The sequence below is a fragment of the Artibeus jamaicensis genome, unplaced genomic scaffold, assembly GCF_021234435.1.
Source record: "Artibeus jamaicensis isolate MK-2021 breed Jamaican fruit bat unplaced genomic scaffold, CSHL_Jam_final contig_384, whole genome shotgun sequence".
Classification (NCBI taxonomy): Eukaryota; Metazoa; Chordata; class Mammalia; order Chiroptera; family Phyllostomidae; genus Artibeus; species Artibeus jamaicensis.
Window position 1 is genome coordinate 12391 of NW_026521810.1, and position 504168 is coordinate 516558.

A 504168-nucleotide genomic window follows, 5' to 3' on the forward strand; every position below is an offset into this window, starting at 1 on the left:
TCTTTCACTGTACATTACTATTGAAAGGGGGAGACGCATAATGTCCCTGAAAACACACTGTTTTCACCCATCCTTTTGAAGTAGTTTTCTAAAATGTCTCATTTGGGTGTGTTTCTTAGCAAAGATTAGGTAAATGAACTTTCGTTCAGACAATGAGTGAAGACCAGGAACCAATCTATCCGTATCCACCAGAGTAAGATAGAATGTTGTAGTTTTACCCACAGCACTATTACAGGAGAAATGTTCAGCCAAGAGAAGGACTGCATTCAAATGCTGCAATGGAGTTTTGAACTGAATTGAAATAGTCTAAGTGAATATGAATGTCAAGTCACAATTGAAGACATTCAGCGCATCTCAGTCTCTAAGCAAGGAGTGAAATATCTGAAGATTTCTAAGTTCCTCCGAAGTAAAATCACTTCATATGTAGTGAGTTTCTCAACAAAGTTGTCTTCACCATGTAGCTACTTATGAGAGAGCTCTCTTTGCTAGAGGAAGAAATGAGCTGTTTCTGAGCGCGAATGTACTGTCTCCTGGACTCTGTTGGAATACCTTTCAGGAATATGTGTTTGGAGAAGAGATTGATAGAGAAAGCCATTGGACATTCAGTTCTGCCATCAGGATAGGTGAATAGAAGCTTAAACCTGCAGCGCCATGCAGTGAATTACCCAATTCATACACGCTCCACCAAAGTATTTCTTGTATCCAAAGAAAAACTGTTGTATATTCATGGACTCTGTAGAACATCACTGGCAGTGAAGCAGTTTCTGGAAATTCCCAAAGAAAGTGAAGCTAGAGTTTGAGTGTTCATCACCAAGTTCCTTTCTCTTTTGTATACACGTAAAGAATACGTTGAAATCCCTGTGGAATAACAAGGTTTGTAAAAGGCGTGTATTCAACTAACTCTGAATGGAGCGCGTTAAACGCTCTTTCACTGTACATTACTATTGAAAGGGGGAGACGCATAATGTCCCTGAAAACACACTGTTTTCACCCATCCTTTTGAAGTAGTTTTCTAAAATGTCTCATTTGGGTGTGTTTCTTAGCAAAGATTAGGTAAATGAACTTTCGTTCAGACAATGAGTGAAGACCAGGAACCAATCTATCCGTATCCACCAGAGTAAGATAGAATGTTGTAGTTTTACCCACAGCACTATTACAGGAGAAATGTTCAGCCAAGAGAAGGACTGCATTCAAATGCTGCAATGGAGTTTTGAACTGAATTGAAATAGTCTAAGTGAATATGAATGTCAAGTCACAATTGAAGACATTCAGCGCATCTCAGTCTCTAAGCAAGGAGTGAAATATCTGAAGATTTCTAAGTTCCTCCGAAGTAAAATCACTTCACATGTAGTGAGTTTCTCAACAAAGTTGTCTTCACCATGTAGCTACTTATGAGAGAGCTCTCTTTGCTAGAGGAAGAAATGAGCTGTTTCTGAGCGCGAATGTACTGTCTCCTGGACTCTGTTGGAATACCTTTCAGGAATATGTGTTTGGAGAAGAGATTGATAGAGAAAGCCATTGGACATTCAGTTCTGCCATCAGGATAGGTGAATAGAAGCTTAAACCTGCAGCGCCATGCAGTGAATTACCCAATTCATACACGCTCCACCAAAGTATTTCTTGTATCCAAAGAAAAACTGTTGTATATTCATGGACTCTGTAGAACATCACTGGCAGTGAAGCAGTTTCTGGAAATTCCCAAAGAAAGTGAAGCTAGAGTTTGAGTGTTCATCACCAAGTTCCTTTCTCTTTTGTATACACGTAAAGAATACGTTGAAATCCCTGTGGAATAACAAGGTTTGTAAAAGGCGTGTATTCAACTAACTCTGAATGGAGCGCGTTAAACGCTCTTTCACTGTACATTACTATTGAAAGGGGGAGACGCATAATGTCCCTGAAAACACACTGTTTTCACCCATCCTTTTGAAGTAGTTTTCTAAAATGTCTCATTTGGGTGTGTTTCTTAGCAAAGATTAGGTAAATGAACTTTCGTTCAGACAATGAGTGAAGACCAGGAACCAATCTATCCGTATCCACCAGAGTAAGATAGAATGTTGTAGTTTTACCCACAGCACTATTACAGGAGAAATGTTCAGCCAAGAGAAGGACTGCATTCAAATGCTGCAATGGAGTTTTGAACTGAATTGAAATAGTCTAAGTGAATATGAATGTCAAGTCACAATTGAAGACATTCAGCGCATCTCAGTCTCTAAGCAAGGAGTGAAATATCTGAAGATTTCTAAGTTCCTCCGAAGTAAAATCACTTCACATGTAGTGAGTTTCTCAACAAAGTTGTCTTCACCATGTAGCTACTTATGAGAGAGCTCTCTTTGCTAGAGGAAGAAATGAGCTGTTTCTGAGCGCGAATGTACTGTCTCCTGGACTCTGTTGGAATACCTTTCAGGAATATGTGTTTGGAGAAGAGATTGATAGAGAAAGCCATTGGACATTCAGTTCTGCCATCAGGATAGATGAATAGAAGCTTAAACCAGCAGCGCCATGCAGTGAATTACCCAATTCATACACGCTCCACCAAAGTATTTCTTGTATCCAAAGAAAAACTGTTGTATATTCATGGACTCTGTAGAACATCACTGGCAGTGAAGCAGTTTCTGGAAATTCCCAAAGAAAGTGAAGCTAGAGTTTGAGTGTTCATCACCAAGTTCCTTTCTCTTTTGTATACACGTAAAGAATACGTTGAAATCCCTGTGGAATAACAAGGTTTGTAAAAGGCGTGTATTCAACTAACTCTGAATGGAGCGCGTTAAACGCTCTTTCACTGTACATTACTATTGAAAGGGGGAGACGCATAATGTCCCTGAAAACACACTGTTTTCACCCATCCTTTTGAAGTAGTTTTCTAAAATGTCTCATTTGGGTGTGTTTCTTAGCAAAGATTAGGTAAATGAACTTTCGTTCAGACAATGAGTGAAGACCAGGAACCAATCTATCCGTATCCACCAGAGTAAGATAGAATGTTGTAGTTTTACCCACAGCACTATTACAGGAGAAATGTTCAGCCAAGAGAAGGACTGCATTCAAATGCTGCAATGGAGTTTTGAACTGAATTGAAATAGTCTAAGTGAATATGAATGTCAAGTCACAATTGAAGACATTCAGCGCATCTCAGTCTCTAAGCAAGGAGTGAAATATCTGAAGATTTCTAAGTTCCTCCGAAGTAAAATCACTTCACATGTAGTGAGTTTCTCAACAAAGTTGTCTTCACCATGTAGCTACTTATGAGAGAGCTCTCTTTGCTAGAGGAAGAAATGAGCTGTTTCTGAGCGCGAATGTACTGTCTCCTGGACTCTGTTGGAATACCTTTCAGGAATATGTGTTTGGAGAAGAGATTGATAGAGAAAGCCATTGGACATTCAGTTCTGCCATCAGGATAGGTGAATAGAAGCTTAAACCTGCAGCGCCATGCAGTGAATTACCCAATTCATACACGCTCCACCAAAGTATTTCTTGTATCCAAAGAAAAACTGTTGTATATTCATGGACTCTGTAGAACATCACTGGCAGTGAAGCAGTTTCTGGAAATTCCCAAAGAAAGTGAAGCTAGAGTTTGAGTGTTCATCACCAAGTTCCTTTCTCTTTTGTATACACGTAAAGAATACGTTGAAATCCCTGTGGAATAACAAGGTTTGTAAAAGGCGTGTATTCATCTAACTCTGAATGGAGCGCGTTAAACGCTCTTTCACTGTACATTACTATTGAAAGGGGAGACGCATAATGTCCCTGAAAACACACTGTTTTCACCCATCCTTTTGAAGTAGTTTTCTAAAATGTCTCATTTGGGTGTGTTTCTTAGCAAAGATTAGGTAAATGAACTTTCGTTCAGACAATGAGTGAAGACCAGGAACCAATCTATCCGTATCCACCAGAGTAAGATAGAATGTTGTAGTTTTACCCACAGCACTATTACAGGAGAAATGTTCAGCCAAGAGAAGGACTGCATTCAAATGCTGCAATGGAGTTTTGAACTGAATTGAAATAGTCTAAGTGAATATGAATGTCAAGTCACAATTGAAGACATTCAGCGCATCTCAGTCTCTAAGCAAGGAGTGAAATATCTGAAGATTTCTAAGTTCCTCCGAAGTAAAATCACTTCACATGTAGTGAGTTTCTCAACAAAGTTGTCTTCACCATGTAGCTACTTATGAGAGAGCTCTCTTTGCTAGAGGAAGAAATGAGCTGTTTCTGAGCGCGAATGTACTGTCTCCTGGACTCTGTTGGAATACCTTTCAGGAATATGTGTTTGGAGAAGAGATTGATAGAGAAAGCCATTGGCCATTCAGTTCTGCCATCAGGATAGGTGAATAGAAGCTTAAACCAGCAGCGCCATGCAGTGAATTACCCAATTCATACACGCTCCACCACAGTATTTCTTGTATCCAAAGAAAAACTGTTGTATATTCATGGACTCTGTAGAACATCACTGGCAGTGAAGCAGTTTCTGGAAATTCCCAAAGAAAGTGAAGCTAGAGTTTGAGTGTTCATCACCAAGTTCCTTTCTCTTTTGTATACACGTAAAGAATACGTTGAAATCCCTGTGGAATAACAAGGTTTGTAAAAGGCGTGTATTCAACTAACTCTGAATGGAGCGCGTTAAACGCTCTTTCACTGTACATTACTATTGAAAGGGGGAGACGCATAATGTCCCTGAAAACACACTGTTTTCACCCATCCTTTTGAAGTAGTTTTCTAAAATGTCTCATTTGGGTGTGTTTCTTAGCAAAGATTAGGTAAATGAACTTTCGTTCAGACAATGAGTGAAGACCAGGAACCAATCTATCCGTATCCACCAGAGTAAGATAGAATGTTGTAGTTTTACCCACAGCACTATTACAGGAGAAATGTTCAGCCAAGAGAAGGACTGCATTCAAATGCTGCAATGGAGTTTTGAACTGAATTGAAATAGTCTAAGTGAATATGAATGTCAAGTCACAATTGAAGACATTCAGCGCATCTCAGTCTCTAAGCAAGGAGTGAAATATCTGAAGATTTCTAAGTTCCTCCGAAGTAAAATCACTTCACATGTAGTGAGTTTCTCAACAAAGTTGTCTTCACCATGTAGCTACTTATGAGAGAGCTCTCTTTGCTAGAGGAAGAAATGAGCTGTTTCTGAGCGCGAATGTACTGTCTCCTGGACTCTGTTGGAATACCTTTCAGGAATATGTGTTTGGAGAAGAGATTGATAGAGAAAGCCATTGGCCATTCAGTTCTGCCATCAGGATAGGTGAATAGAAGCTTAAACCTGCAGCGCCATGCAGTGAATTACCCAATTCATACACGCTCCACCAAAGTATTTCTTGTATCCAAAGAAAAACTGTTGTATATTCATGGACTCTGTAGAACATCACTGGCAGTGAAGCAGTTTCTGGAAATTCCCAAAGAAAGTGAAGCTAGAGTTTGAGTGTTCATCACCAAGTTCCTTTCTCTTTTGTATACACGTAAAGAATACGTTGAAATCCCTGTGGAATAACAAGGTTTGTAAAAGGCGTGTATTCAACTAACTCTGAATGGAGCGCGTTAAACGCTCTTTCACTGTACATTACTATTGAAAGGGGGAGACGCATAATGTCCCTGAAAACACACTGTTTTCACCCATCCTTTTGAAGTAGTTTTCTAAAATGTCTCATTTGGGTGTGTTTCTTAGCAAAGATTAGGTAAATGAACTTTCGTTCAGACAATGAGTGAAGACCAGGAACCAATCTATCCGTATCCACCAGAGTAAGATAGAATGTTGTAGTTTTACCCACAGCACTATTACAGGAGAAATGTTCAGCCAAGAGAAGGACTGCATTCAAATGCTGCAATGGAGTTTTGAACTGAATTGAAATAGTCTAAGTGAATATGAATGTCAAGTCACAATTGAAGACATTCAGCGCATCTCAGTCTCTAAGCAAGGAGTGAAATATCTGAAGATTTCTAAGTTCCTCCGAAGTAAAATCACTTCACATGTAGTGAGTTTCTCAACAAAGTTGTCTTCACCATGTAGCTACTTATGAGAGAGCTCTCTTTGCTAGAGGAAGAAATGAGCTGTTTCTGAGCGCGAATGTACTGTCTCCTGGACTCTGTTGGAATACCTTTCAGGAATATGTGTTTGGAGAAGAGATTGATAGAGAAAGCCATTGGACATTCAGTTCTGCCATCAGGATAGATGAATAGAAGCTTAAACCAGCAGCGCCATGCAGTGAATTACCCAATTCATACACGCTCCACCAAAGTATTTCTTGTATCCAAAGAAAAACTGTTGTATATTCATGGACTCTGTAGAACATCACTGGCAGTGAAGCAGTTTCTGGAAATTCCCAAAGAAAGTGAAGCTAGAGTTTGAGTGTTCATCACCAAGTTCCTTTCTCTTTTGTATACACGTAAAGAATACGTTGAAATCCCTGTGGAATAACAAGGTTTGTAAAAGGCGTGTATTCAACTAACTCTGAATGGAGCGCGTTAAACGCTCTTTCACTGTACATTACTATTGAAAGGGGGAGACGCATAATGTCCCTGAAAACACACTGTTTTCACCCATCCTTTTGAAGTAGTTTTCTAAAATGTCTCATTTGGGTGTGTTTCTTAGCAAAGATTAGGTAAATGAACTTTCGTTCAGACAATGAGTGAAGACCAGGAACCAATCTATCCGTATCCACCAGAGTAAGATAGAATGTTGTAGTTTTACCCACAGCACTATTACAGGAGAAATGTTCAGCCAAGAGAAGGACTGCATTCAAATGCTGCAATGGAGTTTTGAACTGAATTGAAATAGTCTAAGTGAATATGAATGTCAAGTCACAATTGAAGACATTCAGCGCATCTCAGTCTCTAAGCAAGGAGTGAAATATCTGAAGATTTCTAAGTTCCTCCGAAGTAAAATCACTTCACATGTAGTGAGTTTCTCAACAAAGTTGTCTTCACCATGTAGCTCCTTATGAGAGAGCTCTCTTTGCTAGAGGAAGAAATGAGCTGTTTCTGAGCGCGAATGTACTGTCTCCTGGACTCTGTTGGAATACCTTTCAGGAATATGTGTTTGGAGAAGAGATTGATAGAGAAAGTCATTGGACATTCAGTTCTGCCATCAGGATAGGTGAATAGAAGCTTAAACCTGCAGCGCCATGCAGTGAATTACCCAATTCATACACGCTCCACCAAAGTATTTCTTGTATCCAAAGAAAAACTGTTGTATATTCATGGACTCTGTAGAACATCACTGGCAGTGAAGCAGTTTCTGGAAATTCCCAAAGAAAGTGAAGCTAGAGTTTGAGTGTTCATCACCAAGTTCCTTTCTCTTTTGTATACACGTAAAGAATACGTTGAAATCCCTGTGGAATAACAAGGTTTGTAAAAGGCGTGTATTCAACTAACTCTGAATGGAGCGCGTTAAACGCTCTTTCACTGTACATTACTATTGAAAGGGGGAGACGCATAATGTCCCTGAAAACACACTGTTTTCACCCATCCTTTTGAAGTAGTTTTCTAAAATGTCTCATTTGGGTGTGTTTCTTAGCAAAGATTAGGTAAATGAACTTTCGTTCAGACAATGAGTGAAGACCAGGAACCAATCTATCCGTATCCACCAGAGTAAGATAGAATGTTGTAGTTTTACCCACAGCACTATTACAGGAGAAATGTTCAGCCAAGAGAAGGACTGCATTCAAATGCTGCAATGGAGTTTTGAACTGAATTGAAATAGTCTAAGTGAATATGAATGTCAAGTCACAATTGAAGACATTCAGCGCATCTCAGTCTCTAAGCAAGGAGTGAAATATCTGAAGATTTCTAAGTTCCTCCGAAGTAAAATCACTTCACATGTAGTGAGTTTCTCAACAAAGTTGTCTTCACCATGTAGCTCCTTATGAGAGAGCTCTCTTTGCTAGAGGAAGAAATGAGCTGTTTCTGAGCGCGAATGTACTGTCTCCTGGACTCTGTTGGAATACCTTTCAGGAATATGTGTTTGGAGAAGAGATTGATAGAGAAAGTCATTGGACATTCAGTTCTGCCATCAGGATAGGTGAATAGAAGCTTAAACCTGCAGCGCCATGCAGTGAATTACCCAATTCATACACGCTCCACCAAAGTATTTCTTGTATCCAAAGAAAAACTGTTGTATATTCATGGACTCTGTAGAACATCACTGGCAGTGAAGCAGTTTCTGGAAATTCCCAAAGAAAGTGAAGCTAGAGTTTGAGTGTTCATCACCAAGTTCCTTTCTCTTTTGTATACACGTAAAGAATACGTTGAAATCCCTGTGGAATAACAAGGTTTGTAAAAGGCGTGTATTCAACTAACTCTGAATGGAGCGCGTTAAACGCTCTTTCACTGTACATTACTATTGAAAGGGGGAGACGCATAATGTCCCTGAAAACACACTGTTTTCACCCATCCTTTTGAAGTAGTTTTCTAAAATGTCTCATTTGGGTGTGTTTCTTAGCAAAGATTAGGTAAATGAACTTTCGTTCAGACAATGAGTGAAGACCAGGAACCAATCTATCCGTATCCACCAGAGTAAGATAGAATGTTGTAGTTTTACCCACAGCACTATTACAGGAGAAATGTTCAGCCAAGAGAAGGACTGCATTCAAATGCTGCAATGGAGTTTTGAACTGAATTGAAATAGTCTAAGTGAATATGAATGTCAAGTCACAATTGAAGACATTCAGCGCATCTCAGTCTCTAAGCAAGGAGTGAAATATCTGAAGATTTCTAAGTTCCTCCGAAGTAAAATCACTTCACATGTAGTGAGTTTCTCAACAAAGTTGTCTTCACCATGTAGCTACTTATGAGAGAGCTCTCTTTGCTAGAGGAAGAAATGAGCTGTTTCTGAGCGCGAATGTACTGTCTCCTGGACTCTGTTGGAATACCTTTCAGGAATATGTGTTTGGAGAAGAGATTGATAGAGAAAGCCATTGGACATTCAGTTCTGCCATCAGGATAGATGAATAGAAGCTTAAACCAGCAGCGCCATGCAGTGAATTACCCAATTCATACACGCTCCACCACAGTATTTCTTGTATCCAAAGAAAAACTGTTGTATATTCATGGACTCTGTAGAACATCACTGGCAGTGAAGCAGTTTCTGGAAATTCCCAAAGAAAGTGAAGCTAGAGTTTGAGTGTTCATCACCAAGTTCCTTTCTCTTTTGTATACACGTAAAGAATACGTTGAAATCCCTGTGGAATAACAAGGTTTGTAAAAGGCGTGTATTCATCTAACTCTGAATGGAGCGCGTTAAACGCTCTTTCACTGTACATTACTATTGAAAGGGGGAGACGCATAATGTCCCTGAAAACACACTGTTTTCACCCATCCTTTTGAAGTAGTTTTCTAAAATGTCTCATTTGGGTGTGTTTCTTAGCAAAGATTAGGTAAATGAACTTTCGTTCAGACAATGAGTGAAGACCAGGAACCAATCTATCCGTATCCACCAGAGTAAGATAGAATGTTGTAGTTTTACCCACAGCACTATTACAGGAGAAATGTTCAGCCAAGAGAAGGACTGCATTCAAATGCTGCAATGGAGTTTTGAACTGAATTGAAATAGTCTAAGTGAATATGAATGTCAAGTCACAATTGAAGACATTCAGCGCATCTCAGTCTCTAAGCAAGGAGTGAAATATCTGAAGATTTCTAAGTTCCTCCGAAGTAAAATCACTTCACATGTAGTGAGTTTCTCAACAAAGTTGTCTTCACCATGTAGCTACTTATGAGAGAGCTCTCTTTGCTAGAGGAAGAAATGAGCTGTTTCTGAGCGCGAATGTACTGTCTCCTGGACTCTGTTGGAATACCTTTCAGGAATATGTGTTTGGAGAAGAGATTGATAGAGAAAGCCATTGGACATTCAGTTCTGCCATCAGGATAGGTGAATAGAAGCTTAAACCTGCAGCGCCATGCAGTGAATTACCCAATTCATACACGCTCCACCACAGTATTTCTTGTATCCAAAGAAAAACTGTTGTATATTCATGGACTCTGTAGAACATCACTGGCAGTGAAGCAGTTTCTGGAAATTCCCAAAGAAAGTGAAGCTAGAGTTTGAGTGTTCATCACCAAGTTCCTTTCTCTTTTGTATACACGTAAAGAATACGTTGAAATCCCTGTGGAATAACAAGGTTTGTAAAAGGCGTGTATTCAACTAACTCTGAATGGAGCGCGTTAAACGCTCTTTCACTGTACATTACTATTGAAAGGGGGAGACGCATAATGTCCCTGAAAACACACTGTTTTCACCCATCCTTTTGAAGTAGTTTTCTAAAATGTCTCATTTGGGTGTGTTTCTTAGCAAAGATTAGGTAAATGAACTTTCGTTCAGACAATGAGTGAAGACCAGGAACCAATCTATCCGTATCCACCAGAGTAAGATAGAATGTTGTAGTTTTACCCACAGCACTATTACAGGAGAAATGTTCAGCCAAGAGAAGGACTGCATTCAAATGCTGCAATGGAGTTTTGAACTGAATTGAAATAGTCTAAGTGAATATGAATGTCAAGTCACAATTGAAGACATTCAGCGCATCTCAGTCTCTAAGCAAGGAGTGAAATATCTGAAGATTTCTAAGTTCCTCCGAAGTAAAATCACTTCACATGTAGTGAGTTTCTCAACAAAGTTGTCTTCACCATGTAGCTCCTTATGAGAGAGCTCTCTTTGCTAGAGGAAGAAATGAGCTGTTTCTGAGCGCGAATGTACTGTCTCCTGGACTCTGTTGGAATACCTTTCAGGAATATGTGTTTGGAGAAGAGATTGATAGAGAAAGCCATTGGCCATTCAGTTCTGCCATCAGGATAGGTGAATAGAAGCTTAAACCAGCAGCGCCATGCAGTGAATTACCCAATTCATACACGCTCCACCACAGTATTTCTTGTATCCAAAGAAAAACTGTTGTATATTCATGGACTCTGTAGAACATCACTGGCAGTGAAGCAGTTTCTGGAAATTCCCAAAGAAAGTGAAGCTAGAGTTTGAGTGTTCATCACCAAGTTCCTTTCTCTTTTGTATACACGTAAAGAATACGTTGAAATCCCTGTGGAATAACAAGGTTTGTAAAAGGCGTGTATTCAACTAACTCTGAATGGAGCGCGTTAAACGCTCTTTCACTGTACATTACTATTGAAAGGGGGAGACGCATAATGTCCCTGAAAACACACTGTTTTCACCCATCCTTTTGAAGTAGTTTTCTAAAATGTCTCATTTGGGTGTGTTTCTTAGCAAAGATTAGGTAAATGAACTTTCGTTCAGACAATGAGTGAAGACCAGGAACCAATCTATCCGTATCCACCAGAGTAAGATAGAATGTTGTAGTTTTACCCACAGCACTATTACAGGAGAAATGTTCAGCCAAGAGAAGGACTGCATTCAAATGCTGCAATGGAGTTTTGAACTGAATTGAAATAGTCTAAGTGAATATGAATGTCAAGTCACAATTGAAGACATTCAGCGCATCTCAGTCTCTAAGCAAGGAGTGAAATATCTGAAGATTTCTAAGTTCCTCCGAAGTAAAATCACTTCACATGTAGTGAGTTTCTCAACAAAGTTGTCTTCACCATGTAGCTACTTATGAGAGAGCTCTCTTTGCTAGAGGAAGAAATGAGCTGTTTCTGAGCGCGAATGTACTGTCTCCTGGACTCTGTTGGAATACCTTTCAGGAATATGTGTTTGGAGAAGAGATTGATAGAGAAAGCCATTGGCCATTCAGTTCTGCCATCAGGATAGGTGAATAGAAGCTTAAACCTGCAGCGCCATGCAGTGAATTACCCAATTCATACACGCTCCACCACAGTATTTCTTGTATCCAAAGAAAAACTGTTGTATATTCATGGACTCTGTAGAACATCACTGGCAGTGAAGCAGTTTCTGGAAATTCCCAAAGAAAGTGAAGCTAGAGTTTGAGTGTTCATCACCAAGTTCCTTTCTCTTTTGTATACACGTAAAGAATACGTTGAAATCCCTGTGGAATAACAAGGTTTGTAAAAGGCGTGTATTCAACTAACTCTGAATGGAGCGCGTTAAACGCTCTTTCACTGTACATTACTATTGAAAGGGGGAGACGCATAATGTCCCTGAAAACACACTGTTTTCACCCATCCTTTTGAAGTAGTTTTCTAAAATGTCTCATTTGGGTGTGTTTCTTAGCAAAGATTAGGTAAATGAACTTTCGTTCAGACAATGAGTGAAGACCAGGAACCAATCTATCCGTATCCACCAGAGTAAGATAGAATGTTGTAGTTTTACCCACAGCACTATTACAGGAGAAATGTTCAGCCAAGAGAAGGACTGCATTCAAATGCTGCAATGGAGTTTTGAACTGAATTGAAATAGTCTAAGTGAATATGAATGTCAAGTCACAATTGAAGACATTCAGCGCATCTCAGTCTCTAAGCAAGGAGTGAAATATCTGAAGATTTCTAAGTTCCTCCGAAGTAAAATCACTTCACATGTAGTGAGTTTCTCAACAAAGTTGTCTTCACCATGTAGCTACTTATGAGAGAGCTCTCTTTGCTAGAGGAAGAAATGAGCTGTTTCTGAGCGCGAATGTACTGTCTCCTGGACTCTGTTGGAATACCTTTCAGGAATATGTGTTTGGAGAAGAGATTGATAGAGAAAGCCATTGGACATTCAGTTCTGCCATCAGGATAGGTGAATAGAAGCTTAAACCTGCAGCGCCATGCAGTGAATTACCCAATTCATACACGCTCCACCAAAGTATTTCTTGTATCCAAAGAAAAACTGTTGTATATTCATGGACTCTGTAGAACATCACTGGCAGTGAAGCAGTTTCTGGAAATTCCCAAAGAAAGTGAAGCTAGAGTTTGAGTGTTCATCACCAAGTTCCTTTCTCTTTTGTATACACGTAAAGAATACGTTGAAATCCCTGTGGAATAACAAGGTTTGTAAAAGGCGTGTATTCATCTAACTCTGAATGGAGCGCGTTAAACGCTCTTTCACTGTACATTACTATTGAAAGGGGGAGACGCATAATGTCCCTGAAAACACACTGTTTTCACCCATCCTTTTGAAGTAGTTTTCTAAAATGTCTCATTTGGGTGTGTTTCTTAGCAAAGATTAGGTAAATGAACTTTCGTTCAGACAATGAGTGAAGACCAGGAACCAATCTATCCGTATCCACCAGAGTAAGATAGAATGTTGTAGTTTTACCCACAGCACTATTACAGGAGAAATGTTCAGCCAAGAGAAGGACTGCATTCAAATGCTGCAATGGAGTTTTGAACTGAATTGAAATAGTCTAAGTGAATATGAATGTCAAGTCACAATTGAAGACATTCAGCGCATCTCAGTCTCTAAGCAAGGAGTGAAATATCTGAAGATTTCTAAGTTCCTCCGAAGTAAAATCACTTCACATGTAGTGAGTTTCTCAACAAAGTTGTCTTCACCATGTAGCTACTTATGAGAGAGCTCTCTTTGCTAGAGGAAGAAATGAGCTGTTTCTGAGCGCGAATGTACTGTCTCCTGGACTCTGTTGGAATACCTTTCAGGAATATGTGTTTGGAGAAGAGATTGATAGAGAAAGCCATTGGCCATTCAGTTCTGCCATCAGGATAGGTGAATAGAAGCTTAAACCTGCAGCGCCATGCAGTGAATTACCCAATTCATACACGCTCCACCAAAGTATTTCTTGTATCCAAAGAAAAACTGTTGTATATTCATGGACTCTGTAGAACATCACTGGCAGTGAAGCAGTTTCTGGAAATTCCCAAAGAAAGTGAAGCTAGAGTTTGAGTGTTCATCACCAAGTTCCTTTCTCTTTTGTATACACGTAAAGAATACGTTGAAATCCCTGTGGAATAACAAGGTTTGTAAAAGGCGTGTATTCAACTAACTCTGAATGGAGCGCGTTAAACGCTCTTTCACTGTACATTACTATTGAAAGGGGGAGACGCATAATGTCCCTGAAAACACACTGTTTTCACCCATCCTTTTGAAGTAGTTTTCTAAAATGTCTCATTTGGGTGTGTTTCTTAGCAAAGATTAGGTAAATGAACTTTCGTTCAGACAATGAGTGAAGACCAGGAACCAATCTATCCGTATCCACCAGAGTAAGATAGAATGTTGTAGTTTTACCCACAGCACTATTACAGGAGAAATGTTCAGCCAAGAGAAGGACTGCATTCAAATGCTGCAATGGAGTTTTGAACTGAATTGAAATAGTCTAAGTGAATATGAATGTCAAGTCACAATTGAAGACATTCAGCGCATCTCAGTCTCTAAGCAAGGAGTGAAATATCTGAAGATTTCTAAGTTCCTCCGAAGTAAAATCACTTCACATGTAGTGAGTTTCTCAACAAAGTTGTCTTCACCATGTAGCTACTTATGAGAGAGCTCTCTTTGCTAGAGGAAGAAATGAGCTGTTTCTGAGCGCGAATGTACTGTCTCCTGGACTCTGTTGGAATACCTTTCAGGAATATGTGTTTGGAGAAGAGATTGATAGAGAAAGCCATTGGACATTCAGTTCTGCCATCAGGATAGGTGAATAGAAGCTTAAACCTGCAGCGCCATGCAGTGAATTACCCAATTCATACACGCTCCACCAAAGTATTTCTTGTATCCAAAGAAAAACTGTTGTATATTCATGGACTCTGTAGAACATCACTGGCAGTGAAGCAGTTTCTGGAAATTCCCAAAGAAAGTGAAGCTAGAGTTTGAGTGTTCATCACCAAGTTCCTTTCTCTTTTGTATACACGTAAAGAATACGTTGAAATCCCTGTGGAATAACAAGGTTTGTAAAAGGCGTGTATTCAACTAACTCTGAATGGAGCGCGTTAAACGCTCTTTCACTGTACATTACTATTGAAAGGGGGAGACGCATAATGTCCCTGAAAACACACTGTTTTCACCCATCCTTTTGAAGTAGTTTTCTAAAATGTCTCATTTGGGTGTGTTTCTTAGCAAAGATTAGGTAAATGAACTTTCGTTCAGACAATGAGTGAAGACCAGGAACCAATCTATCCGTATCCACCAGAGTAAGATAGAATGTTGTAGTTTTACCCACAGCACTATTACAGGAGAAATGTTCAGCCAAGAGAAGGACTGCATTCAAATGCTGCAATGGAGTTTTGAACTGAATTGAAATAGTCTAAGTGAATATGAATGTCAAGTCACAATTGAAGACATTCAGCGCATCTCAGTCTCTAAGCAAGGAGTGAAATATCTGAAGATTTCTAAGTTCCTCCGAAGTAAAATCACTTCACATGTAGTGAGTTTCTCAACAAAGTTGTCTTCACCATGTAGCTCCTTATGAGAGAGCTCTCTTTGCTAGAGGAAGAAATGAGCTGTTTCTGAGCGCGAATGTACTGTCTCCTGGACTCTGTTGGAATACCTTTCAGGAATATGTGTTTGGAGAAGAGATTGATAGAGAAAGCCATTGGCCATTCAGTTCTGCCATCAGGATAGGTGAATAGAAGCTTAAACCTGCAGCGCCATGCAGTGAATTACCCAATTCATACACGCTCCACCAAAGTATTTCTTGTATCCAAAGAAAAACTGTTGTATATTCATGGACTCTGTAGAACATCACTGGCAGTGAAGCAGTTTCTGGAAATTCCCAAAGAAAGTGAAGCTAGAGTTTGAGTGTTCATCACCAAGTTCCTTTCTCTTTTGTATACACGTAAAGAATACGTTGAAATCCCTGTGGAATAACAAGGTTTGTAAAAGGCGTGTATTCAACTAACTCTGAATGGAGCGCGTTAAACGCTCTTTCACTGTACATTACTATTGAAAGGGGAGACGCATAATGTCCCTGAAAACACACTGTTTTCACCCATCCTTTTGAAGTAGTTTTCTAAAATGTCTCATTTGGGTGTGTTTCTTAGCAAAGATTAGGTAAATGAACTTTCGTTCAGACAATGAGTGAAGACCAGGAACCAATCTATCCGTATCCACCAGAGTAAGATAGAATGTTGTAGTTTTACCCACAGCACTATTACAGGAGAAATGTTCAGCCAAGAGAAGGACTGCATTCAAATGCTGCAATGGAGTTTTGAACTGAATTGAAATAGTCTAAGTGAATATGAATGTCAAGTCACAATTGAAGACATTCAGCGCATCTCAGTCTCTAAGCAAGGAGTGAAATATCTGAAGATTTCTAAGTTCCTCCGAAGTAAAATCACTTCACATGTAGTGAGTTTCTCAACAAAGTTGTCTTCACCATGTAGCTACTTATGAGAGAGCTCTCTTTGCTAGAGGAAGAAATGAGCTGTTTCTGAGCGCGAATGTACTGTCTCCTGGACTCTGTTGGAATACCTTTCAGGAATATGTGTTTGGAGAAGAGATTGATAGAGAAAGCCATTGGCCATTCAGTTCTGCCATCAGGATAGGTGAATAGAAGCTTAAACCAGCAGCGCCATGCAGTGAATTACCCAATTCATACACGCTCCACCAAAGTATTTCTTGTATCCAAAGAAAAACTGTTGTATATTCATGGACTCTGTAGAACATCACTGGCAGTGAAGCAGTTTCTGGAAATTCCCAAAGAAAGTGAAGCTAGAGTTTGAGTGTTCATCACCAAGTTCCTTTCTCTTTTGTATACACGTAAAGAATACGTTGAAATCCCTGTGGAATAACAAGGTTTGTAAAAGGCGTGTATTCATCTAACTCTGAATGGAGCGCGTTAAACGCTCTTTCACTGTACATTACTATTGAAAGGGGGAGACGCATAATGTCCCTGAAAACACACTGTTTTCACCCATCCTTTTGAAGTAGTTTTCTAAAATGTCTCATTTGGGTGTGTTTCTTAGCAAAGATTAGGTAAATGAACTTTCGTTCAGACAATGAGTGAAGACCAGGAACCAATCTATCCGTATCCACCAGAGTAAGATAGAATGTTGTAGTTTTACCCACAGCACTATTACAGGAGAAATGTTCAGCCAAGAGAAGGACTGCATTCAAATGCTGCAATGGAGTTTTGAACTGAATTGAAATAGTCTAAGTGAATATGAATGTCAAGTCACAATTGAAGACATTCAGCGCATCTCAGTCTCTAAGCAAGGAGTGAAATATCTGAAGATTTCTAAGTTCCTCCGAAGTAAAATCACTTCACATGTAGTGAGTTTCTCAACAAAGTTGTCTTCACCATGTAGCTACTTATGAGAGAGCTCTCTTTGCTAGAGGAAGAAATGAGCTGTTTCTGAGCGCGAATGTACTGTCTCCTGGACTCTGTTGGAATACCTTTCAGGAATATGTGTTTGGAGAAGAGATTGATAGAGAAAGCCATTGGCCATTCAGTTCTGCCATCAGGATAGGTGAATAGAAGCTTAAACCAGCAGCGCCATGCAGTGAATTACCCAATTCATACACGCTCCACCAAAGTATTTCTTGTATCCAAAGAAAAACTGTTGTATATTCATGGACTCTGTAGAACATCACTGGCAGTGAAGCAGTTTCTGGAAATTCCCAAAGAAAGTGAAGCTAGAGTTTGAGTGTTCATCACCAAGTTCCTTTCTCTTTTGTATACACGTAAAGAATACGTTGAAATCCCTGTGGAATAACAAGGTTTGTAAAAGGCGTGTATTCAACTAACTCTGAATGGAGCGCGTTAAACGCTCTTTCACTGTACATTACTATTGAAAGGGGGAGACGCATAATGTCCCTGAAAACACACTGTTTTCACCCATCCTTTTGAAGTAGTTTTCTAAAATGTCTCATTTGGGTGTGTTTCTTAGCAAAGATTAGGTAAATGAACTTTCGTTCAGACAATGAGTGAAGACCAGGAACCAATCTATCCGTATCCACCAGAGTAAGATAGAATGTTGTAGTTTTACCCACAGCACTATTACAGGAGAAATGTTCAGCCAAGAGAAGGACTGCATTCAAATGCTGCAATGGAGTTTTGAACTGAATTGAAATAGTCTAAGTGAATATGAATGTCAAGTCACAATTGAAGACATTCAGCGCATCTCAGTCTCTAAGCAAGGAGTGAAATATCTGAAGATTTCTAAGTTCCTCCGAAGTAAAATCACTTCACATGTAGTGAGTTTCTCAACAAAGTTGTCTTCACCATGTAGCTACTTATGAGAGAGCTCTCTTTGCTAGAGGAAGAAATGAGCTGTTTCTGAGCGCGAATGTACTGTCTCCTGGACTCTGTTGGAATACCTTTCAGGAATATGTGTTTGGAGAAGAGATTGATAGAGAAAGCCATTGGACATTCAGTTCTGCCATCAGGATAGGTGAATAGAAGCTTAAACCTGCAGCGCCATGCAGTGAATTACCCAATTCATACACGCTCCACCACAGTATTTCTTGTATCCAAAGAAAAACTGTTGTATATTCATGGACTCTGTAGAACATCACTGGCAGTGAAGCAGTTTCTGGAAATTCCCAAAGAAAGTGAAGCTAGAGTTTGAGTGTTCATCACCAAGTTCCTTTCTCTTTTGTATACACGTAAAGAATACGTTGAAATCCCTGTGGAATAACAAGGTTTGTAAAAGGCGTGTATTCAACTAACTCTGAATGGAGCGCGTTAAACGCTCTTTCACTGTACATTACTATTGAAAGGGGGAGACGCATAATGTCCCTGAAAACACACTGTTTTCACCCATCCTTTTGAAGTAGTTTTCTAAAATGTCTCATTTGGGTGTGTTTCTTAGCAAAGATTAGGTAAATGAACTTTCGTTCAGACAATGAGTGAAGACCAGGAACCAATCTATCCGTATCCACCAGAGTAAGATAGAATGTTGTAGTTTTACCCACAGCACTATTACAGGAGAAATGTTCAGCCAAGAGAAGGACTGCATTCAAATGCTGCAATGGAGTTTTGAACTGAATTGAAATAGTCTAAGTGAATATGAATGTCAAGTCACAATTGAAGACATTCAGCGCATCTCAGTCTCTAAGCAAGGAGTGAAATATCTGAAGATTTCTAAGTTCCTCCGAAGTAAAATCACTTCACATGTAGTGAGTTTCTCAACAAAGTTGTCTTCACCATGTAGCTACTTATGAGAGAGCTCTCTTTGCTAGAGGAAGAAATGAGCTGTTTCTGAGCGCGAATGTACTGTCTCCTGGACTCTGTTGGAATACCTTTCAGGAATATGTGTTTGGAGAAGAGATTGATAGAGAAAGCCATTGGACATTCAGTTCTGCCATCAGGATAGGTGAATAGAAGCTTAAACCTGCAGCGCCATGCAGTGAATTACCCAATTCATACACGCTCCACCACAGTATTTCTTGTATCCAAAGAAAAACTGTTGTATATTCATGGACTCTGTAGAACATCACTGGCAGTGAAGCAGTTTCTGGAAATTCCCAAAGAAAGTGAAGCTAGAGTTTGAGTGTTCATCACCAAGTTCCTTTCTCTTTTGTATACACGTAAAGAATACGTTGAAATCCCTGTGGAATAACAAGGTTTGTAAAAGGCGTGTATTCAACTAACTCTGAATGGAGCGCGTTAAACGCTCTTTCACTGTACATTACTATTGAAAGGGGAGACGCATAATGTCCCTGAAAACACACTGTTTTCACCCATCCTTTTGAAGTAGTTTTCTAAAATGTCTCATTTGGGTGTGTTTCTTAGCAAAGATTAGGTAAATGAACTTTCTGTCAGACAATGAGTGAAGACCAGGAACCAATCTATCCGTATCCACCAGAGTAAGATAGAATGTTGTAGTTTTACCCACAGCACTATTACAGGAGAAATGTTCAGCCAAGAGAAGGACTGCATTCAAATGCTGCAATGGAGTTTTGAACTGAATTGAAATAGTCTAAGTGAATATGAATGTCAAGTCACAATTGAAGACATTCAGCGCATCTCAGTCTCTAAGCAAGGAGTGAAATATCTGAAGATTTCTAAGTTCCTCCGAAGTAAAATCACTTCACATGTAGTGAGTTTCTCAACAAAGTTGTCTTCACCATGTAGCTACTTATGAGAGAGCTCTCTTTGCTAGAGGAAGAAATGAGCTGTTTCTGAGCGCGAATGTACTGTCTCCTGGACTCTGTTGGAATACCTTTCAGGAATATGTGTTTGGAGAAGAGATTGATAGAGAAAGCCATTGGACATTCAGTTCTGCCATCAGGATAGGTGAATAGAAGCTTAAACCTGCAGCGCCATGCAGTGAATTACCCAATTCATACACGCTCCACCACAGTATTTCTTGTATCCAAAGAAAAACTGTTGTATATTCATGGACTCTGTAGAACATCACTGGCAGTGAAGCAGTTTCTGGAAATTCCCAAAGAAAGTGAAGCTAGAGTTTGAGTGTTCATCACCAAGTTCCTTTCTCTTTTGTATACACGTAAAGAATACGTTGAAATCCCTGTGGAATAACAAGGTTTGTAAAAGGCGTGTATTCATCTAACTCTGAATGGAGCGCGTTAAACGCTCTTTCACTGTACATTACTATTGAAAGGGGGAGACGCATAATGTCCCTGAAAACACACTGTTTTCACCCATCCTTTTGAAGTAGTTTTCTAAAATGTCTCATTTGGGTGTGTTTCTTAGCAAAGATTAGGTAAATGAACTTTCTGTCAGACAATGAGTGAAGACCAGGAACCAATCTATCCGTATCCACCAGAGTAAGATAGAATGTTGTAGTTTTACCCACAGCACTATTACAGGAGAAATGTTCAGCCAAGAGAAGGACTGCATTCAAATGCTGCAATGGAGTTTTGAACTGAATTGAAATAGTCTAAGTGAATATGAATGTCAAGTCACAATTGAAGACATTCAGCGCATCTCAGTCTCTAAGCAAGGAGTGAAATATCTGAAGATTTCTAAGTTCCTCCGAAGTAAAATCACTTCACATGTAGTGAGTTTCTCAACAAAGTTGTCTTCACCATGTAGCTACTTATGAGAGAGCTCTCTTTGCTAGAGGAAGAAATGAGCTGTTTCTGAGCGCGAATGTACTGTCTCCTGGACTCTGTTGGAATACCTTTCAGGAATATGTGTTTGGAGAAGAGATTGATAGAGAAAGCCATTGGACATTCAGTTCTGCCATCAGGATAGGTGAATAGAAGCTTAAACCTGCAGCGCCATGCAGTGAATTACCCAATTCATACACGCTCCACCACAGTATTTCTTGTATCCAAAGAAAAACTGTTGTATATTCATGGACTCTGTAGAACATCACTGGCAGTGAAGCAGTTTCTGGAAATTCCCAAAGAAAGTGAAGCTAGAGTTTGAGTGTTCATCACCAAGTTCCTTTCTCTTTTGTATACACGTAAAGAATACGTTGAAATCCCTGTGGAATAACAAGGTTTGTAAAAGGCGTGTATTCAACTAACTCTGAATGGAGCGCGTTAAACGCTCTTTCACTGTACATTACTATTGAAAGGGGGAGACGCATAATGTCCCTGAAAACACACTGTTTTCACCCATCCTTTTGAAGTAGTTTTCTAAAATGTCTCATTTGGGTGTGTTTCTTAGCAAAGATTAGGTAAATGAACTTTCTGTCAGACAATGAGTGAAGACCAGGAACCAATCTATCCGTATCCACCAGAGTAAGATAGAATGTTGTAGTTTTACCCACAGCACTATTACAGGAGAAATGTTCAGCCAAGAGAAGGACTGCATTCAAATGCTGCAATGGAGTTTTGAACTGAATTGAAATAGTCTAAGTGAATATGAATGTCAAGTCACAATTGAAGACATTCAGCCCATCTCAGTCTCTAAGCAAGGAGTGAAATATCTGAAGATTTCTAAGTTCCTCCGAAGTAAAATCACTTCACATGTAGTGAGTTTCTCAACAAAGTTGTCTTCACCATGTAGCTACTTATGAGAGAGCTCTCTTTGCTAGAGGAAGAAATGAGCTGTTTCTGAGCGCGAATGTACTGTCTCCTGGACTCTGTTGGAATACCTTTCAGGAATATGTGTTTGGAGAAGAGATTGATAGAGAAAGCCATTGGACATTCAGTTCTGCCATCAGGATAGGTGAATAGAAGCTTAAACCTGCAGCGCCATGCAGTGAATTACCCAATTCATACACGCTCCACCAAAGTATTTCTTGTATCCAAAGAAAAACTGTTGTATATTCATGGACTCTGTAGAACATCACTGGCAGTGAAGCAGTTTCTGGAAATTCCCAAAGAAAGTGAAGCTAGAGTTTGAGTGTTCATCACCAAGTTCCTTTCTCTTTTGTATACACGTAAAGAATACGTTGAAATCCCTGTGGAATAACAAGGTTTGTAAAAGGCGTGTATTCATCTAACTCTGAATGGAGCGCGTTAAACGCTCTTTCACTGTACATTACTATTGAAAGGGGGAGACGCATAATGTCCCTGAAAACACACTGTTTTCACCCATCCTTTTGAAGTAGTTTTCTAAAATGTCTCATTTGGGTGTGTTTCTTAGCAAAGATTAGGTAAATGAACTTTCTGTCAGACAATGAGTGAAGACCAGGAACCAATCTATCCGTATCCACCAGAGTAAGATAGAATGTTGTAGTTTTACCCACAGCACTATTACAGGAGAAATGTTCAGCCAAGAGAAGGACTGCATTCAAATGCTGCAATGGAGTTTTGAACTGAATTGAAATAGTCTAAGTGAATATGAATGTCAAGTCACAATTGAAGACATTCAGCGCATCTCAGTCTCTAAGTAAGGAGTGAAATATCTGAAGATTTCTAAGTTCCTCCGAAGTAAAATCACTTCACATGTAGTGAGTTTCTCAACAAAGTTGTCTTCACCATGTAGCTACTTATGAGAGAGCTCTCTTTGCTAGAGGAAGAAATGAGCTGTTTCTGAGCGCGAATGTACTGTCTCCTGGACTCTGTTGGAATACCTTTCAGGAATATGTGTTTGGAGAAGAGATTGATAGAGAAAGTCATTGGACATTCAGTTCTGCCATCAGGATAGGTGAATAGAAGCTTAAACCTGCAGCGCCATGCAGTGAATTACCCAATTCATACACGCTCCACCACAGTATTTCTTGTATCCAAAGAAAAACTGTTGTATATTCATGGACTCTGTAGAACATCACTGGCAGTGAAGCAGTTTCTGGAAATTCCCAAAGAAAGTGAAGCTAGAGTTTGAGTGTTCATCACCAAGTTCCTTTCTCTTTTGTATACACGTAAAGAATACGTTGAAATCCCTGTGGAATAACAAGGTTTGTAAAAGGCGTGTATTCAACTAACTCTGAATGGAGCGCGTTAAACGCTCTTTCACTGTACATTACTATTGAAAGGGGGAGACGCATAATGTCCCTGAAAACACACTGTTTTCACCCATCCTTTTGAAGTAGTTTTCTAAAATGTCTCATTTGGGTGTGTTTCTTAGCAAAGATTAGGTAAATGAACTTTCTGTCAGACAATGAGTGAAGACCAGGAACCAATCTATCCGTATCCACCAGAGTAAGATAGAATGTTGTAGTTTTACCCACAGCACTATTACAGGAGAAATGTTCAGCCAAGAGAAGGACTGCATTCAAATGCTGCAATGGAGTTTTGAACTGAATTGAAATAGTCTAAGTGAATATGAATGTCAAGTCACAATTGAAGACATTCAGCGCATCTCAGTCTCTAAGTAAGGAGTGAAATATCTGAAGATTTCTAAGTTCCTCCGAAGTAAAATCACTTCACATGTAGTGAGTTTCTCAACAAAGTTGTCTTCACCATGTAGCTACTTATGAGAGAGCTCTCTTTGCTAGAGGAAGAAATGAGCTGTTTCTGAGCGCGAATGTACTGTCTCCTGGACTCTGTTGGAATACCTTTCAGGAATATGTGTTTGGAGTAAGAGATTGATAGAGAAAGCCATTGGACATTCAGTTCTGCCATCAGGATAGGTGAATAGAAGCTTAAACCACCAGCGCCATGCAGTGAATTACCCAATTCATACACGCTCCACCACAGTATTTCTTGTATCCAAAGAAAAACTGTTGTATATTCATGGACTCTGTAGAACATCACTGGCAGTGAAGCAGTTTCTGGAAATTCCCAAAGAAAGTGAAGCTAGAGTTTGAGTGTTCATCACCAAGTTCCTTTCTCTTTTGTATACACGTAAAGAATACGTTGAAATCCCTGTGGAATAACAAGGTTTGTAAAAGGCGTGTATTCAACTAACTCTGAATGGAGCGCGTTAAACGCTCTTTCACTGTACATTACTATTGAAAGGGGGAGACGCATAATGTCCCTGAAAACACACTGTTTTCACCCATCCTTTTGAAGTAGTTTTCTAAAATGTCTCATTTGGGTGTGTTTCTTAGCAAAGATTAGGTAAATGAACTTTCGTTCAGACAATGAGTGAAGACCAGGAACCAATCTATCCGTATCCACCAGAGTAAGATAGAATGTTGTAGTTTTACCCACAGCACTATTACAGGAGAAATGTTCAGCCAAGAGAAGGACTGCATTCAAATGCTGCAATGGAGTTTTGAACTGAATTGAAATAGTCTAAGTGAATATGAATGTCAAGTCACAATTGAAGACATTCAGCGCATCTCAGTCTCTAAGAAAGGAGTGAAATATCTGAAGATTTCTAAGTTCCTCCGAAGTAAAATCACTTCACATGTAGTGAGTTTCTCAACAAAGTTGTCTTCACCATGTAGCTACTTATGAGAGAGCTCTCTTTGCTAGAGGAAGAAATGAGCTGTTTCTGAGCGCGAATGTACTGTCTCCTGGACTCTGTTGGAATACCTTTCAGGAATATGTGTTTGGAGAAGAGATTGATAGAGAAAGCCATTGGCCATTCAGTTCTGCCATCAGGATAGATGAATAGAAGCTTAAACCAGCAGCGCCATGCAGTGAATTACCCAATTCATACACGCTCCACCAAAGTATTTCTTGTATCCAAAGAAAAACTGTTGTATATTCATGGACTCTGTAGAACATCACTGGCAGTGAAGCAGTTTCTGGAAATTCCCAAAGAAAGTGAAGCTAGAGTTTGAGTGTTCATCACCAAGTTCCTTTCTCTTTTGTATACACGTAAAGAATACGTTGAAATCCCTGTGGAATAACAAGGTTTGTAAAAGGCGTGTATTCAACTAACTCTGAATGGAGCGCGTTAAACGCTCTTTCACTGTACATTACTATTGAAAGGGGGAGACGCATAATGTCCCTGAAAACACACTGTTTTCACCCATCCTTTTGAAGTAGTTTTCTAAAATGTCTCATTTGGGTGTGTTTCTTAGCAAAGATTAGGTAAATGAACTTTCTGTCAGACAATGAGTGAAGACCAGGAACCAATCTATCCGTATCCACCAGAGTAAGATAGAATGTTGTAGTTTTACCCACAGCACTATTACAGGAGAAATGTTCAGCCAAGAGAAGGACTGCATTCAAATGCTGCAATGGAGTTTTGAACTGAATTGAAATAGTCTAAGTGAATATGAATGTCAAGTCACAATTGAAGACATTCAGCGCATCTCAGTCTCTAAGCAAGGAGTGAAATATCTGAAGATTTCTAAGTTCCTCCGAAGTAAAATCACTTCATATGTAGTGACTTTCTCAACAAAGTTGTCTTCACCATGTAGCTCCTTATGAGAGAGCTCTCTTTGCTAGAGGAAGAAATGAGCTGTTTCTGAGCGCGAATGTACTGTCTCCTGGACTCTGTTGGAATACCTTTCAGGAATATGTGTTTGGAGAAGAGATTGATAGAGAAAGCCATTGGACATTCAGTTCTGCCATCAGGATAGATGAATAGAAGCTTAAACCAGCAGCGCCATGCAGTGAATTACCCAATTCATACACGCTCCACCAAAGTATTTCTTGTATCCAAAGAAAAACTGTTGTATATTCATGGACTCTGTAGAACATCACTGGCAGTGAAGCAGTTTCTGGAAATTCCCAAAGAAAGTGAAGCTAGAGTTTGAGTGTTCATCACCAAGTTCCTTTCTCTTTTGTATACACGTAAAGAATACGTTGAAATCCCTGTGGAATAACAAGGTTTGTAAAAGGCGTGTATTCATCTAACTCTGAATGGAGCGCGTTAAACGCTCTTTCACTGTACATTACTATTGAAAGGGGGAGACGCATAATGTCCCTGAAAACACACTGTTTTCACCCATCCTTTTGAAGTAGTTTTCTAAAATGTCTCATTTGGGTGTGTTTCTTAGCAAAGATTAGGTAAATGAACTTTCGGTCAGACAATGAGTGAAGACCAGGAACCAATCTATCCGTATCCACCAGAGTAAGATAGAATGTTGTAGTTTTACCCACAGCACTATTACAGGAGAAATGTTCAGCCAAGAGAAGGACTGCATTCAAATGCTGCAATGGAGTTTTGAACTGAATTGAAATAGTCTAAGTGAATATGAATGTCAAGTCACAATTGAAGACATTCAGCGCATCTCAGTCTCTAAGCAAGGAGTGAAATATCTGAAGATTTCTAAGTTCCTCCGAAGTAAAATCACTTCACATGTAGTGAGTTTCTCAACAAAGTTGTCTTCACCATGTAGCTACTTATGAGAGAGCTCTCTTTGCTAGAGGAAGAAATGAGCTGTTTCTGAGCGCGAATGTACTGTCTCCTGGACTCTGTTGGAATACCTTTCAGGAATATGTGTTTGGAGAAGAGATTGATAGAGAAAGCCATTGGACATTCAGTTCTGCCATCAGGATAGGTGAATAGAAGCTTAAACCAGCAGCGCCATGCAGTGAATTACCCAATTCATACACGCTCCACCACAGTATTTCTTGTATCCAAAGAAAAACTGTTGTATATTCATGGACTCTGTAGAACATCACTGGCAGTGAAGCAGTTTCTGGAAATTCCCAAAGAAAGTGAAGCTAGAGTTTGAGTGTTCATCACCAAGTTCCTTTCTCTTTTGTATACACGTAAAGAATACGTTGAAATCCCTGTGGAATAACAATGTTTGTAAAAGCAGTGTATTCAACTAACTCTGAATGGAGCGCGTTAAACGCTCTTTCACTGTACATTACTATTGAAAGGGGGAGACGCATAATGTCCCTGAAAACACACTGTTTTCACCCATCCTTTTGAAGTAGTTTTCTAAAATGTCTCATTTGGGTGTGTTTCTTAGCAAAGATTAGGTAAATGAACTTTCTGTCAGACAATGAGTGAAGACCAGGAACCAATCTATCCGTATCCACCAGAGTAAGATAGAATGTTGTAGTTTTACCCACAGCACTATTACAGGAGAAATGTTCAGCCAAGAGAAGGACTGCATTCAAATGCTGCAATGGAGTTTTGAACTGAATTGAAATAGTCTAAGTGAATATGAATGTCAAGTCACAATTGAAGACATTCAGCGCATCTCAGTCTCTAAGCAAGGAGTGAAATATCTGAAGATTTCTAAGTTCCTCCGAAGTAAAATCACTTCATATGTAGTGACTTTCTCAACAAAGTTGTCTTCACCATGTAGCTACTTATGAGAGAGCTCTCTTTGCTAGAGGAAGAAATGAGCTGTTTCTGAGCGCGAATGTACTGTCTCCTGGACTCTGTTGGAATACCTTTCAGGAATATGTGTTTGGAGAAGAGATTGATAGAGAAAGCCATTGGCCATTCAGTTCTGCCATCAGGATAGGTGAATAGAAGCTTAAACCTGCAGCGCCATGCAGTGAATTACCCAATTCATACACGCTCCACCACAGTATTTCTTGTATCCAAAGAAAAACTGTTGTATATTCATGGACTCTGTAGAACATCACTGGCAGTGAAGCAGTTTCTGGAAATTCCCAAAGAAAGTGAAGCTAGAGTTTGAGTGTTCATCACCAAGTTCCTTTCTCTTTTGTATACACGTAAAGAATACGTTGAAATCCCTGTGGAATAACAAGGTTTGTAAAAGGCGTGTATTCAACTAACTCTGAATGGAGCGCGTTAAACGCTCTTTCACTGTACATTACTATTGAAAGGGGAGACGCATAATGTCCCTGAAAACACACTGTTTTCACCCATCCTTTTGAAGTAGTTTTCTAAAATGTCTCATTTGGGTGTGTTTCTTAGCAAAGATTAGGTAAATGAACTTTCTGTCAGACAATGAGTGAAGACCAGGAACCAATCTATCCGTATCCACCAGAGTAAGATAGAATGTTGTAGTTTTACCCACAGCACTATTACAGGAGAAATGTTCAGCCAAGAGAAGGACTGCATTCAAATGCTGCAATGGAGTTTTGAACTGAATTGAAATAGTCTAAGTGAATATGAATGTCAAGTCACAATTGAAGACATTCAGCGCATCTCAGTCTCTAAGCAAGGAGTGAAATATCTGAAGATTTCTAAGTTCCTCCGAAGTAAAATCACTTCATATGTAGTGAGTTTCTCAACAAAGTTGTCTTCACCATGTAGCTACTTATGAGAGAGCTCTCTTTGCTAGAGGAAGAAATGAGCTGTTTCTGAGCGCAAATGTACTGTCTCCTGGACTCTGTTGGAATACCTTTCAGGAATATGTGTTTGGAGAAGAGATTGATAGAGAAAGTCATTGGACATTCAGTTCTGCCATCAGGATAGGTGAATAGAAGCTTAAACCTGCAGCGCCATGCAGTGAATTACCCAATTCATACACGCTCCACCACAGTATTTCTTGTATCCAAAGAAAAACTGTTGTATATTCATGGACTCTGTAGAACATCACTGGCAGTGAAGCAGTTTCTGGAAATTCCCAAAGAAAGTGAAGCTAGAGTTTGAGTGTTCATCACCAAGTTCCTTTCTCTTTTGTATACACGTAAAGAATACGTTGAAATCCCTGTGGAATAACAAGGTTTGTAAAAGGCGTGTATTCAACTAACTCTGAATGGAGCGCGTTAAACGCTCTTTCACTGTACATTACTATTGAAAGGGGGAGACATAATGTCCCTGAAAACACACTGTTTTCACCCATCCTTTTGAAGTAGTTTTCTAAAATGTCTCATTTGGGTGTGTTTCTTAGCAAAGATTAGGTAAATGAACTTTCGGTCAGACAATGAGTGAAGACCAGGAACCAATCTATCCGTATCCACCAGAGTAAGATAGAATGTTGTAGTTTTACCCACAGCACTATTACAGGAGAAATGTTCAGCCAAGAGAAGGACTGCATTCAAATGCTGCAATGGAGTTTTGAACTGAATTGAAATAGTCTAAGTGAATATGAATGTGAAGTCACAATTGAAGACATTCAGCGCATCTCACTCTCTAAGCAAGGAGTGAAATATCTGAAGATTTCTAAGTTCCTCCGAAGTAAAATCACTTCATATGTAGTGAGTTTCTCAACAAAGTTGTCTTCACCATGTAGCTACTTATGAGAGAGCTCTCTTTGCTAGAGGAAGAAATGAGCTGTTTCTGAGCACGAATGTACTGTCTCCTGGACTCTGTTGGAATACCTTTCAGGAATATGTGTTTGGAGAAGAGATTGATAGAGAAAGCCATTGGACATTCAGTTCTGCCATCAGGATAGGTGAATAAAAGCTTAAACCTGCAGCGCCATGCAGTGAATTACCCAATTCATACACGCTCCACCACAGTATTTCTTGTATCCAAAGAAAAACTGTTGTATATTCATGGACTCTGTAGAACATCACTGGCAGTGAAGCAGTTTCTGGAAATTCCCAAAGAAAGTGAAGCTAGAGTTTGAGTGTTCATCACCAAGTTCCTTTCTCTTTTGTATACACGTAAAGAATACGTTGAAATCCCTGTGGAATAACAAGGTTTGTAAAAGGCGTGTATTCAACTAACTCTGAATGGAGCGCGTTAAACGCTCTTTCACTGTACATTACTATTGAAAGGGGGAGACGCATAATGTCCCTGAAAACACACTGTTTTCACCCATCCTTTTGAAGTAGTTTTCTAAAATGTCTCATTTGGGTGTGTTTCTTAGCAAAGATTAGGTAAATGAACTTTCGGTCAGACAATGAGTGAAGACCAGGAACCAATCTATCCGTATCCACCAGAGTAAGATAGAATGTTGTAGTTTTACCCACAGCACTATTACAGGAGAAATGTTCAGCCAAGAGAAGGACTGCATTCAAATGCTGCAATGGAGTTTTGAACTGAATTGAAATAGTCTAAGTGAATATGAATGTCAAGTCACAATTGAAGACATTCAGCGCATCTCAGTCTCTAAGCAAGGAGTGAAATATCTGAAGATTTCTAAGTTCCTCCGAAGTAAAATCACTTCATATGTAGTGACTTTCTCAACAAAGTTGTCTTCACCATGTAGCTACTTATGAGAGAGCTCTCTTTGCTAGAGGAAGAAATGAGCTGTTTCTGAGCACGAATGTACTGTCTCCTGGACTCTGTTGGAATACCTTTCAGGAATATGTGTTTGGAATAATGATTGATAGAGAAAGTCATTGGACATTCAGTTCTGCCATCAGGATAGGTGAATAGAAGCTTAAACCAGCAGCGCCATGCAGTGAATTACCCAATTCATACACGCTCCACCAAAGTATTTCTTGTATCCAAAGAAAAACTGTTGTATATTCATGGACTCTGTAGAACATCACTGGCAGTGAAGCAGTTTCTGGAAATTCCCAAAGAAAGTGAAGCTAGAGTTTGAGTGTTCATCACCAAGTTCCTTTCTCTTTTGTATACACGTAAAGAATACGTTGAAATCCCTGTGGAATAACAAGGTTTGTAAAAGGCGTGTATTCATCTAACTCTGAATGGAGCGCGTTAAACGCTCTTTCACTGTACATTACTATTGAAAGGGGGAGACGCATAATGTCCCTGAAAACACACTGTTTTCACCCATCCTTTTGAAGTAGTTTTCTAAAATGTCTCATTTGGGTGTGTTTCTTAGCAAAGATTAGGTAAATGAACTTTCGTTCAGACAATGAGTGAAGACCAGGAACCAATCTATCCGTATCCACCAGAGTAAGATAGAATGTTGTAGTTTTACCCACAGCACTATTACAGGAGAAATGTTCAGCCAAGAGAAGGACTGCATTCAAATGCTGCAATGGAGTTTTGAACTGAATTGAAATAGTCTAAGTGAATATGAATGTCAAGTCACAATTGAAGACATTCAGCGCATCTCAGTCTCTAAGTAAGGAGTGAAATATCTGAAGATTTCTAAGTTCCTCCGAAGTAAAATCACTTCATATGTAGTGAGTTTCTCAACAAAGTTGTCTTCACCATGTAGCTACTTATGAGAGAGCTCTCTTTGCTAGAGGAAGAAATGAGCTGTTTCTGAGCGCGAATGTACTGTCTCCTGGACTCTGTTGGAATACCTTTCAGGAATATGTGTTTGGAGAAGAGATTGATAGAGAAAGCCATTGGACATTCAGTTCTGCCATCAGGATAGATGAATAGAAGCTTAAACCAGCAGCGCCATGCAGTGAATTACCCAATTCATACACGCTCCACCAAAGTATTTCTTGTATCCAAAGAAAAACTGTTGTATATTCATGGACTCTGTAGAACATCACTGGCAGTGAAGCAGTTTCTGGAAATTCCCAAAGAAAGTGAAGCTAGAGTTTGAGTGTTCATCACCAAGTTCCTTTCTCTTTTGTATACACGTAAAGAATACGTTGAAATCCCTGTGGAATAACAAGGTTTGTAAAAGGCGTGTATTCATCTAACTCTGAATGGAGCGCGTTAAACGCTCTTTCACTGTACATTACTATTGAAAGGGGGAGACGCATAATGTCCCTGAAAACACACTGTTTTCACCCATCCTTTTGAAGTAGTTTTCTAAAATGTCTCATTTGGGTGTGTTTCTTAGCAAAGATTAGGTAAATGAACTTTCTGTCAGACAATGAGTGAAGACCAGGAACCAATCTATCCGTATCCACCAGAGTAAGATAGAATGTTGTAGTTTTACCCACAGCACTATTACAGGAGAAATGTTCAGCCAAGAGAAGGACTGCATTCAAATGCTGCAATGGAGTTTTGAACTGAATTGAAATAGTCTAAGTGAATATGAATGTCAAGTCACAATTGAAGACATTCAGCGCATCTCAGTCTCTAAGCAAGGAGTGAAATATCTGAAGATTTCTAAGTTCCTCCGAAGTAAAATCACTTCATATGTAGTGAGTTTCTCAACAAAGTTGTCTTCACCATGTAGCTACTTATGAGAGAGCTCTCTTTGCTAGAGGAAGAAATGAGCTGTTTCTGAGCGCAAATGTACTGTCTCCTGGACTCTGTTGGAATACCTTTCAGGAATATGTGTTTGGAGAAGAGATTGATAGAGAAAGCCATTGGACATTCAGTTCTGCCATCAGGATAGATGAATAGAAGCTTAAACCAGCAGCGCCATGCAGTGAATTACCCAATTCATACACGCTCCACCAAAGTATTTCTTGTATCCAAAGAAAAACTGTTGTATATTCATGGACTCTGTAGAACATCACTGGCAGTGAAGCAGTTTCTGGAAATTCCCAAAGAAAGTGAAGCTAGAGTTTGAGTGTTCATCACCAAGTTCCTTTCTCTTTTGTATACACGTAAAGAATACGTTGAAATCCCTGTGGAATAACAAGGTTTGTAAAAGGCGTGTATTCAACTAACTCTGAATGGAGCACGTTAAACGCTCTTTCACTGTACATTACTATTAAAAGGGGGAGACGCATAATGTCCCTGAAAACACACTGTTTTCACCCATCCTTTTGAAGTAGTTTTCTAAAATGTCTCATTTGGGTGTGTTTCTTAGCAAAGATTAGGTAAATGAACTTTCTGTCAGACAATGAGTGAAGACCAGGAACCAATCTATCCGTATCCACCAGAGTAAGATAGAATGTTGTAGTTTTACCCACAGCACTATTACAGGAGAAATGTTCAGCCAAGAGAAGGACTGCATTCAAATGCTGCAATGGAGTTTTGAACTGAATTGAAATAGTCTAAGTGAATATGAATGTCAAGTCACAATTGAAGACATTCAGCGCATCTCAGTCTCTAAGCAAGGAGTGAAATATCTGAAGATTTCTAAGTTCCTCCGAAGTAAAATCACTTCATATGTAGTGAGTTTCTCAACAAAGTTGTCTTCACCATGTAGCTACTTATGAGAGAGCTCTCTTTGCTAGAGGAAGAAATGAGCTGTTTCTGAGCGCAAATGTACTGTTTCCTGGACTCTGTTGGAATAACTTTCAGGAATGTGTGTTTGGAGAAGAGATTGATAGAGAAAGCCATTGGACATTCAGTTCTGCCATCAGGATAGGTGAATAGAAGCTTAAACCTGCAGCGCCATGCAGTGAATTACCCAATTCATACACGCTCCACCACAGTATTTCTTGTATCCAAAGAAAAACTGTTGTATATTCATGGACTCTGTAGAACATCACTGGCAGTGAAGCAGTTTCTGGAAATTCCCAAAGAAAGTGAAGCTAGACTTTGAGTGTTCATCACCAAGTTCCTTTCTCTTTTGTATACACGTAAAGAATACGTTGAAATCCCTGTGGAATAACAAGGTTTGTAAAAGGCGTGTATTCAACTAACTCTGAATGGAGCGCGTTAAACGCTCTTTCACTGTACATTACTATTGAAAGGGGGAGAGGCATAATGTCCCTGAAAACACACTGTTTTCACCCATCCTTTTGAAGTAGTTTTCTAAAATGTCTCATTTGGGTGTGTTTCTTAGCAAAGATTAGGTAAATGAACTTTCTGTCAGACAATGAGTGAAGACCAGGAACCAATCTATCCGTATCCACCAGAGTAAGATAGAATGTTGTAGTTTTACCCACAGCACTATTACAGGAGAAATGTTCAGCCAAGAGAAGGACTGCATTCAAATGCTGCAATGGAGTTTTGAACTGAATTGAAATAGTCTAAGTGAATATGAATGTCAAGTCACAATTGAAGACATTCAGCGCATCTCAGTCTCTAAGCAAGGAGTGAAATATCTGAAGATTTCTAAGTTCCTCCGAAGTAAAATCACTTCACATGTAGTGAGTTTCTCAACAAAGTTGTCTTCACCATGTAGCTACTTATGAGAGAGCTCTCTTTGCTAGAGGAAGAAATGAGCTGTTTCTGAGCGCGAATGTACTGTCTCCTGGACTCTGTTGGAATACCTTTCAGGAATATGTGTTTGGAGAAGAGATTGATAGAGAAAGCCATTGGACATTCAGTTCTGCCATCAGGATAGGTGAATAGAAGCTTAAACCTGCAGCGCCATGCAGTGAATTACCCAATGCATACACGCTCCACCAAAGTATTTCTTGTATCCAAAGAAAAACTGTTGTATATTCATGGACTCTGTAGAACATCACTGGCAGTGAAACGGTTTCTGGAAATTCCCAATAAAAGTGAAGCTAGAGTTTGAGTGTTCATCACCAAGTTCCTTTCTCTTTTGTATACACGTAAAGAATACGTTGAAATCCCTGTGGAATAACAAGGTTTGTAAAAGGCGTGTATTCATCTAACTCTGAATGGAGCGCGTTAAACGCTCTTTCACTGTACATTACTATTGAAAGGGGGAGAGGCATAATGTCCCTGAAAACACACTGTTTTCACCCATCCTTTTGAAGTAGTTTTCTAAAATGTCTCATTTGGGTGTGTTTCTTAGCAAAGATTAGGTAAATGAACTTTCTGTCAGACAATGAGTGAAGACCAGGAACCAATCTATCCGTATCCACCAGAGTAAGATAGAATGTTGTAGTTTTACCCACAGCACTATTACAGGAAAAATGTTCAGCCAAGAGAAGGACTGCATTCAAATGCTGCAATGGAGTTTTGAACTGAATTGAAATAGTCTAAGTGAATATGAATGTCAAGTCACAATTGAAGACATTCAGCACATCTCAGTCTCTAAGCAAGGAGTGAAATATCTGAAGATTTCTAAGTTCCTCCGAAGTAAAATCACTTCATATGTAGTGAGTTTCTCAACAAAGTTGTCTTCACCATGTAGCTACTTATGAGAGAGCTCTCTTTGCTAGAGGAAGAAATGAGCTGTTTCTGAGCGCGAATGTACTGTCTCCTGGACTCTGTTGGAATACCTTTCAGGAATATGTGTTTGGAGAAGAGATTGATAGAGAAAGCCATTGGACATTCAGTTCTGCCATCAGGATAGGTGAATAGAAGCTTAAACCTGCAGCGCCATGCAGTGAATTACCCAATGCATACACGCTCCACCAAAGTATTTCTTGTATCCAAAGAAAAACTGTTGTATATTCATGGACTCTGTAGAACATCACTGGCAGTGAAGCAGTTTCTGGAAATTCCCAAAGAAAGTGAAGCTAGAGTTTGAGTGTTCATCACCAAGTTCCTTTCTCTTTTGTATACACGTAAAGAATACGTTGAAATCCCTGTGGAATAACAAGCTTTGTAAAAGGCGTGTATTCAACTAACTCTGAATGGAGCGCGTTAAACGCTCTTTCACTGTACATTACTATTGAAAGGGGGAGACGCATAATGTCCCTGAAAACACAGTGTTTTCACCCATTCTTTTGAAGTAGTTTTCTAAAATGTCTCATTTGGGTGTGTTTCTTAGCAAAGATTAGGTAAATGAACTTTCGGTCAGACAATGAGTGAAGACCAGGAACCAATCTATCCGTATCCACCAGAGTAAGATAGAATGTTGTAGTTTTACCCACAGCACTATTACAGGAGAAATGTTCAGCCAAGAGAAGGACTGCATTCAAATGCTGCAATGGAGTTTTGAACTGAATTGAAATAGTCTAAGTGAATATGAATGTCAAGTCACAATTGAAGACATTCAGCGCATCTCAGTCTCTACGTAAGGAGTGAAATATCTGAAGATTTCTAAGTTCCTCCGAAGTAAAATCACTTCACATGTAGTGAGTTTCTCAACAAAGTTGTCTTCACCATGTAGCTACTTATGAGAGAGCTCTCTTTGCTAGAGGAAGAAATGAGCTGTTTCTGAGCGCGAATGTACTGTCTCCTGGACTCTGTTGGAATACCTTTCAGGAATATGTGTTTGGAGAAGAGATTGATAGAGAAAGCCATTGGACATTCAGTTCTGCCATCAGGATAGGTGAATAGAAGCTTAAACCAGCAGCGCCATGCAGTGAATTACCCAATGCATACACGCTCCACCACAGTATTTCTTGTATCCAAAGAAAAACTGTTGTATATTCATGGACTCTGTAGAACATCACTGGCAGTGAAGCAGTTTCTGGAAATTCCCAAAGAAAGTGAAGCTAGAGTTTGAGTGTTCATCACCAAGTTCCTTTCTCTTTTGTATACACGTAAAGAATACGTTGAAATCCCTGTGGAATAACAAGCTTTGTAAAAGGCGTGTATTCAACTAACTCTGAATGGAGCGCGTTAAACGCTCTTTCAATGTACATTACTATTGAAAGGGGGAGAGGCATAATGTCCCTGAAAACACACTGTTTTCACCCATTCTTTTGAAGTAGTTTTCTAAAATGTCTCATTTGGGTGTGTTTCTTAGCAAAGATTAGGTAAATGAACTTTCTGTCAGACAATGAGTGAAGACCAGGAACCAATCTATCCGTATCCACCAGAGTAAGATAGAATGTTGTAGTTTTACCCACAGCACTATTACAGGAGAAATGTTCAGCCAAGAGAAGGACTGCATTCAAATGCTGCAATGGAGTTTTGAACTGAATTGAAATAGTCTAAGTGAATATGAATGTCAAGTCACAATTGAAGACATTCAGCGCATCTCAGTCTCTAAGCAAGGAGTGAAATATCTGAAGATTTCTAAGTTCCTCCGAAGTAAAATCACTTCACATGTAGTGAGTTTCTCAACAAAGTTGTCTTCACCATGTAGCTACTTATGAGAGAGCTCTCTTTGCTAGAGGAAGAAATGAGCTGTTTCTGAGCGCGAATGTACTGTCTCCTGGACTCTGTTGGAATACCTTTCAGGAATATGTGTTTGGAGAAGAGATTGATAGAGAAAGCCATTGGACATTCAGTTCTGCCATCAGGATAGGTGAATAGAAGCTTAAACCTGCAGCGCCATGCAGTGAATTACCCAATTCATACACGCTCCACCACAGTATTTCTTGTATCCAAAGAAAAACTGTTGTATATTCATGGACTCTGTAGAACATCACTGGCAGTGAAGCAGTTTCTGGAAATTCCCAAAGAAAGTGAAGCTAGAGTTTGAGTGTTCATCACCAAGTTCCTTTCTCTTTTGTATACACGTAAAGAATACGTTGAAATCCCTGTGGAATAACAAGGTTTGTAAAAGGCGTGTATTCATCTAACTCTGAATGGAGCGCGTTAAACGCTCTTTCACTGTACATTACTATTGAAAGGGGGAGAGGCATAATGTCCCTGAAAACACACTGTTTTCACCCATCTTTTTGAAGTAGTTTTCTAAAATGTCTCATTTGGGTGTGTTTCTTAGCAAAGATTAGGTAAATGAACTTTCTGTCAGACAATGAGTGAAGACCAGGAACCAATCTATCCGTATCCACCAGAGTAAGATAGAATGTTGTAGTTTTACCCACAGCACTATTACAGGAGAAATGTTCAGCCAAGAGAAGGACTGCATTCAAATGCTGCAATGGAGTTTTGAACTGAATTGAAATAGTCTAAGTGAATATGAATGTGAAGTCACAATTGAAGACATTCAGAGCATCTCAGTCTCTAAGTAAGGAGTGAAATATCTGAAGATTTCTAACTTGCTCGAAAGTAAAATCACTTCATATGTAGTCAGTTTCTCAACAAAGTTGTCTTCACCATGTAGCTACTTATGAGAGAGCTCTCTTTGCTAGAGGAAGAAATGAGCTGTTTCTGAGCGCGAATGTACTCTCTCCTGGACTCTGTTGGAATATCTTTCAGGAATATGTGTTTGGAGAATAGATTGATAGAGAAAGCCTTTGGACATTGAGTTCTGCCATCAGGATAGGGGAATAGAAGCTTAAACCAGCCGCGCCATGCAGTGAATTACCCAATGCATACACGCTCCACCAAAGTATTTCTTGTAACCAAAGAAAAACTGTTGTATATTCATGGGCTCTGCAGAACATCACTGGCAATGAAGCAGTTTCTGTAAAGTTTCAAAGACCGTGAAACTAGAGTTTGAGTGTTCATCACCGAGTTCCTTTCTCTTTTGTATACACGTAAAGAATACGTTGAAATCCCTGTGGAATAACAAGGTTTGTAAAAGGCGTGTATTCATCTAACTCTGAATGGAGCGCGTTAAACTCTCTTTCAATGTACATTACTATTCAAAGGGCTAGAGGCATAATGTCCCTGAAAACACACTGTTTTCACCCATCCTTTTGAAGTAGTTTTCTAAAATGTCTCATTTGGGTGTGTTTCTTAGCAAGGAATAGGTAAATGAATTTTCTGTCAGACAATGACTGAAGACCAGGAACCAATCATCATCACACTAAGACTGAGTGGAAGACTCACCTTAATGATTGTGAGGTCTGGTCAGAACTCTATACAGAAGAGGTCCTCTCTCCATACTTCTTCAAATCATGAGGGAATGCCCACACCACTAAATGAGAGCTGTATACAACTTATTCTATTGTGCTGATAATAAATTATTATGTAATAAAAGAAATAGTTACTATAAACATAGGCATGAATGATAGAAACAGAGAGAAATCAGTCAGCATCTCTGAAATGTGATATGGGTGTCCAGACTATGCTATTGCTGAACACTCATGCTCCTGTGTCCTTTTGTCTCAGTCTAGCCACTCCTTCTTTTTCTCCTCCTTTGGAACAATTGTTTCCCATGCCTACTGTAGGGAGCCTCCAGTCTAGTCTCTCTTTTCTCAATTGCTCAGTTATTTTTCTTTCTCCTTAGCTTGTTAAAGAAGTCCAGTCTTTTCTTTTCTTAGAAATGTGCACACTCTAGCTCTTCAAAAAAAGTATTTCTTTCCAACTTTTTATTGCAGTGAAATACATGCAATATAAATTTACCATTTTAACCATTTTTAAGTGTACATGAAGTTCAGGCATAAACACATTAACATTGTTGTGCAACCATCACCATCTTCCATCTCCAGAACTCTTTTCATCTTACAAAACTGAAAATCTGTCCCCATTAACAAAGTACGACAAGCTGAATAACTTAAAAACAACAAAAATTTATTCCCTCATTGTTTTTGAAGCCAGAAGTCCAAACTAAAGGTGTCATCAGGGCCACATTACCTCTGTTGGCTCTAGGGAAAATCCTTCCCTGTCTCTTTCAGCTCCTGGTGACTCCAGGTGTTCCTCAAGTTGGGCTTCAAAATTCCAATCTCTGCCTCTGGGTACACATAGCCTGCTCCACTATAAATGTCTTCTTTTCTCTTCTCTTATCAGGATACACATCAGATTTAGGGCCCACCCTAATTTGAAGTTGCCTCATCTTGAGATCTTTGATTGTATTGCATCTGTAAAGACCTTTCTCCAAATAATGTCACATTCACAAATTCCAGGGCATGGACACATCTTTCTGGGGGTGGGGAAGCACCACTTAGCCCAATTTGATTACTCAATCAGCAACATTGATAAATAAATGGCAAATGGAACTAGGTTCTCCCACAGCTTGAACCTGTCCTGTGCCCCCTACTTCAAAACTGTTGGAACAAACCTTGAGTGCTTTTCTTTGCCCTTCAAGGTCCTTCAGGGCCCAGCCTCACACCCCTCTCTGCTCTAACTTGTCCAGTCCCTCACAGAGTACTGAAAGTCCTGCTGTAATGGGCTCTAAGCTGCCTCCCTTGAAACAGCGCATCCTTAAGAAATCCCAGACTTCTCCTCACACCCTTTCACTCCTCCCAGTCAGAGCTCCGATAGCACCCATCATCACCACTGCCAATAATCTTTTTATTTGTATGTCCCTACTGTGTCTTATTTACACTGGTCACAAAATAAGTGCATACAATATCTATTCGTTGAGCTTATTAGAATAGTAAGTATCTCAGAGACTAAGTTGGTTAAAACCTGTGTTTGTGTCCTATATATCCACTTTTGGGGCTTATGCCTATAAAACCATTTCCACTGAGGTCTTTGATGTCAGTCCTCCCATCCGTGCAACTGTCAGCCTCCCCAAACACTTCTTTCATTTAAGTCCCAGAAAAAATTCATTTGACTTCACCTGATTTCTGTCCATAAGATGAGAAAAGGACTTCATAAAATAAAATAACCATGAAGGGGAAAGAAACAAAAACAAAAGAAAAAGCATTTTCATCATCAATTCCAAATGTTTATGTTGTAGGTCTCCATGCTGGGTCTTGGAAACTTGAGGGGAAACAAAACACACACAGACTTCACCTTCATGTAGCACATGGTCCTTTGGGGGCTGATCACATGGAGACCAATGTGACATTATGTTGGTACAAGTACATTAAGCTAGTTCAAGAGGCTGGAGAAGGCTCCCTTCTGGATGTGATGTGTGAGCACTGAGGCTGGGTGGAATTAACCAGGCCAAGCACAGCAGCTACAAGATTTTGGTTGGGAAAAACATCCTGTGCAAATTCTCTGAGCCCAGAGAGCACACTGAGCAAAAAGGACAGTGTGACTGGCATCTGAGTGGGGAGCCTGCAGGAAGAGAGGCAGAGAGGTGGGTAAATGGTTGGAGGGCTACCACCATGAAAAGGGGTTGGGCTCAAATCCAAAGGGATTTCAGGGTCTGAAGGGTTGAGGGAAGGGAAAGATTTTCAGCAGGAGAATGAGTGAACAGGTTTATTTTTAAAAGATCACCCTGGCTTCTGTGTGTGTATTGGGGGTTGGGGAGAAATTGCACAGGGCAGGCTAGACCTAAGTAGACAGTGATACTGGAGCCTCCTGTGGGTACCCAGTTGAAAGATGAGTTGCCACAGTGGAAAGAGCAAGAACTGGGCCAATGAGAAGCGTTGAGGTTGTAACCCACAAGGTCTCAACATGGGGGAAGGAGGAGCTCTTTTTTAGGGGCCAAATGTCCAAAACCTGACCTCCAGCCCTGGTGTCACCATTGTGCATGGAGGAGCCTAATGTTTATAGTTAACTCCTTCATAGTGCTGACCAGGCAATTTTGTTCTATTGAACAACCAGCATATTTTCCCCATCACAGTCTCTCCCTACTAAGGGAGACAATAACATAATAATATAAAAAGTCTGGAAGGATAAATAGGTCATATTGTTTTTTCTTTAAGAACCCTACAGTGGAGACCCAGATGTAGACAATCTCTCATGTGTTGTATTGGTTGAGATGCTTAAACACAGAGGTTCATTACTTCATTTAATTAGAAAGTAAAAGATAGGGCATAGTTTGGTTCAGCAACTCAACCAAATGGTCAAGCCCAGGCTCCTTCTGTCTCCTGGTCCTGCCACTCTTACCACAAAGCTGCTGTGGTTCCAGGCAACACATGTCATCTCTTGACAAAGAAGGACATTTCTCTTCTTCAGTTACTTAGTCATTCAACAAACACTGGCACCACACCTACAATCAGCACCTCATTAGTGGCCCTGCCTGAGTCTGGCTCTTGGGAACTCTGAAGCCTCTAATTCTACTTCCCTTAAACCTCCATCTAAAGTACAAGCAGCATTTTACAGAGCTACATCTTAGATCTCTCTCTCTCTCTCTCTCTCTCTCTCTCACACACACACACACACACACACACACACACATACACACACACACATACACACACAGAAAGAGAAATAAAGAAAGACTTACTAATAATGAACTTTCCAACATGTTCCTTTGTTAAGCTCAACAGAAGGGAAACCCCCAAACCACTCTGATCTTGAATTGCTGTAAAGGATCTGTAGTTGGTTCACAAAATACTCATAGCATTTGAGGTTGCCATCATAGGGCAAAATTAAATACAACATATAATCTGAGAGCAGAAACTCTCACCTTCCAGTCTGCATAACACTTCATCACCAGTGAGCTCCTGGAAATTCATGATCCTTGAGTTCTAAGAGCATGGTACTGAGAGAAAGATGTCCTCTTGGGCTCCTTTTGTGCTGAGATCATTCCCTCTGTAAAAGTCTCAGTGCTCCGATTGAGTTATCACTGGATTGGAAACCCCAAGAGGGCTGAGACTGCTTTGATCACAACCAAAGCCCTGGTGCAGTGGTTGGCACTAAACCAATATTTGTTGAATGAATAAGCAACAAATTCATTCATTCATTCATTTATGAGTACAACCCTCACTGCCTGACTTAGTTTTGATTTCTTCAGAAGTAGAACCTGAGATAAGTATCAAGTTCAAGTAATTTACTTGGGAGGTGATCCTGGAAACATGAGTATCAGAGTGTGGAAATGATACAAGGAAGGGAAGACAAACAATGAGGGAAATCAGGTGACTTCCTTTGGTCAACTTAATTCTGCTAGAGAACTCTGGGAGCCGGTTTCACAGAATTTTTATTCTACCTAAGGGTAGAGAGAGCTGAGATATTTATAAACCAACTTCCTCCATTAGTAGAGAACTACTCCAAGGCCTTTTTTTTTTCAGCATTTCCACCTGCCTTGTGTGTGGGCAGTGGAGATTCTGAGACAACCACAGCCTCTGCTACACACCTGAGAAGAAGACAAAGAGGGCCATTTTGTGACTTCCTAGATTCTCCAGGTTTGCCAAATCTACAAAACAAAAAACAAAAAAACAAACAAAAAAAACCCCCTTCCTTTCCAGAAGAAGAATCAGGCATCTAGGAAAGGCCAGTTAGCACTTGCCAAGAGTCTAAAGTTTTTTCTACCTTGGTTTTTAGATCACTACATGTTCTTGTGGTATAAGCACCAGTCATGATGGTGGCCAAAGCTACCACAAAAATTGAGTGTGGCAATCAGGAATCTTATGAAAATGATTTTTCACACATATGCCTCTGTGCATGTGTGTGTATGTCTCAGTCAGTCAATCTATGGTTGTCTATTGAGCGGCTTCTAGATGCCAAGTTCCATGTGTTATTTAATCAAACCTCGATAAAGCTGGTGGGCATACTAGCAACAAAAGTAAAGCAAACAATTGCTCACCCAAGCTCTAGCAAGATTTTTTGGTGGAATATGAAATATTTTGGGAAGACCTGAAATTTGAGAACATGAAATAATTTGGGGACACTTTGGGTAGAAAACAAAGATAGCAATTCCTTCTTTCCTTCCTTCCTTCCTTCCTTCCTTCCTTCCTTCCTTCCTTCCTTCCTTCCTTCATTTTTGGAGCTCAGGTGCAAAGGGTACAGTTTAAGCATATTCCTCAGTTCACAGAGCAATGCCATCAGTAGCCTGGGTGAGATGTAACTCCTGTTTATTTTAGTAATTCCCTTTTATCACTTTCTCATGCTCCTATCCTTCCCTCTCTCCCAAATTTATGTGACCATTCTATTTAAAAATGTGTGCACTTTGGGACTTCTGACCAAGATGGAGGCATAGGTAAACACACTGTGCATCCTTACACAGCCAAAATTAAGGACAACAAAAATTTACAAACAGCTCTTTCAAGGAAAATTGTGGTGTATTAGCATGCTGCCTCTGTGCTGTGCTCCAGAAGATAGCCAGACAGATATGCAGGATTAGCTCTGATGGTCTGGATTTTTTTCTGAGATAGTTTTCCGTGCATAGCTGTAGACCGAATATTTGCAAGGGAGAAGGCTTCCTCACTTTGTTTTCCTGTAAAGCTTTAGGCTTAAGAATAATGAAAAGTTGTGAAAAACTATAGGAGGAAGGCAAGATGGCAACAGAGTAGGATGGAGTGGATTCCAGTTCCTTATACTCATGGAAGAGAATCCTAGCCAATAGGCAGAGGAGCAGCACAGGCAGCCAGCAGTTCCTCACCAAATATGAAAATAAGAGACCAGAAATCATGACGGTGACAGAGGATCCAGACAGAGTAGGTGGAAGCAGAGAATGCCAGGATAACTGAAGAAGACTGCACCACTGATTTTCACAGGCACTCCACCACAGACATTCACACCATAAACCCAGGAAGTCAGAACAGATCAATTTAAGAAGCTGACACTAACAAGAAGAGTCTCACAAACAGTCGGAAGACAAAGTAACAATCCCCAAATGAAAGGAAAGGAGGAAGTCTCAGAAAGAATGTTAGATAAAATAGAGGCAAATCCACTATCAGATATTGAATTCAAAGCACTGGTTATCAGGAAGTTCAAAGCTCACAATGAGCTACTAGAAACTACAGGGGAGCTGCAACAATCTCACTGCAAATGATACCAATATGAAAAAGAAAATAGAAACTATCAGCAAGGGACGAGAGGAAATGTAGAATACAATTTCTGATTTGAAGAACACAGTTGAAGAAATCAAAAGCAGAATCGATGAAGCAGAAGATCAGATCAGTGAGTTGGAGGACAAGGTAGAAAAAACTCTCAGAAAGAGCAAGAAAATAAAAAGAGACTCAAAAAGAATGAAGAGGAATTAGAAGAAATACAAGACAATAAGAAACATAGTAATATCTGAATAATAGGGATACCAGAAGGAGAAGAACAAGGGATAGAAAAACTATCTAAAACAATAGTGAGGGAAAACTTCCCTACTTTGATGAGACAAAAACTCACACAAATCCAGGAATCACAGAGAGTTCCAATAAAGAGAAACCCAAAGAGGCCCACTTCAAGACATCTCGTCATTAAAATGGCAAAATTCCAAGACAAAGAAAGAATCTTAAAGGCAGCAAGACAGAAACAGGAAGTAACATAAAAGGGAGCCCCAATAAGGTTAGCTACTGACTTCTCAATGGAAACGCTCCAAGCAAGAAAAGAATGGAAAGAAATATTCCAAGTAATGAGATCCAGAGGCCTGCAACCAAGTATACTTTACCCAGCAAGGCTCTCAACCAAGATAGAAGGACAAATAAAGAGCTTCCAAGACAAAATGAGTCTAAAAGAATACGCATCTGCAAGAGATGCTAAAAGGACTGCTTTAAGAAAAAGAAGGAAAAGAGAGAGACAGAGAGGAACACAGGTACAAAAATGGCAATGAATAAGTACCTATCAATAATAACATTAAATGTAAATGGATTAAATGCCCCAGAGAAAAGACATAGAATAGCTGAATGGATAAGAAAGCATGGCGCACATATGTGCTGCCCCAACTCAGGACAAAAGAACTACATAGACTAAAAGTGAAGAGCTGGAAACAAATCTTCCAAGCAAATGGACAAGGAAAAAAATCCAGGGTAACAATACTCATATCAGACAAAATAGACTACAAAAAGGGGCCATAAAAAGAGATCCAGAAGGTCACTTCACAATACTCAAGGGAAGAATCCACCAAGAAGACATTAACATCGTAAATATATATGCACCAAACATAGAAGCACCCAAATATATAAAGAAAATCGTAGAGGACATCAAGAAAGATATTGACAGCAATGCAATTATAGTAGGGGATTTCAATAACCCACTGTCAAAAATGGACAGATCTTCCAAACAAAATATCAACAAAGATATTGTGGCATTAAACAACACCCTAGATAAATGCACTTAACTGACATATATAGAACCCTTCATCCCAAAGAAGCTAAATACACATTCTTTTCAGATGCACATGGAACATTTTCCAAGATAAACCACATGATAGGACACAGAACAAGCCTCAACAAATTCAAGAAAATTGATATCATACAAAGCATCTTCTCTGACCACAAGGGACTGAAACTGGAAACCAACCAAAAAGTAAAAAATCCAAAACACCCCAAATCATGGAGACTGAATGGTATGCTATTAAACAATGAATGGGTCAAGAATGAAATTAGGGAACAAATCAAAAAGTTTCTGGAAACAAATGAAAACAATCTCATAACCACCCAAAACTTATGGAACACAATAAAGGCAGTCCTGAGAGGGAAGTTCATAGCAATACAGGCCTACCTGTAGGAGATAGAAACATTTCAAACAAACAACCTAACCCTACAACTGCAAGAACTCGAGGAACAACAACAAAGAGAGCCCACAGCAACTAGAAGGAAGGAAATAACCAAGATAAGAGCTGAATTAAATTACATAAAGACTAAAAGCACAATTCTAAAGATCAATGAATCCAGAAGCTGGTTTTTTTGAAAAGATAAACACAGTAGAGGAGCCTTTAAGTAGGCTCATCAAGAATAGAAGAGAGAGGACACAAATAAACACAATCAGAAAAGAAAGAGGAGAGATTACAACTGATACCACAGCAATAGAAGGGATTGTAAGAAATTACTATGAAGAACTGTATGCCAAGAAATTTGAAAACATAGGGGAAATGGATACATTTCCAGAAAAATGTAATCTTCCAAAACTCAATAAAAAAGAAACAGAAAACCTGAACAAACCAATAACAGCAAATTAAATTGAGGCAGTAATCAAAAAACTCTCATCACACAAAAACTCTGGACCAGATGGTTTCACAGAAGAATTCTACAAAGCATTTAAGGAAGAGCTAACCCCTATTCTTCAGACTATTCAAAAAAATCCAAAAGGAAGGAAACCCTCCCAACTCTTTTTATGAAGCCAGCATCATCCTAATTCCAAAACCAGATAGAGACACAACAAAGAAAGAAAACTTCAGGCCAATATTGCTGATGAACATAGATACTAAAATCCTCAACAAAATATTGGCAAATTGCATCCAACAATACATTAAAAAGATCATACACCATGACCAAGTGGGATTCATTGCAGGGATGCAAGGATGGTTCAATATTCACAAATCGTAAATGTAATACATCACATAAATAAAAGCAAAGACAAAAACCACATGATCATATCAATGGATGTGGAAAAAGCTTTTGATAAGGTACAATACCCATTTATGATACAAACACTCAGCAAAGTGGCAATAGAGAAACCATTCCTCAACTTAATAAAGGCCATATATGAGAGACCTACAGCCAACATCATACTCAATGGAAAAAAAACTAAAATCTCTTCCACTATGATCAGGAACAAGACAAGGTTGTCCACTTTCACCACTTCTATTCAATATAGTATTGGAAGTTTTAGCCACAGCAATCAGACAAGAAAAGGAAATAAAAGGCATCCAAGTTGCAAAGGAGGAAATAAAACTGTCACTGTTTGCAGATTACATGATATTGTACATAAAAAATTCTATAGACTCCACCCAAAAAAATTGCTCAACCTAATAAATGAATTTGAAAACAGCAGGATACAAAGTCAATATCCAGAAATCAAAAGCACTTTTGTATACCAACAGTGAAACAGCAGAAACAGAAATCAAGAAAAAAATCCTATTCAATATAGCAAAAAGAAAAATAAAATACTTAGAAAGAAACCTAACCAAGGAGGTAAAAGACCTGTACTCAGAAAACTACACAACACTGAAGATAGAAATCAAGGAAGACACAAACAAATGGAAATATATACTGTGTTCATGGATCAGAAGAATTAACAGCATCAAATTGTCCATACTACTCAAGGAAATTTACAGATTCAATGCAATACCTATTAAAGTACCAATGACATATTTCACAGACATAGAACAAAGTCTTCAAAAATTCACATGGAATCATAAACAACCCCAAATAGCTGCTACAATTTTGAGAAAGAAGAACAAATTAGGAGGGATCACAATGCCTGATACTAAACTGTATTATAAGGCCACTGTAATCAAAACATCCTGGTACTGGCATAAAATAAGGCAAATAGACTAATGGAACAGAAAAGAGAGCCCAGAAATAAACCCAAGTTTCTATGGTCAATTAGTATTCGACAAAGGGAGCAACAACATAAAATAGAGTGAAAATAACCTCTTCAACAAATTTTTTTGGAAGAGATAGACAGCTACATGCAAAAAAAATGAAACTCAATAACCAACTTACACCATACACAAAAATGAACTCGAGATGGATAAAAGATTTAAATGTAAGTCATGACACCATTAAAGTCATAGAGGAGAACATAGGAAAATCTCAGATATCTCATGCAGCAATATTTTCACTGATAAGCAAGGGACATAAAGAAAACAATAAGCAAATGGGATCTCATCAAAATAAAAAGCTTCTGCATGTATAAAGAAAACAGTATTAAAAAAAGAGAATGTATTATATGGGAAAACATATTTGCCAATGATACCTCAGAGAAGGGTTTAATCTCCAAAATATACAAAGAACTCACAAGATGCCAGTCAAAGAAGACAAACAATTCAATTAAAAAATGCACAAAGGATTTGAACAGAGACTTCTCCAAGGAGGACACAGAGGGTCCAGAGACACATGACAAGATGCTCAGTATCACTAGCCATCAGAGAGATGCACATTAGAACCACAATGAGATACTACTTTACACTGGTCAGAATGGCCATCATAATAAACAAAGCAACAAACAAGTGTCAGAGAGATTGTGGAGAAAAGGGATCTGTAGTGCACTGTTGGTGGGATTGTAGACTGTTACAACCACTATGAAAAACAGTATGAAATTTCCTCAGGAAACGAAAAATGGATCTGCCTTTTGACACAGCAATTCCACTGCTAGGATTATATCCTAAGAATACTGAAACACCAATCCAAGAGAACATAAGTACCGCAATGTTCATAGCAGCACAATTTACAATAGCCAACTGCTGGAAGCAACCTAGGTGCCCATTGTAGGGTTTTTTCTTCATTCAGTGTCAAATGGTAAGAACTGTCTTGCTAAGTGAGTTGCTTTTTACCAGACTACATTTACTGAATTATTAAGTATAATGCCACAGATGTTAAGATTCATGAAAAATGCTTTTGGTAGCCATGAAAAGTCATAAAACATAATGTATTCATTTGGGGTTAATTATTTCTTCACTCATACCTGAGTTAAAAATGAACTTAGTGAATTTTTGTTGACTTGGGATAATACCTTTTAGTCAGTAAAATCTCTAGTATGATGCCCAACATTTGCATCTGCTTCTTGGCTCTCTTCACTCTGCTACAACACCAATAAAGGCTTTTTGCTATTGTTGTGGGTTGAACTTCCCCCACAAAAGATATAGTAAAGTTCTAAACCCCAGCACCTGTGAATATGAACTTATTTGGAAAGAAAGTCTTTGAAGATGTAATTAGGTTAAAATGAGGGCACACTGGATTAGTGGGGGCGGCTAATCCAGTGACTGGTGACTTTATAAGGTAAAGTAGGGAGACACACACAGGAAAAATGCTATGAGACAACAAACGTAGGCATTGTAGTAACACTTCCATAGGCAAAACACTCCAAGAACCACTGGCAACCACTGGAAGCTAGGAAGGACCCACCGCCAGAGTCATCAGAGGGTCCATGGACCTACTGACACCTTGACTTGTGCCTCTGGCCTCCAGAACTGTTCGACAATAGATTTATATTGTTTTCAGCCACCCAGTCTGTGGTAACTTATTATGGCAGATGTAGAAAACTAACACAGTTGATGTTTTCTAAATCTATAAACCTAAAATATAACATGAAGGTCTTTAAATACTTCAACAAACTTCACCCTATCTCTCCAAATCCCACCTGACTTTTCAGACTCAGCCCAATACATGCCATTTTCCTGATAATTGTCCAATTTTTCCTTGCACCCTGGAGTGTCAAAGATTTGACAACCACAATATTCCCCTGGATATTTACAGCACAGATGAGAAGAAAAATCTGAATGTCTTGTGCCACCTTTTCTTGGTGGTGGGTATAGAGTCACTCTCATCTTTGATTTTCATCAGCAGTCAGGACTTGCCCTGGTACCAACATACAGCATTCTGCACAAGCATGGTTCTGTAGTGAGCATCCCTCTTACCTCCTCCCCCACCTCTCAGGACCTGTGTGTGATTCATCCCGACCTCATAGCACAGAGCCACAACTTCCTCAAACAACTCACACACGGAGGACCAGGAGATAGCAGAAAGTCAGTGGAGAATCCTTGAAGAAGAATGGGGGAAATCTGATGCAGGGAAGCCACCTGGTGCTGGCCTCACATTCAGTGAGTGAGCCAGGAAGACATGCTGTGTTCTGAAAAATGCTGCAGGTGAGCAAGAAGGAACCCTTAGTGATTGCTGGGGGAAATTTTTCTGTGCCTCACCTACACTGTTTTCCTCTTCCTCCCATTAATACAATCTACTTCTGGTTTGAAATCATCACAAAATACAGAGCAGAAGGAATAGGTTTGAATCTAACTTCTCTGAGCCTTAGAGATGGTCTCTTCAGAAAAGAATCATCAGCCTGCTCTTTCTGCCTCCATAAACTATGCACACCCAACCAGATACCAAAGTTGAAAAATGGTGTGTAGGTGTAGCATGCTATATACGTGTCAGTTGTTATTTATTATCATTCCTGTTATACATCTGTTAGCAGAAGCTCCCCCAAAGCAAGAGTATTTTGCTGTGGCTGTGATGCATGGCCAGCACGGTGAGCAAAGTTTACACACAAGTCAGTTTCCTCACCTCCTTATTCCAAAGCCTCACTATGCCTTCCAAGCCTTCTCTCACTCTTGCCCCTTTCTTCAGGGACCATACTATCTTTGGAAATTTTGCCACTGGCCAAAGTCCATCCCCTGGGACCACAACACAGAAAGTTCCTCCCTGACCCCACAGGTTCTGTCTAGATGTGACCAGCTAGATCCACTAGGGGCCACTCACTCACTAAAGGACCTTGAGCAAGCCACACAGTCCCCTTCTTTATTTAATTCACCCACACACCATGAGCTGACAAATAGAAGAGCCTGCCCAGGGCAAGGGTTTGTGAGGCAAAGTCAGAAACTGTTTGTTTTTCCACACAGTTGCTTCCTAGTATCTGACCTTGTCATGAGCCCAGGAGCATATCCTAGCTCCCTGAAGCAACAAATTACACCCATCTTGCCCCATGTGGAAAATAAAAAGCATGTGTACAGTCCTGACATATTCCTCCCCCTCCCCTGGCTTAGTTAAGGCAGAACAAGAGGATATAACAATATATAACTGGCTGAGTTATAACATCTTTATTGAAAAAAGCAACATCTTACCTGTCATGTACTATAATTAGGTTAACACATGAATTTATATGAAATTTGTAAAATCTTCACAAGCTCTTCACATAGACACATGCACACATGCTATTACAGTTGTCTTATTTTTACCTCCCCTTTATTCTCCTCCACTTTGTATCCCCTCTTACTAAAGCATCCCCCCCACTTAGTTCATGTCCATGGGTCACATATATAAGTTCTTTGGCTTCTCCATTTCCCATACTATTCTTAACTTACCCCTGTCTATTTTGCATCTACAATTCATACTTGATATTCCCTGTACCTTTTCCCCCATTCTCCTCCCTCCCCCTCCTTGCAGATGACCCTCCATGTGATCTCCATTTCTGTGATTCTGTTCCTATTCTACTTGTTTGCTTACTTTGTTTTTGTTTTTTGTTTTAGATGCAGTTGTTGATAGTTGTGAGTTTGTTGTCATTTTGCTGTTCATATTTTTTATCTTCTTCTTAGATAAGTCCCATTAACATTTCATATAATAAGGGCTTAGTGATAATGAACTTCTATAACTTGACTTCATCTAGGAAACACTTTATCTGCCCTTCTATTCTAAATGATAGCTTTGCTGGATAGAGTAACCTAGGTTGTAGCTCCTTGTCTTTCATGACTTTGAATACTTCTTTCCAGCCCCTTGTTGCCTGCATTGTTTCTTTTGAGAAATCAGCTCATAGTCTTATGGGCACTTCTTTGTAGGTAACTGTCTCCTTTTCTCTTGCTGCTTTTAAGATTCTCTCCTTATCTTTAATCTCGGGTAATTTAATTATAATGTGCCTTGATGTGTGCTTGCTTGGGTCCAATTTCTTTGGGACTGTCCGAGCTTCCCAGACTTCCTAGAAGTGTATCTCCTTTGCCAGATTGGGGAAGTTCTCCATTATTTTTTTCAAATAAGTTTCCAATTTCCTGCTCTTTCTCTTCCCCTGGCACCCCAGTGATTCAAATGTTGAAACATTTAAAGTTGTCCTGGAAATTCCTAAGCCTCTCCTCATTTTTTTTAGAATTCTGATTTCTTCATTCTGTTCTGGTTGAATGTTTAACAATTCCACAATTTCTTCCTTCTGCTCCAAATCATTGATTTAAGTCCTGGTTTCTTTCCCTTCACTGTTGGTTCCCTGTATATTTTTCTTTATTTCACTGATGCACAGAATGCTTCTGGAGTTAAAAAAATGTAACTTGGGGAACTCAATGCCTCAGTCTGAACCATGGGGACAACATGCTCATGAGGGTGCCTTTGTGTTCACACCCTAGGTGTTCTATGAACCTGAAGCCACATATGAAAAGATAAGACAACTATGAGATTGGGGACAGAGAGATGTCATTGTGATATGAATAAAGAGAAAAATAATGACTCCTTCTCTAAAACCTAACTGAGCTTATGGATTGAAACTGGACAAAATTCTGCTTACCATTTGGAATTTAATATTAAAAATTGCCAAGCCATTAATAATCATAACAGAAAACTACCATATGGAAAATTAATCAACACATTGTTTTTGGAAGCAGAAAATCACCGCAATGTTTTAAATATCAAAAAATCCATTAAAATGTTTCTGGACATTTTTCTTCTTATTGGGGTGAGAGCAGTACTTCCATTAACACAGGAGTGAACTATTCATGTTCTCAGAAGGGGTGAGGGGGTAATTGTAAATAAAGGATATATATTCGGCTCAAGAGCTCAGGCATGGCTCCCATGCCCATGCAGGGGCCTGTGCTTCTTGTTTCAGGACTTAGGTGTGGAGCATTACTTCTTTGTTCTGGAAGCTCTAGTGGGCAGCCCAGTTCCCACCCATGAAGAGATTGGATAACTATTATTTCCTAGCAATTATGGTAACCAGCTCCTAGATCCATTGTTAGGGACTGGGAGGTACAGGTAGTTGTGGGTGCATGTTCAGGATTTAAATCAAACTTCATTATTTTAAAGTGGCATTTTCTTAATTTCTTCCTATAGCTACAGCACACTGCAGATTGCTTTGATCTATCTATTCAACTCTTACAGGTTAGGAGTTAAAAATGTGATTCTTAATAATTACTTAATGGGACATCAGTCAGAAGAAAGGTTCTCACTGGAATGAGAGGCTGGGTGATGGAGGCATACCCGCTAACCTCCACTATAGACTAGGAGCCCCAGAGAATGGATGAGTATTCTGGGGTTCTCGAGGTGAATGTGGCCATGATAGCCTGTGGTTGCTGAGGGAACAGTGCAGCTTTGCTTCTCTCGTTCCTGCATTATTCCATACTTCCTGCATTATTCCAGCTCTATTCTAATAAAAGTGCATAATTTCCCTCTCTTCCCTCACAAGGCTAGAAACGCAGCTGGGACAGAGGATTCTTTGGAAAATATGGGGAACAGACAGGAAAGGGACGTAGTGGGCTTCCAAGTAGAGAAGTTGTTCCGCTAATAGTTCACAACAGGTTGCAGATAATTGATGTCTGATGGGCAAAGTCCTGACCCAAGATGAGTGTCCCAACCCCAGGGACCAGCTGGGGTTGCTGTGCTTGATCCAAGAGTGGAGCCTGGGCTGCAGTTCTCCCAAGAAGGCCTCTCTCCGGGTCCAAAACCCCAGACTTTTAGGTGCCCCACACAAACTTCTGACATTCCAGGCCAGGGATTCCTTAACCACAGTGCACAAGGATTCTCTGAGCTGAATACAAGCTGTGCTTGGACCGTTTATTTGTTTCTGGTGAAATTTCTGCATCCACTTTATGAAAAAAATAAAAGGAAGGAGGAGAAGGGAAAGAACTGAAAAGTAGAGGAGGAAAGGTGAGGGAACGTTAGTGGAGAGGAAAGAAGGAGAAGGATCAGCACTAGATTGCCAATGACTGCTTCAGATGAAAGAGTAATCTTGTTCTTGGGAATAGGATACCAAAAATATGTCCAGATCAAAAAAAATTAAAAACACTAATTGCTGTTATGGGGATATTAAACACAGGACAAAACCAGTGTCTTTTGGGGTAGGAAACAGAAGCCATTCTCTTTGCATAGCTCTTTTTGAAGTTTCACTCAGGAGGAAGAGTTAAGCCTAGTTTGTGCCTCTCTTCAACACTGGCACCTGTTCCCTGCCCTTAGGACAACCTAAGTCACCTGTACACTTCAGTGATAGACCAGTAATGTATTCCTCTGGTTTTTTCACTGTTGAGTAGATGGAGCAATTTCCATCTCTCTGCCCACAGCAATCTAAGGAGGCTACCACAAAGAAACCAAGGAAACTAAGCAAAGTTGTTCAGCATTAATTTAAAAAATATATGTGCAACGCCCATTAGGATGGCCATTATTCTTTAAAAGAAAATAATAAAATGTGGAGAAATGTAGTCCTTGTGTATTGCTGGTGTGAATGTAAAAATAGTACCACTGCTGTGAAAAAAATAGTATGACAGTTCCTCAAAATGTAACCTCAAATATTACAGCTGCCATATCATCCAGCAATTCCATTTCTGGATATATACTCAAAAAAATTAAAAGCAAGGTCTCAAAGGGATATCTGTACACCCTTGTTCATAGCAGCAAAACTCACAGTAGCCAAATGGTGAAATGGACCAAAGTATCCATCAATGGATCAACAGATAAGCAAAATATGGTATTTCTGTACAAAAGAGTATGATTTAACCTTGAAAAGAAATTCTGATACATGCTACAACTTGGATGAACCATGAAGTCATTATGCTAAGTGAACTAATCCTGTCACAAAAAGACAAATACTGTATGATTCCACTTATATGAGATACCTACAATTGTTAGATTCACAGAGACAAAAAGTATAGTGGTAGTTGCCAGGGATTGTGAGGAGGAGAAATGAGGAGTTGCTGTTGTTCAGTGGGTACAGAGTTTCAGTTTGAGAAGATGAAGAGAGTCTTGGAGATGGATGGTGGTGATGGATGTACAACAATGTGAATGTAGTTAATGCTACTGAGCTGTACACTTCAAAATGGTTAAAATGGTACATTTTATGTTTATACAATAAAATGTATGTATATGTGCAATCATCTGAAGTTATTTGCATTTGGATTTGGGTGGTAAGAAATCTTTTATCTGGGTCTCTGATCCCCTATTTATTCTCCTCTCCCACCTGAGAAGAAGTGAAGAATGCAGGAAACCAAGAGACCCGAAAACCAGCATAAGAGGCTGCTCTGTCACAGAGAATAAAAAAGAACCTCCCCACACTCCATTTTACAGATTCAGAGAAAAAAATTAACCTACCCTGGTGACCCAACCCATGGCAATAATGGGACCTAAATCTAGGCTGGTCTGCTTCTAAACTTCTTGATCCTGAAATAGGTTATGCTTGTTCCCTCTTACAAAATATGCCAACCTTTTTAAAACTCCCTTGCAAAGGAACCTACTTCCCACCATTTGCATTATGTCTCTAAGGGCTTCCTGAGTTCAAATGCATTTTTACTGTGACCACAGGCCCCGAGCTGTGCAGTGCACAACTTACATAGCTGAATGCTATATAGACACTTTATTAACACTTTTAATCCAGAACACTTGTTAACGCTTTGTGTTACTTAAGAGAAAGAAAATACAACAGTTCATCAAGATGTTAACACAATTCCTCTACTGCAGATACTTTACCTCTGGTAGAGAATAGGGCCTGCCCTCGGTGATTATAACATATCACAAGTAAGTTTGGATGACAAGGGTCAGGAGGAAAAAGCAAGGTGATGCCAAAACAGTCAATGCCACTGTGCATGTCTACACAGATTCACAGCACAGTGGCAGAACACTCTATGGCACCAGTGCCTGCTCTTAGATTTGACATGAAATACTCCAAGTGGCCTCTTGTGCTCTTTTGCCCTATCTGCCTTCTCCTACTTTAATTCTCTCAATAATAATATTATTATTAAGCAAAATTAAAATGTTGCTTCAGAGATTTTTTTAAACTAATTCATTTCATTTCCACACAGTCTCCAAAATTTCTCAATCTGCCTTTGCCAAAACCCTGGCATTAGCAAATCTGAGCCTGGAAAGCCCTAATGATACTAAGTGATTCTGTGGAACCAGACATGAAGGGGCATGGCTGGACCACAACTCATTTTAAAGGGGAAATGAGCCTCTGTGGAGACAAATAAGGGGATAGTTGCTGTGTGAATGTTCACAGGCTAGAAGACTCAGGTGGGCTTATGTCACCAAGCCCCCTAAGAGACAGGGAGAGGACAGTGGTCAAAAAGCAGCCTGGGGGTAGAAAGCGATCCTTGAGAGGACCAGGGAGCAGAAATTGAAAGGAGGCTAAGTGCATAAACACAGGTAACTCACGCCACCTCTGGTCCACCATGTACATTGAAGGTGGCACTGGGAATAGCCTTGTCTCTGAGTCACAGTTACATCATCAACAAAATGGGAGTGTGGCCACCCCAGGGGGTTCTTGTGAGCATTCAGTTGGAATGTATACAACACCTGCACATAGCAAGAAGTCTGTAGTTCTTAAACCAGTCTTCAGTATCCCACATACAACCAATCACCACATGTATTGTGTTTAACACTAGGTGCTAAGGACTGTGCTGTAGAGGAAAGGAAGCCCAGCTGGGACACTTCTAGACCAAAGATGCTGGAGGAGGGCACTGAAACTGAACAAGCTCTAAAATCCCTACCTCGCTGTCTGAGACATTAAACACTAGCTCTGATACATTCGGAAGCCCTGGGAGAACACTGGCTTTTTTCCCTTCTTTCAACAGGGTGTTGACCTATACCTGAAACATCCTTTCTCCTAATCAGTTCAAAGCAGCTAGAAAAGTCATTACTTTTTTAAAAAATAGGAGCTGTTAAATAAAATGTTTCATTCTGAGATTTAATACAGCTAACAACCATAAATTAAATGAGGTTTAATTTAAGAAAAGACATTTGAGTATGAGGTGCAGCTGTGTTATATGCTGTTCTCTCACTGCTTAAGTTAGGACTCAGGAAGTTTCCTTTGCCAAATAGGCAAATGAGTATACAAGGCTAGTGTTACCTATCTGGGAACCATTGATCTACAGAGTCGACAAGACTCAGAGCCATGGGGCTGTGGGGTAGGTAGATGGGAGACAGGAGGCCCGAGCTGTGGAAGCAGAGCTGGTTTCTGTTCCTACATCCAAAATAACTGCCACCAATACAACCAATTTAAGATACTGAGCCATAAAATTGAAATAATATATACATAAATTTATATAAGTAACAGTGAGTAAGGAAAGGTCACTTCTGACATAAGGACTCAAAAACAACTTCTTGGCCCCTGGCTGGTGTGGTTCAGTGGATTGAGCACTGGACTGCAAAGCAGAGGGTTGCTGGTTTGGTTCCTAGTCAGGGCACAGCCTGGGTTGCAAGCCATGTTTTCCTGGGGTGGGGGGGTGCAAGAAGCAACCACACATTGGTGTTTCTCTCTCTTTCTCCCTCCCTTCCCCTCTGTCTAAAAATAAATAAATAAATAAAATCTTAAAGAGAAAAAAACTTCTTGGAAGTTGTAGCATATGATAAAGGCCTTGGAGGAGAGGAGGAACTTCAGCAGGGTAAGACAAAAGCAGAAATTAGATGTTGAGATAGCACAGTGACATAGTGGAAATGTACCATAGAGAGTAATGGAAAATTGACCAGAAACTTAGGTCATGGTTGGATTAAAATGGATCATAAAAATGCGCATGGACTTAGTTTGCCACTGGAAAAGCACTGAAGTTGAGCCCAGAGTGGTTATAGCACCAGAGCCATGCAATTGCATAACCACCAACAGGGTTTCTAATAGTTGTATGGTGGGAATTGAAGCACATGGTCGGGACACAGCAGGAAGGTGGGGTTTGATCATAGGGCCCAGGACAATGCCTGTTTACTAAGTAGTATGTTAACTACTGGTCTGCCTGTACCACAGTACAGTGGCTCAGTGTCAAGCCTATCTTTGGGCTCTCTAAACCCACACCCTTAGGCATATGTTTCAATTTGCCCAAGATGACCCATTTCAATGAATGGGTTTCTTCCTAAGCCCTTTGGATTTCAACTTCTTCATTCAGCTCTCTTGTGAAATCTCCTGCACAGAGTTCAAGGCAGGAAGTTTGGAAGCCCTTCTTAAGCTGCAAATCCACCTTCTTTTCTTCCAGTTTTGTAGTTAGTTATGGCCAGTTAGGATGCTAGTAAACACACTCAATTAGGGCTGAACTGTTGAAGAGAAACCATGGAAAGGAAGAGATAAATGAACACAACATTAGGAAGCAAAGGTCTATTTGGATTCAGTTACTAAGTGATAGGAAAAGACAGAGAGCATTTAAAGGTAGAGGTCAGCTTTCAAGCTCAGGTAACTGAAAGAAGAGTAATGTCATTAATATGACTAAAGAAATTGGGAGAATGAGATGGGGTAGAGAGAAAAGAAAAAAGGAGAAGTCAAATTAGTTTTGCAGATATTAAGGTAGAGGCATCCAAATGGAAATATCAGTAGGCATTTGGGAATGTGGGAGTAGAGACAAGAGAAGTTTGCAAAAGCAGAGAAAATTATTTGAAAGACTTTGGAATACGAACCACAAGACTGGATTCCCCCCCAAAAGAAAGAGAAGAGCAAGAGGTTGAAGATGGAAATGTAGAGACTTTCCCACTTATGGGGAAGTAGGAAGAAGAAAAAAGACAGGGGACTTGGCATGAAGGAAAAAAGCATGATGTTGAATGAACAAGGTTTCTAGAAAGATGAATTAGGCAGATGTAGCACCTTTAATAGATTCTTTTCCCATTTTTTTCGTTACAAACTTTATTTAGACACAATTCACATACCATACAGTTAATCAATTTAAGTATATAATTCAGTAGTTTTTAGTGTATTCACACAGTTACACAATCATCACCACAATCAGTTTTAGAACATTTTGTCATGCCCAAAATACCATACCCTTTATCCATTACATTCCAAATCCCCATACCCTGAGCAGTAGACAATTATAATCTACTTTCTGTTTTATTAGATTTGCCTGTCCTGGACTTTCATATGAATCCTCAGTTTTTGGTCTTTTGTGATTGTCTTCTTTCACTTAGCAAACTGTTACCCAAGTTCAACAGTGTTGAAGCATGCATCAGTACTTTGTTTCTTTTCATGACCAATATAATACCCCATTGTACAGATGTACCACATTTTGTTTACTCCATCAGTTCATGGACTTCTGTGCTGTTTCCAGTTTGGCTATTGTAAATAGTGCTGCTATGAATACTCATGTACAAGTCTTTCTGTGCACATTTGTTTTCATTTCTCTTGGGTATATGCCTGGGATAGAATTGCTGGATCAAACAGGAATTCTATGTTTAACACTGTGAGGAACTGCCAAACTGTTTTCTAAAGTGACTGCACCATTTACATTCCCGCCAGCAGTGTATGAAGGTTTCAGTTTCTCCACTTCCTCATCAATACTTGTTATTTTCTTTTGTTTGTTTTGTTTTTGAAATAATAAACAAGTATCTATAAAGTGATATCCCACTGTGGTTGTAATTTGCATTTCCATAAGGACTCAAGGTGTTGAGTATCTTTACATATTCTTATTGGTTATCACATGCCTTTCTGGAGAAAAATTTATTCAAATCCTTTGCCCATTTAAAAAAATGGGTTATATGTCTTCTACTTAGTTGTAAGAGTTTTTTGTATATATTTCAGATACAAGTTTTTTGTAATTTAAAAACATTTTCTCCAACTTTCACTTTCCTGATAGTATCACAAGTTTTCACTTTTGATGAAGTCCAGTTTATCTATTTTTCCCCTTTGGTTCCATGTGCTTTTGGTATCTAAGCATCCTTTGCCAAACCCATGGTCATGAAAATTCACCTGTATGTTTTAAGAGTTTTATAGTTCTAACTCTTACATTTATGAACTTACCCTATTTGGAGTTAATTTTTAAATATAGCATGAGGTAGGGGTTCTATTTTATTCTCTTTTTTGATGATATCCTGTTATTTCAAAACCATCCAAGGGAAAGACTATTCTTTCCTATTGAAGTGTCTTGACCATAAATGTGAGCATTTATTTCTAAGCTCTCAATTCTATTTACTTAATGTTTTATACTTGCCATCCATACACTATTCTAATGTTTTTATTTTTATGGTAGAGTACCAATGTCTACTTCCTGATTTGTTGATGGAAGTGGTGCCATTTCCCTTAGACCACCAGCTCCATGTGATTTCAGACAATGCCTACTAAACCTACCTTGTACAGTGGCAGGTACAGATTTCTGTGTTTAATAAATCTCTTTTGATAATATGCCTTTTAACTTAATTTCCCTCTCTGCCAGTCTCCCCTTATCTGAAGGCTACAATCAAACCAACTAGTGCTCCACACAGCCTCAAGTCACCAGATCTCAGGTCAGCACTATGATTTAGACTTAACCAAATTGGACTCTGATGAAGAGCTAAATGAGAATAAGATAAAAGATAAGATGACGATTTTTTTAAGCAGTTCATTTCCATGGAGCAGGATGAATGGGACAGAGCAAGAAAGAAAAGAAATGACTAGAAGATACTGGCAAAAGGGGAATTAAGAAAGTAATAGGTAAATGAGGAGAAGAATGGAAGAAGAGAGCTTATAGAAACTCTTTAATCACTTGTCTGAGTGTTACCAGAAACCAACATGTGTGCGGGGTGGTAAAGAGACCCATGTCTGCATTCTGACTCTGCTCCTTGCTAGCAGCATTATCTGTAGAAGTAACTTAACTCCTCTAAACCACTATTCCATCATCTGTTAAAAGGAATAATAAAAAAAACCCTCAGAGGACGGTCTTGAAGATTAAATAAATTAATGGATGCAATGCTCTTAGTCCAAGGCCTGGCACAGGAAGTGTAACAAAATTAACACAGGTCCTATGAGAGTTAAACAGTCTCCCCACCTCAGCAGCATCTTCACCAACTGTCTAAACCAGTGGTTCTCAAACTTTATGTACATTAGAATCTTCTGAAACACTTGTTAACACACTTTGCTGAGCCCAACCCCAGGGTTTCTGATTTCGCAAGTCTGGGTGGGGCTTGAGAAATTGCATTTCTGACAAGTTCCCAGTTGATGCTGATAACTGATTTGGAGAACCACTGGTATGAATTATTAAAAGAAAACAAAATGCCACTCACTGGCATCTTAAATCCTCCAGTGAAAGTCCTTTAAATAAAGCATGGAGTACTTAAGCCATCTCTGAAATAGATGCTCTGCACCATCTGAGTCTTACTAGTACCATAAAAAAGAAAAGTGACTTTAATTACCAATTTCTGCAATGTAAACATATAGTCAAGCCAGTTGCCACAATGAAAGCATTTTTTATTTAAGAGCACACCATCATTTGCTATGAAAGGAAGAAATCTAGAGTGACTTGCAATAACACATATGCATTAAAAACACCAAATGAGGTTATATTTCTTACAGAATCACACACATTGTCAAGGTAAGTGTTATATTGGAGCCACTGAGAAAAACTTTCTCACCAAAGCCTTTTAACAAAGTGTACTGATTCTATAATGATTGCTCATACAGGAACTTTATAGTCCATTGCCTATTAGGGAGTATCTATCTTCTTGGAGAACATTTTTTTCTATAATTAGCTTTTCACTTCAAGTGAATTATGTGTATGAATTTCCTATCACTAAATATTCTTCCTAGGCAAAATTCATGGTAGATTATGCATTTGTTTGTGTGGAAACTTAACTATTCAAATTAGCATTGCACAAAAGTCAGAAAATTTATAAATAAGACAGAATTGGAAACCAGTTTTTGAAACTAACTAAAAATGTCCATTTAGGGTCTGTGTGCTTTAACAAACAGATTCGTGTAAACACATTTAACTACCTCTTCTTAGTTATATTAAATAGGACATGAAGTGAGAACAGTGAAAGAGAATGGACACTTGCATGCCCACACTGTCTTTCTGTCCTGCAATGAAAGGGAATTCCTTACATTTGAAAAAGCACAGGGCTCTGCAGCTTGCCTGTGCCTTCATTAAAGTGGGAATAAATGCCTTACAGAGGTTAAGTGATTTTTTTCTCTGGTGTATGTATTTTAGCTCTCACTTTACAATTATGAAATACTCTGAGCTAATTGCAGGGGATAAAAAACACCTTCCATATTTCTGGCACATTCATGTCTCTTGAACCATTGTTTCTCCAGCTTCCAGAGCACTATACACAAAAGATTTTTCTTTTATTCTATTTTCTACATTCTTTAGAGCCAGCATTCCTTCCATATTCCATAAGCTTACCCATGATGGCTGTTAGCTCAAACTAGGTCACTTAAATACTTCTTTGGAGAACTCACAATTTGAGCTGAGCATGTTCCCGAAGAGAATAATCTAGTTCTAGTGAAAAAAGGCTAAGATCCCTGAACACAGAAGGATAACCAGATGTCACAGCTTCCTCCTTGGGCTGACTAGCACTTGCTCCATCACTAGCCAGGAGATGGAGGCTTGACCAGCACCCACACTTGCCCTTTCATGGGAGGAACTGGCTTCCTTTCCCAACCTGTAACCTAGAGTTGGTTTGATGACAACATATGTTTACAAAAGGACACTCCCATCCAGGCTATCACCAAAGTCCAAACAGTGCCCTTGACAAGATGCCAATATGTCAGTAACACATGTATTGACTCACTGACTTTAGTTCCTTCTATGAATTACCAGCACCAAGTGTTACTCTTTTGCCACTCTCAATTCTTCATCCTGAAATTCTGTTTCAAGCATTCGAAAGACAGCCACTTCAAGAAGGGAGTAAAGATATTAATAACCTATGTATTGAGATGAGAACAAAAGAACAGAGACAAGAAATTGCAGAGACTTAGCAGCACATGTATGCTTTGGCATCAGTTTTCCAACTGAGATCTTATGAATATTGAGTGATGCCATGAATATCTTTGTGTTGGCATCCAACATAGTGAGTCTGGATCTGGTGGAGGGAGCCTGGGCCCAGCAGTCATGGATCCGGATCAGCCCTGTTCTGCCACATATTTGCCAAGAAACTGAGGGTACCTTGAGCCTAAGTCAGATTTCTTATCTGTCACCTGGAACTCATAATCACTTTTTTTACAGGGACTTATGATGAAAAATGAGGTAATGTAAATATATGGCACATAAGTATTAAATAAATGTTACCTTTTATTACTACAAATATTATTTACTGAAATATAATTTTAAAAATGTTCTTGCTTAGACAAAGGAATAGCATTCAGTACTATTAAAAATGATCTATTAAGCCATGAAAAGACATGGAGAAAACAAATGCATTTTGCTAAGTGAAATAAACCAATCTGAAATTCTATATACTGTGTGTTTCCAATTACATGGCATTCTGCAAAAGACAAAACTGTGGAGGTAGTAAAAAAATCAGGGATTACTGGGGAAGGAGAGATAAATGGGAGAGCACAATGGATTTCCCGGGGAGTGAAACTACTCTGTATGATACTGTAATTGTAGATACAAGTCATACATTTGTCCCAACCCATTAAATGTACAATACCAAGGGTGTATTCTAATGTAAACCATGGACTTTGGATGATAATGATGGTTCAATTTAGGCTCATTGGTTGTAACAAATGTATCAATACCACACTGGTGGGGGGTGTTGACAGTGGGGAAGGTTGGAGTGAAAAGTCAGTATAAGAATTCAGTACTTTCTAGTCAATTTTTTTGTGAACCTGCTACTGCTCTAAAAAATAAAGACTACTTGTTTAAATAATAAATGGGACCTAAAATCAAGTTTTATTATTACAGAAAATGTACATAAATGTTCCTCCTCAAGGGGCTTAACTATAAGGGAAGATTCTCAAGGGTCCATATTGTCAATAGTCTTACCGCCTTTTTTTCAAATGTGTGTATGTGTACTGTGTATTTGCAAGCATGTGTATATGCATGTACCATTTCCTACTGTGGTCCTCAGAAGCACTGCAATTATCTAGTGGGGATTAGCTGAGGCTTTGGGGCTTTGTCACTTCCAGGATCCCACAGATTTTCTTCCTGGGGCCTGCCTCATCGGCTTTGTAAGGAAATTTTACTTCATTCTTCAGTTTGCCAACCACATGATCTAATAGGTACAAATGTCAGTCAAGTCTTAACTCTACCAGGCAAGCTGAAGGAGGCCATGTATGTCTTCTGGTAGCATCTTCAAGCTGAAAAGAGCCTATTACGGAGAACAAATCACTATCCTGCACTTTATTCTGAAGCTCCTGCACAACCAAAGCATTCAAGTTCTAACCTTAATGTTTCAAACACAGGGTGGAAATTCTTAAGTCTTTCTTCTATAGGTGTGCATAAGCCCTGGCCTCTGAGTCATTCAGTCTCCAGTTACTGGTCTTTGAGGCCTCTTCTTCATCCTTATACTGATATAACTTCCCCTTCTGCCTAGGTTGCAACAGTTTTCCTTCTTAGTATGTTATTCTACTTAATGATGTGTGGTATTGTGTTTTAATTTTCTTTTTTAATTTTGATGTGAAACTGCTAAGAGGTAAGAATCTACAGATGGGCTTTTGGACATTCACATAAAAAAAAGAAGGCCCTTCAATCTTTATGATCTCTCATAAAAACTGTGATAATATTGTCCAGCATAGAACACTGTCCTTGTTGTATATTCTAAGATGAGTTTAATACACTGATTATACATAGTTAATCAGGGTCCCAAGCCTTAATGTGGGTTACAGCTAGTGCTGTAATTATTGTATTAGTCCCCAAATTCTTGCTTGTATGCACACCATTTATGGACACCTATAGTGTACATATTTTGAGAATTTAATTAGATATTTTTTATTGTTGTTCAACCATTTCAACCAATTCAAGTACACTTGTCTCCATTTTCCTTGCTTGTCTCCATTTTCCTTGCACCACTTCCCCCAACCACACCCATTACCACCTCCCACCCTCATCTTACTTGCCTTTGGCTTTCTCCCTGTGTTCTTTATACATCAAGGGTTCCTTGATGACCCTTTCCCTCCCTCCCATTATCCCTTCCCCCTTCCCCTCTGGTTACTGTCAGCTTGTTCTTTATTTCAATGTCTCCGATTATTTTTTGCTTGATGTTTGGTTTGTTGATTAAGTTCCAATCATATGTGAGATCATATGGTATTTGTCTTTTACCATCTGGCTTATTTCACTTACCATAATGCTCTCCAGACCCATCCATGCTGTTGTGAGAGGTAGGAGCTCCTTCACTCTCTCTGCTATGTAGTATTCCATTGTGTAAATGTACCACCGTGTTTAGATCCACTCATTTACTGATGGGCAGTTAGGCTGCTTCCAAAACTTGGTTATTGTAAGTTGTGCTGCTATGAACATTGGGGTGCATAGGTTCTTCTGAACTGGTGTTTCAAGATTCTTAGGGTATAAGACCAGCAGTGGAAATGCTGGGTCAAAAGGCAATTCCATTTTTAGTTTTTGAGAAAATTACATACTGTTTTTCACAGTGGCTGCACCAGTCTGGATTCCCACCAACAATGCACTAGGGTTCCCTTTTCTCAACATCCTCTCCATCACTTGTTACTTGTTAGTTTGTTTATGATGGCCATTCTGACTGGTGTGAAGTGGTATCTCACTGTGGTTTTAATTTGCATCTATTTGATGGCTAGTGATGTTGCGTAGCTTTTCAAATGTCTCTGGGCCCTTTGTACATCTTTCTTGGAGAAGTGTCTGTTCAGGTACTTTGCCCATTTCTTAATTGGACTGTTTGTCTTCTGGGTGTGAGTCATGTGAGTTATTAATATATTTTGGAGCTCAAACCCTTGTCTGAGATATCATTGGCAAATATATTTTCCCATATGGTTGGTTCTCTTTTCATTTTGCTGATGTTTTTTCTGATGTGAATAAGCTTTTTATTTTGGTGAGATCTCATTTGTTTATTTTTTCCTTTATGCCCCTTGCTCTAGGGGACATATTAGTGAAAATATTGCTGCATGGAATACCTGAAATTTTCCTGCCTGTGTTCCCCTTTAGGACTTTTATGGTGCTTGCTGCAACTTATATTCAAGTCTTTATCCATCTTGAGTTTATTTTTGTGTATGATGTGAGTTGGTGGTCAAGTTTCATTTTTTTACATGTACCTCTCCAGATGTCCCAGCACCATTTGTTGAAGAGGCTATTTTTATTCTGTTTTATGCTTCTGCCTCTTTTGCATAATATTAATTTACCATAGAGATTTAAGTTTATTCCTGGGCTCTCTATTCTTTTCTATTGGTCTATGTGTCTGTTCTTATACCAGTACCAGACTGTTTTGATTATAGTGACCTCGTAATATAGTTTGATGTCAGGTATTTTGATCCCTCCTACTTTGTTTTTCTTTCTCAAAATTGCTGCAGCCATTTAGGGTCATTTATAGTTCCATTTACATTTTTGAAATGTTTGTTCTATATCTGTGTCATTGGCATTTAATAGGGATTGCACTGAATCTATAAATTGCTTTCCATAGTATGGACATTTTGATGATGTTAATTATTCCAATCCATGAATATGGTATATGCTTCCATTTATTTGTGTCTTCCTTAATTTCTTTCTACAGTGTTGCATAATTTTCTGAGCACAGGTCTTTTACCTCCATTGTTAAGTTTTTCCTAGGTACTTTATTTTTCATGTTTGTATACCAAATGGGATTTTTCCTGACTTCTGTTTCTGATATTTCATTGTTGGTGTACAGAAATGCCTTTAATTTCTGAATATTGACTTTGTATCCCACTGTTTGGCAAAATTCACTTATTAGGTTGAGTATTTTTTTTTGGTGGAGTCTATAGGACTTTAATGTACACTTTCTTGTCATCCACAAAAAATAATAGTTCTGCTTCCTCCTTTCCAATTTGGATACCTTTTATTTCTTTTTCTTGTCTGATCACTGTGGCTAGGACTTCCAATACTATGTTGAATAGGAGATGTGAGGGTGGACATCCTTGTCTCTTCCTGATCTTGGTGGGAAAGCTTTAAGTTTTTGCCCATCAAGTATGATGTTGGCTGTAGGTCTCTCATATATGGCCTTTATTATGTTAAGGAATGCTCCCTCTATTCACACTTTTCTGAGTGTTTTTATCATAAATGGGTACTGTACCTTATCAAAAGCTTTTTCCACATCTATTCATATAATCATGTGATTTTTGTCTTTCCTTTTGTTTGTGTGATGTATTATGTTTATTGATTTTCAGATATTGTGCCATCCTTGTATCCCTGGGATGAACCCCACTTGATCATGGTGTATGGTCTTTTCAATGTATTGCTGCATGTGGTTTACCAGTATTTTGTTGAGGATTTTAACATCTAGGTTCATCAGCAATATTCACCTATAGTTTTCTTTCTTTGTTGTATCTTTATCTGGTTTGGAGATTAGGATGATGCTGGCTTCATAAAAAGAGTTTGTGAGTCTTCCCTCTTCTTGGTTTTTTTTTGGAATAGCCTGTGAAGGATATGGCTTAGCTCTTCCTAAAATGTTTTGTAAAATTGGTTCAGGGCTTTTGTGTGCTGGGACCTTTTGATTACTGCTTCAATTTAACCAGTTATTATTGGTCTGTTCAGGTTTTTTACTTCTTCTTTATTGAGTTTTGGAAGATTATATTTTTCTAGAAATTTGTCCATTTCATTCAGGCTTTCAAATTTCTTGGCATATATCTGTTCACAGTAATTTCTTACAATTCTTTGTATTTCTGTAGTATCAGTTGTAATCTCTCCTCTTTCATTTCTGGTTGTGTTTGAGTTCTTTCTCTTTTTTTTTACTTGCTAAGTCTGATTACAGGCTTGTTGATTTTATTTCTCTTTTCAAAGAATCAGCCCCTAGATTTATCGATCCTTTGAATTGTTCTTTTAGTCTCTATGTTGTTTAATTCTTATCTGATCTGGTTATTTGCTTCCTTCTCTTCTCTCTGGTCTTTGTTTTTTGTTGTTCCTCCAGTTCTTGTAGATTTAGGGTTGTTTATTTGAAATGTTTCTATCTTTTAGGTAGGTATGTATTGCTATGAATTTTCCTCTCAGGACTCCCTTTCCTGTGTCCCATAAGTTTTGAACTGTTATGTGTTCACTTTCATTTGTTTCCAGAAACATTTTGATTTCTTCCTTAATCTCATTATTAACCAATTCATTGTTTAATAGCATGCTATTTAATCTCCATGAGTTTGAGTATTTTTTAATTTTTTCCTTGAGGTTGGTTTCTAGTTTCAGTCCCTTATAGTCAGAGAATATGCTTGATATGATTTCAGTTTTCTTGAATTTGTCTAGGCTTGTTTTGTGTTCTACCATGTGTTCTACCTTAATTAGATAAATGTGTTAAATTAAGACATGCCACAGATTCAACTCTTCTGATGAAAAAGAATATCCAATTAGAATGCAAAAACCATGAGTTGTTCCACTGATGTCTTCAAAGTTTGATATAAATGACTACAACTAAACATTTTGATTCTCTGTTCCATAAATTTTGATTCTTTGAAAAGTATCTGGGGTACCTGGGTACATCACTGCAGTATTCAATTAATAAACCAATATTCTTTAAATGGACTAATTACATGAGACTTGAGAACTTACCCAAATTGGCAAGGTAGTTTTGAAATGGTTCCTTTGCTCTATGCTGCACATTTTTTTTTAAAGATTTAATTTATTTATCTTTAGAGGGGAAGGGGGGAAGGAGAGAGGGAGAGAAACATCAATGTATGGTTGCCTTTCGTGCATCCCCTGCTGGGAACTGGCCTGCAGGGAACCGGCCTGCAACCCAGGCATGTGCCCTGACTGGGAATCGAACCGCGATTGTGTGGTTCGCAGGCCCGCGCTCAATCCACTGAGCTACACCAGCCAGGGCTATGCTGCACATTTTTAATAATGTATAGATTGTGATTTAGTTTGACTTTGTCATCGGTTTCATGTAAATGCTAGCACCAATGTCATCTCCTCTGAGAAGCCCATCCTAATTCCTTCGAATTCACACAGCACGCTGTCTTCTGGCACTAGCCCTATTTGGCCTCATCTTTTTCCTGTCCTCTACATTGTAAACCTTTCTTGAAAGAAAATTCTGTGAAGTTTCCCTTGATTTTCATAGGCTCAGCTCAGCCTGATTCATGACCAGCCTTTAACAAATGCCAATGAAAGGAACAATCAAATGCACAGAATGAATAGAAAGTAAACTTGCCTCTTCAACTCTCCCCTACATTTTGGAGAAAGCACACATTCTTCTGGGGACCCTGTTGTGCTCTAGTCCTGATTAGATTCTGTGCTGTGGACTCCACTCTGTCTTATGGTCAAGCAGGTCTCCTGACCCAGTGAGATTAACACTAGGAGATGGGATAGAGTCTGCAAAAAGTGTAACTATATATACATGAAATCCATAATTAAAAGGCAGAAAGAACACATTTAGCAGGATATCCTACTGTGTCACAGTTAAAAACAAATCATAGCAAAAATACATGTTGCACTAGAGAATTATTTAAAGTGTTATTATTGTAGACCATTTATTTCCTAAAAGATCATTGAACATTGTTCAATTCATTCCAAAAAGGAAGGAGGGAGTTGGAATTTGTTTCAAAGCAAGAAAGGAAGGGAGGTGGCTTTAAATTCTGCATTAAATCTGGTTAAAAGCACACAACTTTATTCTTTAGTAGATATTAGTCATGGCCACACTTTAAGGGCATGGTAAAACCTGTTTGCCTGAAGGAAAAAGAGTAAATAGAGAAAGGAAGCAAAATAAAATACATCCAAAAAATTTCCTCCTGTTGGAAAGGAACACACTTCAAAATCAGAATGTGCCAAATGCCTCCTTCCTTCTTGAAAAGCCTTCTGACAGTTGACTATTTTTCAGAATGAAAATTAGACAAAAAGAGAATGACCTACTTTGGGGGAGGTGGTTTCTGTATGAGAATTTTTATCTCAATGATGGTGTGGGGTTGCATGCCCAAATAAGGTGCTGTTGGTCAAATGTACGCAGGAGAGGGCTTTTCTTGAACTCCAGAAGGGAAAGGATAAAGCAAGGGCCCTAGAACCTTGCTTTGGTGAGGGGTGACCCCCAGTTCATTGCTCCAGCTGGTGTCAAGAGGAAAAGGCCCTAGGAGATTCCTACTGGACACCTAAACGGGAGTCCCTGCCAGAATGTCTGAGGGACTCAGGAACATCCCAAAAGGGCCGCTGGGCTCAGAGGGCAGTGCCAGACACTGTAGCTGAGTGATGTCAGGGAAGGGGTGACTTCCTGAGGGCGGGAGACTTCTCCCTTCTTTTGGGCTTCTCCCCAGGAGCCTCCATGAGGTGAAAACTCCAACACCCAGGGTGGAGTCTGCGAGCCTAGGACAAACCCCTCACAGTCCCAGGTGTCAGGGAGTGCAGGGTCTTGCTCTATCACCAATGTTGATCTCAAAGCCTCGAAGAGCATCAAACAGCGGCTCTGTGCTCTAGGAGACTGCATCTCTTTTCGGTGTTTGCGGGAGCCTTGGTGAAAGCCTCTATGTTTTCCCCGAGCTCATCGCTCTAGCTTCTTCTCTTCTTGGATTCTCGCCTGTCTCCTCCCACAGAGAGGAAAAAAGGTCACGTATGTTTGGAAAAATATGTAGGTCAGTGGAACATTTCCTGTACTGGAGAAGAGAGCTGCGAGGGAGGGGAGGGAGAGGAAGAGTAAAGCTCCTGTGTGTGCTGCTGGCCAAGGCCCCACGTGCCTTTGCCGGGGAGGGGAGCACAAAGCCGGGTCGGAAAGGATCCTTGACCCATTTTCTGGACTGGCTGTGTTCGCCTTGGGAGAAACACCAATCATGCCTCCCCAGTAGCCGTTGTGATCCTCCCAGAACAGTTATCACCAGTGTCCCTGACTCCTATGCCCCACCTGCCCCCTTTCCTTCTTTCCCCTGCTTAAGAGATCACAGTTATCCGCGAGGAGACTCGCCCTGTGACCTACCCCGGGCCATGTTCATAGACGTGCACGGAGTGCAGGAGAGGACAGTCACGTAATCTCCCCCAACGCACAGGACCGCAGGTTGGCAGCGGGCCAGGCGAGGGTTTGCACTGGGCAGTGGACGAAGATTCCTTGCTACTCTCAGCGGCAAAAGGAGCAGGACCTCGGCTGGCAGCCACGCAACCCCTAGGGTCCCCTCTCAGCCAAGTTCATCTATAAGCACGCCCCCCCAACACCACTCCTCTGTCCCTCTCCCCAGGCCGGACTCTGCCGCGCATCTCGGCCAGCTTAGAAAAGGCAATCAGGCTGCGGGGTGCGGGGTTTGAGAGCCTGGGAAGCTGAGGTCCAGGGTCCGTCTGCTCATTGGAGTGCAGGGAGGGTTTCTCTTACTGGGTGGCAGCAACGGACCGGAGGGAAGGGGAAGGAGGAGCTGGAGGAGGAGAGGGAAGAGGTGAGGGAAGAGGAGGAGGAGGGGAGGGGGCAAGGGAGGGGGAGGGGAGGAGGAAGGGGCAGTTGTGGTTCTCTTTGCCGCGTGAGCAGCCTCCCTCCCTCAGGAGCAGAAGGACTAGCGCGGCGACGCTGCGGGATCGCTGCGGGATCGGCAGCTGCCTAGCTCCAAGACCCCGAGGCCTCCGCAGCACCAGCGGCGGCGGCTAGAGCTGTACCTCCCGCCGCCGCCCAAGAGCAGCTCTCCGCTCCTGCTCCAGCTCCGGCTCCCGGCTGCGGTGGCGGGAGGTGCGTCTCTCCAGCTCAGTACGCGCCCGGCTCTCGGGGGCCACCCCACCCAGCTCCAAGGTAAGGGGCAGCGCCAAGGGCCTCGACTGACCCAGAGCGGGAGGACGTGTGCTCGGGCTTGCGGACTCGGTTGTCTGTTCGCTGGTGCAGTAGACTCCCCGGTCCGAGAGGGGCGCTGAGAAGTGGGCCCTTACAGCCGAGTCCCGCCGCCTGGACTTTAGTTATGCGGCGGTGGCGGGGCTGGTGGGATGCGTGTGCGAGTCACTGTAGGAGGCAGGGGACGAGGCATCCCGATCTTCAGTATTTGAAGGTGCTCAAAGGAGTACTGTCCGAATGGATGGAGGCCGTGCGCTGGGCGCAGCCTTGAGGGTGACTCACTGGCTCCCTGGGTCGCCTTGTGCGCCTTTCCAAAGCGTGGGTAGCTGAGCACACACAGTGAGTGGGGCGTGCGCTTCCAGCAGTTTCTCTAGGTCGCTCAGTCCGAATTGGTTCTGGGTGGGTTGGGTGCCAAGGCTCCTCCCTGGTCGCTTAGAAGGAGCGTAGCCTGGCTCCAGGCGTAGTCTTGCCACCCGGAGCTCCTCAGGTTAGATGCCAGCGTATCGTTTTGTTGGGAGGTGTGCTCCCTTCCCCAAGCGAGTAAGGAGGCTCACCTTTGACCTTTCTAAAGAACAGCGCAAGTTCGGTAACCTGGTATTAGGGACCTGTACCAACGGGCTAAGTGAAAACCAAATCCTGGTCCTCTGCCACTCTTTAAACTGCTCAAGGTAAGAAAGTTTGTTTTTAGCTCTTTGATTCATAAGTAATTAGTAACCAGTGTTGTTGATTTAAGCAGGATGGAAACCTTAAAAATACACATGCTCTTCCAGAAAGTCTAAAAACTCCCAAAGTTGTATACTTGAGGCTTTTATTTCTCAAGTTAGAAGCCCTGGATTTCAACAGGTGTTAGAAGCCCAGAGGCTAGAGTTCCGCGCGTTTAGTCTTTAATATCCGCAGCTTTGTTACTCGGCCGCAAATTCATTAAATTGGTTGGCCTGTATCTTTACAGGTGACAAAATGAGTAGTTCTTAAGTTAACTTAGAGAAGTACTGGTCATTCTTGATCGTTTAGAACTGTAATCTTCTTTTTCTTAATAGGAGGGTGTTGTTTTGGTTTTCCCTTTTGTCCTGTTTGGACTTCCCAGACAATTACTAGCTCTAAAGTAGTTCCTGGCAAAGTTCACCATCCATCTCTGTCTATCTCACTCTTAGTCCCTGACCAGTGAATTGACCTACTAATCCTGGCTTGCATTAAAATAGACTCCCTTCCTTGGGAGGCTCTGTCTACTGCTAAGATTTCCTTACAGAAAAAGTTTGCCCCGAATAACCCCAAAGTGTATTTTAAAGTAACCTCAAAATAAATATAACGTTTAACAGGGCCATTCTGACTTGGCTTGCTGTTTGCAAAAAGCATAAATAAATAAATAAATAAATAAATAAATAAATAAATAAATCAGTGCTTCATTTTTCATAACTAAACCAAGACCCATAAAAGTATTGGCATGTCTCAGCAGTCTGCTTAAAGATTTAGTTAAAAATAAAGTGTACAACATAAAGACATTGAATAATTGTCTTTCATCTCACAGAGAGATGTGGAGTGTGGCTTAGAAGAATTGTAAATGTGCTACTTTTAGTCATTTTTTTTCTTGGAAATGGATACCTCTATTTATTTGCTGATCTGTCCCTCTGTATGGGATATATAATTAGTGTTATTGTCATTACTCCCCAGAGTGGCTCCTGTGGAAGTGAAAGAAGGGAATACATTCTGGAGGAAATATGTTATTAATAAAATGTTAACCCCCAAAGAGTTAGACAAGCCATGAAAAGAACCAAGTGAGGCTTCACTAATTAGTGTGATGAAAAAACTTCCTCATAGGAGAGTGTTCAGATGGTGACTAAAATTAATTTACCTTTGTGTGAAAAATAACATTTTTTAAAGCTTATTTGGTTTTTATAAGAGTTTGGGCTCCCCCCCATTCCCAGCTGTTTTATAATAAAAATTATAAAATTCAATAAAAATGGTAAAAAAAATGACCCATATCACCTAATGAGTAATTGTTATGAAGTTGATATTTATTTTTATTTTTTGAACAATCTTAATTCTTGGTAATCTTTGTGGCTGGCTTTTAATGTTGCCACTTGTTTTTAAGTTTTAAATTCAAAATTAATCATTTTTTCAGATTAAAATAATAATACATGTTTATACATTTTTATGTTGCCATATCTATGTTAATTTTTTCAGTCTTGGTGTTTGCACCTTAAGAACTCAAAGAGCTAAGTCCTTTTTCCTAATTTTTAAAACAAGTGTGTATTTTGTTCTTTACATGAAAAGTCAGTTTTCTGTTGTGATCCAGGACACAAATTGTCCTGTACTAATCCCATGAACAGCTATACATTTCCCCAGGAGAGGTCAGATTGTGAGGTATTGAATTGACTCAGAATTGGCTGCTTTATGCCAGTGGTTAAATTGGCTGCATCATAGAAGCATCTAATTAAGTTTTACAGTTAAACAGTGGAAATGATACTCAATACATTATTTACTTACAGGAACATTCAATTAACATGTTTTCGACCTTCATTCTGTTGTAGCAAAGATGGGAGGTCAAGGACTGCCACCTTCATATTCCCATAGCATCTCTCCCTGGGAGGCCTTGTTCATAATAGATGTTCAATAAATTGATGTAGGAAATGAGCTGAATTGTCACTAATAGTTATCCAGACGTTAATAGGGTACTTAACTATGAGCAATTCTAGTTTGATGATGACTAATAGTACCTGAGAACACTAAATAAACTTATTAAATGTGAACATATGTTTAAAAAGGGGATTTTTCTAATGCAGTTTTTAGCTAAAGCACTACTTACTGTCTCTCACCTGAGTTCTTTGAGATTAGGGATCTTAGAGGATGCTTCCCCCAGAGACCCTTTGAACTTCTTTGGGTCCTAAAGCAGTGTGTGGTTTCCATTTTATGATTCAAAATAGGAACAAGAGAGTTTCTGTTTTACACTAAAAAAAAAAGTGTATTAAAGAAGCTGGAGGGTACCAACCATCATGTCTCTAACTGTACAGTACATATTGTTGCCTAAGGACCTTGTTAAATGCAAATGTTGACTCAGCAGGTCTGGGTTGGGACCCCAGATTCTGCATTTCTGACAAGATCTCAGGTGACTCTGATGTTTCAATGCACTAGCAAGGTTCTAGGATATACTTAATTTAATCCACCATATGTTTCCTGAGCATTTATCTGTGCAGTAGGCCTAGTTAATTGAATAAGCAAGAGTGTAGGACCTCCCTGCCTTCAAGGAGCTGACAGATGAGGAAGAGAGGGTGAGATTCTTTCTAGACTGAAAATGATGTCCTGGGATACCACTCTACAGGGCAGTGGCCAGGGAGGGGCCCAGAAAAGGGGACTTTCAGATCAGACTCCCACACTGCTGACTAAGACCTCTAGTCTTTTTTGAAAGGATATCTTTGTGACTCAGCTACTGTGTGACTGGAGCAACTTATATAACTTCTCTGAGCCTCAGTGTCCTGCTAAGAAATACAGTGTGAATAATGCTTGACTTGCTGGTAGGTAAGTAGGAAGAAAAGGTTCCTAAGATATTTTTCTGTGTAGTTCACCAGTTTACAAATTCAATATGGTTAATCAACAAAACTAAGGCCAGCAAGAGACAACAGAGCTAGGGCTAGAGGTCTGGCAGCTGTGGAAGTTAATTAGATGCAAATTAGAATTATTCTCAAGAGCATACACATCCTCCACTCTTCTGCAGTGCCATGACTTCTGGTTAGCCTTGGTGAGACCCTTGCTGATTGTATGTTTACCTGAGTCTGTTCCTGATACATAACCTGTAGGTTCTGTTGATCAAGGCCAACTGGTAGTTGTGGCAATCAGGCATTCCTTAAAAGTATGATGCAGAGGGCAGAGCAGGCACCTCTCCTTTCTGAGGGGCATTGGTACGTTCTCCCAAAGGGCACTTTTAAGGATAAAAGCCACCAATTAGTCCTTTTCAGTTTAACATCAGTTACCTGAAACTAGTGTCAGGTGTGTTGGAACTCATCAGGGACATTTTGTACTTCATGCCCTGAGATGATTGTTTCTCCCTGACATCTGGGAAGGATGGGTGCTGTAGGCAGTGGTCTTCTTCACCCTGATGTTAAGAAGGCTAATCTGAGTGGCCCTTAAAATAATTGTCAAGATTTCTTATATTAGAGTTCTGTTATATATATGTTATATAAATGTATATATATATATATATATATACACATACGTGTGCATATGTATGTGTGTATATATATATATATATATATATATATATAGAGAGAGAGAGAGAGAGACAGGGAGAGAGAGAGAGAAAGAGAGTTTATTATTTGCAAAGGAGATTTCCCTGCTGCCACTCCTGGTCCATGCATCCCATCCCCAAATAAACCTTGAAAGCCAAGGCAACTGGATGTGAGTGAGTAAAGGAAAAATGGAGGAATGACTGGTGACAAGGCAGGCATGGGGGTGTGATAACAAGGGAGGGAAAGGGGGCATGGAGCTTTGAGTCCCCGAGATGAAGCTCAGAGCAGTGTCAGGGCAAGAGGGTGGTAATGGGACCAGGGACACAACTATGTGGCCTTTGCTACTTTGCTGAAGGCCTTTGGAGGATTATTTATGCTCCCAGTTCATTGAAAATCATTGTACTCTGGTAGACACAAGCCAGTAGAAACATAGGCAGGTGACACAGCTGAGCAGCATGATTCTTCCAGACTCTTCTGAACCAAAAATGGCACTGCACAATTTCAGGGGGGTTATTTTTCCCTCTTGAAGGTAAAAATATTGAGAACTAGAGAACATTTTTTTTAAAGATTTTATTTATTTACTTTTATACAGAGGAGAAGGGAGGAAGACAGGGAAAGAAACGTCAATGTGTGGTTGCCCCTCACATGTCCCCTACTGGGGGACTTGGTCCACAATCGAGGCATGTGCCCTGACTGGGAATCAAACCAGTGATCCTTTGCTTCACAGGCTAGTGTTCAATCCACTGAGCCACACCAGCCTGGGCTGAAATGGAGAACATTTTTTAAATTATTACTTTTCTGTTATAAAAGTATAGTTAATTTTTGGAAAATACAGAAAAGAATGAGGAAAATGAATATTTCCCACAATCTCAAGGTCTAGTTCCCTTAAGTCCTTTTTCTATACATTCAAATGTCTTTTATGCCAGACTTTAAAAAATGAGTATAATCTTGTGAAAACTTTAATAATGCTGAACCATTTCTAATAAAAGGAAAAAGGTCTCCTTTACCCTCTCTGGCCTCCCCAGTAGTCAGCCTTCTTTTTCTGCCTGATGGAAACTTAACTTTGCTCAGGAGTCCACCCTCCTCCACATGTCTCAAAGTAAATCCTGATTGTTCAAGCAACCCTCGTGGGCCTGCTGCCTCTGCCATAGGACCTTGCCCTCTTCAATAAAACATGAGGGTAGATAATTGGGCTGCTTCCCAAGCCTTTAAGAGGAGACAAGGGCCCCAGGTTTTTTCTTCTCCTGAACACATCATGCAAGTAAGTGGAGAACCACAGCAAGCTGGGTGAGATCCCAGATAAGCCACCAGAATATGCAGAGATGAAAAATGGAACCTCCACTATGTCCTTGACCATCTGAATTACCCAATGAGAAGTCTCTGCTTTGGCACATTTGTAACATCCTGAAAACTTCCTGGCTACTTAAAGCAGATCAAGTTTGGTTTTCTGTTAGTTTTAGCCAAGAACATCCTGATGAACCCCACAGCTCTGATCCTCCTCAGGAGGTAAATAACTGTTAACCATGGGGGTGCATTAAGCTACTCATTTTTTTGGTGCATTTACATATAGACCCATATGTGTACATTTTCTTTTTAAACAAACTGAACTCATTCTATGCATATTATTTAGTGACTCTTTTTAACGGCATGAGATTTGGGGGGAGGGGTCATTTCTTTACTTCATTCTTGAGGTAATTTCACAGGCTTGAGGTAACATTGTTTGTAGTTTTTATTCTGGTGGTTTGCCTTAAACTGAACATAAGTATTTTCCCATGTCACTAAATATTCCATGTAAACATAATTTTAATAACTACGTAATAGTTCACGGTGATTGTTTTTGGGGTGTTTCTGTGGTTGTGAGGATGCAAACAAGAATATTTGAAATGGAGGCTCTCTGAAAACTGAATAGCCTGAATCAGTCTCACATAATCTCAAAAGAGCCCTGCAAATGGTGTCAGGAGACACACCTACCTACATTGGTCTGTGTCCAAGAAAACTCTGAGGTTACAACCTTTCAGACACTTCTCCATCCAGTCAGATGGCAGGCTACTCCTAGAATTTCAGAGAAGCTTTCTTGCTCCTGGAGTCCATAGAGTTTACACTCTGACAGACCTTTGTTCTCTGAATATACAGAAGTCACTTAAGCAAATACTTTGTGCATTGCATGTTATATAGCTGAAATGTGAAATGTTCCAGTTCTGCTAGTGAAGACAGGAAAGCAACTGGGGTAGATGAAACTCACAAGAAATGTTAATTGCCCTTCAGGAATGTATACACTTGAAAATCACTGCTTATGTTTCTGGATCTCCAGGTTATCCTTATGTTTCCCCACTCCTAAATATTAGTGCATGGCACAGGGACACTGGTCACAAGATGACCTACAATATGAAAGGAAAAGGCCAAAGTACAAAAGAAAAAAGTCTTAGAGGAAATGGAGACCACTCAAAGAAAAATACCTTAAAAACAAAATACTATCAGTATGCTTCCTGGAGACATCATGAGGGATACAATGAAACATAACTTCTTGGTCTTTGTATGTACACAAAGCATCCTAAATATTCTGACATGAGTAGAATTATTAGTCACTAAATACACACAATAACATGACATGTCACAGAGGACACTTTGAAATTACCAAGAAATAAGGAAGACCTCCATTTTTAGAAACTTTTATGAGTACCTATATTATGGCATATAAACAGGAACATTTTTTTGTCCTTAATTAAGGGAAGAAAATCTAAAGTTTCAACGAAGTTCTCAGGGATCATTAATACCACTTCAAGGCTGGTGCCTAACCATTGGTTCTCTTCAGGAGCCTATAATCCTTTTGGGGAAGTTTTAGTAACAGTCTAGAAGGATTCAGTATTATATAGAAAGAATTTAGTAGTATATAGAAAAGCCCAGTATTTTCTCAGTTTCAGAAGTAAATGACTTTGATTTTCCATAGTTCTATTTTGCCACAGCATGATAGGTGCACATATCACAGTGTGAACCACCAGCTGCCTGTTCACAGGGCAAGGGAGAGGGTAGGCAATGCCTTTTAGCCAAAGAAGATTTTTGAGGAGGTGGTTGGGTGAAGAGGTGGGTTGGGGAGGAATCCCTCATGCTGCTACCTTGATCCAGTATTTTTGCCACACCATTTCACTTGTGCTATCTATGAAAAACATGGCCTACCGTGTTGTTCTCAGTTACTGCACAAGATCCCTATTTCCCTGATGATCTTGATCTAATAAATCTAAGAAGTAAATCTAAGAGGAAAACTTGAAAACCGAGTTTTTCTGTGTGTTTGTGGTGGGATGGAGATAGATGGGTTTTATGGAGTGTGGTCAACAACAGTTTCTCTGTAGGTTTGGAATATCAGTTCATCTAAAGACCCAAAGGAGATTACTCCTGATCTTTCCAAGGCTTCCTTCATGGTCGGGTGGGAGAGGGGTTGTGTTTATGGTCTCTCCTCCCTTCCCCTTCAAGTGATTGTGAGAGAGAAATCTACTCATAGCAAATTTTTGTAGCAATGGTGTTGAAGTTTTTCCTCTCAAAAGTAAGGGGATGTGTTTCTATTTCTAATTATATGGAACTCTTGAGTGATGATGGCCCCCTAGATTTACTGCTCAGGACAGACCGATTTTATTGAGGTAAGAGAGCTTTTTATTTCTGAGCTGCTTCTGGGACTTTCCCCCAGCATTTCCACTTCTGGCCTCTGTCTCTCAGCTCCCTACTCAGAGAGAGGCAAAGTAGCCTTGTTCCACCTGTTCCATGATCACAGAAGCTCTTGTCACACTGTCATCTGCAGTCTTCAACTCATTCCCACATACCAGGTTTACCAGCAAGGGTTGGCATCTCATTTAAAAATCTCCACCCTTTGACCATCTTCTTTACTTTTGTTTGATATAGAAAGGCTTCCCTTTGGAAATTGTGTACAGGGGAAACAAAGGGACCCTTGCTTTAAAGTTAAAGGTGGCTTTGATGAAAACAGACACCTCCCCTGCATTACACATTTCATTCCTGACTTTTCCACCATCTCAGGTTTGTAATCTAACTCATTTTCACCTTCTTTGCCATCATTCATCCCCAACAGGCTGATTCTTTACTCCCAGTGCCCCTAGTCCTTGCCTGGCTCTCTAGGGAGCAATAGGGTGTTTCCTGGAAGGGCTTCACTCTCTGACAGTTTAGTCTTAGACACAGATACCAGAATCCTCACCCTGGTTAATACATGTGGGTGTTCCTCTCATGACGATGTCTAGGCTCAGGCTGGGCATGTGAGCCCAAGTTCCCCTAGCACTTCATGCTGGCCAGGCATGTAGGTGCTCCAGGTATTCTGTGGAAGGAATGAGAGAGGAACCTGTACTGGTTCCTGGCTGCCAAACAGCAGATAGGATCTACTCAGCCATGTATAAGGAAACACAACAGCACCCTGCTTCCTCCACAGAGGCTCCTGAACAACTTGTGTCTGCTCCCACCTAGGCTCAGTGCCTCAGTCCTCTTTATCTCCTGATTTCTTTAAAAAGCTGCTCCAAGCACTAACCTGGGAGGTTGTCGTGACTATGTCCACCTTCCTCGGCCAGGGCCAGCTGGGGTGCCACTCCCCTGTACCCATGAAAACAGCCGTGTGTTGGAAGCAAGGTGGTGGACTCCAGTTTGTGCCACATTTATTGGGACTTGTCCTGTTTGGTATATATGGATTTATACAGTGGAAGTATCTATAATTCTTCTGACTCTACAGTGGGTTTCTTCTCTTTTCTATTTCTCATGCTTGGACTGATGGTATTCTCTAAACATATAGCAAGAAAGTGTCAGCTAACAAGCTTCAAAGACCTTTATTAACCCCTTTCTGGCAAAGACCTGGGGAATAGCAGGGGGTGCCTAATGAAGGAGATACATACCATGTTTAAGTTAAAAACAAATAGTTCCTTTTGAGTTCCCAGTTTCTGTGAAGTTGTGCTGAGTTTGCATGAGTTAACTGTTCACAGTGGTCAACTGTCTAACCTCTACGTCACTACAAAACCTCATTTCCATCTTATCATGTGTTAGTGGATCTCTGTTCAGTAGCCGAGTCTCCTCCCTAGTTTATGCTGCTTAGGAAGGTATTGTCAGGATGAACTTCTACAAAGCTGTGCTAGTGTTTCTAATAGCTTGTGTCTGGCGGCTCTTATATATATTATAATCTACTGATGTGGGCTACCCATAAAAAAATTCAGCCTTTTCCTTAAGTGTGGCAGCATTGACCTATAATCTGATTTTAAATCACAGCATTTGAGTGGCCATCACTATATGGGTCAGCAGCATTTTTAAATGGTTTGCTGAAAACAGCTGATGACCTGTAATAGAAAGTGTTGGCACCATAACATGGTCACTGTGACCAAGTGACTTTGGCAAGTTACATATGACCACCACTCAGTCTTTTCATCTATAAAAGAGATGCACTAATACTCAAGGGTGAAAATCAAGAAGAGAGAATATTGAAGAGTTTTATAAAAATGAAAAATTGTAGTATTGTTTTTATTACTTATTGCTATGACCAGCTCATCACTCAGACCCCTCTCCATTGCATTAAATGTCAGCCTCAAGGTGATTTCTTTTTGAATAAGCATTCAGTTTTATTTTTTTCAGACAAGGCACATGCTAGCAATTAAAATTAATAATAGTGTTCTTTCAAAAGCTAACGTTATGAAAAAAGTGAAATACCAAAACTGTAGAAGTAAAACACATAAAAAAGGTCCTGGCAGTGGCTTGTGGTCAGTTGAATAGTCTACTTTTGCCATTTATAAAACAAGGTAGCCTTTTGTGTCTGAAAATTCAATTCAGATTAAATAGAGTTTGTGTATTTCCATACATTATAAGGTGTTATGGGATATATGGGCCATTTTGCCATGATAAATGTGACATATGCTATTTCTTGTGACCTTTTGTGGTTTATTTTTCTGAAGTGGGTTGTTCTGCAGGATGGTATCCTAGCTCTGACCATCCTGGGAGGATCTTGTCACTTTCCTCCTGTGTCAGAACAATGATTACCTGGGTTTCAGTGGAACTCAGGATTTAGTCTTTGGATTACACACATACACGTGCTCACACACAATCTATTCGGGTTAATAAGTTGGTCTTGAGATGGAAGGAAAGGACCTGCAATGGACCAAATGTGTACCTCCCCATGGCAAATTCATATGTTGAAATCCTAATCCCAATGTGATGGTGATACAGGGTGCAGCCAAGAAGGGGAGCAAAAAAAGATTTGGAATGGTGTCCAGAACTCAAGGTGTATAGGAATATTGGAGAGACATATAAGATGTCCTTCCCCCTTCCCCCACAAGTGTGAGTTGGGAGAAGGGACACATGGAGCAGGAACATGCAGGGCTGTTTTATACAGCCACAGCCTTGCAGCTAATCTATGGCCTGATCATTTAATATATTTATAGCCTTTGGCAGGTCACTTGAATATGTTAAATGTCTGTGGCCAGGCTTGGAGCCAGGTGGATAAGGTCACTCCCCCCCCAAGATGTAACTGGGGGCAGGTCCCCCAAGTTACAGCGCCTACGTGGGAGCTTGGAGAAGATTGGCTCCATGATACAGGGTGATACCTGACCAGACTCACGATGGCAGCCCAGTAAACTTGTAATAATACAGAAATACTGGCAGGTGTAACTGATCATGGGAGGAGTCAGAAAATAGGGGTACAGAGGAAGATTGGTGCAGGGATTTAAACCCAGACACTGCAGCCATTGGAGGGAGAGCTATTCAGTTTGGGGCAGAGCTAGGACTCCCTCTTGCCCAGGTGAAAGAGAGAGCCATGTGGTTTCGGACAGAGTTAGGACCCCCTCTTAGCCATGTGAAGGAGTACCACTTGGCTTTGCCAGAATGGGGACCCCTGCAGCCAGGTGAAGAGAAAGCCATATGCTTTTGGCAGAGTGCAGACCCCTGCAGCTCTGGTAGAAGAGGCCCACGTGGCTTTGGGATGTTCCTTTTGGCTGTGTAGCCTGGGAAGCAGGAGAGACTTTGCCTGGAAAAATGGGTACAAAGAACTCTTTGCCAGTAGACCATGAGAAGGTGCCACATGGCTTTGGAATAATTAGAGATCCTGCCTGGATGGTGACATAGCTGATGGCGCCAGTGGCCTGAAACACAGATGTGTGCTTCTTTTCCTGAGATAACAGTACCCCGAATTTGGGCAGGGGGGAAGGAAGCACTGTGGGTGTCTACGGTTATCTTAAAGGACTTTGATATTTTAAGGGGGACATTGGGGTCACTACTTTAAGTCTGTATAGCTTTAAATAAACCTTTCCTTTCCTATTCACAAATCTCTGGCATTGAGAGATGTCTTTCCTCTGGTGGTGGACAGATGAGCCCAGTAGGTATTGGTATATCATCCTTGGGAAGGGCCCCTGTTGTTCTGTAACAGTTTTTGGCATCCTTCGGTGGGCCAAATATTACCCCCCCTTGGATATCTGTAATAGTAGTGCTTCTTGGGCATGGGAGGCAAGGTCCATGGTAGGGTTTTTCTCCCATGACTCTGTCATTGTCACTCCTTGAACTTTTCTTTATCATTTTTCTGTAATACATTAGACAAGTATCAGGTCTAGAGGTCAGAAGAGGGCTTGTGTCTGGCTGTCACTGTCACACACATTAGTGTGTTTGAATGACAACAAATCTCTGGAAAGAAGCATTGTTTTATTCCCACTTTAAGTGCAAGGCACCAAGGCTCAGAGAAGTGAAGTGACTTGCATGAGGACCTTTAGAGCAGAAACTTGCATGTACCCCTTTATAAAAGGACCAAAAATAGAACAGCTGGTTTTTATTTAATTTTTCTTGAAATGCTACTTCCAAGAAGGTAGGAGGTATATAAAACAAATTGAGCATCTGAAACATAACTTCTTTAGCTTAAGCAGTTTTCTTGAGTGTGAGGTTATTATGCACTCCTGGGTTCACACCAGGAACCCAGCTCTGAAAACAACTCCAATTTGGTGTCCCTATTCAAGTCAGCCTCTATGAGGAAGAGGCTATGTGTGAAAGGACTTGTATTTAAGGTGGAATCAATATTCTGTTCATTGACATCTTTAACCAGCTAACCTGCTTTTGAAAATGGTTTCTTTTGCTGTAATAGGACTGTTAAATCAGGATACTCCTTCTATCTCCTTCATTTTCCCTGTAGTCAGGTATATCTTTTTTCAGCTGAGCACAACAGAGAAGTCACACAAAAGGTGGTGCCACCTGGGACCACATTTTTGAAACACCATTTCCCCAAGTCTCATCCATGCCTTGGGGCCAGGAAAACCAGCAGGTGAGTTTTTTATGGAAAGCCTCCTAGAAGTCACTGAGGGTTCACCTGACTGTCGCCTTCCACCTTTGCCCCTCCACATGCAAGCACACCTCAGTGCTCAGTGTATGTAAAGGATATAAGGTATTTTAAGACTTTCAGGTGATGGGTTTTTTAATCTGTTGCTCCTTGATTTGACTCCTGAGGAAGTATCTACCAAGTGTTTCACTGGACTTAGGAGGGGCAGTCCAGAAAACCCGCCTCCCCTCCCAGCTTTAGGTGACTGTGAGCAAAGGTGCTGGGCTTGTCTTATGGGTAGAGCACTGAGGAACTTTGTCAGGTCAGTTTTGTCTTTGTCTATCTTCCTGCTCCCATCATTTATGAAAACCAGCAAAACCCCAAATAAACATCAGTAATATAACTTGGTCTGTCCTGTGATTGACATACATAGGCACACACAAAGCCAAATGTGTTCCAGCCATTTGCTCAGATTTGTGGCATACCCACATCTAAGAGATAAGCTGAGCTGTCCAGTGCCTGCTCAGAATGAGTACATTGCATTGAACTAAGAAATTTTTAATTTTTTCAGAATCCTTTAATAACATCTATTTGAATTTTTCTAATAACATTTTTCTGAATTATCTTGGCTGTATATTGGCTCAGACCATTTCTAAAAACTGAATTAGGAAAGTTTTTTGGCAATGGCAAGTTCAACTCATGCAGTGTTATGCCTGGACAATGATGATAGGGGATTGTGGGGGCTGGGATCACCAACCATGAGTTAATATGGTCTGCAGTTAATTAAAGAGGTAACACGTTCCAATTATCAAAGGGACAGGCTAGACCAAGTAAATTCTTTATCAAGGCCATATATACAAAATATTTAAAATATTTTATTTATTTATTTTTAGAGAGAGGGGAGGGAGGAAGAAAGGGGGAGGGGAACAATGTGTGGCTGCCTCTCCCACACCCCTTACTGGGGACCTGGCCTGCAACCCAGGCATATGCCCTGACTGGTAATGGAACCAGCAATGCTTTGGTTCACAGGCCGGCACTAAGTCCATTGAGCCACATCAACCAGGGCCATATAAAATTTTTGGCATCTTGGTTTCAACACTTCCCTGGTTCTTTGCTGTTGCATTTTACTACTCCTGTGAAGATAAGTCCCAGGACACAGAGTAGTGTCAGGAGGAAAAGGTATACAGGGTTAGGAGGAATGGTTCTCCTCAATTTTTTCCAGATAGGAAAAAAATTTGGTGGGAAATATGAAAACTTTGGAAAGAACATGAGATGAAGTCTGTAAATTGTGAAGTGTGTTGCTTTTCTCAGTTCTGGTGCAGACTTTTCAGAATCTAGAGTTAAAACCAGGAATACTGTTGAGAACTTTGGAGTGGCTTAATTTTTGTCAGCACTTGCCTCACCATTGCCAGTAAATTATGATGCTTCCAGACACTGAGTCGTTCAACAGTGAGTCCCCATCCTTCCAAAATGTATTAATGTTCTGAGAAAACATAATATACCAAGGGGATTTTTCCAGCATGAGTAGAAGCCTAAATTTACTTGAATTCAGGCAGAGTAGATAATTCAGACAACTTGAGGCCCAATAGCAGATATATAAAATGCTGTATTCATCCTAATGTCCTATTCTCTTTATTATACCTAACTACAGATTGCTATTTCTTAAGACAGTTTACATTTTACTTTTGCAATTTCCTCTTTCATTAACTACCAAGAAACTTATGGGAAATTTTTGAGTTAGCTTCCAGTGTGATTAAAGTAAAGTTAAATTTTCTTCAAATTGGTCTTTTTATCTTCTTTAAGCTGAAGAAACATTGTCTGTGTAGAGGAGAGACAATTTGGAAGAAAGACACTTATCCTTAGCTTTGATCCCACAATTGAATTTCCTCCAAGAGTGTGTCCTCTAACTAGAGAAGTCAGGGGGAAGCAGAGGTGAATGATAGGGCACCAAAACTGTCATTTTATAGAAGAAAAAAAAAACTAAGGCAGGAGCTTGACAGTGACAGAGCCTAGCATGGACACAGGTCGTCAGTCCCCCATCATGAGGTCATCATTTGACCCTTCTTCACCTCATCTCTATCCCCCTTTCTTGCCCTTTCTGTCTTTCTTGCCGATCATTTTATAAACAGAAATAGGAAAATAGCTGTGAAATAAGACAAATACCACCTATTTTAAGTCCCCAGATTTCCACCATTGATTTAACTTACTTTTATGATTCCTGTAAGTTAGATGAGTAACATTTTTAGTTTGCTTTTCATAATTGTATTCACTGCTTAATTTTTTTCCTGGAAGATTACTGTGCATAGTCAGTGAGTTGAGATGGAGACAGCAGTAGCATCAGGGCCAGGAGACCCCTGAGGGGAAAGACTTGACTTCTCTACATCCTCTGAGAATTTGAGATTCCAAGACCTACCTTCCAAGGTAGGGAAGGAAGGTAGATTTGAGATTCCAAGACCTATCCCTTCCAAAAGGGATATTTATGATGATCAACTTGAGAGTCATATTTTGAAAATTGTTCATGTTTAAGAAGTATAAAGGATACCTCCTTCCATTACTTCATAGAAGTTATTGTCTAATATGCAAAAACATTAAGATTAAATTTAGGTTTTATGTGGACTAATACCAATGCTTTTTGTGGTTCTTCTAATTTTTTCTCTTCCATTTCATTTTTATCAGAAATTGACGTGAGGCATGTCCAGCACTTTTGCTTCATATCAGCTAAGAATGTGCTTGATTTTTGAAGTTCATCTTCTACAGACAGCCTTTGAACATAAGTTAAAACAGCTATTATGTTTGTTTAAATATATTTTATTGATTATGCTATTACAGTTGTCCCATTTCCCTTCTTTATTCCCCTCCACCCTGCACCTCTCCTTCTACCCTCATCCCCCACCCCCCGTACTTCAGTTCATGTCCACGGGTCATACATATAAGTTCTTTGGCTTCTACATTTCTTACGCAATTCTTAATCCTCCCTCTGTCTATTTTGTACCTACAATGTATACTTCGTATTCCCTGTACCTTTCCCCCCTCCCTCTTCTTGCTGATAACCTCCATGCAATCTCCATTTCTGTGATTTTGTTCCTATTTTACTTATTTGCTTAGTTTGTCTTTGTTCTTGTTTTCTTAGGTTTCATTGTTGATAGTTGTGAGTTTGCTGTAATTTTGCTGTTCATATTTCTTGTCTTCTTTTGCTTAGATAAGTCACATTAACATTTCATATAATAAGGGCTTGGTGATGATGAACTCCTTCAGCTTGACCTTATCTGGGAAGCTCTTTATCTGCCATTCCATTCTAAATGATAGCTTTGCTGGATAGACTAATCTAGGTTGTAGCTCCTTGTCTTTCATGACTTTGAATACTTCTTTCCAGCCCCTTGTTGCCTGCATTGTTTCTTTTGAGAAATCAGCTCGTAGTCTTATGGGCACTCCTTTGTAGGTAACTGTCTCCTTTTCTCTTGCTGCTTTTAAGATTCTCTCCTTATCTTTAATCTTGGCTAATGGAATTATGGTGTTCATTGGCGTGTGTTTCCTTGGGTTCAACTTTTTTTGGACTCTGAGTTTGCTAGACTTCCTTGGAAGTCTATTTCCTTTGCCAGATTGAAGAAGTTTTCTATTATTTTTTCAAATAAGTTCAATTTCTTGCTCTTTGTGTTCTCCTCTGGTGCCCCTATGATTTGGATGTTGGAACATTTAAAGTTGTCTCAGAGGTTCCTAAGCCTCTCCTTATTTTTTTTTTTGAATTCTTGTTTCTTCATTCTGCTCTGGTTGAATGTTTATTTCATCCTTCTGCTCCAAACCATTGATCTGAGTCTCTGTTTCCTTCCCATCACTGTTGATTTCCTATACATTTTCCTTTACTTCACTTTTCATAGCCTTCACCTTATCCTCTATTTTGTGACCATACTCAACCATTTCTGTGAGCATCCTAATTACCAATGTTTTAAATTCTGCACCTGATAGATTGGCTATCTCTTCCTCACTTAGTAGAATTTCTTCTGGGGCTTTGATCTGTTCTTTCATTTGGGGCTTTTTTTTTTTTTTTGGTCTCAGTGCACCTGTTACATAATAAGGGGCATAGCCTTAGGTATTTGCCAGGGCGGGGCAACTCACATAGCTGCTTTGTGGTGCTATATGTGGGGGAGGGGTTTGAGTGGGAACAGTGCCACTTGCTCGGATCTAGGCTGGCTTTCAGTCACTTCCCCCACTACCCACAAGCAAACTGGGCCCTTTTGGTGCTGATTCCCAGGTAGGCAGGTTTGTGTACATTCTAGGACCCTGTGCATCTCTCCAATGAACTCTCCTGGGAGTCTGGGAGTTTCTACCGCCACCACAACCCCCACAGTTTTTTTAGTAAGAGTTTTTGAGGCTTTATTTCCCCATGCTGGAACCTTGGGTTTTCACGGTCTGTCTCGCTACCCAGTTTTTCCTCCCGTCTTATCTGAATGCAAATGTGGGACTGTCTGCTTCACCAGCCACCACCTTGCCCAGTCCACCAGCCACTTCACCTTGCCCTGGTCCTCCAGCCAGCACCTTGCTGAGTATCCTCACCACCCCAGCTGCCTGTCTCTGCCCCTTTTCCTGGTCTGGATGAATGTTTCTTTTTTAACTCTTTGGTTGTTGGACTTCCAAACAGTTTGATTTTCTGGCAGTTCTGATTGGTTTTTGTTTTTAAATCTGTTGTACTTTTTTGGTTGTAGAGGAGGCACGGTGTGTCTACCTATGCCTCCATCTTTGCTAGATGTCTATATATAATTTTTGTTGTTTTTTGAAAGAATTTAGAATTGATTAAAACAGTTCATGGTTAGTAGATGCAAAGTGTATTAAAGCAAACTCTTCTCATTATATCCAGAGAGCTTATATTTTGATATTTTACATGAAAAACAAATGTCAATTATATTATTTCATTTGCCTCTCCAATCTTTGGATCTTTGTCCATGCTGTTACATCTTCCTGGAACACCCTTCCCACCTTCATTACCTGCCAATTGCCATTCATCCTTTTTGGCTCAGCTCTGGCTTCTGAGAGTCTTCCATGAAGAGATGCGTGTGTCCTCAGGGGTCCTACAGAACTCTTACATGTCTTTTTCGTGGCAGTGCTTGGATTTTACAGTTTTGAAGTTACCAGCTTCTGTGGCTCTCCCCAATAGACTAGAGGTTTCCTGGAGTAGAGATCAGATCTTTTTTTTCTTTTGTCTTTTAGGATCTATGGTGTGGTATACATGCTCCATTTGCATTTACTGAATTGAACCAAAGGACAGGAAGCCTCTGTTCACTTGAACTGGTACCCACTTTTATTTTTATTTTTTTTGTAGCCATTTTAATATTGAAGATGGAGGAAAATGTGCAACATTTTTGGGATATTATGCTTTTATTATTTCAAGAAAGGTAAAAACACAACTGAAACACAAAAAAAATTGTGCAGTGTATGGAGAAAATGCTGTGACTCATCAAATGTGTCAAAGGTAGTTTGCCAAGTTTCATGCTGGAGATTTCTCGCTGGACGATGCTGCACAGTCAGGGTTAGAAACATTGAAGTTGATAGCAAATTGAGACATTAATTGAGAACAATCAACATTGGTCCATGTGAGAGATAGGCAACATACTCAAAATATCCAAATCAATAAAGTTATTAGTGAAAATGAAAAATGCATCTTTTATTTAATAGAAAAAATATATACAGACTGTTTGGCCAACTCTCAGCTACTACTAGTCTTTTTAAAAACACAACTATAATCATGAGACACCTGTGCTTACATCTTTCCAGATTTCCCCCCCTTATTTTTAGGCTAAAGTTAAAAATCCTTAGCTTGACCTACAAGACCCTGTGTGATTTGACCCCTGCCCTTCCCCCACCCACCTTAGGTGGCTTCACTCACTGTCCCTCCCAGGCCTCACACACTGGTCTTTGTCTGAAAAACTTTTCCCCACCACTAGGCCTTCAAATTTACTCTTTTCACTGCTTAAAAGACTTTTTTTTCCTACTCTCTATGTAGCCAAACCTGTTCATCTTCCTGCTCCCAGATTAAGTGCCAAAACTTCAGCATCTGCCCTGGAGCCTCCCCTTCCAATTATAATCTCATAAACCCTAAACTTTTTCTCCATAGCACTTATTATCACTGAAATTATTCGATTTGGGAAGGAAGGGTAACTATTAGCTTAATGTCTGTTTTCCCACCAAACCATAAACGTAATGAGGGCAGTAATTGTGTAATTCTTATTCACCAAGGTATCTTCAACACCTAGTTCAGTATCTGACATTTGGTAGACATTTAATAAATATTTGTTAAATCCATAGATGTGACCTTGTCAGGTGTGTGACTATTAAGGCCAAGATCCCAGGACAACGGAAGTCTGAAATATATAAGAATTAGTATACACGCAGTTATTTAGCAGATAATATTTTAAGGTTATGTTTACATTTCAGACTCTGAATATCATGTATGTACCAGTAGGTGCTTTAAATAGCTCTCCCATGGAAAACTGATCGTGTAGAAATGTAACAAATCTGCCTCACTTTAGATTACTCCTGCATTTCCCTGTATCTATTTTCCCCACAACTACATTTTGTGAAACAACTCATGAAATATTTTTCTTTCTTTTTTTTAAAATTTATTTATTTTTTTGAATTGATTATGCTGTTACAGTTGTTCTATTCCCCCTTCATTCCCCTCCACCCTGCCCCCCCAACCCCACCATTACCCCCCTTTAGTTTATGTCCATGTGTCTCAAGTCCTTTAGGTTCTATATTTCCCATACTATTCTTGCCCCCCCATCTATTTTCTATCTACTGTCTATGCTACTTGTTTTCTGTACCTTCTCCCCCCATCTCCTCCTCCCACTCCCCTGTTGCTAACCCTCCTTGAGATCTTCATTTCTATGTTTCCACTCCTGATCTAGCTGTCCTTTTAGTTTGCTTTCGTTTTAGGTGTGGTTGTTAATAACTGTGAGTTTGTTGTCCTTTCACTGTTCATGTTTCTTTAACTTCTTTTTCTTAGATAAGTCCCTTTAACATTTCATATAATAAGGGCTTGGTGATGATGAACTCCTTGAATTTGGTCTTATCTGAGAAGCACCTTATCTGTCCTTCCGTTCTAAATGAAAGTTTTGCTGGGTAGAGCAATCTTGGTTGTAGGTCTTTAGATTTCATGACTTGGAATATTTCTTTCCAGCCCCTTCTTGCCTGTAAGGTCTCTTTTGAGAAGTCTGCTGACAGCCTGATGGGGACTCCTTTGTAGGTGATTGTCCCCTTACCTCTTGCTGCTTCCAGGATTCTTTCCTTCATTTTAATTTTGGCTAATGTAATTATGATATGCCTTGGTGTGTTTCTTCTTGAGTCCAACTTTTTTGGTACTCTCTGGGCTTCTTGGATTTCTTGGAAGTCTATTTCCTTTGCCAGATTGGGGAAATTTTCTTTTATTATTTGTTCAAATAGTTTTTCCACTGGTGGTTGTGTCTTTCCCCCTTCTGGTACCCCTATAATTCGGATATTGGAGCGTTTAAAGATGTCCTGGAGGTTCCTAAGCTTCTCCTCATTTTTCTGAATTCTTATTTCTTCATTCCTTTCTGTTTGATAATTTTTTTCTTCCTTCTGGTCCACTCCATTGATTTGAGTCCCAGTTTTTTTTTCATCTCTATGGGTTTCCTGTGGAATTCCATTCATTTCCCTTAATTTAGCCTTCATATGTTTCTCTAATTTGTGGCTATAATCCACCAGATCTGTGAGGAAGCTGATGACCAGTGTTTTAAACTGTGCGTCTGAGAGTTTTGCTATTTCTTCATCACTTAGATTTATCTCTGGGGCTTTGAGTTCTCCCTGCGACATTTTTGGTCTGTTCTGGCCCTTTAAGTGGGAGAAGCGGCGCCTTGGAGTCCCAGGTCGCTGGGTTGTGACGCTGTATGTGGGGGCGTGGTCAGAGCGGGGAAATGGCGCCTCCGCCGCGGCCGCGGGTCCAACCGCTCACTCCCTCACTCGCGCGCAATTAGGCAACCACAGTCAACTCGCTGCCACCGCCTCCTCACTGTCTCCTCTGTAGTCGCTCACCCGGTGGGTTGTTCGGTCGCTCACTCGGTCCAATCCTGGGTTTGGAACCCGTGCGACTGGATTTGCGCGTCTGGATTCCGCGCCGGGTCCGACCGAGCCCTCCTTTGTAACTCCTCACCCGACGCCGGTTTCGCCCCTTACCGGTCGGGCTGAAGAATTTGTTGTTGGCGGACTTCCGAAAAGTTCAGTTTTCCGTGTTCTGGTTGTGTTTTCTGATGCTAATATTTAGTTGTCCCTAAACTTGGTTGTGTGAGGAGGCACGGCACATCCACCTAAACCTCCATCTTGGCGGAAGTCCTGGTACCCACTTTTAAAAGTTACATCATTCAGTAATTTTTGAGCCCTTGAGGCATTCCACTGTATTAAGCACAATTCTCAGCCAAGGGCCAATACCATTGTGTTCACAAGCCCTGGTTCTTCAAACCCTCTAATGCTCCCTCCTGATGGCCAGAAAACCCCAGACAACCTTCTCTCTTTTCTTTTCTTCTTGTCTTAATCCTTTACAGCCTGATATTCCTGGGGCTTTAGGGTTTTGAATCTCATATCTCAGAGAACATCATGCATATACCTGTGAAATCACATGTCCCATGGTGGGTCAGGAATGTTGTGAGCCACAGCCATCAAAAAACCTTATGTGTACCAAGTAAAAAATGATTATCTGATTCCTTTTTAGTTTAAAATTGGGAAAAATGAAAGAAATGACCTTTTTGTGAAATGTAAGCATGGGTAGGTGCTAGAACATAGTACTTATAAGTCAGGGGGCAAGAGTTGCTGCCTGAATCTAAATCCAGCTCCATTTCCTCCTCTGTAAAACAGTGATAATGGTAGTACCCACATCACACTGTGGTTCTGAGGATTAACAGATAATATATGCAAAGCCCCTGGGTTGGTGCTGGCATGCAGTAAGCTAACCATACCTGTTAGTTATCACTCTTCAGTTTTCTGAAGTGAGTATACAAGTGAGTATACAGTGTATATGCTCATGCCATTTATACCTATGAAGATGGAGAAACTATTAAAAGTTGGGAGAAAGAAAGCAGGTATTATCCCTGTCTGTGTGGTTGGGACCTTGCTTAAGGCTGTATAGGGACAAGGCCAGGACCAGTAATGGTTTCTGTGGTTGATGACTACGGGCTGGAACATTCAGTAGCCAGACTGATCCTGAAGAATTCCATTTACACACACATACCCTACTTTCACCTCCACACACGGTTCATCCCCCCCCCCCCAGCACCAGGTAGACCACAGTGCTGTCTCCCTAGGTGTTTATGTGTCCAAAGGGATGAAGCCCAAACCTTGGACACATCTTTAGGTCATAAAAGCCCAGACATATGGGACTCTCTCACCCCTAGAGATACTTGATTTATATTCACAAAGGTCAAGGTAAGAACCTAAGGTGCTTTCTCTTCTTTGTCCAAGAAGTAAGGGTTTCTCCCTCTCCTTGCTAAACAGGGAGGGAGGCATCTACTTCCCTTCTGTCCATAAACAGAGGTAAACCTTTGTTGTTTGTCGCTTATTTCTGAGCTGTCACTGCATGCACATAGAATGTCTCCCCCTGCTCCCATCACCTTGCCTGTGGGTCAGAGGTGGGGAGTAGCCATGCTGCAGTATCTCTCTAGCTGTTGGTCTGGTGTATGATTAGAGAGAACCAGGAGGTTCATGGTAGACTCAACACCATCCCTTCTTTTATCAAAGACATCTTGTACATGAACAAACAGCCACTTCTTACAAATTGTAACTGGATTCTTTTACAGAAAAGTATAGTTCTAATGAGATGTATCTGTCCCAAGGTGTTATTGAAAGGGGTGCAAAATGCTGGTGTTTCCTAGTGTGTCCATTTTCGATCAGCTTTATCTGGGAATTTAATACATTTTATGATCAAAGTCCAAAGTCTCTACTTTGCTTGAGCTTTAATCTTTGGCTATAAAGACTCCTGTGGTTGCACAAACACATTAAAATCACGTTACAGCCAAAGAGTGATTTAGTTTGGGGAGTTCAAGCGTTGGGTAGGAAATACATATCTAGATACAGAGGTAATCAGTGCCTTCACTATAGGAAGGCATTTTGACAGTCACAGGTAAAAGGTAACAATGTTTTCTGTACATTTCAGATATTTTATTATATATACTGAATTTTGCTAGTGGTTCAACTGTCCCATACCATGGATTCAGTTATTTTGTTGAACAAAAAAAGAAAATTTAAATTTAAATGCTTGCAAAACTCCAATATGAACTTTTATTTTTTAAAAAAGTTTCCATTTCCTTTAAGGAAGTAGATGACATTCAGAAAGATGACCAAAGGATCTCTTTGTAAAGGGAAGTGGGTGAGGCTTATGAATGACTCCTGAATATAGCAACTCCCATTCAAAACTTCCTTTTTCTCACCTATCAATGAATTGTTTAGAAAGTTTGAGAAATAGAAAGGTGGCCTGGCAAGTGTGGCTTGGTTGGTTGGAGCATCATCCCAGTGTTCATAAAAGTTGTGGATTCGATCCCCAGTAGAGACATGTACCAGAGGCAGCCAGTTGATGTTTCTCTCTCACACTGATGTCTTTGTCTCTTTCTCTTTCCCCCTCCCTCCCTCCTGTACTCCCTCACTTCCTCTCTCTCTTGCATTCAATAAATGTAATCTTGGGTGAGGATTTAAAAAAAAAGAAAATGGGAAAATGTTGTCCTGATACGAGAGCTAAGGAATTTCAGCCCCAACATCCTACATTCCCCAGAGCAAGACAGAAGAGAAAGATTCAGGTGATGAGATACTCCAGCAGAAAAAAGTGCCCGGTCTGAATGGGTCTGATACAGGAAACAATACTGAGCTAAACAGGTTGTGTCAGCTTTCACTTTCTGCAAGCCCAGGGCCTTGCCCACTGATTTTGTCTTCGCTATTAACCTGATTAACATATGGTTTGTGTCATTAGGTCTATATTCATATATAGTAATGTCCTTTAACTACTCCATATTTGCCCAGTGGGTTCTCAATACATTTTGCTGGTGTTGGGATGCCATTAATGAGTGGATGGGAGGATAAGGGAGCTTATTCTCAGAGGAGCCCTAGGACCCTTTTATGTAGAATATTTGGAGACTCAAGGGCTTTGCTCAGCAAATGTTTTGATAATTCTCCCTAACCATGTATTTCATACTTGGAACAATTTTCAGAGAATTAGAATAAATAAGTATATATAAACTCAAGTGAAAAGTCACCTTTCTTTGCTCATTTGGTCTCCAACAGTACTGAGGAGCCAACAATCATGAACGGTTTTTTACATGCTTCACCTCTGGTTCTGCAGGGTCAGAAGCTGTAGATACGACACTAATGTGCCAGGGTCCAAGGGCACATTGTGAACAAACTTGTAGTATTAATAAATAATATTTCCTTGTCCTTTAGATATTATATTAGATAAATATAGGAGAGCTTTCAGTTGTTCCAATTCTAGATCAGTGAGAGTTCACTATTGATAGTGTCCAGACCAATCATCTTTATCACCCGGAAGTAAGAAGAGTGGGTTTTGCGACTGTACATATTGGTCCTGTGTAGGTTTACCTTTGTCCAGAGCAATGGTTGACACTTCCACTAAAATTAATTAATTTTCCTTATACCACTTTGGTTAAGGAAGGAGATAGAGGCAAGGATGAGGAGGCACAAGAGACACTGGACTGTGAAAATAAATGAAGACCAGCCAGATGAGAACCAGCACTGGCTATCTTATTCAGAACTTGCAATAACAAAGCAGTCACTTGGCTTGGTCAGAGATTCAAAGGCAGGCAGAAATGTGAGAAAGACTTATAATTTAAAAAAGAGAAAGTTCACTGTGTTCTGATGGAAGGCTGTTGGCCTGGGAAAGCTATAGTGGAGCTGAATAGAAGGTGGGCATCCTGTGTTATTGGTTAGGGTGGCATATTTGATTTTTCTTTAGTAGTTCTTAAGTTGGACGTAGGGGGCCGGAAATCAGGGAAGCTCTCAGTTATTAAATTTATAGCCATTTGGAGCTGATTGTTACAGAGGTTATTATATTAATCCCCCAGACTGGCTTCTAGAGATGGTGGTCTGACTTCCCGCAGGTCTGACTTAGATACAGGCTAGCTTCTCAGGCTGGTTACTGTAGATAGCAGTTTGGTCTTGTGGGTAGGTTGCATATTTTTTGGCCATTATTTATTTGTACATTTAGTATCTCAGAATCAACATAGAGCTGGTAATAGTAAACAACAGGCTTAGCACACCTGTTGGAACTGGGGGCTACTCAGGCTGTTTAGTTCCTGGACAGGTATCATGCATCTAGATGCCCTAGTGGTTGCCAGGCAAGGCCCACCTGTGACCCTGTGATGTCAGCCCTGGTGGGCAGCTCTGTGCTTGGTCATGAGACTATCGACACTGCAGCATTTGCATGCTATGAACTCCTAACTGCCTTCCTTGAACTTGAAAGTCACATTAGCGAACTGCTTCTCTGAGGGGCATACTGTTTTATTGTGCAGGCATAAACCCATCCAGGTTTTTGTCCATTTGTGGTAGTGACTGGCTAGGTTCACCATCTAAGGACTCCTCTGACAATAAAAGATTCTTTTTACAGTCGTTTTGTCTATGCTATCAGCCTTGACATAGAACAGGGTTTTCTGCATAGGAATGGGGTATTCCAAGCAGCCCTGCAATTTCTGTAGTAATCTGCCCCTTCTTCACTCAATTTCTTAACCACCCTGAGAAGTTGACTGCCATGGCTTCAACTGCCCTGACTACTGCTTATGGCCTCATGGGATGGCTTGGCAGTGTTTATGCTAACCCAGCGGTACTCCTTACCTCAGTCCTGGCAGGCCCACATGAGTCATCGGAAGGTGGTTCCCCTGCACTCCCAGTTTCTTGTTTGTATGTTTGTTGTATGATTTGGTCTGACTTTTAGGAAAAATTCATAGATAGTAACAATGTCATTGATAGTCAAAGTAGACACTGGAATCCTTTACTTTTGTAGAATTTAAGACAAAACAGTTTCAGTTTCATACATTACATTTTATATAAAATGTGTGTAGAGTATTTAAGTTTAAAAATAAACTCTAAAAATATTATGTAGGGTTTTGAAAGACATCTGCAAGTTTTGAAGAGGGACTGGTTTTGAAACGGCATTTCTTTTCATGCCTGTGCATGTATTTGCCCTTTTAAATTAAATGACTACCTCTGAATGTAGGAGTTAATTCAAAGCTGTCAAGATTTTTCTCTCTCCTAATAACAATTCTTCTGCCATTGACTTCCAAGAATAACAATATCTTTTTAAAAGATAAAAATGTGTGGGGGCAACCACTTTCACAAGGTCCCCCCAGTGCCATGGACACTCGTGAGTGAATAAATATGGCCGAGAAGCAATGAGATCTGTTTGGGGATGGAGGCGTGGGCTGTGGCCAGTTTCTCTGGGGAGAAAGAAGCCAGGAGCGGCCAGTTTCTCCGAGGAGAAAAAGGCCCCAAGGGCCCTCTTCAATAGCCTTTTATTGGGTTGTAATACACAGGAATACAGGTGCCAGATTTTCCCCCAGGGCACGCTCTGGCCAGGCAAAGAGCTGCACCTCTCCCCATCAGGTATTCAGGCTTAAGGGGATTAGAGCCAGGAAGCGCTTCTCCCAGAGAACATGGGGACTCAGGCTATGTCAAAGCTGGGGGGCAAGAGTCTATTGCTCTTTGTTGCAGCCCCCCAATCCTTCCATGAAGGCCTCCCAGGTGATCGAGTCTGGCTTAGGTTGCCCCCCTCTGTGAGGGGTCTTACCTGTCATGGACTTCCGACCAAGCTCTGGGGGCAGGGAGAGGAACTGAGGCAGTGTTTGCTACTAGAGACAGGCTTTGTCTCCTGTGGCTGGCATTCCAAAGGTCATCTCTGGCCCTTAGCCACAAGGAGTAGAGATACAATTCCTAAAATCAGGCAGAGCGGTCTACTACAAAAATGAGTGTTTATTTTTGTCAGAAAAAAAACAATTATTCATGTCCTTGAGTTATTTAAAGCATTTTAATGAATTCTAAGAATAAGTCATTTTGAAGTTCAGCCACACAAAATAAAAATGTGTTATTAGGAGGTCCTCCGCCTAAAATATTTTGTTGGTGTGTCTTGGCCCTTTAATAATAATAGCTAAAATTTAGTGAGGATTTTAATGAGCCATACACTGTTGGAAATGTTTTAAGTATATTAACTATTTTATGTCTTACATTATCCTTACTTTGTAGCTTCCAAACTGATGCCCAGAAGGTCTGACCACTTGTCCAAGGTTCCAATTTGGACCTGGTCTGTCAGATATCCACCTTAAGACAGCATTAACCCTAGAAGGTTTTTTTTTTTCCGTTTTCCTACTGTTGTTCAAGTACAGTTTTCTGCCTTCTCTCCCCACCCCTCTTTACCACCCAAGCCCTCCCCATCTCCTATTCCACCCCACCCCTTGTTATTGTCCATGTGTCCTATATAATTGTTCCTGCAAACCCTCTACTCTTTTCCTCTCATTATCCCCTCCCCTCTCCCCTCTGGTCACTGTCAGCCTGCTCTCAATTTCAATGTCTGTGGTTATATTTTGCTTGCTTGTTTGTTTTGTTGATTAGGTTCCAGTTAAAGGTGAGATCATATGGTACTTCTCTTTCACCACCTGGCTTATTTCACTTAGCATAATGCTCTCCAGTTCCATCTATGCTGTTGCAAAGAGTAGGAGCTCCCTCTTTCTTCCTGCTGGGTAGTATTACATTGTGTAAATGTATGATAACTTTTTGATCCTTTCATTTACTGATGGGCACTTGGGTTGCTTCTACCACTTAGCTATGGTAAATTGTGCTGCTGTGAACATTGGGGTGCATAGGTTCTTTTGGATTGGTGTTTCAGGGTTTTTAGGATATAATCCTGGGAATTATAGGAAATTAATCCTATAATTCCCAGGTCAAAAAGAAGTTCCATTTTTGGTTTTCTTAGAAAATTCCATACTGTTTTCCATAGTGGTTGCACCACTCTGCAGTCCCACCTAGAGTTCACTATGGTTCCTTTTTCTCCACATCCTCTCTAATACTTGTTATTTGATCCTTTGTTTATGATGGCCATTCTCAACGATGTGAGGTGGTATTACATGGTGATTTCAATTTGCATTTCTCTGATAGCTAGCAAAACTGAGCATCTTTTCATATGTCTCTGGACCCTCTATATGTCCTCCTTGGAGAAGTGTCTGTTCAAGTTCTTTACCCATTTTTTAACTGGGTTGTTTGTTTTCTTAGAGTGGAGTCATGTGAGTTCTTTATATATTTTGGAGATTAAACCCTTGTCTGAGGTATCATTAGCAAATACATTTTTCCACACAATATGTTCTCTTTTATTTTAATACTGTTTTCTTTAGACATGCAGAAACTTTTTATTTTGATGAGATCCCATTTGTTTATTCTTTCCTTTATGCCCTTGCTCTAAGGGGACATATCAGTGAAAATATTGCTGCATGGAATATCTGAGGTTTTCCTGCCTGTGTTCTCCACTACAACTTTAATTGTGTCATGACTTATATTTAAATCTTTTATCCATGTTGAATTTATTTTTCTTTATGGTGAAAATTGGAGCTTAAGTTTCTTTTCTTTTTTTTTTTTTTTTTTTTTTTTGCATATAGCTGTCCCAATCTCCCAACACCATTTGCTGAAGAGGCTCTTTTTCCTCCATTTTATGCTGCTACCCCTTTGTCAAATTTTAGTTGACCATAGAGACTTCAATTTGTTTCTGGGCTCTCTGTTCCATTCCATTGGTCTATGTGTCTGTTTTAGTGCCAATACCAGGCTATTTTGATTACAGCGACCTTGTAATACACTCTTATATCTGGTATTTTCTCAAAATTGCAGCAGCTATTAGAGGTCATTCATGGTTCCATATACATTTTTGAAGTGCTCGTTCTCTATCTGTGAAATATGTCATGGGTACTTTAATAGGTATTGCATAGAATCTATAAATTGCATTGGGTAGTATGAACATTTTGATGGTGTTAATTCTTCCGATCCATGAACACAGTATATGTTTCCATTTGTTTGTGTCTTCTTTGATTTCTTTCAAATCAAAGAAGATGTGATCAATGTGTTGTGCTGTTTTCTGAGTATAAGTCTTTTACCTCCTTGGTTAGGTTTATTTCTAGGTATTTTATTTTTCTTGTTGCTATATCAAATGGGATTCTTTTTCTGATTTGTTTCTGATGTTTCACTGTTGGTATACAAAAATGCCTTTTATTTCTGGATATTGACTTTGTATCCTGCTGTTTTGCCAAATTCATTTATTAGGTCAAGGAACTTTTTGGTGAAGTCTATAGGATTTTCCATGTACACTATCATGTCATCTGCAAACAATGACAGTTTTTTTTCTTCTTTTCCAATTTGGATTCCTTTTATTTCCTTTTTTTTTTTTTGCCTGATTGCTATGGTTAGGACTTCCAAAACTGTGTTGAATAGAAGTGGTGAAAGTAGACAACCTTGTGTTGTACCTGATCTTAGGGGGAAAGATTTTAGTTTTTGTCCATTGGGTATGATGTTGGCTGTAAGTCTCTCATATATGGCCTTTATTATGTTGAGGAATGCTTTCTCTATTTCCACTTTTCTGAGTGTTTTTTAAATCATAAATGGGTTCTTTTTCTTATCAAATGCTTTTTCCACATGTATTGATATAGTCATGTGATTTTTGTCTCTACTTTTGTTTGTGTGATGTATTACATTTATTGATTTGCTAATATTGTACCATCCTTGGATCCCTGGGTTGAATTCCGCTTGGTCATGGTGTATGATCTTTTTAATGCATTCCTGGATATGGTCTGCCAATATTTTGATGAGGCTTTTAGTGTCTATATTCCTCAGTGATATTGGCCTGAAGTTTTCTTTCTTTGTTATGACTTTATCTGGTTTTTGGAATTAGGATGATGCTTGCTTCATAAAAAGAGTTTGGTAGTCTTCCAGTTTCTTGAATTTTTTAGAATAGTCTGTGAAGGACATGGGTTAGCTCTTCCTTAAATGCTTTATAGAATTCTCCGGTGAAACCATCCAGTACACAGGAGTTAGCTCTTTCTTAAATGCTTTATAGAAAATCTCCTGTGAAACCATCCGGTCCTCAGGGCTTTTGTGTGTTGGAAGGTTTTTGATTACTGCTTCAATTTCAAGAGCTGTTATTGGTCTGTTCAGGCTTTCTTCTTCTTCGTCATTCAATTTTGGAAGATTGTGTTTTTCTACAAATGGGTTCACCTGGGTTTTCAAATTTCACCTGGGTTTTCAAATTTCTTGGCATATAGTTCTTCATAGTAATTTCTTACAATCCTTTGTATTTCTGTGGTATCATTTTTAATCTCTCCTCTTTCATTTCTAATTGCGTTCATTTGGGTCCTCTCTTTTTTTTCTTGATGAGTCTGCTTAAAGGTTTGTCAATTTTGTTTATCTTTTCAAAGAACCAACTTTGGGGTTTATTGATCCTTACAATTGTGCTTTTGGTCTCCATGTTTTTTTTAAAGATTTTATTTATTTATCTTTAGAGGGGAAGGGAAGGAGAGAGGGAGAAAAACATCAATGTATGGTTGCCTTTCGTGCATCCCCTGTTGGGAACTGGCCTGCAACCCAGGCATGTGCCCTGATTGGGAATCGAACCACGATTGTCTGGTTCATAGGCCTGCGCTCAATCCACTGAGCTACACCAGCCAGGGCCTCCATGTTGTTTAATTCTGCGGTGATCTTGGTTATTTCTTTTGTTCTACTGGCTCTGGGTATGTGTTTGTGTTGTTCCTCCAGTTCTTGCAGGTGTAGGGTTAGGTTGCTTGTTTGAAATGTTTCTATCTTTATTAGGTAGGCCTGTATTGCTATAAACTTCTGTCTCAGGACTGCCTTTTCTGTATCCTACAAGTTTTGGCTTGTTGTGAGTTCATTTTCATTTGCTTCCAGAAACTTTTTTGATTTCTTCCTTGATCTCTTTCTTGACCCATTCATTGTTTAATAGCATGTTATTCAATCTCCATGAGTTTGAGTATTTTGGGGTTTCTTCCTTGAGGTTGGTTTTTGGTTTCAGTCCCTTGTGATTAGAGAAAATGCTTGATATGATTTCAGTTTTCTTGAATTTTTTGAGGCTGGTTTTGCGTCCTATCATGTGGTCTATTGTTGAAAATGTTCCATGTATATTTGGAAATAATGTGAATTTTGCTTTTTGGGGATAAAGGCTCTATATATATCAGTTAAGTCCATTTCAAGTAGGGCATTGTTCGTGGACACAGTATCTTTGCTGATATTTTGTTTGAAGTATCTTTCTATTTTTGACAGTAGGGTGTTGAAATCCCCTGCTATAATTATGTTGCTGTCTGAAGTTCTCCAAGATTTTCTGTATGTATTTGCATGCTCCTCTGTTGGATGCTTATGTATTTACAATGTCTATGTGTTCTTGATGGATTCTTCCCTTGAGTATTATGAAGTAACCTTCTGGGTCTCTTTTTTTGGCTTTTTTTTTTTAAGTCTATTTTGCCCAAAATTCTTATTGCTGCTCTGGCTTTTTTTTTCCTGTTCATGTGCTTGGAAATTTTGTTTTCAGCCCTGCACTTTCAGTCTGTGTAAGTCTTTTGTCCTGAGGTAGGTCTCTTTTTTTTTTTTTCCTTGTGGTCCACTCCCTTGATTTGAGTCCCAGTTTCATTTTCGTTACTATTCATTTCCTGTGCATTTCCCTTCATTTCAATTAGTTTAGCTTCCATATGTTCCTCTAATTTGTGACTAAAATCAACCAGTTCTGTGAGCATCCTGATCACCAGTGTTTTGAACTGTGCATCTGAAAGTTTGGCTATTTCTTGGTTGCTTAGATTTATGGGCTCTGGGGCTCTGAGTTGTTCTTGAGCCATGTTTTGATCTGTTCATGCCTGTTAGGTATGAGAAGCGGAGCCTTAGTTGTTCACCAGGGTGGGGCTACCCAGGTCGCTGGTTTGTGACACTGTATGTGGGGGCGGGGTCAGAGAGGGACAATGGCGGTTCTCTCTGCTGCTTTCCACTACTGGGGCCTGGGAGGTTCGTCTCACCACCACTATCTCCTTCACCGGTTTATCTGTGCACGAATGTGTGACCACGGTCCACCCTCAGTGGGTCTGCCACCTTGCACTCTCAGTGGGTCCAACGCCCTGTGCCCTAAGTGGGTCCGCCCGCTTCTCCACACCTGGGATCCGCCCACGGCTGCTGGCGCACTTGGGTTGCGCACCCGGGTCGGTCCAGTGGATCTTTTTTGTCTGACCTCTGCTGCTGGCTCTGCCCCTCTTAACAGTTTGGCTGAAGGGTTCATTGTTGTCAGACTTCCGTGTAGTTCAATTTTCTGTGGTTTGGCTGAGTTTTTGTTGCTAAAACTTTGCTGTTTTTAAACTCGGTTATGTGAGAAGGCGAAGTGCTTCCACCTACGCCTCCATCTTGGTGGAAGTTTCTATTATGTTTCATATTGTCTTGCATTTCTCTTAATCCCTCTTCATTCTTTCTGGGCCTCTTGTCCTTTTCTTGCTCTTTCTGGGTGTTTTTTTCTTCTTTGTACTCCAGTTCACTGATTCAATCTTCTGCTTCATTGATTCTGCTTTTGATTCCTTCTACTGTGTTCTTCAGTTCTTCAGAAATTGTATTCTTCCTTTCCTCTTGGCCATTGTTGATAGTTTTTATTTCCACTTTCATGTTGATATAATTTGCAGTGAGTTAATTGTAGTTACCCTGTAGTTTTTGGTAGTTCTCTGTGAGCTCATTCTGCTTCCTGATAACCATTGCTTTGAACTCAGTGTCTGATAATTGACTTGCCTCTGTTTCATTTAGCATTATTTCTGAGGCTCCCTCCTTTCCTTTCATTTGGGGATTGTTTCTTTGTCTTCCCATTGTTTGTGAGACTATTCTTATTAGCCTCTGCTTTTTAAATTTATCTGTTCTGACTTCCTCGGTTTTTGGTGTGAAGTTCTGTGGTAGAATACCTATGAGATTCAGTGGTGCTATCTCCTTGATCTCCTGAGTTCACTGGTCTTTGGCTGTTGTTTATGTTGGCTCTGTGTTTGTCTTTGGGTTTTTATTGTTTGGGGGGTCTTTCTTTAGTGGGTCCATCCCTCCAGCTGTTTAACTGAGGGTCACTTCATTCACCATGTCTTGTATTCTGTGTGCAGGTTGTGTTGAAGCTGGGTCTTCTGTGTGTACAAGGTTTTGAAGCTGCTCCCTCATTCAGTTGTTTGTGCTGGGTAATTTCTCCACCATTTAGTTTTATTTCCAGATTGGTCTTGGGTTGAGGTTAGTGTGGCTTCCACTCCCTCTTTCACCTTCTTCCATTGTTATCTATTGCTGGTTCCTTTGTTGGTGGGTTTCCTTTCCTAGCAGGTGTACTGGTGTTCACAGTTCCCACCTACTTGTCTGATTTTTCAATGTCTTCTACAATTTTTGGTTTCCAATCTTCATATATGCTGGGATACCATTGGCTGTTTGCTCTGTTCCTCAGAAGATCAGGTGGGTGATTCACTTATCTACAGGGAGAAGTGGCCTCTGCTCCACCTCTCTTGCTGTAATCTTCTCCAATGCCAGCCCTCAAAGTTTTCATTTGCATGTTGCTGAGACGTTTAGTTTCTCTCATCTTCCTCCCACCAATATAAACTTGAAAAGGAAAAAAATAAACACTTACTGTACATGATTTTAGCTCAGAGTGCTTTAAGTTTTGGGAGTGTAAGAAGTAATAGGCATCAGACTTTCCTGAAATTTTACCTGAACATTTTCCAGTGTGATCACTGCTCCTGATTCGCTAATGTAGAACTAAACTTGAGCAAAAATTACAAGTCAAAAAATAAGGACGTTGATTGTAGGAAAACATTATGGTTATCTTCCTCTTATAATCCTCTTTTTAAAAAATAGGTTTAGGGTAGTCTTACTTTTTTATCATGGTAAAATACTTAGTGCCATTGAACTATGCACTCTAAATGGTTAAAATGGCTACATTATGTTGTATATATTTTGCCATGATAAATAAATAAATATTTTAAAAGTAAAGAAGTTCTTTTTAATCCAAGGAGCTCATGGATGAATCCTCAATGGGTGTGTTATCTGTAGGACTTTCAGGTTGTGCTGGCAGAAGTCAGATTTTCCCCCAACATGTTAGTATTCTACGTTGATCTCACAAGGAATGAGAAAGCCTTAGCAGAATATGAAGACTTTTAGAAAAAAGCCAAGAATAATTTCAAAGTTCCTTCTCTTGTTACAAGAAGTGGCTGACTTACTGGCCTCAGTTTCTACCACGTTTGGCGCATTATAAGTATTGATGAAGATACTGCAAAGGTATGTCCTTTTATGGTTAGAAGAAAACAGACAAAAGAAATGACAAATAGGGGGATCCCCTGGGTCATTTTGATAGATCTAATCTCTTCAGAAGAAAATCTCTTCAAGGACTTTCCTGTCCAAGGAAGAGCTGAGCTCAGGGAAGAGACTGCTTAGGGTCAACCACTGTGACTCCACAGCTGGACCTGGGAAGGCTCAGTTGAGCTCATATTTTAGGAGGATTGGAGGTGACTTTGCAAGATCCTGGCTACAAAGTGCGACTCAGTCTGCCTCAACCCTGTTTTTTGATAAGCCTTGTTTTTTTTTGTTTGTTTTGTTTTGTTTTAGGGTGAGAATTTTCAGGATCATATGATGTTCTAGAAAAAAACACTTGCACTGTGCTTGGGAGGATAATGCCATGAAAATAGCCATCACAGAAACAGGGAAAGTGTACAATTTAAGTCAGAACTTGAGTTTTTGCCTTTCTTGCTTAAAAGGAAACTCAGTGGACAGTGAAAAGTGAATTGGCAGAGCCTCACATCCCCCAAAGTTTGGCATAGAGCTAACCCAGGCCACCATAAAGTAGTTGCTTTCATAGTAAAGCATACACTTTTTCTCAAAGACATCATACTGAATGACAGGATACACACACATGCCATTTTAGGTTGAAAAAGTGATTGTTTGCTTAATTAAATAGGTGGGTGTTTTAGTTATTTGCATAATGTGAAAACTGTAGAGCTGAAGATACCTAAGGAGGACATTTACCTCTAATCAGTAAATACATAGATCTAAGGGTATAAATTATTTTAGTTTAATATTCATGTAGTCAAGACAAATGTCCCCATATGTCCAAGACTTAAGACTTTCTCTACTTAACTTAAAATGTATCTTGGAGCCCTGGCTGATGTAGCTCAGTGGATTGAGTATGGACCTGTGAAGCAAAGGGTCGCCGGTTCGATTCCCAGTCAGGGCACATACCTGGGTTGCAGGCCAGGTCCCCGGTGGAGGACACATGAGAGGCAACCACACATTGATGTTTCTCTCCCACTCTTTCTCCTTCCCTTCCCCTCTCTCAAAAAATAAATAAAAAAATATTTTTAAATGTATCTTGGCAAAAAATAACTCTATTTGGGGAAAAGTTTATTTGTCCTATTGTTTGCTTTTTGTTCTATTGTTGTCTCTTCCTTGAGTTGCTCTGCCACAAATTCCCAGACCCTTTCTGTGGTTGTAGCCCATGCAGTGCCAAGAACTTTGGCGGGTCATCTCCCAGCATTTTCCAGGCATTTGTCTCAGGAATATGTTTTTTATATATATTAACCTAGGTGTAACCTGAGTTTTGAGACTTTCCAGGAATAAGATAGTCAGTTTTTCCCCCCTACAATGGCTGACCCATGAGCAAAATCCATTTTTGAATGGATTGTTCTAGAAGCATTTATTCTAGACTGATGGGGTGCATCAGTGTAAAGTGAGCTCTCTTTTCTCTGGTTTGGATGGTACTTGGGTGTTTGAGTATTTGATGGCTGAGAATGTGAACAGTTATCACCTAGCTGCTTAATTGTGACCACTAATAACCCTGGAAAGGAGAGGACGAGGGCAGCAGACCACAGTCACAAGGACGCAACTGTGACCTGACTGGCTGCAACTTCCAGCCCTGTCACTCATTAGCTGTAGGAATTTGAGCAGTTGGTTTCATGCCTTTAGGCTTTAGTTTTCTGACAGAGAGATATTTCCTAGGATCCCTTCAGCTTTAAAATCTCTGCCTCAACAATATTCGAATCACAAACATTATTATAAAGTGATGGGCATGACTTGATCATATTTACAAAGAGCTATAATACATCCTTTAGTCATTTGTGGGAAGAAATTAAAATAGTTTAATTCTGAACTTTGCTCTGAGCAAGGTTCCAGAAAGTTTCCATTACCAGGAATTTTCTCAAGTGTAAAGTCAGTGACAAACAGATTTTGAAAAATTAGAGAGTGGTAGGAGAGAAGAAGAGTAAATTGGCATGGTTCTGCCCCTTCAAAAGCCCTATTGTCTATAAGAATTTGATGTAAATAGCAGCACATATTACAATAGACAAGTGTTGGGAGCAACCTAAGTGCCCATCAGTAAATGAATGGACCAAAAAAATATGGTACATTTACACAATGGAATACTGCCCAGCAGAAAGAAAGAAGGAGCTCCTACCCTTTGTAACAGCATGGATGGATCTGGAGAACATTATGCTAAGTGAAATAAGGCAGGTGGTAAAAGACAAATACCATATGATCTCACCAATAAGTGGAACCTAATCAACAAAACAAACAAGCAAGAAAAATATAACCAAAGACATTGAAATTAAGAAAAAATGGACAGTAATGGGGGGGAGGTGGGAGGGGATAATGGGGGTGAAAGGGAGAAATGTTTTCAGGAACATGTATAGAGGACACATTGACAAAACCAAAGTGGATTAGGATCAAGGGTGGGAAGTGGGGATGGCCGGGGTGGAAGGGAGTAGTGGGAGGAAAATGGAGACAACTGTACTTGAACAATAAAAAAATGTGAATAAAAAAGAATTTGATGTAGGATAGTTGAGGCATCAGACTCACTGAGGGAGAGAAAATTATTCTGTAAGGATCAGGGAAAGTGGGTAGACTTTCTAAAAAGGAAAAAAATGACATTTTATATCCTCACCTTGTCCTAAGTAGGCAACTTAAATTCCAGATAAACAATGATTTTTTTAAAAGCATGAGAAAATAGGAAAAGGAACATTTGCAAAACTCTGAAAGTAAAGAACAAAGAAAATCACCAAAGAATATATGAACAGAGTTGACTTAAACTCCCGTGCCTTCATGAAAAAGTAATTAAAATGTAAATACAGTTAACCTAGAGAGGATATTTGCAGGAAAGAAGAGAATGAAATCTTTAGTATAAGGAAATCTCTAAAAACATATTTTAAAGCTAAGAGTCTAATGTAAAATTTCTCCAATACTGGCTCAAGTATCATTTGCATCAGAGTCAGTTAAAGAACTAAAGGCAAAGGTAGATACACTGTACTTTCTCACACAACCAAAAGGACAACAAATTTAAAAACAAAAAGCATCCAGAACTGACAGAATATTGAACTGCATGGAAGTCCTACCACCAAGGAGTTAAAGAAGAAACATTCATCCAGACAGGATGGGGGGCAGAGACAAGCAGCAGTGTGGAAAGGAATCCCAGCAAGGCAGCGGCTGGCAGACTGGGGCAGATGGGGTGAGGTGGTGGCTTTTGGACTGGATGGTCCCACATTCACATGCAGTTAAATTGAAGGAACATCTCGGGAGCAAGATAAATCACACAACCCTGGGTTCCAGTATAGGGAAATAAAGCCTCAAAACCTCCAACTGAAAACATGTGTGAGAGTCGAGGCAGCAGTGGGAGAAACTCACATGAGAGTTTTACATGAGAGTTCACCGGAGAGACCCACAGGGTCCTAGAATATACACAAACCCAGCCACTGGGGAATCAGCACCAGAAGGTCCCAATTTGATTGTGGGTAGCAGGGGAAGTGACTGAAAACCAGCAAAGAGCAGAGCAAGTGGCACTGTTCTCTCTCGGACCCCTCCCCCACATACAGTATCACAACACAGCAACATGAGTTGCTCCGCCCTGGTGGGCACACCAAAACAAAAAAAACATGGCCCCAGTGAAAGAACAGATCAAAGCTCCAGAAAAAATACAACTAAGCAACAACTAAGAGATAGCCAACCTGTCAGATGCACGGTTCAAAACACTGGTAATCAGGATGCTCACAGAATTGGTTGAATATGGTCACAAATTAGACAAAAAAAAACGAAGGCTGTGGAAAATGAAATAAAGGAAAATGTATAAGAACCAACAGTGAAGGGAAGGAATATGAAGCTTAAATCAACAGTTTGGGACAAAAGGAAGAAAGAAACACTCGACCAGAACAGAATGAAGAAACAAGAATTCAAAAAAAAATGAGGAGAGGCATAGGAACCTCCAGGACATCTTTAACCATTCCATCATCAGAATCACAGGGGTGCCAGAAGGAGAAGAGGAAGAGGAAGAAAAGGAAAACTTATTTGAAAAAATAATGAAGGAGAACTTCTTCAATCTGGCAAAGGAAATAGACTTTCAGGAAGTCCAGGAAGCTCAGACAGTCCCAAAGAAGTTGGACCCAAGGAGGAGCACACCAAGGCACATTATAATTACATTAGCCAAGATTAAAGATAAGGAGAGAATCTTAAAAGCAGCAGGAGAAAAGAAGAGAGTTACCTACAAAGGAGTTCCCATAAGACCATCAGCTGATTTCTCAAAAGAAACAATGCAGGCAGGAGGGGGCTAGAAAGAAGTATTTGAATCTATGAAGGCAAGGACCTACATCCAAGATTACTCTATCTAGCAAAGCTATCATTTAGAATGGAAGGGCAGAGAAAGTGCTTCCCAGATAAGGCCAAGTTAAAGGAGTTCATCATCACCAAGCCCTTAGTATATGAAATGTTGAAAAGACTTATTAAAGAAAAAGAAGATCAAAACTATGAATAGTAAAATGACAACAAACTCACAGCTGTTAACAACCAAACCTAAAAAAAATGAACCAAGCAAACGACTAGAACAGGAACAGAATTACAGAAATGATCACTTGGAGGGTTATCAGTGGGGGAGTGGGAGAGGGAGAGAGTGGAAGAAGGTACAGAGAATAAGTAGCATAAAGGGTAGGTAGAAAATAGACAGGGAGAGGTTAACAATAGTATAGGAAATGTAGAGGCCAAAGAACTTATATGTGTGACCCATGGACATGAACTAATGTCCATGGGTCTTGTGGGAGGGAATGGGGGTGGAAGGGTGTGTGCAGGGCAAAGGGGAGTAAAGGGGGTAAATTGGAAAACTGTAATAGCATAATCAATATAATACATTTTTCAAAAAGTTGTTGAAGCAGAAAAAGGTAAATAAAAATATTGCCTTTTGATAGCAAAAAAAAAAAAAAACCAATCAGTTAAAAATGCAGATTTCCACCAAATCTTCATACATGAAAGGCTGGAACCCATTACCCTCCTCTGGCAGAGGGCACTTGTACAAAAGAGGAATGACCTGTGCGTAACAGGAAAATGGTCCTTCTCTTAAGAAGTCAAGGAATTGCAAATAAAAACAATAAGATCATTTTTCATCAATCAGTTTATCTACAAAATGTTAAAAGGCAATTCCTAGGGAAGTGGAAAGGGCTGTCCATGACACTTGTATCAGGAAAGTCATCTGCAGTAGATGTCAGGAGACTTTGACATTGTCATACCCTGAGCCCCACAATTCTGGGACCTCTCCTAAGGAGATAAGCCCAACTGTAGAAAAAAAAAAAGACATGCTAACCACACCGCCATTTCTGTTAGCAAAAAGTTGGAAATCAAGATGTCTGATCAAGACATCAAGAGTGTGGTATTATTCAGTAAATGCTGAGCAACTACTAGATCAAATGATATGCAGCTATTGAAAGTATTGTTTCTGAGGATTACAGAGTAACATGGGAAAATGCACATATGTTAAGTAACAAAAAAGGATTATACAAGGTTCTATCTACATCATGATCTCAACTATATAAAATGCACACATGCTTAGGAAAAAAAAGGAACACAAATTGTTAATAGTAGTTTTTGTGGGTCTTAAGTCCATGGAAGAGTTTAAATTTTTATATTTTTACTCTTCTGAGTTCCCAAGTGTTTGAATGAGTTGTTATTCTTATTTTTTTTGGGGGGGACACACTTAAAAATGATATTTAGGGAAGAAAAAGAAAATTCACCTGCTGCAGGTCGACTTCAATGGAAAAGGTGATTCAGGGAGTCTTAGGGTAGCTCTTGTGGTAACTAAACCAAGCAGGTATGGTTGTGCACCCATTTTGAAGGCTAGGAAGTGAGGCTCAGACCAAGGCAGATAACTTATCTTGGTTCTTTTAGCCAAGTAAGATTTTGGAACCCCTGAGAAGAGGTGCCCTGGCCATGCTGAGGCACAAATTTTCCCCAGGGGACTCTACCCACCAGTATGAGAACTGACATTAACTTGACAGCTGTTTGAATCTTCAGAGCTCTCAGGGTAATGAAAGGAGATGCCTTCAGACCTACAAACCTGCTGTCTCACAGGGAAGAAGGGAGCTTGTAATGGGACAATGCGAAGAGAGCATTTATGTCCCTCTATGCTGTAGAAACCTAGGAGAATGGTCCCTGCCTGTGTTCTCCCACTCATTTCATCTGAAGGAGGACACTGAAGAAACCAGAAAAGGGACACCGAGGGACCTTTCTGGAGAAGCCTCAGACCAAGCAGTTTGACCTAGCTCCTGGCAAGAGACTTCATTGGCGAAGTAAATCGCTAATGGCTCAATATAAATTTCACTCATTATTTTTCCATGCCACTTAAAACATTAAGCATATTTTTTTGTTACATGTAGCTGTAAATAAAACCAAAAAGGGGGTAAGATCAAGGGTGGGAAGTCGGGATGACTGGGGTTGGTGGGAAGTAGTGGGGGGAAATGGAGACAACTATACTTGAACAACAATAAAATAATGCAAAAAATTGAGTGTACTGAAGTATTAACTAATATACTACACTCCTAAGAGGAGTGTTCTTGCTCCTGAGAAGAGCAAGAACAACTTGCACTGTGAATTTTAATTACCTATCTCATAAATTGTTTCTGTTGTGTGACACAGAGTGAAGAGCCCCTCTCTGCTTCCCTGTGGACTTTCAACTTTCAAGGAGGCTCAATCAGATTTTACAAGACTATCCAGTGTAACCCCTTTGGGGTTACAAAGAGAGTGAACTATTGTTGTGGAAATACATTGATCAGGCCCCCTGAGGGGGACACTCTCAGAATCTGTCTGAACCTTGCTCAGAAAAAGACAAGACTAAAACTGGATGGAGAGATAATAATTGTTTACCTTAATAATGAATATTCAATTTGTTCTTTAAAAATTAGCATATAGGTAACTTAAACTTACATTTATTAGAATTCTGTCAGTAAGTGATCCTCCAAAATGAGGTAGAGGTCAGAATTGGACTTTATCTCCTGGGTGAACATATTTTCTGCCATGCTGGGAATATCTGTGCATATCTCATGCATATGGGGAGAGTATGATTGTCATCTTTGTGTTTTTAACCTCAGGCCTGTAATAGTCTCCTTTTGTGCTCAGTTGGTTCTAAAAAGCCAATGCTTCAAAACAAACCTTTCATACAGTTCACAAAGAAGCCAATGAGATCCTGTGGTGGAAAAGCAAATGTGTGGTCCCATTCTGCTCCACAGGGCAGGATGCATGGAGAGGAAATAAAATAGACACATAGAGGAGGACAAAGGAGATCACCAGGCTTCAGCAGCAAGGTAGAACAGTTCATAATTCTGGCACTGAATAGAGTTGTGTTGTGAAAATGAAGATCTGAAAACCAAGTGGTAACTGGGGGAGGGAATAGGAGCTACAAAGCATTGATGAAACTTAAGAGATGGAAGTTCTGCCTTTTGAGTGTAGCCAGCAGGCCCTCTGTGTCCCCAGTATGCTGTCTCAGAGGCAGGCCATAAGATATGTAGTGGGAAAATGTAACAATAGGCCAGGTATCTGGTTTGGGGAATGAATCATGACTATCTAATGAGAGTGGCTGAAACCCAACTCAAATTAGGCTAAGAAAATGAAAGTACTGGGATGATCCATGTAAGAGAGGCCTAAACCGGGGCCTCCAGGTTTGGAACTAGGGTTTTCCTTTGACTCTTCATGGCCTCATTATGAAATAGGCTCTCCCTGGGTCAGGGTGAGCAACAAAATCACACCCTAGCAACCCCAGAGCAAAGAGAATACGTTTTCTCCTGGCTTCTATGTATCAGTCTTAGGGAAGGATTCTGACTGACCTTGCTTGGTCACTGTACCTCCTCTTGGACTATTATAGTAAGTAATTGTGATTGGAAGGCCAGGATCATGTGTTGGATCACAGGTACTATGATCACAGGTACTCTGAGTGACAGGAATCCAAAAGAAATAGAATAAATGTAACCCCACAAAAGGGTACACTCCAGACCCTTTCTTTCCTTTGATGATGCTCATTGTAGGTATGTTCCTTCATCTATCTTTCTTGACCTGTGCTGACAGTGTGTGGCCACTGTGTACCTGCAGTGTGTTGAGTCCAAACAGATGTGCTATAAGTGTGCCATACTGGATTTCAAAGATTTAGTAGGAAAAAAAAGGTGTGATATTTCCATGAATATTTTTTATTTACTGCATTTTAAAATTATAATATTTTGTATATGTTGGGTAAACAAAATATATTATCAAAATTACCTCAATCACTTTACCTTTTTAGTATGGCTACTATACATTTTAAATTACAGATGTGGCTTGCATTATATTTCTCTTGACAGCACTGTTCTAGGCTATTCATATTTCTATCTTGGGGTATTTATATAGCAAGATACACATTAGTCCTTATATTTGATACCCACTGGGTTATGTACTTTTATTTTTCTCAAAATTATTACCTGAAAATATAGTGCATACTCCCTGTTTGGATGCCTGAGGGTTTTAGTGAATGAGTCATTATTTGCTCTTTATGATTCCCAGACGGATGTCTGCTAGTTGTTTAGTCTGTCTCACCAAAGACTGTGGGTGAAGCTGGAACCACAACAGATTCAAGGGGGCAATAGTGACTGACAGATGTCACAACTTAATTGCAGAATCTCATTCTTGGATACCCTCAGTGAAGGTTTGCATATCTCCATTAAAAGACCTAGCATACTGAGTAGTTTTGTTTTAGCTCCTATGGACTATTTGTTTGTTTATTTGTTTTTACCTCCTTTGTTGACTCATCATACAATTAGTCTGCAATTCAGGGGTGACAAAATGTTTCAGCATTTAGTCAAAATGGGAGCTGTCTGACACTTGTAGGTCTCACCCTTGCCTCCCCTCATTCTTCCATCCATCCATTCCTTGATTCAGCAGTGCTTCCATCCTCTGGTATAGGCAAGGCACTGGACTGGGTATGGGGATACAGCAGTAAGCCAACCAGGCCCTTCCCTGAATGTTGGGCCTGGAATCTTGGAACACTGGCCTCTGCTCTCCTTCACAGCTTTTGGATCCATGTCTCTAAACTAATTTTTCCCAAAACTCTTGGAGGAAAACTATAATGCCGAGTATGGAGGTTCTCAGAATAACTTAGCCTGACTGGACAAGGTTGAGGATAGGGACAGGCCTTCATGTTGTCCCCTCCTAAAGGGCTCATCTGAAAACGTCTCTCCTAACGTGTTTGAGTTATTATGTCTTCCAGTTGTATACTTTAATTAGAAGGATTAGTCCTAAGATTCCTAGTTAATTAAGCAAAATTAAGGAGCTTTTCTTGAAATTGAAATATTGAGAGAAACACATTCCAAAACACAAAACAACAGTGGATCCAGGTCTATCAAACTCAATGTTTCTGTAGGTCACAGTAGCTTTCAGGTAAATCTCTCTATGATATGTGAAGTATGTGGTAAAAATCAGGTGAGACTGTAAATTAGGATTTCTTTTATATGTCACATATTTACTTTGCTTGCTAATCACTAATCTCTCTTCTCCTGAATTAAACACATAAATCATTCAGTTGGGGGACGAGAACTGTTTCATTAAGAAATTATGCACTTTCCTGAGTACAGACATTCAGGGCTCTCTGCTTTTTCTTCTTTTTATACTATATTTTACTGATTATGCTATTACAGTTGTCCTGATTCTTTCCACACCCTGCCTCCATGCAGCACTCCCCACTTCCTCAGGTAATCCCCACACCACTGTTCATGTCCATGGGTCATATGAATATGTTCTTTGGCTACTCCATTTCCTATACTGTACTTTTTATTCCCATGGCTATTCTGTAACTACCTATTTTTACTTCTTAATGTCCTCACCTCTTCATCCACTCCCCCACATTCCCCTCCCATATAATGTTCTCTCTGTCCATGATTCTGTCTCTGTTCTTCTTTTTTAAAAAAATTGTTGTTCAAGTACAGTTTTCCAGCTTTTACCCCCATCCAAGCCCACCCCTCCACCTCTCTCCTGTTTCCACTCCCCCTCTTTTGTTTTTGTCCATGTGTCCTTTATACTTGTTCCTGTAAACCCTTTCCCTTTTTTTCCTGAAATTCCCTCCCCTCTCCCCTCTTGTCACTGTCAGCCTGTTCTCAATTTCAGTGTCTTTGGTTATATTTTGCTTGCTTGTTTGTTTTGTAGATTAGGTTCCTGTTAAAAGTGAGATCACATGGTATTTGTCTTTCACTACCTGGCTTATTTTGCTTAGCATGCTTTCCAGTTCCATCCATGGTATCACAAAGGGTGGGAGCTCCTTCTTTCTGCTGCATAGAATTCCATTGTATAAGTGTGCCATAGTTTTTTGATCCATTCATTTACTGATGGGCACTCTACTTTTAGTCTCTTACTCATGAGATAGCCCCTGTCAACCATGCAAAACCAGTTAGAGGGCACTCATTTCGGTTTCTGGTTAGCTGTTGCAAGTAGCATTCTTTGATGAGCACTTAAATGAATCTCATTTAGACCTTAATGAAACCAAATTAGTGAAGACTTGGGGTAAAGTAAAAAAATTAAAAAGAAAACATTTTCCCCTTCTCCTTCAAGACTATCTAAAATTGATTTTTTAAAATGTGATGTTTTTAAAGAAAAATTAGTATTATAATGCTCATCAGAATTAAAACCACTTAGCATGCTCTGAGCACAACTCAGTTTGTTATGACTGTTTAATGACTAGGAAGTGAGAAGCAACATAGAAGGAATGCAATTGTAATTAATGTGAATGGAAAGCAAGCCTCCATGTGGTCAGTGGAGGACCGAACCATAAGCAGAGAGAAACATTATTATTCTGCTTCATTGTTGAACTATTGTTCCCTCCCCATTATGGTTTAGTTATGAATTATTTAAAAATTTCAGAGTGGATAGTAAGAAGATGCCTGAGTGACTAGGCAGAGTGATGAATGGAGAGTGGTGAAGTACCCTTTTGCTGGAATTAGAAGGACATGGGGTAGAAAGAACAGGATGTCCAAGCACAAGCTTAAGGAACGGTCATTCCCTGAGATCCCTGTATGCTTGCATTCACTGAGAACATTTGCTAAGCCCTACTGTGTACTAAGTGGTAGAGACAGAAAAAATAAAAAGCTTAGCCCCTCTTCTCAAGGAACTGGCTAATGGGAGCAGCAGCCAATGGACCATCCATCAGGGCCAGATGTTTTCATCAGTGACTGGGTACATTTTAGGCCAGGCCATTGCAAATTATGTCATAGGTGGTACAAGCAATGTCAGGGATCACAGTGGGTTCATGGCCTAATCATTCCCACCTGAGAATATCAGTACCTGGCACAAGACTGGAAGCAGGTCCTTGACCTATATCTGCAAAGATGCACATCAGAACCACATATGGTAGCAACATGACCCTGAACTTCAGGTAGCTGCACATTCCAGGATATGAAAGACTTACATACATACTGTTAAGAAGAGAACAAACTTGCATGAATCTCCCTGACTCATCATCATGGCACAATCATGGATGAAAAATGCTCTGTTGTCATTAGGATTTCTGATCCTATGGCTTCTTATCACCTTTTCCATTCTGCCTCCTTTGTCATTTGTATGGACACCTGTGCAAGTAATTCTTACCCAGAAGAGTACATAGGCTAAACAAACATCTTCAAATAGTTATAAGACACTATTACTATATGACCTTTTATATTTTACAAAATTATTTCTTATTTCACCAAAGGAAGAAACCACAGTCCAAAAAAATAAGGTGATTCTCTTGGGTCACTGTCTGGGCAGTGATGGAGCCAACACCATAGTCCGCATTATTCCACTGATTTTGGCCCCATCACACACACAGCACTCTCCCTGCTTCTGCCAAGCATGGCCCTGAACCATCCTGTGAGTTTATGGAAAGAGAGAAGAGGAGCAGACCTGCTTCCATGGGGAGCCCATTCTGGACTCCTTTTTGTCTTGCCCAAAAAGAGTCTCCCAGGGAAGGGACAGAGTTTGAGAGAACTTGATCCTGGTTGTAGATTCTGGTTCCAAATCCAGATCAGTAGCCTCAGTCCCAAGAGCATTTGTTGCAAAATTTTCAGTATTTTAAAGTTTCTGTGAGGCTATCCGGATGTCTCTGTCAGTTTTTATACAAGTACCAGACTATTTTGATTAACAGTGGCTTTGTAATATAATTTGTCAGGTGTGGTGATCTCTCCTACTTTGTTCTTCTTTCTCGAAATTGTTGCAGCTATTTGGGGTTATTTATGCTTCTATATAAATTTTTGAAATGTTTGTTCTATATCTGTGACATATGTCATTGGTATGTTAATAAGGATTACATTGAATCTGTAAATTGCTTTGAGTAGTATGAACATTTTGATGATGTTAATTCTTCCAGTCCATGAACATGGAATATGCTTTCATTTATTTGTATATGCTTCCCAAAACATCAAATGGGATGTTTTTTCCTGATTTCTGTTTCTGATATTTTATTATTGGCATCCAAAAATGCCTTTGATTTCTGAATACTGACTTTACATCCCGCTGTTTTTTCAAATTCACCTATTACATCGAGTTTTTTTTGCTGGAGTTTATAGGGTTTTCTATGTATACTATCATGTCATCAGCAAACAATGATGGTTTTTTTGTTTCCTCCTTTCCTATTTGGATACCTTTTATTTCTTTTTCTTGTCTGATTGCTATGGTTAGGACTTCCAACACTATGTTAAATATAAGTGGTAAAAGCAAACACCCTTGTCTTGATCCTGATCTTAGTGGAAAAGCTTTTAAGTTTTTTTTTCCATTGAGTGTGATGTTGGCTACAAATTTTTCGTATGTGGCCTCTACTCCCTCTTTGCTGAGTGTTTTTATCATAAATGGGTGGTGTACCTTATGCTTTTTCTGCATCTAGTGATATGATCATGTGATTTTTGTCTTTCCTTTTGTCTATGTGATGTATTACATTATCGATTTGCAAATATTATACCATCCTTCCATCCCAGGAATGAATCCCACTTGATTATCAGTGTAGGACATTTTTAATGTATTGCTGGTTTGGCAATATTTTTTTGAGGATTATAGCATCTATGTTCATCAGTGATATTGGCCTGTAGTTTTCTTTCTTTATTGTGTCTTTATCTGGTTTTGGGATTAGGATGATGCTGGCTTCAAAAAAAAGCATTTGGGAGTCTTCTGTCTTCTTAGATGTTTTGAAATAGTCTGTGAAGGATAGGGGTTAACTCTTCCTTAAATGTTTTTGTAAAATTCTCCTGTGAAACCATCCATTCCAGAGTTTTCGTGTGCTGGGAGTTTTTCTGATTAGTGGTTCAATTTCATCAGCTTTTATTGCTCTGTTCAGGCTTTCTGCTCCTTCATCATTCAGTTTTGGAAGGTTATGTTTTTCTAGAGATTTGTTCATTTCACCTAGGTTTTCCAATTTCTCGGCATATAGTTCCTTGTAGTGATTTCCTACAATCCTTTATATTTCTGTGCTCTCAGTTGTAATCTCTCCTCTTTCATTTCTGATGGTGTTTATTTGGCTCCTCTCTTTCTTTCTTGATGAGTCTGCTTAAAGGCTTATTGATTTTGTTCATCTTTTCAAAGAACCAGCTCTTGGATTCATTGATCTTTAGAATTGTGCTTTTATTCTCTATGTCATTTAATTTTGCTCTGATCTTGGTGATTTTGTTCCTCCTACTTGCTCTGGGCTCTTTTTTGTTGTTCCCCAGTTCTTGTGGATGTAGGGTTCAGTAGTTTATTTGAAAAGTTTTTATCTTTTTTAGGTAGGCCTGTATCACTATCAACTCTGAGGATTGCCTGTGCCATGTCTCCTAAGTTTTGAATTGTTGAGAGTTCATTTTCTTTTGTTTCCAGAATTTTTTTTATTTCTTCCTTGATCTCTTTCCTGACCCATTCATTGTTTAATAGCATGCTATTCAATCTCCATGAGTTTAAGTGTTTTGGCGTTTATTCCTTGTGGTTGGTTTCTACTTTCAGCCCCTTGTGGTTCAAGAAAGTGCTTGATATGATTTCAATTTTTTTGAATTTGTTGAGGCTTCTTTTGTGTCCTATCATGGGGTCTATCTTTGAAAATGTTCCATGTGCATTTGAAAATAATGTGTATTTAGCTTCTTTGGGTTGAAAAGCTCTATATATATCAGTTAAGTTCATTTGATGTAGGACATTGTTCAATGCTGCAATATCTTTGTTGATATTTTGTTTGAAGGATCTATCCATTTTTTAGAGCAGGGTATTAAATTACCCTAGTATAAGTGTGTTGCTTTCTCCTTATATATTCAGGTGTTACTATGTTGGGTGCATATATGTTTATAATGTTTATGTCTTCTTGATGGATTCTTCCCTTGAGTATTATGAAGTGTTCTTCAGTCTCCTTTTATGGCCTTTGTTTTGAAGTATATTTTTTCAGATATATGTATTGCTATCCCAGCTTTTCTTTTTCCTGTCAGTTTGCTTGGAATATTTGTTTCCAGCTCTTCATTTTCAATCTGTGTAGATCTTTTGTTCTGAGGTGGGTCTCTTGTAGGCAACATATGTGTAGGTCATGTTTTCTTATTCATTCAGCTACCCCATGTCTTTTGGGGGGCATTTAATCCATTTATATTTAAGGTTATTATTGATAGGTACTTATTCATTGCCATTTTACTCCCTTTGTACCTTTGTTCCTTTTTATCTCACTGGTTTTCTTCCTTTTCTTAAAGCAGTCCCTTTAGCTTATCTTGCTATGCTGGTTTAGTAGACATATATTCTTTTAGCCCCTTTTTGTCCAGGAAGCTTCCCATTTGCCTTCCATTTTGATTGAGAGCCTTGATGAATACAGTAATCTTGGTTGCAAGCCTTTGCTTTTCATTACTTGGAATATTTCTTGCCATTGCCTTCTGGTTTGTAATATTTCTGCTGAGAAGTCTGCTGAGCTTCTAGTTTTATCTGGTTTCCCTCGTACGTTGCTTCCTCTTCCTCCCTTGCTGCCTTTAAGATTCTCTCTTTGTCTTGGAATTTTGCCATTTTAATTATGATGTGTCTTGCAGTGGGCCTCTTTTGGGTTCCTCTTGATTGCTATCCTCTTTGTTCCCTGAACTTGGGTTGGCTTTTTCTCTCATAAAATTAGGGAACTTATCCATCATTGCTTTTTCAAACAGGTTTTGTATTCCTTACTCCTCTTCTCCTTATGGTATCCCTATTATATGGATATTATTTCATTTCGTGTTGTCCTGAATTTCTCTTAACCACTCTTTATTATTTTTTAGTCTTTCTTCCTTTTCTTGCTCTTTTTTGGAGTTTTATATACCTTGCCTGAGAGCTCACTCATTCAATCCTGTGCTTCACTGAGCCTGCCTTTGATTCCTTCTACCATATTCTTTAATTCAGAAATTGTATTCTTCACTTTCATAACCCTTGTTGATTATTTCTGTGTGCTTTTTAATGCTGATATAGTTTGCAGTAAGTTCCTCATAGTTTCCCTGTAGTTTTTGGTAATTTGCACTGAGCTCATTGAGCTTTTTTATAACCATGGGTTTAAGCTCAATATCTGATAGCTGACTTGCTTCTATTTCATTTAGCATTCTTATGAGGATTTCTCCCTTCCTTTTGTTTGGGAGTTGTTTCTTCATCTTCCCTTTATTTGTGGGACTCTTCTTGTTTGCTTTTGCTTCTTCAATATATCTGTTTTGACTTTCTGACTTTGTGGTGTGAACTTTTATGATAGAAGGCATGTAATATTCAGTGATTCAGTGTTCTTGATCACCTGAACTGATGTTCTTGGGATGCCCTTTATGCCTTTTATGTGGTTTTCTGGGTGTAATTAGGTTTTGATTATTTTTGTGTCTTTCTATGGTGGGTCCTTCCCACCAGCTGATTGACTGAGGGTCACTCTGTCTACCACGTCTTGTGTGCTGTTGTACAGATGCTGCCAGAACAAAACCAGAAACCCAGGAAACAATCTCACACCTGCAAATATAACTCCCCACTACAATCCCACTATCAACAGCAAATGAAGCAGTATTAATAAGGGTGTAATGAGATTAAGACTATCATAAGAAAGGAGAGTGGACATGAGATGATCTACTGAAAGATAAGTAATTTTGAGGGTAGAGGGAGGAGCACTAATAAGAATTGGCAGTTGGAACATTGGAAAGAGACAGGTAAAATTTACCTCATGATTAAAAAAGGGAATGAAGAATATGGAATGGAGTATGAGAAGGGAAGTGTATAATTTTGGATTTAAACAGAAATTAAAATAATATAAAATAGAAAGAGAGAAAGAAAAGGGAAGTAAAATAGTAAATAATTAATAAAAATATAGGAGCCAAATTGGAGAGAAAGATCCACCATAGTACTGTCAACAACAAACTAGCTAAAGTTAATATGGGTGGTATGGGAATAAGAGATGGAAAAGGAAACTAAGAAAAGCTTAAGAGATGTTCAGAGGAATGGGAAGTGGTTTTGAGATGATGAAGGGAGAGGGAATACTAAGAATGAGGAACAAAAGTAGGCTAAGAGAGGGAAAAATTAAAATTTAGGATTTAAAAAATAAAAAAGAGAATAAAGAAAAATAGAAGGGAAGAATGAAAGAAAAATGAAAGACAGACAAAAAACAGGTTAAGATGGCAAAATTAAAATTTGAGATGAAAGAAAAGAGTAGGGTAGAGGACCAATAAAATTTGATATTTGAAATGCGGAATTAGTGAAGCTCTGGAGATGAAATTGAAAAAACAATGCAACAACAACTATCCTACCCACAACAAAAGATAGTTAAAGGTAGAGAGAGAACACATGTATTTTAAGAGCAGTTAAAAAAGGGTGCAAGATGACCCTTGACAAGAAAATTTGTTTTGTGTGTCTGGATGGGGAAAAAATAGTAAGAGTGTAGATTGGAAACAAGTTGTAGCAAGAGAGAAAACAAAATTTAAAATAAAAGTAATGTGAGGAAAGAGGAAGGTAAAATGGGATAAGAAAAGGGAGGGCAACATATGTAAATTGAAATACACGATAGTGCAAAATCTAGTGACTTAATATGTACAAAGTTGCTGCACAAGAAGAAAATATTAAAAAGCTCTGCAGGAAAGAAAAAATCACAAATCATGAAGACTACAGTAGCTTTTATCTTGGTAGCCTTTTGCATTTACCATTATTTTTTTCTTTCTTGATCTGCCTCTAGTGGTGTCAGATGTTGACACTGTCTGACTTTAGGCAGCCTGTTCAATACTTATAGTGATCTGCTGTCCCTGGCTGTCTCCTTCAGTTGTTAATCTGGTCACTCTGCACTCAGCAGTCAGGCTTAAGCACCAGAGGGCCAGGGCTGATACCCTTATGAAGTCAGGACTGCTGTTTCTCCTCAGTCTACACTTGCTCAGAGTGGGGTGGTCTGCCTGAGCATAAAGACTGCTGCCATCTGGGGGATGACTCAGCACCAGGATCCTGGTGCCTAATTTGTCAGTTTTCTTCCCCCAAGCTTCAGTCCTTAGTCTCTCCTCAGGTGTCACCAGCCCACTCTGCCCCCACCTTTGCCAGAGCCCAGGGTAAGTGGCTGCAAATGAAAATTTGTGTGTTGGCCATTTAAATGGCTCTTGCATCTCCAGCCATCTGTCTCTGCAGGCCTATCACTTTTTGATGCTGGTTATTATCTGTGTATTTTTTGGGCTCTGGTTCTCCAGGCTGGGAATCCTAGCTTAGGGTTTAGATCCCATTCTTCTCAGGAGGATCCAACTGGCCACTTAATTATCTCTCTAGCACTGTGCCAAAGCTGGTTCTTCTGTCTGTACAAAGTTATGTGGTTTCTTTCTGGCTATTGCTCCATTGTTTGTTCCTGGTGGTTTATTCACAATTGATTTGTAATTCCAGATTGGCCCTGGGAGGAGGTCAGTGTGACTTCCATTCATTCTTCTGCCATTTTCCCTCCTCTCCCTGTTGTCATTCTTATATAAAGATGAACTTGGCTTTTGACAAGGCAAAATAAACAGTCTAACCACATCAAGGAGGAAAGTATCTCAGATGAGAAATTTAGTGAGAGTATAAGTAAAGCAGAGGGAAAATATTCTTGGAGAAAGAGGAAGGACTCAATACTTATTACCATCATTTTTAAAACTTATGTACATATATTTAAAATCATGTACATATATATAATAGAGAACTTTGCCTAATGAAAAATAGCCTAAAGTCCTTTACCCTTTTATTCTTTTTTTAAAAATAATTTTATTTAGTTATTTTTAAGTACAGTTTTTTGTCTATTTCTCCCATCTCAGCTCCCCCTGCCCCACGCTCCCCACCTCCCTCCCTTTTCTGCTCCCCTTAGTTCTCGTCCCTGTGTCCCTCATTTTGTTCCTCCAAATCTCTCCCCTTTTTCTCCTATAAATTCCCTTCCCTCTCCCCTCTGGTCACTGTCCCCTTGTTCTCTGTTTCAGTGTCTTTGTTTTTATTCTGCTTGCTTGTTTGTTTTGTTGTTTAGCTTCCTGTTAAAGGTGAGATCATATGGTATTTGTCTTTCAACACCTGGCCTATTTCACCCAGCATAATGCTTTCCAGTTCCATCCATGTTGTTGCAAAGGGTAGTAGCTCCTTCTTTCTCTCTGCTGCATAGAATTCCATTGTGTATATGTACCACAATTTTGGGATCCATTCATTTACTGATGGGCACCTAGGTTGCTTCCAGCTCTTGACTATTGTAAATTGTGCTGCTATGAACATTGTGGTGCATAGGTTCTTTGAAATTGATGTTTTGGGGTTCTTAGGATATAATTCTAGCAGTGGACAGCTACGTGCAAAAAAAAATGAAACTTGAGCACCAACTTACACCATACACCAAAATAAATTCAGGGTGGATAAAAGACTTAAATATAAGCCTTGAAACCACTAAAGTCCTAGAGGAGAACATTGGCAGGAAAATCTCAGATATTTCACGCAGCAACATTTTTACTGATATGTCCCCTAGAGCAAGGAATATAAAGGAAAGAATAAACAAATGGGATCTCATCAAAATAAAAAGTTTCTACATGGCTAAAGAAAACAGTATTAAATTAAAAAGACAACCAACTGTATGGGAAAACATATTTGCCAATGATACCTCAGACAAAGGTTTAATCTCCAAAATATATGAAGAACTTACACGACTCCACTCTAAGAAGACAACCAACCCAATTAAAAAATGGGAAAAGGACTTGAACAGACACTTCCCCAAGGAGGACATACAGAAGATCCAGAGACACAGGAAGAAATGCTCAATATTGCTAGCTATCAGAGAGATGCAAATTAAAACCACAATGAGATAGCCCTTTACACCAGTCAGAATGGCTATCATAAACAAAGCAACCAACAACAAATGTTGGAGAGGTTGTGGGGAAAAGGGGACCTTAGTTCACTGTTGGTGGGATTGCAGACTGGTACAACCATTATGGAAAACTGTGGAATTTTCTCAGAAAAATAAAAATCGACCTGACTTTTTAAATTTTATTTTAGACAGAGAGGAAGAAAGGAAGAGAAACAACAATGTGAAACAAAAACATCACTTTGTTTCCTTCTGCCTTCTGCAAGCACTCCAATGGGAGGCAGAGCACAAAGTCTACAACCAGGCATGTGCTCTGACTGGGAATAGAATTAGTGACTTTTTGGTTTGTAGGATGAAACCCAACCAAATAAGCCATGCTGGCCAGGGCTGTACGACTTTCTGTTAAGCAGACTAAGTAGAAGTGACAAGCTTTACACTAAAGAAACATCATTTTTGAGAGTGATTCTGTACTGTTCTAATGAGTGGGCCCTTAGCCATTCACAGTATTTCAAGTATTACTCAGTGCACAGAAATATTTTTTAATGCTAGTTCTTCAGTAAAATACTGTTATGCACCCTGGCTGGTGTAGCTCAGTGGATTGAGCGCGGGCCTGCGAACCAGAGGATCATGGTTCGATTCCCAGTCAGGGCACATGCCTGGGTTGCAGGCTGGTTCCCTGCAGGCCAGTTCCCAGCAGGGGACGCATGAAAGGCAACCACACATTGATGTTTCTCTCCCTCTCTCTTTCCCCTCTAAAGATAAATAAATAAATTAAATATTTAAAAAATACTGTTATGCAAACTGAAGAAGTCTCTTATTATAGGAACTTTTTTGTTTGCAAGGGACATTTAAAGAATGTGTTATGTAGCATGTTTGAAGGTAGCTGTAAATATCTTTGGAACCTAAAAATAAAGTTAATTGATGTCCATAGTTAGGATTTATTTAAGTGTGGGATGCTACATTTTAAATGGTTTTTAGATTATTATAATAATAATAATCACCTGAGCTAACAGTCATTGACCTTTTTACCTGGTAGCTCACATTCTAGGTGCTTTACCGGGTATTGTGTCCTTAAGTCTCAACTGTCCTGTGAAGGTAAGAAACTGAGGCACAGAGATTTAGTTACTTGCCTGAGGTCACTCAGCTAGTTAAATGACAATCACATTTTGAACACAGGATTTTCTGGATCATTGGTCATCATCTCCCTTTGTCAGTGGTGGGGCTCCCTTTGTCAGTGGTGGGGCTCCCAGGGTACAATATATGTGTTAAATAAACATGTGAATGAAGGCCCAGAGCCAGGAAGAGGAACAAAGGAAAAACTGACTATCATAGAGGCCAAGGGACTCTCTGGCTTCTGCATTTTCAGTCTTGAAAAGGCCAAAGAGAAAACTTTTCAGATAAGGTTGTTTCTGAAAGAGGTTTGGGTGAACCTTCCCGAAGTCATGTGTTTTAGATCTGAATGTTTCTAAAAGGTTTATTGACAAAACTTTCTCATGTCTTTGTTGCAAAAATAAAATAAAGAGGACACAATGTCCAGCATTTTAGAAGAAAGCCTTCTAAAAATTACAGATCTGCATTTACAGATATGGCACTGTAGCCTGATCTGAGCCACAAGGCTGCTGCTCAGTTGAGAAACTTTTCAGGGACCCCCAGACTAACTTTCTCCTGCTTGTGTTCCAGGGGCACGAGTAAGCTATTGGAGGGGTTGAGCTAGGAGTCCTATCCCTCCTAGGAGCTCTGGGGAGCAGGACTCCAGGTTTGTGCTGGGCCTTCCCATGATGACCTGATTTCAGACACCAGCTCCTGGACATAAGTTAGATCACCTGGGTCTCAAGGGAATATCCGTCAATGTGACTGGTGCTTTGTGCAACTTCTGAGCCCAAGAGGCCCAAGGGGGTGGCCTTTCTATCTGGACAACTGCAGCCTGGATCAAAACACAGTAAGCATAGTGACAGTGCAGTGCTTGTCTCTACATTAGGGGCCTGGTGCCCACAGGCCCTTGCACCACTGACTCCAGTCCATCTCCAACCTGGCAAGGGTCAAATTATTACCAGCAGCTGTGGGGGAGTTGAGGGGAGAGGTGGCAGGAGCAAGTGGAGGCAACAGCAGGCTGGAGGCAGCACCTGTTGCCTGTGCAGGTCAAGGGGCTATTTCACCACTGTGAACACATGGATTGATTTGTTTCTGAAGGCAAGGAGATAGCAGTGGGCATCATCATGCTGTTTTTCTGCAGTTTGGGATATTTTAAGGAACCATTACCCCAAGCTTTCTTTGTGTTTTCTTTTTTACCTGGGTCCTCTGCCCATGGACCACCTTAAAACCTCATCACAAGTTCATCATAGTGGAAGAGCCATGCTCAGAGCTGACCTGCTTTTCCTGTTTGCCCACAGCAGGCTAAAAGCCCATTTAGTGTTCAGAGGGGCTGTGCAGACAGAGCAAGGAGCTTTCTGAGTCATGCAGATGGCAGTCTTCTGAGTGAACAAGGTTTAATATCTTTCCATTGTTTTCCATTAATCTAAAGGGTTGGGACCCAGCACCTGAGGTGACGTGGAGACAAGGTTCATATACAGGGCATCCCGCACCCCCATACAGCCTCTCCCCTGCAGATCCAGCACTGTGGTAAATTCTACCTGGGAACCAAAGGCCTGGCTTCTCTCCAAACTTTAAAAACAGATTCCTAAGCAGAAGCTCCTCTGCTGCATATTTTGTGTCCTGGGAGCCTGTGCTGAGCTCGGCTTCTCTGACCTTGGATGGTGTGGGAAGGCTGGAGAGATGAATAGATGGTAATGGAGGTAGATGCAGAGGAGGACTTTGTGTCAATTTAGATGTCAGGAACAGTGATGGAAGAAGATGGGTGGGGCTGAAGTCACAAATTGATGAGTCTTTATCTAGCTGTGAATGCTATGCTTAAGAATTCTAAGTGTATGTTCTGAGCCAAGAGAAGTATGTGCTAGTAGGTGTATATATTCCCCTCAAACACACACACACTTACTGCTCTTATTCCTTGCTGAAATGTTGCCATGTTGCTGCTTGGGGGTGTAGAATAGTGTCTCTTAATAGTCATTCATGGGAAAAAAAATGATAGGATCAGATATTCATGGTTAAATAAGCTGGCATGAGAAAACCAGAAGTTGGATTTCCAATTGTAGCTTATTTCACTGACTCACACATTCTGTGCAGAGAAAAATGATTTACAAAAGGTGTGCTGGACAGCCCTTTCTGGTTGCAAAGCCCTGACCAAACAGTTTTGACTGACCAGGTCATATTTGAACTCTCCTTGACACCCTGAAGCTACCATCCAGAGCTTCAAAACTGGGGACAGAGGGGAGGTGGAAGTTTGCAATAAATGCAAATTGTGCATTTATTAGGGCCACTTCATTAGACATTTGTGAGAGGAAAGAACTCAGTCTCTGTTTCAAAAAAGGAAAATGTATTTCCCATTTCTCTTGCAGTTTCTTCAGTGTCATCCAGGGATAGATGTAAGGAGAGGGATCTTCTAAGCTGTCTCTCATTTACAGCATGAATATCTGAACATACAAAGTGGGAGAACTGGAGATTTCTAGTCCTCCTGGGGTAAAACCCTACTGCCCATTAAATGCTATTTTAAAAAATCCTACATTTCTTTATCTTCTGGCTCATCATTTGTTTGACAAACAAGTTGTGTCACAGCCCGTTCTTTTCCCCCTCTGCCAGGGTCTTCCTGGAGGAAGTGCTTTTAAGTCCCTTCTCTCAGGGTCCTGGGAGATGCCTGGCCAAGTGTTATTTGTGTCTGTTCCTGTGTCCCATCTTTCCATTTGTGTTGTGTCTGTATGGCAGGCCTTCCTTCAGGTTTTGGGTGTGGAAGAGGCTAAAAGAATTTCTGGAGGAGAAGATGGAAGTAAAATGTCAGCCTCCAGGATGCCCAGTTTACATAGACCTCAGTGTGTAGTTCATTATGGTAGCAGTGATAGAATTAGAGGGTATGAGCTGCTCCTGCAAAGTTGGGAGATGCTGGAGAAGTGCATCATTGTTGTCCTGGTTATGGGAATGTTTGCAGGGTGGGTGTGGGGTAAGAAGAGGAAGGAAGTTACTATAGCCCAAGCAGATCAGATGTCCAGAAATGTGACCGTTTCCATAGGAACTTCCTTTGGTGGCTGCCTTACATCTCATGAACATGGCCTGTTCACAGGGAGTGTCCCCTTTTCCTTCTGTCTTCCCCAGTCATGGTTGCTTTCCATTAGGTAGGCTGAGCCTTTCTTAGGAAGCCCCCTCCCATGCCCCCTGTGGCATCAGTGACTGTAGCTCACAATCTGTGCTTGCCCCCAGAGACACACATGGGGTATGCCATTGACAGAGGTGACCTCCAGCAGGCAGAGAGATGTGCCAAGGTACAAGGCTGATTTCCCAGCCATCAGCACAGATCAAACCAGACTCTTGTGTCATGTGGGGAGAGCTGCTCAGGTGGCTTGAATGGACCTTTTAATACCAGCCTCATCCCACAGGAAGGCCCCAGAATTGCACCTGTCTCCCCAAGGGCAATCTTTCTCAGTTGAATTATGGATCTGAGTTCATGGATACCTCTGACAAGTGAACACATTAGAGACAAAGTCACACTATAGTGTAGCTGAAGGCAGAGTGTCCTTCAGGGCTTCTGCAGCCTTGAGCTCAGGCAGAAACTTTCTCAGCACAGGGGTTGGAGGTAGGCAGAAGCTTTAGGGCACTTTGGGGAGAGCAGACCACATCCTCTGTTTCAACTGTAAAGAAAAGTAGTGATTGTAGTGGCAAAGAAGGAAGACAATACAAAGGAAGTCTTTTTTGTACCAGTGAGGTGGGTGGCATTAAGCTCCAAAGTCCTGGCCTCTCATTTTAAACTCATGGTTTCTGACCACTGTGCTGTGGGAAAGGAGGCATTTCACCTTTCATGCCCAGCCCAGTCTGCCAAGGGCTTTGTGTACATGAATTGTCCTGATGGGTTCTCCTATGGATAGTGGGAACAGGGTACCACCCCACATTTAAGTTGAGGCAGCCATTCCTTTGTCTAGGCTACCACTCCAAGTGAAGGAAGGGCCTGGAGGACATTCAAACTTATATCTCATTAGCTCCCACATTAATTTCACCACTTCCCACTGTTAGCAGTACACATGAGACATCCCACATTTTTATTAAACATTATTTGATGTTTAATTACTCTGTTATTAAACCCAAAATTCCACAGCCAAAACAAATTTGACTTCTTGCCTCAAGGGCATCATCATTTTCTTTTGCTCTCCTTGCAAACTTGAACACAATTACAATGAGCATTCCCAGGCCTAAAAGAACATTGTGACAAATCATTATGTGGAGGGGAGATGCTTGTCTTGGGCAGTGTTTCATGGATTCATTTCAGTTCATCTGTGGCAGCTGAACAGTAGTTTCTAGAAAAGACATTTACTGACTCAGCTCTGAGCATGACCCACCAAACTTGTCCCCCCTCCTGCTGATTTTTATAGGCCCCTATTGTCCACAACCTGACCACACTCTGTCACTCATCAGATTTTCTCTAGTTGACTCATGTTTACACTGTGCAGTCTGTACGCTTTATAAAGGGAACCTATAAAAGGAGTCTTAACTGATTGGAATATAAGTTTCAAAGGTGACAAGAAGAATATGCCATGTTAGGGTGACCCTCCTACCCAGATAATATGATGATTTTTATTTTGTAAATTCTTTGCTGACCAAATTATATTTTTGTAAATTTATATAACAAATCTTTCTCCTGCCATTACTTCATTGCTATGTCACTAGTCCCCTGAACAATGAATTAGCAGACCCTTAGAAAGGGGACCATGATCCTAACAGGCAGATCAATGCCTATTAGGATTATGGTCAGTGTTGACCTTAGAGAAACTCATGATATAATTTTCACAGGTCACAGAAGCTTGCCAACATAAGTCTCATCTTGGTTTCTTTTCAGAATCTGGATCAGCGAGCCCCTAGTAAGCTTCAGGAAGCACGGCTACTTGGGAAAAGCACAGGAGTAGTGAAGGTTAAGGATGGGCCTGTCTACCATGCCTTTGCAAGGTCAACAAGTGTGCTAGAGTGTAATGAGAATTTCTTAGATGAAGGGAATCAGGATTGTAGAAGCAGGCAGCTTTTCACTGACCATTTCCTTTAGAAAAGTTTTTTTTTCCTCCAGAGAATGAATTGTTGCAACCTAAATGACATTCCCTGGAGGGGAAGAATTAAAACGTGAAAGTTATTTTCTAGCCTCTCTCAAGGGCCAAAGGGAGACCTGTAAGCATCAAGCACTGTAGTTCATCGGTGACTGCTTTTCAAAGTTTTTATTTCTTAAATATAATGAGCAAAAATCATTAGTAAGCTCCCAAGTGTGAAATACATACATTAATCCAAACAATGTAGGTTCCCCTCACCAGGGACTTACTAGAAAGGCAGAATGCACTCTCACTTTCGGTGATAAATAAAACCCCAGTTGATTGGGGAGATAAGTGTGCTTGGTATTGCCTTTTTTATTTCAATTTGTTTTTGTTTTCAATATTTTTTTTATTTTTAATGAACAAAAGTCATCAGGTTTGGTTGGTATGGTGGGGAGGAATATAAGTATTTTCCAGCTAACTTGGGACCTATAAACTGAAATCATTTCTCAGCCAATTTAGAGATGTCATGATTTTGTTGTGTAAAAACATTGGCCTTGCCACAGAATAAGATTATGGTAGTCACTGGAGGAAAATTTACAATGATACAGTTACCCACTGGGCCTATAAAGGCTATACAAAAAGTTCAAAGTGAAAATAGAGAGAAGAAGAAAACTGAGGAGTAACAGACTGTTTTTGTAAATAACATTTTATTAGAACACAGCTGTGCCCATGCCCTACTCATTCTGTGACTGCTTTGCACTACAGTGGCAGAGCTGTGTAGTTGCAGAGACTATATGGCCTGCATCTAACATGCTTACTAAGTAGCTTTTTGCAGAAAAGAACTGACAACCCCTGTTTGTGGAGAGCAACATGCCTTTCTGTGGATGTTTCATGCAGTCTCTTTGGGAGACCCAGAAGTGAGCTGTCAGTTCCCAGGAGTCCCTGTCCCCTTGTGCTTCATCACTGTCCTACCTCATTGCTAACACACTGTGTGACCCAGGGCTAATGTGGTATGAGAAAATAGTCCCTCTGCCATTTTCTAGTCCCTCTTTACCAAGGACCACAGTTTCAATCAGTTGCATAACTGGCTGAGAGAAAAAAATGTTCTCTAGCTTTTAGGGCAAAAATTTCACCTGGGTAATGAAAATGTCTCTTGCAGACCTCTGTCTTGTTCTTCAGTTTAATTAAAATCAATAGGCATTATAGGGGGAGGAGAATATAAGGGGGTAAATGGCAATGGGAAAATACACTAAATTTTTTTTATTACTTTTCTAAAACAGTTATGTACACATCCTGGCTGGTGTGGCTCAGTTGGTTGCATGCTTTTCTGCAAGCTGAAAGGTCACTAGTTTGATTCCTTTTCAGGACACATGCCTAGGTTGCAGATTCAGTCCCTGGTTGGGGCAAGTACCAAAGGTAACCAACTGATGTTCTCATATATATCAGTGTTTCTCTCCTTCTCTTTCTCCATCCTTTCTCCTCTCTGTAAATAAAAATAAATGAAGTTTAAAAATAAAAAAAAGAATTGTGTACAAATTGGAAAAAATAAAGTCAAGGGCTGTTTATTGAGGGCCTCCTCAGTCATTTCTACCTAGGTTTATTCCATTCCCTTTTTTCCCTTCCTCACAACTTTATAAGGACCTCAGTTTCTTTTGAGCTATCACTAGTCACTTACTGGCAGGTCCACCATCCCAAGCACCAATCAGTATATGTATACACCTGTCTTTCTACTGTGCCTACACACACATGCATATGTGCACTACTCCCACTCTGCTCAAAGACATTTTATAGGCTTAAGTACTGGTTTCTACTGCTAGTTGGTTAACTCAATGTCATTTCTGATATTGTGATTTAATAGTAGCTAAATATTATTGATGACTTATTTGTGCCAAGCAGTGAGATGGGGCTTCCTCATTGATTCTCTCATTTCCTTCTTACAGCCACACTATGAAGAAGGCTGTGCTATTATCCTCACTTCACAGATGCACATGAGGGCTAGGAGCACAAGGTAACACAGTTACTGAAGGTCAGCCAGGCTTTCTGCAGGGGGCTGCTGACACCAGGTTGCCACTATATTTTCCTCTTTCCAGATACGGGCTAGGAGCTCTGAGACCCAGTGTGTCCCAGCAGCAGGTGTGGCACTCTACGAAGTCCCTGAAAACTTCTGGAGTCCACCCAGTGCTTATTGGTCTTTGTTGGTTAGATTTCCCAGCTGGTCTGCTTCCTGGCCAAGTTTCTTTGTCCCACCCTACTCAGCAGTCTCCACAGCCTCTGATTGCTGGGAGCCACCAGTGATCTCTGGAGGCAGGACCCTATAATACCTATTGATTTTAATTAAACTGAATAACAAAACGGGTCTGCTTGGGATGGTGGACCTGCCCATAAGTGACTGCCCAGGTACCACATTTGGGTACCTCATGGCTGGTAAAAGCACACTTCTCACCATCACAGCCATCCTTTCTCTGATCAGGAGCACATCTCCAAAATCTTAGGTCCAGATGGCCCCATTCACCCCACAGTAACCATCCTGCTATGTGGAGAGCACATCTGTTGAAATTCAGAACAGACAAGAATTCACCTGCCTTAGCAGGGCTCAGGAGCACAGTGGAAATGTAAATGTTAAGACAGTTAACATGAGATAGTTTGGGACTCACCCTGAGGCCTTCTGTGCTTTAGGAAGCATGCTGGCCTTTTACTGCATGCATAAATGAGAGCTACCTCTCATTTATGCCTCACACCCTTTCTGCTTGGTCACTGTTAGCCTCACATTAAGAATGAGGAAAACAGAAAATCATGAGGTTTAAGGGACTTGCTCAAGGTCATAGAGCATGTAAGTTGGAGTTGAAATTTGAATCAGGCTAAATCTGAAGTCAGAAGCCCATACATCCTTGGAAGCTCAAGAGTATGGAAGAGCCACCTGAGTCAGCTGTAAGGAGACAAACCTAGGGTGGCAGGCTTTCTCCACAGAGTCTTTCTGGGTGGTGCTTCCTGGCTTTTCATATGAGGATACTTCTAGCCAGCCCATTTCACCCACAGAGCTGAATAGAAATAACATGAAATTATACTTTTTCAGGGTTTTGCAGGGCTAACAGTTGGCAGGGGAGACCTTGTCCCTTTCTGAACAGCACTGGTTGTTTTGTCTGATTGTATTTGACTTTAGTCAATAGCTCTTACACACACAGCAGTGTTTGTTTTAAATTTTATTCATCAGTACTTCATCAGGTACTATTATCTGAATTAACCATAGTCATTGAGAGGTCTGTGAAAGTCAATCATTGAATTAACCATAGTGATTGAGAGATCTGTGAAAGTCAGTGTTAGGGAGTCACATGGGAATTCAGATAGGGTTTGGCCCTGGCTATGTCCTTCCTGTTCTCTCTGTCTTCTCCCCTCCCTTCCCCTCTCTCCTTCATTCCTCACACATTTATGGAGCACCTAATGTGGGTAAAGATAGAGTATACCAAATCTTTGTCATCAAAGTAAAGAACCTGATTTTGAGTGTCTGCTATGGACCAGGCTTAGGTTGGGTACTTCTGTATGTGTAAATATAAGTTTATTTTGGAATCATGGCTGTCCACTGAGGTAGGTATCTCTCACTCTTCTGATCTAAGCCTCCTGAAGATATGAATCTTCCTGTACATTCAGAACAGAAGCCAAACTTCACCCAGTTTTCCTGATGTGCCTCCCCTCACTAGCTTCATCCACCATATTGGCCTCTTTGCTGTTTCTTGTCCTTCTTGTGTCTGATAGACTTTCTTCCAGGTATCATCATAGCTCACATCTCTCAGGTCATAGTGCAAATATTGTCTTATCAATGAGAACTTTCATGACCCCTGAAACACTAAAATGAGACTCTCATCCACCATAGTGCTTTCTATGCCCCTCGAGTCTCTTTTATTTTTCTCCACAGCAGTTATAACAAGGTGGCAGACTATACATATACTCACTTACTAACTTGCCCATGCCTTGCTCTTTCTTCCCTGCCTGTCCCCACCTTCACCATATAAGCACCATGAGAGCAGAGGCTTTGCCCACTGCCCAGGTAATCAGAGAATATAATTTTAATCCCTGAACACCACACCTGGACATCATGTTAATTATGAATAAACTTTGTCACCTCCTCACAGCCACATGCTCTGTCCATGGATCATACCTCAACAGTGTTAAGATTCAGTTTTTCCCAAACTGATCTCTAGATTCAACATAATCCCAAAGTTGTAGCAGGCATTTTTATAGAAGTTGACAACATAAATTCTAAAATTTACAAGGAAATTCAAAGGCCTACAATAGCCAAGAATCTTAAATAAGAAAAAATTTAGAAGGCTCAAATTACATTGATATCAAGAATTCCTGCAAACCTAAAGGAGTTAAGACAGTGTGGAACTAACATAATGATGTACATATCACAGAGTCAGCAAATACATGTGAGCTTACCTACAGAGCAGGTCAGTTATGTTTTAAATAATGTGCTTGATAAATTTTCAGGTGATGGGCCTCTAAGTTTAAAGCAATGGTTCCAATTGTTAATCTGATCAAAATTCAATAATTATGTATAACAGTTTTAAAACAGGAAAAATAAAGTTATTCTACTTTTTTATGATAATAATTGGATCTACGACTTTAAACTTAGAGATATGTGGAAATGTAACTAACATACATTTTAAAAACAAGTTTATCACTACCTCATCCATGTGACTAAGGTACACGACAGAGCTATGCCTTGTTGCCCCTCATGTGTCTCCAACTGAGGACCTGGCCCACAATCCAGGCATGTGCTCTGACTGAGAATCAAACTGGCAAACCTTTGGTTCACAGGCTCGTGCTCAATCCACTGAGCTACACCAGCCAGGGCAGAGATATACCTTGTTAACACCCTTGATATTTTGTGATGAGAAGGACACTTTACTTCTAAGCACTTCCTCCTAAAAACCTACATGCCACTCTGACCATGAGAAAAACATCAGGAAAACCCAGATTGAGGGACATTCTACCAATACTCCTCAAAATTGTCAAGGTCATCAAAATCAAGGAGTCTAAGAAACTACCATATCCAAGAGATGCTAAGGAGACACAATGATTGAATTTAATGTGTCCTGGATGGGATCTTGGAATAGAAAATGAACAGCAAGCAAAAACTAAGAAAATATTAATGAACTATTGTTGTAGACCATTCTGCCTAGTTTTAGGAATTCTATCTTGATCCCTTGTGGCTAAGGGCCAGAGTGATGACCTTTGGAATGCCAGCCACAGGAGACAAAGCCTGTCTCTGGTAGCAAACACTACCAGAGTTTCTCTTCCTGCCCCCAAAGTTGGGTCGGAAGTCAGGAAGTCAATGACAGGTAAGAACCCTCACAGCGGGGAGCAACCTAAGCCAGACTCAATCACTTGGGAGGCCTTCATGGAAGGACTGGGGGGAGGCTGCAACAAAGAGCAATGGACTCTCCGCCCCCCTGCTTTGACATAGCCTGAGTCCCCATGTTCTCTGGGAGAAGCGCTTCCTTGCTCTAATCTCCTTAAGCTTGAATACCTGTTGGGGAGAAATGAAGCTCCTTGCCTTGTTAGAGCGTGTCCTGGGGAAAAATCTGGCATCACAAAGACTTGCTGATAAACCTGTGAAATCTGCTCTGCTAAGAGTGCTTTCATTCATATGATAAGGGTCCGAGAGGAAATGAGTATGTCTCCCAAAGTTTCTACAACTCTCTTCCTGGCAGACACTGACTCAGACTCTGAAGCCCTCAGATATCTCTGAAATGTTTGAAATGTTATCTACTGTTTGATCCTTGCTGCCCTGTATTCCTGTGTATTACAACCCAATAAAAGGCTATGGAAGAGGGCACTTGGGGCCTTTTTCTCCTCGGAGAAACTGGCCGCTGCTGGCCTTTGTCTCCTCTGAGAAACTGGCCATAGCCCACTCCTCCTCCCCAAACAGATCCAGCATGTCTCGGTCATTATTCATTCACTTGTGTCCATGGCACTCGGGGGGACTTGCGAAGAAGTTGACCCCACAAACTATAGACATATTTAATAACAACATCAGCAATGGTCCATTAATTGTAACAATAGTACCCTACTAGTGTAAGGTATTTATAATAGGGGGAGCTGGGTGCAAGATACATAGGAACACTCTCTAATGACTTTCCATTGACTGTAAATCTAAGATGGTTCTAAAAAATAAACTTTGGTCAAGATGGAGGCATAAGTAGATACAGTTTGCCTTCTTGCACAATCAAAAGAAGGACAACAACAAATTTCAAAATAAGAAATAACCAGAACTGCCAGAAGATAGAACTATATGGAAATCTGACAACCAAGGAGTTAAAGAAGAAGCATTCATCCAGACCAGTAGGAGGGACAGATACAGGCACCCATGGTGGAGAGAACAAGCAGCAACACAGTAGCTGGAGGATTGGGGCAGGCAATGTATTGGCTGAAGAGTGTGTGGTAATACATTTGCATGTGGATAAACCAGGAGAAATAACTGGGGAGCAAGACAGACTGTACAACCAAGGATTCCAGCACAGGGAAATAAAGCATCAAAACCTCTGTCTAAAAATCTGTGAGGGTTGCAACAGCAGGAGAAATTCCAAGCCTCATAGGAGAGTTCGTTGGAGACACCCATAGGGTCCTAGAACATACACAAAACCACACATCCAGGAATCAACACCAGAAGGGCTCAATTTACTTGTGGGTAGCAGCAGAAGTGACTGAAAGCCAACAGAGAGCTGAGGAAGAGGCATTGTTTTCTGTTGGGGAACCCCTTCCCAACATACAATGCCATAACACAACAACATGGGTTGCCATGCCCACATAAGGATCCACTCCTTACAATGGAACAGGAGCTCTGAGAAAAAAAATGTGGCCCAAATGAAACAACAGATGAAAGATTCAGAAAAAATATATAATTAAGCAATGGAGAGAGAGCCAACCTATCAGATGCAGAATTCAAAGCACTGGTAATCAGGATGTTCACAGAAATGGTTGAGTATGGTTGCAAAATAGAGGAAGAAGTGATGACTATGAAATAAAGGGAACCAACATGAAGGGAAGAAAACCAGGATTCAAATAAATGGTCTAGAGGAGAAGGAAAAAATAAGCATTCAACCAGAACAGAATGAAGAAAAAGGAATTCAAAAATATGAGGAGAGGCTTAGGAAACTCCAGGACAACCATAAATATTTCAAAATTTGAATCACAGGGGTGCCAAAAGAAGAAGAGGAAGACCAATAAATTGAACACTTATTAGGGAAGTATAACTTCTCTAATCTGGCAAAGGAAATAGACTTTTAGGAAGTCCAGGAAGCCCAGAGAGTCCCAAAGAAGTTGGACCCAAGGAAACACACACCAAAGCACATCATAATTATATTAGCCAAGATTAAAGATGAGAGAATTTCAAGAGTAGCAAGAAAAAAGGAGACAATTATGTACAAAGGAGTTCCCATAAGACTGTCAGCTGACTTCTCAAAAGAAATCTTACAGGCAAGAACCTGCTGGAAAGAAGTATTCCAAGTCATGAAAGGCAAAGATCTACATCCAAGATTACTCTATCCAGCAAAGCTATCATTTAGAATGGAAGGGCAGATAAAGTGCTTCCCAGATAAAGTCAAGTTAAAGGAGTTCATCATATCAAGCCCTTATTACATGAAATGTGAAAGGGACTTATCAAAGCAAAACGATAAAAAATACAAACAGTAAAATGATAACAAACTCACAACTATCAACAATCGAACCTAAAAAACCAAAAACAAAAATGAACTAAGTAAACAAGCAGAACAGGAACAGATTCACAGAAATGGAAATCACATGGAAGGGTGGGGAATGGGTGAGAATAGGGGAAAAGTTACAGGGAATAAGAAGCATAGATGGTAGGTACAAAATAAACAGGGGGAGGTTAAGAATAGTATGGGAAATGGAGAAGCCAAAGAATTTACATGTATGACCCATGGACATGAACGAGGTGGGGGATGCTGGTGGGAGGGATGCACAGGGTGGAGGGTAATAAAGGGGGGAAATGAGACAACTGTAATAGGATAATTAATAAAATATTTTTAAAAAATAAATACAAAAAATAAAAATACTGATTAAAAATAAATAAAAATATAAAAATAAAGCTTACTTTAAAAAATAAGGAGTAGTCAGGAGGGAAGAGGCAAAATATGGTTAGGTTGCATGGCGGCTTGATTCGTGTTTTCAGAGTTGTGCAGCTCGGGACCTGCTGTTGCACGAGGGGAAGGCGGGATTCCCAGCCATCATATTCTGTGATCAGTGATGAACAGTAGTGCAAAGTAAGCCCTATCCAGGAACTCCTTCATCCCAATTTTATCATCTTCTGACTGGACTCTAACTGTTCCCGCAGTTAAGATTGAGAATGTAGGACTTCTGCCAAGATGGAGGCATAGGTGGAAACACTGTACCTTCTCGCACAACCAAGTTTAAAAACAACAAAGTTTTAGCAACAAAAACGCAGCCAAACCACAGAAAATTGGACTATATGGAAGTCTGACAACAACAAACTTTTAAGCCAGACCAGTAAGAGGGGGGAAGCCAGCAGCGAAGCGGGGTGAGGCAGGAAAGATCCACCGGACTGACTCAGGAGTGCAACCCAGGCATGACCCAGGCTCACAGGCAGCTGTGGGCAGATCCCAGGTGTGGAGTAGCAGTGGGCAGACCCACTGAGGGCACAAGGCAGCAGGCTGACCATGGTCCCACATTAGCGCGCAGATAAACTGGCAGAGGAGCAAGCAGTGAGACAGACCATGAAGACACCTGCAGCAGGAAGCAGCAGAGGGGACCACTATTGCCCCTCTTGGACCCCACCCCCACACACATCACAACCCAGTGACAGAGTTGCCCCGCCCTGATGAACACCTAGGGTTCCACTCCTCATATGTAGTAACAGTCATGAAGAGACCAAAACATGGCTCAAGAAGAACTCAAAGCCCCAGAGCCAATAACTCTAAGCGTTGAAGAAATAGCCAACCTATCAGATGCACAGTTCGAAACACTGGTGATCAGGATGCTCACAGAACTGGTTGATTTTAGTCATAAATTAGAGGAACAAATGAAGGCTAAACTAATTGAAATGAAGGGAAATGCACAGGAAACCAATAGTGATGGAAAGGAATCTGGAACTCAAATCAAGGGAGTGGACCAGAAGGAAGAAAAAAATGACCAAACAGAAAAGAATAAAGAAGCAAGAATTCAAAAAAATGAGGAGAGGCTTAGGAACCTTCAGGACATCTTTAAACATTCCAAAACCCAAATTATAGGGGTAACAGAAGGGGAAGAGAAACAGCAACAAGTGGAAAACTTATTTGAACAAATAATAAAGGAGAATTTCCCCAATCTGGCAAAGGAAATAGACTTCCAGGAAGCTCAGAGAGTCCCAAAGAAGTTGGACCCAAGAAGGAACACACCAAGGCACATCATAATTATATTAGCCAAGATTAAACTGAAGGAGAGAATCCTAGAAGCAGCCAGAGATAATGTGACAGATACCTACAAAGGAGTTCCCATCAGACTGTCAGCTGATTTCTCAAAAGAGACCTTGCAGGCCAGAAGGGGCTGGAAAGAAGTATTCCAGGTCATGAAATCCAAAGACCTACATCCAAGATTGCTCTATCCAGCAAAGCTTTCATTTAGAATGGAAGAATAAATAAAGTGCTTCTCAGATAAGATCAAATTCAAAGAGTTCATCATCACCAAGCCCTTATTATATGAAATGTTAAAGGGACTTATCTAAGAAAAAGAAGATAAACCATATGAAAGGTGAAAGGACAGCAAACTCACAGTTATTGATAACCACACCTAAAACAAAAGCAAACTAAGAGGACAGCTAGATCAGGAGCAAACCATAGAAATGAAGATTACATGGAGGGTTAGCAACAGGGGAGTGGGAGAAGGAAAAGGGGGGAGAAGGTACAGAAAATAAGAAGCATAGACGGTAGGTAGAAAATAGGGGGAGGGCAAGAATAGTAGGGGAAATATAGAATCTAAAGAACTTGAGACACGTAGTCATAAACTAAAGAGGGGGGAATGGTGGGGGAGGGATGTGCAGGGTGTAGGGGAATGAGGGGGGAATAGAACAACTGTAATGGCATAATCAATAAAATATATTTAAAAAATAAGTTTATCCTGTGTGTTGGATACTGCAGACAGCCAATAAGTAAAGAACTGAATGGAGATTCTGTAAATACACATACAGTATCACATATGATATTTGACAAAAGTTCCAATGTGATTTCATAGGGAAAGAAATGTCTTCAATAAATAATCCTACAGCAACTGAGTATCAAGATGGAGATAAAAAGGACAAACCTTGACCACTGTCTTACACATAAAACTTAACTGCAATAGACAGTAGATCTTAATGTGGAAGCTAAAATGCTAAAAAGCTTCTAGAAGAAAATATAGGATAATTCTTCATGACATTGAGGGGGCAAAGATTTCTTAGGTTACAAAATCATCAAACATAAAAATATATAAATTTTACTTTATCAAAATTGAAAACTGTTTATTAAAGACACCCTCAAGATAGTGAGAAACCCAGCCACAGGCTTGGAGAAAATGCTCACAACACATGTATCTAGCAAAATACTTTTTTTAATTTTTATTTTATTTTTTAAATTATTTTATTGTTGTTCAATTACAGTTGTCTGTATTTATCCCTCACAACTCCCTCCCACCCCAGCCAAACCCACCTCCCTCCCTTGCTTCTACCCTGCCCCCTTGGTTTTGTTCATGTGTCCTTTATAGTTGTTCCTGAAAACCCTTCCCTCCATTATCACCTCCCACCTCCTCTCTGGTTACTGTCTGATTGTTCTTGATTTCAGTGTCTCTGGTTATATTTTGCTTGGCAAAGTACTTGTATCCAGGAGAGAGAAACTTCTACAAATCAGTGTGCTGTAGACATACACCCCAATTTTTCTATTTTTTCTATTTATTGATTTTAGAGAGCAAGGAGGAGAGAAAAGTCAATTCGTTGTTCTACTTAGTTATGCTTCATTGGTTGCTTCTTGTATGTGTTCTAACAAGATTGAACCCACAACTTAGTGTTTCGAGATGACACCCCAAAACTGACTTACCCTTCCAGGGCTCAATTTTTCAAAAAATAAAACAAAACAAAAATAGAAGAAGAAGGGGAAGAAGAAGAAAGAGGAGGTGGGAGGAAGGTAGGGATAGAGGAAAAAAGAAATTAAGGTATAAAATAGGCTTAAAATGAATGGACACTTCACAAAAGAAGCCATGCGAATGGTCAGTAAGTCCTTGAAAAGATAACCAACTCTGTAGTTATCAGAGAAATGCAAATTTAAATGCTAATGAGATCCCACAACACACCCACTAGAATGACTGACTAAAATCAAGAAGACTGACAATACCAAGCGTTAGTGTAAATGAGGAGCAACCGGAACTCTCAGACATTACTGGTGCACTTTGTAAAACAGTTGGCAGTTACTAATACAGTATAGTACGGCTACCCTCTGATCCAGCAGTTACACTCCTAGGTGTATACCCCAAGAGAATGAACTTATTTCCACCAAACAGTTGGATAGGACTTACTAGTGGGGATGTTAATTTTGGCCCCAGGTAAAGGCAGTGTCTCTGTCCACCTCCTCCACTTATAAAGTTACTAGTTTTCCTTTGTAATTAAAAAAATATTTTGAGGAGATACTTTGAACTGTGCAAATACCCTGATTCCACTCAAATTTTTTTCCATTAATTTAAGTGTTCATCAGTGGATCATACCTGCAACAATTACTACTATGGGGTACTAATGGTGATTTTTGTTTCCCTTATTCCTTTTCCATTTATTAAGTAGATTTTTCTTCTGTAAGGGATACCTGCCCTCCATATTATTTATTTGTTTAATTATTTATTTGTATCAGTATGGGCTTGGGAATGTTTAGTTTATTCCAAAATCTATTATTGCTTATATAATCTATCTTATTCTGTTGCTCAAATAGTTCCAGGATCCTTCTTTACCAGGGTCTTTTCTCTGCCTCTTATAATTATTGTCAGTTATTATTTCTTGATTGTTTAGTTGCTAGCTGCAAATGCCTACATCTAATTTGGGGAGATGTAGCAAGGCTTAAAAAGATGCCATATAGTTTGTGTTCCATAAAAATTCAATGGAACCAAGAACTGTAAGTGCACCTAAGAGATGAACCTTACTTGGGGTGCTGGGTCTCCCTGTTCCCCTCCACACCTCTCCAGCCCTTCTCTCCACCCTCCTCTCTGCCCCAGGAGCCTTCCTGCCTCTGCCTTCTGGGTGATGTGGCTTGTAGGGGATACAAGCATAAAATTAAGGAGGCCTGATAGTGACATGAGGTATTTATTCCCTTGGCTCCTTCTTACAAAGTTCCTTTAGCCTCTACAGTATATGCTTATGCATAGTAAAAGACTACAACTTCCCTCCACTGTTCAATCTGGGGGGTAAATCACATCAATGGTTATTTTTTTCGGCTCCAAACAGCATCTTCTCTACCTGCATTTAAGCTCACTTTCTCTTTCTTGGTACTGTAGTAAACACACACACACACACACACACACACACACACACACACACACACCTGCTCAAAATCCTTCTCATTGGGAACTCTTTATACAATTGAGAAGAGTTGTCACCCCTTAAACTTCTGTATTATTTTTTTACCCTGGCTTCCTAGACTGACTTTCTTCCCTCTAACCCTCTTCCTTGTGCACCATTGGGCCCCTCCAGCTTCTCCACATTATGAGGTTAAAGAGTGACTAAAAAATGTAAGGAGGAGGTACACCCATGTTCATAGCAGCACCACTCACAGTAGTCAAAGATGGAAGCAACTCAGTGTCCATCTATGTACAACTGGATAAACAAAAGGTGGTATACATTATTCAGCCTTTAAAAGGAAGGAAACTCTGGCATGTTATAACATGATGAACCTTGAGGACTTTATGCTAAATGAAAATAAGCCTGTCACAGAAGGACAATTACTGTGTGATTCCACTTAAAGAGGCCCCTAGAGCAGTCAAATTCATAGACAGAAAGTACAATGATGGTTGCCAGGGGCTGGTGGTGGGGAAATGGAGAGCTAGCCTCTAATGAGCAGAGCTTCATTTTTCTGAGGGAGAGTTCTGGAGATGGGTGGTGGTGATGTTTGTACAACAGTATGAATGTACTTAATGCCAGGGAACAGTAGATTTTAAAAATCTACTTTATAATGATCAACTTTATATTATGTGTACTTTGCCACAATTTTTATGTAAAAAGCCAAAACAAAAAACATAGTAAAGGAATGGGCTACAGTAGGTGTGTCAAAACAGTACATAGATGGAGCTTCTGCTGCATGTGCTACTGGGAAACTTGGCTTAGGTGCCTTTTCTCCACACAGATCAGTTGAGCACCATGCCCTGTGAAAGTAAAGTTGCAAGTGGTAGGATAGCCTCTGGTGATTCTGGGCTGCAAGAAAATTCCTTGATTGTTGCTTAATTTTCATACCTATGTGCCTTAACTATCTAGGGAACTGTGAGTGCCTTAAAAGAACGACTGTGGACTATACTCTTCTGGGGCTCCCATTCCTCCAGGCTGCACTGTAAGACAATTTTGTGTATTTAAAAGAAGAGATAAATCAGTGCTCACCTTTAGAATTTCATGGGAAATCTGCAGATTTAAGGCTGAGATAACAAATACTTCATTCAGCTGGGTCAAGATAGCAACTCTCAAAGTGTGGTCTGGGGTGCCCTGGGAGGCCTGCAATGTCAAAACAGTTTTCCCAATATTAACACATTACCTGCCTGACATCTGATGAATTCATCACTCTAGTAGCTAATGGAATAAGTGCTGTATACTTAAGATCTCTCAGTTTTTATCCACGTAAACAAAAGCTCTTTCAATTCCTCAATAATTGGTGAGTATGCAAAGGGTTGCTTGGACCAAAAGGTTTGAGAACCTCTGGACTAAGGCACGTGGCTTAGATAAGACTAAAATGAGATCAACCAGGAAGACCTGTAAGAAAGAGCTAGAAGCAGATAGTAATCATTTGTTCTCTTTTGCAGGAAAAACTGCATGGAAAATCTAATGGATAAAGATGAGAAAGACAGGGCAAAGAGGTAAGAGGAACCATTGTCATGCCTCAGTAGTGTCTGGGTGGCTGGCCAGTCTGAATCTGGCTTGTCTGCACTTGGTATAGATGGAAGTACCAGAAAGAAGAGCAGCAGGGACTGGCCTTTCTCCTTGCCACCCATTCTCCTTGAAACACTGCAGTGCTCTGTTAAAAAATTCAGACAAGCTACCTCATTTTTGCTCCTTACCCTGAAATTACTTCTTGTCTGGGACTTGCCAAATTATTTTTAATGTGTTCTTATATGAATACATTACATATAATGTGGTCTTGTTGAGTTGGGTCTACTTTCAAAGGCCTCTGGTTGCTGCCAGACACTGCCTGCCATGGCAGCCAGACTGGAGCCAGGCAAGCCTGGGTTCAAATCATGACCCTGGTGTAGGGAAGCAGTCTGGCTTTGAGCAATAACAATAATAATCATTTCCACACACTGAACATTCAGTAATCACCATCTCTGTGTTAAACATGTTCAGATGCATTATGTCAATTTCCTCATCTGTAAATGGGGATATATCAACCTTGTGCTGTTGTTGGGTAAACTGGAAATACTAGCTTGGTAGCTGGTATATCAGAGCTGTTCTAATCCTGACCATGCTTAATCACTTCACTGGACATTTTTTAAATATATTTTATTGATTATGCCGTTACAGTTGTCCAATTTCCCCCTCTTCATTCCCTTCCACCCTGCACACCCCCTCACCCCCATTCTCCCCCTTTAGTTCTTGTCCATGTGTCACAAGTTCTTTAGCTTCTACATTTCCCATATTATTCTTGCCCTCCCCCTGTCTATTTTCTACCTACCATCTATGCTATTTATTCTCTGTACCTTCTCCCCCTTCTCCTCCTCCCAATCCCCTGTTGTTAACCCTCCATGTGATCTCCATTTCTGTGGCTCCGCTCCTGATCTAGCTGTCCTCTTAGTTTGCTTTTGTTTTAGGTGTGGTTGTTAATAACTGTGAGTTTTGCTGTCCTTTCACTGTTCATATTGTTTATCTTCTTTTTCTTAGATAAGTCCCTTTAACATTTCATATAATAAGGGCTTGGTGATGATGAACTCCTTTAACTTGACCTTATCCGAGAAGTGCTTTATCTGCCCTTCTATTCTAAATGAAAGCTTTGCTGGATAGAACAATCTTGGATATAGATCTTTGGATTTCATGAGTTAAAATACTTCTTTCCAGCCCCTTCTTGCCTGCAAGGTCTCTTTTGAGAAATCAGCTGATAGTCTGATGGGCACTCCTTTGTAGGTGACTGTCCCTCATCTCTTGTTGCTTCTAGGATTCTTTCCTTCATTTCAATCTTAGCTAATGTAATTATGATGTGCCTTGCTGTGTTCCTTCTTGGGTCCAACTTCTTTGGGACTCTCTGAGCTTCCTGGACTTCCTGGAAGTCTATTTCCTTTGCCATATTGGGGAAATTCTCCTTTATTATTTGTTCAAATAAGTTTTCCACTTGTTGCTATTCCTCTCCCCCTTCTGGTACCCCTATAATTTGGGTTTTGAAATGTTTAAAGATGTCCTGGAGGTTCCTAAGCCTCTCCTCATTTTTTTGAATTCTTGCTTCTTCATTCTTTTCTGTTTGGTCATTTCTTTCTTTCTTCTGATCCACTCCATTGATTTTAGTCCCAGATTTGTTTCTATCACTATTGGTTTCCTGTGCATTTTGCTTCATTTCACTTAGTATAGCCTTCATTTTTTCATCTGATTTGCTACTAAAATCAACTGATTCAGTGAGTGTCCTGATCACCAGTGTTTCAAACTGTGCATCTGATAGGTTGGCTATCTCTTGGTTGCCTAGAAGTATTGGCTCTGAGGCTCTGGGGCTCTGAGCTGTTCTTCTGCTTGAGCCATGTTTTGGTCTGTTCACACCTGTTACGTATGAGGGGCAAAAGCTTAGGTGTTCACTGGGGTGGGTCAGCTCAGTCGCTGGGTTGTTCCTGGGGGCGGGGTCAGAGAGGTAGCTATGGTGTTTGTTCTGCTCTCTCTCGGATTTTGGTTCTGTCTGCTGCTTCTCACAAGCAAATTGGGCCCTTCTGGTGCTGGTTCCCAGGTTGGTGTGCTTGTGTACATTCTAGGACCCTGTGGGTCTTCCCAACAAAATCTCCTGTGGGGCTAGGAGCCTCTCCTGGAAACTCATCCCCTGAAAGTTTTTCCAATTGGTGCTTTTAGGCTTTTTTTTTTCCCCATCCCTGGGGTCCTGGATTGCACGATTTGTCTCACTGACCATTTTAAAACCTGCCTGGTTTTTCTGCATACAAATGTGTGTCCACAGTCAGCCAGCGAGCCACCTTGCAAGCCTTACTGGATTTCCATGTGCACCCACCTGGGTCTCCAATCACCTTCTCCTTTTTGGGGGATCCCTCTCTGCCATTGACTCTGCCCCTCTTACCGGTCTGGGTGAATGGTTCGTTGTTGTCAGACTTTGGTACAGTTTACTTTTCTGTATGTTTGGTTGCTTTTTTGTTTCTAAATCTTTGTTGTCTTTAAATTTGGTTGTGCAAGGAGGCACAGTGTTTCCACCTACACCTCCATCTTGGCCAGAAGTACTTCACTGGACATTTATTGAGTACCTACTGTATATGAGGGGGAGTCACAAAGTTGATATTTTGAATGTGAAGTTTCCAGGCAACATCCAGTTTAATGTCACCAATTTCACATGATTCACCTGAGTTGGCAATTACTATGCTAGGCTCTGAGGAATAAAGATGAGTCAGAGGCCTCCTGCCCATGAAGAGGGCACAGGTGAATGGAGGCAATTGGTAGGTGATACAAATCATTTGGCTGGAGGCTGACAGACTCAGAATAGAGTGTTGTGGCAGACCCAGAGGACTAGCCTTGTTCCTTCAATCTCATTTCTTTCTGCTCCTGCCACTGTATATGTGGAGGGCCTTCCATCCTGTGGCAGACTCTTATATACCTGCATACATTAAGGGTTTGCCCCTTCCCTTCACATAACTCACAACCTGGGTGTCACTTACAGAATCCTACACTTGCAGATGGGGAAGCTCTCAGGAGTCACCCAGTTCTTTGGCTCCAGGGATGTTTGTTCTTCCATATTACCTGGGATATGGGGATGAGAACAAACATCCTAGCCATTTCAGACTTGCTAGACTTGAGTCTGGGGAGTCTGTATTGGTTATTAATTTCCTAAATATTTTCTTTAAACAAAATCATGGAGCAGGGAAAATGGCCAGGGGTGTTAGATGAAATGGGGTTGTAGAAGCTGGGAGGTCAGCACTAATGGGTCATCATACTCCTACTTCTCCTCCATTTCTTGAAATTTTCCTGTAATAAAAATTTAAACAAACAACTAATCAAATGAATGTTCCCAGCTGGTTCTGAAGTAACAAGCCTTTGAATTGGCCTTGGGGAGCATGATTCTTGTACAGTGCTTTTGAAACCTCAGACCACAACCTAGGAGGGTTGCAAAATTTACATGGTTCCAAGGAATACACAAATGAACAGACTAGACCAGACCAGACAAGAACAGAACCCTCCCAATCTCTCTCATGGGCAGGTGACACCCATTTCTTTCCCCTGGGGTTCTTCACCTCTTAGTTCTTCCCAGAGTGCTGTAACCATAGGGCTAGAAGTAGGGACCTGAGCCATACTCCCCACCAGCCCTGTCCTAGCTGATAAATTCTAGCAAACCCCTTCTAGAGAAGAAGCCTCTACTTTCTTAATTGAAGCACCAGGGTAATCATTTCTGTCCTGCCTTCCTCTTGTATTATTTTGGGAATCAACCACAAAATATACCAAGAAGCTCTCTTTTGAAAGTATTAATTGCTCCATATGTGTGAAAATGAAGGATATTTTACAAGAACACACTTACAAGGTATTCTCATTAGCAATAATGGAAAGATCAGCATTGGTGGTCTGCATTCATTGAGTGCTTCCTGGGTACCTAACTGATTAGGGCATATAGTAATGGGCTAAGTACTTTTATTTTCATGATGTCATAATCTCTTCAACATTTTTAAAAGTGTGTATCATTACTGTCCCCATTTTATAAATGAGGAAACTAAGCCTCAACAAGCTTGAGTAAATCGTCAAACATCCTGAAACTCTACGTGGCACAAGGAAAAGTTACACACAGGCTTCCTAAACCTTAGACTCTATTCTTCTTCCCCAGACCACAAACAAATCTCCTCACTTCAGAATTGGTTCAGTCTATCTGACAGGCCCAGACTAAATGTGTGGCCTGAGGTGACTTTGGAGTCCACAGGAGTTTTGCTTTTGACATCATCTTTATTTTTTAAGTATAGTTTATTGATTATGCTGCTACACTTGTTCCTTTTTTTTCCTTTTTGTCCCACTCAGCCAGGTATGCCCCTTCCCTCCACCAATACCCCCCATCTTAGTTCATGTCCATGGGTCATGCCTATAAGTTCTTTGGCTACTCCATTTCCTGTACCATTTTTTAATATCCCTTTGTCTATTATGAACCTACCAGTTATGCTTCTTAATCCTTGTACATTTTTCCTCCATTCTCCCCCTTCCCCCTCCCCAGTGATAACCTTCCATGTGACCTCTATTTCTATGATTCCATTCCTAGTTTAGGTGTTTGCTTAGTTTTTGTTTTTAGATTCAGTTGTTGAATTTTGAGTTTGTTGTCATTTTACTGTTCATAGTTTTTATCTTTTTCTTAAATAAGTCTCTTTAACATTTCATATAATAAAGGCTGTTGGGGAGCTTTGTCCAGCAGAGAATCCCTGGCCATCGTGGATGAGAATAAGCCTACCAAGACATGATCTGATTGGGGAAGAAAGGTGGCCAGTCTCTCAAAGGAGGAAGACCTTGAGACTGTTCCTCAATGGGTTTTTATTGGGTTCAATTTGGACAGGAATACACATAAGCTCATCAATCATTGTCAGGCAGTAATGATCAAACAATAGATAACATTCAAAGAAATATGAGGGCTTATTCTGAGTCAGGGTCAGATAGATAAAAGGCCATAAAGTTTGGGAAACAAGCTCATTTTATGCTTGGATCCTTATCAGAAAATTGAGGGCATTCTTAGTAAAGCAGTTTTCACAGGATTTTATGCATTCTTTCTTAGGCCTGATCACCCTAGTGAATAGCCTGTTCCTGCCCAGGGCTGCACCACCCTCTGGCATTGTTTCAGGCTTAAGTCAGGCAGGGGAAGTAAGGTAGCCAAGAGATTATGAGACTTCTTACAGAGAGAATGAGGACTCAGGCTATATCAAAGCTGAGGGGTGAGAGTCCATCACCCTCTTTTTTTATAGCCCCCCAAGTCCTTCCTAGGGCCCCATCATGACGGTGCCTATCTTAGGTCATCCCTCCCTTGAGGAATCTTACCCATTATTGGCTAACCAGTCATCCACCCAGGGCCAAGCAGGGTGAAGTAAAGGGGGCAGAGGTGGCACCCCAGCTGAGAATTTAAGCTTTGTCTCCTTAGTGGCTTATGGTGCCAAGGTCTTTTACCCAGCCTTAGCCATGGGACAGTTACAGCTTCTGAAACCAGGTAGGGCAGTTCCTAACAAAGAGCTTTGTGATGATGAACTCCTTTAGCTTTACCTTGTCTGTGACATACTTTATCTGCCCTTCCATTCTAAGTGATAGCTTTGCTGGATAGAGTAATCTTGGTTGTAGGTCCTTGCTTTTCAGCACTTTGAATACTTTTGACAGTGCCTTCTTGCCTGAAAGTTTCTTTTGAGAAATGAGCTGATGACTCTTATGGGAACCCCTTTGTAGGTAACTCTCTTCTTTTCTCTTGCTACTTTTTAGATTCTCTTTATCTTTAACCTCTGGCATTTTAACTGTGATCTATCTTGGTTTGGCCCTTTTTGGGTCCAACTTGTTTGAGACTCTCTGTGATTCCTCAACTTATATGTCTACTTCCTTTGACAAATTGGGGAAGATTTCCTTCATTATTTTTTCAAATAAGTTTTGAATTTTGTGCTATTCCTCTTCTCCTTCTGGCATCCCCATGATTTGGATGTTGGCATGCTTGGAGATGTCCCAGAGTCTTCTTATTCTCTCCTTATTTTCTTGAATTTTTGTTTCTTCATTCTGTTCTGGTTATTTGATTATTTCTTCATTATGTTCTACACCATTGATCTGAACCCTCACTTTTTTCTCTTCACTGTTGGTTCCCTGTGGATTTTTATTTATTGTCCTTAGTGTAGCCTTCATTTCTTCCCTTATGCACTTGCTGTACTCAGTGAGATCTCTAAGCATCCCTATCACCAGTATTTTGAACTCTGCATCTGACAGGCTATCTCCATTTCACTTAGTTCTTTTTTTGCAGTTTCGATCTGTTCTTTCATTTGTGCCATATCTTTGTATCCTCAATTTGGCAGCCTCCTTATGTTTATTTCTGTGTATTAAGTAGAGCTTCTTCAACTCTGTCTAGGTGCAACCATTACATTATAAGAGGTGTAGCCTCAGGTATTTGCCAGGGTGGGGCAACCCACTTTACCACTTTGTGGTACTCTGTGAGGGGAGGAGTTGGTGAGGGAACCACGCTTCTTAGCCAGCTCTTACCCCATTTCCAGGCACTTTCCCCACTTCCATATGAAACTAGTGCCCTTCTAGCTGCTGCCCTGGTGCTGAATCCCAGAGTGGGTGGCTTTATGTAAGATCTAAGCCTGTGCAGGTCCTGTCAGTGGGCTCTCCTTAGAGACCAGAAGTTTCTGCTACTGCCCCAACCCACACTGGTCTTTACAGCCACAAGTTATGAGGCTTTATTTTCTCAGTGCTTGAACCCTGGGCTGCATGATCTGGCCTGGGGCTAGAATGGCTCATTCCTTGGGTGTCCCTCCCAGTTTTTATCTGCCACGTGTGAATATGGGAACTCCCATTCTACCAGCTGCCCACACTGCTGCATTACCACCACCACACTGCATCCTCTTCTTTCCGGCTCCCCATCTGCACCCCTCCTACTGGTCTGGATGAATATTTCTTCTTTAAATTCTAGGTTGTCAGACATCCATACAGTTCTATTTTCTGGCAGTTCTTGTATTTTGTTTTGAGATTAGTTGTGAACTTCTTGTGTAAAGAGACAAAGCATGTCTACCTATGCCTCCATCTTGGCTGTAAGTCTGACATTATCTTTATTTTCACCCTCAAACCCTGGCCTCAGCCTTCCTCTCTACTGCACTGCTTACTTGGAAATCAAGCAAATTGAATGCAATTTCTTTCCATTACCATTCCTATTTTCTTTGATTCTAGGGAATCCACACTGCTGATCGGTAAGCCTCCTTCACAGGTGATGGGGGTAGTGAGGCCATTGGTCCTCTCTCCCCCCTCTTCCTCAGGTGGTGAAACAGGTTTAGAATGTTTAGTAATACCCAACTCTCCCCCAGAATAAGAACAGTAATAAAGTATCTTTCATAACCCTTAGAAATCACAAGAAAAAAACCCAGACATGATCTTAAGACTATTACAGTTTCAAAGCCTCTCGTTTTGTGAGGGTTTGTAGTGGGAACATGGGAGGCCCTTCAGCTGATTCCACCTGGACTCTTGATAGGAATTGTTTTCATTCACAGGATAATTTTAATGCAGTCAGAAATATTTAACTGCAGATGAAAATGTTCATTTTTTGCAGGAAAAAATGTTTTGCAGGAACTATGTTAGGCAAAGTTTTCAAAGCTTTAGGGAATTTATAGCTTATTTAGATTTATGATAAAATTTTCTGAACCAGGACACAGTTGTACTTTCTTATGTGAATTTCCATGTAAATCCAGTAGTAATTGAATGCCTATTATGTATTCAGAACTATGGGCTGTTTTCTTTAGGGAAGAGGCAAAAACATGGTCCTTGAACTCAAAAAGGAAACAGTTTAAGGTACCGAAGTTCACATTTTCCCACTCTGTATTTCAGTCCTATGCATGTCTTTCTGGTCTGGATGTGACATAGTTCTCATGTATATGTGGTCACACAGTAAGTAGTGTGGTTTAGCAGGAAGTGAACAGCGTAGGATCAAACAGGCCTCGCTTTCATTCTTGCCACTTTTATGTTCTATCTCTGAATGAGTCACTAAATCTCTCTTAGCCTCAGTTTCTTCATCTGTAAGATAGGGGTGGGAATAGTAGCAATTTCTTCCTAGGGTTACTGCAGCAACTAAATGTAGCTGTGTATGAGCCCCTGGCATGGTGCACTGGACACAGTGCTAATGAGAAAAACTACACTACGTGTCTGCAGCAGGGAGGATTAACTCCCTAATCCTCACCACACAGGCTAGATGTAGGTTCTCACTAGCTCCATTTAATTGTTGAGAAAACTGAGGCTTAGGGCTCATGCATTCAGTCAGTGGCAGGCAAAGACTCAGCACAGACATAATTTACAGAAGTCTGACCATAAGTAACAGTTTCTCATGACAGTCCTGAGAGCTGCTTCTTTTAACTTGCCACATGCCCAAAGGGCAGGGAGACAGAAAGTGCTGAAAGGAGTCCTCCCTTCTCAAAGACATCAAGTTTTTCTGACTTTGTAGTATTGTAAAATACAGCTTGCTCCATCTTTAAACAGAACTGAACACCAAGAAGAAATTGTTTCATGTGAACTTGTTTCTTTGATCCAATATTAAATGAGTATCTTATCAGTGTTAGTCAAAATTGCATTACCACCTATCAGCTGGGAAATTCTGTTTCTATAATGCCATGTATTTTGGTGAGTTTAGAGCTGTGCTGCCTTTTGTTCATAGGAACAAAAAGCATAAGACAAGAGTATCTGATTTGGGGTTCTCAGTAGAGTGAATACTGGTTCTGATACACAAACTAAGCAAGTTCATTACTCTTTTCCCCTAATTCTTAGTCCCAACACTGATAAAATGGTTCAGGGAAGAGGGAAAAGTTTACAACACAATAAGCATGAAGAGTTCACAACACAATAAGCATGAAGCCTAAGGCACTTTGCAAAAGCAGATGTTGCAGAAGGAAAAAAGCTTTAGCCTTTGGGAAGCAAGCTATTTCTTGTGGTTCCCCCAAGGGTAATTTGTTGATGTGAACTAATGAATTATGCCATTCTGTCACTCTCCCATCAGTATTTGTTAACTAAGTAATGTGGTAAGCAAGTGGGAGATAAAGAAGTGATGCACGGCATTGCCCTGGCCTCAGAGATCTTTTAGGCAAACCAGAGAAGCATTCTTAAAACAAGCATGAAGGGGAAAGAGCATGTTCTGTGGGGTCTGTGCTGGGCAAAGCCAGGATGGTGATCAGAATTTGTAAGCTCTAGTTTCTCAGTGCTCTTTTGTGGAGAGTAATATGGTTAAGAAGAGAGACTGACCTCATTTTACTATTTCATTTCTCTAAATGTATATTCTGTAGTCTGAAAGGAAAGGCTGGCCCAATCCATTGAGGTTGTAGTCAATGTGTACACACTTGATGCCCCTGTGTGCTGGCCTGCTGTAGAGTGGAAACACCTGGCCCTGTGCGATGTAGGTTGATGTTCCCAAGCAGAGCCCATGCTACTGATTTTGCTGTGATTTTCTTTTATAGGCTCTTGACTGGGTATTATGTACATCATCCTTGACCCAACACATGAAAAAATTAGCAGTAAAAATTTTTAGAGGCTTCCTTTCTCTTTGTTTCATTTGAGGCAACAGTAAGCATTGCAAGAATATGAGTGTATCAGGACACACAATTCATGTATATTACCCTGTAATTTTCAGATGAGTGATTCTGGATTCAAAGCAAAGGGAAAAGTAGAGCCTTCCTTCCAAGCAGAATGCTAATTCTGACTGTAGCCCAGTAAACAGCAGAATGGAAAATAGACCTCCTTCTATTGGGAGCTTTTGATTTTTACACTGGTGGGGTCTTTTGATTGGCTACAAAGAATTGTCAGAAGGAGAAATGTATGCCTGGTAGGTTTAAAAATTTGAGAATTTCTTAACTCAGGTACACCCAGAACAAATCAGGGGGTCATCTGAGGCAATGGGCAATACATAAAAAGCCTCTTTAATAATTTCAATTAATTTTTAATTGAAAGAAGGTTCCCCATATTTAAAAGGCTGTCTTTTTTCAGAAGAGGCTAAGCATTCCTTGTAGAATTTCAGCAGCAGGTTCCTAAGAATTGTCCTCTGGTGAAATCCTCACTGTGTAACCATCAAGAAAGAATCACTAGGAACTTAGGCCAGCTTCCCATTTGGGCCCTGATACTTTCTCATAACTCTGGTTAAGAGTGAAATTATTTCTGTTACACCTCAGAAGAAAAGAATACCCTCATCTGAGCTCAGTCATCCCCACACACTTCACCAAGTCTCTGCAGTAGAAAAAATACTGAGTTTCTATAGCTCCCAATGAGATGAGGGTGGCACTAACCTGTCCCATCTTGCTCCACCTGGGGTTACTTTTCTCCCCCACACACACACAGATGAACCCAGCTGCTGAAGGCTCCTGAGCACTGTGGTGCCCCCAAGGTGTACAATTGTCACAAGGACACAGGCTTGGGTATGGAGGGGGCTTCACTGAACTTAGAAACCTTGCTTTATGCCAGAATTTCCCAAAATGTTTCTGGGAAACACTAGTCTCAGGAAATGCTCCTAAAAAGAGCTTGAACCATGATGTATACTGTTTCTCCCTGTTGGAGAGCTTCTGGGCTCTTTAGCACATTGAAAGTGCTAAAACTCGTGGCAAATGAACAAAACCCGTTCCATTTTATGTCATCATACATATTTTTAAATTATCTTAAAAAAACAGTAACAACAAAATAACCTTCTCTAGCCATGGTCCTTACTCTTTCTTCAAGTAATTCTTCATGATTTTTAATGGAAGACCCTTTGCTCAAAACTGTTTTATGAAATAGGTATCTCAACTTTATTTTTATAATTCTTGTACATTTTCTTATATAAAAAATAAAAAAAATTAAATAAAATAAACAAGGGATAGCCACTGTTAATATTTTGACCTATTTCTTATCACATTTTTCTACATTTCTATCAAATTTTAACAGAAATACTTCTAAGCACTTTGTTTATGTGATTGACCAGACTCCCATTTCATGAACAGGATTGTTTTAATGTAGAGGTTACTTATAATGTCTGTTATGCCTATGAGCATTTCACTTTCACAGGTGCCTCTTGGGACACTGACAGTGAACTTGTATTTGGTATATGTCAATTCTACAAGAGAATGTGAGTTCCTTCTACAACCACTTACTTCGGATACTTTAGAAGACATTAGTGGAGAGGGCAAAAGAAACATGAGATCTACTCCTCATAAGCCTTCTCAGACAGGTTCATGTTGGACAGTTTATAATACTCATATTTGGGAGGCCCAATTGCAAGACCATTGTCTTTATCATCCTGTAATGTGGAACTAGTTCGCCCAGTTAAGATATACCAGAATTTTCATTACATTAGCCAAGATTAAAATGAAGGAGAGAATCCTAGAAGCAGCAAGAGCTAAGGGGACAGTCACCTACAAAGGAGTTCCCATCAGACTGTCAGCTGATTTCTCAAAAGAGACCTTGAAGGCAAGAAGGGGCTGGAAAGAGGTATTCCAAGTCATGAAAACCAAAGATCTACAACCAAGATTGCTCTACCCAGCAAAGTTTTCATTTAGAATGGAAGGACAGATAAAGTGCTTCTCAGATAAGACCAAATTCAAGGAGTTCATCATCACTAAGCCCTTATTATATGAAATGTTAAAGGGACTTACCTAAGAAAAAGAAGATAAAAAAGATGAACGGTGAAAGGACAGCAAACTCACAGTTATTAAGAACCACACCTAAAACAAAAGCAAACTAAGAGGACAGCTAGATCAGGAGCAGAACCATAGAAATGAAGATCTCATGGAGGGTTAGCAACAGGGGAGTGGGAGGAGGGGAAGGGGGGGAGAAGGTACAGAAAATAAGTAGCATAGACAGTAGATAGAAAATAGATAGGGGGAGGGTAAGAATAGCAGGGGAAATACAGAATCTAAAAAATTTGAGACACGTGCTCATGAACTAAAGGGGGAAATGGTGGGGGAGGGGTATGCAGGGTGGAGGGGAATGGAGGGGGGGAATAGAGCAAATGTAATGGCATAATAAAAAAAAAGTTAAAAAAAAAGATATACCAGAATTTTCAATCTGAAAGGAACCTTGGATATCAGTTTTTATTCTAGGTGTTAACAATCCTAGGTATCTGTTGCTGTGTAACAAACTACTCCAAAATTTACAAGACTAACACAAAAGCATTTATTTTGATCATGGATCTTCAGTTTGGGAAGGGCTTGGAAGGGAAGGGAATGCTCGTCTAGGTGGTCTCAGCGAAAGTTGCTCAAAGATGGTGGACATGATCACTCTTGTGGCTAGTAAGTGGTTCATGTTGACTCTCACCTGGGACCTCTGCTGGGACCATGACTCTCCCCATGGAAATGTGGCTTCCACACAACATGTGACTATGTTCAAGGTCAAGCACTAGGAGAGAGAGACCCAGTGGGGGAGCCATGTGTCTTCTTACTACCTGGCCTTGGCCTCAAGCAGTGTCACTTCTGCTATATTCTGCTTACTAGAAGGAAGTCCCTGAGCCTAGCCAACCTATACTCATAGGGAGGGGAATTAAAACTCATGTTTTCATGAGTGGGGGGAGGAAAATTTTAGATAATTTTAAATGCTCTGGTTTATAATCCCCATATCAATGGCATCACTATTTTATAAGATGAATCTGAGACCTGTGGAGGTGAGTGCCTTGCCCACTCTCTCCCAGAGTAGGTGGCAGAACCAGAATGAGGCAATTCTCCTGGTATCTAACCGTTCTTTCACTTTCAGTGGAGATTGTAAATGTAAATATAATGTGCTTCGTAAAATACCTTTAGGTACTCACCATAGAGGCCCTGTAAGGATAACAACCTTCTCTCCATAGGACTAATATTTCAGAATTGCATGCCTATTATTAAAAAAACTTAGCTACACTTGGCAGCCAGGGGAGCCCAGTAGTGATTATATTACTAGTGCTGGCCATTTCTTTCCAACTTTATTTGGTTTTATCAACATTTGATTTTATCAACTTTTACTCCATTTCACCAACTATATGTGATTCAGAAAACATCTTTCATTTCCCCCATCACCCTGTTCTATTTACTCAGTTAACCAAACTAGTCTTGTTAGGACCAATTTAAAAGATGGCAGCCTTAAATTAAACATCATGGAAAGATTCTAGTACAGAAGTTTCTTAGGTGTTCCTGGTAGTTTCCCCTGTATGCTGGAGAGGCTTGAGCTAAAGACATTGCCAGCCTCACTGGTCTGCACATGAAATAGAGCCCACTCATAATTATAGTTATTTTTTCCTCTTTTTACTGATTTTATCTTTATTCCTAATCTGGCTGAGAGATCAGGAATTCTGATACAATGATTTCTAATTTCTGCCCCTTAGGGAAATACAGGATTTTTGGTGATATATAAAATGCATTTGCTTCACTGTCATGTGTCCTTGTGAATTTCAGAAAGAGAGAGGGCCAAGGACACAAACCTGCAGGTATATGTTTACATTTACATGAATACTGAGATTACCCATTCCTGTCACAGTGTGTCTCCTAGGAAACATACATCCATAGATTAATAGAATAGAATAGGGAATACAGAACCTACAAATCAACCCTTTTTACAAATCAACTGTTTTGCCTTTTTATAAAGGTGCAAAGATAATTCAATGCAGAAATGTTTTCTTAAAAATGGAGTTGGAACAACTGGACAATCATATGCAAACAAGTAAACTTAAATCTAAACATTACACATTATAAAAATAACTAACTCAGAAAACTATACAGGACTGAAGAAAAATTAAGGAAGACACAAATAAATGGAAGCATGTACCATGCTTATGGATTGGAAAAATTAACATCATCAAAATGTCCATACTACCTAAAATTATTTATAGATTTAATGAAATCCCTAGTCAAGTGCCCACAACATATTTCACAGATATAAAACAAACATTTCAAAAATTTATATGGAACCATAAAAGACCCCGAATAGTTGCAGCAATTTTAAGAATGAAGAACAAAGCAGGATGGATCACAATACATGGTACCAAACTGTGGTATTACAAGGCCACCATAATCAAAATAGCCTGGTACTGACATAAAAACAGGCATATAGACCAATGGGACAGAACAGAGAGCCCAGAAATAAACCCAAATCTCTATGGTCAATTAATATTTGACAGAAGGGGAAGAAGCATAAAATGGAGGAAAAATAGCCTATTCATCAAATGGTGTTGGGAGATCTGGACAGCTACATGCAAAAAAATGAAACCCGAGAAGCAACTTACACCATGCACAAAAATAAATTCAAGGTGGATAAAAGACTTAAATATAAGTCATAATACCATAAAAGTCCTAGAGGAAAACATTGGCAGGAAAATCTCAAACATTCCACACAGCAACATCTTCATGGATATGCCCCCTAAAGCAAGGGACATAAAGGAAGAGTAAACAAATGGGACCTCATCAATTTAAAAAGATCTGCATGGCAAAATGAAACAGCATTAAAATGAAAAGAGAACCAACTATTTGCAAAAACATATTTTCCAATGAGACCTTAGACAAGGGTTTGATCTCCAAAATATATAAAGAACTAAGCCCTGGCTGGTGTAGCTCAGTGGATTGAGCATGGGCCTGCGAACCAGACAATCGCGGTTCAAATCCCAGTCAGGGCACATGCCTGGGTTGCAGGCCAGTTCCCTGCAGGCCAGTTCCCAGCAGGGGACACACAAAAGGCAACCATACATTGATGTTTCTCTCCCTCTCTCTTTCCCTTTCCCTCTAAAGATATATAAATAAAATACTTTAAAAAAAAGAACTCACATGACTTTTGTCCAGGAAGACAAAAAACCCAATTTAAAAATGGGCAAAACACTAGAACAGACACTTCTCCAAGGAAGATATGCAGAGGGCCCAGAGAGATATGAACAGATGCTCAGCATCATTAGCCATCAGAGAGATGCAAATTAAAACCACAATAAGATACCATCCCACACCAGTCAGAATGACCATCATAAACAAAGCAACAGACAAGTGTTGAAGAGGATATGGAGAAAGGGGGGCCCTAGTACACTGTTGGTGGGAATGCAGACTGGTGCAACCACTATGGAAAGCAGTATGGAATCTTCTCAGAAAATGAAAAATGGAACTCCCTTTGACCCAGAAATTCCACTGCTGGTATTATATCCTAAGAGCCCTGAAACACTAATCCAATGCACCTATGCACCCCAATGTTCACAGCAGCACAATTTACAATAGCCAAGTGGTGAAAGCAATCTAAGTGTCCATCAGCAAATGAGTGGATCAGAAAACTATGGTGCATTTACACAATAGAACTCTACACAGCAGAGAGAAAGAAGGAGCTTATACCCTTTGCAACACGCTTACACGCTTTGCAACAGCGTGGATGGATCTGGAGAGCATTGTGCTAAGTGAAATAAGCCAGGTGGTGAGGGAAAAAATACTATATGATCTCACCTTTAACTGGAACATAATCAAGAAAAGAAAAAAGCAAATAAAATATAACCAGAGACATTGAAATGAAGAACAATCTAACAATAGCCAGATGGGAGGGGGGAAGGGAGAGTGGGAAGAAGGGTTTTCAGGAGCTAGTATAAAGGACACATGGCCAAAACCAAGGGAGAGGGTGGAAGCAAGGGAGGGGAGTAGGTATGGCTGGGGTGGGGGGCAAGGGTGAGGAGAAAATGCAGACAACTGTAATTGAACAACAATAAAGTAAAAAAATAACTAACTCAAAATAGATAATAAATCTAAATATAAAATGTTAAACTATTAGAAGAATACACTGTTAGGAGAAAATCTTTCTGGCCTGGAGTTAAGCACATGATCCCCAGACCTGACACCAAACTTGCAAACCATAAAAGAAAAAATTAACTTGGACTTCTTCAAAACTTTTAGTTAAAAACTTTTAATCTGTGAAAGACACTTAAGAGAATGAAAAGGCAAGCAGGGAGAAAATATGGACAAATCACATGTCTGCCAAAGGACTTGTGTCAGAATATATAAACTCTCAAAACTCAACAGCAAGAAAACAACACAATTTTAAAATGGACAACAAGTCACAAACAGATGCTTCACCAAGAAGGATATACAGATGGCAAAAAAATGCATAAAAATGTCTTCAACATTATTAGCCATTAGAAAAATGCAAATTAAAGCCCCAATGAGATAACACTGCACATCTCTTAGATTAGCTAAAATTAAAAGCATTGGCAATGTTAACTCCTCTTGAGGATGTGGAACATCTAGATCACTCAGACATTAAAGGTGAAGATAAATGGTACAGCCATGCTGGAAAGCACTTTGGTGATTTCTTATAAAATTAAACATACACTTTCCATAGGATTCAGCCATCCTACCCCTAGGTTTCTTTCTTCAGAGAGTTGAAAACTTATGTTCACACAAAAATCTGTATACAAATGTCTATAGCAGCTGTATTCATAATCACTGCAAACAAGAAACACCCCAAATTTCCTCCAGCTATGGTTCATCAATACAATGGAAAACTACTCAGTAACAGAAAGGGCAAGGCATTGATAGGTGCACCAACTTGGATGCATCTAAAAGGCATTCTCCTGGGTAGAAGAAACCAGACTCAAAAGATTGGATGCTGTAGGATTGTGCTGATCTGACATTCTAGAAAAGAGAGCATAGTGATGGAGGGCAGAGTTGGAGTTGCCAGGAGTTACAGATGTGGAAAAGATGAAGGAGTTCTGGTGAGAACTGATTTGTCTCTGGATTGTGATGATGGTTACATGAATTTATACATGTGCTGAAGTTTATAGAACTGAGCCCCAAAGCAAAAGTCATGTTTACTGTATGTTAATGTTGAGTAAAACTTTTAAATGTGTATGTCATCAGTATTACTTTTTCTAGACAAATGAGATTAAGCTGAGACTCCTTTGCCTCTGAACCCATCAGCTTCCATACAACTCTTCACAGCAAGTTTGGTTAGTGCTGACTGGGAAACAGAGCCCCTGCCTTACAGGACATGTGGTACTGTTGCCAACCATCCTTGCCTTTCTTTCTTGTCTCTGCTCATTTGTCCCTAATGTGGATCCCTCTTCCCCATCTCCTAATGTCCAAACCAGTTTCCTCCCCTAGCCTCTCTCCTAGGCTATTCCAGATACATCCAAAAGCTGAGACCAGATTTCCTGATCTGACACTTAGTGTTTAGCTTCACTCTTCCTGCCCACTCTCCTGTCACTTTACTTTCCCACATGTCTCCAGTTTCCTGTCTAACTCAACCACTCAGCATTATTAGGGCTGTCCTTCCTGCGCATCCACCTATCAAGGCCAGCTTGAGTGCAGCCCCTCCCTTCAGGCATCCCTGACTACCTCACATGGTTGATCTTTATGAAATCTTTTGGCAATTTGTTTAAGATTCTTACCTAGCTTGTATCACATTGTACCTTATGTAATAGTGCAATCTTGAGATAGTGGGTGTCCTAGTTGATTTTCTGCAGTATTCTTCCCTGAACACAAATATTGTTGTCTTGTTAACATGCCTGCCATTTTCTGCAGTGTACTTAATTTCTGTGCTATAAACTTAAGCAGCCAGAATTCATCACTCTTAGTTTGATAGTCACGTAACAGTGGTTTTAAAGAGAGCTGCAGAATGAAGGGGAAGAAAGCAGTGCTTCACAGCATGGGCATTCTAGCCAGACTGCTCCATCACTTCCTAGTCATGTGATGTCAGCAAACTGCACACTTCTCAGTGCCTCAGCTTCTTCTGTGAAATGGGAATGACAACACACATACTTAAAGGGTCATTGAGAGAACTAATGGAATCAATGTATGTAAAGCACTTAAAATAGTGTCTTTTATATTTTAAGTGCCCAGCAATGTTATCCATTTAACCAATGTCCTTTAAGGAACACACCAGGAAAAATAACCTGGGATTCTTTGAACCCTGCATTCAAAATCAAAAGGTGAGGTTTGTATCAATGTATAGTTAAAGCACATACTCACACACTTTCCCTTTTCCCCAAACCTCTTCTCACCCTCTCTTTCTGTCTCTCTTAAACTCAATCAGAAGAAACAACACGATGGAAAATGGGCAGAAATTTGAATAGACACTTCACAAAAGAAGATATATGAAAGGGTATTAAGCATGGGAAAAGATGTTCAACATCACTAGTCATTAGAAAAACGCAAATTAAAACTACAATAAGATAATACTACAATGGCTAAGCAAAAAAAAAGACTGACAATACCAAGTGTTGATAAGAATGTGGAACAATTGGAAGTCTCATTCATTGCTTGTGGAATTGCAAAAACAGTACAGCCCCTTTGTGTGGCAGGATGGCAGTATCTGATAATGTTAAAGATACATGTATCATATGATTCAGTGATTTTACACCTATGTATTTACCCAAGAGAAGAGAAGGCCTAAGACATGGACATAGATATTCAGAACAGTATTACTTTTTCTTAATACCCCAAACTGGAAACATCCCAGTGGCATACTAGTTGGCATTTAAAAATAACAGAACATTATATATATATATATATATATATATATATATATATATATATATATATATATATATATATCAACATGGATAAATTTCAAAAGCTTTATGCTTTGAAGCAGTGGACTTTCTGCTTCCATTTATATGAAATTTTTAAAAAGGCAAAACTGGATGATAGCAGAACAGTGGTTTTCTATGGCTGTCATCAAAGAGAGGTCACCAACAAAGAAGTAGGAGAAAACATTTTAAGGTTAAAGAAACTGCTTTATATGTGGGTTTTGGTCGTGGTTTCAGTTACCAAAATTCATCAACCCATACTCTTGAAATGGATAAATTTTATCAAATATAATAATATACCTTACTGGAAAAAATAAACCCAAAGGCTGATTGCTGAAGTGTCTTTCAACTTGTCACCCCAGTGCCTTAGGAGTGGTGGTCTTGGAGCCTACTCAGCAGACCTCACTGGAAATAAAGTCCCTCAAGGTTTGTTTTCTTCTTCCTGCCTCAGAGCTGTGCATCCAGCTAATAGTAACAGTTTCCAGTGGCACCACCATGTGTCCTAGGCAGAAGCTGATGGAAACAAGCTTGTGTTCCTGTCATTATGATATGAGCCATGTTTGTTGTCATTACAGCCATTGAAGAAGAATACAGAATAATAATGAGCTGGATATTGTCAGCTCACAAATAATTTATAATAGGCAAAGTAGGACAGGAACAGTGCTTTTTTTGGCTGAGGTTGCATGTCACTCTTTAAAATCTAGGCCAAAAAATTATTTATAATGCATAGACAACTACTCTGAAAGTTAAAAGGTTCCTTTCTTCTCCTCCATGTGCTTGAACATGATGCTTTTTATCCTGGACTGGCAAAAGGATGAACAGCCTCTTATTGCCATACCTCCAGTAAGTGTGTGAGTGGGAAAGCATCCATGAAGACAGTACTCGGGTAGGAATGAGGCCTTCGTACAAACCCCTTAAGAATTTCAGGTCCTCCCCAAAACCCAAGGACAATAATGAGAGGAAAGTGAGAAAAAGGAAGAAACCTGTGGGTATGGGTGGCCACTTTACGTGAACTTTGAAGAATTGCCTCAAATATTATCAGAAAATGGCATAAACTGAACTATAATAAGCATGATGGCTTATAAGTGAGTGTGTTGACACAAAGACAGGTTGTGTGTTATTAGTCAGAGGCAAACAGAGCTGTTATGGCCACCATGCCATCAAGGAAAGGGCATTTGTTATGTGTCCCTATATTTCCAAGGGCTGTTTGGGGAAGCAGAATCTTCACCTGATACTGACATCTGTAGATCTTGACACCTACCCCAAGCAAGGTGAATTCCTCTGATGAGAACAACAAGTGATCAGCTTTCCCAGACACCTTGACCCCAGGCCCCAGGGTGTCATAGCAGTAGGTTGACTATGTTTGACAGGCCCTGAAGCATGGTCCCCACTCTCCCAGTGAGTTGACTTCCAGAACATTCTGTCCTGGGTGAATTGGGGAGGGGTAGGTCAGCTTTCCCAGACCTACATCACCTTTGAATAAGCTAAACCTTGATGAAGGACCTGCCCTGTGGAGCTGAGAGCCAGCCCCTAGGCCTCTGGTGTATAATTAAGGGTTGAGGCCTCTGGAATGGCCTGCTTCCAAGACTTCTTTGGTGAGGGCAGGCTTCCTGCATTGTGCGTCCCTTTAGCCATGACTTCTTCCTCAAGTTTCCAGGGATCCAACGGTTTCTCAGAGGGGCCTCCAGAGAGCTCCTCTCCCCTCACCTGTACAACTGCACTTGGATCTCTGTGTAGGTATGCAGTGTTATGTGCTAATTTTTTAATAAACTTAACTTTTTAGAGCAATTTTAGGTTCACAGAAATATAGAATGGAGGGTACAGAGATTTCCAATATACCCCCGTCCCTACATATTCACAGCCTCCCCATTATGGACACCACCCACAAAAGTGACACATTTGCTATAACTGATAAACTTTACAGTGACTGACTCATCATAATCACCCAAAGTCCATGGTTTATATGAAGGTTCACTTTGGTGTTGTACATTCTGTGGGCTTGGACATATGTGTAATGACAGTTTGCCATCATTATAGTGTCACATAATGACACTATAATGACACTACCCTTCAGAGTAGTTTCACTGCCCTAAAGAATCCTCTGTGCTCTGCCTATTCATCCATTACTACCTCAACTCCTGACAGCCACTGATCTTTATACTGTCTCCATGTTCTTTTCCAGAATGTCATACAGTTGGAATCATGCAGTATGTAGCCTTATCTGATTGGCTTCTTCCACTTGGTAATATGCATTTAAGGTTCTTTGCCATCGTTAAAGCCACTCTTTATTTATCAGCATGATAGCCATGAGCAGCTTGTGTGATACACTGGCCCTGGGTTGCACATGACTTGCAGATGGTTTCATGTGGCATGTGCTTCATCTCCTGGGCAGGATAATGAGCTCCAGGGCAGTGACTAGGATATATGCCCTGGGTGGCACTGGTTCTCTGCTGAACACTCAGGACCTGGCTACCCTCCATGACTTGGTGCCAAAGGCTAGGTGCTCTGAGTTGGGGAACATTGTTTGAGGCTAAGGAAGGACTATCTGAGAGAAACCCTCTGGACTGCAGCTTTTAAACAGTATGTTGCTTGTTCTCTGAAGGTCAAAGTTCTGTGAAGTCAGAGTGGGCACCATCTGGCAACAACTAATCTATACAATTTTGCATCTGAGTCAGAACTTACTTATTAATGCTGTCTTTCTTTATGGCCAAGAGTCTAGCAAAACATCTTTCTGTCTCCTTTATTTAGCTCTGAACTATGGCAAATGTTACTTTCCCTGAAAGAGTCTTGATTGGATGATCACAACAGAATATGCACTGATAGAAAATACCTCTATTTCATAAGAGAATTTTTATGAAGCAGAATTTTTCGGTAACATGTGTGTTCTATGTTTGCAGAGCTTCTCGAAACAAGTCTGAGAAGAAGCGTCGAGACCAGTTCAATGTTCTCATCAAAGAGCTTAGCTCCATGCTCCCTGGAAACACACGGAAGATGGACAAAACCACTGTGCTGGAAAAGGTCATTGGTTTTCTACAGAAACACAATGGTAAAAACTATGCCTTTCTTTGTTGTTTTCTCATTCCTGCCCTTTCATTGGTGGTGATTTCATCATGCTGGGCTTTCTGCTAAGTTCTCTCTCCCCAGCAAAGCCCAGTCCCATCAGTCATAGGCTCTGTCTGTCCAAGGCACTCTGCCCTGTATAATAGCCCATCTCCAGTAGGTTTGGGAGAAGAAACTCACCTCCCAATTACTTTATGAGCTGGAAGACAGAATCCAGAACAGCCTCAGAGGTGGTGCCTAGCCCAGTGGAGTGGCATTCACAGTGGAAGCATCTTGATTAACAAGCATTTTTCATCTATCCCTATAGAAATGCAGTACCCATATTCATTATCCACTGGATCATACTGTACTGGTTCCTCCAACCACTTCTGTCACCATCCCTAAACAATCTGGTCTTTGAAGCTCAACTATGAAAAAATTGAAAATCATTAATTCACTTATCAAATTCATTTTGATTAAGACATAATTCATATACCATAAAATTTACCATGTGGAAGTTTATAACTGAGTGATTTTAGTACATTCACAAGATTGTACAACCATCAATACTGTCCAGTTTTATTATCCCAAAAAGAAACCCCATGCTTATTAATACATACTTCCCATATTCCCTCCTTCCAAATCCTGGAAACCATTAATCTACTTTCTGTCTCTATAGGTTTGCCTATCTGGGCACATCATAAATAATGGAGTCATACAGTATGCAGTGTTTTGTTTCTGGCTTAATTTACTTGGCATACATATTTTGGCAAATTTCTGTATTACATTCTATTTTATGGCCAAAAATATCTGTATTGATATACTAAATTTCTCTTATCCACTTATCAGTTAATGGATATTTGGGTTGTTTCCACTTTCTGGCTGTTATTAATAATGCTGCTATGAACATGTACATACAAGTTTTTGTTTGGATATGTTTTCAGTTATTTTGGATATATACTTAGGAGTGCAATTGCTGGGTCAAATGGCAACTCAATGTTTAACTTGTTGAGAACTAAGAAGCTGTTTTTCAAAGTGGCTGCCCAATTTTACATTCCCAGTGGTAATGTATGAGTGTTATAATTTGTTCATATCCTCACCAGCACTGGCTATCTGGTTATCCATGGATATGAATGCATTTGTTTATTGTAGTCTTCCTACTTGGTATGAAGCAATATCTCATTGTGGATTTGATTTTCATCTTCCTGATGATTAATAATGTTGAGATTTCCTGTGATTATTGGCTATTTATATATCTTGTTTAGAGAAATGCCTATTCAAATTCTTTGCCCTTTTTAATTTGGATTGTTTATCTTTCTGTTGTTGGGTTGTAAGAGTTTCTCATATATTCTAAATACTAGACCCTTATCACACATGTGATTTACAAATATTTCCCCCCATTCTGTGGGTTGTCTTTTTACTTTCTTACTTTTGTCCTCTGACATACAAAGTTTTCAAGTCTGGTAAGTCTACTTTATAATTTTGCTGTGGTGGTTGCTTGTACCTTAGAAATCAAAGCTAATCTAAGGTCATGGGGATTTACATTTATGTTCCCTTCTAAGAGTTTTAGAGTTTTAAGCTAAAGATTAAGTGTTTAGATATGAGCTATAGGTTGAGAATTTAGATATTTGATCCATTTTGAGTTAATTTTTATACATGGAATGAGATAGGGAATCAAAATTCAGCCTTTTGCATGGGGCTATCCAGTTTGCCCAGAGAGCCATTAAAAAAAACCTTTTTAACACTTTATATATGTACAGAGAATACACATATAACTGTACAGTTGAATGAGTTATCACAAAAAGAACACAACTGGGAAGCCAACACCTGGATCAAGAAAAAGGAGCTTCCCCAATAGATACCCCTTTCTTCTTTCTATCTCTGTTTTCCTCAAAGGACATATCTATTTTGATTTCTAATACTAGAGATTGGTTTTGCCTGTTGGGCTATCATTCAGGTGGAATTATATGTATTAACTTGATGTTTGTGAGATTAATATGTGTTCTTTTGGTGCTATGGCTAGTCCATTTCCATTGGTAGAGTAAGAGTATTCCACTATATAGATTTACTGCTTGAATCCACTCTTGAATTTATGACTTTCCCAACTCATCTTCTCTCCCTTTTACTCTTCTTTAAACTCTTTCCCCCATTAGCACTAATGACCCATGCTTTTACCTATATACTATACAAAATGTTCGAGAATAAATAAGTGGGTTCAGTAGATATTAACAATCAAGAGAAGAATTGTTTTTTCCTTAACCATGAAACCATACATCATCAAATTAGAAATGTCAGATTATTGAGGAGATAACTACAGTTCTTCTGTGCTTATGATGATGCTTCTCTTCCAGTGAACATATTTCTAGACAAGATGATATTGTAAAGTAGGGCATAGCTGGGACATTATAAAGTTTCATTACATGGGACTTGTGGCCAAGATGAAAGCATAGATAAATACATTTTGCCTTCTCACACAACCAAAAGAAGGGCAACAGCAAATTTAAAAACAAAATATAACAAGGGCTGCCAGAAAATCAAACTGTATGAAAGTCAAACAACCAAGAAGTTAAAGAAGAAACATTCATCCAGACCAGAAGGGGGATGGCGGTGGGCAGCTGGGGTGGAAATGGCACAGGCCAAGGCAGTGGCAGCTGGAGCAGGTGGTCCCACATCTGCATGTGGATAAACCAGGAGGAACTACTGGGGAGCAAAATAGACCACACAACCCAGGATTCCAGCATTGGGAAACAAAGCCTCAAAACCTCTGACTTAAATAATCTGTGGGGGTTGAGGAGGCAAAAGAAACTCCCAGACTTACAGAAGAGTTTGTTGGAGAGACCCACAGGGTCCTAGAATGTACACAAAGCCACGCACCCAGAGATCAGCACCAGAAGGGCCCAATTTGCTTATGGGTAGAGGAGGAAGTGACTGAAAGCCAGCAGAAAGCTGAGCAAGAAGCATTGTTCCCTCTCAGACTCCTCCGCCACATACAGTGCCACAACATAGAATAGCGGGTTGTCCCACCCTAGCGAATACCTAAGGCTCTGCCCCTTACTACATAACAAGAGAACTGAGACAAAAATATGGCCCAAATGAAAGAACAGATCAAAACTCCAAAAAAAAAAAAAAAACCAACTAAGTGACAAAAGATATAGCCAACCTATCAGAGGCAGAGTTCAAAGCACTGGTAACCAGGACGCTCACAGAAATGGTTTAGTTGCAAAATACAGAAAAAAGTGATGAGCATGAAAAGTGAAATAAAGGAAAATGTACAGGGAACCAACAGTAAAGGGAAGGAAACTGGAACTCAGATCAACATTTTGGAGCAGAAGGAAGGAATAAACATTTAACCAGAACAGAATGAAGAAACAAGAATTAAAAAAAAAACAAGGAGAGGTGTAGGAACCTCCCAGACAACCTTAAACTTTCAAACATCCGAATCATAGGGGTGCCAGGAGGAGAAGAGGAAGGCCAAGAAATTGAAATCCTATTTGAAAACATAATGAAAGAGAACTTCCCTAGTCTGGCAAAGGAAATAGACTTCCAGGAAGTCCAGGAAGCTCAGAGACCCAAAAGGGGTCGACCCAAGGAAGCTCACACCAAGGCACATCATAATTACATTAGCCAAGATTAAAGATAAAGAGAGAATCTTAAAAGCAGCAAGAGTTTTTTCTCTTGGAGACAGTTATCTACAAGGGAGTTCCCATAAGACCATCAGCTGATTTCTCAAAAGAAACAATGCAGGCAAGAAGGGGCTAGAAAGAAGTATTTGAAGCTATGAAAGGCAAGGACCTACATTCAAGATTACTCTATCCAGCAAAGTTATCATTTAGAATGGAGGGGCAGAGAAAGTGCTTCCCAAATAAGGTCATGTTGAAGGAGTTCATCATCACCAAGCCCTTATTATATGAAATGTGAGAAGGACTTATCAAATTAAAAAAAAGATAAAAAATTAGAACAGAAAAATGACAACAAACTTGCAACTGTCAACAATCAAACCTAAAAAAAACACACAGAAATAAAAACAAACTAAGCAAACAACTAGTATAGGAACAGAGTCACAGAAAATGGAGATCACATGGAGGGTTGTCAGTAGGGAGTGTGAGGGGGGAGAATGGGGGACAAGGTACATAAATGGTAGGCACAAAATAGACAGAGGAAGGTTAATAATAGTATGGGAAATAGAGAAGCCAAAGAACTTAAATGTGTGATCCATAAACATGAACTCAGCTGGGGGAATGATGGTGGGAGGGGGATACAGGGCATAGGGGAATAAGGGGGAGGAAAAAGTGGAACAACTGTAATAGCATAATCAATAAAATATATTTCTAAATAGTTTAATTATATTTGTTACTCTTTTATTATTTCTTTAATAATTGTATATACCTATTATGACAGTAATGGTGTGTGTGTGTGTGTGTGTGTGTGTGTGTATCCTTCCTCCTTATTTTTTCCAAAGCCTCCCAGGGAAAGTAAAGAATATGTTCACTGCTTTTGTTAAAATTCAAGGAAGAGCAGTCAAGCAGGATTGGAACATGATGCTGCAGCAGTATTTGATGACCCCAGTAATATAATCAGAATGGTTATATTTCAAAAATAATGATTTAGCCAAGTGAAACATCAGGTTAGTTTGATTACCAAGATGTTTTGTGCAAATTACTCAAACTAGGTCAGTGCCACTGACAAGCAGGACAGCTGTTAAATAGGACAGCTAAGATCAAGTTCATTAGTGTGACATTTATTCTGGGCTCTGTTGGCTATGGAATTACAGAATTGTTACATCTAGGACCTAGAAAGGATCAGTCAACAGAAATGCAGCCTCCTGACACCAGGAGTTCTTGTCTCTGTCTTGCCTTTTTGCTAAGACTGAGGCCTACTCTATACAGTCCTGTGTACCCCTGCATCTTACTCATCCTTTGTGATTTCATATTCAAAAGAAATAGAAACCATGTGGCAGATTTTATGCAGAAATACAGTGATTGGACCAAAATTTAGATTAAAGCAAAAAAACAAAACAGACAGTAACTTTATTGATAACCCAAATGGACATGAACTCCACGGGCCTATGCAACAAGGTACAAGCTGATGATCCCAGCATCAGCTTTCATGAACCAGGCAGACATCGTGCTAAGGTACATCTGAGATTCACACTTTCTTTGAGTTGGGTGATTCCAGTATAGAGCAAGGGTTGAGAGCTATGGATTTAGACATGCTTTCTTCCCTCATGCTAAAGGGAGGCTACATGGTAAGTAAGGAAAGGTGATTGGGTCCAGGTATTTGTTATAATTATTTAGCTCTTTTCTTACTAATTTTTTAATCCCAATTTTCTCAGCTCAGGAGATAAATCTTGATCCCGTAATGCATGCTTATTTGCTTTGAAGTAATTCAAATCAAAATGAGAATCTGACCATGTTTGTCTGTAGGAAAATTTTGTTTCATCATTATCTATATAAGAAAGGAATCCCTAAGTTATGTAAATAGGCGTATTGGACATTCTTATCCATGTCCGTCTAATGTTACTTCTACAAGGCCTGGCTGACATGCACACTTTCCTCTTTCTGTGTGAATCACATGCTGATTTAATGCCATTGTATCCCAGCATCAAATACCAATCATCATTTATGCCAGTTTAATATATTTGTCTCAGTGGATGACAGTGTGGTGGAGAAGGCTACAGAACAAGGGGTAATGCCACCGTTGGCAGGGTAATATTCACCCAGCACAGAAGAGTGTTTTTGCACCATTTCCCAGACTTTTATTTGACCACATACAGCCCAAAGATATACTGCTCCTTGTTGGTGCATACCAGGATCATTCAGGAGGTAAGAACACTAGGGCACAGCTACAACTTAACACTATATAGAATTTGGGCGTTCAGCTGTTAATTGCATTGTTTTCCTGCATAACAGCTCCCAGGTGGCTTTGATTCCCTTATTAGAACCCAGTGTGACCACACCTTTTTGGTAAACCTGCCCTGCACCTATAGCCTATGATATTGGTCACATCAAATGCCAGTGGATACGTGATTGTAATGCTGAATTTTATTTCCTATTTAATATGTTTCTTTCCTTTGAAACACTTTACATACTTGCTTTGAGACATATTATGCTATTTATTGAGCCTTAACTTGTGAGGACTATAATAGAATTGTTCAAATAAAAAGTGAATGAAATATCTGCTTTCAGGATTGTGATGCTATTTAGAAAGTATCCAACCTCACTAAATGATCTAAAAGTTACCTGTGTAGAAGAAATAGTCTTTCATTTTCCTTTACCATTATGTTGAATAAACTTCCACCTGAGTCAAATTTACACTGCCAGAAAGACTCCTTTCCTGTACAGTTAATCTATAGTTTGATCCTAATGGTCTAAACAATTTTACAGAGGAAAGATGAGGGAAAGATAGGTGGGAGCTAAACCCACTTGCTTGTGCGCCCAACTGGGACACCTAGCTGATCTTCCAAAGAACAGTGTGAACGGTCAACAAAATCCAAGCTGATATGAAGTTTGGAAGCCAAAGGTGGCAGAGAATGCATAAAAACAGATGCATATAAGACAATGTGGGAGTTGTGAATACCAGTAATCTCGCTGGAGGGGAGATCCCACACACAAAGGAGCCACCAACAAGTAAAGCCCAAGTACAACAAGAAAGCCCACACAAATAGAAGAAAGGGCAACCCTGGAGCATCCATACAAGGAGATGAAAGAGACTGCACTACTTAGTCCCATGGAAGTTCATCCTAAAGACAGCTGGCAAAGTGGAGCATCAGGGATCACAGAAACAAACAAAAAAGAGTCGCTTAAAATGGAGAGACAAAGAAAGAACCCACAATCAAAAGGATGGAAGACTCCCCTGTGAAAGGACTAAATGAAATAGAGGCAAGAAAACTATCCAATACAGAATTCAAAGGAATAGTTATAAGGATGCTCAAGGAACTCAGTAACAACTATAAGGAACTGAGTGGGAACTACAACAGTAAGAAAAAGTAAATAGAAACTATAAACAAAAATCAGGAGGAAATGGAGAATACAATATCTGAAATAAAAAATACACTAGAAGGAATTACACCCAGGCTGAATGAAGCAGAGGACTGAATCAGTGAGCTGGAAGACAAAGTAGAGAGAAAAACCCAGGTACAGAAGATGCACAAAAAAGGGCTAAAAAGGCCCTGACTGGTGTAGCTCAGTGGATTGAGCAGAGGCCTGTGAACCAAAAGATCACGGTTTGATTCCCAGTCAGGGCACATGCCTGCACACGGTTGCAGGCCAGTTCCTAGCAGGGGCCAGTTCCCAGCAGGGGACACATGAGAAGCAACCATACATTGATATTTCTCTTCCTCCCTCCTTCCCTTCCCTTCTAAAGATAAATAAATAATTTTTTTAAGAGGGCTAAAAAATATGAAGATACCTTAGGGGAATTGCAAGACGACATGAATCAAAACAACATTCAAATCATAGAAATACCAAAAGGAGAAAAAAAGGAGCAAGGGATAGAAACCATGTTTGAAAAAAATAATGACAGAAAACTTCCCAAATATACAAAGAGGAAAGCTATGCGAGATTGAAAAGCAATGAGGGTCCCACTCAAGATGAACCCAAAGAGGCCCACTCCAAGACACATCATAATTTAAATGCCAAGTTTTAAAGATAAAGACAGACTCTTAAAAGCAGCAAGGGAGAAACAGGAAGTAACATACAAGAGAGTCCTGATGAGGCTAGCAGCTGACTTCTCAAAAGAAACACCACATGCCAGAAGGGAATGGCAAGAAATATACCAAGTAATGAGTGAAGGCCTGTAACCAAGACTACTCTACCCAATGAGGCTCTCAGTTAAAATGAGAGTTGACATTAGGACTTTCCCAGACAAAAGTAGGCTGAAAGAATACACCTCCATGAAATCAGCACTACTTTAGCAAGAAATGCTAAAGGGACTACGTTAAGAAGAGGAAGAAAAAGAGCAAGAGAGAGATGAACACGGGTACAAGAGAGGGGAGGTGAATAAGTACCTATTCATAATAGCCTAAAGTGTAAATTGATTAAGTGTTCCAATCAAAAGACATAGGGTAGCCGAATAGATATGAAAACATTGACTGCACATATGGTGCATACAAGAGACCCACCTCAAAACAAAAGAGCTACATAGACTACAAGTGAAAAATTGAAAGAAATATTTGAAACAAATGGACAGGAAAGAAAGCAGGGGTGGCAATATTTATATCAGGCAAAATAAACTTCAAAAAATCCATAAAAAAACAGAGAAGGATATTTCATAATGCCCAAGGGAAGAATCCACCCAGAAGACACAAACATTATAAACATATGTGCACCCAACAAAAGAGCACCCAAATTCATAAGGAAAATCTTTGATGACTTCAAGGAAGTTATAGACAATAACACACTTACTAGGGGATTTTAACATACCAATGTCAAAAATGGATAGATCATCCAAACAAAATATCATCAAGGATATTTTTAGATCAAATGGATTTATCTGATATATGAACTTTCATCCCTGAGAAGAAAAATACACATTCCTTTCAAATGCACATGGAATGTTTTCAAAGATAGAATACATGGTAGGACATTAAATAAGCCTCAACACATTCAAAAAAATTGAAATTATATCAAGCATTTTCTCCAACCACAAGGGACTGAAACTAAAAAACAACCTCAAGGAAACAACTCAGAAACACTCAAATTCATGGAAATTAAATAGCATGCTATTAAACAATGAATGGGTTAAGAATAAGATCAAGGAAGAAATTTCAAAGTTTCTGGAAACAAACAAAAATGAACACACAACAGTCCAAAATAGGACTTCTGCCAAGATGGAGGCGTAGGTGGAAGTACTGTACCTCCTCCAACAACCAAGTTTAAAAACAACAAAGTTTTAGCAACAAAAATGCAGCCAAAACCCCAGAAAATTGAACTTCATGGAAGTCTGAAAACAACGAACCCTTCAGCCAAACTGATAAACCAGTGAAAGAGGGAGAGGTGAGACAGACCATGCAGGCCCTGATGGCAGGAAGCAGCAGAGGGGACCGCCATTGTCCCTCTCTGACCCTGCCCCCACCTACAGCTTCACAAATCAGCCACCTGGGTGGCCTCTCTCTGACACGGCCCCACCTTCAGCATCACAAACCAGTTGCCTGGGTAGCCTCGCCCTGGTGAACAACTAAGGCTCCTCTCCTCATATCTATCAGGAACCAACAGATCAAAACATGGCTCAAGAACAACTTAGAGGCCTAGAGCAGATAAATCTAAACGATGAAGAAATAGCCAAACTTTCAGATGCACAGTTAAAAACACTGGTGATCAGGATGCTCACAGAACTGGTTGATTTTAGTCACAAATTAGAGAAACAAATGAAGGCTAAACTAATTGAAATGAAGGGAAAGGCACAGGAAACCAATAGGGATGGAAAGGAAACTGGGACTCAAATCAAGGGAGTGGACCAGAAAGAGGAAAAAAATGACCAAACAGAAAAGAAGGTAGAAAAAAGAATTCAAAAAAATGAGGAGAGGCTTAGGAACCTTCAGGACATCTTTAAACGTTCCAACATCAGAATTATAGGGGTGCCAGAAGGGGAAGAGGAACAGCAACAAGTGGAAAACTTACTTGAACACATAATAAAGGAGAATTTCCCCAATCTGGCAAAGGAAATAGACCTCCAGGAAGTCCAGGAAGCTCAGAGAGTCCCAAAGAAGTTGGACCCAAGAAGGAACACACCAAGGCACATCATCATTACACTAGCCAAAATTAAAGTAAAGGAGAGAATTCTAGAAGCAGCAAGAGATAAAGGGACAGTCACCTGCAAAGGAGTTCCCATCAGACTGTCAGCAAATTTCTCAAAAGAGACCTTACAGGCAAAAAGGAGCTGGAAAGAAGTATTCCAAGTCATGAAATCCAAAGACCTACATCCAAGACTGATCTATCCAGCAAAGCTTTCATTTAGAATGGAAGGACAAATAAAGTGCTTCTCAGATAAGATCAAATTCAAGGAGTTCATCATCACCAAGCCCTTATTATATGAAATGTTAAAGGGACTTATCTAAGAAAAAGAAGATAAACCATATGAAAGGTGAAAGGACAGCAAACTCACAGTTATTGATAACCACACCTAAAACAAAAGCAAACTGAGGACAGCTAGATCAGGAGCAGAACCATAGAAATGAAGATCACATGGAGGGTTAGCAACAGGGGATGGGAGAAGGAGAAGGGGGGAGAAGGTACAGAAAATAAGTAGCATAGATGGTAGGTAGAAAATAGATAGGGGGAGGGCAAGAATAGTAGGGGAGATATAGAATCTAAAGAACTTGAGACACGTGTTCATAAACTAAAGGGGGAAATGGTGGGGGAGGGGTGTGCAGGGTGTAGGGGAATAAGGGGGGAATAGAACAACTGTAATGGCATAATCAATAAAATATATTAATAAATAAATAAATAAATAAATAAATAAATAAAAACAGTCCAAAATATATAGAACAGAGAGAAGGTACTTCTGAGAGGGAAGTTAATAGCAATACAGACCTAACTAAAATGATAGAAACATTTCAAATGAACAACCTAACCCTACATCTCAAGAATGGAGGAACAACAACAAACAAAGCCCAGAGCAAGGAGAAAAAAGCAAATAATGAAGATCCTGACAAAATTAAATGACATAGAAACTAAAAGAACAATACAAAGGATCAATTAATCCAGGAGCTGGTTCTTTGAAAAGATAAACAAAATCAATAAGACTTTAAACAGACTCATCAAGAGAGAGAAAGAGAGAGAGAGAGACAGAGAGAAGACCCAAATAAGTAAAATCAGAAGTGAAAGAGGAGAGATTACCACTGATACCACAGAAATACACAGGATCATAAGAAATTACTATGAACATCTATATACCAAAATTTGAAAAGCTGGGTGAAGTGAGCTATTTCAATAAAAATATAATCTTCCTGAAAACTGGGGGTGTCAAGATGGCGGTGGACAAGGACGGAGCAGATACCAGTTCCTAGTAAAAAAGAGACAGAAACCTATCCAATGGGAGGAGGTGAGGCCAGCAAGCCAGCAGTTGCCAAGCATATATGAAAATAAGAGACCAGAAACCTCATCGGTCACGGAGGAACCAGACGGTAGGGAAACAGCAGCGGTACAGTAGTCTCGGGGACGGAGCAGGGAGAAACAGCCGGTGCAGGGTAGGGGAACCAGCGCCCTGTGGTGAGAGCCCAAGGGCGCATGGGACAGCCTTCAGCACCCAGACGGCTCCCTCCCTAGGATTTTTGGGCCGGGGGCCTGCGAAGTGGCCCAACCAGAGGGGAGCAGAGGTGATTTCAGTCTGTGCATAGCTCGGAGGTCCAGCTCCTGGTGGGAACTGTGTCTGGGAGAGTGCCTAACGGCGCCTGGGACAGCGTTCAGGGCCCGGATGGCTCCCTCCCTGGGATTTTTCTGCCGGGCAGGCCAAGCGGGCAGGCCGAGGACCAGGCAAAGAGGTGTGGAAGAAATTTCAGCCAGCGCGCAAGTTGGGGAACTAGTCGTTCCACACGCAGTGTGTCTGGGCAAGTGCCTGAGGGCGCCTAGGCCAATGTTCAGCGCCCAGAAAGCTCCCTCCCTAGGATTTTTGGGCCCAGACCGGCCAAGAGACCCAACCAGAGGGGAGCAGAGGAGATTTCAGCCTGAACACTGTTCTGGGCCAGCGCCTATGACGGTAACCCCTGGGAGGGGAGCGCTATGAGGAAGTCCTAGTTCCACATTGTAGAAAGCTGGGGAGAGGCGCCAACTGTCTGGATCCTGAGAGGGGCTGGCTGAAAAAATCACAACAAGCGACCCTCAGCCAACTGCAACCAGAAAAACCGGTTCGGCTAGTTTGAAGCCAACAAGTGACATTTCCTTTTCTGATGTTGTTTTTGAGAGATTATTTTTGTTTGTGCGTTTTTTGTTTTGGGTTTTTTTTTTAATTTAATTTTATTTTTATTCTTTTTTTTTACCTTTCTTCCTTCTCCATTCCTTTTCTTTATCTTTTTGCTTTTTCAAAGTAATCTGTTATTTCTTTTAAATTTTATTACTGTTTCATCGTTCCATACTTTTGTCCTCTTTTCCCAGATTTTCTCTTTTATTTCTTTTTCTTTTCTTTCTAAACTTATTGCTCTTTCTTCCATTCCCCTACCATTTTTTCTTTCTTCCTTTTATTTCTTTCCTTATCATTTCTTTCTTTTACCCACAAGAGTCACAATCAACTTGAAAATGTCAAAGGACCAGAGCTGGACCCATAGAAGAGGCCTCCCAATAGTAGAGTCAGAGAGACAAATTGCACATTGTTGTAGGAGAGAAGCCACAAGTTGCTGCATATTTGAGTAGGTGGAAGCAGAGAACAACAGGATAACCAAAAGAGGCACCACTGAAATTCACAGGCATTCCACCACAAAAGTTCACACCATAAACCCAGGGTGTCAAAACAGATTAATCTAAGAAGCTGAGGCTAACAAGAAGATTCTCACAAACAATGGGAAGACAAAGAAACAATCCCCAAATGAAAGGAAAGGAGGAATCCTCAGAAAGAATGTTAGATGAAATAGAGGCAAGTCAACTATCAGATACTGAATTCAAAGCACTGGTTATCAGGAAGTTCAAAGAGCTCACAATGAGCTACCAGAAACTACAGGGGAGCTACAATGATCTCACTGTGAACTATATCAACATGAAAAAGGAAATGGAAATTATTAGCAAGGGCCAAGAGGAAATGAAGAATACAATTTCTGAATTAAAAAACACAGTGGAAAACATTAAAAATATGGTAGATGAAACAGAAGATCGGATTAGTGAGTTGGAGGACAAGGTAGAAAGCATCTCACAGAAAGAACAGGAAAGAGAAAAGAGGCTCAGAAACAATGAAGAGAGACCAAGAGAAATGCAAGACAATATGAAACGTAATAATATCCGAATAATAGGAATACCACAAGGGGAAGAAGAAGAACAAGGGATAGAAAACATATTTGAAAGAGTAATGAGAGAAAATTTCCCTAATTTGATAAAAGAAAAAGTCACACAAATCCAGGAATCACACAGAGTCCCATTCAAGAGGAACCCAAAGAGGCCCACTTCAAGACACATCATCATTAAAATGACAAAATTCCAAGACAAAGAGAGAATCTTAAAGGCAGCAAGGGAGAAAAAAGAAATAACATACAAGGGCGTCCCAATAAGGTTAGCCACTGACTTCTCAATGGAAACACTCCAAGCAAGAAGAGAATGGCAAGAAATATTCCAAGTAATGAGAAACAGAGGCCTACAACCAAGGCTACTTTACCCAGCAAGGCTCTCAATCAAGATAGAAGGCCAAATAAAGAGCTTCCAAGACAAAAGAAGTCTCAAAGAATTTGCTGCCACCAAGCCAGCTCTACAAGAAATATTAAAAGGTCTGCTTTAAGGAAAGGAAGGAAAAGAGACAGACAGAGAGGAACACAGGAACAAAAATGGCAATGAATAAATACCTATCAATAATAACCTTAAATGTAAATGGATTAAATGCTCCAATCAAAAGACACAGAATAGCGTCATGGATAAGAAAGTATGACCCCACATATGCTGCCTACAAGAGACCCACCTCAGGACAAAAGACCATCACAGACTAAAAGTGAAAGGCTGGAAACAAATTTTCCAAGCAAATGGACAAGAAAAAAAAGCTGGGGTAGCAATTCTCATATCAGACAAAATAGACTTCAAAAAAAGAGCCATAAAGAGTGACCCAGAAGGTCACTTCATAATACTCAAGGGAAGAATTCACCAAGAAGACATTAACATCGTAAATATATATGCACCCAACATAGGAGCACCAAAATATATAAGGAAAATCTTAGAGGAATTCAAGAAAGATATAGACAGCAACACAATTATAGTGGGGGATTTTAACACCCCACTATCAAAAATGGGCAGATCTTCCAAACAAAATATCAACAAAGACATTGCAGCATTAAACAACACCATTGATGAAATGGACCTAACTGATATATATAGAGAGTCCTTCATCCCAAAGAAGCTAAATACACATTCTATTCAAATGCACATGGATCATTCTCAAAGATAGACCACATGATAGGACACAAAACAAGCCTCAACAAATTCAAGAATATTGAAATCATACCAAGCATTTTCTCTGACCACAAGGGACTGAAACTGGAAACCAACCCCAAAGGAAAAAACCCAAAACACCCAAAATCATGGAGACTGAATGGTATGCTATTAAACAATGAATGGGTCAAGAATGAAATTAGGGAAGAAATCAAAAAGTTTCTGGAAACAAATGAAAATGATCTCACAACAACCCAAAACTTATGGGACACAATAAAGGCAGTCCTGAGAGGGAAGTTCATAGCAATACAGGCCTACCTAAAGAAAATAGAAACATTTCAAACAAATGACCTTACTCTACGCCTCCAAGAACTTGAGAAACAACAACAAAAACAGCCCAAAGCAAGTAGAAGGAAGGAAATAACTAAGATCAGAGCAGAACTAAATGACATAGAGACTAAAAGTACAATTCTAAAGATCAATGAATCCAGAAGTTGGTTCTTTGAAAAAATAAACAAAATAGACAAGCCTTTAAGTGGACTCATCAAGAAAAGAAGGGAACAGACACAAATAAACACAATCAGAAATGAAAGAGGAGAGATTACAACTGATACCACAGAAATAGAAAGGATTGTAAGAAATTACTATGAAGAACTGTATGCCAAGAAATTTGAGAACCTAGGATAAATGGACACATTTCTAGAAAAATATAATCTCCCAAAACTCAATGAAAAAGAAGTAGAACACCTGAATAGACCAATAACAACAAAAGAAATTGAAGCAGTAATCAAAAAACTCCCATCACACAAAAGCCCTGGACCAGATGGGTTCACAGGAGAATTCTACAAAGCATTTAAGGAAGAGCTAACCCCCATTCTTCACAGACTATTTCAAAAAATCCAAAAGGATGGAAAACTCCCAAACTCCTTTTATGAAGCCAGCATCATCCTAATTCCAAAACCAGATAGAGATACAACAAAGAAAGAAAACTTCAGGCCAATATCACTGATGAACATAGATGCTAAAATCCTCAACAAAATATTGGCAAATCACATCCAACAATATATCCAAAAGATTATACACCATGACCAAGTGGGATTCATCCCAGGGATGCAAGGATGGTTCAACATTTGCAAAACAGTAAATGTAATTCAACACATAAACAAAAGCAAAGACAAAAACCACATGATCATATCAATAGACATGGAAAAAGCTTTCAATAAGGTACAACACCCATTTATGATAAAAACACTCAGCAAAGCGGGAATAGAGGGAACATTCCTCAATATAATAAAGGCCATTTATGAGAGACCTACAGCCAATATCATACTCAATGGGCAAAAACTAAAAGCTTTTCCTCTAAGATCAGGAACAAGACAAGGATGTCCACTTTCACCACTTCTATTCAATATAGTATTAGAAGTTTTGGTCACAGCAATCAGGCAGGAAAAGGAAATAAAAGGCATCCAAATAGGAAAGGAGGAAACAAAACTGTCACTGTTTGCAGATGACATGATAGTGTACATGGAAAATCCTATAGACTCTACCCAAAAACTGCTCCACCTAATAAATGAGTTTGGCAAAACAGCAAGATACAAAGTCAATATCCAGAAATCAAAGGCATTTTTGTATACAAACAATGAATCAGCAGAAGCAGAAATCAAGGAAAAAATCCCATTCGATATAGCAAAAAGAAAAATAAAATATCTGGGAATAAACCTAACCAAGGAGGTAAATGACTTGTATGCAGAAAACTACACAGCACTGAAGAAAGAAATCAGGGAAGACACAAACAAATGGAAACATATACCTTGTTCATGGATTGGAAGAATTAACATCATCAAAATGTCCATACTACCCAAAGCAATATACAGATTCAATGCAATACCTATTAAAGTACCAATGGCATATTTCACAGACATAGAACAAACACTTCAAAAATTTATATGGAGCCATAAACCAGCAACTCCTCTTTTGAGAAAGAAGAACAAAGTAGGAGGGATCACAATACCTGATATCAAACTGTATTACAAAGCCACTGAAATCAAAACAGCCTGGTACTGGCATAAAAACAGGCACATAGACCAATGGAACAGAACAGAGAGCCCAGAAATCAACCCAACCCTCTACAGTCAATTAATATTTGACAAAGGGGGCAGTAACATAAAATGGAGTAAAGATAGCCTCTTCAACAAATGGTGTTGGGAGAACTGGACAGCTACGTGCAAAAAAATGAAACTTGAGCACCAACTTACACCATACACCAAAATAAATTCAAGGTGGATAAAAGGCTTAAATATAAGCCATGACACCATTAAAGTCCTAGAGGAGAACATTGGCAAGACAATCTCAGATATTCCACACAGCAACATTTTTATGGATATGTCCCCTAGAGCAAGGAATATAAAGGAAAGAATAAACAAATGGGATCTCATCAAAATTAAAAGCTTCTGCATGGCTAAAGAAAACAGTATTAAATTAAAAAGACAACCAACTGTATGGGAAAACATATTTGCCAATGATACCTCAGACAAAGGTTTAATCTCCAAAATATACAAAGAACTTACACGACTCCACTCTAGGAAGACATCGAACCCAATTAAAAAATGGGAAAAGGACTTGAACAGACACTTCTCTAAAGAGGACATACAGAATATCCAGAGACACATGAAGAGATGCTCAATATCGTTAGCTATCAGAGAGATGCAAATTAAAACCACAATGAGATACCACTTTACACCAGTCAGGATGGCTATAATAGACAAAGCAACAAACAACAAATGTTGGAGAGGGTGTGGGGAAAAGGGGACCTTAGTTCACTGTTGGTGGGATTGCAGACTGGTACAACCATTATGGAAAACAGTGTGGAATTTTCTCAGAAAAATAAAAATTGACCTGCCTTTTGACCCAGAAATTCCACTGCTAGGATTATACCCCAAGAATCCTAAAACATCAATTTCAAAGAACCTATGCACCACAATGTTCATAGCAGCACAATTTACAATAGCCAAGAGTTGGAAGCAACCTAGGTGCCCATCAGTAAATGAATGGATCAAAAATTTTGGTACATATACACAATGGAATTCTATGCAGCAGAGAGAAAGAAGGAGGTACTAGCTTTTGCAACAACATGGATGGAACTGGAAAGCATTATGCTGAGTGAAATAGGCCAGGCATTGAATGACAAATACCATATGATCTCACCTTTGACAGGAAGCTAAAGAATAAAACAAACAAGCAAACAGAATAAAAACAAAGACACTGAAATAGAGAACAAGTGGGCAGTGACCAGAGGGGAGAGGGAAGGGAATTTAAAAGGAATAAGGGGGAGGGATTTTGAGGAACAAGTTTGAAAGACACGGGGATGAGGACTGGGGGGGGGGAATGGGAGGGAGGGGGAGACTAGGCGGTGGGGGTGGGATGGGAGAAATAGATTAAAAAAATGTACTTGAAAAGTAACTAAATAAAATTTAATTAAAAAAAATATATAATCTTCCCAAACTGAATGAAGAAGCAGAAAACCTAAGGAGACTAATAACAAATGACAAAATCAAAGCAGTAAAATAAACTCTTGGCACACAATAGACCTGGACTGGGCAGTTTCACAGGAGAATTTTACAAAATATTCAAGGAGGAGTAACCCCTATTCTTCATAGATACAACAACAAAAAAAACTACACGCCAATATCGTTGATGAACATAGACACTAAAACCCTCAACGAATATTAGAAAACCACATTCCACAATATATTAAAAAAGATTATATTCCATGATTAAGTGGGGTTCATTCTAGGGATGCAAGGATGGTACATATTTGCAAATCAATAAATGTAATACATCACATAAACAAAAGGAAAGACAAAAACTGCATGATCATATCACTAGATGCAGAAAAAACATTTGATAAGGCACAACACTCATGAATGATAAAAACACTCAGCAAAGTGAGAGTAGAGAGAGCAAACCTAAATATAATAAAGGCTATATATGAGAAACCTACAGCCAACATCATAATGAACAGGCAAACTTAAAAGCTTTCCCAATAAGATGAGGAACAACACAAGGGTGTCTGCTTTCACCACATCTATTCAATATAGTAATGGAAGTCCTAGCCACAGACAAGAAAAAGAAATAAAAGGCAACCAAATTGGAAAGGAAGAAGCAAAACTGTTATTGTTTGCAGATGGCATGATAGTGCACCTAGAGAACCCTGCAGACTCTACCAAAAAATGACTTGACCTCCTAAGTGAATCTGGAAGAATGGTGAGATACAAACTCAACATTCAGAAATCAAAGGCATTTTTGTACACCAATAATGAAATATCAGAAACAGAAATCAGGAAAAAACTCCCATTAGCTATAACAACAAGAAAAATAAAGTAGCTAGGAATAAACCTAACCAAGGAGGCAAAAGACCTGTACTCAGAAAACTACACAACACTGAAGAAAGAAATTAAGGAAGACACAAATAAATGGAAGCATATATTGTATTGATGGATAAGAGGAATTAACATCATCAAAATGTCCATACTATGCAAAGCAACTTATAGATTCATGCAATCCCTATTAAAACTATCAATGACATATTTCACAAATATAGAACAAATATTTCAAAAATTTATATTGAACCATAGATGACCCTGCATAGCTGCAGCAGTTATGAGAAAAAAGAACAAAGTAGGAGGGATCAAAATACTTGATATCAAACTATATTACAAGGCCACTCTAATCAAAACCTTCTGGTACTGGCATAAGAACAGCTACATAGATCAATGAAACAGATTAAAGAGCCAGAAATAAACTCAAATCTCTATGGTCGATTAATATTTGACAAAGGGGGAAGAAGCATAAAATGGAGTAAAAATATCTCCTTCAACAAATGGTGCTGAGATATCTGAAAAGCTACAAGCAAAAAAAAATGAAACTTGACCACCAACTTATACCATACACAAAAAATAAACTCAAGATGGTTAAAAGACTTAAATATAAGTCATGACATCATGAAAGTCCTAGAAAGAAGCATAGGCAGGAAAATCTCATATATTCCACAGAGCAATATTTTCAGTGATATGTCCTCTAGAGCGAGGGGCATAAAGGAAAGAATAAACAAGGGGACTTCATCAAAATAAAAAGCTTTTGTGCAGTTAAAGGAAACATTAGCAAAATGAAAAGAGAACTGACCATATGGGAAAATATATTTGCCAGTGATATCTCAGACAAGCGTCTGATCTCCAAAATATATAAAGAACTCATACAAGTCCACTCCAGGAAGACAAACAACCCAATTTAAGAAATGGGCAAATGACTTGAACAGGCCGTTCTCCAAGGAAGACATATAGAGGGCCCAGAGACATATGAAAATATGGCTGAGCATGGCTAGACATGCTCAGCATCACTAGCTATCAGAGGAATGCAAATTGAAACCACAATGAGGTACTACTTCACGTTGGTGAAAATGGCCATGATAAAAAAGTCAGCAAACAAGAAGTGCTGGCAAGGTGGTAGAGAAATGGGAACCCTAGTAGACTGTTCCTGGGAATGCAGACTGGTGCAGCCACTGTGGAAAAATAGTATGGAAATTCCTCAGAAAATGAAAAATTAAAGTGCCTTTTGACCTGGCAGTTCTACTGCTGGGATTATATCCTAAGAACCCTGATACACCACCAAAAATACCTATGTACCCCAAAATTCATAGCAGCACAATGTACAATAGCCAAATACTGGAAGGAACCTAAGTGCCCATCAGTAAATGAATGGATCAAAAAACTATGCTGCATTTACAGAACGGAGTACTATACAGCAGAAATAAAGAGGGATCTCCTACCCTTTTTGACATAGATGGAACTGGAGAGCATTATGCTAAGTGAAATAACCCAGATGCTGAAAGACAGTTACCCTATGATCTCACCTATAAGGAGAATCTAATCAAAAAACAAACAAGCAAGCAAATTATATCCAGAGACACTGAAATTAAAGCATTATGCTGAGTGAAATAAGCCAGGCAGTGAAAGACAAATATATGATCTCACCTTTAACAGGAACCTAAACAACAAAACAAACAAGCCAGCAAAATATAACCAAAGACACTGAAATAGAGAACAGGCTGACAGTGACCAGAGGGGAGAGGGAAGGGAATTTCAGGGGAAAAGGGGAAGGGTTTACAGGAACAAGTATAAAGGACACATGGACAAAAACTAAGGGGGATGGAAATGGGAGGGAGGTGGGGAGCACTGGTGGGTGGGCTGGGATGGGAGTAAAAGACAGAAAACTGTACTTGAACAGCAATTAAAATAAATAAATTTTTTAAAAAAAGAACAAACTGACATTAACCAGAGGGGAGGTTGGAGGGGATAATGGGGGGGGGGTTGGGAATTGGGAAGGGTTTTAAAGAACATGTATAAAGGACACATGGGCAAAACCAAAGGAGGGATAGGATCAAGGGTCAGAAGTGGGGATGGCTGGTGTGTGGGGAGTGGTGGTGGTGGGGAATGGAAACAATTATACTTGAACAACAATAAAAAATATGGGAAAAAATTTAAAATGTATGATAAACCAAGGGAAAAGCAAGTATATCTCATATAGCATTTGAGTTATCTGTAATAATCTTATCAGAGATATTTCAGCAATAAAACTAAACACTTTCAAAAATGCTACAGAAATAGAGTATTTAAAGGAGGCCTGTGTAGACCAATGACCATTGAATTTACTAACATGAATCATATCATCAGTACAAGATAGTTACAGAAACAGTCTATAGTAAACCAGCAAAGTTTTGAAAAGTGTAAATCCTGCCTTTAAAAGCAATGAACTAACACATATTTATATAGCATATTGTAGTTCAGTACTAGGAAATGCTAAAAAAGCAGACACCCTTGTCTTGTTCCTGATCTTAGTGGGAAAGCTTACATTCTGCATAGACTCTGTAGGTAATATATCACAAGCCTAAAATATTTCTAAAATTTTGAAACAAAGTTCTTTGCTTTGCTTTGCCAAAAAAAAAAAAAAAAAGCAGTTTAAGAATGCCCCCCCACCCCCATGCCAATCTTTGTTCCTATTGCCTTGATAATTTCATCTGCTAACTTCAACTGCTGGTGATGTGCTTTGTCATATAGAAATCCAAGGATACTGTACCTTCTGCTAGCTGCAGGCACTACACCATGAAGAGGGTGTGGTACTTTCCTCCCAGAAAGCTTAATGTGAAAAACATTAAGAGGTGTTTTTAAGCCAATTACATCCAGAGTTCTCAGTCCTGGGAAATCAGGGTAACTTACTTCCTTATATTGGTTTCTTTCATTAAACTGAACAGAGGTTTATACAGAATTATATCGATAGAACATGTGCTTCATTTGTTAATTCCGGTGCCTAGGTGCCTTTGAATATAAAAACTTACCTGTACGTGTGTCTGTTGTTTGTTTATTTGTTTTTTCAGAAGTCTCAGCACAAATGGAAATCTCTGATATTCAGCAGGACTGGAAACCTTCCTTCCTCACTAATGAAGAATTCACACAGCTGATGTTAGAGGTAAAGTGCACTTTTAAATTAACTTGACTTGTTGCCAATTTAAAATGTATCTGCTTATTCCAGATAAGATCCTGTGCCCTAATAAACAACTGTTCTTCACCCTGGAAAGAGGTCTTGAAACAGATACTCTCCTGAAGCTCACATGCTACTGCTTATATTTTGGCTACTGAGTTGGAGCTATAAGCAAGAATCCCCAAACTGAAGGTGTGAATGTACTGTTGCCATAGTAACTGCAGAACAGCCCCTCTAAAGGTCTGTCAACCAGAGGACTCCTAGTGGGGGGAATGGGGAGGGGCTAGAGCTGGAGGTAGATTAGAGAAAGGGGAAGGAGAGAGGACCTAAGTCCCATCTCTATACTGTCTTCAGCTCAGTCTCCTCTAGAGAATGCAATAATTCATTTTTCCCTAAGTAGAACACATTTTGAAAATAAATGTCTTCTTTTAAAGATAGACTTTTTTAAAGGTATTTTTATTTTTTATTTTTAAAAATTTATTTATTTTAATTGTTGTTCAAGTACAGTTTTCTGTCTTTTACTCCCATCCCAGCCCACCCCTCCAGTGCTCCCCACCTCCCTCCCATTTCCATCCCCCTTAGTTTTTGTCCATGTGTCCTTTATACTTGTTCCTGTAAACCCTTCCCCTTTTCCCCTGAAATTCCCTTCCTTCTCCCCTCTGGTCACTGTCAGCCTGTTCTCTATTTCAGTGTCTTTGGTTATATTTTGCTGGCTTGTTTGTTTTGTTGTTTAGGTTCCTGTTAAAGGTGAGATCATATGATATTTGTCTTTCACTGCCTGGCTTATTTCACTCAGCATAATGCTTTCCAGTACTATCCATGCTATTACAAAGGATAGGAACTCTTTCTTTCCTTCTGCTGCATAGAATTTCATTGTGTAAATGTACCATAGTTTTTGTATCCATTCATTTACTGATGGGCTATTGTAAATTGTGCTACTTTTAACTTGAATTCATATTATATCAACATGGTATGTAGGTGTCAACCATTAGTGACCCTGTGCCTCCCCACCCAGCACAAGCCCTTTCTGTGCCAAAAAAAGACACTCACATTTCTTCCTCTAGAAAATGAAGAGCCCATACCTATCTGCAGAGCTGCGTTATGGAAATCTGGCTAATCTGAGCCAGTGGACTTCCTTAACGTCATGTATTTGTATATGGGTGAAACCCTTCTATAACAGATGACAATAAGTCTACAAAAATATCTGGTTGGGTGCTCTGGCATTTAAACTGGGAATAACACTGAGAGTTTATGAACATGACAGAGGAGGGAGAGAGAGTCCTAGACATAGCATATCTGGGCACTTAAGAAAGAAGAAAAGTGGGACAGATGAGTTTAGCAAAAGGAAGTAAGACTCCAGTTGTGTGTCAGTTATTCCTGGCAAGGTTTTTAGAAAGTAGTTTCTTGGAATTAATCTTTCTCTTTTTTAATTAATTAATTAATTTTTAAAATTATTTTTCAACTACAGTATTCTGTCTTTTACTCCCATCCCAGCCTACCCCTCCATGCCCCCTCCCTCCCCTTTCCACCCCCCTTAGTTGTTGTCCATGTGTCCTTTATACTAGTACCTATAAATCCTCCCCCTTTTTCCCCTGAAATTCCCTCCCCTATCTCATCTTATGTGCCTCATTAAGACTGATGTAAACTCTAATTTACATAAACAAATTATGCAGTAAAAATAACATATTGGAGTAAGAAAATGCCAGAATTAAAATCCAAACATAAATATAAACATATTAATAAACATTTGCATAAAATGAAAGATACTTAAATATCCATGTGAACTAAGAAAATACAGAACATTCCTTAGAAGCAATGCATTTTAAGTGTCACATATTTAGAGCAGCTTGTGAAATATCATGTTGAATTAATGCATCATTATGCTACTTCAAATAAATTGTTTTTATCTTTTAATTATAAGGGAAACGTAGTTAAAATGCATAACCCTATAGCACCCACCTCTTTTTAAGAGCCTGTAATGCAACTTTTTTTTTCACTGAGTTTTAAGGAATCAAAAGCATTTGAGGAAACAATACTTTCATAGAGTTTAAAAATAGATAATTACTTGGGCTGGAAGGCAGGACAGAGATTTCAAATGACTGGAATTTTTAGAAAAATAAGGTTTTGGATTTGTGTGGCTATTTTTGTTGTTTTTTCTTTTTTGTCTTTTGCATCTGTCCTCTGTTCCCAGTATATCCTTGAAGCAGATAAAGGAAGTATTGCTAGGTGAGTGACATGGATCTGAAATTAAGCCTGTACAGCAGGTAGCCTTTTGAGTGAATTGTAGCTTTCAGGAGTCTGAGAAACCCACCAACTAGTACTTTTAATTTATCTTGGGCTGCTTAGGCTTCTATTCCAATGTGTTGTTCTTCAGTAGACCCTGACCTGGTGATGAGTCACTGGAGCCCCCCTGGTGGTTTGAAACCTAGCAGTGACCCCAACAGGATGATGTCATTACTCTCTAATGTGCGGTTTTCTCATAGTATGTATCCCATTCCAGCTGCATCTCCTGCTGATTTTTCCAGAGCCATTTCAGGGAATGTGAGGAATTCAGAAGCCATGTCTTGGTAACCAATAGTTCCCCTTTTAAAATGAGGACAGAACCCATCAGTCCCCAGGAAGCTAAGCTGCTGGTATCCTTGGTTGGAATCCCTCCTTCTTTCCTCTTTTCTCAGAAATGCCCCAAACCAGATTCTAGGAGGACCCATACAGTTGTGATGTTTGAAAGAACAAAAATGACTTGATTACAGACCAGCCAAGCTGGTCAAGTGTAAGCTGTCAGAAATTCCAGCTTACACTTAGAGTAGCTGAGTAAGTACACATAAAAAAAGAAAAATCCATTGTTGTTGGGTACTGAGGGAGTTTGAGGCACTTCTAAATTCTATTCAGAGAAGCTGCAACAGTCTATTCCCTTAAGCTAGAGTTTGTTCTAGAGAACACAAGAGACATCTTATCAGAATCAGAAATTGGCATAAAGGGATGGTTTCATTCCCCTATCATGTGTGGCAAGTATAAAATTGAAGCTATTATGGTGTCTTTGGCATCCTTAAATCTTATGTCAAGGGCACCTTTACGTTGAGAGGGGTATGTCATTTTGCAATCACATTCTTTTGAGTCACTCTCAAATACTGCTGATGAGCAAGTAGCGACTCAGTTCAGTTCTGGTGAATTTGACAGAAAATGCCCATGAGCTAATAAAAGTAATCTTCCATTGATAAATACCTTCAGCTTTTGCACACCCACTTGCTTTATAAATTCAAGAGGGGCATGGGCTTACTGTGCAGGAAGATAATTTTCCTAGTATTAGAATCTGCTTTTTCCAAAAAAGTCCAGCGAACACATCAGCAGCACCCCTACCTCTTAAAAAAATGTACCTCCAGGAGCTCTGAAAATATGATTGAAAATCATTTAGGAAAATATTTCAGAGGAAAAAGAATAAAAGTTATTAAGATGTACCTCTGTGTTCATGATGACCCATAAATCCAATCTGGGATTTCTCAACCTCAGCACTATTGATGTTTTGGACCTGATAATTCTTTGTTGTGGGGGTGTCCTGTGCATTATAGGATATTTCAACCTACCCACTAGATGTCAGCAGCACCCTCTCCCAGTTAGTGACAACCAAACAGGTCTCTAGACACTGCCAGACATTCACTGATGTAATCCATGAGGATGCTGTCTACTTAAGAAATATACCATGGACAAAGCCAGAGGGTGTTAGGATTGAGGGTGGGAGGTGGGGGTAGGGTGGGGGAAAGTGGTGGTGGGAAAATGACATTTGAACATTAATAAGAAGATATCAAAAAAGAGAAATGTGCTTTAATAAATATTTTTCAGTCTTAAATCCTGCACTGTATACGTATAATATAAAATGACCCCAGTGATAATTTTCCTGGTGAAAGGAACCATCTCCTATTTTGGCATGTTGTAACCATGCCTTTTACACACAGGTAGTGGATCAATTCAGGTTCCTGTTACTGTGTACATAGCCACAGTATCCTAACCTAAAGGAAGTAGTGCCCATTTGGTTATGCAGATCATGGGACCTTCTAGCTAAGTGCATACAAAATATTTCTAGAACTTTATAGGCATACATTTCAGTTTAGCTGGGTTTTTTTCCCAAAGCAGAAAAAAAGTCCATTTGGGGAAGATTGTATTTCAGAGACACAGTCAGTAAAGCAACAGTGCTAGATTTACAGCGACAGTCCACTCATCACATCACTGCCTCCAAAATATATTTCCTAGTGAGATGGGCTCTGTTTTTCCTTTCTTCCATTTCATTGGTGCATCATGGAGCCAGTTGCCAGTACAACCTTATCCTCTGCTGAATTACTTAGTATGAATTTTAAAACTCAGGTTTCAGATGTGTCTTATGACCGCATCATTAGCATCTAATCAGGAATCTAAGTTTGGCTGGGGTGGAGTGGAGTGGTGGGGAGAAAATGCAGACAACTGTAATTGAACAACAATAAAGTAATTTTTAAAAGGGTGAATATGTAGCAATGGGAAAAATGTAATAATTGGATTCTATGATATTTCAGTCTGAAGAGGAAAAGGTAAGGGTTCAATCAAAACATGTACATGAAACCATTATGTTATACTTCAAAAATATTCATTAAAGATCAAACATATGTCTAACACTAAAAAAAATAAAAATAGAAACAAAACATAAAGTGTCTGTGAGAAAACACTGCTGCCTAAATCTTTTCTATCACAAGCGCCTAGAGCAGTGGGCCTGGCATACAGTAGGTGCTCGGTAAAAACACTATAAATGAATGAGTTTTCAGTCTTTCTAAAATACTTTTGGACCTAGTTGGGTTATACACCGCTTCCCCCTCAGCCCTTGTTTACTTCTGTGGAATAACGTAAATGTTCTTTACAAACAGTTCCTTTGGAGGAACCTGATGTACAGGCAAACTATCTCTTTTTATTCCCTCTATTAGGTCCGATGTCTTTCAGTAAATGTTTACTACTAAACTCAAAGTGATATTAGGAGTAGGGGAGCAGGAACCATAAAATATCACTGACATCTTTTAATAATAATGGTGATGTTTCTAATTCAGCCCAACAGTATGCTAATCATTAAAACTCCTTGGGTAATTTTTATGCTAAATTTTGATGCATGATACCAGAAGGTTAGATGTTTCACAGAGACTTAGTGCTTTCACAAGCACTTTAAGACCTATCTTGTGTGATAGGCAGAGGAGTTCTGTGAGGTTATTTGTAGAAATATTGCATGGCTTACAAAACAAAGTCAGTGTCATAATGTTGTCAGTGGAAGTAGGGTTCTTGTGGTGTCACAAGAAAAGCAGTCCAGGAGACCCACAGGGAGAAGGAGATGTGGCAAGATTTATTCAGATAGAAACAGAAGGCTGCCTTTGGGTTCCCAGTGTTCTGTCTCCATCCATCCTACCAGGAAAAAGTTCAGTCTTTAGCAAAGCCAAAACAAAAGCCAGTTTCCAGAACTTCTATTTTATATTAAAGCTTTGTCCTTTGGAACCCACAGACAGCTGCTAAGTGTTCTCAGTCTTCATGCAAGTAGCTTAGTACTGTTCCTAGCTGCACTGTTGTATACAGGCTCTCTCCTGGAGCTTGCCTTGGGAGTCTTTGCTGCTGCTGGACCTGCGTGGTCACTATGGAGAGAATGTGCAAGTGAATGGGGTGAGTGTGTGTCCCAGAGAGAAAGGCAGAAAGAAAGAGAGGGAGGGAGGAAGGGAGAGAGAGAGGGAAAGAGGGAGAGGGAGGAGGGCAGAAAGAAAGAGAGGGACAGGAGAATAGAGAGAGAAAGCAAGAGCTGCTTTGTCAAACTGGATTATATTATCTCAGGCTTGGAAAGGACCAGGTGCTTTTTCAAAATAACCAATCAACTTCCCAAGCTTTCACAGGCTTTTGATGGGTCCCCTCCCTGACCAATTTATCCCCCTCCCAGGCTAGACTGATAGGCCTCTGTGGTCACTATTTTGGCTTTGATTGCTCATGTGCCTACCTCCCATTTTATTGTTTTATTCCTTCCCTCCATAGTCTGGACAAGTGGACCAGGGAGATTGAAAAGCCAATCCTTCTTCCCTATTTGGGTAAAGAATGGTTGTTAATCCCCTTTTTTTTTTTTTTTAATCTCCAAAAAATATATATATATATATATATTTTTTTTTTATTTTTATTTTTTTATTTAGTTACTTTTCAAGTACATTTTTTCCCCTCCCCCCCCGCCCGGTCTCCCCCCTCCCTCCCATTCCCCCCCCACCCCCAGTCCTCAACTCTGTGTCTTTCATACTTGTTCCTCAAAATCCCTCCCCCTTTTTCCCCTCAAGTTCCCTTCCCTCTCCCCTCTGGTCGCTGCCCACTTGTTCTCTATTTCAGCATCTTTGTTTTTATTCTGTTTGCTTGTTTGTTTTATTCTTTAGCTTCCTGTCAAAGGTGAGATCATATGGTATTTCAGACAATGCTGAAATCCCCTGGAATGTGTGAAGCTGTAGCTTAATGCAAACAGGCTATGTTCCCTCAACAGTGTCTGATTGCCTTTGCTTCCTTTCTTTATTAATAACTAGCTAATTACCTGTGGTAATAATAATCTGGGGTTCTATACTTCAGTAGCATCCTCTCCCATAAAAGCATGTCTAAAGGGTCTTCACTGTTGTGTTTTCTGTAGGCATTAGATGGCTTTATCATTGCTGTGACAACGGATGGCAACATCCTCTATGTTTCTGACAGTATCACACCTCTCCTTGGGCACTTGCCGGTGAGTTTCCACTTCTCTGGGGGCCTTTGCCAGTACACATTTTAATTTTTCCTTGGGAACCATCCAGAACTACAGTCAGAGTGGTACAGGTATGTGGTGGTCTGCGTGTGAGAAGGATTCAGAAATCCCCTTGGGAAGACCCAGGCCAAGGTCCCAGAGATCTTCCTCTGGGACCTTGGCAGGTCCCAGATGTGTCATCCTGGAACAAGAAAGGCACTGTGGTCTTGGCATGGGCCAACCTGAAATGGTGGACATGGTGTAGATCTTCACCCTCTGTGCCTAAGAATCCACCAAGGAGCTGTGGCCTGAAGAAAGTGTCACAGCAGTTAGCAGAGCTCAGAGCCTCTGCAGAGGCTGACAGATATCCTCCTGTGAAGGGAAACACCAACTTTTTTGTCTAGGAATATGAACTAGATAGCTGCAGGTGGGGCATGGCTTGGAGATCACTAAGGACGTAACTGAGATCGCAAGTAGGTAGTGACACTAGTGGTGAGGGTCCAACAACAGGGCTGATCCTGGGGGGGATTAAAATAGTCTGGAAAGATGATGTTGGCACTGGAAGGTTTTGGGGAACAAGGAGGGTTTGGATAGCCAAGAAGATAAGGCAAGCTCTTCTCTCCCCACAGGAGCTAGGCTGAAACTAGGAGACAGATGTATGCAGCATATTCAAATGCCCTCAAAAATGTTCCTCCTTCCCGTTTTTCCTAGCTTCTCTCCCTGTGTTTCTCCCTCTCTTCTCTCCTTTCCTCCCTTCCTCCTTAATGCTTCCTCCTCTCAAATGAGCTTTGCTGACCTTCTGAATACCCCCCATCACCCACCCCCCATCAGGATGAGCGTCTGGCTCATGAAAGCTCCACTTTGAGAGTTTCTCATAGGCACCTGGCTAACCTTCCATTTCCTTCCACACCATTATTTATTCCTACAGAGCCTGACCTCAAACACAGCTCTACCAGAAAAGTATTCTGTGGGACTTAGGATACACCTTCCTCTCTTCTCTCTCCTCCCAACAAGCCCTGATAAACTGATTAACTTCCATCACTCCCCTTCCCCAGCATACTTGCAGAAAGGCTGATAGTGTATGTGATGGGGGGGGTGAAGGCTTGCCCTGGGTTCCTGTACCTAGGGACTCCTGGCAAGCAAGGTGCTGCAGACTGGTTGTTTCTTTTTAGCCACACCTGCCCCAGAACTGCAGGGCCTAACCTGTGAGCAGCTTGCCTCTTTTGGGGTCATGACCCAGTATGCTGATTTTCCAGTGTTCCACATCATCCTGGGTCATATTCTTCCTCAGAAGGCATACCCCCCACCTCCCATAATTTCCACACATGATGCTGTGTGGAGAGCAAAGTCACCATCCATACTTTCCCTTTGCCAATTACTGTGTTATAGCCCAGCAAAGCATTTTTTATTCTGCTAGGCAGATGCCTTTATATTTTGCCATAATCTATCTGACCTCTGTATTTCAGCCCATTTTCTTCACCATTTTCAGGGTGCATTAGGCTGGGGCGGGGGTGGGCAGCTCTCTCCTTTGTTAGAGAGGCTGGTTCTCACTTTTCCCTAAGGAGTTAAGAGCACAGTTTCATCTTGATTCTAGTGTCAGACTAGAAGAACAGTGATGAGGCCAGTCAAAGTGAGGAATACAGAAGTGACTCCATTCAATCCGCCAGCTTCTTTGGGCCCATCCGACAGTGGCTGAAGAAGAAGAGGAAATGGGTTCCCCTGTGAAGAGGGTTTGTGTTTTGTGAGTGGACGGGATTAGACAATGATGGGAACAGAATCAAAGCAATGAGACATCTCCTCCTCAGTGAGCAGGGAGTAGGTGCAGGAACACAGAGCTGTTGGATGAACAGGATTTGCATTGTCTGCTTTCTGCTCATGTAATTATCTGATGATGCAGTTGCTGTATGTGGCAGATGGGACTTACAAAAAATAAGTAAGGAATTCTTTTTTTTTTAACAGTTTAAAAAATTCTATAATCAAAACAAGTTTACATGTTGACACTTATGGCTTAACAAGAATAATGTGTCCAAATTTTAGTTGTCCTAAGGACCAAACAGATACAATGGGAAGAGTGGCCTCCAAACACTAAGTCCTAGGTTCCATTGTAAGACCTCTCAAAATTAAAATTCACTTTCCATCTATTGATGAAAACAAAATTATCTGAGGTCAGAACATACAGTCTATGCCACATGCAAACACTTGAGTATTTATTAAAAGCCTTTTTCCTGTACTCATAGTTTCAAGACAAACCGTCTTAGCTACAAAAACCACCAACTGACCTAATTATATGATCTGAGAAATACTTTGTTACAGTTAGCCTTAACTCTTGTGTTAACCTTGGGCCACTCAGATTTAGCAGACTATTCAAACCATTCCTTTGCCTGCTGCCTCAGAGAAAGGTAATAGTAAGGAATTCTTTTGATTTGAAATTATAGAGTGATTCAGGACCACCTTTGTAAATTATTTTCTCTAACTCTGAAAGGGCCAGAAATGACCCTGACACTAATTTGTCAATGTTTAGTAAATGTCGATGTATAGACCCACACCCAGAAACACGCTGAATCAGCCTTTGAGCTCCTCAGTGGAGGTGTGCCTAGGCTGGACAATCTCCAAATTTATTTTTTGTTTACTTGTAGCTTACATTACCCAGTTTTCACCAAGATTGGATTTTCTTTCTTCTTTTCGCTTAGGATTCACTTGCATCCTTTGCTAGTGGGTGGACTGGGGCAATTAAGGATGGAAACTTCCCTGGTGCCAATCAGCCTATATAGCCAGTTGAGCAAGTGAGCTGGCCTGGAATACCTCTATTACCTCCACTTACAGGGAGGAAACCCAATGCAGCCCTGTTGGTGAGGAGCATAGATGGGCTTAAAATATGCACAACTGACTGAGGAGCCCAAGCTCTTCATCATCTGCTCTGGTCTCTTTCTGATGCAAAGGACTTGGCTTGCCATTTAGAAATTCTGCTTTTCATTTAGGTCACTTTTATTGAGGTTTATTTATTGCTCAGCATGAGCTCAGAACACCCAGGACATGCCACAGATGACTAGTGATTTAAAAGACCCATATGAAAAAAAAAGACCCATATGAGATTATTTTTCGTTAAGAGTTTGCAATTTTGTGGTGAGATTTTACCTGTTAAGCCATTAGAGGCTAATAGAAAAACAGCTAACATCTGTTGAGCACTTACTATGTACCAGGCACCATTAAGTGTCCCTTGCATGTGTTAGGATGAGTAAAGCACTTGTAACAGTGGCTGGCACAGAACTAGAGCTATATCATAATTGCTTTCCTTATCCTATTGATCTTTACAATGATCCTATAGGTAGATTCTTACTCCACTTCACAGACGAGAAAATTGAGGCACAGAGAGGTTAAGGTCCCACAGCTAGCAAATGATGGGCCTGGGATTTGAACTCAGACACTTTGACTCTAGAACTTGGTGCTTAACCACTACTCAGAATTCTATATAAAACAGAGGAAGGTCAAATGTTCTCAGGTGAGGTGGGTGAGAATGAGAACTTGAAAGCCAGTGGTTAGTCTTTATGTGGTAGCTGGCCATAGAGGAGAGACAGAGACACAGTGTGATCAGGAAGACAGGAAGTCATGGGCCCCAAAGCAGTGCACCCTGTTAGTATCATAGGTTGGCATGCCACAGATTGGGTCCCACTGACCATTTTGGGGCCTGGGATTGGAGAACCATCAGTGATTGGGGTAGGTGGATGGGGGTGGGGAGGATGATAAAGAGCAGCAAGAATTCTTTCCTCTTTTTTTTTTTGAGATGGCCAGACTTAAAGTCTGTTTCCTTCCTACTATTAGAAACTCAGACATAGCAAAAGGTCACATGATAGATTTTTGTAGAGCAATTTCCTGATGAAATATCCTAGGACGTTCTTTTTCATTTTGATGGAAAAAACAAAACAGCTCAAAGCAGAAAATAATTTTAAGATAAACTCAAAATTTTTTCCTGGTGTAACACAAGTCTATTTTGGCATCTAGAATTCACAATGGACAGTCAGAGGAGAAACTCAGGCATGGCAAGGAGTGTGCTGGTGGGATACCAAGGGCCAAAGGGAACTTTGGGTGTGAAAACTGTCAGGAAAGATCAAGGGTATGAGTCAGCGCCTTGGACAGAACTGGGAAAGAATAGGGCTCAAGCAGAACAAAATGAGTCCCAGGGTAATCATCACCTGCATTTCCTGTTGGATTTTTGTTTCATTTTTTAAAAAATTAATTTCTCTGTTTGTTTTTCTGTTAATGAAAATGATGCTGCCTAATGAGCTAGACCACGCTAAGCTCAAAGGGAAGAAATCCTGATTTTGGCTCTGAGCACAGTACCCATGCACCTAAATGGTCTTTTAACAAGGGAGCAAGTTCACTACTGGGGCCCCTAGAACAAGAGCAATTGCAAACAGCTTGGCAGGATTTCTCAGAAGTGAGAAATATGGGTGTGGATAATGCAACTTCCCCAAAAGAAAGTAACCTATGGTGCAAGTGATTTTAAAGTTGGAGAACTCTACAGGCCACAAAATAGTTTTGTGAAATGCTGCTAGCAAGATGTACAAGGTCAAAGAGAAATATGGGGCCAAGTTCCTGTGGCCAGGGTCACTGGGGGAGAGGAAGTCACAGAAAATGAAAGACAGAGCCCCTGGTTTATATTACCACAAAATATGGCAGCAAGGCCAAGGCCAGGAAACATCCCTCTGATTTTTTTTCCTACCCTCTTCTCACCTGCTAGAAGAAGCCATTTGATCTAGGTCATCTGGTCAGAGGTGGTTCCAGGTTAGGGCATAGGTAGGGGGTGGGAGAACTCAGTCTAGAAGGGGCTGCAGCAGGTATGGCTACAGCCCACAGTTGATCACAGGTTAGAGTTCAGGTCACCAGATAGATTTTTTTATTTTTATATATCATATCTACAGAAGTATATATAAAAATATGTTCAGTTTTTAAATTATTAATAAAATGAGCATGACCACAGACTGTGGCCAGAACCCTTGACACTCCTGACTGCTCCTACCCCATCACACCCCACCTTCTACCTATAGTCACTATTTTCCTGGTTTTTAAGATCATTGTTTTTTTTTTCTCTGTAGTTTTATCAACTTTTAATTTATTGCTAATCACTGCAATTTAGTACAGTAGGTCCTTACTTAACATTAATATGTCTTTGAAAACTGTGACTTTAAGCAAAACAACATATAATGAAACCAACTATACCATAGGCAAATTAATATAAACAAAAGTTAAGTTCCTGTGGCATATTTCTGGTCACAAAAACATCACCAAAATTCTAAATAAAAATCCAAAGCACTTCAGATATTAAACATTGAAATAAATGTGAGCTATACATACATTGAAGAAAAATTAATAAAAATAAGTAAGGTCCTTCTTTTCAAACCAGCTAGTTCCAGTCCAGGGTCATGGTGGCTGGAGCCAACCCTGGACAGGATGCCCTTCTGTCACAGGGTCAGTTAACATCACATGCACACCTTTGGGATGTGGAAGGAACCCAGAGTTCCTGAAGAAAACCCACACATACATAGGGAGAATATGCACACTTCACATCAACAGTGCCATCATTAGAAAACATTATAACAAAATGACCTTGAATGAAAGGATGTTGACCAAGGACCCACTATACATGGAAAGGCATGTTTGAAAGAATCTAATGCCTTAAAGATGTTATGCCATGCATAATTAGTTATTAAAAATTTTAATGTTCCTTGAGGAATTAGTTATGTGGATGGTTGTGCAGTGCTATTCAAGGACATGCTATATTACCTTTTGCTTAACTTGATGTAAATGGAATCACGGAATGTGTCTTCTTTTAAACTTCTTTGCTCAACATTATTGTGAGATTCACCACCTCCCACTCTAGTGGCAGCTGTCATGCATTTGCTGTCATTACTGCATAGTGTTCCATCATGGGAATGTGTGCAGTTCTGTGCCCATCCTGGTTTGGAACTGAGAAAGTGGTTCTGGGAATATCCTGTGCAAATATCCCAGGGAAGGTTTTCAAGCCTCCCTTAAAGATTAGGATGTGGACACCTTCACCCTTACAGATAACTCCAGATGGTCTGCAGCTCAAACCAGTTTACCCTCCACAGCAGAAGGACATGTGTGCCACAGCAGCAGGACTTTGTGTTGTAAGACTTGCTAGTTCTTGTCAGTCGAGTGTGTGAAGATGTCTTCTGAAGGTTTAATTTCCTTTTCTTTCAGTTATTAATGAGGTTGAATGCCTTTGAACATGCTTGTAGCCATTTGAATTTCCTCTTTTGTGGAGTGCTTGTTCAGGTATTTTGCCATTTTCCTACTTTATATCTCGGTTTTTTCTTGTTATGATTTGTAAGCATTCTCTTTATTTTCTCAACACTAGTCCTGACATAGGTGAGATGGACAGGTCTTTATTAGTCACATGTATTCACAGCCAGGGGAGGAGGATGTAGGACCACCTGGGCTGCACTCCAGAACAGAGTGGCCCAGCAGGAGCTGTGAGAGGCAAGCTGTGCAGCAACAGGACAGTACCAGGGGTGATATTGTTGGGGGCACTCCACCCACAGAGCCCTCCTGTCTGCTATGGATGAGAATAATTCTGCAAAGACATGATCTGATTGGAGAGCAAAAGTGGTCAGTCTCTCAAAGTAGAAGGGCCTTGAGCCGGTTCCTCAATGTGCTTTTATTGGGTTAAATTTTCACAGGAATATAAGTTAAGTTCATCAATCATTGTCAGGCAGTAATGATCAAACAACATAACATTCAAAGAACTATGAGGGCTTATTCTGAATCAGGGTCAGATAGATAAAGGGTCATAAAACTTTGGGAAACAAACTCATTTCATGCTTGGACCCTTATCAGAAAATTGAGGACATTCCTAGCAAAGCAGGTTTTACAGGATTTTGTGCATTCTTTTTAGGCCTGATTGCTCCAGGGAACTGCCCTTTATAGCACAGGTCTGTACCACTGTCTGGCATGTTTCAGGCCTGAATCAGGTGAGGGATGCAGGCAACCAAGAGATTAGACTTCTTACAGACAGAATGAGGACTCGGCCATGTTAAAGCTGAGGGATGAGAGTCCATCACCCCCTTTTACTATAGCCCCCCAAGTCCTTTAGAGGGCCCCATTATGACTGTGCCTGTCTTAGGTCATCCCTCCCTTGAGGAATCTTACCTATCATTGGATAACCAGTCATCTACCCAAGGCCAAGCAGGGTGAAGTCAAAGGGGGTAGAGGTGGCGCCCCTGCCAGGAAGTTAAGCTTTGTCTCCTTAGTGGTTTATGGTCCCAAGGTCTTTTACCCAGCCTTAGCCATGTGGGGGTCACAGCTTCTGAAACAAGGTAGGGCATTGCCCAACAATATTAGCTTGTTTGAATAATTCTGCCAGCTGGCAGAGGACTAAACCTGCCATTCAGAGATAAGCTGAAACCATACTTGGTCCCTTTGAAAAGAAGGTTGTTCAGCTGGGGACAGCTGGGACATCCCAGCTGGAACAGCTGGACAGCTGGGAACATCCCTTTATCCCTAGGGATGGAGTGCAGAAAGGAACTTCCTTTCAGGCCAGTCAAGGCCCTCTCTATTTGCCAGATAATAAAGAAGCATACAACATTGAACATTAGTTTTAGACCTTACACCACAGGTATATCCATTCTAAATATCTTTACTCATTTTGTGGCCTTCTGTTGACCTTCTTTAGGTTTTTTTAAGGAACAGAGCTTCTTGATAGTTGGTATTTTTCATATCTTAATTAATTCATCACTATTCCACAATCAAAGCTATTCTCTATACAGTCTTCTGAAAGTTTTACTGTTTGGCCATCAGTTTTATTCTGAATCTAAATGGAAAGAAAGCATATCAAATATACTTTCCTGCTCCTTGAGGGATATCAAGGCACTGCCTGACTCCCTGAACCCATTCCTGCCTCTTCTCACTAGGAGGCTTCTCCAGGACTTCTCCCCATCACCCCCTTTAATGGTAGCCAACACAGGTCTCCAGCCAGAACTGCTGGAGCCTTTAGGGACATTTCTAAACTAACTGTTCACCCAGCCCACTCCCACTTCAGCCATCCAGCTTCCTGTGCTGCCTGCACAGGCTCACTTAATCCTACTAGGTGCAATGGGGCTGATGCTACTGGGTTACAAGGAGAAAGGAATCTGCTTCCTATCTCCCAGCACTTTCTTATGGGATCCAAACTTTTGAGGTGCCTCAACAGAAAACATGGAAGATATGCGATTTGGAATTAAGGACAGGCATTTTAGCCATGGACATATTAGTAAGTTGGGTTAGAGACCCTCCCTTCCTAATAGGTAAGCGACGTTTCTAACAATGTAATCTGGCTATGAAGATGGCCACTGATGGTGCATTCTCTCCCTTGTCTCCATAATTGCTATTCTTTTAATAAATAGAGCTCAGTTTATTCGAGAGATAATTCAATTGCAGGTATAGTTTACTCTTCTATAAGCAGTAGGGTTTAAAATTTCAAATTATCATTATGTGTTGGTTTTCAGCATATGGAAATGGCATAATAGTAACATAATAACGAATACACATAAAGGGCTTGCTGTGAGCCCTTTCCACGAGGGAAGAGCTTGTATTAACACAAGACCCCAAAGCCCCCACTCCTATAGCCCAACTTCCCCCACCTTCATTCAGAGTTCTTTCATTCTGTGCAGAACCTGTAGCCTGAGGTTCCCGACAGTCCTCTGACCTTCCTGGGAGCCCAAAACCCTGCTCTCTGCCATACCCATCATCAGGAGAGACTAACTGACTGGCTGTTGAAGAAAAGACTGTAAGGGTGACTTACTTACTATGTTCAAATATCAGAATTGTCTTTAAAAAGAAAGACTGCTTTATCTGTATTAGTCATCTTCTTCAAAACTAAATGGGCTTAACAAAATCAAGAATATTAGTACTTCCAGCCAAGATGGAGGTGTAGGTAAATACACTTTTCCTCCTCACACAACCAAACAAAGGACAACAAATTTAAAAAGAAAAAAAACCAGAACTGCCATAAAATCAAACTGTATGGAAGTACAACAACCAAGGAGGTAAATGAGGAACATTCATCCAGATCTGTAAGAGTAGTGGAGATGGGCAGCTGGGACAGAGAGGACAACGGCAAAGCAGCAGTTGGCAGAATGGGCAGTTGAACACTTGCCTGTGTATAAACCAGGAGGAACAACTGAGGAACAGGACAGATTGTGCAACCCAGGGTTCCAGTGTGTGGATATAAAGCCTTAAAACCTCTTATTGAAAAAACCTGTGAAGTTGGGGCAGCAGGAGAAACTTCCAGCCTCACAGGAGAGTTCATTGGAGAGACCCACAGGCTCCTAGAATATTCACAAAACCACCCACCAGAGAATTAGCACCAGAAGAGCCTAATTTGTTTGTGAGTGGTTGGGAGTGACTGAAAGCCAGCCAAGAACTGAGCAAGAGTCATTATTTCCTCTTGGGCCCCTCTGCCACATACAGTGCCACAACGCAGCGACCTGGGTTGCCCTACCCTGGTGAATACCTAAGGCTGCTCCTCTTACTACCTGACAGGCATGGAGAGACAAAAAAATCATGGCCCAAGATTACTCTATTCAGCAAAGCTATCATTTAGAATGGAAGGGCAGATAAAGCACTTCCCAGATAAAGGCAAGTTAAAGGAGTTCATCATCACCAAGCCCTTATTATATGAAATGTGAAAGGGACTTATCAAAGAAAAAGAAGATAAAAAATACAAACAGTAAAATGACAACAAACTTACAACTCTCAACAACTGAACCTAAAAAAAAAAAAAAAACACCAAACTAAGCAAACAACTAGAATGGGAACAGATTTACAGAAATAGAGATCACATGGAGGGTTACAGTAGAGAGGTGGAAGGAGAATGGGGTAAAAGGTACAGGGAATAAGAAGCATAAATGTTAGGTACAAAATAGACAGGAGAAGGTTAAGAATAGTATGGGAAATGGAAAAGCCAAATAACTTGTATGTATGACCCATGGACATGAACTAAGTTGGGGGAATGATGGTGGGAGGGGGGTACAGGGCTGAGGGTAATAAAGGGGAGAAAAAAATGGGACAACTGTAATAGCATAATCATTAAAACATTTTAAGTACTTTTAAATTTTATTGAAGTTCAAGTACAGTTATCTGCCTTTTCCCCAACACTTCCCCCTCTAGCCCAGCCAACCCTACCTCCCTCCCCTGATTCCACCTGCTCTTGGTTTTGTCCATGTGTCCTTTGTAGTTGTTCATGTAAACCCTTCATCTTTTTCCCCCATTATCCCCTCTCCCCTCCCCTCTGGTCACTGTCAATCTGTTCTCAATTTCAATGTCTTTGACTATACTTTGCTTGTTTGTTCATTTTGTTGATTAGGTTTCTGTTAATGATGAGATCCTATGGTATTTGCCTTTCACTGCCTGGCTTATTTCACTTAGCATAATGCTCTCCAGTTCCACCCATGCTGTCACATAGGGTAGGACCTCTGCCTTTCTTTCTACTGCATAGAATTCCATTATGTAAACGTACCATTGTTTTTCGATCTGCTCATTTACTGATAGGCATTTAGCTTTCTTCCAGCATTTGGCTATTGTAAATTGTGCTGCTATGAGATGCATAGGTCCTTTTGGATTGGTGTTTCACGGTTCTTAGAATGTAATCCTAGTGGTGAAATTGCTGTGTCAAAAGGCAGATCTATTTTTAGTTTTCTGAGGAAATTCCTTACTATTTTCCATAGTGGCTGTACCAGTCTGCATTCCTACCAACAGTGCACTAGGGTTCTATTTTCTCCTCAACCTCTCCAACGCTTGTTTGTTGCCTTGTTTATGATGGCCATTCTCAGTGGTGTGAAGTGGTATCTCATTGTGTTTTTAATTTGCATCTGTCTGATTGCTAGTGATGCTGAGCATCTTGTCATATGTCTCTGGGACCTCTGTATGTCCTCCTTGGAGAAGCATTTGCCCAAGTCCTTTGCCCATTTTATAATTGTGTAGTTTGTCTTTTTGGAGAGGAGTCATGTGAGTTCTTTATATATATGTTGGAGATCAAACTCTTGTCTGAGATATCATTGGCAAATATGTTTGCCCATACAGTTGGTTCTCTTTTCATTTTAATGCTGTTTTCTTTAGCCACACAGAAGGTTTTTATTTTAATGAGATTCCATTTGTTTATTCTTTCCTTTATGTCTCTTGTTGTAGGGGACATATCAGTGAAAATATTGCTGCATAGAATATCTGAGGTTTTCCTGCCTATGTTCTCCTGAAGGACTTTAATGGTGTCACAACTTTCATTTACATCTTTTATCCACTTTGAATTTATTTTGGATATGGTGCAAGTTGCTGATCAAGTTTCATTTTTTTAGATGTAGCTGTCCAGCTCTCCCAACACCAATTGTTGAAGAGGATATTTTTATTATATTTTTCTCTATTTTATGCTCTGCTTCTTTGTCAAATATTAATTGACCATGGAGACTTGGGTTTGTTTCTGGGCTCTCTGTTCTATTTCATTGATCTATGTGTCTGTTCTTACGCCACTACAAGACTCTTTTGGTTACCCTGACATTGTAATATAGTTTAAAATCAGGTATTGTGATCCCTCCTCTTTTTTCTTCTTTCTCAAAATTGCAGTTGTTATTCAGGGCTGGTTATGGTTCCATATAAATTTTTGAAGTGTTTGTTCTATGTCTGTGAAATATGTCCTTGTACTTTAATAGGTATTGCATTGAATCCATAAATTGCTTTGGGTAGTATGGACATTTTGATAATGGTAATTCTTCCAATCCATCAACACGGTATATATTTCCATTTGTTTGTGTCTTCCTTGATTTCTTTCTTCAGTGTTGTATAGTTTTCTTCATACAGATATTTTACCTCCTTGGTTAGGCTTATTTCTAGGTACTTTATTTTTCTTATTGCTGTAGCAAATGGTTTTTTTTTCTAATTTCTGTTTCTGATAAATCATTGTTGGTGGACAAAAAATGCCTTTGATTTCAAAGTGTTAACTTTGTATCCCACCATTTTGCCAGACTTATTTTTTAGGTTGAGCCATTTTTTGGTGGAGTCTGTGGGGTTTTCTATGTGCACTATCATGTCATCTGCAAACAATAACAGTTTCACTTCCTCCTTTTCAATTTGGTTGCCTTTTATTTCTTTTTCTTGTCTGATCACTGTGGCTAGGACTTCCATTACTATGTTGAGTAGAAGTGGTGAAAGCAGACACCCTTGTCTTGTTCCTGATCTTAGTGGGAAAGCTTTTAAGTTTGCCTGTTCATCATGATGTTGGCTGTAGGTCTCTCATATATGGCCTTTATTGAGATATGCTCCCTCTACTCTCACTTTGCTGAGTGTTTTTATCATAAATGGGGGCTGTACCTTATCAAATGCTTATTTTTGCATCTATTCATATGATCATATGATTTATGTCTTTCCTTTTGTTTATGTGATGTATTATATTTATTGATTTGTGAATATTGTACTATCCTTGCACCCCTGGGATGAATATCACTTGATCAGATGTGTAATCTTTTCAATGTATAGCTGTATGTGATTTTCCAATATTTAGTTGAGGGTTTTAGCATCTATGTTCATCAGCGATATTGGCCTGTGGTTTTCTTTCCTTCTTGTGTCATCATCCAATCTTGGGATTCGGGTGATGCTGGTCTCAGAAAAAGAGTTTGGGAGTCTTCCATCTTCTTAGATTATTTGAAATAGCCTGTGAAGGATATGAATTAGCTCTTCCTAAAATGTTTTGTAAAATTCTCTTGAGCAATCATCCAGTCCAGGGCTTTTATGTGCTGGGATCTTTTCAATTACTGCTTCAGTTTCACTGGCTGTTATTGTTCTGTTCAACCTTTCTGCTTATTCTTCATTCAGTTCTGGAAAACTATATTTTCTAGGAATTTGTCTATTTCACCCAGGTTTTCCAATTTTTTGGTATAGTGTTGTTTATAGTAATTCCTTATAATCCTTTGTGTTTCTGTGGTATCAGTTGTAATTTCTTCTCTTTTGTTTCTGATTTTATTTACTTGGGTCCTTTCTCTTTTTTCTTGATGAGTCTGGTTAAAGGCTTGTTAATTTTGTTCCCCTTTTCAAAGAACCAACTCTTGTATGTATTGATCCTTAGGATTGTTCTTTTATCCCTATGTCATTGAATTCTTCTCTCATTTTTATTATTTTCTTTCCTTTACTTGCTCTGGGCTTTGTTTGTTGTTGTCCCTCCAGTTCTTGTAGATCAGGAATGTCAAACTCATTTTCACTGGGTCCACATCAGCCTTGCTATTGCCTTCAAAGTGTCCAATGTAATTTTAGAACCATATAAATGTAACTACTCTTTACCTAGGAACAAAGAGCTCTACATTCAGCCCTTTGAACACAACCATGAAGCTTATGTGGCCCCTGATGAAAAGAACTTTGACACCCCTGTTATAGATGTTTAAATCAGCTCATTTCACATCAGGTTCTCAATCTTCTAGTTGAGCAAAGTGTAGCTTGGAGGGGGCAGAGCCATTCTTCAAACCCAACCTCTCAGCTGTCACCTTCATTGCCACAATGAGGGCCAGTCCCCTTTAGATGAAGACATGCTGGCAAGTGCAGAATGACCTAGCAAGTGTAGCAGAAGGGTGCAGAAGCTTGACAATCCAGGGTGAGGGCACAATTCTGGACGAGGGCACCATTCTGGATGAGGGGCTGTCATGAGTAGCTTCTCAGGGCACATGAGTTCAAAGCAGGTGCCTGAAAAGTTAGGTGAACAAGGGGAGAGGATGTAGAATATTCCAGTCAGAGGGTAGAGCCTGGAGGAAGGTCCTGACAGAAAAACAATCCTGACAAACTTCAGAAAAGGAAGATGTGGCAGGCAGAAGTGCCAGAGTAGAGCAGGTAGATGGCAGGTGTGGGAGCCCTACAGTGAATTGAGATGGTTAGGCTTCATCCCAGGAACAATTGGAAGCCCATAGATGGTTTTAAGCAAGTTGGTAACTTGATCTGCTGCAGGCTCCTTTTGGAAAACAAATTGGACAAGGACAGGAGTTGGAATAGGAAGACCAGCTTGGCCAGTTCTTTCCCCAGACAAAAGAGGCTGGTGGTTTGGATTAGCATAGAGGCCATATGTATGGAAAAGTGAGTAGATCTGAGAAAATTGGTGGGAAGAAAATCTCACAGGACTTGAACACTGTTTGTGAAGATGAGGTTGGGAGAAGAAAACCTGGGTGTCTGATATGAGTGAGTGACTGGATGACAATACCACATACGAGACCAGAGAAGACAAGGGGAGGAGAAGTATGGGTGCAAAAGAATGATGATATTGGGGATCTCTGTGAATATTTAGTCCATAGGGGGCATCTAAGGGGCAGTTGGAAGGTTAAGCCAAGGCACATAAGAGAGAGTTGCCTAAATACACACACTTACAAGTGTATACAGATCATGTTTAAGCTGCAAGAGGGGGTAAGTTTACTGAGGGTGTCCAAGGAAGTGATATAGACATACCTATCCTCTGTCTCCACTGGAAGTTTCCTCCTGCACTATCCAATCTGGGAGCCATGGCCATAGCCATGTGTGGCTATTAACATTCCCATTCAAATAATTAAAATTAAATGCAATTAAATATTCAGCCTTTGGTCATACCAGCCACATTTCAAAAGCTCAGTAGCTCTTGATCAGTAGCCATGTGGCTAGTGGATTCCATAATGGACTCACAGATTATGGAACATATTCCTCATCACAGACAGTTCTGTTCATCAGTGCTATCCAGACTCAAAGTTGTATTTATTTTGTATCTACAATGCTCAGGCACTTAGAAGAAAGAGTGCAGTTCTTTCAACTATAGACATTTAAGAAGTAAACAGACAGCCACCTGCAGACATAAATGTCAGAAAAGGAACCACACTGAGGTCCTCAGAACCCTTCAAATGAGTGACTGATCTTGTGCTGGGTCAATCACACTGCCCATGCTCCCCTAACCAGAAGGGGGGACATGAGCATATGGGGCTCCTGAAGATGAAGAGGACTCTGCATGTTTGTCTGCTTCACTCTTACTTCTTGCTGGGCCCATAGGCAATAGCACATGTGCATTGAGCAAGTAAAACCTTTGGGTTACAATTCAAAATTACAGAATGAGAGATTAAAGGTCTTCACCAAAAATCAGATACTGAATTTTTCATTTCTGAAAATAATTGTGAATTTACATGAATGTTTAGTTTTTGCTTTTGCTCTTGTTTTCCATATTCATTGTGTGTATACCTTTGTTCTTTATTTTACTTTTCAGTCAGATGTCATGGATCAGAATTTATTAAATTTCCTTCCAGAACAAGAACATTCAGAAGTTTATAAGATGCTTTCTTCCCATATGCTTGTGACAGATTCCCCCTCCCCAGGATACTTAAAATGTAAGTTTAACTTCACCAGTTTTACCATATATAAAGATAAAATTTTAGTTTTGAAAGGTTAAACAAATTAAGAAGGAAGGACTAATTTTAAGAATAATTTTCCTTGTGACTCAGAACATATCCAAGATCCTCAGAGGTATATTTTAAGATTAGAACTACAACTGGAGTTTGGAATATGTAAGACATTTAATTTTTTATATAGAAAATTTGGCACTTCCAGCCAAGATGGAGGCATAGTAGATACACTTTGTGGTGGCTGGCAGAATGGGCAGTCCCACATTTGCATGCAATAAACCAGGAGGAACAAGACAGATTGTGCAACCCAAGTTTCCAGAGTTCCAGTGTGTAAAAGTAAAGCCTTAAAACCTCTAATTGAAAAACCTGTGGGGTTGAGGCAGCAGGAGAAACTTCCAGCCTCACATGAGAGTTCACTGGAGAGACCCACAGGCTCCTAGAACATTCACAAAACCACCCAGCAGGGAATCAGCACCAGAAGAGCCCAATTCACTTGTGGGTAGTTGGGAGTGACTGAAAGCCAGCCAAGAACTGAGCAAGAGGTATTGTTCCCTCTCAGGCCCCTCCCCCACATACAGTGCCACAATGCAGCGACCTGGGATGCCCTACCCTGGTGAATATCTAAGGCTCCTCCCTTTACTACGTGACAGGCACACAGACACAAAAAAAATATGGCTAAGTGAAAGAACAGGTCAAAGCTCCAGAAAAAAATTACAACTAAGCGACAAAGAGATAGCCAGCCTATTAGATTCAGAGTTCAAAACACTGGTAATCAGGATGCTCACAGATATGGCTGAATATGGTCTCAAAACACAGGAAAAAAGCGAAGGCTATGAAAAGTGAAATAAAGGAAGATGTAGGGAAGTGAAGGGAAGGAAACCAGGACTCAACAGTTTGGAGCAGAAAGAAGAAATGGACATTCGACCAGAACAGAATGAAGAAACAAGAATTTTAAAAAACAAGGAGAGGCTTAGGAACCTCCTTGATAACTTTAAATGTTCCAACATCCAAATCATAGGGGTGCCAGAGGGAGAAGAGGAAGAACAAGAAATTGAAATCCTATTTGAAAACAATGGAGAACTTCCCTAATCTGGCAAGGGAAATACACTTCCAGTAAGTCCAGGAAGCCCAGAGAGTCCTAAAAGGGGTTGACCCAGGGAAGCTCACACCAAGGCACATCATAATTACATTAGCCAAGATTAAAGATAAGGAGAGAATCTTAAAAGCAGCAAGAGAAAAGGAGACAGTTACCTACAAGGGGGTTCCCATAAGACCATCAGCTAATTTCTCAAAAGAAACAATGCAGGCAAGAAGGGGCTAAAAACAAATATTTGAAGGCATGAAAGGCCTACATCCAAGATTACTCTATCCAGCAAAACTATCATTTAGAATGGAAGGGCAGATAAAGCACTTCCCAGATAAAGGCAAGTTAAAGGAGTTCATCATCACCAAGCTCTTATTATATGAAATGTGAAAGGGACTTATCAAAGAAAAAGAAGATAACAAATACAAACAGTAAAATGACAACAAACTCACAACTCTCAACAACTGAACCTAAAAAAAAAAAAAAACTAAGTAAACAACTAGAATGGGAACAGATTTACAGAAATAGAGATCACATGGAGGGTTACAGTAGAGAGGTGGAAGGAGAATGGGGTAAAAGGTACAGGGAATAAGAAGCATAAATGTTAAGTACAAAATAGACAGGAGGAGGTTAAGAATAGTATGGGAAATGGAAAAGCCAAATAACTTGTATGTATGACTCATGGACATGAACTAAGTTGGGGGAATGATGGTGGGAGGGGGGTACAGGGCTGAGGGTAATAAAGGGGAGAAAAAATGGGACAACTGTAATAGCATAATCAACAAATTAAAAATTAAAAATTAATTTGAAAGCATAGAGCTTAAGAATAATAATTTGTTTTACATAGAATGGGAGAAATTTCTTTTTTCACATGAGGGTCTTTTAGTAATAAACAGTGCAAAAATCAGCAATCTGCTTATTTTGGAGGACAGTGTAATACTAGATTTGTATGATACCAAATAACCAACCTAAAATTGAATAAATAGGTCAAAAATCCAAATTTTCTTCTTCCTAGTCTGTCACTGGATAATTTATACGCATTTGCAGTGTTTATGGTGTTTCTAAGTTTTTAAACTGGCGCCTGGCTAAAAGTTTGGCCTTGGTGTCTGCTGAACCACTTATCACTTAATGAAGCAGATACACTGATGGAGGTACTGAAGCTGCCTTGTGCTTGCTCTAGCCTTTGTCCATTTTCCATGAAGAATTTATCCTATTGTTCATCTGATTTTACCTCAAAGGAAAGCAAAAAAATTAAATTAAATGCGGCAGTTCTATATGAGTTGCATTATTTTTATATACCCTGTGAAAACAACTGGCACTAATCAATGCCAGCATAACTAACCACAGACATCTGTGAGCAAAGACGATTAATTGGGTTGGTCTAAGTGTGGAATGCAATATATCTGTAAATTATGGGATGGAACCTATGCTGAAAAGGTTACAAAATCATGTCCAAAATTCAATCACAGTGAAAGAAATATTCTCACCATGAGAATTTCACAAGGATGTGACTTGTTTAGTCTACAGTGTATAATGCTCATGTTGTCTTTCTCTTCCTGTTCCCTTAATGATACAGCTGACAATGATTTAGAGTTTTATTGCCATCTTCTCAGAGGCAGCTTGAACCCAAAGGAATTTCCAACTTATGAATACATAAAATTTGTAGGAAATTTTCGCACCTACAACAATGGTAAGCTTTACTTGTCATGTAATTGTGCCAGTGTCTTTTAACATGCAGATATGCACATGGGGACATAAAAATCCATGGTGGAAGGAAGCAGAAGAATCTGTGCTTTACATGTTCGCATTTCGATTTTTTGTTCCCAAGATGTGTGTTTTTGTGCTTGTAAATGTTATTTCCTATTCGAGAGGAACACACTTCCACACCTGTGTATGTCAGTGTGCAAAGTCCCACTGAGATGTACATTATTAATTTACTTAATTGCAGGCTGATGGAATAATTCTACTGTGAGAAATAATTTACAGTTAATATAGAAGAGGCTTGGCCGACAAACAGCCAAACAGTGTTTCATTGTGACCTGATGACCCATAATCTTGCCTTCTACAATTTTACAATTATTATCACCCTTTCTGTACTACTGTGAGCATATTTTAATAACTCTGGTTCATAGGCCTTGTGCTCATCTACATTGGATGAACTGCTAAGCAGGATAGGTTAAATGGTAAAGCTGTCCTTTCTGAAATTACTCAGACAAATAATTGTGTAAGCTCTTCATGCATCTCTAAACCTGACTTAAACATTCAGTTTTACTTTTTACCCCTGCAAAATGGGAATGCAGACCTGATGCCAGAAACTCAGAGATACATGTCCTACCATACAGCCCTGCTGTGGAGCCTAGCACAGGCTGACCTGCCTTTTGTTTGTCCCATACCCTGAAACTCAAAACAAATAACTTTGAAAGATCTAGTATTTCATAAAACAGCAGAGATGAGAAAAACCAGAAGGAAGTGTTGACAGGGAATGGTAGGAAGAAAAAAAGGAGGAAAAATATCAAAGGAATACATACAGAAAGATGAGCCTCAGAAATGAGAGGGTGGGTAGGCAGGTGGAAAGCATGAGGGAGTTGATGGCAATGCTCACTTGTACTCCTTGATTACTGTTGTTTAAGTCTGGGTCCATTATCAAGTTCAGTTATCCCAGTCAGATTAGACCCAAAGTTTCCATGGCACCAAGTCCTAATGCTGAGGCGATTAGAAGTTTTTCCTCCAGCTTTGGAGGCTTCTTTGTTATACGTTATTTGCATAAAATATACTTACTTTGTTCAAAAGGCTCAGCTCTAACTAGATGCTAAGCATCATGATTCTGCCAAAGCTATTTCCAGGCCCAGTGTTCAGCATTTATACCTGGATGATAGGCTCCATGGTCGACTTGAAGCCCTTCTGCCTGAGTGGTTGGAAGTTTTGGAAGGTCATCTTCCCCAAGCGGGTCCCTAACTCTGAGCAAAACAGATGAAGCCAAGGCCTGACCATGCTAAACTGACTCATCTAAAGGCTCTCCCAAACCTTCATAGATGATTGTTCAGTGAACCACACCAGTAGCTCCTTCAGCTACCAGATAAAGAGGGTGACCTCATAGAATACCCAACATGATGCCAGCCCTGGTACAGTAGGTAGTGGGGTGAGGCAGCTGTGAAAATGCATGTCGTTAGTGTTGTCAAATGACTCCAGTTCAGAAGACCTGAGGATGAGGCTGGGATTGCATGGTTGGAAAAGAACCATGGGGTCATGGACTTGGAGAAATACTGCCCTATTGTAATACTAAATGCCATTCCATAGGAATTTCTGTGACACTCCTCTTGCGTATGGTACCTTTTCCAGACAACTTTGTCATTGAGTTAAAATAAACAGTGATTTGGAATTTGCTTGAAGCATGTGCTGTGGTCATAAATAATGCCAGCTCCTGGGAGAGCAGAGTATCCCAATAGCCTCATGCACAGAGGATGCTTCTCCCACGTGTCCCCATGACAGCTGTGCACACTCTTAATTAAAGGAACCATCCCATGATTTTCTGGTGAGTAGCAGTTCTGTCCTTTGTAAATTTCCATTCCCACAATTCTAAGATGCTACTGAATACCACTTTGAACCTTCCTGTCATTGATCACGGGTTTTCTGTAGAGCTGTTTACGAGGGTTTCAAGGAAATAGGCAGGCTTCATTGTGAATACCTGGAATTTTTTTAAATTAACAAGGCTTTATTTCCACTGCAGGTTAAGACAATGTTTGTTTGCCTGAAAGAATGTGTGGAAATTATGTGTGATTTTATTTTTGGAGACTTTTACTTCTATAAACACATAGCATTGGAAGTGGAAAATTTAAAATCAAGAGTGAAAAGTAACTTTCCAGAGCCTGTTGAATAAACCAAAATTAGCAGGGGTTTTGTTGCCCAATGTAATTGTGGAAAATATGAAATATAAGTTTGACTTGAATTACAATCGATGTGAAAAAGCATCAAAGAAACAAATGAATTGCTAACATGGAGCCTTATGAAATCACCAAAAATCAACCATTTTAACCTATAAAATATGGTTTAATATAATAGAAAAATAATTCAAATTTTATTTTGTAGGTTTACTTCTTAATAAACATTGAACAATTAGTTTTAAAAATAGCTCATCAGGGGGATTTCTTTAGTACCAAGCCCCAGGCTCAGTCTTTGCCTTGATCATCTCACTGAATCCTCATAAGAACCTTATGAGATGGTACTATTGGCATTGTCTCCTCTTAACTCTAAAGGAAACTGATGCATAAGAAAGTGAAGTCAGAGGTGCATAGGTGGGAAGGGGGACCCACATCTATACCAATTCATGCTTAGACCCAGTGCTTTGCTGCCTTGCACAAATCTGTGTTGAAATCAAATATCCAGATGTACAGCATAAGCCTGTCCCTTTCCTGGAAGTGGTATATAATGTCTATACTTGTGTACAATAGATATCCTGTACCCACATACCAAGCTGCTTTAAGGATATCAAATATAATAAGGCATGCAGACATGGAAATGGTTGTCATGAAGGAAGAAGTTTATGTGCACAGATCCAGCAGGCACGGCCCATTATGCAGGGTCACATAGGGAAGCATCAGTATATGTTAGAGGGAGGAGGAGCAGGAAAAATACAAAGAGCCTCTATTGTGGTTTCTTCTGGAAAGTATATGCAAGGCAGGGTTACTTAGAAGGTTTAGAATTGTCTAGTGTGCCTAATTGCAGGGCTTTGTGCTGTAGAGGCTGCCCAGAGTTGTCCAATCCTGGCCCTGGAGTGATCAGTTTAGGGCAGGGGCATAGTATGACAGTCAGAAGGGAGAGGGGGTGGGTAGGATCTGCATTGGCTAGTTTCCATATGAAAGGTACACTGGAAGGTGAGTTGTTTAGTATCCCTAAGAATTGACTGACCCTGAGAGGAGCAGTCCCTCCAGGGTCAGCAAGACCCCAAATGTCAAAGCACCAAATACAGAACTAAAAATCGTGATCATTACACAAGCCACCCCATATAACTTCCCCAAGTTCCCATGCATGGCACAAGTTTAAAAACAATATGCAAAGTGCGGAAGAAAAATGACCATTAACACTAGTTTTATTTAAATAGAATACCTGCTTACATATCAAATAACTATGTAGGAAACCCTAATTTGGTCCATTACCATGAAAAATATTTCATTTCTGTAGAGCTGTTTAGTTTATGTATTATTACCAGGTGTATTCTTACTTGGTGCCAGTCAAGATATGAGGCTCTTATTTTTATTAAAAAATGGCATGGCAAGGAGAGAAGCCTTTAACCTGTTCATTGCACCCCTTCCTGGGTCGATGCAGTCCTTGCCTGGCACACAAATAAGCACTCAACACAATAGGTTGACATAGACAGAGACTTGGAGAACTTGGCCCTGACACACAGGTGGTGGGGACAGAGCCACAATTCAGACCAAGAACTTTCAACTCAGGGAAATCATTGTCTTCCTTGGGTGGTGATTAACAGAGCCATCCTTGACTGACCCCAAAGCACACTCCAGGAACTTAGTGGTTACTTCCAGGAGTCCTCCTGCTACTTCTTGTCCTTAAATGTGAAATAAAGATTAAATTCACATTGGTAAGTGCTGGGTAAACTTAAGCCTGTCTAATTTACTGTGCCTTGTGAATAGTCTATACTGGAAGACCTCCTGAGCACCAGTGTGTGGTCAGGAAAGTTTCACCCTTAGCCTCCACTCACTCCCCATTCTATGCCCCCACCCTTCTCTGGGTGCTCCCTAATATTCTTACCCAGACCCCTGTAAAACAGTTCCTGACATTCTCTTCCCAGCCTAGAAGATTTTCTGATCAACCAATTTGGCCCAAGGCCAATAGAGGCCCTTGCTGCTACTAAAATTCACATTTATAGGAATTCTCAGGCCTTAAAATGAAGGGGCCAAGTGAAATGTTGAGGTTTCAGGGTAGGGAAGAGAAGGAAAGACTGAGCCAGAGAGAGTGTTTGGTGACATCTAAATCACATAGATGAAGACCCCATCTGCTTGCCTGCTGACCCAGATAACTAACTGCTCAGGTCTCAGCTGGCTCACATTGAGTTGGCTACTCAGTGTGAGTAGGCCAACTCGAGTCTAGGGGAAGCGGAAGGACACAAGCCTCTTTGCCCTCATCAACATTATTAGACTCTCTAATTGGACATTTCCTGATCAACTAGCCATTATGCCACCTACCTCTTTACCCCTCCCCTCAAGTCCCCTCACCCCACCCCATCCACTCTTGCCTTGCAGACACAGCAATGGTTGCCCAAATACTTGAGCAAAATGAAATTTTCCCTGAGGTCATGGCCACTTCTTAGGACTTCATAATTTGCCACAGATGTTTGGTAGGTAGTGGCAGGGAGGGAATGGGGAGATAACAAAACTTCACATCTTTCACCTAGACTTTTAATAAAGGTGAAAAATGTGTGTTAGCAAATGGGATAAGAATGTAGCTTCTTAAAATTGTTTCACTTTAGGACAATCTCTAAGGCAGCCTATGAGAAGGTATCAGCTGGGATATAGAAGTGCACACCTCCTCCTCTTCTCACAAAAGCCCACTCTGACCTTGGCCGACTGGTGAGGGCCCCTGCCTGAGCAGCCCTGGTGCACCTGTGCTCTGCATGGTGTTTCCAGAATAGTGTTAAAATGAAATTGCTTTATTCAGGGCTATGTTTGTCACATAACACATTTTTTAATGCTTTTGAACAAATACCATTTCATCTTTTCTGAAAATTATTTTATTGTTGTTCAATTATAGTTGTTTATATTTTCTCCCCACCTGCTCCAAACCCACCTCCCTCCCTTGCTTCAACCCTTCTCCCCACTGTCTCCTCTTTTCTCCCCTCTGGCTATTGATAGATTGTCCTTAATTTCAATGACTCTGGTTATATTCTGTTTGTTTTTTTCTTTTCTTGATTATGTTCCAGTTAAAGGTGAGATCATATGGTATTTGTCCCTCACTGCCTGGCTTATTTCAACATGGATGGAATTGGAGACCATTTCATCTTTTTATTTCTCCAGTTAAACAGACATGGAGTCTATGGACCTTTCCCCAGTCCCACACTCCCAAGTCCTGAAGCCCCACCCCCACCACTCTTGTCAGGAAGAAGGCCACCCTCTATATGAGCTCCTGCCCCTCTCCCTTCCTTGGATTTAAACATGTGTCTAACTAAAATCCAGAGAGCAGTGATTCCAAAGTTGCAGTGTGGTTCCAAATGGGTCACCGTCAGCAAACATCCCACTCTGGGCTTTCCAGAAACCACACAACAGAACATAAAAGTTTCCCTGCCCTCATTTTACTTCCCTGCCTCTAACCACACACCCAGACTGAAGTTCTTGCAGAGGGGAGGCCTTTCACCTCAGTTCACAGCACTTGACTCTGTATGTTCCATGAGATTGCTGTTTGTTGCCTCATTTTCTGGCTTTGGAGGTCTTGTTTTGGTGTATCTTTTCCTAAGCTGAATTCATTGATGTGTCTCAGTTAAGAAACAAATTGCAGGCTAGCCAAGCCTCACTGGAAGTGGACCTGGGAGTCTAGTGCAGTAAGGCCAGGTTCATCTAGTCTCTGTCACAAGCTCCAAGGATCAGGATCAGATTGTTCCTGCTACCCCGACAATGAAGCTCATATTCTTCCCCAGCAGTGCACATTGCTGCAGAGTAGATTACAGAAGAATTAAGATCAGAAAAAAGAACAAATTTTTACCTAAGACTGTCATTCTGTCAGAGCATCTTCAGTCTGTATTAAAATGGAACAGTAAGGAATGGTCATACATTTATTAACTATCTTCATGCTTGTTTCAGCCTGGTACAGGGGACTTTGGTATAGGTTGTCCAATAATTGTGATAAAAAATGGGCACATGATATCCCACTGTGGCTCAGGGCACAGCAGCCTACAGAAAGTTCACTTTCCTGAGCATACAGTAATTTGGCTCTGTTCCATACCCACCATCTGGTGGGTATTTTGTCAATGCCATTACATCTCCTGGCCCTCAAAGTGACTCATTTTTATTAATGAATGCCACAGGAAAGAAGAAATTTAAGGTATATTTTCCCATTAGAATATGATCTTTAGTCTAACAATTGAAGGCTGCTACCTTCCAGCTTTCTGGTGTGGCTTCTGTCCGCCAACATTGTTCTTCCCTGTGCCAAATATAAGTGGCAGGAAGGAAAGAAAACTACACATTAGCCCCACAAGTTAGGCAGAACCCCAGGCCAAACACTGGTCAAGATTATGGTGCTGCTGCTCTCCCAAGAACCCAATTACCTGGCTTTTCAGAATACATTGGGGAACACACACAGGGAAGAGAAAAAAATGTGAGTCTGGGAATCATGCTTAATACGGGGGAGATGATTTCTCATGAATGTGCAGAACATTATTTCCTCTCAACATTCCAACAATCTTGCCCAGTCTTTCAGACACTTAACACAAATGAGATTTACAAACTTCATTCTTCTTTTGGCAAACCTCCTCACATGGTTTCATGTCTCCTCAGACACCTGCCTGCTTTGTTTTTCATTTATTCCAAGAAGTACTGAGAAAGCTATTTGTCATCTTGTGGACTGTGTATCTTCCTGCAGCTGTTGCAAGTCATCATAAGCAGGCCATCTCTGATAAGAATGCTTAATTGTTTAGACCTGATGACTGAACTGATACTGAGCAGAAGAGTATTGGTATATCTTTCTCCATTTCCTTTTACTCCTTGCTGTCAGCAAAGGTTCACTATGACCATCCCTGCTTCTTCCTCTCTCTCCCAGTCCCCTTGGAAAACAAGTTCTCACACCATCTGCACTCTCCTTGCCCCTACAGTCATCTATATTTCCTTGTTATGACTTATTTGGACCTCACCTTTGTCATCAGGCAGACTTGGAAACCAATGAATGCTGGGCACAATCAAGTCATTTTGATTCTCTGGACAACCTTGTACTATCTTATTTTTGGAATCCTAAGAATGCCAGCTCAAGGCAAATTTCTTTCAGGGTCTCTGAATTTAGAGACTGTACTAACAGATTCAGGAAAGAGGAGGGGTCCTTGTGGTTCCATGAACACTTTTATTAGGAAGACCAAAAACAGAGCCCCATCTTGCATCTCTTCGACGATGGGTTTCACGGTGGGCACTCCCACACTTTCCATGGACTGATTGAAAAATGGATGATTTGCAGCAGATGTTGCTCAGGCATTCTTTTGACCAGCATCAATGTATGAGTAGGGCAATGAGCTAACTGAGCACCAGGGGAATCCTCACATGGTAAGCCTGCAACCATTAGCACCAGGCTGGGCTGTGGAGGGAAAAATCACCCTGAGATCTCAAAGTCTATCCATTAGTTGTTGACAAGGATCAGAAGGTGTCTTCCCAAACTGGGCTTTGAGCTATGGCTTGGATGTGAGGTGGAAAGTCATCTTGTTTGAGAGTCTTTCCATAAACATTTGTTGATACCTACTGTTTGCAAGAGGCCTGATCAGAGTTGGAGAGAGAGAATTATATTCAGTTTCTGCCATGGGGAAAGCTATCACTTTAGCTTTGGACAACACTATGATCAATTTTAAAGATGACTTGGGGGGGATGTAGCAAGAAATAATCACTTTTATCTCTATCATGAGTGCTGTATGTGTGAGAGAGAGACAGAGATAGGAACAGAGGAAAGGAGGCTGAGAAGGTCAGAGATCTGATAAAACAGGGCTAGGCCTGCATTGAGTGGTTTATCCTTCTGAAAGGCTCAGGCAGTCAGTTGTAATTAGATATAATTTTCAATTGCTTAAACTGAAACAGCTAATTAAATTTTTAATTATTGTTTTTAAACTACCTGGGGATAAGATAGCTAAATATTACTATGAAGTCCCAGGGAGCAGTGTGCCCACGTGGTGACTCTCCAGAAACTGTAAGAAGGCTCGCACTGAGAGTGAAAGTCATTTCAAACACCAGTGGCAAAATGTTTAAAGTAACTTCTTCCCCATGTTTCTCCCTGAGGTTTTCCCCTTGGCCGGCATTATAATTTTGATCCTTGACTTACTCTCTTTTGATCAAGCTCTCAACTGCTTCAGGTTTGGGGGATAGGTTTGCTTAGAAGATTCATTTACTGGTTCTGGGCTCTTCTCTAAAATACCTGGCTTATCACTGCAGGGTACAAGCAATAATGGGATGTCCTTAGACATTCATTTTCATCTTCAAAGCTTTAGAAGTTATAAAAGGGTTGATAAAATTATATTGGGAGGCAGCCAGGCCAACAGGAAGCTCTATAGAACACCCGTTTAATTGCCATGATACACATCCTTGCCCCTTGAAGTCCTTAGGGGCTGGTGTTGCTTATTTCACACTCCATTTGTCCCTGTCTTCCTCACAGTAAATCACCAAGAAGGTACTTACTGAAAGGACACATGAATTTAGTAGCAGAAAGGATCCCTCAAACAAGGCACATGGTTCAAGTCAAATTAAAGACTCTCTTAAATTCCTGGGAAATCCTTAGAAGTTTGCTTGGAAGGTCTTGATATTCTGAAAGAGTAGGGATCATTTTATTATGTGTTTATCTGGCTGGTGATGTCTCTTAGATTCCAGGTGAGAGGATATTTCACATCTGCGAAATTTTTCAATCATGCAGATGTTCACATCTGGCAACCCTTCCCTTATGTGAAATTGCTTTCTTTTCCCTTGATAAGTTCCTTGGCCTACCCTACACATTAATCTTCAGTGATCAAAGCCAACTAATGACAGATGCAAACTCTCTTGGGACCAGTGTTTTTTATTTTACCCACTTTATAGTCATGTTTGAAAACATGCATTAGTTATATGGATACATTCAGAGAATATGTTTGGTAAAATGAATTTATTCATGTCTATAGATAAAACACCACATTATTTAATCACTTAGAAACCCATACGCATATAAAGTAAGAAATTGTTGGAAAGCTAAAATCCAAAGTCTTATAGACATCATCTTAGAATGTGTTTTGTTTTCTGATGTTTATATGTTCTCAAATTGGAAAAAATTACTTTTTAAAATATTATATTTATTTATTTTTAGAGAGGTGAAGGGAGGGAGAAAGAGGGAAACATCAATGTGCGGTTGCCTCTCACATGCCACCGACTGGGGATCTGGCCTGCAAACCAGGCATGTACCCTGACTGGGAATCCAACCAGTGACCTTTTGATTTGCGGGCAAGCACCCAATCCACTGAGCCACACCAGCCAGGGCTAGAAAACATAACTTTAAATGTACAAATTCAGAAATGTACAGGATATAATCAACTACTTTAAAATGAAAGTGGTCATATAGATTATTTATGACAGTAGTCCTCAATCCTAGGGGCACATGAGTAAATCTGGGAGGTTTTAAAATGCTGATGCCTGGGTTTCACCCCAAGTTTCTAAATTAACTGCTCTAGGTAGGGCCTAGGCAGCCATGTCAAAGATCCCAGGGAACTGGTGAGAATTTGCGAACATGGAAAGGTGACTTTTCTCATATTTAACGGGATCCTTTTACCCACCCAACAAATTCAGCTATAGCAGAATTGTTCTTTGGCATGGAAGGTAGAAAGAGCAGTTGTTCACAGTCAACCTGAGGGAAAATCTGTAGCTACCAGGGAAAACTGCTGCTAGTGCCAAGGGCACCTCCTCAGGAGGCCTGTGGGGCCTAGTCTCAGCATCATGGTGGGATGAACCTAAAACCATCCTTGTTAGAACTTTGGACTTGGAGTCTCTAAGACCTAGGTACAGTTCCTGCTCCATTATTTCTACTCTGAGTGACATTGCTTAATATGAAGAAAGTCACACCTTCCCAGACTTGTGAGAATAAATAAGGCAGTAAACAGATTTTGTTATCTATGTACTGTACCTTTGGAGATCACCCTAAGTCTTGAGGCTATCTCTTTAGTAGTCCTGACTGAGGCCCTGCCTCATGCAGGACCCTAAGGAGGTGTTTCAGAGCAGACGCCCTTGACTTCCAGCTGTGCCACACCAGGTGCAGAGGTTCATGTACCAAGACAAAGTTATTTTCCTGGGTCCATCAGTATCAAAAACACTGACAGACTATGAAATTGACCCGTAAAACACTGCCTGGAGTGAGTATTTGAACCCTAAGTGCAGAATGAGGCTGTCTTCTCATTTTGCAGAATATTTTTCCCAACATGGTCATTTAAGTGGCTATAGGATAGTGCAAATGAGAGGCAAGTAGTATACTAGTGACTCAAATTCTGGTTCTGTGTGGTCTTGTGCAGTTGCTTCCCCCATTTGTGCCTCAGTTCCTATGCAGTAGGGTAACAACAGCACCTACTTCCCAAGTTATAAGAATGAGATGACTTAATGTTCACAAAGCCCTGAGTGCAGTGCTGGTTCACAGGAATACAGGCAGGCTGGCTGCTGCACAGATGGGCTAACCTGTGTCCTTCCCTCCCCAGTGCCTAGCCCCTCCTGTAATGGAGGGCGTTTTGACAGTGCCCTTCTAAGGCCTTGCCAGGTACCTTTAGGAAAGGAGGTCTGCTTCATCGCCACTGTTCACCTAGCAACACCACAATTCCTAAAGGTAAGTACCTGGAAGAGAAGTTATCCTGTGGAAATATTATAGTTGAGTCCCATTTACTTATATTTAATAATGTCTTTATGAAAAAATTAAATTACAAGGATATTGTCACTAAAAATTTGAAATGTCTGGTTTCCTTACCTCTGACAGCCCCACATACTGTCTCTCATAACTGCACTTCCTAGGAGATATTTTGTTTGAAGGCATCAATCACTCTTTAGCCTATGGAGATGCTTCTTTAGAGCTTCATAAATCTTCCTACATTTCATACCAACATTAATACCACTCAGGGCAGGCAGAGGTGAGAACTAAGTGTCAACTGAGGGTTTGTCTGAAATCTGTCTATAATTGCTTTAGTGACTGTGGCAGGAACGTTGAGTTAAATTAGTAATTCAAATGAAGATGAAAAGCCATTTTCCACATGTTTACCACACTTTGAGATAATGGGAAGGGAGGGGTGTGACATTTTAGCTCCTAGTTATTTTTCCCCACTTGTGAAATAAATTTTGTATCAGCTAATACCCAGATTAGCTACAGATGACAAGCTTCAGTCCAACACAACTTGAAGACTTGGTCTGAAGAGTTGTAACTTCTTTTGTTCACCAGTCATCCTGAGCAGCTCTAGTGTGAGCGTCTGTCACCTCAGGCAACACTTTCTTCCTTCTAATATAGGAAATGTGTGTAGCTGATGAAACTCTAGAGGAATTCACTTCAAGGCACAGCTTGGAATGGAAGTTTTTATTTCTGGATCACAGGTGTGTGAAAAGAAAAGCATATCTGGGTTGGGGTGAAAAAGGTCGGGCCTGGTAGAAGGAAAAGTGTTTCCCAGCCAAGGGTTAGGCAGTTTGCCTTCTATCGCATTTGTCCATATCCATGGATGCATTCTGTGTTTGGATCAGACCATTTCAGAAGAGCCAGACACTGCAGCCTGGGGACATCTTTGGGATACAACCCCATCCCCCACCTCCACCAATGGAAAGTTTCTCCAGCTCCCAGGAAGGCAGGAACAGAAGTGAGATAAACTTCTCATCTTATTTCTTTCAACTCCTTTTTCTCTTTAGCCTAATCTTCTTTCTTTTTGACATTTTTCACAGTTTAAGAACTAGCAATTTCCCCTCCCCATCCTCTAATTTTTTATTACACTTTGGAGTTAGGCAGACTCAATCTATAGCTGTTTTTAATTGTTCCGTTGTGATAAATTTTGTTATTATTTGGGCCAGGTTATGCCAAGTGCACTGAGTACCTATATAAAAATTAGTACTTTGGAATACACACCCCTTGGGCTTTGATCAATGCAAAATTATTTTTCTCCTCCTATTCTTGAGAAACAGGCCTCTGTGTATCATTATATGTGCAAACTATACCCTCAGCATTGAGGTGCGGCCACCATAGTGAGTCCTCTCTGATGAATTATCCCATTGTTCTTGGCAGAGCCCCTCCAATAATAGGATACCTTCCTTTCGAAGTTTTGGGAACCTCAGGTTATGACTACTACCACATTGATGATCTGGAGCTCCTTGCTAGGTGTCACCAGCACTGTGAGTACTGCTTTCTCACCCTGTCCATAGAGACCTGTAGGCAGGACTCCTAGCCTGGAAGTCCACTTGTTACTTGGGTTCTTTCTGAGGTGGAAGATTTCATCTTCTCTGAAATGACCCAGGAGTATAATGGAGGTTGTTGTCTGGATGACCCTGTGTGTGTTTTCACCTAGAATTGATGCCTGGCCACACCCCAGCATCTTCCCAGTATCCCTCACATACACGAGCTGTTTAATCTTAAAGAAATGTAAAGGTACTGGCCATTTTAAAAAGTTATGTAATATAGTATTTCAAACACAAAATACTGAATTTACATACCTTTCTTTAGCCAGAAGACAAGTATTAGACCTAAGCCACAGGCCAGATGATTAGAGAGGCCCAGGATATAAAGATGATCAGACTCTTCTTGCTGCTTGTAGGAACAAAGGCTGATAAAAACACAGAAATAGGTGACTTTATAGGATGTTGTTGGTATAGCAACAGAGAGGTACACAGGATATTGGGGAGTTCAGAGGAGGGTCCCTCATCCAGCTAAGGCAGAAGCATCAGGAAGGTTTTCTGCACAGAGAAGAACACTTGGCAAAAGTATGGGAGGCAGGACTCCTGGTGTGGGGTAAGGGAAAACTACAACCATGTCTTCATTCTCACTTAACAAGAGAATTTAAAAATTAACCATTTAAAGTCATATTTTTGGTTCCAAGTCCCTACTTTTGTACTGGAAGATTTGTAGTAACATTGACCTGTGGATCCTGATCCATGGATTGACCACCAACACTGCATTTCTTTTACTCCTCACCTGAGGATATTTTTATTGATATTAGAGAGGAAGGGGGAGACAGACAAACAGAGAAACATCATTTGGTTGCCTCCCATACATGCCTGACCAGGGGTCAAACTGGCCACCTATATATGTGCCCTGAATGAGAATCAAACCTGCAACCGTTTGGTGCATGGGACAGTGCTCCAACCAACTAAGCCACTTGGCCAGGGCCCAACATTGCATTTTCATAGATGCCTTGACTGTAGTGCCCATTATAATAACTTTCTCTTCTCTGCTGTCTTTGCTCAAGGAAGAATAGGCTTGAGTTTCATCAGGAACCACTGTTAGAATTCAAGATTAATTGCCAAAACTTTAACTCCTTGCTCCCCAGGGGTGGTCCTCAAGCAGCCACGTGGCATCACAAGTTTGCTCGACTTGCTAACTCTCAGGTTCTCCCCACCAGCTGATGGAATTAGAATCTCCATTTTAACAAGATGCCAAAGTGACTGGGGGGCACTTGAAAAGTTGAGAAGCATGACTTCTTCAAGCCTTCAGCTACTTCTACCTCTCTCACAGAGAAAGGACACATGAAAGGCTGTGGCTGTAGAATCCCCTTCAGCATCTGGGGCTCTGGCAAAGCATGCTTGCACCATCCATCCCACTCCCTTAATAGGCTGGGCCTTCCTCCTCTTCAGATATCATATTCCCCAAGTCAGAAGCTCCTTTTGTAGCTTTAGCTTCCTAGTTGGGATTTCTCTTAACCACAAAGAGGTGCTCAAGTCCAGGCACTGTGGCTATAAAACCAAAATGGTTCTTCTTCCTGGGACCCACAGTTCAACTCCCTGCTCTCCAAGGCTAATAACTCAACAGCCTTTATTTTCCCCTGCAGAATGTCCAGAGAAGCCCCCAACAGCCTCACAGGTACACACGGCCCTGCAGCAGTGGACTTGGGATATATGGCATCTGTAGCGACTGTCTTAGAACCATGTAGACTAAGGTTGAACTACTGACTGATGGTGGCCAACTCAGCCCAGAGGACCCTGGCCAGTAGGTTTGCTCTGGGGTCCATTCTCCCAGTGTCTGGCTTCTCTATCCTGCAGCTCCAAAGACAGCACTACATGCAGCAGGAAGATATGTACCATATCTTTGGGTCTCTTTCTAATTAAACCCCCAGCTTGAAACTGTCTGTATCTGCCAATATTTGATGATTTTTAAGCTTTTGGGTATTTAGGAAAGCATATAGATCACTCCTCCATTGTTTAAGAATTCATTATTGTTTATCATTATCCTGATAGTCACTAGTCACTTAACTACAGCACTAACTGGGGAAGTATACAATGTCTGATACTGTCTTTTGGAAAGCTTATTTTCAAAAAGATTATTTTTGTGTTAACATTTATTATATTCAGACTCCATTTTCTACCAACAGTGATGCAGTTTGGTAAAGGGAAGTCATGTTGCTATCGGTTTCTAACCAAAGGCCAGCAGTGGATTTGGCTGCAGACCCACTACTATATCACCTACCATCAGTGGAACTCCAAGCCTGAGTTCATCGTGTGCACACATTCAGTGATCAGGTGCGTGGGGACATGGCCCCTAATAGATCCATTAGAGCCCTGGTGACCTCAGGTAGTCCCAGCTTCTGAGGACCAAGCTCCAGGCCGGACTTCTTCCACTGGTCAGAGCTACACTCTGCAGCTGACAGAGTGATCACCAGAGCTCAACCCTCCCAGGCATATACCCCATTCTGTCCCCCGTGCTCAGACTTCCTTCAAGTGTTCAGTCAGGTTTCTCTGAAGCCTCATGAGCTCTTTCAGGCAACCCAGAACATCACTTAGTAAGTAACTGCTTCACTGACCTACTTACACATTTTCCCCTCATCTCTGTCCATACCCCATTCTTACCTTATCATTGTTTTGAGAAAAAAATTTAAGTTTTGCCTCTAAATAGCTCAAACACATAGTCCCCTTTATTTTAAATGCTTAAAAAACCCCTGCTGGCAACTGAGGCTCTGTTGGGAAAAGAGCCAGGAGGCCAGTGGGCACAGGTTTCTGGCAGTTCTTAGGGGCTGCAGGGAGCCCCAGCCCAGTGTGGGGAACCAGGACGTCCAATGGAGATAGCACATCTAGCACTTCGTAGATGCTGCCTACGTCAGTTCACAATTCCCAAAGGTATAGGACAAATGTCATTTTTCCCCTGACTACAGAAATTTTAAGAATATCAATTATTCTTAAAATTAATCAATATCAATTATTCTTAATCAACCAGTTTTAAACTGGTTTAGAGAAGAGCACTTAAAGAGAGCAAAAAAAAAAGATTAGTTAAGATTGACAGGTATATATATGCATGCTGCATTTTATACATATATAAAATAAATAGGTGATAGATAATGATAAATACACACAATAGATATTACATATATGTGCTGTATATATAGATCATGTATGATAGGTAGATAGATGATAGATACGTATATGCAGATGCTATTCATATATACTATATTTTATATATGTATATATAAAACATAGTTGATAAATATCTGTTGGTGCTTACAGTTGATAGTGATAAGTATTTATGTTCATGTGTATGAACACCTAGATAGATGGCTGCATACTAAATAGTCAACAAGTAAATACTCTTTAGTAAGTTGGGAGAGAACAGAGAGGAAAAGTGCTAGTTTTCTTGGCCTGTGTACCTGCTCATCGTATCACTTGCCCACTCTCAGGGACTTGATCTTGACTTTCCTAGCCCACCCTTGGGTACTTCAGCAGCCAGTCCCACCCACTGCTACCAGCCTGTGCCTTTTCCAGAGGGTCCTTGTGCCTCAGAGAAAGCTGGTCATCATTAACACCTTGTTCTTCAGACTCTTTCCTTGCCCATGCTCTTCCTCTCCGTCCTCCACCTTGCAAATCTTAAAAAGAAACTTTCAGAGAAAGTGAAGTGTGAACTGAGTGAATAAATAAGACAAGAAGCATACTGGAGACTCCAGAGCTACTGTCTCTTTCCAAGGTCCTTTCCCAGCCTGCATCTCCACACAAGCCATAACTCGGTCACCACATTGAATTGATTTACTCACAGTGGTTCCATACACGAATCAACAGTCTGGGTCTGGCTAGAGTTCTGGGTTTGTTTGAGAGAAAATTTTCTGAAGGTTGTAATTACTAAAAAAGTTACATCATTTCATAGGCACACTGTCAGAGACTTGATCTTGGCTTTCTTAAAATCTAGACTCAGTAGATTTTAAGAAAGTTTTCTAATTATTTGAAGACTGAGATTTACCCTGTAAGTGAAAATGTGATTGGACAAGTATGTTTGGAGGTTTGTGGGGATGGGGAAGGTAAGTAAAGAAGAGAATAAAAATATCCTAAAAAAGAAGCTATTCTGGCTGTCAAATCAGAAGTCACTACAGTGGAATTTAGGCACAGGTTGAAACTTCCTTCTCATACAAGCACCAGGGCTAGTCCCCTTCATGGTGACTATTCTAGGAAGGTCATCACATAGAGCCCTCCATACATCATGCAGCCCTCTTTGCCACATCATCCTGGACTGCCCCATGTCCAGCTGCGGTCTCTTGATTTCTTGATTAGTTACTCAGATGTCCGGGTGGAAAGGAGGCAGGAGCTGGCTTTGGAAGACTCCCCATCTGAGGCAATCCACCCTTCAGCACTAAAGGTATGCTGATCCCCATCAGATGAGTTATCATAAAAATAAGAATAATAAAAACAGCATTTCTTGCCTTATGAGCTCTTGCTGTGTTCCAGTACTTTTCAATATGGTTTCAAGGTATTCATTTATTTCCTTCCATGGTGTTACTGTGTGGTGGGCACTGTTACTGTCCTCAGTCCTCATTCTTCAGATGAGACAGAGCACACGAGGGTGATTAACATCCTGAAGACACCAAGAGTTACAACTCATTGAGCTAAAAACAGCCTCTAGACTGAAAACATGGTTTGGCAACTTTCTGGCTTCCAAGAATAATTATAAGAATTACACTTTTATCTCTCCCACAGGAAAAAAAACGGGCTATTCCGTCATCCCACTGACCATGAAATAATTCAGGGGCCCCTGTATCTCCCCTAGACTCAGTGTTGCTACACTGCCTCCAGGGCTCACCCACTTCTCCTAGCAATTCCCTTATCTGTGTCTGGGTCTAGTTAACAGCCAGAGCTGAAGTATTTTCATTCATGAAACTGGAACTCCTTCCTGCCCCAGGCTAAGCTCCCAGGTTCCTTCTGGCCAGGCTTCCCCCATCTCTGCCACTTGCAGATATAAAAGAGCCCTGTTCCACAAAGGCCATTCTTCAAGTAGACACAAATGTTGGGGAAAAAAAGAGAAAGCAAGAAAGGGAGGGAGTGTTGTGTTCCATCAAAACTAAGGAGCTATCAATTATATGTTTTACCATTATTTTATCCTCCACTAAGAAAAAAATTCTGCCAATCTATGAAATAAGGATTTCTTTCATAAGTTGAAGAATATATCTCAATTTCTGATATGTCAAAATATCTTAGAATTGTTAGAATATGGTTCAAGTTCCAGGCTGCCCATTGACTTAGAATCCAGAGTTTTGGCCAAGGCTGACACAGTAATAATAGTCCAGCAAAGGCATCTGTGGTCTATCCAGGACCAAGTTGGGAGGAAGGAAAAATCTCCTTTAAAGGACAAATAGCAGCCAGCATCTTTGCAGAGCCTCCTCGCTGGCTGCTACATGGGGTGCATTGTAGGGTGATTCATTACCAGAATCCTTATATGACCACCTGTCATTGTTTATAGAAATGTTTGTTAGCCAGCTATGTCACATAATGCATCATGCATGATGTTCAAGAATGGAATTAAGCTGTTCATAGGTGGATGTTAGACACACCATACACCACAGGATTAATGAAGAACAGGATTAATGTATATAATCCAGTCAGAGATTTATTATTGAATTTCGGATCCTTTAGGAATCCCAGAGCCCAGTGGAAAGTCTTCCTATAAACATGCACATATGTGTAAATACACAAATACAGTCTAGGTGCCAGGTTATGAGGTCCTTTTAAAGGAAAAGTGCTAGGACAATGCTTTTCAAACTATCAGTAGTAATGGACTAGTTGGGTTTTTTTATGTCAAATATGTCACTGACTGCTGCTTGTGTAAATGACAGATTCCTGTGAGGTGTGGTGGCATCAAATGGCTATAAAAGTTTCTCAGTATTGAATCTCACTTTCTGTACTTATTTCTCTTTGGACTAGGAACACACAGTTTGTAAATGATCATGGGCCAGGGAGGGTCCAGGGCCACCCCCCCCCCCACAAAGTCTTATCTAGGGGAGACTCTGTGACTAAAAAGCAGAGTCTCAAAACTGGCACTTAGCACAGCCAAGCACATCCTGTATTTCTGTTTTACACAAAGGTCTGTAGGTCACACATTAATCATTTCAGACCTACACGAGCACATACACAGCATTCACTCTCACTGGAGCCATAACTAAGAGACAGAATGACCATGTGGATCCACAGGAATTAAGAGACCAGGTTCTCAGGTCTCTCAATCCTTGAGACCTTCGGGTATGACCAACCTGTCTGCATAGCCCAGTGGAAGCCAGGAGTTTCACCATCTCTCTAAGACTAAGTGGGAACATGGCTCAGGAGAGTCATTATCATATTTATTCTTTAAGTTAAAAATTATTTTCCCTACTTTTTTTATGGCTGAGACACGTAATGCCTTGCAGGATGCAAAAATAGCTCCTCAGTGTTGGAAAGTCACATGCTTTCTCATTACACTGTATTTGCAACAGAAATGCAAGGAACCAGCATCAGTTACAATCCAGGGGTCCAAGGCTAGGGGGCCATTAGCTGTTTGCCCCTTCTGCTCTTGGGAACCCAAAAGGCTACAGAGGAGGAGCAAGCAGTGGGAGTGAGCATAGGAAATGACCAAGAGTCCAGAGGTACTTATTTCATTCAGAGTGCTCACAATCTAGTACCACCGGCAACCTTATATCTAGAACCTGCTTCTTTCCTCCTTCTGGGGAAGTCAAAATTTTGGGCATTAAGATGACAAATTTAAGGAAAAAATAAACTGCAAAGTCACAAAAATCTAAGAAAGTAAGATACAAGGTGAGAAAGTGTAATAACTACTGATAAACTGCAATTCTCTCAAAGATTATATTTATGGAGACATATAAATATTCTGCCCAAGGGAGTTTGCTATTATTGCCAAACAGCTACAAGAGTTCTTTCAACAACTTTTACATTTTCCTACATATTTAGTGGAGAACTAAAGTTATGTGATTCATTACGGTGGCCTTGTAACACAATTTGATATCAGGTATTGTGATCCCTCCTAGTTTGCTCTTCTTTCTTAAAATTGCTGCAGCTATTTGGGGTCATTTATGGTTCCATATAAATTTTTGAAGTGTTTGTTATATGTTTGTGAAATATGCCATTGGTACTTTAATAGGTATTGCATTGAATCTATAAATTTTGGGTAGTATGGACATTTTGATAATGTTAATTCTCCCAATACATGAACACAATATATGTTTCCATTTGTTTGTGTCTTCACTGATTTCTTTCTTCAGTGTTGTGTAGTTTTCTGCATACAGGTCTTTTACCTCCTTGGTTAGGTGTATTCCTAGGTACTTTATTTTTCTTGTTGCTATATCAAATGGGATTCTTTTTCCTGTTTCTGTTTCTGATGTTTCATTGTTGGTATACGAAAATGCTTGATTTCTGAATATTGACTTTGTATCCCACTGTTTTGCCAAATTCATTTATTAGGTCAAGAAGTTTTTTTTGTGGAGTCTATAGGGTTTTGTATGTACACTATCGTGTCATCTGCAAACAATGACAATTTTGTTTTTTCTTTTCCAATTTGGATGCCTTTTATTTCCTTTTGTTGTCTGATTGCTGTGGCTGGGACTTCCAATACTATGTTGAATAGTATAGATGGAACTGGAGAGCATTATATTAAGTGATTAAGCCAGAGAGTGAAAGATAAATACCATAGGATAAATACTTTTAACAGGAACCTAATCAATAAAATGAACAAACAAGCAAAATATAACCGAAGACATTGAAATTGAGAACAGGCTGACAGTGACCAGAGGGGACAGGGGAGGGAATTATAGGGGAAAAGTGTGAAGGGTTTGCAGAAACAATTATAAAGGACACATAGACAATAACAAAGGGGGTGTGGAAACAAAGGATGGACGTGGGGAGGGCTGGGGTGGTGGGGAGGGGTGAGGGGAAATGGCAGAAAACCATACCTGAACAACAATAAAAATAAATAAATGAATGAATGAAGTTATGTGATTCACTTTCATCATCTTGATGCTAAAATGTGGATTGTGTATGTACATGTATGTTTGTTTCTGGACTAGGGCTCAAGCCTGGAACCTCAGCAGCACTTTAAGGCACTTCATATGGACGCCTCATGCCTTAACACAAGTTACTTGCCATTAGTATCCTCAAGAAGTTCCCATAAATCCTCGCACACAGCCATATCAGAATCCATCTGTGAGTACAGTGATGTGGATTGGGAGAGGGGTGGGCACCCTATTGGGGCTGAGGGGAACAGAGCCCCAGGAAGGGCCTCAGGCCTGAGCAGAATCAGGCCTGTGTGTTCCTATGGAGCAGAAGTGCACACTCTGTTTACACTCCTGCTTCCTTTCCCATGGGCTTCCTGCCTTCTACCTCTCCAGGCCCTGATTACTTCAGTGTGTGAAGCAGACATAACACAGGTGATACACAGATTTGATAAGCTGGCTAGGTTTTAGTAGCTCTGGTAAGATGAAAATGGTCAGGCAGGTGGCTGAAGCAAGTGGTAGAGATGAAGTGTGGAGATGGTCTGCTGTCATGTGTTGGCTCAGGGGCCAAGTGGAAGCTAGCAGAACGTTGTGGCTCTGGAACCCACTTCAGTTTCTGCTGGACTTCCTTTATCAGAGATTGCAGTCAAGCCCTTTTTTCATATATGCAGCGTCATTGTCCCCTCTAGATTAGAAAGCGGTTAAGTACGTGTAAGTCAAGAAGGTGATCTGTTGCTTTTTTCCAGCCATTCCAAGCAAGATGATGACAGAGGCCAGCACCACGGCTTTGCCAAGATTGGCTGTCCTGCCCTATGAGCTCCCTATGCGAGGGCTCAGCCAGGCAGCCATGATACCGGTATGTGTGTGGCCCCAGATTTCTTAACCAGGGCATGCAATACTGTATCAAGCCTGCAGGACCACAGATGTTGTGCTGCATCTGCCTGGATAGCCAGTTCCACTTAAAGACTGAGAGTGTTGGGTGGCAGGTGGGGATGGGAAGCTAGGTGATTGTATTGCCAACTAATTTTAAATATTTTCACACTAAAATTAATTAATGGATGTATATTCCTAAAATTCAAAATCTATATGAAACTCAAAACTTCAAACCTGGGGTAATACCCCCAGATGCTCTGGGGGGCATGATTAGTATCCTCCCATTTTGGATCACATTTTCCTCCAGTGAAAATGTGGGAGAAGCTTGGTTGTCAGCCAAAATATACTTCTGCATACACCAGGCAGTGTCCTTGATACACGCCAGAGCTCTCCAAAAGCCAGACCATGAGCAGCCTCTTAGAAAGCACAATCCTGCCTGGAGAATCACTGATGAACAGCACTCCAGCAATCTACTGCCATGTACAAACTTGTCCCACTCAGAGACACAAAGCAACAGCCACTTTTCACATTCATGGATTCTGGGTCAAGAATTTAGAAAGGGCCTGCTGCATGCTGTCAGAGGCTTCCCTGGCCAAGACTGGGAACCTCATTCCAGGTGTGTCTGCACTAATATGTCTAGCATTTGGGCTGGGCTGGTGGAATGCTGGGCCCAGCTGAGACTATCCACCATTGATTTGCATAGGCCTCTCCATGTTCCAGGCTTCTTCTGGCTCAGTGACTGAGTTCCAAAAGGTAATGCCTAGAGAGGGAGCTGCATGGCCTTTTCTGACCTAGCCTTGAAAGGTCCACAGCATCATAACCTCTACCATACTTCTTGACATCTTGGCTCAAAGCAGTCGCATACTCACTCAAAGAAAGAGACATAGATCTCTACCTCTAGACAGAAGAAGTGTCAAGAATTTTAAGGGCCACATCTAGAATACCTCATACCCATTTCTCATTGACATTTTGGAAATGGGAGTAAATCTGCTTATCATCACCACAAAAATTATGTACACACTGCTTGAAAAGCATAGGTGACACCATTTTCTTTTCAAATAGAGTATGATAACAAAATCCGCTTTCCTTCTCTCCAGCCTCACTTAGACAAGCTTTGTAAGCTGTGATTGCCCTTCCACTTACACATGGCTGCCCAGGAGAACTCTTCCTGCCACTGGTGCCCACACAGTTGGGAAAATCAAAACCAGTTCTTTGGTTTAGCCATGTGCCTGGGACTTCTCACTCAAAACAAAGTCTTCTGTTGTCATTTCCTCCCATGTTGTCTTTTTTAAAATTATTTTATTGTTGTTTAATTACAGTTGTCTGCATTTACCACCTGCCACTTCTCCCACACCCCAGCCATTCCCACCTCTGTCCCTCACTTCCACTCCCCCTTGGTTTTATCCATGTGTCCTTTATAATTGTTCCTGAAAACCCTTCCTCTCTCCCCCTTATTATCCCCTCCCACCTCCCCTCTGGTTACTGTCATATTGTTCTTAATTTAATATCTCTGGTTATATTTTACTTGTTTGTTTTATTGACTAGGTTCCTGTTAAAGGTGAGATCATATGGTATTTGTCTTTCACCACCTGGCTTATTTAACTTAACATAATGCTCTCCAGTTCCATCCATGCTGTTGCAAAGGGTAGGAGTTCCTTCTTTCTTTCTGCTACATAGTAAAGAACCCTGAAACACCAATCCAAAAGAACCTATGCACCCCAATGTTCATAGCAGCCCAATTTACAATGGCCAAGTGCTGGAAGCAACCTAATTGCCCATCAGTAAATGAATGGATCAAAAAACTATGCTACATTTACACAGTGGAATCCTCCCATATTGTCTTGATGGCACTTTCCATTTTGGCTGCTTTTTACAGTGTCTAGGGAATAGTTTTGGAATAACTTCAGAAGAACCCTTTTACTTTTCTTTTTAAACTCAGCCTGTGTTGCTGAAGGTTTCATTTATTTTTTTATGCATTGTCTCTCCACCCGCCCAAGTAATCAGAAAACAAGGTCTGTCACTCCCTGGACTTCCCAGGAGTCTAACAGATTCCAGGCAGAGTCTGACAAATTGCACCCCTATTCACTGCCCAGATGAGTTCAAGGACGTAGATGTGCATGGCATGTCTGTCCACCTGCATTAGTATTGAGCAAAAAGGGTAAGGACTTCACACAAAGGCACCACTTCTTATCAGTACAACCTCATTCACACTGCTCAGTGACACTGCTAAGAACTATTAGTTAGGGAGGACAACCAATTCCACCAGGAACAGAGTGTAAAGAGGAAACAAAGGAGGGGAAGTGTCACAGAGCTGCCAACTTCTGGCAGGTAGCAGCAGATTTGCAAAGCACACTCTGGTGGGAGGCACCACCCACCTTGAGTGACCTTGGGAGCTTGCTCAAGGACCACCTGCTCCCTACACCAGCCTACCATCCCACCATTTAACAGGAAACACACACCTACACATTTCAGAAGTGAGCTCTTCACTCTAGTACATAAGGGCCTCCTTTAAGCCAGGAAACCCAGCTGGCTGAGAGACAGCACCCCTGTACCTCTGTAATGACCCGGAAAAAGTGTCTGTTAACAGAGCCTCTCTTTTCCCCAGGCTCCTCTGCCTGTTCCATCATCCTGTGACCTCACAGAGCAGCTCCTGCCTCAGGCCATTTTTCAGAACTCACCTGCTGCTCTGGCACAGGTGCGTCTGGGATTGGGGGAAAGGGAATCCAGCAGTAGAATTTCCCCAAGACAGGACATATGGTGTCCTCTTGGGTATATGGACACATTGGTGCTGATGAGTAGCATATGCTTAGGTATTAAAATAGAGAATATTTCTCCCAACATGCAGGAGGGGCATGTTGAGCTACGGACTTTGTTTCTACACCTGTCCTGTTCACAATTCTAATCTTTTCCAGAGAAATTCTGTCCTTTTCTCCAGTGTCTCTCAGTCTTTTAAATAATCTTATTAATCTCTCTGACACTTTTCCATATTCCTCTCATTTTTTACCACTCTACATTGGCCCTGATATTTTAGGAAAGGTCTGAATTAGGCCAAATGTCACAGGAAGACTCAAAGGCTTTACAAGGCTGTGAGTCCAACACTATAGATATCACATTTGTTTTGAAAAGGAGGAGAGGTGACTTCCCTAAGTAATTCCTTCCTTGTTTCAACAACATTCACATGTTCCTGTTTGGGTCTGTCTCTGAGCTAGAGTGAGAGCTGCAGAGATGCTGTAACACAGCCCTTGTTTGTATTTTAAGTGAAGTTGGGCATATAAAGAGATCAGCCACCATGACAGGCCATGTGTTTTTATAGAACCAGTAAGAAAATATTCTGCCTAGGAAAATCCTATGTGGATTTTCACCTCAGAGGAGGGGACACCTGATCTGAACCTGGAAGGATGAGTGGGAGGTAGCCTGATGGAGAGATAGAGGGTCAGGGTCAGCAGGGAAGAGGGACCCAAGTATGTGCTTCAACAGTGAATTATGGAAATGTGTGACAAGCCTGAGGCCTAGGCCCTGTCAGTAGTGGTCTTAAATGTCCCTGAAAGAAGAAAAACACAAGCTAACACATGCCTCTTCCCAGAGTCAGGTTTGAGTAAAGATGTAAAAGTTACTCATTCGGAGTCAACTAATCAGTCTGTATTCACCTCCATTAGGGAAAAAATAAAGAATTGTTTATGTTCAAATTTCCATGCCAAATTCGATAATGCAGTTAATAACTTTCTCAATCCAAAGGAACAGGAAATGAGAATTCCTTTCACTGCAGATCTTGCATAGTCAAGAATTTTTGTTTTATAATAAATATATGCTGAGTGGTTAAGGCCCTTTTCTACATTTAACAAACCTCATTTTTTAAAAGATTTTCTTTATTTATTTTAGAGAGAGGGGAAGGGAAGGAGAAAGAGAGGGAGAGAAACGTCAATGTGTGGTTGCTTCTTGCTTCTTGGGTGCTCTCTATTGGGGACCTGACCCACAATCCAGGCATGTGCCCTGACTGGAAATGGAACTAGCGACCTTTTGGTTTGCAGCCCACGCTCAATTCACTGAGCTACACCAGCCAGGACAGCAAACCTTGTTTTAATTAATAAAATAGTTCTTAGTCTATTGGGCATATTATACTCAATAACTATATTCCTTAAGACATTTTTGCATAATGTTCACCCTTCAAGTCAAACAGTTTTCCTCATACCTACCCCATGTGCAACAATGAATTCTACAGTTTTCTTCCTTGCTGTCACCAAGGTTATTATTGTAGCACCTTGTCAGGAAAGAAGAAAAAAACAAAATCCAAAATCTTGGAAACTAGTGGTTTTGCTTCATACCATTACTAAAAGTCTCTAAGTTAGAGTAGTTCTCTTTATGATAAAGTCCAAGATCATGATCATAATGCTTGAGTGTCCTGAATGCCTTGAGAAAATAGGAGTCATACTAGAAGTACCACTTATGAAGCCCAGTGGTGGCCCCAGAGGACTGCCCCATCTCTCAACCCAGAAAGTCTGGACTGCATGCAGCAGAAGCACCCCTGAGTACGTCCTGGCTTTTAAGCACTTACCACAGAAGCTTTGTGGTTTTTTTTCTTAAATTATCTGACCTAGCTTATTTTCTTTCTCAGTTGAATTCTGTTTCAAAATCCTAGCTGAGTGCTTTGATTACTTACATTCTGATGAAGATTTTTGTAATAATAATAGCATAGGTAGTTTTGAATGTACCTCCCATCCCGTAATCCCCCTCTCCATTGGCCTTGTGTCTGGGTAAATAGGTGGTGACAGGGAGCAGAGATCACCTGCAAGACTTTACCTCTGTCCCAGAAAATAATTGAGAGGTGTAAGTAAGCAAGAGGAGACAGTGCTCTTGGAAAAACAGATATCGGTGTTCCTCCTACATGTTACGTGATTGTACTATTTTTCTCCTTAGTTCTTTTATGCACAGATTTCTAAGAAATCCCTAGCCACAAGTAAACCTGGGTGAGGGGAGGGAGAGTAACAAGTCCTCCCTCTTCCCAGACTGGCTGGTTGGACAGCAGGGCTCTGGTGAAAGTTACCATCAAATTCAAGCTCACTGGGGAGTGGTTACAAAACACCCCCTGCTCTCCAGGATCAGATTTAGGATGATGAATGATAGGACCCAAAAGTGTCTGTGAAGCCATCACATGCAAATCTTCTTGCCCTAGATGAGAGGAAAAAAGAGTGGGAGGAGCTATCTGAAGCTTTTGGAATTCATCTCCAAAACCATTTGTCTATCTGACAAGATTGGACATACCAGTCTGTACACACTGCTTATAAAAACATGTCCCAGTCCAGTGGCCCTTCCAGACTACAAGTAAGACTGCAGATTCTGGTGGGCCTGAGAAAAGCTCACTCCTACTCTGGCTGTGGATCACTTAGTAGGGACTCTGAAAAGAGTAGAGAAGGGACAGAAATGAAAGTGGGCAGGGCCACTCAGAACAGCAGCAACATCTGTCTGTGAGGCAGAAATAACTCTTTCATCTGGTATGTTTCTGACTCTACCTTGAAGTTTCCAGCACAGTCCAGCATGTTCCAGACCATTAAAGGCCAGCTGGAGCAGCGCACACGGGTCCTGCAGGCCAACATCCGGTGGCAGCAGGAGGAGCTCCACAGGATCCAGGAGCAGCTGTGCCTGGTCCAGGACTCCAGCATCCAGGTGATGCCCCTGCTGGGCCAGTGGTCCAGTGTGGCCTGTCTTCCATGCTCCCTGATGGGTCCTGATCCACCCTTGCAGGAAAGGCAGAGCACCCTCCCCAGTACCCCTCTATGGCCTGATTATGAGCAATGTTGAAACCTCCATGGAAGGAGTACAAGAATAAACACCACCTCCTTTGTCCCCAACTCTTGGCCAAACATAAAGTTTGCATGTCATCCTCTTCACTCTCCCCTGTCTCTGTTTGGTACATATTTGCTGCCTCACCTGCATTTTTACTCACGGGTTTGGAGGTGGATCACCCTGGGCTGATGCCAGACTCCATCCTATGAGTTATAAACTCCAGCTCCTGTGTAATTCCGTATTCCCAGCACCCAGCCCAGGCTGCCAACAGAGACATGGGGGCAGCTCTGCTTCTGCTTCTGCTTCTTCTCAGTTAAAGCAGAGGTAGGAGGTGTGGGAAGTGATGACATCTGCACCCTAATGGGGACAGCAGAGGGACTGGGGACTGGAGGTCAACCAAACTGGAATGCTCTGCAGGCACTAATGGCAGCAGCTTCTGTGATCCCAGTTGTCACTTTCTGAATCTTTTTGAGAGTTTCCTCTCAGAGGAAACCTATATAGAGTCCAGCAGAAGAAATGCCATTGAGTGTGGTTGGTAGAGTACATAAAGGTCTCCATTGAGATGGATGGTAACTTGAACATTTCACCTAAAATTTCATATGGTGTGCTTGAGTATGATATTGTTATGTTACAGAATTGCATGCTTAAGATTTTGTAATAAAAGATTTGGTATAGATTACTAGCTCATAAAAAGACGGGGTTATTTGTGCTGGATCCTGATTTTGGGCCTATTTCAAAGTTAAATTACTTTTACTAAGTGTCACTTATGTCAGTCCAGGACTGTTTTTCTTCCAAAGTGCATTATTTTTTACTCAACCTTTAACTGTAAATGTAATTCTAGCTACTTGGGAGTTTTTCCTGAGAGCTCTAAGCCTTTGTACCTCATTAGGAAAGACGTAAAGTAGAAGAGACCCCTAGGGAAAATGGCTGGAGCATGGTCCCTTCCCCACCCCCTCACTTTCCACACAGCTCCTCAAGTGCAGTGAAACCCCAATGAGCAGGCCACGTGCAGGCATCATGCAATGGTGTGGAGTTACTGGGCAACGGGGGACACCTGGACTCCCTAGAGATGCCCTGCACAGCACTCTGAGCCCAAGGCTGGCTCCTCAAAGAGATCAAAGCTCAGCAAGACTGACAGCTCCTGTTTGTGTACATGTGCCCAAACTTTGCTGAGAAAGCCACAGCCACCCTCAGAGCCCTGCTGCTCTGCCCCAGCCAACCCTCTCCAGGGACAACCCTGACATTGATGAGGGGAAAGACTGAACCATTTACATGAAAAGAAATGGAATCACTAAGGTGTCTAAGACCCTTTTACTCATTCTTCCCTAGCTGTACTTCTTTCTCACTGATCCAGGGTCCAACTGATAGAACTTGCCTGACTCAATTAATTGAAAGGAGTTTTTACACTAACACAGGAAGGGGAAAGTTAAGCCAGAAACTGCTGAAAGCAAGGTAGGTAGGCATATTAACATCTTCCTCAGAGCCCAGACTTTTCTACTTTCCACCTTTTAAACATAAAGCCTAGACTCTAAAATATAAGGCAACACAAGTTATGTCTTTCCCAGCACCCAACCCAGGCTTAATACAAGGAATTATTCTTTTTGTTCCTTATGACCAGTGCATTTTGTTAACCCCCAAATCACATATGCCAGTGAGCACCTGGGTCTGTGAGTAGTAATGTGGAAAAAAAGCCCTCAGCTCCATCCTGGTGTGTCCCTCCTGCTTCATTCCTGTGATATTATCTTTGCTGTGGGATTATCCAGAGAACATGAAAATCCACAGATAATCAACCAGAGAACATTTCCTCCAACAATCAGCCTTTTTGTATTTTTCAAGTTTAGAGATTTAAAGAAATGCCTTCCAAAATATTTAACCAAAGTGTGATATTTGTTTAGAAATAAAAGACACTATATAATTCAACCATAAGAAAAACAAGTGGAACATTTAAAAATGTCCTGGAGGTTCCTAAGCCTCTCCTCATTTTTTTGAATTCTTGTTTCTTCATACTTTTGTTTGGTCATTTTTTTCTTCCTTCTGGTCCACTCCTTTGATTTGAGTCCCAGTTTCCTTTCCACTATTATTGGTTTCCTGTGTGTTTCCCTTCATTTCAATTAGTTTAGCCTTCATATGTCCCTCTAATTTGTGACTAAAATCAACCAGTTCTGTGAGCATCCTGATCACCAGTGTTTTGAACTGTGCATCTGAGAGTTTGGCTATTTCTTCACTGCTTAGAGTTATTGGCTCTGGGGCTTTGAGCTGTTCTTCTTGAGCCATAATGTTAAAGCGATTTATCTAATAAAAGAAGATAAAAAAGATGAACAGTGAAAGAACAGCAAATTCACAGTTAGTAACAACCAAACCTAAAACAAAAGCAAACTAAGAGGACAGCTAGATCAGGAGCAGAACCATAGAAATGAAGATCATATGGAGGGTTAGCAACAGGGGAGTGGGAGAAGAAGGGGGAGAAGGTACAGAAAATAAGTAGCATAGATGGTAGGTAGAAAATAGATAGGGGGAGAGCAAGAACAGTATGGGAAATATAGAATCTAAAGAACTTGAGACACGTGGTCATAAATTAAAGAGGGGGAATGGTGGGGGAGGGGTATGCAGGGTGGAGGGGAATGAAGGGGGGAAATAGAACAACTGTAATGGCATAATCAATAAAATATATTTTAAAAAAAGAAGTATAAATAGTAGGTGCAAAACAGATAGCAGGAAGTTAAGAATAGCATAAGAAATGGAGAAGCCAAACAACTTATATGTAGGACCCATGGACATGAACTAAGAGGGTCAGTGTGGGTGAGAAAGGGATACAGGGTGGAGGGGAATAAAGGGGGGAATAGGACAACTGTAATAACATAATAAATAAAAATTATTTTAAAAATAAAGAATAAAAAAAATTTCACATCACACACAAAAAAAGAAAACCAAGTGGGAGTAGATTAAATAACAATGGCAAAACTCCTCCCCTCAAAGTGGGAGTAGATTAACTAACAATGGCAAAACGTTTATAATTGTAGAAGCATAATGAATGATACATGGAGTTTTACTGCACACTATCTCCATTTTGTGTACATCTGAAATATTCTGGAATCATTAATATTCATTGATGTAAGCAGATAAAAATAATGAAAAACCACATATGTGTGCAGCATTGGTTCTTGAAAATCAGAAGTATATTTTTTTCACTGATAATTTTTCCACTTGAATTAGGAAACTGTTTTCCTCTTTCTGCCTGTACAATTAACTTTGGAGCCCTTTCAAGGAGTCACAGCTGGCTGTGTGCAGCCGCACATCACGGCTACCCCCACTCGTCCTTTGTCCTCACACAGTAAACTCTCCTACTCTACTCTTGGGCTTGGAGCTCCCACTGAGACTCTGTGTGCCAGCGTTGTTTGCTAAGTATTATTTTTAAAAAGATTGGGTTGTGAGAGAGTGGTCCTCTTGTGTGTGTCGATGTTTGCACCTGGATGTAGTCAGAGAGAAGAGGGCACCTGAGGGAAACCGCTGAACTGACGGGCTCCTTTGCCTCCTTGCAGTTCTGGGAAGGCTGCCTCTCTTCCCTTTTTGAGAGCATGCGCGCCCTCTGCTGGCCATTAAAAGAAATGTCTGGAAGGACAGGTAACAAGGGCTATGGTTGTTCCTCCACCCTTTCTTTTTTGAAGATTTTATTTATTTATTTTTAGGCAGAGGGGAAGGGAGGGAGAAAGAGAGGAAGAGAAACACCAATCTGTGGTTGCCTCTGTCGCACACCCCCTACTGGGGACATGGCCCACAACCCAGGCATGTGCCCCGACTGGCGACCCTTTGGTTCACAGGTGAGCACACAATACCCTGAGCCACACCAGCTAGGGCCCCTTTCTTTCTTCCATTTATGCCTCCCCTGCATCTATCCACCAACCCATCCGTCTTACATCCAGCCAACCAGCCAGCAGATGCCCAGGCACTTGGTTAGGCACTTTGGACATACAGAGCTAAGCAGGAGAAAACCATACATTAATGGAACACAGTAGCAAACCAAGTACATGTGGTGTTATGAGATGTGTGCTGTTAGTGTCGCTTTTATTAATGAGAAAACTAAGGCTTTGAAAAGCAGCCCTGGCTAGTGTGGCTCAGTGGGTTGAGCACCGGCCTGCAAAACAAGGGGTCTCAGATTCAATTCCCATTTGGGGCACATACCTGGGTTTTGGGCCAGTCCCCAATGAGGGGTGTGTGGGAGGTAGCCACACATTGATGTTTCTCTCCCTCTTTCTCCCTCCCTTCCCCTCTATCTAAAAATAAAATGAATAAAATCTTTAAAAAAGAAAGTTATAAAAATCACCCAAGGTTGGTAGGGCTGGATTTGAGCTAAGGTATGTCTAATTTAAGCTAGAGTATAGCCTGTCATAAATAAATATTGTATTTATTTGAGCTGTAATTAGAAGGTAACTTGTATCCTACCAGAAAAAAATATGTTATTTGGTTTGGTTTGAGTATGAAGTAAAGTCTAAGTCACCCCATGTGCTATAAAGAAGTCATGTTATAATGGGTAACAGGAATTACACAAAGCACTAATCTAATCCTCAGACTGAATCCGTACTAAATGGATAGTAAATCTGAAATGATGGATACCCAGAAAAAAATTTTAACTTCTAAAGTAAGAAAGAGCCCTCATTTCACACTGCAGACTCCTCTGTTGGGGCTGGATCTGTGACAGGAAAATGGGGAACAGGTGGTGTGATGGGAAGCACACTACATGGGAAAACTAGTCAAGCTAGGCTACCCACTGACCTCAGGCCTCTGGAAGATGCTGACTCCAGCTCTGCACTAGACATTTGAAGTGCCTGACATTCAAGTACTCTTCCAAGCATCTGCCTGGCATGGTTCTACATCCACCATCCCAAAACCACTGAGCAAATGTTGCTTGTTGGTTTTGTACTGGGTATGAGGCTACCTCACTGATTGCAGTAATTGGAGTTCAAACTCCAGATGCTAGGAGAAAGAGAGCCTTCCCTGAAGAATTCAAAGGTAAAGGCCTAAAATGGAGTGGAACAGTTTGTCAAGAGTCAGAATATATAAGTAATATTACTCTTTGCGCTGCCTAAGTAATCACTAGTTTTAAATGCCCAAGAGAAGCTTCTGTAAAAGAACTAGTTACAGGTCTTACGTTTGAATTATTATTAAAAATATTAAAGTTGTTTTTCCTAAGCCTCTGCACTCAAAGTACAGATTATCGTGTATTTACAAATCTACTAATTTGGTCTAAAAAAAGCAATGTTTTTACTTTTTTATTTATGTTTAATTAGTTTATAAATTTAACAGATCATAGCTAATCAACATTACCTACCAAAACTATTACTTTACAAATTTAATATACCTAAATCTTTCAAACATTTCCCATAACTAACAAGGCAGACTTGGAAGTCTAAGAAGTAAAATCTTTGTAAGCACCTAAGCAATTCTTTTTAATCAAATATACCAATCTTATAAGTAAGGTAGATCAAAGTTCTCACAAACACTTCAACACTCTTTACAAACTTGACCAAATTCCCCTAAACCTTTCAAGTTAAAATCACCAGGTTAATGTATCACAGCCTCTTAAATTATTTTGGAGACATCTTAGATAACATAGTGTATTGAGAGTATCACAAAGACTATAAAGCTTACTCTTAAACATGATTTTAAAGTACATGGATTTGATATGACATCATCATCTCCATACCCCTTTGCCTTCCTGGAGTAAGTCACCTTATCAGTGAGAGCAAATTTGCCATCCTGGCTGGGAGCAGTGGGTGGAAAATCCCCATCTACAATAGGGGTACAAATCCTGGTCATCGATCAGAGATTCAAGGCTGGGCACAGGGCCTGATCCATGCCACAAGTTAGCCAACTCTCTGCCCCCATTATCATGTCATTCATTCCATTCACAAGATATTCCTCCCTTCTAATAATAAACTAATAAGCCAGCCTAGACTCCATGCAAGTACACCAATTTAGTTTTAAATTTTATTTTTCAATTACAGTTTATATTCAATATTATTTTGTATTAGTTTCAGGTTTACATGTCAATTTATTCATAGACCATATGGGTGTAAGCATCTTGAACTCCCATAGACTCCCATATAGACTCCCATCACTAGTCTATAACCTTCTTGAGTCAGGGTCAGTGTCTCTATCTTGGCCAGTGCTTTGTTTCAGGGACCTTGTCCTGTGCTGTGGTATCTGGGCACTTCATGTCTCCATGTTCAGTGAGAGTGAGAAAGCAGACTTCTTCCCATGAACAGAAGATACAAGTGCAGACCTGTAGAGGCCCTGACTCCTCCTTAAAGGCATTCCTGTTATGCTTCCAGATGTTTCTGCAGCAGCCAGCTGTATCCCTGAGTTTTAGCAGTGCCCAGTGGCATGATGCTCAACAGCAGCTCCCTCAGAGGTCAGCCTCAGGGCCCCAGTCCCCGTTCACCACAAACCCTCAGCTTCCAGGGCAGATAACCTCCACCCAGGTCACAGACCAGCACCTACTCAGAGAATCAAGTGTGACATCAACCCAGGTAAACATCCTCATGCATGTGTCCCCACAAGTCTCTATCATCCACTCCTGGTTTTAGCCACTATCAGTGTGAGAACACATGTCACCCACTTCTGTTTGTTGTTTTTTTCCCCAGGACCACCATGATCCTCATCCCCCAGATTCCCTTCCAAGTTTTCCTTCACACTATTACCACAAACTAAAAGTCACCAGTGGCCTTGTTACCTGACAGTGAATAGCACTAGAATTCAATGGAATTGAGAGGTCTTGAGCACCTACTTCTGGAGGATCAACAGGACACAGCTTCCCCTCAAGCCTCCTGTACTCACACATACAGTCGTGGATCTAGTGAGCCTCTGTGGAGCTCCTGCTATTCACAGCCCCCCCAAGGAATAAGAGTTGTCTTTGACCTGAAAGAGCTTGTAGTCTAGTGGGACCTCTAGGAATGTAAACAATAAAATGTGGAGAAGCACATATAGCAGAGAGTTTAGTCCATCTTCACCCAAACTTAAGAGTTTTACTTTAATATTCAGTCTTTTTGTTCTAAAGGTCAACAGAAAAATCAATGGCTGAGAATAGCCAGGACATTATGGGGAAAGAAAAACTGAGGCAGGATTGACACTATCTGATATTGAAAGATTTTGGAGATGCTCTGAGAATTAATACACTGTGGTGCCATCATGTTAGTAGACAATTAGTGAAACAGAGTAGAAAACTCAAAAGCAAACCCAAACTCATCCCCTCACTCACTGATCATTTCATTCAACAAATCTATTGAGCATTTACTGCATGCCAGGCACTAAGTTCTAGGAACCAAGGGACATCAGTGAACCAAAAAGAATCTCTGATCCAGCGGGAAGAGAGAGAGAAGTAAAAATCATAGCATGTCAATGGCAACACAGGAACACTGGTGAAGTAGGGGATGGGTTGAAGTTTTAACCAGGTGGCCAGAAAAGGCCTGAGAAGATGGCACTGAAGCAAAGACCTGCAGGATGAGGGAATGGGCATGTTGGTGGTGGGAAGAGCTTTGCACATGCAGGAATCAGCAAATGCAAAGGACCTGGTATAGGAGGAAGCTGAGGATCCTGTGTCTGCAGGGGAATTTGTTAAGCAGAAAGTTGTTCAATTCAACACACATTTGTGGCTTGTCTACTGTAAGCCTGGCACTGTCCTAGGCCCCAGGATCCAGAGAATCCTTGGGGTGCTTATAATCTAATGGCAAAGACAGTCACAAGATCAAAATAATAAATAGTCAGTAGGTTCTAAGGTAGACAAGAGACCTAGGAGAGTGGAGGAGGGAGGTTCTGGGAGGGTTCCTGGGGAGATGACAGCTGAGCAAAGTCTAAGTTTTGCCTTTCTCTTTAAAATGAGGCTCAGGGTCCCAAGTCAACCAGAAGCATGCAGATGATACTGGCAGGTCACCACCATGTGGGCAGCCTGACCACACTGGCCTCTAACACCCAGGACACCAACCAGAGCCAGTCCAGCCTGGACTTCAGCCATGATAGGCAGCTCAGGTAGGGAGCCTGTCCTTATTTATCAGATAACTAAGGCTGAGCTTGAGACTCCTCATTTCAGCAAAGTTCCAATTCTCAGGCCTCTGTAACTGATCTCCACTAATGCAGAGGCAAGAGACAGTGCGGTCTTGATGGCCAGCGGACATGGTCTGCTGTGTTCCTCATCCTCTGAGAAGAGCAGGCAAAGGGATTCCTGCAGACAGAAATGACCCATCCAGGCTAGACACATACTGCAATCAACCAGCAGGTCTACAGTTTGGGTGCTAATCAATTTCCCATTTGTCTCTTCCTCTGCTCCAAGGCTATTGCTGAGCCAGCCAGTCCAGCCCATGATGCCTGGGTCCTGTGATGCAAGGCAGACCTATGAGGTTGGCAGGACTGGACAGCACATCAAGTAGGTGGCCAAGTGGAGGGAGGAGGCTGAGAGCTCCACTAGATGGTCCCAGGCTGGCAGGCTCTTACCTGCCTGGACCCACAGCTCCCCGAGTCCCACATCCTTTGAAAGACCTTTCCCTCATCTTTTCTTCCACCATTTCTCATTTGAGTAAATAAAACTTTGTGTGAGTGTTCCATGCTTAGAACAGGACCCAGATGAAACAATTAATCATGTCCCTAGCTTTTCATCATCCTCTGATGTCTTTACAGGTCTAAATGCCTTCACCCTCAGTAGTGTCCCAGGTAAATGTAGCCCTTGGCTCCAGCTGACCAGCACATGCTGGCAGATTTCACAGGCACACAGTCTGCTCTGTGAGTCTAGAACTATGCTGCAGGACTGTGAGACCTTGCAATGTGGACCCTCTGTCCCTCCCAGACACACAACCATCTCTCCTTTTCCCAGGAGAAACCCCAGGAGCAGAAGCAGCTTTGCTTGGCTGTTTAATTCTAGAGACAAAGGTTACTGGAGACAGCAAATACTTGAACAGCTACTGGAAGTGTCTGGCCCTATGAAATGAAGCATAAGAAGAACTATTTCATGTCTCTTTAATATAAATATCTTTTTTATATAAATAGTGATTTGTGATAGTAGTTCACCAGGACAGTGCCAGCTAATTAGGCCTGGCATGCCCTCCCACAGAGAGAGGCCTTACAGCCATCCCCTAGGACCTTCCCCAGAAGCCCTTTCTCCTGTGTCCTCCCTCCACCACTTACACTAGTAACAGCAGATAGTTGCTGAAATTTTATGAGGGTCAGTGAACTGTAACTACATCATTTCATTTTGTTCTATAAAAACCCTGTGGGGGGGGGGAGGGAGTGCACAGTGTAGAAGCTGCCTCTAATTCTTCAATGATGCTCTAAGTCAGGCGGTGGTGGTGGGGTTGGTTTTGGATTTTCCCTGTTCTTCCTTAGGTCCAAATAAATGGGAACAAAGAATCTTGTTATATCACTTTTCCAGAGATGCTTACAATGCACTGAACTAGGCAAAAATGGAAATTCTTCCCTCTGGGAACTCAGTCATTCTCAGTCATCCCAATGATTTATACTATCTGTCTTCCCCACCATCTCTCCCAGACATAACCTAACATTCCATCTCCTAGGATGTGTTTGGTTGTGCCTCCCACACACAGAGGCTTCTTCAGGGGAAATTTAGAACCCTCAAATCCCGTTTAAATGACCCCAAATACAGAAATGACATTTCTAAAAATATACTGTAAACTGGACTTCTCTTTAGTGTCTTTAAGCACCTGTTCCTCATCTCTGCTCCTCCAGACCCTTCCTTAACAGCCTATGGATATTGTGGACTATCCACACAGTGTGGACAGTGTGGAATGGATATTGTGTTGGCTATTGTAATGCTGCTGTGAAGATGGATATATAAATATCTGTCTGAGCCCATACTTTCACTCCTTTTGGGCATATACCCAAAAGTGGAATGGCTGGATCATGTGGCAATTTTATGTCTCATGTTTTTTTTTTTAATGTAAAATTTTATAGAATTGTTTCTAGAAGAGGGTATAGGTACATATATTTATGAATTTTGTTTCACTTTCATTTTTTTATTGTTCAAGTACAGTTCCATTCTTCCCCCACCACCACCCCAGCTCCACCCTCAATCCTAATCCTTTAGCTTTGTCTATGTGTTTTATACATGCTCCTTGATGACCCTTCCCCTACCCCTCCACCCATTATCCCTCTCCCAATATTTGGTTACTGTCAGTTTGTTCTTTATTTTGATGTCTCTATAGTTCTATTTTGCTTGTTTTGTTGTGTAGGTGACAGCATGGGCGGATCTGGAGAGCATTATGTTTCACTTTTTAAGGAATCACTAGTATTCCACAGTGGCTGCACCATTTTAAGTTCCCACCAACAGGACACACAGGTTCCAATTTCTCTACATACTCATCAACACTTGTTATTTTGGGGTTCCCCCCCCATAATGGCCATCATGATGGATATATCTTATTTTGATTTGCATTTCCCTAATGATCACTGACATTGAGACTGTTTATGTGTTTATTGATCATTTTTATCTTTTCAGAGAAATGTCAAGACTTTTGCCTATGTTTTGATCAGGTTTGCTTTTTTCACATTCTGGATATCAATCCCTTTATAGATATATAACTTGCAAATATTTTTGCTGGCTGGCCATTTCATTCCGTAGACAATGTCCTTTGATGTGTCTTCATTTTCTTAGAGATTTTGTTTATTTTTATTTTTAGACAGAGGGGAAGAGAGGGAGAGACAGAAACATCAATGTGTGCTTGTCTTTCATGTGGTCCCCACTGGGGACCTAGCCCGCAACCCAGGTATGTGCCCTGACTGGGAATCGAACTGGTGACCCTTTGGTTCACAGCCCGCACTCAGTCCACTGAGCTACACCAGCCAGGCCACATTTTTCATTTTGATTAGATCGAATTTATCGTCTTTTGCACTGTTGCCTGTGCTATTGGTGTCCTATCAACACCTCTTTTTTAAGTCTGTTTTTTCCTTCCCATATGAAACCAAACAGGTATCCAGAGCCAGGCCGTGTTTCCAAATGCAGATGTGCACAGCACCAGCAGCAGCGCCTCAACCCCCATCCTGATGATGGGACAAGCAGTGTTCCATCCCAACTTCCCCAGGTCCCAGCCAGCACCCCTGCAGCCCACACACGCCCAGCAGCAGGCTCAGCAGCACTTCCTGCAGGTGGGTGCTGGGCGATCTTGGAGCCAGGGAGACAGGGCCTAGCTCCAAGCCCACACCTTTTCCTACCTTGTTTTAGAATTGGTTTTAGTCCTCAGGACTGAAATATGCCCCTAACAGATTTGCAGTTGAATCTTTATAGTTTCTAAAGTCCATAATTCTCAAAAGTTATAAATATACACAGTATAAGAAATTTAGCATCAGCTATTATGCCTCATATGGTTATGTACTAAAAAGGCCCATTTTTTAAAAAGCAGTTTTTATTAGTGTCTGTATTTTTAAAGAATAAGACCCTGATAACTGTTTGATGGACTTGCTAGTGTGCTTATATCAGAGCCTTTTACAAATATAAAATTAAATCATATTTAAAGACTCATCAGATTTCCTTAATAAATATGATGTTGCCTGAAGTTGGGCTTTCCCAGAAAACAAATTGTGCAGTGGCAGACATTTTGAAAGCAGTGGGCTAGAAATAAAAAGAATCATCCTTGAAGAACCAGAATCTATGTAATTTAATTCCAAAGCTACTAAATTATCTGTAGTATAATTTTCAAATCTCCCTAATCCCAGGCATAGTGGGAATCAACTCAAGACTCATTTTTGTGTATCTTGTCAACTTGTTTAACACGTCAGACATGATTTGGGATGGGAACTGATGTTGTGAAGAGGCAGGCAGAGCCTGAGGGTGAGTTAGGGGCTTCCCAGATATTTCTTCAGTGGTAGCAACAAAGATGCAAGGCTCAGGCTGCACAGAGTACTCAGGTCTCCTTGATGCCCTCAGGGCCTATATGCAGTGTGGAAAGAGCTTGCCACAGAGCAAACAGGCTCTGGGTTAGTGCTGAGAGCACTATAGCTGGGAGGCCTCTCTGTGAAAAGAATTCAGTGTCCTGCTGTAGAGCTGGACACTTGGGAAATACTTGAAGTGCAGGTTAAGGTGTGGAGTTGAAGGGCCAATATTGTAGTAAGAGAAACAGCCTTAGCCAAATTAGACAGGTAGGTGTGCCCCAGCAGCTTTGAAAACAGAGTGAATGGCAATAGTGGGAGGTGAGATTGAAGGGTCCAAGTTTCTGAAGTTGGGCTTTGGCCAGTTGAGAGTTTCTGACCTGCAAATGAGGATGTTTCCTAATAGGTGCTACAAATGGCAGTATTTGGAAGGAGTTATGGGATCAGGAACCACTAGTGAAAGTGTGCAGATTACATGCATGTTTGTATTCTGCCATACTATCTGCATGTGGGTGAGCTTCCAATATCCAGAAACATACAAGCTACATGTGGGCCATGTGTACATGTTCAGTCCACACAGACTCACTGGGCCAGAAGGAACCCTTGTGCTGGCTTTAATCTTGCCTTCACAATTCACCATCTGGTAGAGCATGGGGTTTCTTTCTCCCCCATGCACATTCTTCCCTCCACAGTCCCACCAAAGCCCTCACCACAAGCCCCCCAGCCATGGAGAAGAGTCCTGTAGTCTGTCTAAATCTGCATTTCAGCTGAGGAGTTGTGGAATCACAGAAGCACCTCTGGAGCCCTTTTCCTTTCCTTTCTAGGTATAGGTGTCAACCTCTTTGCACAGTGAGCAGCAGGACTCACCACTTCTCTCCACCTACTCACAGCAGCCAGGGACCCTGGGCTTTGCCCCGCAGCCCCAGCCCCCTCGATCTCCTCAAAGGGTCAGCAGCCTGTCTGAGTCCTCAGTCCTCCAGCAGCTGCCCCAGTAGCACCCTGGCACCTCAGTCAGCTTTAACTAACGGACAGATAAGGGGGAGGGGAAGATTTTGAACTAAACTGTTGGCCTTTGCACACACAGCATACATTTCAGATCTTCTCAATGGTAATCATCTCTGGAGAACCACGGGTGGCATGTGGGCATGATCAGGAATACTGGCTGAGTTTCCATTACTTCTGCACTCCTCTGGCATACTGTACAGCCATACTTGGACATCATGATTCAGTCTACCTTATCAGATGGCTGGTCTCACTGCACCTTCCCGACAGCACACTGATCAGTCTAGCCAGTAGTAGCCCATCCACAAGTACTAGTTGGCCTTTACCCTCTTAATCATGTTTTAATTCCAGAAGCACCGTTAAAAATCTACTTGAGAGAATTAAGAGATTATTTTTCATTATTTTTAAATGGTTGTTTTTGTTTCAATTTGCACAGCTGCACAGAGAAGGTAACTTAGGCACTTTCATTTTAAAAAATGTCTTATGACTTCATTTGGAGACTACAGTAACAAAATAGCTAACCAGTCAGAGAGCAAAGCTGGTCATCACTCACCAGGCACACAATCTCCAGCCTGAGTACCACACTATGCTGGTGATTACTTTTATAACACTGGATTGTTTCCTTCTTGTTTACTTTATTGATTGCAACTACTAGACAACTCAGAGCAAAGCACAATGATGCAGCTGACAATCCAGAATCTTGTGAACTGAAAGGTCATGAAAAGGTTTCACAAGCCAGATAGGCCTATGGGGTGCCCAGCCCCATGGATGCCCAGCCCCATGGATGCCCCTCTGTGTGCACTGAACCTGTGAGCGAGAACACTGTCCCCTGCTACACATCTTCCACGATAAGACCCAGGACCGGATTTCCTTTTCAAAATGCACTTTGCTTTATTTTTTGTATGTTTCTTATGTTGAGATATTTCTAAAGAAAAGATTTTATGTAGTTACAAGATGAAGTATAGTACAGCTGTTGTAATGATTAACTATTTCTATATAAAATTGTATGGATTATATGTAAAGTATTTTCTGAGACACAGTTCCTTTCCCAAATATAAAAATATAAAAGTTTTCTTATGTTTTTCTGTGAGTGGACATTTTGTAGTAAATTAACAGATTTGTATAAATTTCTTCTGGAGGCAGTTTCTGTCCCTTGTTATAGGTGCATGCTCATAAACATATCTTTTCATCCATAAACATATGTTTTTTTAAATTTCAAGATGTTTCTAAGGATAATCAAATACATGGAAAAGGTGGAAGCAAACAAAAAATAAGTCAGGTGATAGCGTTATGTTTTTTAAGCTACAACATGTGCATTAGCCTGTCAGGTCCCTGATTTTTATATTAAATGTTGTACCAGAAAAAAACAATGGTTCAATGTAGAAATGACAGCAAAACAGACAAACAAAAACAGGCAAAGTTCCTGTCAACCTTATAGACATAGGTAATCTGTGGAGAAGAACAAGACATTTACAACCAAAGAATTCATCAGCTATAATTCAACTCACCTGGGCTGATCTGCATGGGCTGTGACCAACAGCATTCAGACACTGGTGATACCGGGAGGGGTGGGGTGGGGGTGGTGGGGTGTATGGGTGTGTGTGTGTGTGTGTGTGTGTGTGTGTGTGTGACAAGCACGCATATCATGCTGATAGAACAGCATCTTGGAGACTTCTGCCAACTACAGATATCAATCATTCCTTCCCATGAGGCTTCATCACATTGACACAAGGGTGCCCTGCACATTGTGACTGGGAACCAATGTCACAATGTGCAGGGCACCCTTGTGTCAATCTCAGCACAGCCCTTTCCAAAGCCGGCTGGTCCAGGAGAACTGAATTCCTTTCCTTCCTCCATCACTGTAGCTCTGTGCTCCTACCTGCACCCCTGTAAAACACAAAACACTCCTCGGCTCTATGACGGGGATCAGGTTTGAATGGCCTAAGACACTGCCATAGAAATACATCAAAAAGGAGTTTTATTCATCATACAATTGCTGTATTCCTGGAAAAAGGTAAGTCTGATATTTTGCATACATTAGAATCATTTAGTACTTAAAACTAAGGGAACCAGAAAGGAACTTGATTAATTACTGTATAATTTAACTGTTTTGTAAAGTGGAAAATCTGTAAAAGAGTTTGTATTTTAATGGGCTGTCAGAATTCTTATTTCTAAGTAGAATGAGATTTTTAATGGAAACAGCATTTAATTGCCCTATGATTTTCTAGTTGGAAGCCATTAAGAGAGGGTGGGATATGCCATGCTACTAATTTGATTTAGTGTTGCTTAAATCTTACATGTATTCAGAATCTGGGTAAAACTCAGAAACCTCTTACTGTGTAATATTTCTGTGTACCCACATGATATTAGGGAAAGCTTAATCCCTAAACTTTTCTCTTTTTCTTCCCTACTTTTCTTTTAATCCCTAAGCTTTTGATTTTTTAATTTTTTTTCATTAAAAGGCTGGTTTGCAACCCTGTCCTGCTTCCAGAAAAACCATGAGCTTTCTATTTGTAAAACTATAAAGTCTTGCTTGGCTCATGAGAAGTGACTGAAATGTGAACTCTGGAATATACCGCCTTTTTTGATATCTTAAACTAACAATTGAAATGTACTATCTTCTGTCAATAATTGCAACCAAAATTCACTGACTTAAAACTTTTGTTTATACAGGAAACATGGTGAGCTGGTCAACTATTAGATCATTTTAAGGCATGACGTTTTGTACTCTTTCCTAAATTGTCTGGTAAAATTTGAGTCTTTGGTACAAAATTGCTTCAATTTCTCCTTATTTTATGTGATGCCTGAGGTTTAGAGTTAGCCTTGATAACCTAGAGAAATAACTGATTAGGTTCCTCCAGAGAAATACCCTGTGTGGCTTATGGACAGATACATACAAACTACACACTACACACATGTGCAATAAAAACAGTAGCAGACTTCTGTACGCAGAACAGTCTGACTACAAAGCTGAAATACCTAACTTTCTGGTATCTGTGAAAGAACTTATTTTTCTGAGAGAAAAATGCTCACTAGGAACAAAGAAAATCTCCTTTTAGGATTTTTTCCTAACCAGCCAATGTCCAGCTATGGAGGAAACAGGATAACCCTTTAGTACATTCAATGAATTAACACATGCCTTAAAATGGATATTCCAGTGTTCAGTTACTGCTTGTTAAGAATTTAACTGAAATCTCAAGTCTGATATAAAAGATCCCTTAAAAGTTTTAAATTATCTTAAAAGCAAAAAGGACCCACTTAATGTAATTACAAAACTAAATATATCAAACTGGTCACAAGTATATGAATACCATGGATTTAATTTTTTGTACTTTAATCCATAGTCATTCTTACACTTTTTCAGTGTTCCAGTTTTATATACCGTTACAGGATTTCAGTAACTCACCAAATAAAAATTTTACACCACCCTAAGATTAAGGGTCTTACCATACCTGTAAAAAAAACACAAAACAAAAAACAGCCATTTCTGACCAGCAGAGCCTGAAAGTCCAGAGTCAGCAACTTGAGAGTTTGGCCTAGGGACCAGGGACTTGGTTATTCACTCTGTCAATTCAACCAGATCTGCTGGCATCACATTCCTCCCTTTCTATTTCAATATCACATATCTTCCATCAGGAGGCTTTCATTGTTCTTACATAGATTTTTTTTTTTTTTGAGGCTTGGTGAAGATTTCTTTACATTTTCTCAGGCTGGGTATATCTAACTTACTGTATGACATATTGAGTCTGGTGTGTTGGCCTATTTGGAAACTCATGTATGTCTTAATTACAGCATTTCACTATAATTAACACGGTTGTAGCATGTAGCCATCAGGGTGAATAAACTGCTGGACCCCTTTCTGCCTTCACAGTGCAGTGCTCACTTTTCCCGGGAGCATCTGGCTCCCTTGCAAGTGTCACCTCACTTCCCTCAGATAGAAAGAAGCTTACATATATGTCTGTACTGTATTAACGGACACAGTTTTACAAAGAAACAAAATACCCATACCTATCAATACCTTCCAACTTATTAAAAATATTATGTATATCTATTATATTGACTTATTACAACTACCTTTTTAAATATTTCATGGTTTACTATAAGTACAAAGTTATTGACTTGTGGCCTTTTTATAAACTCAGCTTTTCTAATTAACCATTGTTGTTATTATTATTTTATTTCATCCTCAGATCAGTGCAACTAGGGAAACTCCCTTCATTGGTCTCTTTACCTTTTTAACACTACCTATAAGAAATCAGATTCTGGATTTCTTTCAGGAAACAAGTAGATCAAGGTCCAGCCTTATTTTTTTTCTGCTACAAAGCATGGAATTAACCCCAAGGAGACCTGATTCCTTTTAGTTAAAAACAAAAAAGTATTAGAAATTAAAATCTGGGTGACTAGAGTGAGAATAAGAGTTACTGTTGGGTAAAAATGCTGCTTCTCTTGCTACTATTTTGGTGATAGAGGTAAACACATTTTTTTAAGGTTGTGAAATCACATTGATCTCTTCCATATATTTTATATGGCATTTTACTATACCTTTCTAATGTGATTTCATCAACCACTAAGATTCTCACCAAAATTGATGTTTCATATAAAGTCAGTTATAAACTGTCAATTTTAACTTCAAAATGCTTCTTGTGCCAGTCCTCTCCTCTCTGTCCCCACTACTCACCCCCTAACCCAGGCCCTCATTTCAGCAGGATCACAGCCCCTTCACTGACACTCCCTGCCCTGCCTCACAAGCTCCAGTTCATACGCACAATAAAAAAAGTTCCAAAGCACACAAAGTTCATTCTAATGGTTTTGGTCTCTGGAAGCCATCAGTGACTGACCTGACTACTGAGATTTGGGAGGGAAGGACATGGTGGCAGAGCCTGTAGGCTAGTGATTTTCAGTACTTGAGACCAGTTTTCATTATATATCTGTTCAGCCTTTACTTACAACAGCCGAGTTGACATCTGAGAAGGCCATATTATATTTCCACCGGAGGGGTCTATTTACTTTGACAAGTAGGATCTATTCATTCTATCAGTTATCTGAAAACTTGAGGCAGCTGGCACCAATTTCTTATTAAGTTGACACTTCAATGCCCTGATGGATGGTATACATGAGGTACCTCTAGGTGTTTAGTTCCCCTCCAGATGCTGGGAGCTAGTTAGAAAGGGGAGGATCATATCTGCAGGTTGGGGTATAAGGAGTCAGGGTTATACAAGTGATCCCAAAGGGCCATTATGATATGAAAGGCCTCAGGCACATCCTGGCTGGTGTAGCTCAGTGGATTGGGTGCCAACCTGCGAACTGAAAGGCCGCTGGTTTGATTCCCAGTCAGGGCACATGCATGGGTTGCAGGCCAGGTCTCCTGCTGGGGATGCATGGGAGACAACTGATGGATGTATTTCTTGCACGCTAATGTTTCCTCCTCTTTCTCCATCCCTGTTTCTCTCTCTAAAAACAAATAAATAAAATCTTTTAAAAAAAAATAAAAAGGCCTCAGGCAGGTTTCAGGTGCCTTATCCTCAGGAAGAGAAAAATCAGCAAGATGAGGGGAGGAGGAAAGGAGAGGAGAGCAATGGAGAATGCTTTCGACATACTGGGGAGAAATTATTTTCAACCTGGAATTCCACAGAAGCCAAAACATTAATAAATTAGAGAGGGGGTAAATAAATATCTTCAGATCTGTGAGGGTGCAACACATGTAGCTCCCATCTTCCCTATTTTAAGAAGCCACTAAATGGCATGCTTCTGCAAGATAAAAGAGTTCAGGCCCTGGCCACGTGGTTCAGTTACAATCAAGAGAAAGTATAAAGAAGGTTACATGAAAGCTATTGGTTAAGAAGATGGGAGAAAGCAAAGCGAGTTAAAGGTCTAGGGTTGGATTAAAAAGGAATTATGGAGAAACACGTACTTCTACATTGGTGAGTGCAGGACGGTTAACATCCGACATGGGACTTGAGATGGTATATTGTCAAGATGAAAGCAATTAGGGGGCTTTCCGTGTTAACAGACTATTTCCAGTGAATCTGCTTCCAAGTGATCTGGAGAAGAAAACTACTTTGACATTTCAAAAGTGTGTTATCCTGAATTTATAAGAACGAGGGGCAGGGCGGGCTCAGGAAGCAATGACCTGACCAGGCGTGCTCTATGGTTACTTGACCTCCCTAGGCTTGCCAGACCTGCCACGGGGCCCCTGAGACGGTCAGGTGTACACACTCATACATCGAGCAGGATACAATCTCCAACAAATCCACAGTCCAGAATAACAACGACCGTCATTCGTGAGTCCCTTTGCTCACTGTCCGCACCTGCAGGGCATAGCTGTCTGTCATCTCTAGGACTGCCAGCCGGCACCCTGCCGCACAGGTTCCATAAACGTGATCCCAAAAAAATGAGTGAACGAGAAAAACAAAATAGCATCTTGTCTCCCAAGCCCTTTACCCACCAACCGGAAGCCTAAGTTTTTATTCTGTTTTAAGACTCAGACGAGAAGCGAGAAAGCGTGGTTCCCCTCCTGGGCTCATTATCGAGGAGACAGAAACTCACCTACTGCAAACGGGACTCTGAAAGCGCGACTAGCACCGGAAGTCTCCGGTCGAGTCTGGCAGGGCGCTTTACCCGGGCACGCACCGCTGACGTCATAGCTCCACCTCCCGATCCACCCACCGCCAGGCGACCCGGAAGTTGTACCTACAACCCAGCTTTCTTTGTCCCACAATTCCTCGCGCTCTTTCTTTTCAACTTGGGCCCAACATAGTGAGTACGGGCTGTGGTTGTGGGATTTAGTAATCTGGGTCCATCCTTGCCCACGGTTGCGTTGACCTGGACAGTGGGATTGTTGACCCGGTTAACGGGATTTCTTCTGAGCTGGGCCGGGACTCCGAGTTAACAGAGAACGGGAATCCGCCTTGGGCTTAAGCGCTATTGTAGCCTGGGAGGGTGAATGGCTTAGGGGTGCTGGGTCGCAGGGGTTTCCGGGACGGAGACACTGGAGGGGCGTGGATGCTTGTGCTGTAGAATGGCTGGCTTGACTCCCGGAAACTAAGGTTTGGGGCATCAGCCGGGCTTCGTCGAGAGGGCAGCTGCGTGAACCTGGGTCCGGGAGGGAGGAATTGGCTTGTATGGGTCCTACCCTGTTCAGAGGCCCGTTGTCGCCTGAGTTTAGATGGCTCCCGCAAAGAAGGGTGGCGAGAAGAAGAAGGGCCGTTCTGCCATCAACGAGGTAGTAACCAGGGAGTACACCATCAATATCCACAAGCGCATCCATGGAGTGTGAGTACCCTACCCTCGCCCAGCCATGCTGGTCGGAGCCTTCCGAACTCAGCGCGTCTGGGTGTGTCTCTTGAGTCTGCCCAGAATTAAATGCTATGTGATCTAGAAATTAGCATTTCATTAAAAACTCGTATCTGTATTGTGGGGACCCTATTTTCGGTCAGTAGGGTTTAAAGGTAGGGTTTTGATGACTACAACCTGAGATTGAATAATCAGGTTCCTGGGAGAGCCAATTGGGAAAACACGGTGATAAAATCATTCCACTCAGTGCTTGTAATTGAATTAAATAAACCTGGGCAGGCGAAATGAACAATGTGTATGCCGGGGGACGCAAACATTTTAATGTCTCTATTTAGACTCTAGGAAAGTTAAACAGTTAACTAAAAAAAAAAAAAGATCCATTCCAGAGTGTGAACACTTAAATGGGATTATTTTACTTCTCTGATACCTGTAGGTACGTACTGATTAACATTAATGGAGTTATGATATCAGAGGCGAAAGCGCTAGAGACAGGAAAAGAATTGTTACATATTTTTTCCTGGGGTTGGGTTTTTCTTAAGATTAGTAATTTTTCCCATTTTCTGCATATTGTGCTTACTGCTGATAATAGAGACCAAATCTTGAATATGCAAATATTATGGGGCAAAATAATCTATTTAGGCACCAATCTGTGGAGCAAAATCTCTCACATTTGACTTGGCAGTCTCCAGAACAATTAATTTTTCGAGGGATTCAAATGTGCAGTGTTGTCCACATTGAGCCTGACTGGCTGTTTCCAGCCAAGGGTTGGTCACGTCTGAGCCAAGAGGCATCAGTGTTCCTTTTGTCTTATTTGGGGTTTCTGAGTTGGCTGCTGGGTCCAAAAGCCAGTGCCCTTTTGGTGCATTAATTTTGCTTCTGAGTAACCACATTCCCTTCCCACTACCCATTTGAACGAAAAGGTCCTACCTCCTATTTGATTTATGGGAAGTTAGACAACTATTTAGATATAAAATGGTAAATAGTGCCAAGTAAAAAGGGGTGTTGTTTTAAAGATCACACTAACAAATAGGACGCTTGAAAAGTGTGGGTGTGGGCTATTGCAGGTGGGTGATTTTCAGGCACTTAGTGCTTTGTTACAGAAGCCCAAAGTGAAGACCTGCCTAGTATTAAACCTTTTGGTCATTTTCCAGTCCTTTTGATTGGCAGCAAGTGACAGATTCTTGTTTCTTCTGTGGAAATGCTTTATTTTTTTAACTTTCAAAGATTTCAGTCTTGTATTTTTTTTCCTCCTCTCTAGTTGCTCCTTGTCCTTCTACTTTGTTGGTTCCTCTTATAACCCATCTTCTTAATATTGAGTCCCAGGACTCGATTCCTCTTTTCTACTTATACTTGGATGTTTAAGTAGACATCTCAAACCTTACATGGCCCCAAACCAAATCCTAGTATCCATCTCCAACCCTAACCTTCCCATTTCTCTTCCCTAGTTCATTGGCCTTCCCTAGTTCAGTTACTGGCAGGTAAACATGTCTTGTTGGCTCTGCCTTTCACAATTTAACCCATTGTACTAGTCCTTCCACCATTCTGTGTCACTTCAGTGGTTATAATTTGTAGCGCCCTGATCCTGATTCCCCCACACTCCCCCAAAATCTGTTATATCCTCAAACCCTCCATTGGCTTCCCATCTTACTCAGATTGGAATCCAAAGTACTTGATTGATTCTGTATGAACTGGCCACTTTAATTGTATCAGACATTTATCTGATTTGGGGAGGCTGTTTGGTTTTACTTTTACTCTCCCCCCACCCCCACCCCCTTTGCTCTTTCTCACACATGAGGCTGCCATCATGCTTCAGCTCTTGACTCCAATATCTCCTTGGCCATCTTAAACCTGCAATCCCCGTCCCTAATACTTCCTACCTCTTCCCTGGTTTATTTTCCTGTGTCAGACTTGACACCATGTGATATACTCCAGAAGTGTCATAATCTGAAGGGTCTAGGATTTTGCTATACTACTGATAGTATTGCTAGTGCCTTTTCTAAGTGATTAAGTATTTAAATGAATGGCATGAGCTTTCTTACTTGCTAGAAATAACCAGGAGGCTAGTGAGAGTAGAGCAGGAGAGACATGGTAAAGTGGGATGTAGGGGTGGGTAGAGAGTTGGGTCTTTTGTAGGTCATGAGACATTATTGAAGAACAGAATTAAGTCACTCTCCCATGCTCCATTTTATTTTTATTGGGTTCCATAAAGTTTGCTTCATCTAACAAGTATGGGGCACCTATTATGTTCCAGGAGCTGTTCCTTGGGTTAGAGTTGAATCATTGGCAGGGCCCAAGTGAAGGCATGAAATCAAGTGGATTTGTGTCCTTGTTTAAACAGCACATTAATAGTACCTAGCCTGGAGCTGGAACTGACAGGATCTAATGACAGTGCCTGTCACATGCCAAGAGCTTCATAAACTTAACTCTTGTCTTCATCATATTTTGTGAGAGGAATCTGTACATTTCAGGTCTCTGTTCTTTGAGCACAGACCAGGGAAATGAACTTTTAAATTAGTATTGAATTGACTCCAAAAACATGGTGTGTCTTAAGATATGACAGCTATAGTTATGAATGGGGACCCCAAAAAAAAACAGAATTAGCTTTTGGAGAGCAGGGCCCTTGTAGTATAGGCTCTCCCTGCTAAGTAAGTGTTCTAGGAACCCACCTGACTAAGTATACCAGTTGACATTGTGAGAGGCTCTGTTTGGCTTAAGTGTGTGGGTTTTTGGGGTGGGGAGGCAGGTTTGCTCATTACATGATGGGAGATTTACAAGTGCTCCTCCCTGCACTGTACTGAGTGTTCCAGCGGTTTTTGACCAAAAATGACATGCCACCATGCCCTGCCCAGGCAACTTTTTTGTTGTTGTCTTGATAGGTGTATTGCATCAAATGGAGAGTACTTTGAAGGTGACTGAAGTATAAACATAAAAAATACACAATTTTTTATCACTTACCAGGGTTTTTTAAATCCCCCCTCATTTTGAACTGGGAATGCTTACCAATGCTTACCGTTCAGTGTTGTATGCTTTATGTTCAAGCATATTCTAAAGTCATCCTTTGATTACATTTCCTTGATAAGTGGTATTATTAGAGTTTGCGGTTGATTTTGATCAGGAAAGGGTTGGCCAATATGTGTATTAACATTACCTAAGGACTATATGCAGAGCTCTTATTCTATTACTAAAAGTGGATTGTGCATCTTTTGTGTTCCAAATATGTTAGTTGCTGGGCATTAACACTGCCTGAAGAAAGGACTGCCCTATCTTGTTAAGTTTGGTGTAGGTTTCTTTTATGAAAATGGAACATAATATGTATTTCATTTAATTTTGTATTTAATTCATTTATTTACTTATGTATGAATCTAAGGGGTTTCAAGAAGCGTGCCCCTCGAGCACTTAAAGAGATCCGGAAATTTGCCATGAAGGAGATGGGGACTCCAGATGTGCGCATTGACACCAGGCTCAACAAAGCTGTCTGGGCCAAAGGAATAAGGTGCTAAAGTGTTATCTGTGTTATAAAATGAACCTTTAGAATCACACCAGCTCACTTTGCACATTCTATATAAGTTCAGTAATTAGCTAATGCTTATAAAAGTGTAAAATAATGTGGAAGTAACTCAAAGGGTGGGGTGGCACTTGCAGGGAAGCACTTTAACATGGTATTTTTAATGAGACCCAAATAACAGGAGCCAGTAATGTGAAGATCAGGTGGGAGTGGTGCACAGTGAGAACAAATCGGGTGAAGTCATATAAGTGACTTGAAGATGATGTGAATGACTTGGAGATAAGTGATGTGAACAAGGATGGAAAGTTAGGTGGGGGGAGGTCATAAGGGATCTTGTAGGTCATGGCAAAGAGTCTATTTCTCTCTAGAAACGGTTGGAGCACTGTTTTTTAACCATAGGCAATTTTACATATCCTCCCCCAGACACAGTTTTGGTTGTCAGTATAGGCCACAGATTCTGGTAAACATCCTAGAATGCATAACAGCCCTCCACACAAAGAATTATCCAGCCCAAATGTCAGTAGGGCCAAGGTTGAGAACCCTTGCTTTTTAAGGAAGAGGGTGGATTATCTGCTGTGAAGGACAGTGTAAGATGCCAGCGTGGAAATAAGGGTAGTGGCACTACAATGGCCTATGTGATTTTATAAGACTGAAGTAGGGCAGAGTGTAGCATCTGGGTAGTATTTCAGTGTTGGGATTGGATGGGATGACATTCAGCCCTGCAGTGGACTAGCATTTAGGGTGTTGGTAGAAATGTGTGAGATAAAGGAGCTGTCAGTAATGGCTCCTTTGAGGTAAGGAAGGAGTTGGTATCATAGACATCAAAAATACAGTAATCCCTTACCTGTCATGGGAGTTACGTTCCAGAGACCCCTACGATAGGTGAAAATCCACAAGGTAGTGGCATTATATTTATTCTATTATATATATATTTTAAGGTTTTATAAACTCTTCCCACGCTCCTATAAGTCTTTCCCACACTCTTATGAACAATTCATATGCTCTTAAATACTTTCTACATTCTTAAGTAATTTTAACATTAAATTCTATATGGGTACTCAACCATTGAAGTATACAGTTGTATCACGGGGTTTAAACCTGTGATACATTGAAGCCTCAAAAAGTGAACCACAACATAGCAAGGGATGACTGTAGTCCCAAGTATCAAGACACTTCATCTCAGACCAGTAAAAGGAGGCAGGCAGAACAAGTCACTATGATGCAGAGAGTAAACAACATTTAATATTTATTCGTGTTCAGTGTAGCCTGCAAAGTTATTCTAGTGTTTATCCAAATTTAACTTTTAGACAAAGACCATAAACACAATTTCTGTATAGGTTAAATGTCAGTGGTGGCTGCATACTAAGACAGGTATATACCCTGAAACAGCAGTGTTTTCTGTAGTGGCTGGTTAGTCAGGTTAGAGCAAAGGATGGTGCAATTAGAAACATGTTACAGGAGTGGGGATAGGATGTGTGAATATACCTGGTGGCTACTTTCGTGATAGGAGGAATTATCTTTACCAGCACGCCTATATTTGTTATTAGGAATGTCCCATACCGTATCCGAGTGCGGTTATCCAGAAAACGGAATGAGGATGAAGATTCACCAAACAAGCTCTATACGTTGGTTACCTATGTACCTGTCACCACTTTCAAAAGTAAGTGTTACTTTATGCCACAAAGCTGTTTAGATTAGAAAAATGATACAATATATGGATATGGAAGGTGACTAGCTGTCTTTTCTTTTCCAGATCTACAAACAGTTAATGTGGATGAGAACTAACTGCTGATCGTTGAATAAAGTTATAAAACTGCCTTTGTGGTTTGGTTTCCTGTTTCTGGTGGTGATGGAATGTATTGTGTATCCTAAATTAGTTCCCAATCAGAATTTGGAAAGCTTTTCCTTAGTACTGTACCTGTGTCCCTTCTTTCTAGCCCCTGACTTTCTCAGTATTTGGACAGGTCCTAAGCAAGTTTTTAAAGGTAATTTTGAGGTGTAGGCTGGCTTTAGAGTGACCGTTTAGGTAGTTGGGGCATTGGAGGTAATGTTAGAATGCCGTGCATGTAAAAGCACTAAGATAAACTTTTTCCAGAAACTGGCATGTAGAACTCAATTGCCGTTGGCCACTTCATTTTGCCAAACTGAAAGGATAATACTGATAGTATCTTAGATTTATTTATACTTGATAGTATGTAAGCTTCTGCTTTTATCTGTATTGAGTGTAATTGTTAAGAAGTACTGAATTGTCTTATAAAATAATTGCTATTTTGATGGGTTAACCAAATTATGTTTAATTTATATGTACAGTTAATATTTTTAGCTCACCATAATGGCCTTGAGGTATTTTTAGTCTGGGTTTACATGGAGCTCAGGAGTAAAATTTACATAATCCAAAATCTTTAGCCTGAAAGCATTGTTGCAGGGGCTATATTATTACATTATTATTTACACCCCTATAAAGAGGTCATCTTGGAAGCCCTGTAGGTGATGGTAGTGCACAGCCAAGTTAGGGTTGAAAATCCAAGCAGGAGTGTCCAATCTTTTGGCATCTCCAGTCCACACTGGAAGAAGAGTTGTTTTGAGCCACCCATTAAATATGTTGCCACACATAATCACAAAAGAAATCTAATGTTTTAAGTAAATTGACGGTTTTGTGTTGGGCCGAAGGTTGGATACGCCTGTGCCTGTTGCACCATTGACCGGAAACACAAGATTGGTGGGGGGGGGGCATCTCCAGCTTATCTGTTCACTGGCACAACCCAGACCATAGACTCAGATAAGTATAAGGCATAAACAAGGACCAAAATCAATACAAAATTTATTTAAAAATCTGGAGGCCAGCATTGAAAGTATATATACATTTTTTGCAAGAACAGGTGAATACAACCAAATATATTGAAATGGTTACAATTACCAGCATTGAAACAGTTTGTGCAAAAAAAGCCAAGTGCAATTGCACAGATAGTGGCTCTTAGATTTGGAAGTGAACTTGATTCTGGACCTCCCATTATCCAAGTAAAACAGAAGCTTGGGCATTTGTGGGTTAATATGATACACTGGACTTTTGTTCTCAGAACAAAAGCATAGCAGAAATGTCCATTTAAGAAAATTTCAAAACTGGTAATTGTCTTAAGAATAAATAGAAATACATGTTTGAGGGTTACATAAGTTATCCTGGCCACAGCTGGGGCTGTCAGGTTGATTTACCTGTATATACCCAGCTTGTGGGATATACTCAGCCTGAAACCTGGACTTACGGGCTGACAACCCATGAAACTTGCTTTGTGATCCTTGCTTTGTTATGGCAGACTTGTCTCAGCAAACTGCTGTCTTGCTTGATTTCAGGATGTGATGGGCTGCTCATTTCAAAAGTTTTGAGACTGTATTGATTGATCTTGGCATTTCCAAGTTTGGATTTAATGTCCAATGGCTTTTCAAAAAAGTTTACTAATGATTGTTCAGTCAAAAGTGAAGCTAAGATATGCTCAAGGGAGACTGTCCAGTCCCCTTCTGCCTCTTCAGGAAATGCCTGGGCATCCTGGGAAGCTGTCCCAGGATCAGTGTCTGCGAATACAGAGTCCTGCTCCAGAGAAGGAGAAGCCTGTGGCTCCTCCCCACTGTCCTGAGAGCAGCTTCCAGAGCTGCTACCTCGGTGCCCCACTTCCCCGATCTGCAGCAGCAGAGTGGTTACTGTGGCAATGGCTTGATACAAATTGTTTTCTTCTGGATCTTCCCGGAACATACTGTACAAAGTTTTACAGAACTGGATAAATTCTCTCTGGGGAAAAAAGTATATGGTATATAGCAGCATAACCAGGATAGAAGTATGCTTTCAAAAAAAAAAAACAAAAAAAACTAGTACTTAGAGAAAACGACATGGTACTTTTGGAAGCAGAATATGAGACAAGGTATATCTTGCCCTTAGACTCCAGAGAATTTCAGCACACTTAGAAGTATGCTATACTTCTAAGGAATATGGATGCTTTGTATAGGATTTGTCTATACAAATAGCATACTTCTAAGTGTGCTATTGTATTGAGTTGCCCCAAAGTCTTTATAGTTTTTTCTGTAAAGACACATTTTTCATTTTCACCAATAATTACTGATACAGATATTTCAAGTATCTCAGCAATTGCCTGCGTGGTATAATGTTGATTGTTCTCAATGTCTCAATTTGATCACTGTACACTTCAACTGCTCTACCCAGCTGTGGAGCATTGTCCAGCAAGAAATCTCCAGCACTAAACTTAAAACCACTTGACAAGTTCAATCAGTCACAGCACCTCCATACACTGAACAAATGTTTTATTGCATTTCATTTACATTTTTACCTTGAAATAATAAAGCGTAATATGCTGAAAATGTGTATTTTCTTCCATCTGTAACATTAAAATGGCTATACAAGAATTCACCAATTTTGGAGCCCTGGCTGGTGTGGCTCAGTGGATTGAGCACGGGCCTGCGAACCACACGATCGCGGTTTGATTCCCCGTCAGGGCACATGCCTGGGTGGCAGGTGAGTTCCCAGCAGGGGCCAGTTCCCTGCAGGGGATGCCCCAGAAGCGACCATACATTGATATTTCTCTCCTTCTCTCCTTCCCTTCCCTTCTAAAGATAAATAAATAAAATTTAAAAGAATGGATGAAACCTTAAAAAAAAAAAGAATTCACCAATTTTGATGTTTTTTTTCTAATGTATGCTGGTATGACAGCTGTCACAATGCAATCTAACAAAATTGTTTCAAATGAAGTTAAAGACCACCAAGTTCTAGAGCCCATCTTACAGAAAAATACAAATTTGCCCATCCCGATGTCTTCACATACATCCTTTAACCCAGCAAGTCAATTTCAGGCAAGCAGTGCACCCAAAAACTATGCAGAACTTTTATTTACAGGTATGTTTAAGGGTTATTACAGGAAAAAGTTGGAAGCAACTTATTATGACTAAAATAATGGCTTGCTCTTCTGGTGGGACTACCATGCAGCAACTAAAAGGTGGTAAAAATGAAGGACAGTGATGACTTATGCTTCTGAAATTACACACTCCTGCCCAAATTGAGACTTATGTAATGTGATGAGAGATGCTTCATGTGAGATTTAGCTACACAATTCTAGGAATAAGAAAATGGTTGAGAACTGCTAATTTAATAGATAATGATATGAAAGAAATATCCATGATTGTTTTGAAGTAAATGACTTCAAGTATTGATACAGCCCATTTTTGTAGTAAAGGGCTGATACACTATCAGAATGGTACTGCTGATGGCTCTAGCTGACGAGATTTAACTAGTTTTTTTTTTTTTTTAAATCAAGCTACGACTGACATGCAATATTGAGATGTAACTAATTTTATGGAGTAGAAGGAAAATGTGAAAGGAACACCCCAGAGTAGAGCAACGCTCAGCAAATATGTCACAACATAGGAACCCCAAAAGATAATTGAGGTCAAAACAAGACTTGAGAAACTGCATGCTAAATGTCCCCTCTTGAAGGCTCACGGCACATATTAGCACCAAAAAGACTTAGGACAGGACCTATAATAAAGGACTGTGAAATAACCTAATACCATCACACGGAGCTTGAAAGTGGCACAGAAACCTGTTCTGGAGATTGCAGAAAGGCTTTAAGAGATAAGTACTGTCACATAATCAGTGCTTTTAGGCACTGACCAATTTTTTTTTTTTCTCTTAGATTTTATTTATCTATCTTTAGAGGGGAAGGGAAGGAAAGGGAGAGAAATACCAATGTATGGTTGCCTCTCCTGCGTCCCCTGCCTGGGACCTGGCCTGCAACCCAGGCATGTGCCCTGACTGGGAATGAACCGTGATCCTTTGGTTTGCAGGCCCATGCTCAATCCACTGAGCTACACCAGCCAGGGCTGAACACTGACCAATTTTAAGGGAAGAAAACTATGGTATATCCACAGTGCCACCAAATGCTATCACTCTGTGGAATAAATCTTCATCACACTCTGGTTAATGAATTTGATAAGAAAATTCTTCAAAGACAGCCTGTTTTGAAGAGCTCTGAATATCTGAATGGGTCACATTTTTAGAGATTTCCCTCCCCAAATTTATAAGATCCTTTAATAATGGCTTTGTAGGTAAAAGGGCCCCAACTGAATTACCAAACTTACTTCTAAACAAATCATTTGGCAAGATAGTTAATTGTTTACACAGAATAAAGTCCATACCTGGCTCATTTGGGGCAATTCAGTCTCAGTTTCACTTTTTCCTTTGGCTAAATCCTTAATCATCTGCTTTAGCTGTTTCTGATAATCAGTTGTATCACCTGAGACAAAGGAAACAATGTGTTAGTCTAAATACAATAAAAGCAAAAAAAGAAAAATACATAAAAGGGGGTAAGTGCAGGGTGGAGGAATTCCAAACTGAGGAACATAAGAGGAACAGTATTTTACAACTGATCACAAATGGAGAGTGGCAGCCAGGTGACATCTCTTGCTACAAGAATAAACGTGGTAGGCTTGAGGGGCAGTCAGTAGTACAACACAACTCAAGGTTTCTGGCCTTTGAAAGCAGCAGGAACAGTGTTCCTTCTCAGGAGGGAGGGCGTAGGTGAGTCTAAGAAGAGCCGCAAAGTCTTGCTCCTGAAAACAGCAGTGGTGTGCCATATTGAAGGTATAATGAAGAGAGGTACGTGCCATTTGATCTCCCCAAAACCAAGGGTCTTGACGTCGACAACAGAGGATTCTTTAATGGTGACTGGCTGTCTCGATCATTTTCAGTAAGTGCTTAAAAAAAGATTAAGTTGAACAAATTATATTACCTTGACTAAACCAAAGCTTTTTAGGTAAGAAAACTAAAGGTTAAGTAAGCCAGCAGCCCCCAATCTGTGGGAACCAGCCTATGCAGGGTCTGTGAACCCAGGTATACAGAAAGCACTGTCTAGATACACAGAGTAAAGAAAATATCTTACAAACCAGAGCAGTCCCCTTTTCTGGATGTATGTATATATACTGTTGTAATTAATGATATACCAATTCACAAGACCTGGCCTAAAAAAATATGTGATATGTATGTGTATACTATACCCATAAATTTTACCAATAAACACCATATCTTTGGGTGGAATAATGTAATTTGTTCTAAACTTTTCATGTTATTTTTCTATAATAGGCACATTGTGCTATATTACATACTTTCTAACAAAAATTGGGAAGAGCTTTACTGAATTCAAATCACTTTATTACAAGTTTTGAAATGCACAAAAATACAATTATATCAGAACCCTAATACACTGCTGGTGGAAATATAAAATCTTACAGCCATTTTGGAGAATAGCCTGGCAGTTCCTCAAAAAAGTTAAATTACTATTCAACCCAGAAACTCCACTAGGTGTATACGAAAAGAAAATGAGAATGTGTCAACTCAAAAACTTGTACACAAATGCATGCAGCAGCATTGTTCCTAAGAGCCAAGAAGCTGGAAACAAACCTAACTGTTCATCAGTTGGTGAGCAGATAAATTATGGCATGCCCACCAATTGGTGTATCAGATATAGCCATAAATAGGAATGCGACACTGATACACGCTACAGCATGGATGAACTGTGAAGGCAGCTCAAAAACAGCACATATATTGCATGATTCCCTTTATACAAAATATCCAGACAAGGCAAATCTATAGAACAGAAACCAGGGAGAAATGGGTAGAGGGGAGAGGGGGGCAATGTTAACAGGTTTGGGCTTTCTTAAGGGGGTAATGAAAAGGTTCTAAAATCATGATGGTTGCTTAGCTGAATATACTAGAAGCTTTGGACTGTGTACTTTAAGTGAATTAATTGTGTAGTATGTGAATTGTAGATCAATAACACTTAGAAATATAGCCCTGCTCAGTGGGTTGGGCACCATCGAAAAGTCACTGGTTTGATTCCAGGTCAGGGCACATACCTGGGGTGCAGGCCAGATCCCCAGTTGGGGACATGTAAGAGGCAACTGATCAATGTTTCTCTCCTACATTGATGTTTCCCTCTCTTTCTCCCTCCCTTCCTCCTTTCTAAAAATAAATAAAGCTCACAAAAATAATTATAAAGGGGATTACAGACAAAGGATCCTCATTTTTAAAAAGTTGAAGCTTACTAGTAAGCCATTCACTGAGAATAAGTCAGGCAAAATTCTGTTGTGATTGAATAAACACCCCATAAGATGGCACGAAAGCCTTGGAAAGCTACCCTCTTTTCTTAGAAGATAGGTTTCAGTTATTTTCCAATCTTTTTTTCCTACAATAAAGATGTTGAGTCATTCTTTTCCCCAGCTTTGCAGAAAATAAATTCTACAAAGTGTGACAAGCCACTCAAAAAACTAAGTGGAAACTCACAAACACTGGATGGTACTTGGGACAGTCAAGATGGAAGTGGCTTTTCTAGATAAGAGCCACTGAGATGTTAAGAGGACACTGCATCCCTGTCCTCAAAGAGCTTGGTGCATCAAACAGAAGAAGCACTCCCACAAGTCACTCTAATAGAAGAACCAACATGCACACATCATGGAAGCATAGAGTGGAACAATTAATTCAAGCAGTGGGTGTGTCCAGAAAGGAGGCACATAAAGTATCAACAGTGACAAGGAACTGGAAAGGCCAACCAACCACAAAGCAATGCTTTCCGGCCTCTTTCCAGTCCTGGCACACAGAAAACACCATGACGGGGGCTGGACATCAGGGAACACCAGGAGCCTCAGAGTTCACTGAATAAAACTTATCTATCTATGATCAGAAACAGGATACAATGCATTTGGGAAAATAGTAAAGACTGAGTTTACAACTTCCACCAAGATGGAGGTGTGGGTGGAAGCACTGTACCTTCTTGCACAACCAAGTTTAAAAACAACAAAGTTTTAGCAACAAAAACGCAGCCAAACCACAGAAAATTGAACTATACGGAAGTCTGACAACAACGAACCCTTCAGCCAAACTGGTAAGAGGGGCAGAGCCAGCAGCAGAGTGGGGTCTGGCAGGAAAAATCCACCATACTGACCCAGGGGCGTGACCCAGGCACTCCAGCAGCCGGCAGATCCCAGGTGTGGAGTAGCCGACAGACCGACTGAGGGCACAAGGCGGTGGACCCACTAAGGGCTGACTGTAGTCACACATTCGCATGCAGATAAACCAGTGAAGGGGCGAGCGATGAGACAGACTGCGCAGGCCCCAGTGGTGGGAAGTGGCAGAGGGGACTGCTATTGTCCCTCTCTGACCCTGCCCCCACATACAGAGTCACAAACCAGCTACCTGGGTAGCCCCACCCTGGTGAACACCTAAGGCTCCACTCCTCATAATTAACAGGCACGAACAGATCAAAACATGGCTCAAGAACAACTCAGAGCCCCAGAGCCAATAAATCTAAGCGATAAAGAAATAGCCAAACTTTCAGATGCACAGTTCAAAACACTAGTGCTCAGGATGCTCACAGAACTGGTTGATTTTAGTCACAAATTGGAGGAACATATGAAGGCTAAACTAACTGAAATGAATGGAAATGCACAGGAAACCAATAGTGATGGAAAGGAAACTGGGACTCAAATCAAAGGAGTGGACCAGAAAGAGGAAAAAAACGACCAAACAGAAAAGGATGAAGAAGCAAGAATTCAAAAAAAAATGAGGAGAAGCTTAGGAACCTTCGGGACATCTTTAAACGTTCCAACATCCGAATTATAGGGGTACCAGAAGGGGAAGAGGAACAGCAACAAGTGGAAAACTTACTTGAACACATAATAAAGGAGAATTTCCCCAATCTGCCAAAGAAAATAGACTTCCAGGAAATTCAGGAAGCTCAGAGAGTCCCAAAGAAGTTGGACCCAAGAAGGAACACACCAAGGCACATCATAATTACATTATCCAAGATTCAAATGAAGGAGAGAATTCTAGAAGCAGCAAGAGATAAGGGGACAGTCACCTACAAAGGAGCTCCCATCAGACTGTCAGCTGATTTCTCAAAAGAGACCTTACAGGCAAGAAGGGGCTGGAAAGAAGTATTCCAAGTCATGAAATCCAAAGACCTACATCCAAGATTGCTCTATCCAGCAAAGCTTTCATTTAGAATGGAAGGATAGATAAAGTGCTTCTCAGATAAGATCAAATTCAAGGAGTTCATCATCACTAAGCCCTTATTATATGAAATGTTAAAGGGACTTACCTAAGAAAAAGAAGATAAAAAAGATGAACAGTGAAAAGACAGCAAACTCACAGTTATTAAGAACCACACCTAAAACAAAAGCAAATTAAGAGGACAGCCAGATCAGGAGCAGAACCATAGAAATGAAGATCACATGGAGGTTAGCAACAGGGGAGTGGGAGAAGGAGAAGGGGGGAGAAGGTACAGAAAATAAGTAGCATAGACAGTAGGTGAAAAATAGATAGGGGGAGGGCAAGAATAGTATGGGAAATATAGAATCTAAAGAACTTGAGACAGGTGGTCATAAACTAAAGGGGGGGAATGGTGGGGGAGTGGGTGTGCAGGGTGGAGGGGAATGAAGGGGGAGAAATAGGACTACTGTAATGGCATAATCAATAAAATATATTTTAAAAAAAGACTGAGTTTACATACATTCTTCAAATGTACTTTTAGCCTTTCTAAATGGGCTATTTGAACTAAATGTAATCTTAGTTTTCTGTTCTTATATATATAATATCATAATTCCAGACTATAAATGAATTAAGAAATTATTAAAGTTTTCATTGTGTCTCATTTCAAGGACTGCACAAGTTAAAATCTGATGAATAATTTACATTTGGTTATCTGAAATTCCCTTATCCCTTAAACATACTGCTTTCAGCACAATTTAGCCTTCTGATTCAATTAAGATACTACAATCAAAATAATACCACCCTCCATCATATTTTCTTCTTTCATAAGCAATACAGTGTCCTCCTCCTACCCCTCCACAGTAGTTGGAAAAAGCAATCAAATTATAGGACTTTCATTTGGATTAGGAATTACAATATAACTCAATCATTGATATGAAATCAACTAAAGTACCCAACTTTCGTGTTAACTATCTACTGTAAAAAAATCCCTTGAGACATAGTGAGTACTGGATGCTGAGATCATAATCCAATTTCTTAGTGGCTTCCTGACAACTTGGATAATATCAGAGATCTTCAGCACCTCAGTTTTCTTTTAAAAAGTTCAACGCAATCTTTAATTTCACAAAAGGTTTTTTAGGAGGTTTGTATTCTGCAGTTTCCACTTCAAGTGGCATTTTCAAGTCTGGTCCCAATCCGAAGAGCAGATCTCTCATCTAGCCTAAGCTGCCCATCACCAAATCAGTGTACCTGGTATCACTTATGACCTAGCTGGTATCAGTACAGCCTAAGTTGTTAGACCAGAGTGGGAACTGTCATTTTTGTATCCTGTGATTTGACCTTGGCAAGTTTCCTCAGTAGGTCATCTGTTTTCAAAATCGTTATTTCCTTCAACTGAATATTCATACTGTTTCCATTTCTCTGAAGGAAGTTCTTATGGATGGAGTCATCATTTAGTTCACCTGTTTCCACCTCACTTAGTGAGCTTTCTTCATGTAATGTCTCTTGGCTCATTCCCAACAACTTGGTCCTTAGAGCAGTGTAGTGATTTTTTAGTTTTATTGGCTCCCAGTGGATATTTTGACATATTGGCACATTTGAAAAAGCAGAAGATTATAATTTATCTCCAGTATTGTTTCTCAGTATAACCATACCAGGTCAACCAAAGAGAACCAATATAGTGGGTATAACCTGAGTGCCAAACTACTCTTAGGCAAATATTAGTCATCATATGCTCCATATCTTTGGTCCTGCTGATGTTCATTTCAAACACATAATATCGCATTCTGCAATACTGCTAAGGTTTTCATCCCATGAAAACCTAAGGTTACATCCCATGTAATCTATAATTGTGTGTGTGTGTGTGTCTGGTGGTACTCTTGACAAAGCAATGTCAAGCAAAAATCTTGTGTATTTTCAATTGTACTGCATAGGTTTAGAAAGTGGATCCATTCTAAGTAAATGAACTTAAACTTCCAAAGTACATTCTTTTATTGTGAGCAATGGAACAAAATAGATTTTGTCAAGTAACAGAATGGAATGAATGGTATTGAAATCTTAGCATACTCAGAATTTTTTAATATTAGTTTTCATACTAATAATATTGAAATGGCTACATACAATTCCTGATTAGGACTTTGAAATAATGACCTCTTCAAAACAGATGTCACTATCACAAGAAGGTGGAGGCAAATGGCATTTTTCTTTACTTGATGGAAACTCCTTTCTTGTCACTACCAAGAATTTGAATGGTTTAAATATTTTTTACTTCAAGTATGTGGTCGGTTATTCTGTACATCAAACAGTTTCTCTCTTCCTGACAAATATAATGTTGAAAAATCTTTGGCTACTGTAACCATATTTTTAATCCAATCAATATTTTTCATATCAAATATTTCAAAACAAAGCTTTTCCTCATTAAAATATAGATATTACAATATTAGCCCATAATTATGTTTCAGGATCCAAATAATAACACTGACCAACATTAATGAAGTATAACCTTGTTCTTTTCTGAGTTGACTTTTTGCTATGAATCCATACTGTATCAGTACATGTTAATATGTTTTCATGCATTCTTTGAGTTTTCAATTAAGTTCATTCAGGTTTTCAACATTTTAAGTCTTTTTAAAGTAACTATCTTCAAACAAATTACAAGTTAAAATTACTTGTAAGATTTTTCCTTTTAACTCAACTTCTTGACTAAACCCTTCCTCTGGACAGCAAATGGACTTTGGTACTCAGGAAGAAATTTGTACTTCTTCACATAAATCTGAATATAAAGATGAGCCACTCAAATTTTATTAGATTCAACATCTGAAGATCCATTTGATACAGATCCAGACCAGCAGGGAAATATTTTAGAAAGCTAATCTGCCAGGAGGAACTTGTAATATCAGCTCTGATCTCAGTATACCATCTTATGGAAAGCCTCCAACACCTCACTACTTTGTGTTGGTTTACTATTGCCAACATATCATTCTTAGTAGCTTGCTTTGATGCTTCTTGATGATAAAGCTAATGTTCTTCCAGGAACTGTCTTCTGGAAGTCTAATTAGTATAATTAAGCAAAATGATCAATACATGTACATTTATCAATCTGCTATGAAAACTCCTGATTTAATAATCTTCAGGAATACTATTCATCCCTATGTCACCTGATATGGTATCAAATCATCTGGAGTATTTCTCTTCTATTTCCTGTGCTAAATAGTGTTGCAGTCATCATGGAGCGAACAAAGTAAGCACTTCCCAGAACTGTAAGGCCCAGCCCTAGGCCTAGCACTTCCTCATTTCCTGTGTTGCATCAGATAACTTAAGCAAGCTCACAAAAGTCCCTTGTATCCTTTAGAACCCTCTCCAAATTTCAACCAGTACACACAGAGGCCAGGTGCTGATGTGCCCTGTATGGTACCCTGCCTCCCATCAGGGAAATAAAGCATTCCTCTTTGGGCACACAAGTTCAAATTTGTAACCCTCAGCATATTTCCTAATTAGTGAGTTAAAACTTTTTTTCAAACTAGCATGTCTATCCCACCTTTAATCAAAAAGTTGTTCATTATTGGTAGAAAGTACATATTTGTTAAAATTAAATCTATTTAAATGAAAATACCTAAATGTACTGTGGATCTTCACAGCCTTGGCAAATTGCTGTGTTTAAATACAGGTTTTAAGGTCTACATTAAGACTTTTTTAAAAAACTGCATAAAAATTAAAATGTTAAATATAGGTAAACAAAATAATATATCAAATTTTAACTTCCATTTAACAATTTAAATTCAGTCATACACTATAAATATTACAATCATATATGTTCAGAAAGCTTTTTGAAAAATTGATTTCTGAAGCCAAAAAGTCTATGAATGCCTTTAATGAATTAATATAATTAAAATATTTTTTAGAAATAAACTTGTAATCCGGAACCAAATAATTCAATATGAAATTATATTAATCAAATACCAATTTCAAATGATAATATCAAAAACCAGTAATAAATTTAAAGATATATCAAGAATGACAACTATCTATACAATCTTTGTAACTTTACTATGAATCTAAAATTATCCCAAAATAAAGTTACTTAAAACTCAAAATAATTGAAAAAAATAAAATCAATCATGTTCTATTTAGCAATATGCTAGATATAATAGGTAATGATTATGAAAAGGTGATAATGACAGTAAAGGAATAATTATGCATGTCTTCTATGTTAGTACGAAAAATAATGGCAAATTACAATATATTAGCATAAAAGGCAAAGAACTTCACTGATGCTAAACAATTTGCACTAGAGTAACCATGAGTGCTTGGAACAGTAGAGGAGCAGCTGTGCGTGGCTGCTACAGAATGCTTCCTGGAGATAATGTTCATAATGTATTATACACCAACTTAGTAATGGCTGATTCAGAAACTGTACCTAGAAAGCCCACCAATAACAGTCACTTTCATTTTCAACTTTTTGTACAGTTCATTGTAAAAGCCATCAGGCTCTCATGGTCCTGGAAACCTAAAGCCCAACAGCCTCCCCAGGCACCCTCAGTGGAAACTTCTATCAGAGGCTGCCCCATTCAGCACCGGAACCACAGCACTGAGGTCCAGAGACCCTATGGAATTCCTAATCCACCTCTATCAATTTCAAAGATCCACTGAATAACTTAAGGTATTCCCATAGGTTTCAAAACTACTTCCTTTGTTCTCAGTTACCCCTGATTTAATTTGAAGGAGCAAGGTCTTACATGTTGGAAAAATGAAATGGTCCTTCAAAACCAGTAGAGTAAAACAGCCATCTGTTAAGGCCACCATGGTCTGGTTTCCCATACATTCTACAGGTCAATGGTTCATAAGGTGTGGTCCTCAGATCTAGTGAGTTGAGAAACTAGGGAGGGCCCAGTAACTTGTGTTAACAAGTTCTCCAGATGATTATACTTCACCCTCAAGTTTGGCAACCACTGCCATAGGCCATACAATACAGTACTTAAAATGTCATCAGGAACCCTAAACCAGAAATATCTGTGGTTTTAAGTCTGAAATTTGAAAGGAACTTCAGGACTTCCAGCCGAGATGGGGGCAGAGGTGGATACACTGTGCCTCCTCGCACAACCAAAGGAAGGACAACAACAAATTTAAAAACAAAAAACAATCAGAACTGACAGAAAATCAAACTCTAAGGAAGTCTCACAACCAAGCAGTTAAAGAAGAAACATTCATCCAGAACAGTAGAAGGGGCAGAAAGCTGGCAGCAGCTGGCCACCTGGGTGAGGTGGTAGCTGGCAGAGTGGGTGGTCCCATATTTGCGTGCGGATAAACCAGGAGGAACAACTGAGGAGCAAGACAGACCATGCTAGCCTGAGTTCCAGTGCAGAGAAATAGAGCCTCAAATTTAAAAAACCTATGGTGGTTGAGGAGGCAGGAGAAACACCCAGCCTCACAGGACAGTTCATTGGAGATACCCATAGGGTCCTAGAACATACACAAAACCACCCACCAGGGAGTCAGCACCAACAGGGCCCAATTTGATTGTGGGTAGAGTGGAAGTGACTGAAAGCTGGCAGAGAGCTGAACAAGAGGCATTGTTCCTTCTTGGACTCCTCTCCCACATGCAGTATCACAATGCAGCACTGTGGGTTGCCCTACCCTGGTGAATACCTAAGGTTCTACCCCTTACTACATAACAAGTGAGCTGAGACAAAAAAAAAAAAAAATGGCCCACATGAAAGAATAGATCAAAGCTCCAGAAAAAATACAACTAAGCAATGAAGAGATAGCCAACATATCAAATGCAGAATTCAAAACATGGTAATGAGGATGCTCACAGAATTGGTTGAGTATGGTCGCAAAATAGAGAAAAGGGTGAATGCTATGAAAAGTGAAATAAAGGGAACCAATAGAGAAGGGAAGGAAACCAAAACTCAAATCAACAGTTTGGAGAAGGAAGAAATAAACATTCAACCAGAACAAAATGAAAAAACAAGAATTCAAAAAAATAAGGACAGGCTCAGGAACCTCCAGGAAAACCTTAAATTTTCCAACATTCTGATCACAGGGGTGCCAGAGGAAGAGGAAGAGGAAGAAATTGAAATCTTATTAGAGAAGGACAACTTTCCAAATCTGGCAAAGGAAATAGGCTTCCAGGAAGTCCAGGAAGCTCAGAGAGTCCCAAAAGAAGCTGGACCCAAGGAAGCACACACCAAGGCACATTATAATTAAGTTACCCGAGATTAAAGATCAGGAGAGAGTCTTAAAAGCAGCAAAGGAAAAGGACACAGTTACCTACAGAGGACTTCCCATAAGACTCTCAGCTGATTTCTCAAAAGAAACCTTACAGGCAAGAAGGGATTGGAAAGAAGATTTCAAAGTCATGAAAGGCAAGGACCTACATCCAAGATGACTCTATCCAGCAAAGCTATCATTTAGAATGGGAAGGCAGATAAAGTGCTTCCAGATGAGGTAAAGCTAAAGGAGTTCATCATCACCAAGTCCTTATTGTATGAAATGTTAAAGGGACTTATCTAAGAAAAAGAAAAAGATCAAAAATATGAACAGTAAAATGACAACAAACTCACAACTGTCAACAACAGAATCCAAAAAAGTGAAAACCAAAAACCAATTAAGCAAACAACTAGAACAGGAACAGAATCACAGAAATGGAGATCACATGGAGGGTTATCAGCAGGGAAGAGGAGGAGGAATGGGGGGAAAGGTACAGGGAATCAGTAGCATAAATGGTAGTCAGAAAATAGACAGGGGGAGGTTAAGAATAGTGTAGAAAATGGAGAAAAGGAAGTTATATGTATGACCCATGGACATGAACTAAGGGCAGGGCATGGGTGGGATGGGATATGCAGGGCGCAGGAGAATAAAGGGAAAAATGGGACAACCGTAATAGCATAATCAATAAAATATATTTAAACAGTTTGTATGCTATAAAGGAAAGAAAAAAAAGACAAGATTATGAATACTGAGCATTTTCATGGTCACCAGATGCAAGGGGTGCATAGGGGAATGGGTGAGGTGGTGAGGGGATTAAGAAGTACAAATAGGTAGTTACAGAATAGCCATGGGTATATAAGTATAGTATAGGAAATGGGGAGTCCAAAGAACTTATATGCATGACCCATGGATATGAACAATGGTGTGGGGATGCCTGAGGGAGTGAGGGGTGCTGAGTGGAGGGGGGGCATAGGAGAGAAAATTCAGACACTATAATTGCATAATCAATAAAATATCATTTAAACAGTAAAAAATAAAATAAATAAATAAAAAGAACTTCAGTATTATACACAAAGCAGTCAAGGCAGAATACAGCCTAATTTTTCTACTCATTATTACTTACCTGGAGGAATATGAAGTCTATATAACAGTTTAATTTTCTCATTCATTTCTCCATTATACATAGTATCTGCAAAAAAAAAAGTGAGATTGAATGAATAGATGCAAATAGTTAAAGTACACGCGTCATGACACAAACTCACTGAAGAGAAAAAAAGGTCAACACTTGTGGACACAACACTTCCTCTTCCCTTACCCCAGACACATACACTATGTTTGCAATGAAAATGTGAAAAAAGCTGGTGACTGGTGACTGTTGAGCTACAAGATAACCTCATAAATTTTGTCTGGCCTCATACCTTTTGACAGATTTTAATTCTATGTGTAAGCTTTGGGAATGTGGCTTCTAACAAACCACCATCACACCCTGGGAACCAAAGAGAAAAAGGTCAATGAGCTTGTGTATTAACAGCCTGAGTCCCTTTCTCCTTAAGAAATTATAAAACCAGTCAAGATAGGAGCCTACAGAATGATTCTTTAACAAAATTGATTTTAGAGAGAGGTAGGGGAGGGAAGAAGTAAGGGAGAGAGAAAGAGAGAGAGAGAGAGAAACATCAACATGAGAAACACCCATTAGTTGCTTCCTGTACGTGCCCTGACCGGGGATGGAACCCACAACCTTTTGGTGTTTGGAACAACGCTCCAACCAACAGAGCCACCTGGCAAGGGATGCAGAGTGATTTTTAAAATCACAAACTCATGTGAGGCTAATCAAAAAAACATTTCATTGTTTGTATCTGCCTGCTACACAATCCACCTTGTATTATGTTCACAGATTCACATCCCAAATCAACTCGCTGCAGTTAAGTACAGAGTCATACCAAGACAGCTCACAAATGCTCTGAATTCAATAAGATGGTCCATGTTGTTATCCAGAAGCCTAAAAGTCCTTTCAGCAAGGATCTCCGTGTGGGTCCCACAGGTCCATGGCGAGACAAGATGAAACAGTTGGGCAAACTGCCGGGTGTCTATGCGGTACTGCTCTGCATAGGGCCTGCTGGGATCGTGGCGAGAGGCCATGGGCCTGGACTGCTCCCAGTAACAGCTCATCATATATTCTCTCTTAAAACAAGAGGAAAAGAGGGACCTGTGAGAGATGGCAGCATACTTGAAAGCCAAGGCTAACATGACCTCTCATGGCTTACTTTGCCTTCTAAAATTATCTATTATATTGCACGAGGAACACTGTAACACACACACACAAAAAATTACTATTTCACCACTCTAACCAGACATGTAAGTGTTCACTGTTACCATATGAATATGCAATTTTTATGTTTTTTAATTAAAATTTTTTCATTGTAGCAAATACATATAACAAAATTTACCATTCTAATCATTTTTAAATATGCAGTTCAGCTGCCATAGTTTTAAAAATAGACAACATACAATTTTTAATCTATTTTCTCATAAAGTCATATTTGAAAATCAAAAACTACTAGCTGAAGCTATAGGATACAAAAGAAACTAGGAATGCTGGTTACCTGTCAGAAAAAATGGGGGTAGGGACTCAAATGTGGAAGCAAGTCTTTTTACTGAATACTTCTTCATATGTTCTAAACCTTGAACCACGTGAATATATTAACAATTCAAAAAATTAAAAGTAAAAAGCAAAGGCAACTTGAAAAGTCTTGGGAATAGACTAAAAACTAAAGCAAACAAAACTGGCCCTGTCACTGAGGATCAGCTGAACCTCTTTAGAATACATCCTATACACCTGTACTAAGTAACCTCTTGGGATACCTCAGCTCACTGAAATGAATCCCAATGACCGCAGATTCTTCACAATTCCAATGCCCTCCTCCAATACTCTAATATGCAAGGGGCACATACCATTCTGGATAGAAAAAAAAATGACATTTATGATTTTACTGTCATATTCACTACACTCATGTCCCTTAAAAAGAATTTTCAGAATTGTGAAAAGTACCACAAAGGTCTAATAAATTTCTGTTCCTGAAAATCCAAGACACACTATGAATTTCCATGTATATTTCTGCATCCTGTGATACTAAAGGCCCACAGCATCCTGCCCAGAAGAAAACAGTTACATAGGCCAAGGCCTAACCCAACCAGTTTGCATAGAATCCTACAAAAAATAATAAAATAAAATAAAAATAAAAATAAAAATAATCAAGGGATGAGAATAGGTGACAGAAAAAAGACATACAATTAGCCACTAAAATTCTCAACCTCACTCATAAGTAAACAAACTTAATTTTAATGCAATTTTCTAATGAGTAGAAAAAAATGTAAAGATCCATAGTAAAGGTTAAGATCCAATATTAACATTTTATTAAATGTTAATAAATCTTTAATATTAACTTCAGTATCTTAAAATATTAATATTTAATATGAAATGCTATAAATATTGGACCCTTTAATATTAAATGTTAAATACTAAGTGTTAAATATTAAATGTTAAAGATCCAATATTAAATGCTGGGTGGGTGTGGAGTGTAGGAAATGAGCACTCTTAGATACCATCAATGAAAATGAAATTTGAAAAATCAAAAACACTTGAACAGTACTTACTAAAACCAGACTTGTGCATCCCTAAGAAACCCCTCCTACAAAAACAGCAGGATGGACATCTTGATGGGGCACATCTTGATGGACATTCACTCAGCACAGCACTGTTTATACAGCAGCAAAAAACTGGGAACAACATCAATGCCCACTGATAGGTAACTGTTATAGTTTAAACATTTAAACCATAAATTATGGTTCTGACCAATAATAAAATTGTGCAGCCATTAAAAAAGAATGAGAAAAGAGCTGTAGCTATTGCTCTCGAAAAAACTACAGGCCATTACGTGTAGCATGATCTCGCTTTTGTGTGGAAAAAGTGTGTGTGTATGTGTGTGTGTGCCTACAGAGAAAAAAACTGGGAAAGAGACGTGTCATTTGTGAACAGTAATTACCTGTACAAATTAGGATTATAGGTGCACATAGGATAAGATCCTTTCGTTTTTGCTTAAAAGCTTTCTTTTTTTTAATGATAAAAGGATAATTTCATTTCCTTTGTTTTGCATTTTTAATTAAATTTTGAAAATAAAAAGTCTTAATTAGAATATGACAGTAAGCAAAATGATATCAAAAAGAGCAAATACTCTCTAGAGCCTGATAATCCAGCAGCAGTGAATGAACGTAACTGAAGAAGAGCAGGTTGTTGGAATCCACAGAGGTCAGTTCAGGTCCCAGTGTTTCTAGGAATAGCCTATGGTTCTGACCACGTGTCAGACTGTTCACATCTTACTTGGAGAGATAAGATTAATGAAGCTGTCCTCAATTTGAGAGAATGGGAAATAGATGTCACAAATCTGAATGTATGTAATTTAAACAATTGTTTTACAATATGGATGGACCTAGAGGGTATTATGCTAAGTGAAATTAGTCAGATAGAGAAAGATAATAATCTCACTTATATTTGGAATCTAAAAAACAAAACAACAAACCACAAATTCATAGAAAAAGAGGTCACATTTGTGGGTACCAGAGTGGGGTCAGTGGGAGAATTGGGTGAAGGTGATGAAACAGTACAAACCTGCAGCTATGAGATGACTGAATACTGGGGATGTGGTGTACAACATGATGACTGTCTCAACACTGCTTCATGATATATTTGAAAGTGGCTAAGAGAATAGGTCCGAAAGTTCTCATCACAAGCAAAACAACATTTTTTATTTTTTATTTTTTATTTTTGCATCTGTATGAGATGGATGTTAACTAAACTTAACCTTAGTGATTATTTCACAATATAATGTAAGTCATTATGCTGTACACCTTAAACTTATACAGTGTTATATATCAATTAATTATATCTAGATAAAATTAAAGGAAATAAAAGAAAGGCGTTAAAGGATAAAAAGAGTGCTTTAAATTAACAATAAAAATAGATTAAGTACCAACCACATTATTCATCTTTAATAGGAAAAAGTATGTAAAGATAATGATTGTAAAGATAACTATTTCTTGTCAGTTATCTTGTCAGTCAGAAAGAGTATGTAAAGATAACTGACTATTTCTTGTTAACAGGGTAAAGGGTCACATCTGTACACTCCAGGCTTAGGGAAGGATCCAATAAAAGGAATAGACTCCTTATTATGAACCTATCACATATTTATAAAACAAAGTATGTCTTCATGGCCCTTTCCCTTGACAAAATGATATTTTGATTCAAAAGACAAGAGGTGCACGTAAAATCCAACTGGAGGACATTATACCCAATAGTACTTAAGTATTAAAATACAAGAAATCCAACTATGAAAGCCAAGGAAATTCAGAGAAGATCAGGAGGATGGGGAGAAAGGAAAGTCTGAGAGGGCTTGTCATGGAGAACATGATGATGACTTGAGTCTGGAAGGAAGATGCTGGGAAGGGTTCATAAAGGAGGAACCTAGGTTGTACACCAGAATAAGACACCATGATGATGACACTATTTTACTGGAATTTCCTTTGGAGGTAAATTTTGAAAGTTATCTTGTAGTTATAGTTAGGCCTACAAAAATGAAAGACTTATGAGGTTAACTACAAATATGAAAATAAATTTCATTAAGTAACAACCACATCACTCTCAAGAACAATAGAAATAGGAAACAAGAAACAGCCCTAACTATCTTATTTAAAACCTCTTTGTATTATTCCCTGGCTAGTGTGGCTCAGTGGATTGAGCACCAGCCCGTGAACCTAAAGATCACTGGTTCAATTCCCAGTCAGGGCAAATGTCTGGGTTGCAGGCCAGGTACCCCATTGGGGGCATTCAACAGGCAACCTTCTCTCATATATTGATGTTTCTCCCCTCCTTTCCCCCTCCCTTTACCTCTCTCTAAAAAATAAATAAATAAAATGAAAAAAACCTCTTTATCTTAAAGATGACATAATTAGTACTTAATGAAATTTATTTTATATTATAAATTTAAAGCAATCTTTTAAATTACATAAATTCAAATTTCTGATGAGTCTTATTCTCTCAAATTGAGAACAGTTAACTCCAAATAAATGAAAGACTTTATATGTTAAACAATACATTTATTTACCTGTTTTTATGTTTCTTGTATTCTGTATTTTTCCTTCTAGAAAGTCAGAAGTGTTGGAACACCAAGTACCCTTTCACTTTGTATTTTTTCTTCATACAATGGAGGAAACTACAAAACTTGAAAACAGGTGACGTCCACAGGAGAAGGGGTGTGGGGAGTTCTCACAACACATTGTGCATATTATGAATGAGAAGTGCCAGGAATCTAAATGCCAACAACCCATTTCAGTGACTGCAGAGAATGTGCCATGACCAGTGCACCAGGATTCAGACAACCACTAAGACTCTGCTTAAAAGTCCCTGAAGTGCTGCTTATCACTATGTCAATTATTTTGGCAATCTAGATTCAGATGTGACAGGGGTTCAGAGTTCCCACCAGGAAGAGCTCTGAAGGCCAGACTCCAAAGCTGGACTTGTTTTCTACCATGGCCACCTCCCGCCACTGCTGGGGTGTCAGCAGAAAATCAGTGTGTCTGCTCCTCTTCCCCATTCTTATTTGCTGTTTTCCAGCATGAAAATTTCTTGCAAGGCACTTGAAAATATTCTTTGTAGCATGAGTTAAGTGTCAAGATGTGGGAATCTACCTAAACATCTAAATAATACACCAGTTGTTGAAACACAAATACCATATGACTTCACTTAATAAGAGGAATCTAATGAACAAAAGAAATTAATGAGCAAAAGAGAACCAGAATCATGGAACAGACTGACAGCTGTAAGAGGGGAGGAAGGAGGTGAAGACTGTATGAAAGGAGGTAGAGGAATTAGTCAAAGAACATATATGCCTGACCCATGGACATGGACAATAATGTGGAGATTGACTATGGAAGTGGGGGACAGGCTAGGCAAAGGAGGGCAAAGGGAGAAAATTGGGACAGCTGTAATTGCATAAAAAATAAAATATTTTTAAATCCAAATATTAGAAATACGGTTTAGTATATTATTACCAGTAAGATAGAATATAAAGTTATTTAAAATAAAACTATGTGGCAACAGACAAAAATGTTAAAAACAGCATCAAGGGAAAATACAATATGAAATAGCATGCACATCAGCCATATAAATATAAAAATATGTGTATATGTTGCCCTGGCTGGTGTGGCTCAGTGGATTGAGTGCTGACCTGAGAACTAAAGCATCGTTAGTTCAACTTCCAGTCAGGGCACAAGCCTGGATCACAGGCCAGATCCACAGTAGGGGGCACTTGAAGGGCAACCATACTTTGATGTTTCTCTCCCTCTCTTTCTCCCTCCCTTCCTCTCTCTCTAAAAATAAATAAATAAAATATTTAAAAAATATACATGTATGTGTATTGTAGATTAAATTATAAGTAATTAAAAAGTATATGAAGTGATAGTTTCAATAGGATCACTGTTCCATCTAACATAGACTGGGAACTTAGTGCAGATTGGCAGTAGCACTGGTATGTGGGCTTGGAGCAGTCAAGGCTGGCAGATGGGGAGCTCCACCCTCTGCAGCCTCAGAGAAGAACAGGGCAAACCCTCTGGCTTCCACACATCACCACAGGCAGGCTAAAAACAATGGCTTGGGCCTGACACTCCCTCATCTTCCCCAACTTTCATACCTTGAATAAGTCATAGAGTTCCTCAAGGTCTTCCAGGAGAAATGAGACTTCTGGGTAGACAACACGGAGCTTGAGGAAAGAACAAACAACAAAGGAGTGAGATCTTGTCTGCACCTGGAGAGTCAGAGACAGGAGGGGCTTTTCCTGCAAGTGTGGGACACAAGGTACTAACACCAACTTCCATCTCTGAAGGATCAGTGTCTGCTTCTTTCTGACACAAAGATCACCTTATGGGAACTTTCGCAGGAGTTTATCCTTACCTTTCTGATTCACACACTGGGTCCTCCAGAAACACTTGTAAGTTCTAATGGAAGTTCAACACTAGCAAAGACAGTTTGGGCAAGAACTTCTTCCCGAAAAACAACTAACACTGTAGGCTATGTGTGCTGGGCATTTTCTATATCCTACCTCCTTTAATATCCCGCTGTGGGAAAAAGAGGTAAAGGAATTAGTCAAAGAACATATATGCCTGACCCATGGACATGGACAATAATGTGGAGATTGACTATGGAAGTGGGGGACAGGCTAGGCAATGGAGGGCAAAGGGAGAAAATTGGGACAGCTGTAATAGCATAGGGTCAGTTTACAACTGGGGAACCTGAGGCTCTCAATGTGTCTGACTCTGAAACTCATGCTCTTGCTCTATTAAGTTTTTAATTCAACATACCAAAACCCCCTGGCATTCTTATATTAGAGACCAACAGGGACACCACAGGTCAGTACCTGTCATGAGCCACCATGTTAAGGAGGCTTCTACTCACCACGTTCTGCTTTGTGGTGTCTTCATGGCCTTGGAGAACCCTGATCCTATGCCTATAGCGCATGCGCTCAATCTGTTCCACAGACTGGTCTCCATATTTCTGCAGGGAAACAAGGAAGCATGCACTCACAGAATTCCTTCTGTATACACAGGACACAAGAAGCAGCCTCGGAAACCTCCCTCAAGCCCATCTCCCCAGCAAGCTTCCACTAGGCAGGTGAAGATGGGACAGGGACCAATTACCTCATAGGAGTCCCGGATCAGGTCAGCAATGTTAGTCACGAGATAGGGTTCCTGGTCGTCAGAGAAAAACGTGTGGTGGCTGCCAACTGGGAATCCAGGGCTGTCCTCATTCTTAATGTGATCCAAAAACCTGAACATACCACTCAGCATTAAAGCACAGGCTTACCCTTATCTGGTCACAGGGGCTATGACACATGTCACACATAGCTCATTTATCATTGTACTTTCAAACATAGCTCACTTGTCTCTAAATAATGGGAAGACATCCATAAAGCCAGACTTGTCAATCTGTGCTGCACCAGTAGGTTTCCAGGGATCTGTGACTCTCCATTGAAGTAAATCACAATATTCCAAAAGGGAACCTTTGTCAGCTAATTTACCCTCAGCTGTAAGAGGCCTGGGTTCCAGTCCTCAGCCTAGTGAGACACAACAGGCCCAACACACAAAATGTCTGAAACATTCAGTTAGCTTTCTGACGCCACCAATTTCCGGTGCCTGCTTCCCCCCACTCAAGACTGCTACAAGTCCATCTACACTCAAGACATTTCAGTTTCCTCAGAGAAAACCATTGATAGCACTGTCTCTTCCTGGACTCCCTTACTTGGTAGAGAGGATGAGGGAAAATGGCATTCTTCAAGCACACACAGTTGACAGTGCCACCTGAGGGATAGGCTCTGGGGAGACGACAGGGTGACAAACAACAGGGTGGAAGGAAACCTTCCAGTGACAGCCCTCCTGGGCACCTGCTCTCCTATAGTCCACCTCACAGAGTTGCAGCTGGTACCCACTCCATTCCCCAGTCAAAGATAGCACCAGAGCCCACCTGCTGAGGACCATCAAGGCTTGACCATCATCCCTGCTGCTGCAGAGGTCTTTGGCACAGGCATCCAACACAGCTAGCCCCAGCTGGAAGATGGCTTTGATCCCATCATAGAAGAAACAATCTACAATGTTCACTGCACTCTCCAGGGGCATAATGCTGAGGAACAGAGTCAAGAACCATGAGAGTGAGATGGACGCCAGGGCTGAGGGGTCGTTCAGGTGCTCTGCCAGCTCAGGCAGGTGCTCTTTAACAAGCTCCTCAAACACAGACTGGTCCACTTGCGCCCCAATGACTCGGTGATTGAAGTAGTCAGGAAGCATCCGCTCACACACAGCAACTAGCAACCAGAAGGCTTCCTCCTCCTTGGCGTACAGCAGCAAGACAGAAGTCAGGATGTTCATGGACTGCTCAGGGTTCACAGAGGAGGAACAGTTACTAACAAGACCACACAGGAGCACAGAGATGTCAAAACACACAGAAGTCCAAATGACCTACAAAAGTCAAGATCAGGGTACCCCAACCATAGTGACCTTCATGCAATGAAATTTACCATGTGTCCTATCAACCTGGTCCTTACAAGATATAGATACGAGGCCGAGCAGTCAACCATCACTCCATCACTGCCCCCATCTAGCGATGCTGGATTGAGATGTGATACACACCTCAGGCTCAGATTAAATCCATCTATTTTCTGTGTTCGTGTTCCAACAGATACACACATACACACACGTCATTCACCCACTGATTTTGCTTATTCAAAGTGTAAAATCTTATATTTTTAAATGTCAGAACCTTCTCTAACCCAGTCTTAGGCTGGGGGATTTTTGTTGTTTGTTACTGGTGTTTATTTTGTGCTTGGTTACCACATCACTGCGTAAACTAAACAAACTTCCTGAGTCCTCAGGAACTGTTCAGAGGACATCTTACTTCCACCCCTCATGTTTCCTGAAGGAAGTGACCTGCCCCAAACATCTTTTTCCTCCCCGATTAGCACTGCCATTTTAAAAACAATCCCTATTAAGTCCTATAGGTCTGAAAAGACAGTTCCATAGCAGCTTTATCCTCATCGCCCACCAGTGGAGGCCTGCGGGTGCATGAAGACAGCACCTCCTCCACTGTAGACTGAGCATATGGGATGCTCTTCTTAGGCCTGGGAAAGCTTTCTCAAATGATCAGGCTGTCTGACACTCTGAAGGTAACTTCCTTTGGCCTCATTCGATGCATTGTTTAGGGAAAGGGACCAAGCCCATACGTAGCCTTCACACAACTGTCCTTGGTACCAGATAACCAGAAACCACAGACCCTGAGGCGTACATGGTCAACACAGGATGTGGACTAAATGATTCTTCTCCTCAGCACACACCTCACCTGGCAGTACCCAATTTTGGGGTTCCGGTGGGCATAGGCCGTCAGAACTCTCCTCAAAGCAGCGATTCCAGTTTCATTTTGGAAGGCAGGGTGCTCTGGTAAGGAACGATGCAAGTCCCGTTCTATCTCCTCTGTCACCAAGCAACATTTTCCCATGGACTCCTCTACCAGATTACCATAGTAACCAGGATGTGAAGTGAGATCGGTTACAGCATCTAATGATTTAAAAGTAATTTTTCAAGAGAGTTGATTACCAGGATAGTATAAACATAGGAAGGGTGTCTGCCCTGTCGGAGAATCTCAGTAGGGTCTCACTGCTTGAAGGACAGGAAATATTTTGAGACTACATACAACGAAAAGGACTTCATTGCTGTCAAAAAACAAAAAAGAACATGGCTTTTCTAAGAATAACCTTATAGGAAGAGGGAGAAAAGCACCTACTAGAAATACTTTTATTATTATGGTCCTCATAAGTTGTATTCCCTAGCAACAGGAAGTGTCTGATGTGTTTATGTGTATACATATATACTCACATGCATGTACAAATACACAATTTCCATGCATTAACTCAACAAGAAATTACTGGGCACCAGTGTATAAAGCTCATGAGAAGATGCCATTATGATTAAGTAATGCTAACAATTATTAAGGAGCCAGCAGCTGCCAGCAGGAAACTGCAGACAGTGTTCATGATGTGCAAGATGAACAAGCATAGCTCACCCAGGGCCAAGCTACTGCCCAGGCCTCTGACAGCAGGGACATCAGGGGATAAGTGAACCAACACCTTCTGAGGGTTTTCATCACTCATCAGCCAGTATCAGGGCACTTGTGATTTTCGTCAGTGTTCCCTCAGTGGGACTAGTGGTAGGTGGCTCCCAGTACTGCTGCCAGCCCATCACAGACAGGTTCCCAGAGGGCAGGGGAAGCAGAAAGGGTCCAATTATGCCTTTAACCACTAGTTAATGTTTTTAATTCTTATTGGATTTAGGATCATACCCTTCTCCAACTGTCCCATATATTAACAGTTGTCACTTATTTAGCACAGCTTAAACACTACAGCAACCCTCCTGCCACCAAAGAAAACATTCTATCAATGGAATGAAAAGATAGCCCTATATGAACTGACTCCACACTTATTTTTTTAATAAAAAGCATATGTGTAAATAGTCATTCCTCAGTATCGATGGTTCCAGGACCCCCATGGACACCAAAATCCATGGATGTTCAAGTCCCTTCAATGAAATGGTATAGGATTTGCATAGAACCTGTATCTGCATATAGGGCACAGCACTGTGTTCCTATACATTAGTTCTTTCATATGGATTCAGCATAGTGTTTGGCATGTGGCAAGTTCAAGTACTGCTTTTTCAAACTTTCTGGGATTTTTTTGCCTGAATATTTTTGATGTGTTAGTTGAATCCACAGATGTGAAACACCTATGGATATGGAGAGCTAACAATATACACATATAAAATATGTTTATTAAAGACACCTGGAAGACCATAAACCATTCTAGGTGGCTAGATTATTGAGTAATGTTACTTTCTTTGCTTGCTCTTCCATATTTTCTTTTCAAATATGAACACAGATTATTTTTATTACAGATAAAAATACAGAAGACACTTTTATTTTTTTTTTATTGTATTGATGGTGTGTCTTAGGTAGGCAGCTGCAGAAACAAGCCTGAGGGGGAGACTCAGCCTATGATTGGGTAAACAGCGGCTAGAGAGGTATCCATGACACTAATTATGGAAATGCACCCAGTGTGCCTGAAAGCCCAAAGTCTGCATGTGGGCACCTCTGACTAGAGAGGGAAGGGGCTGGGATACTTTAGGAGAGAGACCAGGAAGGAGGAGCAAGATGATTGGGGGTGAGAAGCCACCATGATGGAGGAACAGGATAACTGAGTGGTGAGAGGACAGGCACCCACACATGCCCAGCCTCGCTGCTGATGTGTACACAGCACAAGTTACCTGGAGAAAGTTAGCCTCCTCACCATGCCTCCCTCAGCACTCTGTGGGGAGTGGCAGTCATACCACAGAACAACAGGGACCTACCCACCCTGCTCCCAGCCCAGCTCCTCTACCAAGTGGGGCAAAATGGCTCATGATCAATGTAGAGACAGGCAAACGCCTGCTCCGGAGTCTCTGAAGAAGTTTGATTCCAGCCTTGGCCCACCCATCAGCACTAAACAACAACAGAGGAGGGAGAGGCCTGGGCCTGACACCAAAAAGCCAGCACTGAATAGGTCAAGTGATTCAGGAGGAGAAAACACAGAGGAGAAATCTCTGTGATTCTGTCTCCTAGGGACTTATGTGTCTTCAGGAAGGAGGGGCCAATACAAAGTGTGCTCTGAGGAATTTATTTCAACACCATGGCAACTGAACACCTTATAAAGACTGTTTTGTTTAGTGTATTTCAGAGTGCACACTCTTTAAAGACACTTCCCTTCTAGGGGGTTCATTTTTAACAGAATTCTCAGGATTACATATAGACTCAAACCCATTTTTTTAAAACTTGATTCTAAAGTAAGGGGAAGAGAGAAGGAACGAGAGGGAAAGAAACACAGACGTGAGAGATAAACATTGATTGGTTGTCTCTCGTACATGCCCCAACTGGAACTGAAACCATAACCCAGGCATGTACCCTCACGGGGAATCGAACCCATGACCTTTTGGCCTATGGGATGATGGCCAACCAGCTAAACCACACTGGCCAAGGCTCAAAGTCCTTTTTAAAGGAGAAGAGATCATGTCAGATAGACTTCACACTGATGAAGAGGACACTGATGCCTAGAGGCCTCAGGCATCCTGACTAAGGCCCCACAGCTGTCACAATAAGGTTCTGAAGTCTGGGCTGGGAACATCACAGGAAGGATCTAGGACACATACACACACTGCTCAGACCTCAACCTGTGTTTCTGAGTCTGCTGCCTAAAAGCACCAGAACAACTTACCTGAGAAAAGCAGCCAGAGTCTACCACGTAAAGACTCAGGGATCCCCATGGCCACAAGCTTCCGGATCTTCTCTGTGCGAAACATACATACAGTTCTGCCATATTCCATAAAGTGCTCATTCCACAGGCTTAATTTGATCTGTTCTCTGGACTGAAAATAGAAACATCCTTAATGTACAGAGAAGCTCATCTGCACCTTCCACTGCAGCTCATCTACAATCCAAAATACAGGAACATCACTTATGTTAACAGTGACAGGCAACTCCTTCAGCAAATAGTACTTCTGAACCTCTACTGGGCACTGAGGATATAAAGGGGAACAATACAGAGCACCAGCCCTTCAGAAACTGAGAGCTCAATGGGAGCACTTAAGCAATAAAATGCCATTTCCTTGGCAAAGTAGATAGGAAGAAAATATTTGTCCTAAGACAAATGTAACCCAGAGCAGATGAGAGGGAGAGGTAGGAATGGGAGGCATGAGAGGAAGGAAGCTCATCAGGATGCTGACATGGAACCAGTTGGCTAAACACAGGTCAGCTCAGAAGACAAATGGGAACAAGGGGGAATCAAAACTTGCCATGAACTTCCTGACAGCCAGAAGAAAAACTGAAACCTGAAAAAATCACATTACTCTCATCATCAGAAACAAGATATTACTCTTCTAGGCAATTAAAAATCCTTTAAAATAATTACTAGAGGGCAGAAAATTTTAGTTTCTTTTAATAGGATGTTTATTTAATTATCTTTACAAAAAAGAAATACTGTAAAAAGAGGTACACTCAGATCCTACAAGATATAAAGAGAGATTTTCTGGGAACACAGACTCCACTGTGTGACCACATACATGGGTGACCAGGCAGTGGGCATCAGTGGACTCCTTCCACTTTAGGCCAAGGAGGCAAAGAGGGGGAAGCTTGCTGTTCCAGCCACACCTGCCCTCCTAGATGCTGAGTTCCACAGTGAGTCAGATGGCTGGGAAGCCATATCCATTCAAACTCTGTGAGGTCTGGGACAGGCAGAGTATGCACCCACCATTTGCACGTCAGGGCTCTGGCTGCCCAACTGCTCCAAAACAGCTTTTGGGGCCAGGGGGTGCTGCTGCAGGCTTTGCTGTTCTTCACCTTCCTCACTATTTTGAGAAGACATCATTTCAAGATCCCTAAACTTGTGGCCACTGCACATGCTTGTTGAATGAAACACATGTGACATCTGCATGGAGGGGGAAAGAGAGATAGAGAAAAGAAAGTCATTGCTTTAATTATAGGACAATCTTCATCTTGCCTTTGAAGGCATGAGCATAACAAACTCAAACATGTCTATTTATGAATCAAAGGAAAAAGAGACTAACATGAAACCCAGTGGATTTGATCCTCAGGAAGGAGTACAGTTCACACTGCAATGTACCCATGAGATTGCTCATGGCACCCTGGGCACATATCTAATGGAGACTAGGAAAGCACCTTTCCTCATGTGCAGTCTCATCTTCCCTTAGATTCCAGACTGAAAAGGACTATCTTTACAAAACAACTCTAGGGTACTGAAAATTATCTGTGGTCCTCCCTGTCCAGGATGGGTATATAAGTACAGGAGACTAGGGTCTAGCAGACTGGGTCCATTTTTGTAGCTGTCCACTCTCAAGCACAATGAAGCTTCTCTTTCAGCAAACTACTCCTGCCCCCAAATAACATCACCCCTTCCAACCTGAGGTGGTAGAGGACCCTTGTAACCTTTGAATAGAGTGCCCCTTTAGCCCCTCTAACCTGTGAGGCACATACCTATCAACCCCTTTAATCTGCTTGGAGCCCGCTCTAACCTGTGGAACACCTACTTAGGACACCCAATGCATCAGAAACGGTGCCAGACTGATACGAAGGCTGCATCACATCTGACATATGTTTCTTGTACCCATGTGCATTAATGTTATGTGCACTCCCCTTTGCAGGACACTGCCATAGAACTGGTAAAAAAGATGGGGTTTTCAGAGTGTAGAATCCTACTCTTTTGAAAGATCGTACCATGTCATCATCCTGTAAGGTGCTGTAATGCACAGGGTGGTTGGCATGCACCTGCTTCAGCCGGATGAGCAGACTCTCCACTAGGTCATCTCTGTCCTTGAGTTCAATGAACTGGAAGGCCATCTTGCTGCGGATGCTAATGATGATGGGGTTGGGCAGCAGACTTGTGTCCTCCATCTTCTCAATGCTCACAACCTGTGACAAGAAATTACACACAAAAAGGTACAGCAAAAAAGAATGGAAGCAGACATTTAATTACGTACTCAGAAATACTCCAAGATAGAAAGCCAAAACAAATAACTACAATAAGAAACTGGGACAGAGGTTAAAAGTATATAAGGCAGCATACTCAAAATAGCTAAAAGGTGAAAGTAACTCAAGTGCTCACCCTAGAACACAAGTGGATAAACCAAATGTGTTCTATACATACAACAGACAATTATTCAACCCTAAATAGGGCAGATATTCTGACACATGCTACAAGATGAATGGACTTGGAGGACATTACACTAAATGAAATAATCCAGTCAGAAAAGGACAAATAATGTGTGATTACACTCACATGAGGTACCCAGAATAGTCAAATTCATAGAAACAGAACGTAGAATGGTGGTTGCCAAGGACTGGAGGTGGAGGGAAGGGGGATGCAGAATTGTTGTTTAATAGGTACAGGGTTTCAGTTGGGGAAGGTAAAAAATGTTCTGGAGATGGATGCACAACAAAATGAATTACTTAATGCATTGATTAACATTCAAATATGCTAAAATGGTAAATGCTGTTATGTATATATTATAATTTTTAAAAATAAGTATATAAGACAAGTGGATTTCTTGCTCCACTCTTATGTGAGAATATTTGTGAAATGAAGACATCTTCTGCCAAAATAGAACATGGAGGCATGAAATCACAGGAATGAAGAAATTTTGAGTTTTTCTGAAGAAGAGTACTTGTCAGGATGTCACAACAGCAAGACAGGGGTTCTGATTATAATGGAGTTATGGGTTCAGTAAAGGCAGGGATTCCCTGAGACCACAGGATGAGCTGTCAGAGCCAGAAGTAGACTCAGGGTGCCCTCAATTCCAAGAGAAGAATTACAAATTTGTACAGTAGGAAGGGGTCTGATCCATGTGAAAGGAAACACTGTTAAATTTTCAACCAAGATTTCAGGAGTGTATAAAAGCCAAGCAATTTGACCTTTATTTTCAGAAGAGATGCTTTTTGTAAATCACCTTTTTTTCTCTTCCCTTTTGTGGGTGAAAGGGGAGTATGCATACCTAAAAGCTGTCATAAAGCTTTAATTGCTAGGCAGTACTTTTAAATAACAGCTTTCTTGATAATGTGGAGGTTAGTGTGTCCTGTTCTTCCCAATCACTTTTATAGAAATTTCAGGTTGCCAGAGCAGTATCAGAAAAAGCAACAGCTAAGGAGGCAATGGTCAAATTCAGGCCATGCTTCCCTTTAGATGCCCACCCTTAGCCAGCAGAGAGCATCCCCACCTGCTGCCATCTCCCAGGGAGGTGGGGTCCCCTCCTTACCTCTCTGAGCGGAAGGATGACATTGCAGCAGCCATCTTCTTTGCTGGCAAAGCAGATGTAACTGTCTGAAGTGAACATCCGCCCAACAGTGTGGCAGCGACTGAAGGGTGTCCACAGAGCACAGTCCATAACCGTGTGTAGCTTCTCTGGCCTTGGCAACCTGAAGAATGCCCGGAAGAATTCATTCTGTGCTCTAGCTTCCAAATGCCTGGTGAAGGAGGGAGACAGAATAAAGAGGCAGAAACAGTTAACACACTCCATTACAAAAGAAAACACTTTTAAACCCATGGCACAATCTATTATTTAAATGAATACAAAAAGGTGCTGTGCCATACAGTCCCTGCACGAGTCAGCAGCACATGCTCCACTTCACTGCTGACTTTTGGAACAAGGACACAAAGATGAATGGGCTGCCTCTGCACAGAAGTAATGTGAAAAACCCAGAGACCAAAATACACAATCTTTTCAAATTTAAGTAACACTGGAAATTACCATAAATATACAGTTGTATTTCTATACAACTGTATAAAAATCCAGTATCAAAAACTCAGATAATAACAAGTGTTGGTGAGGATGTGGAGAAATTGGAACTTGCATATACTGCTGGTAGAAATGTAAAATGGTGTGGCCACTTTGAAAAACAGCCTGGCTATTCTTCAAAAGGTTAAATGAGGAATCATCAAATGCCCTACCAATTCCACTTGTAGGTATATACCCAAGAGACGTGAATACATATGTCCACTCAAAAATGTATGCATCTTCATAGCAGCATTTTTCATTATAGCTTCAAACTGGAAACAACCCAAATGTCCATCAATTGATGAATGGATAAGCAAAATGTGATATACCCATACAATGGAATATTACTCAGCTATGAAAAGGAATGAAGTTCTGATACATGCTCAACATGAATAAATCTTGAAAACATTAATGTAAGTTAAAGGACCCAGATATAAAAGACAATCAGGCAAAATATTGCCTGATTCCATTTATACAAAATTTCCAGAATAAGCAAATCTATGAAGACAAAACATGACTGCTCAGGGCTGGAGGAAGGGGGAGGAATAAGGAGTGACTGCTCAGGAGTATGAAGTTTCTTCTTGGATTGATGACAACTGTCTAACACTGATCACAGTGATGACTGTCCAATGCAGTGAACATACTAAAATCCAGTGAAGAATGGTATACTTCAAAAGGGTGAATTGTATGGTATGTGAATCATCTCTCAAAATATCTGAGCAGCAGGTGATCTCAGGCCTGTAAGCCATGGCAGAAATGCACCTCTCAGGATGGAAACCAGCCCAACGACCCAACAATATTCACTATTACCTACTGTTCACACTTCTGGCATGCAAAGGCCACAGCCACAGCTAGAGAATAACAGAGAAAGGTGCTACAAGTCATCCTATCTTTTCTTTTATCCTCACCCAAGGACATGTTTCCACTGATTTTTATATGGCAGAGTGAAGGTGGGGAGAGGGAGAACGAGGGAGAGAGAAAAATTGATGTGAGACAGAAACATCAATTGGTTGCTTCCCATATGTGCCCCAATCAGGGATCGAATCTGCAACTCAGGCATGTGTCCTGATCAAGAATCAAACAGGCACCCTTTTGGTACATGGAACAATACTCCAACTGAGCCACATGGCCAGAGTCAAGTCATCTTATCTTAACAGTTGACATTTTACGAACCACAACCAGGCTGACAACAAATGTGGGATGATCAGAACCTGGAGCAATAACTAACAAGTTGGTTGTTGAGCTGAACTTAATATGTACAATCATGCACGAAAACTCTAGACCTGAGACCCAAGAAACCAAAGGGGTAAGTACTTATCTTATTTCTCCACAAACCCAGAATTAGAGTTCTTCCTCTTAGATTAGGTAAAGATGTATCAAAAACAAATTTCCTTCTCTCTCTTACCCCATAACCTTTTAGAATGCTTTTGGGAAGAACTGTGTCAGGTCTCACACACTGGCTCTCACTCCCTCATGTTCTTCATTACACATACCTCCTATGGGTCAGAGGCTTAAAACTGATTCAAGGCCCAATGCTTCCCCATACATGGGCTGTGTGACAAGCTGGGGCAGGGGGGCTCTCCATTAGCTCAGAATGTGAGAACTTCCCATCTGTGCTGAACAGAAAGCCTGCAGGCACCACTCCTGCCCTTCTGGCATAACTCAGTGTTCTACAGCCAGTTTGCCACACAAAGATTTCTACAGGCTCTTGTTAGGTGCCCACCCACAGACTCAGGTTGGATACATTTAAAAGTCTGAGAAATATCAAGAATTAGCAAGCTAGAAACAAGGCAGAAAGGTGAGATGTGCTCTTCCTGAAAATCCAAGTCTGCACAGAAGACACTGCATTTCTCAAATGTGTGTTTGCTCTGAAATCCCCCAAGAGCTCTGTGGAAATGGAAGGACAAAGTGAGATGTAGTACCTTACACAAAGCACACCACAGCTGAGGACTACTGAGACAGTGGGAGTGTGAAGTAACCCACCTTCACACAGCAGACGACCCAATAGGACCTCAACAACACTGGGCATCAGAAAGCTTTTTCTCCCTCCAGAAAAGGCTCCTGCCTTCCTCCTCGGCTCTCCATCCTGTCCTAGAGAATATCTGATGACAATAGAGCACCTAGGATGCTGCAGGTGGGAGACAGGGCCTTTTCTGCTATGGGGAATATTCAGCACTGCATGAGCCCCATGAATGTCTCCAGGGATCCACGAGGACTCTGCTAGGATCAGAAGGACAGAGTCGAACAAATTACATGCAGCTTGGGCACTGCTGGTAGGGGCACGGGGAGAACAGCAGGAAAGGGATGAAGCTGGGCAAAGAAGGCTCAGGAAGGTTTGATAAACTGCCGGGAGTTAAGGACAAGCCAACTAACTGCAAGTGACGAATTACTTCTGAGGGCACGGATTATTACTGAGGACATCAGCCTCTTGGGAGACACTGTCTACCTACTCGCAGGAAGAGCTTACTTACATGGTGAGAATTATTTCTATTGACTATACTGCATTAATTGTGCTTTTGTCCAGCATTTTCAGCCCATCCAAAGAGACTTTAATGAAGATATTAATTTCCATTTTGTGAAGCCCATTGCTTCTCCAATATGCCCCCCAAAAACTAGCTGGTTATATACTTTTCTCACCCCACCATTCAAAACTTTAGGATTGATATTTCTTGTATGAAAATTTGAGGACTAATCATTTACTTCTCTCCCTCCTTCCATTCTCTCTCTGGAGGCCCCTGCCCAACCCCAGAAACCCTGCCCCTCCTGGATTCTCAATGACTACATACTAGAAAGCTCTGGGCCAGGAGCTCCGCTGTGAAGCATGCAGGCTAGGCCAGTGACCCCATGTTCTGCCAGGTCCGAATTGTCTGACAAGTTAAATCCTGTCTGAGCATGGGGTGACAATGTGCCATCTCATCCTCGCTGCTCCCACCAATATGAGCCTTGCTCTGCTGTGTCATAAGCTCCTCAGCAGTGAGCACAGCAGCATTCATGACAAACCCATAGTCACCAGGCTCATGACCCCAAAGGCACCTTTCTAAAGCCATTATCTGGGAAGGGAAGTGAATATATTTCAACAAAACAGAGTCTGACAACCATTCCCACATCTCTGACCATGCCCTTAGCATGAAGAGACTGTTTTCCTAAACTTTAACCCTGGGTTCTCTTGGCAGGATGCCAAGTTAACTGAGTCATTACCTATTTATATCCACATGTCCACAAGAAGATAGAAATGGGCACTGGTAAAGACTTGGTGGGCAACGACGTACCTTTCACTTTTGGAGGTAGTCAGAATGCAATTACCAAAAAAAGCATGCCTGAACTCCAGAACACTGCTGTTCCTTCTCCTCTCTCACCCTTCTCTCTCTGCTCCATTTTCTTTTTTAGTGCTTCAAATTTTTTCAAAATATTTTCCCCACCTAATGATATATTAATAGATTTTTAGAGAGAGAGGAAGGATGGGAGACAGGGAGGGAAGGAGAAGAGAGAGGAAGAGAGAGAGAGACATCAACTAGCTGCCTCCCATAGGCACCCCAACTGGGGATCAAACCCATAAACTATGCATGTGCCCTGACAGGGAATCAAACCTCCAACCTTTTGGTATGTGGGATGACGCTCCAGTCAACTAATCTGCCTGGCCAGGACTTTTAAATTCATTACTATACATCATGGTCACACAATTTGAGGCTAGTTAAATACAACAGTTTTTCACATTTTCTTGAAATATTCTAGATTACTACATGCAAATGACTACAAAAATATTTGGAATGTATAAACTTTGAAATTCCAAACAGGCACTTACATGAAAAAAACTTTAACATTCACAGATATCTACATTTAAAATAAATTTTCCAGCACTTGGTACATGGGGTCTTTTGCCAGTAAACAAGTTGGTTACTGACCATTTTATCAAAGTGCCATACTAATAAAAAAGTTTAAAGAATAAAATTTGGAGAGAACTTCCGCCAAGATGGAGGCATAGGTGGAGACGCTGTGCTTTCTCACACAACCAAGTTTAGAGACAACTAAATATTAGCAACAGAAAACACAGCCAGAACACAGAAAATTGAACTTTTCGGAAGTCTCATAACAAATTCTTCAGCCTGACCAGTAAGAGGGGTGAAACCAGCAGCTGGCGGAGCGGGATTGCACAGGAAAACTCAGTCAGACAGACTCCCAGGAGCAGGGTTGGACCTGGTGAGCGACCCAGCGAGTGGCTGCGGGGAAACAGCGAGGGAGCAGGGCTGCGGGTTGACTGTGGTCGCGCATTCATGCTCGGTGGACGGGCGAGGGCGACTGGATGGGACGCAGCTGGCCAGCGGCAGACGGCAGCAGAGGGCACCGCCATTCCCCCGCTCTGACCCTGCCTTCACGTACAGCGTCATAACCCAGCGACCTAAGTGGCCCTGCCCCAGTGAACCACCTAAGGCTATGCTCCTCACCCAGCTGTGCAAAACAGCAGAGGGCGTCCCCATTTCCCGGCTCTGACCACGCCCCCACATACAGCATACAACCCAGCAACCAGGGAGTCCAAGGCTCCGCTCCTCATACTTAACAGGCGCGAACAGAACAAAAATGGCTCAAGAAGATCTCAAAGCCCCAGAGCCTATAAATCTAAGCAATGAATAAATAGCAAAACTCTCAGACGCACAGTTTAAAACACTGATGATCAGGATCCTCACAGATCTGGTTGATTACAGCCACAAATTAGAGAAACATATGAAGGCGAAACTAATTGAAATGAATGGAATTGCACAGGAAACCAACAGCAATAAAGAGGAAACTGGGACTCAAATCAATGGAGTGGACCAGAAGAAAGCAAATAATGGCCAAACAGAAAAGAGTGAAGAAGCAAGAATTCAAAGAAATGAGGAGAGACTTAGGAACCTCCAGGACATCTTTAAATGCTCCAACATCCGAATTATAGGGGTACCAGAAGGGGGAAAGGCACAGCCACCAGTGGAAAACTTATTTGAACAACTAATAAAGAAGAATTTCCCCAATCTGGCAAAGGAAATAGACTTCCAGGAAATCCAGGAAGCTCAGAGAGTCCCAAAGAAGTTGGACCCAAGAAGAAACACACTAAGGCACATCATAATTACATTATCCAAGATAAAAATGAAGGAGAGAATCCTAGAAGCAGCAAGAGCTAAGGGGACAGTCACCTACAAAGGAGTTCCCATCAGACTGCCAGCGGATTTCTCAAAAGAGACCTTACAGGCAAGAAGGGGCTGGAAAGAAGTATTCCAAGTCATGAAATCCAAAGACCTACAACCAAGATTGCTCTATCCAGCAAAACTTTCATTTAGAATGGAAGGACAAATAAAGTGCTTCTCAGATAAGATCAAATTCAAAAAGTTCATCATCACCAAGCCCTTATTATATGAAATGTTAAAGGGACTTATCTAAGAAAAAGAAGATAAACCATATGAATGGTGAAAGGACAGCAAACACAGTTATTAAGAACCACACCTAAAACAAAAGCAAACTAAAAGGACAGCTAGATCAGGAGTGGAAACATAGAAATGAAGATCTCAAGGAGGGTTAGCAACAGGGGTGGGAGGAGGAGAAGGGGGGAGAAGGCACAGAAAATAATTAGCATAGACAGTAGATAGAAAATAGATGGGGGGGCGAGAATAGTATGGGAAATATAGAATCTAAAGAACTTGAGACACATGGTCATAAACTAAAGGGGGGGTAATGGTGGGGACAGGGGGTATGAGTTTTGCTGGATAGAGTGGAGGGGAATGAAGGGGGGAATAGAACAACTGTAATGGCATAATCAATAAAAAATAAATTTAAAAAAAGAATAAAATTTGGATTACTTTACTCATAAAGTAGGGTTAACTGATAAGACTTGCACTGAAGTGTATGAAAAATATTGGTACAAAAACCAATGAACCATAAATGAAAACGGTTTCACACAACAGGCTTTGTCATTTGAGTCTCTATGCTCCACATTAAGTGTATTCAATATTGGACCTTATGCATTTGAACAGAGGACTGCAGCCTTCTGTTTTACAGACTTTGAACAAATGACTTAAATTTAGTGTTAAAAAAATTAAACACAGTGGGTGAAATTTAAAATTGAGTTTGAACAAGCCAAAGTTCCAATTTAACAAACATGAAATTGTTGAAAATCTGGATAACTACATGCTCATTAACAGGTTCACCTGAATCCCCCATCCTCAAATATTCCCCTGAAAAGGGAAGAGAATATTTGTGAAGCCAAGAAAATTATACTTGTGTGTATATGATAAAAAGATTCCTTATTTTTAAAAAGAATCAAAGTATTAATGAAAAAATTATAGTTTTTTATTTTTATTTAGTTATTTTTCAAGTACAGTTTTCTGTTTATTTCTCCCATCCCAGCCCACCCCTCCCCCATGCACCCCACCTCCCTCCTATTTTCACCCCCCTCAGTTATTATCCCTGTGTCCTTTATACTTTTTCCTTTAAATCCCTCCCATTTTTCCCCCTTAAATTCCCTCCCCTCTGGTCGCTGTCCCCCATTCTCTATTTCAGTGTATTTGTTTTTATTTTGCTTGCTTGTCTGTTTTGTTGTTTAGCTTCCTGTTAAAGGTGAGATCATATGGCATTTGTCTTTCAACCCCTGGCTTATTTCACTCAGCATAATGCTTTCCAGTTCCATCCATGTTGTTCAAAGGGTAGTAGCTCCTTCTTTCTCTCTGCTGCATAGAATTCCATTGTACATATGTACCACAATATTTTTGATCCATTCATTTACTGACGGGCACCTAGGTTGCTTCCATCTCTTGGCTATTGTAAATTGTGCTGCTATGAACATTGGGGTGCATAGGTTCTTTGAAATTGATGTTTTAGGATTCTTGGGATATAATCCTAGCAGTGGAATTACTGGGTCAAAAGGCAGATCGATTTTTATTTTTCTGAGAAAATTCCATACTGTTTTTCCATAATGGTTGTACCAGTCTACAATCCCACCAACAGTGAACTAAGGTCCCCTTTTCCCCACAACCTCTCCAACATTTGTTGTTGGTTGCTTTGTTTATGATAGCCATTCTGACTGGTGTGAAGTGGTATCTCATTGTGGTTTTAATTTGCATCTCTCTGATAGCTAGTGATATTGAGCATTTCTTCATGTGTCTCTATATAGCTTTATCAAATTCTAAAATGCCAACATAGAGTCAATTCCACATTGCAGAAAACATACAGTGTACCTGCTGGATAGTAGTAGCAAAATGGTTACTTACCATGACCAAAAAAAATATAAAAAAGGCAGCAATGACATGCAACATAATAACTTGGGGAAACAAATAAATATTCTTACCAGAGAAGACTTTAAAGAGAATAAATTCAGAAATCCACTGAATGGTAGACTCAGAAAGACCTACAGTGAAATATTCCATATGCATTTCTCAAATACGTATGTACAAACAAAATGCAGCCCTGGCCAAGTGGCTTGGCTGGTTGGGGCATCATCCTGTACACCAAAAGGTTGTGGGTTTGATCCTTGGTCAGGTGTGTACTAGCGGCAGTCAATCCTCTCTCTCCCTTTCTCTCCCCCTCCCTTTCTCCCTCTCTCCCTCACTCTCTCTCTCCCCCCACTAAAATCAATAAACATACTCTCAGGTGAGGATAAAAAAAGCCATAAATGTATTACTCAAAAATACTGAGATTCCATGTTTTCAATCTCTGCAGGACATAAGGACCACTCCAGTTTTCTAATTTTATTTAAACACAAAATAATTAATTTTGCAAGTAGAGATTAAGAGGTAATCATTAGCATTAAAAAAGGATGGATTTATAATCAACACTGTACAGAAAGCAAAATTACAAATACCAGCCTATGCATATGAAAATCTTTAATGTTTATACTGATGCATATGAATGCTTACCATCAAATCAAAGTGTGCATTACAAAAAACAGGCAGCTTAAGAAAAGTTAATGTTTCAAAGAAATTGCTTTTTTTAATGAATGTACATGAAGAATATTTTGTTACATAATATCACAAAATAAGTACATCACTATAAGGAAGACTAATATAAATGGTCTGTGGCCTTCCTCCCCGCCCCAACATGTTGCAACCATCTTTAACATGCTTAACTTCATCTCAACGGTTAAGAGGTTTTTGTTTCTCTTTCTCCTATTCAGTTCACATTTCAGGCTATTCAGCAGTTGCCTGTAATTCTGGTGATTCAAATCACTGGCGAAAGTTTGTTTGTTCTGTTTCCTTGTTTTTCAGGAGGTTTTCTCCATAAAATGATCTCCTGCTATTTAGGTATTTACCTTCTGTCTTTTATCATCAAAAAGGACTAGATTCAAAAAGTACCTTACGGAAAAACATTTTTTTACATCTCTAACTGTTGCAGTTGGCTCATATTTAGATATAAATAATGTTATGGTCCCTGGCTGGTGTAGCTCAGTGGATTGAGCACAGGCCTGCGAACCAAAGGATCCCAGTTTGATTCCCAGTCAGGACACATGCCTGGGTTGCAAGCCACTTCCCAGCAGGGGATGCAAAAGAAGCAACCATACATTGATATTTCTCTCCCTCTCTCCTCCCCTTCCCCTCTAAAGATAAATAAATAAAATCTTAAAAAAATAATGTTATGGGAATTGATTCACCTTTTACTGGTGCACCATCCATTATTTCATACTTAGCAAATATTTCTATTTCTGTTGTGGTTCTAGATTCAATTCCTGTGATCTCTTTTTTAATCAGTTGTCAGCTTCCTATGTTGGATTTTTATAATAAGAAGTAAATTTTTTCCAGTCATCACATCATTTAAATATTACTTTATTATATTCAAATTATATGTGTAGGCCATTTTTAATGCCTACACATATGCTAAAGAGTTGTGAACATCAGGGGTAGGTAGCAAGCCAGTGAATAATAAGATCATATTCTTTTACCAAGTCTGTCAACCTTCTTGCTATTGTCGCTTTAAGAAAATACCTGAAGCAGATATTGAAACTGATGGCTTTTTAACTTGCATAAATTCAAAATCATAACTTTCTTCTGGGTCAGTTCTCCAGGTAAGGCTAGTTCTTTCACTCGTCTATAATTTATGAGTATTATTCTTGTCACTGAAAAGTTCAATCTGACCTACAAATTCAATGTTAATTCCTTGGTGCTCTAGCCTTTTGCCATGTTCTTATAGGCTAGGCTTACCTTTCCTGAAACAGACTCTCATCACAGAAAAGACAGTGTGAATTCTGCCAACTTCAGTTTTCACTCCTGCCATCTTCTTGGTTTGCCCATCATGAAGGACAACATCCATCTCACAAACGAGACCAAAAAGCCACCAAGAAAAATCAGCACCATGCCACGTGCCCCTCAGCTTCACTATTCTTCCCTCAGGAGCTCTCACCCACTTTTTAATAGTTCCCAGGGTAGAAGGGAGGGTAGCCTTGGAGAATTCCCCTGATTCTGATAACTGCCAACATTGATGAATTTTCTCCAAAATGGATGATTTTACCAAGAGTCTCAAGAGCCACAGGCCTTTGATTTTCCTCCTCTTTCCTCATGAAAATTCTAAACAACTACTGTTCTGAGATCACTAATTAGAAAGATATTTTCCCCCAAATGTCCAGAGAAGACAATACATGTGTTTAAGGAATATTAGAAATGTTAAAATTAATGATAAAAAATTTAATGACTAGTGGTTCCTAAAAAATTAAACACAGAATCACATACAATCCACTTTTGTCTATACATCAAAAAGAGTTGAAGCAGGGTCTTTTTTTTTTTAATCATCGCCCGAGGACATGCTTATTGAGTTTAGAGAGAGGGGAAGGGAAGGAGGGAAACACTGATATAAGAAACATGGATGAGCTGTTTCTTGCACAGGATCCAACCAGGACCAAACATGCAATCCAGGCATGTGCCCTGAGACTGGAAATCAAACCTGTGACCTTTAGGTGTATGAGGCGACACTCCAACCAACTGAGCCACACTGACCAAGGTCAAAAGCAGGGTCTTAAAGACATGGATGCACAGTTATATTCACAGCAGGCATTATTCACAATAGCCAGAAGGTAGAAGCAACTTACAACAGCCATGAATGGATGAACAGGTAAGCAAAATATATACATATAAAAACAAAAGGAATTCTGACACACGCTACAAGGATGAACCTTCCACAACATCGTGATAAGTGAAATAAGCCAGTAACAAAAGACAAACACTGTATGATTCCACTTATATGAGGGATCCAGAATAGTCAAATTCATAAGGATAGAAAGTAGAATGGGTGCTTTCCAGGAAAGAGGGAAGGAGAGAATGGGGAGTTATTGAAAAGGCACAGAGTTTCAGTCTTGCAAAATGAAAAGAGTACTGGAGATAGATGATCATGATGGTCATACAACAACAGGAATGTACTTAATACCACTGAACTGTACATTTAAAAATGGTCAACGTGGTAATTTTATATGTATTTTACTACAACAAAATAAAATTTTTAATGACTACTAACATTCAAATAGCAGTGGTGATTTCGCAACTACATCAAAAATATTCCCCCAGGACCTGGCCAGATGGCTCAGTTGGTTGGAGGATTGTCCCATACACCAAAAGGTTGCAGATACAGTCAGTCCCTGGTCAGGGCACATGCCTAGGATGTGGGTTCAATTCCAGATCAAAGCACATACCTAAGTTGTGGGTTCGATCCCTAGTCATGGAGCATATGGGAAGCAATAGATTGATGTTTCTCTCTCACATTGGTGCTTCCCTCTCCCCCACCCTCTCTCTCCATCCCTTTCTCTAAGGTCAAAAGATACCTCTGTAATAGTCCACCTTTGTAGCAGTTCTGCAGTTACCCAGTTTGAACCACAAAGCCAGAAATCATAGTCAACCACAGTTTGAATTTTAGATAATAAAGGTGAACTTTTTAAAAAATGTATTTATGATTATGCCATTACAGTTGTCCTATTTCTCCCCCTTCATTCCCCTCCACCCTGCACACCCACTCCCCCACCATTCCCCTGCCTTTACTTTATGTCCATGTGTCTCAAGTTCTTTAGATTATTTCCCCTAATATTCTTGCCCTCCCCCTATCTATTTTCTACCTACTGTCTATGCTACTTATTTTCTGTGTCTTCTCCCCCCTTCTCCTCCTCCCACTCCTCTGTTGTTAACCCTACATGTGATCTTCATTTTTATGGTTCCACTCCTGATCTAGCTGTCCTTTTAGTTTGCTTTTGTTTTAGGTGTTGTTCTTAATAACTGAGTTTGCTGTCCTTTCACTATTCATATTTTTTATATTCTTTTCCTTAGATAAGTCCCCTTAACATTTCATATAACAAGGGCCTGGTGATGATGAACTCCTTGAATTTGATTTTACCTGAGAAGCACTTTATCTGTCCTTCCATTCTAAATGAAAGCTTTGCTGGATAGAGCAATCTTGGTTGTAGGTCTTTGGATTTCATGACTTGGAATACTTCTTTCCAGCCCCTTCTTGCCTGTAAGGTCTCTTTTGAGAAATCAGCTGACAGTCTGATGGGAGCTCCTTTGTAGGTGACTGTCCCCTTATCTCTTGCTGCTTCTAGGATTCTCTCCTTCATTTTTATCTTGGATAATGTAATTATGATGTGCCTTGGTGTGTATCTTCTTGGGTCCAACTTCTTTGGGACTCTTTGAGCTTCCTGGACTTTCTGGAAGTCTATTTCCTTTGCCAGATTGGGGAAGTTCTCCTTTATTGTTTGTTCAAATAAGTTTTCCACTTGTCGCTCTTCCTCTTCTCCTTCTAGTACCCCTATAATTCGGATGTTGGAACGTTTAAAGATGTCCTGAAGGTTCCTAAGCCTCTCCTCATTTTTTCTGAATTCTTGTTTCTTCATTCTTTTCTGTTTGGTCATTTTTTTTCTTCCTTCTGGTCCATTCCCTTGATTTGAGTCCCAGTTTCCTTTCCATCACTATTGGTTCCCTGTACATTTCCCTTTATTTCAATTAGTTTAGCCTTCATTTGTTCCTCCAATTTGTGACTAAAATCAACCAGTTCTGTGAGCATCCTTATCACCAGTGTTTTGAACTGTGCATCTGATAGGTTGGCTATTTCTTGGTTGCTTAGAGTTATCGGCTCTGGGGCTTTGAGTTCTTGTTGAGCCATAATGTTTTGGTGTGTTCGCGCCCATTACATATGAGGGGCAGAGCCCTAGGTGTTCACCAGAGCGGGGCAACTCAGTCACTGGGTCGTGACACTGTATGTGGGGGCTGGGTCAAAGAGGGGCAATAGTGGTCCCCTCTGCTACTTCCTGCCATTGGGGCCTGCGCGGTCTGTCTCACTGCTTGCTCCTTCACTGGTTTATCTGCGCATGAATGTGTGACCACAGTCAGCCTGCCACCTTGTGCCTTCACTGGGTCCACCCATTGCTACCCCACACCTGGGATCTGCCAATGGCTGTCTGCACACCTGGGTCGGTCTCGGGGATCTTTCCCACCCGACCCTGCTCCGCCTTTGGCTCCACCCCTCTTACCAGTCTGGCTGAATGGTTCGTTGTTGTCCGACTTCCATATAGTTCAATTTTCTGTCTTTCGGCTGCATTTTTGTTACTAAAACTTTCTTGTCTTTAAACTTGGTTGTGCAAGGAGGCACAGTGTCTCCACCCACGCCACCATCTTGGCCCTAAAGGTGAACTTCTTTAATGCAATAAATAATTCAAGCAACTACCTCATAAGTCTCCAGGACTAGTATCAATTTGGGGCAAACAAATAATAAAGAATGTTAACTGATTTCTAATGATAAATTGGTACCAAAATAAATGCAGCTGTTCTGAAAACATTTTCTACATTGTAGTTCAGTATGAAAATACAAATTTTCTTAATGTTCACTAATAAAACCCAATGCTGAATAGAATTCTATCATGAGGCTACCATATTACATTTTCTAGAAGTATTTTTATGAAAATCATTCTAAAAAAAGGAATAGGATCCAAAAATCAAAGTGTATGGCATAAAGGAAACAAATAATAATCATTGCTAATTATTGTATCTGCCATGATTAACAACAGAGGAAAATCTGGATTCTGCCACAAGGGAAATTTAAATCTAGCATAACTCACACTAACAAAGCGCAAGTAAATGAAGGTGGTATGAGGTATACCTGGTACCAGAAGCTCTTACCTCTTGGTAATCTGACTTGGCTCCTGCAGATCTGGGTCCAGGTCAAAGCCCTCATTATCCAGTAGCCTTCGCAGAGCCACGTCTGCCAGTTGCTCCATGATCTTAAACACCTCTTCAAGGTTCAGGAACATGGAGAAGTCCCTCTCCTTATTATGCGTGGTAATTCGAATAGTAGCCGTCAGAAAGATGCTGGATGTTTTTTCTAATTTCTGGATATCAACCCAAGGGACTACAAGTTTAACTAGTAGGAAAAACAAAACAAAACATTTTATCCTAAAATTTACCCCAAACTTGTGTACATCAACAACAGTCCAAGGCTTTCCTTACACTAAGATGCAAATATCTTTGAAACCAGAGCAGGAAAGATCAGGCAAAGAATTGCTTGACAGCTGTATGTTAGAAACCAATTTATGTCCTAATGATTATTTCAAAGGTATAAGTAGAACTTTTCAAGTCGCTGGCTACTGCACATGTACAAGAGATATCATTCTGAAATACCATGAAAATTTTCTGAAGAATATTTAAGCCCTGGCCAGTATGGTTCAGTTAGTTGGTGCTGGCCTGCAATTCAAAAGGTTGTGGGTTCAATTCCCCATCAGGGCACATGCCTAGATTTGGTCCCCAGTCTAAGCATGTACAAGAGGTAACTGATCGATGCTTCTCGCTCATATCGATGTCTCTCTCTCTCTCTCTCTCTCTCCCTCCCTTTCCCTTTCTCTAACATCAATTAGCATGTCAAAAAAAAGAAAGAATATTTAAACTTAAATATTTGCAAAATATGCAATCCACATAAATGCCAGTTTCAAAAGCAGCATCCATTGTGTAAACTATAAAATAAAATGCAAAAGAGGATTATTCATGATCTCATTTAAAGAAATGGGCTTAACATTCAGACTGTGTCAAATGACAGCTGTAGTCTTAGAAGACAGGGTACAAGTAGCTTTTATAGAATTCTTTTTAAAGTAATGCAGTACAAACAGTTCATTTTATAAACAAGTGTTCTAGTCTCAGAAAAGTTTGCAGCACACTGGTAGGTAGGCTGGGGTACTAATACAGAAAAAATGGGGAAGACACACATACAACAACTTAAAATAATAAACATTACCAACTATTGAGAATCATTTAGTTTTTCCAAATTTAATACCCTAACAAAATTAGGGTTAGTGACAATGATTGGTTAAGTGTTAGAAAATAACTCATTTCACTTTTCAAATAAAGAAGGGGATGACTAAGTGTTTTTCTTTCTACCATTTCTTTCCATTTATTTTGCAATAATGTCTTAAGGAGTTAATAATTTTAAAAGGCCAATTTTTACATTAGGCTATAGCAGCAAATTTCAACCTTTTTCATTTCATAGCACACAAATTACTTACTAAAATTCTGCAGCACACCAAAGAAATATATTTTTGACTGATGTAACAAAAAACAGGTATAATTTTGACTCATTCACACAAGACAGCTATTGCTGTATTGGCTGTTGTTATTTTTATTTGAAAATCTAAGAGAAAAGAGCTCAGTGCCCCTGACTAAGTTGTCAGGCATTGTATGTTTTAAAAATTCTTGCACATACTGGTTGAAAATCACTGAACTAGAGAATAAGCTTCTTCAGCTGCTTCTAGTTGCTTTCACATAAAGTCCTTTAGACACACATGTACACTATCAACTTTCATTCATTAAGCATGAGTTTGTGAAGAACCCTTCCCTTAAGTAGTTTGTTTAAATAGGGAAAACAGACATATAAACAAGTAAGCAACCAGTGACTTGACAGGACCCAAAATGGTACCAATTTTGACATGGAAAAACATGATACCAATCATGAGGGAGCCAGGGAAGGTCTTGAGAAGTAATAAAATCTGTATTGAATTTTGAAAGATGAAAGGAGTTTCCAAACAGACACTGAATGGGAAAGCAGAGGCAAGACCCGTGTTAATTCTGGGAAGCATTTCAGAAAGCAGAAGAGCAAGAAAGGCCAAGGTTAGGTCAGAACACATTCCAGGTGGGGTGGGGAGGGGCTGTGCAAACAAGGTGTATGGACTAGAGCATCAGAACTGAGGATGGTGGCCTGGGAAAAGAAGGGAAAGCATGAGCAGAAAGGTGGCTAGAACAGAATTCAAAAGGAGACCCCCTCACCTTGGGCTTAAGTTGAAACATAAACTGAAATGCAGGAAGAAAAAGAAGTATTTGTGTGTGTAAGTATGTATAAACACAACATCCATACCACCCTGAGTGGGCATTTGAAACAATATTTGTTTCCAAAAGAAGTTTCAATGACAATAACTTTTAAAATTTTTCAATATACAATTGACACTTGCGACTTTGCTCTTTTACCTTGAAATTCCATTGCCTACTATGGTGACTGTCAGTAGATAAATGTATGAAAAGTAAATCATTCCCTGAATCTCAAAAGGACCAGGTAAAGAATATGCCTTCTAGAAACAAGTGCCCAACCAGCTCCTCTTCCAGAAGCAGTCATGACATTCAGGGCTAGAAATCTTTTAAATGAGCCCCGTGTGAAGAAGCAGCAATATGTTCCACTCCTTTAGAACTGCTGGGCCATCATTTCTAACACTGGGTTTTCAAAGCAATGTAGAGTAGTAATAACCCTTCGAGGCTGTATGAACTGAGCTGCACAGAAATGATTCTTAAGGCAGTAGGAAAAGTGAAGTCTCACCAAATCAAATCCCCTTAGTGGTAGTAGGATATATAATTAAATACAGTTTTCTGCATAAGTTATTTGGAAATTAATCAAGCAGCACCTGTTATTATCTCAATTTTCTTAACTTTTTTGTGGTCTGACTCTTCTTGCTAAGAACATACGTTGGGACCAGTGCTTAAGCACCCCAGGGGCCAACATTATGTATGAAGAACTAAACCCATCCCAAAGCCAGCGCCAGCCTCACTTACATTCCTTGCCCAGGAAGAAGGAGTAGAAGCAGAGGTGGTTGATGCTGAGGTACAGCCAGCCCTGGCGGGGAACCCTGCCCTTCCAGCAGCAGCACGAGTAATAGGTAATCAGCTTCTCTGCCTCAGGGAAGTTGAACCTGGCCCCGAACTTGACCAAGGCCTCACGGAACTTCTCAGGCTCTTCTTCCTGCTCGGCCAGCCGACTACTTGTCTCTTCTGCAATCAGAGCCTGACACACAGAAAGATAACAGCCCCTCAATCAGAGAGAAGAAGAAGGTGGGGGAGGATAACCAAAAGCGGGAAGGAGTCTTCACTGCTCAAGAAGACACACAGGATGGATGAGAACAGCTCACCAAACCATGGCTGGTGTGGCTCAGCAGATTGAACACAGGCATACAAACCACAGGGTCACTGGTTCGATCCCCAGTCAAGGCACATGCCTGGGTTGTGGGCCAGGTCCCCAGTAGGGGGCATGCAAGAACAACTCACCAGTCTGTGTGTCCACCACCTGGGAACACAGTCATATATGGGGGAAAAAAGCTGGGGGAAGAAATCTAAGGACAGATCTCTTGTTTGGCCACTTACCAGCTATAAGGCTTGGGGCAAATCACTGACTGCTATACCCCAGTTCTCAAATTACTATTTTATCATACCTGTCTACTCTTCCATGCAGGAATATGAGGATCGAATGGTTAACATATGAACTCAAAGCATCAACCCTGAAGAACTACCCAAGTTGGAGTTAAAAGTTAGTCTTTATTAAAAAAAACAACCTAATAAATCATCTTCCTCATTAGATTAAAAAATTTTGGTATAAAACTAACAACTGATAACTGCCAGACAGTATGATACCTGATACATTTCACTTTCACTATATATCTACAGTCTTCCAAAGTAGAAAAGGAGCATATTGGTTGAGGTTCTTGAGGTCCCAAATTATCTCTAAAGCTGTTGAAGACAACTCTGAACTCTTACCAGACCAGAGACAGCACTCAGAGTAATCTACATAACAAACCAGACTAAAATAGCCCTTATTTTCTATTAGTTCCACCCCATATATTTACTTTCCCACAGCCTGCCACCCCTAGAAGCCTAAATTCCTTTTCCTGTCTTGTTCCCTCTCTACAAATATATTGTAGTCAAGATGCTATAAAAGCCCCAAGTTCTAACCACTCCTTTGAGTTACTCATCACTGAGTTTTTCCCATGTGTATGTGTGACACACATATTGATAAACAGTTTTCCTCTTGTTAACCTGACTTTTGTCAGTTTAATTTCCAGGGCCACAGCCACAACCTAGAAGGATAGAGAAAAATTTTTCCTCCTCTACAGAGGAGGAACAGCTTTCTTAAAGCCACAGTACCAAAATTAATTTCCTTCCTCTGAATTAAGAAAAGAAACATTTAAATTAAAAAACCACCATACCCATGTTAGACCAAGAATTGGTGTGGGGTGGGGGGTGGGAGTGTGAAAAACAACCATGAAACAGGCATTTCCATAGCTAAGCTCCACTGTGATCTGACCCAGGGAACCAAGTCACAGGCATTCAAATCAGGTTGAGGTATAACCCAGAAGCTGAACACATCCCCACCACAGTCACTCACCTGCTAACCCAATTGGCCAGAGGTGATACCAAGAGGATACCAGTCAACACAGCCACATCCTGGCTGGCTTCAGGAGACCTCTGTTATTTACTTGGTCCCACAAGTACTCTCAGCCCCCAAAGGAAAACACTGCTTCTATATTGTCCATTTAAAAATGAGAATTCATTTCGACACTCTTTACTGAAAACTTGGACTGGAATTTTACCCTAAAGGAGGAAAATCATTTGGACTGGAATTTTACCCTAAAGGAGGAAAATTGTATTACAGAGGTTGCTGTATGAAAGTGTTTAACAAGAGAGTTAAATTTAGAGTAAGAAACAGTATTTCCCTGCCTGATAGGGTTTTTTAAACAATAGCTACCAAACTACTTGTTTTACAGTGAGACCAGTTATATAAGATGTCATTCATATGAGATATCGACAGAGAGTCCCCAAAATAGTCTTTTCTGCCATCTCAAAACTTAACTGGCTATAATTACACTCAAGTAATAACATATTTTAAGAATAAATATCTACTTTTAGGAGTAGAAAAGTGCTAGTTCCAATAAAATAAAGAGTCACAAGATGTTGCAGCTGCAAAAAAAGTTGGGAATAACTAATTTAAAAAGTCAAATAACATTATTCTGTAAAAACATAAATGTTAATATTATATTTTTCCTGAGACAAAAAAAAGGACTTTAATAAATGTAGACAATAACAAAAATTTGGGCCTGAGAATGAGGTCTTTTTGAATTTTAGGTGTATTTTGCTTAACTGACTCTGCAGAGTTGAAAGGGTAACAAGTGGAACTCATTTGACTTTGTGTTCAGTTATAGTGGACAAAGAATAGCATTAAAAATGCTTCAATGTTCAAAATGTTATACGGAAGTTACAAGAAAAATGAGAACATGAGGAGAAATGTTACAATCAAAAATACCTACCTTTACCTTCCCTTTGACAAAACTAGCAACATCCTCTTTATTATCAAAGACAGACAAGGTATGGAGGAGGTTCTGTTCCAGCCAGTCCCAGTGCTGGGTTATCTCCTCTAATGTTGCACCTGGGTTATAACAGAAAAAGATACAGAAATTAAAAGACAAAACAGTTCCCAGAACATGAATTTGTTTTCCAAATGGCATGAGTCCTGTGTTTGCAGTATTAAAATATCCTAGTTTCTCTTAACCTGTACCACAGTTTGTCAGCTAACAATAAAGGCACCCTCCACTAAAGGCACAGTCGTCCTCTACCACTGCACTTGGATTTGTAAACACCTGTCCCAAAACCAGATAGATGGACCAGCCAACCAATCAGTTACTCTTGGGACTGGTCTGTAGACATCCTGCCTCCTTAACACATGGAATTCCTACGAACTCCAAGTAACAAAATATTTGTAATTATACAGCAAGGGATACAAGCCCCAAGCAGTACAGTGATTCTCAACTGTCTCACTCAACCATTTCACATGAGAGGCCCCAAGAGGAACTTCAGCCCAGATTCACAGAGGAAGCTCTTTTGGAGAAGGTTCTGTTGGTTGCCTGAGGGCATTGTTACTTGTAATAGGCCTTGTTGAACACAATTTCCAGGATTACAATTTTATATGCACTCAATATCTCTTACAATATCCCTTAAAAACTTACATAAAAGAGGTTTCATAGTATATGTTAAAACAAAAACATTGAAGTGCATATAAGTAAGTTAATTTCTTTCAAAGGCATCAACAACAAAAAATCATCCTATTTTTGAAGCATTGAGCAACACTGTTACCAAAAAGCTTAGTTGTGTCACTTGTCTAGATTCCTTCTCAAAGGGGCTCCTCGTCCTCTCCCTGGACAATGAGCACCTGGGATTGGAACTGTGCCAGCTCCTTTTGAGGACCTGGCACATAGCAGGTGCTCAGTGAAGTCCACAGACTTGAAGCAAGCATAGCACAGGACAAGAAAGTGTGCATGTGCATCAAATGTGTCTAGTATAAAAAGAGATACACAATTAGAACCAGATTTCCAAAATGGGAAGCAAGAGATATCTTATACTCAGAGAAATAATGGGCTAGCATACAAACCACAGTGCAGAAGCATTTCACCAATGTGAGAGGCATGATAGCCAACAGGGCCATGTACCACTAACACAAAAAGGTACTCACCACTGAACTTTCCCTGAGTTAATGGCAACCTCCCTCTACCTAGAATATAAATGCATGTGCAAATCTTATAAATACCCTAGCATAAAAAGGCTACAGAACTCACTCTGGACTTGTGGATTTGGATCAAGGAGAGCAAGAATATCTGTATTAGAACTGTCCTGAATGGTCAATTTGGGAACGAATAAACAGAAGAATCTAAGAACATAAGGAAAAATGAGAGTTTAAAACAATGGTATTTATTTTCTTGTATTCTCACAAGTTTTAGGCACGGCATTGCCAAAGCAATGTCCTTCAGTCATCACTAAAGCCTGTCTTCTCATCCATCCTGGAGAGCCAGTTCCATGACTCTCTCCCACAATATCTCTATTTTACAGGTTCAAGAATCCCAGCCCTGTACCAGAAGCACCTCATCTTGATGCTATAACAACAGCTTGTCAGCTTGGGCTGCTATAACAAAATACCACAGACTTAGTGTCTTAAACAACAGATATTTATAGTTCTAAAGGCTAGGAGTCCAAGATCAAGATGTTGGTAGATTAGGTTCCTAATAAGGACCCCTTGCTGGCTTGTATACAGCTGCTTTCTCACTGTGTCCACACATGGAAGAGAGAAAGAAGGATCTGTGGTCTCTCTTTACCTAGTCTTGTTGGACACCAAACCCATCATGAGGCTGCACCTTCATGACCTCGTCTAATACCTCCCAAAATTCCTACCTCCAAAAACCATCAAATCAGGGATTAGGGTTTCTATGTACAAATTTTATGAGAGTCAGGATCCAGTCCCTAACAATTAGTGGCCCTACTTAACTATCCATCAATCAAACCTCCCTTGTCTTGTTCTTTAAGAATCAATAACTGCAGGAAGCAGCCCACTTAGGGTTTGGGAGAGCTAGCTCCAAAGTGATTGGTTATGATCCTCTTACTCTCTACCTCCATCTCACCTTGGAGGACCTCTGTGGTATCCAGAAACCACTGGCCCTTCAGACTCCCCATTCCTCTTATGAAAGGGAGAGATCATTTTAAAACAAATGAAAACAATTCCAGCCTCCATTGCATAATTCTCTTGAAGTTTCCCTACACTGTCTACCTGAACTTAGGACCCACATTGCCTGCTTGGTTCCCCATATTCAGTCCATCTGGTTTACTTGCCTCTTGCTTAAATCTCCTTGCTTGTGCAGTGTGCTCAGATGACAACTATATAGGTGTCAATTTAAAAACAAAAACAAAATCACTAAATGTAGTGGGTCAGCAATGTTGTCTTTGCAGCACACAATGCACATCATACAATCTCAAGAGAATGTGTATAGGTCCTCACTGAAGCCAATAACCCACAGGTACTTTGAGTTTGCCCGGGTCTCTGCTCCTCTCTGGCACTTTCAGGTTCTCTTTCTACATCTTTTATCTTTTATTATCCATCATAATAAAACCAATTGGTCAGAAAAATGTTTTAAAAGCAAGGAATAAATGGAAAAAGGAATATCTTGACTAGCCTTCAGTCTTTTGCTGCATGTTTTCATGTACTTCCTATTTATCAAAAAAAAAAAAAAAAGACTTGAAGAAATAAAGAACAAGAGAGTGGTGAGAACTCAACTCTGTGACCTATCTTTTCCAGGCACTGTCTCATTGGTCTGTAATGGAGACTGAATGAGGAAATAGAAGCTCCAAGACTTCTCCAGGGTGATATGTATCATATGGAAGGCACACCAGGCTAACTCGTTTTCTACAACCTTAAAGTATCCTGTAGTCCTCCCACAATAAACTGTATTTCAGTTTTTAAATAACATTTCCATAATCCTTAGATCCAGTATACTTCCTGTGGCTTGGCACTTAAAAAAAGCTACTTTGTGCTTGCAGGTGGAGGAGTGAGCTCTCTTTCCTAGCAATCCCATTTTCCTAGATGACATGAAGCAGGTTTTCATTCATCCTGCTATTAAGCTCCTAGGGCCAACACAGTTAACTGTTAACAGATACACAGGTGTGTCTTCCTCAAGTGATAACCACAGAATTACACCATAAATAAATTATAATCAGGTCCCAACACAGTGTATCCTATGAATTAAGACTTGAGATGATCATCAAAAAATTAACTATTATTATTTTTTAAATTCTTCCACCTACCAGGGAGGAGCTTGCAATTGGGAAAAGTAATACTAAAACAAAACCAAGCCCAAACCTTGACAGAGATAATCAATACACATAAAATCCATGTCACTGAGCCACAGTTAGATTACATTACAATCTGTCACGTTACCCTGTATATAAGACATACTTTTATGACTCTCTTGGCAAAGACAATCAGTATGATGAAACTTTTCCACCCTGCCATCTTCTATTTCCTACAAGAGCTGCCAAATGACAAGGAAATTTTCCAAACTATAATTTCCTCTGCAGGGAAGTCTTATGATGGGCTTCAAAAATACTGGAAATCAATGCAAGTCGACTGTATGTCTATAACCTCCAAGGGTTAGAAAGAAAAGTCTTCCCACATACATGACACATCAAAGCTCTGTAGCTGTGTTTCTCAAATTACATTAAGTAGCCTGTCAGAAAATAGCTTTAAAAAAATGAAATAGAATAGAAAATAGAATGCATACCACTTTATAAAGGCAACTACTGAATTGTGATCACAGTTATGCACACACACAAATATATTTCTATCTGTCATATTGATCAAAATAAACTTACAGACATATAAGTGGCAGGAGATATAAAAAGGAAAAGAAAATGTGAATTTTCATCCATTAAAGAACCAGAATTACAAAAAGGCTACAAATTAACTCAACACTATAGCAGTATCCCCACTGCTTCTGCTATGGGCCTTCCAAGAAAAAGGACAGCAGTTGTTATGGCCTCAAATTCATATGATAAAGTCCTAACATCCAATGTGCCCATATTTGAAAATAGGACCTTTAAGGAGGTAATTAAGATTTATTAAGGTCAAATGGGTGTAGCCCTGATCCAATAGGATTGGTGTACTTGTAAATAAGAAGTGAAATACAGACCAGGATGTGTCAAGAAAAGGCATGGCACAGCTCCCTAAAATCAAAATCCATAGAAGTATTGTGGATAATAACATAAGTCCAAATAGCAAAAATTACATTTTATTTTATTAGGGCCCTAACTTTGAAGAAAGAGGCTTTTCTATTTTCTTAGAAAATTAAAGTTCACTGGATCTTAAATATTACCCACATAAGAAGTCAAGAATCAGATTTATAAATTCATATGCAAAACTGAAACACAGTATGAGAAACCTCATCTAAGACCAGAAAACAAACAATGCTGATAATTTATAAATAAATGACTTATAAAACTTTGTGTTGTAAGAAAGAACATCCAAACACAGCAGACGCAAGGCATTTTCTGAAGACCAGCACAAGCCAGGCATTTTGTTGAATACGTCATACAGGTATATTGCTTATCTTTATAAAACCACACAAGGTAGGTACTGTTATTTCCATTTTCTAGATGAGAAAACTGAAGTGCAGAAAAGAGCCAACCTGGAGATTTTTCTGGTTCTACTTATAATATACTGTGAGACAAGAGCTGGCATTGGGGGCGCTGAGTCACTTAGAAACTCATATACAATATTTATTCTCTCACGTTTTCCCCAGAGGTATTTTAAAGAAATAAAACAAGCACCTTGTTAACTATACCTACAGAAACACAGCAATAAATAATGTGATCCAAGCTTCAGTTTTAAAAAGCAACTGTCTGTGCATACTAAATATCCAATTTTGAATTAAATATCTTTTCCAGCCACTCAGATCAATTTACAATAAAATGGGCATTGCAAAAGTATACCTCAGATCTGTTCCTCTGCAATAGTAAAATATTTCTCTACTGCCCCACACTAAACAGTCCACTGTCTAAATGCCTGGATGGAAAGCCATACAGACACAAAGGGGTGAATTAAAAGCATAACTATCAAGGCAGTGTCACATCTAAATTCCACTCAACATTCATCACACAAAGAACTTATCAGAGGCAAAATTACACATGACTGGGGAAAGGGTTGGACTGAAGCCTTTAGTTTCCAGAAACCTTACATTCTTTTAAAGTAATATGTTTGAAGGAGCATCTTTACATGAACATGTTAAGGTTCAGTATCAGTATCACATCTTCATAATTTACAAAATTTTTACCTGGGTGTAATTCTTACTATGTAGTTTAAGAAAATGTTTTAAACCTTTCTTTTTACATAATTTCCTCACATTTTGCCTTCAAATTAAAATGAATATTAAGCATATGTACAATTAGTGAAAAACAGATAAATACAACCTCCTTAATACAGAAAATAAAACAGATTTTTAACTTATAACTGAAATAGTAACTTAAATGTCCTTGTATTAGTGCCATTAGCAACACTTCTCAGAAGCAGGGACAGTGGCAAAGATGCAGGAAAATTTTACCTATAACCAAAAGAAAAACAATCAATAGAAATAGCACCAGAAATAACACAGATAAAAGAATCACTAGACAATCACATAAAACAGTTATTACAAATATACTCCATATGTTCAAAAAGCAGAGGTCAGCATGAGGATGGTAAGAAGCTACATCAAAAATATATGGAAGGATCCAAATCAAACTTTTAAGGGTGAAAAACTCGGTGTCTGAAATCAGAAATATACTGGATGGCACTAAAAGTAAATTGGACACTGCAAGAAAAAAAGAGTAGAGAACTTGAAGACATAATGATACAAATTACCTAAACTGAAAAACAGAGGAAAGAGGATTAACAAGGGAAAAGAACAGGGATTCACTGAGCTGTCAAACAACAAACAGCTTAAAAGTGTGTAGTTGGAGTCCCAGGAAAAAAAAGGGAGAAAGAGGATCAGAAAAATAGAAAAATATATATATATAGTGTTTAAAGTATAAGAGCTGAAATTTTTTTAAGTTTGATAAACACTAGAAACATATAGATCCAAGAATCTCAAACCCCAAGCACAGAAAGCATAAAGAAAATCAGACAAATGCACATCATAATCAAACTGATAAAAAACAGTAAGAAGAAAAAGACACAACATTTATGGAAAAACAAAGAATGATACATAGCAGACTTCTTATCAGAAGCAATACAAGCCAGAAGACACAGAACAACAACTCTAAAAAGTACTAAAAGAAAGATTAATTTACCAATATTTGAAATAAACGTAAGTAAACTCCTATATAATTGGGAAGGAGAAAACCTTCCTAACCATGTATCAAAATCAGAAAGTATAAAATATAAATTTTATATCCTACTATATAGATTAAAAAAAAAAAAACAAACAAAAAACTTGCCCTGGCCAGGTGGCTCAGTTGATTGGAGCACCATCCTATACACCAGAAGGTTGCAGGTTCAATTCCTAGTCAGGGCACATACCCAGGTTGTGGGTTCAGTCCCCAGTTGGGGAGCATATGGAAGGCAACCAATTGGTGATTCTCTCTTATATCAATGTTTCTCTGTCTCTCTCTCACTTCTTCTCTCTCTAAATCAATAAGTATGTCCTTAGGTAAGGATTTAAATAAATATATAAATTAATAATTGATTGACTAGATTGATTTAAAAAAAAAACTTTGCATGGTAAAATACACCAAAAGCAAAGCCACTAAAAGACGTAACTGGGATAACATTTCTTTAATTCCATACCTCAGATAAAAATAATATTCCTAGTACATACACAGTATCTAAAAATTGAGGAAGGAGAAAATTACAACCACCCAATAAAATACTAGGCAGAGGATAAGAACAAGGAGGTTCTGAACACAGCCCTTAAGCATAATAAAAGAAGTAAAAATTAAAACTATGCAGAAACACCTATGAGGTTGCCAAAACTCCAGAAGTTTGACAATTGATCTGATGACAAGTCAGGGAAAGCAGGCACTTTCATCCACTGCTGATAAAGTTTTTTAAATGGTACAAGTCCAGTGGAGGGAGGGGCATTTACTGATATTTAACAAAGTTTTATAGTCATTTACTCTTTAATCTAGCAATCCCACTTCTAGTACTCTATCCCAATGATTCAACAGCAAGAGTACAAAATTATCTATCAATGAGAATATTCACTGGGGCATAATTTGTGCTGGCAAAGGTGGAAGACAACACAAATGTCCAGCAGTAGAGAACAGATTGAATAAACCCTGGTACTTTTACAGAATAAAAGACAAAAGCAAAGGAGAAGAAAATAATCTCTATGCTCTGGTATGGGATGATTTCCAGGATATGTCATTAAGTGAAAAAGACAAGGCACAGAACAGAATGGGGGAAATATGCAAATAGTATATTTGTTTAATGTTTGTAAAACAAAACAGTAGAAGCTAAGCCAGAAAAAAAAAGTTTTCCCTATGGCAGAGGGAAGGAAACAGGGAAAGGGACAGTGATTTTAAAAAACATGGCTTCTCTACAAATATTTTTTAATAATTTTTTAGGTTTGATTGAGAAATCATAAAAGACCTTACATTTTTTTAAAAATTAAGATAAATCACTAAGGCAAAAAGCAATCCTTAACAGTTAAATTAATGGGAAAACAAAGCTGTTTATCAGGTTATTAAAATATAGGTACACCTCAGATACATTGCAGGTTTGGTTCCAGACCACCAAAATAAGCAAATGTCACAATATAGTGAGTTACACAAATTTTCTGGTTTCCCAATGCATATAAAGGTGTTTACTATACTGTAATCTACCAAGTGTGCAAGAGCATTATGTCTAAAGAAACAAGGTTCATATCTCGATTAAAAAATACTTTATTGCTAAAAAATGCTAACCATCATCTGACCATTCAGAGAGTCACAATCTTTTTGCCTCAGTGTTGATGGCTGCTGACTAATAAGGGTGGTGGTTGCTGAAGGCTACAGTGGCTGGCAATTTTCTAAAATAAGACAATAAAAGAGTTCATCACAATGATTGATTTTTCCTTTCATGAACAATTTCTCTATAGCATGTGATACTGTTTGATAGCATTTACCCACAAGTAGAACTTCTTAGAAAATTAGAATCAATCCTCTTAAACCCTGCTGCTGTTTTATCCAACAACATTTATGCAATATTCTAAATCCTTTGTCATTTTGAAAATCTTTACAGTATCTTCATCAGGAATAGATACATGCTGAACACTTAGAAGTCACTGTAGAGTTGTTAACTGGCTTAATTTCAATATTGCTCTGTCTCAGGGAATAAGGAGGCCTGAGAATAGTGAGAGAGGGAAACAGCCAGTTTGTGGAGCAGTCAGAACACCCATTTACTGGTTACTGTCTTATATGAGTAAAGTTCATAGTGCCCCAAAACAATTACAAAGTAACATCAAAGAACACTGATCACAGATCACCGTAACAAATATGAGTGGGGAACACCCTCCAGAAAACAATTATCTTCTGGAGGACCCTTGTAGTACAGGTTTCCTCCACTAGGTGAGTGTCCTAGGAACCCATCTATATCAGGGTACCAGCTGGCATTGTTGTGAGAGGCTGTGTTTGGCTTCAGTGAAATTTTTTTGCAGACTCTTTCAATGCATTCTCCCTCTTCATGTTAGGTGATTTACAAGTGCACCTGTCCATGTTCAGCAGTTTTTGACCAAAAAATCCCACATGTACCCCATGCCCCATCTTTGCCCAGTCTTGCTCTGAGCAACTTTTGTTTTTCCCTGATGAAAAAAGTCCTCATAGGGAAACATTCTGCTGATGTGGAAAACATGAAACAAAAAATGGCAGAAGCACTTTTTAGCATCAAAATCGACGAGTTCAAAACTGTTTTGAGCAGTGTAAAAAAGTCTCAATAGGCGTATCACATCAAATAGAGACTACTTTGAAGGTGACTGAAGTTTAAACATATAAGAATAAACACACAATTTTTATAAATAAATTCCATATTTTTTCAGTCCCATCCCATATAACAACAATGAAAAGGTTTGAAATATTGCAAGATTTACCAAAATGTAACACAGAGACACAAAGTTAAGCAAATGCTGTTGGAAAAATGGTGCTGACAGACTTGCTGAATGTGGGGTTGCCACAAACCTTCAATTAAAAAAAAACAAAAGAAACAAAACAAAACAAACACAGTGTCTGTGAAGTACAGTAGAGCAATACACAATGAAACAAAATACGTTTGTAATTACACAGAGAAAATACTATTTTAAACAGTATTTTGACCGTATATCCATAGCTAAATATATTCTAAGGCCAAATAAAGTTGCGAAAACTTAAATTTCATTCAGTACTGTCTTATTGTTAACAGTATGTTGGTATTATCTAGAACCAATATGTTTGGGGGTGTGGATGTGTGTATGAGAAATAATAATTATGTAAATGTTGTTAGAAACCAAGATTTTCAATGAATAAAAAAGAAAAACAAATATAAAATCAAAGTTAACTTATAACTATGTACTTTTACAGCAGAAGTGAAAAGTATGAATTCATGACTTACCCTTCTTTTTCATAACGAATACTTCTTAGCTCATACTTAATGGAAAAGCTTTAGAAGCAATGACAGCCATCCTTATAACAATGAGCAACCAACCCTATACCCCAGATTGTGGTCCCTAAATATCATTCCCCACTAAAAGGAACCAGGAATACTTGGATAAATGGCCAATTAGAGACAGGAGACAGGAAGTGCACAGGACATGCATTTAACATATTTCTGGCCAGAGAGCACAGAAACACTCAAAGATGAATGGGAGTGAGATAATTAAAGATAAATGGGAGTGAGACAAAGTCACAGAAGCCACAGGAAAGGACTCCACTGGGCAGATGATGGTACAATCCAAATATCGAAATGAATTGTAATTAACAAAAACCACTGAATATACGGCTTATAGAGTTCACTGTACAATCCTTTCAACTTTTCTGCATGTTTGAAATCTTCATAATAAGATGTTAGGAATGGGAACATTGACTTTAAAATGAAATAAAAAAGGGAGCGACTTCCGCCAAGATAGAGGCATAGGTGGATATCCGTGCCTTCTCACACAACCAAGTTTAGAGACAACTAAATATTAGTAACAAAACCCCGCCAGAACAGAAAATTGAACTTTTCGGAAGTCTGTTAACAACAAATTCTTCAGTCTGACCGGTAAGGGGCAAAACCAGCAGCTGGTGGAGCGGGGTTGCACAGGAAAGCTCGGTCAGAAGGACTCAGGCGCGCGGAATCCAGGCACAGGGTTGGACCTAGTGAGTGACCGCGCAAGCGACCAAGCAAGCGACCTAGAGGGAAACAGCGAGGGAGCAGGGCTGCGGGTTGACTGTGGTCGCGCATTTGTGCGCGGGCGAGGGAGTGGGTGATTGGACCGGGACCCAGCGGGTCCCCTCGGCTAACGGCAGGGAGGGCACCGCCATTTCCCTGCTCTGAGCCCCCCTCCACGTACAGCCTCATAACCCAGCGACCTAAGTGGCCCTGCCCCAGTGAACCACCTAAGGCTATGCTCCTCACCCAGCTGTGCTAAACAGCAGAGGGCGTCCCCATTTCCCCGCTCTGACCACGCCCCCACATACAGCATCACAACCCAGCAACCAGGGAGTCCAAGGCTCCACTCCTCATACTTAACAGGCTCGAACAGAACAAAAATGGCTCAAGAAGATCTCAAAGCCCCAGAGCCTATAAATCTAAGCAATGAATAAATAGCAAAACTCTCAGACGCACAGTTTAAAACACTGATGATCAGGATCCTCACAGATCTGGTTGATTACAGCCACAAATTAGAGAAACATATGAAGGCAAAACTAATTGAAATGAATGGAATTGCACAGGAAACCAATAGCAATGAAAAAGGAAACTGGGACTCAAATCAATGGAGTGGACCAGAAGAAAGCAAATAATGGCCAAACAGAAAAGAGTGAAGAAGCAAGAATTCAAAGAAATGAGGAGAGTCTTAGGAACCTCCAGGACATCTTTAAACGCTCCAACACCCGAATTATAGGGATACCAGAAGGGGGAAAGGCACAGCCACCAGTGGAAAACTTATTTGAACAACTAATAAAGGAGAATTTCCCCAATCTGGCAAAGGAAATAGACTTCCAAGAAATCCAGGAAGCTCAGAGAGTCCCAAAGAAGTTGGGCCCAAGAAGGAACACACCAAGGCACATCATAATTATATTAGCCAAAATTAAAATGAAGGAGAGAATCCTAGAAGCAGCAAGAGCTAAGGGGACAGTCACCTACAAAGGAGTCCCCATCAGACTGTCAGCGGATTTCTCAAATGAGACCTTAAAGGCAAGAAGGGGCTGGAAAGAGGTATTCCAAGTCATGAAATCCAAAGACCTACAACCAAGATTGCCCTATCTAGCAATACTTTCATTTAGAATGGAAGGACAGATAAAGTGCTTCTCAGATAAGATCAAATTCAAGGAGTTCATCATCACCAAGCCCTTATTATATGAAATGTTAAAGGGACTTATCTAAGAAAAAGAAGTTAAAGAAACATGAACAGTGAAAGGACAACAAACTCACAGTTATTAAGAACCACACCTAAAACAAAAGCAAACTAAAAGGACAGCTAGATCAGGAGTGGAAACATAGAAATGAAGATCTCAAGGAGGGTTAGCAACAGGGGAGTGGGAGGAGGAGAAGGGGGGAGAAGGTACAGAAAATAAGTAGCATAGACAGTAGATAGAAAATAGACGGGGGGCAAGAATAGTATGGGAAATATAGAATCTAAAGGACTTGAGACACATGGTCATAAACTAAAGGGAGGTAATGGTGGGGATGGGGGGGGTAGGGTGGAGGGGAATGAAGGGGGGAATAGGACAACTGTAACAGCATAATCAATAAAAAAAAATTTTAAAAAGGGAGCATGAAGAAGGAAGGAAAGAGGAAAAGAAAGAAAGCTAAAACAAGTAAGAATTCATCTGTCACCACTAAACATAAGCAGGGCACCAACTCCTTACACTAAAAATAGGCACTAAAAGGGCAAAAGTGAGCACTCTTTTTCTACCTGTTTTGAATGTACCGTGCCTCAGGGTGACCAAAGAGCCCTAGTGTAATAAGCTGACAGTTATAAAAAGGACTGATAATATTAAAAAATCACCATTTTGTACCCTGGCTAGGTGGCTCTGTTGGTTGGAGCATTGTCCCATACATCAAAAGGTTGTAGGTTCAATTCCAGTCAGGGCACATACCTAGGCTGCAGATTTGATCCCTGGCCTCATTTCGCATATTCATTCGTTCATTTTCTGTCTGTCTGTCTGTCTCTCTCTCTCTCTCTCTCTCTCTGTCTCCCTCCCTCCCTCCCTCTGAAATCAATAAACATATACTCAAGGAAATATTTTTTAAATAACCATTTTGTTATACATAAGAAATTAATTAAAGTAATGATCATCATGGGTAGAATCACTAGATGAAAGGTTAATAAAAACTGCAATGGAGACCATCACCTGAATTCATTAACTAGCCTAAGCATCACTAAGAGTAAGACCCCACATGACAGGTAACTCCTGAGAGGGTGTAGTATAAAAGATGTGAAACCACATATTATGTATCTGTGTTTTTAAAAAGTTGAGCCTGAATTTAACTGAACCTTTTTAAACACCTTCTGGTTTTCAGGAAATATGAAAGACTGAAAAGTAAGTGCAGTGATACCTTGAGGAAGGAAACAGAGGAACATAACATTTGAATATTCTACATAAAAACTGACCCAAATTTCTTCACCAAGTCAATAATTTGGGGAAATTGAGGTGGGAAGAAAGTAGGAAGAGGATTGACTAAAAGAGACATAATAACCAAATGAGTGTGTGGTTCCTGTTAAATAGTTAAATATAGACTAGAACAATTCAAAGGCATGAAAGAAAAGACATACATCCAAGATTATTCCATCCAGCAAAGCTATCATTTAGAATGGAAGGGGAGATAAAGCGACTTCCCAGATGAGGTAAAGTTAAAGGAGTTCATCTTCAAACCCTTATTATATAAAATGTTAAAGGGACAGATCTAAGAAAAAGATAATCAAAAATATAAACAGTGAAAGAACAAACTCAACTATCAACTGAACCTACAAAACAGAAAACAAAAACAAAACAAACAAGTAGAACAGGAACAGAATCACAGAAATGGAGATCGCATGGAGGGTCATCATTGGGGAAGGGAAGGGGGAAGAATGGGGGGAAAAGTACAGGGAATAAGAAGCATTAATGGTATCTACAAAATAGACAGGGAGAGGTTAAGAAGAGTATAGGAAATGGAGAAGCCAAAGATCTTATATGTACGACTCATGGACATGAACTAAGGGGGACAGGCAGAATGCTAGTGGGAGGGAGGGTGTAAGGCAGAGGGGAATAAAGAGGAAAAATGGGACAAGTGTAATAGCATAATCAATAAAATACATTTAAAAAAAGAATTTAAAGCCCCTCCTTAAAAAAAGAAATGCATCAACTTGAATCACTGATCTCCATCTAGATGGAATACTCTGTAAAATCTGAAGTGAAAGCAGAGCAAGAAAAAAAGCCAAGAATTTCACACTCCCTGAATTTCCTTATTTTTAAAATCAGGATGGCTCCCAGCCCCAGGCAATGTGGACATATAAGGTTCTAGGCTCATGTGAGAGAAGCCAGAGAAACAGCAAGCTTGAAGAGAGCCCTCTCCAATGTCTGGAAGGTAGCTGGCACACTCAGACTAGCGACACCTGCAGGAAAGGCACACTCCAGACAAAACAGTGAATCAGAATGCTTCTCTCATACTCAACTTTCTTTCTGATCATTATTAAGGAATCATCTAATAAAAAGTCATTTATGAAAGTCATCTTATTTTGACATCCATATGCCTTGGTCTATTACTTCTCATCTAATAAAATGAAAGGAATAAAACTGTTTGCTCAGATTCCCTCCAGATGGTTTCTTTGTCAAATAGGCCATGTCCAGGCAGAAGTTAGGTGACCTGTAAGATATGTACTAGAGAAGTTTGATTCCAGCTAAAAAATCTTTTAAAATGTTTTGTATAAGCTGTAGTTATTCTGAAGTATGTCAAATAAAAGAAAAACAAAACTTGATTTAAGGAGAGATTTATACAAAAGAATTATTGCCAGAAAGAAAAATGGACTATTGCAATAGAGAGAGGGGAACTGTTGCAACAGGAAAAACACACAGACTACAGGGTCTGCAAACTAAAAAATTATACTCACACAGACTACAGGGTCTACAAACTAAAAAATTATACTCACACAGACTACAGGGTCTGCAAACTAAAAAATTATACTCAAAATTCATCTGCTTTTAAAATAGCTGTAAGCCCTGATGGAAGAATATCTTCAAATAGGTTTAATTATTTGAGTATAAGCAAAGTTATTTAATTAAAAAGTAAAAGCTTGGTAACAGAACTCCCAGACAAAAAAGATACATTAGCCATCGCACATGTTGGCCATTTCCAAGTGTATATCCCACATAGAAAATGCCAGCCAGTGTTGTTCTAAGGAAATCCCAAGTAATCAAAAACAAGTATGATGCCTCAGAGTGAGTGACCTCACTATGATACATCATAGTGAATGACCTCAGAATGTGCACTCACTTTCCTTGAAATGCACAGTGAGTCCTACTCTTGAAAAAGATCTGGCTGTCACTTCCTTTGTTGCCCTGGCCAAATTTTACCAAGACATTAATCTGTTCCACGCTGGAACATTTCCTCCCATAATAAAACTTACTCTCCAAAAACAAAGCAAACAGTGATGTGGAATACAAGAAAATAAAGCTCCCACCATGGTCAAGAGAAGAGATAAGAGATGACAGCACATCAGGAAGAACACTCTGAGAGAATGTTCTGTAAGAATGTGCACCCAGGCCACCAGGGAGGTAGGTACCCATGACTCAGGATGTGACCCTGGAAAGTCACTAAGCAACCTGCACCTTCCTTCTTCCCTCTCCAAAGTCCATAATTATACCTGCTAACACACTGTGGAGACGATCAAATGAAGAGTATATATAAAAGTATATATTTATTTATTTATTTATTTGTTGTTGCTTGAGTACAGTTATCTGCCTTTCCCCACCACCCCAGCCTTCCCCATGACCCCAAACCTCCCCACCTCCTTCCCATTTCCACGTCCCCTTGTTATTATCCATGTGTCCTTTATAATTGTTTCTGTAAACCCTTCACCCTTTCCCCCTCATCATCCCCTCCCCGCTCCCTTCTGGTCACTGTCAGCCTGATCTCAATTTCAATGTCTCTGGTTGTATTTTGCTTGCTTGTATATTTTGTTGATTGGGTTCCAGTTAAAGGTGAGATCATATGGCATTTGTCCCTCACCGCCTGGCTCATTTCAGTTAGAATAATGCTTTCCAGTTCCATCCATGCTGTGGCAAAGGGTAGGAGCTCCTTTCTTTCTGCTGCATATAATTGCACTGTGCAAATATACCATAGTTTTTTTGATCCATTCATTTACTGATGGACACTTAGGTTGCTTCCAGCACTTGGCTATTGTAAATTGTGGTGCTTTAAACATTGGGGTGCACAGGTTCTTTCAGATTGGTGTTTCAGGGTCCTTAGGATATAATCTTAGCAGTGGAATTGCTGGGTCAAAAGGCAGTTCCATTTTTATTTTTCTGAGAAAATTCCATACTGCTTTCCATACTGGCTGTACCAGTCTGCATTCCCACCAACAGTGAACTAGGGTTCTATTTTCCCCTCAACCTCTCCAACAACTTGTTTATTGCTTTGTTTATGATGCCATTCTCAACAGTGTGAAGTTGTAGCTCATTGTAGTCTTAATTTGCATCTCTCTGATGGCTAGTGATCTTTTCATATGTCTCTGGATCCTCTGTATGTCCTCCTTGGAGAAGTGTCTGTTCAAGTCCTTTGCCCATTTTTTTTAATATTAAATTTAATTTAGTTACTTTTCAAGCACATTTTTTTTAATCTATTTCTCCCATCCCACCCCACCCCACCCCCGCCTGGTCTCCCCCCTCCCTCCCATTCCCTCCTCCCCAGTCCTCATCTCTGTGTCTTTCATACTTGTTCCTCAAAATCCCTCCCCCTTTTTCCCCTTAAGTTCCCTTCCCTCTCCCCTCTGGTCACTGCCCACTTGTTCTCTATTTCAGTGTCTTTGTTTTTATTCTGCTTGCTTGTTTGTTTTATTCTTTAGCTTCCTGTCAAAGTTGAGATCATATGTTATTTGTCCTTCAGTGCCTGGCCTATTTCACTCAGCATAATGCTTTCCAGTTCCATCCATGTTGTTGCAAAAGGTAGTAGCTCCTTCTTTCTCTCTGCTGCATAGAATTCCATTGTGTATATGTACCACAATTTTTTGATCCATTCGTTTACTGATGGGCACCTAGGTTGCTTCCAACTCTTGGCTATTGTAAATTGTGCTGCTATGAACATTGTGGTGCATAGGTTCTTTGAAATTGATGTTTTAGGATTCTTGGGGTATAATCCTAGCAGTGGAATTGCTGGGTCAAAAGGCAGGTCAATTTTTATTTTTCTGAGAAAATTCCATACTGTTTTCCATAATGGTTGTACCAGTCTGCAATCCCACCAACAGTGAACTAAGGACCCCTTTTCCCCACACCCTCTCCAACATTTGTCGTTTGTTGCTTTGTCTATTATAGCCATCCTGACTGGTGTAAAGTGGTATCTCATTGTGGTTTTAATTTGCATCTCTCTGATAGCTAACGATATTGAGCATCTCTTCATGTGTCTCTGGATATTCTGTATGTCCTCTTTAGAGAAGTGTCTGTTCAAGTCCTTTGCCCATTTTTTAATTGGGTTGTTTGTCTTCCTGCAGTGGTGTCCTGTGACTTCGTTATATATGTTGGAGATTAAACCTTTGTCTAAGGTATCATTTGCAAATATGTTTTCCCATACAGTTGATTCTCCTTTATTTTAATACTGTTTTCTTTAGATGTGCAGAAGCTTTTTATTTTGATAAGATCCCATTTGTTTATTCTTTATGTCCCTTGCTCCAGGGGACAGACATATCTGAAAATATTGGTGCATGGAATACCTGAGATTTTCCTGCCAATGTTCTCCTTTAAGACACTTATGGTAACACAACTTATATTTAAGTCTTTTATGCACCTTAAATTTATTTTTGTGTATGCTGTAAGTTGGTGATCGAGTTTCATTTTTTGCATGTAGCTGTCCAGATCTCCCAACACCATTTGTTGAAGAGGCTATTTTTCCTCCTTTTAATGCTGCTGCCTCCTTTGTCAGATATTAATTGACTGTAGAGACTTGGATTTATTTCTGGGCTCTCTATTCGGTTCCATCGGTCCACATGTCTGTTCTTACGCCAGTATCAGGCTGTTTTGATTATAGTCGCCTTGTTATACTACAGTTTGATATCAGGTATTGTGATCTTTCCTACTTTGTTCTTCTTTCTCAAAATTGTAGCAGCTACTCAGGGTCACTTATGGTTCCATATAAATTTCCAAAATGTTTGTTCTATATCTGTGATATATGCCATTGATACTTTAAAAGGTATTACCTTGAGTCTGTAAATTGCTTTAGGTAGTATGGACATTTTGATGATGTTAATGCTTCCAATTCACGAGCATTGTAAATGCTTCCAGTTGTTTGTGTCTTCCTTGATTTCTTTCTTCAGTGCTGTATAGTTTTCTGAGTAAAGGTCTTTTACCTCCTTGGTTAGGTTTATTCCTAGGTGCTTTATTTTTCTTGTTGGTATATCAAGTGGGATTTGTTTCCTGATTTATGTTTCTGGTATTTCATTGTCAGTATACAAAAATGCCTTTGATTTCTCAATATTTGACTCTGTGTCCTGCTGTTTTGCCAAATTCATTTATTAGGTCAAGTAGTTTTTTGGTGGAGTCTATAGGATTTTGTATGTACACTATCATGTCATCTGCAAACAATGGCGGTTTTGTTTCCTCTTTTCCAACTTGGATGCCTTTTATTTCTTTTCTTCTCTAAGTGCTACGGCTAAGACTTCCAAAACTATGTTGAATAAAAGTGGTGAAAGTGGACAACCTTGTCTTGTTCCTGATCTTAGTGGGAAAGTTTTTAGTTTTTAAACTAGAAAGCACAACTCAGGATTTTCAATTTCTTAAAACATGTGACACATTTGGATTAGCAATAATATCAGAGCTTCCTTTAAAAATCCTTGAAATTTCAAAATTATGTTTTTCCATTTTCTAAATCTGAAATATTAACTAAATTTTGCCTGACTGGTGTGGGTCAATTGGTTGGAGTGTTGTCTTGGAGTGGGTTTGATTCCTGGTCAGGACACCTACCTGGGTTGCAGGTTTGGTCCTCAGTTGGAGCCCATGTAAAAAGCAACTGACCCATGTGTCTTTCTCTCTCTCTGTCTCTCTGTTTCTCTCCTCCCTCCCTCCCCATCCCTCCCTCCTTCTGTCTCTCTCTTTAAATCAATAAGCATGTCCTCAGATGAGGATAAAGAAATAAAAATAAAATACTAAGTTTTTACAAATTACATACATACCCTCTCCAAGATACAGATCTGCCTGACTGGTCATGTGGGTATCTCCCCCTGGTATGCCTGAAACTCTCTGTCCCCAGCTGATGGAATCTCAGTGACATCATTCAACCTGTTGCCATGTGGATGTGTCTTTTTCTGTTTTCCCTCTCTCCCTCATTTCACTCAAGACCATAGAGCAGGCCTTGCTAGAAACAGGACTACTCTGACTTATGCTGCCATAAACAGAATCACAAAACTACTCAGTGCTTTGGAGTCTGAACTTATACCTGTAAAGACATGAGTGTTATTCAAAGGTAATCTTCACAAGGGTTTGATGAGTTTTTCATAAAGCCTCTGTAATTTTGGCCCTGTTTTTGGTAGGATACCACTCTGGTTGCCTCTAAGCATGGCAATCAAGTCCTCTTTTAGTAAACAAAAAAGACAATTCACCCCACATATCGACATTAATTACAAGGTCAAATTATTACATAATCAATGTAATTCCTGTAATGACCTAGGCAGATAATCCAGAGTCCCACCTGGACTTTTTTCCTTCTAAAAATCAGGCAAAGACAACAACTAACTAATGTTCAGGACCATGAGAAAGAATAAAATGTGCGTGTCAATAACAAAACAGTAACACTGAGAATCACCTACCAATAGGAACAGGGCATAATAAATATCTCACAGCCTGGACTTCATAACAGCAGGACAAAGCACAGACTGAGACCATGTGACACAGAGACAAGACAACAAAGTCTCCTTGTTCTTTGAGGGCCCCACGGAATTCTTCACAGCTTAGGCATCAATTCAGTCAAAAGCCGAAGGCCAACCCAGCCACAAGCTGAAGCCCTGGCCTTTTAACGTCTGCCTGGTTCCTCCCTCCTCTCCTGGCCCACACTGAAACTGGCTCCCTGGATTCACCATCCTAGTTCCATACACCATGTCCTTGGTTTCTCAATCAATATAAATCTGTTTCAAAAACAAAGCCAACATTCAATGGAATATTACTCAGCCTTAAAAAGGAAATAAATTCTGACACAGGCTACACAACTTTAGGACACTATGTTAAGTAAAATAAGCAAGTCACAAAAAGATAAATACTATATGATTCCATTTACATGAGTTCCTAAAGTAGTCAAATCATTAAGAGGGGAAGTAGAATGGTGATTTCCAGGAAGTAGAGGGAGGGAGGAATGGAGAGTTAGCATTTAATGAGCACAGAGTTTCAGCCTGGGAAGATGAAAATGTTCTGTGGATGGACGGTGGTAATGGTTGCACCACAATGTGAATGTGCTTGATGCCACTGAGCTGTACATTTAAAAATGGTTAAAATGTTAAGTTTTATGTTATGTATATTTTACCACAATAAAATATTTGAAAAGAAAAAAAGAAAGCAAGATCCATGTCTTGCACGTTTTTCTACTGCTCAATGGTCCTGATGGTTCATTACAAAGCTCCAGACCCAGGTCCTCACCCAGATCTGTAATATCCCTGCCCTGACTTTTTTTTAATGTTTTATTAATTACAGTTGTTCTATTTCCCCCCTTCATTCCCCTCCATCCTGCACACCCCTCCCCCACCATTCCCCCTCTTTAGTTTATGACCACGTCTCAAGTTCTTTAGATTCTATATTTCCCATAGTATTCTTGCCCTCCTCCTATCTATTTTCTACCTACCACCTATGCTACTTATTCTCTGTACCTTCTCCCCCCTTCTCCTTCTCTTACTCCCCTGTTGCTAACCCTCCATGTGATCTTCATTTCTATTGTTCCACTCCCACTCCTGATCTAGCTGTCCTTTTAGTTTGCTTTTGTTTTAGGTGTGGTTGTTAATAACTGTGAGTTTGCTGTCCTTTCACTGTTCATATTTTTTATCTTCTTTTTCTTAGGTAAGTCCCTTTAACATTTCATATAATAAGGGCTTGGTGATGATGAACTCCTTGAATTTGATCTTATCTGAGAAGCACTTTATCTGTCCTTCTATTCTAAATGAAAGTTTTGCTGAATAGAGTAATCTTGGTTGTAGGTCTTTGGATTTCATGACTTGGAATACTTCTTTCCAGCCCCCTCTTGCCTGTAGGGTCTCTTTTGAGAAATCCGCTGACAGTCTGATGGGGACTCCTTTGTAGGTGACTGTCCCCTTAGCTCTTGCTGCTTCTAGGATTCTCTCCTTCATTTTTATCTTGGATAATGTAATTATGATGTGCCTTGGTGTGTTTCTTCTTGGGTCCAACTTCTTTGGGACTCTCTGAGCCTCCTGGATTTCCTGGAAGACTATTTCCTTTGCCAGATTGGGGAAATTCTCCTTTATTAGTTGTTCAAATAAGTTTTCCACTGGTGGCTGTTCCTTTCCCCCTTCTGGTACCCCTATAATTTGGATGTTGCAGCATTTAAAGATGTCCTGGAGGTTCCTAAGTCTCTTCTCATTTTTTTGAATTCTTGTTCCTTCATATTTTCCTGTTTGGCCATTATTTTCTTCCTTCTGGTTCACTCCCTTGATTTGAGTCCCAGTTTCCTCTTCATCACTATTGGTTTCCTGTGCAATTCCCTTCATTTCAATTAGTTTAGCCTTCATATGTTCCTCTAAGTTGTGACTAAAATCAACAGTTCTGTGAGCATCCTGATCACCAGTGTTTTGAACTGTGCATCTGAAAGTTTTTCTATTTCTTTGCCGCTTAGATTTATGGGCTCTGGGACTTTGAGATCTTCTTGAGCCATTTTTGGTCTGTTCAGGCCCCGTTAATTATGAGGAGTGGAACCTCAGGTGTTTACCAGGGCGGGGCCACCCAGGTCACTGGGTTGTGATGCTGTATGTGGGGGCATGGTCAGAGCAGGGAAATGGCTGCCCCTCTGCTGCCTCTCGCTACTGGGGCCTGCTCGGTCCCATTGTCTCACCGCCCACTCCCTGGCTGGTATATCTGCGCACGAATGCGGGACCAAAGTCAACCCACTGCCCTGCACCCTCAGTGGGTATGCTGGTTGCTCACTGGGTCGCTCACTGAGTCGCTCACTGGGTCCACCCGTTGCAACCCCACACCTGGGATCCGCACACCTGAGTCAGTCTGACCGCGTTTTCCTGTGCAACCCTCCTCTGCCAGCTGCTGGCTTCGCCTCTCTTACCAGTCAGGCTGAAGAATTTGTTATCAGACTTCCAAAAAGTTCAATTTTCTGTGTTCTGGCCGTGTTTTCTGTTGCTAATATTTTGTTGTCTCTAAACTTGGTTGTGTGAGAAAGCATGGCATCTCCACCTATGCCTCCATCTTGGCGGAAGTCCCCCTGCCCTGACTTTTAAGAAAGGACCCATATAATAAGGGCTTGGTGATAATGAACTCCTTGAATTTGATCGTATCTGAGGGGACTTGTCTAAGAAAAAGAAGATAAAAAAAAATGAACAGTGAAAGGACAGCAAGCTCATAGTTATTAACAACCACACCTAAAACAAAAGCAAACTAAGAGGACAGCTACATCAGGAACAGAACCATAGAAATGAAGATCGCATGAAGGGTTAGCAACAGGGGAGTGGGAGGAGGAGAAGGGGAGAGAAAGTACAGAAAATAAGTAGCATAGACAGTAGGTAGAAAATAGATAGGGGGAGGGTAAGAATAGTAGGGGAATACAGAATCTAAAGAACTTGAGACATGTGGTCATAAACTAAAGAGGGGGAATGGTGGGGGAGTGGGTATGCAGGGTGGAGGGGAATAAAGGGGGGAATAGAACAACTGTAATGGCATAATCAATAAAATATTTTTTTAAAAGAAAGAACCCAAAAAGACTTTGCTGTGATTCCATATACCAACCACCTCCTCTCATTACATTCAGGAAGGAGTCTTGATGGCCCTGGCTGGGTAGCTCAGTTGGTTAGAGCATTGTCCCCACACACCAAGGTTTCAGGTTCAATCCCCAGTCAGGGCACATACAAGAATCAACCAACAAATTCCTTCTCCTTCTCCTTTTCTCCTTCTCCTCTCCTCCTCTCCTCCCCCACCTCCCCCTCCTCCTCCTCCTTCTCTCTCTTCTCCCCTCTCTCTCTTCCCCCTCCCTTCTCCCTCTCTAAAATCAATATTTAAAAAAAAAATCTTGACCCCCAAGCTCTTAACTTTTTTCTATACCTCACCACTCACCCATTCCTCTACTCTTTACAAAATGCCAGGCTCTGTCCTCAGCACTAAAGCATCAGTGACAAACATAACTGACAAAATTTTTATTTTTAGTAGGGAAACAAGCAAAAAAAAAAAAAAAGAAGGAAATGATAGTAGTGATGCATACTGGAGAGACCTGAGTGCCAGAACAGAGGAAGCAGTTGGCAGGGTGTCAGGGAAATCTCTCTGAGGGGACATCTAGGCTCTGACCAGAATAGCAGGGCTACTCTGCCACATCCTTCCCAGTAACTCACAGCCAGTCTCTCACAATATGCATAAGCACTCAAGCCAGCAATGCTTATAAAGCCGGGAGTCTTTAGTCCACATGAGTTAAAACATAATCATAACAGTAACTTATCTCTTATCTACTTCTAACCACAGTCATCCACAGATCTCTTTTGCCAAATAGTAATATTGTTCACCCAAAAAATTATCTACCTACCTCCTCCACTTCTTCTTAAAAAGAAACAGAGAAGAAAAAAACAAAGTTCTCCTCAAGGCTCTCCTGTGTCTCCCCCCCACAGCCATGCACATAGCCAAAATCCAATGAAAACATAAATCATTCTCACAGGCCAGTCTTCCTGTTGCCACCCATATCCTGAGCCACCCAGGCCCTTCCTACCGTTCTCATTTTGCTTTATCTGAGACTTGAAACCCTGGGCAGGGATCCTTTCTCAGTGTGAAAGACAATAAAATATTAAGTATAGTGAGTCAATAACACAATGCCAGAAGCCCAAGTAACTCTCAAAACAGACCTAAGTCCCTAAATCAATACCACATACCCTGGACACAAATACCCTCACCATTCTCTCTTCCTCAACCCAGGAAAAGCTGCACTGACAAGAATAATCGCTTATTCAGGAGATCTTACACGGGCCAGATGACAGAAGAAAGTAAAGCTTCTACAGACCTTCCATGGGGAATAGTATAAATTGCTACAACCTTTAGAGCAGGTAATTTGGAGATATATATATTTCTAAATATATTCCCTGTGATGAAGCAAATTCTTTATTATATGCTTTTCAAGGTTCCTGCCATGTCTTGTTTTCCTAATCCTTGTTCCATCTGTACATGCCCATTTCCAGGTTGCCATCTGTATTCCCCACAGCCCTAGAAAGCCAGAGGGAAGGAGAATGCACGTCACATTAACCAAATAATCCTGACACCAAGCACATGTGTGCTATGGGGGAGGCACCAAACATTTCAAGTATACAGACACTGGGGACTACAAGTATCCTGGAATATTTAAGTGTTTGGATGATTATTTAAGGTTTTGAAATACTTTAAATATAAGAAATGTTATGGACCACTCTGTCTGGTTCTAGGAATTGTATCTCTATCCCTTGTGGCTAAGGACAAGGAATGACCTTTGGAATGCGAGTCTCAGGAGACAAAGCTTGCCTCTGGTAGCAAAAGCTGCCTCAGTTTCCTCTCCCTGCCCCCAAAGCTCGGTTGGAAGTCAATGACGGGTAAGATCCCTAACGGCGGGGGGCAACCTAAGCCAGACTCAGTCACCTGGGAGGGCATCATGGAAGGACTCAGGGGGCTGCAACAAAGAGCAATAGACTCTCCCCCCTGGTCTTGACAAATCCTGAGTCCCCATGTTCTCTGGGAGAAGCTCTTCCTGGCTTTAATCCCCTTAAGCCTGAATACCTGATGGGGAGGGGTGCAGCTCCTTGCCTTGCTAGAGCGTGTCCTGGGGAAAAATCTGGCATCACAGAGACTTCCTGATAAACCTGTGAAATCTTCTCTGCTAAGAGTGCTTTCATTCATATGTTAAGAGTTCGAGCAGGAAACCCTAAAACCCCCTTCCTGACAGACTCAGACTCATAGTAAGCCCTCAGATTTCTTTGAAATGTTATCTATTGTTTGATCCTTGCTTCCCTGTATTCCTGTGTATTACAACCCAATAAAAACCCCTGGAAGAGGGGGCTCAACGCCTTTTTCCCCTGAGAAACTGTCATTGTTCACAACCTTTTTCCTCTGGGAAACTGGCCACCTCTCCTCTGGAAGCAGATCACATCATATCTCTGTCATGTTCACTCTCATCCATGGCGGCTGGGGGGACTTTCGAGGAAAGTCACCCCCACAAAGAAACAATTAAGTAGCTAATAAAGGACTGGTTGAGTAAATTAGGCTATAGATATAAGGGTGGATACTATGTAGCCATTGAGAACTACATTGTATCACTGTGGTTTTAAGGTGCTCCAGGAGCCCCGAGGGGCTACTGTCCATGTCCTAGGATACAACGACTCAGGAACTAAGAAGAGTCCCCACACTGCTGACTCACCAGAAGCCAATCTAGTGAGGAGACAAAAATCCAAGTATCCCCAACAAAAGCCTGTTCAGAGCAAGACCAACTCTTTTGCCTGGGCAGAGTGAGAGGAGAGAAATAGGGGAGAAATGGGAGAAAGAGACAGGGTCTTGCCCCCTCAATATCCCATGTTCAGTCCAACAATACACCAGTCCTCTTTTCTGTCCCCAAAACAAGTTTAAAAGTCACACTCACTATATTAGCACAAATAACATAGAGTTGGTTCTGGGGTAACAATATTCAAACATGACCAAGATGAGGGGAAACACACAGTGCTCCAAGCAAAACACTGAACAGCAACATGAGAACAAGGTATTCAGGAGATTCTGTCCTAGAAGAAAAAGGAACACTCAAGCAAGCACAGGAAATTCTCACAAATGCTTCATGCTCTCAAACAACATAAGAACAAGAATAAAATGAGCTAAGAGGTGAGATGGTGAAATTACAGAGATGAAAGGGAAGATTAGAGACCTAAGGAAATGAATCGAGGATCAAGACAACATGACAACAAAATTAATAGTAACTTTAAAGCAGCAAAGTGTGGAACACACATCTAAAAACTGAATTATTAACTCAGAGGAAAGAGTTATGAACAGCATGGAGAGTGCAACTGAAAATGACAGATAAAGAAAATCAGCAAGCACTGAAAAGCAGACCAAATCTATCCACCATAAAGTATTTTTAAAAGATTTTATTTATTTAACTTTTTTATTGTTAAGTACAGTTGTCTCCATTTTCCCCCTACCACTCCCCCAACCCCAGCCATCGCACTGTCCACCCCTGATCCTAATCCCCCCTTTGGTTTTGTCCATGTGTCCTTTATAGATGTTCCTGAAAACTCTTCCCTCTTTTCTCCCCATTATCCCCTCTCAAATCCCTTCTGGTTACTGTCAGATTGTTCTTAATTTCAATGTTTCTGGTTATATTTTGCTTCCTTGTTTGTTTTGTTAATTAGGTTCTACTCATAGGTGAGATCACAACATGAAGTACTCTTGATGTGGAGAATTTAATAAATGGAATATGCACTTAAAATATAATACATACACAGAATCATATAAGAAAATTCCTGAATTAAATAAATAAATCTGCATATTGAACAAGCACATCGAGTTCCAGAAAAATTTAACACAATGTCCTCAAGAAAGTAACAAATCATAACCATGTTACTAAACTTCAACAATAAGCACACAACCCAAAAGGGGGAATAGAATCAGATCAACCTGAGGTTTTTCCCACTGCCATGTTAAACACTGAAAGACACCAGAGCCACAGCCAACAAGCTCTAATATATGGCCAGAGACCATCATAGCCAGCCATGGTGTCATCCAAGTTCAAAATCAAGGGACAAATATTCGCAAATATGAATTATTATTATCGGAGGAAGACAACAAGAATCTAGCCAATGAAGAGATGAGCCTATATAAAATATACCTGAGTGGAATCATTAATTTAATTTAAATAGAAGACTGAGTCAGACAATGATGGAAAAAGTCTGGTTCAGAACAGAATGAAATTATAACACAAAATTAATAACGGAACTTTTCAAAACAAGAAATCAGAGAAGCCAGGGAGGAGAAGAATGCTGGCTTCCTTGTCCTTTGGAATAGGGAGTTGGTGAACACTGCCAACACTGAAACTTTCTTCTAAAAAGCCACAATTCTAACTTTGTAATGCTTTCAAAAATATCGCGCGTAAATGAACTGTTTAGAAAATAAGTTCTCTCATGTTAAACATTTATCTGAAGTTAATATTTCTTTAGCTTCACTGTTGCTTTGCTTTTATTGAAATCAAGTAAAACCTTAATACTTTTATGAGAAAATAGCACTGTCAAACAAGCTGCATTTTTATAAAGGCACTTCTATCCTTCTCCATAGCTATCCTTGTACTGTCTAAATGCATTATAAAACTGTCAGAAATGATGGGAGCCCAGTATGACCAGAGGTCACCTGAAATAGCTAGGATGTGGAACCAGGGATCATTTCTGCTTTGTGCCTTTCAATGTTAATTGTTGTCTTTATAGTGAACATGCACCATTTTTATCATTTTATGCAAATACAAACTAAGTTTGTCTTAATTTAAAAAACAAAACATAAAGAACTCAAAAGGAAACATGCTGATATGTTAACAGCAGTTAGTAATAGATGGTGTATATAGATGATAATATTCCTCTTTTTATGTTTTTCCCTGAAAAAAGAATCCAATATTACAAAAGAATGTGAGGTGACAATGCAAGTCTACAGTAGTATTTTAAAAGAAAAAGCAAAACCAAAGAAATTCTGTGTATATGCAGAGATATAGACAGAAGAGTGATTCACAATGGATAAAGGGTTATAGATGATTTGTTTTTCCTTTTATCTGACCTATTTTTTAATTTCTGGAAAGTGAACACTTACTATTTGTGTAATAAAAAAGGTATCTCTTCATTTTGGTTTTTAATAAAAGGGCCTTCTCAGATGAGGATTCCTGGCTTCTGAGACACTTGAGTGGTGAGGGGGAGCACTGGTGGGTGCCTACAGGAGGGACTGACCCCGAATGGATAGGATGAGAAGGGATACCTAAATTACCATAGTGCCTAGCAGCCAATAATTCAATGCACATGTGGAACAAGGGAGTGTGGGCTGCCCCATGTCAGACACAGATATTTTCCCCATCACAATAGATATATGCACCTAGGATCACGTTTAGGTTAGACACAAGAGTAAGAAGCAAATGGCTCAATTCATAGTCAACAATATACAGCAGCCTGGAACAACATACCACTCAAAAGCCTGGCATGCCCCAGGTAAGTTGTCCAAGCTTATTGCACTTATGTACTTTTGATGATTTAAAAAAAAAGAGTTCAAAAGATCAGATGAGGCTCTCGAAGGAGTTACCTTCAAGCTCCACTAGCATGCATGCTCAGATCTTAAGGTTTGAAGATTCCAACTGGAACAAAAATCACCCCTGGCTATGGCCCAGTAAACATTGGATCCAGTCAGGAACTTACCACATGCTATAGGAAAATAAACCTGGGACCCAGGAACTTGAAGCAGAATTCGAAATGGAGCCACCCGTGCACTGGAATCCAGCACTGCGTCTAGAGCACCTACCAGGCGACCTTCAAAAGAAAGAAAAGAAAGGGCGCCTCTAAGTACAAGGACTAACTCAGCCAAGCAGCTAACCTACTCAGATTTCGTATTAAAGTAGTAGCCCCTTTATCCAGCAGATGGCTTTTAAAACCCCTCAATCATTTATAATTCAGAAGCAAACCAGTAAAAAGGCAAAAACTAAGCAGCCTAAGGTATAATTGTTACACAAAACCATGCACCCTTTCCTCCTTTTAAAGTCATTAAAAGGGACAGATCAAGATTGTTGTAGGGCATGAGGTGTACGGGCAGTTGGAGCCTAAATAACATGAGGAAGGCACCCGCCAGGGAGGGAACAGTGGTAGCAACAGAAGGATTAATCAGATAAGTGAATATATTAAGAATAACAGCAGTCAGGTTTCTCAGTGTTGGAAAAAGAAGTTGCAAATATGGAAAGAAACTAGAAGGAACCTCGTGGCATTAAGATAGCAGTTGGACATACTAGACCCAGTTGGAGGTTAACTCATTTTTATACAGTAGATTTGTATAAAAAGAAAAATAGGCAACATGTCAATGAATACGTCTGTGTACACATGATGCATACATATATACATAACAGACATATAGTCCCTAGCTCTGTCCACTGAGAGTTTCTCCAAGCAAGCATCCTTTTAGCAGTGAACACAACTTGCTCCCAGATTTTGGCTTTTAAATACCATTCCTTATATCCTGACTGGTGTGGCTCAGTGGTTTGGGCTTCATGCTGAAAACCAAAAGGTTACAGGTTTGATTCCAGTCAGGGCACATGCCTAGGTTATAGCCCAAGTTACCTGTTGGGAGAGTGCAAGAAGCAACCGATCAATGTTTCTCTCACACATCAATATGTTTCTCCCTCTCTTGCTCCTTCTCTCTCTCTAAAAATAAATAAATAAAATTTAAAAACAAATAAGTACCATGCCTTATTGGAGGAACCAGTGCTCCTTGGAAAAATGGTCAAGGGCTGGAGCAGGAAAAGTACAAGATGAACTTGTATTATTTTATTCTACCAGGAAGTATAAAGAATAAAGGAGACATGTCCAAAGGATACAGAAGGCAACTTGAAGGGGCTTCCACTGGCCAAATATTACACAATTTGAGCATCAAGTATGTTCTCATGGAGTTAAACTGGAAATTAATAACAGAAAGATCACTGGAAAATCCCCAAATATATAGAGATTGATCACACTTCCAAATAACACCTGGGTCAAAGAAGTCTCAAGAAGAGCTTTTAAATATCTGAACTTAATAAAAATGAAAGTGCAACTTACAAAAATATACGTGACTGAACGAAAGCAGTGAGTAGAGGGAAATTTTATAGCAATAGATGCATAAAGAAGGAACTAAATATCAGTAATATAAGTTTCTTCTATAGGAAATTATACGAAAAAGAGTAATTTGATCCTAAAAAAGGAGAAGGAAAATCATAAAAATTGAAAAGAATCAATAAAATTGAAAACAAAAATATAAAGAAAAAATAATAAAAATATAAAGAAAAATTAATCAAAAGCTGTTTCTTTGAAAAGATCAATTAAATTGATAAACCTCTATTTACACTAATGTAAAAAATTGGAGAGGAGCTCCAACTGCTAATATCAGAAATTAAGGAAGGGAGTCATCACTATTAATAGTAAAAGGATAATAAATACAATGAATGGCCCAGGCTGAGTAGCTCAGTTGGTTTAAGCATTGTCCCCATAAAGCCAAGGCTGTAGGTTTGATCCCCAGTCAAAGCACATAAAAGGACCAATGAATACATAAACAAGTGGAAAAATAAATTGATGTTTCTTTCCCTCCAAAATCAATAAATTAGAAAAAAAGATAAATACTATTAACAACTCCGTGCCACAAATTTGATAACTTACATGAAATGGACCAAATCCTTGAAAGACACAAATTACCAAAACTCATACAAGGAGAAATAAACCTTTTAAATAAGCCTATACTATTTTAAAAACTGAACCAATTAGTTGCCTGCCAAAAAATAAAAAAGAGAAAACACCAGGTATAGATGGTTTCAATGGTGAGTTCTACCAAATGTTAAGGAACACATGAAAATAATCTCCATAATCTCTTCCAAAAATCAAACAAACAAAAGCAGACAGAACACTTCCTACCTCATTTTATAAGACCAGCATTATCCTAATACCAAATCCAGATAAAGATATTATAATAAAGGAAAACTACAAACTAATATCTCCTGTGTAAAAATCCTCAATAGCTCTGGCTGGGTGGCTTAGCTGGTTGAAGCATCATCCTGTACATCAAAAGAGTGCAGGTTCAGTTATTGGTCAAGGGTACATACAAAAGTTGTATGCAGGTTCAACCCCGATTGGGATGTGTACAGAGGCAACTAATTGATGTTTCCTCTTACATCAATGTCTCTCTCTCTTTCCACCTCCTCCTCCTTACATCACCCCCCTCCCTCCCTCTCCTACTCTCTCAAAGACTGATGAACATGGCATCAGGTGAAAATTCCAAAACAAAAAAAATCCTCAATAAAATATTAGCTAACTGAATCCAATAATATACAAAGAGAATTATACACCATGAACCAATGGGACTAATCCAGGTATGCAAAACTGGTTCAATATTTCAAAATCAATCAAGGTATATTATATATATCACATCAATAAGCTAAAGAAGAAAATCACATAATCATATCAATTCATGCAGAAAAACCATTTGGTAAAATCTAACACCCATACATAATTTTAAAAAACTTTACCCGGACGAGAAATCAAGAACTTCTTTAGCTTCAAAAGGCATATCTACAAAAACTCTATAGATAAGATGATATTTAATAATGACAAACTGGATACTTTCATGCTAAGATGAGGAACAGAAATAAGTATTCAACATCATATGAAAATGGTAGCTAATGCAGTAAGACAAGAGGAGGAGCCCTACCCTGTGTGGCTCAGTTGGTTGAGCATCATCCCACAAAGTGAAAGATCACCAGTTTAATTCTCAGTCATGACCTAGATTTTGGGTTCAGTTCCTGGTCAGGGCCCATTTCAGATGCAACCAATTCAGGTTTCTCTCTCCTTCCCTTCCCTTCCCCTGTCTCTAAAAATAAATTTAAAAATTATTAAAAAAGAGGAGGAAATAAAAGGTACATAGAAGGAGAGAAAGAAATAAAACTGTGTTTGTTCACAGATGACACACTTGTCTTCATGGAAAAATCCAAAAGACTCACCACCATCAAAAAAATTTACAGAATTAGGGGAGATGGGGCCGGGGGGGGGGGGTTGGGATGGGAGAAATTGACAAAAGAAAACTGTACTTGAAAAATAACTAAATAAATTTTAAAAAATTAAAAAAAATTTACAGAACTAATAAGTAAGTATAAAAAGGTTGTAGTACACAAGATTAACCTGACAATTACTTTCCTACATACCAGCAATGAGTAATTGGGACTTCAAAAAAAATTAACACCACTGATAATAACAAATGAGATTTTTAGTAGGTGGAATTCAAAAAAACAAGATGTGTAGGATCTAGACACAAAAAACTTTTATCGATTTCTTGATAAAGAAAATCAAAGACTCCTCCTTGCCAGAAGGGATGCTGCCTGATTCTTGCAAGAGATGCAAGACTAATGGATTACTTCATAAGCCAATTACATCTTCAAATTTACTCAGTTGAACTTTTTTTTGACAGCTGTTACTGTGATCATTAAGCATGAGTAGGTGGGAGCTATGAACACCAGTACACTGCTGGTAGAACAAACCCACCAACAAAGGAACCACCAACAGAAATAATGAAAGAAGGTGAAGGAGGGAGTGGAAGCCACACTAACAGCAAACCACCACCAACCTGCAAATACAATTAAATGGTGGAGAAATTACCCAGATAAATCAACTGAATAAGAGCAAGAGACAAGACTCAAAACCTCATACACACAGAAGAAACAGCTTCAACACAACCTGTCCACACCTGCACAATAGCCTACAAGACATGGTGGATGGAGTAAGCCTCAGTTAACAAGGTGGAGGAAAGGACCCACCAAAGACAGAACTAACAACAATCAAATCCCAAAGACATACAGAGAGCCAACATAAATGACAGCCCCAGACCAGCTCAGAAGATAAAGACTGCACCACTGAATCTCACAAGTCTTCTACCATAGAAGTTCACACTAGAAACAAAGGAAATCAGGACAGATCAATTTAAGAAACAGAAGCTAACAAGAAGAGTCTCACAAATAATGGGAAGAAAAAGAAACAATCCCCGAATGAAAGGAAAGAGGAAGCCTCAGAATTAATGCTAAATGAAACAGAGGCAAGTCAACTATCAGGTACTGAATTCAAAGCACTGGTTATCAGGAAGTTCAAAGAGCTCACAATGAGCTACAAGAAACTAAAGGGGAGCTACAATGAACTCACTGCAAACTATATCAACATGAAAGAGAAAATAGAAACTATCAACAAGAGCCAAGAGGAAATAAAGAATACAAGTTCTGAACTGAAGAACACAGTGAAAAGGATCAAAAGCAGGATCAATGAGGCAGAAGATTGGATCAGTGAGCTGGAAGACAAGGTAGAAAAAAAAAGAGATACAGCAAGAAAAGGAAAAGAAGATCAGAAAATACAAAGGAGGATTAAGGAAAATGCAGGACAATGTAAAAGGTAATAATATACGTATAACAGGGATACGAGCAGGAAAAGAAGAACAGCAAGGGATACCAAACCTATTTGAAAAACTAATGATAAAAAACTCCCCTATTTTTGATGAGAGAAAAAGTCACACAAATCCAAGAAACAAGAGTGTCCAAATCAAGAGGAACCCAAAGAGGCCCATTTCAAGACACATCATCATTAAAATGGCAAAATTCTAAGACAAAGACAGAATCTTAAATGAAGCATGGCAGAAACAGGAAATAACATACAAGGGAGCCCCAATAAGGTTAGCTGCTGACTTCTCAATGCAAACATTCCAATCCAGAACAGAATGGCAAGAAATGCTCCAAGTAATGAGAAGGAGAGGCTGGCAACCAAGGCTACTTTGCCCAGTAAGGCTCTCAATCAAGATAGAAGGTCAAATAAGGAGCTTCCAAGACAAAAGAGGTCTAAAAGAATACACCTCCATCAAACCAGCTCTGCAAGAAATGCTAAAGGGAATGCTTTAAGGAAAGGAAGGAAAAGAGACAGAGAGGAACACAGATACAAAAATGGCAATGAATAAGTACCTATCAATAATAATCTTAAACGTAAATGGATTAAATGCTCCAATCAAAAGACATAGAATAGCTGAATGGATAAGGAAGCATGACCCACACATATGCTGCCTACAAGAGGCCCACCGCAGAACAAAAGACCTACAGAGACTGACAGTGAAGGGATGGAAACAAATTTCTCAAGCAAATGGACAGGAAAAAAAAGCCGAGGTAACAATACTCATATCAGACAAATTAGACTACAAAAAAAAAAGGCCATAAAGAGAGACTCAGGAAGTCACTTTATAATACTCAAGGGAAGAATCCACCAAGAAGACATTAACATCATAAATATATATACACACAACATAGGAGCATCCAAATACATAAAGAAAATCTTACAGGACTTCAAGAAAGATATTGACAGCAACACAATTATAGTAGGGGATTTTAACACCCCACTATAACAAATGGACAGATCTCGCAAACAAAATATTGACAATGATACTGTGGCATTGAACAATGCCCTACATGAAATGGACTTAACTGATATATATAGAGCCCTTCATCCCCAAAAAAGCTAAATACACATTCTTTTCAAATGCACATGGAACACTTTCAAAAAGAGATCACATGACAGGACACAAAATAAGATTCAATAAATTCAAGAGACTGAAATCATACCAAGCATTTTCTCAGATCACAAGGGACTGGAACTAGAAGCCAACTCCCCCCCCCCCAAAAAAAGCCAAAACATGCAAAATCAGGGAGATTGAATATCATGCTATTAAACAATAAATGGGTCAAGAATGAGATTAGGGAAGACACCAGAAGTTTCTAGAAACAAATGAAAAAGAACTCACAACAATCCAAAACTTATGGGACACAGCTAAGGCAGGCCTGAGACAGAAGTTTACAGTGATACAGGCCTATCTGAAAAAGACAGAAACATTTCAAATAAACAACCTGACCCTATGCCTATAAGAACTGAAGAAACAACAACAAAGACAGCCCAGAGCAAATAGAAGGAAGGAAATAACCAAGATCAGAGCAGAATTAAATGACATATAGATTAAAAGCACAATTCTAAGGATCAATAAACCCGGAGATGATTCTTTGAAAAATAAACAAAATCAACATGCCTTGAAGCAGACTCATCAAGAGAAAAAAGAGAGAGGATCCAAATAAACACAGTCAGAAATGAAAGAAGAGAGATTACAACTGATTCCACAGACATACAAAGGATTGTAAGAAGTTACTACAAAGAACTATTGGCGAAGAAATTTGAAAACCTAGGTGAAATAGACAAACCTAGAAAAATCTAATCTTCCAAAACTCAATGAAGAAAAAGCAGAAAGCCTAAACAGACCAATACACATGATGAAATTGAAGCAAGAACAAAAAAACTCCCAACATATAGAAACCCTGGACCAGATGGTTTCACAGGAGAATTCTACAAAGCATTTAAGGAAGAGCTAACCCCTATTCTTCACAGACTATTCCTAAAAACCCAAGAAGTTGGAAGAATCCCAAACTCTTTTTATGAAGCCAGCATTATCCTAATCCCCAAACCAGATAAATACACAAGAAAGAAAAAAAACTTCAGGCCAATTTCGCTGATGAACATAGACACTAAAATCCTCAACAAAATACTGGCAAACTGCATCCAGCAATACGTTGAAAAGATCATACACCATGACCAGTGGGATTCATCCCAGGGATGCAAGGATGGCACAATATTTGCAAATCAGTAAACGTAATACATCACATAAAGAAAACAAAAGATCCTACTTGCAGCCAAGATGGAGGCATAGGTAGACACACTGTGCCTCCTTGCACAACCAAAAGAAGGACAACGACAATATAAAAACAAAAAATAACCAGAACTGACACAGTACTGAACTGTATGGAAGTCTGACAACCAAGGAGTTAAAGAAGACACATTCATCCAGACTGGTAGGAGGGGTGGAAACAGGCGCACAGGGAGGGCTTGTAGCAAAGTGAGAAGGGGCTGGAAAGTATTTGAAGTCATGAAAGACAAGGACCTGCATCCAAGATTGCTCTATCCAGCAAAGCTTTCATTTAGACTGGAAGGGCAGATAAAGTGCTTCTCAGATAAGATCAGATTCAAGTTCATCATCACCAAGCCCTTATTATATGAAATGTTAAAGGTATTTATCTAAGAACAAGAAGATAAAAAACATGTACAGTAAAATAACAGCAAACTCACAATTATTAAAAAACCACACCTAAAACAAAAACGAAAGGAAACTAAGTAAGCAACTAGAATGGGAACGGAACCACAGAAACGGAGATCACATGGAGGGTTACCAACAGGGAAGTGGAAGGGAGGAGAAGGAAAAAATACAGGAAATAGGTAGCATAGATGGTACGTAGAAAATAGACAGGGGGAGAGTAAGAACAGTATAGGAAATGTAGAAGCCAAAGAATTTACATGTACGACCCATGGACATGAACTAAAGGCAGGGAATGTGTCTGGGAAGTGGTGTACAGGATGGAGGGGAGTGAACGGGGGAAATGGGATAACTGTAGTAGCATAATCAGTAAAATATATTTAAATTATTTTAAAGATAAAAATCACATGATCATATAATAATGCAGCAAAAGCATTTGATAAGAAGATACAGCACCCATTTATGATAAAAACACTCAGCAAAGTAGGAATAGAAGAGCATTCCTCAACATAATAAAGGCCATATATGAGAGACCTACAGCCAACATACTCAATGGGCAAAAACTTTTCCCACTAAGATCAGGAACAAGACAAGGTTGTCTACTTTTCCACTCCTATTCAACATAGTACTAGAAGTCCTAGGCACAGCAATCAGACAGGTAAAAGAAATAAAAGGCATCCAATTGGAAAAGAGGAAGCAAAACTGTAACTGTCATTGTTTGCAGATGACACGATAGTGTACACAGAAAATCCTATAGACTCTGCCAAAAAACTGCTTGAACTAATAAATGAATTTGGCAAAACAGTGGATACAAATTCAATATTCAGAAATCAAAGGCACTTTTGTATACCAACAATAAAATATCAGAAACAGAAATCAGGGGAAAAATCCCATTTGATATAGCAACAAGAAAAATAAAGCACCTAGGAATAAACCTAACCAAGGAGGTAAAAGACCTGTACTCAGAAAACTATACAGCTCTGAGGAAAGAAATCAAGGAAGACACAAACAACTGGAAGCATTTACAATGCTCGTGAATTGGAAGAATTAACATCATCAAAATGTCCATACTAACCAAAGTAATTTACAGACTCAAGGCAATACCTTTTAAAGTATCAATGGCATATATCACAGATATAGAACAAACATTTTGGAAATTTATATGGAACCATAAATGACCCTGAATAGCTGCTGCAATTTTGAGAAAGAAGAACAAAGTAGGAAAGATCACAATACCTGATATCAAACTGTAGTATAACAAGGTGACTGTAATCAAAACAGCCTGGTACTGGCATAAGAACAGACATGTGGACCGATGGAACCGAATAGAGAGCCCAGAAATAAATCCAAGTCTCTACAGTCAATTAATATCTGACAAAGGAGGCAGCAGCATTAAAAGGAGGAAAAATAGCCTCTTCAACAAATGGTGTTGGGAGATCTGGACAGCTACATGCAAAAAAAATGAAACTCGATCACCAACTTACAGCATACACAAAAATAAATTCAAGGTGCATAAAAGACTTAAATATAAGTCATGACACAGTAAGTGTCCTAAAGGAAAACATTAGCAGGAAAATCTCAGACATTCTATGCAGCAACATACTCACTGATTGGTTTCATAAAGCAAGGGACATAAAAAAAAAGAGTAAACAAATGAGACCTCATCAAATTAAAAAGCTTCTGTATGGCTGAAGAAAACAGCATTAAAATGAAAAGAGAACCAACTATATGGGAAAACATATATGCCAATGATAGATACCTCAGACAAACATGTGGTCTCCAAAATAAAGAGCTCACATGACTCCACTCCAGGAAGACAAAAAAAAAAAACAATTAAAAAATGGGCAAAGGACTTGAACAGACACTTCTCCAAAGAGGACATACAGAGGGCTCAGAGACACACGACAAGATGCTCAGCATCACTAGCCATCAGAGAGATGTAAATTAAAACCACAATGAGATACTACACCATACTGGTCAGAATGGTCATCATAACCAAATTAACAAACAAGTGTTGTAGAAGATTTGGAGAAAAGGGAGCCCTAGTGCACCACTGGGGGGTTGCAGACTGGTGTAGCCACTGTGGAAAACAGTATCGAATTTCCTCAGAAAACTAAAAATTGAACTACCTTTTGACCCAGCAATTCTAGTGCTGGGATTATATTCTAAGAGCCCTGAAACACCAATCCAAAAGTGAACCCCAATGTTCATAGCAACACAATTTACAATAGCCTAGTTCTAGAAACAACCTAAGTACCCATCAATCAGTAAATGAATGGGTCAAAAAACTATGGTACATTTATACAATGAAATACTATGCAGCAGAGAGAAAAAGGAGCTCCTACCATTTGCCACAGCATGGATGGAACTGGAAAGCATTTTGCTATGTGAAATAAGCCAGGTGGTGAGGGACAAATACCATATGATCTCACCTCTATCTGGAACATAATCACAAAAGAAAAAAGCAAGCAAAATATAACCAGAGATATTGAATTTAAGAACTATTTAACAATAGCCAGTGAGGAGGAGAGTGGGAACAATGAGGGGGTAAGGGTTTTTAGGAACTACTGTGAAGGACACATGGATAAGACCAAGGGTGATGGTGGAAGCAAGAGAGGGAGGTGGGTTTGGCTAGAATGAGGGGGAGTGGTGGGGGGAAAATGCAGACAACTGTAATTGAACAACAATAAAATAAGTTTTAAAAAAAATCCAAAATCTGCCCTGGCTGGTGTAGCTCAGTGGATTGAGCACGGGCCTCAAAACCAGAGGACTGAGGTTCAATTGCCAGTCAGGGCACATGCCTGGGTTGCAGGCCAGTTCCCAGCAGGGAATACATGAGAGGCAAATATATATTAATATTTCTCTCCCTCTTTCCTTCCCTTTCCCTCTAAAAATAAATAAATAAAATCTAAAAAAAAAAAAAGATGCTTCTCTTTAAAAAAAATCCAAAATCTAACTAAAGAGATATTACATATTTATGAATTGGAAGATTCAAGAATGGAAAATGAGCCCTGGCTGGTATAGTCCAGTGGATTGAGCACAGGCCTATGAAGCAAAGGGTTGCTAGTTCGATTCCCAGTCAGGGCACACTCCTGGGTTGCAGGCCAGGTCCCCCATAAGGGACTCATGAGAGGCAACCACACACTGATGTTTCTCTCCCACTCTTTCTCCTTCTCTTCCCCTCTCTCTAAAAATAAATAAATAAAATATTTTTAAAAAGAATGGAAAATGACAATTTATCGCATCTTGATTAATTTATAGATTCAATGCAATCCCAATAAAAAAACCAAGTAAGCTATTTTATAGATATTGACAAATTAATTCTAAGGTTTATATAAAAAGGTAATTACCTAGAAGACCCAAAACAATACTGAAGAACAAAGTCGAGAACTCATACATTTTAAAGACTTACTAGAGAGTTACAGGAATCAAGATGGTGTAGTATTAGGAGGAGAGCAAAAGGAGAGACAACACTGACATCTGCAATAGTGTCAATGATAAAAATAAAGAGAAAGAATTCCTGCCAAGATGGAGGTATAGAAAGACAAGCTTTGCCTCCTTGTACAAACATAAGAAGGATCACAACTAATCTCAAAATAAATACAACCAAAACTGCCAGAAAACAAACTGTATGGAAGTCCAACAGTTTTGTTAAAGGAGTTAAAGAAATATTCATCCCAATGGTAGAAGGGGTGGAGACAGGGAGCCCAGGCAGAGAGGACATGGTGTGACAGCAGCAGGGGCCAGCAGAATGGGTAGTCCCAAATTCACCTGCAGTGAACAAAAACTGGGAAGGACACCCAAAGAGCGAGCTATCCCATTTCCAGACCAAACCACACAGCCCAGGGTTCCAGCACTGGGAAAATAAAGCCTCATAAACACTACTGTGGGTTGGTACAGCGTCAGAACCAGCAAGTTTCCCAGGAGAGTCCATTTAAAGGACTCATAGAGCCCTAGAACATATGCAAACCCACCCACTCTGGGATTCAGCACTACAACAGTAGCTAGAAGGGCACTAGTTACATATGGAAATGGGGAAAGTGACTGGAAATTGGGTGAGAGCCAAGCAAGAGGTATTGTACCCTCTCCAATCCGTCCCCCACATACAGCACCACAAAAAGGCAAAACCAACTGCTCCACCCTAATACCTAAGCCTCCACCCCTTACAATGTAACAGGTGCACCAAGACAGAGTCAAAGCAGGTCTACCCAATACACAAAAACAAACACAAGGAGGCTGCTAAATTAAGGAGACAAACAAATATGTCCCAAAATGAAAGAAGAAATCAAAACCCTATAAATAGAACTAACCGAAATGGAGATAGTGAACCTATCAGATGCAGAGTTCAAAACACTGGTGATAAGGATGCTTAGAGATTTCACTGAGTACAGCATAGGCATAAGGGAGGAAATGAAGGCTACACTAAGTGAAATAAAGAAAAATCCCTAGGGAACCAACAATGAAGGCAAGGAAGCCAGTTAAAATCAACTATTTGGAACATAAGGAACAGAATGAAGAATTAAAAAAAAAAATGAGGAGAGAATATGAAGACTCTGGGACGTCTCCAAACAAATCAACATCCAAATCATAGGGATGCCAGGAGAAGAGAAAGAGCAAGAAAATGAAAACTTATTTGAAAAAATAATGAAATAAAACTACCCCAATTTGGTGAAGGAAATAGGCATATAAGTCCAGGAAGCATAGAGAGTTCCAAACAAGTTGGACCCATAGAGGGCCACACCAAAACACATCGTAAGTAAAATGCCAAAAGGTTAAAGATAAAGAGAGACAGTGCTTCTCAGAAAGGTTTCTGGAATGAATAAAGTTCGAGAACCAAGGTTCCACTATACAGTCAACTGTCTTTGGCAAACAATCAAAGGTAATTTAGTGGAGAAAGACAAGACTTCAATAAATGGTTGTATAATAATTGAACATCAATATACAAAAAAAGTAAAGAAAACTAAGACACAGATCATAATGGATCACAGACCTAATTGTATAGTATAAAACCATAAGATTATGGAAGAAAATATATCATGGAAGAAAATAAAAGAGATAATCTAGATGACCCTGGGTTTGGTGATGAATTTTTAAAAACAATACCAAAACATGACCCATGAAGAAATATTGGTAAGTTATATTTTATTAAAATGAAAACCTTTTGATCTGCAAAAGACACTTGATAGAATCAAAACACAAGCCACTGGCTGGGAAAAACTGTTTGCAAACACATATCTTGGCCCTCGCTGGTGTGGCTGAGTTGGCTGGAGCATTTCTAACACTGATGCTTCTCTCTCTCTGCCTCTGTCTCCCTCCCTCCCCTCTCTATAAAAAATTTTTAAATGTCCATTTGTTAGGATTCAAAAATAAAACACATATCTGATAAAAAAAAACTGGTACCCACAATATACAAAGAATTGTTAAAAGTCAGTAATAAGAAAAACAATCCCATTAAAATAGGCAAAAGATATGAACAGACACCTGGAAAAGATACAAAGATAACAAATAAGCATATAAAAGCTGCTCAACATCATTTTTCACTAGGAAATTGAAAACTGAAACAAGATACTATTGGATACTCATTAGAATGGGAAAAAAACCCATACATGACAATACCAGTTGCTAGGGAGAATGTGAGCAACAGGAACTCATTCATTGCTATTGGGAATGCAAAATGGTATGGCCACATTGTTAGGCAGTTTGTTAACTTTCTTGCTAAGCTAAACACAGTCTTTTCATACCATCTGGGTATTCACCCAACACATATGAAAACTTCTGTCCACATAAAAACCTACCCACAAATGTTTAGAGAAGCTTTATTTCTAATTGCCTCAAACTGGAACCAAGTAAGATGTCCTTTAACAGGTGAATGGAGAAGGATTCAGTGATAAAAAGAAGTAATCTCTCAAGCCATGAAAAGACATCGAAGAACCTTAAGTGCAATTGCTAAGTAAAAGAAGCCCTCCTGAAAAAGGCTACATTCTGTATGATGCCAATTAATCTGAAAAAAGGGAAAGGTAAAGTTACAGCAAGGATAGAAAAATTGGTGGCTGCTGGGAGGAAGGGGTAATTAGTTAAACATGGGTAAATTTTGTGTGGTGAAACTATTCTGTCTGATACTGTAATTGTGGATACAGAATATAACAATATGTATTTGTCAAAATCCACAGAAGTTTTCAGCATAAAGGAGGAATCTTAATGTTTTCAAATTTTGAAAAAAAATCATTTATCAGGTAACCTTCAACCTGATGAAAATCAGGTGGAAGGATACGCAACTGAATGTACAATGTTACCCAAAAAATCTAAGTGTATTACAAATGTATGAAACAGAGAAGTGAAGGTATTAGAGGGGAAAAAGTGTTGACCTAGGTAACTTTGGAAAGGAATGGAGTCTATAGGAAGAAAGGCCAAAGAAGTGTACATGAGTAATGTACTCCACCAGGTATGGCTTAACAACTCTGACTATGCTACACATGTATACAGAAGTGAACAACTAAGAGAAAGGATGGCAGAGGGTGAGAGCTAGGTTTATAGCTGGAGTGAAAATTTACAAATAAGTAAGAGAAACAAAAAATGATTTATACATTAATGAATTAGAATCAAAGATAAGGGTATGAACTCATGTTTAGTCTACTATAGACACAAATGGATACATGTGGAAATACTTGTAGATGTATATACAAGGGTTATTAGCATACATGCATGTATTTCCTTGCTCTGTCAGCTGAGAGAGTCTAGAAACAATGAGTACAGCCAGCACCCAGATCTCGGTTTCTACCTTTCTCCAATAAAAGGATCCAGGGCTTTTTGGAAAAATGGCTGATGCTAGAACTGTACCAGAAAATATACAAGATGAGCCTGGAGCAGCAGAAAGTAAGGAGAGCTCTAACAAATCAACAAATATCATAGTATGGAAGAGGGGAGTAGGGTTAGTTAACCTTACAGTGAAGAAAACTGACAAACTAGTTTGTCAAGACCAATATCAAAAGTCAAAAATCACATTAATAGGATGTACTCTTCATATGATGCTGTAAGAATAGCATTTTACCTCTATTCTTCCTCTCAAAAACAATAATCCCAGTCTAATCATGAGAGAAACATCAGACCAATTCTAACTAAGGAACATTCAACAAAATACCTGACCAACTCTCCTCAAAACTCTCAAGGTCATTAAAAACAAGCAATCAGAAACTGTTACAGTAAAGATGAAGACAAAATGTAGCAGGAAAAAGACATAGAAATCTGAACACAATAAGGTTAATAATCATTGTATTTCTAACTGCTGCTGTATTAAAGTTATTTTAAAAATAGCAGCTTAAAACAAATGTATGTTACAGTTCTGTGGCAGTTTGATACACATCTCGCTGAGTTAAAAATCAAGATAGACAACAGGTAGGTACATCCCTTTCCAGAAGCTCCAGGCAGGAATCCGTTTGCTCATCTTCTCCAGCTGTGAGAGGATACCCACCTTACTGGGCTCAGGGCCCCTTCCTCCTTCTTCAAAGCCAGCAGCACCAGGACAAGTTCATCCACACAGCCATCTCTGTTTCTCTGCAGATTCCCTATTCCACTTTAAGAATGCCTGTGATTGCACTGAACCCACCTTAATAATTCAGAATAATCTCCCTATTAAAGGCCAGCTGATTATAACTTTATGTCCACCTGCACCCTAAATTCCTCTTTACTATGTATTCACCAGTTCAAGTCCTTTTCTACCTACCATAATAATATACCAATCATTTCATTAATTTTAAGAAATATATCATACTAATATGTTAATAATAGGAGAAACAGCCTGTGGGGGGTATGTAAGAACACTCTATACTACTGTCATAACTTTTCTATAAATCTAAAACTGTTCTAAAAAAAATCAAGTTTTGGGGTGTGTGTGTGTGTTTATGTGTGTGTGTGTTTATGTGTGTGTGTGTGTGTGTGTGTGTGTGTGTGAGAGTGAGAGAGAGAGAGAGAGAGAGACAGAGAGAGAGTCAGCCCAGTCAGTGTTCACCTGCAGACAAGGGCGGGAGGTAGGGCATGCCCTCCATGTCAGTAAAAATGCAAACTGCCCCCACAGGAACCCAAGGAGTGGTAGGGGCACTTAATCAGGGACTAACTGGGAGCACTCAGGCTAGAACAAACCAGGGCACAAAGACTTCTGAAACAGAAGATGTGAGGAGCCAAACTGCACAGAAGATCCCAAACCAGGAGGCAGAGCAGACCAGACAAAGCTCTCAGCAGGAAAAACCAAAATGAGAAATGAAAATTCAGGAAGAAAAATTTGTTCTTAAATTTCTGTTCAATGGGCTAATGAATGAAAAAGGCTACCATGGCAAAGCAATGTTGTCTGCAAATTTCCAATGGGCCAAAGACAAAAATATATACATACAAGTATACACATAAATAAAGCAAATATGGGGCAAAATGTTCATTCATGGCTCCTATCAACAGGGTCCACAGCCCAACTTACTCTGTTCTTTCATAAGGAAGCTGAAAATAACTCTTCTAGACAATATTTACTAGCCAGGATCAGACTCATGAAAAAATAAATACTCAAGTTATACATATTGTGCCTGTTTTCTTATTAATTTCACAACCACCTCTAGAGGGAGAGAGGAAGCAGCTAAGGTTCTGAGAAGGCAATCTGACACTGGATACCCAGCTCTGGTTCCAAGCCTGTATCTTCATCTGCTCAAGGGGGAAAAAAGGGGGAGAATTTATAGGAACTAGTATAAAGGACACATGGACAACAACTAAGGGGGGTGGAAATGGGAGGGAGGTGGGGAGCACTGGGGGGTGGGCTGGGAAGGAAGTAAAAGATAGAAAACTGTACTTGAATAATAATTAAATTTTAAAAATTGGGCCACAGTTCTTTTCAGAAACATGCCAGCACCCACCAACTTACACCTCTATCTGCATTCAGACTGACTCTTCCCTAACAAGGCTAAACTGGCACCATCTTCACCAGGATGCAGGGCAGCCCGCATGCAGTCTCTAGTTTTTCCACAGCAGCTCCTGTTGCTGGTTTTTTTAATGGATTTTACCTGACCAGGCAGTCAGTTGGTGCTTTCAAAATAGATTTAACCTGGCCAGGTAGCTCAGTTGGATAGAGCACCATCCCAATACACCAAGGTTATGGGTTTGATCCCCGGTCAGGGTACATAAAAGAAGCAACCCATGAATGCATAAAAAAGTGGAACAACAAATCCATGTTTCTCTTTCTCTGTCTCTCTCACCTCTTCCTCTCTCTCTCTCCCAAAATCAATTTAATTTTTTTTTAAAAGCAACACCCATCCTCCTTGAAAATATTTTAATGAAAGTCAGAAAATCTAGTCTTTCTTCTATTGAATTAAAAAAAAAAACCCAGGTCCTCCTAATGGCTTCGGGCTTAAATAATATACCTAAGCATTATAGGATGGGGCAAAAATATGTTTACAGTTTTTTGATGGAAAATAATACAATGGTTAATAAATAATAATCCAGGAATAAACTGTGTTTCATGCACTCGCAACTGTAAACCTACTTTTGTCCTATGCTGCAGATACAATGACAAAAAATTCTATTACCCCAGTAAAGAGCTTCTCATCCATATACACAGTATATACAACTCAGTGCCATAACTGACTCTTGGGAAGCCAATTTGGTCTAGAGCTCTGTTGTCATGTGGGGGCTGTTAGGTTTGGCTGTTATCACTGTTTTGGAGGCTTGGAGGAAAAAGCAAATAATCAGAATAAAAGGAAAAACTTTTCTTCCCAAAAATTAACAACCAAAAAGAGATCACACTAAGTCTTTTCTATTATCAAAAAAGGAAGGTAAATGTTGGAAACTCAAAGTAAAATTTGTAATCCAAACTACTAAACTTCGATTTTCTTTTTTTTTAGAAAGCATTTTCTACAATTCAATATAGCTTTTGGTGTGACTCCCTTATAATTCCCACAGATCTCCACTAAACCAAAAACAATGGTGCTGTTTTCAGAGAGTATCAGCAGATCAGTGGGCAAAGCAGCCGGAAACCAAATCATGAGGTGCTCAGCTCTGAAACTACGTGGGTAACACAGGCACCCATGTGCCCATCACAGCAACAGTATGAACCTGCCAAATCCATAATACAAGATCATGAGCAAGTGAAGGTGCAGAAAGGAAAGCTTCAAAGGCATCATTGTGTGGGAGAAATTCCAGCCCTGGTTCTCAAGAACAGGACAGGCAGCCACCAGGTCCTCACCGGCACACCACATCCCAAATACATGGGAACAAGGACAAGCACACAGTGATGCTCTGCCTTCTCAGGAAACCAGGACAGAAATGCAGTGCAACTGCCAGCTTTGATCATCCAGGAGGAGTTACCATACCAGACTGACTGTCCTGTTCACACTGGAATTAAAGGACAGACTCCTTTTTTGTCTTTATTCAGAAACTAAAAATTCTTTTTTTTATTATTTTTTATTTTAATTGTTGTTCAAGTACAGTTTTCTAAAAATTCTTCATTAAGTACAGTTTGTTTTCCGAGATGAAAACAGTTCTAGGGATGGATAATGGTGATGGTTGCACAAAACATGAATGTATTAAATAGCACTCAACTAACTCCACACTTAAGAGCAGTTAAGATAGTAACATCCATGTAATGGGTATTTTACCACAATTTTTTTAACTGTGAAAAATCTAAAACAAAAATTTCTGCAGTTGGGTTCCAAGTAACCCCCCATTCTCCTAGTGACAAGTCATAAATGCACCTGAATATAAATGTGCCTTGAGTCTAGACCCTGACACATTTTTCTAGTCATTCCATAAATAACCCTTGGATGGGGACCAAGCTGTCTGCTTTGGCTCAGACCAAAAATACGGATCCTGTCATATTTAATGCCAAACAGGGTGAGGGTGATGTGATACTTAAACACAAGACAGCAAGAATTGTGCACTGAAACATCATCATGATAGCTAGTCCCAACACTGTAAGCAACTGCCCACCTTACAGAAATGTGTTGCTGTGGATATCACGTGTTGCTGTGGAAGGGGACCCAAGTTCTGTGATGCTAAAGCTGCCTTTTAGGATACTGACTGTAGTAAAATGGCTATTAAGAAACAAAAGGCGGACTTCCGCCAAGATGGAGGTTTAAGGTGGATGTGCCTGCCTCCTCACACAACCAAGTTTAGGGACAACTAAATATTAGCATCAGAAAACACAACCAGAACACGGAAAACTGAACTTTTCGGAAGTCCGCTAACAACAAATTCTTCGGCCCGACCAGTAAGGGGCGAAACCAGCGTCGGGTGAGGAGTTACAAAGGAGTCGACCCGGGCGCGGAATCCAGACGCGCGAATCCATTCGCACGGGTTCCAAACCCAGGATTGGACCTAGTGAGCGACCAAGCGGCCCACCGGGTGAGCGACTACAGAGGAGTCAGTGGGGAGGCGATGGCAGCGAGTTGACTGAGGTTGCATGGTTGCACGCGGGTGAGGGAGTGAGCGCTTGGACCGGCGGCGGCGGCAGCGCCATTTCCCCGCTCTGACCACGCCCCCACATACAGCGTCACAACCCAGCGACCTGGGAATCCAAGGCGCCGCTCCTCCCACTTAAAGGGCCAGAACAGACCAAAAATGTGGCAGGAAGACCTCAAAGCCCCAGAGATAAATCTAAGTGACGAAGAAATAGCAAATCTCTCAGACGCACAGTTTAAAACACTGGTCATCAGCTTCCTCACAGATCTGGTGGACTATAGCCACAAATTAGAGAAACATATGAAGGCTAAATTAAGGGAAATGAATGGAATTCCACAGGAAAACCATAGAGATGAAAAAAACTGGGACTCAAATCAATGGAGTGAACCAGAAGGAAGAAAAAAATGATCAATCAGAAAGGAATGAAGAAATAAGAATTCAGAAAAATGAGGAGAAGCTTAGGAACCTCCAGGACATCTATAAACGCTCCAATATCCGAATTATAGGGGTACCAGAAGGGGGAAAGACACAACCACCAGTGGAAAAACTATTTGAACAAATAATAAAAGAAAATTTCCCCAATCTGGCAAAGGAAATAGACTTCCAAGAAATCCAAGAAGCTCAGAGAGTACCAAAAAAGTTGGACTCAAGAAGAAACACACCAAGGCATATCATAATTACATTAGCCAAAATTAAAATGAAGGAAAGAATCCTGGAAGCAGCAAGAGGTAAGGGGACAATCACCTACAAAGGAGTCCCCATCAGGCTGTCAGCAGATTTCTCAAAAGAGACCTTACAGGCAAGAAGGGGCTGGAAAGAAATATTCCAAGTCATGAAATCTAAAGACCTACAACCAGGATTGCTCTACCCAGCAAAACTTTCATTTAGAACGGAAGGACAGATAAGGTGCTTCTCAGATAAGACCAAATTCAAGGAGTTCATCATCACCAAGCCCTTATTATATGAAATGTTAAAGGGACTTATCTAAGAAAAAGAAGTTAAAGAAACATGAACAGTGCAAGGACAACAAACTCACAGTTATTAACAACCACACCTAAAACGAAAGCAAACTAAAAGGACAGCTAGATCAGGAGTGGAAACATAGAAATGAAGATCTCAAGGAGGGTTAGCAACAGGGGAGTGGGAGGAGGAGACCGGGGGAGAAGGTACAGAAAACAAGTAGCATAGACAGTAGATAGAAAATAGATGGGGGGGGGGGGGCAAGAATAGTATGGGAAATATAGAACCTAAAGGACTTGAGACACATGGACATAAACTAAAGGGGGGTAATGGTGGGGTTGGGGGGGCAGGGTGGAGGGGAATGAAGGGGGGAATAGAACAACTGTAACAGCATAATTAATTCAAAAAAAATAAATTTATTAAAAAAAAAAAAGAAACAAAAGGCTCAGAAAGAATGTTTAACCCTTCCCCTTTCCTAAGAGGTGCAGACAGAAAAACTTGTTCCAGGAAGGAAATCTTAACACATTCACTTTAGTTCAATTTAAATTAAGTATGGTAGATAAGAAGGCACCAAGCAGGAGCTTGGCATCTTTAGATCTCCCTGTGTTCCACTGAAGCAAAACTATGCCTGCCCTGTGTGTTCTGCTCTTCCCATTTCCCACTTTTCCCATTTCCACTTTTAAAATCTAGGATCCTCTATCCCCCAACTTCTTCTCCTTTGTCCAAAATGACATTCATACTCAATTTTCCTCACTGTATTTGGAATTTTAATGTCTATGTGAATTCCCCATGGGCACATAATAAAATTTAATTGTCTCATGTTAATCTGTCTCTATTAATTTGATTATTAACCCAGCTAGAACTTAGAAGGTGGGAGGAAAAAGTATGATTTTTTAACCCTCACATAATGAATGCTATTCTGAAAATTGCCCTGCTTTGCCATCCACTTGGCCATCTGCTTTTCTGGGGTGATGACCATGCAGAGCAATGTTATCAAATGAAAGACAAGTGACACAGTGAGAGAAGAAAACAAAGACTCAACACAAGGGTTTGGATTTAAGATCTGAGAATCTTCAAATGAAACACCATCAACCAGGGGCATCTAGGATAGACAGGGATGGACACCTGCTCCACCTTCATTGCCAAGCCCAGCACAACCTAGGTCACCCACCCCACTTCCTGAACACTGACATGCCATCCTATGAAATGGGACCTGATTATTCTCAAACTGCCTGCTCTGCATTTCAATGGTTTCTCAACCCCACCCAGTGCTAATCTGCTCTTCCTATTCCTCTCAGCTCTTTCCAGATAACCCACTGTGGCCTTTTTTTCTTTTTTCTTTTCCCCATGCAAAGTACTGTACATAATTAATGTATACAACTTGATGAGTTTAAAAGTATACACCCATGAAATCATCACCACAATGTATGCCATAAACACATCCATCGCCATTATTATTTCTAACATATACATCACATATTTCTAACATATATGACAACACATATATGCCACACGTGTCATATATCACAACATGTGTGTGCTGCGACAAGAACATTAACATGAGATCTATCTTCTCAGCAAATGTTTCAGTATACAATACAATGCTGTTATCTATAGGCACTAGGCTGTATTGTAGATCTCCAGGAAGGATTTATCTTCTATAACTGAAACTTTGTGCCCTTTGACTAATAACAACTTCCTGTTTTCCCCTCCCCCCAGCCCCTGACAACCACCATTCCACTCTGCTTCTATGAGTTTGACTATTTTAAGTTCATTATATAAGTGGTGTTGCATAGTACTTGTCCTTCTGTGGCTGGCTTATTTCACTTAACATAGCATCCTTAAGGTTGATCCATGTTGTCACAAATGGCAGGATCTCCTTTTTTAAGGTTGTAAAAAAAGATGGACACTGTCACCCATTTTAACCCAAACCCTCCTCCTTATCCCAAACCCTCCTCCCTTAGATTCCAGCAACACCTAATCCACAAAAACCAGAACAATCGCTAATTCATGAACCCTAAGAAAAATCATAAAATTACATCATACTGACCTGTTGCAATCAGTTTCAATAGCAGAGGCTTAATCCCCTTGCCAGTTTCTGCCACTTCAAAAGAACCAAGATTCTTTGGAAAACATTTCTGATTTCTCAATTCTGTTGGGAAAAACTATCTGCCTTGAGTCAAGTATTCTCATAGCCCAGTGCAGTCTGGTACCTGTGGACAGTAACTGTAGACTTCCCATTGAAGACGAATAATTTATCATCTTTGACAGTCCATTTTTAACAAGCCCAGCAGGTATTATCATACTCCAGATCACATTAAGAGAACCAGTTACAAAGAGTATCTTTTCAAAAAACAATTTTCCCTAAGAAAATAAGGTCTATTCTCAAATTGTCCTTCTAAAGCAATCCAAAGTTTTTCTTGATTACAAAATTAACACATTTTTGTTGTAGATACTTGGGGAAACACATAAAAACACAAGAAATTAAACTTACCACTTAATAATAATTAATGGCCTCTTTTCTAACTAGTTACAAATTTATGCTACTGCATTCCCACACTGGGGATACTGAGTATTGCAAGCAAAAACAAGGCTGAACATGAAATTCAAAGACTTCTCCTTTCATGCTCAGTGACAGTTTGCAGAAAGGCTGTTAAACTTGTTCAACAACTCACACATATTGGTCAAACCAGTTTACTGGCCAAATGTAAACATAAATGCAGCCTTCTGCCTGATAGGATCTTAGGCTGTTACAGCCACAGTTCTCCCTTCACCTTGCAAACCACACTTTTGTTTAATGGCCCTGTACATAACTGGAAGCACTCAAGGGTCACAGAAAAATAAATAAATAATATAAAGCAACAGTGCCTCCTTTGCAGAATGAAAATCAATAGGAGAATCTAAAGGATCAGTGAAACAAGACTTTTCCATAGGCTCAAGTTCAAAGTGAAAAACAGTCCTCTTGTGGATTCTAGCTCCTTACTTGAATTAGAAACAGCCCCCTAGGATCCTGTAAGACTGCAAATAGCAAGTCTTAAGATGGGATGAATCTGCCTGTTTCATCAGGCTTACCACGCTATATGCATTCAATACAATAGCTCATATGCAGTTTTTAAAAAACACTTTTCCTGAACACCGACTACCTGCCAGGCACAATTTAGTGAGATGAATCCTTCCCCAAAGGAAAGATTATCATCATTTATAAACTGCAGCTAGTGAGGCCACGTGGATTTCACTCATCTTGAGAGGTGCAGGTACTCCAAAAAAGGTCAAATATATTAGCACATTGTAAACAGTTGTCTGGCACAACTGTTTACAATACCCTTCACTACCTTTAAAATAAACCCCTTCTGACTTTCATTTCAACACTTCTGCCCTTGATACCAACAGCCTTTTCTGGCATCAAATTATATCTAATTTGTTACAACTAAATGTTAGCAGCTAAATGTTTATAGGCCATAAGAGCTTTCTTGATGTAAGTGCACAGATAAGGGAATAAAATATTAAGAACAGGAAAGCTTTATCAGTTCCCTACACCTGGCATGCCCTTAATAAATACTTGTTTAATGACTTTTCTGCATAAAATAAAATCAAAGAACTTGGTTCTTTAAGCTCCCTGGAAGGACACTTTCCTCATATGCTATAAGTAACTGGAGTTTTATTCACAGAAGACTCTGATCTTGAAATCTGATTACTCAAAGTGTGCCAACTTTCACTCCTTTTCAGGGAGCTGCCACACACCAACATGAGCCTGGCTCAGTCACAAAACTCTACTAATCTCATCTCAGACTGGCCAGAAGGCAAGTGTTTCAGTATCTAAACTTACCTCAGGAACTAATTAGATTTTCTTGGGGTTTTTTTGTTTGTTTGTTTGGTTGGTTGGTTGGTTGGTTGGTTAGTTGGTTGGTTTTTTTGTTTTAAGCATACAGCCCAGAAGTCTTGGCCTGTACTAAATGTATATTCTGAGAATCTGAGCCTTTTCTTCTGGGCAGTAATACTGATGGAAATTTAACTAGAAAAAAGTAAAGGGGAACAGGGTAAGCTGGAGGGTGAGGAGAAGCCCAGAAGAGGTGCCCCACCCCATGGAAATAGGAAGTGAGTTTATTCCCTTTGCCCATGGTCTGCATTCCCAGTCAGGGAACATCATTGTAGACCTGGTCTGTAACAAGTTGCCAGTCCACATGTTTCAACAGAACCTGTTGTCATCTTTTAGTCCCAAGAAAGTCTTGGACCAGGGCTTGGCAGTGTGCAAGTCACAACAGAAGCTAAGGCAGAAACCAGGGAAGAAAAGGAGAGAGGATAAAATGACAGCTTGCCCCTGTCTCTAAGGAAGGCCATCACCCAACATGAGGACAGTGGTCACCCAACCCTTTGTTAGAAAATCTTCCCTTCTGAACCTGAGATGCATATCTACCGACATCCATGGGCAGAGAACTTGTAGGAAAAAAAGCAAGCTAGGAGCTGGTAATTAGGAAAAAATCATCAAATCAAGTGAAAATTTAATATGATGGAATAGAGGAGCCTACCAGCAGCAATTTCGTCTGCAGACTCATAGATATATCTTTATTACACAGCATTTTCTACTTGGAATTCAGATCTTGCAATCTGATTGTTCAAAGACTTCCATTTAGGAAAAGTTGTTATAGCCTTCAAGACTCTGGATCCCCAAGACAACCCTGTGCACAACAGTTGTCAGCAAAACGCTAATGTTTATTCTACAGACGTGTGCCCAGTGGTAATAAAGTAACCGGACAATTTCCTGACCTGGCTCTTCCATTCAGACACTTTGGTGCTGCATGGGCCAGTCAGAAGTAGAAACCACATAAGTCCTCATCACATGAAGCAGACAATAAAAGGATCCCAAGAAACAAGCAACTTTCAGCAGGATATTAGTTAACCAAACTCTAAAAAGCTTCTGTTTATACCATTTAAGAGAATTTTAAGTTGTGAGAGCAATAAGAATGGAAATAAAAATAAATATACAATGCCCACTCAATCTCACCACCTCACCAAATCAAACTGACCTCATATTTTCGTGTTTCCTACTGATAAAAGGATGATATTTACTTCATCAAGAAAGGTAAAGATGACAGGAATGTAGTATCTTAGTACTTGACTGATTTCCTAGATCTTGGAAATGGTCCAACTTCACTGAAAAGGCCCAAAAGATTTATGGACCCCATTCCACAGGAAGCCCCAAAGACCCCTCAGTAGGTCTATACAAGGAGAATCAGTCACATATTGTTCTAGGGTCACAAAGTCCTGGGTTCAAATCCTAATTCTATCCTTAATTAGCTATGCAACTTACATAAGCACCCTCACCTACACCAATCTCACCTGCCTCATCTGTCCAATGACGTCTGCATGGATGTTAAACAGATATATGCAAATCACCTGGCCCACACACCTGTTACAGGTTGAATTTCATCCCACCCCCCAAAAATGACGTTGAAGTCCTGAGCCTAGGTACTTCAGAATGTGACCTTATCTGCAAACAGAATGCTTAAAGCTATAACTAGTTAAGATAAGGGGCCTATCATACTATAGTAAGATAGGCCCCTTTATCTAATGTAACTGGTGTGCTCATAAGAAGACAACCACATAAGGAAGAGTGCGACATAACAATAAATTCAGAGGCTGGAGCTACACAGCTGTAAGGAACCCCAAAGGTTTACAACCAACACCCAAAGCAAGGAAGAGGCAAGGAAGGACTCCAATATAAGCTTCAGAGGGAGCACAAGCTGTTGACTTCTTGATTTTGGATTTCTAGATCCCAGAACTATTATTCTGCTGATTTTTTTGTTATAACAACCCTAGGAAACTGATATGCTGCCCATCTCAGGAGACTTCCTGGTGATCCCTGCACACACACACAGCAAGTGAGAGCTCCACCATCCATGGAGAGGGCTCTGCACGACCTTCCACAACACAATGACTGTCCCACCCAATAATCCTTTTGGCCCAAAGTGGATTTCATAACCACTCTCTGTTTACTGGTTGTTAACAACATTTGTTTTACCTATTGCCTCAGCTTATTGATAATTTAAATAAAGGAAAAGGCAGATTTGGGAGAAAGCATCTATACATTTCAAGTCCATGTCACTGATTTAAAGGAAAAACATTTATTAGACTTTAAAAGAATGGATTCCTTAGAATTTTCTGTATGGAGAAGGGTGGGGGCCATCTCCCATAAGGAAATTGAACAGTCTTAATAGCTTCTTCATGATCTGTGTGAACACACTGCTTATTTACCAAATTTCCTGAAACAGCCAAAGTTACTCTCATAGTGGTCATCATCAGTCACAGTCACACAGAAGTGAGAACTGGGCCTCAACGTGAGGTTCTCACCAGTTCTACAATGTGGTCTCAGGCCCCCAGACCCCATCCAGACACATGATGCTATTGGGCCAGGCCTGGGCCTCCCTTCAGCTCTCAAAATCCTAATCCAGAGACCCAAGTGGTCTGTGGTATGGCCTGGAATAGAGGCTACTGAAATTGAACCAGTGGTTTGAGATTCAGGACCTCAAGCCACTGGTTCTATCCTAATATTTACACAACTAAGCAGGTGTCTTTGCTATCTGATAGAGCTGCCCATAAAAATATGTCTAAGAGAACATAAAATGTAGGTAAAAATAAACCAACCGACAACTGTGAAGATATGGAAACAACCTAAGAATACATCAACAGATGAATGGATAAAGATGTGGTATATCTAAACAATGGATTATTACTTGGCCATGAGAGAGAAGAATATCGTACCACTAGCGACAACATAGATGGAACTTGAAGACATTATGCTAAGTGAGGTAAGTCAGACAAAGAGAGACAAATACTCTATAATCTCACTTATATCTGGAATCTAAAATAAGCTGAACTTATAAAAACAGACCATAGTAGAATGATGCTTATCATACACTGTTTAAAGGTATAAACATGCAACTAAAAGATAAATAAGTTCTAGTGATCTAATGCACTGCACATTGGTTACAGTCAACAATACTATAGTATAAACTTCAAAGCTGTTAAGAGACTAGATCTTTGTTGTTCTCACCACAAAAAAATTGATAGTTATGTGACATATAGAGGTGGCAGCTAACATTACAGAAGTAACCAGACTGCACTATATATTGATAAATATATCAAATCAATACATTATACACCTTAAACTTACACAATGTTATATGTCAATTATATCTGAATAAAAAATAACAAACCAACACACATTTAGAAGGAAACCATCTATCAGTCTCCTTAATAAAATAACTAAATGCAAAACATAGAAGGCCCATGCAAGAATGCCAATCTCAGGTTCAACCTGGCAACAGAAATGTTGGACGAAAAACAAAGCCCCAGGAAAGGTCCAGACATACCCTAGGACATAATAGGCAGCTGATTCATGGGTGACCCTATCAAGAGTTTGCAACCTGCCAGGGAACTGGCTAATGGCATACAGTCTTTGGAAAGAAGGCATTCATTCAGAGGGCATGTGCACGCGCGCACACACACACACACACACACACCTCTAAGAACTTCTGAACAGAGCAGTTACACCTAAAGCTTATTATAGTTACATATAGCAATCTACTGAGGTTTTTAAGAATTTTTTAAACTTTTTATCCCCTTTGAAATTCAGCAGCCCCAAAACACTGAACTCACAAGCTACACAACTACATTGAATAGCCTAACCTAAGAGACCCTATGATATAGCAAACCTCCATTTGTCCTGACAATATAGCAGAGCATCTCAAATCACTGAGTTCTTTTGAAAGTACAGAAAAAAAGAGAAAAACAATTCCAAAGAGCCTCTTGAAGAAATATACTGCAACGCCATTTCCTATCCTTCCTAACAATGTTATCAGCTGTGCCTATGTGAACACAAGCCATTGCAGTCCCTGCTGCCATGCTATGGACACTGGACTACTGTCATCAGCTACACACATCACATGCACAGCATGTGTCAAGGACTGCAACATCTAAGCCTCACTACTCTAGAGGTGGGCACAGTTTTGTCCCCAAGGCTCAGAGGTTACAGAGCTGGTGCAAGGTTGTTGTGGACCGCTCTGCCTGGTTTCAGGAATTGTAATTCTCTACCCTCAGTGGCTAAGGATGAGCGAGCAACAACCTCAGAAAGCTTGTCTCTGGTAGCAAACGCTGCCTCAGTCTCCTCCCTGCCCCCAAAGCATGGTCGGATGGGTAAGACCCGTCAGAGGAAGGGCAACCTAGGCCAGACACAATCTCTTGGGAGGCTATGATGGAAGGACTGGCGGGGGTTGCAACAAAGAGCAATGGACTCTCACCCCCCAGCTTTGACAAAGCCCGAGTCCCCATGTTCTCTGGGAGAAGTACTTCCTGGCTCTGATCCCCGTAAGCATGAATACCTGATATGGAGAGGTGCAGCTGCTTGCCTTGCTAGAGCATGTCCTGGGGGAAAATCTGGCATCACAAAGACTTGCTGATAAACCTGTGAAATCTGCTCTGCTAAGAGTGCTTTCATTCATATGTTAAGGGTTCAAGCAGAAAACCCTAAAACTCTGTTCTTGACAGACTCTGACTCAGTCAAGAGTCACTCTTGACACTCTTGACAGACTGACTGCTGTTTGATCCTTGCCGCCCTGTATTCCTGTGCATTACAACCCAATAAAAGCCTTTGGAGGAAGGGGCTCAATGCCTTTTTCCCCTGAGAAACTGGCCACTACTCAAGGCCTTTTTCCTCTGGGAAACTGGCCATCTCTCCTCCCCAAGCAGATCACATCATGTCTCTGTCATGTTTACTCTCATCTGTGGCACATGGGAGGACATGTGAGGAAAGTCACCCCCACACAAGGTGAAGAAGGAACAGGGACTCACATCCAGAGAAGCTGTTCCCAAATCAGCCATTATGCTTAGACTGGCAGCCTATGCTTCTAGGTAGACCAACTAGTGTTCCCAGCAGAGAGACCAGAGCAGCAACACAGGGCCTTCACCTGAGCAGGCTACTTGATGAATGAGGCATCTTTGACAGGAGTCCTTGCAGGAGTGGGGCTGGCTCCACAGAGTCTTCCCTGGCACAGTGCTGGATAGCTGCTTCACACAAGTGGAAAAGAAAGAAACCATCACAGAGATTTCCCCAACCAATGGGAGAGCACCTGGGAAGACATCCCCTACACTCCCCAGTCCTCAGGAGCAAAACAGTCTGAGAAAAGCCCACCTTTGGCACCTACCACCAACAGGTCCACTGTGCTGTTTTGATTCTAACCACTACTCCTAAGAGAGAACATTTTCCCCTTCATTTGTGGTATTAAATTGTCTCTGCTGCAGATCCACTTTGCAAAAGAGAGCAGGATTCACTCATTTAATGGACAACTGTTTGTTTAGATTCAGCAAGGTGCTCATGGAGTAAGAACTGAGTCCTCAGCCTTCCACAGGCCAGAGAAACCCTTCCTCCCACAACCTCTGGTGACTCTCCATCTAGTGCCTCATAAACATGGTCAGAGCTGCCAGAAAGAGCAGGAGAGAAGAGGTAGAGAATTTACTCTAATCTTTAACAACAGAAGTATAATTCAAACTTTTTTCCTTCCTTTACAGTTTACATACACATTAAGAAGTATTTTCAGCATTTAAAAATAGAAAATTTAAGTGCAGTGTTTCTAACAAAAGTTCACGTGAGATTTCAAGGCTCTGAGAAATGCTTTCAAATTTCATAAACATTGTTAGAGTTTATAAGATTGCTTGCCAGCTAATCATGGTAACAACAACTGTATTTCTATTCCCCAAATCCAAAAATACACTAAAAAGCTACTCTTCAAATTTAAGGGAAGGCTTCATTAATTCTACATGCAGTTGACCCTTGAACAACACTGGTTTGAACTGCATGAGTCCACATGTGTGCATATTTCTTTCAATGAATACATTGAAAAATTTTTTGGAGATCTGCAACAATTTGAAAATTCCCATAGACAAACCTTATGATTTTCTTAATAATATTTTCTTTTCTCTGGCTTACTTTATCATAAGAATACAGTACATAGTGCATACAATATACAAAATGTGTTAATTGACTATTTATGTTATCGGTAAGGCTTCTAGTCAACAGTCGGTGATTAATAGTTAAATTTTGGGAGAGTCAAAAATCATGTGCAAATTTTCAACTACCCAGGGCGTCATTACCCTTAACCCTCATGTTGTTCAAGGGTCAACTATATATTAGTTAGCCAAAGTGAGTGAACGGACTTGGCAAGGGTTTATATAAATCATCAGTTGAAAGACAATGCATTGGGTTTGTTTCCCAAGAGCAGAGAACATCATCACCATAGCACCACCAAAGACAAGACTGAATTTGAGGGCCAAACCCATTATAACCTGTTTTTCCAACCTTCTCTAAGACGTGGTCCCTTTTTTGGTACTCAGCCCAGATTTACCAGCTTCCAGGTATACTCACTGATTATTACTTAGAAAGTTGTGGGAAAAAATTCCTATGACCAAAGTGTCATGAAGGGCCAAGTGGACAACAAACCTCTTTGAAGCCTTGAGAAATGGCAAGGCTTCCCCACACAGCAGGACAGGACAGGTATCTCCCAAATAGGCTTGTCAGCAGAGACTCATTTTCTCCAGTGCCTTATGACCAAGCTCTTCAATATGCAAACTATCTCACAGATAAACAATACTGATTACTAGAATGAAATCTTACCATTTGCGACAAGGTGTATGGACGTAAAGGGTATTATGCTAACTGAAATAAGTCAGATGAGAAAAACAAATACCACATGCTTTCACTTCTATGTGGAATCTAAAGACAGAATAAGTGAAACAAAAATAAACTCATAGATACACAGAACAAACTGAGAGTTGCCAGATAGGAGGGGGACTGGGTGAAAAAGGCAAAGGAATTAAGAACTACAAACTGGTAGATAAAGAACAGGGAAATAGTCAATAATATTGTAATAACTATATATGGAGCCAGGTGGGTATCAGACTTATCAGGAGACAGGAGAACACTTCATAAGCTATATAAATGTCTAACCACTAGGCTGCACATCCAAAACTAATATAATATTCAATGTCAACTGTAATTTTTAAAAATTAATTAAAAATACAGATCACCAAAGAATAGGTTCATGACATTTGTGTGTGAATTAATTTCCTCTGAGCAAATGATACTTTTATGCCTTTTTAAAAAGCAAGCAGCCTCCCATGACAGATGCATTCATCATCTAAACAATCAAGCAGGCTTCCATCCACTCTCCTCCCCAAAACCTGTTCCAGCTCAATCCTCAATACAGTACCTCCGAAGCCCACAGAGCACCCAGGGTCAGAATTCAGTTTCTGCAGAGTCCCACATTCCTGAACCTGCTACTCACAGCCACTCCCTTCTAGGAGTAGACAAGATGGACTGTTAAAGAAAAATTACAGAAAAAATCCCATTTGTACATTTTGTTCATCCTAAATACCACCATGAAGTCACGAACTTGAGGAAATACACATAGACATGCAAGAAAAAAATCTTTCCTTCCAGAAGTTTGATTTCCACAAAGTATGGTCGATTCTAATCTATTAGAATCTCATTTACTTTTAAAATCCATATTTCTGATCCAAAGAGAGTCCTGCCTTTACTTTCAGTGATCCTATGCAAAAAGCAAGCAAAACCATAAGTTCTCAAAATCAAAACCAAGATCATGTTAGGCAGTATTTCCAGTCTTTACACACTTAACAATAGTGTAAAAGAACTCACAGAAATAAGGTACAGCAAGGTACTATAAGCAAATAAGGTATGGTGCAAGAACTATGATATAGAGCCCAGAGTCTTAGGGGCATCTAAATACATTATTTGTCACCTTTCCCTAAGTCTGCAGTCAGGCAGGGTAACCAAGATGTCCACTTAAATTCAGAGACATCCCCAGATTGCATTTGAATTCACAAATTCACAGCTCTTCCATCATCCATCAAACATTTTAATTACTAACATTAATTACATTAATTAATTAACTACAGGTAACAACCTTGAACTCCATTGTCTTCCCCTTAAGACCCTATTGGATTATAATGCCTTGAGGGAATGTAGTACAGGGAATTCTCTACAACAAGCATTTCTGCTACGCACTTATGGACTTTCCATAAATACTGTTAGAACAGACTAAGTGCCAGGGCTCTGCTACCAACAGCTTGGCAAGACAGATGAACACACTAATCTCAGTTTGCAAAATAGAGATACAAAGTAGCCCACACAAATACTTATGTGCAGATTAAATAAGGTGAAATGGATGAAATCAGTATAAAGGGTACAATAGAATATGCCAAAATACTGTTATTTTGTGGGTTTGTTTCTTCCTTTATTGATTTGAGAGAGAGAGAGAGAAAAACTAAGAGAGAGAGAGAGACAAAGAAAAAACATCAATTTGATGTTCCACTTATTTACGCGTTCATTGGTTGATTCCTATAGGTTCCCTAACCAGGGATCAAACCTGTAACCTTGGCTTATCAGGGACAACACTCTAACCAACTAAGCTACCTGGCCAGGGCTTTGGTTTTTTTTTTGAAGGGGGGGGTTGTTTGTTTTTTGTTTTTTAACAGGAAAATTGGAAGGAAAAGGCATTACAAGCTGACAATTCTTTCTTAGAGAAAATGAAGACTGATAACTGCAAGTAATAAAGACATACAAAGTGAGTTATAGGTTAATGGCCAAGTCTTGAGGTGGGCAGAGTCAGAGAGTTCCCCTACCCGGTTCATTAAAGACAGCTTTCTGGGGTAGGAAGATGGCGCAATACAGGTGGGAGCTGAGTCCACTTGCTTGTGCACAAAACTGGGACACCTAACCAGTCTTCTGAAGAACAAAGTGAACAGCCAACAGAATCCCAGCTGATATAAAATCTGAAAGGCAAAGTGTTCAGAGAATACTTCAAAATGGGTGGTAACGAGACTTAGGACAACAGGAAGATCCCCAGGCCTTCCACCAGAGACCAGGAATGCCAGAGATCAGAGACCAATGCTACCAGATAACAGTAGCACTGGAGGAGAGCTAGGTCAGTGATAGCAGTCTATTGGCTCCCTCCCCTCCCAGAGCAGGGAAGTCCCAGACACATGCCAGCAATGAAATGGATGCACAGTCAGTGGGGCAATAAAAAGGCAGTAAGTGACACACAACCGGCAGTGTACCCTTGGATGGGGTAGTGGCCGATGGCTGGAACACTACGAGAGATATTGGGGAGCCGGGTGACACCTGGAACTGGGAGAAGGGATGGGCCGCAACTGACCATGACTCAGATAAACTCTGAACTGGTCAGAGAATTGGACAGTGTGGAAAGCCAGGCATAGGTTACTAAAGGCAGTACCCAAGGGGATTTTTTTCAAAAGGGAAACTGAGCTACTATGCAGGGACCTCAGGAGTACAGCAGCCAGACCAACAAAGAGAGAGCAGGGTGGGCGGGATTTGCTCTCACTCAGTGTAATTCATGGACTGACCCAAGGGTAGCAAAACAAGGTGGATTATTGGCACTGGCCTGGCACAGGTGTGCGGGGTGGACAGTGCAGGCTGCACAGTGCTTTGAGGGCATGGGCTAGAAACTGGGCACATGGGCTAGAAAATGTAGCCCAGACTGAGGCCTCATCCTTGTGGAACCACAGGAAAGGAAAAAACAGAGCCCAGCCCTCCTCTGCCCACAGGACCCTGGAAGACGTCCAAAACCAGCTAGGAAAGTTTAAAATCAGGAGTATGTATGTATGTATGTATGTATTTATAAGAAGACAGTAAGACTTGGAGCTCTGAGAAAACCAGAAATGGCTCCAGAAAGAAGTCAGAAGGCAAACACCAACAGCTGAGACAAACTTCACTTTGCTCTCCTTCAAACTTGCATTTTTATCTTCTTTCTATTTATATAGTTTTTTTGTTTGTTTTTATTATTTGATTGGCCTTTTTATTCTTCTTTTCATATTGCATTTTAATTTTTCTTCTTTTACTTCACTTGTATTCCAAATAACATGCTACTCTTCGTCTTTCACATTTTATTCTTTTTATTCAGATTATACATTTCTTATCATACTGTTATTATCCCAAATTCAACATAGCACTCTTCTCTAAGTCAGCTCACATTCTTTTTCCCCCCAAATATGAGTCTTACTTCTTTTTCACCTTTCATAAACAGTGGCTAGTTAGGAGAAATACCACAATTATTGCTGTACTTCTCTAAAGGATCTCCTATTCATTCACTACTTGTTTGTATTTTAAATCCCATAGAATAGTCTCCTGCTGTCTTACTCCATTTTGCCTTTGCCCTGCCACTGATCAGTTGAATGAAGAATTTTATTTCACTGTTTATCCTCTCCATTTTTTTTCTTTTCTCTCCCTCTCTCAATGTGGTCTTTACTTCTGACTCTTACTAGTTTGCTTCACCTATCCCCTCAAAATAATTTTTCGTTACTGTAGACATCTCATATTCACTTTTTTTTGTACAATATTCTTACTCCCATTTCACCTTTATTAAACTTCATTTAGCTATCCTTTATATCAACCCTGCTGTGATTTTTCCGCAATTTTGCTCCCGTTGGTCCAGTATCTTTTCAATTTTACTTCCAACCCCATTACATACTCTTCCCTCTTCTTACGCCATTGTTTCCATCTCCCTTTCCTGTTCTACTTACGTTGGAAATTTTGCTCTCCCCCATTCTTTGCCTCAGTTCTATCCAAACTCTTCTCGATTCTTCTCCTTACCACACTACAACATTTTTCCCTCTTTTAGTCATCTCATATTCCCTTTGTCATATCATAATATTGGCAACTCTCTTCAACTTTATTAATCTTAGTTCAATCCCAGTTCAGACTGCTGATGCGGTAGGGGGGTTCTTTTTGCTGGTATAGGTTTAATTGTCTGGTAATACTGCTTTGTTAACCAACATCTGTACAACAGCACACAAGACAAGATGGGAGTTGTGAATATGAGTAAACCTGCTGGAAGGGAGAACCCACCAACAAAGGAGCCACCAAGAGATACATACAGCCCAAGTACAACAAGAGAGCCCACACAAACAGAAGAAAGGGCAACCCTAGAGCATCCAGACAAGGAGATCAGACAGTGCCACTGAGTCCCACAGACTCCCTGCCACAGAATTTCACCCTACAAAGATAGCTAGCAAAGTAAAGCATCTGGAATCACAGAAACAAAGAGAATCACCTAAAATAGGGAGACAAAGAACCTGCAATCAGGACAGAAGATGGTGGTGAGGTAGGAAGGAGCGGATTCCACTTCTTCCTACACACCAGAGAAAAACCTAGCCAATCTACAAAGGAACAGAGCAAACAACCAATAGTACCCCAGCATATATGAAAATAGGAGACCAAAAATTATAGAGGATATTGAAAAACCAGAAGGTAAGGAGAGTGCTTCACGACAATAGGGTCCTTGGGAACAGCACAGGGACCAAGGTGGCTGCAGGCCCAGGCCCAACGCCTGCTGGGTCTGCCACAGGTCTCTTGGGAAAAAGCCAGGTCAATGGCTCCCTCCCCTTCCAAACAAGGATTGAGCAGCACAGGGAGAGACCTGGTAGCTTGAAGTTGAAGAGAGGAGAATAAGGGCTAAGTGGCAAACACACAGGGGCTGTGAGTATCCATGGAGTCTGTGAACACCAGCTTGGGAGAGTTGAGAGTTGGACTGTAATAGGCCATAACCCGGATAGTCCCTGGTTTGGTTGGAGAATTGAACTGTGTGGAATTCTCCTATGAAAAGCTCGAGAGGCAGTCTTGAGCAGGAGGAACTTCTCAAAAAGAAAAAGTGAAAAAATAGACACTCAGCAGCTGTTTGGAAAATTCTCCTGCAGCAGCCACACTAGCCTCCTCCTGACCCAGCCATGTTGCACTCCCAAAGTGGTGTGGAAGGCCCTGCACACACTCCCATAGCCCTGGGAAGAGTGTGCACCCTAACCTGAAGGACCAAAGGCCACCAGGTCACATGCACACGCCTGTAGAGTACAATCTGAGGAAGGCCTGAGGTCCACACTCAAAGCCCCAGGGAGAGGCACCCAGAGCTCAAACTTATAGCCCTGGGGAGAGTGAGTGTGAGAACCTGTGGAACCTGAGGAAAGAGAGGCTACTGGGGAACTGGGCTGGAGGCTGACTAAGTGTGCCTCAGGAAAGAAGAAAAACAGCAACCTGCTGCTGCCAGGAAGACCATCAAAACTAGTTTGGCCAGTTTGAAGCCAGCAAGAAGCTTTTTTTTAAAGCACTTTTTAATTTTAATTTTATTTTTTATCTCTCAACTCCTTTTTCTTCTCTTTCATTCTTTCTTCTTTTATTCCATCTTCCTTTCTTTCCCATTTTATCTCTTCTTCCTTCCTTCCTTCCTTCCTTCTTTTTTTTAAAATTCCAACAAGTGAGACAAAAAAACCCGGAACTGTGAAAAGACCAGAGATAGACCCAAAGAGTGGTCATCCCAACAGCTAAAACAGTGAGACAAATTTCACTTTGGAATTACAGAGAACCTGCAAGTTATAGCATATTTGTATTATTATTTTTCATTATTCTTAATGCTTTTATTTTATTTGTATTTTTGTATTCCTCCTCTTTCTGTTTAGTCTTCTTTGACTGGCTAGATAAATTGTATTATTTGACTGTTTCTCTTGTTCTCTCTTTCACAGTGTATTGCTAATTTACTGTCTTTCACTTCACTTGTGTTCCATTAGTACACTACTCAAGGTCCGATACTTCCTATTCTTGTTATCCAGATCACGTAGATTCTGTCATATGAGTATTGCGCCATTATTATTGTAATTAATTGCTATTCCATACAACTGTAAATTGTATGGAACTTTTGTTAGCCCACTTCACAGATTCCTGAACTCTATTTAACTCTGTACTCTCATACACACTACACCTATTTTCTATCTTTTACTCTCATCTTACCTCAGAATCTGAACTCACACAAGCTCGCTGCTTTCTAGATCCAACTCACAATCCTTGCCTCCCCCCAAAAAGTCTTATCTTCTTCCCACCCTTTCTAAAAAGTGGCTAGCTGAGTGGAATATCACAGTTAACACTATACATAGCCAAAGGATCTCTTATCTCTTCTCTATAGGCTGCTATCGTAAATATCATAGAATACACTCTTGCTATCTTAAAACATTTTTCCTTCCCCCTCCAATGAATCACAAAAATATGTAGGTGGAAGCTGTGAACACTAGGATACCTGCTGGAAGAGGAAACTCACCAACAAAGGAACCACCAAAAGATAAAAAAGAAAAAAGAAGATGAAGAAGGGAGTGGAAGCCACACTAACCTCAATTCAGGACCTATCTGGAAATGCAACTAAATAGTGGAGAAATTACCCACAACAAACAACTGAACAAGAGCAAGAGAGAATACTCAAAACCTTAATACACATGGAAAAACCAGCTTCAATAAAACCTGTCCATAACAGCAAAACAACACAGTGATCCTAAGTGAACCAGATGGAGGGAAGGACCCACCAAAGAAAGACCCAACAACAATCAAAACCCAAAGATGAACACAGAGCAAACATAAATGACAGACAAAGACAGGTGAACTAGGGAGATCAAGGAGACCACACCACTGAATCTCACAGGTCATCTACCATAGAAGTTCACACCATTAACCCAGGGGGTCAGAATAGATCAATTTAACAAGCTGAGACTGACAAGAAGAGGCTCAAAAAAATGGGAAGAAAAAAAACAATGCCCAAATGAAAGAAAAGGAGGAAGCCTCAGGAAGAATGCTGGATGACATAGAGGCAACTCAACTATCAGACACTGAGTTCAAAGCGATGATTATCAAGAAGCTCAGTGAGCTCACAGAGAAGTACTAGAAACTACACGGAAACTACAAGGAACTCACTGCAATATATATCAAAATGAAAAGGGAACAAGAAACTATCAGCAAAGGCTAAGAGGAAATGAAGAATACAATTTCTGAAATGAAGAACACGATACAAGGTATTAAAACTGAGCTAGATGAAGCTTAAAATTTGATCAGTAACCTGGATGACAAAGTAGAAAAAAACTCCCAGAAAGACTAAGAAAAGGCAAAAAGGCTCAGTAAGAAGGAAGAGGGATTAAGAGAAATGCAAGACAATATGAAACATGATAATATTTGAATAACAGAGATACAAGAAAAAGAAGAACAAGGGATAAAAAACCTATTTAAAACAATAGGGAGGGGAAACTTCCCTACTTTGATGAGACAAAAAGTCACACAAATCCAGGAATCACACAGAGTTCCAATCAAGAGAAACCGAAAGAGGCCCACTTTAAGACACATCATCATTAAAATGGCAAAAATCCAAGACAAACAAAGAATCGTAAAAGCAGCAAGGGTGAAACAGGAAGTAACATACAAGGGAGCCCCAATAAAGTTAGTTGCTGACTTCTCAATGAAAATGATCCAAGCCAGAAGAAGATGGCAAGAAATATTCCAGGTAAGAAGAACCAGAGGCCAGGACCAAGGCCTCTTTACCCAGCAAGGCTCTCAATTAAGATAGAAGGCCAAATAAAGAGCTTCCAAGACAAAAGAAGTCTAAAATAATATGCCTCCACCAAACCAGCTCTACAAGAAATACTAAAAGGACTGTTTTAAGGAAAGGAAGGAAGAGACAGAGAGGAAAACAGGTACAAAAATGGCAATGAATAAGTACCTATCAATAATAACCTTAAACATAAATGGATTAAATGCTCCAATCAAAAGACATAGAATAGCTGAATGGATAAGAAAGCATGACCCTCACATATGCTGCCTACAAGAGACCCACCTCAGGACAAAAGACCACCACAGACTAAAAGTGAAAGGCTGGAAACAAATTTTCCAAGCAAACAGACAAGAAAAAAAACCTGGGGTAGCAATTCTCATATCAGACAAAATAGACTTCAAAAAAAGGGCCATAAAGAGAGACCCAGAAGGTCACTTCATAATACTCAAGGGAAGAATCCACCAAGAAGACATTAACATCGTAAATATATATGTAACAAACATAGGAGCACCCAAATTTAAAAAGAAAATCTTAGAGGACTTCAAGAAAGATATTCACAGCAACACAATTATAGTAGGGGATTTTAACACCCCACTACCAAAAATGGACAGATCTTCCAAACAAAATATCAACAAAGATATTGCGACATTAAACAACACCCTAGATAAAATGGACTTAACTGATATATATAGAGCCCTTCATCCCAAAGAAGCTAAATACACATCCTTTTCGAATGCACATGGAACATTTTCAAAGACAGACCACATGATAGGACGCAAAACGAGCCTCAACAAATACAAGAAAATTGATATCATACCAAGCATTTCCTCCGACCACAAGGACCTGAAATTAGAAACCAACCCCAGCCCTGGCTGGCGTAGCTCAGTGGATTGAGCGTGGGACTGCGAACCAGAGTATCGCAGTTCGATTCCCAGTCAGGGCACATGCCTGGGTTACAGGCCAGTTCCCAGCAGGGGACGCATGAAAGGCAACCATACATTGATATTTCTCTCCCTCTCTTTCTCCTCCCCTTCCCCTCTCTCGAAAAATAAATAAATAAAATATATTAAAAAAAAGAAACCAACCCCAAAGGAAAAAATACAAAACACCCAAAATCATGGAGATTGAATGGCATGCTATTAAACAGCATACTATTAAACAATCCATAAGTCAAGAATAAAATTAGGCAAGACATAAAAAAGTTTCTGGAAAAAAATGAAAATGAACACATAACAACCAAAAACTTATGGGAAACAGTGAAGGCAGTCCTGAGATAGAAGTTCATAGCAATACAGGCCTACCTGAAGAAGACAGAAACATTTCAAATAAAAAACCTAACCCTATGCCTACAAGAACTCGAAGAACAACAACAAAGACAGCCCAGAGCAAGTAGAAAGAAGGAAATAACCAAGATCAGAGTAGAATTAAATGACATAGACAATAAAAGCACAATTCTAAAGATCAATGAATGCAGGAACTGGTTTTTTGAAAAGATAAACAAAATCGACAAGCCATTAAGTAGTCTCATCAAGAAGAGACAGGACCCAAATAAACACAGTCAGAAATGAAAGAGGAGAGATTACAACTGATACCACAGAAATAGAAGGAATTGTAACAAATTTCTATAAAAAACTGTATGCCAAAAAATTTGAAAACCTAGGTGAAATGGACAAATTTCTAGAAAAATATAATCTTCCAAAACTCAGTAAGAAGAAGCAGACAGCCTGAACAGACCAATAACAGCAGATGAAATTGAAGCAGTAATCAAAAAATTCCCATCACACAAAAGCCCTGGACCAGATGGTTTCACAGGAGAATTCTACAAAGCACTTAAGAAAGAGCTAACCCCTACCCTTCATAGACTATAACAAAAAATCTAAAATGATGGAAGAATCCCACACTCTTTTTACGAAGCCAGCATCATCCGCATTCCAAAACCAGAAAGAGACATAACAAAGAAAGAAAACTTCAAGCCAATATTGCTGATGAACATACATGCTAAATCCTCAACAACATATTGGCAAATCACATTCAACAATACATTAAAAAGATCATACACCATGACCAAGCGGGATTCATCCCAGGGATGCAAGGATGGTTCAATATTCGCAAATCAGTAAATGTAATACATAAACAAAAGTTAAATCGGTAAATGTAATACAAAAACAAAAATCACATGATCATATCAATAGATGCGGAAAAAGCTTTCTATAAGGTACAACACCCATTTACGATAAAAACACTCAGCAAAATGGGAATACAGGGAGCATTTCTCAAAATAATAAAGGCCATATATGAGAGACCTACAGCCAATATCATACTCAATGGGCAAAAACTAAAATCTTTTCCAGTGAGATCAGGAACAAGACAAGGTTGTCCACTTTCACCACTTCTATTCAATACAGTATTGGAAGTTTTAGCCACAGCAATCAGGCAACAAAGTGAAATAAAAGGCATCTAAATCAGAAAGGAGGAAACAAAAATGTCATTGTTTGCAGATGACATGATAGTATACATGGAAAATCCTATAGACTCTACCCCAAAACTGCTTGAATTAATAAGTGAATTTGGCAAAACAGCAGGATACAAAGTCAATATTCAGAAATCAAAGGTATTTTTGTATACTAACAATGAAACAGCATATGCAGAAATCAAGAAAAAAATCACATTTGATATAACAAAAAGAAAAATAATATATCTGTGAATAAATGTAACCAAGGAGGTAAAAGACCTGTATGCAGAAAACTACACAACATTCAAGAAAGAAATCAAGGAAGACCCAAACAAATGGAAACATATACCATGTTCAGGATCAGAAGAATTAACATAATCAAAATGTTCATACCATCCAAAGCAATTTACAGATTCAATGCAATACCTATTAAAGTACCAATGACATACTTCACAGACATAGAACAAACACTTCGAAAATGTATATGGAACCATAAACAACCCCAAATAGCAGCTGTAATTTTGAGAAAGAAGAACAAAGTAGGGGGGATCACAATACCTGATACCAAACTGTATTGCAAGGCCACTGTAATCAAAACAGCCTGGTACTGGCATAAAAACAGGCACATAGACCAAAGAAACAGAACAGAGAGCCCAAAAATAAACCCATGTCTCTATGGGCAACTAATATTCAACAAAAGGGGCAGTAACATAAAATGGAGTAAAAATAGCCTCTTCAACAAAAGGTGTTGGGAAAACTGAACAGCTACGTGAAAAAAAATGGAACTTGAGCACCAACTTACACCATACACCAAAATAAATTCAACGTGGATAAAGGACTTAAATATAAGCTGTGACACCACTAAAATCCTAGAGGTGAGCAATGGCAGGAAAATCTCAGGTATTTCACACAGCAACATTTTTACTGATATGTCCCTTAGAGCAAGGGACATAAAAGAAAGAATAAACAAATGGCATTTCATCAAATAAAAAGCTTCTGCATGGCTAAAGAAAACAGTATTAAGATAAAAAGAAAACCAACTGTTTGGGAAAACATATTTGCCAATGATACCTCAGACAAGGGTTTAATCTCCAAAATATACAAAGAACTTACATGACTCCACTCTAAGAAGACAAGCAATACAATTAAAAAATGGCCAAAGGACTTGAACAGACACTTCTCCAAGGATGACATACAGAGTCCAGAGACACTTGAAAAGATGCTCAATATTGCTAGCTATCAGAGAGATGCAAATTAAAACCAGGAGACACCACTTCACGCCGTTGAGAATGGCCATCATAAACAAAGCAACTAACAACAAATGTTGGAGAGGTTGTGGGGGAAAAGGGGACCCTAGTTCACTGTTGGTGGGATTGCAGACTGGTACATCCATTATCAAAAACAGTATGGAATTTTCTAAGAAAACTAAAAATGAATATGCCTTTCGATCCAGCAATTCCACTGTTAGGAGTATATCCTAAGAACCCTGAAACACCAATCCAAAAGAACTTGTGCACACCAATGTTCATAGCAGCACAATTTACAATAGCCAACAGTTGGAAGCACCCTACGTGTCCATCAATAAATGAATGAATCCAAAAACTATGGTACATTTACACAATGGAATTCTATGGAGCAGAAAGAAAGAAGGAGCTCCTACCCTTTGCAACAGCATGGATGGAACTGGAAAGCATTATGCTGAGTGAAATAAGCCAGGTGGTGAAAGACAAATACCATATGACCTCACCTTTAACAGGAACCGAAACAACAAAACAAACAAGCGAGCAAAATATAACCAAACACACTGAAATAGAGACCAGGCTGACAGGAACCAGAGAGGAGAGGGGAGAGAATTTCAGGGGAAAAGGGGAAGGATTCACAGGAACAAATATAAAGGACACATGGACAATAACTAAGGTGGGTGGACGGAAATGGGAGGGAGGTGGGGAGTACTGGGAGGGTGGGATGGGATGAGATGGGAGTAAAAGACAGAAAACTGTACTTGAACAATAATTAAATAAATTTTTAAAAAGATAGAAGGCCAAATAAAGAGCTTCTCAGACAAAAGAAGTCTAAAAGAATACACATCCACCAAACCAGCTCTACAAGAGATGCTAAAGGGAATGCTTTAAAGAAAGGAAGGAAAAGAGAGAGACAGGAACATAGGTACAAAAATGGCAGTGAGTAAGTACCTATCAATAATAACCTTAAACATATATGGATTAAATGCTCCAATCAAAGACACAGAATAGCTGAATGGATAAGAAAGCATGACCCACACATATGCTTTCTACAAAAGACCCCCACCTCAGAACAAAAGACTTACAGAAACTGAAAGTGAAGGGATGGAAACATATTTTCCAAACAAAGAGGAAAAAAAAGCCGGAGTAGCAATAGTCATTACAGACTAAACAGACTTCAAACAAGAGCCATAAAGAGAGACCCAGAAGGTCGCTTCATCATACTCAAGGGAAGAATCAACCAAGAAGACATAAACATTGTAAATATATATGCACCCAAAATAGGAGCACCCAAATACATAAAGAAAAACTTGGAGTACTTCAAGAAACATATTAAGCCCTGGCTGGTGTAGCTCAGCGGATTGAGCACGGGCCTGCGAACCAGACAATCGTGGTTCGGTTCCCAGTCAGGGCACATACCTGGGTTGCAGGCCAGTTCCCTGCAGGCCAGTTCCCAGCAGGGGATGCACGAAAGGCAACCATACATTGATGTTTCTCTCCCTCTCTCCTTCCCTTCCCCTCTAAAGATAAATAAATTAAAATCTTTAAAAAAAATGATTAAAAAAAAAAAAGAAACATATTAACAACAACACAATTATAGCAGGGGATTTTAACACCCCCTATCAAAAATGGATAGATCTTCCCAATAAAATATCAATAAAGATATTGTGGCATTGAAAAATGCCCTAGATAAAATGGACTTCATTGATATATATAGAGAGCCTTTCATCTCAAAGAAGCTAAATACACATTTTTTAAATACACAAGGAACATTTTCAAACATACAGCACATGAGAGGACACAAAAGAAGCCTCAACAAATTCACAAAAATTGAAATCATATCAAGCATTTTTTCCAACTACAAGGGACTGAAACTACAAACCAACCCCAAAGAAAAAAACCCAAAACACTCAAAATCATGGAGATTCAATAGCATGCTATTAAACAATCAATAAGTCAAGAATGAAATTAGGGAAGACATAAAAAGGTTTTTGAAAACAAATGAAAATGAACTTAACAACAACCTGAAATTTATGTGACTAGTGAAGGCAGTCCTGAGACAGAAGTTCATAGTGATACAGGCCTACCTAAAAAATATAGAAACATATCAAACAACCTAACCCTATGCCTACAAGAACTCAAGGAACAACAACAAAGACAACCCAGAGCAAGTAGAAGGAAGGAAATAACCAAGATCAGAGCAGAATTAAATGACATAGATATAAAACCACAATTCTAAGGATTAAGAAACATGGAGATGATTCTTAGAAAGATAAACAAAATCAACATGCCTTGAAGCAGACTCATCAAGAAAAAAAAAAGAGGACCCAAATAAACACAGTCAGAAATGAAAAAGGAGAGATAACAACTGATTCCACAGAAATACAAAGGATTGTAAGAAGTTACTACAAAGAACTATATGCCAAGAAATTTGAAACCCTAGGTGAAATGGACAAATTTCTAGAAAAATATAATCTTCCAAAACTGAATGAAGAAAAAGCAGAAAGCGCCAACAAGACAAGTAACAGCAGACAAAATTGAAAGACTAATCAAAAAAATCCCAACACACAAAAGCCCTGGACCAGATGGTTTCACAGGAGACTTCTACAAAGCATTTAAGGAAGAGCTAACCTCTATACTTCACACACAATCCCAAAAAGTCCAAAATGATAGAAGAATCCCACACTCTTTTTATGAAGCCAGCATCATCCTAATTCCAAAAACAAATAAAGACACAACAAAAAGAAAACTTCAGGCCAATATCAATGATGAACATGGATGCTAAAATCATCAAAAAAATATTGGCACACCTCATCCAACAATATTTTAAAAAGATCACACTCCATGACCAAGTGGGATTCATCCCAGGGATGCAAAGATGGTACAATATTTGTAAATCAATAAATGTAATATATCACGTAAGCAAAAGCAAAGACAAAAATCACATGATCATTTCAGTAGATGACAAAAAAGCATTTGATAAGGTAGAGAACCCATTTATGATGAAAACATTGAGCAAAGTGGCAATACAGGGAGTATTCCTCAACATACTAAAGGCCACATACTAGAGTCCTACAGACAACTTCATACTCAATAAATGAGAACTAAAAACTTTCCCACTAAGATCAAAAACAAGACAAGGTTGTCTAGTTTCACCACTTCTATTCAACATAGTATTGGAAGTTTTAGGCACAGCAATCAGACAAGAAAAAAAATGAAAGACATCCAAATTGGGAAGGAGGAAACAAAACTGTCATTGTTTGCAGATGACATGGTAGTGTACATTGAAAATCCTATAGACTCCACCAAAAAATGTTCAACCTAATAAATAAATTTGGTAAAACAGCAGGATACAACGTCAATATCCAGAAATCAAAGGCATTTTTGTATACCAACAATGAAACAGCAGAAGCAGACATCAGGGAAAAAATCCCATTCAATATAGCAACAGGAAAAATAAAATACCTAGGAAGAAACCTAACCAAGGAGGTAAAATACCTATACTCAGAAAACTATACAACACTGAGGAAAGAAAGCAAAGAAGACACAAACAAATGGAAACATATACCATGTTCATGGATCAGAAGAATTAACATAATCAAAATGTCCATACTACCCCAAGCAATTTACAGATTCAATGCAATCCCTATTAAAGTACAATGGCATATTTCACAGACACAGAACAAACACTTCGAAAATTTCTATGGAACCATATATGACCCTCAATAGCTACTGCAATTTTGAGAAAAAAGAGCAAAGTAAGAGGGATCGCAATACCTGATATCAAACTGTATTGCAAGGCCACTGTAATCAAAACAGCCTGGTACTGGCATAAAAACAGACAGACCAATGGAACAAAACAGAGAGCCCAGAAATAAACCCACATCTCTATGGCCAATTAATATTTGTCAAAGGGGGCAGCAACATAAAATGGAGTAAAAATAGCCTTTTCAACAAATGGTGTTGGGAGATCTGGACAGCTACATGCAAAAAAATGAAACTCAAGCACCAATGTATACCATAAACAAATATAAATTTAAGGTGGATAAAAGATTTAAACATAAGTCGTGACAATATTAAAATCCTAGAGGAGAACACAGGCAGGAAAATCCCAGATATTTCATGCAGCAATATTTTCACTGATAAGTCCCCTACAGCAAGGGACATAAAGGAAAGGATAAACAAATAGGATTTCTTCGAAATGAAAAGCTTCTGCACAGCTAAAGAAAACAGTATTAAAATAAAAAGAGAACCAACCATATAGGAAAACGTATTTCCCAATGATACCTCAGACAAGGGTTTAATCTCCAAAATATATGAAGAGCTCACATGACTCCACTCCAGGAAGACAAAAAAAAATTAAAAATGGGCAAAGGACTTGAACATATACTTCTCCAAGGAGGACATAAAGAGGATCCAGAGGTACATAAAAAGATGCTCAATATTGCTAGCTATCAGAGAGATGCAAATTAAAACCAGGAGACACCACTTCACGCTGTTGAGAATAGCCATTATAAACAAAGCAACAAACAACAAGTGTCAGAGAGGTTGTGGAGAAAAGGGAATGCCAGTACACTATTGGTGGGATTGCAGACTGGTATGACCACTGTGAAACGCAGTATAGAATTTTCTCAGAAAACTAAAAATGGATCTGCCTTGTAACCCAGCAATTCCACTGCTAGGATTATATCCTAAGAACCCTGAAACACCAATCCAAAAGAATCTATGCACCCCAATGTTCATGGCAGCATAATTTACAATAGCCAACTGCTGGAAGCAACCTAGGTGCCTATCAGTAAATGAATGGATTAAAAAACTCTGGTATATTTATACAGTGGAATTCTATGCAGCAGAAAGAAAGAAAGAGCTACTACCCTTTGCTACAGCATGGATAAAACTGGAAAGCATTATGCTAAGCGGAATAAGTCAGGTGGTAAAAGACAAATACCATGTGATCTCACCTTTAACAGGAATTTAATCAACAAAACAAACAGGCAAGCAAAATATAACCAAAGGCACTGAAATGAGAACAGACTGACAGTGACCAGAGGGGAGAAGGGAAGGAATTTCAGAGGAAGAGGGAAAGGGTTTGCAGGAGCTAGTATAAAGGACACAAGGACAATAACAAGGGGGGGAGGAGATGGAAGGGAGGGGGGAAGGGCTCGGCAGGTGGGCTGGGATGGGGGTGAAGGGCAGAAAACTGTACTTGAACAGCAATTAAAATTTTTTTTAAAACTGCAATCAAAAGGAATGGAAGATTCTCCAGTAAAACTGCTAAATGAAATGGAGGTAAGCAAACTATCAGATATACAACTCAAAACAATGGTGATACAGATGTTCAAGGAACTCACAAAGAAATACAAGGAATTGAGTAGGAACTACAACAGCATGAAAAAAGAAATAGTAACTAAAAACAAGAACCAGGGACATATGAAAAATACAATTTCTGTAATAAAAAATACAGGAAGCACAGAAGGTCCCAATCAAGATGAATCCAGAGAGGTCTACTACATAACACATCATAATTAAAATGCCAAGATTTAAAGACAAAAAGAGAATCTTAAAGAAGGAAAGGGAAAAACAAGAAGTAACATACAAAGGAGCTCCAATAAGACTAATAGCTGATTTCTCAAGAGACACACTCAAATGCAGGAGAGAATGGCAAGAAATATTTCAAGTAATGAAAAGCAAAAGCCTGTAAACAAGACTACGCTATGTAGTGAGGCTCTCATTCAAAATGGAAGGTGAAATAAACAGTTTCCGAGACAAAAGAAGGCTAAAGGACTACACTTCCACCAAACCAGCACTGCAAGATATGCTAAAGGGACTGCTTTAAAAAGAGGAAAAAAAAAAAAAAAACAGTGAGAGAGAGAAAGAGAAAGAGAGAAACACAGGTACAAAGGGGGGGGGAGGGAATAAGTAGGTTTCAATAATAACCTTAAATGTAAATGGATTAAATACTCCAATGAAAAGAAACAGGGTAGCTGAATGGATAAGAAAACATGACCCTCACATATGCCGCCTACAAGAGACTCAACTCAGAAAAAAAGACCTACACAGACTGAAAGTAAAGGGATAAAAAAAATATTCCAAGAAAAAGGATAGGAAAAAAAGCTGGGGTATCAATACATATATCAGAAAAAATAAATTTCAAAGCAAAGGCCATAAAAAGAGACACACAAGGACACTTCATAACACTCAAGGAAAGAATCAATCAAGAAGACATAAACATTATAAACATATATGCACCCAACATAGGAGCACCCAAATCTGTAAGAAATTTTGGAGGACTTCAAGATATAGACAGCAACAACCCCACAGTCAACAATTGCTAGGTCTTCCATCTTCCAAACAAAAAATTTAAAAAGATTGTGCAGCATTAAACAATGCCCTACATCAAATGGAATTAACTAATATATATAGAAAATATCATCTCAAAGAAGCAAAATACACATTATTTTCAAATGCACATGGAACATTTTCAAAGATAGACCACATGATAGGACACAAAACAAGAGTCAACAAATTCAAGAAAACTGAAAGTATATCAAGAATTTTGTCAGACTATAAAGGCCTGAAACTAGAAACCAACTTCAAAGAAAAAAACTCAAAAACACTCATATTTGTAGAGATTAAACTGCATGCTATTAAACAATGAATGGGTTAAAAATGAGATCAAAGAAGAAATAAAAAAATTTCTAGAAACAGATGAAAATGAACACACAACAACCCAAAGCACATTGGACACAGCAAAGGCAGTCCTGAGAGGGAAGTGTATAGCAATACAAGTCTACCTAAAAAAGATAGAAACATTTCAAATAAACAACCTAACCCTATGCCTACAACAACTAGAGGAACAGCCACAAACAAAGCCTAGAGCCAGTAGAAAGAAGGAAATAACCACCATCAGAGCAGAATTAAACAACATAGAGACTAAAAGCACAATTCTAAGGATTAATAAATCCAGGACCTAGTTCTTTGAAAAGATAAACAGAATTGATAAGCCTTTAAACAGACCCATCAAGAAAAAAAGGGAGAGGACCCAAATAAATAAACTCAGAAATGAAAAGAGGAAAGATTACAACTACTACCACAGAAAAACAAAGGATTGTAAGAACTTATTAGGAATACCTAAGTACCAAGAAAACCTGGGTGAAAGGACAAATTTCTAGAAAAATATAATCTTCCAAAACTCAATAAAGAAGCAGAAAGTCTGAATAGACTATTGACAACTGCCAAAATTGAAACAGTAATCAAAACACTCCCATCACACAAAAACCCTGGACCAGATGGTTTCACTAGAGAATTCTACAAAGTATTTAAGGATGGGCTAACCCCTATTCTTCACAGACTATTACAAAAAATCCAAAAACATGGAAGACTCCCAAACTCTTTTTATGAAGCCAACATCATCGTAATCCCAAAACCAAATAAAGATACAACAAAGAAAGAAAACTACAGGCTAATATCACTGATGAACACAGACACTAAAATCCTCAACTAAATATTGGCAAACCACATCCAGCAATACTTTAAAAAGATCATACACCACGACCAAGTGGGATTCATCCCAGGGATGCAAGGATGGTATAATATTCATGAATTCATAAACATAATCATCACATAAACAAAACGAAACACAAAAATCACAAGATCGTATCAATAGATGCAGAAAAAGCATTTTCATAAGTGTTTCAAAAAAAAAACTTCTCAGCAAAATGTTTTCATTGTACATGGCTGCTGCATCTCATGACTAGGGGGAGCAAACCATGCTCCCTGTACTCCCTCAACATAACAAAGGCTATATAGGAGAAACCTACAGCCAACATTATACTCAATGGGCAAAAATGAAAAACTTTCCCCCTAACATAACACACAAGACAAGGGTGTCCTCTCTCACCAGTTCCAATTCAACATAGTATTGGAAGTCCTAGCCACAGCAATCAGAGGAGAAAAAGAAATAAAAGGCATGCAAATTGGAAAGGAGGAAGTAAAACTGTCATTGTTTGCAGATGACATGACAGTGCACATAGAAAACCCTACAAACTCCACCAAAAAACTACTGAGCCTAATAAGTGAATTTGGCAAAACTAAGTAAAACAAATTCAATATTCAGAAATTGAAAGCATTTTTGTATACCAACAACAAAATATCAGAAAAAATCCATTTGCTGTAGCAAGAAGAAAAATAAGGTACCTAGGAATAAACCTAACCAAGGACGTAAAAAACCTGTACTCATAAAATTACACAACACTGAAGAAAGAAGTTAAGGAAGACACAAGTAAATGGAAGCATATACTGTGTTCATGGATTGGAAGCATTAACATCATCAAAATGTCCAAATTACCCAAAGCAATTTATAGATTCAACACAATCCCTATTAAAGTACCAATGACATATTTCACAGATATGAACAAACATTCCAAAAATTGACATGGAACGGCTGTAGCAATTTTGAGAAAGAAGAGAATAGTAGGAGGGATCACAATACCTGATCAAACTGTATTACAAGGCCACTGTAATCACAACAGCCTGGTACTGGCATAAGAACAGACACATAGACCAACGGAAATAAACCTAAACCATTGTTCCAGGTTTCATTGGCAAATGAAAGAGCCCAGAAATAAACCCAAGTCTCAATGGTCAATTAATATTTGAGAATGGGGGAAGAAGCATAAAAGGGAGTAAAAATAGCCTTGTTCAAAAAATGGTGTTGGGAGATCTGGACAGCTACATGCAAAATATGAAACTAGATCGCCAACTTACATCATACACAAAAATAAACTCAAGATGGATAAAAGACTTAAATATAAGTTGCAATACTATAAAAGTTTTAGAGGAGAACACAGGCAGTAAAATCTCAGATATTCCACACAGCAATATTTTCACTGATATGTCACCTAGAGTAAGGGACATAAAGGAAAGAATAAACAAATGGGATCTCATCAAAATTAAAAGCTTCTGCACAGCTAAAGAAAACATCAGCAAAATGAAATGGGAACTAACTATATAAGAAAATATATTTGCCAATGAAACCTGGAACAAGGGTTTGATCTCAAAAATATATAAAGAGCTCACATGACTCCACCCCAGGAAGACAAACAATCAAACTGAAACATGGGCAAAGAACTTGAACAGACACTCCTCCAAAAGGACATACAGAGGGCCCAGCGATATATGAAAGTATCTTACCATCACCAGCCATCAGAGAGAGGCAAATTAAAACCACTTCTCAAAAGTCAGAATGGCTATTATAAACAAATCAAGAAACAACAAGTGTTGGTGAGGTTGTGGAGAAAAGAGAACCCTAGTACAATGTTGATGGGAATGCAGACTGGTGCAGCCACTGTGAAAAACAGTATGTAATTTCCTCAGAAAACTGAAAATATAAGTGCCTTTTGACCTGACAATTCCTCTGCTGGGCTTATACCCTAAGAACCCTGAAACACTAATTTAAAAGAACCTATGCACCCCAATGTTCATAGCAACACAATTTACTATAGCCAAGTGCTGGAAGCAACCTAAGTGCCCATTTGTAAATCAGTGGATCAAAAAACTGGTACATTTACACAATGGAATTCTATGCAGCAGAACAAAGAGGGATCTCCTACCCCTCTGGACAGCATGGATAAAACTGAAGTCTACTATGCTAAGTGAAACAAGCCAAGCAGTGAAAGACAAATATTATATGATCTCACCTATAAGAGGAACCTAATCAACAAAACAAATAAACAAGCAAATTATAACCAGAAACATTGAAATAAAGAACAAACTGACAGTAAGCCATGGGAAGGAGATAACAGAGGAAAGAAAGGGAAGTTTCATCAAGGAACATGTATAAAGGACCCATTGTGAAAGCCAAAGGGTGGGTAGGATTGAGGGTGGGAGGTGGGGATGAGGGTGGTAGAAGAGAGTGGTCAGGGAAAATGGGGACAACTGTAGTTGAACAACAACAAAAATAATAAAGACAGCTTCACTCTATTTCTAAGCAAGTAAAAATTATGTCCACAGCCCTTTCCACCTTCTCCTCCCCTTCTTTCTCCTTTTCTCCTCTCTCAGGTTAGAAAGACTCTCCATTCCCTTGCTAGGTGTGGCCAGCCCCAGGGACAGAGGGCCTTGAGGGTTTATTCCTCATAGGTATTTGGAATTCTTGGCTGGAGCCTGAGACTCAGCACCCAAGATGGTAACAGGAAATCCTGAGACCTGAGCTGGCCCTGAAGAAGCAGATCCCGAAATGCCGGAAATTCTCCACTCAATTCACACACCACTGAGTAGATGTGTCTGTCACGTGTAGAAAGTAAACTTGAACTTGTAGAAAAGAGACTCTATAGTCAGAAGACAACTAGCCAGGGAGTCAGGTGCCCAATGGGATCAAAAAGTACAAACTTCCAGTTAGAAAATAAAAAAGTCCTGGGGAGGTAATATACAGCATGGCCAATGGTTAATAATACTATATTGTATAGGAGTATTTTGGAAGTTGCTAAGAAAATAATCTTAAAAGCTCTCATCACAAGCAAAAAAGCTGTAACTATGTATGGTGCTAGTTATTAAGTACATTTACTGTGGTGACAAAAAATGCTCCCTGTCACTCCAACCTAAATGAGTTTCCCAGGCATTCCCTTGCACACGCCTCTGCTCTTACCACTGTTTACAATTCTGTATTTTCTGGTTTAATATCACCCACCTCAACCACTAGCACTTCCACTGCTCCGGACTGTAAGGTTGCCTGGCACAACTAAACTGAATGTTCTCTTGCCTTTTTCTTCCTCTTTAAATACAAATAATTAAATAAAATTTACTATACTACATGTAATCAATATACTACTTGGAAAACATTACAGTTTAAAGTATAAATTCTTCCACTGGGTAAAAATGTTTTTGTTATTATTATAGTTATTATTGCTTTTCAGGTTAAGAAACTGCAACCCTAGAAGGAATGTGTTACAGTCACAGTCTCACATCTCCAATTCTAGGAGATAAAAGTCTTAAACTTACAACTCTAAACTGATTGCCTCCCTAAAGAAAAAAATGTCCAGAATAGGTATCTTTTCATTTCAAATCAAAGTGCCTGACTAGATTAAATGCATTTCTGAAAGTAGACTTTAAGCCTCTAGAAACTGACACAGCCCATATATGCCAGACATCTTAAAGGCTAAATAGATTACTGAAAAGACAAATATGTCAAAGGCAGCAGCTGGTCCAGGAGGCAATAATGCAACATTGCTTCAATGCCTCTCCTGATCCCCTTCACCCGTACAGAGCTGGTAACCAGAAAAAAAGGCCAAGCACTCCCACATTTTAGATGTCATGTATTTCTTATCAAAGTTATGTTTGCATATAAAGAAGCATATAATGCTACCAGGCTCATGAGAAACCCAACAGGCCCTTCACCCCTCCCTACTCCTGCTTTCCAGCGCCCCAGGGGCAACCACATCTAATTCTTAATTAAGTCTTTCTATACTTCATATCTCCAAAGAACATGTTTGTATTACTACTTTTGGATTTTCAGTAGGCATTAGCTATGAACTTCAGAACTAGAAGATTTATCTCTCATTCACCAAAAACACCAACTACCACTTACACCTCACTTAAGCAACAATTTTAGTTAGATCACTAGTCAGTATTTACATTAGTATTAAGTATGTAAACACTATTGAGAGTTGAACTTTGTAATAATACTATGAAACCTTTCCTAATGTACATGACTTTTTCTTTTCCCTGGAATTAACAACTGTCCTGGGAGGCTAACTTATCCACAAACTCCCCCCAGTGTGCAGATTTTCTTTCAATCTGTGCAAGAACATTGGGTGTTTGACCAATTTCTCTTCTCCTAGGAGATGTCCAACGTGGTCTGAGGGTTCCCTCAGCTGCCAGGTAAAGATTTCCCTTCACCATCATCCTGGAGACTCCCTTCTATGATTTCTTCTTAAACAAGTAACAAAAAAGCACAAACTAGTTAGGAAAAAATTAGTACATTTGACTGCATGAAAATTGAGACTGTTAGTTCTTAAAAATAAAAGGCCAAGTCATAGAATTTTTAATATATATAATTGAAAAAGAATACAGAACATATAGACACATGTGCATGCACACACAGCTCCTAAAATTAGAAAAAGACAACCCAAAGGGGAAAAATGGGCAAAAGACAACATTTCTTAAAAGGCAAAACAAATACTTCTGAAATACATAAAAAGATTCTCATCCCTATGAGACATAAAGGAAAATAGCATCTCAGTGGTTCCGAGATACTATTTTAATGCCTACCAGACTAACAATACCAAGTATTGGTGAGGACGTACCATTGTGGGAATTTTTACACACTGCTGCCAGGCTGTAAATTGGCACAATTACTTTGAAAAGCAGTTTGGAATGATCTAGATAAGCTAGAAGTACACATTCCTATGACCCAGTAGTGAGACTCCTCACAGATGTCCCAGTTCTCTTCTTCCGGCACAGAGTAAAATGGCATGTCCCAGGTCTTTGAGGTTACACAGAGCCATGTGACTTCCTTTGGTTAATGTAACATGAATAGATAGAACAGGTTTCACTTCCAGGTGAAAGCTCCAAGAACCAGCATGAGATTCACCAAGTTGCTTTCCCCTAGCCATGGTGATCATGGACACATTAGGAATGATGCCACCTGTGTTGGAATGCTGACAATGGGAAGAGACCCCTGCAGACCCACACTGGATATATAGCATAAGGGAGAAACAAATTGTGGGTCCACTAAAATGTTGGGGGTGATTGTTACTACAGCATAACCTAGCCCATCTTGGCTGATACACTCAGCAAGGTCACTCATAGGAATATCCTCTAGAGAACCTTTTACCCATGTTAACATTATATAAGAATGTTCACAGCAGCATTATTTGTAACTGCAAAAATAACTAGAAATGCAAATATCCACTAACAGGAGAATGGATATACAACATGTCCTCAGGTAACACTGTTACAGTCAACGTCATTTCATTATAACATTGATAAGAGGAAAAAAAATCAATTCCCTGCTGAGGTCACAGGTGGTGTGAAGTATGTACCTTTTTCCCATGGTTGTACAGGTTTTCTTGAGAAACTTCGGGTTCTTCCCACATACTAAAGACATGCACCATGAAGTGAACTTGACATGTCTACATGGTCCCAGTCTGAGTGAGTGTGGCTGTGAGTAGCCCTGAGATGGAAGGGTGTTTTGCATAGGGTATGTCCCACCTGGAGTCCTAAGAATTGTCAGGAGAGGTTCAGGCCACTGAACTGAAATCAGTGGCTTGAAAAAGAATGATCTTACTTGTTTTTATTAATCTTTCTTACATGTATGTAGAGATCACATTGATTTCAATGTTTAATACTAGTGTATAAGAGAGATTCCAAGATGGCTCTAGAATAGGTGGAAGCTGCACCCAATTGCTCCGGGCTCCAAACCAAAGTAACAGTTGAATTACAGAGCCATCAACCTGAAAGACCAACTGAGGGATAGCTGAACTAAAATATTATAAGCAAGGATTACAGAATAAGCCACACAGAGACTGGTAAGAAGGAGAGAGACACTAAAGGCATACCTCCTCACCCATTCAGGTGCACCACAGTTGAGAAGCCAAAGGATATGGAGGCTGTGGAACTCCCTCTCCCTAGGAGGGTTGGCTTATAACCCCACACAGGGATCCCCAATCCAGAGCAAGAGAGATGGGAAGTGGGGACTGCATAGCACCTGACAGCGAAAATCAGTGAATATTCAGCCTGCCTGGGAGACTCAGACCAACCCTCCCTGAGTTGAGCACTCCCTATGTTACAGCATCAACTGGGGGAGTTCAAGGTATGCACTCCGAACTGCTGGCTGGCGAGGTGTTGTTGAGCTCGTCTCGAAGAGGGTTCTACAAACTACACCCAGTTATGACAATAAAGGGCCCTCATTTTTCTGGAAAGGCTTTTGGCAGAGACCCAGAGAGTGACTAAACTACATGGCTAGGGAACTGTATGGCTGGAAAAAGAAAGCCAGTCTTCCCCACATCGTGTGCACAACCTAGTGCCTCTCTTCACAACTGTCCAAATGCATGGCTTGCCCCACCTACTGGGTTCAGTGGCAGCAAGGGAGACACAAAGAGCTAGGACTTTCAGCCCCATCCTGCTGAGTCCAGTCATGCAGAGAGATCTGAGTGCAGTGGGGAGTACCAGAGGGACCAAAGGGCCATGCCGGGCTGAGATTTACAGACTTTCTTCCAGGCAGGCTTCTCTCCAGGGCACAGATAGATGACTGCTCGGCTGTGTGGCTACATTGCCGGAAGACAAATCTAATATCCCCTGCTTGTTTAGCCCTTGCTAACCCAGGGAAAGGAGATATGCCAGCCCCCCACCTACAGGCTTACAAGCACCTCCCATATCAAGAGGTTGTACGGATCAGCAGAACTGTGGGGAGAAGGGATGTGGCTCAGATTGGGGACAAAGTGTGAGACCTTGGAAGACTATTGTCTGGGACCAGGGCAAAGTGTTTAACACCTCCTGTGGGCTGGGCCAGCATCAACTCCTAATGGGAGACTCTTTTGACCAACAGGCTCCCCCATTCTGCCTCTCACCCCTCACCACCCCCTCCTATGTCTGGGGAAAGCTGCAGCTTGCCCCTATAGAGGGGACACTGGCTCCACTCAAAATGAACCTTCGGCAAGCTCTGCTAGGAGGAACTAGAATTAGAAACTCTGGCAGAGAATTTCAAGTGCCCTTGAAACCATGGACATTTTGCCATTGAGCACAAGACCCAGTAGACTGGTCTGCCCAACCCCAGTTGTCCCACCCCACCAAGCTCTCAACTAGAGAAAGGGGCTGTAGATTGCAGCTAGTTTGGGCTCATCCTACAGTCTTTCTTTAGAAAGTTCTCAAGGAAGACCCTGCAACCTCAGGGGGAGGCGGAGTAACCGACTGTGGCAGTGGACCTCAGGGAGCCTCGGTCATATTACAGACCTACCCAGATCTCTAAGGTGGAAGAAGTCAACTCTTTCACACAGATTGGACTCTCCCACACATTCCCAAGTCCAGCAGATTCACCCACAAACAGTGAACAGCTTGGTAGCTCCAGACAGGTAGCCCAAGGCCTGATACACACAATGTCTAACAGTGACCTGTACCTGAACTATGCCCAAGTTGAACCAGAACCAACATAACCAGTGGTGAGCTTCATTCTGATGGGGGGCTCAAGAGTTGGAAAATTTTAGTTCAAGGTAATAGTTAATAAGCCTAGTAGTTAATATACGTAAAAAGCTGTTGTTTCAAGAACTGAAGGTTCTACCCACCCTAACTCTAGGAGACCACAGTTATTGACCTTTGTGCTCCAGGAGAGACTATAAGCAATCGAGTAGGTACCCCAGACATTGTGTTTCAGCAAGAGCCAGTCCATCACTGAGGACACGGATAAAGAAAATCACCCAGGACACAGGACACAGATAAAGAAAATCACCAGTCAGTAGATAAAAGGATGTTAGGGAAATTGTCATACTGCAGCTCTTATCTGATTAACATCTTTCCTGAATTCCAAACTCCTCACTTACACTTTTTCCCCTTGAATTCCAAATCCTTTACCTACACTTTTTTCCCATAATAAAAACGTCTGGCTTGAAAGGAAATGCAATATGGTCTGTTAGGATACATACCTACCATCTTCTCGGATTGCCGGCCATCTGAATAAAGAGCCCATAAAAATTCAATTCCTGTCTCTGCTTACTGGTTTTGGTAGTGACAGGAAGCATGAATGCCAATTGTTCTGGTTTCAACACCACAAAAAAAACTCAATCCAACTAGCCACTCAAGTGCCACACCCAAAGTGGGGTTCTGGCAGGAACCAGATTCTGCTAGAAACAACTGTGACTCAGGGGGCAGCCCCAGGGCAATGTCCTATACATAGTGATAGAAGTTTACTCTTGTAGTCACCTAATTTGAAGAATTAACTGCACCAAAAAAAAAGGGACAATAGCAATCAAGACTCAACTACAACAGGTGTACAAAACATTCCTGAAGCATAAATAAACATTCCTGTAACACAAAGCTCAGGAATCTGGTGATCTGGAAGATTGTACCACTGAGCCCATCAAGATACCTGCATCATAAAGCCATCATAACTACTTAGGTAGTTAAGACATACGGACACCTACCTGAGACATAGGGACAAAATGGGGAAACAAAGAAAAGTGTCCCAAATGAAATAACAAGGGAAATCCTAAAAAATTAGTTAAATGAAATGAAATGACCACAACCAGAATTGGTTGCTTCAGAGTTTGCTCTTCATCTGCTCCAGATGCAGAGTTTAAAACAATAGTGATAAGAATGCTCAAGGATCTTAGGGGAAGAATGGATGATCTCGGTAACAACTTAAAGAGATAGTAAATAGGACACAAAAACCACATTGGCCAATGTGACTCAGTGGGTTGAAGCATCATCCCATAAACCAGAAGTTCACAGGCTGGTTTCCTGGCCAGACCACATGCGTAGGTTTTCTCTCTCACATTGATGTTTCTCTCCCTCTCTTCTCCTCCCTATTAAAGTCAATAAGTAGGTCTAGGATGAGTATTGAATAAGGGGACAAAGAAACAAAAAAAGTCAGAAATAAAAAAATACAATATCTAAAATGAGGAATATACAGCACTAGAAAAAATCAGCCACAGGTTAGATGAAGCAGAAGATTAAATCAGCAATTCAGAGGACAAGATAAAAGCAAGCACCCAAGCAGAGCATCTAAAAAAAGAGAGAATTAAAAACAATGAGTACAGTCAAATGGACCTCTGGGAAATGCAACAAATCCACATCACAGGGGTACCAGAAAGAGAAAAGAGTGAACAAAAGGATAGAGAACGTGTTTGAAGAAATAATGGCTAAAAAATTTCCCTGACCTGGTGAAGGAAAAAGTCACAAGTTCAGGAAGCACAGAAAAATCCCAACCAAGATGAACTCAAAGAGACCCACACAAAGATACATCATAATTAAAATGCCAAAGATTAAAGACAAAGAGAGAATCTTAAAGGCAGCAAGGAAGAGACAAGAAGTTCGTACAAGACAGTTTCCACAAGGTTGTCAGCTGACTGACCATCAGAAAACACTTCAGGACAAAATGGTCTATTATGAGGTATTCAAAATCATGAAAAGCAAGGACCTGCAAGCAAGACTACTCTATCCAGCAAAACTATCATTTAAAATTGAAAGCAAAATAAAAAGCTTCCCAGACAAAAAAAAAAGACCCATACATAAGTTCATTACCACCAAACCAGTTTTGCAAAAAATCAGACTGCTTTTCAGAGAAAGAGAGAAAGGAAGAAAGGTATTCAAAAATGACAATAAAAAAGTACCTAGCAATAATAACTATAAATGAAAATGGATTAAATGTTCCAATCTAAACACATAATTGGATAAGTAAACATTACCCATATTTATGCTAAAAGACCCATCTCAGAGGAAAGCATATACACAGGCTGAAAATGAAGAGATGAAAAAAAATATTCATGCAAATGGAAACAAAAAAACAGGGTATGTCAGACAAAATATACTTCAAAACAAAGGCCATAACACAAGACAAACAAGGTCACCACATGATGTTATAGGGATCACTCTAACAAGATGATATAACTCTTATAAACATATCTGCACCCCATATAGGAGCAATTAAATAAGGAAAATCTTGGAAGACTTTAAGGAAGAGATTGACAGTAATATAGACAGGTAGGGAATTCTGTCTTTCGGACCAAAAAATCAACAAGGAAAGAGCAATTTTAAATGACATAGTGAATCAGATGGATGTAATTGATATGTACAGAATATTTCATCCCAAAGCAGCAGAATATGTAGTCTTATGTGCACATTGAACACTCTCAAAGACAGTCCCCATATTAGGACACAAAATAAGTCTTAACAATTCAAGATGCCTGAAATAATATCAAGCATCTTCTCAGATCACATGGCAAAAATAGAAAGCAACTGCAATTAAAAAACTCAAAAATGTCCAAACACATGGAGGCTAAATAACACGTTATTAAACAATGAATAGGTTAACAATGAGATCAAGGAACAAATCAAGATACCTTGAAACAAATAAAAATGAGAACACAACAACCCAAAATCTATGGGATACATTCAAAGCAATCCTGAGAGGGAAGTTCATAGCATTATAGGCCTACCTCAAGAGACAAGAAGAATCTCAAATACACAATCCAACCCTACACATAAAAGCATTCTAAAAAAGAAAAACAAAGAGTAAGTAGGAGGAAGGAAATAATAATGATCACACTGAATATAAATGAAATACAGAGTAAAAAAGCAATACAAAGACCAAGGAAATCAAGAGCTGATTTTTCAAGGGATAAACAAGATTGACAAACTTTTAACCATACTCATCAAAAAAAGAGGACGAGAGAGAGAAAGGGCCCAAATAAATAAAATCAGAAACGAAAAAGAAGTAACACAGAAATAAAAAGATATCACAGAAATACAAAGAATTTGACAGACATAAAAAGAATTGTAAGAAAATACTGTGAACATCTACATCCCAACAACTGAACAACCTGGAAGAAATGAATAAATTCTTAAAAACATACAATCTTCCCAAACTGAATTAGGAAGAATCATAAAACCTGAATAGATGTATTATAACTAATGAAACTGAAGCAGTAATTTAAAAAAACTATTAGGGCACATGTGATCTTCTGGGCAGTCTGGCCAGGGATTAAGACAATTTGGAGGCAGAGCTTTGGAGAAAGAGCTATGCTGGGAGAAAGGGCAATGCTCAAGACAAAGCAAAGGTTGTCTGATCAAAGGTCAATTTTGGAAAGGGTGAAATCAAGCACTTTTGAACATACTTTCCAAATTGAAGAAAACTTCCACAGGAAGGACATCATGGGAGGATAAGAATAGCTTTGTGGCCAGCACATGAGGAATATCATGAGACAGAAAACGGCAGCGAGGTAGGTGGGAACTGAGACCAGTTCTCCCTGTGCCCAGCTAGAACACCTAACCGATCTTTTGAGGAACAGAGTGAACAGCCAAAGGAATCCCAGCTTACAAGAAGTTTGGACACCAAAAATTTGTAAGAAACTCTCCAGCAGCAGCTGGGGCGCACCAAGGGTGACTTCATCTGCTGCCCAGACACTGAGCAACTAGTATGGAACTGAGCCCCGAATCCCCCCTCGCCCATCTTGTGTCACACTGTGAGCAGCTAAGTGGTTGATTTGAGCCTAGCAGTTCACAGAGGTCCTGGGCTGGAGGCCAGGAAACTGTGAGTATTGTGGCCCAGACCTAGTCCCCAACCTCTCAAAACCAAAAGAAGGGAGAAAAGTGAAGCCCAGTCCCCCTCTTCCTATGGCATCTAGGAAGACCAGCAGAACTCACTGAACATGTTAAAACTCAGCAGGAGGCTTATTATATATATTTTTTCTTTTTGGTTCCTCTCTCTTTTTTTTCCTTTTTTTTCTTCCCCGAAGTAAAACAGTAAGATGTGGAGTTAATGAAGGGTCCAGACACACATCGAAATGGGGAGCAAAGGCTAATCCCCAAACTGAGAAACTGAGACAAATGTCACTTTGCTATCCCACAGAGCTCACATTTTATGGTTTATGTATATTATTATTTTTTAATTATTTTTACCACCTTTATTTTATTAGTATTTTTTAAATTTCTCTTCCTTATGTTTAGTTTTCCTTGTTTATTTCTCTGTTTAATTGCATTGTTTGACTTGCTTTCTTTATTCTCTCCTTACTGTATTTTAATTTTCCCTTTTTTACTTCACTGTGTTCCAATAACACACAACTCTTGATCAGGTACTTTATATTCTAGTCATCCAAATCATATACTTATTGTCATATTATTGCTGTCCCAGTACTATTGCAAATAGTTCTTGTTCCATACAACTGTACATACTATACAGCAACCGTCCATGATCTTAGCCCACTTCACCTTAATTCTGACCATTATTAATATTGTGGTTAACTCTATTCTCACTCACACTATGCATCCTTACTTTCCTTTAATCTCACCACCTAAACTAGCACAAGCACTCTGTTTTCTAGATTCAGCTCACAATCCTCCCCCTCTCTAACAAGAGTCTTACCTCTCTTTCACCTTTTATAAAAACTGGCTAGTTGCATGAAATATCAGAGTTAACACTATACTTATTCAAAGAATCTCCCATCTCTTCTCTACTTGCTGGTATTTTAAATCCCATACAATACTTTCCTGCTGTCTTAATCCATTTTGCCTACCTCGTGCCACTGATCACATACAAGAATAGGTGGGAGCTGCAAACATCAGTATACCAGCTGGAGGAGAAAAACCACCAATAAAGGAACCACCAAAAGGTAAAAACCCAAGTACAACAAGAGAACCCACACAAACAGAAGAAAGGGCAAACCTAGAGGATAGAGACAAGAAGATCAAAGAGACCAAACCATTGAACCTCACAGAATTCCTACCAAACAAGTTCACCCTACAAAGTCAGCTAACGAAGCAAAACATAAGGAAGGCCAGAAACAAACGAAGAGTCACCTAAAATAGGAAGACAATAGAAGAACATGCCATCAAAAGGAATGGAAGACCCCCCCCACTAAAAGAGGTAAACAAAATGGAGGTAATCAAACTATCAAATATAGAATTCATAAAAATGGTTATGAAGATGCCTGAGGAACTCATAGACAACTACAAGGAAATGAGTGAAAACTACATCAAAATGAAAAAATAAATAGAAACTATAAACAAAAACAAGAAGAAATAAACAATACAATCTTGGAAATAAAAAATGAATTACAAGGAATTACAAGCAGACTTGATGAAGCAGAGGATCAAATCAGCAAGTTGCAGGACAAAGTAGAAAAAAACACCCAGATGCAGCAAGAAAAGGAAAAGAGACTCAGTAAGAACGAACAGGTGGTAAGGGAGCTACAGGACAACATGAAACATAGCAATACCCATGTAATAGGAATACCAGAAAGAGGAGAAGAGCAAAGGGATAGAAAATCTGTTTGAAAAAGTAATTTTGGAAAACTTCCCTAATTTGATGGAAGAAAAAGTCACACACATCCAGGAAACCAGGGAATTCCAATCAAAAGGAACCCCAAGAGGCAAACTTTAAGACACATCATAATTAAAATGGCAAAATTCCAAAACAAAAAGAGAATCTTAAAAGCAGCAAGGGAGAAACAGGAAGTAACATACTACACAGCCTCAATAAGTCTAGCGCTGACTTCTCAATGGAAACGTTCCAAGTCCAAAAAGAATGGCAACAAATATTCCTGTAATGAAAACCAGAGACCTTAAATGAAGATTACTCTACCCAGCAAGGATCTCAGTTAAAATGGAAGGCCAGCTTCCAGACAAGATGGAGGCATAGGTGGAAACACTGTACCTCCTCCCACAACCAAATTTAAGGACAACAAAGATTTAGAAACAAAAACACAACCAAAACAGACAGAAAACTGAACTTTACTGAAGTCCAACAACAACAAACCATTCATCCAGACCAGAAAGAAGGGCGGAGTTGGAGACCAGCAGAGAGGTCCTGGTAAGAAGACGTGGTGGCCGGCAGAACTGGGTGCAGAGACAAATCAAGCAAACCCAGTGAGGCACGCAAGGTGGCTGGCTAACTGTGGAAACACAGTCGCGGGCAGATAAACCAGGCAAGTTTAAAAATGGACAGTGACACAGACCGTACAACCCTGAGCCCAGTGACAGGAAATAAAGCCTAAAAGCATTAATTGGAAAAACTTTCGGGGGTTGAGAGGCCAGGAGAGGCACCCAGCCTCACAGAAGACTTTGTTGGGGAGACCCACAGGGTCCTAGAACATACACAAGCCCACACACCCAGGAACCAGCACCAGAAGGGCCCAATTTGCTTGTGGGAAGAGACAGAAGGGACCGAAATCCGAGAGAGAGCACAACACCACTGCTCCCTCTCTGACCCCACCCCCACATACAGCATCACAACCCAGCAACATGCGTTGACCCACCCTGGGAAACACCTAAGTCTTCCCACCTCATACATAACGGGCACAAACAGACAAAAACATTATGGCTCAAGCAGAAAAACAGCTCAAAGCCCCAGAGCCAATACTTCTAAGTGACAAAGAGATAGCCAACCTATCAGATGCACAGTTCAAAACACTGGTGATCAGGATGCCCACAGAACTGGTTGATTTTAGTTGCAAATTAGATGAAAAAATGAAGGCTACACTAAGTGAAATGAAGCAAAATGCACAGAAACCAACAGTGATGGAAAGAACACTGCAACTCAAATCAATGGAGTGGAGAAGAAGGAATGAAGAAACAACCAAACAGAAAATAATGAAGAAACATGAATTCAAAAAAATGAGGAGAGGCTTAGGAACCTCCAGGACATCTTTAACATCCGAATTATAAAGGTACTAGAAGGAGAAGAGGAACAGCAACAAGTGGAAAACTTATTTGAATAAACAATAAAGGAGAATTTCCCCAATCTGGCAAAGGAAATGGACTCCGAGGAAGTCCAGGAAGCTCAGAGAGTCCCACAGAAGGTGGACCCAAGGAGGAACATACCAAGACATATCATAATTACATTAGCCAAAATTAAAATTAAGGATAGAATTGTAGAAGCAGCAAGAGATAAGGGGATGGTCACTTACAAAGGAGTTCCCATCAGACTGTCAGCTGGTTTTTCAAAACAGACTTTACAGGCAAGAAAGGGCTGGAAAGAAGTATTCCAAGTCATGAAATCCAAAGACCTACATTTAAGATTGATCTATCCAGCAAAGCTTTCATTTAGAATGGAAGGGCAGATAAAGTGCTTCTCAGATAAAGTCAAATTCAAGGAGTTCACCATCACCAAGCCCTTATTATATGAAATATTAAATGGACTTACCTAAGAAAAAGATTAAAAAGTGAGCAGTGAAAGGACAGCAAAACTCACAGTTATTAACAACCACACCTAAAACTAAAGCAAACTAAGAGGACAGCTAGATCAGGAGTGGAGCCACAGAAATGGAGATCACATGGAGGGTTAGCAATAGGGGAGTGATAGGAGGAGAAGAGGGGAGAAGTTACAGAGAATAAGCAGCACAGATGGTAGGTAGAAAATAGACAGGGGGAGGGCAAAAATAGTATGGGAGATATAGAAGCCAAAGAACTTGTGACATACAAACATGAACTAAAGGGGAGAATGTGGTGGGAGGGGGTGTGCAGGGTGGAGGGGAATGAAGGGGGGGAAATGGGACAACTGTAATGGCATAATCAATAAAATATTTTAAATAAATAAATAAATATAAAAAAACAAAATAGAAGGCCAAATAAAGACCTTCTAAACCAAAAGAAGTCTTAAAGAATACACCTCCAATATACCAGCTCTGCAAGAGATGCTATAGAGACTGCTTTAAGAAAAGGAAGGAAAACAGTGAGAGAGAGGAACACAGGTACAAAAAAATGGCAATGAATAAGTACCTATTAATAATAATCTTAAACATAAATGGATTAAATGCACCCAATAAAAAGATATAAAATACATGAATGGATAAGAAAGCATGACCCACAAATATGCTGCCTAAAAGAGACCCACCTCAGAACAAAACACCTACACAGACTTAAAGTAAAAGGCTGGAAACAAATATTCCAAAAAAAGAAAAGGGAAAAAAGCTGAGGTAGAAATATTCATATATTAGACAAAATAGACTTCAAAAAAAAAAAAACCATAAGAAGAGACCCAGAAGGTCACTTCATAATACTCAAAACAACAAATCCACCAAGAAGACATAAACATTGTAAATATATATGTACCCAACATAGGAGCACCCAAATACATAAAGAAAATCTTAGAGGACTTCAAGAAAGATATTGACAGCAACACAATTATAGCAGGGGATTTTAACACCCCGCTGTCAAAAATGAATAGATCTTCCAAAGAAGTATCAACAAAGATATTGTGGCACTGAACAATGTCCTAGATCAAATGAACTTAAATGATATATATAGAGCCTTTCATCCAAAAGAAGCAGAATACACATTCTTTTCAAGTACACATTGAACATTTTCAAAGACAACCACATGATAGGACACAAAAGAAACCTCGACAAATGCAAAAAAAAAACTGAAATCATATCAAGCATTTTCTCTGACCACAAGGGACTAAAACTGGAAAACAACCTCAAGGAAAAAACTCAAAAAAACTCAAACTCATGGAAATTGAACATGCTATTAAACAATGAATGGGTCAAGGAAGAAATCAAAAAGTTTCTGGGAACAAACGAAAATGAACTCACAACAACCCAAAACTTATGGGATACAGAAAAGGTAGTCCTGAGAGGAAAAGTTCATAGTGATACGGGCCTACCTAAAAAAGATAGAAACATTTCAAATAAACAACCTAACCCTATGCCTACAAGAACTCGAGAAACAACAACAAAGATAGCCCAGAGCAAGTAGAAGGAAGGAAACAACCAAGATCAGAGGAGAATTAAATGACATAGAGACTAAAAGCACAATTCTAAGGATTAATGAATCCAGGAACTGGTTCTTTAAAAAGACAAACAAAATCGACAAGCCTTTAAGGAGACTCAAGAAAAAAAGAGAAAGAACCCAAATACACACAATTAGAAATGAAACAAGAGACATCACAACTGATAAAACAGAAATACAAAGGACTGTCAGAAAATGCTACAAAGAACTATATGCCAAAAAACTGGAAAACCTAGGTGAAATGGACAAATTTCTAGAAAAATCTAATCTTCCAAAATTCAATGAAGAAGAAGCAGAAAGCCTGCAAAGACCAACAACAGCTAACGAAATTGAAGCAGGAATCAAAAAACTCCCAACACACAGAACCCTGGAACAGATGGTATCACAGGAGATAAAAGCATTTTAGGAAGAGCTAACACCTCTCCTTCATAGCCTACTCCAAAAAAATCCAAGAACATGGAAGACTCCCAAACTCTTTTTATGAAGCCAGCATCATCATAATCACAAAATCAGATAAAGACACAATAAAGAAAACGTCAGGCCAATGTGGCTGATGAACATAGACTCTGAAATCCTCAACAAAATATTGGCAAACCACACCCAGCAATACATTAAAAAGATCATACACCATAATCAAGTGGCATTCAGCTCAGGGATGCAAGGATGGTACAATATTCGCAAATCAATATATGTAATACATCACACAAAATAAACAAAAAACAAAAACCACATAATTTTATCAATAGATAAGGGAAAAGCATTTGATAAGGCACAACACCCACTTGTGATAAAAACACTCAGCAAAGTAGGAGTAGAGGGAGCATACCTTAACATAATAAAGCCCATATATGAGAGACCTACGCCAACATCATACACAGTGAGCAAAAACTTAGAGCTTTCCAATTAAGATCAGGAATAAGACAAGGTTGTTCACTTTCATCACTTCCATGCAACATAGTATTCAAAGTCCTAGCCACAGCAATCAGACAAGAAAAAGAAATAAAAGGCATCCAAATTGGAAAAGAGAAAACAAAACTGTCATTGTTTGCAGATGACATGATAATGTACATTGAAAATCCTATAGACTCCACCAAAAAACTGTTTGACCTAATAAATGAATTTGGCAAAACAGTGAGATACAAAGTCAAGATTCAGAAATCAAAGGTATTTTTGTATACCAACAACGAAATATCAGACACAGAAATCAGGAAAAAAATCCCACTTGATATACCAACAAAAAAATAATATACCTAAGAATAAACCTAACAAGGAAGTAAAAGACCTGTACTCAGAAAACTACACAACAATGAAGAAAGAAATTAAGGAAGACACAAACAAATGAAAACATATACTGTGTTCATGGACTGAACAAATTAACATCATCAAAATGTCCCACTACCCAAAGCAATTTACAGATTCAATGCAATACCTATTAAAGTACCAATGACAAATTTCACAGACATAGAACAAACACTTCCAAAATTTATATAGAACCATAATTGACCCCTAACAAAGAACTATATAGAACCATATGGTTCTATAAAAGAACCATTTATATAGAACCATAATTAATCTCTAACAAAGTAGGAGGGATCACAATACCTGATATTAAAATGTATTACAAGGCCACTGTAATCAAAACAGACTGGTACTGCATAAGAACAGACACATGGACCAGTGGAACAGAATGGAGAACCCAGAAATAAACTCAAGTCTCTACGGTCAATTAATATCTGACAAAGGGGCCAGCAGCATGAAATGGAGAAAAAAATTGTCTCTTCAACAAATGGTGTTGGGAGATCTGGACAGCTACATGCAAATAATGATCGATCACCAAGTTACACCATACACAAAAATAAATTCAAAGTGGATGAAAGATTTAAATATAAGTTGTGACAACATTAAAGTCCTAGAGGAGAATATAGGCAAGAAAATCTCAGCTATTCCACACAGTAATATTTTCACTGATATGTTCTCTAGAGTAAGGGACATAAAGGAAAGAATAAACAAATAGGATCTCATTAAAATAAAAAGCTTTTGCACAACTAAAGAAAACAGCATTAAAATGAAAAGGGACCCAACCCCACTGGAAAACATATTTGCCAATGATACCTCAGACAAGGGATTGATTTTCAAAATACATGAAGAACTCACACAACTCCACTCTAAGAAAAGAAGCAACCCAATTAAAAATGGGCAAAGGACTTCAACACACACTTCCCCAAGGAGGACATACAGAGGGTCCAAAGACATATGAAAAGATGCTCAATATCACTAGCCATCAGAGAGATGCAAATTAAAACCACAATGAGATACCATTTCACACTGTTGAGAATGACATCATAAACAAAGCAACAAAAAAGTGTTGGAGACATTGTGGAGAAAAGGGAACCCTAGTGCACTGTTGGTAGGAATGCACACTGGTACAGCCACTATGGAAAACAGTATAGAATTTCCTCAGAAAACTAAAAATGGATCTCTCTTTTTATCTGGCAATTCCATTGCTAGGATCATATCCTAAGAACCCTGAAACACCAATTCAAAAGAACCTATGCACCCCAATGTTCATAGCACCACAATTTACAATAGTCAAGTGCCGGAAGCAACCTAAGCACCCATCAGTAAATGAATGAATCAAAAAAGTATGGTACATTTACACAGCAGAATTCTACACAGCAGAAAGAAAGAAGGAGCTCCTACCCTTTGCCACAGGGTGGATGGAACTGAAGAGCATTATGCTAAGTAATAAGCCAGGCGGTGAACAAATACTATGTGACCTCATCTTTAACTGGAACCTAATCAACGAAACCAACAAGCAAGCAAAATATAATGAAAGACACTAAAATAGAGAACAAGCTGACAGTAACCAGAGGGGAGAGGGGGAATTAGCAGGTGGGAAAAGGGAATAATGGGGGAAAGGGTTTACACATAGATAATACAAGGGTAGTGGAAACAGGGGAAGGAGGTGGGGAGAGCTGGGATGGTGGGGAAGGGTGGGGGGAGGCAGAAAACTATAATGAACAACAATAAAACACTAAATAAATAAAATAAAATAAAATTTAAAAACCTAAAAAAACACTAACAAGAAACAAAAGTCCTACACTAGATGGTTTTTTTAAATATATTTTATTGATTATGCCATTACAGTTGTTCTATTTCCCCCTTCATTCCCCTCCACCCTGCACAACCCCTCCCCCACCATTCCCCCCCTTTAGTTTATGACCACCTGTCTCAAGTTCTTTAGATTCTATATTTCCCATCCTATTCTTGCCCTCCCCCCTATCTATTTTCTACCTACTGTCTATGATACTTATTTTCTGTACCTTCTCCCCCTTTCTCCTTCTCCCACTCCCCTGTTGCTAACCCTCCATGTGATCTTCATTTCTATGGTTCTGCTCCTGATCTAGCTGTCCTCTTAGTTTGCTTTTGTTTTAGGTGTGGTTGTTACTAACTGTGAGTTTGCTGTCCTTTTACTGTTCATCTTTTTTATCTTCTTTTTCTTAGGTAAGTCCCTTTAACATTTCATATAATAGAGGCTTGGTGATGATGAACTCCTTGAATTTGATCTAATCTGAGAAGCACTTTATCTGCCCTTCCATTCTAAATGAAAGCTTTGCTGGATAGATAAATCTTGGATGTAGGTCTCTGGATTTCATGAGTTGGAATACTTCTTTCCAGCCCCTTCTTGCCTGTAGGGTCTGTTTTGAGAAACCGGCTGACAGTCTGATGGGAACTCCTTTGTAGGTGACTGTCCCCTTATCTCTTGCTGCTTCTAGAATTCTCTCCTTCATTTTAATCTTGGGTAATGTAATTATGATGTGCCTTGGTGTGTTTCTTCTTGGGTCCAATGCACAGGAAATCAATAGTAATGGAAAGGAAACTGGGAATCAAATCAAGGGAGTGGACCAGAAGGAAGAAAAAAATGAGGAGATACTTAGGAACCTTCAGGACATCTTTAAACGTTCCAACATCAGAATTATAGGGGTACCAGAAGGGGAAGAGGAACAGCCATGAGTGGAAAACTTATTTGAACAAATAACAAAGTAGAATTTCCCCAATCTGGCAAAGGAAATAGACTTCCAGAAAATCCAGGAAGCTCGGAGAGTCCCAAAGAAAAGTCCTACACTAGATGGTTTCACAGGCAATTTTTACCAAACATTCAATGATGAACTAATACTGATCCTATGCAAACTATTCCAAACAATTCAAGAGAAAGGAAGGTTTCCAAGCTGTTTTCACATGGCCAGTATTATCCTAATCCCAAAACCAGATGAAGACACTATAAAGAAAAAAATTATAGGCCAATGTCTCTGATGAACATAGACACTAAAATTCTCAGCAAAATATTAGCATGCTGAATATAGCAATACATTAAAAATATCATATGTCATGATCAAGTGCAATTTATTCTGGGAATGCAAGGTTGGCACAACATTCACAAATCTATAAATGTGATTTATCATATAAACAAAATGACAGATAAAAATCACATGATCATATCAATAGATACAGATTAACCCTTTGATAAAATCCAGTAACCATTTATGAAAAAACCTCTCAGCAAAGTGGAAATAGAAGGATCATAACTCAACATAATAAAGGCCATATATGAAAAAGCTACTGCCAACATTATACTCAATGGGCAAAAACTAAAAGCGCTTACCTTAAGATCAGGGACAAGACAAGGATGTCCACTTTCGCCACTCTTATTCAAGACTGTATTGGAAGTCCTAGCCACAGTGATCATACAGGAAGAAATAAAAGGCATCCAAACTGGAAAGGAGGAAGTAAAACTGCCATTATTTGCAGATGACATGATATTGTACATAAAAAACCCTAAAGAATTGACCAAAAAAACCCCACACTACTAGATCTAATAAATGAATTTGGCAAAGTAGCAATACACAAAATTAATATTCAGAAATCAGAGGCATTCTTATATACCAACAATGAACTATCAGAAAAAGAAATTAAGAAAACAATCCTATTTATTATTGCACAAAAAATAGTAAGATACCTGGGAATAAATTTAATCAAGTACATAAAAGACCTGTACTCAGAAACTACAGAACACAGAAGAAACTGTAGAAGGTACAAATAAGTGGAAGTATATCCCTGTTCTTAGATTGGAAGAATTGGAATAATTAAAATGTCCATACTACCCATGGATTGCATAGGAAAAGGAATCCACAGATTCAATGCAATTCCTGTCAAAATACCAACAGTATATTTTGCAGATCTAAAACAAATATTTCAAAAATGTATTTGAAACCAAAAGGACCCCAAATAGCCTCAGCAATCTGGAGAAAAAAGAACTAATTTGGAGGATTCACAATACCAGATATCAAACTACACTACAAGGCCATTGTAATCAAAACAGCCTGGCATATAGATCAATGGAACAGAACAGAGAGCCCAGAAATAAATCCATGCCGTTATGGTCAATTAACATTTGACAAAGGAGGCAAGAGAATACTATGGAGTAAAGACAGTCTCTTCAATAAATGGTGTTGGGAAAAATTGGACAGGTATATGGGAAATAATGAAACTAGACTACCAACCTACACCATACACAAGAATAAATTCAAAATTGGTAAAAGGCTTAAATGTAAGTCATCAATCCATAAAAATCCTACAAGAAAATATAGGCAATAAAATCTCAGACACCTCATGTAGCCATATTTTTGCCAATATACCTCCTCAGGTAAGGGAAACAAAGGAAAAAATAAACAAATGGCACTACATCAAACTAAAAGGCTTTTGCACAGCAAAAGAAACAAAATATCTGATCTTACTTGTATGTGGAATCTAATGAACAAAATAAACTGATAAAACAGACACTGAGGCATAGATATATGGAACAGACTGACAGCTGTCAGATGGGATGGGGGTTTGGGGGACTGAAAGAAAGAAGGTGAAGGGATTAGCCAAAGAACATATATGCATTAGAAATAGACATGGACAATAGTGTAGTGATGGACAGAAGAAAAGGGGTGGGGGGGAGCAGGGGCTTAGTGTCGAGGGGTAAAGCAGGGGGGCAGGGAGGGCAAAAGGGGGCATTTGTAGTAGGGTCAACAATAAAAATAAAGTAAAGAAGAGAAGTATATAGGAGAATGTGACTAGGTTATATGCAAATACTACATTAGTTTATATGAAGCACTTGAGCATCTGTGAATTTTGTTATCCACAGAAGATGAATACCCCATAGATACCAAAGCACAACTGTATATAAATACACATATATATATGTAAATTATAAAAGAAGTAGTGGAAAAACAAGCTTCAGAAAAATACAAAGTACAACTCATGTTGTATAAAATTATAAAGGCATGCAAAACTAAACAATGGAGGAGTTCCCACCAAGATGGAGATGTAAGTAGAAATGCTTCACTTCCTTGCAAAAACAAAAGGATAACAACCAATTTAAAAACAATAAAACATCAGAACTGCCAGAAAACCAAACTGCATGGAACTCTAACAACCAAGGAGTTAAAGAAACATTCATCCAGACTGGTAGGAGCGGCAGAGACCAACATCTAGGCAGAGAGGACCTGCAGCAAGGTGGCAGACCACAAGGGTAAGGAGGAACTGGCTGACTGGGAAACTGAGGACTCAAAACCTCTAGCTATGGAATCCTGTGGGGGTTTTGAAAGCCAGGGAAACTCCCAGTCTCTCAGGAGAGTTTGTTGAAAAGTGGGGCTGGAGCAGAGCAAGCCAGCAGCATTTTTCCCTCTCGGGCCCCTCCCCCACAGACAGCACTACAACACAGCAAAGAGGGTTGACCCATCCCAGGGAATACCTAAGACTCTGCCCCTTACAACATAAGGTGCACAGAGACAAAGAAATATGGCCTAAATGAAATAACAGATCAAAACTCCAGAAATAGAGCTAAGCAATGAGGACACAGACAATCTATCTGATGCAGAGTTCAAAACACTGGTAATCAAGATGACTACAGAATTGATTGAGCTCAGTCACAAAATGAAGGAAAAAAATGAAAGCTACCCAAAGTGAAATAAAGCAAAGGGAACCAACAACGAAGGGAAGGAAATCAGGACTCGAACCAACAATTTGGAACCCAAGTTAGAAATAAACACCCATCTAGAAGAGAATGAAGAAAATAGAATTCAAAAAAATGAGGACAGGCTTAGGAACCTCTGGGACAACTTTAACAGCTCTAACATCTGAATCATAGGGATGCCATAAGAAGAGGAAAAGTAAGCCCTGGCTGGTGTAGCTCAGTGCATTGAGCACGGGCCCATGAACCAAACAACCGCAGTTCAATTCCCAGTCAGGGCACATGACTGGGTTGCAGGCCAGTTCCCAGCAGGGGACACACAAGAGGCAACCATACATTGATATTTCTCTCCCTCTCTCCTTCCCTTCCCCTCTAAAGGTAAGTAAATAAAATTTTTTTTAAAAAAACAGCAAGAGAAAAGGAGATAGTTACCTACAAAGAACTTCCCATAAGATGATCAGCTGATTTCTCAAAAAAAACCTTACAGGCAAGAAGGGGCTGGAAAGAACTTTTCAAAGTCATGAAAGACAAAGACCTATCCAGCAAAGCTATCATTTAGAATGGAAGGGCAGATAAAGTGCTTCCCACATAAGGTAAATATTAAAGGGACTTATCTAAGAAAAAGAAGATTAAAAACTATGAACAGTAAAATGACAACAAACTCACAACTATCAACAACTATCAACTGAACCTAAAAAAACAAACCTAAGCAAACAACTAGAAAAGGAACAGAATCACAGAAATGGAGATCCCATGGAGGATTATCAATGGGGGGGGGGGGAGAATGAGGAAAAAAAGGTACAGGGAAGAAGAAGCATAATTGTTAGGCATAAAATAGGCAGAAGGAGGTTAAAAATAGCACAGGAAATATAAAAGCCAAAGAAATTATATGTACAACCCATGGACATGAACAAAGATGGGGAGGGGAGGTGCTGGTGGGATGGGGTACAAGGTGGAAGGGGGATAAAGCAGAGAAAAAAATTGGGACAACTGTAATAGCACAATCAATAAAATATACTTAAAAAAACTAAACAATGTATTTTAGGGGTACATATGATAATTATGTTAAAACTACAAATAAAAGCAAGGGAATATTAATACCTAATTCAGGATAGTAGTGCCCACAAGGGATGGAGGGGACTGTAATCAGGAAAACACAAACACACAAGAGTTGTCTCAGGCATTGGAAATATTCTAGTTTTTGTAACATGTGGTGGATATATGATGTTCATTTTATTACTTATTGTTCACATTTACATGATACACCCCTTTGCACATAAAATATTTCATATTTAAAACTTTCAGAAAAACTATCATCCTGTATATTATATTTCAATGTCCATTACCTATTAATAACTGTTCAGAATAAAACCAATCACCAAATACAGTACCTTTTCCTAAGATCTTTTTAGGAGCCATTTATTTTGTTTTTTATTTTTCTTTCCTTTTTTTTGTTTAGTAAAAAAGGAAAGCAAACAATAATATTTGGTGGAAAAACAGACCCACCAAATGTTCAATAATATTAATGACTCAGATTCACAGAGCTGTGTTAACCTCCTGGTGATGTAGTGGGGAAATCCTTCAAGATTGTATAGGTCATTTACATAAAGGTTACCAAAGGGGTGGTTCTAACAGCTGGGCTTGTACAGCTGACAAACTACCATCAGTGCTTACAAGCACACAGGGACAGGAGTGAGAAACAGCAACACTCTGTATTATTTGTTCCTGTTTTCTGCATAATTTCCATTTCCAAGACAATGCAAAATATTTCCCAACCTCAAAGGCTCACATCTATCTATTTTACTTAGACATCCATGTAGTCACATTTATCAAGAGTGCTCCAGTGACAGAAACTGTTCCAGCACTGGAGGCACAATGGTGAAGAACACAGACTTCGGACCTTCCTTCTGGAGCTCATGTGCTGGTTTGCTCAAAAGAGATATAGCCACAAAGTGACAAAAATGATGAGTGCTACAGAGAAAAAGTGGAGAACAGCAGAGAGGCTTAGGGGTAGGTGATGGCACCCCAGACAGAGTGGGCAGCTGGTAAAGGTCCTAGGAGAGAAAAGTACCTGACACACTAGACAGTCTGTGCTAAAGAGCAGGGGTGAAAAAGCAACCTGAGAAATGGTGAGGGACAGCTCACACAACACCCAAGAAGCTGTTCAAATATGAGCAAGGATGATTTTCATACAGTTAATTCAAATCTTTAAAAATAGATGGAAAATATTATCAGATTACCAAACTAAAAATATTATCAGATTTACCATTTATACTTTAAATGGATTCCTCCTTTATCTAATGCTGCCAGAATGTGGAGTGAAGATCATAAAATCCTATCCCTTCATGGATAGTAAATGAATTCTTTAAAAGCTTCAAGCTTCCCAATGATTTGCAGCTCTTCCTAAAGAGTCCCCCAGTAAGGCTGAAATGGCTAGCCTCCACTACCCACATCTGGGTGGTGATAGTCTTTGAAGTTTATGCTGCTCATTTTTAGAGCTTCAGAGAACACTGGGGGAGATGGCACTAATGTCATGCATTCCCCTTTGTTCTCCCAGACAAGACTGAACTATTATAAGAAATATTCCCATCGGCTGCAGACATATCCAAGTGAACTACCAGAGCAGCAAAATCACTTCTGTCAAGGGAGCGTTGGGAACATCTGATAATACTGTATTCAGCCACACCGTAGTCTAACTGGAGGAAAAGGTGGCTGCCTCCCACCACTGCCTCTGAGCCCAAGATTTTCCTTCTCCAGACAGGTCCTAGGGGGTAGTAACAAGGCTACCTGATAAATTGGTGCCATGATCCTTCCTGCACAAAGGAAGAAGCTACAGAAAAAGACAAGAGGAGGGGGTCTCTGTTTCCCATCCACTCCCTCCAACTTCCCACACAGTCAGACTGCCAGATAAACAGGAAATAGAAAAGAGAGGGGATTTTCCTGTTCTATGCAGTTTGCTCAGCCTCACACAGAAAAGCTGGGCCTCCACTCCCACCTAACATTTTTTTTAAGTGGGATCTGTCACTCATGTATGTATTCATCTACCAAATGTCTACTAACAATATACTGTATGTTAGGCATTGTCATTGGTAAAATTAATTGGGAGAAACAATGAACAAAATAAATATACTATACACGAAAAAACGTGAGAAAGTTATAAAAAAAACTAGAGATGTGTATAGGAAATGAGTGTGTGTTTAAATACAAAAAGCAATTATAATCCTCAGTGAAACAAAACCTTCTATTTCTGAGGGTGGACAATTTTTAAACTCGTTAGAATACTTTAAATGCTAATGATCTCATATGTCTAAGCTGTTTCTACCTAATTACAAATTCAGCATTGCAATAAAAGAAAGGTGATATTTCTTCAATACTGCTCCCTTACATTTTATTTCCAACCCCTCTTAATCATCTCTACTTGCTTCTCTCCAAAGAAAAACCTAGAACTGGTCAGAACGTGCATCATGTTAAGTGTCCAGTATATTCATAGATAAACTCAGTCTAAGTTTTAAACCTTTAAAATAAATTGCTGAAAATCTGCCAAATTATAATTCTAAGGTTTCTGAAAACCACCACCTACATGGAGCTGCTCCCTGTGCCACATCAGTTTTGATTTCACAACATTCATAAGTGACCCCATTAGGATCAGGGGATGTGGTAACTCAGAGTCACAATCTGCACAGCCATGTTACTTGCTTCCGGGCTAAATGCTGCCCAGCTGCCCAGGAGCTGTCATCCTTTTACAGTCAACAGGAGGTTCTAATAAAGAAAAGTAGCAGTGACAACATGAGACCTGATTGATTTTGGAATGCACTATGAGGGGGACCCTCATTTTGAGTTCCTCACAGACAGACTCTGCACAACAAAGCAAACTCTTCTGATGAAAAGCTGGCCTGAATCTCAATCAGGCATCTGATCTGAGGCTCTGCCCTTCCTGCCTGGATCTCTCTCCTGCTAGATAAATAACCTGACGTCCTTTATTCCAAAGCAGCTGTGCGAGCATCCCACAGTCAGTGTATGGTGAACTAAGTGAATGAAAGTACTTACTAGACAAACATTCCTTCTGTTTTCCCATTTTACAAATCTTCAAGCCCTGTCGTCACCCTCTATGAAAAGGACACCATTTATAGGCCAGGTACTGCACTTAATGCACCCAAAATTAAGATATACTATTGTGGGGTGAGGGTACAAACCCCTCATCTGGCCCTTTGCCTCTGATGGGCCTCGCAAGGTGTCACCAACCTCCATTTTCTAAGAGCTCAAGGCACTAAGTGCTAATGTGCTGTTCCCAACAAGGCCCCTAGGGCCTCCTGCCTCTAACTGCCTCTCTCAGAGCTTAAAACAGCTCCCAGAGCACACCCACCAGCTGCCCAAATTATCCCCACTGCAGACCGTAACAACAGATCACCCTGCTACACCTTTCATCCAATTACCTCAACTATGCCACCACTCTCCCATCCAGAGCCACCACTCTCCCATCCAGAGCCACCACTCTCCCAACCAGAATCAGATCAACTCCTACCCATTGCTGGAGATTCATGACATCTGCCCTGCTTAAGGAATCCTTCTGCCTGCTTTCCCTTCCTGAGTCTAAAGTACAAAAGGGTAACTTGCACTTGGTCCTGCAGGTTCAGAGCCAACTAACTGATCTGATCACATTTCCCCAGACTTTATTTAGAAGGAGAGCCTCTCCCTGAAAAAGAGGGTAACAAAATCACCAACAATGAGCCCAAGGAAACGCCCTTGGTCCCTTGACCTCAATCTCTAGCACTGGTGTCCTCCTCTGTATAAGGAAGGCTGTGATGGCAAGAAAATCCTCCATTGGCTTTTCTTTCTTTTTCTTCCTTCCTTCCTTCCTTCCTTCCTTCCTTCCTTCCTTCCTTCCTTCCTTCCTTCCTTCCTTCCTTCCTTCCTTTCCTTTTCTTTCTCTCTCTCTCTTTCTTTCTCTGTTTATTTTTAGAGAGAGAGGAAAGGGAGGAAGAGAGGCAGAGAAATATCAATGTGAAAGAGACACATCAATCCATCAGGCCTACCCACCTGGACTTTGGGTTCAGGACTGCAGACTGAACCCAAAACCCAAGCATGTGCCTTGACTAGGAATGAACCCATTTGCAAGGCCCAACTAACTGAGCCACACAGTTCAGAACTCCACTGGACCGTTTAAACAGGTGTTCCAGCTAATGCAGGCTGGCCTCAATTTCCCCAAATATAACACAGAGAACAGTATGGTGATTACCAGAGGGAAAGAGCATGAGGCAGAAGAGAACATGAGGGGAACAAATGGTGACTGAAGGAGACTTGATTTTGGGTGATGAATACACAATATAATATACAGGTGATGTATTACAGAATTGTATGCTTGAGACCTATATAATTTTATTAAACAATGTCACCCCAATAAATTAAATTTAAAAAAATTTAAACATTTTTCCAAATGCTTGATTTTCAATGAGAGTGGTTAACCTTTAGGGGGGAAATACTTTGTTTTTCATAAATTTTACAGGCTTGAGTTTTGTCCTATCATTCCTTGGAAGAAAATGAAGGGTGTATGGAACATACGTGTTCAATTATGCTAAGACCATGAGCTTGGGATTTGCACAGCCTCGGCTACCCACGCCCCCGGGAGTGGAGACCCCACTCCACCTGTTCCGGTCCTACCCACAGTTCCGGAATGCCAGGGACTCCCAAGCTGCGCCCATCCGTGGGCTAGCGGAAAATCCCAGCAACGACACCACCTGCAGCCTCGGGTGCGTCCAGGTGTCGGGAGTCAGTGCAGGCCAAAAGTGCCTCCCACAGCTCCTCCCCGACGGCCCTCGCTCCCTCCGGTCACGCTCCAGCCAGCGTTTCTCCTCGGATTCCTGAGCCAAGTCTGACCTCCTAGAGGCCACTGGGTCAGGCACTGAGGGCCCCTACCTCGCCTGGAAAAATGCACGAACCCACAAGTCCTTTTGACACAACCTCAAAGGGGCTTGCACGAGAAATGCACAAAAAGGAAAACAAGCCCGAGCAGGGCCGCCCCGACCCAGGCTCTCCCGTGAAATCGCCACCTGCGATTCTGTCCCGCGAGGACGGAGGTCTAGGGCCCGGCCGTGGTGCCCGTCCCTCGCCCCCGCGCGCTGCTTACCGGTGAGGCGGCCGCCACCCCCACCGTGCCCCCGGCGCCGCTGCAGGATAAAGTAGCAGCTGCTCTTCTGAGTCACCCACAGCTTCAGAGCGTTTTTCAGCAGCACCTCCTCGGGCTTGAGCCACATGGCAGCGGTCTGGCCGCGCCGTGTGCCCCGGCTTACATTGCCAGACCGATGGCCGCGGAAGGCCGACCCTACTCGGGAAGAGGTAGCAGCAATCGCTGCCTGCCTAGCGCCCGGAGAGCACCGCTGGAGAAGCTAGCTCTGCGCAGCTTTTCCAGCTCAGCCCGCCCCACGCAGCCCCACCAAGACACCGCCCACAGGCCCGCCCTAGCCCCCTCCCAGTCTGCCCCAGGCCGCTCCCGCCGGCGCCCGCTCCGTGAGGCCTCCCTGGTGTCGGAGTCCTGGCCTCTCCAGTGCACAGTTCCGGAACAAGGGAGGGAATCCAATCCCTGCTGCCAGCCAGGTCCTCCTCCCCTCCCCACCAGGCAGCGAAGGGCTCCGGGGCACTGGCTCCTCCTCCGCCCTTGCTGGGAGGCCTCTTGGGATGGCACAACATCCTGAGCCCAGGAGGAGAGAGTGGGAAAGACCACTGGTACTCCACAGCTGCAGGATGGCGGACCTGAGGCATTTATCTTTGGCAGGACAAAATGCACGCCAGAAAACCCAGGCGTGTTTGGAATAACAAAACACTTAAAATAACAAGAAAAAATTTTACATAACCCAAAAGAAGTATTAAAAGTTAAAAATAATTCTTGTCCGATTTTTTAAATGTTTAGCACACGTTGATGGTCTGTTAAGGGATCCGAGGGAGCTGCCGAAGAGGCAGTGCCATTCGTAGGACCCTGAGGGAACTGACTGAAGTCAACACTGGACTTCCCTTGAGGACACAAAAATATGGATGGGTATGAGGTGACTCCTGCAGGTCCCCTATCAGGAATGAAACTAGTCGCGTTTGTTCTGAGAATTGAAAACCTGGGAAACATGGTAGGTGATAGTATGGAAAATCTGGAAGAAATGTGGAGGTAGAGTTTTAAAAGTATTTCCTCAGAGCTAGTGTAGAAATAGACACAGGGTAGCTGGCATTGAACAGGCTGGTGGGCCTCCAAGCCATCTCTGCAGGAAGGCAGTTAAATATAACACCCAAGCAAAAGAGTGAGGAAGGTTAGTAAGCCGGTACAGGTGTCCTAGGGAAACTGAGACAGGCAGTTAAACAGTTAAATGGCCAAGCAGTTTACAGCCATCTAGTGAATCCCAAAATTCTATCTTCCCTAGCGGAATATACTTAAGAGTAAATGGTTTACATTTCTCCAAGGGTTAATAGCTTAAATTACCCTACTCAGAAAGGTAGATAAAAATCCAACTAGTGCCATTTGTGCCAGCCACACCCAAGGACAGATGAAGTGGGGTGGGGGAGGGAATAAAATTTGTTTCAGTGCATCAGCATAGAATTATTGAGACCCTCCCCCTAAGACCTACCCTAAACTCCCAGCCTTCGAAACCCTGAAGACAAAGGACCCAGTGAACTCTCCCTCTCAGAAGTGATGCCCTATGCCTTTCCCTCTCCCTCTTCTTATCCCCAAGTAGCATTCCCTTTCCCTTTCTTTCTCCTAAGCTCCAGAGCCCTTCTATTGCTTCTATAACTTATTTCCTGAATCTATGGAGCCCCACTGGCTCACTTCTACTACCTGCGTAACTTTGTGAATAAACCTCTTACAATTTGTGTTCTTGTCTCTCAATTCTTTCTTTGCCAAACCCAAGAATGTAGGTACAATTTCACCACCAACACCACCAGTAACAAGAGGAAAAGAAAAACACCAAAATGTCCCTCTGTTTTTAACAAAGCAATCCCTAACAAAATGCGACCGTTAATTAGGACAAAACTGAAAAGTAGAAGTTAGTTAAATTCCCCAACGGGGTGCCTTGAAATTGAGTGAAACCTCTTTACCATGAGCCAAGGAGGATCAGAGGGATTGATACAGAGGGATCTGATCAGATCTTTGGGGAGGAGTAGGGAGGAGCCATAGGAGAAAGTTGCCTAAGTCTAGGACAGGACTGGCTGAAAAGCTGAATTCCTCCAGAGCTCATGGTATTATAGGCCAGAAGATTTAAAATAAAAGAAGGACTCTGGATCTCTGGCTCTCTGGCTCTTCCTCAAGGATACCTGGAAAAGGTATCCTTGATACCTCTTCGGGTGATGCAGCTGTCTATATTACCCAGTGAATGGTATTTTGGATGGGAAGGAACTCCCTGGCACAGCCTAGGATAGGGCTAGCCTGGTAGAAGGTAGTCCAGTTATTCTTCTCTGGATGTTTTAGAGGGAACAGGCTCTGAGGCAAAAGCCTACCATTCCAAAGTTGCATAGCTTTTGTAACTTTTGTTGTTTTAGTTTGTAAACTAACTCTAGAAATAAGATAATTAAAAACTAACAGGAGAATGATAGGAGAACTCAGGTGTGAAAGAGTTTAGCTTTAATTGATGGTTTAAGTGATTAAAGCTGTAATTAAAGAGCTAAAGAATTCATGGGCTTAAGTGACTAATACATGTGGAAAGCTGTTATTTTAAAATTGTGTAGCTTTTGAATAAAGACTCCTTTCCTTTACCACCAAACCTTCACCTCCGGAATTTTGCCTAGAGGGTGGCAGCAGGCTGCAGGACCCCACTTGCTGTATGGTAACAGGATCAGCTCAGAAACTTGGCCTGACCTGGCAGGTAAGAGGCCACTGTGAGCCCTGCAATAGGACTAAAGGACCTCCACCCATGGGTCAGGAGCATCTGTGGTCCAGAACTGGAAGGTCACTGACACATATCTTCTGAATAAAACTGAGGGAGGAAGTCAGATATAATAAGGAGGATTTGTGTGCATCACAGCAGACAGAGCCCTCACAAATGGCAAGAAAATATTCCTTTTAGAAACATTCACTGGAACCTGCCCCTGTCAGACACACTGGCAGGCGCTGGAATTGCAGAGATAAATGGGAGATGGCCTTGCCGTGAAAAACTCACAGGTAGAGAAAATAGGCACAAAGTGCAGTGGGGGTCATGGTGCGTACAGTGGGGATGCACAGAATGAAGGATCAGTTCCTCAAGGAAGGTATTGAGAAAGACCCACAGAACAGCTGTTGGTCAATGGGGCTTGGAAAATATTTGCCACAAGGTCAAGGAGAGAGGGTATGTCTGGTGAATGAATCAGCAGGTATGACATTGTGGTTTAGGCACACTTCTGAAAGCAGTCCTACACCAAATCTTGTTCTTGCTGCTAGTTAACTGTGCAACATTGACCTTGGGCAAGATAAAAATCTCAGTAAGTCTCAGTCCATTCATCTATAAAATTGGAATAATCATAGCACCTTTTTTAATATATACTATCCAGTGTTTATTTAAGTACATTGCTTGAAACACACATAAGCACTCATTAAATGTCAGCTATTATTACTAAATGTACAGAAGTTCCTAGAAGTGAAATAACCCACATACACACTCACTCATATTTTAAACATGAAGAGTCTCCAAGTCTTGGCCCATGTACATTCAGACTGAGAAGACTGAAGGGCCTGTCCTAGTAGCCTCCCAAGCGCAGGTGGTTATGCAAGAGCAGAGGCCACTGGACTAATTTATCCCCTTCACATCCAGAAAAGAAAGATATTAAGTCACATATGGTGACCTACCCATACTGAGCATTACTGAAAATAGACTTTAGTCAGTTCGGTTATACGTAACTAGTAAGTTCCTTTTGGTAAATGCCAGTTGCCACCACTGGTTTGAAATATGTAAAGAGCTGAAGTTCCGCCCCTCCCTACACACTCAAGAAAAACAATTTCTTACAATGGAAGCAAGTCACAGACCAAATGTTGCTGCACATTTAAACATATATTAAACATTTATTAGAAAGAGAGCCCGGTGTAGTCCTACATCCTGTTCTATAAGGTCCTGAAGACTCAGGTCTCTAACTGCACCTGGCATTAAATGTTTACTTAAGATAAAAACACTCAGTGGATTGAGCTCAGTTCAGGCCTTCTAACCAAAGGATCGAGGTTCGATTCCCAGTCAGGGCACATGCCTGGGTTGCAGGCTAGTTCCCAGGAGGGGATGCACGAGAAGCAACCATACATTGATATTTCTCTCCCTCTCTCCTTCCCTTCCCCACTAAAGATATATTACCCAATGAATGGTATTTTGGATGGGAAGGAACTCCCTGGCACAGCCTAGGATAGGGCTAGCCTGGTAGAAGGTAGTCCAGTTATTCTTCTCTGGATTCTTCTCCTGAGTCTTCAGGAGCTTATAGAACAGGATGTAGGACTACACCGGGCTCTCTTTCTATAAATGTTTAATACATGTTTAAATAAATAAAATATTTTTAAAAAAGATAAAAACATAACCATATGCTGAAGTAATTTTGTGGTTGGCATCAGGCAACCAGATTCCTCTGAGTCAGAAGTTGGACATAGGACCTTTTAGTTCAAGCCTTAGATGCCATTCCAAAGGGTGAGAAGTGAAGAGCTCACTAAATTTTAGTCAACCCACCTTCTCATACAAAACAAATTTCACCAACAAAATGGAGATTATGCTTTTAATCTCCATTGGGCTAATTAACAAATTCTCTGTTGTTTGGAGAGGAAGACAGCTGGAGTATGGGTGTTTGATTACATACTACGTAACCAACCCCTGGAGGGTGTATACATGATTAGAATTAGGGTGTCTGTTGCTGTTTCCTAGGGTGCAAGTTAAAACCAACTAGTGTACACATATATGTCACATTATAACCATGTTATGGTGTTTTAAAGTAAATTACCACCAACATCACACCACTGTCTTCCTTTCAGAAGTCATAGGTCTCTCAGATTTGTGGTTTAGTTAGAACATAGTCATTAAAAGCATCCCCTTCAGCCCTGGCTGGTGTGGCTCAGTGGATTGAGTGCTGGTCTGCAAACCAAAGGATTTCTGGTTTGATTCCCAATCAGGGCATATGCCTGGGCTATGGGTCAGGTCCCCAGTAGGGTGTTGCCAGAGAGGCAACCACACATTAATGTTTCTCTTCCTCTCTTTTTCCTTCCTTTCCTCCTCTCTAAAAATAAATAAATAAAATCTTTAAAAAGGAAAAATTTTTTTCAAGAAAATCACCTTCTTCAGGGATTGCTAATAGCAGGAGGTCCCCAGCATTCCCTTTTATAAAGGAAGTGCACTACTCACTCTGTAATCTACAGCAGTTCCTCTATCCTCTGCTTACATTTTTCCTATGTCTATAATTATATAAAGAATATTAACAAGTTTGGAAAGAGTCCAACAAAATGCAACTAGTGTCCACCTCCTTAGAAATGCCCCTCCCAGAAACTGTGCAGCCCCAAATACACCAGGCTCCTCTCCCTTGAGAAGTAACAAGAAGGAGGCCAAAGGATGGGAAAAACTAGGCAGAAAAAAGTTAATCTTGTGTTTTCCTCTTAGTTCTTTTTGTATCTCAAAAGAGTAATCTGAGAAATTGTATCAAATGGCAGTAATGATGAGTCCATACACTTGCCAAGGAAAATTACACAGTTAGGAAATGTACAAACGAGGCATGTCCTATTCCAAATTTTTTCCCTATTTTACAACCAGTCTGTTTCATTGCTTTATAAGTCAGAGAATCTATACTAATAATTTCCACAAAATATGTGATTTGTACCATAATAGTATTAAATCAAATAATAAAACCTTGAAACACTCTAATTACTCTGAAAGATTGCTGATCTACAGCTGACAGAATCCATATTCTGTTTCAATAATAACCTTAACTAGAAGGAAAACTATTTTGACCAATTGAAAGGAACTTCATAAACTATAATTTTCCAAAGATACAAGTTACACTATTCTTTCTCAGAGCCCAGAATTTGACCTAAAAATGTTTTCTTTGCACATTCAGCCACAACTGGACCAATAAGAGTAGGGTACCTCCTCTCATTTTGGTATAATTTCTGATGTTACTAGAATATGTTGAGAGCCTCCCTCTTCCACTTCTTCATACCTATTGATGTTAACAAGGGCCCACTTTATTTTCTGGCAGAAGTGTTGCCTTTGAGTGTGGTTGGTAGGGTATGTGAATGTTTCACATGAAATGAACAGCAATTTGAACATTTCATCCAAAACACCATATGGTGTGCTTGAGTGTGATATTGTTGTGTACAGAATCACATGCTTTTGGTTTTGTAATAAAAGATTTAGTGTAGATTACCAGATCATAAAAAGGGGGAATTATTTGTGCTGAACCCTCTGTGTGTGTGTATTTATTTACTGGTTGTAGAGAGAGGAAGGGAAAAAGAGAAAGGGAAAGAGACATAGAGAGACAGAGAGAAACATGGATTGGTTGCCTGTCATATGTGCCCTGACCAGGAATTAATCCTGCAAAGTTTTAATATATGGGGCATTGCTCCAACCAACGTAACCACTTGGCCAGGGCAACAAAAGCCCACTTTAAATGAGGACCCCAGTTTGAAGAGTTTTTCATGATAAATGAAAGACCAATACTGAGGCACATTGTTATGCTATTTTACAACATCCAGGATAAAAAGATCCTGACACCTTCCAAAGAGAAGAAACAGATCAGAATCAAAACAATAGAAATTAAAGCAATATTCTCAACGGTAATGCTGGAAGCCAGAAGATAGTGAAACAAAACCTTCAAACATTTGAGAGAGAATGATTTTAGACTAGGAATTCTATACACAACCAGTCTATTAATCAAGTGTGATTTGCTAATCACCTGAAGACATTTTCAGATATTTTTAATACATTTTATTGATTATGCTATTACAGTTGTCCTGTTCCCCACCCTTGTTCTTCTGTACCCTGTACACCTCCTCCCACCCACATTCCCTCCTCCTCCCAGTTAGTTCATGTCCATGGGTCCTACATATAAGTTCCTCAGCTTCTACTTTCCTATACTATTCTTAACCTCCCCCTATCTATTTTCTACCTACCAATCATGTTTCTTATTCCCTGTACCTTTTCCCCCATTCTCTTTCCTCCTATTCCCCACTGATAACCCTCCATGTGATGTTCATTTCTGTGGTTCTGTTCCTGTTCTAGTTGTTGGGTAGGTTTGTTTTTGGTTTCGGTTTTTTTAGGTTTGGTTGTTAATAGTTAGTTGTGAGTTTGTTGTCATTTTACTGTTCATATCTTTGATCTTCTTCTATTTCTTAGATAAGTCCCTTTAACATTTCATACAATAAGGGCTTGGTGATGATGAACTCCTTTAACTTGACCTTATCTGGGAAGCACTGTATCTGCCCTTCCTTTCTAAATTATAGCTTTGCTGGATAGAGTCATCTTGGATGTAGGTCCTTGCCTTTCATGACTTTGAAAAGTTCTTTTCAGCCCCTTCTTACCTTTAAGGTTTCTTTTGATAAATCAGCTGATAGTCTTATGGGAAGTCCTTTGTAGGTAACTGTCTCCTTTTCTCTTGTTGCTTTTAAGGTTCTCTCCTGATCTTTAATTTTGGGTAACTTAATTACGATGTGCCTTGGTGTGTGCTTCCTTGGGTCCAACTTCTTTGGGACTCTCTGAGCTTCCTGGACTTTCTGGAGGTCTATTTCCTTTGTAGGTTAGGGAACTTCTCCTTCATTATTTATTCAAGTAAGTTTTCAATTTCTTGCACTTGCTCTTCTCCTTCTGGTATACCTATGATTCAGATATTGGAACATTTAAAGTTGTCTTGGAGGTTCCTAAGCCTTTCCTCATTTTTTTTGAATTCTTGTTTCTTCATTCTGTTCTGGTTGAATATTTATTTCTTCCTTCTGGTCCAAACAATTGATTTGAGTCCTGGCTTCATTTCCTTCACTGTTCGTCCCCTTTATTTTACTTTTCATAACCTTCACTTTTTCTTCTATTTTTTGACCATACTCAACCAATTCTGTAATTATCATGATTCCCAATGTTTTAAAGTGTGCATATGATGGGTTGATTATCTCTTCGTCATTTAGTTGTATTCTTTCTGGAGCTTTGATCTGTTCTTTCATTTGGGCCATTTTTTCATTAAATACTTTTAATTTTTATTGTTGTTCCAGTTTCTTTTGTATCTGCACACCAGTTTCATGTGAGGGGGGAGCCTTAGGTATTCACCAGGGTAAGGCAACCCATGTTGTGCTGTGGTGCTGTATGTGAGGGAGGGCTCCAAGAGGGAACGATGTCACCTGCTCAGCTCTCTGCCAGCTTCCAATCCCATCTGCCACTACCCACAAGCAAATCAGGTCCTTCCGTTGCTGATTCCCAGGTGGGTGGGCTTGTGTTCTGGGACCCTGTGGGTCTCTCTAGTGAGCTCTCCTGTGAGGCTGGGAGTCTCCCCCATCACCTCAACCCCCACAGGTCTCTTCAGTCTAAGGCTTTGAAACTCTGTTTCCATGCACTGGGACCCTGGGACCGTGCAGTCCATCTTGCTCTCCAATTTTTCCTCCCCATCTGTCCAAATGGCAAATGTGGGACCCTCTGGTCTGCCAGCTGCCACCTCTTCCAGTCCTCCAGTCACCACCTTGCCACAAATACTCTCTGCCCAGCTGCCTGTCTCTGCCCCTCGTACTGGTCTGGGTGAATGTTTCTTCTTTAACTCCTTGGTTGTCAGACTTCAATACCATTCAATTTTTCATCAGTTCTGGTTGGTTTTTGTTTTTAAATTTGTTGTTGTTCTTCTTTTGGTTGTGCAATGAGGTACAGTATATTCACCTATGCCTCCATGTTGGCCAAAAGTCTCCATTTTCAGATATTTAAAAAAATTTAATTGCCAAATATACTTTCTCAGGAAATACTGAAGAATGTGGAAAGAAAGAGTAAATCAAAAAAAAAAAAGGGCAGAGGAAATAGGAACTAGGAAGTAGAGGAGTCAACACATGAAACTCACAGGGAGCTCTCCCAACAAGGGTCAAGGTGAATCCAGCACCACAGCTCTGTGTGGTTCAGGCAGTCTGAGGGCAACATGAGAGTTATGAACCTGAGAGCTTGACTGATTGAGAGGAACTGGGCTGAGAGGAACTTGATAGCTCTGGCCAAGACTTTGAGAAAATTTGCATCAAATACATACAAAACTAAGCAAATTTTTAAATGAGGAAATGTTTAACTCAATAGGGACTAAGTTTTACAAGGAGAAAAATGTAAAACTATGGCTTATCTTTGAACATATTAATCAAAATAACTATATTAAATATTGGCTTTAACTAAATATCGCATTATGATTGTAGTGGGAGAATGGGGGCAGTATATGGTTTGGGGGAAAGAAAAGAGTAGAACACCTAAATTCTCATGTTTCACAATAGGAAGTTAATTGATAATATCTTAAAATCAAGAATTAGTAGTATGAGCATATATTTAGGAATATGGAAGTAGAGAGGAAAGATGGTGGTGAGATAGGAGAGAGTGGAGTTCACTTCCCCCTGCACAGGGGTGAAACACCTAGCCAGTCTTCTCAGGAATAGAGCCAACAGCCAATAGTACCCCAGCATATATGAAGATTGTAGAGCAAAAATTGTAGAGGACATTAAAAAATCAGATGGTAAGGAGAGTGCTTTAGGACAATAAGTTCCCTGGGTCCAGCTCAGGGACCAGGGAGGCTGACACCCTAGGTTCGGTGCCCGTGGTCTCTGTCACAGGGTTATTGGGAGAGAGCTGGGTCAATGGCTCCTTCCCCTGCCAAATGAGGCTTGAGCAGCACTGGGAGAGACCTGGTTGCTTGAAGTCTTGAAGTCACAGGGAGGGGAATAAAGAGAAGTGGCAAACACATGGGGGCTGTGTGTACCCACAGAGTTGGTGGACACTGTTTGGGGAGTGTTGGGCTGTGATGGGCCCTAACCCGGATAGTGTCAGGACTGGTTGAAGACTGAGACTGTGTGAGAAGCCAGGCCCTTGTATGGAGTGGCAGGCTTGAGCAGGAGGAATTTATCAAAAAGAAAAAGGAAAGAAGACTCTCGGGGGTTGAACTAGCCTGAAGGGGCATTGAGAGTCCCTAGCATCTAGGACAGCAGAGTGAGAAGGTGGTGTGTGAATTTCCCCTAATTAGTGTACCTCAAGGACAGCAAAACTGGTGGAACAAAGGAATAGGCTGGAGCAGAAGGGCACTGGGAGCCCAGCAGTGAAGTGGGAAACTGGGCAGGAGGCTGGACCAGTGCCACTCAGGAAGGGAGAAAAGCAAAACCAATTCCCCCTCAGACTGCTGCAGCCAGGCAGACCAGAAGAACTGGCTTGGCCAGAATGAAGCCAGGAGGAGGCTTTCTTTTTCTTTTTTTTTAAGTGATTTTTTTCCTTTTAACTCCTTTGTCCTTTCTTTTGCTTTTTTATCTCTTCTTCCTTCCTTCTTTCCCACCACCCACAAGTGAGATAATAAAACCTGGAACTGTGAAAATACCAGAATTGGACCCAAAGAGGGGTCATTCCAAATGCTGAGACAGTGAGACAAATTTCACTTTGCTACTCCAGAGATCTTGCAACTTATTGTATATTTCTATTATTATTTTTCATTACTCTTACATCTTTTATTTTATTAGTATTTTTGTATTTCTTTTCTTTCTGTTTAGTCTTCTTCACTAGTCTGGTTAAATTGCATTATTGGACTGGTTTCCCTTGTTCTCTCTTTTATAGTATATTTTTAATTTACCATTTTCCACTTAACTTGTGCTTCATTAGCACACTACTCTAGGTCCTATACTTCCTATTCTTGTTATCCAGATCACATAGATTCTGTCATATGATTGTTGCTCCATTATTATTATAAATAATTACTGTTCCATGCAATTGTAAATACTACACAGCACCCCTGCCAGATGTTAGCCCATTTCACTGTTTCCTGAACTTTATTACTGTCATGGTTAACTCTATTCTCTCACACACTACACCTATTTTCTATCCTTTAGTCTCACCATATCTCATAATCTGACCTCCCACAAGCTCACTTCTTTCTAGATCCAACTCAATCCTTCCCCCCAGCAACAAGAGTCTTATCTTCTTCCTACACTTTCTAAAAAGTGGATAGTTGGGTGAAATATCATGGTTAACACTATACATATCCAAAGGATCTCCTATCTCTTCTCTACAGGTTGGTACTTTAAATATAATAGAATACACTCCTGCTGTCTTAAACCATTTTGCCTTCCCCCTCTAATGAATCACATAAAACAGTAGGGGGGAGCTGAGGACACCAGGATACCTGCTTGAAGAGGAAATCTGCCAAAGTAGCCACCAACAGATAACAGAAATCCACCAAAGTAGCCACCAACAGATAACAATGGAAAAAGGTGAAGGAGGGAGTGGAAGCCACAGTAACTGCAACCCAGCACCAACCTGCAAATACAACTAAATGGTGGAGAAATTACTTAGAACAAACAGGTGAATCCTCAAAACCTTGTACACAGGGAAGAACTAGCTTCAACACAACCTGCCCACACCAGCACAACAGAATACAAGAAATGGAGGACAGAATGATCCTCAGCCAGCTGGAGGGAAGGACCCACCAAAGAAAGACCCAACAACAATTAAACCAAAGACATACGGAGAGCCAACATAAATGCCAGTCCAATAACAGCAAGCTCAGGAGATCAAGGAGACTACACCACTGAATCTCACAGGTCTTCTACCACAGAAGTTCACACCATAAACCCAGGGAGTCAGAACAGATTAATTTAAGAATCAGAGGCTAACAAGAAAAGTCTCATAAACAATGGGAAGACAAAGAAACAATCCCCAAATGAAAGGAAAGGAGGAAGCCTCAGAAAGAATACTAAATGCAACAGAGGCAAGTCAACTATCAGATATTGAGTTAAAAGCAATGGTTATCAGGGAGCTCCATGAGCTCACAGAGAATTACCAAAAACTACAGGAAAACTACAATGAACTATATCAAGATGAAAAAGGAAATAGAAACTATCAACAAGGGCTAAGAGGAAATGAAGAATACAATTTCTGAACTGAAGAACACAGTAGAAGGAATCAAAACCAAGCTAGATGAAACATAAGATTAGATCAGTGAGCTGAATGACAAGGTAGAAAAAAACACCCAGATACAGAAAAAAAAAGGAAAATAGGCTCAGAAAATACAAACAGGGGTTAAGGGAAATGCAGGCCAACATGAAATAAAATAATATCCATATAATAGGGATACCAGAAGAAGAAGAAGAGCAAGAGATAGAAAACCTGTATGAAAAAGTAATAATGGAAAATTTCCCTAATTTGGTGAGAGATATAGTCACACAAATCCAGGAAACAGAGAATCCCGATCAAGAAGAACAATGAGGGGCCCACTTCAAGATACATTATAATTGAAATTCCAAAATTCCAAGATAAAGAGAGAATCCTAAAGGCAGCAAGGGAAAAAACAGAAAGTAACATACAAAGGAGCCCCAATAAGACTAGCAGGTGACTTCTCAATGGAAATGCTCCAAGCCAGAAGGGAATGGCAAGAAATATTCCAAGTAATGAGAACCAGAGGCCTGCAACCAAGACTGCTTTATTCAGAAAGGCTCATAATTAAAATGGAGGGCCAAATAAGGAGCTTCTGGGACAAAAGAAACCTCAAAGAATATACCTCCTCCAAACCAGCTCTTCAAGAGATGCTAAAGGGTCTGCTTTAAGAATGAGGAAAAAAAAATAGTGAAAGAGAGAGGAACACTGGTATGGAAAAATGGCAAAGAATAAGTACCTATCAATAATAACCTTAAAAATAAATGGAATAAATGCCCCAATCAAAAGATACAGAATAGAGGAATGTAAAGAAAACATGACCTGCACATATGCTGCCTACAAGAGACCTACCTCAGAACAAAAGACCTACACAGACTGAAAGTGAAGGGCTGGAAATGAATATTCCCAGCAAATGGACAGGAAAAAAAGTCGGGGTAGTAATAGTCATATCAGCCAAAACAGACTTCAAAAAAACAGCCATAAAAAGAGACCAGAAGGTCACTTTATAATACTCAAGGGAAGAACCATCAAGAGCATATAAATATTATATATATATGTACCAAAATACATTTAAAAAATTTTGGAGGACTTCAAGAAAGACATTGACAGCAACACAACTATAGTACAGGATCTTAACACCCCACTGTCAAAAATAGATAGATCTTCCAAACAAATATCAACAAAGAATTGTGGCACTGAACAGTGCCCTAGATGACATGGAATTAACTGATATATAGAGAGCCTTCATCCTCCAAAAGCACAATATACACTTTTCAAAAGCACGTGGAACATCTTGAAAGATATACCACATTATAGGACATAAAACAAGCCTCAACAAATTCAAAAAAATTGAAATCATATCAAGCATATTCTCCAACCACAAGGGGCTGAAAGTAGAAACCAACCTCAAGTAAAAAAAAAAAACACTCAAATTTATGCATATTGAAAATCATGCCATTAAACAATGAATGAGTCAAGAATGAGATTAAAGAAGAAATCAAAAATTTTCTGAAAGCAAATGAAAATAAACTCACAACAATCCAAAACTTACGGGACACAGCAAATGCAGTCCTGAGAGGGAAGTTCATAGTGATACATGACTACCAAAAAAAGAGAAGAAACATTTCAAATAAACAATTTCACCCTACACCTACAAAAACTTGAGGAGCAATAACAAAGACAGCCCAGAGCAAGTAGAAGGAAGGAAATAACCAAGATCAGAGGAGAATTAAATGACATAGAGACATTCTAAGGATCAATGAATCTAAGGGCTGATTCTTTGAAAAGATAAACAAAATCGACAAGCCTTTAAGCAAGCTCATCAAGAAAAAAAGAGAGAGGACCCAAATAAACACAGTCAGAAATAAAAGATGGGAGATTACAACTGATTCCACAGAAATACAAAGGATTGTAAGAAGTTACTACAAAGAACTATATGCCAAGAAATTTGAAAACCTAGGTGAAATTGACATATTTATGGAAAAATATAATCTTCCAAAACTTAATGAAGAAGAAGCAGAAAGCCTGAATAGACCAATAGCAGCTAATGAAATTGAAGCAGGACTCGAAAAGCTTATGACACACAAAAGCCCTGGACCAGATCGTTTCACAGAAGAATTCTACAAAGAATTTAAGGGACAGCTAACCCCCATCCTTTGTAGATCAGCCAAAAAATTCGAGAAGATGGAAGTTTCCCAAATTCTTTTTTTATGAAGCCAGCATCATCATAATCACAAGACCAGATAAAGACACAACAAAGAAAGAAAACTTCAGGCCAATATTGCTGATGAACATAGATGCTAAAATCCTCAACAAAAGATTGGCAAACCACATTCAGCAATACATTAAAATGATCATACACCATGATCAAGTGACATTCAGCCCAGGGATGCAACGGTGGTATCATATTCACAAATCAGTAAACATAATACACCACAGAAACAAAACAAAAGGCAAATATCACACAATCATATCAATAGATGCAGAAAAAGCATTTGATAAGGTACAGCACTCACTTATGATAAAAAAAAAACACTCAGCAAAGTGGGAATAGAGGGAGCATTCCTCAACATAATAAAGGCCGTATATGAGAGAACTAGAACCAGCATCATATTCAATGGCAAAAACTTAGAGCTTTCCTACTATGATCAGGAACAAGACAAGGATGCCCACTTTCACCACTGCTATTCAACATAGCACTGAAAGTCCTGGCCATAACAATCAGACAAGAAAAGGAAATAAAAGGCAACCAAATTGGAAAGGAGGGAGTAAAACTGTCATTGTTTTCAGATGACATGATAGTGTACAATGAAAATCTTATAGACTCCACCAAAAAACTTCTAGACCTTACTATGTTGACCTTATTTATTAATAAATTCACTTATTAATAAATTTGGCAAAACAACAGGATACAAAGTCAATAATCAGAAATCAAAGGCATTTTTGTATGCCAGTAATAAAATATCAGAAACAGAAATTAGAAAAAAAATCCCATTTGATATAGCAACAAGAAAAATAAAGTACCTATGAATAAACCTGATGAAGGAGGTAAAAGACTTGTGCTCAGAAAACTATACAACACTGAAGAAATAAATCAAGGATGACACAAACAAATGGAAACATATACTGTGTTCATGGATTGGAAGAATTAATATAATCAGAATGTCCCACTACCCAAAGCAATCTATAAATTCAATGCAATCCCTATTAAAGTACCAATGACATGTTTCACAGATATAGAACAAACATTTCAGAAATTTATATGGAACCATGAATGACCTTGAATAGTTGCAGCAATTTTGAGAAAGAAGAGCAAAGTAGGAGGGATCACAATGCCTGATATAAAATTGTATTACCAGGCCACTGTAATCAAAACAGCTTGGTCCTGGCATAAAAACAGGCACATAGACCAATGGAACAAAACTGAGAGTCCAGAAATAAACCCAAGTCTCTATGGTCAATTAATACTTGACAAAGGAGGCAGCAGCATTAAATGGAGGAAAAATAGCCTTTTCAACAAATGGTGTTGGGAGATCTGGACAGCTACATGTAAAAAAAAAATGAAACTAGATCACCAACTTATGCCATACACAAAAATAAATTCAAAGTGGATGAAAGACTTAAATATAAGTTGTGACATCATAAACATCCTAGAGGAAAACATTGGCAGGAAAATCTCAGACATTCCACACAGCAACATCTTCACTGATTTGTTTCCTAAAGCCAGGGACATAAAAGAAAGAATAAACAAATGGGACCTCATCAAATTAAAAAGCTTCTGCTTGGCTAAAGAAAAGAGCATTAAAATGAAAAGAGAACCAACTATATGGGAAAACATATATGCCAATGATACCTGGGACAAGGGTTTCATCTACAGAATATATAAAGAACTCACATGACTCTACTCCAGGAAGACAAAAAACCCAATTGAAAAATGGGCAAAAGACTTGAACAGACACTTCTCCAAGGAGGATATGCAGAGAGCCCGGAGACATATGACAAGATGCTCAGTATCACTAGCCATCAGAGAGATGCAAATTAAAACCACAATGGGATACCACCTCACACTAGTCAGAATGACCATCATAAACAAATCAACAGTGTTGGAGAGGTTGAGGAGAAAAGGGAACCCTAGTGCACTGTTGGTGTGAATACTGACTGGTGCAGCCAATATGGAAAATAGTATGGAATTTTCTGAGAAAACTAAAAATAGAACTGCCTTTTGACTTAGCAATTACACTGCTGGGATTATACCCTAACAGCCCCGAAAAACCAATCCAAAAGAACCTGTGCAACCCAATGTTCATAGCAGCACAATTTACAATAGCCAAGTGTTGGAAGCAGCCTAAGGGCCCATCAGCAAATAAGTGAATCAAAAAACTATGGTACATTTACACAATGGAATTCTGTGCACAGAGAGAAAGAAAGGACTTCTACCCTTTTTGACAGCATGGACAGAACTGGAGAGCATTATTCTAAGTGAAATAAGCCAGGTGGTGAGGGACAAATACCTATGATCTCACATTTAAGTGGAATATAATCAACAAATGAAAAAAGCAAACAAAATATAACTAGCAACATTGAAATTAAGAACAATCTAACAATACCCAGAGATGAGGTGGTAGAGGATAGTGGGGAGAAGGGTTTTCAGGAACTACTATAAAGGACACATGGAGACAACTAAGGGGGAGGGTGGAAGCAGGGGATGGAGGTGGGTTTGGCTGGGGTTGGGGGAGTGGTGGGGAGAAAATGCAGACAACTATAACTGAACAACAATAAAGTAATTTGAAAAAAGAAATAGTGAAGTAAATAGCAGAATGAAGGATGAAATGTGTTGAAAGACATTCTTTGTAAGGAGCAGGTATGAAGGGTGAAGGGGAGATGGAGCAGGGAGTTGTTATTGTAAGTTTAGAAACAATATGTCCTTCCATAGAGCACAAGAAAACAGCTTGGTGCTCCAAAGTAAATGAATAAAAAATAAAACATATAAATAATATGTCTTATAAAATTATGACTCTGATAGTATAATTTTTTAATTTTAAAGACTGAACAGGAATTAGAGAAATGAATAGAATGAGTTTAGAGCAATCATAGAGATGGAAATGATTAATTTAATTCCAAATGGCTGAGGCCTATAATTTCCTCGTGCTACCCATAAGAATACACATAGCCAATCTTAAATTATCTATTGTAGGGCCATGGGAAGATGAATAATCAAAATCCACAGATTTCCTCCACAGATCATAACTTTAAGGAAGATTTTGGCCACTGGTAACATTAACTCTCATTTCTTGTTTCAGTACACTGGTAAACGCCCATCTTAAAAAGGTGAACATTATTTTAGATGCTTGTGAATGAGCCAGCAAGATAACCAACTGTTCTTTGACTTCAGCACACTAAACTTCACAGTTCATTGTCAGGGATGTTTTACAAATGCACATAGACAGAGAGGTTAACTTGTATATTTTTGTCTAGTGACAATGCAAATTACAGTTAAGCCTCTGTTCTTGAATCTCTCAGTTTCAGACAACTTGGTTCTTGACTAAACTGTTGATGGAAAAAATATCTCAGTTATCTAACAAAACTTTGGGTCTCCATTCTCTACCTGACAACACTTTCATGTTGATACTTGTATGATCAGTCATGTGTCTCTCCAGTGACAAACAAAGGTTTGGTTTGCAAGCAGATTGCTTCTTGAACAGTTTTCCAGAACAAATTAAATTTAATAACCAAGTTTCCTCTATAACTTCTGCCCATGGAACAAATAGCCCCAAATGTTATGGCTAATGACCCTGTTGGACATTATCCAGGTCTGTATCTAAACAGTTTATTAAATTACCCATAAAATCTAGTTCCTCAAATGCTTATAAAATGAACAAAAACAAAGAGGCCCGGTGGAGAAAGGACTGTTGGATGATGCAAAGCTTGAGAGCAATGATAAGACTATGTGACTCTGTCCACTCTGTTCATTAATGTTTAACAATATAGTATCTTATTTAATTTCTTCCCTAGCTTTTCATCGATTCATCTTAGTCCATCCAAGCTACTATAACAAGAATACCATAGACTGGGCAGCTTATAAACAACAGAAATTTATTTCTCATAATTCTGGAGGCTGCAAAGTGCAAGATCAAAGTGCTGGCAGATATAGTTTCTGGTAAAGATTCAAGTCCTTTCACTGTTCATGTTTTTTTAACTTCTTTTTCTTAGGTAAGTCCCTTTAACATTTCATATAATAAGGGCTTGGTGAAAGAACAGCAAACTCACAGTTATTAACAACCACACCTAAAACAAAAGCAAACTAAAAGAACAGCTAGATCAGGAGTGGAAACATAGAAATGAAGATCTCAAGGAGGGTTAGCAACAGGGGAGTGGGAGGAGGAGAAGGGGTAGGAGGTACAGAAAATAAGTAGCAGAGACAGTAGATAGAAAATAGATGGGGGGCAAGAATAGTATGGGAAATATAGAATCTAGAGAACTTGAGACACATGGTCATAAACTAAAGGGGGGGTAATGGTGGGGACGGGGGAGTAGGGTGGAGGGGAATGAAGGGGGGAATAGAATAACTGTAATGGCATAATCAATAAAAAATAAATTAAAGAAAAAAAAAGATTCAAGTCCTGCTTCCTAGACAGCAGTTTGTTTGTTTGTTTGTTTGTTTTTGTTTGTTTTTTACTGTGTAACCACATGGCAGAAGGGGTGGGGGTGTTTTCTGGGACTCTTTTAGAGGAACACTAATTTTGGGAGAGACTGACCAGATGGTGGTGGAGTAGAATATATTACACATTATCTCCCAGAATTAGACTGGAAATAAAACTAAAGAGGAAAATAGCCACCTGAGTTAAACTGAAGGCTACCTGAAAAAAAGAGACTTTTAACCAAGATGGCCAAAAAACCACCCCTAGACTGTTAGGAAGGGAAGAGACATCCTAAAGGGACTAGCCCCACACACGTGGGCGGCAAGCTGAGGTGGCAGTGCAGCTGTGGGAGTTCTCCCTTGAGAGGAGTGAAGCCTGGTTCCCAAACACAAAGAGCCAGTGCCAAGATTGTCCTACCATGTAGCATCTAGCAGCAGTGAAAAGGCCATGAGGACTCTCTCTGCTGGGGAGAGATGAAAACTGCTGCAGATGAACCCACCATCTTTTTACCTTACAGGGGCAAAGCAAACATTGTATGTGTGTGGCTACCCACCTTGGGCACCACCAAAGGTAGGGTGACATGGACTGGAATCACACAAAAAGAAGCTGGAGTGGGAGGCACTGGGGAGAGAATTTGGGGAGCAGCTGTGGGATTTTGTGGGCAGATTATAACTGGGCTCCACAGCACCTATCTTTCTTGAGAAGAGGTAGCCACTCCCAGGGGAAAATCAGTTACCCTACCCTGTGGGATATCTCTTCCCCACCCTCTAGAATTCCACTAGCCATACCCTCTGAAATTCTTTTTGTTCCACCCTGTAACTTTCTTGTTCTTTTTTTAAGCTTTGGTATGTCTTGGGGTTTTATTTTCTTTGGGTCGTTTTTTCTTTTTTCTTTTCTGCCATCCTGGCTTGTAACCCTTGCTGAGGGAACAGCAACATGTATAGACTCAGGTATTGTCAGAGAGTGACAGTACGGCACAGCCAAACTATACACTTTCCTGGGAAACAGACTGGTGTTTCCCCTTCGTGGGAGAGCCCCAGAAACACCCTCCCAATGTGTGGACCCCAAATCTGGGCTCTGGAGGCCTACTAGGGGCTCTATCTTGCCCTGCCAAGCACAGGGAAATAATCTTGGGCAGACTCAGACAAGTGGCTTGGGGGAGGGGGAGCACACCTACAATCTTCCCTGAAGTCTGAAAGGCACCTGACTTCAGATCAGGAAACACAGCCCCTGTGTCCTGGGAGATCCAGGAACCACAGCCCCTGTTTCCACCAGAAACCCTCTAAGAAATAGTCAGGTTTGCAGCTAGTCAAACATTGACAAGCAGGTCAGCATGCAGAGACAGGCAAATGTGGATCCTGCAGTGACTTGAGACATTTGCTGACACACCCCTGGACCCAGTGTTAATAAAAGCCAGCATTGCAGAGCAGTTTGGCCCCCACTGGGATCAGCCAAGCCCAGAGGAATCACCCACAAACTGTGGATCAATTGTAGCTTTGAAGAGGTCGCAGAGGGCCCTGGCTGGTGTGCCTCAGTGGGTTGCATGTGGCCTTTAAAAAGGTTGCTGAGGGCCAGATGTGGACAGTGCCTGACATTGGCTTACACCAGACTCAGATATCAGAGCAGTAGCTAAAGAGTGAAACTAGCATGCACACACTACACTCTGCTGAAACTAACCTGCTTGCTTCTTTCTTTATTATTTTCCCTATTTATTCTTTTTCACAGACTTTATTATTTTTATCTATTTTTTCTTTTTGTGTTCTAATTTTACTTTCATATCTTTTATTTTACTCTTATCATTGTTCCACTCTCTCCTTTTATTATTTTTGTTACTTTTTCTGTGTTTTTCACTCGTTTCCCTCTTTCAGTTCTCTTCACCTTTCAGCTCTCATAATCACTTCTCTTCTTTTTGGTCTTCTCATATTCTTATCCTTTTCCCCTTTCTATGTTATTCCATTTCTCTTTCCACTTTTACTATTCTTTGATTTCATGTTGTGGTTGGAGGTGTTGCTTGTTTTGGTGGTGTTTCTCTGTTGTTTTGCTTTGTTCTGCCAATAACTATACAATAGTGTACAAAATGTGGTGGGGATTGAGCCTTTTAGTCAGCCAGGCTGAGGGTAGTTCCCACCAAGGGAATAACAATCAGGACCCAAATACAACAAGAGAGTCCACATAACACACACAAAGCACATTCCTAGAGCATCCAGATAGGAGATCAAGGAGTCTATATCACTGAGTCCCACAGGACTCCTAACACATAGGGCCACTCCATAAAACAGAGAGTCAAAGAAGACCAGTTCAATACATAGAAACAAACACAAATAGACAACAAAAGTGGGGAGATAAAGATGACCTCCAAATAGAAGAAAAGGAGGCATTTCCAGAAAAGGAGCTGAATGTAATCAAGGCAAGCAATTAATCAGACATAGAGTCAAAGTAATGGTTATAAGGATGCCCAAGGAACTTAGTGAGAACTACAAGAAACTTAGTGGGAACCATATCAGCATGAAAAATGACATATAAAACTTGAATTAAAACCAGTTGAAAACAAAGAATGCTATCTATGAAATGAAGAATACACTAAAAGTAATTAAAAGCAGGCTAGATGAAGCCCAGGATCAAATCAGGGAGTTGGAAGACACAGTAGAAAAAACACCCAGTCAGAGCACAAAATTTTAAAAAAAGATTCAAGAAGAGCAGGATAGTTTAAGGGAGCTTTGGAACAGCCCCTTATTCCCATGATGAGAAATGTAACAATGTTCTCATCATAAGAATACCAGAAGGAAAAGAAAGGGAGGAAAAGATACAAAACATGTTTGAAAAAATAATGACAGAAAAATTCCTTAATGTGGGTAGGGAGAGAGTCATGCAGGTCCAGGAAGCACAGAGAGTCCCAATTAAGATAAACCCAAAGAGGCCCATACCAAGACACATCACAGTTAAAATGGAAAAATTTACAGACAAACAGACAATCTTAAGAGCAGCAAGAGAGAAACAGCTAGTTATCTACAAAGGAGCTCTGATAAGGCTATCAGCTGATTTTTCAATGGAAATACTAAAAGGCCAGAAGGGTTTGGCATAAAATATTGCAAACAATGCAAAGCAAGCACCTGCAACCAAGGCTACTCTATCCAGCAGGGCTCTCATTTAAAATAAAAATTAAACAGTTCCCAGAATCTTAAAAGAGGCTAAAGTAATGCATTTCCACCAAACCAGTATTGCAAGAGATGCTAAAGGGAATGCTTTAAAGAAAATCTATATATGGAGAGAAAAAGAGGTACAAAGGGGAAAAATGGCAATGAATAAGTACCTATCAAAAATAACCTTAAAGGTACATGGATTAAATGCTCCAATCAAAAGACATAAGGTAGCCGAATGGATAAGAAAACACAACCCACAAATATGCTGTCTAAAAGACACCCACTTCAGAACAAAAGATTGACACAGGCTAGTGATCCAGGGCTGCTTAGTTGATCCTGCTAGTGATCCAGGGCTGAGGAGTGATCCTCAGGCTAGTGCCAGAGCCAAAATGGAGGCATACATAGAAACCCTTCACTTCCTCACACAACCAAAAGGAGGATAACAAACAATCAGAAATACCAGAAAGTCAAACTGCATGGAACTCTGACAACCAAGGAATTAAAGAAACAGTTAATCAGATGAACAAGACAGATAAGACAGGTGGATTCAGAGAAGCCTTGGCAAGGCAGCCAACCATGTGGGTGGGACTGTCTGAGAGAACTCCCATTGATGCAGTAGACTGCACCCAGGGGCTGATTGAAAGGGAAACTGAGACTCAGAGCTGACTGTGGACTATGGCGGGGATTGCCACAGTGGGAGAAACTCCTGGTCTCACAGGGGAGTTCATTGAAAAGTCGGGCTAGGGCTGAGCAGGTGAGCTGCATTGTTCCTTCTTTGGCCCCTTCCCCACAGCAAGCACTGCAGTGCAGCAAGGAGGGTTGCCCTGCTCTGATGAATACCTAAGGCCCCACCCCCTTATAATTTTACAACTGCCTCAACAGTTGTTGAGAAAAAGAAATAGGGCCCAAATGAAAGAACAGAGCAAAACTCCAGAAAGAGAGCTAAGCAATGAGGAGTTAGCCAACCTATCTGATGGAGAGTTTAAAGCTCTGGTAATCAAAATGCTTACAGAACTAATTGAGCTTGGCTGAAAAATGAAATGACAAATGAAAGATCCTCAAAGTGAAATAAGGCAAAATATTCAGGGAACCAACAGTAACAGGAAGGAAACCAGAACCTTAATGAACAGTTTGGAACAAAAGAAAGAAATAAGCATCCAACTGAAATAGAATAAAGAAACAAGAATTCAAAAAAATGAAGAGAAGCTTAGGAACCTCTAGGACAACTTTAAATATTCCAATATCCAAATTACAGGGGTGCAAGAAAAATAGAACAAGATCAAGAAATTGAAAACTTATTTGAAAACATAATGAAGAAGAACTTCCACAATCTGGCAAAGGAAACAGACTTTCAGGAAGTCCAGGAAGCTCAGACAGTCCCAAAGAAGTTGTACTCAAAAAGGAATGCAGCAAGGTATATCATCATTAAGTTAAAGATCAGATTAAAGACCCAAGGTTAAAGATCAGGAGAGAACTTTAAAAGCAGCAAAAGAAAAGGAGACAGTTACCTACGAAGGACTTCCCACAAGACTATCAGCTGATTCCTCAAAAGAAACCTTACAGGCAAGAAGGGGCTGCAAAGAACTTTTCAAAGTCATGAAAGGCAAGGACCTACATCCAAGATGACTCTATCCAGCAAAGCTTTCATTTAGAATGGAAGGGCAGATAAAGTGCTTCCCAGATAAGGTCAAGTTAAAGGAGTTTGTCATCACCAAGCCCTTATTGTATGAAATGTTGAAAGGACTTATCTAAGAAACAGAAGATCAAAACTATGAACAGTAAATGACAACAAACTCACATTCATCAACAAATAAACCTAAAAGAAAAAGAAAAACAATTAAAACAAAAACTAAGCAAACAATCAGAACAAGAACAGAATCAGAGAAATAGACATTACATGAGGGTTTTCAGTGGGGAGAAGGAGGGAAGAAATGGGGGGAAAGGTACAGGGAAGAAGAAGCATAATTGATAGGCATAAAATAGATGGGGAGAGGTCAAAAATGGTATAGGAAACAGAGTATTCAAAGAATTTAAAGATCACGTGGAGGGTTAGCAACAGGGGAGTGGGAGAAGGAGAAGGGAGGAGAAGGTACAGAAAATAAGTAGCATAGACAGTAGATAGAAAATAGGGGGGAGGGTAAGAATAATAGGGGAAATATAGAATCTAAAGAACTTGAGACACATGTTCATGAACTAACAGGGGGGAATGATGGGAGAGGGGTATGCTGGGTGGAGGGGAACAGGGGGGAAATAGAACAAATGTAATGGCATAATCAATAAAATTAAAAAATATATTAAAAATATTAGCAACAGAAAATACAGCCAGAACACAGAAAATTGAACTTTTCGGAAGTCTAATAACAACAAATTCTTCAGCCTGACTGGTAAGAGGGGCGAAGCCAGCAGCTGGTGGAGCAGAGTTGCACAGGAAAACTCAGTCAGATGAACTCAGGCGCACAGGTCCCAGGCAAGACCCAGTGAGTGACCGGCGGGTGAAGAAATAGAAAAACTTTCAGATGCACAGTTCAAAACACTGGTGATCAGGATGCTCACAGAACTGGTTGATTTTAGTCACAAATTAAAGGAACATATGAAGGCTAAACTAATTGAAATGAAGGGAATTGCACAGGAAACCAGTAGTGATGAAAAGGAAACTGGGACTCAAATCAAGGGAGTGAACCAGAAGGAAGAAAAAAATGACCAAACAACTTACACGACTCCACTCTAGGAAGACATCTAACCCAATTAAAAAATGGGAAAAGGACTTGAACAGACACTTCTCCAAAGAGGACATACAGAATATCCAGAGACACATGAAGAGGTGCTCAATATCGTTAGCTATTAGAGAGATGCAAATTAAAACCACAATGAGATACCACTTTACACCAGTCAGGATGGCTATCATAAATAAAGCAACCAACAACAAATGTTGGAGAGGTTGTGGGGAAAAGGGGACCTTAGTTCACTGTTGGTGGGATTGCAGACTGGTACAACCATTATGGAAAACAGTATGGAATTTTCTCAGAAAAATAAAAATCGACCTGCCTTTTGACCCAGAAATTCCACTGCTAGGATTATATCCCAAGAATCCTAAAACATCAATTTCAAAGAACCTATGCACCACAATGTTCATAGCAGCACAATTTACAATAGCCAAGAGTTGGAAGCAACCTAGGTGCCCATCAGTAAATGAATGGATCCAAAAATTGTGGTACATATACACAATGGAATTCTATGCAGCAGAGAGAAAGAAGGAGCTACTACCCTTTGCAACAACATGGATGGAACTGGAAAGCATTATGCTGAGTGAAATAGGCCAGGCATTGAAGGACAAATACCATATGATCTCACCTTTAACAGGAAGCTAAACAATAAAACAAACAAGCAAACAGAATAAAAACGAAGACACTGAAATAGAGAACAAGTGGGCAGTGACCAGAGGGGAGAGGGAAGGGAAGTTAAGGGGAAAAAGGGGGAGGGATTTTGAGGAACAAGTATGAAAGACACAGGGATGAGGACTGTGGGCGGGAATGGGAGGGAGGTGGGGAGACGGGGCGGGGGCGCTGGGATGGGAGAAATAGACAAAAAAAATGTACTTGAAAAATAATTAAATAAAAATAAAAATAAATGACCAAACAGAAAAATATGAAGAAAAAAGAATTCAAAAAAATGAGGAGAGACTTAGGAACCTCCAGGACATCTTTAAACGCTCCAACATCCAAATTATAGGGGTACCAGAAGGGGGAAAGGAACAGCCACCAGTGGAAAACTTATTTGAACACATAATAAAGGAGAATTTCCCCAATCTGGCAAAGGAAATAGACTTCCAGGAAATCCAGGAGGCTCAGAGGGTCCCAAAGAAGGTGGGCCCAAGAAGAAACACACCAAAGCACATCATAATTACATTAGCCAAGATTAAACTGAAGGAGAGAATCCTAGAAGCAGCAAGAGATAAGGGGACAGTCACCTACAAAGGAGTTCTCATCAGACTGTCAGCAGATTTCTCAAAAGAGACCTTATAGGCAAGAAGGGGCTAGATAGAGGATTCCAAGTCATGAAATACAAAGACCTACAACCAAGATTGCTCTGTCCAGCAAAACTTTCATTTAGAATGGAAGGACAGATAAAGTGCTTCTCAGATAAGATCAAAATCAAGGAGTTGGTCATCACCAAGCCTTTATTATATGAAATGTGAAAAGGACTTATTTAAGAAAAAGAAGATAAAAATATGAACAGTGAAAGGACAGTTAATAACTCACAGTTCTTAACAACCACACCTAAACCAAAAGCAAACTAAAAGGACAGCTAGATCAGGAGCAGAACCATAGAAATGAAGATCTCATGGAGGGTTAGCAACAGAGAGGCAGGAGGAGGAGAAAGGGGGAGAAGGTACAGAGAATAAGTAGCATAGACAGTAGATAGAAAATAGATGGGGGGCAAGAATAGTATGGGAAATATAGAATCTACAGAACTTGAGACACATGGTCATAAACTAAAGGGGGGAATGGTGGGGGTGAGGGGTGCAGGGTGGAGGGGAATGAAGGGGGGAATAGAACAACTGTAATGGCATAATCAATAAAATTTAAAAAAAATTTTAAATTATTTTTATGTACAACCCATGGACAGGAACTAAGAGGGGGAATGCTGGAGGGTTGGGGGTTGCAGTGCAGAGGGGGAATAAAGGGGGAAAATTGGGAAAGCTGTAATAGCATAATCAATAAAATATATATTTTTTAAAAGATTGACAGTCTGAAAGTGAAGGGATAAAAAAAATTTCATGCAAATGAACGTAAAAAAAGCTGGGTGGCAATACTTAGACAAAATAGACTTCAAAACAAAGGTTATAAAAAGAGACAAAGAAGGCACTACATACTACTGAAGGGAGAGGTACAACAAGAGGTTATAACCCTTGTAATCATATATGCATCCAATATAGGAGCAGCTAAATATATAAAGAAAATCTTGACGACTTTAAGAAAGAAATAGACAGCGACACAGTGATTGTAGGGGATTTAACGCCCCACTGTCAACAATGGATAAATCTTCCAAACAAAAAATCAGCAAGGATATGGCATCATTGAAAGACACTCTACATCAAACAGACTTAATTGATATTTACAGAACATTTCACCCCAAAGAATAAAAATACACATTATTCTGAAAAGCACATGGACCATTTTCAAAGATAGCCCATATAGTAGGACATAAACTAAGCCTTAACAAATTCAAGAAAATTGAAATCATATCAAGCATCTTCTTGGATCACAACAGCTTGAAACTAGAAATCAACCTTAAGAAAAAATATCAAAAAATTTCAAATATGTGGAGGCTGAATAACATGTTACTAAATAATAAAAAGGTTAATAATGAGATGAATAAAGGAATTAAAAAAGTATCTGGAAACAAATGAAAATGAACATGCAACATCCCCAAACTTATTGGATACAGCAAAGCAGTCCTAAGAGGTAGGTTGATAGTAATAACAGGCCTACCTAAAGATTATAGAAAAATCTCAAATAAACAGCCTAACTGTACACCTAACAAACTAGAAGAACAACAACAAACAAAGCCTAGAGTGAGTAGAAGGAGGAAATTATCAAGATCAGAGCAGAATTACATGACATAAAGACTTAAAAACAGTCAAAGAATTAATAATCTAGGAGCTAGTTCTTTGAAAAGATAAACAAAATCAAGAAATCTTTAACCATACTCATAAGAAAAAAGAGAGAGAGGACCCAAATAAATAAAATCAGAAATGAGCCCTGGCTGCTGTAAGTCAGTGGATTGAGTGGTGGTATGAGAATCAAAGGATCACTTGTTTGATTCCCAGTCAGGGCACATGCCTTGGTTGTGGGCCAGGCCCTCTGTAGGGGGTGTGCAAGAGGCAACCACACATTGGTGTTTCTTTCCCTCTCTTCCTTCCTTCCTTCCCCTCTCTCTAAAAATAAATAAATAAAATATTTAAAAAATTAAGGAGGAGAAGTAACAACTCAAGTACCACAGAAATGCAATGGATTGTAGGAATATAATATGAACAATTGTAAGTCAATTAACTGAACAAAATGGATAAATTCTCAAAAACATGCAATTTTCCAAAAATGAATCAGGAAGAATCAGAGAATATGAATAGACAGATCACATCTAATGTAAATTGAAGCAGTAATAAAAAAAAAAAGCTCCCAACAAAGAAAAGCCCTGGATCAGATGGCTCCACAGAGGAATTTTACCAGACATTCTGAGAACTATCACCTCTCCTTCTCAAACTATTTCATAAATTTCAAGAGGAGGGAAAACTCCCAAATTCATTTTACAAAGCCAGCATTATCCTAATTCCAAAACCAGATAAAGACAGTACAAAGAAAGAAAAGTATAGGCCAATATCATTGATAGACAAAGATTTTAAAATCCTCAAAAAAATACTAGCAAACTGAATACAAAAGTACACCAGAAAGATCATACACCATGATCAGGTGATATTTATTCCAGGAATGCAACAACATCTATAAATCATTAAATTTGATATATCACATAAACAAAATGAAGGGTAAACACTGCATGATCATATTAATAGATGTAGAAAAAGCATTTGATAAAATTCAGCACTGATTTATGATAAAAATAACACTCAGAAAATTGAGAATAGAGGGAACATACCTAAACATAAACAAGGTCATATATGAAAAACCCACTACCAGCATCATATTCAACAGGCAAAAACCGCAAGTGTTCCCCTCAAAATCAGGAAGAAGACAAGGGTGTCTACTTTCACCTTTCTAATTCAACATAGTCACAGAAGTCTTAGCCAAAGCAATCAGACAAGAAGAGGAAATAAAAGGCATCCAAATGGGAAAGGAAGAAGTAAATCTGTCTTTATGTGCAGATGACATGATACTGTACATAGAGAACCCCAAATATTCCAACAAGAAACTACTAGGACTGATGAATGAATTCAGCAATGTAGCAGGATACAAAATTAATATCCAGAAATTAGTGGCATTTTATATTCCAATAATGAACTATCAAAAAGAGAAATTAGTTCCAGCCAAGATGGAGGCATAGGTGGAAACACGGTGCCTCCTTGCACAAACAAAATTAAGGACAACAAAGATTTAGAAACAAAAACACAATCAGAACAGACAGAAAATTGAACTGTATGGAAGTTTGACAATCATTCAACCAGACTGGTAAGAGGGGTGGAGTCGGTGGCCAGCAGGGAGGGATCGCGGCAGGAAAAGGTAGTGGCTGCCAGACCCTGAAGCACAGGTGGCACAGGGCTGACCACAGTCACACATTCACATGCAGATAAACCAGGCAAAAATGGGTAGCAAGACAGACCACGCAACCCAGGGCCCCAGTGACAGGAAATAAAGCCTAAAAGCACTGATTGAATAGCTGCCAGGAGAGACTCCCAGCCTCACAGGAAAGTTTGTTGGAGAGACCCACAGGGTCCTAGAATGTACACAAGCCCATACAGCTGGGAACGAGCAACAGAAGGGCCCAGTTTGCCTGTGGGAAGAGGCAAAAGGGACTGAAATCTGAGAGAAAGCAGAATAAGCAACATGTTCTATTTCTGACCCCACCCCCACATACAGCATCACAACCCAGCAACATGGGTTGGCCCACCCTGTTGAACACCTAAGGCTCCGCCCCTCATTACATAACAGGTGCAAACAGACTGAAATATTGTGGCTCAAGCAGAAAAACAGCTCAAAGCCTCAGAGCCAATACGTTTAAGTGACCAAGAGATAGCCAACTTATCAGGTGCACAGTTCAAAACACTGGTGATCAGGATGCTCACTGAACTGGTTGATTTTGGTCACAAATTAGATGAAAAAATGAAGGCTACACTAAGTGAAATGAAGCAAAATGCACAGGGAACCAATAGTGATGGGAAGAAAACTGGGACTCGAATCAATGGAGTGGATCAGAAGGAAGAAAGAAACAACCAAACAGAAAAGAATGAAGAAACAAGAATCCAAAAAACTGAGGAGAGGCTTAGGAACCTCCAGGACATATTTAAATGCTCCAACATCTGAATTACAGGGGTACCAGAAGGGGAAGAGGAACAGCAACAAGTGGAAAACTTATTTGAACAAATAATAAAGGAGAACTTCTCCAATTTGGCAAAGGAAATAAACTTCCAGGAAATCCAGGAAGCTCAGAGAGCTCCAAAGAAGGTGGGCCCAAGAAGGAACACACCAAGGCACATCATAATTACATTACCCAAGATTAAAATGAAGGAAAGAATTGGAGCAGCAGCAAGAGATAAGGGGATGGTCACCTACAAAGGAGTTCTCATCAGACTGTCAGCTGATTTCTCAAAAGAGACCTTACAGACAAGAAGGGGCTGGAAAGAAGTATTCCAACTCATGAAATACAAGGACCTATATCCAAGGTTGCTTTATCCAGCAAAGCTTTCATTTAGAATGGAAGGGCAGGTAAAGTGCTTCTCAGATAAGGTCAAGTTCAAGGAGTTCATCATCACCAAGCCCTTATTATATGAAATGTTAAAGGGACTTATCTAAGAAAAAGAAGATAAAAAATATGAACAGTGAAAGGACAGCAAACTCACAGTTAGCAACTACCACACCTAAAACAAAAGCAAACTAAGTGGACACCTAAAACAGGAGTGGAGCCACAGAAATGAAGGTCACGTGGAAGGTTAGCAACAGCAGAGGGTGGGAGGAGAAGGTAGAGAGAATAAGTAGCATAGCTTGTGGAAAGAAAATAGACAGGGGGAGGGCAAGAGTAGTATGGGAAATATAGAAGGTAAAGAACTTATGACACATGGACATGAACTAAAGGGGGGAATGTGCGTGGGAAGGGGGTGTGCAGGGTGGAGGGGAATGAAGGGGGGAAATAGAACAACTATAATGGCATAATCAATAAAATGTATTTTTAAAAAGGAAATTAAAGAAACAATTTCACTCATGATTGCTTCCAAAAGAATAAAATACCTAGGAATAAACCTAATGAAGGATGTAAAAGACCTGTACTCAGGAAATTATAAGACTGAAGAAAGAAAAGGAAGAAGATACAAGTAAGTGGAAGTACGTATCATGTTCATGGATAGGACGAATTAATATCATGAAAATGTTCATGCTACCCAAAGCAATCTATGGAGTCAACACAATTCCTATCAAGATTCCAATGGCATATTTAAGAGAACTAGGACAAAAGTTTCAAAAATTTACAAGGAACCACAAAAGGCCCCACATAACAGCAACTCTGAGAAAAAAAAACAAAGTTGGATGAATCACTCCACCTAATATGAAACTAAACTACAAGGCCATAGTAATCAAAACAGCCTGCTACTGGCATAAAGAGAGACACATAGATCAATGGAATAGAATAGAGAGCCCAGAAATAAACCCACAACTTTATAGGCAATTAATATTTGACAAGAAAGCAAGCACACACAATGGGTTAAAGATAGTTTATTCAAAAAATGGTGTTGGGAAAATTGGACAGATACATGCATAAAAATGAAACTAGAATACCTTCTTACACCACACACAAGAATAAGTTCAAAATGGATTAAAGACTTAAATGTTAGACCCAAAACTATAAAAATCCAAGAAGAAAACATAGGCAGCAAAATCTCAGACATTACTCATAGAAAATTTATATCAGATCTTCCCAGGCAAGGGAAATGAAAGAAAAAAAATAAGCAAATGGGACTTTATCAAACTAAAAAGTTTTTGCACAACAAATGAAGTCATCAACAAAATAAAAAGACAAACCACAGAATAGGAGAACACATTTGCCTATACATCTGGTAAGTGTTAATATCCAAAATTTATAAAGTACTTACAAAACTCAATACAACAAAACAAAACAACCCAATTAAAAAATGGGCAAAGGACCTGAATACACAATTCTCCAAAAAGGACATACAGATGGCCAATAGACACAAGAAAAGATGCTCAATGTCACTAATCATCAGACAACTGCAAATAAAAGCCACAATGAGCTACCATCTCACACCTGTCATAATGGCTATCATTAATAAATCAAAAAACAACAAGTGCTGGTGAGGATGTGGAGAACGGAGAACTCTTTTGCACTGTTGGTGGGAATGCAGATTGATGCAGCCACTGTAGAAAGTAGTATAGAGATACCTCAAAAAAATAAAAATGGATCTGTCTTTTGATCCAGCAATCCCAGTTCTGGGATATATCTGAAGGAACCCAAAACACTAATTTGAAAGACCATAAGCACCTCTGTGTTCACTGCAGCACTATTTACAATTGCCAAGATATGAGAGCAGCCTGTGTCCCTAAAACAACTATGGAACATGTACACAATGGAATTCTACTTGGCCATAAAAAAGAAAATTTTACCCTTTGTAACAGTATGGATAAACCTTGAGAACATTATGCTACGTGAAATAAACCAGTCAGAGAAAGACAAATACCATATGCTTTCCCTCATATGTGGAATCTAATAAACAAACTAAATTAACAAGCAAAACAGAGACAGACTAATAGATGGAGAGCAGATGACATATGGCAGGGGGTTTGGTTAGGGGATAGAAGGAATGAGCAAAAACGAAAAAGAACTATTGGACATTGACAACTGTGTGGTGATTGCTGGGGAGAGGGGGTTATAAGGTGACTAAATTGTAATGGAAATAAGATAATATAGATTATATATTAAAAATAAAAATAAAAAATGCTAAATTTTTTAAAAACTTGTTTTTCTGGCATTACTTGTTGGATCATTCACCAGGATGTTACATGGACAGACCCCTGTTTGCTTGGTGACAAAAGTTTGTGGGAAATAGAGTTACAGCTCTAAAAGAAAAAAATAGTTTCCTTATAGTGATGATCATTAAAACTTTCCCACAAAATCTCCCCATTAGCTTTTCATCACTTCTCATTTTCCTTTTCTTTCTGCTTACTTTATTGTCTGAATATGCTCACTTAGACATATATGAACAAGGTCTCACCAGCCTCTCTAAGGTGAACAAAAGGAAAGGGAAATAAAATATTGAAGCCAGGAGACCAACTGTTTCTGTTCTCTTAACAGCTGGCAATGGAAGCCTTTTCCCTTCAGTATATGTGCACAAACTGTACCACCTATGATGTTATATCCCATGCTTCCTCACTGAAAAAAAAAAAGGAAAGAAATTTGCATTAATGCTGGGTTGTCCTGATGATTGTTAATTATGGCCAAGGCTCACTGTGGATATTCATGTAGCCAGTTTTTGTGGACTTAAGAAACTCCCAGATCAGTAATTTATACCATTTCCCTGATAGAGCTTGTCATATGCCCACATCAACTTTTGGAATTAGAGATTGATCTCCTTGGCTTGAGGCATTAGGGCTGAAAAGCAGTTACCTCTGGGATTAGTTATTTAGTAAGCCTAAGAAGTGCTTCATGCCTGAGTGTATTTTTTCTGTAGATCAGGTCTCCAAAGCATTATTTTATAGAGAGAAAAGGGCAGGACAGATCCTATAGGAGCATGGCACATGATGTGACACCACAGAACATACTCACTTATCTGAAACACCTGGTCTAATCCTGGTGTTGGCTCACTTGTCAGATCTGTGTAATTACTTGAATAAAATCATTAGATCCAGTTTCCTCATCTTCATATTTCCCTGTTGACAAACAACACTTTAAGCCAGAACTGAATGTACATAACCTCACTTTTCCTAGTCCACCCACCCCTGTGTATATTAATTACAAAGAAACCATGAGAATGGGCTAACAAGAAGGAAGAGAAACAAAGTTAGAAAATCCACAACCTGAGCCAGCTATCTGCTAATATGTGAGGGCTGACTACTTTTAAAGACTCAAGACTGTGGATTTATTACAGTATTATAATGGTATCCAGGTGTATAGTACTATAGATGGAGCCCCCTCTTATATTCTAAACAAAAAGGTCACAAGTCCTCTAAATAATATGCAATTTGGAAATACTATCTAGATGTAACCCCATGCTTGTCCAAAGATGTCATTCTTCTGCTATGCTCACCAAAATTTCAACACTCAGAATTTATCTTCAATCACTATGATAACTTCAGGAAAAGGTCAAATTTATAGGTAAGGGGAAAACAGAAACCTCTTAAAAATGTTTTAGGTCTGAATCTTGAAGATTTTTTTCCAGCATTACCTCAAAGGAGATTATGAGATGATTTTCCCCACTGGAGTTGTCTGAGGCTATGTCCTGGTAATGTCCATCTGATAATTCTTTTGCAAGTATGTCTGTAGTTTTCATTACTATGAGGCTAGGCTTTACTTTCTTTGACAATCTTAAAAAAACATTTTAGTATAGCTGATGGGAAAACTATTTTTAAAGCTATTTTTTAGTGTACTTTGTTTAACTGAACATATAGCACTATTGATTCCAGTACCATCACAGAAGAAATAATAGAGCCTCAAAAAGGTATGCTTGATTCAAAGAAATAAACTTTAAATGTGGCCCCAGGCCTCCTGATTCACTGCTCTAGCATTCCTGGAAGACAAGGAATGGGCAGTCCTCAGAGTGTAAGGCTGGCCCTTTGGGTAGGCTGGAGGGTTCTCAGGATCCCGGACATGTGGAGGTGATCTGAATGCTGGGACTTAGTTTTTCTTTTAGATGTCCCCTGTGTTGACTAAAGCCATCACTAGCTACCAGAGCAGAGACTGCTGGCTGACCATCAAAATCTAGCTCTCTCTTCTTTCTGAACTCAAAGCCAGAGTACATTTCTTAGCCCCTCTTCTAGCCTGGAGTGGCCATGAGACTAAGCCCTTGCCAGTCGAAGTGAGAAGTTGAGAGGGCCATTTCCAGGCCTGCTCTCTGAGGCCTTCGTGAAACTTCTTCGTGTGCTTTGTTCCTTCCTTCTCACTGAATAGCAACAGTTGGGGCCTCTTTGGAAGCTGGGAGTGGGAAATGGCAGGATGACCATCAGCCTCGATAACTGTGTGGAGCAGAGTCCCTTTTGACCCCTCTGAGGAATTAACTGTTAGAATGTCTCATGGCCTAAGCCATTGCCTCTTGGTCATAGGAGTTTAGCCTTTTACTATTTGGCACTAACTTTTGTTGTTTTCCCTACCTAGTATTTCTTCTTTCTTCCCCTCCCCTCCACTCCCCTCCACTCCCTCCCTTCCCCTTTTCTTTTCTTTTTGAGTTTATTAGTCAAAACTGGTGACATATTCCAAGCAGCAAGATCTCAAATTCTCCCCTTGCTTAGTATTTCTTAACTTCCTCCACTCTCTACCTCCAGTGTCACTGCCACATGAGGCCCCCATTCTGTCTTATCTAGACTATCACTACAGTATCCCAACTGGAAGACAAAGGCTGTGTTTATGCCACAGTGAGGTGTGGAGTCCTGTACACCTGTGCCTGGCCCTCTCTGGCTCATCGCCCTCATAGTTTCTTCAGTCAGAAGTGCTCACATCTCTTACAGTCCATCTCCTCTACATCTTGGAAACTTCTGCTCATGCTCAGCATTCAGGACACCTTCCCTGATACCCTAGAACTCTCACCTGTGGCTCTTGGAGGTAGGTGTGTGTTCTAGTCAGTCCTCTCCCCAGTACCTCACCCAGCAGCTATCCAGTGCAGGTGTGTGATAAATCAATTAATCAGTGACAGTTTCTGAGCTCCCTAAGAGAACATTTGATGCTATCTTCTGAAATATCAGGGCTTTCTCCCCCAAAAGGCTATCCCTCTGGTTTTGGCCCCTCCCCTCTATTTTTGCTTCAATATCAGAAGTGTCTTTCTCACTAAGTGCACAAACAAGAAACTTGTTAGGGAGCTTCCTATGTGGAGTTGTTAAGCCACTGCAGTCTCCCCACCCAGGGTCATCATCACTTCCCCCTCTGGTCTCAGTTCCTTTGTTCCTCACTTGCTCACAGAAATAGAAATGAAAAGGCAGTCTGGCTTCACAGGCTAAAGCATGGGGTTTTCGACTTGGGGTAGTTTCCAGTTAGAGGTGCTTGTCTTCCTCAGTAGGAAGCTATCAACCTTCAGGTTTTCCCTTTTATGTACTGCCCCTTTGCTGAGCAGGGCAGGGGGTTGTGGATTAAGTGGGTCCTTATCTCTGCTCCTACCTGCTGCACAGAGTAATAGCAGTGCCACTGCCAGTGAAGGTGAACTGATGGTTGGTCTGTGGTGAGCACAGTGGAACTGAGGCCTCCTGTCCCCTGCCATGTCCTCACCACAGGTGTCTTCACCACAGCACAGGCAACCCTGTCACTCTATAACAGAGGGGGCCATGATGACAGGATGCTCTGGGCTTGAGGAAGGGCATGAATAACCTTACTGTAAGAACATCCCCCACATTGCACTAAGAAAATTCTGACCCCCGGAGTCTCTCCTTTCAGGGGAGAATGATTATAGCTGGCTCATCTGGGAGACATGCTCATGATCCAAACTGCTCATGGCTGTGACCCACACATTACAAAACACCCCTCCAGTGTCCAAAAGAGCCCTCTCCTTCTTTGAGTTCATAGGCATTTTTATCTGTTCAATAATAACAAGAAGTTTTTATGATGTGAAACTGCCCATAAGCTGTTTTTCCCAGATCCTGTGGTTATGCTGCTTACTTGTGGGTCTTTGACAACCAGAAAGAAGTAGTTCAACAAACAAAACTAACTGAAAATGAACTCATCTTTAATGGGAAAAAAATACAGTAGAATTTGCCCTGGCTGATGTAGCTCAGTGGATTGAGTGCAGGCCGTGAACCAAAGGGTTGCAGTTCGATTCCCAGTCAGAGCATATGCCTGGGTTGCAGGCTAGGTCCCCACTGGGGGCCATATGAGAGGCAACCACACACTGATGTTTCTCTCCCTCTCTTTCTCCTTCCCTTCCCCTCTCTCTAAAAATAAATAAAAAGACATAAAATATTTTTTTTACATTTTTAAAAATTTATTTAGTTATTTTTCAAGTACAGTTTTCTTTTGTCAATTTCTCCCATCCCAGCCCCACCTCCGCCCCGTCTCCCCACCTCCCTCCCATCCCCCCCTCCCCACAACCTCATCCCTGTGTCTTTCATACTTGTTCCTCAAAATCCCTCCCCCTTTTTCCCCTTAAGTTCCCTTCCCTCTCCCCTCTGGTCACTGCCCACTTGTTCTCTATTTCAGTGTCTTTGTTTTTATTCTATTTGCTTGTTTATTTTGTTATTTAGCTTCCTGTTAAAGGTGAGATCATATGGTATTTGTCCTTCAATGCCTGGCCTATTTCACTCAGCATAATGCTTTCCAGTTCCATCCATGTTGTTGCAAAGGGTAGTAGCTCCTTCTTTCTCTCTGCTGCATAGAATTCCATTGTGTATATGTACCACAATTTTTGGATCCATTCATTTACTGATGGGCACCTAGGTTGCTTCCAACTCTTGGCTATTGTAAATTGTGCTGCTATGAACATTGTGGTGCATAGGTTCTTTGAAATTGATGTTTTAGGATTCTTGGGATATAATCCTAGCAGTGGAATTTCTGGGTCAAAAGGCAGGTCAATTTTTATTTTTCTGAGAAAATTCCATACTGTTTTCCATAATGGTTGTACCAGTCTGCAATCCCACCAACAGTGAACTAAGTAAGGACCCCTTTTCTCCACAACCTCTCCAACATTTGTTGTTTGTTGCTTTACTTATGATAGCCATCCTGACTGGTGTAAAGTGGTATCTCATTGTGGTTTTAATTTGCATCTCTGATAGCTAACGATATTGAGCATTTCTTCATGTGTCTCTGGATATTCTGTATGTCCTCTTTGGAGAAGTGTCTGTTCAAGTCCTTTTCCCATTTTTTAATTGTGTTCGATGTCTTCCTAGAGTGGAGTCGTGTAAGTTCTTTGTATATTTTGGAGATCAAACCTTTGTCTGAGGTATCATTGGCAAATATGTTTTCCCATACAGTTGGTTGTCTTTTTAATTTAATACTGTTTTCTTTAGCCATGCAGAAGCTTTTTATTTTGTTGAGATCCCATTTGTTTATTCTTTCCTGTATATTCCTTGCTCTAGGGGACATATCGGTAAAAATGTTGCTGCATGGAATATCTGAGATTTTCTTGCCGATGTTCTCCTCTAGGACTTTAAAGGTGTCACGGCTTATATTTAAGCCTTTTATCCACCTTGAATTTATTTTGGTGTATGGTGTAAGTTGGTGCTCAAGTTTCATTTTTTTGCACGTAGCTGTCCAGTTCTCCCAACACCATTTGTTGAAGAGGCTATCTTTACTCCATTTTATGTTACTGCCCCCTTTGTCAAATATTAATTGACTGTAGAGAGTTGGGTTGATTTCGGGGCTCTCTGTTCTGTTCCATTGGTCTATATGCCTGTTTTTATGCCAGTACCAGGCTGTTTTGATTACAGTGGCTTTGTAATACAGTGATATCAGGTATTGTGATCCCTCCTACTTTGTTCTTCTTTCTCAAAAGAGGAGTTGCTGGTTTATGGCTCCATATAAATTTTTGAAGTGTTTGTTCTATGTCTGAAATATGCCATTGGTACTTTAATAGGTATTGCATTGAATCTGTATATTGCTTTGGGTAGTATGGACATTTTGATGATGTTAATTCTTCCAATCCATGAACAAGGTATATGTTTCCATTTGTTTGTGAAAAGACATAAAATATTTTTTAAAAGAAATACAGTAGAATTTAAGGACTAGTTTTCTAAATTACTAGTGTTAGCTAGTCATTGGTGAATATTATTCAGAATGTAGAAATGATTTACAGTTTTTCCAGGTGAGTCAATGTGGCTACATAGTGCGTGGTCAGGGCAGAGTTCAGCACTGGGGCCCAGCTCAGCTCTGCTCTGATTCTGATTACAAAGAGTGGGTGACCCTGTGTCAGTGGGTTTACTTCTCTGTTTATCTAGGGCCCTGTGAGCCCTCCCCTTGCAGGAGATGGGGGACCCCAGACCAGATGAGGGCTGGATGCAGAAGGATGTCTCAACACTCTGCATTGTTGTGTAGTGTCTTCAAATAACTGTCAAAGTGCAAACAGTAAGATGGCTAAATTCTTTGGGAGAATATTAATGCTAAGACTTGGTCTTTGAGCTCTCTGATTTATTATGAAAGCATTCCTTGACCTCCTTTCCCCACTTCCTGACCTTTAAATTTTCAGTGGTCCCCCAGCTCTCTTTTCCTCCCAAATCTCTCTTAAATGTTGAATTTCATAGTCAGTCAAAGATTATTTGCAGGATTATCTTACTGCCTTTCTTTAGCTAGTGCTTAACTCTTTTGGAGGAAACTACCATCCCTTCCTTCCCTTACCACACACAACACAGCAGACAAAAAGACACTTGCAGATTCATCAGTTTTTAATGATTCTGCTGAAATTGGTCTCCTTGGAAGTGGCTAATGGAGAATGTGTGGCTGCTGTGAGATTCCCAAGATCCCCAAGGCTGCTTGGGTTCTTACCTGGCCCCTTTATCAAATCTTGCCATCGGATATCATCAGATAAATTTTGCCTGGGTTCTTTGGAAACAGACGCAATTGGAATGAGTTGACTGAGGGTTTAAGATGAGATGAGAGGGACAGCCACAGTGGGCCCGAAAGCCTGCTCGTGTTTTAAGTCTCCTTGAAAATGTTTGAGTTCTAGAAAGAAATGTTAGGGGCTCCAAAGTATAAAGAGAAAATGGCAAGATCAAGTAACTATATATTTCTAACACCAAATGTAAAACATTTAACACTTATTATAGCAACATATATTTAATGTGGAATATCAGCTACTTGGATATGCCTGACATGGTGTAGCAAGACACCCAGGTCTACTTTCGGCCCTTGGAGGGAGACCAGTCAGGCTGGCCTAGGGTGTGGCAGACAAGGCACCCAGAACATGTACACTTGGTCCAGGTCTTTCTTTTGGGTTTGTTGCACACTCACAGCAATTCCAGTCCTGCAAACTCCATCTATATCTTTTTTAAAAATATATTAATTGATTATGCCATTATAGTTGTCCCATTTCCCCCCCCTTCATTCCCCTCCACCCTGCACACCCCCTCCCCCCCATTCCTCCCCCTTGAGTTCATGTCCATGTGACACAAGTTCTTTAGCTTCTACATTTCCCATATTATTCTTGTCCTCCCCCCTGTCTATTTTTTACCTACTGTCTATGATACTTATTCTCTGTACCTTCTCCCCCCTTCTCCTCCTCCCACTCCTCTGTTGTTAACACTCCATGTGATCTCCATTTATGTGGTTCTCTTCCTGTTCCAGTTGTTTGCTTTTGTTTTAGGTGTGGTTCTTAATAACTGTAAGTTTGCTGTCCTTTCACTGTTCATCTTTTTTATCTTCTTTTTCTTAGATCAGTCCCTTTAACATTTCATATAATAAGGGCCTGGTGATGATGAACTCCTTGAATTTGATCTTATCTGAGAGGCAGTTTATCTGTCCTTCCATTCTAAATGAAAGCTTAGCTGGATAGAGCAATCTTGGATGTAGGTCTTTGGATTTCATGACTTGGAATACTTTTTTCCAGCCCCTTCTTGCCTGTAAGGTCCCTTTTGAGAAATCAGCTGACAGTCTGATGGGAGCTCCTTTGTAGGTGACTGTCCCCTTATCTCTTGCTGCTTCTAGGATTCTCTCCTTCATTTTAATCTTGGATAATGTAATTATGATGTGCCTTGGTGTGTTTCTTCTTGGGCCCACCTTCTTTGGGACTCTCTGAGCTTCCTGGATTTCCTGGAAGTTTATTTCCTTTGCCAGATTGGAGAAGTTCTCCTTTATTAGTTGTTCAAATAAGTTTTTCACTTATTGCTGTTCCTCTTCCCCTTCTGGTACCCCTGTAATTTGGATGTTGGAACATTTAAAGATGTCCTGGAGGTTCCTAAGCCTCTTCTCATTTTTTTGAATTCTTATTTCTCCATCCTTTTCTGTTTGGTCATTTCTTTCTTCCTTCTGGTCCACTCCATTGATTTGAGTCCCAGATTTGTTTCCAACACTATTGGTTCCTTGTTCAATTTGCTTTATTTCACTTAGTGTGGCCTTCATTTTTTCATCTAATTTGCAACTAAAATCAACCAGTTCAGCGAGCATCCTGATCACCAGTGTTTTGAACTGTGAATCTGATAGGTTGGCTATCTCTTGGTCACTTAAAAGTATTGGCTCTGAGGCTTTGAGCTGTTTTTCTGCTTGAGCCATAATATTTTGGTCTGTTTGTGCCTGTTATGCATGAGGAGCAAAAGCTTAGGTGTTCACCAGGGTGGGTCAGCCCAGTTGCTGGGTTGTTACTGGGGGCGGGGTCAGAGAGGTAGCTGTGGCATTTGTTCTGCTCTCTCTCAGATTTTGGTCCCCTCTGATGCTTCCCACAAGGAAATTGGGCCCTTCTGGTGCTGGTTCCCAGGTGTGTGGGCTTGTGTACATTCTAGGACCCTGTGGGTCTCTCCAACAAACTCTCCTATGAGGCTCAGAGCCTCTCTCAGCACCTCAACCCCCGAAAGGTTTTCCAAGTGGTGCTTTTAGGCTTTATTTCCTGTCACTGGGGCTCTGGTTTGTGTGGTCTGCTCGCTGATTGTCTTTAAACCTGTCTGGTTTATCTGCACCCAAATGTGTGTCCTCGGTCAGCCAGCTGCCTTGCAAGCCTTATTGGGTTTTTCTCCAGCACCTACCCAGGTTGCCAATCACTGCCTCCTCCTGCCAGGAACCACCCCCCCACACACACCAACTTCACTCCTCTTACCAGTCTGGATGAATGGTTTGTTGTAGGGCTTCAGCACAGTTCACTTTTCTGTCTGTTTGGTTGTGGTTTTGTTTCTAAATCTTTGTTGTCCTTAAATTTGATTGTGTGAGGAGGTACAGTATTTCCACCTATGCCTCCATCTTGGCCGGCTCCATCTATATCTTTTAGACTGTATTTTTACCATGTGTGTTTTATATTTACATCTGCTTAGATGCCATTGTGTTACAATTACCTATAGAATTCAGTGAAGTAACATACTATACAGGCATGTAGCCTAAAAGCAAAAGGCTATACCATATGGCCTAGGTGGGTAGGTTTGTGTTTGCATAATGACAAAATTGCCTAACAATGTATATCTCAGAATGCAGCCCTGTCACTATTGGTATGTGGCAATATTAGAAATCACCCTGTTAGGTCACTATTAGTTAATTTTTTTACATTATTTCCAAAGTGAATGATGAGCAAAACCTGGATTTAGAAGAGGCTTCACAGGTCATTGATTTGGTCCCTTCATTTTATAGAGGGAGATAAATGGGCTGAAAAAAAGAGAAATGGCTTGCCAAAATTTTACAACCTATAGGTGACAGCCCAGGACTAGATCTTGGGTATTGCAGCACAGCTATCTTTCTGCTGCAGCAGACAACCTCCCTTTCTTAGTACTTTTGGGTAAGACATGGAGCAAGAACTGCTTATTCCTCTGCTACCTGATGACACTGGCATGCCTTCACAGGCACACAGTGACCAGAAGGTGATACGCTCAGCTCTCCTCTCCAAATACTAGCAAAACAGATATCACAGACCCAAGGACTGTGGCAATCAGTCTTCTACTCTGATTATTAGAGCAGGTGTTGTTAGACTAGCCTAAAGTTGTACGCTGTATCTATGAAGTGGGGCATCCTGGCAGTTTCTAAGATGAATCATATATTTTTCTAAGCCATGATTTTCTACTTTCAGCTTGGGCTTCTTAGATGAAGTAATCAACCTTCAAATTGCTTTGTGCCAAAGATAAAAATTGGGTCCTCTTTTGGCAGGTAAAAAAGAAATGGACATGAATGTTGAATAGTGCAGCTTTTCTTATTCTAGAAACCCCTATGAGTCAGGATGGAGAGAGTGAAAACAAACTGGGGAAATGCTGAAGATGGTCCAGCTCCTGAAGCTGCCCAGCAAATTACAGGGAAGAATCTGGGATGAATGTATGAGAACAACACTGTGATATGACTCATTAATAAACCAAAGACCCCCTTGGGAAAGTTCAGTGTGCTACTGAACTGTGACATGTCAGAGTAGTTGCAATTTATTTGCCATCCATGATTTATAATGGCTCTAAGCATACACACACACACACACACACACACACACACACACTCATATATAATGGCTCTAGGCCATTTTATATATCTATATTTCCACCATATATATATAATGGTCAGAAATAAAAAGAAGTTAGAAATAAGTTGTAGCAATAACAAAAAATCTGATAATCTGGTGGGAAACTTGTTCTGTACAAGTATTTTCCTTCTTAATAAAAAAAAACTGGGAAAAGCTAGGTGCTTGGCATTTGGAGAACTCTAGGAGTGGAGAAACACTAGACCTAGACACTGAAATGTGGGCGATTACTCTAGAAATGTAGAACTGGTGAACTTGGAGAGGTTTTGCTTTAAGAGACAGAACCTCCCTTGATTTTTCACCATAAAGGGGTGAACTTCCCTTCAAAAAAGTCTGCTTCACAGTCCTTGTTATCTGAGATAGCTGGTCAAGAGAAACTCCAGTTGTGGGTACCCTCAGCTGGCGAATAATTGTGTGCCTTTTAAACTGACATTCTTTAAACATTTCTTCAACATTTTCTTAGTGGGGAGACAGAAAGAACAGATTGTCTAGTGACAAACACTATGTGTTCTTTATGTTCGAAAAAAAGATTTATTATATCGTCTTTCACAAAAATGTACTGGATCATAAGAAGATAATTTTATTCAGGCTATTGAAAGAGGGAGAATGCTCATTAATGAAACAATGCCTCAGCGTGAAGGCAGGGCCTGGGTTTTGTAGAAGCAGGAAGTCCAGGGAGCCATCCAGGCCCATAGTGTCAAGAGAAAGTGGACACTGGGTCTTATCTAAGTCAAATGGAAAAGGGTGGTTCTTTGCAATTAGGGTTAGCTATTTCTTTAAAAACAAAAGGGCAGGATATGGGGACATTTCTTAACTGTTACTATTTTGCAGGAGCACAGAGCTCAGGTCAACATCATCATGCCCTAAAGGACAACATTTGCATTTTTAAAGAATTGTGTTTCATGTCACCATTTTTTCCATTATTACTGGACAGCAGTCTTCACACTCACTAAATTCTGCTCTTTTTCACATGTTCTTTTGCCTCATCTGCGGCCAACGCATCCTTACTTTTCAGTAGTTCTTATTCTCCAGTTTTCATTTTCTATTTTCTGAATTGGACAACCAAAGCAAAATATTAAAGTGTTTACAATGTAGATGATAAAATAAATTATTCACCTTCAGTTCTCAGCACTAATGCAGGCATTGTTTCATCTAGCATTACCTTGGCTGAGTAGTTACTCAGTTACTGACAGTTTCAGCTGGTTGGTCTCAGGTTCAGGGTTGTGTCTGTGTTTCCACAGAACAGACTTCAAGACACACAGTGCAAAAGTACACTGTAGAATTATGTCAGTGCTGCTGGTGAATGGTGCACTGGTTAATTTTTGTTGTGTATTTCTTCCCCCTTAATGACATTTTACATGTTGCCAGTTACTTGGAGAGTCCTGTGTGGCAGCTGGCATTAATAGGCACCCTACTTCCTACTTATTTCAATAATTTTTATTCTTTTTAAAATTGAATTTATTGGGGTGACACTGGTTCACAAAAATTATACAGGTTTCAAGTGTATAATTTAACAAAACATCATCTGTACACTGCATCATTCTCCCATCATTGCAAGCAACGTCTCTTTCTGATCCCATTTTCACACCCATTGCTCCCCTTCATCTAGGCCCTAATCACTCTTCCCTCTGGCTATCACCACAATGTTCTCTGTGTCTCTGTGTTATGTATATATATGTTTTTGGTACACCATTCACCTTCTTTCATCTAGTTCTCCAATCTCCCTCTCCCTTGAGAGCGGTCAGTCTGTTCCTTGTATCCATGCCCCTGTTTCCACTTTGTTCATTAGTTACTTTGTTAATTAGATTCCATATAAGTGAGATCATATTGTATTTGTCTGACTCTGACTGGTTTATTTCATTTAACATAATACTCTCCAGACCCATCCATGCTATCAGAAAAGGTAAGATTTCTTTCTTTTCATGGCTGCGTATTCCATTATGTAAATGTACCACAGTGTTTTATCCACTCAACTACTTATGAGCACTTGCACTGTTTCCAGATCTTGGCTATTGTAAATATGGAGGCAATGAATACAGCAGGGCACATATTCTTTTGAATTGGTGTTTTGGGCTTCCTAGGATATGTTCCCAGCAGTGGGATTGGTGGGTCAAAAAGCAATTCCATTTTTAATTTTTTGAGGAAACTCCATACTGTTTTCCACAGTAGCTGCAGCAATCTAAATTCCTAACAACAACGTACTAGGGTTCCCTTTTGTCCATATCCTCATCAGTACTTGTTGTTTGTTGATTTATTGATGATAATCATTCTAGCAGGTGTAAAGTATAATATCTCATTGTGGTTTTAATTTGCATCTCTCTGATGATTAGTGATGCTGAGTATCTTTTCATATGTCTATTGACCATCTGTATGTCCTCTTTGGAGAAATGTGTATTCAGGTCCTTTGCCTATTTTTTTGAAAGATTTTATTTATTTATCTTTAGACGGGAAGGGAAAGAGAAAGGGAGAGAAATATCAATGTATGGTTGCCTCTCGTGTATTCCCTACTGGGAACTATCCTGCAACCCAGGCATGTGCCTTGATGGAGAATCGAACCGTGATCCTCTGGTTCACAGGCCCATGCTCAATCCGCTGAGCTACATCAGCCAGGGCCCTTTGCCTATTATTTATTTATTTATTTTCAAATAATTTATTTAATTGTTGTTCAAGTACAATTTTCTGTCTTTTATTCCCATCCCAGCCCACCCCCAGTGCTCCCCATGTCCCTCCCACTTCCACTCCTCTTAGTTGTTGTTCATGTGTCCTTTATACTAGTTCCTGTAAATCCTTCCCCTTTTCCCCTGAAATTCATTCCTCTCTCCCCTCTGGTCCCTGTCAGCCTGTTCTCTATTTCAGTGTCTTTGGTTATATTTTGCTTGCTTGTTTGTTTTGTTGTTTAGCTTTCTGTTAAAGGTGAGATCATATGGTATTTGTCTTTCACCACCTGGTTTATTTCACTTAGCATAATGCTTTCCAGTTCCATCCATGCTGTTGCAAAGTGTAGTAGCTCCTTCTTTCTTTCTGCTGCATAGAATTCCATTGTGTAAATGTATCATAGTTTTTGGATCTATTCATTTACTGATGGACACTTAGGTTGCTTCCAACTCTTGGCTATTGTAAATTGTGCTGCTATGAACATTGGGGTGCATAGGTTTTTAATGTGGTTGTTTGTACTTCCTGGTATTGAGTTGTATGAGTTCTTTATATATTTGGGAAATTAACTCATTATTAGATGTATCAGCAGAAAATATGGTCTCTCATACAGTAACTTCCCTTTTCTTTTGCTGTGCAAAGCTTTTTAGTTTGATGTAGTCCCATTTGTTTACTTTTTCTTTTGTTCCTTTACCCGAGAGAATATATTGGCAAAAAATATGGCTACACAAGATGTCTGAGATTTTATGCCTATATTTTCTTGTAGGATTTTTATGGATTCATAGCTTACACTTAAGCATTTTATCTATTTTGAGTTTATTCTTGTGTATGGTGTAAGTTGGTGGTCTAGTTCCATTATTTTGCATATACCTGTCCAATTTTTTCCCAACGCCATTTATTGAAGAGACTATCTTTACTCCATTGTATTCTCTTGCCTCCTCTGTCATATGGTAATTGACCATAAAGGCATGGGTTTATTTCTGGGCTCTCTGTTCTGTTCCATTGATCTATATGCCTGTTGTTATGCCAGTACCAGGCTATTTTGATTAAAATGGCTTTTTAGTATGGTTTGATATTAGTTACGTAATACCTCTGACTTTGTTCTTTTCTCTCAGGATTGCTGAAGCTATTCAGGGCCTGCTTTGGTTACATATAAGTTTTTTGGAATAGTTGTGAAATATGCCATTGGTATTTTGATAGAAATTGCATTGAATCTATAAATTCCTTTGAGTAGTGTGGATATTTTAATAATGTTAATTTTTCCAATCCATGAACATGGTATGTGCTTACGCTTATTTCTTTCTTCCTCAATTTCTTTCTTCAATGTTGTATACTTTTTGAGTACAGATCTTTTATCTACTTGGTTCAAATTATTCCTGGGTACCTGGGTACTTATTCTTTTTTTATTTAAATAGTGAATGGGATTATTCTCTAAACTTCTCTTTCTGATAGTATAAGAATGCCTCTGCTTTCTGAATATTAACTTTGTATTCTGCTACCTTTCCAAATTTATTTATTAGATCTAGTAGGTTTTTTTGGTGAATTCTTTAGGGTTTTCTATATTCAATATCATGTTATTTGAAAATAATGGCAGTTTTACTTCTTCCTTTCCAATTGGATGCCTTTTATTTTTTCTTTTTGTCTGATTGCTGTGGCTAGAACTTCCAGTACTATGTGAAGCAAGAGTGGTGAAAGTAGACATCCCTGTATTGTTCCTGATCATAAAGAAAATGCTTCTAGTTTTTGCCCATCAAGTATGGTGTCGGCTACAGGTTTGTCATATACGGCCTTTATTATGTTGGGGTATGATCCTTCTATTTCCACTTTGCTGAGAGTTTTCTTAATCATAAAAGGATGCTGGATTTTATCAAAGGCTTTATCTACATCTATTGATATGATCATATGATTTTATTCTTTATTTTATGTACTATATCATGTTTATTGATTTCTGAATATTGTACCAACCTTTCATTCCCAAAATAAACCCCACTTGATCATGGGGTATGATCTCTTTATTTTATTTTTTTAAGTACATTGTATTGATTATGCTATTACAGTTGTCTCAATTTTTCCCCTTGCCCCCTTCCACCCAGTATCCCCTTCCCTTTAGCAATCCCCTTCCCTTAGTTCATGTCCATGGGTTGTTTATATAAGTTCCTTGATTTCTCCATTTCCTATGTGTGTTGCAGCCTGTGAAGGCCTGGCAGGTCTACTCTAGATTCGGGCAAATGGGAGAAAATGTATGGAGCCATGGGGATGCTCGACATGCCTATTCAAGGGTGGGCGAGCCACACAGCTGCAAACTGGGTGTCTTCCTGCATGTTTCTGCATGGCACAGTGCATGGCACCTGTCTCCTTGCATGGCACCTGTCATGGCATCCAGTGTGGAGTCCCCACCCCCCAATACTAGAGGTAAATAAAGCTGACAGGGTGCCAACAGATCATATGCAACAGAGCTTCATACCACACACACAAGCCCACTCAAGGCTATGGGAACAGTTTATTGGACCCAGTCTCAAGGTTATAAGAACACTACTTATCAGCCCCTACAAGGCTATGGGAACACTGCTTCCCTTAGTTACCCAGACACCTGGGTGAGGAAGGCACACTGCCTCCACTTACCCTACATTCATTCTGTTATGGTTGAATGTTTATTTCTTCCTTCTGTTCCAAATTGTTGATTTGAGTCCCAGTTTCCTTCCCTTCTGTGGTTCCCTGTAGTTTTATTTCCCTTTATACAGCCTTCACTTTTTCCTTTAATTTGTGGCCGTACTCTTATCATTTCTGTGAGGATCCTGATTACCAGTGTTTTCAAGTCTGCATCCAATAGGTTGGCTATTTCCTCATCACTTAGTTCTTTTTCTGGAGTTTTGATTGTTCTTTCATTTGGGCCATATTTCTTTATCTTGGAACACCTGTTACATTGTAATGGGTGGAACGTAGTTATTCACCAGGGCCAGGCAACCCACTTCACTGCTGCATTGAGGTGCTGTATGTAGGGGAGGGGTCAGAGAGGGAATAATGCCACTTGCTTGGCTCTCCTCTGGCTTTCAGTCCCTTCCCCCACTACCCACAAGTGAATTATGCCTTTCTGGTGCTGATTCCTGGGTTTGTGGGCTTGTATATGTTCAGGACTCTATGGGCTTCTCCAATGGACTCTCTTGTGAGACTGGCAGTTTCTCCCACCACTGAAATCCCCATCCCCACAGAGGTTTGGAAGCTTTCTTTCCTAGCATTGGAACCCTGGATTGTGAAATCTGTCTCACTCCCCAGCTGTTCCTCCTAGTGCACTAGAATGTGGGACCACCCAGTCCACCAGCTGCTGCCTTGCCACATGTCCTCTCCACCCGAGCTGTCCATCTCCACCCCTCCTACCAGTCTGGATGAATGTTTCTTCTTTAACTCATTGGTTGTCAGACTTCTACACAGATTGATTTTCTGGCAGTTCTAATTTTTTAAAATTGGTTGTTATCCTTCTTTGTGTGAGGTTGTGTGAGGAAATTAAATGTATCTACCTACATCTCCATCTTGGCTGGAATACCCATAGTATTTTCTTACAGTTCTTCGTATTTCTGTGATGTCAGTTGTTACTTCTCTTTCATTTCTGATTTTATTTATTTAGGTCCTCTCTCTTTTTTTTTTAATGATGAGTCTGGTTAAAGGTCAGTCAATGTCATTTATCTTTTAAAAAAACCACCTCTTGGTTTTCTTGATGTTTTGTATTGCTTTTTTAGTCTCTGTGTCATGTACGATGAAACCTCAGTTCTCGAGCTTAATTCATTTTAGGAAGTGGTTCGAGAAGCAATTTGGAATCTGAATTATAGTCATGGATTTTTCTTTTTTCCTTGCCTAATAGATGTGTGACTGATTATACAGGTATCACCATGAAAGGATTGTCAGGCCAAGAACTGAAGTTTTGTTCAACAACTGAGACCTTTTTTCATGAACAACTTGGTCAAGAACCAAATTGTTTGAGATGGGAGATGATTGAGAGCTGAAGTTTGACTGTATTTTCACTCTATAATTACTTCTACTTACTGTGGGCTTTGTTTGTTATTCTTTTTCTAGTTATTTTAGGTGTAGTATTGGATTGTATATTTGAGATTTTTCTTGCTTCTTGAGGTAGGCCTGTAATGCTATGAACTTTCCTCTCAGGACTGCTTTCACTGTGTCCCACAGGTTTTGGTTTGTGTACTCTCATCTTCCTTTATTTCAAAGTATCATTTGATTTCATTGATCTCATTGTTAACCCATGCATTGTTTAATACAATGCTATTTAGCCTTCACATGTTTGAATGTTTTTGAGTTTTTCTATTGTAGTTGATTTCTAGTTTCATACCATCATGGTCAGAGAAGGTACTTGATACAATTTCAATTTTCTTAAAAATGTTAAGACATTTTGTATCCCAACATGTGGTCTGTCTTTAAGACTATTTCATGTGTACTGGAGAATAATGTATATTCTGCTGCTTTGGGATGAAATATTCTCTATATATCAATTAAACTCATCAATCCATTGTGTCATTTAAGGTCACTGTATTCTTGCTGATTTTTTGTCCTGAAGATCTATCTACCCATTGATGACATTGGATTGTTAAAATCCTGTTAGCACTGTATTGCTGTTAATCTCTTCCTTAATGTCCACCAAGATTTTTTTCATATATTTAATTGCTTCTATATTGGGTGCATATGTGTTTACAAGGGTTATATCCTCTTGTAGGACTGGTCCCTTTAGTGTTATTAGTGACAGATTTTCTCTTTTGTTATTGCCTTTGTTTAGTAGTTTATTTTGTCAGATATAAGAATTGCTACCCCAGCTTTTTTTGTTTGTTTGTTTCCACTTTATGAAATATTTTTCTATTCCTTCACTTCAGTCTGCACGTGTCTTTTGTTCTAAGGTGGATCTCCTGTAGACAACATATATATGGGTCATGTTTTCTTATCCATTCAGCCTCCCTATGTCTTCTGATTACAGCATTTAATCCATTTATATTTAAGGTTATTATTTATAGGTACTTATTTATTGTCATATTTTCCCTTATAACTATGTTCCCCTCCCCCGCTCCCTCTCTTTATTTTTCTTTCTTTTTCTTAAAGTGGGCCCTTTAACAATTCTTGCAATACTGGTTTGGTGCTAATAAACTTCTTTAGTTTTTTCTTATCTGGGAAGCTCTTTATTCTGCTTTTGATTTTATTATTATTATTTTTTGTGGGGGTTGTCAAATGATTTCTAATTGAAATACTTTTCCTTTGTAATTCCACTGTACCACTGTTGATGTCATCTATGATGTCACGAGGCTGGCGGCCATTGACATTGCAGCCCGCAAACTGGGCAGTGCCCAGGATCTCTCTAATGGTTCAAGAGAGTTCTCTAGTTAAAGATTGGTGCCACATCTGTAAGGTAATATTGACAATCTCATCAAAAGTGATATTTCCATTGTGCTTAACGTTTATTATTATTTTATTTTATTTTTTGGTTCTTTCTGTTTTGTGATGGTTCTTTGAAGACTTTGATGATCATGGCAGAGGCAGAAGACCCTACCTGAATGTGAGCCTGTCTGTTCTGAAAGGTCAGTTTCACTGTGATCCTCAGACCCTTACAGTCACTGGTTGCTTTGGTGATGTCATCACCGACCTTTCTTGGAGACAGGCCCAGGGGGGCCTATCGTCAGGGCCAGGGCAGATGTGGGACCAACTTTCCTGCTGGTGCATCTCAGGTAAACAACTTTGATCTCATTGGGGATGAACTTCAGAAGCATGGTGGAGGTGGCTGGTGATGGATGAACCTAGAGTTGGGATGACCAAAGAAAGTTGCACCTTCACCTCCTCTGAGCCAAAAGCCATAAAGCTGCCTTCAATTTTAAATAATAGCCTTGCTGGACAGAGTAGTCTTGGTTTTAAGTCTTTGATTTTCATCACTTTGAATACTTCATGTCAATCCTTCTGGCCTGAAGTGTTTCTGTTGAGAAAGCAGCTGACAGCTTTATGGGAGCTCCTTTGTATATAACTAATTGCTCTTCTCTTTCTGCCTTTAAGAATATCTTTGCTTTTAATCTTTGGCATATTAATTTCAATGTGTCTTAGTATGCACTTCTTTGAGTTCCTTTTTACTGGGACTCTTTGTGCTTCCTGAACTTGTGTGACTTTTCCTTCATTCGGTTAGGAAAGTTTCAACCATTGTTTCTTCAGTTTTTCTATCCCTTGCTCACTCTCTTCTCCTTCTGGAACCTGTATGATGGGAGTGCTGTTACACTTGATGTTGTCCCAGAGATCCCTTGGACTTTCTTCATTTAAAAAAAAATCTCCTTTCTTTTTGGTGGTCTGCTTGGGTGCCTACTGTTATCTTGTCCTTTAAATCACTGATTTGATCCTATGCTTTATCTAACCTGCTTTTTATTCTTTCTAGTGTATTCTTCAGTTTAGATATTGTATTCTCTGTTTCTGACTCGTTCCTCTTGTGAGGTTTTTTTTTTTCCCTTTTTGCTAATTATCTCTTAAGTTTTCACTGAGGTCATCTATTCTTCCAATGAGGTTCTTGAGCATCTTTATACATTGTTTTAAACTCTGCTTCTGGTGTTTGGTTGTTTCCATTTCATTTAATCCTTTTTCAGGGGGTTTCTTTTATTCTTTCATTTGGGGCATATTTCTTTGTCTCCCCATTTAGTCTTTGTGTATTAGGTAAATTTGCTATGACTCCTAAACTTGTTGTGATTATTTTATAATGAAGGTGTCTTGTTGGGCTCTGTGGCACAATCTTCTAGACCACCTGAGCTCCATGCTGCAAAAATATTTCTTGAGGGTTATGTGCACCCCCTGTTATACTTGAGTCTTGAATGCTGTTGTCCCTTTTGTAGGTGGAATTAACCCTTAATACTGTATAATTAAAAAGGTAAACCTAGATCACCATTTGAGACACTGTGCTGGGGCTGTTCCAAGCATCGTTCCCAGCAGGGTCTGGTGCTTGCCAGAATCCCTTTTGGATGTGCTGCTTGAGTCACAATCTGGGTTGAGTTCTTTTGTGATTTGAAGCCCACAACTGGTTGTATTGGTTTTGGGTCCATTTGGTCAGTGTTCAAGTACAGGTCACTGTCAGATGTTGAGTGTAACTGGCCTTGGGCTACCTGTCTGGAGCTACTGTGCTGTTCAGTATTTACGGCTGCATATACTTCACCTGGGGATATGTGGGAGGTTCCAATCTGTGTATAAATGTTGGCTTCCTCCAGCTTAGAACTAGCAGCAGATCTTTAAGATGACTGAGGCTCCCTGAGGTCTGCCTCCGCCTGTCATTTTCTTTGCCTTCACCTGAGGTTGCTAGGTCTTCCTCCAGAGCCTTCTGAAGAAAGACTTTAGAGTGGGCATAGGCTGGCTGCAGCCCACAGACCCTTCCACAGGTTGGGAGCTCAGTAGGGTAGGGCAACTAAGGTAAGGAGGTCAGGGATAGTGAGTCCCCTACTTGGGAGTTACATGGTCAGGCATTCAATTAGGGAAATGTGGCCTCTATTCCAGAGCCAAACCACTCATTTTCTTTCAAAATCTTCCACTCTAATTCCTTCAGGAAGAGCATGCTGTGAGGAGGGATCAGGTTGGGTGGGACAGTATCCCCTCTACAGAAGCAATTTCAGCCACCCAGACTCAGAGGAATGGATAAAAAGAGTCTCCTGTTGGGAATGATACTGGCTATGCCCACGGGAAACCATTACAAACAAGAAACCAGTTTTTTAACTAGTATATATTTGAATGGTCAAGATAGGATTGGATATCTTAGGGAAATCTTAGTGTTTTAACCCAATTAAGTCTATTAACATTCATGCTAGAGTGTAGCTGTGAGAGTCTGGGGCCCTCCTTCTTCCTATGGCCATACCATCTGGTACATGTGGTCTCCAAAATAGCCAAGGAAGAAAGAAATAGAGAATGGAGGAGCATGGTGACAGATTTGTATGAGCTGGACCTTGGCTAGTAAGGTCTCATCTATTAGATACAACATGGTCTTATGTGGGAGCAACTTTTCCCACAAGTCCTCTGTTCAACACAGATGAAAGTAAACAAGACAAGACATGACTGCTTGAGGAGAAGAGGTGGCCAGTTTCTCAGGGGAAACAAAGCCCAGGAGCAGCCAGTTTCTCCAAGGAGAAAAAGGCCTCAAGCCCTCTCCTCCAGGAGCTTTTATTGTGTTGTAATACACAGGAATATAGGGCAGTAGGATCAAGCAGTAGATAACATTTCAAAGAAATCTGAGGGTTTAGTCTGAGTCATTGTCTGTCAGGTAAAAAGGTTGTAGAACTTTGGGAAGACATACTGATTTCCTGCTTGAACCCTTATCATATGAATGAAAGCACTCTTAGCAGAGCAGATTTCACAGGTTTATCAGCAAGTCTTTGTGATGCCAGAATCCTCCCCACCCCCAGCAAGGCCAGGAGCTGCACCCCTCCCCATCAGGTATTCAGGCTTAAGGGGATTAGAGCCAGGAAGCGCTTCTCCCAGAGGACATGGGGACTCGGGCTATGTCACATAGCTGGGGGGCATGAGTCCATTGCTCGCCCTTTGTTGCAGCCCCCCACGTCCTTTCATGAAGGCCTTCCAAGTGGTGGAGTCTGGCTTAGGTTGCTCCCCGCTATGAGGAGACTTACTCATCAAGGACTTCCGATCATGCTTTGGGAGCAGGTAGGAAACTGAGGCAATATTTGCTGCCAGAGACAAGCCTTGTCACCCATGGCTCGAATTCCAGAGGTCATTCACTTATCCTTAGCCACAGGGACAGGCGGTGGGGTGGGAGAGGTAGGGTTACAATTCCTGAAACCAGGCAGAGCAGTCCACAACAGTCTTGTGGTGCAATTAAAGGAAAATGTTTGGTGACCCATTGTGTAATACTGGATGCATGCTTTTGGAATCACTGCTGTGGAGGTTTAATGCCTTCAAGACAGGTATCATTTTGACTGACAGAATGTAAGGAATCCCTGAAGAATACTGTGGTCTTTGCTCTCAGACCTGCTCCCAAGGGTAAGGCTCCATCTGGCCTTGGAGCCTGGCTTTCTTCATGGAGCCAGGGAGAGCCTGCACTTACACTATAATCAATTGTGTGTACCTCTACTAAAAATAGGAATATTGGGAAGACTGTAACAGGGCGCTGCCAAGAGGGGGGCCCCAGAAAACAATTTGGGATGGGGTCCAGAGCTCAGGGTGTCCAAGAAATATTGGAGAGACATATAAGATGTCCTTACCCCTTCCCTCCCACAGGTGTGAGTTGGGGAAAGGAACACATGGAGCAGGAACATGCAGGGCTGTTTTGTACAGCCACAGCCTTGCAGCTAATCCATGATGTGGTCATTTAACATATCTATAGCCTTTGGCGGGTCACTTGGATATGTTAAATGGCTGTGGCCAGGCTTGGGGATAGGGGGATGAAGTTACTTCCCCCAAGATGTAACTGGGGGAAGGTCCCCCAAGTTACAGCATTTGCGTGGGAGCTTAGAGAAGATTGGCTCTAGGACATGGGGTGATAACTGCCCAGACTAATGATGGCAGCCCAGTAAACTTATAATAATACAGAAATACTGGCAGGTGTAACTGATAGTGGGAGGAGTTGGAAATAGGGGTACAGAGGAAAATTGGCGAAGAGATTTAAAAGCCAGACATGGCAGCCACTGGGGAGAGAGCCGCACAGTTTCAGCAAAGTAAGGGTCTCCTCTTGGCCAGGTGAAGAGGGAGCCATGTGGTTTTGGCAGAGTGCAGACCCCCTCTTTCCCAGGTGAGAGGGAAAACCACTCAGCTTTGCCAGAATGGAGATCCCTGCAGCCAGGTGAAGAAGAAAGACACATGCTTTTAGTGGAGTGCAGACCCCTGCAGCTTTGGTAGAAGAGGCCCACGTGGCTTTGGGGTGCCCCCTTTGGCCGTGTGGCCTGGAAAACAGGAGAGACTTTGACTGGAATTTTGTACAAAGAACTCTTGCCAGGGGACTGTGAGAGGGTACCACAGTACTTTGGATTAACAAGAGAGAGATCCTGCTTGCACAGTGACACAGCTGATGGTGCCAGCAGCCTGAAACACAGACGTGTACTTTTTTCCTGATTTACGGTACCCGGAGTTGGGACAGTGGGAGAAGGGAGAGCTGTGTGTGTGTGTAGATGTATACCCTAAAGGACTTTGATATTTTAGTGGAGGCGTTAGGTCTGATTAGCATTAAATAAACGTGTTGTTTCCTTTTCACAAATCTCTGGCATTGAGAGATGTCTTTCCAATTGGCAGCAGACAGAAGAGCCCAGTAGATATTGGTATTTCATCCTTGGGAGGGACCCCTGTTGTTCTGTAACAGTTTTTGGAGTCCCTAGGTGGGCCAAATATTGCCCTCCCCACCCTTGGACCTCTGTTTGGGAACAAGACCACATGCCAAAAACACTTTTACATTTTTTTTATTTCATCACAGACAAAATTCAATAGGAGCAATTGAGTCTACAACTTTAGATTTCTCCACTAGAAATCAGGTAGGTGGGTAAGAATGGAAGAATATGACTCTGTATATTAAGAGACCAGTTGGAATTTTTAAAAACTGACATGGCTGATGTCAGTTTTTGCATTAACATGGCCAACCTATGGCTGGTATTATTTAGAGTCTGGACACATAATAAAGAGAGAAAACCAAAGATGACATTAGTGGTAAATGCTTTATCTTTTCCCAGACAGAAAACAGGCTTGGCATGGTTGGTGCATCAAGACACAAATAGCCTAAAAGACACACTAATATTTTACATAGGACAATCAATGACTCTGCACTGAGCACACTATTATGCTTCCTTAAAGTATACTTAAAGCTTTTTTCACATTGAGTGGGGTTGCAAGGGAGAATGAGAGCTGCTGGGCATGCGGCAAATAAACAGAAAGTGAGGGATGGGTGATAAAAAAATTAGAAAAGGTGCTGTGTATATCTGGAATGTGAGGTGCTTGGGAGGCTCTCCTGGGTTCAGAGCAAGCCTGGTGTAGCCAATCTGAGATTGGTCCTGGCCTGTTGCCAACACTAGTCTAGGTCCTGTCTGAGGTGGCTACAGAGGGAGAAGATCCAGGCAGGGCTAGCTCTAACCACCCAGATTGGAGACAAAGCTTGTTTTAGATGTGATAACAGGCAAAGAGCATCTACTTTGAAGCCAAAACCTGTCTCTGCTACTCTGTGACCCTGTACGAGTCACCCTCCACCTCAGCAAGCCCTGCTTCTTCCACTGTGGCCAGGATTAGAGTAAGGCCTGGACACTATGGCCTTGAGGCACAGTGGGTCGGAGCTGTCCCTGTACTAGCATTTGTTTTACTTTCTGAGCACTTCCATCTTTTTAAAATTTATTTTTTATTTTTAAATATTAAATTGATTATGCTAATGCAGTTGTCCCAATTTCTCCCTCTTTGCCCCTTTCTACTCAGTACCCCAGTTCCCTCCAGCAATCCCCCTCCTTAGTTCATGTACATGAGTTATGCATATAAGTTCTTTGGCTACCCCATTTCCTATACACTTTCCTTAATATTGTACTGTCTATTTTGTACTTACCAATTTGTGATCATTAATCCCTGTACCTTTCTCCCCATTCTTTCTTTCCCTTCCCACTGATAACCCTTCAAATGATCTCCATATCTCTGATTCTGTTCCTGTTCTGCTTGTTTGCTTAGTTTTTTTTTTTAATCTAAGGTAAAAAAACTAAAGGAGTTCATCATCATGAATCTATTATCATATAAAATGCTAAAGGGAATTATATAAGAAAAAGAAGAAGATCCTAATGTTGAACATTAAAATGACAATAAATTCACAACACTCCCACCTTTTCTAGCCAGTCTTTGTTGCCTAGCTCCAGACTTGCTGCCCTGAGGTCAGAGACAATGCTGTTTGTTTCCCATCTCTAAGGCTCGGCCTACTCAAATGAAAATGAGAAATTGTTCATTATCAATCCACCTCAGCAAGTGTGAAGATTAAACATGGTAATGCATGTGAAGTGTGAAGTATGAAGTATAGCACTGAAGGTACTCACAAAATACTAATGATTTTTACCTTGTTACATATGTAACCAGAATCTCAAAGCTAACAGAAGAGGGAGTTTCAAATAGCATGGTCATAGTTGTTGAGTGTGTCCAGTGTGAGAAAGGACAGAAAGACTATCATTGAGAAACAAACACATATTTCCTCTTCAGTAGAGACAGCTGTGAGGAGAGAAGAAAGTGGACCTTCCAGACACTTGTCTTTTTTCTTCCAAAATTATCCCCTCATTCATTGCAGATGATTATGTTTCTTTGCCTATGGCTAAGCAGTCTTTTCCAAAGTGTCTGCTCAGCAACCTGCTATCTCCCTACCACTGAACAGGTAAACCAGTAGGATTCACTGGGGATTAAAAGTAATGTGGTAACTCACCAATTTTTTTCATCACACTTCTTGTTTTAAATTTTGTTCTCTCCCTTTCTTCATCTCAGTTCTATTCCTACTCATTAATTTTCCTCCTTCTTCCCACTCAAAATATTTTCCCCTCATTTACTCACCTCATATTTCCATTATCTGATATTATAATATTCTTAATCTCTCTTCATCTTTATTAATCTTTGCTCAATTGTGGTTGATATTGCTGATGTTGTAGGGGGATTCTTTTTGCTGGCATGGGTTTGGTAATGCTTTGTTAACCAACCCTGTACAGCAGCATACAAGACAAGGTGAGAGTGGTGAATACTAGTAAGCTCACTGGAAGGGAGAACCCGCCAACAAGAAGCCACCAACAAGTAAACCACAAGTATAACAAGAAATACCTCAAATATGGAAGAAAGGGCAACCCTAGAGCATCCAGACAAGGAGGTCAAAGAGACTGCACCACTGAGTCCCACAGAACTTCTACTACACAGTCTACTCCAAGAAGACAGGCAGGCAAAGAAGAACACCCTGAGATGTAGAAACAAACAAAAAGAGTAGGCCAAAATTGGGAGACAAAAACAGAACCCTGAACTGAAAGGAACAGAAGAATGTCCAATAAAAGAGCTAAATTAAACTGAGGCAAGCAATCTATCAGACATAGAATTTTAAAAAAAATGGTTATAAGGATGTTCAAGGAACTCAGTGGCAAATACAAAGCATGAAAAAAGAAAGAGAAACTAAACATAAGAACCAGAAAGAAATGAAGAATACAATATCTGAACAAAACAATACACTAAAAGGAATGATAAGCAGCCCAGAGGAAGAAAAGGACCAAATCAGTGAGCTGAAAGACAAGGTAGAGATACACAGGTAGAGCAACAAAATGAAAAAAAAAGACTAAAAAATATGAAGATAGTTTAAGGGAACTTCAGGTATCCCAGAAGGGGAAGAAAAAGACCAAGGGATAGAAAACATGATTGTAAAAATAATGACAGAAAACTTCCTTAACTTGGAGAGGAGAAAAGCCTTGCAAGTTCAGGAAGCACAGAGAATTCCTATCAAGATGAGCCCAAAGATTCCTACTCCCAGACAACCCTAATTAAAACATCAAATTTTAGTGTTCACAGCTGCTGTTGCTCTCTACCGCCAGCACCACCTCCTCCAGCTCTCCAAGCTCTAGCTGAAGGAGAAGGGGGAGGGGTAAGTAAAGAGGTCCCTATACCATGGCTCACACAAAGCAAACTGCCCGAAATGGACCATTGGTAAAGCACTGAGGAAGCAACTGGCTATCAAAGCTGCTCCCAAGAGTGTGCTCTCTACTGGAGGTATGAAGAAATTTCATCGTTACGGGCCTGGACCATGGTACTTCGTGCAATTAGCTGTTATCAGAAGTCCACTGAACTTCTGATTCACAAACTTCCCTTTCAACATCTAGTGCAAGAAATTGGTCAGGACTTCAAAATAAATCTGCGCTTCCAGAATACAACTATTGGGGCTTTGCAGGAGGCAAGTGAAGCATATCTGGTTGGCCTTTTTGAAGACACCAACTTCTGTATTATCGATGCAAATGTGTGTACAATCCATGCAAACATGGCATGCAATTATGCCAAAGGACATCCAGCTAGCATGCTGCATACATGGAGAATATGCTTTAAGAATCAATTATGAGGGGAAACATTTCATTCTTTAAAAGTATATATATTCTCGCCCTGGTTGGTGTAGCTCAGTGGATTGAGTGCGGGCCTGCGAACCAGGGGATAATGGTTTGATTCCCAGTCAGGGTACAAGCCTGGGTTGCAGGCCAGTTCCCAGGAGGGGATGCATGGGAGGCAGCCATACATTGGTGTTTCTCTCCCTCTCTCCTTCCCTTCCCCTCTAAAGGTAAATAAATAAAATCTTTTAAAAAGTAAAAATAATATATATTATTATATTCCTGGATATATACTATTATATTCATATATATATATATATATTCTCTTGTTCCTGTTATTGGTAGTTCTGAACATTAAATGATTTTTTTCCATGGGGCCAAAAAGGTACTTAAGTAGATGAGTGCAAGTGGAAAATTGGGAACAGAAATAAGGTATCGGCAGTTTTTCCATTTTCATTTGTGTGTGAGTTTTTTAAAATATAAATGTGGGGACATAAAGTTTTAATGCAAGTCAAGGGGTTTCAGTGAACAAGTTTCAGCAGTTCAAATTTATAACATTATAAATAAACCTGTTAAATTTTTCTGGACAATTCCAGCATTTGGATTTTTTAAAAACAAGTAAATTTCTGATTTATGGTAACTAAATGGTGTTTGTAGTATTTTTATCATACAGTAGATTACTCCATTCACTATACTTTTCTAACTGAATTGTCCTACATGCAAGTATGTTTTTAATGTTGTCTGTCTTCTGTGCTGTTCCTGTAAGTTTGTTGTTAAAATACATTAAAGTATAAAAAAATAAATAAAATGCCAAAATTTAAAGACAAAGAAAATCTTAAAAGTAGCAAGAGAGAAACACATAGTAACATACAAAGGAGCTCTAAGGCTTGCACCTGATTTCTCAGCAGAAACACTACAAGCTGGTAGAGAATGGTAAGTAATATTCCAAGTAATGAAAAGTGAAGGCCTGCAACCAAGACTACTCTATCCAGCAAGGCTGTCAGTTTAAATGGAAGGCATAATAAGGAGCTTCCCAGACAATAGGAGGTTAAACAGTACACCTCCACCAAACCAGCATTGCAAGACATAACAAGGGACTGCTTTAAGAAGATGAAGGAGGACTTCCAGCCAAGATGGAGGCGTAGGTGGAAACACTGTGCCTCCTCATACAACCAAGTTTAAAGACAACAAAGTTTTAGTAACAAAAAGGCCACCAAAACCCAGAAAATTGAACTGTATGAAAGTCTGACAACAACAAATCATTCAGCCAGACTGGTAAGAGGGGCAGAGTCAGCAGCTGGCAGAGCGGGATCGCGCTGGAAAAGGTGGCCACCCACCCAGGCACCCAGGTAGCAGTTGGCGGATCCCAGGTGTAGGGTGGCAACAGGTGGACCCAGTGAGGGTGTGGGGTGGCTGGCTGACTGTGGTCACACAATTGGGCGCAGATAAACCAGGCAGAGAAGCAAGCAGTGAGACAGACTGCACAAACCAGGGCCCCACTGACAGGAAATAGAGCCTAAAAGCACCACTTGGAAAACCTTTCCGGGGTTGAGGTGCTGAGAGAGGCTCTGAGCCTCATAGGAGAGTTCGTTGGAGAGACCCACAGGGTCCTAGAATGTACACAAGCCCACACACCTGGGAACCAGCACCAGAAGGGTCCAATTTGCTTGTGGGAAGCAGCAGAGGGGACCAAAATCTGAGAGAGAGCAGAACAAATGCCACAGCTACCTCTCTGACCCCGCCCCCAGTAACAACCCAGCAACTGGGCTGACCCACCCTGGTGAACACCTAAGCTTTTGCTCCTCATGCATAACAGGCACAAACAGACCAAAATATTATGGCTCAAGCAGAAAAACAGCTCAAAGCCTCAGAGCCAATACTTTTAAGTGACCAAGAGATAGCCAACCTATCAGATTCACAGTTCAAAACACTGGTGATCAGGATGCTCGCTGAACTGGTTGATTTTAGTTGCAAATTAGATGAAAAAATGAAGGCCACACTAAGTGAAATAAAGCAAATTGAACAAGGAACCAATAGTGTTGGAAACAAATCTGGGACTCAAATCAATGGAGTGGACCAGAAGGAAGAAAGAAATGACCAAACAGAAAAGGATGGAGAAATAAGAATTCAAAAAAATGAGAAGAGGCTTAGGAACCTCCAGGACATCTTTAAATGTTCCAACATCCAAATTACAGGGGTACCAGAAGGGGAAGAGGAACAGCAATAAGTGAAAAACTTATTTGAACAACTAATAAAGGAGAACTTCTCCAATCTGGCAAAGGAAATAAACTTCCAGGAAATCCAGGAAGCTCAGAGTGTCCCAAAGAAGGTGGGCCCAAGAAGAAACACACCAAGGCACATCATAATTACATTATCCAAGATTAAAATGAAAGAGAGAATCCTAGAAGCAGCAAGAGCTAAGGGGACAGTCACCTACAAAGGAGCTCCCATCAGACTGTCAGCTGATTTCTCAAAAGGGACCTTACAGGCAAGAAGGGGCTGGAAAAAAGTATTCCAAGTCATGAAATCCAAAGACCTACATCCAAGATTGCTCTATCCAGCTAAGCTTTCATTTAGAATGGAAGGACAGATAAAGTGCTTCTCAGATAAAGTTAAGTTCAAGGACTTCATCACCCCCTAGCTCTTATTATATGAAATGTTAAAGGGACTTACCTAAGAAAAAGAAGATAAAAAACATGTACAGTAAAATGACAGCAAACTCACAATTATTAACAACCACACCTAAAACAAAAACAAAAACTAAGCAAACAACTAGAACAGGAACAGAACTACAGAAATGGAGATCACATGTAGGGTTAGCAACAGGGAAGTGAGAAGAGGAGAGAGGGGAAAAAGGTACAGAGAATAAGTAGCATAGATGGTAGGTAGAAAATGGACAGGGGGAGGATAAGAGTAGTATGGGAAATGTAGAAGCTAAAGAACTTATAAGTATGACATGACACACGGATATGAACTATAGGGGGCAATGTGGGTGGGAGAGGGTGTGCAGGGTGGAGGGGAGTGAAGGAGGAAATGGGACAGCTGTAATAGCATAATCAATAAAATACATTTAAAAAAATTATAATGCCATTAAGCAATACCGTCATGTACAATCTTTGGGAGCAGTTTCAGATTCAGCCTTGGAAAAATCAGGAGCTTAATAACAACAACAAAATACTGACATCTGTGCTCCATCCCCAGAGATTCTGACTGAATTTGGTATGGTCTAGGCATCAGGAGTCTTTAAAAAGCTCCCCAGTGATTCTAATGCAAAGCCAAGTTTGAGAGCCACTGTCCTAAAATGAATGAGAGAAACATTTTAAACTGCTTCTAAAATGACAAATCATTTAATTTTTTCTTCATTCACTCAGGTAGTATTTATTGAGCACATATTATATGCTAAGTGCTCTCCTAGGTCTTAGAAGAGCAAAGTAATTAGACACTCAGGATCCATACATCCCTATGGGATGTATATTCTATTAAAAGAAGAAAGACATGAATCAATAAATAAAAAATCAAGAACCCTATCAGGCAACGACGAGTACTTTGCAGAGAATTAAGTACTTTGCAGAGATGAGTACTTTGGGGAGAAGCTGAAGATGAGAAGACAAGAAAAAGGAGGCTCTTCTGATGTAGGAAACAGCACCCGCAAAGACCCTGTGGTTGGAATTAATTTGCCCTAAGAAGAGAAGAAAGGCCAAGGTGAAGACAAGTGACATAACACAGGATCAGAAAGTCTGACTTCATAAAATAGGGAAAGAAGTTAAGATTTTATTCCAGTTGCACCAAGAGGCTACTGGGCTTTCAAGCAATGTAATAACTGATCTAACATACTAGGAATATACTCTCACATTTCTTAAAATTGAGCTTTTTTCCATCAGATTTCTTTCCTGGGTACCACATTCAAGATTGTTTGTATAAATAGCAGTTAGATACATGTTAATTGACTGTTAAAATTAAGTATTTTGTCTTTGTTAAATTTCATCTTAAAAGAAGTATTGTAGTTCAGAGGTCTCCAACACCATTATAGGGTTCAATGATTAAGGGGACTCATAGAACTTAGAAAGTTTGTTATACTCACAGTCATGATTTATTACATGGTGCCCAGGAGACAGCAGGTGTAAGCTCTCAGCTTCTCTTCCACTGGGCCATGCGGATCACTCACTCCTCTCAGCAACAGTGTGTGGCAATATGCACAGAATATTGCCAACCAGACATCCCTTATTTATTAAGAAAAGTAATACATCAAAAAAGTTCAATGTAAACATGGTATCTAGATAAGAGATCACAAGATACTAGAAGAAATAGCTAAAGGAGTTGAAAGTGGTTGTCTCTGGGAAGAACAACGTATGGGGAAGAGTAGGCTAGGAGACTGTTGTTTCTTCATTGTAAGTCTCATAACTGCTCTCTTGTGTAACTATCAACTTGGAAAAATAAAAAGTTAATTAGCACTGGCCAGTGTGGCTCAGTTGGTTGGAGTGTTGTCCCTTGACCAAAAAGTTGCGGGTTTGATTCCCAGTCAGGGCACATACCTAGGTTGCAGGTTTGTATGGGAGGCAACTAATTGATACTGCTCTCACTCATTGATGCTTCTCTCTCTCTCCCCTCCTCTATATCAAAAGCAATGAAAAAAATAATATCCTCAGGTTAGGATTTAAAAAATGAATGTGTTCAGAAATTTAAAAGAATGGTAAAACTTATTAATGTTTTTAAAAATTCTAAAAGGATGGTAAAAGTTAAATTTTTAATGTTTAAAAATTTTTAAGAAGGGATAGAGACCCAAGATATCCAGAAAATGTTCTAAGAAAAAAAATTGACAATGAAAAACTGTAAGGGTTTTCCTAGGTTTATTTTCAACATCAGTTCCTTCATTTTTTTGCAGAAGGCAGTGGGTTTTAACTTGTATTTCTCAGAGCCTGTGAGATTGTGGAGGCACCTCTAGGCCATTTGGATAGTTACTCCAGGAGAGGAGGCAAAGCGAGTGGGGTTCTGGGTGCCCTCATTTCAACCAGAATAACTTTTCTTTAGTCTGGTTTACATAGCAGTGTGCTCCATAGCATTTCTTATGAGAGGGGACCTCTGTTGATGAAAGGAAGTCTGACAACCACTGGCAGAGTCCTAAGTTCTGATCTTGTGTTTGAGCAGGGATTCTACACTTAAACCCAGAAATATCTCTGTTCACATATCTAGTCACTGAGCTCTTTCTTTGGATACTTGTGCTAGGTTTTAAGAAGGGGATGAGGGTCTGCTCTGTTTAGCACTTGGGCGGCAGCAGCCACATCAGGTCAGGTGTTAGAAACTTGGGTGCTGGTGGCCTCCTGTGTTGGCAGGTTAATGATCAAGTTACTGGTGAATGAGTGACTGAGTGAATGAGTGCTTCTTGGCTTTATGGAGTCTACTCATCACAACATCAGGGCTCCCATGCATTCTTTGTCAGCAAACTTTTATTGAACTGAACCCTACAGTGGTCCAAGCACTGGGTAGGAGCTGTAGCTCCAGTAGTGAAGAAGGGCATGACCTGACTTCACATTGGATAGTCTAGTTGGCAACACAGGCTGATCTAGCAGCAATTACAGGACATTTTTGGGCCACATAACTTCTATCTGCATCCCCATCCCCCAGAACAGAGGCACTCTCTACATTTCTATATCCTGTGCTCTACCACATGAAGCTGAGGATTACCCCCTGTGGACCACGTTGACAAGTTTCATAGGCCTTTGGCTTCCTGTGGAGTTTTGACATTGGGTTTCTCCAGCAAATTTGAGGGAACAAGAGCATAGAGTGTGTAGGGTATTTATTTTTGTAGCTAATATGAAGGTCACTAATCCTATATGACTTTTCTTCCAGACTCTGACAATCCTTCCCTCCATTTGCCTTTTTGGGCCTAAAGGTGGTAACTGCTCTATGGCTCCCAGCCTCGGATTATTGTGTCATTCCTTGTGTTGCCTCACACCCACACAAAGTCTCCTAGAGTTATATAATTTGAACATGACATCAGTTTTCTCAGGACCTTGACCAAACCAATTCTTACAAGTGCAATGTTAGGGGTGAATATTGTCTATCTTGTTATAAGGCTGTGGGGAAGATGTTGTGTGAGACAGGAATGTTGGGGTAAATTTTGTTGTGCCCTGATTTGATTGGCTAATATTACATTAATTGTCATCTTGTGATTTAAAAACCCATAAACAGTTTGGATTGTCTTAAGCGGGAGTCGGTAAATTACTACTGGGCCAAATCTGCCTGTTTTTATGAATAATGTTTGATTGGAATGCAGCCATACCCTTCTGTTTACAAACTGTCTATGGCCACTTATGCATTATAAGAGCAGAACTGAGTATCATGACAGAGATTATATGGCCTACAAAGTCTAAAATACTTACTACCTGGGTGGCTGATCCCAGGTCTAACTCAGCAGTTCTCGAAGAGTGGTCCCAGGTTCTCTTTTTATTTTCATACTGTTTTCTTTAGCCGTGCAGAAGCTTTTTATTTTGATGAGATCCCATTTGTTTATTTTGTCCTTTATGTTCCTTGCTCTAGGGGACATACCAGTGAAAATGTTGCTGCATGAAATACCTGAGATTTTCCTGCCTATGTTCTCCTCTCACCATTAAAGCTGTGACTTTAATGGTGTCACAGCTTATATTTAAATCTTTTATCCACTTTGAATTTATTTTGGTGTATGGTGTAACTTTGTGCTTGAGTTTCATTTTTTTTGCACGTAGCTATCAAGCTCTCCCAATACCATTTGTTGAAGAGGCTATTTTTACTCCATTTTATGTTGCTGCCCCCTGTGTCAAAGATTAATTGACCATAGAGACTTGGGTTTATTTCTGGGCTCTCTATTCTGTTACATTGGTTTATATGCCTGTTTTTATGCCAGTACCAGGATGTTTTGATTATATTGGCCTTGTAATACATTTTGGTATCAGGTATTGTGATCCCTCCTACTTTACTCCTCTTTCTCAAAATTGCAGCAGGTATTCGGGGTTGTTTATGATTCCATACAAATTTTCGAAGTGTTTGTTCTATGTCTGTGAAATATGCCATTGGTACCTTAATAGGTATTGCATTGAATCTGTAAATTGCTTTGGGTAGTATGGACATTTCGATGATGTTAATCCTTCCAATCCATGAACACAGTATATGTTCCCATTTGTTTGTGTCTCCCTTGCTTTCTTTCTTCAGTGTTGTATAGTTTTCTGAATACAGGTCTTTTACCTCCTTGGTTAGGTTTATTTGTAGGTATTTTATTTTCTTTTTGCTATATCAAATGAGATTTTTATTCTTGATTGCTGCTTCTGATGTTTCATTGTTGGTATACAAAAATGACTTTGGTTTCTGGGTATTGACTTTGTATCCCACTGTTTTGCCAAATTCATTTAATAGGTCAAGCAGTTTTTGGTGGAGTCTATAGAATTTTAAATGTACACTATTATGTCATCTGCAAACAATGACAGTTTTGTTTCCTCCTTTCTGATTTGGAGCTTTTTATTTCCTTTTCTTGTCTGATGGCTGTGGCTAAAACTTCCAATACTATGTTGAATAGAAGTGGTGAATGTGGACAACCTTGTCTTGCTCCTGATCTTAGTGGAAACCAACCATATGGGAAAACATATTTGCCAATGATACCTCAGACAAGAGTTTAATATCCAAAATATATAAAGAATACACACAACTCCACTCTAAGAAGACAGCAACCCAATTAAAAATGGGCAAAGGACTTCAACAGACAATTCTCCAAGGAGGACATACAGTGGATCCAGAGACACATGAAAAGATGCTCAGCATTGCTAGCTATCAGAGAGATACAAATTGAAACCACAATGAGATACCACTTCACAAGGGTCAGAATGGCCATCATAAACAACTCAACAAACAACAAATGTTTAGAGGTTGTGGTGAAAAGGGGACCCTAATCCATTGTTGGTGGGGTTGCAGACTGGTACAACCACTGTGGAAAACAGTATGGAACTTTCTCAGGAAACTAAAAATAGACTGCCTTTTGACCCAGCAATTCCACTGCTAGGATTATATCCTAAGAACCCTAAAACATCAATCCAAAAGAACCTATGCACCTCAGTGTTCATAGCAACACAAGTTACAATAGCCAACTGCTGGAAGCAACCTAGGTGCCTATCAGTAAATGAATGGATCAAAAAACTATAGTACATTTACACAATGGAATTCTTTTTTTTTAATTAAAATTTTAATTTAATTTTGTTTTTGGAAACAAAAGTTGATAATTATGCTTGTGCAGTTTTTTAAATACATTTTATTGATTATGCCATTACAGTTGTCCCATTTGCCCCCCTTCATTCCCCTCCACCCTGCACATCCCCTCCCACCCACATTCACCCCCTTTAGTTCATGTGCATGTATCATAAGTTCTTCAGCTTCTACATTTCCTACACTACTCTTGCCTTCCCCTTATTTTTCTCCCCACCATCCATGCTATGTATTCTCTGTACCTTCTCCCCCTGCCTCCTCCCATTCCCGTGTTGCTAACCCTACATGTGATCTCCATTTCTGTAATTCTGCTCCTGTTTTAGGTGTCTGCTTAGATTGCTTTTATTTTAGGTGTGGTTGTTAATAATTGTGAGTTTGCTGTTCTTTCACTGTTCATATTTTTTATCTTATTCTTCTTAAATAACTCCCTTTAACATTTCATATAATAAGAGCTAGGTGGTGATGAAGTCCTTGAACTTGACCTTATCTGAGAAGCACTTTATCTGCCCTTCCATTCTAAATGAAAGCTTTGCCGGATAGAGTAATCTTGGATGTAGGTCCTCGCATTTCATGAGTTGGAATACTTCTTTCCAGCCCCTTCTTGCCTGTAAGGTCCCTTTTGAGAAATCAGCTGACAGTCTGATGGGAACTCCTTTGTAGGTAACTGTCTCCTTTTCTCTTGCTACTTCTAGGATTCTTTTCTTAATTTTAATCTTGGGTAATATAACTATGATGTACTTTGATGTGTTCTTATTTGGGTCCACCTTCTTTGTGATTCTCTGAGCTTTCTGGATTTCCTAGAAGTAGATTTCCTGTGCCAGATCAGGGAAGTTCTCTTTTATTATTTGTTCAAATAACTTTTCTACTTGTTGCTCTTCCTCTTCCCCTTCTGGTACCCCTGTAATTCGGATGATGGAACATTTAAAGATGTCCTGGGGGTTCCTAAGCCTCTCCTCAGTTTTTTGAATTCTTGTTTCTTCATCCTTTTCTGTTTGGTTGTTTCTTTCTTCATTCTGGTCCACTCCATTGATTTGAGTCCCCATTTTTTTCCATCACTATTGGTTCCCTGTGCATTTTCCTTCATTTCATTTAGTGTAGCCTTCATTTTTTCATCTAATTTGTAATTAAAATCAAACAATTCTGTGAGCATCCTGGTTATCAGTGCTTTGAACTGTGCATCTGATAGGTTGGCTTTTTCTTGCACACTTAAAAGTATTGGCTCTGGGGCTTTGATTTGTTCTTCTGTTTGAGCCATTTTTGGTCAGATTGCACTTGTTACATAGTGAGGGGTGGAGCCTTAGGTGTTCACCAGGGTGGGTCAACCCATCATGTTGCTGGGTTGTGATGCTGTATGTGGGGGCAGGGTCAGAGAGAGAACAATGGCGCTTGTTCTGCTCTCCGGGATTTCAGTCCCCTTTGCTGCTTCCCACAAGCAAATTGGGCCCTTCTGGTACTGGTTCCTGGGTGGTTGGGCTTGTGTACATTCTAGGACCCTGTGGGTCTCTTCAACAAACTCTCCTTTGAGGCTGGGAGTCTCTCCTGGCACCTCCACCTCCACAGGTGTTTTCAATTGATGTTTTGAGGCTTTATTTCCTGTTGCTGGGGCCCTGGGTTGCATCATCTGTCTTGCTGCCCATTTTTGCCTAGTTTATATGCACATGATTGTGTGACTGCAGTCAGCCCTGCACCACCTGCACTCCTGGTCTGGCAGCCACCGCCTCTTCCTGCTGTGATCCCTCTCTACTGGCCACTGACTCTGGCCCTCTTACCGGTCTGGTTGAATGGTTGTCAGACTTCCATACAGTTCAATTTTCTGTCTGTTCTGGTTGTGTTTTTGGTTCTAAATCTTTGTTGTCTTTAATTTTGGTTGTGTGAGGAGGCACAGTGTTTCCACCTACATGTCCATTTTGGTCACTACATAATGGAATTCTATGCCGCAGGAAGAAAGAAGGAGCTCCTACCCTTTGCAACAGCGCGGATGGAACTGGACAGCATTATGCTGAGTGAAATAAGCCAGGCAGTGAAAGACAAATACCATATGATCTCACCTTTAACAGGAACCTAAACAACAAAACAAACAAGCATGCAAAACATAACCACAGACACTGAAATAGAGAACAGGCTGATGGGGACCAGAGGGGGGAGGGGAGGGAATTTCAGGGGGAAAGTGGAAGAAGTATTTACAGGAACAAGTATAAAAGACATGGACAAAAAAAACAAGGGGTGGGCGTAGAAATGGGAGGGAGGTGGAGAGGGATAGGGGGGTTGGTTGCAATTGGAATAAAAGACAGAAACTATACTTGAACAACAATTAAAAATTTTTTAAAAGTGTAGTCCAAGAAAACTTGATGGGGATACTTGAGACCCTTTCAAGAGGTTTGTGATGTCAAAATTATTTTCATAATAAAAGTAAGACACTAATTGCCTTTTTATGGCATTAGCATTTGCACTGATGGTACAATTGCTGTCCTTTAGCATAAATAAAGTAGCTGCATAGTTATTCTAGAAACCTATTTTTGACTGCTATGTACTCACATTAAAAAAAAGAATAAAATCCAGTTTCACTTAAATAAATAAAATCCAGTCTTCACCCTAGCCAGATGGTTCAGTTGGCTGGAATGTTGTTCTATACACCAAAGGGTTGCAGGGTTTAATTGCCAGCCAGGGCATGTACCTAGGTTTCAGATTTGATCCCTGTGACAAGTCAGGGTGCATACAAGGATCAAGGATCAATGCTTCTCTCTCACATTGATGTTTCTCTCTCTCCCTTCCTCCCTCTCTAAAAATCAATAAACATATACTTGGGTGGGGATTTTTTAAAAAAAGAATGTCCATGATGAAGCAATAACCATTATTAATGTTATTAATCTCATCTCTTATGCACATAACTTTTTAATATTCTAGTTAATGAAATGGGAACTACACATAAAGAACTCCTACTGGCTCAATTGTTGTCTCAAAGAAAAGCACTTTGGAAATTGAATTCTGAATCTAATTAGCCACTTTTTCATGGAAAAAATTTTTTTACTTGAATGGATGATTAGCAGACAAATGACATCTATTCAGATTCAAGCACTTGGCAAATATTTTCTTGACAATGAACAATGGGAGCCAGTCACTTCAAGAAAAATTACTAATGGTATCTGTTGCCAATGATAAAATTTCGGCATTCATTTGAAAATTAGGATTTTGGAAAATCTGTATTGCCACTGTGAGCTTCACAGTTTCTAAATTCTTTATTATTTTTTTAATTTTTATTTATTTTAAAATATTTTTTTGATTATGCTATTACGGTTTTCCCAATTTTCCCCCATCCCCCCTCCACCCTGCCCCCAAACCCTCCAGCATTCCCCACCTCTTAGTGGGGAATGGGTTGTACCTATAAGTTTTTTGAGTCCTCTGTTTCCCATACCATTTTCTATCTCTCCCCATCTACCTTATACCTACTGACCATGCTTCTTCTTCCCTGTACCTTTTCCCCCCTATTTCTCCCTTCCCCTTCCCCACCGAAATCCCTCCATGTCCATTTCTCTGATTCTGTTCCTGTTCTGTTGTTTGCTTAGTTTTTATTTTTGTTATTTTCTTTTCCTTTAGGTTCATTTGTTGATAGTTGTGAGTTTGTTGTGAGTTTATTTTACTGTTCATATTTTTTATCTTCTTTAATTTCTTAGATTAAGTCCCTTCAACATTTCATATAATAATGGCTTGGTGATGATGAACTCCTTTAATTTGACCTTATCTGGGAAGCACTTTACCTGCCCTTCTATTCTAAATGAAAGCTTTGCTGGATAGAGTAATCTTGGATGTAGGTCCTTGCCTTTCATGACTTTGAAAAGTTCTTTCCAGCCCCCTCTTGCCTGCAAGGTTTCTTCTGAGAAATCAGCTAATAGTCTAACGGGAACTCCTTTGTAAGTAACTCTCTCCTTTCCTCTTGCTTCTTTTAGAATTCTGTCTTTATATTTAATCTTGAGTAATTTAATGATGATGTGTCTTGGTGTCTTCTTCTTTGGGACTCTCTGGGCTTCCTGGACTTCCTGGAAGTCTGCTTCTTTCAACAGATTGAGGAAGTTTTCCTTTGTTACTTGTTCAAACATGTTTTCAATTTCTTGATCTTGTTCTACTCTTTCTGGCACCCCTATAATTCAGATATTGGAATGTTTCAGGTTGTCCCAGAGGTTTCTAAGGATCTCTTCAGTTTTTTGAATTCTTGTTTCTTCATTTTGTTGTGGATGATGTTTATTTTTTCCTTTTGTTCCAAATCATTGCTTTGAGTCCTAGTTTCCTTCCTGTCACTATTGATTCTCTGAACATTCTGCTTTATTTCACTTTGGGTATCCTTCATTTGTTTTTTGGATTTTTTGACCAAGCTCAATCAGATCTGTGAGAATTTTGATTACCAGGACTTTAAACTCTCTATTAGGTAGGTTGGAAATCTCCTCCTTGCTTAGCTCTCTTTCTGAGGCTTTACTCTTTTCTTTCATTTGGGCCATATATCTTTGTCTTCATGCAGCTGATAGGTTGTAAGGGGGCAGGGCATTAGGTATTCACCCTGGCAGGGCAACCCTCCTTGCTGCACTGCAGTGCTGCCTGTCGGGGAGGCACCCAAGAGGGAAGAGAACAACTCACCTGCTCATCTCTAGTGTACTTTTCAATGGACTCTGGTGTGAGACTGGGACCTTCTCTTATCATTGCAACCACTGTAGCCCACAGACATTTCTGAGTCCCCTTAACTCATCTCCTGCCTAGCAGCCCACCAGCTCAGCAGCCAGCCTCGCCCCCAAGGTTGGCCACATTACTGCAGTTTTTCTGAGTCTGCTGCCTTACTGGTCTGGTTGTTGTGGATAAGTTTTTCTTTAATTCCTCTGTTGTTGGAGTTCCATGAAGTTTGATTTTCTAGTGCTTTTGGTTGTTTATTAATTTCAGATTGGTTGTTATCCTCCTTTTGGTTGTGTGAGGAGGCAAAGGGTGTCTACCTATGTCTCCATCTTGGGACAGAACTCTCTAAATTCTTAAAATATTTTCCTAATGAGGTCAGTGATGATATTAATAAATGGATGTTTTATATTTTATGAAAGGTATCAATGGTGGGAAGACCTGCATATTACAGCGAACAATATTTTCCAAATAACTAATATCTGATAATCCCCAAATCATCCATGGTGAAAGATGTACACATGTACAAGATAGACCAATATTTTTAATGTAACAAATTCCACATTATTAAGTTTTGTTGTTGTATCAAAAAATAGCCATAATTATGTAAAACATCTATTAAAATAATCTTCCTTTTTTATCTGAATAAGGCTGCACTGTCAGCATATAGGAGTTTGTCCAGAAAGCATTTTATTGAAGATACAAAAAACACTGTACAAAGGACAATGATGCCTCACTCCCCTTCAAAGTAGCTATCTTGGGACCTCACAGTTTTCCCAGCATCTCTTCCACTTTCCAAAACACTCAGCAAAGCTCTTTTTTTTTTTTTTGAATCACAAATCACTATCAGCTACCCTATCATATTTTCCTGTATCTCACCGATGGTATGAAATCTCTTCCCTTTCAAAAGTAATTTTAGTTTTGAGAAAAGCCAGAAGTTGCAGCATGCCAAATCTGGACTTCAGGGGGGCTGAGTCACCTGGGTGATTTGATGTATTGCTAAAAATCTCTGCAAAAGACGTGATGCATAAGAGGGTGCATTGTCATGATGAAGCTGACAATCACCAGTTGCCCATAGCTGCAGCTGTTTTCATCAGATTGCACTGTTGGGAACCACTCTGCCTGGTTTCAGGAGTTGTAACTGCCCCCCATGGCTAAGGCTGAATGAGCAACCTCTGGGCTGCAAGCCATTAAGGAGACAGAGCTTGTCTCTGGCAGCAGTGCTGCTTCTGCTTTATCCCCTATTCCCAACACTTGGTTGGTTAGTCAATGATGGAGTTAAAACCCCTCAGAGGGGGGCAACCTAAGCCAGACACAACCAAGCATTGGGAGGCCATCAAGAAAGAACTCTGGGGGCTGCAACAAAGAGGGAGTGATAGACCCTCGCCCCCCAGCTATTCTGATATAGCTTGAGTCCCCATTTCTGTCTGGAATAAGCATTTCCTGGCTCTAGTCCACTTAAGCCTAAAAACCTATGATGGGGAAGGCAGTGCAGCCAATTGTCTGCTAGAGTGGGATCTGGGGTGATCGGGCATAAGAAAGAATTCCTAAAGTCCTGTGAAGCCTGCTTTGCTAAGAGTGCTTTTATTCATATGATAAGGCTCGAGCAGGAAATGAATATGCTCCCAAAGTTTTTGCAACCTCCTTACCTGACAGACACTGACTCATATTAAGCCCTCAGATTTCTTTGAAATGCTATCTATTGTTTGATCCTTTTCATCTGACATTGATTGATGAGCTTTACCTGTATTCCTGTGTATTACAACTTAATAAAAGCCATTGAAGAAGAGGTTCTTGGTCGTTCTCCTCTGAAGATCATGTCTTGGTAGTTTCATTTTCATCCATGGCACATGGGGGGGACTTTGTGGGCAAAGTTGACCCCATATCACACCTCTCAACTGACAAAGAACATTGATGTAGTACTCCTTATTAATTGTTTGGCCTGGAGGAATTTACTCATGGTGGACCACACCTTCCCAAACAAAAAAACACAGTTAATATGGTCTCGATCTTGCTATAACTTTGAAGCACCTTGTTTGGGTGTGGAGAACCAGGCAACTTCCATTGCGACAACTGGGCCTTTGTTTCTGTATCATAGCTGTAGACCCAACATTCATCTCAGGATATGACCTTCTTGAGGAAACCTGGTTAATTGGTGGTGGTTTGAATCAAGTCATTAGCAACTGCAGCATAATGTTTTTCTACTTTGGCAGTTAAAGCTGTGGAACAAATTTTGCCATGACATGTTTCATGTCAAGATCCTGCATCAAAATCTTGGACACAGTAGTTTTCGGAATCCCCAGATCACGTTCTAGTTCTCTCACTGTCAGTCACCAATCTTTGTTGATTGTGGCCTGTACATGTTTGATATTCCTAAATGTTTGGCTTATTGCTGGCCTTCCAGAATGTGGACAACTTTCAAAAGATTCTCAACCATCTTTGAAGTGTTTGTATCACTTTTTTATCTGCACTGTACTCATTGCATCATCCCCAAAAGCCTTCTCAGTCATCACATAGCTTCTGCAGAGAAATGTTTAAGCTTAATGCAAAATCAGATGCAGATTCATTGCTCTAGTCATTCAGTCATTTTGAATTCTATGGCCACACAGCACACATGCTCACTCAACAGTGTGTACTGCCCTCACTGACTAGTACAGTGTAGTCATGCATCATTGTACATGCATGCTCATTCCAGTCCACACTCCCTGGCTGCCAGGTTACATCGATGACACATAAACCATTCTCATTATATTAACAATGGCTGGACTTTTTCTGGACAGGCATTTATTTGTACATAAACCAAAACAACACATTCTGACAGATTAAATACAGAAGCAGATATAACAATTGAGCTCTTTTTTCTTTTTTAAATTTTATTTTATTGATTATGCTGTTACAGTTGTCCCAATCTTTCCCCTTTGCCCTTCTCCGTCTAGCCTCTCCCTACTTCCCCAGGCAATCCCCACAAAATTGTCCATGTCCACAGGTCATGCATATTCTTTCTTGAGCTACTCTATTTCCAAGATATACCTTACATCCCTATGACTATTCTGTAACTACCAATTTGCACTTATTAATCCCTTCACCCTTTTCACCCATCCCTCTGACTCCCCACCCCAATCTGGCAACCATCAAAGTGTTCTCTGTATCTATGATTCTGTTTCTGTTTTGCTCATTTGTTTGTTTTTTTTTTAGATTCAATTGTTGAAATCCATGTATTTATTGACATTTTATTTTTCATATTTTTTATCTTCTTATTGAAGAAGACCTTTTAACTTTTCATATATTATCAGTTCGGTGGTGAGAACTTCTTCAGCTTTTTCTTGTCTTGGAAGCTCTTTATCTGTCCTTTATTCTAAAAGCTTTGCTGGGTAGAGTAATCTTGGTTGTAGGTCCTGGCTTTTCATCATTTTGGATATTTCTTGCCTTCCCTTCAAGCCTGAAAAACTTCTTTGCAGAAATCGGCTAACAATCTTATGGGGGCACCCTTGTAGGTAACTAACTGCTTTTCTTTTCCTGCTTTTAAGATTCTCTATGTCTTTAACCCTTGGAATTTTAATTATAATGTGTCTTCGTGTGGGTCTCTTTGGTTTCACCTTGTTTGGGACTCTCCATGCTCCCTGAACTTGTATGTCTATTTCCTTCACCAAGTTAAGGAAGTTTTCTGTCATTATTTTTTCAAATAGGTTTCTAATTTCTTTCTGTCCCTCTTCTCCTTCTGGCATAACCATCATGTGAATGTTGGTATACCTGAAGTTTTCCCAGAGGCTTCTTACCCTATCTTCATTTTTTTTATTCTTTTTTCTTCTTTTTGTTCTGATTGGTTGTTTTTTGCTTCCTTAAATTCAGATTCACTGATTTGATTCTTGGCCCCATTTACTCTACTGTTGATTCCGTGTAAATTGTTCTTTATTTTAATTAGTGTATCCTTTGTTTCTCATTGGATCTTTATTTATGCTGTTAAGGTTCTCACTAAATTTCTTGAGCATTCTTATAACCACTGTTTTGAACTCTGCATGTAGTAGTTTGCTTGTTTCCATTTTGTTTAGTTCTTTTTCTGGAGTTTTGTTCTGTTCTCTCATTTGGACCATGTTTCTTTGTCTTCTAATTTTGGCAGCCTCCCTCTGTTTGTTTTTATGTATTAGGTAGAGGTACTATGTCTCCTAGCCTTGGTAGAGTGACTTAATGTAGTAGGTGTCCTATAGGGTCCAGTGGCATAGCCTCCCCTATTACCCAAGCTGGTCACTTGAGGTGCACTCACTGCATGGGCTGTATATATACCTTGCTCTTGTAGTTGAGCCTTGATTACTGTTGGCACATCCAAAGTTAGCCACTGCCTGTGTTGTCTGGGGTCATACAGCCTAAGCTACAAAGTGATCTGCAGGTAGCTGCTACTTGGGCTGGTCTTGGAGGTGCCCAAGTGAAGCCAAGATGTGAACCAAGGCTAGCTCATGCTAGCAGGATGCTAGCTGGCTGAAAGACTCTTCAAAGGCAGGGACTGGATCTCATTCATGTTGTGTCCCCCAGCTAGTGCAAGCAGGCCATGCAAATGGGGCTTGGTACTTGATTGCTGAGCTGCACCCATGTTGCAGACCACATGAGCCTGGTTCTCAACATTACTGCTCTTCTGACAGGGCTGGTCAGGTCATTTGAATGCCCTCAACTGCAAAGAAACCCCATGCAACTGACGACTACATACAGAACATAGAAGGGCTTTAGGGAGAATCAGAGATATGGAAAGAGCTTTCTGATGCTCACATATTCACACGTGACTTTGTGTGTTGCATAGTATTCCACAAGGAAAGTGGATTGACACCGTTGTCAACAACCTGTAAAGGAGTGGACAAGTCTTAAGAGGCAGAAAAAAGGAAAAGGAACATTTTACATTTCTTTAGTTTGGGCAATGGGGAATGAAGGTACAGACAGATGTTAGAGTGAACAAGCACAAATTCCAATCATACACTTTTAATGAATGTTTGCAATCTCTCAGTAAAATTTTTTCCATCCTAAAGATAATAGATGTCTATTTGGAAGTCACAAGAAAAAAAAAGGTATCTGTCTAATCACTGACAATCATTGTTTACAAGTTTATATATGTGTGAGTGTATGTACACACACATTACATTTATTTTGCCTTTTGTAATTAGCATTATGCCATGGAAATGTTGCTATTTTATTTTTAACTTTTTATTTTGGAATAATTTAAGGTTCTTAGAAAACTGTAAAGAAAATATAGGGAGAGTCTTCCATATCTGTTGCCCAGTTTGCCTCCACGGTAACATCTGACATAACTATAGTGCACAATGACAATCAGAAAACCAGCAGTGTTACAAGGTATGTGTGCATTTCTATGCAGTTTTATCCTATGTGTATATCTGTGTAACTGTCATCACAATTGAGATACAGAAGTATTCCATCACCACAAAGCTCCTTCATACTTTCCTTTTGGAGTCACACCCACCTCTCTGCTTCCCCCTACCCCCATCCCCGCCATCCCCAATCTCTGAAAACCATTAATTTATTTTTTATTTCTAAAATTTTGTTATTTTCAAGAATGTTATAAAAATATAATCACAAGTACGTGAGCTTTTGATATTGGTTTTATTTTTTCACCAAGCATAGTTCCCCTGAGATCCATCCAAGCTGATGCACCTAATAATAGTTCACTCATTTTGTTTTGAGGGGCATATCCTCACTCGAGGATATGTTTATGGATTTTAGAGAGTGAGGAAGGGAGAGAAAGAGAGAGAGAAACATCAACATGACAGAAAAACATCAATTGGTTGCCTTCTGTATGTGCCCCCACTGTGGACTGAACCTGAAACCTAGGTATGTATCCTGACTGTGGATTGAACCCACAACTTTTTGGTGTATCAGAAATACTCCAAACAGCTAAGCCACCAGCCAGGGCAGTTCATTCATTTTTAATTGCAGTCTATTCATTCATTTTAATTTATTATATGGCAAATCATGTGCGGATTTGCCATATAATAAATATTAAATGGTTGGTAAATAACACTTACAATACAATGACTGCATAATATTCTTGCTTAGCTATTCCCTTATTATTGGACATTTAGTTGTTGCTGATAAACCATTGAATATCTCATCTAATAAGGGTTTTCTGGTTCTGATAGACTTTCAGAAGTGGAATTATTTAAACAAAATGTTAATGTTTTTCAGACTCTTAATGCTTACTACCAAATTATTTTTCTGAAAGGTGTACATATATAATCCCACCAGCCATTTAGAGACTAAGATTAGAGGTTTTCCTAAACTAAAAAATCAAAAACAAATTTGTAACTTTCTGCAAAAGTCTATTCACTGTTTGTAGGAAAAGGTAATGAACCCTATCAGGTCTGAGATGTACTTGAATTTATTATGTGTGATTTCAAGTTATCATGGTATTGTGCTACCCACCATGACCAACCTGACTGGAGGCAAAACTTTATATACATGCATGATATTGTACAGTGGTGGCCAGTGGTGAGAACTGCCCTGCCTGGCTTCAGAAGCTGCAACCCCCCATGGCTAAGGCTGAGTAAGAGACCTTGGGACCCTAAGACACTAAGGAGACAAAGAGGCAGAGGTGGCACCCCTGCCTTATCTCCCTGGCAGGGGTGCCACATCTGCCCCCTTTTACTTCACCCTGCTTGGCCCTGGGTAGATGAGTGGTGAGCCAATGACAGGTAAAATTCCTCAAGGAAGGGAGGACATAAGACAGGCATAGACATGAAGGGGCCCTCAAAGAGGGACTTGCGGGGCTATAAAAAAGGAGGTGATGGACCCTCACCCCTCAGCTTTGACATAGCCTAAGTCCTCATTCTGTCTATAAGAAGTCTCCTAATCTCTTGGCTGCCTTACTTTCCCTGCCTGACTTAAACCTGAAACAATGCCAGAGGGCAGTGCAGCCTGGACAGGAATGAGCAGTTCCCTAGGGTGATCAGGCCTAAGAAAGAAGGCATAAAACCCTGTGAAATATGCTTTGCTAAGAATGTCCTCAACTTCCCGATAAGGGTCCAATCATGAAATGAGTTTGTTTCCCCAAAGTTTTATGGCCCTTTAGCTATCTGACCCTGACTCAGAATAAGCCCTCATAGTTCTTTGAATGTTATCTATTGTTTGATCATTACTGCCTGACAATGATGAATAAAGACCCTCCTTGAGGCAATGCTCCCAGAAAAGCAATAAAAATCTGTCCAGGCAAGGGTTGGGGCACTCTCTCACTCAGAGACTGGCTATGCCATCTCTTTTTCTCCACAGGACTTCTGCAGTCTGTGTGAATTTGTTCATTATATCCACAACATATGGACCCCACTGGATGGAGTTCACATCAGGCCAGTGCACCTGTTCATACTTTAATCTGCCTTCTCTGGATTTTTGTTGCCTACCTCAGAAGGCTGATCCCTGGAACAAAAGAAGGAAGGCATCAAAAAAGTTCAGCCCTAGCTGGGTGGTTCAGTTGATTGGAGTGTCACCCCATACACCAAAATTTTGTGGGTTTGATTCCCAGTTAGGAACCCAACCTAGGTTGTGGGTTTGAGCCCCAGTTGGGACGTGTATGGGCTGGTCAGTGTTTCTCTCTTACATCGATGTGTGTGTCTCTCTCTTCCCCTTCCTCTCTTTAAAATCAATAAAAGCATATCTGTAGGTGAGGATTAAAAAAAAGTAAATTCATATCTGAGAAGACAAGTGACTGACATGGATGTGTACACCACTGACATGTTAAGTCCACCAATGCCAATAACTAACTGGGATCTTCATTTTTAGGATTGACCAACATTTTAAATTAAATCAACTGATTTGGGATTCTTCCTGCATGACGTTAATCAGCTAACAGTCATGAACTAAATACCCAAAGCACCTTATCAAGGTAGTACTAAAATCTTTGAGATACATGTCTTCTCATATTAAAAGCTGACAAATCTAGGCTAAGATGTTACTATCTTACCACCATGTGTTCAGCGTCACAAGCAGTCCTACCCTTATCATAGGACATATTGATAGCTCTAGTCCAGGGAACTGCAATAAGCTCTGACCTGCCAGTTCCTGGAGTCAGCTGGGAAAAACTGACAAACTCTAAGGACAACCATTATCCAGAGGTACACTTTGAGACAACCTTGCAAACTCAAGTCAGGGTCACCAGCCAGTGGAGTTAAGAGGACTGAAGAACTGTTTGCAAAGGTAGCAAGAAACCATTTATGACTACTGGAGTGATGACTACCTATGGGACTGAAAATTAAAAACTTCCTTAGAATTAAAATTACTATGTTATCTTACTTGCACCTATAGAAAAACCTTCATTCATTGATGTAATTGTTCTCCTTCCCTTTCTCATAAATAACCCTTACCTTCTCTACCTAATCTCCTAATAAGAACACCATTTGGGTTTCTGACTGAATCAGTGCTTCCCCAATAGATGTTCTTTTGATTTCAAATAAATGCTGTTGCCTCTTACTTGGCCTTTTATTTGTAGGTTAGCAAATCTAAGGACACAGAAGAGGTGGGCATGAACTACTAAGATATATGCTCAGGAGACCTTACAGCCTCTACT

General features: G+C 40.1%; 3 protein-coding genes and 2 pseudogenes across 5 annotated transcripts; 2 read left to right on the forward strand and 3 right to left on the reverse strand.

Annotated features, from left to right (window-relative positions):
- The first annotated feature begins 71062 nt into the window (after window positions 1–71062).
- Window positions 71063–252513, forward strand: NPAS2 (neuronal PAS domain protein 2). Its single transcript, XM_053664530.1, is given in 20 exon segments — window positions 71063–71113; window positions 144323–144376; window positions 165759–165907; window positions 187384–187475; window positions 194137–194226; window positions 209465–209585; window positions 212261–212374; window positions 223082–223206; window positions 223876–223958; window positions 224635–224741; window positions 226931–227078; window positions 229089–229173; window positions 232862–232997; window positions 233533–233642; window positions 239174–239320; window positions 245770–245967; window positions 247317–247462; window positions 247764–247859; window positions 250411–250585; window positions 252130–252513. Coding segments are annotated over 19 exon segments (2337 nt in total). The 5' UTR covers window positions 71063–71113; window positions 144323–144332; the 3' UTR covers window positions 252301–252513.
- Window positions 252514–258962: 6449 nt separating this feature from the next.
- RPL31 (ribosomal protein L31) lies at window positions 258963–264922 on the forward strand. The gene is made up of 5 exons (XM_037163875.2): window positions 258963–259063; window positions 259473–259579; window positions 262968–263093; window positions 264653–264765; window positions 264859–264922. Exons 2-5 carry the CDS (start codon window positions 259473–259475, stop codon window positions 264888–264890), a joined length of 378 nt encoding a protein of 125 aa, XP_037019770.2. The 5' UTR covers window positions 258963–259063; the 3' UTR covers window positions 264891–264922.
- A 986-nt stretch (window positions 264923–265908) lies between these two features.
- Window positions 265909–423671, reverse strand: TBC1D8 (TBC1 domain family member 8). Of its 3 annotated transcripts, XM_053664681.1 has the most exons (19): window positions 423385–423671; window positions 343820–343930; window positions 315845–315963; window positions 313323–313551; window positions 310419–310659; window positions 296797–297004; window positions 295262–295456; window positions 294279–294455; window positions 293247–293397; window positions 290291–290505; window positions 288923–289326; window positions 288100–288229; window positions 287858–287956; window positions 287097–287165; window positions 281295–281535; window positions 280478–280543; window positions 269769–269858; window positions 269301–269398; window positions 265909–266886 (listed from the first exon to the last, which is right to left on the reverse strand). In XM_053664681.1, exons 1-19 carry the CDS (start codon window positions 423509–423511, stop codon window positions 266362–266364), a joined length of 3495 nt encoding a protein of 1164 aa, XP_053520656.1. In that variant the 5' UTR covers window positions 423512–423671; the 3' UTR covers window positions 265909–266361. The 3 variants fall into 3 exon arrangements, with proteins under 3 accessions (XP_053520656.1, XP_053520658.1, XP_053520657.1); XM_053664683.1 differs by lacking the exon at window positions 343820–343930; XM_053664682.1 differs by lacking the exon at window positions 269769–269858.
- LOC119062821 (vacuolar protein sorting-associated protein 26A-like) lies at window positions 305537–307360 on the reverse strand (annotated as a pseudogene).
- A 32943-nt stretch (window positions 423672–456614) lies between the features above and the next one.
- Window positions 456615–474545, reverse strand: LOC119057995 (60S ribosomal protein L12-like; annotated as a pseudogene).
- Between the last annotated feature and the right edge of the window lie 29623 nt (window positions 474546–504168).

Excerpts from the sequence above, each read along its gene's own strand:
- RPL31 (XM_037163875.2), top strand. The coding sequence starts at position 259,473 with ATGGCTCCCGCAAAGAAGGGTGGCGAGAAGAAGAAGGGCCGTTCTGCC. Across the intron at positions 263,094-264,652 it reads GTCTGGGCCAAAGGAATAAG|GAATGTCCCATACCGTATCC; the intron begins GTGCTAAAGTGT and ends ATTTGTTATTAG. Across the intron at positions 264,766-264,858 it reads ACCTGTCACCACTTTCAAAA|ATCTACAAACAGTTAATGTG; the intron begins GTAAGTGTTACT and ends TTTCTTTTCCAG.
- TBC1D8 (XM_053664681.1), bottom strand. The coding sequence starts at position 423,511 with ATGTGGCTCAAGCCCGAGGAGGTGCTGCTGAAAAACGCTCTGAAGCTG. Across the intron at positions 280,544-281,294 it reads AGCATTTGTGAGCTGTCTTG|ATACTATGTATAATGGAGAA; the intron begins GTATGACTCTGT and ends TTTTTTTTGCAG. Across the intron at positions 269,859-280,477 it reads TAGACTTCATATTCCTCCAG|CACTTACTGAAAATGATCGA; the intron begins GTAAGTAATAAT and ends TCTTTTTTTAAG.